General features: G+C 44.4%; 2 protein-coding genes and 1 long non-coding RNA gene across 6 annotated transcripts; 1 reads left to right on the top strand and 2 right to left on the bottom strand.

Annotated features, from left to right (window-relative positions):
* Nucleotides 1-102,620: 102,620 nt before the first annotated feature.
* Nucleotides 102,621-105,119, bottom strand: LOC146019570 (uncharacterized). The gene is made up of 3 exons (XR_014450606.1): nucleotides 105,008-105,119; nucleotides 103,635-103,976; nucleotides 102,621-102,780 (listed from the first exon to the last, which is right to left on the bottom strand). It is a non-coding gene; the product is annotated as an uncharacterized LOC146019570 (long non-coding RNA).
* Nucleotides 105,120-128,421: 23,302 nt separating this feature from the next.
* On the top strand, nucleotides 128,422-421,520 carry SLC4A10 (solute carrier family 4 member 10). Of its 4 annotated transcripts, XM_083153949.1 has the most exons (26): nucleotides 128,423-128,690; nucleotides 231,122-231,203; nucleotides 252,226-252,378; nucleotides 255,499-255,637; nucleotides 256,991-257,151; nucleotides 305,397-305,585; nucleotides 337,927-338,018; nucleotides 346,537-346,694; nucleotides 349,374-349,461; nucleotides 362,304-362,450; nucleotides 363,600-363,700; nucleotides 366,524-366,698; nucleotides 366,807-366,940; nucleotides 369,718-369,963; nucleotides 373,632-373,737; nucleotides 377,979-378,140; nucleotides 379,054-379,167; nucleotides 381,337-381,498; nucleotides 382,349-382,600; nucleotides 383,622-383,690; nucleotides 385,059-385,232; nucleotides 385,488-385,610; nucleotides 387,734-387,801; nucleotides 391,447-391,563; nucleotides 398,789-398,826; nucleotides 417,345-421,520. In XM_083153949.1, exons 1-25 carry the CDS (start codon nucleotides 128,643-128,645, stop codon nucleotides 398,808-398,810), a joined length of 3,282 nt encoding a protein of 1,093 aa, XP_083010075.1. In that variant the 5' UTR covers nucleotides 128,423-128,642; the 3' UTR covers nucleotides 398,811-398,826; nucleotides 417,345-421,520. The 4 variants fall into 4 exon arrangements, with proteins under 4 accessions (XP_083010073.1, XP_083010072.1, XP_083010075.1 ...); XM_083153947.1 differs by lacking the exon at nucleotides 398,789-398,826 and having other exon boundaries at nucleotides 128,422-128,690; nucleotides 337,930-338,018; XM_083153946.1 differs by lacking the exon at nucleotides 398,789-398,826 and having other exon boundaries at nucleotides 128,422-128,690.
* A 13,898-nt stretch (nucleotides 421,521-435,418) lies between these two features.
* On the bottom strand, nucleotides 435,419-557,737 carry LOC146020665 (dipeptidyl peptidase 4-like). The gene is made up of 27 exons (XM_083153944.1): nucleotides 557,552-557,737; nucleotides 542,022-542,062; nucleotides 541,417-541,504; nucleotides 499,842-499,940; nucleotides 478,287-478,381; nucleotides 477,713-477,787; nucleotides 476,409-476,461; nucleotides 475,119-475,188; nucleotides 472,474-472,594; nucleotides 469,486-469,646; nucleotides 466,511-466,614; nucleotides 460,026-460,167; nucleotides 456,168-456,206; nucleotides 453,419-453,511; nucleotides 452,526-452,587; nucleotides 450,738-450,785; nucleotides 449,602-449,723; nucleotides 448,431-448,478; nucleotides 446,975-447,073; nucleotides 446,729-446,798; nucleotides 445,413-445,607; nucleotides 444,629-444,683; nucleotides 443,155-443,254; nucleotides 441,523-441,587; nucleotides 440,389-440,461; nucleotides 439,746-439,819; nucleotides 435,419-438,241 (listed from the first exon to the last, which is right to left on the bottom strand). The coding sequence occupies exons 1-27, from the start codon at nucleotides 557,592-557,594 to the stop codon at nucleotides 438,143-438,145; spliced, it is 2,334 nt and encodes a 777-aa protein (XP_083010070.1). The 5' UTR covers nucleotides 557,595-557,737; the 3' UTR covers nucleotides 435,419-438,142.
* Nucleotides 557,738-559,805: the final 2,068 nt, after the last annotated feature.

Below are 559,805 nucleotides of genomic sequence, written 5' to 3'. Positions count from 1 at the left end.
ACATGGCTTCTATACTAATAAATTAGCTTATGTCATGACTCTAATGCTGTGTACATACGGTGCAATTTCACATTTGAATCGGGATTGCATATACATTGAATGTAGATTGAACAGGTTTGTAACCTTTCAATCCTAATTCGATGCCGATGCGCGCTCCAGTTCAACATAAATTAAATAGCCAAATAGACAGTGCAACAATGACTGTATACTGTAGTACAGATCTGTACTATATAGTCAAAATGGAATGCATGTCTAATACCCCTGTCACACCGCACTTGTGAAACGGTATATTTCCGGGGTTTTTTCCATTTTAAAACGTTAAGGCTGTAATGTGAAAGTGCCAAAGTTGATTTACCGGTTAAAGATAACCGGTATTTCAAAACGTTTAAAAAGCAGAGTCCTACACGTTTCAGAGCCGTTTTTTATGCAGTGAGAATGGCTCTGAAACGGTATTTAGTAAAAACAACAGATTACAGACCTGTGATAGGCTGTCCCCTGCATTCTGCCTTGAAACGTGTTCAGGGGATTAAACGGGTTGACTGATGTGAATGGTATTTGAATGGTATTTAAAATGGTAATCTACGGCAATGTGAAGGCTCAGACCCGTTTTAAAGAGCGTTTCAAAATACCGTTTTTTAAAACGTTTATGCAGTGTGAAAGCGGTATTAAGCTTGCCGTGCGATTCGATCCCGATCGAATCGGGATTGAATAGCAAGGCTGTACACACCATATCAGGTCCCTGGTTCCTAATGAATTGATACATTTTGTATTGTCATGAGTATTGGGGACGCCCGAAAGATGAGTTTTGACACGTTGTACAGGTGATCAGTGCGTTTTGATAAGCGAAATTCCAAAGAAACAGACATCGTGGGTCTTTACCTAACTCATAAAGTGAATGGTCTTATTATGCATTTCTCTATGATAAATACAGATTTCATCCAGTCGGTTCTAAGCATCTATTTACTTGCATCGTAGCCAATCAATAAGGGCCATTTTCCAGTATGTGGGAACTTATTTTATATATTAAATTCCAATGTATGTTTAGCATCAATGTGCAAATATAAAATGAACCCGAATACATGAGACCAACACTATTAACCACAAAGTGAAAGAAAATTCCCATGTTCAAAGACAAATAGGCGGCCTCTGTCTGTGTATGACTACTTGTAATTTTGTCTATGAGACCAAATTCCATATATAACAGGATTGTATTTTGTCTTGTGTGTTAAGAAATGTCATATGTTCATTATTTAATGAATCAGTTAGGACAAAAGGATGATTTTGCATGAATTGGACCCCCCCCCCCATTCATCCCAAGCATAACGGCTTTTAGTAACACCATATGCTCTCCCACTAAGAGCTGCCCTGTAAGATACAAGGACGTTGGCGTTTATCACCTAGGAGTCCTTCTTCCGATGAAATATGCACCACAGGGGCCACTGGATCCCACATTGTGCAAGTCCCCCATAGGACTTTATTCGGCAGCTACAGATGATGTTGCCTACCAGATCCAAGCTCCAGAATGTATTGCATTCCAAAGTTTGGTAAGTATGAAAAATGCCGCCAATGCTTTAAAAACCGGCATGTTGCCTCCATGTTTACCGTTGTGTCGCTCGTCCAAGGTGAGAGTGATTTTTACCCCTTTCAGACATGTGACCCTGCAATTACCCGGTATTTTGAGTGCAGGGTCATTTTGCCGGGTACATTCTGACACCCTTTCACACATAGGGGGGAAATTTACTAAGATGGGAGTTCAGATGACAAGTTGTTATGCAAACCAATCAGTTCCTGTCTATTATCTTCTAGAGCATGGGTCTTCAAACTGTGGCCCTCCAGATGTTGTGAAACTACAAATCCCAGCATGCCTTGCCACAGTTTTGCTATAAGGGAGTGTTAAAACTGTGGCAAGGCATGCTGGGATTTGTAGTTTCACAACATCTGGAGGGCCACAGTTTGAAGACCCATGTTCTAGAGGGTTCTAAATAAATAACAAGTAGATTCTGATTGGTTGCCCATAGCAACAGCCCATGTGAAATAGAACTCCCATCTTAGTAAATTTCCTCATAGCAGCAAATTACCAGGTTAAAAATGGTCAAATCGCTAATTTGCTGAATTACACGGGAAATTTGTGTAGTGTCAACTCAGGTCACAAATTCTGGGTTAACGACTATGGTAAAAAGCAGTATCAGTGACCTCAGATTTAAAACCCGGGATGGCTCTTTCACTACTGGGTAGAACTTCTTTACGCAGTAATTTGCTGTTATGACTGAAAGGGGTATAACTAAATAGTGTCCAGTCATTTTGATCAGGAAATGAGTTTGGGAGAGTTGGTCACATAACATGGGGCCTTATTCTACTTCACTCTTTCTGACAAAATCCTTCTTAGATGGAAAAAACCATGTGCACTGCAGGTGGGGCAGAAGTTACTTGTGCAGAGAGAATTAGATTTGGGTGGGGTTTTACTTCAAAGTGAGATCTATATTGCAGTGTAAAAATAAAGCAGCCAGTATTTACCCTGCACAGAAACAAAATAACGCACCCAAATCTAATTCTCTCTGTACATTTTACACCTGCCCCCCTGCAGTGCACATGGCTTTGTCCATCTAAGAAGGATTTTGTCAGAAAGAGTGAACCAGAATAAGGACAATGGTCACAACATACTATATATCTTGATCCTAGTAACATTGCTACATAGTGAATACTAGCACTACTGGTACATATTCTACCAGCGGGGACAATAACTTTGATATAGCACATTGCTATTTTGTAGCACTTTACAGAGAATATTTCAGTCCCTGTCACAGTGGAGATTGCAATGCTTAGTCCATACCCTTTCCACTACAAACCCACACTTTAATATATGGATCCATCAGAATCAGGACATACAGGAGCTGCAGACAATACAGTCCCACTTCTGTCTACTGTCCTTACTCATGGGAACACTCTGATCAAATCTGCTTGGAGGTTTCAATTGCCTTATAGAAGTGGATGGCAGATTAGCAGCACTTGGCCCATGTGTGTGTGTGTATAAGTGTGTATAATATATATATATATATATATATATATATATATATATATATATATATATATATACACACACAGACAAACACTTTAAGGGTTAATGCTTGCTGGGTGCCAATTTACCTACTAGTATACATTTGGATTGTGGGACAAAGCCCTTGCAAGTAATGGGAAGAATATACAAACTCCACACAGTTAGAGCCATGGAGTATTTTTGGTGCATAAACTCAGTGCTGTGATGCCGTGGTATGTGGTCATTGGGTCCATAACTATTGATAGACAAATCGATGCATGGAAAAGGTTGACATGGTCAAAAGGTCGACATAACCAAATGTCGACATGGAAAAGTTTTTCCTGATTCCCCCCCCCCCAAAAAAAAAACAACTCATGTCAAGCTTTTCCCAGGGCGACCTTTTCCATGTCGTCATTTCCCCTTGTTTCGATATTTTGACCCACGTCGACATAATGCATGTTGACATCTTTCATGTGACGACCTGCCTGTTGACCAATAGTGGTAGACCTATTGATGTTGGCCTAGACACTGTCTATCTAATGATCCACACCCGAGGCAGTAATGCTAACCATTGCACCATCCATACCTACAGATGTGTATTACCTTTTCCTCCCCCATATGATACATATTGATGCAGAATGCTTTGTCAAAGAGAAACATTTACTAAGCTTTGCAGATTCAAGGGTAGATGTCTAAAGCAATGATAAGGGAGGAGAAGTGAGCCAGAGGAGCAGTGCGCCAAGGCAACCAATCAGCACTGAAGTAACATCTATAATTTGCATACTATAAAATTATACAGAGCAGCTAATTGGTTGCCTGGGACACTCCTCCTCTGGCTCACTTCTCCCTTATCACTGCTTCATACATCTGCCCCTGAATTACTGTTCCCATAGAAAACTATGGGATGGCCATTGCTGTTACATTTAACTGATACTTAATTCTGCCCTTAAACATGGAGAAACCACAGTTGTTATGGGCCGAATTGATGAACAAATATGCCCCTTAGCATGGTACAAAAGTTTAAAGAAGTGGAGGAGGAGGCATTGCTAGGAATGAAACAGATGAGATAAACTGAGACGTGCTAGATAAAGTATATCAGACAACTGAGTAAGGATGTAACAAACCTTAGAGAGAGAACGTGGAGACGGTATCCATAGCAACCAGTCAGCTTCTACATTATTTGTATTTCCCACAAAGTATGATAAAGACCTGACATTAACGTGACTGATGTTGAGGAAAAAGAAACAAGCAAATATAAAACGGAGTCAATAAAACAATTCCTCTAACAGCGTACAACATGAAAGGAAGGAAATATATAAGATATCTCTGATATAACTGACAATTAGAAGGTCAACTTCTAGTAGGTCACAGAGCACTTCAACCAATGTCCCATTGCCTATGTTGTGACAGTCAGTGACGCACCTCTGCATCAAGGTAGCAAATCAATAGCTTTTTCCAAGACAGGAAGGAGAAGAAAAATATCTCTTATATCTCAGAGATAATTAAGCTCCAATGCTAATTGCTAATAAATCATTTTTATCGGTATACATTAAAAAAAGTGTATCAACCCTTGCATGTTTGACACTATCACTGTCACTATCAAATTATAAAGTGATGTTGGCAGACTTTCCCAAAGTATCTAATACCCCTCTCACACTGTACAAATAACCCGGGTTGTTGCTAGGTCAACCCGTTCTCTGTGTGGTGTGAAAGCGCCATTTGGAAAAACCTGGGTCCAGCAACCCCTAAAAGAAGGGTTTTACCCATGTCGGACCCAGGTTGCTGGTCAGTGAAACGGGTAACCCGGGTCAAGTGAGCTGGGTCCCGTTTACACTATAGGGAGGAGGCTGCATCAGCTCCAGTTGCTGCCTCCTCCTCCGCCCCCAATGATGCTCCGGCGCTCCGGCCCGCCCCCGTGTGACGCCAGAGACCTGGCTTATTGCTGGGTTGCTGAAGGGAGCTACACCTTGCAAATGCTGGGTTGCTCCCAGGACGGACCCGTGTCCAAATCCTGTGTGTGACCTGGCATTAGCGATGTGAAAGGGGTATAACTATTCAGTATAACCCTGGTATTGGGTTAATGCTTTTGCCATGTCTTAATAAATTTCACCCATAGTCTTTTACATTATCATTAGCATCGGGAGGGGTAGTGTTAAATCACAACCATGTTTTTCTTTATAACTCCTGGATCATCAAATTGTCCTTTGCATCAGATGGTGTAATGGTTAGCATTATTGCATCACAGCACTGAAGTCTTGAGTTCAGTTCTCATCAAGGTCTTATCTGTGTGGTGTTTGTATATATGTGGTTCCTCTGTGTACTCTGGTTTCTTCCCGCGCTCCAAAAATATACCGGTAAGTTATTTAGCTAACATCAAAAATTAACTCTTATCTATCTATATATCTCTATCTCTATCTCTATCTCTATCTCTATCTCTATCTCTATCTCTATCTCTATCTCTATCTCTATCTATCTATCTATCTATCTATCTATATGTGTGTGTGTGTGTATGTATGTGGTAGGGAACAAAGTGGCGTTCCTACTTGCATTGACACCTGGTGCAGTGATTGTTCACTGAGCATGGCCTCACGGATAGGGGTTACGGCCACGCAGCCCGAATCCCCGTATCATCACTCTGGGGGTCCCAGAGATGCAGGCTGCCCCAAGAGACCAGTGTGAGTGTAGGTCCACCTCCTTACACGGCAGCACCCAGCGCCTGACACCAGGGCCAAAACTAGGATTTTCGTCACCCGGGGCAATTCAGTAATTTGGCTCTGTTCTGTCTCCCCACCCCTGCATGCATTTATGGCTATAATATCCAGGACCTGGGGTATGTGACTTTCTAGCCTCCTAGTTGGGGCCCTTCTGTCACTCCCTGGTGGGTGACATCTTGGTACATCCCACAACCAAAAAAACTGTGGTAGCACAGGAGATTGTGCAGAGAAAGACGTTACGCTATATGAGTGCACACTGTAAAGAAATTCTTGTTTTTACTTATATTCACTGTATTGGCATGATGAGTTCAGTAAAATTTAACTTTTAATAAATTTTCTTTAAAAGATTCCCCTTTGTCTTAATTCCTTTTATTTCTTGTAGGAACAGAAGGGGATTATTACTTTATGGGTGAAATAAAGAGTTTAAAATCATATACATATAGACATGGTGCTCATACAAATGAGATAGTGTGAAGAATAAAGTGTTAAAAAAAGAAATCAGAGCCTGTTGTCTGCTGCACTGTATTTGATTATTGGGAGTATCTTTTGGGTCTGTTGTGTCTGTGCACTGTTGCCTAGATTGGCTTGCAGCCCAATTTGCTACTCTCAATGTATCTTTATGTGCGGATAAATGCTAGTTAACGATTTTTATTTCTCCAATAATTGGCATCTAACATAGCATTGTCCTCTTCTAGAGAGAGGTGTGTGTTGGATTTTAGTTTGAATTTTAGCTCTATTGGAGCTTCGACTTGTGTTGTCCCAGTCGGTGTTTCTTAGGGGAGGGAATTCTATATAGTTGTTGATTTCTGTGTGTAGTTTTTACTGGTACATGTCACTTTAGGTATTCCTTTATGTTTATTTTAAGGTTTTCTACCAGAAATGACTTGCACTTCCCCGTCTGGGTAGGTGCTAGTAATAACTTTTACTCCGGTGCTCAGGTGCTTTAATTGTGGATATGACAACCTGTATTGCTGGATATTATCCCTTGTTTATTTTGGGATTATTTTTCCTTTAAGCAAGGATTTGCACTTCCATATTTGGGTGAATGTAAACATTGATCTCCTATGTGATTTGTGTTTTCACCATAGACGTATGTTTTTTATCTTCACACTTCTTTTGTTTATTATGTGTGAGTTCACAGGTTGATTTTTTCAAATTGTTCGATTCACAGCATATATATTTGTGTTATTTCTGCGATTTAGGATGCAGTTCTGGTGTTTTTTCGTTTCTGTGTGTAGTTTTTACTGGTAGTTTTTTGGTAGGGGTGTGGTAGCTTGCCTTCCCCTGTTTGCGTGGGTGCTACTGCTTTGATACCTATTGTAGCCGGTTTGTTGGTATATAATAACCTATGCGGCTGGGTACATTCCCTTATTTATTTTTAGGGGTTATTTCCCCCCCCCCCCCAATAAGAGTCTGTTAGCACTGTGAATGCTGAGACTGATTTCCTAAATGTACACACAAATTTGATTTTATTCAAATAGCACACTGGTTTATATATGCGTTCACTTGGTAGATTCTCCCAGCTCAGATGAGCATGAGCACTGTTTTTCCTCCACACACACCTTAGGTGAAAGTCTGCTGACACTGTGAATGCTGAAGCTAATTTCCCAAATATACACACAAATTTGATTTTATTCAAATAACACACTGATTTATATATGCGTTCGCTAGATAGATTCTCCAGGCTCAGATGAGCATCAACACTGTTTTTCCTCCACACACACCTTAAGTACTCTCTTCATTTACATTGTATACATTTGTATCATTATTAGCAGCTAGAGGTCGGGCTCTGATAGCTCGACGCGCGTTTCACCTAATGAGGCTTTTTCAAGACCAACCGATTGTCTCCTTTGGATTATATTTATTGATTTAGCTCCTCCAATCAGATCGCGTACTAGTGGTCACATGTTGTGTTCTAAGCCAATCCTGTGTCTGTGGTTACTTCTCCTATTTGGACGGCATCTCCGTCTGTTTTGCCCTATTTCCGGGTCACATGGTTTGCGTCCTGCGTCATCCGCAGGTCACATGGTCCGGGCTGACCAATCACTATAACAGAATCTCGATCTCGGGATTTGTATTACCCGGGACCCTGTATATTGTAGTTAGAGGTTTAATATTGGTTTATTATTGTTATTAAAGCCTGTTCCCATATCACTGTATTGATGTGTATATGTTACTGAGGCCGTTCTTATGTCTCAGTGGGAGACTGGTGCTTCTGTTCCACGAGTTTGTGGTGGTATTGGTAGTTACGTTATTATTCTATGCTGTATGTTTGAGGGTCCAGAATCTGTATAAACAAATATCTTTTTTAAAATAAGATTCATTCCGTTATTATCTCGAGTATTTATCTAACAGTTGAATATCTTTCCATTCTTTGTATTGTATCTTCTCCAGTATTTTGTTGATAGCTCCATTTGTAAGTGTTCTAATATACCATATAATACAATTGTAAAAGGTGTGTGTGGAGGAGAAACAATGTTGATGCTCATCTGAGCTGGGAGAATCTATCTAGCGAACGCATATATAAATCAGTGTGTTATTTGAATAAAATCAAATTTGTGTGTATATTTGGGAAATTAGCTTCAGCATTCACAGTGTCAGCAGACTTTCACCTAAGGTGTGTGTGGAGGAAAAACAGTGCTCATGCTCATCTGAGCTGGGAGAATCTACCAAGTGAACGCATATATAAACCAGTGTGCTATTTGAATAAAATCAAATTTGTGTGTACATTTAGGAAATCAGTCTCAGCATTCACAGTGCTAACAGACTCTTATTGGGGGGGGGAAATAACCCCTAAAAATAAAAAACAAACCGGCTACAATAGGTATCAAAGCAGTAGCACCCACGCAAACAGGGGAAGGCAAGCTACCACACCCCTACCAAAAAACGTACCAGTAAAAACTACACACAGAAACGAAAAAAACACCAGAACTGCATCCTAAATCGCAGAAATAACACAAATATATATGCTGTGAATCGAACAATTTGAAAAAATCAACCTGTGAACTCACACATAATAAACAAAAGAAGTGTGAAGATAAAAAAACATACGTCTATGGTGAAAACACAAATCACATAGGAGATCGATGTTTACATTCACCCAAATATGGAAGTGCAAATCCTTGCTTAAAGGAAAAATAATCCCAAAATAAACAAGGGATAATATCCAGCAATACAGGTTGTCATATCCACAATTAAAGCACCTGAGCACCGGAGTAAAAGTTATTACTAGCACCTACCCAGACGGGGAAGTGCAAGTCATTTCTGGTAGGAAACCTTAAAATAAACATAAAGGAATACCTAAAGTGACATGTACCAGTAAAAACTACACACAGAAATTAACAACTGTATAGAATCCCCTCCCCTAAGAAACACCGACTGGGACAACACAAGTCGAAGCTCCAATAGAGCTAAAATTCAAACTAGAATCCAACACACACCTCTCTCTAGAAGAGGACAATGCTATGTTAGATGCCAATTATTGGAGAAATAAAAATCGTTAACTAGCATTTATCCGCACATAAAGATACATTGAGAGTAGCAAATTGGGCTGCAAGCCAATCTAGGCAACAGTGCACAGACACAACAGACCCAAAAGATACTCCCAATAATCAAATTCAGTGCAGATAACGGGCTCTGATTTCTTTTTTTAACACTTTATTCTTCACACTATCTCATTTCTTTGTATGAGCACCATGTCTATATGTATATGATTTTAAACTCTTTATTTCACCCATAAAGTAATAATCCCCTTCTGTTCCTACAAGAAATAAAAGGAATTAAGACAAAGGGGAATCTTTTAAAGAAAATTTATTAAAAGTTAAATTTTACTGAACTCATCATGCCAATACAGTGAATATAAGTAAAAACAAGAATTTCTTTACAGTGTGCACTCATATAGCGTAACGTCTTTCTCTGCACAATCTCCTGTGCTACCACAGTTTTTCTGTATACTCCAGTTACCGTTGAGTGGCACCCCTGCAAGTGATATTAAAATAGCGGGCAACACGGGTCCGAAGTACACTAACGACCCATTTAGAGTGTGCAGACAATCTCCCTACCCGTCCTCTCCCCATTACTTGACGATACATCCCACAACCCCCTGTGATGCTACTGAGGGAACATAGATCGTAAGCTCCGCTGGGACAGGGACTGATGTGAATGACTAAATATTCTCTAGAAAGCGCTGCGGAATATGTGAGCATTATGTAAATATAGGTAATAAATAAATAATAAATATATGAACCCTTTGAGTGCCGACATCTTTCTGAGAGATGAGTAAAATATCCGCTAAAAATGACAACATCTATGTGAGAAATGTGCAAAATATTGGCACCAATGCTAGCGTCTCTTACATTTGTTATATAAATTCAAACCAAAAATGTTGTGTAAAATTTCTTTACCAATTCACTTGGCCCTCAAAGGGTTAATTGAAATTACTGGTGAACCAAAGATTCAAATGCCAAAAATCTTAAATTCTAAACATTTTCTTATATATAATTCCTAAGTATCTAGCACATTGAAAAGATATTCTAATGAAGAAGAATCTTGGGTCCCAGCCAAATCTGTACATTGCATTACTCAAAAATACTTTAATTAACAGTATAGAGGAAAAGCTAATTTAAGGGCTTAGGTGACAATGTTATTTTTATAGATTAAGTGTTTGCCAGATCCTTTGCATGTTTTCTTTACATCTTGCAGACGGCTTCACTTACATGAGCAAACTCATATTGGCACATTGGTGTTTCTGTCTCCATGCCCATTTTGTGCCACTTATTGCCAACCTCATAGGCTTCTATGTGGAAGGTGAATTGACCCATTTTATGAAGCTGCTAAAAATGTGGGTTATTCAGAGAAAACAAATATCATCCCAACATGACGTTTATTGTCAATTAAGTCCAGCAAAGCCAGATATGTTTATCTGGATCACTGCCAGGTCAAATCACCATGCACAAAAGTGGTATACTGGCAAAATGCAATGATATTTACCACCACCACTGATCTAACCACCTAGGGTAAACAGACCCTTTAGCCTGATATCACAGACAGTGCTACTCTGCCACAATAAAAACTTCTAGCATTTTTCTCAGGAATATTGGAAACCGCAAGCGTATCATACTCAGCCCACACCAGCTGACCCTGTTGCAGCTACAAAAAAAATCAGCCTACCCAGATTGTGTGAGGAATGTCTGGATCCAGTCCAAATTTTCTACCCCCGAGTGTCAAACTGAGCATCAGAACCATTTACTTCTGAGTTTCTCTTTTGATACAGCTAAAACTTTTGTTCAGCTTGCCGAATGCGTGTTTAAGTGTGAAAAAAGGAGTTTCTGTCTACAATGCGAATCTGCAGGATGCTGTCAACTAAGTGTCACACAAGGCGAAGCAAAGTCACATCTTTAGTAAATCATATCCTAGATATGACACACGCAGAACAAACAAAGTTCATTTTTTTTAACTTGTTGGAACATAAATAAGAAAGTTAAAAAAATATATGGTCCTATAAGTAAATCTATATCAAGTATTTTACACCTCCACACTAATTACCATCTGGTTCAAATAAGATGAGGGGGTTTGACGAGCAGCCATATCTATATTTTTTTAATTTATTTTATTTGCAATTTAGCTGCGCTTCATGGGGTTTGACTTATCTTGGAAATAAATTTGCTCGAGAAAACAAAACAAATACATTCTTATTCCTTTTCCATTTGTTTACTTATTAAAATATTATTCTCAATATGTTAATATTTTTCTTGTAAACATGTGTTGCTTAAATATGTCTTTGCTTATTGTTGTTGGGTGCAGGGATAAAATGTGCGGGGCGGTTGTGTGCTATACAGACTGTACCGCAACAATATCAGGTAGGAGGCAATCTTGTTTATGCTCTGATTGCTGACATATTGTTTCCTGCCTAAATAATGAGGTGTATTCTGCTGTAACAGCAAAATATCTGTGTGTTTGCAGGGCCGGTGCAAGGCTCCGGGGCGACTTCACGGGGGGGGGGGGGGGGGATGGAGGATGCTAAATGTGGCCGCCGCCTTGCTCCAGGGTGGGGTGGGGGATACGGCTACCGTGCTGCTCTGGGGGGGGGGGATACGGCCGCCATACTGCTCCGGGGGCCGAGGGTGCGATGCGGACAGCATGCTGCTCCAGGGGGGGAGAGGGCATAGGGTGCATCGCTCCACATTTGCCGGGTGATGCCCCCAAGTCACTCCGGGGGGGGGGGGGATGTTGCGGTGGCCGCTGAGTTGCTCTGGTGGGGGGTAGTGACCACCGATCACCTCCATCCTACTCCCAACTACCGCCATCCAGTGGCTGGCGCCCTAGGCAAATGCCTAAAGCTGCCTAGTGGTGGCGTGGCCCTGTGTGTGCCAGAGTTGCTAGTGTACAAATAGCAGGGGTATTAAATATAAAAAAATAACAAAAGGCCTGATTCAGGCCTGATCGCCACTCTCCACCCGAATCCTCTCATTAGCATGCGAGTGCATGCATTCACATACACATCCGCTCGCATGCGGCTGCATGGAAGAAAAATCACTGGATGGTCGCTCACCACCGAATGATTTTTCTTCCCTTCGCAAATAAAAGAAACCCTAGACTTACTTTTATTCTGGCCGGAGATGGCGGAAATTGGGGTGGGTGCTGACGTTATGTGACATCAACTGCCCGCCCCAAGCAGGCATGGCTTGTGCAGGAGTACGCCCAATGTTTCTATAGGTGCAGACACCATTTTTGTGAGCAGGTCCTTGAAATGCTGAGCGGTCCCCTTCATTAGCCCACTGCCCTCCCCTCTCCGCCCATCCTGGATCGAACTCCCCAGCGAGCTTGCGCATGTGCAAACCCCAACAATCGGCTGGGGTAGAAAATTCGTCCCGCACCGAGCATGTCTGAATCCCCCCCAAGGTTTTCTGTTTTTGTAGTAATTTGGAAGGTGTTGACTAATGGGGAAAATTTGTGCAACCAAATTTGACACATTTTTCCACCCAATGCGCTCCAAAGTGCAATGAAATGGTCTACTCCGAGGGCTAGCACACTTGTGTTCTGTTTACTGTATTTCACATGCGTTACTTTGTGATGTTCCAAATGGGTCTGATACGACTTGTTGACAGATATCAGTGCTGGCTTCTGAGAATCAACATTCTGGTGAGAACTTCTCCCCCCCAATCCCTACTCCTAAGCCAGTGGTTCCCAAACTTTTTGGAATCATGGCAGCTGCTGTGGAGTGCTGCCTGATTCCTGCAACACAAGGTCATCAACAAGCATTTACAAGTCTAAGACAGGAGTGAAAATCCATATTCTATATGTATAATATATATATAGAATACACATATATATATACATACACATACACACTGCTCAAAAAAATAAAGGGAACACTTAAAAAACACAATGTAACTCCAAGTCAATCACACTCCTGTAAAATCAAACTGTCCACTTAGGAAGCAACACTGATTGACAATCAATTTCACATGCTGTTGTGCAAATGGAATAGACAACAGGTGGAAATTATAGGCAATTAGCAAGACACCCCCAATAAAGGAGTTGTTCTGCAGGTGGTGACCACAGACCACTTCTCAGCTCCTATGCTTTCTGGCTGATGTTTTGGTCACTTTTGAAAGTTGGTGGTGCTTTCACTCTAGTGGTAGCATGAGACTCAGAAGTGGCTCAGGTAGTGCAGCTCATCCAGGATGGCACATCAATGTGAGCTGTGGCAAGAAGGTTTGCTGTGTCTGTCAGCGTAGTGTCCAGAGCATGGAGGCACTACCAGGAGACAGGCCAGTACATCAGGAGACCTGGAGGAGGCCTTAGGAGGGCAACATCGCAGCTGCAGGATCGTTACCTCCACCTTTGTGCAAGGAGGAACAGGAGGAGCACTGCCAGAGCCCTGCAAAATGACCTCCAGCAGGCCACAAATGTGCATGTGACTACTCAAACGGTCAGAAACGGACTCCATGAGGGTGGTATGAGGACCCAACATCCACAGGTGGGGGTTGTGCTTACAGCCCAACACCGTGTAGGACATTTGGCATTTGCCAGAGAACACCAAGATTGAATAAAATCAATCAACAGCAATCAACAATAAAACAAGAGCATTTAAATTCTATAAAAATAACGTAAATGAGGAGGCGTTCAACAAGTACAAAGAACTTGTAAAAAGGGTAGTCAAAGTAGCTAAAAGGGAAAATGAAGAGCGCCTAGCCACTTAAAGCAAAACCAACCCCAAAAAGTATTTTAAGTACATGAATAGTAAGCGAATAATTAAAGAGAACATAGGCCCATTAACCAATATCAATGGTAAGAATTTTACAGAGGATAAGGGAAAAACAGAACTGCTAAATGGGTTCTTCTCATCAGTGTTTACTAGGGGAGAGCAGGCAGTGGAACACACATGTACAGATGGAGCCGGCTCCATCCTTGCAGGGGATGGTGATTCTATCACCATCCCCCGCCAGCGGCCGGCTACCGCCAGGGGCGCGCGCACACAAGACGCTCGCGGCCCAAGGCGACGGAGCTTGACGGGGGACCCCCTACATCCCCCGCCGTCACCACCGGTCCTCTTCGCCACCCCGACCCCCCCTCCCAAACTGGGCAGCATCTCTTTGAAGTGGGGACGAGCAGGGAGATGCTGCCCAGCCGCCGTGATACTGAGACGCACGCACGTCCCAGTGTCTATCGCCGGCACATGCCAGAGAGGAGTCTCTGGCGAGCGCCGGGCAAAGATAAAGCCGGCTCCATCTGTACCACAATTGGGATGAACAAGTCAGATCTCAATATTGATTTCACGACCGAGGAGATTTTATTGAGGTTCAGCAAAATCAAAACAAACAAAATACCAGGGCCAGATGATATTCTAGGGTACTAATGGAATTAAGGGAGGAACTAGCGACCCCTCTATATTACATTTTTGATAATTCACGATCATCAGGTAAGGTACCAAAAGACTGGAGAATAGCAGAGGTAGTGCCAATATTCAAAAAAGGATGACCCAACAAATTACAGACCTGTGAGCTTAACATTAATAGTGGGTCAATTATTTGAAAGATTTTTAAGGGATGGTATCCAGGAATATTTAGACCTTCATAGTTTACTCAGTATTAACCAGCATGGGTTCGTGAAAAATCATTCATGCTAAACAAATTTAATAGGTTTCTATGAGGATGTCAGCAAAAACCTTGATAATGGAAAAGCTGTAGATGTGATCTTCCTAGATTTTGCTAAAGCCACACATGAGGTTGATAAATAAAATGAAGGACCTGGGATTAAGGCCAAATATCTGTAGATGGGTTGGGAACAGGCTTTGTAATAGAGAAAAAAGAGTAATTGTGCTGTATCAAATATGATACCAGTACTAAGTGGAGTGCCACAGGGTTCGGTTCTAGGGCCCATTTTATTTACCATTTTTATTAATGATACTGGGATGGGGTTACTCAATCCATCTTTGCAGGCGATACAAAATTGAGTAGTTATTAATTCAACAGAGGATGTCGCCGCGCTTCAAAATGGTCTTGACGATCTAGATGAGTGGGCAAAAATGTGGAAGATGAGGTTCAATGTGGATAAATGCAAGGTTATGCACCTTGGGAGACATAACCAGTGTGCTATTTATAAACTAAGCAGGGAGTCATTGGGTAATTCAGTACTGGAAAAGTATCTGGGAGTCCAAATAGATGACAAACTGGGGTGCAGTGCTCAATGTCACATACTGTAGCAGCAAAAAAAGGCCAACAGAATTCTGGCATGTATTAAAAGGGGCATGGAAACTAGGGAGCATTTGTTAGACCTCACCTTGAATATGAAGTGCAGTTCTGGGCCCCACACTATAAATGTACATCATAGAATTAGAAAAAATCCAAAGAAGAGCAACAAAGCTAATTAGGGGTATGGATAATCTAAGTTACGAAGAGAGATTGAGCAATTTGGGACTATTTACACTAGAGAAGAGACGTTTAAGGGTGGACATGCTCAACACGTTCAAATATATCAGGGGCCAATATAAGGAACTGTCAAACACCCTTTTTACTGCTAGAAAGGAATCAAGGACACGAGGGCATGAGTTTAGATTAGAAGAAAAAAGTTTATAGAAGAAAAAATTTCTTTACGTTCAGAGCAGTCAAACTTTGGAACTCTTTTCTGGGAGTGGTGTCGGCAGAGACAATAAATACATTTAAAATAAGGTTGGATAAACATTTATTGGTTAAAAACATCCATGGGTACAAATAAGAATCATAATCTTTCTTTAACATTTTCAGAACATACATACATACACCAAGAGATAAGCTATAAAAAACTAGGTTGAACTAGATGGACGCAAGTCTTTATTCAGCCTTTTCTACCATGTAACTATGTAGAATTGTGAGTAAAGCGGTATATATTTGATATAAAGCCAAAAATTGTTCAGGAGGCATAGTCTCCTTCAGGAGATGTGCTCTAATCAACAGCTCTGCGTCTGATGGATTCCTGTATGGGGTGTGGTACAGGGGTCCGACAGTCGGGATCCCGACTGGCCGGACCCAGACAGCATGGTAAGCGCAACTAAGCCCCTTGCAGGCTCGCTGCGCTCGCCACGCTGTGGGCACGGTGGCTCTCTCTGTGGGCACGGTGGCTCACTACGCTACGCAAGTCACCTATTCTATTCTCCCTCTATGGGGGTCGTGGACCCCCACGAGGGAAAATAGCAGGAGGACGTCGGGAACCTGGCTGTCTGTGTTTTGACAGTCGTGATCCCAACGTCGGGTAAATGCCTGTCGGGATCCCGACTGTAGGGACCCCGTCCGGCACCCTCCTGTTTGGAGAAAGGAAGGCGATAATAGATTGAAGGCCAGCAATTTGGATGATTCCTGTAGGAATATATGCAGGAGCAGGGAGAATTCAGGCCAGCTATGTATATAATTCATATAGGAGTATTGCAGGGACTGGGAGAATACTGACCAGCAATTTGGATGATTCCTGTAGGAATAATTGCAGAAGCTGAGAGAATTCAGGCCAGCTCTGTAAATAATTCCTATAGGAGTATCACAGGAGCTGGAGACGAGGATACTTTGACTAGGAGAAATAGGCAGAATCTGCACAGAGGATCCAGATAATCAGAACTGAAACTGGCAGGCTTGCAATGTGCAGTACAAACAATCACTGGCATGAAGTTGTCAGCCAGGAGTAATTTCAAACACAGTACCTCCAATCAGTGTTACCAGCATGTATATTATGTTAGCATACCTCCCAACTTTGGACCAGTCGGAAGCGGGACGCAGCTACTGCGCGCCGGAGGCGCGTTGAAAATTTCGGGGGCGTGGCCTATACTCGCGGCTCTCCTGCGAGGCCACGCCCCCATTTTGTTGTTATGGGGGCATGACCCAGAGGCTCTTTGAGCCTCTAGCCATGCCCCCAGCCCCCTGGCTACGGGAAAAGACGCTGTGCGCATGCGCACAGCATTTATTCCCCGCTGCTTAGCAGCCTACAGGGGGGACTCCCAACAGCCCACCCTCACCGCGGGACACTGCCGGCCGCGGGAGGGACAGCAGGACAGGCCCTGATAATCGGGACTGTCCCGCTGTAATCGGGACTGTTGGGAGGTATGTGTTAGCTCTATGTGAATATACACTTTTTGTGCATATAGAACTTGTCATCGACATTATGTGGTTTTATATTGATAGGTCAGTAATTAGAAAGTTACTAGTAATTGTGAGACTGCTTTTTATTTATAGTGAAGCTAACATACTTGTATAAAATAATTTTATTTACGACAACCATCTTGCTTCCCCATTTCAGTTCTCACCTGGGATCATTTCAATTAAATATTCCATTGTTGCGCATGCTAGTTTGGTTGTGCATTTATTGTGGCTGGTGGAAGAACCCTTGCCTCTCTGCTGGGATGTGGTATGAGTTGAAAGTTCCTGTCACCTTGCATCCACTCTACAGTATCCAGCCTGCAGTCAAGCCTGTTGTTGTGTGCCATGAAGCATCTGTCAGAGGCATAGGGCCAATAAGTTCTGGTTTATGATTGAAGCTAAATGCAAATTTTGGGAATGTCACACACATTTCTCTATTCCTGTCCATGTATTTACTCTTTGCAGGATGAAATATTCCAACATAATGTAAGGGTTGGGACAGCATATATGTAGAGGCAGTAGAGATGTAGCTGAAACATACTTCCCAACTGTCCCGATTTTCATGGGACAGTCACGTTTTTTGGGGGCTGTCCCTCTGTCCTACCTGTGGGCCGCAGTCCAAGTGGCAGTTATGAGACCCCTTGACACTGACTGCTCTGCTTAGCAGTGGACACAGTGGACTTTGCCCCTACAGTGAAAGCAAATGGGAGGCGTGGCTCACGGAAGCATCATCCAATGAAGTCACACACTCTTCTGCAAAGGCCCATTCCTTTTGGGAATGGACCTTTTTATCCACGCGCAGGAGTCTCGAATGACAGGAGGTATGCAGGGTGTGTGTGTTTGTGTGTGTTAGTTGACTAGTGTGATTTTTCCGCCACCTCAGATATGGTAAAAATCCGGCATGTTTATACATGATGGTGGTAGAGATATATGAAATCCTGGTGGTAGAGATGCCGGCAGACAAATGACCTCAGCTGACCTCTGACCTCAGCATTCCTATACAGAATGTCCTGACTGAGGCTCCATAAGTGACCTAACCCTCTATCACTTCCCCCCTGACACTCCCTACTCGCAGCCTATTTCCCCTCTACAGCCTGACCCTAACCCTTCCCGCTAGTGCCTAACCCAATACCGCACCACCTAAACCTATCCCCTTGCTCTGCAACCTAACCTAACACTCCCTTCTTAAGTGCCTAAATCTAACCCTCCCTACCCCCACATCGCCTAACCCAAAAGCTGTGTACACACGGTGGCGATATATTGCTCAGTGTTTCCTTTACACCAGCGACCAGAGATGGTCGCTGATGAAAGGGAACCTCTGCCGGAGGAGCCGTAGAGGGAATCAGCTGGTCGCAGGAGCAAGCACCTGCAACCAGCCATCATAAAGGGGCTAAAAACGGGAGCACGCACCCAGCGATTTATCGCCAGTGCACACTCCAATCGCTGGCAATATGGTCGCTCAGCGACTATATTGCCAGCGGTTATAGCCTGTGTGTACGCACCTTAAGTTTCACCCTAGTGCCTAACCTCACCCTTCCCAACATGACCCTAACCCATTCCTTGCATGCTTATGTTCAGGTTCAGCTGTTGGTGTCAGCATCCTAATCCATGTTGAAGTTCCGGTACCGGTGTTCTGACGGCATTCCCATCACCAGTAATATAATATAACTCCCAGACTAGGGAGTTCAGCAATTTCTTTGCAGCAATGGACATTGAGCACAAAAAGTGCTGCAATTGTTAATGATGCTTAATAGATGTAGGATGGAATGTACTTTGTGTAAGAAGGGCATAGCTGAGAAAACAAAGTCAGATTCAATATCCATCTGCTTTTCTACCATAACATTTACCTAGTCACAAAGTGACTGTCAACGTGTTTTACGTAACCTACCAGCAATGTACAGATGACCGTCTGTTGCTGTTGCCGTAGTAGCTGTAAGTATCCACAGAGTTCACCAATATTCATTCCTCTCACATCACATATACACCCTACAATCTGACCCTAAGCCAGCAGCTTATATAACAGATGCTAATTATTGGTTTCCAAAGACAGCTTTTAGCACACTGCAATGGGGGAAGATAATGTAAGGGGAGAGAGGAGGAGAGGTGCTCTACCTTCAGTTTTACACAACTGCAATATACAGCACCTATAAGGGTCAGATGTATCAAGCTCCAAAAATGATAAAGTGGAGAGTGTTATGCAACCAGCCAATCAGCTACTACCTGTCATTTTTCAAACCCAGCCTGTAACATGGCAGGTAGGAGCTGATTCGCTAGGCTGTTTATAACTCTCCATTTTATCACATTTTGAAACTTGATACATCTGGCCCTAAATAAAGGTGAGAATCAGAAGTGGGAATCAACCAAAAAAACACGACCATGGCACTTTCTGTGTGGAGTTTATATATTCTCCATGTGTTTTCTCTTGTGCTCTGGCTTTCTCCCAACCTCCAAAAACCTACTGTTAATGTAGTTTCATTGGTTTCTGAAAAAAAAAAACACATATATATATATATATATATATATATATATATATATATATATATATATATATATAAATATATATATAAATATATAACTTTCTGATGTGAGTGACTGATATTTTCTCTGTAAAGTGCTGCATAATGTGTGTGTGTTTCATAAATAACTTATTAAATATTTCACCTTTTGTCAGGGGGCATAACTAAATATCTGGTTGGCCTCTATGGCATAAATAGTTGTTGGAACCTCCTTCATTCTCTATCAATATCCCAATACTAGCAGTTCCTAGAAATGCATGCACTACTTACACCCCAGCAGCCCCCAGACATTCATCCTACCTCCCCTTTAGATCCCCCCTCTGCATACCCTAAGAGAAACCAGACTCACACTAGGAGAAACACCCCCCCCCCCACCACACACATACACATCCACTGCATAAACTCACCATCGGGTATCCCCAGGCTCACACTTTACAAATTAAACACACTAAGCCATAACTTAACCTTAACTTAACTAACTTATCCTAAAAATAAAGACACGACACAGTGCTGGCGTGTCAAAAAGAATGTCAAATTTATATTTGACAATTAAACTATATGACTATAAATGGTGGTGGCACTAAAGAACGGTCACTAGAGGGACAGTGGGGTTAAAGATCACTATGCATACACACCATCGCTCGTGATCACTCTCCCTGATCATCCACCCAGGCAGGTGGCGTGGCCATCCCCCGTGCAGAAGCATGGCCCATGACAATCGATGTCAAGGGAGAGTGCACACCACTATCTACACACACACCGAGTTCTTAAAGAATGACCGTTCTTTACCACCGCTGAAGAGAAATAGGGAAGGGTGGGTGGGGCTTCGCAGGACAGAGGGAGATCATTTCTAGCACGTGATCTTTCCTACCCTGCCTAAATCCCTCCCCCTGCACTGATAGGCCTTATGCCCACCTTCATTAGCATATCACCTGACTAGCTACAAAGTGCAGCCTGCAGGAACCCATCAGTGGTTTATGCTCACCTCATTGCTTAATCAGCATTCTGTGTTTCTTTCGCTGCTATGACCCTAGCAGCACCTGGATACACACCCACTCCCCTGCATTCACTTCTACACCTATGCATCCCTCCCCCCTAAATTCACTACCAGCACTCCAGGAGAACCCAGAAGAAAACGATTCCCCACCCTGCATTCAATACTAGTACCCAAGCAGCACCCAAACATACACAATCCTCCTCACATTTGCACATAATGATACAAGGCACCTAGAAGTTAAATAGACTATGGTGCCCACCTCCACACCAGCCTCTGGGAGTGCATGCATACTACTGTCAAAACCTATTTTTCCCCAGCATATAATTTCCATAATTAAGATTTTAACCCTGCCCATAACATTAATATAGTCTGAGATAAATATTATTTAATCTCATAAATCAGGAAAATATTGCATATAAATTTACATAGTCTAGCTCATATGCCATGTTTGGTCTTAAAATGATTGGAATCATATTAGCTATCGGATGACAGTTATTGAAAGTTCATATCACATTGGAGAGCCATGTTACATCAGCTATTAGCAAATACATAACAACCATTTAAGTCAAGCAGAAGAGGTGTGGCCATTGTTAGAATACCTGGACCATTCACAGGATACAGTAAACAAAGGGGTGTGCCAGTGAACAATGGAGTCCACCTAAGTGAGTTTTCTTGTAAAGGGAATGCAATCAACCAATTCAGTGTGTGTGTAGCAGCAGACGGGAGAAGATATGGGACTGACTTCGCCAGGACAAGTTGAGGAATAAGTATCTATATGTTTTTATACTGTGTAGCAGGCATGGCTCAGAATATTGATAACGGATAGAGCTTATACATGAGAGTATGGTTCAAGTACGGAGTGTTGAATGTCTGAGAAGGGTAAATGATTGGAAGGAATGTGAAACGTGACTGTAAGAGATTAGTGATGATTGGAATCTGGTATATATATATATATATATATATATATATATATATATATATATATATATATATATAGTGTGTATTTGTAGCTGTTATGATTTGTGAGCTAGGACATGCTTAAAGTGGTAGATATAACCCTGTCCGTTTACATGTGGACAAGTTGAGGCCTAGGTATGCTGTTCCCATGTGGCAAGGCTACAGGCCTACAGTAGTTCCTAGATCTTTTGTATGCAAGGAGTGTAATTGGATCCCCTTTGTTACTATGTGTCTGGGTATTTAAACTAGCCAATGTGTGTCCTATTTTGGTTCTGGAAAAGCTTTATAGTATATTGTCTGGCTAGAGTATCTAGATAATCTGATGTAAAAGGTCTGTAAGAAACATGTGCTGTGAGTGTAGTTCACTATTGTCTGGATGGATTCTTTGTACCCACATGTGTGTGGGCCTACAAGGGACGCAGGTAGTTGAAAACCTGTGTTAGGCTATGCGTGAGTATGAATGGATTCCAGCATTTGTGTTTAATCAATTGTGTGTTTAGGGCCTAGAATGGATTAGCTTTGAACTGTTTCCACCTAAGTGTGTGAAAGCTTTGTGTAATACCCAGTGAGAATATCTAGATAAACTGGCGGATAAAACCTATATGAATGTAGTAATGTATTTTGCATGTGTTCACTTTTATCGTATATATATGAGCACTGTTTGGATGGCGAGTATACTGCCATGTGATGGGATTTTGGTATAGCAAGGCCTTGGATTGTATAGTGCCATTTAGGTGCTCTATTCAGAGCAAATACATTGTAGCTTAATAATATTCAAATTGTGTATGCTGTAGGTTTAGTGTGTTTGCTGAATGTGCAAGTTATATTCCGGATTGTGAGTATTGCAAGATGCTGTTTAGTGGTAATTTTGGAGTTATGGTGTGGATAGATGAGTGAATGTACAGACATTTTAAGTTTGGTTGCCATGCGGCATCTTGAGGCCCAGTGTGTTGTGGTTTTCTTTGTGTAACATGAGGCTGAATACAAAAATGGACTACAACATGTGGTCATCATTGTCTACCCTAAAATGGCCGATCCCATGCGGCTTTCTCTAGTGTGATCTGGCCACAAGATGGCCGACAATCAGTGCCGTCTTTCCCATTGGGCATGATGGGCAGTTGCCCGGGGGCCCTAGGACCTAGGGGCCCCCGGCCCAGCCCAATGGGAAAGATGGTGGCCGCTCACCCTCGCTGGGGGATCCGGGCAGGGGGATCAGGGCGGCAGAGGCGTAGCGAGGGCGGTGCCGGTGGAGCACCAGCTCCGGGCGATGGAAGCTATCCTGGCGCCAGAGCCGTCCCAGTACCGCCAGCTCGCCCGCTCCATCTCCCCCGCTAGCTCCCACCGCGGCTCGCTGTGTGCGGGAGACGTGATGCTATTTAAAATTCACGTCTCCCTCTGGACCGCCAGCCAATAGGCGCTTGCGGTCCAGCAGCCAATCAACTGGTGGCTGCTGGACCGCGAGCGCCTATTGGCTAGCGCGGTCCAGCGGGATATGTGAATCTTAAATAGCAGGCGCAGCAGCACACACTAGTGCACTGTTACAGCGGGGACTGGGAGCGCCTGGGCAGCGGACAGCTGGGGGGTCCCCACTGTCAGATGTCGCGCGCAGGGGCGATCCGGGGCGATCCGCGGCACTGCTCCCCTCTCGTGACAGCCATCACAGCCGCCGCAGCTAACATCATCATCCCGCCCACCCGGCTCCCAATGTGCTGGTAAGTTGTGGCCATCAGAAGGGGGACCATGCTCGAGCTCCAGTATAACAAACCTAAAAGAGGTCCAGACTCACCACCCTGGTGTTGGATGGTATGGGTATGTTGGGGACAGTGAAAGAGTAGGGTGTGTAATTGGGAGTGGTGTAGAGGAATAGGGAGTGAATGTGGCACAAACAGGGGGACTAGGGTGTATATGTGAGTAAAGCTTTATAGGGGGTCTGTGGGTGGAACAGGGTGTTTGTGGTGGGGATAGAGGGTTATGGGGTGTATGTTGGGGGACAGGGTGTTTGTGGTGGGGATAGAGGGACGTGGCAATGAGGTCTCTCCTCTTATATGGAATCAGTATGGGAATTCTGTAAGGGGCAATAATATGGGCAATGTTTAAGGGGCACTACGAGGGGAATTATGTGTAAGGGACATTACGCCGGAAGCTGACTGGCTGCCGCACGGAGCCAGAGAGGTGAGGGTTGGGGAGGTGACTGTGGGCTCCTGGGCAAACTAATTTGGGGGGGGGGGGGGGGGGGTCCAGTGAACTAGGTTGCCCAGGGGCCCTTCCTAATGTTAAGACGGCCCTGCCGACAATCAGGTTCATTCATGCTGCTGTATAGCCACGCCTCCAGCACTGTACACACATACACACATATAACACTGAGGTTAACTGTATTTAAGGATGCTGGTGTAATAAACGTATTAATTGTAATATCTGTATTATTATATTGTACAATCAGTGATACAGTTTCATCCGCTTGCATTCATAAATAATATTCATTGATTATATTTCTGGACATTCGCTTATTGATCGCGTGCGACATGAATAAATTAAGTATACTTTGTATTTATAAATAAATGGATTTTCATAGCAGGGTTGGTGGAATTTTTTTACATGGATAAGTTGCCTCTTTTTCGACAATAAAACTTAATTGTGTGTCTAAATTATGGATCGGTTAATATCTTCTGGTGAAAGTTTTCATAAAAAAAACACAAAACTGTAAAGTGCTGGGCTACAGATGTGGCCAGGCAAATCAGACAGGACTAGATACACATTGGGATACGCACTGCCCCTACCAGACAATTGGCCCATTGATGGCTGTAGAGAGTCTGAAACGCTGCTGCACTATACGTCGGGCTAGAGAAGTGTTCAGGCCTGCACTTGTGACCAGCGGTGTAGCTAGGTGCCAGGATGCCCGAGAGCAAGGGCATGAGTCGTGCCCCCCCCTGTAATGAATTGGGGGCGTGGCTAACATGTGGCGGCATGTTACATTTGATTTATTTAGACCTAATCATGGTTGATGCCATATTGCATAACCGACGGCGTGAATGCCGGTGGTCAGAATACCACAGCATGGCGATCCCACAGGAGGGAATCCTGATGGGTTTGGTAAGTATACTTACAGAACCTGTCAGGATTCCCACCTCTGGGATGGCCGTGCTGTGGTAGTCTGACCGCCAGCATCCCCGTCGTCAGTCATCTTCCTCTCACATATCAAGTCATTTAATTAACATAATTTAATCAATCAGTACCTCCCTCAATATAATAAAAACATTAACTCCCACAAAAGCAATTATACCTTCACCCCCATAATGAGCCCCCCCATCTATAACTTTCCCCCTTATACTTCTATTTAACCCCTCCCCTTCCAACTTGCCTGTTGCTGTGTCAAAATTCTGTTCTGTACCTACTACCTCAGATGGATCCCTCCGTGCTTTGTGGAGTTCATACTTCACAGGAAGGTTTGGGGGTGGAGTCACCATTGGAGGAGGAGGACGGGATTCCCAGGGACAGCCTTGATGGGGGCAGAGGATGCCTAGGAATACTCCAGCTGCCTAGCAGCATTGCAGCAAGCTGGGAGCCCCGCTCCCCCACAGAGGGGAGAAGGCGGAGGATGTGCGGTCTTTTCTGACCGCACATCACTCGTGCAGCGGTGCCGCTCTGTCATGGCACCTATCCAGTCTGGTGGGTGGGCAGGCAGGCACCGGGTAGTGCAGCCGCAGCACAAAGATGAGCGTGAGGGGCGGCTGTGAGTCCCGCCGCCGCTCTGCACCCCTACGGTGCCTGGAGTGTGTGCTCCAGTGGCTCCGCCCTCCCTACGCTCCTGCTTGTGACTTGTGTTTGCCACTTGTGAATTTGTCATTCTATGTGGGGGAAATCATGCTACAACGATTCTGTTGCAATAGCATTCAGGTATTCTTGGGGGTAGAGAGGTTTTGTCCTGCTTGCTACTATTTAGTGCATATTTGTGTGATTTTTGCAAGTCACCATGGCTCTGTTCAAATTTTCATTACGCAGACATATGATTCCCATTTGCCAGTCCAAAAGATTTAGTGTCCTCTCAGCCAGGGCCGATTCTAGGGTGTTCAGTGCCCTCCTGCAAACTATAAATTTGTGCCCTCCCATACTTTACAAAGGGACAGCGCACACTAAAAGAAAGATGTGTCAACAAGGAAGGGGTATGGCCACACAATAGTACTCCCATTCCAAATGACACCACATAGTAGCACAATAGACCCAGTGCCGTAAGTAGCCATTTTGGTACCCTGTGCCTGAAAGGAAATTTGTGACTGCTCCACCACCACAGGGAAAATATGGAGAGTGCGTGCCAAAGGCATGCAGCAAAATGTAGGAGTGTGGCTTCATAGGGAATGGGCGTAGCCATTTAAGAGTACTAATAATATTGCAATGACCAGAACACATTATATTACACACAGTAATGCCCATAACACATTATACCACACAGAGTAATGCCCATTATGTACAGTATTATGCCACACATCATGATGCCCCTTACACAATATGCAGCACATCATAATGCCCATTACGCCACACACTTTAATGCCCCATACACAATATACCTCACACCATAATGCCCATATGATATTATGACACACATTATGCTCCACGGAATGCCCGAGTACTCTTGCATATGCCTAGAGTAGTAGCGTTGCTTATACATAATGCTCACAGTTACTTACCGTAGTAGCGCTGCTAATGCATAATGGCAAAAGTTGCCGACAGTAGTAGCGCTGCTTATATATAATGCCTATAGTTGCCAACAGTAGCAGCACAACTTTTAATATACATAACACCCACACCAGTTGCTGACAGCAATATCACAACTTATACATAACCCCGACACCAGTAGCGCTGCCTATACATATGCCCACACCAGTTGCTGACATCATAATTGCTGCCTATACATATGTCCACACCAGTTGCCGTCAGTAATAGCGTTACCTATACATATGCCCACACCAGTTGCCAACAGTAGTAGTGCTGGCTATACCAGCACTACTACTGTTGGGAGCAGGGAGAGCACCTCTACTGCCTGGTGCCTCCTTGCCCTGCATCCCCTGCTGAGTGGGTAGCTCCAGCCCCGCTCTCAGCCTCACACTTATGAGTATGTCCTTAGATTTTTTTTCTATGAAAGACAAAGTCTGGTTATTAAGAATGGTGGAAACAATTAACCACAAATTTCTGTGACTGTCAAAATAGTAACCCCTATCTCTGCTGGCAGCAGCACCATGCAGAGCTATAGAGTCTGACTCTAATGTGTATGTGCAGATCTCTGGGAAAATGGTGCAGTGGCCATTTTTCCGGTAACTTCCACAGCACAATGGTCGCATAAGAGGTGTTGATGTTTCTGAAACTGTGAACTTCTTAAAAGATCAGTTCCTAGTGACCAGATGTAGGTATTCACCATCAATAAAAGTTAAGTCTTCCATGACTGAAATGTAAGTTAACTTGAAGAAGATCTCACTTACCTGCAAAAGATTTGGGGTGACATTTAATAGGATGCAATTTTTAGTCATTTGTAAATTCGCCCATTATAACACTTTTTAAAATCGCATATTTAATGAGGTGCGTATTCCGGGTAAAAAAGTGCGACATGGTGTGATAATATGCAATTTTTAGACATTAAAATGTGCGAATTTGAGGAAATGTGTGAATTTGTGTTAACAAAAAAAAAAAAATGGCACGAGGTCCCCCCTCCTGAGCAGAACCAGCCCCGGGGTTCATTGAGCCGGACCTGGGTCCAAAAATACGGGGAACAAAAAATCTGGGGGTCTCCCATTTTTTTTAAACCAGGTCCGGCTCAATGAGCCCGGGGCTGGTTATGCTCAGGAGGGGGGACCTCACGCCAATTAAAGAAAAAAATTAACTTTTACTCATTTTTTAACACAGGACCATGCAAATTAGTCTGTCAGAACCTGGTCTGCATGTGTTGCGAATTTTAGTAACAGTTTCCCATTTTTGCATCTCATTAAATATGCGATTTGTATAATTATAATGGAAAAATATCTGAATGCGATTTCCGGCGTAACTAAAAATCGCACTTTCAGAATGTGCTATTTCGCCGTTTTTCACATCTCATTAAATATTGGGCTGCTCCCACCCTATGGAATGCCCTTCCATGCACAATAAGACTCTGCACTAGCCTTCAAACTTTCAAGTGTTCCCTGAAAACTCACCTCTTCAGGCAAGCCTATCATATTTAAGTACCACACACATAACCCTCTGAGTCACTTATGTGTTATATAGCTTCCCTTCTAGACCTGTAACTTGGTAGGACTGCTATGCTAATACTGGTGCCTATCCTTGTGTTTCCCTCCTATATCCCTATAGATTGTAAGCTTGCAGCAGGTCCCTCTAACCTCCAAGTTTGTCTGTTGTTACCCAGTTTGTTTTATCACTGTCTACTATTATAAAGCGCAACGGAATCTGCTGCGCTATATAAGAAACTGTAAATAAATAAATAAAATACGCGAATTCGGGAAAAAGTGCGATTTCTGCCGTTTTTGGCAAAAAAAAAAAAAATCGCGATGATACTGTAGCTTCTTCTGTGATTAAAGATTTCAGTCAAATATCTACAAATTCTCTCAACCTAGTAATGGATACAAATAAAATTAGACAAGAGATATAAAAGATACACAGGTGAAACAAAATACTTATACTTTGATAGTAGAAAGGACGACACCCTTGCGCAAGGGAAACGAGGAGAAGAATTTTACTGACACTATCAAAGGAGGACCATATTTCCATTTTATTGAAATATGTAATTCATTTTTAATCTAAATCAGGGAATGTACGTGACATTTGCGACAGCAACCATGAAGTTTCGATTCAAGACATAGGTACAGAGGAGCTTTTCGCCATAGGTTGTCATCAACCAAAACACATATTGCTATATCTACTTGAATCAGGTGGGTTAAGTTCATGGAGACCCAGATGTGTGGAGTTTCAGAAAAGTACTTCAACAAATAGCATAATATATATATACATATGAATTTATTGTATACTAAGCAAAGGTTATTGATTTCAGCAGATGTGCAATCCAACAATAAAGCACCTCTGCACCTAGAGGCTGAGTTATTTTCAGATCTTCCTGGCGCTTCTGCAGTCAGTGTTTTTTTTCCAGGCATGAGGCTATCAAACACTGGCAGAGTCCAGCTTATATAAACTGCAGAACTCCTGGCTATGCTATTTCATAGTTTCAAAGTTCAAATTTTGCAGAAATATAAAAATTAAAAAACTATAGGGGGCACTGTTGCCACAATTTAGAATTTTGGAAATAACACCTAAATACAATGTATAACATGGATTATATAGATTTAAGAGACAAGGTAAAATATTGTCCCAGGATATAGAAGCAAGGACTCTTACGCTGACATAGTTCTACTAAAAACACTTGTCTTTTTGGTCTCTTAACCAGACAATGGCCTTTGTTCTTTGAGAAATAGAAGTTAAACGAAACACGTAGGGTCATTTCTGCTGATTTAGGTCACCAATCAGGAAAAAAAAAACTTTTTGTACTGATGCTCAGAAAAAAACACATTTGATTTTATTATTGTGTACTTTTTCTGCTGAAAATTTAAGAATGCACTTCTATATCTCTCCTTTTTCCATTTCCATCCCCTGTGCCTCTGTTAACAGCGAGGTTCTATAGAAGTGCTGTTAACCAACCCCCCCCCCCCCGTTTTCTTATATATATATATATATATATATATATATATATATATATACACATACTATGGGCGAATGTAATAGGGTGCGATTTTTAGACATGTGCGATTTTTGGTCAAAAACGGCCGAAATCGCACATTTTCCGAAAATCGCACATTTAATAGGTTGAAAATCGCGGTAAAAAAATCGCACTTTTTACCGCGAAATCGCACTTTTAGAAGTGCGATTTTTAGTCACATTTCAAATCGCATCCAGATGTTTTCCCATTATAAAGTATACAACTCGCAAATGTAATAGGGTGCGATTTTTGGTAAATGTTACCAAAAATCGCAAAAAAAATAGACCAGGTTCTGACAGGCGAATTTCACAGAACCATGCACAGATCATTGAGATCTGTGCATGGTCCTGTTAATAAAAATGTGTAAAAGTGTTTTTATAAAAAAAAAACGGCGTGGGGTCCCCCCTCCTAAGCATAACCAGCCCCGGGCTCATTGAGCCGGACCTGGTTCCAAAAATACGGGGGGACAAAAAGCATAGGGGTCCCCCGTATTTCTGAAACCAGCCCCGGACTCTTGGACCGGTCCTGGTTCCAAAAATACGGGGGACAAAAAATCTGGGGTCCCCCGTATTTTGAAATCAGCACCGGGCTCCAACAGCCCACGGTGTCATGCCACAGCCGGGGGACACTTTTTATACAAGGTCCCCCGGCCAAAACATGAGCACCGTGGCTGGTCAGCCTTGGACGGGGTACCTGGAGGAGTGGGGACCCCCCCAATAAAGGGGTCCCCCCCCCAGGCTTCACCCGTCCAGGGCTGAAGCCCGGGGCTGTCACCGGCGTCCGTGGCCAGTGGACGCCGGCCTGATAGGGTTAAATCCATCATACGTTACATTGCTTTATACCGGAGAACTACAAGTGCCAGCAGACCTCCCCCGCATGCTGGGACTTGGAGAACCACAAGTCCCAGCATGCGGTGCATTAATGGGCCCGCTGGGACTTGTAGTCCACCTGTAAAAAGAATGTTTATAAAAAACACACACAGAGAGAAGTAAAAGTTTATTACACACACACACCTCACTTTTACACTAGCGTTACTTACCATTCCTGGATCCAGCGCTGGTCTGGCTGCTTCACAGCCGGCTCCCCCTGCACTGACAGGCAGCGGAGAGAACCGGCTTTCTCCGTTGCCTCTAACAGCTTCTGTAGCGCTGTTCCAGCGCTACAGAGGCTGAGAGCGCGATTGGCCGATACATCTCCATGGAGACGCATAGCTCAGTCCTGATTGGCTGAGCTATGCATCTCCATGGAGACGCATAGCTCAGCCAAACGCGCTCTCAGCCTCTGTAGCACTGAGTCCCCTAGACCGGGACTTAGCCCCGCCTACCAGCCAATGATGGTCCAGCATGGGGGTTTTCCCGGACCATCATTGGCTGGTAGGCGGGGCTAAGTCCCGGTCTGGGGGCGGAGCCCCAGATGTAAACAGAACACCGGAGGACGGTGATCGTGGGGAAAATGCTGCAGGGCTCCCGGGGAAGAGCTGAAGACGTCTGTGGTGAGTATGATTTCTCTCCACAGCCTCCCCTCTGGATTCTACTGGACAAGGGGACCGAAGCTTCGTGTCAACATAGGTGAGTATGGATGAATGGGCTTGGTGTGTATTAAAGTTGTACTGTCTGTGTGTGTGTGTTTTTATTTAACTATTTGTAGTACTGTGGGACTACTAGTCCCAGCGGGCCCTTTATTGCCCCACATGCTGGGACTTGTGGTTCTCCAAGTCCCTGCATGTGGTGCAGGCTTGCTGGGACTCATAGTTCCACAGCAATACACAATAGGATTTTATCTATTTTTTTACACCATTAATCAGCTCGATGCCCACAGCCCAGGGGCATCGAGGACAGCCCCGGGCTTCAGCATGGGCAGGTAAGTTCTGGAGGGGGGGACCCCTTCTTTGGGGGGGTCCCCACTCCCCCAGGGCCCCTGTCCATGCTGACCAGTCAGAGGGCTGAATGCTTTGGCCGGGGGGACTTGTATAAAAAGTCTCCCCCCGGCTGTGGCATTACCCTGCTGGCTGGTTGGGCCCGGTGCTGGTTCTTGAAATACGGGGGACCCCCAGTCATTTTGTCCCCCGTATTTTGGGAACCAGGACCGGCCCTTGAGCCTGGTGCTGGTTTTATAAAATCATGGAAACCCCAACTTGATTGTTCCTTTGATTTTATGAAACCAGGACCGGCTCTTTCAGCCCGGGGCTGGTTATGCTCAGGAGGGGGGACCCCACGCCGTTTTTTTTTTTTTTACCCAAACTCGCATATATGAAAATGCGCACATTTTCATGACTGAAAATGCGCACATTTTCATGACTGAAAATGCGCACATTTTCATGACTGAAAATGCGCACATTTTCATGACTGAAATTGCGCACATTTTCATGACTGAAAATCGTCCGAAATCGCGGCAAATCGCATTTTTTGCCGCTAATTCGCATCTCATTACATATGCGAATTCGCGGCAAAAAACGCGATTTTTAAAGGTGCGATTTCTGGCGAGTTTGGAACTCGTCCAAAAATCGCACATTATTACATTTCGCCCCATATGCATAATTTGGGGAAACATGGTTAGTTTCACCAGAGGAGGTAGTATTTCTCTGGTCACAACTTCCCTGTAGAGGGGTTAAGAAAAGTCGTCCAGCCTCAAATATAGTGTTTTATAGCCAGGTAAGTGAGTCTGGTTCAGTGCAAAGCCAGGATAGGGACTCTGAGTCTGATGGCTGGTACACACCAGGACGACTAGGGCACGATCCCCTCAATCTAGATCCAATTCCGACCAATTGGATGTAGATTGTGTGGTGATTGGGCCCTTTTCTGTCCTGGTGTGGACCGATACCGATCCGATGCGCGGTCCCGCGGGTCGGTCGTTATTCAGATCCTACCTGCTGCAGGTAGGATCTTAATAACGACCATACTGCTGGGTGCGGGTCGCCATTGGATCGGACCCGCTCACGGTGCACATTGTGAGCGGGTCGTGCCCCCCCACATCATCGTGAGCGGGTCTGAAGAAACACTGATGACCCGCTCACAATGTGCATCGTGAGCGGGTCGTCGTGGTGTGTACCCTACATGAGGTGTGGTTGAGGGAGAGAAGGTGCGCTTTCAACCACGTGGCTCTGGTCCAAGTTTTACGCCCTTCATAGCCACCACTGGGAAATGTTCTGATTACACTAGGGATTTAAAAACTGCTCAGTCTGTTAGTCAGGGTGCTGATGCCAAAGAGTGGCCAGTTCATAGGCCCCATGTATTGTAACACATGTCAGTGCCCGAAAGGCATTAACGTACTGTACCAGGAGCTGAAAGAAAAGCTCTTCATAGCCCTTTTACACTTTGCAGAGGAACGTTTAGTAAACCTCATTACAGTAGCATCCTCTAAAGTCTGCAGAAGTGATGCAAGGGATGGCTTAATACGTTGCTCATTGATATCCCAAGAAACTCCCAAAGTTTGTGTCACGAATGAGGTTTTGAGCACTCGGTCGTAACCGTGCTGGGCTGTGTTGGATACAGTGACTGATAATTGGATCAGACTTACAGAGAAGCTGACAGAATCTGGAAATACCAGAATGGAACTGGAGGCACCTTACTCTGGGGACACCAGACAGGATCAAGAGACCGATGATGCCGGAAAGTCTCTAAGGTACTCAATTCTGGGAACCCAGACTGATACTATATTCCAGGGATGCCAAAATAACAATAACTCAAGATGGCCGACTTGGCAATGTAACAGGATCCAGGGACTATGGAATTAACTTAAGGAAACTGAGGATAGCCAACTTGGCAACGTAACGGAATCCAGGGACACTGGAACACAACTAAAGTAACTGGATTGAAGATAATGCATTAATAGTGACTGAATCTGGATAGTGGATGATATGCTTGTAGTGGCGGAGAACCAGGTGGTGGATGATTGGATAATAGCGTCTGGAATCCGGATGGAGCTGGACAACCCACAAACAGCTATGTTAGCGGGACAGCAGGTAGTGTGGCTGGGCTGGACCCAGTAAAGCAGGTAGCAGGTACTGTGGCTGGGATGATCCCAGTGAAGCAAGTAACAGGTACTGCAGCTAGGCTGAACCCAGTGGAGTGGTCTAGCAGGTACTGTGGCTGGATTGGAATTGTAGCAGGTGGTAACAAAGTTACAGAGCAGGGTGACAGGCAACAGGGGTAGTCAGCGACATTGCTCAAGGCAATTTCCTGTTCCTTGAGCAGGATATTTAACCCCCTTGCCTTGCATGGATTGGTTAACTGGCCAAGTGGTAGCTGCAAAACCAGGAAAAACTCAGTATGAAATCAACTGGTCTTAATAGGAGAGCCAGCAGTTTCAGCAAAAAGACAGCCAAATGGTTAATAGCTGGTCAGAGGTCTCACAGGTGTCCAATCAGTAATGCAGCAGCAGTACACAGTCTCTCACTGAAGCTTAGCTGCATTACTGCAATCTGTATGGAGCAATGCTGGGGAAACTCAGAAATGCTGCAGACTAAAGGGAAGATATCTGACAGGATACAAGAATAGCCAGGTTTGTGACAGTTTGACAACAGAAGCCAGTATACTCTGTACGAGTGGCCATTAGCACTAGATGATATGTGGATAAGTAAGGATGTGGTTCATTTTTTTGTAAACTATGTAAAAATAAATATGAAAATGAAAACATAAAGAAAAACAAACAAAAAATAAATAGAGCTCAATGTGAAACCAGGACCATTTTCTTTCTTCAAAAAGTTGATGAAGAGCTGCATACACTACAATCATGACTTGTAACTCAAAATGTTTTGTAAGAAAATCAGCTGAGTGGTTTTGCCTCTCAGTTGGAGGACAAATATCCCTACAGAAGGCAGAAACAACAAAAAAAGTGCCTGGGAAAACATTGTGTTTTTTTTTATTTTACAAAAACTTCCAAAGCTCCTGCTTCTCATAGAAGATATGAAAGCTGAAAGTTTTTACATGTTTAATTGGCCCAAAGAGGCAATTGTTTTCCAGGGTCTGCCCTCAAATGATAATAAATAGAGCCCTTAAAGATTTTTTTTTAACAATGAGTGTATATGCTGGAATAAATAAAAATCACATTGTCCTCCACAGAACAAAAAAAACACATTAATCGCCCGAGCCCCCACAGAAGAATTCACATCAGTTCACTGAGGAAGATGGAAAAGCTGTGCTCCCAGTCCCTGCCCTTGGCTGCATTGAGGACGGCATTGGATTTGGCAGTCCAGCAGTGGCTGCAGCATCAGTGCAGACACTGTGTGGGCAGTATGTCAGTTGACGGTGTGACCTATGATGTCAAGCCGCTACAGCTACTTTGAATTGATCCCAAAGTCTGGTCCTGCACCTATTGTAGTTGGGCTTAATTCAGTGTTGTACGCCATGTCGATATTTTCACAATCAAGCAATTTTCGCTATACTATGCCGCAATTGCAATTCACGTCATTGACGTGCGGTGGTGGCTGTGTTCAGAGAGGCACAGCCACTCACCGCAGCTACCACCCCCCACCGGCTGCCACCGCCAACCGCCCCTTGTGTCGACCTTTTGTCAAAGTTGACCTTGGGTATGTCGATCATTTCAAGGTGTTGACCTAGTCACCGTTGACCATTAGTGATTGACCTAGTGACTTTCGACCAAGACATTGTCTACCCACTGACCACATACCGAGTGGTAATGGGGAGTGGCAGCAAAAAACACAGGTGTATCAAGGCTGCTTTAGGTGTGCGTATCTGACATAGAAACATGGCGCCTGCAGCGCTAATGCCGCATCCAGTCTGCGTAGCATAGACGAGCAATCAAGGCTGCAAATTTGTATGCAGTGAATCCAGCGGGCATCTCTTTTAATGTCTGGGTGGCAGCTTCACCTGCTAACTTTAGCAAGTGCCTAGAAAATCGCAAATTGCATTAGCATACATCTCTGAATCAGGCCCTATGTTTAACCCTGAAAGTTTCTCACATAAAAAATAATGAAGGAAATTCTTACCTAAATTCGATATATTTAGATTTTCTTTATATTAGAAAAAAAACTTTAGAACCGAATCCTCAGTAATTTAATAACACTAACGAAAACAATGCTAATAATCAACACAATAATAATAAAAAAAAAGGATTTTGTGATCTCACAGCACTGAATAAGCCAAAAGAAGTAATCCAAAGCCTGAGGCCAATTCTGAATTCAGCAACAACTATTTGTTATTGTAGAGAAAGTGATGGCGCTTCTGTTCATCATTGCAAAGGAAGACAGATGCTAAACTGACCTCTTCTTGGTCTTATCTAGCAGCCAGTTAGCTTTTTGTTTCATGTCCAAAAATAGTGAAATAAAGAATCTCAGTTATATAGAACAATATGCTTGGCTCAAATGTTGGAAACAACACTAAGGAAAGTGGTGGTGGTGGTGGTGGGGGGGGGGGATTTATATATAGCTGCAAGGTGATGCCTCTGTATTGTGACTTCGGAGTACTTACTAGTATAATGTGCACTGTACTATGATGTCACTATGCAGCCACTAGGTGGCGCATATTCTCCTGATCTATTCTGTATTTGTAATGTCCTATATAATATGCTCACCTGAAAAACAGCAGCTTATATAATATGTTCACCTGCAAAAGTGTAAGGGAGTCTTCATGCCACAGTAGATAAGCAACTGTATGTATACAGGCCAGCCAACCCATAACCTGTATAACTATAAGCATAGACTTGACAGATATGGTCACACGAGTGTTGTTGGAGGTATTAGAGTGGATGTATACTCTTACACTAGTGGGAGAAAATTATATTTCAGTGACAAAAGCTGGAGATTATTTGTGGTTTTGTAGATTCAGGGCTGAGAATGCTGCAGCCAAGGATCCAGGCCCGGGATGAACAGTCAGGGGTTAATGCTTATTATAAAAAGTCTCCCCTGGGTGTGGCATTAGCCTGCTGGCTATTTGGGCCCGGTAATGGTTTTCAAAATACAGGGGACCCCTACTCTGTTTGTCCCCCATGTTTTTGGTACTAGGACTGGCCCATGAGCCTGGTGCTGGTTATAGAAATACAGACGAACCCCCCCCCCCCCCTCTATTTCTGCAACCAGGACTGGCTCAATTAACCTGGGTCTGGTTATAGCCGGACGGGGGGACCCAACGCTATTTTTTTGTAACAATTTACAGACGGAGCTGCACTAAAGGTGCCCATACAGTTGCGATAAACAGCGTGCACTGCGATGCGCGCTCCCTAGGGCATTGCATAGCACAGTACAAAAAGCACATACTTTTTGTACTGCTCGCTGATTGCATTGCATCGCACGCAAATCGCATGCAAAACACAGGCGTGCGATCAGCCCGATAATGTGTCACATTGTACGCTGTTTATCGCAACGTATATGGGCACCTTTAAAGCTGCTCCTGGTGATCTGATCATCATCCACCAGCGTGCGCCGCCCCGTCCACCAGAATGGGGTGCACGTGTGCCCTATTCTCAGCAATGGGACGTGCAAGTGTGTGAGATGCTCGCACATGCCCTTCCTTTCCTGTCCGCCGGCCACGCCCCCGCCATGCCCCGGGCAGAATGAGGCTCACTACATCTGTATTTACCATATTTATTTATCATATTTCTTTTTTACACTGTCCAGTATCGCACAGATCAGACAGATCCTTACAATACTGGTGGCTCTATGTATTTGGCTGCCATATTTCTGGCACCCAAATATGAACAGCCTCGACTTTGGAAAATACAAAGCTAGAGAATATGGCAGCTTTGTAAATTTGCTATATTCTCCATTCGTATTGTTGGGCCATATACAGCCGATCTCGCTTACATGTTCGTATGGGGATCAGCCATATACGGCCAACCTCATAAATTTACTTCTCAGTGTCAGTGAGGGCCTGTCTGCAGCCTTTGTGCGCCCCCCTTCCAGGGCCAGCTCCACCACTACGCAGCTTTAGGCATTTGCAAGGGGCGACGGCCACAGGAGGGTGGCAGACGGTAGTTGAGAGCAGGTCCGGTCCCCCCCCCCCTGATGGAGGTAAGCGGCGTCCGTAACCCCCCCCCCCCGTGGAGAAACTCGGTGGCTGTCACCGCATCACCCGTCACCCCCCCCGTGGAGCACCGCAGCGGTGGCGCATCACCTCCCCCTGGAGCGGGTGAGCGCCGGGGAGCCCTGCCTCCTCCTTATCCCACCTCGCCAATGAATTACTTCAGTAGACTCTGGCACTAGAATAGATATAGCCCCTTTGAAGCTGGAAGGTGCCCAAATCAGTATATATCATCACCTTCCCATATTAGATATACCAGTATTGACCCCAATGATTATACTTTCGGAGCAATTTTTCCTCCACTGATTTCAGGTATAGTGTGCTTTTATTTTATCCGTGCTGTGGACATAGGCGTGCACACTTTGAGTGTTAGGGGTGCACAGACATCCCATAATGCTGTGCACACCCTATTAAACACCTCCCTGCCACTAAGTTGCTTCGGCTACAGAGCCTCAGGTGGCCCTCGGTCCATCAATCAATTATGTGTGTTTTGTATTGTTAATTAAATAGGACTCTAGATCATGCGCATGCACACTCGCCCTCTGGAAAGAGTGCAAATGTGGGGTGTGAGTTCCAAAGCCCGGAACTGATGTAATTAACACACTTATGCCCAGCAAACTGTTTTTCTTGGTTTATGAAGGTAATTTCTATAATTTAGATATACATTTTATATATGTAACTAGGTCTGTCTCCTCCTATTTAGATGTAAATGATTTTATTGCTTTATTTTAATTGATGGATTATTAATTACCATGGTCAGGTGTGTACAATAATGATTGTTTTCAAAGGTATTTAAACCCAGTCGGCTGAATGCACAAGTCACCTTGAAAAAGCTGCTGAGGGCAGCGAAACGCATAGGTGCATTACAAGTGACCTCAGATCCTTTCTACACCCATTGCCAGCTGCATTTACCACTCTCCAACAAAGTGGAACAAACAGAGGCCCACAGAGGAATTTCTATCCACCTTGTATTTGAGGGACATGAATTTGGGGCGAACCTGGTGCTATGGACAAGGTATATCGATGATGTATTGTTTATATGGAAGGGAGAGGAAACCCTTTTGGAATCTTTCTGCACGCATTTGAATAACAACAATAAGAATATTGTCCTCACATTTCAAAAAAGCAAACAAACAGTGAATTTTTTGGATTTAAATATCTTCATTGATGATGGTAAGATCTGTACGAGAACATACTGCTAACCCACCGACTGTAACTCCTATATACAAGCTGATAGTAACCATCACCCAAATTGGCTTAAGTCCATCCCCTCCGGCCAATTCCATCGAGCTCGTAGGAACTGTACCAAAATCGAGGATTATAAAGAACAAGGAGCCATCCTCACTAAACAATTTGTGGGGAAGGGATATAACAGGAAAATTATAGAAGAAACCTGTAATCAATTTGAAGAGAAGAATCGGGAGGAGCTATTGAAAATCGATCCATCAGCACCACAAACAAAAGAGGATATTGGAATACCATTTATTACACAGTTTAATGGACAGCACCGTGATATAGAGAAAATCATAAAAAGACACTGGAATGTGTTGTTAAAAGATCCCATTATGAAAAAATATCTAAAACCGGAACCAAAATTTGTGTATAGAAAAGTAAAAAATGTGAGGAATATAGTGGTAAAAAGTACAATAAATAAACAAACAAAAAAAGAAGTGAAATCAACTGGCTTCTACAGATGCGGTTCATGTATGATGTGCAGGAATTGCAAGAGTAAGAATACGGTTATAAAAGAATTTGTATCAACTCACAAAGGTACTACCCACCAAATAAAAGACTTCATTACGTGTGACAGTAAGAATGGCCCTTATTCTGATCGGTGCGGCCGGATCTGAATATGCGGCCAGGACCGTGCGTGCGAAACCCCGCCTTCCATACGGATCGCCAACTCCGTCCGTACGCGGTAAGAAGCTGGCCGAACGGACCGCACGTGTATTTTTCACGGAATACGCCTCCTCCATCTCAGGGAACCTCCCCCAACATTCGATGGTCGCAGACCATCGAATGCAGGACCGAGTGCTCCACCAGCTCCCGCAACCTCAGACCACACAGACATTTCTCCGTGCAAAAGCAGGGATCTGGGCGGGCAGCTGACATCCGGCGAGGTCATATGTCCGCCCCCTACACGTGCGTCACGGCCACATTACCATTCGTATGCCCAGCATTTGCATGGGAACGCCCATGAAACGCGGGGCGTATGCATATGGTAATGAGCCCAAATATCCCTTCACGCCCCTCTCCACCCCCTGTTCGGAGTGTTCACATATCATGCGGGATTTGGCCGTACGCCTCGCTCGCACATGCACAGAGACGCCTCTGCACATGCGCAGACACAAAACATCGGCGGGACGAACGCACGCGGATATTACCGCACCAACCAGAATAAGGGCCAATGTTATCTACCTCCTGACCTGCTCCTGTTCAAAACAATATGTAGGAAAGACAAGCAGAAAACCAAAGGAACGTATGGGAGAATACCTTCGGAATATCCGAAAAGGAATCCTGTCCAATAACGTATCTGCCCACTTCAAAGATCAACATGATTGTAAGACTGATCAATTAATATCTTTTTGTGGAATCAGGAAAGTAGTAGGGAGCTGGAGAAAGGATATCTTGGAAGAGTCTTTAGCTAAAACAGAAATGCGTTCTATCTTCAATCTTGGAACAATGCACCCAGATGGACTGAATATGGACTTTGAAACCAAGTGGTTCTTATGAACATTCCTTTCATTATATTCCCCCATTCCATCTCCTATATATTCTCTCCCATATTCTCTCTTGTATTCTTTTTCATTCTTTTTCACTCTTTTATTCATATATATTTTTTTATATATTTTATCATAATAATTGTACTGTGTGATATTTTAATTGATTTATTAAGTTTTATATATTATTGGCTTTTCTGAAACATTGAATGGGCTGTAAATATATGTACGTCTATCCACACTTCCGGGTGCGCTTCACGGCCCGATATCTGTTCCGGGATGCGTTCCACGACCCCATGTGCACTGTATATACATGCACTTCCGTTTACATCCATAATGCGCTCCACGGCCATATATCCGGTATGCGTTCCACGGTCCCACAAAGGGAATAGAGCGGACACTCCCGCCCTCATCATCCTATGCGTCGGGAGGAAATACTGCATACCAGTCCGTGACCGCTGACGTCATCATGCGTGTCACGGCTGGACTTCCGGGAACGCGTGCGTTCCACTTCGTTTTTTATATAAGAAAACCAGTCTCCGCTTTAGGATATTGTTTATATTATATATACCAGGAACGAGTGGTTTTATTAGACCAGCCATGTGGCAAATAAATGTTTTTATATCGTTTTTCCCACACTTCCGGTTTCGGATCCCAAGCCCTCCCACAGGAAGGGGAGGAATATTACTGAGGGTATAAATACCCATGTTGTAGACCCAGACTCTTACATCCTGAGGAAGACCTGTCAAGGTTGAAACACATTGGTGGAGAGTCTGGGGCAAATCTAGAGACCTACACTACTGCACGTGCTTCACTTCCAATTCAGGGGTATCAGTCCGGACCTGATCCCCTGAACAAAGTTAAGTGTTTTTTCCATCTTCAATATGCAGTTGTTGTGGTCCATTGTGCCCTAAAAAAAATGTTTTAATTGTGTCTTTTGAAGAAATACATTTTGTTATACGTTTAAAGTACGTTTTTTTTTTCTCTTCTTTTGATATATATACACCTATTGATATAAACAAGAAAAAACTGAAATTGGGAGGAGGGCACTACTACAAAGAAACCGAGATCGGATTGACAATACGTTGTGCTGTGTAAGTGGGGTACGTCCCCCTCGATATTTCTTTGAGACACACTGGGTGAAGGTGTATCCACTTTTCTGGGAAAGAAATACCAACCAGAGAGGGCACGTGTCGCTTTGAAGTGAATTGTGGTCCCCTTGTCATGGATAAAAGATACCTTTGGGTGCGGAGCACATTCTTTGTTTGGTGTGAGTAGGGTATGCTACCCTTTTGAACTAATAAATCCACTTCTATGTAAAGGTGGTGGTCATAACCATCCAATGACCTTGTGAAAACACACTATACCATTTTCTATATTTTTCTCTCTTTCATACTTCCCTTTCGGAGAAAAATAAAATAGAAAGTAAGAAAAAAAGAAAAGAGAGAAAAAACAAAATAAGGAAGTCCACATTTGAACCAGATCGAGCTACAGATAAATTAAGGATATATTCTTGAAATAGGTTGTGAGCGCGGTGTGCGACAGGGGAAATCATTTCTGTATAAATTGTCTGTATTGAGGGTTGGGTGACCTTCTTTCCCCTGTCCCTATCGCTGCTCCTTGTGCGCCATTAGGATACTGTACTCCTTTTCTCTGTCTTGTATTTGGGACCATTAAGCTCTCAGGATTCACCAACTGGTCCACCCACCATACTCCGCGGCACAATATTTATTTAGGGGTACGCCACCTCCTAAAGGCCCGGCTACTAATCTGGGGTTGAGGATCCAGCGCCACCTGAGTACCAGCTTTCCTAAAAACACCTGGATTACAATTGTCCCTTCAAAGTGTGGTTCCACATAACTTACCTTGGAAAACTCCACAAACTGGCTTCCTGGAAAATGTATGGGTGACTATTGATCTGAACGTTACTTTTATTTTTTATATTCACAATTAATTTTTAATTTGTCTTATATGGTTTTTATGTAATATACATTGTCGCATGATTAAAACCATTTTTTCTGTACACACCTGACCCCCCTCCCCTTTTTAAAAATTGATTTATCTTAACTAAATCCTACCGAACCTCAGCGCAATCAACCACTTTTCTTTAGTGCCAATAGATGATGGTAGACACTACTGATTGACCGTGTTAGACACGCCTTATAGATGGTGCTAGACCCCTTTGACGGTGCTGCACACAACTATGGCAATGGACCACTGATTATTCCTGCACTGTGGCCATATTGCATGTTTTCCTACATTGGTCCATTATTAGACCCACGTCATTATAATTAACAGACATTATTAATATTTAGTGGTTCACATTTTTTTTGTGAACCACCATTGAGTTAGCTTGTTCTGACCCAGCATAAATTATCCCAGGACAGTACCCCCACCATTGCCATAATCTCACCCACCTATAGTGGGCGGGATACACAAATCTACCACAACTGCCTTGTACCTTTAAAATTAAATTCAAATCTCTGCCTGTATCCAGAGTCACCATATCTATGAAACTGCACCAGCCATATTCGCCCCACTATCAGGGCACCTGGGCCAAGATCTGTCTGACATCAGCCAGATCTTTGCCTATGCACACCTTTGAATTATGTGCAGCTCCATAAGGCACATTGGAAACTCTAATCAGACCCGCTCTGTATTTCCGAATTCATTCCGAGGACCAATGTTGCAGGTCTGCGCATGTGTATTGGTGTAAATACGCATGACAGTATGAATGCCCAGTATGAATGCCTTTGGGGGGTATCACATTTGCGAAGGGGCATTTGCACAGAGCGGGAGAGATAGGGGGTGGGCAGGGGGCTATCGCATGGGGATGCCCAGGGTTATTTGGGCATGCCTACAGTTTCCAGAAAAACACTGGGCGACCCCAATGTGAATACAGGCATGATGTCAGCACCCACCCCGATTTTGGCCATATACGTGGCAAATAAAAGTCAGTCTACATTTTATTCGCGAACGGGTAAAAAAATAATTTGATGGTTGGCGACCATCGAATGATATTTCACCCATACACCCCCAGCGTACACGTCCATTCGCATGTAGGCGCAGACATTCGCTGGTGGCGATTACCTGCTTGCTAAGCAGTGGAAGAACGCTGAATCAGGCCCCTTATCCGTATCTGTTGGAATGACCCATTGACATCTAGTTACAGCCATTTAACCACAGTTGGAATCTCAGACATGTTGCGTGACTCCTACAGGTTTGTGGAAATGCATATTTTTGACCAGGACAGATGAGCAGTGCAAAATATTGTAAATGTCAATCAGGCCCAGAGTGAGCAATATCAGCAGAGGATAACAGATTGCAAGTGCTTAGATCAATAAAGCGGAGACAGTAAAAGACTGGGTGAGGGTGAGTGGTGACCCTAAAGAGCCACAAATGTAACAGACAAAATATAATCTGCACAGATAACCACAAAACCATATGTAGTAACCATATATCAGAGGTAGAGATGTGCGCTGGACAATTTTTGCTGGATTTGGATTTGGTTCCAATTCATCATCTTGTTTTGGAACTGGATTGGCTAATCTGCCATGACTGCTTTTGGATTTGCATTTTTTTTTTAAATGAACAAAAAAGCTGAAATAACAACAATTTGTCAATTTCCATTTGTAAAGTATTTTAACCATAATTTCCATTCACTTTTGACCACCTCACAACAGAGACACTTTGTTGTGTCTGGCAGATTACAGCATACCAGTAATCCTGCTCGAAGCAAATGCTTCAACAGCTAGTAGATGTAGTTTCACTTGCTGCCAACAGATGGCAGTGTAAGCCTGCTCCAAGCAAATGCTTCGAAAGCTAGATGTAGTTTCACTTGCTGCCAACAGATTGCTGTGTTTCAGAGTCAGTCGGACATTAGACATACATATAAGGAGTTTGTAGCAGTGGCACTCTGGAGGCTGATTTCAATACATAAAAACTTTATAAAAAAAGAAAAGAAAAATAAGTCAGTCTGGTTGGGACAGTGACCAGCTAACTTCTATCTTAACACTTATCCATCTTCTCAAGGAGAAAGGGTTTTTTGTACTTTTAAGGACATTTCTCCCTCACCTTTCAACTGATATATCATGGTAGAAGCCAAGGGGGCTAATATAATTCACCCCTCCAGTTCCCTGTAAGGGACAATCATTGTATGTCTTCATATGAAAAAAAAGTTTAGAAAAAGCTTCTAAGAAGTACCACCCTACACCGATTATCTGGCCCTTAAATAGGACATAAACTCTATAGAAAGGTGTGACCACTTTCAGACCAATAGGAACCTAATTAAAAATTAAGAGATAAACTTGTTAAAACGTTACCCCTGATGAAGTCTCACTGAGAGACGAAACGCGTAGGGTATACATTCTTCATCTAAAGCAGGCATGTCCAAACTATGGCCCTCCAGCTGTTGTGAAACTACAAGTCCCATCATGCATTGCCACAGTTTTGCCATTAGGGAATGCTAGAACTATGGAAAGGCAAGCTGGGATGTGTAGTTTCACAACAGCTGGAGGGCCACAGTTTGGACGTGCCTGATAAAGAATCAAGAAAATCCCTCCTAAGACTAAGAACTGCTGTGAAATGTTAATTTTAGTATGTATGTTGTATTTAGGACCAGTAGGATGAGGAATAGTTTCTTTCCTAGGGCTATTTTAGAACTAAATGCTAACTTGGGTCATGGGGGTTAATGGGATTTAAGTTTTATTGTAATTTGTCTGTGGATCATTTCATATTTTATTACATGTACGTATATGGATGGATGCTAAACTGAGTTTTGTCACTCTAATTAGGGTGATGACAATAAAGTTGTATCTCATCTCATCTCATCATATGGAAAGACTGAATATCATAAAGTAATTTGAACTAGGGCGCTACTTAACACTATTGAGGTGGTATAAGGTTAAGGGATCCCACTAGTAGGGGCTCAAGTGGTTCTGTTATATATAAATATAGGGTTCTGTTATATATAAATATAAATATATATATATATATATATATATATATATAGGTACGGGGGCGGCCTGACACTCACCCAACAGGGTACAGCTACCTCCGGTGCCTTCAGAGCGCAGTGAATAAATGGAAAATAACTCACAACAGCGGCACTCGTGAGGAGTTTTTCAGCATGTATTAAAGTAAATCCAACGTTTCGGGGCTGGTAACGCCCCTTTGTCAAGGTGTATCGGCAGTGGATGACAGACAGGTGCCCCTTTCACTACACTAAAGGTGTTTGGGAAAATCTCGCTCTCTTTTGTTACTGCCGGATTACCTGACTTTTAGAAATTTTTATTCAAATTGGATACTGCCCATTGTGCACATTCCAATAGGATCCACTGGAGATCCCCCTACTTGTAATATCGATAGGACACTAGTATACGGTAATTGCGCATCCAGTGCTAAGATCTTCATATTGAACTGTTACCCCTGAGGAAGTCACTTGTTGACGAAACGAGTTGGGTGTTTTCTGTCTTATGTGAAATCTAACAAGACACTTCTGTCATATGAAATTGATGAATTACAAGACAAAATCTTTTACCAGTTGTTTTTATGTGATTTTGTATTAAATGTACTAAATTGTAATATGACTCTGTACATTACTACAGCGGTTGTGGTGGTGTTGATACATACCAGTGGCGCACTCTGTTTCTATTTTCTCTCTCTCTCTCTCTCTCTCTCTCTCTCTCTCTCTCTCTCTCTCTCTTTATATATATATATATATATATATATATATATATATAGGAAGAGGCAGAGAGAAGGCGCTTCATGGTGCAATATTGCTAATGAATCATTTAATGGACAATAATAAAATCCTGGTACAGGCAAATGCAAACTCGTACCATAAGTAAAAACACTGTGGACTGGGTACCACAAGGTTTAAAATAGCCAAAGGCTAGACTGCTCACGCTTAGGTGCTGGAACAAGGAGCCACCGAAAACACCGCTATGCTGGCTTGCAGGGAGGCGTGTAGGGGTCACCAGGAACCAGGCATCAGCTGTGAGATGAATAGGAGCTACGTACGCTCTAAAGGTTTAAGTAGGCCAAAAGGTGTCAGTCACTTTAGGAACTGATATCGGTAATTGGTTGCCGGGTATAAATGGGCGTGATAAAAATGAGCCTGAACATTGCCGCTCCCCTGGACATAGGAGGTGGCCTAGCCATCATAGGATAATAGGCCGGCGGCGTCAGATGACGCGGCCGACGTGTCCGCAATGTGCGAACATGATAGGACGGTGTGCCGGCAGCGTCATATGACGCGGCCGACATGCATGTACCGTCAGATGACGCGATACGCGTCAGACGTAAGTGCGGCGTCATGTGTACACCGTCAGATGACGCGGTACGCGTCAGACGCACATGCAGCGTCCAGTGACGTGCCCGTAGTGCGCGCAGCGTCAGATGACGCGGCTCGCGTCAAATGACGCAATATGCATCAGAGCGCTAGTGTGACCATAATATTATGGGGCAAGGATGGACGTAAGCAGATATGCGTGCATATAGCACGTCACATGACCCTCCAGATGTAAACAAGACGCTTGTGGGACGGACCGCCCACAAGTGTAATAGACAACTGTGGGCGGACTAAAAGCCCATGTCACACACAATAAGTCTGCCACTATGGGAGGTATATATGATATGAACAAAGATGGTGACACTAATATAGGCCACTTCCTGAAAGAATATAAGTGGATAATAAACTCCAACTATGGGTAATAATTTTATATGGGCACTACAATTTTAGTGGACTATTTTAGTGTCGACTCATTGTGTCGACTTACATGAAAAAAAGTTTTTTATATATGTATATAAAGAAAGCCTATGCAGACCAGCCACATGAAAAAGGTAAAAATTTGATAAAAAAACGCACCATATGTGAGCAATTTAGCCACAGCTTTACAAAATATACAAGAAAGACAAAGATGTACAAAGATGCATGAGTACATTAGTGCATCAAATCAGTATATAGAACATCAATCTTCATCATATAAAGCAGTATATAAAAAAGCATATAAAAAACAAATATCTTCATTGCCTTTACATATACAGTATCTTCATTATCATGAGTGGGTTGTATTCCACAGGTATACTATATTATCATGAGTGGGTTGTATTCCACAGGTATACTATATGCATATGACCAGACCAAAATAGCAATAAAATACTAAAACAGTATGAAATGAAAAAACTTACACAAAAACAGAGACACAATATAAAATCCCCTCATTGGTTGATGAATGGGGTTATCTCATAACCCTCATTCAATCCCCCCGGGGCCAGTGTGTTAAGCCGTAGGATCCATGTGGTTTCACGTTTGAGTAAAAACTTATCATGGTCCCCACCCCTCTTACTATTATGGACCAATTCAATGCCCTTAAAGGTGAGGGACTTTGGATCACAATTGTGGACTTCTTTAAAGTGCCTAGGCACGCTGTGGTTGAGCACCCCATGTTTGATGTTACGGAAGTGCTCCAGAATTCTAATCTTGAGGCACCTCTTTGTCTTGCCCACATATTTCAACCCACAGCCACAAGTTAAAAGGTATATCACAGAAGTAGAGTTACAATTGATGAACTCATTCACTTTTAAATCGGTCCCATCAATATGCGGTCCCTTTTTCACATACTGACATACCTTACAGTGTGTACATGGAAAGCACCCCTTGATGGCGAGAAAGGTTTCCGACGGACCTTTTACGTCAATATTCTCTAGTTGACTCTTTTTTTTTTTTTTATAAATAATCTTTATTATTTTTTTTTAAAAGCAAGACAAGATATACAACATTGTAATGACCATGAAAAAATATTATAACATGTACATATATGATTTAAGCTCACAAAGGCCACTGAGGCCTTGGTATCTATAGTGCCTGCATAGTGCAGACATACATGTTTAGTGATACATAACGATTCAAATCTTACTCTCTGGGGGTACCCCTATAAACCCCCCCACCCCCCCTCCCCCCCCCCGCCCGCCCGCCCCTGCTTGGTTCTTGTATTGTCTTTCTATGTTTCTATTTGATTTTTATTCTTGTCTTTCCAGACATGTGCTTTATTTCATGCCAATGGAATGCCTATTTCCAATTTCTAATGCTAGACTCGAGAGAAAAAATTTATTTTATTTTTTTTCCCTTTTCTTTCCCTTTTTTCCCCCCTTTCTTTCCTTTTCTCCCCCAAATACAAAGTTTATAAAATGGCCCAGTGGTAGTTATTGTTTCTATACGTGCGTTTTTTTTTTTTTTTCCCTTCCCTTTCTCCATCCTTTCCTTATTCCCTTTATATAATTTTAATCTACCCCTTCTTTTGTATTAGTTGTGTTTTATAAATACCTAAGTCTTTTAGGAATAATAAAGTGCATACTGTGAAGGAGGGAAATTATCCCTGGTCCACCTGAAGTGTTTACCAAGCACCACTTTTTACAAGCACTACTTTTTATTTCTCTCTATTTTTAAGAATAAAGTGTTATTTGTGATTAAGACAGTTTCCTGAAGATACTACACTGTGTCAAAAAAAAAAAAAAAAAAAAAAAAAAAAAAAAAAGAAACATTTTTTTAAGGGAAAGTGAATGTTCCGTTGGTCATCTAAATAAATTTTATTATTTTTATAAGTGCCTATTTTGTTTGGGATTCTCTCTGTTTCGCAGAGTTTAATTGGTCAAGTTTTATGTCCCGGTATCAGGAAAGAGCTCCATCCAGCGATGCCAGACCTTCTGGTATTTGGGCAGGGTGTTTTTGCTGATATGTACATATTTTTCCTGCCTAAGGGTATAATTGACTAATGCTTTCCAACATATTAACTTCGGTCCACTTTTGGCCATCCAATTTCTGGCAATAATAACCTTTGCCAGAGCGCAAAGGCTATTGATATAGTGTCGGTCCCCGGCCTCAAGATGTCGATCTTCAATAATATTTAAAAGACAGCCTTTTACAGTCAAGGCGGCTCTGGGAATACCAGAGTCTACCATCGTTTGGACGACTTCTTCCCAATACAGAGACACATATTGGCATTGCCATATGAGATGGAAGAACGTTCCTGGATTGGCATTACATTTGGGGCACATTGCTGATGCCCGTCCCTTGAACTTAACCATGCGGGTTGCAGACATATATGCTCTATGCAAGATAAAAAATTGAACCTGTTGCACTCGGATGGCACTTGTGGCATAAAAAATGTGAAGAACCGCGGCGTGCCACTCCTCCTCCTCTATTGGCCCTAAATCCTGAGCCCACTTCTCCCTCAACACCTCCATGTTATCCTGACCCTTTTCCTGGTTTAAGCGTTTATAAATTCTACTAACTAATTTACTCCTCCCCCCCACCTTAATTAGAGTTTTAATGGGAGACTCTCGGAAAACCGGGAGTTCCCCCAAGAACTGAGCCTCCAAGGCAGTTTTCAACTGTAGGTATCGATAAAAATATGACTTAGGAAGCCCAAATTCGGCCTTAAGTTCGGCAAAGGTTTTTATTCTGCCTGGGGCATAAATTTGGCTAAGGGTGGTAATTGAATGACTATTCCATACTTCTTTAACTTGTAATGATGATAATTCTTGGAATGTTAAGGAGTCGTCAATTGGGTGTGATGGATCTATGCCCTGTACATTAAGTATTTGGGCGGCTTCCCGCCAAACTTTGATGGCCTGCTTTACCAGTGGTAGATCTAGTGTATTTGTGCCTGGTTGTAAGATTCTGTTTTGGGGGTGACACTTTGGGGCAGAGTAGGTTACCACCGCTTTAGCCAGGTCACTATCCTCTTCCTCTGTTAACCAGGGGTGAAGTTGCGACAACTGGGCAGCTATATAGTATGCACGAAAGTCTGGGAGACCCAGGCCACCAGCCCTCTTGTTCATCATAAGTTTATTCAGCTGGACCTTTGGACGTGAATTGTGCCAGATAAATGATGAAATTTTACTATTTATTTTCCTGAATATACTTTTAGGCAAAAAGACTGGGGATTGCTGGATTAAGTAGAGCAGCTGCGGGAGGATCACCATTTTAATTAAATTTGTCCGCCCAGTGGCTGTCAGTGGTAACCTGCTCCAGGATTTAAATTTGGCATCCAGCTTATTTAGGATCGGCAGAATATTAATCTGGACAAATTCCTCTGTATTACGAGTAATCTGAATCCCTAGATATTTAAATTTGGCTGCCCATGTCAGCCGTGTGGGAGGTGACAATGTATGGGTCGCTGTTGTACCGAGGTACATGATATGAGATTTATTCCAATTTATCTGAAAGCTGGAGAGTTTGCCGAAATCGGCAATTAGCTTGAAGATAATTGGAAGGGAGTCTCTGTAATCGAAAAGATAAATTAATACATCGTCTGCATAAAGAGATACTACATCAATCTCGTGGGCCATTCGCAGGCCTCTAATATCGGGGTGGGTCCTTAGTATACAGGCGAGGGGTTCAATTGCTAATGCAAATAGTAGAGGAGAGAGGGGACACCCCTGCCTAGTGCCCCTATAGAGTCTGAAAGCCGATGATGTCCAGCCATTTATAGAAACTCTGGCAGTGGGGCGTTTGTATAAAAGTTGTATCCATTTAATAAAGTTGGCACCAAATCCGAATGCCCTCAATGTGGCCCATAAATATGACCACTCTACAACATCAAACGCCTTAGTGGCATCAAGGGATACCACTGCGGGTTGGCTTTCGGGCTCAACAGGTAGCTGCAGATGGGTGTATAGTCTTCGCAGATTGGCTGCTGTGGATTTCCCTGGCATAAATCCAGATTGATTGTGGTGTATTATTTTTAATATGCACTTCGCTAGTCTATTGGCGAGAATTTTAGCGAGGATTTTAGCCTCGTTGGATAACAGTGAAATGGGACGATATGAATCGAGATTACATGACTCTTTTCCCTGTTTTAATATCAATACTATCTTGGCCTCTGCCATTGATCGGGGGATCTCACCTTCCTCGAAACATTGAGTCAGAGTGGTATGTAGAAGAGGGGCAATTATGTCTATATGCTTTTTAAAAACCTCTACGGGAATACCGTCCAACCCAGGGGCTTTGTTCCCAGGTAGCTCTTTTATTGCCTGGCGGACCTCATTGATGGTTATTGGTTCTTCTAAGTCTTGACTATCAAGTTGAGAGAGATTCGGAAGATCGATGCCCCCAATCTGTAGTTTCAGCTCCTCTAGGGTGATTTTAAGTCTAGAGGTATATAGCTCTTCAAAATATTCAGAGAAAATTCCCCCCATCTGTGGTGTATCAGATATCAATTGACCTTGTATATCTTTTATGGGACCTATACAGGAAGGTGGAGCTTCGGCTTTTGCCAAATAGGCAAGATATCGCCCTGCTTTATCTGCGGTTTGGTAGGCTTTACCGGATCGATACACCATCACTTTGGCGTTTTCGTCCTGTATTGCCGCCAACCAGGTCTGGTGGGCTTCCTGCCAGCTCTGCCATGCTACATCAGATTTATTAAGTATATATTCAGATTCTAGGTCTAAGCATCTTAATTCCATAGCCTGTAGTCGTTCCTTGTTTTCTTTTCTAATTTCCGTTATTCGTTTTCTGAATACACCCCGCATATAGGCTATAAAAGCATCCCACTCAACCGCGGCACTTGTCGATCCCCTATTATTCGCCCAGTATTCCCGCCAAAGATTTTCAATGCTGTCAACCGGTCCCATCTGGTGCAGCCATGATGGATTTAATTTCCAAAACCCCTGACCCCTTTCTACACCCACTTCAAATTCCATCATTATGGGGGAGTGGTCTGATATCCCGCGGGGTTTATATTCTATGTTTTTAAGCATAGGAATGAAGGACCGGGATGACAGCACTAAATCAATTCTGGAAATGGTTTTATGTGATAGGGAATAGCAGGAGTATTGAAGGGCCGCTGGGTTGCGTTCTCGCCAAGCATCCACCCAACCTAGATCCCGTATGAAATCTGAAAAGGCGCCACCGCTCCTGGAAATTGTGGGGGGGCTGCCCTTCCATCTATCCATACACGGGTCCAGTATGTTGTTAAAGTCCCCTGTGCAGATCACTGATGCGGAGGGGTTACCTGCCGCAAAAGCAACCGCCTTTACCAGTACCTCATAGGAGAAAGGAGGGGGAATATACACTGCGAGCAATATCAACGGAAAAGAGCCAAGTGCACAATCCAGAAAGACAAACCTACCCCCCGGATCCACCTCGACCCGGTTACATATAAAGGTTAATGATTTCCTGACGAGTATGGAAACTCCTCGAGAGGAGGTTGTAAACGGGGCATGATATGCCCACCCCACCCACCGCTGTTTTAATGCCATAAGTTTACCACCAACGAGATGAGTTTCTGATAAACAGGCTATATCTGCCCCATAAGTACGTATCTGATTAAGGACAAGGGAACGTTTAATCTTATTATTTAGGCCCCTAACGTTCCATGCTAAAAGCTTGATCATCCTTTGATTTGTTTATATAATTTCAATGGTCGGACTCTCCAATTTATGATTCTATATCGAAGATAGAGAGCATTTGTTGACCCATTACAAAGGCCCGGATCATCATAGACAAGAAAATTACCATTCAAAAAACATATTACAATTTTTGCAATTCCCAAGCAGGTTTCATCCACCCCCCACCCTGTATACCCGCTCCCAGTAGGCATACCTATACCCCATCCCACCCACCCACCCCCTACCCCCCGAAAAAAAGAGAAGAAAGAAAAAAAATTAAGAGGGGAGGGAAAAAGAAAGGGGAGGGAAACAGAAAAAAGCAAAGATATGCTAATGAGAGAAGAATCCGAAGATAGGGACTGAAAGACATAAGGGCCACCCCTGAGCGGGGGAAGCCCCCCAACAGGCTATTACAACATTTTTTTTTTTTTTTTTCAATATAGATGTTTCTACACAAGCACCCGCTGCCCGGTTCCCAGGGATTTAGCCTCCAACCATTGAGCTGCCTCAATGGGAGTAGAGAAGAAGTGCGTAGAGTTATTGTCAATCACTCGAAGTTTGGAGGGGAATATCATGGAGTAACTTATATTCTGTTCACGCAATTTTTTTTTGATATCCCCAAACCTTGCCCTCTCCCGCTGTACTTCGAGGGCAAAATCCGGATAGACCGCGACCTTGTTTCCACCATACAGAAGGGGACCGTTAGTACGTATAAAGCGTAGTACTATGTCTCTGTCGACAAAACTCAAGAATTTTACGATAAAAGTTCTCGGCGGTGCCCCTGGAGGAGGGGGTCTGGGCGGGACTCTATGGGCTCGTTCGGCCGCAAATTGAGGGGTAAATGCATCTTTGCCAACTGTATCTCTCAGCCAGTTCTCAACGAATTTTTGGGGGTCTTGTCCCTCAGTATGCTCAGGCAGGCCCACGAACCTCAGGTTATTGCGCCTTAACCTGCCTTCCATCTCTATGAGTTTGGCTTTCAGCTCAGAGGTCTGCTGGGTACAGTTATTGACCTTTCTGAGCCACTGCGTATTGGTATCTTCAAGGAGAGATATACGTTTCTCCGCTTCATCCATGCGCTCATTTACGGCTTTCAAATCAGCTTTCATAGACAAAATGTCAGCTTGGAGATCTGTGATCTGACCAGAAAGATGCTGTTCTGAATTCGTAATGGCGTCTAACACCTGCTGCAGCGTGGGATCAGCTGCTTTATTGGGACTTTTTTGTTTTGTCGGAGTGGCCTGAGGGGTGGTGGACGGGGTTTGCACAGAGCTGCTTGGCTGAGATCTGGCAAATTTCTCCAAGCGGGCCGCAGCCGTCGCATTGTTTGTTTTGCCCATGCTGCCTTTTTTTTTTTTAAATATAGACCAACGGGGCTTAGAGATTTAAGGGTACGTTTCCTGCTGTTTTTTTTTTTTTTTTTAGACCTGAGTCCTGGACCCTCTATTTCAGTGGGCTAAACCGTAGCACTCCAGGCAGCAGTTTAAATCAGTTGTATAGCAAAGTTAGTCAGTTCAAATAGCAGTTCTAATCACAATAAAGCCACAATGATAACAGTAACTTATGCAGACCAAAGATATACTGCACCAGACTTCAGGGTAGTGTTCCTTGTGCTAACGGCGAGGTCCCTCCAATGCACAGGTCCAGGCAGGGCTCCCCCTCTATGATGGGAATTCAGTCCAAATAAGCTATAGGCAGTGTGGCAATGTAATTTTTGGATATAGGCAGGTTTGAGAAGATATTCAGGCCGCCCACGCTATCCCTACAGCCAGCTCCCTCCTGCCGCTGTGCAGCCTAGTGGTGCCTCACCCACGTCTCCAGGCTCCAAAGTCACAACAGCGTCACTGCTCGTATCCACGGCAACGAGATCGAGCCACGCTGCCCCTCCGGCGGCTCCCGTCTGTCTCTACACAGCTCCGGAGCGCCTCACACGCGACTCCAGGCTCCCAGGGCTCAGCAGTACCGCCGCGCGTGGGATCGGCACCCGACAGCGCCAGCTCCCAGCGGCTTCAGGTCAAGGGATTCCCGCCGTCACTTCCGTATCCGCGGCTCTGAAGGGAGATGCGCCCAGCAGAAGACGGTCACAGGCACAGGTATTTCCGGGCGTGATATTGACGCCGACACTTAGACGCAATTCTTCCCCGCAGTGACTGGTGTACACCTGGGGTACCTAGGCAGCGTTAGCTCAAGGTAGGGAGACGGATGTTTTCCACCATGCTGGGGAGCTACACACCACTCCTACTCCCGCTCCGTCGTGACCCCGCCCCTCTAGTTGACTCTTAGAGACCTGTTGTTTAATTGTTCTGGCCCTACGGAAAACCATCTTGGGTACATCAGAAATATGCCCCTTCAATATGGGGTCAAGTTGAAGTACTCCCCAATGTTTTCTAAAAATACCCCTAAGTTCTTTTTCATGGGTATTGAATTGGGTAATGAACATAGCCTCATTGTTGGACTTCTGATGGAGAGGTTGTTCGACCCTTTTAGGTTGAAAGAGCTGTTTTCTATCAAGGCTACGTGCCCGCTGAAGAGCACGATGTATGATACCCAAGGGGTAGCCCTTCTCAGTAAACCTCTTGACGTACACCAAGGCTTGTTCCTCAAAGACCGTGGGACACGAACAGTTCCTTCGGAGCCGTAAAAATTGTGAATAAGGAATATTGTCCTTCCACGCCCCTAGGTGGCAGCTGGAATATTCAAGGTAACTGTTCGCGTCCACGGCCTTGAAGAAGGTAGAGGTCTGTATCTTTCTCTCGGATGGAAAATTCTTCACATCCAAGACGATGTCCAGGAATTCAATTTTGCTCTGATTGAAAGATGAGGTGAACTTTAGATTGTAGCAATTATCATTCAACCTCTCAACAAACCTCTCAAACAGAGTTTGGTCACCATTCCAAATAATGATAATGTCGTCAATATATCTTTTTATTAGGACGACATTATCAACAAGGGCACCTGTGAGGGTATAGGTTTCCCATTCCGCCATGTACAAATTGGCTAGGCTGGGTGCACAGATAGTGCCCAAAGCAGTGCCGCATATTTGGAGGAACCAGTCCCCCAGGAACTCGAAGTAATTAAATTGCAACACGAACCTAAGGCAATCACAAATAAAGACCCTTCTAGCATTAGAGATGTTTGGATCAAGATTAAGGCGCTTCTCAACTGCCGCGATGCCCTTATCGTGTAAGGGCATCGCGGCAGTTGAGAAGCAATTTGTGATTGCCTTAGGTTCGTGTTGCAATTTAATTACTTCAAGTTCCTGGGGGACTGGTTCCTCCAAATATGCGGCACTGCTATCAGCCCTATCTGTGCACCCAGCCTAGCCAATTTATACATGGCGGAACGGGAAACCTATACCCTCACAGGTGCCCTTGTTGATAATGTCGTCCTAATAAAAAGATATATTGATGACATTATTATTATTTGGAATGGTGACCAAACTCTGTTTGAGAGGTTTGTTGAGAGGTTGAATGATAATTGCTACAATCTAAAGTTCACCTCATCTTTCAATCAGAGCAAAATTGAATTCCTGGACATCGTCTTGGATGTGAAGATTTTTCCATCCGAGAGAAAGATACAGACCTCTACCTTCTTCAAGGCCGTGGACGCGAACAGTTACCTTGAATATTCCAGCTGCCACCTAGGGGCGTGGAAGGACAATATTCCTTATTCACAATTTTTACGGCTCCGAAGGAACTGTTCGTGTCCCACGGTCTTTGAGGAACAAGCCTTGGTGTACGTCAAGAGGTTTACTGAGAAGAGCTACCCCTTGGGTATCATACATCGTGCTCTTCAGCGGGCACGTAGCCTTGATAGAAAACAGCTCTTTCAACCTAAAAGGGTTGAACAACCTCTCCATCAGAAGTCCAACAATGAGGCTATGTTCATTACCCAATTCAATACCCATGAAAAAGAACTTAGGGGTATTTTTAGAAAACATTGGGGAGTACTTCAACTTGACCCCATATTGAAGGGGCATATTTCTGATGTACCCAAGATGGTTTCCCGTAGGGCCAGAACAATTAAACAACAGGTCTCTAAGAGTCAACTAGAGAACATTGACGTAAAAGGTCCGTCGGAAACCTTTCTCGCCATCAAGGGGTGCTTTCCATGTACACACTGTAAGGTATGTCAGTATGTGAAAAAGGGACCGCATATTGATGGGACCGATTTAAAAGTGAATGAGTTCATCAATTGTAACTCTACTTCTGTGATATACCTTTTAACTTGTGGCTGTGGGTTGAAATATGTGGGCAAGACAAAGAGGTGCCTCAAGATTAGAATTCTGGAGCACCTCCGTAACATCAAACATGGGGTGCTCAACCACAGCGTTCCTAGGCACTTTAAAGAAGTCCACAATTGTGATCCAAAGTCCCTCACCTTTAAGGGCATTGAATTGGTCCATAATAGTAAGAGGGGTGGGGACCATGATAAGTTCTTACTCAAACGTGAAACCACATGGATCCTACGGCTTAACACACTGGCCCCGGGGGGATTGAATGAGGGTTATGAGATAACCCCATTCATCAACCAATGAGGGGATTTTATATTGTGTCTCTGTTTTTGTGTACGTTTTTTCATTTCATACTGTTTTAGTATTTTATTGCTATTTTGGTCTGGTCATATGCATATAGTATACCTGTGGAATACAACCCACTCATGATAATATAGTATACCTGTGGAATACAACCCACTCATGATAATGAAGATACTGTATATGTAAAGGCAATGAAGATATTTGTTTTTTATATGCTTTTTTATATACTGCTTTATATGATGAAGATTGATGTTCTATATACTGATTTGATGCACTTATGTACTCATGCATCTTTGTACATCTTTGTCTTTCTTGTATATTTTGTAAAGCTGTGGCTAAATTGCTCACATATGGTGCGTTTTTTATCAAATTTTTACCTTTTTCATGTGGCTGGTCTGCATAGGCTTTCTTTATATACATATATAAAAAAACTTTTTTTCATGTAAGTCGACACAATGAGTCGACACTAAAATAGTCCACTAAAATTGTAGTGCCCATATAAAATTATTACCCATAGTTGGAGTTTATTATCCACTTATATTCTTTCAGGAAGTGGCCTATATTAGTGTCACCATCTTTGTTCATATCATATATACCTCCCATACTGGCAGACTTATTGTGTGTGACATGGGCTTTTAGTCCGCCCACAGTTGTCTATTACACTTGTGGGCGGTCCGTCCCACAAGCGTCTTGTTTACATCTGGAGGGTCATGTGACGTGCTATATGCACGCATATCTGCTTACGTCCATCCTTGCCCCATAATATTATGGTCACACTAGCGCTCTGATGCATATTGCGTCATTTGACGCGAGCCGCGTCATCTGACGCTGCGCGCACTACGGGCACGTCACTGGACGCTGCATGTGCGTCTGACGCGTACCGCGTCATCTGACGGTGTACACATGACGCCGCACTTACGTCTGACGCGTATCGCGTCATCTGACGGTACATGCATGTCGGCCGCGTCATATGACGCTGCCGGCATACCGTCCTATCATGTTCGCACATTGCGGACACGTCGGCCGCGTCATCTGACGCCGCCGGCCTATTATCCTATGATGGCTAGGCCACCTCCTATGTCCAGGGGAGCGGCAATGTTCAGGCTCATTTTTATCACGCCCATTTATACCTGGCAACCAATTACCGATATCAGTTCCTAAAGTGACTGACACCTTTTGGCCTACTTAAACCTTTAGAGCGTACATAGTAGCCACGCCCTCTGACGAAGTCTATACGACGAAACGTGCCAGGGCGTGGCCTACGACGCTCCTATTCATCTCACAGCTGATGCCTGGTTCCTGGTGACCCCTACACGCCTCCCTGCAAGCCAGCATAGCGGTGTTTCCGGTGGCTCCTTGTTCCAGCACCTAAGCGTGAGCAGTCTAGCCTTTGGCTATTTTAAACCTTGTGGTACCCAGTCCACAGTGTTTTTACTTATGGTACGAGTTTGCATTTGCCTGTACCAGGATTTTATTATTGTCCATTAAATGATTCATTAGCAATATTGCACCATGAAGCGCCTTCTCTCTGCCTCTTCCTAGATCTCTACCTCTCTGTGGATTCCAGAGACAACACCTTATAGAGAGAAGCAGCTGCAGGTTGAAAAACTAACTTTGGTGCCGATTTTCCCTCGTTTGAATCACTGGGGAATTTTTTCTACTGGTGACTTGTTTGATACACACTTGGCGCAGGGGTTCACGCCTGTTCCATATATATATATATATATATTTATATATATATATATATAATTTTTATGTAAAGTCCGCACTCTAGTAGGTATCCGGTTGAATGGGGGGTGCTCCTACAGATGAATGAACATCAAAGTATATATTGGAGGAAAAGGGCACTCACCACTTTGATAAAATTTCAAATGGTTTTTATCCCATAAAGGTAGGTAAATGTTGACATACCGAAGTAACGTTTCGGTCCAAACTGGACCATCATCAGGATATACTGCAGCCAAAACAAATTTCCATCAGACAACCAACCTGGCATCCATCCTCAGGAGAGGATACATCTGTTCTGCCTCACCGGGCCAACCTTTATACCTGTCCGCAGGAAGTGACCTCATCACTCACTGCCAGACAGCCCAAAACCTATGCATGTTACCAACCAGTATGGAAAGCTTATTACATATAATGGGGATAAATGTATAAACATCCGGAGTGGATATGTGGCAACTATGGGTATACATTGTGGTTACAAACCTGTGTAGCCCGCTCATTGCGGTGCAAACGTCCAAACCGGAAGTATGTTAGACCGGAAACACGTCATGCGTTCCACTTTGTGCGTTCCAGCTGTCTCCGTGTGTCCGGAAGAGCAGCTGAACAGCTAGCACAGAAAGTACTGGGAAGAAAAATAGGGTATATGCCATGCTGGATAGAACACAGCATGTTTAAAGGGAAAATTTAGATGTTAATTCATGGATTAGCATAGTAAAGCCCGCTCAGACCGGAAACATGCTAGACCGGAAACACGTCATGCGTTCCACTTCGTGCATTCCAGCTGTCTCCGTATACCCAGAAGTACAGCTGGATGTTTAACATAAAGAATGCTGGGGAGGATAATGTGATATAATCCATGCTGGAAAGAACCCAGCATGTATGTGGAGTAAATTAAGGTGTTATAGCAAGTATGGACTAAGAGATTGATTAGAAACATAAAAAATTAAACCGGATGAGCAACTATTATCTATGTGACATCTAGTACTGGAATGCACCCGGAACCATGTTCCACTGATGCCATGCACAGGGTTAGGGTTAGTACACAGGTCAGCCCGGACGGCAGCACTATTGTTGACCCCAGAAACAAACTAACATAATAATATGAAAGCAAAAATAATACATAATGAAAAACAATAATGCTGTCAATCGAATTGTTGACAGCTTGGTAGAGCACCTACATACAATCCAAATATTTCATACGTGAACATAGAATTCTTTTTTCTGTTTTTTATATTTATGCTAAGTGCAAAGAAAACTCTTGTGTAGATAAACAAGCACATACAAAAGTAATAATTAAATACTAATTACAAATCATTGGTTATTCTCACTATACATGAGATACCCCGGGATTGCATACCCGACAGCCAATGAGCATTCAGTATTAGGAATGATTTACAGCATATATATTAAGCTGTTAAATTGAGCTCCAGAGTTGTATACCACTATGACATATAGAGCATATATCAATACACATGTACAAATAAAAATACACACAAAACAAATGAACCAAAAGAACAGCCTAGAGACAACCATCCTAACTCCAAAAAGTAAAAAAATCCAAACAAAAACAATGGAAAAATTATTCATAAAACTCAAAAAACGGGAAAAAGGGATTTGACATCTTCGCTGAGACCTCAAGTGTTATCTAGAGAAAATCGAGAGGGGATTGTACTCATTGAGTCCTCGAGGGGATAATCGACCTCGAGGTCGAAGATCCGCCGTGCCTCTCTTTTCTTGAGTATCAGATATCGATCACCTCCTCTGATCGGTTTGGGAGCGAAATCAATAATCATACAGCGGAGGCTGGCCACACTGTGCCCCATTGTCAGGAAATGTTTAGCCACTGGCTTATCTGATGTTCTAGACTCCAGTGCTGCTCGGATCGAAGTGCGATGATTCGCCATTCTCTCGCAGAAGCTTCTTTTTGTCAGGCCGACGTAATAAAGCCCACACGGGCATATGAGAATATAGATTATGTGGTCCATACGGCAGTGTAACCGATGTTTGATGCTAATCTTTTTCCCACTATGTGGGTGATTGAAAGAAGAGCCAGTATTAAGGGATCTGCAAGTTGTGCAGTCGCTACACTTGTAGTAGCCTAATTTGGCAGATGTAAACCAGGTATCAGTTGTCTTACTGGGTTGTGTTAACGGCCGCATTAACAAGTCCTTCAAGTTACGTCCACGTTGATAGGCACACATTGGTGGAGAAGGGCTGATGTTGGTAAATGTTTGATCAGTAGAAATAATAGGCCAATGTTTGGTCAGTTTCCTTTTCTTATTGTGGGCCTCTGTATCAAACGTGTTGGTATATATCATCCTTGGGCGTGTGTCAGCAACCGGAGGACTGGTACCCATCGAGAACCTCTGCTTTGCTTTAATGAGGCACGGTTTGAGAGTATTATCCGAATAACCACGGTCCAGGAACCTTGAGTGCATTTTGCTAAGTTGTTCTTCAGTGGTAATAGGGGAGGTGTTATTCCTCAATACCCTAAGAAATTGGGAAATTGGGAGATTTTCCTTCAAATGGGGCGGTCGGAAGCTTGTAGCGTCTAGTAAAGAGTTTCTAGCTAGTATTTAATTATTACTTTTGTATGTGCTTATTTATCTACACAAGAGTTTTCTTTGCACTTACTGTAGCATAAATATAAAAAACAGATTTTTTTTTCTATGTTCACATATGGAATATTTGTATTGTATATAGGTGCTCTACCAAGCTGTCAACAATTCGATTGACAGCATTATTGTTTTTCATTATGTATTATTTTTGCTTTCATATTATTATGTTAGTTTGTTTCTGGGGTCAACAATAGTGCTGCCGTCCGGGCTACCCTGTGTACTAACCCTAACCCTGTGCATGGCATCAGTGGAACATGGTTCCGGGTGCATTCCAGTACTAGATGTCACATAGATAATAGTTGCTCGTCTGGTTTAATTTTTTGTGTTACTAATCAATCTGTTAGTCCATACTTGCTATAACATCTTAATTTACTCCACCTACATGCTGGGTTCTTTCAAGCATGGATTATATCACATTATCCTCCCCAGCATTCTTTATGTTAAAAATCCAGCTGTACTTCTGGGTATACAGAGACAGCTGAAACGCACGAAGTGGAACGCATGACACGTTTCCGGTCTAGCATATTTCCGGTCTGAGCGGGCTTTACTATGCTAATCCATGAGTTAACATCTAAATTTGCCCTTTATACATGCTGTGTTCTTTCCAGCATGGCATATACCCTATTTTTCTTCCCAGTACTTTCTGTGCTAGCTGTTCAGCTGCTCTTCCGGACACACGGAGACAGCTGGAACGCACAAAGTGGAACGCATGATGCGTTTCCGGTCTGACATACTTCCGGTTTGGACGTTTGCACCGCAATGAGCGGGCTACACAGGTTTGTAACCACAATGTATACCCATAGTTGCCACATATCCACTCTGGATGTTTATACATTTATCCCCATTATATGTAATAAGCTTTCCATACTGGTTGGTAACATGCATAGGTTTTGGGCTGTCTGGCAGTGAGTGATGAGGTCACTTCCTGCGGACAGGTATAAAGGTTGGCCCGGTGAGGCTTTATTACGTTACCAGGTTGGTTGTCTGATGGAAATTTGTTTTGGCTGCAGTATATCCTGATGATGGTCCAGTTTGGACCGAAACGTTACGTCGGTATGTCAGCATTTACCTACCTTTATGGCATAAAAACCGTTTGAAATTTTATCAAAGTGGTGAGTGCCCTTTTCCTCCAATATATACTTTGATGTTCATTCATCTGTAGGAGCACCCCCCATTCAACCAGATACCTACTAGAGTGTGGACTTTACATAAAATTGTGCATTGAATGGTCCCCAGTATTGGAGTGATTCATTTTGTGTCTTGCACCAAGTGCCCTTGTTTTCTCCTGATGGAAAGTTTGGATTATGGACATTCCACCTACTCTGTCCTAATGGATTGATGCCCCTGTTTGCTACTCTGTTGACCTCAGTAGCTATTGTTTACGATATTTTTCACAATTTTTTGAATTTTTCACGATTTTTTTGAGTTTTTCACAGTTTTTTATTTTTGTATTTTTTCTTATTTTTCTCATTTTTGTCTTTTTGTATGATTTTACATGTCCTCTGGGTTCTCCTCTGTGTCATTTATAATCTGTGATATTTGATATAACTTAGTTTCTTCCATACAGCTGTATTATGTCTCAGGTCCCTGCAACCCATAAACTTGATGAAGCCTTGTATCAACAGTTTGAAACCAATGTAGTTTCTCTTACTGATGACGATGCAGAAAAGGTTTTGTTTAATGCAGCAGAGTTTTCCAGATTACCAGATGATACACCTTCTGACCTTTATTTCAGGTTACACAAACTGAAAAAAAGAGAGGTGGAGCTTACTCTCCACGGACAGTTTCTGTCAGAATATTACAGAAACAAAAAGATAGGGTCAACACTCCCACCATAGGGCGTAACAACTTGGCCTTTTGCGCCAAATGGTGTGGAGTGTTGAATAAGTGCACCCTGGACCTCATGGTCCTTGTAATAGAGGAAGTAGGTGTTGAGCTCAACAAAATTAGAGATGAAATTGAAACCTTTAATGTTAATTTTCTAGCAGTATTGTTGGCAGATAAGAAAAACAAGTGGACAGATAAATTGAAGGAGCAGATCGACACTTTTGAGAAGGAACTAATAGCCTTTAAGAGGAGAAAACTGGTGACAGTGAATAACGATTACAGCACACATCAAGTGTATAGGTGGATTAAGGGCAATTCAGGCCCCAATAGTAATTTCAGACAATATAGACAAAGATCCAATTATTCCTCCACCTCACCATCTAACTCCGAATCAGAGAGGTTTGAAGGTACACCAAGGTATCAGAAACCCCCTACTGGCTCAGTCGCTTTTTTACGCAAAACCAGATCCAGAAACCAAGGTCCAGCTGGAGACGACCCCGATATCCCTCTAGAAGGGGCGGGTTCCACGCGAAAAAGGAGAGGCAAAAATAATCGGAAACAGTAAATTCAGTTATTAATTTATCTAAACACCCATTGACCCCCAGTAAAATTAGAGTACTCTCCCTTGGCTTCTCATTTGTTCCGACCTGTGAACACCAGCCCTTTCGTACGGCTATAGATTATTATAAGTTTGGTCGCAAACTTAGAATCAGAGAATTCTTTAACACTAAAGATAGGACGACCGATATGCCGTTATTCAAACAGCCCAGTATGTTTGATCCACAAGGTTTCAACCCTAGTGTAAAAACATTCTTGCGCTTCACTGACTGTTCTGGAAATCCGACTCCATCAAAACCCAATTACCATAATCTCCAAGTGTCTGAGCGTGAAGCCCTGAAGTCCCTGATGGCCAATGACTCCCTGGTCTTCCGTCAGGCCGATAAAGGGGGAGCATTGGTCATCCAGGATTGGGTGGACTATGATAGAGAAATTGTACACCAACTTAGCAACTCTTTAGTTTATCATACCCTTCCAGGGGATCCTGGTTTTGGAATTAAGAAAGAGGTTGATAACATTTTGGATCTGGCGCACTCGGCTGGATGGATAGATGATAATGTACATGGTTTCCTTAAGGTTGATTTTCCTATTTGTCCGATTATTTATACCATGCTGAAAATTCATAAGAGCATGACGGATCCCCCTGGCCGATCGATTATCTCGGCCCAGGGGTTCCATCCTGCAGCCACTTGCTCAATATGTAGACCACCATTTACAGCCATATGTTTTATGTACTTCAAGCTACCTAAGGGACACCAGTGATTTATTGGATAGCCTCAAGAACCTCCCCCCAATTCCACCTCATGCGATCCTAGCTACAATGGATGTAGCTTCGCTATATACGGTTATTCCTCATGCTTAGGGGTTAGAGGTAGTGAGGCAAACACTGAGTGACCCCAGCCGTATAGGTCCACCCACTGAGTTCCTGGTGGAACTGACCTCACTTGTATTGACCAAAAATCGTTTTCTCTATAAAGATAAATTCTTTTTACAAGCGACTGGCATGGCTATGGGGTCCAATTTGGCCCCAGCCTATGCCGACCTCTATATGTCCAAATATGAGCATCAGCACATTTTCCCGGAATATTCTTCAAAAATATTATATTATTGTCGCTACATCGACAATGTATTTCTCGTCTGGTTAGGCACCGGGGGGGACTTTGAGGACATGTTTTTTTCTTTGAACAGCCTAGAGACACCCATCCACTTTACTTTTTTTTTTAGTTGTGTAGATATAAATTTTTGGGATGTCACGTTATTTCGTGAAGCACAAGTACTGGGTTCAAGACTGTATCGTAAGGACACAGACAGAAACTCTTTACTACATGCTACAAGCTTCCACCCACCCCATTTGAAGGAAAATCTCCCAATTTCTTAGGGTATTGAGGAATAACACCTCCCCTATTACCACTGAAGAACAACTTAGCAAAATGCACTCAAGGTTCCTGGACCGTGGTTATTCGGATAATACTCTCAAACGGTGCCTCATTAAAGCAAAGCAGAGGTTCTCGATGGGTACCAGTCCTCCGGTTGCTGACACACGCCCAAGGATGATATATACCAACACGTTTGATACAGAGGCCCACAATAAGAAAAGGAAACTGACCAAACATTGGCCTATTATTTCTACTGATCAAACATTTACCAACATCAGCCCTTCTCCACCAATGTGTGCCTATCAACGTGGACGTAACTTGAAGGACTTGTTAATGCGGCCGTTAACACAACCCAGTAAGACAACTGATACCTGGTTTACATCTGCCAAATTAGGCTACTACAAGTGTAGCGACTGCACAACTTGCAGATCCCTTAATACTGGCTCTTCTTTCAATCACCCACATAGTGGGAAAAAGATTAGCATCAAACATCGGTTACACTGCCGTATGGACCACATAATCTATATTCTCATATGCCCGTGTGGGCTTTATTACGTCGGCCTGACAAAGAGAAGCTTCCGCGAGAGAATGGCGAATCATCGCACTTCGATCCGAGCAGCACTGGAGTCTAGAGCATCAGATAAGCCAGTGGCTAAACATTTCCTGACAATGGGGCACAGTGTGGCCAGCCTCCGCTGTATGATTATTGATTTCGTTCCCAAACCGATCAGAGGAGGTGATCGATATCTGATACTCAAGAAAAGAGAGGCACGGCGGATCTTCGACTTTGAGGTCGATTATCCTCTCGAGGACTCAATGAGTACAATCCCCTCTCGATTTTCTCTAGATAACACTTGAGGTCTCAGCGAAGATGTCAATTTCCTTTTTTCCTGTTTTTTGAGTTTTATGATTAATTTTTCCATTCTTTCCATTTGGATTTTTTAACTTTTTGGAGTTAGGATGGTTGTCTTTAGGCTGTTCTTTTGGTTCATTTGTTTTGTGTGTATTTTTATTTGTACTTGTGTATTGATATATGCTCTATATGTCATAGTGGTATACAACTCTGGAGCTCAATTTAACAGCTTAATATATATGCTGTAAATCATTCCTAATACTGAATGCTCATTGGCTGTCGGGTATGCAATCCCGGGGTATCTCATGTATAGTGAGAATAACCAATGATTTGTAATTAGTATTTAATTATTACTTTTGTATGTGCTTGTTTATCTACACAAGAGTTTTCTTTGCACTTAGCATACATATAAAAAACAGAATTGTTTTTTTCTTTGTTCACATATGGAATATTTGTATTGTATATAGGTGCTCTACCAAGCTGTCAACAATTCGATTGACAGCATTATTGTTTTTTATTATGTATTATTTTTGCTTTCATATTATTATGTTAGTTTGTTGCTGGGGTCAACAATAGTGCTGCCGTCCGGGCTGACCTGTGTACTAACCCTAACCCTGTGCATGGCATCAGTGGAACATGGTTCCGAGTGCATTCCAGTACTAGATGTCACATAGATAATAGTTGCTCATCCGGTTTAATTTTTTGTGTTACTAATCAATCTCTTAGTCCATACTTGCTATAACATCTTAATTTACTCCACATACATGCTGGGTTCTTTCCAGCATGGATTATATCACATTATCCTCCCCAGCATTCTTTATGTTAAACATCCAGCTGTACTTCTGGGTATACGGAGACAGCTGGAACGCACGAAGTGGAACGCATGACGCATTTCCGGTCTAGCATATTTCCGGTCTGAGCGGGCTTTACTATGCTAATCCTGACGAAGTCCAATGACGAAACGCGTTGGGGCGTTTCCATCTGATGCTGAGATCACTGGCCTTCCACCTGTTTCGTGCTGGTACGATCTGCTGTTTCCCGCTGTGAAAGTCTGGTCCCCGCTGCTGTTACATCTGAGCCGGAGTGACCGTTGCTGCTGATACATGCTAGTCGGTGTGACTGGAGTCCCCAGTGCCCGCCCTGCTACCTGTCGAGAGTACTGATGTTGCACTAACATCGTGTTGGATCGACTGGTGTCCCCAGTGCCCGCACTGCGACGTGCTCTAGGAGCGGTGAATATGCTACTTCATGCGGTTATATATATCTTGTTATGTATGTGAGCTTTCTTTTATTGATTCACAGTAAATATTTGATAAACTTTTGCTCACGCTGTGCGCTCCTTCTTTTTCCGTTTCCACATACTGCTATTTGGGGCCTGACTAGCCCATAGAAGTGAGCTGCACCATACCATAACACACAGAGATTCAGCCAGCCATTTATTCATTCATTTGTGACATTGCACAGAATAACTAGTCTGTATATATATATATATATATATATATGATTTGCAAATGTATGAAACTAAGATCTCTGCATTACTTTTGTCATGTAGGATGTAAGTAACATTTGCAGGGCAATTTGCAGGGGACACGGTCATTGGGTCACCAGCATGTTGGTCGACAGTCATTAGGTCAACACCATTAGGTCAACATGCATTTAGGTCAACATGAGTCTAGGTCGACATGCAGGAAGGTCGACATGAGTCTAGATTGACATGGGTTAGGTTGACAGGGTCATTAGGTCAACATGGGTTAGGTCAGGGCTGGGCAACACCGGCCCTCCAGATGTTAATGAACTACACATCCCAGGATGCTTTGCATTAGTTTTGCTATGTGGCCATGCTGAAACTGATGCAAGGCATGCTGGGATGTGTAGTTCACTAACATCTGGAGGGCCGGTGTTGCCCAGCCCTGGGTTAGGTGAACAGTCAAAATGTCGACATGGGGTTTTTCATATTTCTTTTTGAGCCGACATGTGCCGACAGGCGGTATTTCATGCCCTACCATCCACTAGGGTGTAGTGGGAGAATAAAATAGTGTGTCGAGCATAGCAAGGCACTGTGGCCGAAGCATGGTGAGCGCAGTGAGCCATGAGAGGGGACGCGGTGCTAGGTTTCAGTGCCCATGTCGACTGTGTCGACATTCATGATAAAAATGTGAAAAAGCCCATGTCAACTTTTTGACTGTATACCTACCCCCATATCGACCTAATTACCCTGTTGAACGAGAATCATGTTGACCTTCCTGCATGTCAACCTAGACTCATGTCGACCTAAATGATCCATACCCATTTGCAATGTGCTGGAGAAATCTGTATTTTTCTTGTATAGATTACTCCTCCCTTACATTCACCATTGCTGGACTAATACATTTATCTTAACAACTTCCATTCTGTGTAGCACCACAAAATGTATGCAATTACCAGACAAGGAACTGGCTTCCTTTAGATGGTCCGTCTGATTGTAATAAATATAATACATGCATATAAATCAATTTATCTTTTTTCCATTCCTGTAGTATGCACTAGGTGGCACCAAATGACACAACTTGCTAGACATCTAGTAAAGCAGAAACCAAATGGAAAATAGGTACTTGTTTCCTAGCACGGCCACACCGATTAAGATCGGGGTGGTCGTGCTGAAAAAAATCGGTCGGTCGCATCGCATGCGATTTGGTCGCATGCGATGCGACCGACCGATCCGACCGATTTTTGACCCGATTTTTTCATTAAATCCAATGTAAATTGGGTCCCTGGGACCCAATTTTACATTGGATTTAATGAAAAAAATTCCAAACCCCCCCAAATTGAAGCGTGTACACAGCGCCCCACGATAGACGGCAACCCGAAGCGTGGCGAGCGCAGCGAGCCCGCGAGGGGCGGCGGTACGCGTCCTCCGACCTTTTCATGCCCTACTATCCACTAGGGCGTGGAGTGAGAATAGAATAGTGTGGCGAGCGCAGCGAGCCACCGAGCCCGAAGCGTGGCGAGCGCAGCGAGCCCCGCGAGGGGACGCGGATACCTTCACAGGTAATCGCGTCCCTTCGCGGGCTTCACAGTTGTCGGCGTCGCCACGGACACCTGTGAAGCCCGCGAAGGGACGCGTTTACCTGTGAAGGTATCCGCGTCCCCTCGCGGGGCTCGCTGCGCTCGCCACGCTTCGGGCTCGGTGGCTCGCTGCGCTCGCCACACTATTCTATTCTCACTCCACGCCCTAGTGGATAGTAGGGCATGAAAAGGTCGGAGGACGCGTACCGCCGCCCCTCGCGGGCTCGCTGCGCTCGCCACGCTTCGGGTTGCCGTCTATCGTGGGGCGACGACGGGGACATTTTTAATGTGAAATGGGTCATATTGACCCATTTCACATTTTTTAACATTTTTACACCATTTCAATGTTAAAAATTTTTTTAACATTGAATCCTATGTAAAAATCGGGTGCATCGCGTCGCATCGCGTCGGGACCAATGTTAATGGTCCCGACCGACGCGATGCCCCCGATATTTTACAGTTCCCGACAAGATTTCAATGTTAAAATTTTTTTTAACATTGAAGTCAATGCAAATATCGGGGGCATCGCGTCGGTCGCGTCGGGACCAATGTTAATGGTCCCGACCGACGCGATGCCCCCGATTTTTGTTTCCTAGCCGGCAAAATGGACCTGATTTCAAAGGAAATCGGGTCCATCGGGCTAATCGTGTCCCTTAATTAAGGGACACGATTAGTTACGATTGTGGCCGTGCTAGGAAAAAAGTACCGGAAAATATCACAAATGGAATAAGCTGTTTACACTAAATGTGTGAACAATGGAAATATAAATCGTAAAGAATACTAGAATACAAATTAGGAGTTCACTGCTTTTAATAGGGGTTAAGTAATAGGCTCCGAGATTACGGTATCGTAATGATTTCAGCAAGATTGTGGCTAAAGTTAAATTGGCAATCAGTTACATGGCTTGGTTTGCCTTATAACCGACAACATTTAACATCAGTGTCACTAAATTCTGCCAGTTCCGCAATCTTGGAACCTATTAGAAAACCTCTAATGTAATGTATGTATAAAAAAGATAAATACCGCATTCACATCGTATTGCCGGGTAGGACCCAAAATCTCCATCCCAGGTCCAACCCGGGTCCAGCTCTTTCACTTTGAATTCGGGCCATAAAACACAGGGCTGCCGGGTTTAACCCTTCTTATATGCTGGGTCGAATTGCCAGGTTGTTTGACCCGGGATATAAGGTTTGGTGCTTTCACTCCGCACCTCTATCTGGCAATAACCAGGGTTATAGGTGCCGTCTAAAGGGTGTAAAAGAAAAAATAACTATAGTTAAAACAATGATTTATTAATTCCTATTAAAATAGAATATCACCCAAATGCTACATATGGACACATGAATAAAGTTGAGACAATAATTTATCATTAATTGGTTTGAGCATTACTATTTACATTCTATACAATTATTTCAGATATAGGAAAGGATCTCATTTTCCCAAATTGCTATATTACTAATAAACTATTGGCCTAATTCTGATAAGCTCACCGGCGTATTCGCACTGGGGACTAGTGTTTGTGAGCGCATGTGCACATGTGCAGGGCCGCTGTGTGGATGCCTTTGGCAACTTGCATAGTCCCCGGGGCATTCGCATAGGAGGGGGGCGAGACGGAGGCGGGCACCCATTCACATTGCGACTGGGATGTTCGCGCAGCGGCGTCGGGTAGGCATTCTCTCGCCCGGCAGGTGCCATTAAATGGCTAACTAAGCAGTGATTTTTCACTGCTTAACGAGTCCACCAGAATCAGAAGTTATATTCCTAAACATATATTTTATTAGGATACGGTCATTAGGTATACAGCAACTAGGTCGACAAGCATTGGGCAACAAAGTCGATATGGGTCTAGGTCGACATGGGTCAAGGTCGACATGGGTCTAGGTGGACAGGTTATTAGGTCGACACAAGCATTAGGTCGACATGGGCTAGGTCGACAGTCAAAAGATTGACATGGGGTTTTTCACTGTTTTTTGAGCTGACATGTGCCGGCAGGTGGTATTTCATGCCCTACCATCCACTAGGGCATGGCGGGAGAATAAAAGAGTGTACCATGTACGAGGCACCATGTACGAAGCATCACGATCGATGCGAGGGGATGCGGTGCACTTCAAACTGTGTCCATGTCGACTGTGTTTACATTCGGGTAAAAAAACTGTAAAAAACACCATGTTGACCTTTTGACTGTCGACCTTGCCCATATTGACCAAATGCTTGTGTCGCCCTAATGTCCTGTCGACCTAGACCCATGTCGACCTTGCTGCCTGTCGACCCAGTGGTGTCGTCCCAATGCTTGTCGAATTAGTTGTTGTAGACCTAACAACCCAAACCCATTTTAATGGTCTTATCATTATGGACAAGAAGAAACAGCGGCGTAGCTACGTTTTGGGTGCCCCCCCCCCCCGCCGTTAGGGGGGGGGGACCCGCCGCCCATACAAACCCCCCCAATCCCCCGCAGCCTTACCTTTCGCGCTGGTCCCGGCGGCTCCATTCTTCTGCTGAGGACCACCACAAAATGGCCGCCCCCATACAGCAGACAGTTTCTGTCTGCTGTATGGGGGCGGCCATTTTGTGGTGGTCCTCAGCAGAAGAATGGAGCCGCCAGGACCAGCAAAATAGGTAAGCCTGTGGGGGATTGGGGGGAGGTGTAACTATAGCACCGCAGCCCCCAGCGCCCCCATATGTACAGCGCCCCCCCCCCCCCCCCCGCGGTGGCGGGGGCTGCGGTGCTATAGTTACGCCACTGAGAAGAAACATGGGTACTTGTGTAATATCTGGGCACCCGATTTTTTCATCGGGTCGGAAAAATTGCGTCGAATCGCATCGCATGCGACCAAATCGGCCGCGATGCGATGCAAGGCGATCTACCCAATTTTTCCTTAGGAATCAATGTTCCCAAATGGTCCCTGAGACCCGATTTCCCATTAGGTGCAATGTTAAATGCCCCCCAGGCTTCCCATTTTGGTGTATGCCCCCTCATTGTTAACGACACCCCACCATCAACGCCAACCCAAAGCGTGGCGAGCGCAGCGAGCCCGCGAGGGGCGGCGGTACACGTCCTCCGACATATTTCATACCCCCACTATCCACGTCGGCGTGGAGTTGATTTTATAAAGTGTGGTGAGCGCAGCGAGCCATCGAGCCCGAAGCGTGGCTAGCGCAGCGAGCCCCGCAAGGGGACGCAGATTACTTAACATGTAGTTTGCGTCCCCTTGCGGGGCTCGCTGCGCTTGCCACGCTTTGGGCTCGTTTTCGCCGTCCCCTCGCGGGGCACGCTGCGCTCGCCACGCTTCGGGCTCGGTGGCTCGCTGCGCTCGCCACACTTTATAAAATCAACTCCATGCCGATGTGGATAGTGGGGGTATGAAATAGGTCAGAGGACGCGTACCGCCACCCCTCGTGGGCTCGCTGCACTCGCCACATTTCGGGTTGGCGTTGATGGTGGGGTGGCGTTAACAATGCGGGGGCATTTGAGCTAATACACCTAATGGGGGAGCCATGGGGAGCATTTATCATTGCCCCTAATGGTAAATCTGGTCTCAGGGACCATTTGGGAACATTTAACATTGATTCCTATGGAAAAATCGAGTCGATCGTGTCGCATCGCATCGCGGCCGATTTGGTCGCATGCAATGCGATTCGACGCGATTTTGCCGCAAATCGCGTCGCATTGCTTCTGATTGTATGCCTTAAGTGAAGGCATACAATCTTGAAATCGGGCGCCCAGATATTACACTTAGTACATTAGTACCAAACATGGTATGGACCAGATCTCGTTAGATCGGACCAGGGGCACTTGACAGGGGTGGTTTGTTCCCAGCTGCTGCTTTACAACAGGATGGTCAGTACTGTACAATCTCTTATATATTTAGCCAGATCTTTCACTCATCCCCTGTGTGTATAACGCTGGGCGGGGTTACAAGTGTGATTGGCAGCGTTACACACACATAGTTTCTGCCTTAGGACACCCCCTCCCCCGCCCAGCGTTATACACAAACCCGCCCCCCCTAGGGATAGACTAGCGTTATACACATCCCCACCCCCTTGGAAAACACCTCCCCCCGCCCACAGCAAGGGCTACAGCACACGCCCACCATCCACCATTACCATTACTAAATAAATAAATTACCAACTGGTGTAGGTGAGCTGCGGGTCTACCAAAACCCCCCCACCCCCCCACCGCGAATGGGTCTGCCCGCACACACACCCCTGTGAGCGGGTCTGCCCGCACTCCACCCCCACCCCCGCAAGTGGGTCTGCCAGCACACACGCACACCCCTGCGAACAGGTCTGCCCGCCCCCCCCCCCCCCGCGAAAGGGTCTGCCCGCACCCCCCGCGATACCGCACCCCCCCCTCCGTGAATGGGTCTGCCCCCCACAAGCGTGTCTGCCTGCACCCTCCCCACGAGCGGGTCTGCCCCCCTCCCCCACTCCCTGCAAACGGGTCTGCCTGCACCACCACCCCCTCCCCCGCAAACGGGTCTGCCCGCACCAACCTCCCTGCCCGCACTCTCCCCCCACCCCACGGTGGGTCTGCCTGCTCCCCACGCAAGCGGGTCTGCCCATATACCCCCCACCCCGCGAACGGGTCTGCCCGCACCCCCCCCGCGAACGGGTCTGCCCGCACTCCTCACCCCACCCCCCAAAAATGGGTCTACCCGCACCCCCCCCGAGAGTGGGTCTGCCCTCTCCCCCACCCACCGCGAATGGGTCTGCCCGCAGTCCCCCCCGCAAACGGGTCTGCCCGCAACCCCCCACCCCCCCCCCCAGGGGCTGGTCTGCACGCACCAAACCCCCTCCGCGATCGGGGCTGCCTGCACACCCCCCTCGCTGGAGCGGAGGGTCTGCAGACACTGCTGATCCAGCGGGGGGGTGCGAGGGTGCGGGCATACCCGCTGCGCCGGGGAGTTGCAGGCAGACCCGCTGCTCCGGGTGCGATGTATCACCTAGTAGAACATAAAAAGTTCAAAAATAAGCAGCACTAAAAACTTAGTCAGACTGGTTGATCTATCACAAATAAATTTATTTAATGGGCTAAAATTGACTAAATAGCCAGCATAAATATAAACATGAAAAATAAAACAGATACAATTAATTCAAGATTTGTATGATCCCCACCAACCGTTTTGTTAAAGGTGTCCTGTAGATTCCTTATTTAAGGGCCCATAGATGTTTGTGTGAATCCCCAAGTGGTCATCCAGAACAATTACAGTACAGTAGGTTGCAGATTTTGCCAAGAGTGGCCCAGGATGGCACAAATAACCAACCCCTACCACAGATCCTTGTGCCGGAAAGGAGTCCTCTACCTCCAATAGAATGGAATAGATGATCCAAGTTGGTAAAAATGGAAACGAGTCCATATGGGGATGTTCAGGTCTGCAATCCAGGAGCACTGGGTTGAGGGAGAAAGCAATGTCCTCCTTACGCGTTTCACTGCACCTGGTAGCTTTATCAAAGGATGATGATTTTTACCAACTTGGATACAAATAATCATCTATTCCATTCTATTGGAGGTCCTCTAATGGCGAGGATTTCCCCGGAACATTGAATATGGCGAGCAGCCGGTGAGGGGGGCTGGATGACAAGGATGGCCGCCGCTCGCTGACGGCATTGAATAAGGCTCAAAGTCTTCCTGAAAGTTGTATTTTTAATGATTCGGTCACCATGTATACACAGAATATTTTTCCAATTTACTATAGCACAAATGTATTTGTAGGCATTCAATCTGGGATACCGACTGTCGGAACTTCATTTTCACCAACTTCTGGCACTAACTCGACAGTCGGAATTCAACGTTCCGACTGTCGAGTGTCGGAAAGTCCGTGGATAGGCGAAAATGGCCGCGGATTCGACAATTCATAGCAGTTTCTGACAAAACAGTTAAAAAAAAAGACAAAACTGATAGCCTTCAATGCTGTCAGAAATGGCAGCATTGAATAGGCGAGTGCTAATATTTTCCCCTGTGAGAAATATCGGCATATATCTGCCTATATTGAATAACACCCTATAGGTTTTCTGCTGCTACTGAAAACATTTTTGTTATCAGAAAAAATCATTATACCGCTGTGGTCAAAAGTTTTGAGAATGACACAAGTATTAGTTTTTACAAAGTTTGCTGCATATGAAGAAAGTAGTAAAATACGATTTTTGTTGGGCGTATTCGTATTTTTGGCATTTACTATGCCAAAAATACGACTATTCGTATTGATGGGACATTCATATTTACATGTATTTACAAATACGAATGAATACACCATCGACAGAATATGAATAGGAATCACCGTTCAAAAGAATGGTGATTCCTAATTTACTAACTTGAAAATACTTGAAAATACGGCCGGTAATTAGCGGGATACGCCTGCTAATTGCCGGCCAAATACGCCTAGAAAATACACTTAATTTTCCAGACGTATTTGGCTTCAGCCTGCACGGATCAGTCATATCCGTGCAGGCTGCAATGTGTAAAAAAAAGAAAAATAAATAAACCGGCGTGGGGTCCCCCCCCCCCCTCCCCCCACGGCTGTAACCATTTGGCACACCTGCTGGACTGGGTTGGCGAGGATGTAGCGGGCAGACTCCCCTCGATGCTTACATCACATAAACTGCCGGGTCTGTCCCCATTGCAGACTTTGCTGAGCGACAATGCTAAACTTATGGATATGCCATTATTTAAGCAAGCTGTTTTGATATGGCGACAATCAAGACGACTCTTGTTGGCAGCTGGGTGCGACCCGGACACTCCTAGGGCCATCCCAGAGCTTCTGGGGCTTCAGATTTGAGTTCTGGGGTACATGGGGTGTCACCTCAATAGGCCAAGTTTACTCAGATAGTATATTCAACTCATTCCAACAACTTAAGGATGATTACCAGATACCTAATATACATTTTATCCATTACCTTTAACTTAGACACCCCTGCCGGACATAACTTCCCGACGGTCCCCCGGCATTCACTAGTTCGCCTGTTAAAAATCTGCTGATGTCGGGTGGTTCCTCTAGGGCTGTCTCTAGATTCTATACAGCGTTGTTATTGTCACAACACACCCCTGGCCTGCCCCACCTTAAAGCAGCGTGGGAATTGGATTTGGACACAATCTCTGATGGGGACTGGGAGACAGCCCTGGGAAGCCCATGCTCTTCCATGACATCCTCCAGATATCAGCAGATTCAACTATATATATATATATATATATATATATATATATATATAATGAACAGGGATTACCTGACTCAAGATGTCCCAAATGAAGTTCCTCTGAGGGTATATTCTGGCACCTACTATGGAGCTGTACAAGTGTGTCAACCTTCTGGCAGGAAATAATTTCGGCTTTTGTCACTACTGGTGTTCCCCGTAATGTCTTCACTCCGCAATTTTGTACCCTTACATTTTTAGATGTGGATAGGGTACTTTTGTACTTTCACGGCGCCAGGATGGCGCCGTACATCTGTGTCCCCTTGAGGGGCTCGCTGCGCTCGCCCACGCTGCGGGCTCGGTGGCTCACTACACTCGCCATACTATCTAAAATCAACTCCATGCCAATGTGGATAGTGGGGGTATGAACTATACACGTTGGCATGGAGTTTTCAGCCCCACAGCTGGACACAGACGCACGGCGCCATGATGACGCCGTGAAACTACACAAGTACCGTGGATAGTCTAGATAAACATATGTTGAGATATGCTGTTAACCTCTGTACTCTGACCAAGGTATGTGTAGCCAGGAAGTGGTTGGCCTCTGAAGCTCTGACATTGAGGGAGTGCACCAGTCTGACTAACTCAGTGGTTAGACATGAAAAATGTTTATGTGTCTAGGGGTTCAGAAAAGACAAACCACAAGGTGTGGGGATTGGTATGAAATCCCGGCGTTCAAAATACCGATGCTGGAATCCCGACCGCCGAAATCCCAACAAGATGGGGACGTGGATCGCCCCCCCATGCGGGCTCACTGCGCTTGCCACTCAGCGGGCCCGGTGCCTCGCTACGCTCAGCACTCTAATTTGTTCTCCCTGTATGGGTGTCGTGGACACCCATGGAGGGAGAAAGTGTCAGGATTTTGGCGGTCGGGATTCCGGCATCGGGATTTTGAACGCCGGAATTCCGACCACCAGGATTTCAACTGCATCCCAAGGTGTGGACTTACTGGATTGACTCACCTCTTATGCATCAGGGTGATTAGGCCCCCACATCCACTATATATTCACGCTTTGTTGGGACAATTTGCACTTGGCGGACAGGTACCGGATGGGCGCTCTAACTACCTGTAATGTAATGGGCATTCCTTTGTGTACTTGGCAGCTGGCTTGGCCTCTGTGGGGGGTGGTCTGGTTTGCAAATTCTCCTGGTTGATCAGATGGTTAGGTGTACGGAGGATGTCCTGGCGTAAGCTTAAAGCGTTCCTTATAGTGAACGTCCGCCGGTTCGGGTTGCCTTAGGTCTTGGTGCTTCATCTGGGTGGCAACGATCTTAGGAAGATGTCCCAACTAGAGCTGAGGGACTTGATCTTGAGTGATCTTGCTGCCATTAATACAGTGTGGCCTTCATGCACCTTGGTTTGGTCATTTATCGTTCCCCGTCTCTGTTGGAGAGGAGCTAGGAATTGCAAGGCGATTGATGAGGCTCGGAAGAAGCTTTATTCAGCTGTGGCACAGTGGGTTCTGGCTGCCGGAGGTGCGATTGCCCCACATGAAAGGATTAGGTTTAGGTGCCATCATCTCTTCCGGCCTGATGGAGTGCATTTGGTTAAGGATGGCTTGTTCATTTTCCTGGAGGATCTGGCTTTAGTTGTAGCTGAGTTGCTTTAGGTTGTGGCTGGGTGGGGATTCTGGGCTCAGAGTCCCCGCTTTGGCGGGAAAGAACTGCAGGTTAATTGAATTAGTTCTTCTTTAAGTGATGATGCAATTTATATGTTTGGTGTTCAGTGCGCTCGCCTCTCACTGGCTTAGGCCTTCCCTGGATCACCCACTCAGGGACAGCAACCCCACCCGGACGGGTGGGTAGTCAATGCAGTAGGTCGAGTGGATACCGCTTGTTAGAGTCTTCATTTCAGGTAGGTAAATTATGGAGGGGGGGACCCCTTCATTGGGGGCTGACCGGTCAATGCTTTGGCAGGAAGGCAGTGGCGTAACAATAGCTCCACAGACCCCATGGTCGCGGGGTGTGTGTGTGTGTGTGTGTGTGTGTGGGCACCGGGGGTCTGCGGGGCTATTGTAATGCCAAACAAACAGCCCCCTGCCGCCTTCCATGCCCCGTGCCTTACTTTCTGCTGTCCTTCAGTGCCAGGGACCCGCAGCTGGCTCCCCTCCTGGCTTCTGCTGAAATGAACCATCATAAAATGTCCACTCCTATAAAGCAGACAGTTCTCTGAAACTGTCTGCTCTATGGGGGCAGACATTTTGGTATGGTCCGTTTTTCATACCAGCAGAAGCAAGGAGGGGGAGCCGGCTGCGGGTCCCTGGCACTGAAGGACAGTGGAAGGTAAGGCACGGGGGTGCCGGCTGTGGGGGGGGGGGGGGGGGTTGGGTGTTCGTTATCTTTACTGGAGGGGGCGCTGACGAAATTTTCTGCGGTTTTCATAGTTACGCCACTGCAGGGAGGACTTGTATAAAAATTCTCCCCCCGGCAGTGGCATTACCCTGCTGGCTGGTTGGGACGGTGCTGGTTCTTAATATACGGGGGACCCTTACTCGTTTTGTCCCCTGTATTTTGGGAACCAGGACCGGCCCTTGGGCATGGTTTTCCTGGAGAGGAGTGGCTTCTTTGCTGCCCTTCTTGACACCAGGCCATACAGTACATCACAAGTCTTCATCTCACTGTGCATGCAGATGCACTCACACCTCACTGCTGCCATTCCTGAGCAAGCTCTGCACTGGTGGTGCCCCAATCACAGCTGAATCAAATTTAGCAGATGGTTCTGATGCTTGCTGGACATTCTTGGACACCCTGAAGCCTTCTTTGCAACTACTGAACCTCCCTCCTTGAAGTGCTTGATAATCCGATAGTTGATTGAGATGCAATCTTACTAGCAGCAATACCCTTTCCTGTGAAGCCCTTTTTGTACAATGCATTGATGATTGCATATGTTTCCTTGCAGGTAACCATAGTTAACAGAGGAAGAACAAGGATTTCAAGCACCACCCTCTTTTTAAAGCTAACAGCCTGTTATTGTAACTCAATCAACATGCTAGTGATCTCCAGCCTTGTCCCCATCAACGCTCTTACCCGTGTTAATGAGAGACTCCCTGACTTGATGTCAGCTGGTCCTTTTTCAGAAGGGCTTTAACAGTGTGAAGACCAAAGAAGAATAAAATTAACGGAACAATTCTATGAAAACAGATTTCCATAGCAAAATTGCCATTTTCTTGATATTTGAAATTTTGATGAAGCGACTAAATATCCTGCTACTGTCCTGGGTATCATGCTGCACTTAGTAGTTTAGGGGTCTATTCAGACCTGGTCGCTGTTGTGCAGATTCGTAGGCCAATTGATTATCGAATGGCTGTGCATGCAAAAACAGTGACAGAAATCAGCAATCCTTTTTTTGCAATCCATCAAATGTGACTGACAGGATGGTGATAACTTGACATTTTCTGGGAGTGGCAGATAAAACCGACTGGAAGAATCATTCGATGATGAGTGAGTTGCACACCTCCCAACTGTCCCGCTTGGACGCGGGAATGTCCCAAAATATCGGGACGTTCCCGCGTCCCTCCCGCCGCAGTTGGGAGTCCCCCCTGTCGTCCATGAATAGACGTTGTGCACATTAGACACCAATAGATGGAGCTATATGCCATGCAAACTCTCGTACCATCTAGAATCTCTCTGAAACAAGTTTTCAAAAGTAGGCAGGTATGCACTAACAGTGCAGAGTTTGTATAGTCTCCCTGTGCTTGCGAGGGATTCCTCCAACATTCCAAAAATATGCTGGTAAGTTATTGGCTCCCAGCAAAAAAAATCCTAGTTTGCAGTGGCGGCTCCATGGGTGGGGCTGCAGCACATTCTAAAGTTCAAATAGTGGACTCATGTTACCTGCCATTGAGTCAGTTTGGGATGATAGTTGGTAGCAGTGAGTGTGGCTACCCTATTTGATCTTTGGACTGTGCTGCAGCCTGACCTCTGGAACAGTTATGGTATAGCGGATCAAGGCTGTCGCTGAGATGTTATGGTTGACCACCCTTAGTCGAACCCATCTAGTTAGATGCCTAAACATAGTTGACCACGTCTAGATCAACAGTAACAGAAGTTAGATGCCAGCTTTACACCGACAGGAGCGTGGTCAACCGTTACATGGTCGAGTTTTTCATTTTTTTTGGTGCTGAATGTTATAGGGGTCCCAGTGGACTCTGTATATGTGCACAGTGGCCCCTCGCATGGGGAGCACAAGCTAATACAATCTCGCTGTATTTTTCACTTGGATGGTAAAGTATGAACCAAGTCGGCCGGTGACATTTGGCACCAAAAAAAACCCCGGAAAAAACTCATGTCGACCATGTGACCATTGTTCACGCTCCCGTTGTTCTAACGCTGGCATATAACTTCCTTTACTGTCGATCTAGACACGGTGGACTATCTTTAGGCATCTAACTAGATGGGTTCGACTAAGTGTGGTTGACTATAATATGGTCGATCTAGACATCGTAGTGCCGGCTACCCTCTGGAACCACCACTGCTACTGTAGTTTGTAAGTTTATGTTGCTACATGAGCAATTTTACAAGTTCCACCTTTTAAAATATGCACTGTTTTTGTAAATTTGCATTTTGTGTCATACATACAGCTGATATGTCAATTAATTCTCCTGGATGATGTGGTTGGGGTGAGACTGAGAAAACTTAAAGGCAAATTCCTCATGATGAAACGTGCACAATTTTGCAGGCAAATGCCCCCAGAGGTTAATATTTAATGCGTGTTAAATATTTTGAATAGCAGGCGGTGCAGCCATGCCCTTACTAATATAATTACACACGTGGACATCGCTCTGCCTCCCAGAAAATCAGCATAACAAAGGTCTGATCAGCTACTGATTGTTCTGTCCCTGTTCTGTCCCTACCATATTAACAACCTTTTTCAGGTTGAATGAATTAATATTGGCTAATTATAGTAAAATATTAAAAATAGTCAAATGTGCAGTAAAATATGTAGAGAATGAAGTTTCGTAGATTGGGGCCACAGAATGGGAGCATATTGCATGTCATTTACTGTGCACTTTTGCCCTTTCAAAATAACCTTTTAGCTTCTCACACAAATGCTTAAAGCCTTTCTCGGATTTAGGATACTGTAGTCTGATGCTGTATTACAGATCCCCAGGGATTTACCCACTGTAAACATTGTATTTTCCATCAAATACTAGCAAGCTTCTAGTATTAAGGGTTTACTTTAAATAAATTAAATTGATAAATAAAATATTTGCCTAATGTGCTAGGAGATAAGACCCATATGGCCCATATTGCTATCTCTACTCATTTCTGATCTGTAGCCTCAAAACTGTAACATATGTTTCTCCGTGCCACACTTGTGTAAGAAATACTATTCTTCAGGATATTATCAATACTGGAACCAGTGAGAAGCCTGCTCCCACTGTGCTCTGCCAATGCAAGGGGGGCCAGACAGTTGGGATCCCCACATACAGGGGCTATTCTCCTTCCTGGGGTCTTAAATTAAGGTCCTCTATTTTAAATGATGACCAATGATGACCAATTACTAGGTCGACCACCATTGGTCGACAGTGAGTAGTAGGTCGACCTAGTGAAGGTCGACAAAAGCATGTGTCGACAATGGAAAGGTCGACAGTCAAAGGTCGACATAAGTTTTTCAAGGTTTTTTGAGCAGATATTTGCCGTCAGGTGCATATTTTTTCATGCCCTATCATCACTAGGCCATGGTGAGAGAATAAAACAGTGCCATGTGAGGGGACGCGGTACATTTAGACCTGGGGTAGCCAACCCTAGTCCTCGAGAGCTACCAACAGTGCATGTCTTGCAGGTCTCCTCACAGAATCACAAGTGAGCTAATTAGCTCCATCTGTGGATCTTTTAAAATGTGTCAGTGATTAATGAGTGCAGCTGTGCAGCAGCTAGGTTGTCTGGAAAATGTGAACTGTTGGTAGCTCTCGAGGGCTAGGGTTGGCTACCACTGATTTAGACGGTGTCCATGTCAATTTTGTTGACATTAGGGACAAAAAAAGTGTGAAAACTTGTGTCAACCTTTTGAGTAGGTCGACACCTAAGAATGGTCGACAGACCCAAGATCGACATTGACAGAAGGTTAACGCAAGCATTAGGTAGATAACAGGAAGGTCAAAACCTTCCCTTTATCTACCAAATGCTTGCGTCAACCTTCTGTCAATGTCGATCTTGGGTCTGTCGACCATTCTTAGGTGGCGACCTACTCACTGTGGACCAATGGTGGTCGACCTAGTGATTGTTGACCTAGACATTGTAGGTCTTCTATACCGTAACCGCATCACAGGGAGGGACCCAGCATGCTGGGCAGGCTTGCTCTGTGCTGGGCGGCCCCCCAGCATGTTAGAGAAGCCAGTTGCATCTAATTAATTGTTTTTGGCCTAGGGGTGCCGTGAACAAATTGTGATAATCTAGGGGTGCCATGATTCAAAAAAGATTGGGAACCCCTGCCTTAAGGCACACTTGCCTAACATTCCAGAATGGCAGGGAGGCTTCCAAACATCAGCCTGGGAAGGTGGGCAAGTCCCCTTCTTTCCCTGGAGCAGGGCCGGTGCAAGGCACCGGAGCGCCCCAGGCGAGTCGGGCTGGGGGCGCCCCGGTGCCGGGGGGGGGGGGGGTACCTGTCGTTCGGCGCTGTCTATTTAAATCTGGCGGCGGAGGCAGCGGGGGTCCCTGCAGTCCATTAAAAATCACGAGCGCTATCCGCCGGGCTATGCGGAAGCGCTTCTAGTGTGAAAACACTGGCAGCACGCTGATTGGCTGAGATCAGCGTGCGCCGTGCTGCCAGAGTTTTCACACTAGAAGCGCTTCCGCATAGCCTGGCGGATAGCGCTCGTGATTTTTAATGGACTGCAGGGACCCCCGCTGCCTCCGCCGCCAGATTTAAATAGACAGCGCCGTAGGACAGGTACCCGGGCGGCACAAAATGCCTCCCTCCAGTGGCCGGCGCCCTAGGCAAATGCCTAGATTTGCCTAGTGGTGGCGCCGGCCCTGCCCTGGAGGCCTCCCTTTGCCACCCACTTGCGAAGTATGCCTCAATCAATGATAGGCAGACTTGTTGCCTCCCCCCTCCCCCCAGATCTCAGCACCCTAGGCAGCTGCCTAATTGTAGAGGTAGCCCTGAGCCTATATACCAGTAATTTGTAGTAATTTAAAAATACTTTCTTCAATACTGTCTTTGTGTTTGCTACAGGTTGTAACAGTTTCGCTGTGCCACTAGAGGGCATTGCTACATTATAACTCCATGTTGTGAATAAGCCTGTTTTAATTTTTCACTAATGAAACAACATGGGTATGTTTCTTGTGAAATATGTGCTGACACTAAATGCTCTTAATTACAGGCAATACATGGGTCATTTTCAAGGATATCCTAGACACAATTCTTATGGGTCCATTCAGTGGCGTAAGTTTCTCCCAGTTGCTCCTTCATTGGAGTTTTTGTCAAGCCACAGTGCATATCAGAAAAGACACATGTTATATAGCAGTGATATGAAAAGCACGTTCATGGCACCGCCCACTTCCGGCACAAGTCCGTCGGGGGTGATGTCATCGAACGACCAGAAAGCACAAACAATAATACACTGAAATACAAAAATACAACAAGACATACATAATTACAATACAATAATTAAGACACTAAGCCACATAAATAGATACAATGCAAAAAGTTACAATATACATAATAAGTATATACAGAATAGCAACATTACAACTGATACCTCAGTATAACCCAGCATACAATAAGTTAAGTCAGTACGGGGAATCTAAAGAAACAATCTGACTACAGCGTGGCAGATAGCAGAGCCTAAATGAGCCAAGCAACTTAAAGGGCGGTATTCAATGAGCCTGATTCGCCAGGTTTTTATGGCGAATTTGTGCTGTTTGGCGAATTTCTGACAAAAACGGTGAATCACCCTATTCAATGACCACATGGCGAATACATTTGAAGGTTTTTTTCGCCATGATTCACCGAGTAGCAATCGCTATCTTTTTATGGTGAAGTGGAATGTGAACTTTTAAAATAAAGTGTTTTGTTTTTTACATTTGGTGTCAAAAAATCAGGAATTTTATTCTGAGGAGGGGCATGCTATTTTTATTCATGTGCTGTAAGCACATGAATATATATTTAATTAAAAAAATCATTTTTTTTTTTTTTTTTTTACACAGCAGCCAGCAGGGGGCGCCGGAGCCGAGCCGCTCATTACATATTCATATATTCACTGCACGATCATTACGATCGTGTGTAGTGAATATACGCCCCCCTGCTGGCACCCCCGGGGGGGCAGCCTGTGCTGCCTGGCACCCGGGGAGCCCACCTAACCCCCCACAAAGGTCTGGGCTAGGCAGAGAGACTATCATCTCTCTGCCTGGCACCGTCCTCAGGCTCCCTGCGGCAATCGCCGCAGGAGCTCATATTCGCCAGTCAGGGGCTCGCTGCCCCTGACTCGTTGAATACCGGAGCCCGCCGGCTCCGGAACGTGGCGAATGTGCAGCGAATCCAAAAAAGGATTCGCTGCACCTCGCAGGTATTCACATTGAATACCGCCCAGTGTGTTTGAAAAAAATCCCATTATAAATAACATTGTAAACCGAGGGACTCATTGGGTGGTATTCAATTGTTATATCGCGCCCTAACTCCCATCTAAAATGACGTTAGATCATAGGGCGATATTCAATTTATATATTTTTTTTAACATATTGTGCTCATTAGGGTCAGGTTTAGCAACGCATATGTGCATTTTAACTAACCACCCCTGGGGATAGCGAGCTGAAATGCTGGTGAAAAACAATTGAATACCGCTTATTGAGTCCTTTGGGGGACAGAGAATCCAATTATTGATCCACCTTGACTGTAGCCTGAGAAGGAGTTTAGAGTGATCAATGATGCAACATCTCAGAGAGGAAAGACTATGTTTTGCAAGCGCAAAGTGCCTTGCTACAGGCTGCTCGCTATTACCGGATAGTAATGCAGCCCGTATGGCACAGCGATGATGTGTCATTCTGTGTGATGCTGGTCTTCAAATTGCTACTTGGTTGCAGGGCACATTTACAGAGGCCTTTTTCGGGTGTGGACACTGTTCTACACTGATCATTGGAGAACATCTTGCCTTACTATTATTTTTTCATTGGGAAGATATTGAAGTGTCTGCTTGACCCCCAAGGGCATTAATCAGATCGCCCTGAAGTATTACTTGTTCTCTTTATTGGACCACATCCTGCTATACGGCAATTGCCGACATACATCTCCTGGAAGGCTCCCCCCATCTAAAATGGCTGAACATGGAAGCAATAATTGACTTATTGTATAGGGAACAGTAGCCTCCAAGTTCATGTTCAAAGGAACAATATATCACTCACTAAAAATTGCAATTCCTTCAAAAAATTGATATTCACCATATGGTTAGAAACCTTCATTTCCATCGTTATCTTCCATCATTGTTTCATTGTGTTTACCCTAAAAAAAAACCCTGATGAAGTCTTTCTAAAGACGAAATGCGTTGGGTTGTCATCAGCTTTAAGGAATGAATTAATCATACAATTTTAAATTATAACTTTTTAATAAAAAGAACTGTTAAACTTTTTAAAAACTTGTATATGTTCTACTGCATTTGAACTATTTGTACATTACACACAGGGTGGTGGAATCCTTTAGCGCTCTCTATCCATCTCTCTCTCTCTCTCTCTGAAAAACAGGAGTGGTTGATTGCGCTAGAACATTTTGTGCATTATTAAACTTAAATGAATTTAAATAGATATAAACAAATATAAATGGTCAGGTGTGAAAAAAAATAGAAATACATTTATTTTGACATATTACAATAAAAAAGTAATGAATAAAAAAATGAATAAAAAGGTTGGATTTAAAATAGGGACAATGAAATAATAGTCACCCAAATCTTTGGAGCGATGGATACCAGATTGATTAGGGGAGTAATCCCAAGAGAATGTAATGGTCCTGGATGGAATATTTTGTAATCCAAGTAGTGTGGGGAACACTCAATGCCGATGCCACTTGTAATCCACAGATGGTTCCCGGGCTTCTTTTAGGAGGTGGCGTGCCTCCACGATGTACTTGTGCCTCGGATAGTGGTAGGGGGCCGGTCAGCAAAATATTGTAAAACGAGTGTCCCAGATGGAAGACATGGTGGCTGGTATTTCTGAGCTCCAAATAATGTTTTTTTTCCCTTGAAAAAGCTGCCACACGACAGCGAAACGCGTAGGTGCTACCCCAAAAAGGGACCCTGGCAACCAGCACCCTTCTTACATTATTTGGAGCTCAGAAATACCAGCCACCACGTCTTCCATCTGGGACACTCGTTTTACAATATTTTGCTGACCGGCCCCCTACCACTATCCGAGGCACAAGTACATCGTGGAGGCACGCCACCTCCTAAAAGAAGCCCGGGAACCATCTGTGGATTACAAGTGGCATCGGCATTGAGTGTTCCCCACACTACTTGGATTACAAAATATTCCATCCAGGACCATTACATTCTCTTGGGATTACTCCCCTAATCAATCTGGTATCCATCGCTCCAAAGATTTGGGTGACTATTATTTCATTGTCCCTATTTTAAATCCAACCTTTTTATTCATTTTTTTATTCATTACTTTTTTATTGTAATATGTCAAAATAAATGTATTTCTATTTTTTAATCACACCTGACCATTTATATTTGTTTATATCTATTTAAATTCATTTAAGTTTAATAATGCACAAAATGTTCTAGCGCAATCAACCACTCCTGTTTTTCTTGTCTATTGTATTGGAGGTGACTCCCCCAATTTTAGATTGCAGCTGCATAGCCAAGCACACTCATATTAAGCGCCTTCCAAACAATTGATATAGATCTCTATATCTTCCCTCTTTTCCTCTCTCTCTCTCTCTCTCTCTCTCTCTCTCTCTCTCTCTCTCTCTCTCTCTCTCTCTCTCTCTCTCTATATATATTCATATATATCTTTTGAAATTTATGTGTTCTACATATATATATTTAGAGAGAGAGAGAACACATATTTCATAACTCTGTTACAAAAGAGATATTGACGGTTTTCAGTTAACTGATTTAAACTTGCAGGGGAGGAGAGGTGCCCCCTTGGGAGCACTAGCCCGGCGGCAGTTGACTCCATTGCCTACCAGAGTTCTGCCTCTGGGTTCATTTATCAACAAATTTTAGTATGATAAATGGTGCTCAGCCTCCCTCCCTGTGCAGTGAATACACTCATGCGTGCAGCATCCATTCACCTTCACCCGGCACCAGCGGAAACTCGGAAACTGCGTGCGCCCTGTCCTCCAAACTCCGTACTGACCGCAGGATGCGGTTTGGAGGTATGGTCTCTCCCATTGCTGTAAATGGGTCCTAGGTCAGATGACCCGGATTACCCATTTACATTGCACCTGAACATGGATCTTGTGTTCAACCCTTTGTGTTTGGATTGCTGGGTCTATGGACCTAGGTTATTTTATTTTGGGGCCATTTAAACTGAAGCTTGAACTGGCAATGACTCAGGTTATTTGAGCTTTGTAAATCCCAGATCAGAACCAGTTTTGGAGCACGGTTGCAATCCGGGTCAGATCCCATATTCACTGCATTTACACTGCAGTGCTGACACGGGATATTCCCAGGTCAGCATCATTCACACTGCACAGGAGTGCAGTGTCTTGGAGGCCAGTGCTTGGAGATGACAACATCTTCAAGTGCCGGAAAATCAGACGTCACCTTGGGGACAAGACCAGCATTTGGGAAAGCTGCTGCTGGGTTCCCCCCAGCCTCCATCTTTGCGGTGAATAGATGCTGCACATAGACATCCATTCATCTGCTCCGTAGCACTGCTGCTGTCTGCATAGTATGGCAAACAACAGTAAAGGCTGCATGTGCCCTCTCCCAACCTCCGGAATGAATGCAGGACACTGCAGATGGGGGAGATTAGACTCTCCCATTGATGTAAACGGGTCCTTGATCAGATGTATTCAACCCGCAACATTCTCCTAGTTGGATTGCTAGGTCTTTGGGACCGGGTTATTTTTAAGGGGGCCAGACTCAGGTCCACTCTGCATTAACCTGGGAAATGAGTTTGTTGTAAAAGGGGTATAAAAGGGTTTTTAGTGACATAGGGGGTGATGCATTAAGCCTTGGAGAGAGATAAGTATATAAAGGGGATGAGATAAGTAGCTAAAAGGGGGGCAGATAGGTTCATACATAAAGTGGCAGTATTCAATATCATTTACAACTGGGAACAGAGGAATACCATATTGAATTCCACTATTACGTGTGTGAACTTGTCCGCTAATTTCTGGTCTGGGAGACCACTTTTCACCCAAATTGAGGCTGTATAAATCTGCCACTGTGGACAGAAGAACACCATATTGAATACTGCCACTTTATGTATGAACCTATCTGCCACTATCTGGCTTGAGAGACCACTTTCACCTAATTGGTAGCCCCAAAAGTTTTTATATAGACCACAAACTTACGGTTAGAGGATATATCTCGATTCATAAATTGTGTAGGAGACACCTCCTTATTGGATTGATTCATTGCCCCTGATGAAGTCCTAAGGGGCGAAACGCGTCAGGCAGTGGATCTGTACTATATGTGGCACTTTTTGGAAAATCCTAAACTGTGAAATGAAACCTTATTGCTGGATGAACCGCCAGGGCCGGCGCCACCACTAGGCAGAACTAGGCATTTGCCTAGGGCGCCGGCCGCTGGAGGGCGGTAGTGAGCCGCCGAGGTACCCGAAAGCAGGGAGCAGGTAAGTCTGTGATTCTTCATCCTTCCTCCCCCCGCTCCCCGCTCCCATCCCGCCCATGGTATGAAATAATGCTGCTCCCCCCGCGCCGCCCGCTCCCCTCTCCTATCCCGCCCGTGTTATAAAAAAACGCTGCTCGCGCCGCACGCTCCCATCCCGCCCGTGGCATGAAACTAAGCTACTCCCCCCGCTCCCCGCCAAGGAGATTTCTGTGCAGCACCACCTGCGCTCCGGGGGGGGGGGGGAATCGCCCACCGCAGTATCGCCGCCACCCCCCCCCCTCCCCGGCAGGCGGGCGGCGCGCGTTTTTTTTGCCTGGGGCGGGCGGGGGGCTTGCACCGGCCCTGTGAACCGCCAATAAATGTATACTTGTTTTTACTAATTTTCATTGATTTATTGTATGTACAGCCACTGAGTGGTATATCTAGCGCACCCCTATTCTCTCTCTCTCTCTCTATATATATATATATGTTTATATTAATCCCTCCCCTCTCAGGAGTTACCCACTGACAGGTCTGCCATTAGGAATTTTGGGTCCCCTGACTCATTTCCAGTCCGGGCCATGCCCCCCCCCCTTCCTCGCTTCACTTACTGTAACCCGGCTCCTGCTCCCCCATCTCCTCTTCCGCTGAGCTGCAGCCCGGATGTCCCAGAGTGCAGGCTTCTTCAACTCAGGATGCCGGTGGCCAATTAAAATGCAGCACCAGCTGGAGAGCCAATCAGAGCTCGCGTACCTGCAGCAACTCTGATTGGATGCCAGCACGTGAGCTCTGATTTGCTCAAAATCCGGTGCAGCATTTTAATTGGCTGCCGGTGTCCTGGGTTGAATAAGCCTGCGCTCCGGGACCTGCTTTGTTCAGCGCAATGAGCACAGTGCAGCGGAGGCAGTCGGGGAGTTGCGGTGTGCAAAATGAGCTGCCCGGGCCCTTCCAGAGGCCAGGGCCCGGGACAGCTGTACCCTCAGCAACCCCCTATTGGCGGCCCTGCCCACTGACCAAGATTTTTACTGCCTTTACTCTGTATTTTGACAGTGTAATATTCTCCCATGCAGTTTGCGGCCAGTAATGACAGGTGGGTGGGGGCCCCCCCTGTCTAAAGTGCCCCGGAGCCCCCAAAGGCTTGATCCGGCCCTGGCCCCAAGCACAGTCTTTATAATGAGAGAAGATGATTGGTTGATTTTGGCAACTTCTTCACTTTATCTTTTCCAATGCTTGATACATTCCCTCTTAGTGACATCACTTGTTCTTAGTTAATGAATAAGCTTTGTTCTCATTCATTTGATTAAACCCACAGTTATTGGCAACTTCCACTACGTGCAGACAAGGTTTTCTTTAATGCCTTGTCAATGTCATCATTTATTTTCCTGGCAATTTATAAAATACGGGGTGATTCGTACTTGGCCAATCTGTTTAAGACCTTTTTATTCTGCCTGGCGCAGTAATATTGTACAGATCAATAAACACACATTACCATTTGATTATAATAAATGCAGAGGCAATTCTTCACAGCTTCTACAAGTCCTCATATAAGACAAAAATAAGCCTGTGGTGTACTCTGTACTCTTTGTTCTCCTTGTATTAGATTATTCATGAGTCACTAGACATGCTGTGAGTAGGTGTTAGGCGCCTGTAATTCGTTTACAGGAGAAAAACAAAAATTCACTGTGCTGCTAAAGTCATTACAGGATCCATACTCATTGCTGGAGGAAGCCGCACTATGGGAAGCATGTGTTTCCTTCTCTATGTGATTGATAAGGCAGCAACATGTACCGCCCTCACACACAGCTTTCTGGTGGAACCTGGAAATGCAATTTCTTGTTTGCGTTCTCTGAAAAGGCCATTGCAGGACCAGATGACCAGTTCAGTCGCACCTCCATTTGCAGCTAGAGGGCGTATCTGGTGGTGGGTCATTCCTATGGCTGTGTACACACGGGGGGCGATTATAGCAAATATCGCTGGAAATATGGTCGCTGAGCGACCATATTGCCAGTGATTGGAGTGCGCACCAGCGACAAATCGCCGGTTTTCAGCCCCTGAATGGTCGCTGGTCGGAGGAGCATGCTCGACCAGCAACTTCCACTGCCTCTTCTCCCGGCAGTGTGACATTTTCATCTGCGACCATCTCTGGTCGCAGATCAAAACAAGATACTGAGCAATATGATTGCTCAGCAATATATTGCCAGATATCATATTGCCCCGTGTGTACGCACCTTATGTGAGCAAGGTTTTGAGAAGCCATGCTGAGTAACTGCAACTACGGGTGTCGGTAAGTCTAGTCGACAGGCAGTAGGATGACATGAGGTTTTTTATTTACTTTTTTGGTGTCTATGTCTGACTTTCTTTACTAGGAAGGGGGAGGCACCTGGTGTATATATCAGCACTGATTAGAATGTAAACAATGGGTAAAATTTAATAGGATGAGAGATTCAGAAAGTGAGAGGTTTGGTAAGAAATCTCCAGGTTTTTTTTTTTTTTTAAAGCAACGATCATTTACACTAAAAAAACAGTTTGATTTTGCAGTGTAAATGATTGCCGGTTTAAAAAAAAAAAAAAAACTGGAGATTTTTTACCAAATCCCTCTGAATCTCTCATCTTATTAAATTTCACCCAATAAGTCAATATGCACCTAGCTATACGTATGCAAAATGGTATGATCGCTTGGCACTTAGTTATAAAAAACATATTCAACTGGTATTTTTAAAAAAACTTGCAGAGATTTGATCCCTCCTCTTGGGTTTCTGGAACACCCATAGGTCTGACACCCAGGCTTCTAAATTCTGGTTGCGCTTTAGAAATAATAGGTGTATTTGTATCCAGAAATACACTTATTTTTGACATTTACTATCCCGAAAATACGGCAATTCGTATTCGTATTGATGTGCTATCAATACGAATATGAATTGCCGTATTTTCGGGATAGTAAATGTCAAAAATAAGTGTATTTCTGGATACAAGTACACCTATTTTTTTACAAATTTCCTTTAGTAAATTTCCCCCTATATGTCTTTTATGTACACAGTCTGCACATTCATGTAGTCATTGTTAGTGTAACTAAGGGAATTAAAGTTCTCTAGATTTTATGGTGGTCACTGATGTGCTCTGTATTGTATGTTGTGTTGTATGCTCACTGTGTTGCATGGCAGTCACTGAAACTCTCTGAATTTTATTGCACTCACTGATGCTCTCTTTATTAAAGATTGACCACTTATGTTACATGTCTGTATTATACGGCAGTCACTGATGGACTTTATATTTTATGGTGGTCACTGATGCGCTCTACAGATGGAGCGGGACTTATCTATCCAGGGAATGGCGATGGCGACGCCAGCCGCCATCCCCTGCCCCGCGCCATCTGTATGCCGGAAGGTCATGCCGTCCCCTTCCGACGGTGCTGCCGGCGGTCGCCCGGTGTCTACACCGGGTCCCCGCACCCCCCGCAGCCCCCTGAAGCCCCCCGCAGCCCCCTGAAGCGGGAGGCGGACAGGATTGCGTCCGCCTCGACGCCCCGCCGCCAGGATACTGAGACGCGCGTGCGCGGGGGACGCACGCGCGTCTCAGTCAGATGGAGCGCCGTTGCTGGCGATTCGCCAGCAACAATAAGACCCGCTCCATCTGTATATCAAGCCTGTTGAAAGGCTCAACAAGCAAATACAGTGGACCGGCATTGGGACTCTGGAGTTACGGGCACGTAGGTGCTCCTTAATTCCTGTGGGTGCTCGGGCCCTTGAGCACCCACAGAATCGGCACCTATGCTCAGGACCCCACCAAATAAGTTCATTCTTTTGCTCCGCCTCCATACTTGCTCCATCTGAAGCTCTATTCCACTCTTCTCCATACTCTCTCATTGGTCAGATTTAGGAGGTAATTCTTGTTCATGCACCCTTTTACGAATTCACAACGGTGGCCGATATGGTGAAGACCTGTACATATTCACTTATGCGCAAATGCAGGCCTTCTGTGCGGGTGCCCTTGTAGACTTGCATAGTCTCCGAGGCGCTAGCAGCGAAAACACTGGGTGTGCCCAGGAAAATGCTGGGTGTCCCCATGCGAACGGGGTGGCTTCCTGCCTTCCATGGGCGGGCAGCTGACATCACCGGATGTCAGCTGCCCACCCTGTTCACGTGGCTGGGCACCGCACATCTGAGTCACCAGAGAGTAACTTAGATTTATGAACACTGAAGAAATCAATGATTTTAATGATTTTGCAGAAAAATCCATTTGCATGTCTGCAGGGACATTCGCCATCCAGCAGGTGCGGCTGTTCGTGTGGGTGACATTTCACTGGCTCGTAAAGCAGCAATATTTCTGCTTTGCAAGTCAATCAGAATGGCCTCCTTAATATGCACTGGCTGCACAGATGATAGAAATGTGTGATTACTGCTGAGGTGTAGGGGGCCATGATTTCTGACAGCAGCCCTGTCTACTGCTGCCGCCATGGCCACAATCTGAGCTGCTGGCAGCTCCCCAGACAGAGAGCTCTTCTCCTCAAATCTCTCTGTTAAGGCATACAGAAATGGCCAGGGAGGAATTACATGCTTGTTGCCCAGGGAGGCATAACATGCTTGTTGCCCAGGGAGGGATTACATGCTTGTTGCACAGTGGAGGGCTTTACATGCTCATTGTCCAGGGGGGAGGGGATTACATGCTTGTTGCCCAGAGGGGCTTTACATGCTGTTTGCCCAGGGGGTTACAGGCAAATGTGCGGACCCACTCACCGCCAGTCACTGCCTGTGCACGGGAGCGAATCGGCAGCACAGTGAGAGCGGCCAGGGAGCATCCACCAGAATTCATCCTGCCTCTGGCTCAGGCACCTTACTGCGACATAACCCCCCCCCTCCACCATCTCCACTGCTACTGCAATTGGTGCAGACAGAGCATGTCCTGCCACATCTGCTCCATTCTGTGGCTGATGTGCAGGAGCCACCAATCATTACAGAGGCTGCACCCGGGTGGGGTGGGGGGTATGTGGTTTGGCATACCTGCAACATATTTCTTAGAGGTACACCTTACCAGGCCGTACCCTCTTACTTGCAGCACTGGACTGGCTGAAAGGAAGCTGCTCCTCCTTACCTGGAGCAGCATGCAGTCACAGCCCTAAGTGAACTGAATAGTAACTTTATAGTACTGTACAGAGAAATGAATTGCCAAATCACATATTTATTCTACAGCAGTGGTTCCCAAACGGTGTCCCTGGGTGCCATAAGACACTTGCAGGGTTGCCTTAGGTAGGTGGTCTAGAAGCAAAATAAATTACAGTATTTATGGTTGAAATACTGTACAGCGGACTTCCGGTGGGCGCAGCTCTGAGGAGGGCGCATTTTAATAGAGCTCCCAACTCGCGGCCCTACAACGGGATAGAGGGGCACTTCTGGAGCAGTCTGCAGCCCCCCGCGACGCAACATACCTGGGGATAAGTGGCGGCAAGAGTCCTGCTAAAGGACCGGCTCCCGCACCACCAAGGCACCCCGGAATCTAGCTCCGTGATCAAGGAGCGCACGGCGCGGCCGCCATCTTGCTGGCGCGGCCCAGCACACACCACGAGCCGGAGACAGTCCCGACCGCTGCCCTAACCGGAGACAGAGCCTCCCTCACCACTTAACCTCGGAGGCGCCTCTCACCCGGACCCACGGCAGCTCTGGCGCGCCCGCGCACCACCTCACACAGCACTCCCTGACACGCCGACTGAGACACTGCCTACAGTACTGAGGGCGGATGCCGAATACAGCCCTCCATTATCACGGGGACTGTGGCTGTCCCTTCGATGCCCTGCTGGAGACCAGACACCAACTACAGGGGAGAGCCAGGAGAGGAGTGACGCCTCTGATCGTCTGATCCCGGACCAGGGGCAGGTAGAGGGCTATTGGCCTCCCTGCCCTTCCAGGTGACTTCCCTATCCTCAGCTTTACCCTCTGCCCAGAGTCGAGCCCTTCCCTTATTACCCCCCTACCATATCCCTCTAACGCTGCAACTACCCAGCACAAGACCCTCCGCAATTCCCATTCAAGGTGCCTTTCAAAACAGTGACATTTATCACAGCCCCCTCTGCAGCTGCAGCTCATTAGGGGTGGCATCCCCTTATGCACTGAGCGTCCCCACAAATTGATGCTCTGCTAGATATAACACCCTCAGCCAACATCTCCCGGGGAGGGGCACTAGGTCACCGTGCGCACCAAGAAGCAGACCGTGGGAAAGGCGACATTCGCCTAGAGTGGGGCACACCCCCACACAAACTGAAATTAACGACATTGCCGCCATCAGACCAGCCCAGCTACAGCAGCGTCTTCATTTAAGGCTACACACCACTGCCAGTCTGCAAAAAAAAAAAGAATAAAGCCGCCCACCCCCCAGCCTTTGGGTGCTTACCAGGCACGCACCCATTGAGGCTGTGCAATATCAGACCCTGAAGCTGCAGCCCTGCTCAGGGGAAATATCCAACAGGGACCCCTGGCAACCACCCCACGCATTGGAGCTTTGCTCTAAGCTACCCACACAGCTAATTAATTGGACATAAAGCCCGATCTGCTCACAGTAGGGGTAACCAAACCTGCGCTACTAGCGACATGGACACTGGCTTAACACGACCCCAAGCTACAATCAATTTGAACCGGACATCCCAAACCCACCTGCTGATGTAATCAACACACCCGACCGACTGGACCACTGCTGATATCTTCCCAAACAGGGCCTGCATGGGTCTATTGCCCTCCCAGATCTTGCACTGTCCCCTTCTCATATTGCGACCCAGCCCCTGACGACACCTGGGAAGTTGGAGTCAGCCTGATCTGTGGGAACTTGTGTCCAGCTGAAATAGACCCGCAGACGACCTCCCCTTTCCCCACTTAAAGCGGACACCTGCTTGGAAATTGTCACATTTCACCCTGGACCCTCCCCCCCACAACAGGGTTTCCGCAAAACCCAATAGACCACACCCCTGTGGGCTCGGGTGGTAGAGTGGAACTCCCACCACACATCCACGGACTTCAACAGAGTTGAGCGCCAACTCAGGACACATTACTCAGGTTCATATAGCTATCCACTGTAGTCATTGCCACATACAGGCTATTTAATATAGTGTTATCAAGTTACATACTTTTAACTTACCACACATTTTTCATAGCAAATGAGGAGTATTTAAACTGCAATTATCTGTAATTACTGTTTCTAGCTGTTTTAAGGAAAAACGATTGCACAGTAATGCTTTATAGGCAGGTGCTCCTAGTTTTTTCTATGTACTAATTTCATGCTATAGCGTGTCTCTTCACGGTCTGAGCAAAGCTCTGTGCACATTCTTCTTTGATAAGGTTATGCGCAGGTTCTTCGAACCTTACCCCTCTCCAACCATGGTGAAAGGTAAACCACAGGGGACCAAGAACCCCCAGCCTAGTGTCACCCCCCCTGCCCCTGCCAAGTCCACCCCAGCTTTGGCCTCCCCCCCTCAACGCCCTCCCTTTCCCAACTAGTCTCTCAGCCCCCGTCCTCCTCCGCGTCACTGGTCGCCACATAGGCCGCAGACGCAGCGAAGGAGATGTTGCTAATACTTAAACCAGCTATGGATCAACAATTTATGGAATTCAAAAACACATTAACCTCAGTTGTCGCTCAACTGGATTCTAATACCAAGAGAATTGTCTCATTGGAACAGAGAGTTAGCGATAACGATGACGGTATAGCGTCAATACAAACCTCAGTTGAGAATCACACGGCCACAATAAAATCCCTTATACATAAAATTGATGACCTGGAGAACAGGAGCCGTAGAAGCAATCTGCGGTTCCTGGGAATTCCGGAGTCAATAACAGGCCAACCCTTGCTGCATTACCTTCAATCCGATCTGTCCCATGCTTTGGGGCTGGCGGACTCGGGGGAGGTGACGATTGAGAGGGCTCATAGGCTGGGCCCAGAAAGAGCTCAGGCAGGTGACCGCCCTAGACCGGTCATAGCGAAATTCCTGAACTACAGGGACAAATAGGCAGTTCTCAGGGCTTATCGTAGGGCAGGCTCGGTCTCTGTGGCGGGCAAGAAGATTCTGATATTTCAGGACTTTTCGGCCACGGTGTCCCAGAGACGCAGGGAGTTCTCTCCGATTTGCAAAATTCTTTTTGAACGCAGATATCAGTTTACCCTGTTATTCCCTGCTAAACTGAAAGTTACCGTAAATGGCACTGCACATTTTTTTGAAAACCCACAACAAGCAAGATCTTTTGTGTCTTCCCTGGCGGTATCTGAAAATTCCCCCCCTTATTCACCAATGGGGGCAGGCTGAGGTTGTCATGAGGGTTTTTACTTAAGTCTTAGCCTTGTCGAAAAATTAGATATAACAAAAATGGGGAGACATGCGAAAGTTGGATAGTTGCCGTACCCCTCTGTTTCACAAATAGGTGGTTTGAACATGTTTACTCTGTTTATGTTACTGTATTCTTTTGTATCTCAAGTAACCGAGTTACTTGGCCGAAATACCTGTGAGCTTGTTGCCACAGGTTCTCTCTACATAAAGTTGTAAAAATTTGAAAATTGTAAGGATTGGAGCAAGATTGAATGTTATTCAAATGATTCTCGACTAATTATTCTGTTATCATTGTATTTTGTTGTTGAGGACGGATGCGGTTGGAGGGTCTGCTTATTGCTGCATGGGGAGCTCCCTGGAGGCTGGGCTGGGGACTCCTGCAAAATGGTCACGGTGATCCCTGCACTTTATCAAGTTAAAAAAGGTATCGGATAATGCCCATCACACATCCCTCAACAATTAAGAACCAGACACTCAATAAACTACACATAGGGCCTTATTCTGGTTGGTGCGGCCGGGCCGTACGCGTACGTCCTGGGGTTTTTAATGATCTGCGCATGCGTACATTCGCTAATGCGCAGGCGCGAACACTCCACAACGCTTACGGACGGGTCTCTACGTGCGAAAAAACCTGTACGCGAGTGTACGGGCATTGGGGGCGGCATAGGGGCGTGATGAGGGGAGCGGCCGAAATAATGAGGGAAAATGGGCGTAAATATGGGCGTACACGGGGGTGTGCACCAAAAATGAGCGGTGCTACTACCGCACGATCGACTAAAGCACCGTTCATTTCGGACACAAAACAGGCGGCCGCCAACCGCCATCTCAAACCACCCCTACAGATACCGCATGCCAGCGTGCGCCTGGGTTTGCTAATTTACGCTGATTACTACCAAACACATACACCTGAATGTAATAAGCAATGCTGCAGTCTATTAAGTCCAAACCATGATTTCACTACCTGCAAGCCACACACAGCACTCAAACACATTGGAAGCTTATCTTTCTATACTTCTCTACATTTAAAGGTTTGTTTAATTTAAGGTAAGAATCTTTGTAAGACCTGCTTATATATGCTAAGGTAGGTATTTGTTAAACAGTTAGACACATTCACTACGTGCTTTCATAGACTTTACACAGTAGCACACTCAATCTACACAAGTCGACATGTGTCAACGTGTTCACTCTAATACAAACATAGGTTTTGTATTTATGATACAATAACATAAACCACATCTAACACCTACAAAGGATGTTTCAGCAATGTTTAAAGCCCATGGCCACTATTTTGCACATTAATTAATTCAATCAATTAATTAATTTTCATAATTAGAGTTGAAAGGCAAGATTTGCAGGTCCATATATGTGAAGGGTATGTCAGCGTACACGGACGTACGCTCACTCTCACGAGCGGTGACATAAGCTGACTTTTCTATTGAAAACAATAGGGACCCGTCCGTGCAAGCTGGCGTACGCTCAGATAGCCGCAAGAAGTCGGTGGGAAGACGGCCGAGAGACGGCCGTAAACGGTGCTGTACGCTCAATTGTACGCCAGTTGTCGGAGTGTAAGGGCTGGCCCGTCCGTGTACGTTGGCGTACGCTCAATTGTACGCCACTCCCCTTTGCCGATGTTTCTGGCCGTACGAATGCGGCTGAGTTGTGGGTGGACTTAACCCCAACGGCCGCATACGGATAGCGTACGTTAATAGCGAACGTACGCACGTTTGGCCGCTACGATCAGAATAACCTCCATAGTCTCATGGAACGTACACGGCCTAAACTCCCCTGTAAAACGTAAAAGAATATCTACACACCTGAAACGCCTCTCTCCTGACATAGTATTTATGCAGGAGACGCACTGGATGTCATCACAGAATATGTCCCTGACAGACAGATGGATAGGTGAATGCGATCAGCTCCATTCACCAGCAAAACTCGTGGTGAGGCGATCCTCTTTCACAAACGACTGAGGTACACTATAGTTGACACGCTAAAAGATGAGGATGGTAGGTTTCTACTACTGGATCTCCTGATAAATGATACACCATATACACTACTTAATTTATACGCCCCACCTACCCCGAACACTGCTTTCTTCCAAGCATTATCCAACCTGTTACTACAACGTACTGCCCACAATTTGATAGTGGGGGGCGATTTCAATAGTGTGGCTGACCCCTTATTGGATCGATCACACCAAACAACAACAGCATCTCCCAATGGAGACAAGGGACTTCACCTTCTCCAACATTTACACGGCCTCCATGATGTTTGGAGAATATTTAACCCAAATGATAGAACTTACACATTCCATTCCCACGTACATCACACGTTCTCCAGAATCGATTATCTTCTACTCTCAAACTCACTATTCTCCACTGTAGCATTGACACATATACATGATATTTTAACCTCAGATCATGCCCCCATCTCCACTTATCTTTGGATGACGACTTCCACGCCCACAACTAGATTTTGGAGATTTCCAACAGCATTACATAAATCAGAACATTTTACCCAATTCCTTAATAACAAATGGCAAGAATTTACTGATGACAACATAGAACACTGGGACGATCAGGCCCTATTCTGGGCCACATCCAAGGCTGTTATGAGGGGACACATACTCGCATACCAATCTGGGAAACGCAAAGAATATAATGAAAAATATTCTTCTCTACACCACTCTGTCACGGAGGCATTCCAACTATATGTGACGCACCCAACAGATTCTACATTTCAGGACTACAGACAAAAGCGCCAACTTATGGAAAGCTTCCTACTAGCAGAAGCGAAAAAACAGATTAGTTTCACTGCCAATCGATACTATCGATGGAGCAATAAGGCGGGTCGACTCTTAGCTAACATGACGAGAAACCATAAAGCTAAAACCTATATCAAAACTATCAGGGATCCCACACACTCCAAAAACCTACATACAACACAGGAGATACTATCTAAATTCCATTCCTACTTTACCACCCTCTACACAGCTCCTAACGTGGATGACCACCTTGGTGATCACCTACTGGAGGAAGCTAAACTACCTAAACTAACGACAGAACAATGCATATTTCTAAATAAAGATGTGGAGGAGATAGAGGTCTCCACGGTGATCTCCCAACTTCCCAACGGAAAGTCACCCGGCCCGGATGGCTACACAGGGGAATATTATAAAATATTGAAACCCCACATAGTCCCTCTACTCACTCAACTTTTGTGAAAAATGCATAAAGACCAGATTCCCTTTCCTAATTTTACAGAGTCTCACACAATCCTTTTACCAAAACCAGATAGAGACCCAGAACAGATGTCTTCCTATAGACCAATAACGCTGCTTAACCAAGATTTAAAGATTCTTTACAAAATTATGGCCAACCGTCTCCAATCCATTCTGCCCTCCTTGCTGACCCCTAACCAACTCAGTTTTACCCACGATAGGTATTCTGTAAAAGGAGTGCGTACAGCCCTGGCCGCAATAATTCGAACCACACAATCTACCTCCAGATCCCCGCCAATGCTTCTCAGCCTAGACGCTGAGAAAGCATTTGACACAGTTTCCTGGACACATCTACAAAAAATCTTTCGAATAAGAGCATTTGGAGATGACTTCCTTAGATTATTCGAATATCTATACACTACCCCAAACACATCATTAATTATTAACGGTGAGAGAGGTCGCCCCATTATGATAGCAAGGGGCACTAGACAGGGCTGCCCGCTCTCCCCGCTCCTTTTTAATCTTGCGCTTGACCCCCTCTTGCGCCTCCTCCAGTCCTGGCCCGTTTTCCAGGGAATAACTATGGGGACGAAAGAAACTAAGGTGGTAGCCTTCGCAGATGACCTGCTTCTGTATATCTCCAAGCCTGAAACTACTCTTATACCTATCCTTAAAAAAATAGAGGAATTTGGCTCTATATCTGGATTCTCAATAAATCAGGACAAATCTCATGGGCTGTACCTGGGCTCTCAAACCCGACCTGGGTGGGCTGGGGGATGCCAAATCAGATGGGCCTCAAGCGCAATAAAATACCTGGGAATTTATATACCCAAAAATATACATGCCTAAATATCACCAAAAGCATAAAGTCAGCCCTAGAAGAACTAGAAACCTGGAAACATTTAATGTTATCCTACTTAGGACGTATTCACCTACTAAAAATTATGACATTCCCGAAGATTTTATATCCATTACAAATGTTACCACTTCAATTATCTATCACAGATGAAAAACACATTAACACGATATTCCGCAAATTTATTTGGCAAAATAAACGACCAAGAATAAGTCTATTGAAATTACAACAACCCGTCACTAATGGAGGTACGAACCTTCCCAATTTTCGCATCTACAACCAGGCATGTATCCTTAGGTACATAAGGGACTGGATACATGATACTTCTAATCACACAGACACGACCATAGACCAGTCTTTTCTACCTCATCAGCACTTATTAGCGTTTCTACACTGCCACAAACAGGAGATAGTACCCTCAATTGCTCAAAATCCCCTTCTGCAAACGACATGGACAGTCTGGCACCACACGAGACACAAACATAATCTGAATAGCCATCATTCCCTATTTCTACCACTAACGGCAAACCCAGAATTCCAAGAAGGCCAGGCATCACAACCTTTCCAATCATGGAAAAAAAAAGGCCCTTATTCTGATCGGTGCGGATGTTCCCGAATTCTTACGGTGCGGGCCGCACACGCCACGCTGTGCGGCAGCGTGCGGGCATCGTCCGTAGAAACACCCACGTGTCCTCCGCATTCGGACGGACTCACTCTTTAAGAACAGGGCGTGTGTACGGACGACATACAAACCATGCGTGTGCGGGGGAAACACTCCTATTCTGCAAGGTCTGACCGCGTATGCACGGCCTTCCCGCGTCAGAACGGACGCGAACCGGCCACTACGCACAGATGCGGTGTACTTACGCAAACAACAAGACTACTGTTATCTGAGTTCCCAAATAGATCACATGACACACTTATGCAATTATCAAACCACTTTGAGAACAGATTGTTGCTCCTGGTCATCTGTTATTTAGCTAATTGATCCTTAAACACTTACAAGCACTATACATTAACCCTAACATTCCCTATGTGGATAAAAATGTTATCTACCCTTTTGCTGTGTACATATCTAAACATCCACATGTTTGTGTTTTAAATGCTTTTTATACTTTTAATGTTAAATACTAAAAAAACACACAGACAACTTCTTAAACAACGGCAAACTTTTATTAAAACAAATAAAACAAATGGACCACCATCAGTCGTCCAGCAGCAGGACACAGAGGTCCTCCACATGAGCCGTCATCCGCCTCAGGTCCTCCCTTAAGCTCATGAGAGCCCCTCTTACTCCCTGGGGTGGCTCCTGGTAATCTGTGTGCATGATAAAGGGGGTACAACATTAATTATGCTACTCACGTACACCTTGTACAGTCAATCCTAAGTACCTACACCATGAGAAATCATACATACAAAAAAAGCCTTATCCACTCTTGTATGTTATGTCATCAAATATATGATCATGATGCTGCCACCACACACACACACACTTGTGTGACATATACATTTCACAATCTATATATCAAAAACAGAACCACACTTGAGGATCACTCACACTTGTCCTGGCCAAAGACTCCTCACTCAACTCAAAACATACACCCACTACAACATGCCACATTGACCCATACATATATACCTGCATGTTACTGCTTAATAGCAAAACTGCATGATAGATAGATAGAATAGATAGAATAGATACCACAGGAAAATGCTAGGCTACTCCCTCTTCCCATTACTTCATGATTCCTTGTCACATTTGCCACATAGGTAAAAGTGCAGCACTAATCCGCTTCCATACACCAAACAATTTCTAAGGTCAATCCATCATACATAATACCTTACAAAAATACATGCCAACAACACGGGCACACTGGCTAGAGGGGGGCCCATGCAAACTGGCCACATGGGACTCCAGTATAAATCAGGCCTGCCCATATTCCATTGCTGTTTTATTGTTGCTTCTATACAAAGAGCATCCATAAATTAACACTCATCACCTACATGAGCATCCAGATTGCACGTTTGCAGCATGGGCCTATAAGACCAAAGTGTGTCTGTTGTTTTCCATTTTTTGGGACTACTCTTTACTATATTATAGGAAAATTGAATCAGCTGTGCTACATAACAACCTGTACCTAACTCAGTAATGAAGCATTATGTCTACTTACCCCTGCCAGGCAGCTCCACCAGGTCGTCATCCTTCACATTGGGAGGTGGTGGCACATCGTCGAGGGGTAGGGGCACCTCCTCCTCCTCAACTTTGACCTCCTGTGCCTCCTCCGTGTCCTCCTCTGTGACATAACTGTGGGCCTGTGAGTCCTCCTCAATGCCCACCTCCTGTCTGGCCTCCTCAATGGGCACCTCCTGGGAGTCCTCCTCATTGCCCACCTCCTGTCTGGCCTCCTCAATGGGCACCTCCTGGGAGTCCTCCTCATTGCCCACCTCCTGTCTGGCCTCCTCAATGGGCACCTCCTGGGCCTCCTGACGGGCCTGTCTGGCTCTCTCCCGCGCTGTGGGTTAAACAAACAAAATGGGTGAGTGTCATTTCACATTGAAATTACTCTAACAAGTACATATCATAACCACATTATATATGTGTTATATATCACACATATAGTATATGGCTTTTCTATGTCATAAACACCCAATTGACCTCATGTAATATTAATATTAAATAATGTGAAAATGCAAACACTCACTGGCCTAGATGCACTAGCCTTCAAAAGTGATACAATGTAGAGTGATAAACACGCAGCCAATCACATCCTTCCTGTCATGTCACAGACTGTAGTTGTAAAATGCCAGGTAGGAGCTGATTGGCTGCCTGTTTGTTACTCTCCATTTTAACAATTGTGAAGCAGACCGAATCCTGGCCACTGTCATTTATATGTATTTGCCCAAAATACTTACAGCGTTGCAGACGCCGCCTCAGAGCCTGCAGACGCTCCGGCTCCCGCCTCCGCAGGTCGGACCATCGCCTCTCCAGTTGGGCGATGGTCCTCCGCACATGAGTGCGGGCGAATATGCGGCGCCGGGCTGCAACATATGCCCGGCGCTTATCCCTATTGGAGATGAAGGGGCCTGCCTGCCCCAGTCTCCGCTCCATCACTCCCACCAGCGCCAGTAGCTCCGCAGTGGAGAAGGGATCTGCACGCTGGTAGGCAGCCATTTTAGGAGTGGCACTAATCAAACAATCATGTGCTGTCATTGGTTGGTTAGAGTGATATTTGGTATTAACTTTATTGTTCATTTTTACACTAACAGCGTGTATGCGCCCGAACATACGGCTAACCCATTGCATCGCACCCCCATCCTAAACACACAGTCTAAACTAAGATGTAAACACATTATATATAATCTATAACATTCACCAAACATGGGTATAAGCACCAGGTGAAATAGTCTGCATCACTAGACACTTACACCTAACTCAACAAGGTACTAAACAGCTATTTTATAATGAAAGCTATGCAACAGAAACATAGCAAATAGTGGCAGACCTTTTCCCAAAATTACGCCATGGTGCCATGTGTACACTTACCTTCTACTGGGCCATACTACAGAGGTGGAATGAAAAGTAGCTAGAATCCTGGCTGAATTTGGAGTGCTTTCACATGTGATTTGGATGCTAGCACTGATTACTTGTGGCTAAGTGGTGGACTGGATTGACATATGGAATGGGTAGTGTCAGTTGTACTACATAGCAAACAAGTGCACAGTACAGAAGTACATTCAAATCTACATTGCATGTCTGACCTCAGTTGTATTTGGTCATTGGTGTTGGAATCTGCATTTAGCAAATAAATCAGACTTACTGAGTTTGCCAGGTTTTTTGGAAATATTTTTCAACACCAAGGGGCGGGACGTATGCGCCGCACGGTTGATGCTGGCGTACGGGACGCGGCCGTACGGAACGCAGGTTGCAGCTGATTAACGCCAATTACAGAAATAGTATTTAAAGTTGTCCTAGAAAGGCAAACACTTGTTGAAAACATGCCAGGCTCAGAGTCAGAGGAAGACCAGGTGGTGCAGAATCTCTTGGCACGCATGGAGGCCAACACCACCTATGTGCCCCTCAACCCAGAGCACCCAGATGGCCCATCCACATCAGGCCAATCAGCAGCAGGGCCATCCTCAGCATCAGCAGAATCATTGGGAACACAGCAGGTGGCTTCCCAACAGAGTAGCCAGGCCAGCACTTCAGGTACAGCAACCGGTGGCCGTGGCAGTGGCAGTGGCAGTGCCCGTGCCCGTGGCCGCAGTGGGGCAACAGAGGAACCAACCACAAGAAACATGGCATATGAACCGCGGGAGCTTGACATCCTGGTGACCCGGGCACGTGATTTAATTGAGTGCCCAGCGGTGAAGTTGACACACACAAGGAGATGGAAGATCTGGGAGGAGATAACGGCGGAGATTAATGCAGTGGCTCCACAAGTTCGAGCACGTTAAGAAGAGGCAAGTACATGTGTGTTACATTTGAGTAGGACAAGTCCAGTAATGTTAACATTCAATATTAGATGGAGTTGGTCAATGGGTGTTCACGTTGCTTGGAGGCACAGACATGTTGGCCATGACATAGAATTGATAGTTATTTGAGGGTGACTGTTTTTATCTTCTAAGGGTTGGTTTGAAAAATGAATATAATGTAAGTTTGGTGTCAGTAGTCACATGTTGTATTATGTTTCAGATTGCAATGGGTGCTACAGCAAACATGAGTAGTTACATGTATTAATATGTACACTTTGATTGCAGGTGGCACGACTTCAAAGGCAACCTCAAGAAGAAATTGACCCAGCGGTGGGAACACAGCCACACCTCTGGGGCTGGCCCCATGCCATCCAAGCTGGAGCTCACCCCCCTGGAAGAGATGGCCCAGTGCTGTATAGCAGTGGAGGAGATCCGGGGGGTGAGCACTATAGACAGCGAGTCCCCAGCAGAAGTGATGGCTTCTACGCTTGAAGGTAATTATTTGCCAGGCCATAAGTAGATGTTTAACATTTGGCACGGAATGTGTGGTAATTGGTAATTTCTCGTTCAACAGCATCCCCACCGCTTGGTCCAGATTCTCTTGAGGAGGCCGTGGAGTCTGTGCCACCTGGCCCCAGTAGCAGGCCCGTGCAGCAGCCGCCGGGATTGTCCGCGGCTGAATTGTCCATGTGGGGCCGTGTGCTGGATAGTATTGTGCAGCAGGGAGAGTCTGCATTCGAGCGGGTGCGTAGGGCCGAGGAGGTGCTGCAGGGTTTGACCACCAGCCAGCAGAGTATTGCTGAGAGCCTGCAGGCTATGAGTGCCAGCCAGCAAGCTATGAGTACCAGCCATCAAGCTATTGCTGCTAGCCTGCAGGTGCTGGCTGATCAAGCCCTGCGGCAAAATGACCTCCTCCTCCGCCATAATGAACTTATGGTGGAGCTAGTTACCAGCAATAGGGCCCTAATGTCACCCGCTTCGGGTGCATTACCAACACCATCACTCCCTGCTGCCAGAGGGGGAAGAACATCCACCCCCTCACCAGCATGTGCTCCACATGAGGCACCATCTGACTCTGGCCGTGGACGAGGCCGAAGAGCTGCTGCACGTGGCAAGGAGCCTGCCAGGGGCAAACGTGCTCGCAAATGAACTTGTGTCCCCATTAATCTCCACCGTTATGTCTTCCCAAATCTTCCATTGAGCTGTGTGTGTCAGCATCCTGTGTCAACATCCGTGCCCAGGGTCACCACATTTTCCCGCGGTTCAAATGTCATGTTTGGTTCCCCTGTTGCCCTGTTTCTGCTACCATTACTGTGTGCTGTACTTGAAGTGTTGGTGCTGTACTTTTGTTGTGAAGCCACCTGATGTGTTCCTAATGATTCTGCTGTGGCTATTTCTTCTATATTATTTATTTTTTGGCCTGTTATGGTCCCATTTGTTTTGTGTTGTTTTTTACATTTTTACCAAAGTGTCTTTAATAAATGTTATTTTGGCCCCACAAATGTCTGTATTAATTGATACATGCAGAAGTGCCATGTGTATTAGTATTAATAATATTAAGCTGTGTTCATTATTTGCAGTGTAAAAGTGTGTGACAAGTGCAGCATGTAATGTTCCCTTTAAGCTGGATGCTTCCAATTGTAGCAGTGAAAAGCGTGTAATTAACAAGTAATGGGTAAAGTATGTGATTGTATTGGGTTCAGGTGACATTGGTTGAGGTGCGTCCGTCCTGATTAGGCGTTCCGATTGCCTAGCGCATGACCGAGTGGTGTCCGCAAAGCAAGAGTAACCTGTTGGACACCGCACATTTCTTCCCTTTTTGCTCGCGTGCATTCGGCGTGCTGTCCGAATGCACGCCTACCAAAATGTGTGTACTTCCCCGTGTCCGCCCATGTTTCCGCCCAGTTTAGCCCACTTTGTCATTCCGCATGACGCCCATAACACACCCATATTGCCCAAATGATTGCGGTGCACATTTCTGTACGGTATTAGTGAGAACAAGTACGGAGACCATGCATGGCACATGCGCATAGCGTTCTCCACGCTTGCGCAGACGGCTAAAAAACGCCATCCGAAAGAATTCGGAAAAGTCTGCACCGATCAGAATAAGGGCCAAAGGGATTAGACATGTTCAGGCCCTTGTGAACGACGCAGCATCGGCTCCTTTGAGGGTCCAGGACATGGCTGACAAATATGCGCTTCCCCGATCACAGGCTCTAGCCATGTATCAAGCCCAACATTACGCGAGCTCGGTTCTTAAATATCTCTCACCTACTGATAAAACTAATGCCCTAGACACGCTGCTATTAAGACCAACATCGGGAAGAAAAGCCATTTCGACCTATTATCAAATATTACATACTCCAATAGCCCTAGACACCATGCGAACAGGCATATCTACATGGTTGCAGATCTTCCCACAATACTCATTAAAGCACATGCTACGTTCATTCCATTATTCCTGGAAGACAATGCCTTCCTCTATGTACAGGGAAATGTTTTACAATATCTACCACAACGGCTATCTCTCCCCACATAGACGCTACGTCATGGGCATTTCTGAAATCGATGCATGCCCGAAGTGCGGTAGTTCGGGGGCAACATTCAAGCATTGTATGTGGGATTGCCCTTTCATATACCGCTTTTGGAAACAAGTGCGGGGATTCTCTATGACCTACCTATTAAACAGCCTTCCTTTGACGGCGGAGTGGGCCTTGCTGGGTGTGTTCCCTTCCAATACACCAATACTACCCGACAGTAAAAAAGTAATGCTTATAATCTCGGCAGTGGCCCGCAAATGCATCCTACATCAGTGGATTCATGCGGACCCTCCAACCGTACAACTGTTTAGGGCAAAACTTTTCCATGTCTTTCATATGGAGTGGGTGGAGACATCCCTACTAAAGGAAGAACGCACAGAAAAACTTTTCCAAATATGGGAGGGCTTTATTGACTCCTTATCAAATGATTTGAAAATACAGATACATAAATGTTTTAGGTCCACACAATGGTACGAGACTAGGAATCTCTTACGGAATGCCCCGATTGACCTTCCAGCGACATAGCCGTCTCACGGTTCGGTGGCCCTTTGGCCGTGTTCGCCTATTCCTTTGTTATCTGTCTGTTTAGCAAAGTTGGATAAGAAATATTATTATTCAATGTACATTGATTCCATATTGTATTATTGGAACTCATACAACCGCATTCTGTTGATTGTAATACTATAATGCTCAATCCTTAATAAAAATATTTGGAAAAAAAAGAAATACTGTACAGCATTAGTGGACTACATGGAAAAGCAGCCAGTATTCACCTTGCATTCAAATGAATAAATGTATTTGCACCCCTTGCAGCATATTTTTTCCAGATTCAAAATTACCTGCTTTTTGCATTGAACACAGAATCAGTCCCATTGTATATAAACAGCAATGCTGCAAAAGGCAATTATGTAACTGCAAACACTGGAAACACTGCACAATTTTGACTAACTTTGTCAGCCAAAATCTCACCGTGGAATATCCAATCACTACTGTACCTCCCCGCTGCTCTCTTTACTGTGTCACTCACATCTGTACTTGCTTAAGGAAATCACCATCCATCAGAGCTACTAGCAACATGCCACTTACACGCAACTTGAATGTACATATGTATTGATTGAATGCATTGATTTAATGTATTTTAATGGAGTTTAACATTGAAATTAAACAGTTCTAGAAATAATTAGATGGAAACCAATGAGCCATATACATCAATGCAGCTGCACAGCAGTGGTAACTGTTTTTGTTCCTATATAAGTGGAGATTTAAATAATCTTTTTTGATGTGTGATCAAAGTAGGAGAGACCCTGACTGCTAACCAACCGTATATTGGTATGTGTTGAAACATTATATGTGATTGGCTGAAAAGCTAATTGGATCTCTAATTAATTGACTTTACTTTCATCCTGCAGTTTGCATCATGGGTTATACATAGATCTTGGTTCTAAGGGTAAAGATATCCTGGCCATTCAAAACATTCCCCGAGGAACATTGCGCAACTACCATGACATCGCACGGACCTGCCTACAGTCCCAAATTCACTTTGATAGGATAAAAAATGTGTGGACAAAACCGGTATCTTGTATAGGGCCCCATTAGGTCTAAATCCGCCTCTATGTGCACGGCAGCTCTTCGGTGCAAGGAGGGACTGGGGGGCCGCACAGCTGTTCGGAGAGCACTGGGCAAGCCCCCAAAGTGACTGAACAGGGTCTGCACTAGACCATGCCCCTCTGTGCAAGGCCATGGCTATCCAACCTGTAGCTCCACCCCCTTCTCATGCCATAAAAATACAAAAGTTGGGAGGTATGAAATGGGATACGGTCGTATTGTCAACACGACTTAGGTCGATAGTCATTAGGTCGACACCGTTGGGTCGACAGGGTTCTAGGTCGACATGGATGAAGGTCGAGAGGTGTCTAGCTCGACATGGTTTTAGGTCAACAAATGTGTTAGGTCGACATTGGTTAGGTCGACAGGTCGACATGGGTTTTTTCACTGTTTTTTTGAGCCAACATGTGCCGACAGGCGGTATTTCATGCCCTACCATCCACTAGGGTGTGGTGGGAGAATAAAATAGTGTGCTGAGCGCAGCGATACACTGTGCCCAAAGCATTGCGAGCGAAGCGAGGGGCTGCGGCTGACTTCCAACTATGTCCATGTCAACTGTCTCGACATTCGGGTAAAAAACAGTAAGAAAACCCATGTCGACCTAACCCATGTCAACCTAACGCATTTGTCGACCTAAACCCATATAGACCTTGTCCCATGTCGACCTAGACACCTGTCAACCTTCACCCATGTCGACCTAGAACCATGTCGACATTGTTGCCTGTCGACCCAATGGTGTCGGCCTAATGAATGTCGACTTAAGTCGGGTCGACAATACGATCCACACCCGTAGGAAATACACTTTATATTATAGAACCCTCTTTTCTAACTTTTGCCTTAATCTGTATTCTGTGGTTATAGACTGAAACATGAAACCAAACATATAACACAAAAAGGGAAATGAATCTGCATAAATTTATAAAAGAAATATTTTTATATTGGAAGATAGGACTTCAGGTACAGAACACATCTATGGTAAAAGCAGCGATATCCCCAGACACCACCACCTGCCAACAGCTTGTGAATTCCCACAACAGCGGGATTAGGTTCGAGGACAGAACAGGAGATGCTGTTGCACAGTATTTGAGGCGATTTAGTCATTGAATACATATTGAATATTTATGGTTTAGATTTCTTGTTACAGGTTAAGATCCTTTTAATGTGTTATATTATGTTAAAAATATAGATAATCTAATAGTCAGGACAGTGGATGAGAGGGAGCAGACTGCAGAATTTGTGTCCTTGCTGCAATCAAAGTAACCACTTGGCACCTGGCAGGAAATTAGCCCAAACATCATCATCATGGCATCAGTTCCCTATAGCAAGCACTTCATGTATGATTATACTGATTCCTTTAGCTACAGTACGGTACAGATTAAACGGAATGCAAGCCAAATTTCCCCATGGCCTTCGAGAGTCACGTGCAATGAAATAATCACATGCAAAACTATTCATTAAAATAATGCATTTTGGAAACATTTAATCCTTTGAGACGCTCAGAGAACATTTCATTACATTGTTTCTTTCTGTAGTTGATGTGTCCATGTCCCAGTCACTGTAGCTCCAGGCAAAGAGATGCAAGTGTGAGTAAGATATGTCAGCGACTAAATCATTCACATTCTAACAATAAAATAACAAAATAGAAAATAAACTGTGGACTGTGGTCTGTTTGTACAGTCTGTGGATGATCACTGGAAATAAGTAGGAAGACATTTAAAAGTCCAGAAATGGACGTCCTCACCACTTATTGCACTTGTTCCTCCATGTGGCAAAGAGGGGAGTATAAGGGGAGTACTTGCCTTCCCCACAGCCTTTCATGTCCATAAAACAGAACTGAACATACAGAGGGTGAGATGTATGAAGCAGTGATAAGGGATGAGAAGTGAGCCAGAGGAGAAGAGGCCCATGGCAACCAATCAGCACTGAAGTAACATCTATAATTTGCATAATATAAAATTATACAGAGCAGTTGATTGGTTGCCATGGGCCACTTTTCCTCTGGCTCACTTATCACTGCTTCATACATCTATCTCTGAGTACAGTGAGCTTCCTATACATAAATAGGGGGTCTGTGAACTAGATACAGGTAACAGTGACAGGGCCAATATATTATCAGGAGGGCCTTCTTTTGGTATGTTCTCCTATAATACTCTGATTGCTCTAAAATGCCACATTACCTGGGTAGATATATGGATCATTGGGTCAACCCTATTTAGGTTGAAATGCATTGGGTCGACCACTGAAGGTAGACACTTGAAATAGGTTGACATGGCTAAGGTCGACAGCGGTGGAAGGTGAACAATGGCAAGGTCAACAGTGAAAAAGGTTGACATGAGTTTTTCACTTTTTTTTCCCGATTTCGACACCGTCAAAGTGTCCCATGTCCCCTTGAGTCCTCGATTCCCCTTCTGATGGGTTTGCCTCTTTGCCCTGTACATGGGCACGTGTGCGTTCCATGGACCCGGAAGTATCGCCCTCTGTAGTGCCCAGGGGCTGGCTGGCAACATTTAGCCTGGGGGGCAAGTCCAGAGCCCTGGCCCATAAGTAACAGCGCACCAATAAATGGAGGTTTTTCATTTAAAAAATATGTATTGATAAAAAAAAAAAATAATAACTGGACACCACAGGCTGCTCTTCTGTATAATAAAAAGAACAGGACACCACAGGCTGCCCCCACTGTATAATTATACCAAGACACCACAGGCCGCTCCCCTTGGATAACAATAACACCACAAGTTGCTTTCCCGGTACTTGTTTCCTAGCACGGCCACAATCGTAACTAATCGTGTCCCTTAATTAAGGGACACGATTAGCCCGATGGACCCGATTTCCTTTGAAATCAGGTCCATTTTGCCGGCTAGGAAACAAAAATCGGGGGCATCGCGTCGGTCGGGACCATTAACATTGGTCCCGACGCGACCGACGCGATGCCCCCGATATTTGCATTGACTTCAATGTTAAAAAAAATTTTAACATTGAAATCTTGTCGGGAACTGTAAAATATCGGGGGCATCGCGTCGGTCGGGACCATTAACATTGGTCCCGATGCGATGCGACGCGATGCACCCGATTTTTACATAGGATTCAATGTTAAAAAAAATTTTAACATTGAAATGGTGTAAAAATGTTAAAAAATGTGAAATGGGTCAATATGACCCATTTCACATTAAAAATGTCCCCGTCGTCGCCCCACGATAGACGGCAACCCGAAGCGTGGCGAGCGCAGCGAGCCCGCGAGGGGCGGCGGTACGCGTCCTCCGACCTTTTCATGCCCTACTATCCACTAGGGCGTGGAGTGAGAATAGAATAGTGTGGCGAGCGCAGCGAGCCACCGAGCCCGAAGCGTGGCGAGCGCAGCGAGCCCCGCGAGGGGACGCGGATACCTTCACAGGTAAACGCGTCCCTTCGCGGGCTTCACAGGTGTCCGTGGCGACGCCGACAACTGTGAAGCCCGCGAAGGGACGCGATTACCTGTGAAGGTATCCGCGTCCCCTCGCGGGGCTCGCTGCGCTCGCCACGCTTCGGGCTCGGTGGCTCGCTGCGCTCGCCACACTATTCTATTCTCACTCCACGCCCTAGTGGATAGTAGGGCATGAAAAGGTCGGAGGACGCGTACCGCCGCCCCTCGCGGGCTCGCTGCGCTCGCCACGCTTCGGGTTGCCGTCTATCGTGGGGCGCTGTGTACACGCTTCAATTTGGGGGGGTTTGGAATTTTTTTCATTAAATCCAATGTAAAATTGGGTCCCAGGGACCCAATTTACATTGGATTTAATGAAAAAATCGGGTCAAAAATCGGTCGGATCGGTCGGTCGCATCGCATGCGACCAAATCGCATGCGATGCGACCGACCGATTTTTTTCAGCACGACCACCCCGATCTTAATCGGTGTGGCCGTGCTAGGAAACAAGTACCGCTTTCCCTGTATAATAACAGGACAGCACAGGCTGCTCCCCCTGTATAATAACAGGACAGCACAGGCTGCTCCCCCTGTATAATAACAGGACACCACAGGCTGCTTTCCCTGTATAATAACAGGACACCACAGGCTGCTCCCCCTGTATAATAACAGGACAGCACAGGCTGCTCCCCCTGTATAATAACAGGACAGCACAGGCTGCTTTCCCTGTATAATAACAGGACACCACAGGCTGCTCCCCCTGTATAATAACAGGACAGCACAGGCTGCTCCCCCTGTATAATAACAGGACACCACAGGCTGCTTTCCCTGTATAATAACAGGACACAACAGGCTGCTCCTCCTGTATATTAACAGGACGCCAAAGGCTGCTCCCCCTCTATATTAAGAGGACACCAAAGACTGCTCCCCGTGTACGTATGCTATTACCTGATGATCTGCTCCCCTATGTTATTACACCGGACCCTGAGGTGGGTTGCAGCACTCGCTAGTGAGAAGCAGGTAGAATACGCAGGCTGGTAGTAAGGTGGGAGGCACACACCACACAGCGTGTGATCAGCATAGGCTACTACTTCATGCTACCCATGGGCAAACGCAGGATTTTCAAGGGGGGTTCCAGATATATAACTGTGTGTCTGCAGACACACAGAGTATATATCACTAACAGTGGGTGCCTGTCAGTCCATGTGGTGCTGACAGAAGGGTGGGTGCGGGCTGGAGGGTGGGTGAGCTCGATCAGCAGGCTGAGGGGTGGGCGTACATAGGGCTGCACTGGGCCACCTGACCTAAGATGTCACTGTGCACAGCATCTCAGCGCTGCGCAGTATGAAGACCGCATGCGCCACCCAATTCCAGGATTGGCCACTTTAGTTAGCTGTATTCGGTATAAGGAGTATGCACTCCCTTAGTACATAAGGCCCCCCCCTCAGTTACGTGAGCTCCCTTTACCAATAAATGACCCCCTGCTCTTCATCTCCCCATACCAAGAATAGTTCCTCCAAATTGATCAACAGCTAGGATAATATGGGACCCATCAATTCCGACCCCCACCCGGTTCCGACGGCTGCCAGTTCCCGCCCTGGCATCACAGAAGCTTGTGGTTGATTTCATTCAATTCCAAATCGCTGGGCCTTCAATATGATATCAGGCTGGTCCAAATCAATTTTTTCCAGAGATATTGCGTGTCATTTCATGGCTGTTCATGTTCTTTGAGGGCAGATTACTCTGGAACCAAACGTTCCAGTTTCACTGGACCAAAATCATTCAAAGCCCACTCAAAAGTTCTTAAATATAATACTTGTCTCATGTAAATGGGTCAGTTGGTGCCGAAGATATAGCCGGTTAAATGAGATAACTGGTTAAAGGGGGGAGGGGTGGTTTTCTCTACCCCTCACACCAGAAAATGCAGGGACTAGGCTGGTGTAAAAGGGGCCAACCTGGGAATGCATTTTCTGGTGTGAAAGGGGTATTATTTCAAATAGCCGGGACCTGCAGTGCTCTGAATACAGCCAGGCTCTGCCACTGTCAGTGGCTATCACTTCTGCCTGGCGGCGGCTGTCCCCCATTTACCACGAGCATGTATTCCCCCTTGGCAATGAGCATGTAATCCCACATGGCAACGAGCATGGAACCTCTGGCAATGAGCATAGAACCCTTGGCAATGAGCATGTAGAGAAGCAGCACTTATGTAGCATAATTTTTAATAGGCATTATGGTGTTTGGCATAACACATAATGGACATAATGGCGTGTAACTTAACGTGTAATGGACATTATGGTGTAAATGTTTAATGCGAGCCTTTGGTGGACAATATCCCTGTTTATGAAGTGTATTGTGAATTTTGGCTTAATCTGTGTGGCATTATGTGAATTCTGGCTCAATCCATGTGGCATTATGTGAATTTTGTCTCAATCCGTGTGGCATTATGTGAATTTTGGCTTAATCCATGTGGCATTATGGGAATTTTGGCTCAATCCGTGTGGCATTATGTGAATTTTTTCCCAATCCGTGTGGCATTATGTGAATTTTGGCTCAATCCGTGTGGCATTATGTGAATTTTGGCTCAATCCATGTGGCATTATGTGAATTTTGGCTCAATCCGTATGGCATTTTATGCATTTGGCTCAATCCGTGTGGCATTATGTGAATTTTGACACAATTCATTTGGCATTATGTGAATTTTGGCTCAATTCTGTGTGTGTTATTATGTAAATTTTGGCTCAATCCATGGGGCATTATGTGAATTTTGGTTCATTCCATTTGGCATCATGTGTAAGGGGCAAGTATAATGGGGTCTAGTATTTTGTTGCATAATGTGTAGAAGTTGTATATGGTGTTGACACGCACCCTGTTGAGTGGCCACACACCCTTTTCCGAAACGCGCCTTCGGCGCGCGCACAACTACATCCTACACTTTTGTCGCCATGGTGGGCCTGCGTACTTTAAATGCCAGGGCCTATTTTTAATTCCATTCCCACCCTCTCCTGCCTCTCTCTTAGCATGTACACTGGCACCACTAACACCGCCCCTCCCCCACCCAAACCCTTTTTTATCATGGTGCCCCCCCTGTCATTTTATCCTGGATCCGCCCCTGGGCGCATCGGGTCAAGTGATAAGGGGGCGTGGGCACAGGTGACAGGCAGCCCCGCACTCCCTGCTGTCCGACTCTGCTTCTAGAAAAGGGCATCTCCGCCGCCCGCCATCACATTCTCCTGCTTTCCCCAGATTCCACCCACCCCTGCCTGCTACCCGGCTCCTACAATCGGCCCACAAACCCGCCTGCACGCTCTGTTGCGCCGCGGCCTCCTGCACTAGACATGTCCTCAGTGCAGGAGGCCGGCGGCCATGTTTTTATAGCCCGGCAGTCAGAGACACTGGACCACCAGGTATTTAAGGTGGCCCGGCCCGACTGCACACTAATTGATCAAGTGGCCCGGGGGGCACATGGCACCCTGCCCCCCGGCCCCGCCCGCCACTGGTAGTGCCGATGATGGACATTTCGCAGCTTGGTCATATCAGAGCCTATGGACCCAATTCAGACAAGTTCGCTAGGCTGCAAATCTTTGATCAGGTAAATGTCACTCGGCACATACAAATTCTGAGAATTTGTTCGCAGCCGTGCACATGAGGGGAAAACTATTCAAAATCACCCACCATCTAATGTTTTTTCTCACAGCAGCGAGTAAGCCAGGATTGCAATGGCTATGGCCCTCCCAACGGCCGGTGATTGCCTGCGTTTTCTTGGGCTTTCCCAGAAAACGCTCAGTTACCACCCTCAAACGGTCCCCGGTGTCAATCACCCTGCGATCAGCCAGCGATCAAAGTTGTTGTTAATTAGGTAATTATACGATCTCCCACTGAGTGCATAGCTATCCCATTATTATAGCAGACGTATGCAATGCAGTCACTGTATAATTGTTTTATCTGATGGGGGTAATATCACTGAGATGTGTGTCTATGATATAATGTACTTATGTTTCATTAATTGGCCCTGGTCTATCTCAGGAACGATTAGGATAATGAAGGTGTGCGACAGGGGAAACCTTACATTGTCTTATTCTGATAGAAAGACAGCAAAAGGTTATTTTTTCATTTAGACCTCCTGGAGTCAGGGTGCCCAGTTAGAAAATCAATTTACTTTTTAACTTCTGTAATTCTTTCGCAGCATCTCCACCTCTTATGCCCATCTTCCGTTTCTCTAATCCAAAACATCTGAGGTCTTCAGTGATTGGATCGTGATAAAAGTGACTCGCCAATAAGGTAAGTTGCTTGAACTTTATTACATCTGTTTCAGCATTTCTTATGTTACCGATATGTTCAAGGATTTGCACTTTGACCATTTGAGTAGTCATGCCCACGTACATCATTTTTCATGGAGAGGTGATCCAGTATATGAAGTTGGTTGTCTTGCAATGTATATATTCTTGAATTTTTGAGTTTCTTGACCATGACTTGACCTTGACTATTATTTCTAGACGGTGATTTTTGGTGACGATCCCTTTTTCTCTCTTCATCCTTAACCAAAATCGATAAATGAGGTACCATTTTAAAGATTAAGTTCTTCATTCTGAGAAATTGTTAATTTAGATTTGCACATTCTATTGTTTGTTTGAAAATTGAGGTTAAAAATAAAATTTTGGTCCTAGAATTCTTTCTCTGGACGAGTCGATATGGCACGGCTAAGATGATGAGTTTTGCTGGGCTACTCTATTGCACAAACAGCCCATCTCGCTATAAAAACCTCAGCTGGATTTAGGGGGTTATTCAGACCTGATCGCACGATTGCCAATTTCACAGGCCGGGTGATAATCGATAGACTGCAATCCTGCAATGAAATACTGCAACATATTTAATCGCTGGTTGTACATATGTTGATTACCAGGATGCCGGTGCTTGTGGGTGGTAACCAAACATTTTCTGGGAGTGTCAGGGAAAATGTAGGCGCGCTCAGGCGTTTCAAGTGAAGGAGTGTGATGTCAGCTCCGGCCCGGTCAGCCTGTTTCTATAACACCCGCCAAGTAAGTCCTGGTTACATACTGCACACACAGGAAAAAGCATTAGATGGTGAGTACATTAGCAAACCAAATGTTCTGTGCGAGTGAACCTGAATCATGCCCTAAATTGTATATATGTTTTTAATTTTATTTTCTGTCATTTTGAATCTAAATAAGTAAATCATTTTTTTACACTGATCTGACTGAACCGTGTAGGCTGACGATTCGTATTTAAATACAAATACAACTGCATACGGTGGCCTGTGCCATCGGGAAATATGAATCTTGTAAATACGGCAGATTAGTAAATTTGGTAAATTTTCCTGAAAATACTGTCGATGCCGGTAGGATGATTCGTATCCGGCATCGGCCTTATTTTCACTTCTTAGCAAATTTGCCTCAGAGAGTCTTTGAAGTTGATACAATAATGGCAGTCAGGGCTGAAAGTGAACTAGGTTCCACTGCAGTGTGGTCTTTTAAAGTTCCAGAAATGGTAAACCTTGTTGCTTATTTCCTCAAAGCCAGGGGCGTAACTAGATATTGGTAAAAAAAGTCTGTAAGGCTCCAATGTACCAGCTAATAGTGCAAAATGTATATATCATAGATAACTTACACGCTAAAGATGGGCCCCCTTTAGCTCTGGGCCCCATAGCAGCTGCACCCCTTGCTCAAAGCACTCATTAATTAGGAGGCAGAGACCATCACTGAACCAGTTTCTACAGCAAACATGTCTTTGGTCCAACTTGATGCATTGAATTTTGCCACCCCTGGAGCTTCCTTCATATTCACTATGCACTAAAAGTTGTCAAAGACCAGTTTATGGGCCATATTCAGGGGGTTAAACGGCAGGGATCACGAAAACAAGCGACCCTTGCCATTTAACCCCTACACCATCTGCTCTCCATATTCAATGTTCCGGGAGAACCCTCACTATCAGAGGACAGTGAGGATTCCCCCAAACAGCGAGGCTGCATTTAGCCACTAGCCTCGCTGTTTTAGCGGCCGCACACGCCGTTTTCCCATCGCTACAGAAACCTAGTGGTGGAAATGGCGTGTGCAGGGGGGACAATCAGCAGTGCTCGCTCCCACAGCTTGAAAAAGTAATTGAATACACCCCAAAGTGGTTACTCAGGCAGCTGAATCAGTGTGTGGTTGGGTCAAGAGAGATGGTTTTATATGAACCCAGTTGCGTAATCCGAAAAGACTTTCTAAAAGTGTTCCAATTAAACTTAAATAATAACTATATCAGTGACTGTATGGAGTTTAACACTATAACGGAATGCAATGGGATATAGGAGGTCATTCTGGTTGTCTCGCTAAGCAGCGATACTTTGCTGATTAGCGAGCCTTCCAACACTGCCCGCCAGGCATCCGAATGCTCACCCCATGCCACCGTGCGAATATCCGCGCCGCTTTGCTAATGAATGTTTTGCATAAACATCCATGCAGGGTGGCGTGCAGGGCCAAAATCATTCGATTGTCGCCAACCATAAAATGATTTCCACCCTTCTTGCAAATCTAAGTCAGTCTAGGCTTGCGGCGTCCGGGTCCAAGAACTGGGGTGGCGGCTGACATCCTGTGATGTCAGCCACCCTTGGCAGGCAGGTATCCACCTGCATTCACATGGGGATGCCCAGCATTTTCCTGGGCGCACACTGCGTTTTCATGGGTAGGCCCAGTCCACCCAGCTAGCTCCCCTACCCATGCGACTGCCTTGGCGACTGTGATAGTCGCCACAGGCATTCACACAGCAGCCTTGCACATGCGTATATTCGCTTATATGTACTGTTGCGATCTGAATTCGGCCACAGTCCCTATGGTCTGGGTTTGCGCATGCGTGTTTTTGCCCCTGTGCAAACCCCGGCAGTGAATGGCTTCGGCAAGTTACACACTCACCGAGCCGTTCATTGCGGGGGCCATCTAAGGATTTCTTCTGTTACCGGTTAGCAAACACATCCCCATGGCAGCGAAGGGATTCGGACACCGAAACAGGGCGGCCTTAAGGTGCTCGTTAAGCAGCAAACGATCGCTGCTTAGCGAGCCAACCTGAATTAGGCCCTAAACATGAGAGACCCTTGAAAACGAGTGACATGTATTTGATGCTCAATAGGTAGGGGATGCGGTCATTAGGTCGACATGTAGAAAGGTCAACATGGGTCTAGGTTGACAGGGCATTAGGTTGACACAAGCATTAGGTTGACAATCAAAATGTCAACATGGTGTTTTTCACAGTTTTTTGAGCCGACGTGCTGAAAGGTGGAATTTCATGCCCTACCATCCACTAGGGCGTGATGGGAGAATAAAATAGTGTGCCCGAAGTATGGCGAGCACATCGAGGGGACGCGGTACTACGTTTCAGTGTCCACGTCGACATTCGGGTAAAAAACAGTGAAAAACCCCATGTCGACCTTTTGACGGACGACCTAATGCTTGTGTTGACCTAATGACCTGTCAAACTAGACTCATGTCGACTTAATGTGGCGACCAACTTCTTCTAGACTTAATGATCCATATCCAAAAACAGTTACAGTGATTTGATTGAGGAAACAGATACCAATGTATTTTCAAATTGCAAATTTTAAACAGGAACAGTAATATTAAAGAAAAGAATGATCCCACCCCCCAAAAAATAAAAATAAAAATGAAGTCTCTTCTACTTAATAATAACCGATTTTGTGTACATTGAAATATGTCCTGTCAGCAGTGCAAGGTTCTCCAGGGTAACACAATAACAGAAAATAAAGAACAAATTATGTACATGGTTAATATGAGTTACAAGTAATAACTCTCTAATCTCTGCAGATTGGCCAGTACTGCACACTGCTACGGCATACTTTAATAACACTTATCCTGATTTAATTACACTTTAAATCTCACATGTTTGCACAACTATTTTCCATCCAATGAAGAGAAACACTTCTGTGATATTAATGATTTTGTACCCAGACGAAATTTAAAATGACCATTACAGATCTCTTTTTTTCTTGATGAACAACTGGCGGGTATGCGCATCATCATTCATCGTTTGTTTGTTGACATTATCTTTTGTCAACATCTTTCGTCCAGGACACTGGGTTCAATGGAAATGTCTTTCAACCAAATTGGTCAAAAAAATTGTACAGTGTGTATGCACCTTAAACCACTAACCCTATACTTTACCCTATACTTTTAATAAAATTACTTTTAATGTAACACAAAGAATTAGGTCACTATTCTATACAGTAGGAGAAGTTTGATCCTATCCCTTCTAGAAGAGCAGACACATTTACCCAGGCTTTTATTTTGGGCTGAAGGGTCTAAATTAGAGTCTGACCCTTTGCATACTCTTTGCAGGTACCTGCAGCTTATACAAAGAAAAAAGGTTGTTAAAGCAGTGCTAACAGTGAGGGAGAAATTCTCAATATAACAATTTATTACACAATTAAAAATATTACGTCAATAAAAACATATCAACTAGAATGGAAAAAATGGGTCAAATGATGGGCAAGTGTTGGTTGGACCAAGTGGTGGTGGGGGGGGGGCAAAGTTATATGACCTGCACTGATCCGTTGGAGTGAGTTCCGATGAAATGCAGTCCAATTTGGAAATTTAATCCCAGGTATCGCTGGAGGGATCGGTCCTGAAAGATGTTGATATGACAGGACCACTCTTAAACCTCAACTAGTAATGCGATGAACTGTCCCGATGGTGGTCTGTAGCTTCCAAGCCGGGTGTTGTTGGTTTTACCAATGGTGATCAGATGAATGAGCAGGAGATGGTCCAAAGTGGCACTCAGAGGTCCAAACCAAGGGGTGCCTTGGAACAGGTACAGAGAAGGGCGACTAAGCCAGTAAAAGGCCTTGAATCACTAGAATATAAAGATAGGTTGACCAGGCTGAATATGTTTTCACTGGAGAAACAGTGGTTGAGAGGTGATATTATTAGTATGTTCAAATACAGGATTGGGAATCATATGGAACTGGGAGATGATTGGTCACTAACAGGCCTATACTTGGGACAGGCGGGCATGTACTGAGGCTTGAGGAAAATAAATTCCGTACTGAATTAGAAAGAGGATTCTTCACCATTAGAGCAGTAAAATTCTGGAACTCATTGCCAGTGGGGGTGATTACAGCAACTACTGTTAATGAATTTAAATCAAAACTGGATGCATTTTTGGCCACTAAGGGAATCCTATAGATATGACTTATTCAAGTCCGTAGTTACACGTTAGATAGGTTGAACTTGATGGACTAACATCTTTTTTCAGCCTTAATTACTATGTTACTTTGTCCAGGGATACTGGCCATGCCCCCAGAGTAATGTAATTGGGACATGGCCTGGTGGGACAGAAGTGGAAGGAGTATGGATGGAAATGGCTATAGGGTGCAGAAAAAAAACAACAATTTATATATTGACATAAAAATGGTTCAGCCAGAGCAGTGACCGGTGATTACTGAAAGGATAAGTACTTATCCACTAATGCTGAATCACCGTTAAACACTTGATAAAACATTTTGCACTCTCTTTTATGTCAATATATGTATTGTTTTTTTTTCCTCACATTTGCATCATAATTATCTAATGTCCCCTTAGGTTGATCTTGTATCCTTGGGAAACCACATTGAGGAACCAAGCATCCTGGGTGGATAGAGCCCAAGCATCCCAGTACAGCAGGAGGTGAACCCCCACTCTGATTCCAAAACGGGGAGCCTCCGACCCGTTATGCGGAGGGCTTCTCCTCACCCTTGGAAACCTGCTTTTTTACGAAGGCACCAAAACGGGACTTGGGAGTAGCATGGCCAATCCCGAGATCGGGATCGGCGGGATCCAGGGATTTTGGGATTGCTGCATGCATACGCAATTGGATAATGAAGTGCTGTGCCCGTACCACAAAGACACTTTGATGCTCACCCACGGAGACGCCTTGAAGCCCTCCCGACTCCCTGCCAGGGAACCGCTTGGAGGGAGCAATTATAACAAGCTGGTATGGGTAAGGGGGAGAGAGAGAGAATAGGACTGAGGGGGTGGGAGGGAGAGAAAAGAGGATGCTGCTGCCTGTCATTGCGGTCATTGAGTCAATCCCAGGATCCTGGGATTCCCGGGATTGAGTGTTTTCCAATCCCGAATCCCGTGATTGAAAAAATGGCCCAGGATTGGCATCCCTACTTGGGAGCCTTACCCTTTCCAGAGACAAGTCTTCCTCTACCAGACTGCCCTCTGGTTGAAGCACCCCCTCTAAAGAAGGGACGAAAGGATGAGCCTAGAAGTTCCCTGTTTGGGTGCTGAAGTGGGAAGAAAGGTACTCCCTCCCCCTGTGGCCTGCTTGATGAGGGATTCTAATTCGGAGTCAGAAAGAAATTCCCCTTTAAAAGCTAGTGCCTTACAAGTGTATTCAGCCGCCGCCTTCTGCCAAGGCAAACGCTTCTGAATCTGGCTGGAGCAGTGAACTCAGGGTATTTGCCCAAACCATCATGGCCTTGGAGACCCAGGCTGAAGCAATAAATGGTCTCAGGGTAAAACCAACGCCTTCAAAAAGTGCCTTCAAACAACCCTCTAACTTTTTATCCACAGGTTCCTTGAATGCAGCACCCCCTTGCACAGGCAAAGCAGTTGCTTTAGACAGCCTTGCGACCGGGGCATCTACCAGTGGAACTTTTTCCCACAATTTTACATGCTCTTCTGGCATGGGGTACAGGCTCAAAAACCTTTTGGGCATAAGGAGCCACTTATCAGGTGTTTTCCACGCCTCTCCTAGCAATTCTTGCATGCCTTCAGCTGAAGGAAAGGTAACTGCGTCTCTGCGCTGTTTCTTAAACGCTCCTTGTTGGGAAGCCTTATCCACCTCAGATAGATTTAATGCCTGTTTAACAGTCAAAATCAAATCATCAATACCATGGACAGAGGATTTAGTCTCTTCGCTGTGTTCCCAAAACATCTCTTCAACACACTCTCCTTCTTCAGAATCTATATTTGAAAGGGGTGGTGTGGATAAGGGGTGTCTGGGAGAAACCTCAGACTCCTTATTAAACTGCTCCATAAAAGAGAGGGGGGGATAGAGCCAACATAAGGTTGTGGGGATGATAATGGCCTGGGAGATCTAACCAACTCATCCCTCTGTCTATATAAAGCCTGTACCATGGCAGACACAGACCTTCCCAGAGCAGCTGCCCACGCAGGCTCAGGTTGCTCAGCCCTCTGGGCTTGCACCCCACTGGGCACAGATTCACATGTAGGGCATATATCCCCATGGTCCATCTGTTCAGGAGTTAATTTAAGCCTGCAAAACTTGCTGTTAATTAACATGGTAGATGCTCCCTCCCCAAGCACAGCAGCATTACACCTTTCTGTCATGACTTATCACAGTGCACAAAGTCAGGCGTCTGTACAAAGTCAATATATCAGTGTACTTATCTGTCTGCCGCTTTATCTGACCCTCTGTGGTCACCGGGGAAAGCGCTGCCTCAGAAGAAACTTTCACTCTGTCTGCAGAAATAAATCTCCTTTCAGCTCCGCACAGTGTGGGAAGAAAGGGCGCCAGGGCAGAATGAAGGAAGAGACCAAGTCCCTGCTACAGCGGGGAGGGAAGCTGTTTGGCGCCCTCCCCCTGTAAGCTGCTCTTACCAAGTGTTTTGTCTGTCTTCCAGTGTCTCCCCTCCACTGGGGACCACTTGGAAGCGCCCAGCTGCGCTGAGCTCCTGTAACAGGCTTCAACACTCCAAGGAGTTCAGCCTGTAAACCCTTTCAAGATGGCAACTGCCATCGCGGTGTGTCCTTCGCCCAAGATCCCCCCCAGGCAGGGAGCCGGCTCAGGAGTCCCCCAGGCCCTAGGAAACCTCTCTTGTGATGAGATCAAAGCTCTGTGCTGAGAGACCAGACAGCGTCTCTCAGCACACAGGGAGCTGACAGGACGTGCTTCTGTCAGCCTCTTCTGCGCTGACAGTGTGAGGAAATTCCACTGGAAGCCTCACACTGTATACTTGCACTAACTAAGGTGAAATATTAATAAAAAAAACAAACCCCCTAGCTACTCTAACGCATGGCTGCTTCAGCAGCCTTCAGCATAGTACCCCATACCTCCCAACTCTGGCCGTCCAGCAGGTGGGACGCTGCTGCTGAAATTTTCGGGGGCGTGGCCTAATTTGGTGCGTGGCCTATGCTCGCGGCTCTTCCGCGAGGCCACGCCCCCATTTTGCCGCTATGGGGGCATGACCCAGAGGCTCTGCGAGCCTCTAGCCATGCCCCCAGCCCCCTGGCTGCGGGAATAGACGCTGTGCGCATGCGCACAGCGTTTATTCCCCGCTGCTTAGCAGCTGACAGGGGGGACTCCCAACAGCCCCCCCACACCGCGGGACACTGCCGCCCGCGGGTGGGACAGCGGGACAGGCCCTGACAATCGGGACTGTCCCGATAAAATCGGGACTGTTGGGAGGTATGGTACTCACTCCGGTGGGCACCTAAAATGAACTGGGGGAATGCTGGGATGCAGAGGGGTGGGGGGGAACCTGCCACTCTGAACGCTTTAGCATAGGTGCCTGGCTCCTTTGGACCCTCCTACATTCCATGGTTGAGCTGTGTCACCAGGATGGATGAAAGAGAAAAGGGAGAGAGGGTGAGAGAGAGAGAAGGAGAGGAGAGAGAGGAGGGAGGGACAGGAGAGGGGGGAGGAGAGATTTAAGAGTTAAAGCTGGCATTAATATCACAGGGCTCACTGCAGTTGTTTTTGGGGGTACGGGTAAAAACCGGGACCGGACAGGACACCAGAATGCCAGATCGAATTGGCTCCAATCATCAATCTCTGTCATTCCGGAGCTTGTAGTGTCTGGGAGTTGCCTGTTTGGGGGCATACTGTCCGGTGGGGCTGCCTGTGACACCTGTCACCACGGAGAAAATGAGGGCGAGAACAGTGGCGTAACTAGAAATGTTGCTCCCCCCTGCCAAAAAAAATTCTGGCGCCCCCCCTCTCCCATTTTTGGGAGGAGTGTGGAATTTCTTGTGGTATATATATATAGCCATGGAGACTGGGGCATGCTGGTGGCATGTGTGGAAAGCCAGGGAGACTGGGGCATGCAGGTGGCATGTGTGGAAAGCCAGGGAGACTGGGGCATGCAGGTGGCATGTGGGGAAAGCCAGGGAGACTGGGGCATGCAGGTGGCATGTGGGGAAAGCCAGGTAGACTGGGGCATGCAGGTTGCATGTGGGGAAAGCCAGGGAGACTGGGGCATGCAGGTGGCATGTGGGGAAAGCCAGGGAGACTGGGGCATGCAGGTGGCATGTGGGGAAAGCCAGGGAGACTGGGGCATGCAGGTGGCATGTGTGGAAAGCCCTGGAGACTGGGCCATGTAGGTGGCATGTGGGGAAAGCCTGGGAGAATCCTGCATGCAGGTGGTATGTGGGGAAAGCCAGGGAGCCTGGGGCATGCAGGTGGCATGCGGGGAAAGCATTGGAGACTGGGCCATGTAGGTGGCATGTGGGGAAAGCCAGGGAGACTGGGGCATGCAGATGGAATGTGAGGAAGCAGTTTAATGGGGAATGCCAGGGAGACTGGGGCATGCAGATGGAATGTGAGGAAGCAGTTTAATGGGGAATGCCATGGAGACTGGGGCCATGCAGGTGGCATGTCGGCGCTGGCTCCACCAAGCCAGTGCCTCACCAATCACTAACCTCACGCCACTGGGTGACAGTCCTCCCTCACTGTGCCTCACCTCACTCCTCACGGTACCATGTGCGCAGTCTACTCTTCATGCTCGCACTGCTGCTCCAGAGTCCCGGCCGCCAGAGAGGTGATGAGTTAGTATGACGTACACGGCGCGCCTGGCCGTGCGTTTCCTTTCCTGTGTCCCCTGTGCAGTCAAGTGAGTGACAGGGGTGCGTGCGGGGGCCGGGACAGCGAGTTGTGCTTTCATTGATGGCAGGCGGGCGGGGTTAAATGCTGGTCAGCGGCATGCAGGATCATGCTGGTGACCCGGAGACTGGAGCCGGGGGCGGGTTTCCGAGTCCGCGTCCGCATTGTGCCCGCGCAGCACCCGGTATTGCCGTGGCAGGCAGCACACTGTGGCATTATAGATCAGTCAGTGCGCCCACGCAGCCCCCACTCCCCCAAGCGGTGGCGGGGGCTGCCTTGCACTAGTTACGCCACTGGGCGAGAATAAAGCCTACCCTGGATGGTCCGGAAATATAATAACAACCGGAACGGTCCAGACCATACAGGGAGGCTGTAATCTCCACTTCCCTATAGCCCTGGTGAAAGTTATCACAGGCATCCCCCAGACAGGACACCCCCTGAAAGGCAAACCCACACTACAATCTCAGGTATGCAGAGTTTGATGTGTGGTCCAGCATTCTGGGGTCTAGTCTGGTTCCCGTTTTACTTAGTCCTTTTTTTGTGACTTCGGCCAGATGGTATTTCCCACTATACAAGTATTGGAAATAGGAATTGTTTAACAATAATGAAAGGCCTGGGGCAGTTTGTCATGTAATCTGCTCTAATAGCCCTTAAATACATTCATGTGTCCCTAAAATAATGTGAAATGGGTGTTAAAACATTAATTCTGACGTTATTTTAGCAAACAATGTTAGTAAACCAGCCCCTAATGTTATGAGGACACAGCTTCAATAACTAGGTGGGTGTGGTACAGTATAACAAGGTGGGTGTGGTACAGTATAACAAGGTGGGTGTGCTACAGTATAACAAGGTGGGTGTGCTACAGTATAATTTTTAGGGTGTGCTACAGTATAACTAGGTGGGTGTGCTACATCATAACAAGGTGGGTGTGCTACAGTATAATTGTTAGGGGGTGCTACAGTATAACTAGGTGGCTGTGCTACAGTATATACAACTAATAGGACTAAGCAAAGCGAATAAGAGGCAGAATTGGTGGCACTTACTGTTTCCCCTATGTAACTCCCCCACTTACACAGCACTGCCCCATGTGACTGCTGACAGGCAGTGGCAGCAGTGGGTAGCAGGGATAGGGCACCAGCATTACAGTGCAGCACCTCACTCACACTCACAGCCTGCACCCAGAGCAGGAGCCATGTGACGGCTGTATGACTTGTACTGTGTAATTCCCTCCTGCTCCACAGCTACCTGACACGAATACTAAGCTGTAACACTGAAGGCACTGCGGAGACAGCTCATTGCAGAGCCGGGTAGGACATCCACATCCAGCCATGGAAATTAAAGACCAAGGGGCACAGATGGAGCCACTACTGCCAACGGTAAGGTACCCCCACCCCCTCCCCTCCTCTCCTGCACCTCAATACGGATGCTCCCTGTGATAAATATGCATATGAGTCCCTACCTCTCCTTCCTCCATACACTGGGCTGAGCATAGTCTATAATGGGGGCTTCCTGCTGCTGAATGAATGGATATAGCAGAGCAGCAGTCTTCTGTGATCTGAGACTGGCACTGTATCATCTAGCAGTGGGAGCTTGCAATTCATTGTATCAAGGGCACCTGCGAGGATCTTAGTGTAATGATTATACAGATATAGATTGGCTCAGTGAGACGTAAGGCGCAATTATATTCTATACAGGAATAATGACATGCAGGCAAGGTTTTCTCACTGGCACAGCAGAACAGTACATTGCAAATAGCAGGGTGTATGGCGAGACTCTGCTGTATATCACACTGTGTTATATATATATACTGTATGTCCTTTGTTGACACCTCAGGCATTAATAATCGTACAAGTCATTGATTAGCCTATTCATTGGATGGTTTCTGTGTTTGACAATGATGGTACTTCTGTGCTAGTTTATTTAGTAATCTATTTATGCATGTATTTATTTATATCTGCATTTGTTTATTGTTATTTGTTTATTTATGTAGCCATACATTTATTTATTTATGCTTTTTTGTTTATTTACTGTATGTAGCCATTTATTTATTTATACTCAGTGATTGATCCAATGTAGTATTTAAATCCCTGTAGGATTGATGTTCTGTTAGATACATCTATTGTATCAGATGCGCACAGATTTATTGCACATAGCCTGCATTGCCACTGCTGTCAGAGTGCAGGCCACTTCCATCTTGTTGCAGATATGCCTTATGCACTGTATGCTTAGCCTTTTCCATAGGTAAGGTAATAGCTATTGTAGCTCACAGTGGTTTCGAAATAATTGCATCTGTACCAAAGGTACTTTTGTGTGGGTGCAAAACATAGTAAATTACCATGTACTTTGCAGAGAAACAATATCCCCATGCTTTCTAAATCAGTCAATTAATCAGTCCTGGCACAGCTGATTATTCCCATGTAACAGCCTGAGAAAAGACCTTGTTTTCTGAGTCACAGACATCTATAATTATTGTCAAGTATTCATAAGTGTAGCTTATTGGAAAAAGAACATTTCTGCTGAAGGCTGCCTCTTCAGTCATTCTTTGTGCCAAGCGGTCCAGGCTACACTTTTGTAAATGTCATTTCAAGAAATAAAATGCTGTTTTTGCTTTAATCCATTTTAATTCGATTTGGCCATTACAATAGGGCCATTTATTTGCGGCTTATCTGGTTGTTTGGGTAAATATGATGTTCTAGTTGTTGTACGCAGTGCTGATCATTTTTAAGATACCTATTTATACAGTTGCAAGAGGGTGAGTACAATCTGTGCTCGTTTATTCTTCCTGGCTGTCTCAAAAAGATTATATTACCAAATATTTGGTTACCCTGTATAGTACTAACACATAGGACACAACATTTATACATACTTGCCTACCTGACCCTCTCCATGAGGGATAAAATGCTCTGTTCCTGGACATCCCTGGTAATGTATGATTGCCATCACCTGTGGTGAAACGTCTTTCTTATCAATGAACTAGCTCCCCACAGGTGATGGCAATCATACATTACCAGGGATGTCCAGGAACAGAGCATTTTATCCCTCATGGAGAGGGTCAGGTAGGCAAGTATGCCTTTAGGCAGCTGCCTAGGGTGCCAGGATCTGGGAGGGTACCACCGGTGCGCCTATAGCAAAATGAAGGGCGCCTATGAGAAAGACATCCTTGTTGTACTTAAGGCTAGGGCCACGCGTAGCATTTTGTGGTGTCCTGTGGCTAAAGGGAGCCTCTTTGCTTCACCCATAAGCCTTTGTGCAGGATGCTGCTGCACAGGGTCCGACCAGTTGCACAACAGGATTTCAAGTAGAAGCCGCACTGTGTGAACATATACAGATGGGGCCGGGCTCTTCTTTGCTGGCGAATCGTCAGAAAGTCAACGCTGGCGATCCGCCAGCAGCCCGGCTCGCCATCTGACTGAGACGCGCATGCGTCTCAATCTCCGTCGGCGGGGTGACGGGAACCCTGTCCGTCTCCGCTTCAGGGAGACGGACAGGATCAGGGGGGGGGGGTGCGGGCAGGCGGCGGTGACCCGGGGGAAGCCCTGGAAGCGCCGTCGGAAGAGGACGCGCGCCTCTCGTGTGCGCGTGTCCCCTTCTCGCTACACTGATGGTGGCTGGCGGAGGATGGCTGCTGGCGTCGCCATCGCCATCCCCTGCAAAGATGAGCCATGCCCCATCTGTACATTCAAATGTATGTGTTCTACTTGAAATTCGGTCGTCCTGTCATCCTTTTCAACTGCAGCATGCTGCATATGTGCAGGCAGCCACATAAATGTTTTTGTTGGTCTCCTTATAGCTGCTCTTGGCGCAGTTTGGAAATCTGTCAATTTTTAGCCACTTATATGTGCAGGCTCTTTCCTCACAAGCGGGTCCCACTAAGACGATTTGTGTGGCCATGGGCAGTGTGGGGTTGGGGGGCAGTATGTTGAAGTCTTGCCTAGGGCACCGAGATCCTTACACCGGCATTGCTTTTTATAGATTCATTCATAACTGCAGCAGGTCAGAGATATCACAGACAAGTTATCTGCCATACACAAGAATCCGTAATGGTAAATAACGAGTGTCATAAGAGTATACAATCTAAGAATTTGAACTGTAGGAAATGGCTAAAATGAAGCACTGAATGGACAAACCTTTGTTTATATTAGGCACGTCCGAACGGTGAACCTCCAGCTGTTGTGAAATTACACATCCCAGCATGCCTTGCCATAGTTTCAGCATTCTCTAATAGGAAAACTGTGGCAAGCCATGATGGGACTTGTAGTTTCACAACAGCTGGAAGGCCATACTTTGGAGATGCCTGGTTTGCTGTAAAGTGGATTTGTGGCTTGTATGTCATTAAATACATGCACAAATACTGAAAACTGCCTGCTGTGTCCTGTCTGAACGGCAAACCTGTTACACTTTGTGCACAAGGTATGACCGTAGCATCATTTAGCACCAGAAGTTGTGGTCCCATGGATGCTTGGCAGACGGTTTAGCATTGATTGGCAGCAGGGCAGGTTCCGAGGTGAGGGTAGCAGGAAACAGACTGGCCGGGGCTGCAAGGAAAGCCCAGCATGGTTATGTATTATGTGACATCACCAGGAAAGTATCAAAGCCGGAGAAAGGACGCAGATGACATAACTGTTGGCTAATATTAATGGGGAGCTAAAATTAGTGAACATGTGATGCTCTCCAGCATTGTTACTAAGACATTTAACTTATACTACTCCCGAAATTGCAGTATTTCCCGCAGGTAGCATTTTACTTACATCCAACTCCAAGGGTTTTACAATTTTGCTTCACATTTGCTTCATTGCTCAAATCCTTCACCCTTAAGGATCCCCATGGCCATGAGTTGTCTAAGGAGATAGAATGTCAGCTTGGTCATAGTGTGTTGACATGGATTTGCCGACATGTTCATAATATTGACCTTGACCATGTCAAGATTCAACATTGATATTAGATCAACTTTGATGAATGTCATAGAAACATAGAAACATAGAATTTGACGGCAGATAAGAACCATTTGGCCCATCTAGTCTGCCCCTTTTTTTACCCTTCAGGTAATTGCAACACTTTTTAATCCTTATTTCTTTGTAAGGATATTCATATGCCTATCCCAAGCATGTTTAAATTGTTCTACTGTCTTAGCCTCTACCACCTCTGATGGGAGCCTATTCCACTTATCCACTACCCTTTCTGTGAAGTAATTCTTTCTAACATTTCCCCTGAACCTAGCTCCCTCCAGTTTCAGTGCATGTCCTCGTGTTCTATTACTTCTTTTCCTTTGAAGAAAATTTCCCTCCTGTACCATGTTAAAACCCTTGATATATTTGAAGATTTCTATCATGTCCCCCCTTTCCCTTCTCTGCTCCAAACTATACATGTTAAGATCTTTTAGTCTTTCCAGGTAATTTTTGTGATGTAGGCCATGCACCAGACCTGGACACAGTATTCCAGATGAGGCCGTACCAATGACCTATAAAGTGGCATTATTACATCTTTTTTTCTACTTATTCCTCTCCCTATGCAACCAAGCATCTGATTAGCCTTCCTCATTGCTTTGTTACATTGCCTACCTGCCTTTAAGTCACTTGAAATAGTGACTCCTAGATCTCTTTCCTCCTCAGTAGTTTCCATTATAGTACCCTTGATACTATATTGAGCCTTTGGGTTTTTAAATCCCAAGTGCATATTTTGCATTTTTTAGCATTAAACTGTAGTTGCCATTCTCTTGACCAATTTTCAAGTTTACTTAGATCATCAGTCATTTGATTTACCCCTCCTGGTGTGTCTACTCTGTTGCATATCTTTGTGTCATCTGAAAAAAGGCATACTTTCCCTTCAATTCCATTTGCAAGGTCACTAACAAAGATATTAAAGAGCACTGGTCCAAGTACAGATCCCTGGGGTACTCCACTGGTAACATGTCCCTCCATAGAATGCACTCCATTTACTACAACTGTCTGTTTCCTATCCTGCAACCAGGTTCTTATCCATTTAATTGTTTTATAATCCAATCCCACACTGTCGATATATGTTTTCTTTTGTAGTTCTATCCCTTAACTTATTGGTAACCATAACTCTTCCCTAACACTAACCCTAATGGATGTTGACATCATGACAGTGTAAACATTTCCAATACCCCTTTCACACTGCAGCTCTTAACCGGTATATTGCCAATTTTTTTAGCCTTTTAAAATGGTTAGAGCTGCAGTGTGAAAGCACCAGTCTGCATTTAACGGTTACATATAACCAGTACTTGCAAACGGGTAAAAAGCAGAGTCCTACATGGTTCAGAGACGGTTTTTATGCAGTGTGAATGGCTCTAAACCGGTATTTAGGACTCAGGCAGCAGTGAGCACTGAGCTGGCTTTCAGCGCAGTGAATATTGAATTATTGGGACCCGCTAATTATGTATCTATGCACATATGTAATGAGCGGCTCATTCATATGCACGTATGTAATGAGGGTGACCCGCTCATTAAATATGCACTGCGCTGTCTCGTAGCTACTGTCAGTCCTGAGCTGCTTTCACACTGCAAACCTGCTTGAGACCTGGTATTTATGTGCATTGTGAAAGGGGTTTAAAACAGTAATATACCATTTTAAATACATTTTCAAAATACCGGGTCTTAAACGTTTAGGCAATGTGAAAGCAGTACAATTTTGGCATTTTGTGTACGCTACTGTATGTCGATGATATTGACTTTTATTGACATTTTAAACATGTCCATTTCATCACTGCTTACATTGTGAATGTCAACATTGTAAATGGGGGATGCAGTTACAATCCCAGCGGTCGGGATCCCGGCGTTCAGAATCCCGACGCCGGAATCCGGACCGCCGAAATGCCAACACATTCTCCCTCCGTGGGTGTCCACGACACCCCTGGAGGGAGAATAAATTAGTGTGCCGAGCGTAGCGAGGCACCGGGCCCGCTGCGTGGCGAGCGCAGCGAGCCCGCAAGGGGGGGCGATCCACGTCCCCCCCTTGTCGGCATTTCGGCTGTCGGGATTCCGGAGTCGGGATTCTGAACGCCGGGATCCCGACCGCCGGGATTCAATACTGAATCCGTAAATGGTGACTTGCGGATCCCATACTACGTATAGGAGTGGACTAACATTTGGGATATTCTACTAAATCCTCCATTTGTGCTAGAATTACAGGGACAGGATGCTGTAGTCATCACAGCAATAACTGGCTGCCCTGTACCCACTGCACATTGAAATGATGTCATGCATGCGGCACAACTATCGCTGGGAGGAGGTCACTAGCTATCTCAATGAATGTTTTAACAAATTCTATAGCAAATGGTCTTCATAGAGCAGGCATGTCCAAACTGTGGCCCTCCAGATGTTGTGAAACTACATATCCCAGCATGCCTTGCCATAGTTTTAGCATTCCCTAATAGCATAACTGTGGCAAGGAATGATGGGACTTTTAGTTTCACAACAGCTGGAGGGCCATAGTTTGGACATGCCTGTCCAAGATTTTTCATAGTATTAAACAGTACAAAAGAGCCTAATTTAAATATGAATACAAACTCAATGGTTTTACATACCTCCCACCTGTCCCATTTTCCCTGTGAAATCCCCCGCGATCCCGCGTCCCGCAGCAGGGGGAGGGGCAGTTGGGAGTCCCCCCTGTTGCCCATGAATAGACATGCCCCACAGCAGGGAAAATGGGAGCGTGGCCTCGCGGGAGCATTGTGAGTGTAGACCATGCCCCTTTAGCTAGGCCACTCCCCCAACATTTTAGGGGAGCTTTCGCGCACATGTGAACGTCCTTCGTCCTGATTCCTCAAAGTTGGGAGGTATGGTTTTATGTACAAATACACTGTTAGGGATCTGCTCAGATCCCCAAACAGCTCTTGCAATATCGTTCACAGCCCCCTGTCAGCCACAGCATGATTGTTATGCTGTAGCATTTAAGGGGTAGAGAGGGGATGGCACCGGGCACCATTCTTCAAAATGTTGACATGGTTTTGAAGCACAATAGGTCCAGGGTCTGCATCATCCATGCCTGAAACCATGGCAAACCGAAGATGGTGTTGATGGTGATCCGAGGCTGTGCCATCAGGTGCAGCACTCCGATCTGGCAAGTACAAACAGGAGGTGTCTGTCTCCTACAGATGCCTCCTACAATTGCATACAATCATGAAGTAGGCACCAAGTTCACTCCCAGAAAGCGCTCAACTCCTTTCCTAAGGTGGTCTGCACACATGATACTTATACCCCTGATTCTATAGAAATGATATTGTAAATAGTGTTCTCATTCCGATAGATGCATTGACTAATTATCATTTGAGGTGAAAGTACACCAGATCTACAGATGGAGTAAGCTGTGCAATACTAATGCCTTGGGCCAAGTATCCATCTCTGGATTTACTTTCTGTGTCTTTATTATATTAAGTTGATTCAGGATAAGATGAACTCCTTTGTAACGCATGTACATTCCTATCATCTGTTATTATTTAAGACATACTGGGGCAGATGTATTAAGCCTTAACAAGAGATAAATGCAAGGGTGATAAGGAGAGATAAACGTCCAGCCAATCACCTGCCAACTACCATGTTACAGGCTGTGTTTGAAAAAAGTCAGTAAGGAGCTGATTGGCTGGACATTTATCTCTCCTTATCACTCTTGCATTTATCTCTTGTTAAGGCTTAATACATCTGCCCCAATGTGCTTGTGACTGGCAGTTGTAAACCTCTGAGCGTCTGATGCTCCCGCCATACTTTTACCCTTAAAGAGACTAAGAAACCCCACCCCTTTAAACATCCTCCCTCCCACCCCTTCCCTTTCCCTCTGCTCCCCTTTCTCCTGAAATAACCAAAACAGAGTCATTTGTTTATGGCGAATTAAAGGTCACATTTATTAATCAGATTACAATATAATCGTAATCGCTTATGTGGCAAAGAAAGCACTGCGGTCCACCAGCCCTCGAACGTAACTGAATCAAGCCGACCGTGGGGGGTTGCCCATGGACCCTTTCTCGCAACTGAAACCGGTAACCGACCTGGGTCCCCAACTTGCCCCCCCCCGACGCCAGGCCTTTGGAGATCTGCACCCCCTTTTTGGGTGCCTCCGCTTCCTGGCGCCACACTTTGGCTGGCCCGCAGGTACTTCCGCGCCCTGTTAAAACGAAGTTTGCTGTAAACAGATCCTTCTTGGATGTTCCTCCTTCTTCGTCCAAGGGTGGGTGGGTGGGACAATCCTTTCTGCCTCACCTGCTGCACTTTCTGACCCTCCCCCTTTACCTGTCCTGTGCTTAAGTATGGGTATACGCCCCCTGGGGAGGGGCCTGCACCCTATAGCCCTCTCCTACCTTCCCCCTTCTTTCCTCCTCCTTTCTCTTCCTTACTATCTACTTGCCTCCTACCTAACCCCAGCAATATGATAGGGCACACCTCCTGGCTTTGGGAGCACAGCCTAATAGTTTACGGTCTCTCCCGGCTAGTCGCCTCTCGCTCCTATTAAACCTCTGAGCGTCTGATGCTCCCGCCATACTTTTACCCTTAAAGAGACTAAGAAACCCCACCCCTTTAAACATCCTCCCTCCCACCCCTTCCCTTTCCCTCTGCTCCCCTTTCTCCTGAAATAACCAAAACAGAGTCATTTGTTTATGGCGAATTAAAGGTCACATTTATTAATCAGATTACAATATAATCGTAATCGCTTATGTGGCAAAGAAAGCACTGCGGTCCACCAGCCCTCGAACGTAACTGAATCAAGCCGACCGTGGGGGGTTGCCCATGGACCCTTTCTCGCAACTGAAACCGGTAACCGACCTGGGTCCCCAACTTGCCCCCCCCCGACGCCAGGCCTTTGGAGATCTGCACCCCCTTTTTGGGTGCCTCCGCTTCCTGGCGCCACACTTTGGCTGGCCCGCAGGTACTTCCGCCAACGCTAGGTTCCCAGAACCGCAGCCCGCCACCTTACCGTGACCTTCCCTCACCCTATGACTCAAATATTCAATAACAACCCACTGCACACAATTCACATAAAATTTTGAAACCACAGGAGACCCTCTGCTCGGGTAGGGTGTTAGCTATGCATCAATTCCTACACATCGCTTAAACAGGGTTTTAAATTGGTATACCGTGAGTGGGGACTCATCCGCGTGCGCCAAGAAGGCCTCAGACCCTCCCTTACCCTCTTTGGCTCTGAGCGCCAAGTGATTACCAATATAATCTTAATCACTTAGGTGGCAAAGAAAGCACTGCGGTCCACCAGCCCTCGAACGTAACTGAATCAAGCCGACCGTGGGGGGGGGGCCCATGGACCCTTTCTCGCAACTGAAACCGGTAACCGACCTGGGCCCCCAACTTGCCCCCACCCCGACTCAAGCCTTTGGAGATCTGCACCCCCTTTATTGGGTGCCTCCGCATCCTGGCGCCACACTTTGGCTGGCCCGCAGGTACTTTCGCCAACGCTAGGTTCTCAGAACCGTAGCCTGCCACCTTACCATGACCTTCCCTCACCCTATGACTTAAACCTTCATAACGACCCTCTGCACACAAATTACATAAAATTACCAACCACAGGAGACCCTCCGCTCAGGCAGGGTGTTAGCTATGCATCAATTCCTTTCTCCCAAACCTGATGTGCTGCACTTTCTGACCCTCCCCCTTTACCTGTCCTGTGCTTAAGTATGGGTATACGCCCCCTGGGGAGGGGCCTGCACCCTATAGCCCTCTCCTACCTTCCCCCTTCTTTCCTCCTCCTATCTCTTCCTTACTATCTACTTGCCTCCTACCTAACCCCAGCAATATGATAGGGCACACCTCCTGGCTTTGGGAGCACAGCCTAATAGTTTACGGTCTCTCCCGGCTAGTCGCCTCTCGCTCCTATTACTATGCTGACAGTTTCCATAGCCTGCATATAGAGTTGCCTTGCATCAGTGGTACACCCAGAAACATGCCCTGATGGACCAAGAGCTTTTTGACTTAGCCATAGGTTGTGACCCGACACAGTATCCTTGCACCTTTGCTGCATCATGCTGTCTCACAGGTCTGTGGGGGAGGGGGCACAGCCAATATGATAATAATCTGAGAAATGCATCATTTGCTCCACCCCCCCCCCCCCCACATAGACATGAAACGAATGGTTTTATATAGATGGGGGGGGGGGGGAGGCAGATAGTTTAATGTACCTTTCCCCACCCCCAATAATGTAATGACATCCTGCTGCATCATGATCTTACCTCAGGCTCCCAGAGTAATACCCCTTTCACAACGCACTTGTTAAACGGTATATTACCGTTTTTTTCCCATTTGAAAACGTTTAAGGCTGCAGAGTTAATTTACCGGTTAAAGATAACCGGTATTTCAAAACGTTTAAAAAGCAGAGTCCTACAGGTTTCAGAGCCGTTTTTTATGCAGTGAGAATGGCTCTGAAACGGTATTTAGTAAAATCAACAGATTACAGACCTGTGATAGGCTGTCCCCTGCATTCTGCCTTGAAACGTGTTCAGGGGATTAAACGGGTTGACTGATGTGAATGTTATTTAAAGGGTATTTAAAACGGTAATCTACTGTAATGTGAAGGCTCAGACCCATTTTAAATACTGTTTCAAAATACTGTTTTTTAAAACATTTAGGCAGTGTGAAAGCAGGGCCGGATTATAATGGGGGCACAAGGGGTCTCTAGCTAGGGGCCCCCCATGTATTTAAAAAAAAAAAATTTTATTAGCTAAAGGTTTTGTGCATGGGAGTGGGGTAGTGCTGCAGCTTCACATAACTGCCAATGTGACAATTATTAATGGTGCTAAGCATTGGAAGCCAAGTGTGCAGTGCATTACTGGGAGTTGACTAAGTCCCATGACACTTTGCACCAGAGGGCAGAGGCTGAGACGTTTGTGCTTAGCTCTGATTGGTGGAGCTCATTACATGCTTCTCAGGCCCATGGATAAGAGCAGCAGAAGCCTAGTCATGGGAGGGTTTTTAATCAGAGGCAGCACTGGGACTGTGAGGTCTCCTACAGAGTAAGGGGCAGAGGGACAAACACAGGCTTTTCATGTGGTATGTATGTATGTATGTATGTATGTGTGTGTGTGTGAGTGTATATTTATTTTATTTATTTATTAACAGTTTCTTATATAGCGCACACAGATTCCGCAGCGCTTTACAATGCATAATTAGGAGCAAAAACATGTATCAAATTACAGTACAAGACAGTTTAGGACAAGTACATGGTAAATATGGATAGTTGCATCAGGGGACAGGACACTGAAGCAATCATCAGGGTGGCAGAGGTTTATATATTCTAAGAAAGGCACAAGAGGAGAAAGGGCCCTGCCCGTGAGAGCTTACATTCTAAAAGGAGAGGGTTAGACAGACAGGGGTGACACAGAAGGGAAAGAAGTGGGCATAAACAGTAGGTTAGGATGAGAGATGGTCAGGTTTTATGCTGGAGGGTGGGAAGAGGTCTGCTTAGTGTCACAACGGATTGTTGTGGATCCACTGGGGGGCGTGGATTCTGACACGGATGCCAATGGTGGAGAAAGAACTGCTGGTCGAATATACTGGCGTCTCATAGGAGTCTCCAAGGAGTTTGGCTATACTCCTAATCAGAGGCGCGGAGTCTAACTGAGTGGCGGTTTTCACCAGGGACCCCCGCAAGGGGATTTGGACTTAGCTGCGTCCACCCAGCAGGTCGCGGCCCTCCAATCAGGAGCCTCCAAGGAGATTAGGATGCTTGCTGGAACAGATGGATATAGCTGTACTCAGGAGACGCTTGAAATAATAATAGAACTTAGGAGACACTTGAAACGTGAACTGAACTCAGAAGGCACTCGGAGGGTTAACAGAACTCAGGAGACACTCGGAGGGTTAACAGAACTCAGGAGACACTTGGAAGATAAACAGAACTCAGGAGGCACTTGAAGGGTTAACGGAACTCAGGAGACACTTGGAAGGTAAACAGAACTCAGGAGGCACTTGAAGGGTTAACGGAACTCAGGAGACACTTGGAAGGTAAACTGAAATCAGGAGGCACTTGAAAGGATAACGAGATGCTTCTGATTGCGAACAGGACTCAGAGAGACCTGGAGCTGTGTACACTCTCACTGACTGTCAGCAGGACACTGAGCAGAAAGCAGAAGTAGCAGCAGCATTGGAGAATAGGCTGCCTAGCCTTTTATTCCTCCAGGCAGTGATGTCACAGGCCCAACCTCCAATCAGAGGTTATATCAGACCCTGCCCCCTTCTGCCTAATGCCACAAGCAAGATGGCGGCGTCCATCCCAGGAGCCGACTGCGGGAACAGCCGGACCCCCAGAGGATATACCGCCGTCCCTGCCAGTGACACCAAGTCGGGGAAGCGCTGAGTGACGGGTGTAGCACCGCCAAGAGTACAGCGCCCGTGCAGGTGTGTAAAGCACGTGGCGCAATGCTCTGCAGAACCGGCGGCCAGGGGACCTGACAGTACCCCCTCTTTTATGAGTGGCCACCGGACACTTCTTAGGATTATTTTTCCGAAACCTTTCAATCAAACGAGGTGCATGATTATTGGAAGCATCAATCCACATTCTTTCTTCAGGACCGCATCCCTTCCAGTCCACTAGAAATTGTACCCTCCCTTGTCGTCGTCTAACATCCAATATTTGTTTTATTTCGAATTCTACATCCTGTTTTACTCGGATACCGGACCTTCCAGGTGGAGTTTTTCTAAACTGATTGAGAATTAAAGGTTTTAGGAGTGAAACATGAAATGAATTGGAGATTCGTAAGGAGGATGGTAGCTTCAGCCGAACGGCTACAGGATTGATTATTTTTTGGATTACATAGGGTCCAATGTAGCGAGGAGCCAATTTCATGGATGGAACCTTGAGACGAATATGCCGAGTTGATAGCCAGACACGATCACCAACTTTATAAGGTGGAGCAGCACTTCTTCTCCGATCAGCACTGAGTTTGTAACTACTGGAGGCCTGTTGTAAGGCTTTTTGTACATTTTTCCAAATGTTTGCAAAATTTTTTACAGAAGTTTGAACTGCAGGTAATTCATTACCAGGGAGTTTGGAAAAGTCTGGAACACGAGGGTTAATCCCATAAACAGTGAAGAAAGGAGTGGTTCGGCTGGAAGAGTGATAGGTGTTATTGTGAGCGAACTCTGCCCAGGGTAGGAGTTCAAGCCAATTGTCTTGTGAAGATGATAGGTAGAGTCGGATGAACTTCTCCAAATCCTGATTAACTCTTTCAGTCTGACCGTTGGTCTGAGGGTGGTAGGCTGTAGAGAATTTTAATTTAATTTGGAAGACGGAACAAAGAGACCTCCAGAATCGGGCTACAAACTGGACACCCCGATCCGATATGATTTCAAGTGGTAAGCCATGTAAACGAAAGATCTGGGTTATGAAAAGGTGTGCCAAAGTTGGTGCACTGGGAAGTCCCTTCAAAGGGATGAAGTGGGCCATTTTGGAAAAACGGTCGATGACCACCCATATAGTATTATAGCCATTAGAGGGAGGCAGATCCGTAATGAAATCCATGGCTATATGGGTCCATGGTTTTGCAGGAACTGGAAGGGGTAGAAGTTTCCCTACAGAGGGTTGGCGTGAGGTTTTGTGTCGGGCACACACTGGACATGAAGATACAAAGTCCTGCACATCGGTTCTCATCGTTGACCACCAATATTTCCTTTGGAGGAATTCTAAGGTCTTTCTTGCACCAGGATGCCCGGAAAACTTGGAGTAGTGGGCCCAATGGAATGTTGACTATTCTGGTAGCCGCGAAGACAGAGGAATCCAGAATGGGATATGGCTGTCTCTCCTCAGCATCAGGAGAACAAGAGCGGGATAAGGCATCTGCTTTAGTGTTCTGGGAACCCGGACGAAAGGAAAGCTTAAAGTTGAAGCGGGTGAAGAACATCGCCCACCTCGCCAGTCGTGGGTTAAGGCATTGGGCGTTTCGGAGATAGATTAAGTTTTTATGGTCCGTGTAGATCTGGATGGGAAACTGAGCTCCTTCGAGGAGGTATCGCCACTCCTCAAGTGCTAACTTGATCGCCAGAAGTTCCTGTTCCCCGATTGCGTAATTTTTTTCCGCAGGTAAAAACCTTCGGGAGAAAAACCCACATGGATGTGTGGACCCATCTCCGTATTTTTGAGACAGAATGGCTCCTACAGCCTCAGAGGAAGCGTCCACTTCCAAAATAAAAGGTCTTGCAAGATCTGGCTGGTGGAGAACAGGAGCAGAGATGAAGGCCTGTTTCAACTGTTGGAAAGCGGATAGTGCTTGAGCAGACCAAACAGCCGGATTGGCTACCTTCCAAGTTAGAGCGGTGATGGGTGCAACGATGGTGGAGAAACCCCGGATAAATTTCCGATAGTAGTTGGCGAATCCTAAGAATCGCTGCACTGCTCGTAGAGTAGTGGGCTGAGTCCAGTTTAGAATCGCCTGAACCTTCTCTGGATCCATTTGTTGGCCTTGCCCAGAAATTATGTATCCCAGAAAGGGTACGGAGGCTTGCTCAAAAAGGCATTTTTCAAGTTTACAATATAGGTGATTGTTTTGAAGACGTTGAAGAACCTCTTTCACTTGTGACCGATGGGACTCTAAATCTTTGGAGAATATGAGGATGTCGTCCATATATACTACAACGGACAGATACAGTAGGTCCCTAAAGATTTCATTTACAAAATTCTGAAAGACTGCGGGGGCATTGCTGAGGCCGAACGGCATGACCAAATATTCGTAATGGCCGTCCCTGGTGTTAAAGGCCGTTTTCCACTCGTCCCCCTCTCTGATACGAATGAGATTGTAAGCCCCTCTTAAGTCTAGTTTGGAAAAGACAACTGCTCCTTTAATGCGATCAAAAAGTTCCGGAATCAGGGGCAATGGGTATTTATTTTTTATTGTTATATCATTCAGACCTCGGTAGTCTATGCAGGGTCTTAGGGTTCCATCTTTCTTCTTGACAAAGAAAAACCCCGCTCCGGCCGGGGACGAAGAAGGGCGGATTAATCCCTTCTGTAGATTCTCGGAGATGTAGTCACTCATTGCTTGGGTTTCAGGGATGGATAGGGGATATATCCGACCACGTGGAGGCATCCCTCCTGGAACCAGATCAATGGGACAGTCCCACTCGCGATGTGGAGGCAGGATATTAGCTGCTTGTTTGTTGAAAACATCCGCAAAGGACTGATAGGGAGCAGGAATTCGACTCTTCTTATCAGAGGAAACTGACTGTAAAGGTACCACTTTCATTAGACAACCTTGAGAGCACGATGGACCCCAGGCTACAATTTGCATAGCTGACCAGTCAATCTGTGGATTATGTTTCTGAAGCCACGGCAGACCCAAAACCAAAGGAAAAGTGGTTCGAGGGATAACAAGGAATTCTATACTCTCTCGATGGAGTGCCCCTATACCCAGTGACAGCGGTGTCGTACAAGACTCAATTAACCCGTTCGGGATGTAACTCCCATCAACTGCAGTCAGACGTAGTGGATTTTTAATTGCTTTAATGGGTAAAGAATGTAATTCAACAAAATTGGCAGAAATAAAGTTCCCGGCAGCTCCGGAGTCCAGAAGGGCTTAGATCATCAACGTCTGACCTGCGAAAGAAAGTTGCACTTCAATGACGGAATCGGGCATTGTGGAGGAGGTAGAGAGTTGGCCCAATCTTACCTCTTTCTCTTTGCCCTGGGTTACTCGACTGGTGCGAAGGGTACATTGAGACACTTGATAACCGGCCTGGGAGAGCAGTGGATCATCCCTCTCCCAGAGAGGAGATACCCAGTCCAGAGCTGACCCTGACAAAAGGGAGACAATGTAGGCAACTCGGGACTTGTCGGTCGGGAAGCTTGATGCCAGGAGTGAAAACTGTACATCGCATTGGTTGAGGAAACCCCTGCACAATTTTGGGGTTCCATCGAATTTGCTGGGTGCAGAGAGATGTAGATGCCCTGGTGATGCTGACGGCAGGGCTACCACCCGGACCGGATCAGGAGCAGGCGGGACTGGAACCTCTCGAGAAACGGAGGCCTGCATTACTTCTTGCCGATGAGCAATATCCTGGAGACCTTGAGTTAGCTGACCTTGGGAGACCTCCAGGCCTTCCAGGCGGGCCACAATTCTTTACAGTAGCTCCGTATTAAAATCGACCCCGGATGTGGAATCCATTTGGCTGCTGCTAACTGTCACAACGGATTGTTGTGGATCCACTGGGGGCGTGGATTCTGACACGGATGCCAATGGTGGAGAAAGAACTGCTGGTCGAATATACTGGCGTCTCATAGGAGTCTCCAAGGAGTTTGGCTATACTCCTAATCAGAGGCGCGGAGTCTAACTGAGTGGCGGTTTTCACCAGGGACCCCCGCAAGGGGATTTGGACTTAGCTGCGTCCACCCAGCAGGTCACGGCCCTCCAATCAGGAGCCTCCAAGGAGATTAGGATGCTTGCTGGAACAGATGGATATAGCTGTACTCAGGAGACGCTTGAAATAATAATAGAACTTAGGAGACACTTGAAACGTGAACTGAACTCAGAAGGCACTCGGAGGGTTAACAGAACTCAGGAGACACTCGGAGGGTTAACAGAACTCAGGAGACACTTGGAAGATAAACAGAACTCAGGAGGCACTTGAAGGGTTAACAGAACTCAGGAGACACTCGGAGGGTTAACAGAACTCAGGAGACACTTGGAAGATAAATAGAACTCAGGAGGCACTTGAAGGGTTAACGGAACTCAGGAGGCACTTGAAGGGTTAACGGAACTCAGGAGACACTTGGAAGGTAAACTGAACTCAGGAGGCACTTGAAAGGATAACGAGATGCTTCTGATTGCGAACAGGAATCAGAGAGACCTGGAGCTGTGTACACTCTCACTGACTGTCAGCAGGACACTGAGCAGAAAGCAGAAGTAGCAGCAGCATTGGAGAATAGGCTGCCTAGCCTTTTATTCCTCCAGGCAGTGATGTCACAGGCCCAACCTTCAATCAGAGGTTATATCAGACCCTGCCCCCTTCTGCCTAATGCCACAAGCAAGATGGTGGCGTCCATCCCAGGAGCCGACTGCGGGAACAGCCGGACCCCCAGAGGATATACCGCCGTCCCTGCCAGTGACACCAAGTCGGGGAAGCGCTGAGTGACGGGTGTAGCACCGCCAGGAGTACAGCGCCCGTGCAGGTGAGTAAAGCACGTGGTGCAATGCTCTGCAGAACCGGCGGCCAGGGGACCTGACACTTAGTCTTTGATATTTTAAGTCTAAAAAAGCGATGGGTCATCCAGGAGTAGATAGCAGAGAGACAGTAGGAGATATGAGTGAGGATGGAAGGAGAGAGATCAGGAAAGGAGCGGTAGATTTTAGTATTATCAGCATAGAGGTGGTAGTGGAAGTTAAGTGAGCACATAAGCTCACCCAGAGAGGACATATAGAGATAGAGAAGAAGAGGACCAAGAATAAAATGATGGGGGACACCTACTATCAATGGAAGAGCAGAAGTGGTGAAGTCATTAGAGGTACAGCTGGGCATTTTCAAAACAGACAGTGCAAATACAAGCATTAACAGTGATATTCAAAGTTTTAGCAGTTGCAGAAATGGTGATAAGCTGGATGAACAGTCAGATAGCCAGGAGTAGTATGTTGTGAGTATGAAGTGAGCTCACTCAAAGCAGTCCCTTGGTTTTCTGAGTTGCTGTAGTTTCTGTTTTTCTGAATCACTTTGATATCAAGATGTTAAGTTGGTTGGCAGTTTCTGTCCAGTTTAAGTCCAGAATAAGTCCAATCTTTAATCTATGTAACTTTTTTTCCCTACTTAAAAATCTTCCTACTTTAAAAGCTGACAAAATATCAATAGTCAGCTTTCAATAGTCAGCCAGGCTGTGTATGTATGTATGTGTATATCTATCTATCTATCTATCTATCTATCTATCTATCCTCCTGAAGTTACCCATTGACCAAGTATATACTGCCTTTACTCTGTGTTTTGATAGTGTAATATTCCCCCATGCAGTTTGCGGCCAGTAATGACAAGTACAAGGAGGGCCCCCCTCTCTAAAGTGCCCCCGGCCCCCCGAAGGCTTAATCTGGCACTGTGTGAAAGTGGTATTAGTGTAAATGTTTATTTTATTCATTGCCTCCCTCAATCTAAATAAAATCAAACTTTCATTTATATTAACCACAATGACGCGTTTCGTTGCCTAAGCAACTTTTTCAAGGTCATCACCTTGAAAAAGTTGCTTAGGCAACAAAACGCGGCGGTGTTTGCAGGGACTGCCTACCCACTTTTACCCACCATCTTGGGACACCACTTCACCCACAGCTGTGACCGGGCCAGCCTCAAATATCCCCGCAGAAAAATTTGGCCTACAACCCATAAACCTCTAGGAGACTGTCAGCTACAAAGATCATAGGAGGATGCCATGTCCATAAAGCCGTACCAACGAGTCTTCATCAATCCGTCTCAAGGAGTTCACCATCACAGTGAGGCATCATTTGGAATAGATACATACTTTCAAAGGACCCATGGGTGAATATATTTATATATCATGATATATCAGAGACTGAGCCTATGCTTACTCTAAATCAGTGGAGTCACGCAGTCACCTGCATATTTTTATTTTTATAAAAATGTTATTGAAAATTTCAATACATTGTAATGGCAGTGTAAACAACAAACATTAGATGTGCTAATAAACATAAGTATAAACCATACAATATAGGTCAAACAATATAGGAGAGGGGTAGGCAAGAAAGGGATGGGGGTAAACCAGGCGGTTGTGTTCATTGGGTGGGTTAATAGGAAGAGGCAATTGTTATCAATTATATGCTTTGCGAGACACAGGTTTCTTGTGAAGGTATATTAAGGGGTTCACTATGCAAGAGTACTCTTGGGCGCCGGGGACTAATATAGAAAGTCTGGGCATATCAGCATCCAAAACAGTTGGACTGGAGGTTGAATCAATTAATGTTGGGACCCAGGTACTGTGGCAGGTGTCCGGGATAGCCAGTACTCAGTCCATTTAAACCATATTATCAGTGCGTTAGAAGCTGATGGGGAATAAGTGGTTCCAGCTATTTCAAATTCACAATGTAGTTGTACGTTTGATTCAACCAAATCTATAGTAGGGACAAAAGGGGAGCGCCAATATCGTGCTAGAAGGATCTTAGTGGTTACTAAGATATGGCCCATCACATAGCAGTCGTTGGCAGGCATATTGCCATGATAGATGTGGAACAGGGCTAATAATGGCTTAGGGGTAATTGGAGACTCTGTTATTGTAGATAAGGTGGTGAATAAAGAGGACCATAGGTTTGACAGAGCTGGGCAGGACCAAAATATATGAAGGAGAGTTCCTACCTGGCCGCAGTTGCGCCAGCATAGGTTTCACCTGCATATTTTAACAATTTGTTGTACCATTGTTTTATTTAATTGTATATTATATTATACTATACCAGATTACATTCATTTGTGTGTTTTATAAAGCCGTTACGTTCTCACAAAGATTTTTTTAGCCCAGTCACCCCCTTTATTTGTTTTAAGCTTGTACGGGATTGACACCCTGTCCCATTGTACTGCAGCTTGGCACAGCAGCTCGGCATTCAGCGCCCCATCAGATATTTGATATATTTTCTCATATATTTTTTCATACAGTTTCTACATTATGCCCACTTTGCCATGGGTAACGTGGGAGGACTGTGGGAGGGCTACCACTGTTCCGGGACTGCAGAGGATTACCCCAAAAATGTGTGCCTCCCACAGGATCTGGGAGAGTAGGAAAGTATGTGTTAGATATTACTGCTACAGGCCATTTGTAACTATGCTTAATCCATGCGGGCCTAATTCATGTTGGTACACACATGCGGTGGCAATTAAGATTTTCTAGGCTATGTAACCGCTGATATTCGTCAGTGAATTTGCCATCCAGACAAGGAAAAAGACTCTCACCGGAGACATCGCAAACTCACCTGCAGCTGTGTACACATTCGCAGCCAATACGCAACAATGAGGAATATTGGGGCTAAGGGTCGGCCTGAAGCTAAGCAGACCGGACACTGCAGCAGCAACGCAGGAGATTCTGTAAACTCCCTGTTACCTCCTCCAAACAGTCATTACCATCTCTGTGAAGTCTTCATTGTGAGCAGTGTTAGTAAGGTGCTCTCTGCACCTGTCTCCAAGGCAACCCCAGCAGCAGCTTCAGCCATCAGTGCGTTTTGTCCCCTTGCGGCCACCGTTTCCAGTGGTAGGCGGCCAGAGCGTTCACTCGCACTGTCACATCTTAGATCGACAGCGCAGTTAGCCCATCAGCAGGCAGCGCGTCTTTATTTACCAGTCAGCGCGCTGCTTACCTTAGTGTGTGTCCCCCCGCACTGTGTCCGTTACCACAGCGCTCCTACAGTGTGTGACAGAGAGAATTTAGAGTGACAGCGCTATTACTGTCAGTGTGTCCATGGTCCCGTCAGCTAACCCCGCCAGGAGGGAGCTGCCAATCACTGCCTCAAAGAGTTCATATATAGAGCCACAGCGCTACCCCTCTGTTTAACCTCACAGACCATAGCTATTGCATACCCTCCAACATGGCCCATTCCATTAGGTACAAAATGCTCTGTTTCTGGACTTCCTTACCAGTGGCAGTTGCAGAGGTGGGGCTGCAGCACAGTCCAATATTCAAAAAGGGAGCCACACCTAATGCCACTCCAAACATCACTGTCCTGGACTCACTGGCAGTTTATGTGACCCCCCTCTTTGAATTTTGGACTGTGCTGGAGTCCAACCTCTGTAACTGCCACTGGCATTGAAGTCCAGGAAGAGAGCATTTTGTACGTAATGGAATGGGTCATTTTGGAGGGTATGCTATTAGTCTGCACGCTGTGTATACTTCAAGCCTGCTTCAAAGAGACCTCAATACCCTCCTGTATCCACTACATGCTACAAGGACATGATCAGTACCTGTACCATACAAATGTGCATACCTGCCTGTATTTATCTGCTACATCGGTACCTGAATACTATATACTTCATACCTGCAAGTTAACTATTTCAGTACTACTGTTAACTCTATGCTCATTACTACAAATCAACCACATTCCTGGTTAAGCTTTCAAAATGTGTGTCGTCTAACAACACCACAAGCACCGCTATATACTCTGCCAATAGGCAGGACTGCAGTGGCACCTCCATCCAAGAACATTCCTATTGTAACACATGTGTGGTCTGATGATAATTGCATACAAAGAGGAATTAGGTCACATGTTGATACATTTGTCTGTCTGTGCTAAGACCTCTGCTGTACTGTATGTATGTGCTTGTTTGATGGATAGTAATAATAATAATTATTGTAATAATTACATTTCTTTATGCATTATTCATTCAGAATAAAGTGAAGCTGCATAAGTATCTGAGCCAAAGAGAATTACACACAGCCTGGCTTCTGCTCCGCTCTCAGCGCTGCTTCTGCTATATTTGGAAAGCCTCAAGGTTGGATTGACATTGGTTTGATAAGCTACAGTAGGAGCAAGATGACTTATTTTCCTAATACTACCCAAGACAAATGCTTTTTCCATTTTGATAATGACTTTCACATATCGGCCCTTATTCTGGTTCACTCGCAAAGGCAAATTCCTTCTCAAACGGACAAAACCACGTGCACTGCAGGTTGGGCAGATGTAACATGTGCAGAGAGAATTCGATTTGGGTGGGGTTTACTTCAAAAGTGAGATCTATATTGCAGTGTAAAAATAAAGCAGTCAGTATTTACCCTGCACAGAAACAAAATAACTCACCCAAATCTAATTCTCTCTGCACATGTTACATCTGCCCCACCTGCAGTGCACATGGTTTTGTCCATTTGAGACAGAATTTGCCTTTGCAAGTGAAGCAGAATCTCATCTCTCATTTTGGGGAGGTCTAGGGTCGTATTTTAAATGGAATGTTCCTCACTTTACATGCACAGATATTCCCGTATGACCTGTAAAGTATTATTTAAAACTGATTTCAAATGTTGGCAAATCTGAAATATAATTTGGGATATACTGTACAGAGATCCAGAATGATAACATAACAGTGGTCAGACACTATTTGTGTAGCTGTGATCAGACATTTCATTTAGCATTGTCTTATGGATCACTGAGCTGGAAAGAGTCATTGGTGATCAAGTCCGACTTCCTTGATCTGCCAGTTATTAAAGAGGAAGCCAAGCGAAGCCCATGTCACATCTTCTCAGCAGGGGGATAAAAAGTAAATGAAATATAATGTTAGAAACTTCAATCTATCTATGTTGGTTTACTTGACATGCAGAACATGTTTATAAAGTGGATTTTATTTTTATTTGATAAGCATAAATCGAAATTCATGTTGAAGTTTTTGTGTTTCTCAAATTTAGTTATTTTTTTCCTTTTCAGTAAATTTTTTGATTTCCTTAAATTAAAATCCCAATACCAATGACATAGCTACCTAAAGTAATTGGTTGGTGAATGACAATGTCTATTTGGACCCTCTTCCTATGTACTGGACCCTCTTCTGGATTGGGTGCTAAAAGCAGTCCTGGAAAAAAATTCTAGAAGTGGCCTCATATGTGGGCGGAACCAAATTAAATTTAGGCAGAACCAACACCAAAACAGGCAGAATTAATACACCGGTGGCAGTCTAGTGGCCCCCAGAGGTTTAAGCTGCTGTGACAGACTACAAACCTCCACATTTCAAATAATACCCCCCCCCCCCTACCCTGCTGAGACTGAGCACAGACACCAAGGGGGGAATTTAACAGGATAAGCGATTCTGAAAGCGAGAGATTTGGTAAGAAATCTCCAGCTCTATTAAAGCGGCAATCATTTACACTGCAAAATCAAACTGGTTTGCAGTATAAATGATTGCCACTTTAAAAAAACGTGAGATTTCTTACCAAATCTCTCACTTTCTGAATCTATCATTCTATTAAATTTCACCCCAAACCTCCATCAAGCAGAGAAACAAATTATTAACATAATCATACCATAATATCACAAATATCCCCACCCCTCCCACAGTGGAGCCCATAAACACCCCACAAATTGTTACATACTCATAGATAGCACCCACTCCTTTTAACAGCTGTCACAGTGGACATAGATGGGCACCCGCCTTAGATGAGTATTTCCAGGGTCAGGTACTATGCTCCGTGAACTAGCAAAGGTTTGGTTGTGTAGGAGACAGGGGTGGGCCAGAACACCCTGGTTGAAGAAATTTATGTTCCTGTCTCCTGTCGGATGACCTCTATTCCCCAATGTATTGAGACCTCAGTATCCCATATGAACTCTGTGAAAAGGATTTACCGGTAGGTATTAAAATCCTATTTTCAGCCAGATGTAATGGGATACTTGTCTTCCAAAAAGTTACATTCTGACTTATCCATTTACAGAACATTAGCCAAAAGTGCTTGGTGGCCAGTAATGTGTTCTTTGACAAATGTGTTTAGCAATGGTTTTCTCCTTGCAATTTTTTATGTATAATCGGTCTCTGGTAATATTCAACATTCATGGAGGAATCATCAACGCTGACTTTAACTGAAGCGAATAAGGCCTGAAGTTCCATAGATGTTATTATGGGATATTTTATGACTTCTGGAATAAGCAATCAATGCGCTCTTGGATTCATTTTTGAAGGCTATTATTCTAGTTACATCCCATCAGGACAGTTTTTTTGTAATCTGTTGGGACTACTATACTATAGACATACTTGTCTACTTTTGAAAACTAGTTTCAGGGAGATTATAGTTGGTAGTAGAATTTTGCACAGTGCCCCATTGAGGGGGCGTGTCATGCTCCACCCAAAGTGCGTGTCTACTTTGATATACAGTATGGCATGGCGTGTTTGGTTTCATATATGGAGAGATTGTGAAAAGAGATTGTGAACGTGGCACCTAGAAGCGTGGCTGTGTACTGCTACATCTGAGAGGAATCTTTTAAAATGACTTATATACAAATGTAGGTGAGCCCCAAAGCATTTAGTAAGAGCCACTATACTTGGTAAAGTGCTGGGAAATGGCGCTGATGATACAATGTAAATGTATCGGTCCCTCATTCCTTTTTTCCTAAAAAATGTAACCGTGTAATGTGGGCTAGGTGAAATGAGGGAGATTGCTAGACTAATGAGGGAGAGAGGGAGATTGCTGTTATTTCAGGGAGTCTCCTGCAGAATGTAGGAGGGTAGCCAACTATGATTATAGATAGTGCCTATCCTTGTGTATCCTTCCTATTTCCCTATAGATTGTAAACTTGCGAGCAGGGCCCTCCAACCTGTGTCTGTCTGTAATCACCCAGTTTGTCTTATCACTGTTGATTCCAATTGTAAAGCACAAAGGAATATGCTGCGCTATATACTGTAGGAAACTGTAAATAAATAAATAAGGCTGGCCACTCCTGAGAATATTTACCACTGCTCCATGTAGAGGCAGAACTACCATTGGTGCAGCATGAGCATTGCAATTGGGCCCTTGGGTAAAAAGAATGCCAGGTCAGACCAGGTTGCTGGGCAGTGTGAATGGGTTACGTGGGTCGAGCGACCGCAATCTCATTCACTTCTATGGAGGAGGCAGCAGCATTGCCTTAGTGCTGCCTCCTCCCCCGCCCCCGCTTGTTGTGCTGCTGCTCCACCCTGCCACCTGATAACGTCAGTGACCCGGCAATAAGCTGAGTCGCTGAGAGCTGCAGTTAGCGCAAATGCCGGGTCACTCCCAGGACAGACCCATGTCCTAAAAACAGTCTGATAGCTGTATCAATCTTCCCATCAGCTAAAGTCATCTTTGTACAAAAGTATATTGCACTGACGGTCATACAGAATGATAAGTTGCTGTAAAGAAAAGAAATGTACACCCCCACAACAAAATTACATTCTGACAACCTTCCCTTAAGCTAAAGTGCTGGGTATAGATATTTATAGAGATGAGTCAAATGCATGAAATTCAGGCCTTTGTTGGCGATTCAGATGATAATGAAACTTGTGAATCTTTATCATTCCCTTTATCAAATCGTGACTCAGAAATTACTTCATTCCGTCACACATTAGAGAACTTGAGGACATGAAGTCTGGTCCTAGCAGTGGTAAGGAAAGTACAACTGGAAATAAATGTGGGTGAGGATCCCAGCAGGATGTGACCAAGCTTTTTGCAGAGATTGATGAGGATAACATTTACTAGTTATTTATCCTTCTTATTTTAAGAATGCATAAATAGAATATCTTATCACCCCTATTCATGGCAATGGGAAATTCCTACCACCTGAAGAACCACATGCAGGACACGGTCAAGTAAAATGATTTAATCAGTGATCACTTTACTTTGTATTGTGGGACCTACAGCACATGCCCCGTCATCAGACAAGACATACATACGTGACGGCTACCTGGGTGGGATACCATTAATTAGCTAATTGGGGCCTGCTCTTTGCACTCCTGAACTTGCTATATCTGACAATATAGCAGCTTCCATAGAAACCTAAGGGGGCCGGTTATTGCCATTGTCACAAATTGACAGGTCCATAGCAGACACAGTCATAAGAATGAATAGGAGAACTCTGTTTGGGAAGAGTACAGCAGCTCCCACACACTGCCAAAACCATTGCTTAATACTGTATTTGGACACATCAAATGGCTGCTGATGCTTGTCAGTTTTTTAACAAGACAGGTCTCCCAAGCTTAGTCCCCAAGTTACCCTAATAGTCTAGGTTTTAAGGATATCCAGACTTGAGCACAGGTGATGTAGTTAGTATCAATTGATTTAATCATCTGTGCTCAACCATGACTATCCTTGAAACTTGGACTGTTATGGGGCCTACACACATAGAGATTTGTGCCAGAGATTTAGCATGGGAGCTTCCCTTCAGCTTCCCCTAATCTAGATCGCTCAGAAAGTGCCAGCGATGTGCACCAGCGATAAAGCATAGCCATTAAGCATGGCAGATTTAAGTTAAGCAAGTTAACGCAGATTGCGATCTGACTAGCAGGCTGGTTATACATCTCTCTGCAATAGCAGCACGCCATGCATCGATATCTCTATAGGCCCTACACACACAGCGATGTGTGTTTTCATTTCTAAGTGATCTAGTCAAACTTGGTCAGATCGCTTAGAAAATAGCCATTTATAGCTATGTGTGTAGGCCCCATTAGGGTTCCTCTAAGATTGGGTTTGGGAACCACTGCCTTAGGCACGCCATGATCAATATACAAGGACAACATTGATTTTTTATAGCTGTTTTTTTTTTTCATTTTTCATTCATGTTTATCTCAGGGTTGCCGACTTTTTAATGCTCCTCTCCGGGAGAAGCCCGGAGAGGAGACTTTCCTTACCCGATCGGGGGGCGGGGCTTGACGGTGACGTCATTAAGCCCCGCCCCCACTACGGGAAATAGTAGAAATGACTGATATCCATGGAGGGGGCGGGGCTAAAATGACGCGATTGTGCCATTATTTTAGCTCCACCCCCTCCTCTGAGACCCGCGGATTGCGGCATTTACATGCCGCGATTCGGTGGGTTCAGGGGGTCCCCCAGATTCCGGGAGGGTTGCCCACCCTTCCGGGAGGCCGGGAGGGGGACCTGATTTTCGGGAGACTCCCGGGAATTCCGGGAGGGTCAGCAACCCTGGTTTATCTCAGCAAAAATCAGGCATCTAAGCAATTTCTTCTATGAAGACTTGATAACGGCGTGAGTCAAGTCTTTGGGTCCCCCTCAGACTGACCACTTGTACTCTGCTGTGGATGGACAAAGGGAGGGGGGGTCACCGGGATAGAGTACAAGTGGCAAATGACGGTCCCACTCAGACCAGTCCCGTTAAATCTCGTCATCACAGATCACCTGCCTTTTCTGCACTGAATAGCAGGGGACAGTACCACAGTCGCAGTCATAATACCATACCCCCAGTAAGCCCACCTTCCCAACGGCCACGCTCCCCATGTGCCTACCGTGCTGCCCCCTTCCGGAGTGAAAACCGAGAAACAGGAACCCCCGACGAACTGAATGGTAACCATAATTAAAAAATCTATTAAGATGTTTTCTATTGAGTGCAGATTGTCGCACAGCTGCAAATCCATTTGCAACTCACTCACCCACCATCGAATGCTTCTTCCACTGTTCGCTGACTGTGCGTAAACCAAAAACTAGTCTGCCTATGCAATAGAATCAAGCTGATAGGGGCCAGAGCTGATGTCATACACCCTCCTTGAAAACCCTTGGGCATGCCTGCCTTCCCAAAAATGGCCGATTACCACCCACAAACGCCAGCTCATGTCAGTGAAACTGCGGCCAAGCTGGAAGTAAAGAAAGATGCTGAGTTTTGTTGCTGGGTGCTGTCGCACACATGCGTTTTTGGCCTAGACGCATGCCCAGTTGTACGATAATCGCTCACCTTTGCCAAAACGCACGTCTGCAATCAGGTTAGATAACCCCCATCATGCAATGGCAGTGGGGATAGCCGGCAGAAAACTACTGCTGATGCATCCTCATCCAATTTATTTAGAATTTTAAAACATGGAATTGGCAGCAATGTCTTGCCAGCTATTCATAATGCAGCAATGTGAACTACCTGTTTCTGGTGACAGTCTCACAAAATGATATGACATTCGATAACCTATTTTCAGAAACGGCTTCTTTCAAGTGTTTATAATTAATCACGTAACTAGGTGAGGCTGCCATTCAGCGGACACATGAGAAAAAAACAGCAAGCCGCACAAGTGACAACTCACTGAATCCCCCTCAAATAATGAGAGCAATGTACTGCCAGGGAAATTGTAATTGATCAAAGTCTGGGTGAAACATAATGCAATACCACACAGTGCTATGTGCCTGTATTTATATCATACCTCTCAACATTGTCCTGGCTGCAGGTGGGACTTCCTGGTGGCCCCGGCAGATGTGCTCCCAAAAAAGGATGTGGTCTTGGCAAAAAGTGGTGTCACTTCTTGGGAATGTCCGCTACCATAAAGCCATGCCCCTGTTTTACCGCTGGGGGGGGGGTATGGCCAGCGCTCTGTGAGCTGCTGGCCATGCCCCCTGTCTCCATGCATAGATGCTGTGCAGCAGCAGACAGGGGGACTCCTAACTGCCCCCCCCTCCCCTGATCATGGGACACTGACGGGTGGGTGCGGGACAGTCCCCAAATAACGCGACTGTTCTGTGCACACAGGGGTAGTTGGGAGGTATGTTTATATGGTGTCACCAAATGTCTGTATCGCCATTGCAGAGAAGCAATTGCATTGGAAATACAACCACTTCAATATAAAAAGTACAAACACAAAAACATACAGTACTGTAAGGGGGTATCCGATAGAGCTACATTAAAAAGCGAGACCGTCAATAGATCAACCAAAAATGGTAGGTGTCAAAAGGTCAACCGGTAAATGGGAAATACAGTGCTTAAGCGTTACAGGTCCAAAAGGTCAACAGGTTCAAAAGCCGGTCGACATACTTATGGTAGACATCATTTAAAAAGAAATTGTATCTACTCTTCATCATTTACCATCAACGTGGACTACAACTGGGAATAGCAACTTGTGCTGGCTTACCTTGACACTCCAGCTTTTGCTGAACTACACATCCCAGGATGCCCTGCTACAGTTTTACTATTTGGCCATGCTAAAACGGTTGGGATGTGTAGTTCAACAACAGCTGGAGTATCAAAGTTAGCCATCACTGATCTATACTCACCTACTTCATAAGTCTCCTCTTTGGGAGAAGCCCAAAGAGAAGACACTGCAGGGGGAGGGGCCAACAGTCTGATATTTATTGGGATACGATTTTTAGTAAGGTTCCGAAATCGCACGTTATCGCATTTTCTGAAATCGTTTTTTTTTTTTAAACCAGCACCAGGCTCAAAGGCCGGTCCTGTTTCCCAAAATACGGGGGAAAAAATGAGTAGGGGTCCCCCGTATTTTAAGAAACAGCACCGGGCCCAACCAGCCAGCAGGGTAATGCCACAGCCGGGGGGAGACTTTTTATACAAGTCCCCCCGGCCAAAGCATTTACCTCCTGACCGGTCAGCCTGGGCAGGGATCCTGGGGAAGTGGGGACGCCCCCAATGAAGGGTACCCCCCTCCAGAATTTACCTGCCCAGGCTGAAGCCCAGAGCTGTCCCCGTGGCATCGGGCTGATAAGTGGTAAAAATTAGACTAAACTATTGTGTAATGTTGTGGAACTACAAGTCCCAGCAAGGCTGTCCCGCTTGCTGGGACTTGGAGAACTACAAGCATGCAGGGCATTAAAGGGCTCACTGGGACTTGTAGTTTACATATGTGGCTCCGCCCACAGACCGAGAATTAGGCCCGCCCACCAGCCAATCATGATCTGAGAAATTCCAATGATCATGATTGAAGCCACAGAAAATAAAGTCTCCCCCTAGCTGTGGGGTTCGGTGCTGGTTCTTGAAATACGGGTGACGCCTACTTGTTTTGTCCCCGTATTTTGGGAACCAGGACTGGCCCTTGAGCCTGGTGCTGGTTTTAAAAAATCAAGGGGACCCTATTTCGTTTGCCCCATGATTTTTTTAAACCAGGACCGTCTCTTTTGAGCCTGGGGCTGGTTATGCCCACACCATTTTTTTTTTATTTGAACTTTTACACACTTTTTTAAGACAGAACCATGCACAGATCTCAATGATCTGTGCATGGTTCTGTAAAATTTTACCAAAAATCGCACCCTATTAAATGTGCAAATTGTATACTTTATAATGCGAAAGCATCTGGATGCTAATTGAAGTGTGAGAAAAAATCGACAGGTCAAATTGTGCGATTTTCGTGGCAAAAAGTGTGATTTTTAGCGGGGAAATAAGTGTGAATGTGTGTGTGAGTGAATATATACAGATGTGACCTGCTACATCCTTGATTAATATGCCATGCAGTGCACCCCTGCTAATTACTACTTGGTGTTCTAAATCACTTAATTCTGTATTAAGTCATGTTGTGATGTACTGAGGCACTGAAAATCATGTACCGGTAATACCACTTTCTATTCACCAGATGTCACTTTTACTAAACTACACAGTGCAAATACCAATGAAGTTTCAGTTGTGGCTCCTTCTGATTGGCTGATGGAACCAGTGGCATAACTATGCCTCCGCAGCTCCCGCCGTGGCGGGGAGGCGCAGAGTAACTATGGGCTACGGTGCTATAGCTATCCGCTGCGCTGCTGCCCGGCCGCATCTGCGGTCACTGTCCCGTCACTCGCTCCCGGCGCCGGCTCCTGCTGATAATGAAAACTGACACTTAGAAAATGGCTGCCCCCGTATTGCAGACAGTTTTGGCAGCCATTTTCTAAGAGTCACTTTTCATTATCAGCAGGAGCCGGCGCCGGGAGCGAGTGACGGGACAGTGACCGCAGATGCGGCCGGGCAGCAGCGCAGCGGAGACTGGAGCAGCGCAGCGGAGACTGAGGGAGACTGGACGGGACATTGACCGCAGATGCGGCTCTGTCAGGTATGGGTATGGGGAGGGGCGCCGAGGGGAGGAAGAGAGAGAGGGGGAGGGGGGTGCCGAAAAAGTTTGGCGGGGGGGCGCAAAATATATAGTTACGCCACTGGATGGAACCTACAGTATCACTTGGTACATATTATAACTGAATAGTGTTTCTCATGAATCCAGAGCTGCAATTGGAGATTAAATAATTTGGGGTGTGAGTCCTAAATCTTCAGTGGTTAAAAGACACATGTGCAGCATTTCACAAAATTAGTTCAATTCAGGTTTAATAATATTTGGGTACTCTGCTGAACTCTCTCCATACTGTAGCTAGGCACATCACCCCAAACTTGAATTTCTTTGCTATTGTATGCCCCCGAATTAACCAAATTGGCACACATTCAAATCATGTTCAATAATACACAAATACTCTGCTGAACTGTATACAGCTCCTGGTAGGTGGGAGAAAGGCTGCTCACTGTATGAATTTGTGCTGACAGTGATACTCTAGCATGTCTTAAAAATAAACTGTGGCCTCCAGGGATGCTGCATGAAATTATCACATTGCGTCAATGGCAATAGCGCACGCGGGGGGGGGGGGGGTTCTGTGTACCCAGAAACCCTCTAGGAGTCTAAGGCTGAAAGCTGAGGGTCCCCTCTTTCCATGGATACAAGAATTTTAGAAATCGGCCCTTGAGAACCGGAGATATCTGACTTCAAAGCAGTGGTCCCCATCCAAGCCTGTTAATTGCTCTTCCAAGTCAGATATTTCAGGTTCTGTCTGACTTAGAGTTTTTCTGAGGGTATATTCCAAAAGCTGGGACTCTCTTTCTTCGATAGAAACTAGAAGCTTGTCTCTACTGTTCCCAGAACCAGAGATATCAGCCTTCAAGCTGCTGTTTACTGCTCCAGCTCCACACACCTGGTATGTAGTTTTATATACTCATTGGCGGATTGCTCTGCCTTCTGAACTCTGATCCCCTAGTCCCCAATACCATTTGGTAGGTGAGATTCTCTAGTTTTTAATTCCATTAAAATCTAAGAAATGTATTTCTGGGAACTGGAGATATCTGCAGTCAAGCAAGCTGTCCTCACACCAGAAAATTATGAATAATAAGCCCACTCCACTATACACCCCTTCTCTGCATATTAAACATCCTCTACCACCCTGGAAGTTAGGTACCAGGGCCCCTTCATTCCGCCCAATGCCCCCTTCTCCCACCTCATCTCCCACCATCTGAGCAGTAAAGGGGTAATTAGTTGAAATTACTGATCCAGGCCCTACATGCTGAGCAGTTGATATAACACCCCCTACCACCCGGGGGACATCAAAGCTTCCCCCACCCCTACCGCTGGAGGATCGGTAGGTGCCTCAATACATTGCTATGCCCAGGGGCCTACACTGCAGTTGACGCCCCTATATATATATATATATATATATGTGTGTGTGTGTGTGTGTGTGTGTGTGTGTGTGTATATATATATATATATATATATATATATATATATATATATATATATATATATATTTATTATTATTATTATTATTTATATACATTTGGTCTATCTATACTTTAACTGACCCGGCATATACTGGGTCACCTAAGTGTCCATCTCCGTGCTTTGCTCTGCCCCTCTGGAAACCCCCTTCTGAAAATCCTGCGTTTGCCCCTGCTAAGTATTGAAAGTTATCAAATGGGGATGAACCACCAACCAATCAGCTCATCTGTCATTTTCAAGCACACGCTGTAGCAGGGTTGCCTACTTTTAAAGTCTCCTTTCCGGGAGAAGCCAGGGAGGAGGCTGTCAGCAGCACCTCAGGGGGTGGGGCCTGATATAGACGTCATCAAGCCCAGTACTGCAAATCCCGCAATCCGTGGGTCTTCGAGAGCGGGGCTAAATTATGTGAATTGCATATTTATCCCTGCCCCCTCACCCCCAAAAAGCAGCGGATTGCAGGAAATTAACGCTGCCGCACTGGAGATGCAGTGGGGCAGTACGGATGGTGTAATGGTTAGCATTACTGCCTCACAGCACTGAGGTTATGGGTTCAATTCCCACCATGGCTATAACTGTGCGGAGTTTGTATAGTCTCCCTGTACTTGCATGGGTTTCCTCCGGGTACTCCCTTTTCCTCCCACAATACAAAAATATACTGGTAGGCTAATTGGCTCCCAACAAAATTAACCCTAGAACGTCTGTGTGCATGTATATGTGATAGGGAATATAGAGTGTAAGCTGCACTGGGGCAGAGACTGATGTGAATGTTCAAATATTCTCTGTAAAGCTCTGCGGAATCTGTGTGCGCTATATAAGAAATTGTTAATAAATAATAAATGAATAAATAATTAATAGGTCTGACCTACTGGTCATCTACGACAGAGATAGGCTGATCGATGCCAGTGACAGAACCCTTAAACCGCTTGGGCACATCTGCATTTTTTTGGACACTGCCGGAAAAAGTCAGGTTTCCACCCCCCAAACACCAGCTTCTGTTAATGCAATTGCGATGGGGTTGTAATGACGATCCATATGCTATTTCTGATGCTGTTAGGGCTCACTGAATGCGCGCTACAATCCGTAAGCGTGCTCCGATAACCGATAATTACTCGATCTGCGGATTTGCACAACTCTGAATCAGACCCTTTGTGCTATAGTCGAAAAGCAGCCTTTCATGGATATTAGGTGAACACACAAAATGGTTATTTCAAAAGTGTGTAAGCTACTGTATGTTTTTTCCCTAATGTGAGAATACTGTGTCCAGTGCACTGTGCTATACAATTTTAAAGCAATGTGTGAAACAAAATAATGTAGCCGTCTGACCCCAACGTCCACATCAGACTGTTAGAATTGTGTACTAAGCTGGCAGTTTCAGATGCTGGATGAATTTTCTCGGAGTCCTCCGTTTTAAAAGCTCTAAGCGGCACATTAGGAAACAATCTAAGTGATCATTAAAATCAGTTGATTTTTCTGGACAGCAGCTGCCGTTAGATGTAAAATCAATCTGTTGTTGAGGAAATTAAAATGCAGTGTTCTCCAGTCCTGTGATCTGTCCCAGACTATTCTGTAAATGCATTAAATGATTGTTGACGTCAGTTGCTTTTTTTGGGGGGGGTTTAATTACTTATGGCTCTGAGTGGGCATGGCACTGTGATGTTGTATACCTATTTTGGCATGAATACAGAATGCTGAACATATATATCACCAGTGGCGGGTGCAGCACAGTCCAAAACTCGAATAGGGGAGCAACACCAACTGCCGGTGAGTCAATTTGGGAGGGCAGTTGGTGGTAGTGGCTGTGTCACCCCTATTTGAATTTTTAACTGTGCTACAGCCCCTCTTTTTGGAGCCTCTCCTGTATATTACAGTACAGTAACTAAGATATTGTTGGCAGAGTATATAGCGGTGCTTGTGGGGTTGTTAGATGACACACAGAGTTAACAGTGTAGTGAAAGGGTTAACTGCATATAGAGATGTGCTTTAGCAGGTAATAACAGGAAGATGTACACATATGTATAGGTGTGTCACACCAGGGGGCTTAGTCGACAAGACTGAGACCTCTGGTGGGGACCTGGACCGGTACCTGAACCGGGGAGGTTGGAGAGGACCCTTGCGCATGGACTGCGCGACAGTGCACCCAGAGCCAATAAGCAGTCAGAGGTAAAATACAACCGGAGTTTATTTGCAGATGGTTGTAATAGTACAGGCAGTAAAGTATGCAGGAAATAATGACAGTTCATGCAGATTGCAATACTTTACAGATGAGATGATGACATGTATCGATGGTGGAACATCGGATCCGGAGTGTCGGATATGGAAGAAGACTGTGGGTCCAGAATGACGGACGGGAGATGAGACTGTGGGTCCGGAATGACGGACGGAAGCAGGAGATCCGGAATATCGGACTATCGATGGTGGAACATCGGTGGCAGATGATGCTGGAGCATCGGAGGACCAGAGTCCCGGAGCTAGGCTTGGTCGCTGGGCTGAAGAGGCAGGATCACAGGCGGTGGAATAACCTGGACTTCACAGGAGATGGAACAACCTGGAACACACTGCAGCATGGAAAACAACACCAGCAGAGAAATACACTTGCACGGAGACAAGGACAGCTGACCATACACTGGAGACAACTGAAGCACTAGCAATGGTTCTGAGCGCTCCCAGCATACTTATCCCCACTGGGTGGCCAGGATTGGCCGAGGAAGTATGACAGGGAGATCAGAACCAACAGGATTGGACAGCACAGACATGTGACTGGGAAGAACATGGCAGCCCCCATGTCTGCTATGGCGGGAAAGTGTGTTTGTGCACACCATGCTGGATACTGGGAGCAATGGCGGCGGACAGGTGGATTGCCGTGCACTGGGGACTGTCACTGGGAGACAGGACGCCGGCAGAGATGACGTCTGGACCGCAAGCTGAACCTGCGGAGGCACTTAGCCGGTAGGAAAGTCTGTCTGACAGCTCGGATCGTGACAGCACCCCCCCCTTTAAGGGTGGCCCCAGGACACCTTTTAGGCTTGCGGGGAAACTTGGAGTGGAATGCCCGGATGAGTCTGGGAGCATGGACATAGATGGCATTGGTCCATGATCGCTCTTCGGGGCCGTAGCCATTCCAATCGATCAGATATTGCAGACGACCATATCGGATGCGAGAGTCCAAGATCTTACTGACCTCATATTCTGTTCCACGCTGGGTGCAAACCTTAGGAGCCTTGGGGAGCTTGGAATGAAAGCGATTCAGAACCAGCGACTTGAGCAGCGAAATGTGGAATGTAGCTGGCACTTTCAAATAGGGCGGCAACTTGAGCTTGTAAGCTACTGGGTTGACGACTCGCTCAACTGGGAAAGGACCAATATATCGGGGAGCGAACTTCATCGATGGCACTCTCAATCGAAGATTCTTGGTTGACAACCAGACACGATCTCCTGGACGGAGGGCTGGCACAGCTCTGCGTTTCCTATCGGCAAATTTTTTGTACCTGCTTGAAGCCTTCAGAAGCGAAGAACGAATGAGCTTCCAGGATTTGACGAATTGCCGGATGGTCGTGTCGACCGCTGGAACAGAGGACACAGGTTGCAGAGTGAAGTCAGGAACTCGAGGATGAAACCCATAGTTGGCAAGAAATGGAGTGACATTTGATGAAGAATGATATTGGTTATTATGGCAGAACTCTGCCCATGGAAGGAGTTGAGCCCAGTCATCTTGGGAGGAAGAGACATATGTGCGGAGAAATGCTTCAAGGTCCTGATTCACCCTCTCCGTTTGGCCATTTGTTTGAGGGTGATAGGCTGTGGAAAACTTTAACTTGATTTGAAGCAGGGAGCACAGGCTTCGCCAGAATTTGGCTACGAATTGGACTCCTCTATCGGAGATGATTTCAAGAGGCAGTCCATGAAGCTTGAATATCTCTTTGATGAAGAGCTGGGACAGCTTGGAAGCTGACGGAAGGCCGGTGAGGGGAACGAAGTGAGCCATCTTGGTGAACCGGTCAACAATCACCCAGATGGTGGTGAACTTGTCAGACTCTGGAAGATCAGTTACAAAGTCCATAGAGATATGCGTCCAAGGACGATGTGGCACTGACAGTGGCATCAATTGCCCAGGAGGAGACTGACGACTGGTCTTGTGCTGGGCACACTTAGCACAAGAGGATACAAAGTCCTGTACATCCTGTTTGAGGGACGGCCACCAGTAGGACCTGGTGATAAACTCGTAAGTTTTCTGAATGCCTGCATGGCCAGCGAATTTTGAAGAATGCGCCCAACAAAGCAACTTCTTTCTTAGAGCTGGCTTTACAAATCTTTTCCCTGGAGGGGGCGTGAGATTAGAAACTCCCGTTGCGGAGAAGGCCACTGGATCAATAATGAAGTGTTGATGTGTGGACTTAGACTCACTATCTTGCTCCCATGAGCGGGAAAGGGCATCAGCTTTTCGGTTTTGTGTCCCTGGACAGAATGACAGCTTGAAACGAAACCTGGAAAAGAAAAGTGTCCATCTGGCTTGACGGGGGTTTAAACATTGAGCAGACTTGAGATACAGAAGATTCTTGTGGTCTGTGATAATTGTGATCTCATGAACAGCGCCCTCTAGAAGATATCTCCATTCTTCTAATGCCAACTTGATGGCGAGAAGCTCTTGGTCACCGATGGCATAGTTACGCTCTGCAGGCAGGAACTTACGAGAGTAGAACCCACAGGGATGAAGACGACCATCGGGCGCTTTCTGCGAGAGGACTGCCCCAACACCCACGGAGGAGGCATCAACCTCGAGGATAAAGGGCAAGGTGGTATCAGGTTGTCGTAAAACAGGAGCTGAAGTGAACCTCTGCTTCAACAGATGGAAGGCTTCGATGGCTTCCGCCGGCCACTTCGCTGGATTAGACCCCTTTTTCGTTAAGGCAGTGATGGGAGCCACAATAGAAGAGAAGTTACGAATGAATTTTCTGTAATAATTGGCAAAACCCAGGAAACGTTGAATACCTTTCAGCGAAGAGGGAATTGGCCAATCTTGGATGGCCTGCAGTTTTCCTGGGTCCATTTGAAGACCAGAACCGGAGACAATGTACCCTAGGAAGGGTATAGACTTCACCTCGAAGACACACTTCTCCAGTTTACAGTAGAGATGATTTGCTCGCAGCCGGGACAGAACCTCTTTGACCCAATAACGATGTTCTGTGATGTTATTGGCGTAGATTAAAATGTCATCGAGATATACAACTACATGTCGATACAGAATGTCCCGAAAAATCTCATTGACATAGTGCTAGAACACGGCTGGGGCATTGCTGAGCCCGAAGGGCATGACGAGGTACTCATAGTGGCCGTCTCTGGTATTAAACGCCGTCTTCCACTCGTCGCCCTCTCGTATGCGGATGAGATTATATGCACCCCTCAGGTCGAGTTTCGTGAAGATGGTTGCACCGCTGACACGGTCAAACAGCTCGGTGATGAGGGGCAACGGATATCGGTTCTTTACTGTGATGTCATTGAGGCCGCGATAATCAATGCAGGGACGTAGGCCTCCATCCTTCTTCTTTACGAAGAAGAATCCTGCGCCAGCAGGAGAAGTTGAAGGACGGATGAATCCCTTTGCCAGATTTTCCTTGATGTAATCGGTCATGGCTTGAGTCTCTGGAAGAGAGAGAGGATAGGTTCTACCTCTGGGTGGTTCTTTGCCTGGGATAAGGTCGATAGGGCAATCCCACGGTCTGTGAGGAGGTAGGACATCAGCGCCAGACTTGCTGAATACATCTGAGTACTCTTGGTAGGGAAGAGGCGGAAGGTCTGCTGCATCGGCTGAAGAATGACGAGCTGGGAGTACCTTTTGGAGACAGGTACCGGAGCAGGAAGGATCCCAGGAAAGGATTTCAGATGTCTTCCAATCAAGGCGAGGATTGTGAAGACGGAGCCAAGGTAAACCCAGAACCAGAGCATGAGTGGCTCGGGGTAAAACCAGGAAGGACAAAAGTTCAGTGTGCAGGACTCCCACTTTTACTGTAAGTGGCAAAGTTCTGCGGGAGACTGTCGCATCAGGAATCCTACTGCCATCCACAGCAGTAAGGAAGACAGTCTTGGAAAGACTTTCAGTGGGTAACCCCCACTTGCGGACCAGTTCTGCAGTAACGAAGTTGCCAGCGGCACCGGAATCAAGAAGTGCGGAGACAGTCTTGAAATGCTGACCAACTTGTAGGGAAACTGGAAGGACACAATCAGTTGCTGATGGAGAGGACTTAATTACTCCTAGCCTACCCTCTCCTTGACGGGCTAGGAGGAGGAGTTTTCCTGACGCTTTGGGCATGCAGAAATTTGATGTGCAGGATCGGCACAATACAGGCAGAGCTGTGCCAACCGTCGACGTCGACGTTCTCCTGGAGACAAACGGAAACGGTTTATCTCCATTGGTTCTTCTTTGGAATGGACCGCAGGAGCAGTGGGTAAAGAAGGCGGAGGAGTTGGCACTTTAACTGGAGCGCTCTTGTGACGTTCTACAGCCCTTTCTCGAAAGCGTAGGTCTACTTTGATACATAAAGAGATAAGGTCACTTAGACCTGAAGGTAAGTCTCTGGTAGCAAGTTCATCCTTGATACGGTCGGATAGACCATGCCAGAAGGCTGCGTATAAGGCCCCATCACACCAGGAGAGTTCAGACGCCAGAATCTGGAACTGGACCAGATATTGCCCGACGGAGCGGGATCCCTGTCTGAGACGGAGGATTTCAGTGGAGGCAGATGCTGATCGCCCAGGCTCATCGAAGATACGCCGGAATGTTGACACGAAGTCCTTGTAGTTGGACAGGATGGCATCAGATCTTTCCCATAAGGGAGACGCCCATTCTAACGCTGCTCCACACAGGAGGGAGATGATGTAGGCGATCTTGACCCTTTCAGTAGGGAAGTTGCTGGGTTGCAGCTCAAAGTGAATCTCACACTGATTGAGAAAACCTCGGCAGGTCTTGGGGTTCCCATCATACTTGGTGGGGACAGACAGATGAAGGCGAGGTGCAGCAGCCATTACAGGAGGATGAACTGGACTTGGAAGTTCTCTGACAGGCTCAGGGCCACTGAGAGTGGTCTGTAGCTTATCCAGCCGGGAAGACAGATCTTGCAGACAATGAATCACTTGGCTCTGTGCAGCCTCTTGCTGATCCAAGCGAACAGCCAGTTGCTGTACAGGGCTGGATGGTGATGCTTGGCTTGCGGCTGGATCCATTTGGCTAGTGCTTACTGTCACACCAGGGGGCTTAGTCGACAAGACTGAGACCTCTGGTGGGGACCTGGACCGGTACCTAAACCGGGGAGGTTGGAGAGGACCCTAGCGCATGGACTGCGCGACAGTGCACCCAGAGCCAATAAGCAGTCAGAGGTAAAATACAACCGGAGTTTATTTGCAGATGGTTGTAATAGTACAGGCAGTAAAGTATGCAGGAAATAATGACAGTTCATGCAGATTGCAATACTTTACAGATGAGATGATGACATGTATCGATGGTGGAACATCGGATCCGGAGTGTCGAATATTGAAGAAGACTGTGGGTCCGGAATGACGGACGGGAGATGAGACTGTGGGTCCGGAATGACGGACGGAAGCAGGAGATCCGGAATATCGGACTATCGATGGTGGAACATCGGTGGCAGATGATGCTGGAGCATCGGAGGACCAGAGTCCTGGAGCTAGGCTTGGTCGCTGGGCTGAAGAGGCAGGATCACAGGCGGTGGAATAACCTGGACTTCACAGGAGATGGAACAACCTGGAACACACTGCAGCATGGAAAACAACAACAGCAGAGAAATACACTTGCACGGAGACAAGGACAGCTGACCATACACTGGAGACAACTGAAGCACTAGCAATGGTTCTGAGAGCTCCCAGCATACTTATCCCCACTGGGTGGCCAGGATTGGCCGAGGAAGTATGACAGGGAGATCAGAACCAACAGGATTGGACAGCACAGACATGTGACTGGGAAGAACATGGCAGCCACCATGTCTGCTATGGCGGGAAAGTGTGTTTGTGCACACCATGCTGGATACTGGGAGCAATGGCGGCGGACAGGTGGATTGCCGTGCACTGGGGACTGTCACTTGGAGACAGGACGCCGGCAGAGATGACGTCTGGACCGCAAGCTGAACCTGCGGAGGCACTTAGCCGGTAGGAAAGTCTGTCTGACAGCTCGGATCGTGACAGCATCCCCCCCTTTAAGGGTGGCCCCAGGACACCTTTTAGGCTTGCGGGGAAACTTGGAGTGGAACGCCCGGATGAGTCTGGGAGCATGGACATAGATGGCATTGGTCCATGATCGCTCTTCGGGGCCGTAGCCATTCCAATCGATCAGATATTGCAGACTACCATATCGGATGCGAGAGTCCAAGATCTTACTGACCTCATATTCTGTTCCACGCTGGGTGCAAACCTTAGGAGCCTTGGGGAGCTTGGAATGAAAGCGATTCAGAACCAGCGACTTGAGCAGCGAAATGTGGAATGTAGCTGGCACTTTCAAATAGGGCGGCAACTTGAGCTTGTAAGCTACTGGGTTGACGACTCGCTCAACTGGGAAAGGACCAATATATCGGGGAGCGAACTTCATCGATGGCACTCTCAATCGAAGATTCTTGGTTGACAACCAGACACGATCTCCTGGACGGAGGGCTGGCACAGCTCTGCGTTTCCTGTCGGCAAATTTTTTGTACCTGCTTGAAGCCTTCAGAAGCGAAGAACGAATGAGCTTCCAGGATTTGACGAATTGCCGGATGGTCGTGTCGACCGCTGGAACAGAGGACACAGGTTGCAGAGTGAAGTCAGGAACTCGAGGATGAAACCCATAGTTGGCAAGAAATGGAGTGACATTTGATGAAGAATGATATTGGTTATTATGGCAGAACTCTGCCCATGGAAGGAGTTGAGCCCAGTCATCTTGGGAGGAAGAGACATATGTGCGGAGAAATGCTTCAAGGTCCTGATTCACCCTCTCCGTTTGGCCATTTGTTTGAGGGTGATAGGCTGTGGAAAACTTTAACTTGATTTGAAGCAGGGAGCACAGGCTTCGCCAGAATTTGGCTACGAATTGGACTCCTCTATCGGAGATGATTTCAAGAGGCAGTCCATGAAGCTTGAATATCTCTTTGATGAAGAGCTGGGACAGCTTGGAAGCTGACGGAAGGCCGGTGAGGGTAACGAAGTGAGCCATCTTGGTGAACCGGTCAACAATCACCCAGATGGTGGTGAACTTGTCAGACTCTGGAAGATCAGTTACAAAGTCCATAGAGATATGCGTCCAAGGACGATGTGGCACTGACAGTGGCATCAATTGCCCAGGAGGAGACTGACGACTGGTCTTGTGCTGGGCACACTTAGCACAAGAGGATCCAAAGTCCTGTACATCCTGTTTGAGGGACGGCCACCAGTAGGACCTGGTGATAAACTCGTAAGTTTTCTGAATGCCTGCATGGCCAGCGAATTTTGAAGAATGCGCCCAACAAAGCAACTTCTTTCTTAGAGCTGGCTTTACAAATCTTTTCCCTGGAGGGGGCGTGAGATTAGAAACTCCCGTTGCGGAGAAGGCCACTGGATCAATAATGAAGTGTTGATGTGTGGACTTAGACTCACTATCTTGCTCCCATGAGCGGGAAAGGGCATCAGCTTTTCGGTTTTGTGTCCCTGGACAGAATGACAGCTTGAAACGAAACCTGGAAAAGAAAAGTGTCCATCTGGCTTGACGGGGGTTTAAACATTGAGCAGACTTGAGATACAGAAGATTCTTGTGGTCTGTGATAATTGTGATCTCATGAACAGCGCCCTCTAGAAGATATCTCCATTCTTCTAATGCCAACTTGATGGCGAGAAGCTCTTGGTCACCGATGGCATAGTTACGCTCTGCAGGCAGGAACTTACGAGAGTAGAACCCACAGGGATGAAGACGACCATCGGGCGCTTTCTGCGAGAGGACTGCCCCAACACCCACGGAGGAGGCATCAACCTTGAGGATAAAGGGCAAGGTGGTATCAGGTTGTCGTAAAACAGGAGCTGAAGTGAACCTCTGCTTCAACAGATGGAAGGCTTCGATGGCTTCCGCCGGCCACTTCGCTGGATTAGACCCCTTTTTCGTTAAGGCAGTGATGGGAGCCACAATAGAAGAGAAGTTACGAATGAATTTTCTGTAATAATTGGCAAAACCCAGGAAACGTTGAATACCTTTCAGCGAAGAGGGAATTGGCCAATCTTGGATGGCCTGCAGTTTTCCTGGGTCCATTTGAAGACCAGAACCGGAGACAATGTACCCTAGGAAGGGTATAGACTTCACCTCGAAGACACACTTCTCCAGTTTACAGTAGAGATGATTTGCTCGCAGCCGGGACAGAACCTCTTTGACCCAATAACGATGTTCTGTGATGTTATTGGCGTAGATTAAAATGTCATCGAGATATACAACTACATGTCGATACAGAATGTCCCGAAAAATCTCATTGACATAGTGCTGGAACACGGCTGGGGCATTGCTGAGCCCGAAGGGCATGACGAGGTACTCATAGTGGCCGTCTCTGGTATTAAACGCCGTCTTCCACTCGTCGCCCTCTCGTATGCGGATGAGATTATATGCACCCCTCAGGTCGAGTTTCGTGAAGATGGTTGCACCGCTGACACGGTCAAACAGCTCGGTGATGAGGGGCAACGGATATCGGTTCTTTACTGTGATGTCATTGAGGCCGCGATAATCAATGCAGGGACGTAGGCCTCCATCCTTCTTCTTTACGAAGAAGAATCCTGCGCCAGCAGGAGAAGTTGAAGGACGGATGAATCCCTTTGCCAGATTTTCCTTGATGTAATCGGTCATGGCTTGAGTCTCTGGAAGAGAGAGAGGATAGGTTCTACCTCTGGGTGGTTCTTTGCCTGGGATAAGGTCGATAGGGCAATCCCACGGTCTGTGAGGAGGTAGGACATCAGCGCCAGACTTGCTGAATACATCTGAGTACTCTTGGTAGGGAAGAGGCGGAAGGTCTGCTGCATCGGCTGAAGAATGACGAGCTGGGAGTACCTTTTGGAGACAGGTACCGGAGCAGGAAGGATCCCAGGAAAGGATTTCAGATGTCTTCCAATCAAGGCGAGGATTGTGAAGACGGAGCCAAGGTAAACCCAGAACCAGAGCATGAGTGGCTCGGGGTAAAACCAGGAAGGACAAAAGTTCAGTGTGCAGGACTCCCACTTTTACTGTAAGTGGCAAAGTTCTGCGGGAGACTGTCGCATCAGGAATCCTACTGCCATCCACAGCAGTAAGAAAGACAGTCTTGGAAAGACTTTCAGTGGGTAACCCCCACTTGCGGACCAGTTCTGCAGTAACGAAGTTGCCAGCGGCACCGGAATCAAGAAGTGCGGAGACAGTCTTGAAATGCTGACCAACTTGTAGGGAAACTGGAAGGACACAATCAGTTGCTGATGGAGAGGACTTAATTACTCCTAGCCTACCCTCTCCTTGACGGGCTAGGAGGAGGAGTTTTCCTGACGCTTTGGGCATGCAGAAATTTGATGTGCAGGATCGGCACAATACAGGCAGAGCTGTGCCAACCGTCGACGTCGACGTTCTCCTGGAGACAAACGGAAACGGTTTATCTCCATTGGTTCTTCTTTGGAATGGACCGCAGGAGCAGTGGGTAAAGAAGGCGGAGGAGTTGGCACTTTAACTGGAGCGCTCTTGTGACGTTCTACAGCCCTTTCTCGAAAGCGTAGGTCTACTTTGATACATAAAGAGATAAGGTCACTTAGACCTGAAGGTAAGTCTCTGGTAGCAAGTTCATCCTTGATACGGTCGGATAGACCATGCCAGAAGGCTGCGTATAAGGCCCCATCACACCAGGAGAGTTCAGACGCCAGAATCTGGAACTGGACCAGATATTGCCCGACGGAGCGGGATCCCTGTCTGAGACGGAGGATTTCAGTGGAGGCAGATGCTGATCGCCCAGGCTCATCGAAGATACGCCGGAATGTTGACACGAAGTCCTTGTAGTTGGACAGGATGGCATCAGATCTTTCCCATAAGGGAGACGCCCATTCTAACGCTGCTCCACACAGGAGGGAGATGATGTAGGCGATCTTGACCCTTTCAGTAGGGAAGTTGCTGGGTTGCAGCTCAAAGTGAATCTCACACTGATTGAGAAAACCTCGGCAGGTCTTGGGGTTCCCATCATACTTGGTGGGGACAGACAGATGAAGGCGAGGTGCAGCAGCCATTACAGGAGGATGAACTGGACTTGGAAGTTCTCTGACAGGCTCAGGGCCACTGAGAGTGGTCTGTAGCTTATCCAGCCGGGAAGACAGATCTTGCAGACAATGAATCACTTGGCTCTGCGCAGCCTCTTGCTGATCCAAGCGAACAGCCAGTTGCTGTACAGGGCTGGATGGTGATGCTTGGCTTGCGGCTGGATCCATTTGGCTAGTGCTTACTGTCACACCAGGGGGCTTAGTCGACAAGACTGAGACCTCTGGTGGGGACCTGGACCGGTACCTAAACCGGGGAGGTTGGAGAGGACCCTAGCGCATGGACTGCGCGACAGTGCACCCAGAGCCAATAAGCAGTCAGAGGTAAAATACAACCGGAGTTTATTTGCAGATGGTTGTAATAGTACAGGCAGTAAAGTATGCAGGAAATAATGACAGTTCATGCAGATTGCAATACTTTACAGATGAGATGATGACATGTATCGATGGTGGAACATCGGATCCGGAGTGTCGAATATTGAAGAAGACTGGGTCCGGAATGACGGACGGGAGATGAGACTGTGGGTCCGGAATGACGGACGGAAGCAGGAGATCCGGAATATCGGACTATCGATGGTGGAACATCGGTGGCAGATGATGCTGGAGCATCGGAGGACCAGAGTCCTGGAGCTAGGCTTGGTCGCTGGGCTGAAGAGGCAGGATCACAGGCGGTGGAATAACCTGGACTTCACAGGAGATGGAACAACCTGGAACACACTGCAGCATGGAAAACAACACCAGCAGAGAAATACACTTGCACGGAGACAAGGACAGCTGACCATACACTGGAGACAACTGAAGCACTAGCAATGGTTCTGAGAGCTCCCAGCATACTTATCCCCACTGGGTGGCCAGGATTGGCCGAGGAAGTATGACAGGGAGATCAGAACCAACAGGATTGGACAGCACAGACATGTGACTGGGAAGAACATGGCAGCCCTCATGTCTGCTATGGCGGGAAAGTGTGTTTGTGCACACCATGCTGGATACTGGGAGCAATGGCGGCGGACAGGTGGATTGCCGTGCACTGGGGACTGTCACTGGGAGACAGGACGCCGGCAGAGATGACGTCTGGACCGCAAGCTGAACCTGCGGAGGCACTTAGCCGGTAGGAAAGTCTGTCTGACAGCTCGGATCGTGACAAGGTGCAGGTACTTATCGTTCCTTGGTATGCATAAGGATGATGGAGGTCTCTCTGGCAGTAGAAGTCTGCACAGCCGTGCAGAGTTGCTTTTCTTGGTCTGTGAGGGCTAATGGCCGGGTTGGCACTGAGAGCGCTATGTACAGGGAACTCTGGCGGTGATGATTGACAGATCCCCCAGCGGGTAGAAGTGCCAGGGCTCAGGAACGCTGCGGGGGACCAGTTGGAGTCTCCACTAAGGTTTTGTACGCCACAATTTTTCTGTCTACTTCACTCTTTTCTTTAATGAAATACACGTGCGCCATTCTTGTGGCGTCATCAATGAGAGTCATAATGTAGCTACTGATCGAGTCCACTTCCATTGGACCACACACATCAGTGTGAGCTAGTGCTGTCTCTGCACTACTGACTGACTTGTGAAATGGATTGCGAGTTTGCTTCCCTGTTATGCAGCTCTCGCACACAGGTCTTTCAGCGTTGCTCACAGTGATTCCTGTTACAATTCCTTCTATCAGTTTTTGGATGTTGTCATATCTCAGATGACATAAGCATTTGTGTCATTGCACCATTGATTTGCCGTCATCAGAGGCCATCATTGCTGAATACTACTCTGTGTTCAGGACATACAATTGGTATGCACTATATACCTGCCCTTTGCAAATTGGACTCTGTAACCTTTTTCTTCCAATATGCTGATGGCGATGAGGTTGCTTCCCAAATCTGGCATGAACAACACATCTTGGATGTCTGTAACAACTGTTTCTCCTCCAATTCTTAGATGTACTTTGATCAATCCAGCTTGTGATGCAGTATAGGACCTTGTTCCCAATCCCTTCAACTGTAGTACACAGGGTGTTGATTGCAGCTACAAGGCCTAGTGGCTCCTGAGTCCATGTACCAGCAATCCTTCCTGTAGTTGTCTGCTATGTTCAGTGCTGACTCCTCTTTCTTGTCATGTCGCTTTATCTCACTACTGGTACTTTTCTTCTTGCAATCTGAAGCTTTGTGTCCTATAAAACATCTAAAACAGTTGAACTTGTGTTTCTTAGGTTTTGCGCCCTTTGCGACCAAGACAGAACCTTCAGCTATGGTCTTGATGGGAATAAACTCCTGGAACTGCAATAGCTTGGTTCTTATAATTTCAGTCATTAGCTTGGTGTTGTTTCACTCTAAGGCAACTATTAAGAAGTCAAAAAGCATGGGATCAACACCTCAGGGAGTGCTGTCACTCTCTCCCCCGTCACAGTACAGTAAAGGCACTGGTTACACAGACTGAAGGGGGCACTGACTATAATGGACAGGGCAGCACGCGGGGAGAAGGGGACACCCACACACAGGGATGGGGAGCGCAGAGGACCAAACTGCCTGGAGGCTGCCACTGAGACAGGTTCTGAGCTCACCATCCTAACAGATATTAGTCTTAAGGGTCATATCACAGTTGCACACAAGTCTGTTTTGTAGTGGGATCTTGTGATTTTTAGCATCAATAAGCCAGACGCACATGGCTGATCACACTGGCCCAGGCCCCGCACTGCTTTCTCTGCATGGGTATATGCCTATATACATTCATCCCCTATCCTTACAAGTGTTTTGCTACCAGTCACCATCATCATCAGTGTGAACTTGCACCAACATACAGTATACTTGTAGCAAATTGTGTGCTCATTTGCACACTGCAAACAAGCAAGGTACAGTACTTTCTAATAACTGTACATTCCACTCTTGATCAGACATTGGTGTGTGACAGTGTGGAGTGTGGGTCCAAATTAAAGGCAGTGGCTATATTTGCAATGTTTAAAAAGAAATGGAACTGCTCTCTCCAATGTAGGCTACAGTTTCTCCTGGGAGATTGCTGCAAATATGTCTTGTAGCTTAGAGGAGCAGGAGCTGCAGTCAGTGTAACTGTGCTTCCATGTGCTGCCATGTGCTGCCCTCCCACACATCATGTCAGCTTCAGCTGGAAGCACAGAGCAAACATGGAAAAAGCCTGGAAATAGATCTTTTGGGATCATGAATTTCAATTAACTCAAATGCTGTTGGTAAATAGTTTTGTTTACCTTCATTGCATTCATTGTTTATGTATTTTCTATATATATATATATATATATATTTTTTTTTTTTTTTTTTTTTTTTTTCGGGTTTTGGGTTCTGATTACCTTGAGGTTTTGGGTTCTAATGGGTTTTGGCAAAACACCTCCTAAGTGTTTTGTGTTTGGATTTTTTGGGTTTTGGGTTCTGATTTTTTGTTAAAAAAAGCATAAAAACTGCTAAAAAATTTTTTTTTTGCTCCTACGCTATATTAACCTCAATAACATTCATTTCCACTCATTTCCAGTCTATTCTGAACACCTCACACCTCACAATATTGTTTTTAGGGCAAAAGGTTGCACCGGGGTAGCTGGATAACTATGCTAAGCCACACAAGAGTGCGGCACAAACACGTGGCTTATGTAAGAGTGGCACTGCAGAGGTAGATACGGCAGTACTAGGCACCAAACAGGTAGATACGCCAGTATTAGGCAGTGAGCCCCAAAACAGACGGTAGATACGGCAGTATTAGGCAGTGAGCGCCAGACCGGACAGGTAGATACGGCAGTATTAGGCAGTGAGCCCCAGACCGGACAGGTAGATACGCCAGTATTAGGCAGTGAGCCCCAGACCAGACAGGTAGATACGGCAGTATTAGGCAGTGGGCCCCAGACCAGACAGGTAGATACAGCAGTATTAGGCAGTGGGCCCCAGACCAGACAGGTAGATACGGCAGTATTAGGCAGTGAACCCCAGACCAGACAGGTAGATATGCCAGTATTAGGCAGTGAGCCCCAGACCAGACAGGTAGATATGCCAGTATTAGGCAGTGAGCCCCAGACCAGACAGGTAGATACGGCAGTATTAGGCAGTGAGCCCCAGACCAGACAGGTAGATACGGCAGTATTAGGCAGTGAGCCCCAGACCAGACAGGTAGATATGCCAGTATTAGGCAGTGAGCCCCAGACCAGATGGTAGATATGGCAGTACTAGGCACCAGACAGGTAGATACGTCAGCAATACTAGTATTGTGCACCAGCAGAATTTATAATAATTAATTTTATATTAGGTACTGCTTGGCAGTGGCACTCAGTGGCACACGTCAGTGCACCAGCATGCATGGAATTATTTTTTACAGTCCCACACAGCACAAGTATTATTTTTTAATTAAATTAGATATAGCAGCCTAGTATGTACTAGGTAGGTACACTAGGTAGGCAGTAGCACTGTCAGTGGCAACAGTGGACTGAGTAACTAAATAATACTGGCAGATTCAGTGCAGGCAGCACCAGTGGACTATATATATAATATAATTAATTAATTATTAATATATAATATAATATTATGGGCACAGCACAGCACAGAGGAGACAGTAGTACTACAGTTACACAGTTAGACTGTTCTCCTAAGCAGAGAGGAGAACAGAGTACACAGCAGCACTGAGGGAGACAGCCCCAGCGAATAAAATAATTAATTACAGCACAGCACACCAGAGGTAGACCGCACAGAGGAGACAGTAGTACTACAAGTACACAGTTAGACTACACAGCAGCACTGAGAGACAGCCCCAGCGATTTAAAAAATATTGCGCTCAAGGTCAAGCTCAAGTTTAAGCCCCAGCAGCAGCACCAACACACCCTCTCCCAACCCACTACTAGACTGGAGTGAAGATGGCGGGCACTGCAGCCGCTTTTAAAGCCTTGCAAAATCCGGCGCCGGGAGATGACGTTCTGACCGCGCAGACGGACCCGAGTCAGGCGGGAATCTCCAAGCGCTGCTCGGAATGGTGACGTCCGTGGGGGCTCGGATCCCTGGAATCCGAGTCTGCACATCTCTAATATATATATATATATAGACGGGAGAAGGACGCAGCACTCCAGACGATTTCTCAAACATCAAAAACTTTATTCTGCTCAGAAACGTTTCAATACAAGTGTGTATTATCTTCAGGCTCAATATAACAGTGAACAATATCATCTATAAATACCAAACCAATGTGACGTTTACGTAGGAGGCGGTACTTCCATCCCGCCCCCCAGCGTATCAGTGTACAGGCTAGGTATACCACACAGCTGGATCCAATAAATCGGAACAGCTGATGACGTCCCTGCCAGATCACTGTCTCCAACACATACAAAAGTACAAAAGTGAAATAAAAACATTATGACAAATACGTGGGGAAATAAGAATGTATCAACGTACATATGTAGATAATTTGTGACAAACATTTAAAAGCGATGCAACATAGATATATTACATCACGTAGAAAAAATAAAAGAAACATGTAACTACTTGCAGCATAGTTTCAGGATGGGCCCATACGATAATACCAAATATTTGGCTTATTGTGAATAATAAAGCAATTTACAAGTACATACCAACAACAGGATATTTATAATAGTACATTCAAACCAGAGTATTCTTTAAGTCCCGCAGGGGATACTGTATTGAGTCTAGCGATCCACCGTGACTCACATTTAAGAAGGAGAAGACCTCGATTCCCCCCCCCCCCGGATCGATGGGGGAATGTGGTCTATCATCCTATATCTTAATGTGGAGAGACCGTGTTTAGCTATCAAGAAATGTCTAGAGACAGGTTGATCGCTAGACCCTTTAGTTAATGCATTACGAATCGATGATCATCCGGACTGTGATAATCACAAAGCACTTTAAAAACGAAGTCTCTCCCTAACCCTGTCTGGAACAATGGGTGCCGGATGACTGACCGGCAGTTGGCATCCGACATTCGTTACACAGACGTCGGAATCCCGACTTCTAAAAGCCCGACAGACTGGCGTAGCGAGCCACTGTGCCCGCAAGGGGCTTCATTGCGCTTGCCCGCTGTCTGAGTCTGGCAGTCGGGATTCCGAGGTTGCGTTGATGACTGTCTGAATCCCAACTGTCGGTGTGTTATACCACACCCTGGAATATTTCATACTGGTGGTAAATTAATTTCACCTTACTTTGCGTTATCTGCTCAGAATTGTTTACCCAATAGTAATTTACTACTTCCCTACATAATACATACAATACAGCCATTTTAGTGTTTGTTGATTCTATGCATCCTATTCTTGCTCTGAGCCAATATTCAACAGTCATACCTGTTTCTTTCTCTTTCAGAATTTTAATACAATGTTTCTCCACAGTCAGATAAAAATAGCTTTGACATTTTATTCATAGCATTACTGTATGAATCGAGTGCCTTAAAGGGAAATTGTCCAGCGGAAACTATATCTGCTTAATAATTCTTGCTGATTTAACCTTATAAAAATAAATGTATTTTTTTATTAATAAAACTGGTAGGCAAAATTGTTTTGCAGTCAAAGGGTTACAGTTTTGATTCTCAGAGAAGCAGGTTTGTAGAGTGTGAATCTTCTTTACACTTGAAAACAGCATTAGTACTATCTTCCCCTAGGACAGTGGTTCCCAACCTGGGGTACTAGTACCCCTGGGGGTACTTTGCAGACCTGTTGGGGGTACTTGAAAAGAATATTGATAATGGCGGAGACATAAAAAGAAGTTTCCTGATGGTGGAAAAAATCTCCCATTGCCATTGAGACAAACCACGTTGCGTCATATTTGGTTCCGACAGCAGCTCATTAGCATCTCCTCCTGCTTTTGCCTGACCAGCAATCCACTGGGAGCTCCCCCGGCTGCCCTCAGACATCAGCGATCTGACCCGGATGGAGGAAATAGTGGCTTTCTACATTGGGAACCCCGGACACAGCCAGTGGCCAGACACAGAGGGAACGGATTCTTGACCACACACTACTCCTCTGTTACTCCTTAATATAAGTACTCACGTACTACTTACTTCCACTTCACTCAGAAGTTCTGTGGATATTCAAATTAAGAGGAGGGGGTACTCATAAATGAAAAGCCTAATCAAGGGGTACGGGAGAGGACCATGATGGCTAACCTATGACACAAGGCACTTTGAGTGACACGTATCTGACCAACCAGTTTGCGGAGAGGAAAACCCAGAAGAGCACAAGTGAAGCGGCTAAACCAACAGGCATGCTGCGCCGCCAGCTGGAAGAGGACAGATGTGGCATTGCCTGTCTGCTGGAGGGAGCAGAGCTAGCTCCCGCTCTCTATATTCCACCCCCCGCTGCTGTAGTTTGGCCTGTGCTGCTCCCGCTCTCTATAATCCACCCCTGTTGCTGTAGTCGGTGTGTGGCCTATGTATAATGGGCATCACAGTGTGTGGCATATGTATAATGAGCATCACGGTGTGTGGCATATGTATAATGGAGCTTCACGGTGTGTGGCATATGTACAATGGGCATCACAGTGTGTGGCGTATGTATAATGGGCATCACGGTGTGGCATATGTATAATGGCTGCAAATATCACCAAATTATTGATATTTATGGTACTTGTGTAGAATCACGGCTCCCACGATGGGCATCGTATACAGAAAAATCGCATCGCATGAGATCTCATGCGATCTCATGCGATGCGATGTCATTTTTCACTGAAATTATGGACATGAGTTGAAATCATGTAAAATGCACCCCAAATGTCATTTTTCACACTGTACCACCCCCACTATCAACGCCATCCTACGACCTTTTCATACCCCCACTATCCACATCGGCGTGGAGTTGAGAATAGAAAGTGTGGCGAGCCACCGAGCCCGAAGCGTGGCGAGCGCACGCGGATACCTGTGAAGCCCGCGAGGGGACACGGATACCTGTGAAGGTATCCGGGTCCCCTCGCGGGGCTCGCCACGCTTCGGGCTCGGTGGCTCGCTGCGCTCGCCACACTTTCTATTCTCAACTCCACGCCGACGTGGATAGTGGGGGTATGAAAAGGTCGTAGGACGCATACGGCCGCCCCTCGCGGGCTCACTGCGCTCGCCACGCTTCGGGTTGGCGTTTATAGTGGGGGTGGTACAGTGTGAAAAATGACATTTGGGGTGCATTTTACATGATTTCAACTCATGTCCATAATTTCAGTGAAAAATGACATCGCATCGCATCATATCGCATGCGATCTCATGCAATCGCATGCGATGCGATCGCATGCGTTTTTAACAAAAATGCATAAAAACACGGTAAAATCGCATCGCATGCCATTGCATGCCACTACATATGGCATGCCATGACATGCGATGGGAGCTGTGATTGTACACAAGTACCGATATTTCTTGAAGTGACACGCAACTTTTTTTTACAATTTTTGACACACCAAGCTGAAAAGGTTAGCCATCACTGCCCTAGGAGAATGTATCAGTTGTCAGAGACACTTTTGTTTTATATTTCGCCGTTTTATCAGAGTTAATAAAAGTTGTATTTTATTAATATCGTGCTCTACAAATCTTGTTCTGTCCTTTCTTATTATTCATATGTTTGCCTCAGATGCGGATGTGCTGGGCTAATAATGTCCTAATCGGAATAATTGATTACATTTTACAAAGCCTGAGGAAGCCTCTGTTCTTGTGACACCATTTACACAGCATCATTGAAGTATTTTTTTGTAAAAAACACCCCAATTATGTGCTGCACTGCTTCCGCTGCCAGTGGCATCATCCTCCCTGCTGCGTTGACTCTCCGTCACGACTCCAGTCCCATCCTTGATCATACTCAGCACTTGAGATTTGAGATTTGACTAGTGACCAGAGCTCCTGGACGGCTGCAAGATAATAAGGGCTCCCTGTTGCTGTTACCTCCTGTGCTGTAACGTAAGCTGCCGTTTTGCAGCTTTATTGCACCGGTGGTCACAGGTACAGAAGGGAGCCCAACGGTTGGCAGCCCTCACTGGAAAACTGTTCACTGGTCCTAATGTAGGGTACACACCACGACGACCCGCTCACGATGCACATTGTGAGCGGGTCGTCAGTGTTTCTTCAGACCCACTCACGATGATGCGGGGGGGCACAACCCGCTCACGATGTGCACCGTGAGCGGGTCCGATCCAATGGCGACCCGCACCCGGCAGTATGGTCGTTATTCAGATCCTACCTGCAGCAGGTAGGATCTGAATAATGACCGACCGACCCGCGGGACCGCGCATCGGATCGGTATCGGTCCACACTAGGACAGAAAATTGCCCAATCACCACACAATCTACATCCAATTGGTCGGAATTGGATCTAGATTGAGGGGATCGGGCCCTAGTCGTCCTGGTGTGTACCAGGCATTAGATAGGTGAGTATAATTTTTTTCTAAACACTGTGTTCAGATTGTGTATCCATTGGCCCCTTAGCAGTGAATTATAAATCTGATTATTGCTGGAGTATAGCAACAGGCAGGCTAGAGAAGCTATACTGGTATGACAATAGGTGGGACTGTGTTCTGCATTGTCACTGGAGTAGTTTATAGTACAACTGTAGTATATTCCAAAATCTTGTTTGTTAATCCGCCATGTTATATTATGATATTGTAGAATTACTGGTCATTGTGAAATGTCCAGCAATCTTTCCCTGTGTATTTATTTGCTGAAAATAATGCATATTCTGTAGCAATTATTTGGATTGATAAAGAAAAATAATCATTCATCAGGTGTGGCCAGGAAGTCAGATGGGTATGAAACCTTGTGCTCGCAACCCTGATATAAAGAATGCCAATGGCTTCCAGTTAAGTATTTTACTTCCACCACAACCCTAATACACCCTTCCTGCAGTCTAACCCTAACCATCCCGTCCTGCCAGGGGAGGGGTCCTGTGTGCAGACTCTGGGTGGGCCTCCTCCTGCAGCCTACCTTTAGCACCCCCCTTCCCACACATACACACACAGCCTGACCCTAACCTCTGTATCCGATTACTAATCCTTCCCTAGTGTCAAAACTGAACCCAAGGCCTCTTCCTCCCCTCTGGGATCCACTGGCAATCTCAGACCACCGGGATCCTAACTGCATCCTGGGAAGTATAGTATTGGTATAATGTGGTTAGGGACCAGCTGTCAGCTTTCAGATTGGAAGCAAATACAAGCAACTGGGCTCAGCTTTTCTACCAGCAAACTGTAATTGAGAATGGGCGCCACCTAAGCCAAGCACAAGAGGTGTGTCTAAGAAAAACCCTTTCAGTGCCAACATCTCTGTGAGAGAGAAAAATATCTGCTAAAAATGTCTGCGTTGCTCACATTTGTTATATAAATTCAAATAAAAAATGTTATGTAAAGAATTTTTTTGTTGTTGCTGGATTACTCCAGAAAGGTTAGTGTGATAAACATGCAGAGCACAGCTAGCGGAAATATTTGTACCAGCCGCAGGGCTAGTGTACCCAGCTTACCCCTGGATATTCCTCTGTTTAGATCATTTTCCTACTTGTAATAAGTGGAGTAGGCCTTTTGGTCTTGAACATAACCCTCGGGCAAGATGGCTGATGCTGCATTTTTCCTGTTTGGACCTTTAAATAGCCACATCTTGTTAGATAGATTGTTCAAGTATTGTGACATGTTCCTTCTTCGGCTAGGCTGACTGTCATATCATTATGGTTCTCTGCTTAGCTCCTGCCAGAACAGTTTATGCAGCTTGGGACCAAAGTCTCCTTTACAATATCTAATGCTGTTTTTTTTCCACGGAATCCGGACCGCTCATCTCTAGTTCTGTATCAGTTTAGTTATGCTAACCCAGAGATTCCTATTTTCTCAACACGGGGGGGTATTCAGACCTGACCGCCCCTCCACGAATTTGCAGAAAGGCCATTTATCGATGCACTGCATATGCATTTTGGCAGCTATGAGAGTGGCCAGTGCTGGCTAGCCATCAAGTCCTGCTACTTTTTTGGTTTGTTGATACCGATATTAATATAACCAGAAGAACAATAAGTGAAATGCGCAGTTTACGTACTCTTTCCGTAACTTGCGTACCCTTTATCTCTAGCTATGTGCAAACAAAGCGTAGCGGACCTTTTCCGTGTATTGTACACGCTGGATCAGTTCCAGTAATAAGAAATCCCTTCGCAGTACTTAGTACTTAAACTGCGAATACCTTTTATGGACAATGTCCGTAATATACCTTATCGCAAGATGTGAATAATAGACGAGACAAAGATATAACAAAGTGAGGAGATAGATTCTCCAAATGGTGTATTTAGTCCCTAGCGGACAACAGGGGTAAGAACACAGTGTTACACTTGATACAGTTAAACTAACAATAATAAATATACTTTAAACTAACAAGGGAACAGAAACAGATAAATAATATAATCATCCACCTTGAACAAACAGGAATACAAATGTTACCGTAAAGAGAATATCGCAGCGCAGTCCGGTCGGAGCTCGCTACGTTCAAACTGAACTTAGCCCGGTCAAGATGTAGGGAGAGATGCAGTGCCAAAGAGACCAAGCCAGTTCAGGGACAGCTATTTTATACGGTCCAAGAAGGGGGGTCAAAGGCCGTTGTAATTGGTCAAGGATTCGAATGTCCAGTACTCAGTGATTGGGGCAAAGAATTACACTTGATTTGGATTGGTGAAGGGGGAGTGTACTTTGGTGTCCTTTGTGTGTTGGCATCGTCGTCGGGGGTCGTAAACAGCAACAAGAACCGGTTATAACTGGATTCCTTTGTCTCACACAGTTTAGCAGACATAGTCCTTGAAATATGGATTTTGTCTAATTATCGGACCATATGAGTTGCGAAGTTTTCGCAACGACCGGAGTGCTGCGCATAAGAAACGGAACATAACGATACTAAACATTATACAGACATAGTGTGTATTGCTGATTAAACTATGTGTAGTGCTCTAAACCTTTAATTAACTATATTTTATTTGGTGTAAGTATGGTATTATGAATTTATGTGTATTAGTATGGCTGCGCTTATGATCCACTTTGTTACACAGACTCGGGTATTTATACTTTATTTGCGCAACTCTGTGAACCAAAATGGCGGCCAAACTATACTAAAATGGCGTGTGTGCAACTCGACTTTAACAGTCCACCCTTTGACAGTAAATACAAAACTGTCACAGTACAAAATATTCCCTAAAAACACAACAGAAATTCATAATCCTAACAAAATTTTGGGATCCTTGAATTTTACATAAAAGGGGAGTAAACCATCTGCGCTAGGCCAATCCAGGATTATGGATAAACGAGGGGCCACATTTATCGAACAATCTACTCAGGGTGACGAAGGATAATATACAATTTTTGGGATAAAAATAAAAACAAGGGCGGTTACACTATATACATTTTACAGGTATGGCATCCTTTGGTAGGCATTGGTTGTGATTCTAGGGTCACACACACAACAGACCCTTGAATTCTTTGTTGTCTCTCGTTCTGGTATGCGTTGAGTATGCTGGTATTATTACTGTCAAACCTCCTTACCAACCTCCGGTCCTGGGTAACGTATCAAGCTTAGAGATTCTATCTTGACCTAAACTGGGTTGGGTAACACACTCTCAGAACTCTGTATCATCTGCCCAATACCTGGCAGCAGTGCGAAAGCAGTATCCTTGACTTTGGGGACAAGAACGGATAGTGGGGGGGAGGAAGCAAAAATAGGACCCATAATAATGAAGGAGAAAGAAAATGAAAAACTTGTTAATGATCCTTCCAACCTGTTACCAGTGGGGGTTGTCAGAGTCCTGTTTGTAGCTTGTACAGGTTGCTTGACCTTAGCTGCTCTCCAGTCCTCCCGAAATGATGCCTCTAGCGATTTCTTTCTTTTGCTCTTAGTGTAAGGACCCTCTGGGTTTCTGATCTTTTTGGCAGTAGGACGAACGTACCCGAATCTCTCTCTCTCTGCGACTTTGTTATTGAGGTAGTGCTGGTCAACAAGACTTGGGGTGGTTCTCTTCAATGGTCTATCAAGCAACCTGTATATGGCAAATCATGGGAAACAACAATATCTCCTGGTTCAAAGTTATGACAGTTCACAACAGATGCCAACAAAGTCCTTTTGGCTGCCATTTTCCCAGGTGTGGATACATCATTGGTGTTGTACTTGAAACAAGGGTCAGTTCGTGGTTGAGTCTAGGATCTTCTTGTGGGGTTATTATAACGTGTGGCTGCCAGCCAAGCAATGTTTCGATGGGGACAAATGAGGTGGAGTTCTGAGAGTGATTCTACTACTATGCAGCACAATGGGCAGTGTCCCTGGCCATAGCAATTCTCTTTCAGCTATAACTTTACCCAGTTTGTTCTTGATAGTGCCCTTCACTCTCTCCACCTAAGAGGTTATTTGTGGTCAGCAGAGAGAGTGGGGTGTACCATCAGTACCCAGGAGTTTACACATGACTTAAACGTTTCATATACACTTGCTTACTCTGTGGGGTGCTTCTGGGCTACCATATCTATACATAAAACATCAACACATAGGAAAGGAGTAACTAAACGCTTCTAGAGTGGACTGTACAAAGTCAATTTGTATTACCTGCAGAGGATCCTGCTGGAGGAGGGATGTGGAGATGGCTCTGTGGGAACAGTTTTTTTTCCAGTATCTTTCCCCAGACAAGTAAGGCATGACCTTGTCGTCTTACCTGTCTGTGGGCACACCAGTAAGTTTTGACTAATTTCCACATACCTTCCCTGCCAAGGCAAGTCAGGCCATAGGCTATCTCTGCTCTGACAGTTTGGCATGTTCTCTGAGTCACTGGTTTTCCTTGTCCATCTTTCTATTCCTGTCCACATCCCTTCGGCTTCCAGACGGCTTTCTCCTGCAGGGGACACAAATCTTGAATTTTTATGTGAATACACTGACATTTACAGGGGAGCACAAACATTATCCGCAGAGCGCATGGCTCACCCAGCCGCCTCGCCAGCATGGCCATTACCAAGTGACACTGGAGTCCTTATCGAAGGTGTGGGCTTTACTCTTGATAACAGCCACTCTGTCCGGCAGCTGTGCGGCTGTAAGGAATCTTTTGAACTTACAACGCTTGCGCCACTGGAGTGCCAGCTACTGTAACAAAATCTCTGAGGCGCCATAGGGCCCAAGATTTTCTGCATTACCCCAACAAACGTACTTAGAGTCGGCATAAATATTGGCTACTTTTCCCTCAGCCCGCAGCACTACTAATGAGGCTACTGTTGCTGAGTGAGACGGTCCAAGGGGTCCAGCCTCTACTATACCTTCTCCATCTATCACGGTATAGCCAGTGTACAATTTTCCCATTTCAGTGTTTTCTGTGGCAGCTGCCATCAGTGAAAAGAAAGAGGGAAAAAAAATGAATTACCTCTTCCAATGGTTTGTTACCACCCTTTGGGGACATGCTGCAAAGGTCTGATTCAAACATGTCATGCAATCATATTCGTCTAGGCTCCCACTAACTTCCACAATTCCAGCAACCTCAGCATCAACCCCCACCCTTTGTGCCTTGAAAGGCTCACCTGGTAGGATTGTTGCTGGGTTTACAATATTACCCATGTTACTGGTAACATTTATAAAATTCATCAATGCAAGTTCCCATTTAGTGAACTTGGCTGATGGATATTTTTCTCATGTTTAGGCAGAATTTTAGAAGTGTCCAGACTATGGGCCTTATTCTAGTTCACTCTTACTGACAAAATCCTTCTTACATGGACAAAACCATGTGCACTGCAGGTGGGGCAGATGTTACTTGTGCAGAGAGAATTCGATTTGGGTGGGGTTTTACTTCAAAGTGAGATCTATATTGCAGTGTAAAAATAAAGCAGCCAGTATTTACCCTGCACAGAAACAAAATGACTCACCCAAATCTAATTCTCTCTGCACATTTTACATCTGCCCCCTGCAGTGCACATGGTTTTGTCCATCTAAGAAGGATTTTGTCAGAAAGAGTAAACTAGAATAAGGCCCTATATGAGGAGCATAACTAGCTAAAATACACCCCAACACCACATCCTCAGTCTTGTTTACCGGTAGTGCTATGGCAACTACACTGTGTAGACAAGTAGAAAGTGCTCGAGTAACTGGGTTTAATTGTACACTGCAGTACGACATTGGTCAGGCTGGCATCACCAGGTTTCTTAAGTCACTATATCTGTCGCACACTCAGCAGATGCCCTGTTCCAAATCACATGGTCTCCTGTGTCAGTCATACCCAGTGCAAGGGCTGTAATCAGGCCTGTTTCTTATTCTTTACTATCCACATTTGTCTGTGAGGACATGGGTTTTGTGATTGCACCTATTCATATGTAAATGCGTTTTACAACCCTTTTCATTCTCTGTTGAATGGGAATGCTTTGTGCACTTCTTGGACTGCTTTTCACAAGATGGTGGCTGTGGTGGCCCTGGGTAATGTAAGAGACAATGTTTAAGGTTACTGGGTTCTGCTGGGTGTGCGACAGATTTTTGAGCTCTTATTTTATCATTTGTAGGGTTAAGATTACTCCAGTGTCCCAGATTCTTCCCCTCCCCCCAGTCAGACACAACTGCAATCTGTCCTGCCTCAGGGGAATACACCAGAAGTTGTCTATCGCCATCTACGGGTGTTATGGATGAGTCAGGACACAACAATAAATCATTGACCCATTATATCGGTATCAAGCCATTTGTGGGCTGTAAGAACAGTGTGCAATCCTGCAAGACCTGGGGGAGAGGCTTCGTGGCTCTCTAAAGTTTCCGGAACAGAGGAGAGGAAAAGGGAAGGAATAAAAAAAATTTAATGACAGCAATGTGTGTATTTATTGCAACAGAAATTTCTCTTTTATTTGAATGACAACAGAATTTGTCACTATGGGGGAATTGGCTCTCAACTATTTGGTTTTCACCCTTTTCAAATCCTGTTCTGGTCTGTAAGCCCTCCCTCATTTCTCTTACCCAGTAGGGGGTGGTACTATGGGCCGTGTCTAGGGGTATTAACTAAAAGGTTCTCTTTTGGGAACCTTGTTATATCACTGGGTACTTTTCCAGCTCGACCTCAGGTTTCAAATGGTGATGTTGTATTTTGGGGCGCTATGCTGTCTGTTTTTAACTGGGTTTCTATTGAAGCTATCATTGCCATTAATCCTGTGTCCCGCCCATCTTTAGTTCAAAAAGAACTCGGTATTCATGCTGTAGTTTTTAGCTACCTTAGATGGGTTAAAATCTATAACAGTACAGTGCAGCATTAGTCATGGAGGTATATCTAATAATTTAGCATCTTGTTCGTGCCTATTGGTCCTGTGGTCTCTAAGTTATGAATCTTCCGGAGTCCAGAAGCAGACATAACTTATTTTTCCAGCCAGTTCTGTAATTAGAAGGTAAATTGCAGATGCTGCAGTCAATAAGACAGGATATTTGGTATGCAAGGGCCCGATTATGATCTGTATTTGTTTTACCAATGGGTAATGCTGCACTTTTCCTGTTACCCCAATTGTAACTGCCATTTGTTTGGCACAACCTAGATCAAGAGGGAATGTTGTTAGCAGGTTTAAACAAAAAAAAAAAAACTTTAGTTTTTAGACCATTACGCTTACCCATATCTGAGGCTCCTCCTTCAGATATTGTGTCATGTTACCTGGTTGTGGGGTATATGTATGTTTTACTCCCTGTTTACATATATGTGTCGCGCTTAGGGCGGCGTTGGCTACAAGGTGGGGCTATTGCTATGTGTTGAGACCTACTTGTCTCCTTCCAGTGTGTCTCCCAGTCAATTATGTATGTGTTATGTTTCCTATGGTTCCCTACCCTGCAATTTCTGGCTAGGTGTCCTTCGTTACCACAGTTGAAACACACTGTTTGCTTCCGTCTTACCGTGTCTGGCCTTGTGTGTTGCGTGTTTTTGGTTGGGGCCTTACTGAAAGCGTGACTGCTGGCTGCTATCAGTTTCAGCACACCATTTGTTTGCATTTCTCTCATTAATCGTTTGTCTACACCAACAGCAGATTTTCTTAATGTGTCTATGGTCATTTCTCTGCAGTTGGGGAAAATGGTTTCTATGCGGGTTCTCAAATTATCTTTAAGACCTTGTATCAGCACAGAGACAATCACTCCCCTAATATGTATGTTGTCCTTGGGGTCAGGGATACCAGTGTGTATTGGCAATGCCTGCAAAGCACGGTTGAAATATCCACTGGCAGATTCACCATCTTTTTGTTTGATATTGAACGTCAGGATATTTTCAACCGTCGCAGGGAAATATACACCCAATTGTATATTTATTAGGAGTATATTTTCCTGGTTGCCCTGTTCAGTTAAAATCTTATCGCCCTCCACACCACTATCCCGAATAAATTTCGGGATATCTATGTGTGAAGGGAGGCAAGCTCTCAACATGTATCGCCAATCCTTATTGGTGGGCCCATCTGAATTTCCCAGATCCCTTACAAATTTTTGACACTTTGCCAGATTTTTCCTGGGATCAGGGAAATTTGAGATTATTGAACGACGTTCCAATCGTGTCCACGTATTGTGCATGTCGCTACCCCTTACAGACATTACCTCATCCCTGTCTCCCTTTCCACAAGGAGGTTCCACTGTGTGCAGAGGGTAGATTTGTATCCCCTCTGCACCATTGGACAACATCCCAGGAATAACTATCTCTGTGCTGTGTTGTGTGTGCTTACCTGTGTCTCCAAGTATGTTCCTGGCATCAGCCATCTCCTCGGCTAGGATGGCAGCAGCAGCTTGGACTGTCTCAGCCTTTCCCTCATTTCTGCTAGCTTCGCAAGGGATGGCTGGTGTCAGGAACTCCTGTGGATCTGTACCTTGCTCATAGGGGGTAAAAATAGTATACAGGTTATTCATTTTCATGTTTTTGTTGGTTTCACTTTGGACTGGAATTGTTCCCTTTTTTACATATTGGGAGATAGGAACATTCGTATTCCTGTGGCTGATTATATTTGCATCTGACAAATAGCCATGTTCCCTTTGAATTTTACTTTCCTTCTGCCACAAGTTTAGACATTCATTTTGTTCAACTCTCTCCTTGAGTGACAGGAGCAAACATATCTGATCTCTAACTGCTGATAAGACTTCTGGATCGAAACTACCAACACTGGGAAATTCTACTTTGCTGCCTTGTGTCATTTCCTTCCATTTATTTAAGTAAACAACTGCTCGTTCACCGTGCCTCCTGCACATTATGAATGCCGCCGATCCCTCGGGCCGGCATAACTCTTCCCTACGTAGCACAATCTTCCTGTGCGAGCTAATATTTCCCATTGTCACAATTAGGCTTATAGGAATTAATAGTTCACAGCTAGAATTCACAGTTTGATAGTGAACGTCAGGATATTTTCAACCGTCGCAAGGAAATATACACCCAATTGTATATTTATTAGGCGTATATTTTCCTGGTTGCCCTGTTCAGTTAAAATCTTATCGCCCTCCACACCACTATCCCGAATAAATTTCGGGATATCTATGTGTTAAGGGAAGCATGCTCTCAACATGTATCGCCAATCCTTATTGGTGGGCCCATCTGAATTTCCCAGATCCCTTACAAATTTTTGACACTTTGCCAGATTTTTCCTGGGATCAGGGAAATTTGAGATGATTGAACGACGTTCCAATCGTGTCCATGTATTGTGCATGTTGCTACCCCTTACAGACATTACCTCATCCCTGTCTCCCTTTCCACAAGGAGGTTCCACTGTGTGCAGAGGGTAGATTTGTATCCCCTCTGCACCATTGGACAACATCCCAGGAAAAACTATCTCTGTGCTGTGTTGTGTGTGCTTACCTGTGTCTCCAAGTATGTTCCTGGCATCAGCCATCTCCTCGGCTAGGATGGCAGCAGCAGCTTGGACTGTCTCAGCCTTTCCCTCATTTCTGCTAGCTTCGCAAGGGATGGCTGGTTTCAGGAACTCCTGTGGATCTGTACCTTGCTCATAGGGGGTAAAAATAGTATACAGGTTATTCATTTTCATGTTTTTGTTGGTTTCACTTTGGACTGGAATTGTTCCCTTTTTTACATATTGGGAGATAGGAACATTCGTATTCCTGTGGCTGATTATATTTGCATCTGACAAATAGCCATGTTCCCTTTGAATTTTACTTTCCTTCTGCCACAAGTTTAGACATTCATTTTGTTCAACTCTCTCCTTGAGTGACAAGCGCAAACATATCTGATCTCTAACTGCTGATAAGACTTCTGGATCGAAACTACCAACACTGGGAAATTCTACTTTGCTGCCTTGTGTCATTTCCTTCCATTTATTTAAGTAAACAACTGCTCGTTCACCGTGCCTCCTGCACATTATGAATGCCGCCGATCCCTCGGGCCGGCGTAACTCTTCCCTACGTAGCACAATCTTCCTGTGCGAGCTAATATTTCCCATTGTCACAATTAGGCTTATAGGAATTAATAGTTCACAGCTAGAAAAGACCGGTGGGTGGTTTTATCAGTGAGCAACACCCAAAGAACTCCTTCTCCGCAGCGTGAAACTTTTCTGCACCTAAGCGTGAAGCACACTCTGCAAGGTTATAATAGTCAATCACCACAGTCTTTCGGCTAGCGACGAATCACTAGCACGCCTCGCAGTGCAGAACACAACAAAACTTGTTTTTCCTGTATCCTCAAAACTGGTATTTCTAAAGTGGCTAATCAGATCACTGGGTTCCGATTTAGCTTCTTGTACCCTTCCGGAGGATCCAAATAGGCGGGTACACGAAAGGGGCAGTTCCTATGGGCACGTTGTCACGTGCACCTATATGTCTTATTTCAACACACAAAAAATATCCTGATCTGGACTGCGCTGTGGGTTGTATCGTCACACGCCCATTCACCCAATGATTTTTACACTGGATGCTATTTACACCTTGGCCTTAAGCTAAAACTTGAAATATTTCTGTACAGAAAATCTTCCCTGGTTGGTAGTTTCTCACTAGATACTTATGCAGGTATAAATCCCTTAAATGGCTATAGGAATCTATTAAAATAATGCTTGAATTGCTTGTTTTTGAAAAATGAACCAAAAAAAATTATTTACTTTTATTAATTACCGCTTTATCCACAGTATGTTAATATACCGTTTAAATAGAGCTTGTGATTAATACTAGCCACCTCTGGGCTCCTATGTGTGCTGCCTGTGCAGTGCCAGCGAACAGCCACGTGTGCACGTGTGTTTGTTAAAACCTGTTCACCGGCCGCCGATGAATCGGCCACCCACGTGTTCTGCAGTGTATTTGTAAGGTCGTGATCGGGTACCGCTAAATGCAGCAATTTCGCCGAAATGCGAAAATAATCCCAACACAAATCTGTAAGTAACGTACAAGGATGCAAAATAAATCTCGCACAAAATGCTTAAATTACGTACAGAGATGCGAAACTATACTTGACGTAAACATGTGTGTGCATACCTTACATAATACACTGCAGACACTTTACGTTACTGTAAAAGGCCCAGAACTTGTCGCCACGTGGCGGAGTCCCTGACCCTGCAGTAATGGTCAACAAAAGGTTATAGTTTTGCACAGAAGGAATCCTCTATGTACTATAATAAACACAGGCCTTTGCCTCCACGTGTGCGAAACTTTATCGCACGCGGCACATATACTATAATAAACAAGCAATTCAAGACACTATACCCCGTTAAACTACTTGTGGCAGGCAGAAGTACAGCTTACTAAACACGTAACGTAATTTCTCTTTGGATTTCACTTATTATGCCTCGGGTTCATACGCTAGCACCTCTCAAACCCTGTACCGCCACGGACTTGGCCTCTCCAGCAATGGTTAAATGATCACTTCCACCCTTTTGCTGGTATAGGCTCAAGTCGTGCTCTTGGTACAGTGTTCTAGAGTATGGAACGCCCGGACGAAGCCCGTAATTGTTGATACCAATATTAATATAACCAGAAGAACAATAAGTGAAATGCGCAGTTTACGTACTATTTCCGTAACTTGCGTACCCTTTATCTCTAGCTATGTGCAAACAAAGCGTAGCGGACCTTTTCCGTGTATTGTACACGCTGGATCAGTTCCAGTAATAAGAAATCCCTTCGCAGTACTTAGTACTTAAACTGCGAATACCTTTTATGGACAATGTCCGTAATATACCTTATCGCTAGATGCGAATAATAGACGAGACAAAGATATAACAAAGTGAGGAGATAGATTCTCCAAATGGTGTATTTAGTCCCTAGCGGACAACAGGGGTAAGAACACAGTGTTACACTTGATACAGTTAAACTAACAATAATAAATATACTTTAAACTAACAAGGGAACAGAAACAGATACATAATATAATCATCCAGCTTGAACAAACAGGGATACAAATGTTACCGTAAAGAGAATATCGCAGCACAGTCCGGTCGGAGCTCGCTACGTTCAAACTGAACTTAGCCCGGTCAAGATGTAGGGAGAGATGCAGTGCCAAAGAGACCAAGCCAGTTCAGGGATAGCTATTTTATAGGGTCCAAGAAGGGTGGTCAAAGGCTGTTGTAATTGGTCAAGGATTCGAATGTCCAGTCCTCAGTGATTGGGGCAAAGAATTACACTTGATTTGGATTGGTAAAGGGGGAGTGTACTTTGGTGTCCTTTGTGTGTTGGCATCATCATCGGGGGTCGTAAACAGCAACAAGAACCGGTTATAACTGGATTCCTTTGTCTCACACAGTTTAGCAGACATAGTCCTTGAAATATGGATTTTGTCTGTAATTATCGGACCATATGAGTTGCAAAGTTTTCGCAATGACCAGAGTGCTGCGCATAAGAAACGGAACATAACGATACTAAACATTATACAGACATAGTGTGTATTGCTGATTAAACTATGTGTAGTGCTCTAAACCTTTAATTAACTATATTTTATTTGGTGTAAGTATGGTATTATGAATTTATGTGTATTATTATGGCTGCGCTTATGATCCACTTTGTTACACAGACTCGGGTATTTATACTTTATTTGCGCAACTCTGCGAACCAAAATGGCGGCCATACTATCCTAAAATGGCGTGTGTGCAACTCGACTTTAACAGGTTGAAAGGTGATCGTCATTAAGCGGACATGTGGGGGTGGAAATGCTAGATATGCCAAAACAAAAAAATGCTGGGAGAGACAGGGAAAATGCAGGCGTGCCATTGGCTGTTAGGGAAGGGTGTGTGATGCCAGCTCCAGGCCGGATATGCCTGTTTTCCATCGCACATCCGAGGAATTCACAACCTGTGCATTAACTGAAATGTAATTTCATTCTCTTGACCTTGCTTTTAGCATAAATGACCAAGTTGTTTGTGTCTAGTACCAATTATTAATGATCTATTGATTGCTTGCTTAACAATTTCTTATATACAGTAGTACAACAAATGTCTTTGTGCTTTATTTGCATAAGACTGCTCCTGCTACCACTACCCCTAACTGGCTGTCATCCACAACAACCGTCTATAAGTAACCTTCCATGTCTCTAGTAATATATTATTGATTACATGATACTTGCATTCTGTTTCCTGTGGATGGTAATATACAGTATAATGATGCTGTGTAATCTAGAAGTGTTTAATGGCTGTGTAATCTAGAAGTGTTTAATGGCTTTAATATCCCTATCCAAGAGAACCATCTCCTTGTAATTTCCATTGGATATGCAAATGTTTTTTGCTACTTACATTTATAAAAGTATATAGCTTATGTGGTCCTCTAGAGCATTTTTGTCTGTATGGTATAAAAAAGGCACCTGGAGGGATCTTATGGCATATAAGGGGTATCTGGAGAGATCTGATGGCATATAAAGGGTATGTGGAGAGATATGATGGCATATAAGAGATACGTGGAGAGATCTGATGGCATATAAGGGGTATGTAGAGAGATCTGATGGCATATAAGGGGTATGTGGAGAGATCTGATGGCATATAAGGGGTATGTGGAGAGATATGATGGCATATAAGGGGTTTGTGGAGGGATCTGATGGCATTTTTGTTGAAATGTAACATACAGTAATATCTTTTCAAAATGATGACATTCTTTTTCAAGTAGGTCTTCACTATTTCGGGATTAGTATGGCAGCATTGCCTGAGTATTTTTTGGGGAATAAGAAGCAGCTGCAAAGCAATTTCAGCACTGTAGAAATTGATAACCACAGCCATTGAATGTTAGTTGTGCCCACTCTATTGTATAAACCCCTCTCTAGAAATCCTGCTTGCCCCTGATACTGCATAAATAGAACACATGGCAGAAAGAATATTTTTGCATTAGTATACTACTAAATGATGTCTGCCAGATTTCAAGACCATGCACCTAATTTAATTTTTAAATCGGATTTATCCTGAAAAAACTTTCATATATCTTGCTTAGTGTTATTAATGAGTATCATGTTCCAGTATGAGAGAATTAAAATTCCTTGTAGAGAAGAAACTGGCATATAACCAGGGCAAAGAAAATCTAGGAAAACATTTCTAAAAGAAAATTCAGCAATACCTACAATTGTTGCTTTTATTATTATAAGATCCATTCTCAGGATCCAAAGTCTTATTTTTTTACCTTTTTCTTTTCTTTTCTTCTATTATTTTAAAGATAAAAATGTATTAGAACCTCAGCATGACATGTTAAAATGCCATAAGTATACGTAATATAGCATTATATGGTATCAGAGATTTTGGGGCAGATTTTTAAAGATGGGAGTAAAGCAAAAATTGTTGGGTGTTATTCTAGTCCATGTGCATCACTGCGAATTTCGCAGCGCTGTGTGTGGTTTAAACGCCGACCACCACTTGTACTGCCGCTGACCATCTAATGATTTAGAACGAGCATGCAAAACTAAGACACTCTCAGGTGTATGGGAACAGGGCGGGCAGCTGACCTCCAGTGAGGTCAGCTGACTGCCCCCGGCAGCCACGTCACTGCCTCATTTCCATGGGAACACCCAGCACTTTCATGGGAACACCCATGAAATGCTGGACATTCCCATGTTCTCGTCCCCTCGCCCCCGCCCGCATTGGTGGGTTCAAACATGATGCGTGCCCATTCCCATCCAGTACATGTGCATGCACATTAGGAAAACATCGGTCCCCCGTGCGAACACCAAGCAGTGTCCTGTGGCGCGCGGGGGGGGGGGTGTCGGGGCAGTTAGAAGTCTCCCCCCCTGTCACCCATGAATAGACGCTAAGTCTATTCATGGCCCCACAGCAACCGGACTGGAGGAGTGGCCTTGCAGGAGTGTTGCTGGTATAGACCACGCCCCTTCACGCTAGGCCACACCCTCATCATTTTCAGGCATGCCAGAGGAGCGCACAGCATCCATCCTCCTCCTTCCACAAAGTTGGGAGGTGTGCAATATATCTCTAGATATATCAGGCATCGGCTGTGTTGCAGAGCCAACGCAATATTTCTGTGAACTACGCTATTCACAGATATATTGCTCGTACACACTGGCTGATAGTGCATCGATATATTGGCTGTTCAATCAAACGGCCGATATATCTGCAACGCAACTTTAGACACTGCAGGGACAGCCAGCTTTTGGAGATTTTGATAAATCCGTACAAACCTTAATTTCGTATTGCTTCAATAAGAAATCCTAATTGTTGGGGCTAAAGCCTCATAACAAATATGCCACATGGTCTGATCCATCTTACAGTCTACAAAGCCTGCACGTAAAATCATTGTACATTAACAACTTTCTGTACTTTTCCTGTTTGCTGCTATTTTACAGAAACTGACTCAAATAACTTAAATAAGTGATCAGAAGCTCACCTGGAATTCCAGCATAATGTCATATAATCAACCTAAATATGCAGGTCCCATTGCTGGCATTTCACAGCACAAACTTTGTTGATGCCAAGAATATTTAGCTTTATCTGTAGCTTATGCAAAAGCAGAGAGCAAAGCTCCATTGATTCTGTGCCACTAATCACCATTTTAATGATTTATTTTAACACCCAAATAATTATCAACAGTCAGCAGAAAATTTGAGCTTGTTGAATTTATTTTGAAATCTTTTAAAGAAAAACACTTAGGGTGAAATATAATAGGGTGAGAGAATAAGAAAGTGAGAGATTTGGTAAGAAAGTTTTTTTTTTAAGCGGCAATCATTTACACTGCAAAATCAAACTGGTTTTGCAGTGTGAATGATTGCCACTTTAAAAAAAACTGGAGATTTCTTCCCAAATCTCTCACACTATTAAATTTTACCCATATTGTCCATATAATCATTGGATGGTGCCATAAATGTTAATAAAGCTTTCATTATTCAATTAGTAGTCACATTGGGTGGGATGTTGTAAAACTCGCCGCCCCCCTTTGCCGGACATCGCATTATTAATAACGGCATATGTTGTAACATATGCTATTATTAACGCAAGGGACAGCTCTTGCGATAAGAGCTGTCCCTTGCGATGCGGTGCCGGCACTGGACTTCCGGGTCTGTGACCCAGGAGTCCATCTGCGCATGCGCAGACCCCGGCGCCGGCCGCAGGGCACGCTGGGAGGGATCCGTGACGGATCCCTCAAACAGCGCTGCGGTAAGAAGCCCATAGGCTTCTGCAGGGAATCGCCAGCTTTTGCTGGCGATTCCCTCCGCAGCGCTGTCTCTGCGGAGGGACAGTACAGCATACAGAAATGCGGTAAAAACCCAGATAACGGGGGTTTTACCGCATTTCTGTGATAGAGAATCTCCCCCATTATCTGCCTTGATTGGCCAAGGTTGTTTTATAGTGCCAGTTTCTGGGTTTTATATGAAGGGATGGAAAACACACTTAAAAAGCCCAATTACAAAGTGTTACTTGCGCGTTTTGCACCGTGCTCCTGGACTTCCTTCTTAATGTATATATACCGTCACCTGTGGCGAAACACCTTTCTTATCAATTAACCTGTTCAACACAGGTGATGGCAATCCTACATTAAGAGAGAAGTCCAGGAGCAGAGCATTGTGTCCCTCCTGGAATGGGTTATGTTGGGAGCTATGATGGTGTGGAACTGAGAGCATGTACATATGGGCAATGTAAAGCTATATGCATAGGAATCACATCTCCAATTGAGAGGCAGAAGTGGGGCCTACACACATAACAATTTTTTTGCTACAATCTGACTTAGGCCCTTATTCTGGTTGGTGCGGCCGGAGCCGCACACGGTGCTCCGGCCGCACAAACCAATCCCCGCCCACGAGACGGATCGCCACGGCCGTCCGTACACGGACGGCTGGCGATCCGCATAAAAATGGTGGAGGCGTACGCCTCCACCATGGTGGGAGCTGCCCCCTGCATTCGATGGTCGTCGACCATCGAAGGCAGGTCCGCACGCCCCAGCAGCTCCCGCAAGCTGAGACCACACGGACAATCGTCCGTGTGCTAGCTTGTATGGGGGCTGAGAGCTGACATCCGGCGACGTCAGCTTTCCGCCCCCATGAGTTGCGTCATACCCTCATTACCATGCATACGCCCCGCGTTTGCATGGGAACGCCCATGAAACGCGGGGCGTACACATAGGGAAATGAGGGTCTGAAGCCCCTCACGCCCCTATACGCCCCCTTTGCGGCGGACGAAATACGTCTGCGGCGAAGGGGGCTGCACATGCGCAGATTGACCTCTGCGCATGTGCAGAATAAAAACATCGGCGGTACGGCCGCACGCGGGCCGTACCGTCCGAACCAGAATAAGGGCCTTAGTCACTGATCATAGTACAGAAGGTATCAATAGAACATATAATGAACATAATTTTTATTAATTACTAGTCATAAATCCATCAAATTGACGTCTTCTGCAATGTACTTTCACTTTGAGCTGTGACAGATTTTACTTTCACTTTGAGCTGTGACAGTTTTTAGCCCACGAACTCTCCACCCCACCCCCAGTCCCTATCGGCTTACCCTCTCCATATACAGCAAGTTTGAAACCGATCAGTGTCCCTGCAAAAATAGCTTTCACTTTCTGTTATTTTAGCACACAAAAGAGTCATTTGGTCCATTGAGTGGCCTCTAGTGGTCAGTGGTGCACTTCAGGGGGCATTCTGTGTGAAAGCAGCACTAGTGGGGGCATTATGTGTATAACCGGCAATACAGGGAGCATTATGTGTAAGTGCACAAAAATGCCATGCAGGGAATTTACAGTTACGCCACTACATGTATAGCATTAACCGAAAGTTCCTGGAACAGTGGTGCCGCCAATAGAAGATGCAGAAAGCTGCATCTTCTGCCTCAAAACTCCAGGCAATGGGCAATTAGAAGCCTACCTGTGGGGCATTATTTGTAAGGAGCATTTGTGTGCGGGACACAAAATGGTGTCACCAGAATAACTGTGTGTGTGGCATAATATGTAATATGCATTAAGGTTTGTGGTTTAATATGTAATAGGCATTATGGTGTGTGGCATAAAGTGAAATAAAAATGACAGTGTGTGGCATAATGTGTAATGGGCATTATGGTGTGTCGCATACTATGAAATGGGCATTAAAGTGTGTGGTTTAATGTGTAAAGGACATTAAGAAGGAAAAAGGGCGGGACAGAGGGATTCTGAAACATAAGCTTGCTAATTTATATTTTGAGTGAATCATGCAAAATACGTTACTCATTTACGGTGTCTGGGTACAATAATACTATTAAATTATCACAGTATACATTATTGCTGAACCTAATTTCTCACTAAATTATTTACAGATATTGACAGTAGCTAAAATGTTATAGTAATGTGCACAATGGCAGTTAGTACACTCTGTTATGAATGAAACTCGAATAGAGGGAATACTCATTATGCTGCTAATTAATCTAGGGCTTGTGAAATTTGTTTTCAGAGAGCTGTTGATGTATGGACTTAGCCTCTGACACACAACTGCATCAATCAATATGTCTGCATCTACTGTAATCAGCTCACTGTAGTCAGACAAAGGGGTATCCCGGAGCTCTGCTTGTTCCAGTGGGACTTGTTTGAAAAATCAATTATATCATCGCTAGATTTTGACTAGATACAGTAACATTTGCAACAATACATTTGCTGGTCTGTGTGGTCATATTGAGGCCTTGCAAAGTTGCATTTGCCTAATGCTTTATTTAAATAAATAAAAATGTCTTCTGGTAGCAAAAAGCAGACCGCTAAATAGTCTTCCCCATGCATGAGTACGCGTTCACTAGAGAAGGCGGCAGTAACTTTTTTTATAGAGAGAAGCCAACTTTTGATATTGTCACAAACTGAGGTCTTGGGGGGTAAGGGGGTTATTCTGGTTGAGTCGCAAGGCTGCGAATTCGCAGCCTTGCGAGTCCACCAAACTCCACCTTGCGAATGGTGGCTGGCCACCACCCATTTGCAAGGCAAATTCGCATGCAGGGCATGCGAATGGATGTTACACAGTACACAGCCTGGTGGGAACCGCCGAGCATCGAATGGTGGTGTAGGCTCACGCATATGTAAGGTTGCCTAAGAGCAACCTTACAGACGCGTGTCTGCACGGGGGGAAGTAGGCGGGCAGCTGACATCCGGTGATGTCAGCTGCCTGCCCCCGCCTGTCCGTCATGCCTCATTAGCATGGGAACGCCCATGAAAGGCTGGGCATTCCCATGCCTGTCGACCTTGCCCATGCTTGTGTCAACCTAATGCTTGTGTCGGCCTAGACCCATGTCGACCCTTCTGATATCGACCTAATGGTGTCAACCCAGTGCTTGGCGACCTAATGACCGTATCCCCATATTATCACTTTGCATTATTGTATTAAGATTAGTACTGTTACACTAAGCACAGAGCTTTCTTTGGTGGACGTAATTACATCTCATTCAATTAACATACATATCGTGCTTGTATTTATTGGACAATCTTAATTTGCATATACAAAATATTAAGACCGACCTCTATACTAATATTTTCCCTATAGGTACAAACTTTGGCCAATTTTGCTATGGTAGAAACACAAGCTTTATAGTTTATTATCTATATAAGTTATGTTACTGGTTTTATGTTTTGTTCTTGTTTAATAAAATATTTAGTATTAGAGAAGCCAATTGTGTTGGTCTATTTATGGGGAAGGTGTATTACATACCAATTTAACCTTGCAATTGATACCCACTGTGCAGTCATTGTTAAACTGTGTAAGCTAATGTGTGAAATCAATGTAGCTTTATTTATTGCTTGCTTTCACCATTCTGATTCACCTATAGATTTTTATAATTCAATTGTGCTTTAAATCAAGGAGTGACCTTGTAATTATTATATAGGCTTAGATTTGTTTGCTGGACCATCTGTTTGAAACATCTTGGCACTGCCTGTTGTCGTCTAACATCCCTCTGATGGGATCAGTATGAAATCCCGGTGGTCGGAATCCCAACGGTCTAAATACCGATGACGGAATCCCGACCACCGCAATGCAGACAAGGGGGGGGCGTGGATTGCCCCCCCCCTTGTGGGCTCGCTGCGCTCGCCACGCTTCGGGCCCGGTGCCTCGCTACGCTTGGCACACTTTTTTATTCTCCCTCTGTGGATGTCGTGGACACCCATAGAGGGACAAAGTGCTGGCATTGCGGCGGTCGGGATTCCGGCGTCGGTATTTCGACCGTCGGGATTCCGACCGCCGGGATTTTGACCGCATCCCCCTCTGATACATCACAATTTTGTTCACATTGGAACTACCACAGAGATTAACCCCAGATGTAGTGTTATGTAGAGACACAACGCATAGGCTAAAGAAACTGGAAGCTGGATACACTCGTACAGATTTATCTGTCCATTCTGACTGGTGGGAACAAAAATCTGGCAATGTATCGATCATTTGCTCCGAAACACTGGAAAACAGACAATGGTCATTTATAATTACAGGTTAAATCCATTTGATCTAAAAGATTTGTACAAAGAATAGTTTTTGTCCATTTTCTAGTATTTGGGAGCAAATTATTGAATTTCATATGCTTTGATTCATTATCACAGTTTTGTTCCCACCAGACAGATTGGACAGATAAATCTGTAGATGTGTACCAAGCTTAAGATCTAATGTGAGCATTCACAATTGAGAATTTTACTCCCAGAGTAGGGGGAATTCTGACCTCAAGAGTGACATAGCTATATAAGAGGGCTTCCACCTGAGAGGAAGGCAGCAAAACCCTGGAGATCCTGCTGAATATCCTTTTAACTATCCTTTTATACTCTTGGCGACGGCCCTAATATTGGTGGCGACTGTGGGAAAACCTACCTGAACACTTGCAGTGCTAATTGGTGTGTAGAGACGATCCCTTTCCGTTAATCCGGCTGTCACACTCTCTGTGGCCTGCTGCTTCACCGGAGCCCGAGAGCGGGGGATCTGCAGGCCGAGTTACCCTGCGCCGGACAAAGTATCCTCCTGAACGGCGCCCTGTTTGAGGTGTTTTGGCGGACGGGAGGGGGTGCGGGCTGGAGAAACTCCCAGCAAATCTTGCGGAGATAGCGGGAAGCGGTCTCGGCCGAGACACGCTGCCGCGGACCGCACTGGGAGGACCGGCGCCATCTTGTCCAGTCCATCGGAGTGCTGAGCTGTGGCGTGTGATAAAGGCTGCCTGAATACTGCTGGCGGTGAGTGACGGTGGGACACGGAGTGACTGTTAAACCCCCTCTTAACTGCACGATTTCCAGGGGAACCCCTCGATGACAGGACTATCCTAACAGTATATTTGTGGACTCCATGGATCGCACAACAGTGTCAAAATGGAACACTTCTCTGCGCAAATAATTCAGGCTGTATATGCTTCATCTGCCAGAATTTCTCGCTACTTAGATGATGTACAAAGGGATGTCCCTTCATTTCATGTCCCTCATGGCTGCGAGTTGGAGGCTGCAGGTGATACTCCTACTTCTAATACCCTTCTGGATTATCCTGAGGCACCTCTGAAAATAACACTGAACTTGTACTCTTATCTGGATCCATAACATTGTGACCAACTGGTGCATAGCTCCTTGGGACGGTGCCGGTGGAACATTTCGCTTTCACCCTTCTTCTATTTTAATAATGATTGCACGATGCTCCTGGTCTCTGACTTTTTTGAGTTCCCAGACAATCCTCAAGTAACCCCCATGAGAAAGATAATCCATACAGGTCGATGGTACTATACCCTCAAGGAACTAAAAATTGGCCAGACTAGTGAATCGCTATAAACTGTAGTATGGATCCTGTTCATATTCATTCACATTAGCTCTTATGCTGACCCTTCTTACGGTTTAATATTATATAAGCCTTCTCCTGATGTTCTATATTATTGCTATCCGTCACTATTCTTCTTATATCATATCCGATGCAAGTGATGCCAGTATGTTATATTTACATGATCCTGCTGAATATTTCTTTAATGTATCATATAGGCTGTTTCTTTATAACCAGTCGCCATATCCTGTTGTTTAACTAATGTATTAGGGGCCACTTATATTTGGGAAGGCTAGCCTTGTACTAGTTATAATACTTTGCTCTTGTGCCCTGGTTAAATATCCGCTCACTATCCTGTAATTAGGGTTGTGTGGTGAAGGGAGGGGAGGTGGGGGGTGGGGGGGGTGGGGGAGGGTTTAGGTAGTTAGCATAGTTAATATAGTTAGCTGGTAGGGTTTAGGATCCAGGTACACCTAGGTTGGGGGTGGGTAGTACAGGGTGGGGGGTTGTAAGGGAGGTTTGTTTTGGGTCGTTTGGGTGGGTTTGTTAATTTATATTTTCTGTTTCTCCGAATAGACCAGACATATGATACTGAACTGTACAATTCCCTCCGACATAATATCCTACCCTTGACAGGGATAAAGGTGTCTTGGCAATCTTATCTTATACATATGCAATGTTCGAATTCTGCCATTATGCATTGTGACATTTTTAATTTGTATAGTGCTTGAATGGTGCCTTTAGGCACTAGTAATTATTATACCCTGCATTGGAATATCTTAAATTGCTATATTCGTACACAATACCCTTGCTATACTGGTATATACTTACTGATTTGAACCAGTGTTGTTATCCCTGCTACACGTTGATATATATAAAAATCTCATGTCATTGCCTTATGATTCGAGGAACCTACTGTCTGTGTCTGTAACGTCCTCTGTTTGTATTGGGAACTTTGTTATATACCTTAAAATTTAAATAAAAATGATTGAATTTAAAAAAAAAAGAGTGAAATAGCTATTGTCACAAATGTGTATTGTAAATGTTTTGATATTGTGTGAATTTTCATGTTTGAATACATTTTTTATATTTCCTATATTGGAATGTACTGTGTTGGAGACTTAAGCAGCCCATACACGCTGCGATGCCAGGCTGTCCGTTCTGTGCTTTGAGGTGCGCGCTCCCGCGGCACCTCATCGCACAGTACAAAAAGTATGTGCTTGCACATACTTTTTGTACTTAGGTTTCATCAAATTGCATCGCATTGCATGCACAACGGATGCACATGCAATGCAATGCAATGTGATCCGTGCTATTGAAGCCCACAACGCACGCCCGCATCGGGACGTGTATGGGCTGCTTTAAAGCTTGATTTTATTGGATGGTGTTACATACCTCCCAACTTTGTAGCTGCAGAAATAGGGACCGAGCGTCCAAAAAGGGGGCGTGGCTTATGTAAATGAGGGGCGTGACTTATGCAAATGAGCCGCATCCCCGTTTTCGGACGGGAATAGACGCTGTGCGCATGCGCACAGCGTCTATTCTGTTAAATTGGGGGGCTCCCAACTGCCCCCCCCCCGCAGCGGGACACCTCCGGCCACGGGTGGGACAGCGGGACAGGACCCGGTAATCGGTACTGTCCCGCTGAAATCGTGAGTGTTGGGAGGTATGGTGTTATATGGATGTAGAGAACATTATAGACACCTCCTGTATGCTGGTGCACCCCACCATATAAACATTAATCCACTGAACTCACTGTTACCAGGTTTCGGGGTGCCAGTGGTATGTGACCACATTGTATAAATTAAAAGCTCATAACTTAGCACTCACCATAATAAACTCACTCACCAATACAAACAGTGGGATTTTAAGGTCCATACACACTGGGCAGTTTTTGGCCAGCGTTTATGCTGACAGATGAATGGGCTGAAAAATGCTCAGTGCATACACACTGAGCGGTTTTTGCCCGTTTTGGTCATTTTCCCCAGGGGTGGACGACTTTCCATACCAGGACGCTATGAAAATCTGTCCACCCCCTTGCTCATCGGCTGGTGATACCAGCAAATTAGTGGCCGACCCAGCGATGATGCGGGAGCATGCATCAGCCCTCAGTGCTCTTCAGCTCAAAGTCGCCCAGTGTGTATGGGCCTTAAGTTCATTAATTGACAAATGCATTTAAGCTTGCAGTCTACATCAAGTGACCACATTTCACTGCAAGCCCCATTCAATCACAAAATTAAAGTAACTCATATTACATCAGAATTAAACTTTAGGTATGCTAACTGGTTTAAAGCTCACCTGCCAACTGACTTTTAGGTTTTAAAAGGTGACACATGGGCAGATGTATTAAGAATGGTGAAGAGATAAAGGTCCTTATTCTGGTTCACTCACAAAGGCAACTTCCTTTTCAAATGGACAAAACCATGTGCACTGCAGGTGGGGCAGATGTAACTTGTGCAGAGAGAATTAGATTTGGGTGGGGATTTACTTCAAAGTGAGATCTATATTGCAGTGTTAAAATAAAGCAGTCAGTATTTTCCCTGCACAGAAACAAAATAACTCCCCCAAAATCTAATTCTCTCTGCACATGTTCCATCTGCCCCACCTGCAGTGCACATGGTTTTGTTCATTTGAGAAGGAATTTGCCTTTGCAAGTGAACCAGAAGAATAAGGGCCAAAGTGAAAGGAGATAATGCACCAGCCAATCAAATCCCAACTGTCATTTTTCAAACACAACTGATTGGCTGGTGCATTATCACCTTCCACTTTATCTCTTCACCAGGCTTAATATACATCTGCCCCACAGTCCATAAGCATAGCTGCTGCAAAACTACTAGGAAAACAGCCGGCATATGAGCTTACACAGGGGTGCATGACAAGATGCTATCACAAAACAAAACAGAAATATATAAAAACATTAATCCATTGCACTCTCCATTCCCAGGCCTGGGAGGCAATGGGCATGTAACCACATTGTATAAAACATAAATGAAAGCATGATAATGGATGTTTAGAACCACCTGCAGAATGATACTATCCATGGGCATTGAAAGTGTTCTTCACAGAACTTGCATGCTACTATAGAAGGGGAAGGCAGGATCTAGCATTTGTATGTTAACGCAGCTGTAAATATAAATATAAACCACCATCCCAACTCCAACTGCGACCAACTCTGGATCAGACCCAGAAATTGCTGGAATTCCTATCACAAAAGCAGTCCCTATATCTGCTTGTGGGGACTGAGTAAAAGCCCTATTTACCAAGCAGCAGGAAATCCATGTCCGCTCGACACGATATGCAGCGATTAGGAATTTTACTTTTAGCGATTTTCTGCAGAAATTTGCCTCTTAGAAATGTGTCACTACTCACCATTCGCTAATGACAGTGTTAATGATTTAATCTCTAATGTAAAATTTAATTATGTTTAGTGTTTAGTTCTGTGATTGTATAAAGTAAAAAAAAGTAATGGCTTGTAAAAGTAATGGTGGTCCCTGGGCAGTTACTGGGAGGCAATTATAAGTTCTCCCCAGTCGCCCGGCACTCAGCAGACTGGCTCAGAACTGAGTCTGCTGAGTGCCGCTGTTACTCCACTGCTGTACATTGGGAATTTGTTCCCTAGAGCAGAGGCGTAGCTACCGTAATGACACGACAAAATGGCTGCCCCCTAATAGCAGACCGTTTTTACTGATGCTAGAGGAGGCCGCCGCCTCCTCTAACATCCCTAAAAAAACTGTCTGCTGTACGGGGTAGCCAGTTTGTCGTGTCATTTTTCATTACTGCAGGAGACGGAGCCCGGAGGCTATCTGCGGTGCCGGACTGAATGCGGGGCCGGCGGCGGCATGCGGAGGGGTAAGGTAATTTTTTGGCGGGGGGGGCGCCACAATATTAGTTACGCCTCTGCCCTAGAGGGCACCTCGGCAATTAAACATGTCCATAGTGGAGTGCCAGCTTTCTATATTAATACTGGATGGACCTATTTTATGTAGAGGCATCCGTCTGCCCCATTGTTAATCTGGCCATAGCACACACATACACCTCTCATTTAATTACACAAATACACTTTTTTCTTAAACGCACACAGATACCTCTCACTTAAACATACACACGCCTATTTCACGTAAACACATACAACTCACACACACACATTAACAATGTGCTGCGAACATTTATTAAAGACAGTCATGGGCATCCACAGATACTCAACCACTCACATAGGAGCTCGTACTTGGAAGGAGAAACTGCAGCTGCGATCAGCCCGGTTGTTGCGATGGGGCATCTTAAGATGTGCTATACCAGGCATGTCCAAACTATGGCCCTCCAGCTGTTGTGAAACTACACATCCCAGCATGCCTTGCCATAGTTTTAGAATTCCCTAATAGCAAAACTGGGGCAAGACATGATGGGACTTGTAGTTTCACAACATGTACTAAGCAGTATTTGAGAGTCTATGGATCTCTGCGTCCACCTCTGAATCATCCCCGTAAATCAGAAGGAGACATAGGGGGAAACTTACTAAGATGGGAGTACTATTTCAAATGGGAACCAATCAGATACTGTAATCTTATAGAAGGTGCTAAATATAAAAAGTAGATTCTGATTTGTTGCCCATAGCAATATCCCATTTCAAATAAAACTCCCATCTTAGTAAATTTCCCCAATAGGGACTTGTGTAATAGACTACGATTTGCATTCTATACTGGAACGCTGCCTGTATTGTAAGTGTAAGTGGCAATCATTTTAAAGACCAAACCAGGTTGATTTTGCCTTTTAAATGGTCGCCACTTTAAAAACACAGTCAGAGGGCCAGATTCTCTAAGCTTCAAAAGTGATAAAATGGAGAGTGATAAACAGCCAGCCAATCAGCTCCTACCTGCCACGTCACAGACTGTGTTTGAAAAAAGTCAAGCTGGAGCTGATTGGCTGGTTGTTTATCACTCTCCATTTTAACACTTTTGAAGCTTAGAGAATCTGGCCCAGAGTCACTGGAATTCCTACACAGCCTGCAGCTCACATAATATCGCATAAGCCTGTTTTTGTAACCTCAGACTCAGTCCCTTGTGTAATACACAGATGTTATTCCATCAATAAACACCTTCAATATGGGTATCATTTAATACTATTATATTGTATTAAAGTATTGCTAAATGTACATTGTTGCACATTGCTTAGATCCAGTACATCTCTTCTATCTATTTTGTCATCTCTTTCAGATTTAGTGACACATGCTGTTAGTCATTGTACACTGACAGCAGTATAGGATGCCAAGTGGGGGAGGGTCTACAATAAATGAGTGAGCATCTGTCACACTGGGAGAAATGTACCATCCAGCCCTGTGACAGGAGACCACGTAAAAAGGAAGGGGGGCAGTGGGGGAGGGAAGGAGGGGGCTCAACACTTTTACTTTAATGTTTATCAAATTTCTAAGACAGTCTGCTCTGTTTTTTTTTCCCCACTGCCATAATCTATAAATCCTCCGGGTCATGTTAATACTTGTCCGGCAGATTTTACCAGCTGACCAGTGAATCTTGACTTCCTTTGGTTGGTTACAGAGAAAGAAAGGAAATAAATCCATAGGAGGAAGATGGATTTTCCCGTGACAGTGATGAGCTGAAAGATGCGACATGCTCTCTCGTTGGCCGTTGCTGAATAGCTTTGGGCACTAAGCCTAGCTTGTTCAGATAGCATTAACATTACCACGGTGCAGATATGGGGGTCTTCACGGTGCAGAGATGCTAAAGCCAATCACGCAGGGACACTATTTTTATTTATAGCACACGGTATAACAATAGTATGATAAATGGGTCTTGGATACTGTATGAAGATATTAAATACAATTAACAGAAGCTTTTATATCTAGCGGAGATATGCTGTCTGCAAGGAGTGACCTGTTCCAGGCACTTTGTCACCAGGTAAGGCCTAATGGTTACTGTCCTTATGTTGTACTATTGTATACGTCTATCAGGCCTTAACATCAAAGTACATTATGTTTTCGTTGCTATGTATTCTGTGAAATGTAAACCTCCTATGATATAAAATGTTGCTCTGTAGTATTTTGATTTTGCAGTGTTCAGTCTGACGTCATTTGTATTAAAAAAAAAAAAAAAAAGTATATTTGGCCTGGCTTCTAGAATGCAAGCCTTTCTGTCTGTGATAATGTAATGAGAACACAAAATTCACAGACCCATTGCACTCAGGTGTCAGGATAGAACCATTTTCCCATAGGTATTGCTGGCATTTTGTACCACTGATTATAAATATTGCATTCAGTATTGCAGTTTGCTTTCCTATTTTTGGATGTTTTTTGGAATTAATCTGGGTGATGGCAGAGATTTCTTTGGGGGGGACGTGTAACAAAAGCCTAAAGCCAAATAACATCCTGTTGAAGAAATAAATGATTTGCATTGTATTCTTTATACGGCAAATGCCTTTTATACTCTGAATCGGTTACTAGGTCGGTGGATTTTAATGGCCTCCGAACATAACAGTGTTAACACGTGCATGCTTATACATGTTCATATCGTCCATGTCATGTTACTGTAGGTGCCAGACGGATGATGTCATAGCCCATTCATTATACATATTGAGAATACAAAAACCATTCAGCGATGCGGAACTGACTCTGGCTGATATTGAACATTGTAACATTCAACTTTGGGAAAGGTCTGCAAAAGATGGAGGTTTTATTTCTCAGCTACAACCTTTCATGTGATATAGAATGAGATGCAAGAAAGAGCTGAGGCTTTCAGGGGCCCTCTGGCAAATTTGGTACGGGGCCCCCTGAAACCTGAATGCATGACATGCAAGATAGTATACGTAAATTTTAACAGGTGCTATAGTGTTATGAGTGATCTATATTATAATAGCATAAATAATACATGACAGACAATATTAAAACAGGTCAGTACATAATGGTTTAAAATGAATATGTATGTGTTGGGCAGGAGAGCATTTATTTACTCTGTACCCATGTTGTGCCAGATTAGTACATTTCTCGTCTGACCAGGTCCTTTTAATAAACAACAGTTTTCCTCTGATACTTTTTTATGCCACTGATATTGTCTAAGGAAAACACTTTTGTTGAATGACATTGACATCAATCTCTAATCTGTTATTAATGCACAGCCATGGCTGCACACATTAAGTGGTTAATAATGTAGGCTGACAGGCTGAGACTGAGTCAGGTCTGGAACAGGAGAATAATAACCCTCAATAATTTCAAAATAATTCTGTTCCTACCTTTTTCAAACTAAGAGCTATGGTGAAGGTCATTTATATTTTAGCTGACCTTGGTTCTAGGAATGCCAATCCTGGGGCATTTTTTCAATCCTGGGATTCAGGATTGAAAAATGCTCAATCCCGGGATTCCTGGGATTGGCCTTCCTAAAAAAAATAAAAAAAATGACGCTGCCCCAAAATAACGCTTAGGCCAAAATCCCGGGATCCCTCTGATCCCGATCCCGGGATTGGCCTCCTTACTTGATCCTGAATGTTTTACAGTTCTGAACCTGGGGAAAGATCATTTCAAAGGTTGTATTAAAATGGAGTTCTATGTAATAAGTATTGAATTAACACATGAAGCAGAATGTAAGATCATGTAGAATTGTAAAGTTATACCGAGCTATACGACTCTAATTAAATAGAAATAGGCAGGACCAGTGGTGCAAGTAGGAAAAAGGTCTTAGTGGTACTGTGGTGCGCGGCGAAAAATGGGCGTGGTCAGGGGGTGTGACCAGGGGCGTGGTCATATGACACTAGGGGGAGTGGCTGGAATATTGCACGCCAAAGGCACACGGCCAAAGTTTACACAGTAATGCCTGTTACGCGTCACACACCCAATACATATGACCCATACCATAATGACCGTTACACATTATTCCCCACACCATAATGCTCATTACACCGCACAACTGATGCCCATTACTAATAGGCCCACACAGTGCCAGATATGCCCCCACAGTGCCCCAGTGCCAGATATATGCCCCCACAATGCCACACATATGCCCCCAGTGCCAGATATGCCCCCACAGTGCCACACATATGCCCCCAGTGCCAGATATTCCCCCACAGTGCCACACATATGCCCACAGTGCCACCCATATGCCTCCAGTGCCAGATATGCCCCCACAGTGCCACACATATGCCCCCAGTGCCAGATATTCCCCCACAGTGCCAGACATATGCCCACAGTGCCACCCATATGCCTCCAGTGCCAGATATGCCCCCACAGTGCCACACATATGCCCCCAGTGCCACATATGCCCCCACAGTGCCACACATATGCCCCCAGTGCCACATATGCCCCCACAGTGCCACACATATGCCCCCAGTGCCACATATGCCCCCACAGTGCCACACATATGCCTCCAGTGCCAGATATGCCCCCAGTGCCACACATATGCCCCCAGTGCCACACATATGCCCCCACAGTGCCCCACATATGCCCCCCCAGTGCCAGATATATGCCCCCACAGTGCCACACATATGCCCCCAGTGCCAGATATGCCCCCAGTGCCAGATATAATATGCCCCCACAGTGCCACACATAAATGCCCCCACAGCAGCACAACTCACCAGTGCTGGCTGTGTCCGGGGCAGTCAGGTCCTCTCCCCTCTATAGTCCCCCGCTGTTCTGCTTCCCTGGGGAGGGGAGGGAAGGGAGCGCATCTCCCGACTCTTCTGCCTGGCTCTGTCTATCTCGCGGGCTGGCTCCTGATTGGCTGCCAGCCCGCGAGCGCTGATTGGCTGTCGCCTGACAGCCTGGTCTGAGTGACACAGGGAGGGGAGGGAGAGAAGCGCAATGCGCTCCCCTCCCCTCCGCTCCGAAAGCAATCAGCTGTGGCGGGGCGGCGAAAACCACGCCCCCGCCACTTACATATGCGCGCATGCGCATTAAACACTTTGGGGCAGATTTGTTATGGCGGTACGGGGTACCGGCAGTATTTCTTTTAATGGTACGCCGTACCACCCCGTACCGCCATACTTGCAGCGCTGGGCAGGACAGGTTTAAAGCTAAAGTAAAGCTATTATTTTACATTGGATATAGATCAAAGGCCTTGTATTACTGATAGACAAGAAAAAATATTGGGTGTTTGAGCAGCGCTATAGGATAGGTATTTAAAAAATGAATGAAGATTGGTTAGATCTAGAACAAAATAAATTTATTAATCTAAAATGAGAATAACATGTGGCCAGTATGCATGAATAGTTATAAAAACATGAATAAAAAGTTTATGTCTCACCAACCCACCAAGGCAGTGGGGTAGCCTGGATAGTCCCGCAAGTCCACAGAGAGCTGAGATAGTATCCCCAAATTGGGTTGAAGGGAGGGAGGACCAGATGTGATGTTTAGGAGCGGCCCAATTTGGCTCGAATAACCGGCTCCCTCCGCTAGATGGAATAGCGGGCTGGTAACCTCTACCTCTACCTTTTTTTTGATGGATGTTGATAGAAAGCCAAAATATGGATAATGGGGGAGGTGGTATTAACGATCTTCAGGGTCTCCAAATCAGCTGAGAAGGTGTAGTAACCTGGGTGGTCTCGCAGGTTTGGATGAAGCTGTGATGGTGTCCCCAATGTGGCTGGGGGGAGGGAGGACCAGATGGAGTGTCCAGGAGCGGCCCACGATGGCTCAAATAACCGGCTCCCTCCGCTTCTGATGGAGTACAGCGGGCTGGTGTGCTCGACCTCTCCTTTCTAGCACGGTATTTGTATCCAAATTGGACGGGGATCTGGATGGAGGGTAAACTGGTTGGTATTCCAGGGTCTCCTGTTGGTAAGCTTAAATTAGCTTGGGAAGGTTGGTGAGAAATCCTAATCCTAACCGGTTTCGCTGCTCCAGGCAGCTTTGTCAAAGGAACTCAAACACCCAATATTTTTTCTTGTCTATCAGCACAGGACTAACTATCCTGTCACAGAGCAGCAGCTGGTAAACACAGCTCATAACAGGCGCACCTGACCTATAGTCACCTGGTGTGGCTTAGGTCACCCCCTCTACCCTCCCTTGTATTACTGAGTCTGATAATGTTCCTGAAGTTACTTAATTGTTTATACATAAATGTATTAAAGTAGTATGGCAGCCTCCATATTCTGGTTTCAGATTTGTATTAACTACATGTTTTGGTTTTGCCAAAACTACCCTCGTGTATTTTCGTTTTGTGTCTGTATTTTTTCCAAAAATTGATTAAAGATGAGCTATAACTCACTCAATATTTAATTGTGTATATTAAAATATTACCCAACACTATGGGGCAGATTTATTAAGCTTGGAGAAGAGATAAACTTGAGATAAAGTGGAGAAAAGGTAAAAGGAGATAAAGCACCAGCCAATCAGCTGTGTTTGAAAAAGACAGTTGGGAGTTGATTGGCTGGTGCTTTATCTCCTTTTACCTTATCTCCGCTTTATCTCCAGTTTATCTCTTCTCCAAGCTTAATAAATCTGCCCCTATATCAGGTACATAACACTGTTTTTAGGGTTGGGTAAATTTGAGAGAGCTGCACAACAAAAAAGCATATTAAATATGGGCTTTACATGGGTACAGAGTGCCAGTCAGCAAATATTTGGGGCCTTTTCTTTCTTTGTTCCTACAGTATTATTAACCTCAATAGCATGAATTTCCAGGAATTTCCAGTCAAATTTGACCACTTTGCAGCTCACAAAATTGTTTACCAACAAAGTTTGGCTTAACTGATGCCCCTTTCCCACTGCAGCCTTAAAACGGTATATTGCCGATTTTTGAGGGCAAAATACCGTTTAAGGCTGCAGTGGGAAAGCGCCAGAGTTGAAATACCGTTTAAAGTTAAACGGTATTTCAACCCTTTTTCCAAGCAGGGTTTTAGCCGGTAATCTACCGTTTAAGGTGCAATGGGAACGCATCTTAAACGGTATTCTTTGGTTTTACCAGCACGTCTGGCGATGAAGGCTCATATTTGAGCCATCATCGCCAGGTGTGTATGGCAGCCGGGCTGAAAGATCAGAGACTTTCAGCCCAGCTGACCGGCTGCTCCCTCCCCCGGCTGACACCCGCCCCCCACACCCCCCGTCGCCCCGCCGTCCACACCCCCCGTCGCCCCCACTGGTGCATATACTCACCCCGCCGCCGTGCCCACGCTGCCGCTCATCAGATCTGCTGCGTCTCCCCGGCCAGGCCACACAGCTCGGCGGAGCGCCCCGCCCCCGGCAGAACGCCCCGCCCCCGGCTGCTTGCTCTGCTAGTGGACTCGGAGCATGTAAACTCCACTGGCCACCAATGCGTTTTTTAAGCAAGTAATATATAGATTGCTGGCATATGCCAGCAATCTATATATTACTGATACCACTGGGCACCAATGTATATATATATATAAGCCATTAATATATACATTGCTGGCACATGCCAGCAATGTATATAATCACTGGCACCACTGGGCACCAATGTGTTTTTTTAAGCCAGTAATATATAGATTGCTGGCACATGCCAGCAATCTATATATTACTGATACCACTGGGCACCAATGTATATATATAAGCCATTAATATATACATTGCTGGCACATGCCAGCAATGTATATAATCACTGGCACCACTGGGCACCAATGTGTTTTTTTAAGCCAGTAATATATAGATTGCTGGCACATGCCAGCAATCTATATATTACTGATACCACTGGGAACCAATGTAATATATTTAAGCCAGTACATCTATACATTGCTGGCACAGACCAGCAATGTATATATTATTGGCACCACTGCCCACCAATGTTTATATTTTGATATGCCCACTGCCACCAATGTAGTGAATATATACTGTATATACTGGCTAGCACCAACTATATAAATATATATATATATATATATAGGCAGTTTGCATTTAAATATACATTGGTGGCAGTGGGCATATAAATATAATAAGCAATCAGGGCCGGCACTTGGGAGCAGGTTAGTGGCGTGGAGCAAGGTGACTGGCACCCGCACCCCGTCCCCCCTAAAGCCAGTTGAGCCACACTGCACCACAGCTGACTTGCTCCGGCGCCCGCACCCCCCCACCTGTGGACCGTTCACCGCGCCACGCTGTCGGAGCGGCGTGGCTGCACACACATCACCCCCCCTCTGTGGAACTACTCGCTGGCGGACGCATACTCCCCACCCCCGTGTCGCTGCCAGTAATGTAAATATGGAACCAATGGAATTCAAACCCAGCCCATTATGTAAATAGCCTTTTATAATGAAAGATTTTCAGCAAAGTCTTTCACCTCCTGAAAATCTCTTGCTCTTTGGGGAAAATAGCTCAGTGTGTACGCACTACTTTGGTGAAAGATATATGTATCAGAGATTTTGGCACATTAAAGCCCATTAAAGTCACAGGCACTCATTTGTGCTGTAAAAACGTTTTGAAGAGCTAAAACGTTTTACCTGCAATGGGAATGGTACTTAAATGGCATTTAAAACTGTAATCTGCTGCAGTGGGAATGCTAAATACCGTTTAAGATTACCTGTAACTTAAAACGGGTCTGCAGTGGGAAAGCAGCATAAGCAACAGAGCAGCAGCACAAACACACGCCAGTTAGTTCTGTTTAAAAATTGTTGCAAATTAATATAACCATCAAACTAACTTGTAAGTACTTTCCATAGAAACAGCACAGTGCAACACAAACATTTACTGAGAATTGTGTGTGGAATATCATTGCTCAAACATAGTAGTAGTTTACAAACATGGAAGCAAATAAACCTAAACAATGTGTAAAACAACAACAGGAGATGTGGATGTCGCCTACATAAGTGCACATTCCCCCAGCACATGCCTATTCTCTGTAAACAATCTGTACCTAACTCCTAGGGCCTTGGCCCACTGATGACTGGCACTCTGTGCCCATGTAAAGCCCATATTTAATATTGTGCAGCTCTCCCAAATGTACCCAGCCCTAAAAACAGTGTTCTATACCTGTTATAGTGTTGGGTTAAATATTGAGTGAGTTATAGCTCAGGTGATACAGTGCGGGTTAACATTGCGGGAGCCGGATACAGTGCAGGTTGGATACAGTTAGTACAGTGTGAATCAAATGCATTGCAGGTTACTGTGCAGTTTGGATATACTGTAGGCCCTTATTCTGGTTCACTCACAAAGGCAAATTCCTTTTCAAATGGACAAAACCATGGGGGTTATTCTTGTTCACTCGCAAAGGCACAATCACTCTCTAATGGACAAAACCATGTGCATTGCAGGTGGGGCTGATGTAACATGTGCAGAGAGAGTTAGATTTGGGTGTTTTATTGTTACTGTGCAGGGTAAATACTGGCTGCTTTATTTTTACACTGCAATATAGATATCAATTTGAAGTACAAACTATATCTAAGGATATATATAAGCTTCAAATAGTATAATGGATCTCCTGTCTCCTTGCACCCCTCTCCCATATTCAAAGTACAATCTCTTTAATCAATAAAAGCATCCCCTGTGGGATATGCTTTTATCGATTAAAGAGATTGTACTTTGAATATGGGAGAGGGGTGCAAGGAGACAGGAGACATGGAGAATGGACACAGTATACTGTATATGCCGACAACATTGTGCTACGCTAATGGTGTGCAGTCACAATGGAATCCTGCAAAGGTCCAATAGAGGATAATACACCAAGGACCTTATCCTGGTTGATACGCAAAGCCGCAAATTTTGCAGCTTTGCGAGTCCACCAAACGACGCCCCCCAGTCACTCTGAAGCCCCCCCCCTTCGCATGCCGAGTTTCCCCCGCACATATGCGAATGGATGTTTTGCATAAACATCCGTTTGCAGCTTGTGTGCGGGGGAGGAAATCATTCGCTGGTCGACTACAGCACTCGCAGATGTGAGACACCTCTCTGGTTTCCTAAATCTACGAGTGCCCTTTGCGGTAATTGGGCGGGCAGCTGACATCTGCTGACGTCAGCTGCCCATCCCCCAGCACCCGCGTCACGGATGCATTTACATGGTAATGATCAGCATTTTCATGGGAACGCCTATGAAACGCTGGGAGTTCCCATGGATGCGACCCCTTCCCGCCGCCCAACGCCCCCTGCTCGCACTGCTAGCTGCGAACGGGACAGCGAACAAGCAGTTTGCCGTTCCCGATCGCACCAAGCGTCTGCACATGTATATAAATGCGCATGTGCAGACGCTCACCATCGCACACGGGGGAGCGAGGCAATTAGAATAACTCCAAGTGTCCACCACTGAAGTGTGCAGGTCATTTTAAATGGCAATTCATCTCTGTGCACAAGGTACTATTATGTTACTATTCAGTTCAATTAGAGCTGTGACTTCTAATAAAATGATGCAATGGCCCTTGGGATAGACAGCGCTGTTTTCACAGTTGCTGCTGCTGCATTTGGGCCACAGTAGGGGCCAGATTCTCTAAGCTTCAAAAGTGGTAAAATGGAGAGTGATCAACAGCCAACCAGTCAGCTCCTGTCTGACATTTTTCAAACACAGTCTGTGACATGGCAGGTAGGAGCTGATTGGCTGGCTGTTTATTACTCTCTATTTTATCACTATTGAAGCTTAGAGAATTTGTGTAGTCATTTACTATAAAGTCAAATTGAGCTGCATGTACAGACAGCGGGAGGGGTTGTTAACGCCCCACGAGAGCATGCATCATTCATTTGTAGTGTACGCTCTGGGCAATTTTTCAGATAATGGGGCAGATGTATTAAGCCTGGCGAAGAGATAAACTGGGTATAAATTGGAGATAAAGTAGAAGGAGACAGTGCACCAGCCAATCAACTGTGTTTGAAATATGACAGTTGGGAGTTGATTGGCTGGTGCGTTATCTCCTTCCACTTTATCTCCATTTTATCTCTTCGCCAGGCTTAATACATCTGCCCCAATATTGCTTATGGTGGCCAAAATTACCGATCTTGTTTAAAATATTGCATAGTGTGTACGCACCTTTGGACATGTACGCAGATCTTTCAGGTTACAGGAAATATACCGTAGATGAGTCCTAGCACATCTGACCCTATGTGCCCACGGATCCATAGGATCGCTTGGAGCATGCGCTACAATGGATACGTACCATGCAGGTGCGGCAAATCACAATCGCAATGCGGCCACTAGTGAGATGATGACCATGAGCAGCCCTACCTCATCTGCTGCTGATTGGCCAATTACTCATTGGCACTTTCAGCTGATATTACTTTAGTCATTAGTAATTTGGCTATATGACATCAGGCTTGTGCACACATGTTATATGCCTGGTGCATGTCTAGTACAAGTGCTTCTGTTTATAAATTACACACATCTTGAGAAGCGTCTGATATAAGGCATACAGGGAAATAAACTTGTATTGCATATGACTTTTTTTTTAAATATACATTCATTGTGCATTTCCATGTACGTTCACACAGTGTTATACTGGGGCATGAAAGGCCCAACAAGGAATGTAATGGCAGGGACCTAAGCTTAAGAGGTGTGGCCAGCTACCAGATTGGGTGCGGTCAGGCACCACATAGGGACATATCCACCTATAAGGAAGGGGTTAGGTCTATTTCCAAGTGGCGTAAAGGACTGGTCACATGACAGGACAGTCGGAGGAGCAAGGTCTGGAAATCAGGTCCCAAATGGACCTGTGCAGGCTCGCTTTGGTCACCACATTTCAGAAATAGTGACTCGCTTCGCTCGCCATCTGCTTACTGAAGGCAACCAGTGGTGGCATGGATAGTGAAACTGCAAGGCCCCTATCCTTGCTCTCTTCCTGGGTGTGAAAGGTCCTTTAGCCCACTTGGATTTAGCAACTACGATAAGGAAGGACATGTAAAGAAGAGGGCACTTTATCAAGGAGGGGACAGGATTGTGTTTGTAGTAGGACCACTTACTTTGTGTGGCATGAGAATTAATCTTGGTGATGATTTCTTGGAAACAAACCTAGCACTCAAGTCTCTCCATGACCCTGATGCACCAAGTTACTAATCCCTAGAGCAGTGGTTTCCAAACTTTTATGAATCATGTCACCCTACAGTATCAGAATTGTTTAAGCAGCACCCCCAGGGCAAAAGTTTCTTATTATTGAGAAATTTAGAAAAAAAATGATAACCGTAAGTAAATTGTGCTAATATGTCATACTTAGGTTTAATTATGTGATCAGGGATGAGATTCACTTCTGTGCGCACATAATTTATGATTGGCAGCCACCAGGAATGATTTTGCCTAATAAATTGATCATAAATATTTTTAAATAGTCCTGGACCACCAATCCAAGGCACCCCTACAAGTGCCATGAGTCACCCTAGGGTGCCACAGCACACAGTTTGATAACCACTTCCCTAGAAGATTGGTTGGGGTCCACAGGTAGTGGCACCCTCTGGGAACGTCCCATGTGCACCCTTAGGCTTGTACTGTGACTGACCCTGTGTCCACCTCTAACTGACATCATTAGTAATCTCAAACTACTGTATGTGTTTGAACAGAATACTGTATTTAAGATTTACTATTTCAGTTTTACAATGTAGCTGGATGAATGTCAATGGTGGTCTGATCTTTTATTTTGGAACTGGTCACAACACTCATTTTAATTAAAACATCATTTTAAAATAATATCTTCTTACTAAACATATTCTGCAATTTCGACATTACCCCCATCTGCTTATCCAGCTTACAATCTTTTTAATTTGAGCAGTGACACGTTATTAAGCTTGATTAGTTTACAAATAGACTCAATACATTCGCGCTTATTCTGGTTCACTCTCAAAGGCAAATTCCTTCTCAAATGGACAAAACCATGTGCACTGAGGGGGAGGGGGGTGCAGATGTAACTTGTACAGAGAGAATTAGATTTGGGTGGGGGTTTTACTTCACAGTGAGATCTATATTGCAGGGTACAAATAAAGCTGTCAGTATTTTACCTGCACAGAAACAAAATAACTCACCCAAATCTAATTCTATCTGCAAAAATAACATCTGCCCCACCTGCAGTTCACATGGTTTTGTCCATTTGAGAAGGAATTTGCCTTTCAGTAGCTACAAAAACCTGCTTAATCTATTGGAATGCATTCCTTGTATTTCAGTGTATTAGTTACCATGAGTACATCCTGTTCCTAGGCCTTGACGTCACATTCCTGTCATTGCAAATTCTAATTTTCGTTATTACTGTTGATCGTTTTATACATTTACAGATATACAGGGTAGCACAGTGACACAGTGGTTAGCATTGTTCTCACAGCATTTGTATGTTCTCACCATGTTTGCATGTGTTTCCACCAGGGGCTAGTAGGCGGGTGCCGGACGCAGTCCCGACAGTCGGGATCCCAACAGTCATTTACCCGACGTCGGGATCCCAACAGTCATTTACCCGACGTCGGGATCCCGACAGTCAAAACTCCGATAGATGGGTGCCCGACGGCCACCGGTTATTCTCCCTCGGGTCCACGACCCTCATAGAGGGAGAATAGAATCGCAGCATGGCGAGCGCAGCGAGCCCGCAAGGGGCTTTGTTGTGCTCACCATGCTGTCTGAGTCCGGGCAGTCAAAATCCCGATGTCGGGCTAATGACGGTCGGTACTCTATACCACACCCCTAGTAGACTAAGGACCAATGTGAATGATTACCATATTCTATGTACAGTGCTTATGAAGTATTATTGGCATTATCGTAATTAATAAAAATAGATATCATCCAGTTGCACCGTCACCACATTTTACATCAGACTGTATCATTTTTAACATTGCTAACTACAATGTGTTGCATTAAGGCCTTGTGGTAGTCTACAGTCTGCATAGAGATTGAGTGCGGGATGCACTAAACGAAAAATGCGGAAAAAAAACAGTTATCGGGGTTTTACCACATTTTAAAATTATTATTATTATTATTATTATAATTTTATTTATAAGGCGCCACAAGTGTTTCGCAGCGCCGTACAAAGGAACAATACAGGGAGACAAAAACTTAGCATAACATTGAATAAATAACAAAAATACAGTACAAATTAAGAGCACCACAGTTCAATACACATTACAGCTTAAATGTAAGTAGTGAGGACCCAATCAACATACAACTAGAGGCTTGAGGCCAATGATGGAGATGAGTATGAAGATGGTCACTGAGTGTTGGAGTAAAGGAGAGCTGTGAGTGAGATGTGAAGAGAAGTGGGCTTTGACAACAGGAGGGAAGAGGGCCCTACTCGGAGGAGCTTACAATCTAGTAGGAAGGGGAGACAGACAGATTACAAGAGGTGCAAGCGAGGGGGTGGTGGTTAGATAGCAGGATGTAAACAGGAAACAGGCAAGGGGTCGGAGAACCAGCTGGTTTATGCAGTGGAAGGGTACGCTTTGATGAATAGGTGAGTTTTCAGTGCCCGTTTGAAGCTTTGCAAGGTCGGGGAGAGTCTAATGGAGCGAGGGAGTGCATTCCACTGAAGGGGTGCAGCACGGGCAAAGTCCTGTACTCTAGCATGGGAAGCAGTGATCAGGGTGGAGGAGAGACGACAGTCGTCAGCTGACCGTAGAGGGCGGGAGGGTGTATGAATGGAGATGAGGTTAGAGATATATGGAGCAATGGAATTAGAGATGGCCCTGTATGTGAGTGTGAGGTGTTTGAAGAGGATTCTGTAGGGGAATGGAAGCCAGTGCAGATTTTGTTGAAGGGGAGTAGCAGAGTTAGAGCGGCGGGAGAGGAAGATAAGCCTGGCTGCAGCATTGAGGACAGATTGGAGAGGAGCTAGTTGGGATTGAGCGAGGCCAGTGAGAAGAGCATTACAGTAGTCAAGCCGTGAGATGACTAATGAGTGGATGATCAGCTTAGTTGCACTCTGTGAGAGAAAGGGCCTGATGCGAGCAATGTTGCGTAACTGGAACCGGCAAGAATGGGCCAGGGCTTGGATGTGGGGTGCAAAGGAGAGGGAGGAGTCAAGTGTGACACCCAGGCAGCGGAGTTGGGGAACAGGGGAGATGATGGTGTTGTTAACAGTGATAGAGATATTAGTAGGGGGCATAGCTCTGGGTGGGGGAAAGATAATAAGTTCGGTTTTGTCCATATTCAGCTTCAGAAATCGCTCAGACATCCAGGTAGAGATGGCAGCGAGGCAGTTGGAAACTTGAGAGAAAACAGTGGGGGACAGATCAGGAGAGGAGAGGTAGATTTGGGTGTCATCTGCATAGAGGTGATATTGGAAGCCAAAGGAGTTAATGAGTGCACCCAGAGAGGAGGTGTACAGAGAGAACAGAATGGGGCCAAGGACGGAACCCTGAGGGACCCCGACAGGAAGGATAGAAGGTGGTGAGGTAGAGCCAGAGGCAGAGACTGAGAAGGAACGGTTGAAGAGGTAAGAGGAAAACCAGTTGAAGACTGTGCCAGAGAGGCCAATGTTTTGGAGTGTGTGGAGGAGGAGAGGGTGATCCACAGTGTCAAAGGCAGCAGATAGGTCCAAAAGGATAAGCAGGGAGAAGTGACCCTTGGATTTGGCTGACAGCAGGTCATTGGTGACTTTCACTAGGGCAGTCTCAGTGGAGTGAAGTGGGCGAAAGCCAGATTGAAGGGGATCTAGGATGGAGTGGTCAGACAGGTAGCTTGTGAGACGCCTGTAAACCAGCCGTTCTAGTATTTTAGAGGCAAATGGGAGAAGAGAGATAGGGCGGTAGCTTGTGGGAGATAAAGGGTCCAGGTTAGGTTTTTTAAGAATAGGTGAGACCAGAGCGTGTTTGAAGGGTGAGGGAAAGATGCCAGTAGAAAGAGATAGGTTAAAGAGGTGAGCAAGGTGGGAGCAGCCAGTGGGGGAGAGGGAACTGAGGAGACGGGAGGGGAGAGGGTCCAAGGGACAGGTAGAGGGGGGAGAGGATGAGATGAGTGAGCGGACTTCCTCAGCTGTAGTAGGGCAGAAGGATGACAGAGTGGGGTAGTTGGTAGGGGAGGATGATTGGGGTGGATGGGCTGCAGAGGGGGTATGGAAGGAGATATCTTGTCGGATTACCTCAATTTTAGAGAGGAAGAAGGAGGCAAAGTCAGCGGCAGTGAGGGATGAAGGGAGGAGGGGTGGTGCAGGGCGAAGTAGAGTGTTGAAAGTATCAAAGAGACGTCGGGGATTGGAGGAATGGGAAGAGATGAGAGATTTGAAGAAAGATTGTTTGGTATAGGAGAGAGCAGCGCTGTAGGAGGAGAGAATAAACTTGAAATGGAGGAAGTCTTCCAGAGAGTGAGATTTTCTCCAGAGGCGTTCAGCAGAGCGTGCACATTTTTGCAAGAATCTAGTTATTTTGTTGTGAAAACCCACACGCCGGGTTTTCACTGTGGGGATTATCCCCAGCAACGATACCCCATAGAAGCCTATGGGCTTCTTAACGTGACCCACCGCTGCCCCACACGGACCCCACCGTCCCGCACGGACCCCCGCCGACCCCCTCTCACCTGCATCCAGGCAGCAGAGTGCTCTGCTGCCTGGACCAGTGACCTCCTACTCCCTGCACTTTACATCCTCTTTCAGGTACAGGGAGGAGGAGAGCCCGTCCGCAGCAGCAGCATATGCACCCCCTTCCCCCCCACCTCCCGCAAAGATGGGTGCGTGCACCCAGTAAACACACACCCAGTGCATCCACATGCGCATAGCGCTAGCATCAGCCCTGTGCGAACTCAAGTGGGCCAACGAATGGACCTGGATAAGGTCCTGTTTGTGTAGCTGTCAGTGCGGCTGTCACTGCCGTGTGAGCGGTGGGGAGAGACTGGACAGTGCTGGAAGCAGGTAAGTATGTGAGAGTGTGTACTGTGTGACAGGGCTGGCTATTAAAGTTATACTTTTCTGGGTGTGTATGTCGTTATTTACACATTCTTTTTACAGGTGAACTACGAGACCCCACATGCTGGGCCTTGTAGTTCACCTGTATAAAGCAATGTGGCAAGGGGACCTTGAATAAAAAGTGTCCCCCTGGCTGTGGCATGACACGTGTTTTTGGAACCTGGACCAGTCCAAGAGCAAGGGACTGGTTTCAGAAATCTGGGGGACCCCTACGCTTTTTGCCCTCATATTTTTGGAACCAGGATCGGCTCAATGAGTCCAGGGCAGGGTTGCCTCTGGAAGGGGAATCCTACGCCTTTTTTTATTGTTAATTATAACCAAAAACTGCACATTACCATGTGTAAAAAAAAAATCACACGTGTAAATATTTGCACATTTCCATTACAAAAATGCGCACGTTTCTGGGACCAAAAACCATTAGGAATCAAATGCGAATTTTGGGAAAAATTCACACATTAGACATATGCTATAAATGCAAATTTTGAGAATCATTGTAGAATAAGAGATCGGGGAATTGGATTGAGGAATTGGGCAAGTATTTACAGCTGCAATACACGTACTGATAGCTGGTCTGAACCCTGAACCCTCCCACCTGTGTCATTTATGTCATTACCTGAGAGTTCCACACCTGGGGCCGGATTCTGAGTCATGTTCAGGATGTTTGAAGTGGTTGCGTTGTGCAGTATTGGAAATGTATTGAGCATTCCTGGGCAGTGACTAACAGGTGGCTACACAGATGCAAGGAGAGTCACTCTCTTTTAGGAGTGTCATAGGCACTGGAGGTCATACTCTGACAGACATTCTTCACCCTTAATGGGGCAGGTGCAAGTTTTGATGGTACTTCCAGTACTGTTCCACTCCAACCTACCCCTTGCTTCCCATGGCTGTATATACTTACCCTTTCACAGGTGGTCCTCTCCTCTCTGGACAGTGACTGGTTGTACCACTTTTAGACCGTAAATGTTGGGTCACACCTGGGATCGGGACACGGGTCTGTCCCGGGAGTGACCCGGCATTTGCGGTCTGAAAGCTTCTGCAGCGAAACGGCTCATTATTGGGTCACTGGAGTCAGATTGTGGTAGGGCTTAGTGGTGGTGCATCAACAGGGGGCGGAGGAGGAGGAAGCGCATGGAGCTGACACTGTATTAAAGCACTGGCTCCTCCATAGTGTGAATGGGACCTTGGTCACAGCCATGTTCAACCCTGGGGGGACACAATGCTCTATTCCTGGACTTTCCTCTTAATTCATGATTACCATCTCCTGTGTTGAAACACCTTTGTTATCAATTAATCTATTTAAAACACATGATGGTAATCATAAATTAAGATGTAAGTCCAGAAACCAAGCATTGTTTCCCTCCAGCAATGGGTCATGTTGGGCGGTATGTATAATACTGCTTTCACATCGCAAACTCTGCTCTAACCCGGTATTTGAAACCGTTTCTAAAACGGGCTAAACCCCTTTCACATCGCTTTGTGGAGCCAGTTTATTACTAGTTTATTACCGGGTTGGCGCCTTTCACACTGAACCCGGTTCACCCATAGCAAACAGTGTAATGTCATTTGCAAAGGACTTTTATGGCTCACATGTTTGTATTATAGATAAAAATAAACCTGTTTGTTGATGTTTATGTACTGGACCAATTACAAATGTCTTTATATGTATTAGAGAATCCTTTACAGTGCCAGTGATTTGCCTGGCAATTTCTGCCTCCCCTCTTATCTAAATCTCCTTCCCCTCCTCATCAGTCCATGAAATATGCCAACAATGCTTCTCCACTACTTCCAATGCTATCTCTCTTCTTTCCTGATTCAGGATTGTGTCATCAGGTAGGGAGACAGCCTATCACCTACGGGTGTGGGTTGTTAGGTCTACAACACTTAGGTCGACAAGCATTGGGTTGACACCACTAGGTTGACAGGCAGCAAGGTCGACAATGGTCTAGGTCAGTGGATGCGGCCCGCGAAAGGCTCATGACTGGCCCACCACTCAAACCTAACAAGCGGGTCATTGTGCCCTACTGTGCTGCCACTGAGGAGAGCAGGGATATTTCCCCCTCCCCCTCTCTGTGACCTTCTGCTGCGGGCTTCGCCCCAACTGGCGCGCACGCACTTTATGTGCCCGGAGAGATGTTGCAGGGCGCCTGGCAGACAACCATGAGGAGGAGACCGCACCGGTAGATTATTAACCTTCACTCCATATGGACCCAGAAAGGCCAGGTAGGACCCCAAATTTCAGAAATCAAAGGGTCCCAGGGACCCACTTTTTTGGCGGGTTTTCGCGATCACTGCCACGGTTGAGGACCCAGCCTCCTCCGCGGCAGTAGCACAGAGAAGGTATATGGTCTGGTACACTAAACTCAAGGACACCCCCTTTTGAGAGACCACACCCCCTTTTCCTGAGTGCGGCCCTCGACCATTTACTGGAAGTGTTAAGCGGCCCCTCAACTGAAATAATTGCCCACCCCTGGTCTAGGTCGACATGGATCAAGGTCGACATGTATCTAGGTCGACAGGACATTAGGTCGACCCAAGCATTAGGTCGACATGGGCAAGGTCGACAGTGAAAAGGTCGACATGGGGTTTTCACTGTTTTTTGACCCGAATGTCAACACAGTTGACATGGACACAGTTTGAGGTGCACCGCATCCCCCTCGCTACGCTCGGCACACTATTTTATTCTCACACCACGCCCTAGTGCAGGCATTCCCAACCACGGTCCTCAAGGCACACCAACAGTGCAGGTTTTGTAGATATCCAGGCTTGAGCACAGGTGACTTAATTAGTATCTGAGGGATTCTAATTAAACCATCTGTGCTGAAGCCTGGATATCACTAAAACCTGCACTGTTGGTGTGCCTTGAGGACCGTGGTTGGGAATGTCTGCCCTAGTGGATGGTAGGGCATGAAATACCGCCTGTCGGCACATGTCGGCTTAAAAAACAGTGAAAAACCCCATGTCGACCTTTTGACTGTCGACCTTTTGACTGTCGACCTTTTGGCTGTCGACCTTTTGACTGTCAACCTTGTGGTGTTAACCCAATGCTTGTCGACCTAGTTGCTGTAAACCTAATGGCCGTATCCCTCACGTTCTGTGGCACAGTCATGTGTTCAAAATACCGGTTCTGAGGCTTTCACACTGCAAAATCGATTGGCTTTGAACCATGTAGGATCCTTCTTTTAACATGGTTTGAATTACTGGGTTTATTGACCCGGTATGGAGCTTTCATACTGCACCTAGAACCGAGTTGACACGCTTAAAAATCGGCAATATACCGTGTTATAGCTGCGCTGTGAAACAGTGGTCCTTCTCACTAACCATGGGAGCCAGTAGAAGAGTGATGTGCCCCCCCCTGCTCCCATTGCACATACATGTAGGAGAGTGGACAAATATAAGAGAATTATTCTAGCAAAAAACGATTCAGGCAAAACTGAAAATAAAATGTACAATTAATTGGAATGACAAAAATTTTCTTTACAAAAGAAGACAAAGACCGTTTTAAAGTTGACTATCCCCCTTTATCACTCTGCCGCCTGTAGAAAGGATTCCTAACATCCCCACACTCCAGTAGGCAATTCCTGGCTGATAATTAAATATTTCCACTAGATGCAATAGGCCACCGAAGCTCTCAAGGTTTTTAATTAACTCCCTGAAGCCAAATGTGGTATTAAAAATGGAATTCTCTTTAAAACAAAATGTACAAAATCATAGGATAATTTGTCACTGATTAAATATTCTGCCTCCTTTTGGTGGAGGGCAAATACATTCATTGTAATATTACTGAAACAATGTTGTAGGTTTCTATAAAATGTTAACCCTTAATACTGCTGAGCAGCTGATGAGCTGCACTGATGCTTTTCCACAACATAGGACCATTGCCAGTGATTCCAGACCCCCATAGGGATCTCTGCGGTAATAGCTGTGCTGTACGGCAGTCCAGTGTTTTTTTCCCAGTAAAATTATATATCATTAACATTTCTATGGATATTGGTGATAATAATGGCTTCCATATTGGTTATCTTTATGTGACCTTGACACACTGACACTATGTTAATTTGAGATCTGCCCGATTATATGGATAGAGGAATCTATAGTATTGATGCAGACATACATCCCACAACATGACTGATACAAATTAACCTATACAGTTCTCTGTGTGTGTTAATGTGGCCATGCGTGTAAATATATGCTGTATGACAGTTGTTCTCATTTCCATTCTCCAAGTACCCACAACAGGTCATGTTTACAGGATTTTTATATGTGGGGAAAAGGGGGAATAATTATTGTCATTATTGTATTATTGTTGTCACGACCCTAGTCGGCGATTCCCCAGATACGACAATCTGAGAATCGCGGCCACGTGACACTTCTACTGAGTATCCCAAGCGTGTGCGTATTTCACCACGATTCCGCTTGCCACCAATCAAAGTAAGCTTTTTGGACTTAGTCCGCGACAGCTTTGATTCTGCCGACACACCAAATTATGAGTTACAGGGTAGCGCCCTGGCAAATTCGTCAGAGGCTTGGGCTGGAAAACAGCAGATACCAGAACTAATTATGACTTTTTAATTAAGTGAAAACACTACAAGGCTTACAGTATATTACAGAAAACATAAGTTACAAGATATATGATTAATAGGTAAGTCAAACGTAAAAACAGTTTCAAAATAAAACAAAATGGGAATAAAGAAACAAACCACTTCAAGGACACACAGCATGAAGCGGGGTTTGGAGTGGAAATCTCTCCGGATATTGGATCATTTCAGAGACAGGTATCGGACCCGTATCATCCCAAGGAAAATGAACAACATGTCTTGTGAGACACACACTTTTAAGATTGGCAAAAACACACACAATCACAGCCCCCACCTCAGGAATCTTCCTTGTCCAGGGGTTTCCTGAGGATATACCCAGGGGCTGGCTAATTGACTTCTCTTTTGAGGCTTAGCAATTTAGCCATTCAATCACCCCCTGAGGCCTCCTAATAATTCTTATCTCAAATAAGGTGTCAGTCTAGAGTTCTAAGGGAATTGCTTTTCTGACATCTCTTCTGGTCTGGGAAGACATTTGCCAGAGACCCTGGACTTCAGTACAAGTTTTATAGATGCAGGGGGGAAGCAGATAACCTCTGCTATCCTGTGGAGTTTTCATAAAAATACAGGATGAGTAGATAGCACACCATATCAGAAACAGTATTGTAAACAGAGCATGGACTTCAAAGGAAAGAGATCCCATCTGCCTTCCTGCTTCACCCCCCAGTCCTCCCAACCATCCAGGGCAAAGGCAGGTCACTTTCTCCATTACATTTACCATTAGGGCAGAATGGCGTGGTACAATTACGCTCCTTCTGGCGTAAAAATGGCGGTCGCTCATGACAAGATGGCATCCAATCATGACAATTGTAATTACTAAAATAGATTAACACACCTGCAGATTACTAAAGAAATCCAGAAAACATGACATGTTTGAGGTACTTGATGACTGGAATCGAGCATGTTCTGTATTATTGTAATCTATCAAATATTTGTGAGTTGAGAAAATTGGCGCAAACCCATCATCACGCACGTGTCCAATTCTCTCGTGCAGCTCATAAAATAACATTGAGCAGCAATGTCGCAAAAACAATGTTGCAAAAACACACACGAGCGGTTGTATCTGTAAGTCTTTCTCTTTCATTATATGGGTCTCATAAAGTGGTAGCAGACAGATATACTGTTTGCATATATAGTCTGTGAGAAAAATAAGCCTACTTATAGGTAACAATAATAATTTCTGGAGTATGTCTGAATAAGACAAGGATACACCCATCAAGGTGTGACAGAACGTTTTTAGGTTGTGCCGCTTGTAGTTTCCAGCCACCTTAGAAAGGTTGAAAGGTATATTTATCAAGTCCGCTGGGTGCCTACTTCTAGAACTTTTTGTATGTATATTATATGGTTTGGACACAACGCAGCAGCTGTTCACTTGTTTTCACCATGAGGATGCTGGCTATTTGTATAAATATATATATATATAAGTCCAAGGGAAATTATGGCACTCGAGCCAGATATAACTTCAAAAAGACATAATATATTAAATCAACGTTTCGGGGTATGAGCCCCGTCATCAGGACACATTTACTGCAGTGCTGGAGGTGTGTCCTGGCGAAGAGGCTCATACCCCCGAAACCTTGATTTGATACACTATGTCTTTTTTAAAGTAATATTTGCCTCTTGAATGTCATCATTTCCTTTGGACTTCTTTTTGTTTTCTATTCGGGCTCCAGGGCCAGCAGGATATTGATCAGTGAGTGCTGGCATATTTGGAAATCCGGATCTGCACATCCCTAGTGGAAATGAAGCAAAAGTTGACAATTTTTTTTGTCTTGATCATTTGTGTGTCTACCATGCTTATGTCGGCTGTTCAACTATAGACGTAGTTGACCTGTCTACCTTTTGACTATGTCAACCTTCTGCATGTAACCATATGGGATCCACTTCTTGACTGGAACCCTGTATAAGCATAGATCAAATTGTAACAGTTTGAATATTTTTGAATATTGTTTAGATATTGTTTTGCTACATTTACCTCTACAGAGATGGCCCTACATCCTCATGCTATTAGTACACATACTGATAAGCTAGTTTGCATTAGCGGAGACCCACCTTACTTCCACACATAAGCAGTAGTAAGAAGGGGACCATGGACTGGATCAAATGAAGCCTGAGTTGGTCGGAGGTGTAGATTCCCAGCTGAATTATTTTTTTTAAAATGGCTATCATTTATAAGATTTTACCATTGTCTTGGAAATGATTGCCACTTTTAAAGAATGTCCAAGTTCGATGGGTAACCTGCGCCTCCGGCCAGCTTGGCCTTCATTGCATCTGGCCCCATGTCTGCTAATGGTAGGTACATTATAAATAAATTTCTACATTTTAGAATAAAATGTTTGACAGTGTAAAAGAAAGTATCACTACTACTTGGAGACTGTAATGACCGAGTTGTTTTTCTCTTTATTTGGCAGAGAAACGATGAGGAAGCCGTTGTGGACAGGGGAGGAACACGTTCTCTACTCAAAACGCATTTTGAAAAAGAAGATTTGGAAGGTAAGATCAATGTGACATTTTATAAATGGCAATATGGGTTATATGCTGACAACGTGCCAGTGTGCAGCGACCTGTAGCAAGTAATTATCAATGGTTTTTGATCGATCTGGGTAATAGAAGGAGGAGCAGAAGTCCAACCTAGTGCAATTATTGTTATGTATCATTGTTAACATAACAACCCAATGATAAACTACAGTTGAAAGAGATGTCAGCAGTACACAATAAGCTCATAATACAGGAGGTTGCAGCTGAATGTGAAGTTGACATCTTTTATGCAAACAAAGGGAAATCAATACAATACAGATGACAGACCTGCGCATAAGCAATACGACGTAGGTACTGCACATGCGCAGACCCCAGATTTTTTTGGGCTGCTGCCGAGGCATCCTGGAGGGAGGGAGCACCTCCCAATGGGACTGCCTTGGGGACTGGCAGGTCGGACTTCCAATAGGAAGTCACTGCCAGTCACAGGAAGCCAGTGTAGTCTCTTGCTTGATTACAGTGGTGGATTAGACCCGGGGGGGCTGCAGCCCTGAAGCCCATAGGTAAAAACCGCCACTTTCACCTCACTTTGGCTCACTATCAGGAAGGTTCACAATGCATAAGGAGCCATTGCAATCATTCAACAATTAAGATAAAATAATATGACTGCAGAAATATTGATAATAATACATTTTCTAATTAAGAATCAATTAAAACATGTCAATTATAAAGTTTAAAAGTGTCAGAAAATATGTATCTGTCTGTCCTTCATAGGTAACTACATGGCTTAATTTGGGTAATGACTACATTATCCAACTTAAAAACCTGGCAGGCTATACACTGAAAAATCGAACCCCTTTTGAGCCAGGGCCATATACTGTAGCTTATATATAAATTACATTGATCTATTTATTTGTTTGTGTGTCTGTCTGGTTATGTATTCAGTTCCCCGTGCACCGTTTGGGATGAAACCAATGCAGCGTGATCCAGTTGTATGCTGCCAATGTTTTGGGGGGTTTGGGTCCTGGTTGGACCTCATGGTGGATTGAGTGGGTCAGAACATTGTCTCAAGAATCCTGTTTTGGGCCTTCCACCGGATGGATTTGGAAGAAAACACTGGAATCCTGAAAACATACTAGAAGCTTGGAGTCAGTTGGTCCTCTTGGCAAAATAGGTATGGTATAGATCAGAGACAATGTCAGTCATTGATCAACATGTACAAGTTCGACATTGACAAAAGATTGATACAAGCAAAAGGATAATGCGACAAAGTTCAACACAAGAAAAAAGATGGAAGACCTTGTACTGGAATGATTTGGAAGAAAACTTCACAAAGTGGTAACATTGGAGGATATACTAGGGTATTTGGGATTGGGTTCTCAGTCAGACTTCCCGTTGGTGTATGCTGCCGAGAACTTTTACCTGGTGAGCCAATTCTGTGCCTGCAACTGGATGGATTTGGATAAAAACGTTATTGAACTGTAATAACTAACTGAAATAACCATAATGGGTACTTATGTAGTATCTGGGCGCCCGATTTTGAAATCGGGTCGGGACGATCGCATCGCATCTGACCAAATCGCATGCGATGCGATCGACCCGATTTTCCATAGGATTCAATGTAAAAATGGTCCTGTTCATTTCCCTACTATCCAAGTGGGCATGGAGTTGGATATAAGCCTGAGCCCGAAGCGTGGGGAGCGCAGCGGATTATTTTGGTGACATGGAATACATTTTAAATAATCTGTGTCCCCTCGCGGGGCTCGCTGCGCTCACCATGCTTCGGGCTTGGTGGCTCGCTTCGCTCGCCACAGGTTTATATCCAACTCCATGCCCACTTGGATAGTAGGGAAATGAACAAGACCATTTTTACAATGAATCCTATGGAAAATCGGGTCCATCGCATCGCATGCAATTTGGTTGCATGCGATGTGATTATTGCATCGGGCGCCCAGATACTACATAAGTACCCCATAATGTAATGGCCTAAAATAACTGTGAATCAGTTAACAAAAATAAATGGCAGAAATGGAGGTGGGAAGACAAAAAATGTTGTGTACCAAAAAGCCTGATTACATTAGGAAAACTTTTAACCCATCTTGTAATAGAAACTGTGTGGATATGTAGAGCCCTGGAGCTGCAGTCCCCCTCTGCCTCATAGTTAATCTGGCTCTGAGAGCAACAGTCAGCTATTTACTGTAAGTAATGATTAGTTTGTCTTGTTATACAATCTCCATGGTTACTGTTGTGAACCCCAGACATATTCTTGTTGATGGGACACTCGAGATTCAATCGCTTGTTTCCAAAATGACTCCTTGGTCATAACTGAGAAAATCCATTGCATAAAACTTCAAATAAACAAGTTATTCTGAATTGAAAAGTATACTTACTGATATACTGCTGTGTAATATTTAATATACACACCCTGTTGGAAGAGGCATCACCAGGTCTAGCTGAAGCAGTGTCATTGCCTAAGTTAAAGAGGGCAGTATACCGGGAGGAACTAGGCTGCCCCAATACCTGCCTGCAATGTAGGCTCCTCCTCTATGACAGCCAGGTGCTACTGAAGAGCATCGTACTGGAGCACCCGGCTCCTGTAACTGTAGGGAAGCTGGCATTTTGGTGTCACCCTCTCCGATGGTGACACATGGGTGTGACCTGCACCCACCTTCTAATGCTACTGTCTGTTGGTGCATCGGTGCCTCAGTTATGACGACTCTCCAGGCTCTGAGCCCTGGAAAATGTTTAATATGTAGGCTGTGTCTAGGCATTCGGACAAGAGTGAATTGGCATTTAAAGCACAGCGGCTTTCATTATCATGAAATAACTTCAGTTGTTTTTCTTTGAATATGTTTTAAACTTTGTATTTCGGTACATGTTATTGCATAAATGTTCTGTTCTGTTCTATTCTATTATAGTAAATTGCATGTGTGGGACATTATCTCTGACACTTACTGATTTGTATATACACTGAAACAATGAGTTTGTCAAACCCTATACAAATGGCCTCTCCTCCTGAATGTTACAGTGACGGGTACAATCAGCGGCAAATGTCATATGCATCAGGAGTCTGGTTATTAAGGGGGAAATTTACTAAAGGAAATTTGTAAAAAAATAGGTGTATTTGTATCCAGAAATACCCTTATTTTTGACATTTACTATCCCGAAAATACGGCAATTCGTATTCGTATTGATATGCTATCAATACGAATACAAATTGCTGTATTTTCGGGATAGTAAATTTCTGGATACAAATACACCTATTTTTTTTTACAAATTTCCTTTAGTAAATTTCCCCCTAAGTCTCAGTTTGGTTTATTACAATTACTTTCAGCAATTCTGACAGATTATTTCAGATGAAATATATTTCTTTATGATTTTTTTTTTTTTACTAAGCCTTGGAAAGCGATTAACTACAAACCAATTAGCTCCTAGCTGTCATTTTTCAAACATCACCTGTAACATGGCAGTTAGGAGTTGATTGGGTGATACTTTATATCTCCCCCTATTGAGATCAGCAAACCCATCGTTTATTGGCAGTTGGTACTATTTTAGTCCAATTAATTCAAAAACATATTATGCCTTGATCAAACTTTAAAATCTTAATTTTTATGTCAAATAAAATCTAAAAAAGTCTAAAATGTATATTAATTTAAAACCTTTAAATATTAAATATCTCTTCATTTGTGAAGAAATCTATACGAATATGATGTTTTACAAAATTTCTATTTTCTTCAAGTGATATTCATATACTGTATGAACATTTAAAGTTGGACATGTTTAGGCAACCCCTCTCTATAGAATTGCTTTCAACATCTATCAAGTACAGTATGACAATGTGACAATTATTAAAAGCAAAAGCCCTGATTTGGATATGTACAAAAATGCAGACACAGCTGCAAATTTGTACAAGCAAGTGTGCGACAATATGCAAATGTTGCAGCTGGCAGATTTGTATTGAAACGCCCGCTGGTGTAGTCAATTGCATACAAAGATGCTACATTCAGATGCTCATTTAATCCATGGTCGTGTAGCATGGCCACTGGAAGGGGATACGGTCATTAGGTTGACCATAATTATGTTGACAACTGAAGTTCGACAGGCCTTAGGTCCACACCTGAAGTAGGTTGACATAGCTAACTTCGACAGGGTTCAAAGGTCAACACAAGCATTAGGTCTACAATGGCAAGGTTGACAGTCAACAGGTCGAAATGAGTTCTTCACATTTTTGTTTTGAGACAACTTTCATGCCCTACCATCCACTAGGGTGTGGAGAGAGAATAGAATAGTGTGCCCAAAGCATGGCGAGCACAGTGAGCCATGTAAGGGGATGCGGTACACTATGACGGTTTCCATGTCGACTATGACGACGTTCAAGACAACATGTTTTGAAAAACTCATGTCGACCTTTTGACTGTCAACCTTGCCATTGTCGACCTAATGCTTGATTCGACATTCCAACCCTGTAGACCTTAGCCTTGTCAACCTATTTCAGGTGTTGACCTAAGCCCTGTTGACCATCAGTGGTTGACCCAGTGATTCATACCCACTGGAAGTGAGATATCGGCGCCAGTAACATGCTCCAGAAACAATTGCAATATGATGTGTTTGAGTTTCCACACCCTTGTTGCCTCCCACAAACCGCCCCTTACTGTCAATCACTTTGCAAATAAAACCCCTCTGTAGGCCTAATTTGGGTTTGTACGCAATGGAGATTGCTTCTATGCTGCGATCATTATGCGCATGTGCCAAGATGGCGATGCAATCCCACTCACAATGAGAACTGACAGACAGGAAGTGACCGTTTGGAAATGTTAAAGGGGAATTTATGGTTAGAAAAATGTCATGGCCGTTTTAATGGAGTATATCCGCCATCAGCTGAGAGTTTGTACATGCGAAAACATGGCTCTTGCTTCGCTACTGCCATGTCCATTCTGCATAGCCATAGGTCTACCTTTAGCCTCAATATTGCTTGTTTTTATGCGTACAGGATGGCAATGTGTACGCAATTGTGAAGGAGTTTGCGATGGCTCCGCTAGGTGTCTCTATTTATTTCTGGATGGCAGTTCCACTTGCTAACATTCTGTGGTTTAGAAAATGGCACTTGCAATTGTACAGTATGTGCATACAAACATGAATTAGTGCCTGGGTCCATCATTTACTTTTTTTTTACGCATGTGACGTGTTAAAAAAATCTTATTTGAGAACTTCTATTAATAAGTTAGAATTAGTCAATCATTAAATTGAATTGAAACATTGTTTTATTTATTTTTGTTATTTAGAGGTAAATGAGGCCATCTGTCTCCCAGCTTTGATCCTTCTAATCTGTTTTTGTATTTGTATTCTTTAATATTTTTATTTTATTTTATGTAATTTCCGATTAGTGGGTGTGTATTTGCTGCATTAATGTATTAACTTCAAAAATGTTTCCATGTGTTGTTGTTTATATTAGTTGCTTATGAATAGTAAAACATTAAGCGGTCAAGACATGAAACCACTTTATCTATATACATTATATTATGTATTAGCACCCATGTTGCATTATGGAATTAGGATAATGAACAGTTATCGCTGTTTTAACATCACTGGATGAACGATTGCATCTTTAGAGGGGCCTCATAGTAAACACTTAAGCTGACCAGATTTGATTTATAGGGAAACTAGGACATCTGCTGACAGATGGCTGTGGTTTGCAAGCTACTGTGTTTATTTTCTGCCCATGCTGAAGTGATGCATTATGGGTTTTGTACAGTTTACTTCATTAAACCAGAATATCCAGTTGTTTTTTTTAATTACATATTTATGTGAACTAACCATCTAATATACAGGATGTAAATATACAGGATTATCCAATTAAGGTATCCTTTTCCCAGCATTGAATAAAAAGCATTATTATTCAGTATGGTGGCATACAGCACTTATAAAGAAGAATGCTACCCATAACTGGAAAGTGAGTTTTGGGTGCAGTTCACCAAGTTATTATAATATGCAAAAGTCCACGTACAGCGCCAGTATTGCTGAGATCTTAACATGTTTTGGCCCAGCAACTGAATCGATTTTAAATTTATTTGTTTTAAATTCTTGAGGTATGGCTAATTTCTGAATTAAGAAAAATCTGGTGACAAATTATTTTTGGTACTTGTTTCCTAGCAGGGCTCCCAGTTTTTCTACGTACGCTACCGTAGTGAAATTGCATCGCATCACATGGGCGATTTTAGAGGCGTGCGATGCGATTTGATTTTTTAATGCAATTTATTCACTGCTCTGTTGACCCAGGGGATTGCATCGCATCGCACCTCCGGCAAAATCGCATGCGATCGCATGCGATTTTATAGGGTGCAATGCCATGCCATTGCTATACACTTGTATGACATACAATGAGGGTTTTCTGACCCCCCCACTATCCATGCCACCATGAGGTGTGGCGAGTGCAGCGGAACGCGTCCTCCCGACCTATTCATACCCCCACTATCCACGTCAGCGTGGAGTTGTTTTTATATAGTGAGGCCAGCGCAGCGAGCCACCAAGCCCAAAGCGTGGCGAATGGACGGGGAATACATGTAAAGTAATCCGCGGCCGCTCGCCACACTTCGCTCGCCACACTATATAAATTCAACTCCACACCGACGTGGATAGTGGGGGTATGAAAAGGTCGGGAGGACGCATTCCGCCGCCCCTCGCAGGGCTCGCTCCGCTCGCCACGCTTTGGGTGGTGTGGATAGTGGGGGGGGGGGGGGGGGTGACTAAAACCTCATTGTATGTCATACAAGTGTATAGCTAATGGCATGGCATTGCACCCTATAAAATTGCGCTGTGATCCCCTCCGGCCAACAGAGCAGTGAATAAATTACATAAAAAATTGCATCGCATTGCATTGCATTGCATGGCACTAAAATGGCCCATGCAATGCAATGCAATGCGATTTTATTACGGAGAATAGCCCTGTACGCAAATAGCGTACTGGGCACCCTGCTAGGAAACAAGTACCTTATTTTTTGGTGTTACAATTGCTGAGAAACAAACAGGGCAGTTTTGCAAGAAAACATAAATGTATTAAAACAAAACCCTAATAATAACAACAGTATAGATTAGTATGAAGTATTAACAGTATGTTAGCAGTATTAATCAGTAGTAAATGTAAAGTAAGTACTCAACTATTGCGGAGAGGTGTTTCTCTAGAAGTGTTACTATGATTCCCACCCAATTCTGGCTATGCCCCTGCTGCCAGATTAGAACGGGAATGTGAATTGTTCAATTAAAATTAATAGAAAAAGGTATCCTCTTCCTTAGCACGCCCTCTCTAAAGGAGTACCCGATTAGCCACAATCTTTCTTCTCTGATTGACTGATGGTCATTATCGAGCTTCAAATCCCCATCTTTTCAGGAGAAAAAGTCCTGCAAACATAGGGGGGTATTCAATTCCAACCGGGGAAAAAGCAGCTGGTGCCTATTCTTTCCAGACAGCATTGAAGAGGCATCTTGGAAGAATGGACCTGACTTTAAAAGCTGTCTGGTCTGTTTTGCTGAGAACGGACGTGGATTATCAAGATCACGGCCGTTTACATGACCATGCCCCCTTTTTTGCTGATCGGCAAGCAGGCCATTAAATATCACCTGCTGATAACAGGCGAGCGCGTCGAGAACGGACGTCCCAACAGTCGTGACCCGGAATTGAATTTCCCCCATAGGGTATCATCCTTCACTATATGTTTTGGATGTAGCTACTCTTCTGAGCAGAAGCAGCTCTTTTAGTGGTTTATTTACTAAGATGGGAGTTCTATTTCAGATGGGATGTTGCTATAGGCAACCAATCAGATTCTATTATCTTTTAAACGGTTTTAAAGAAATAATTATTTTTGCAACCTAGTAGCTCCCAATTATGCTAATTGTAGATTATTTAATCAGTGGTGATTTCCCAAAGTGCATTCTTTAATGTTGTTGCACAACTGTAACTGAACCCACACAAAATGCCTTCTCCCCATCATTGACAGCCATCTTGCGTCATTGGACATGTGCACACTTCCGATTGCTGACATCATTATGAGCTTCCATAGTAAAAACTCAAACAATTCGGTACTTATGTAGTATCTGGGCGTCCGATTTAGAAATCGGATCGCATCGCATCGTATGCGATGGTCAAGATTTTTCCATAGGATTCAATGTTAAAATGGTCTGAGTCCATTTTAACATAGAATTCAATGGGAAAAAGGGGTCCTTTTCCTTTCCCCACTATCCAAGTGGGCATGGAGTAGGATATAAACCTGTGGCGAGCGTAGCGAGCCACCGAGCCCGAAGCGTGGCGAGCGTAGCGAGCCCCGTGAGGGGACACAGAATACTTTTTAAAAAATATGCGTCCCCTCGCCACGCTTCGGGCTCGGTGGCTCGCTGCGCTCGCCACGCTATATAAAATCAACTCTATGCCCACTTGGATAGTGGGGAAATGAACAGGACCTTCTTAACATTGAATCCTATGCAAAATCGCATCGAATCGCATCGCATCGCATCGCATCTGATTGTATGCCTTAAGGTAAGGCATACAATCACAAAATCGGCAGCCCAGATACTACATAAGTACCAACAATTCTTCCATGAAACTGCATTGTGCATGTTGTTATCTTACATAGTCATTATTTAAATTATTTTTTGGAGCAATTTGAATTGAGCTTTGCAAAACTTAATTTGTCGTTATTTTATACATTTTTAAACTGTCTATGTATTTTGTAATAACCATGTGTTACTCAGGCCCTTATTCTGGTCGGTGCGGATATATCCGCGTGCGTTCGGGCCGCCGATGTTTTGTGTCTGCGCATGTGCGAGCGGGGCGTACGGCCAAATCCCGCATGATATGTGGACACTCCGAAGAGGGGGTGGAGAGGGGCGTGAAGGGCTATTTGTGCTCATTACCATATGCATACGCCCCGCGTTCCATGGGCGTTCCCATGCAAACGCTGGGCGTACGTATGGTAATGCGGCCGTGACGCACATGTAGGGGGCGGACATATGACATCGCCGGATGTTAGCTGCCCGCCCAGATCCCTGCTTTTGCACGGAAAAATGTCCGTGTGGTCTGAGGTTGCGGGAGCTGGTGGAGCACTCGGTCCTGCATTCGATGGTCTGCGACCATCGAATGATGGGGGAGGTTCCCTTAGATGTAGGAGGCGTATTCCGTGTAAAAGACACGTGCGGTCCGTTCGGACAGCTTCTTACCGCGTACGGACGGAGTTGGCGATCCGTAAGGAAGGCGGGGTTTCGCACGCACGGTCCTGGCCGCATAATCGGATCCGGCCGCACCGACCAGAATAAGGCCCTCAATCTTCCAGCATCTTCTAATTTCAACTTTCATAATTGAATAGCGGTCTCTGGCCATATATAAAGACCACTTGCTTAAAATGATGAGTGTTCAGTCTTCCTAACCCTTTTCTCTGAGCAGCTTGTGCAATCTGTGGTAGGAACTTTCCTAATTACATACAAAATGAAACCAGATGGTATTAACAATAATTGTGCCCTTATAAGTAAAACATTCTCCAATTATCATTGTTTTTCGAGAGCACCTGCTATTACCAATGTGTACGGATTCTTGGAACACTGTTTAACTTGTGGGATGTTCATGCTTCATTAAACAAATCAGATTTTAATTAGCTGCATTATAAAAATGTACTTAAAACTCTATCATGTCCTTTTCTTTAACTTAGCACATGTTGTTTTTGGTGCCATCATCCTTGTTTTGCCACCAGTTATGTGTAACTCAGAATGCTTATTTCTTTAGATTAAAGACCAAAGCCAGATAAAAAACTAAGTGGGGCCCCTAGCAGGGTAATATATTTAAATGATGGGAGCTCTAGGTAAGCACTAATTAGTTACAGCTTTGATTTTTCATTGCAATTAGCTTGTCTGGATTAGTTGTACAGGTCGAGTATCCCGTATCCGGGCATCCATTATCCGAATTATTCCAAAAACTGTGGTTTTTGGAATCATTCGAATAATTCCTCCCCCCCCCCCTAACCCTCTTTTCATACTTACCAAGTCCCAGGGCGTCCACAGCAGGCCTCCGGCATCTTCTCCAGGGTCTCCAGTGGTCCCAGGAATGCATTGCGCGAGTGTGCGCGCGTGCCGGTGCAATGCATTCCCGGGACCGCTGGAGACCCAGAGAAGATGCCGGAGGCCTGCTGTGGACGCCCGGGGACTGCGTGGACGCCGAGGGACCACCAGACACCATCAGGGGACAGGTAAGTATGCCTTAAAAAAATTATTCCAAAAACCGAAAAATTCCCCTATCCGGAATGCTCGTGGTCCCGAGCATTTCGGATAGGGGATACTCGACCTGTATTACATTATTAAAGATAAAATAGGTTAAGTAATACCATCTTTGCCCAGTAGGTGGGCCAAGTTAGAAATAGTACATGAGTGAACATATGAGTTTACTCAATATAGAATGTACTGTAGTTGCTTGGATTAGTGTTACTCTAGAATCTGGTTATTGTGTATGACTGTGTGTAATACTCTGGGCCATAGTCTGGGATGTGATGGCATCATCTTGCCACCCTGCTTTTTGTAGCATGGCCAAATGGCTTCCAGGATCCCTGGCGATTCGCTGTCAGCTGATCATAGACACCATCAGGTGCCATTTAGCTAACTTACTGGGCCTTTATTAAAGGTGGGTCCAATTTATATTTACACACTATGGATGATGTTCATGCAATTCGTATGCTCATGCTGATGTTCATGCATTATCAGTAGACTGTGATGTACTTCAATCTCACTGTACATGTGTCAAGGTGCTGCTGTGATCCTGCTTGCAATGAGGATTTCATGGGAAAGGGGTCAGCAGGAAGTGACCATTTGTAGATGTTAATGGGGAGTGGTTGCAAAATTGCAGATGCGTCATCACAGTTTTTTAGTGTGCTATTAGTTGCACGTTCGTACATACAAAAATAAGGTACCTGCATAGCTACTGCACTGCAGTGATCAATCTGCATAGTCATAGGCCAACTCTTATACTCAATGTTCCTCATTTTTGCATATAGGCTGTGAATGTGCATCAATTCTTGGCTTGTTCCTGACAGTGATTCTAGTTCCTGATCCTAGCTTGTATTGACTTTTACTTCTGTTCTGATACTATCCAGTGTCCTCTTGTTCCTGTCTTACAACCCAAACTTACCATATTATAGTCTAATTACATCAAGGGGCAGGTCAGATGACATTCTGTAGTGGAGACCAAACTAAACCTGCACCAGCCCCTGTGAAAAACACACACACACACACACACACACACACACACACACACACACACACACACACACACACACACACACACACAGTACTGTGCAAAGTTCTACAGTGGAAAAAATGCAGCAACATAATAATGCATTAAAAAATAAAAGTTTTTATCAAGTAACAAAATGCAAAGTGAATGAACAGAAGAGATGCAGGATTTGTAAGGGTGTTCCAAATGCAGCCCGCAATCTTTCATTGTAATGGAACATTGGAGCAAAAGCGGGTGTGTGGGGGAGCAGTATGAGAACCTAATAATGACCCTGGACATTGATAGAAAAGATGGGGGGGGGGGGGGTGTAATAAGAGATTTTTTAGAATAAAATTAAAGATAAATAGATTGGACTGATTTTACAATGAAATATGATTTAATACAATACGGTATGTGACCACATGTTAGGAAACACATGCCTGGTATATATATAACTGATAGTGCACATGTTAAAATAAAATTAGCCCCACACAAAAAGGTTGCTAATAGGGCTGTCCATTCCTATGATGCCTCAGAGTGACTAGGGGCCAATAAGAGTCCATTAGGAGTCCATGAATAAGGATGTGATTACCGTCCACCTTAGTAGTAGGCCAATGGATCCATATATCTCCCAGAAGCTTAGAAGCTGGACACGTGATGCTGGAATGTTGTCCAAAGTAGGGTACTGTAATCCACAGCTGTGGCCAAGTAGGGAGGCAGAGATATCCTAGATATCCATTGGCCTACTACTAAGGTGGATGGTAATTACATCCTTATTCATTGACTCTTATTGGCCCCTAGTCACTCTGAGGCATCATAGGAACAGATTTATGTTTACACGCTATGGCTGCCCTATTATCAACCTTTTTGTGGGAGGCTTTATTTTAACATGCGCACTATCAGTTATATATACCACTCTTCCCTGTACATTAATGTAAATATTGGTCTTTTTATACACTGGATACTGCATACCTCTTAACGCTGTCCCGGCGGAAGGAAGCCTCAAGACCATGGGGCATGGCCTATGATCATGGCACTCTTGTGAGGCCACGCCCCTGTTTTCACCACCGCTGTGCACATGTACACAATAGACACTGTCTATTCAATGTACTTACAGGGGGGACGCCGACTTGTCCCCCCACTGTGGGACACTGCCGATCCTGGCTGGAATGTGGGACAGTACATAGATATGGGACTGTCCCACGAAAATCAGGACAGTTGGGAGGTATGATGCTGTCTGGCGTACACAGTATTATTTTTTATCATTATAGATGGTCTATAGAATACCTTAACATCTACCTCAGTCAGGGATCACCTTCCCATCACCTTCATCATCAACATCCTGCCTACAGTTATTGCTCCCAGTTTCTACATCATCCCAACATCCAGCCTACAGTTATTGCCCCCTGCTTTCATCATCACAACACCCAGCCCACAGTTATTGCTCCCAGCTTCCTACTTTCCTTACACCAAACTATCCCCACCAAAACCCCTGAGCGCCAGCACTCCCCTCTCCAACCCTCTCCATTGTATCACTAGGGGGACCGAGACTTCCCCCAAGGAGTGAGGGCTGCTAGGGGTTTTCCCTCTCCGAGCGCTGTGCAGTTTTCTGTTTTACCATGGTCCATTGTACTGATTGGGGACTCAGATTCCAAACACATAGCAACTCTTCTCTGTTCCTTAAATGGCATGATGTGACTGCCAATCTGGTAATCGCATTATGAGCCTGATTCAGACCTGACCACTGATTCGAAAATTTGTTAATCAAGGGGTTATCTAACAACTGCGCATGTGTACCGTTTGCAATGCGCATGCACGAACAGCAAAAGAAAACGTGTAGAGATCGTAAACTGAATCTCCCATAATTTGACCAATAGAGAGCCGGCATTTGGGGGTGAAAACCTGCCATTTTCTGAATGTGGTGGAAAAAACACAGGCATGCTCAGAAGTTTTGGAGGAGGATCTGTGACGTCAGAGATGACCGCTTCCAACCTGTCTCAGTTATAGATTAGTGGAAGCCTCAGATCTACTCACATTTGCACAGATGGCAAAATCTCACATTAGTGGTCAGCTCTGCAGCCCTATATACTATTGCTAGGTTTGTGTTAAGGATGCCGGCATTCACTGTACCGACACGGGCATCCTGACTACCGCTGGGAGACTGGTGCTGGAATCCGGACATCAATTGGAATGTCAACGACTGCCAGGATACCAAACGGTGAGTAACCGGGGCTGGTTACTCTGGGAATGCGAGTGGGGTTTAGATTTAGGCACTAGTTAGTGGACTTATTGTTAGACTCCATGGGGGAGGGGAAGTTTATGGTTAGGCTGGGGGGTGGGAGGGTTAGGCATTTAGAAAGTAAAGTTAGGTTTAGGCTGTGGGGCGGGAGGGTTACTGTCAGGCTGTGAGTGAGGGGAAGGTTATGGTTAGGCTGTGGGGTGGGAGAGTTAGGTACTTAGAAGGTGGAGTTGGTTTTAGGCACTAGCATGGAGAGTAACGGTAAGGCTGTGTGGGGGTGGGAAGGTTAGGTATACTTTCCTGACCTCTATCTGGATTCCCTCTTCCAGGATGGTGGCATTGGTATTCTTACTGCCATCATCAGGACCACTGGTCATCAGTATTACCAAGAGGATGGGAGTTTCCAGGCAACCACCACCCAATACGGTGTCATGTACAGAATAATTGACAATATTAAAGCTTGCAGAGATGCTGAAAGAATTAAATGAACGCTTCTACACCAGGAGAGACATAAACTACAATTTGTATATTATCAATGCCCCGACTCCGGCAACAGACACAACAAAGGAGGAAGCTTCCACCTTTCTATTAGGCTCCTATGCTCCGGAATGTGATGGCAGTCACTGTATTGCTAATGACAAATATTTCCTTGTATAAAGCAATCTGTTGAGGTATCAAAACCATTATGGTAAATTGCAGAAAATAATTTTGTTTATAGTAGCAGTAAAATGTTTTTAAAGTCGGCTCATCCACTGGCAGATCCTGCAGATAAATATTCTGCAAGAGACATCATTATAAGTCACTGCATTTTGTTTCATAATGGTCTTATGCTTGGGGGAATGTTGCAATCTAGAACAGAGAGTTCTGAATAATGTTCTATTCAGTAGCAAATGGATGTGACAGCATGGTTAGGTGAATTTTACATTAGGGTTTAGTTTATGAATATTTTCTGTATTTTTTCAATTTTATATCATAAACAATAAAAAAATGAAAATCTTGCTATCTATATACAATAGTGTAAAGGTGCATACATGCTGAGTGTAATCGCCTGTGCAATCGATTTTTGCGTGGGTGGACGGCTTGACATAGCATGACAGTATGGAAAGCCGTACACCCTGTTGCTCATCTGCTGGTTATACCAGCGATGATGCGGGAATGCGGATCAGTTTTCACCGTTCATTGCACGTCCCATACATACTGGGCGGCTTTTAAACTGAAAGCCGCTCAAACGACAAAACTGAGCTGTTTCCGTTCAAAATAACCCAGTGTGTATGGGCCTTAAGGGTGATTTTCATGAGTGACTTACTAGTGGCTTATCTTTAAGAAGCCGTTGCTTGAGCAGGGCACACCATATACCAAATTAAAGCTCTTGGTCCAGTGGTGGAAAAAGAGGCAGTGCAGCCAGTGGCCTGTCACAGTGCATGGGCTCACAGCTGCCAGCATTAAAATGACTCCCACTGACTCATTGTATGCCGCTGCCAGCAGTGCACTCCCCGCCAGTATCCCAGTCAAAGTAACCAGCCAATTGGTGCCTGGGCCCACCTACAGTTAACTTGGTCTCTTCCACATAAGGCCACTTAAAATAAATCCATCCATTTGAAAGTAGTGTATCCTCTGAAGTGATTTTACATCAGTCTGCTCTGCATGTCATGCAACATTTTTGAGAACTATTATAGGAAAAGCACCAAATGTTCACATTTTTGTCCTGCTGAAGCCTATTGCAATATCATAGAAGTAAATAAAGACAATAAAGACACCAAAGTTGCTGGAAAATGTCAGAATGCAGGAGGTTAATTGTAAATGATGTTATTTGTTGCAGATTTTGGGGCAGATGTATTAAGCCTGGAGACAGGGCTGCCATCAGATATTGTGGGGCCAGGGACTAACAAAATCCCTGACGCCCCCCTCCCTGCGGCGCCTTGTATGAAAAGGATACCTGCGGCCATCCTCTGGCATCTGGCATGCTGTCTGCACGCACTGTAAGCCGCGCAATGAAGTCACACCATGTGCAGCTTACAGTGCGGGTGCCCAGCATTCCTGCTGCCCGCAGCACTGCCTGTGTATGTCCCTGGGCAGCAGGAGGATCCTGCAGGGCCTGGGGACTGCTGTGTATGTGCAGCTGGCTGCGGAGGACCCGCGGCCCACCGCTGTGAAGTGGGGGACGGTGGCCAGCTGACCCGTAGGCAAGCGGCAGCTGCAGTGAATGGGGGTGCTGGCGACAATTATACCCGCAGCACCCCCCTGTCAGAGAGGCCATGCCTGGGACAATTATTCCCATAGCACCCCCCTGTCGGCGGCCCTGCCTGGAGAAGAGATAAACTGGTGTAAAATTAATATTATTAGTTGACAATGGGGCAGACGTATTAAGCCTGGAGAAGAGATAAACTGGTGATAAAGTGAAAGGAGATGAAGCACCAGCCAATGAACTGTTTGAAAATGACAGTTGGGAGTTGATTGGCTGGTGCTTTATCTCCTTTCACTTTATCTCCAGTTTATTTCTTCTCCAGGCTTAATACGTCTGCCCCATTGTCAACTAATAATATTAATTTTACACCTTGCTCCAGGTTTCGGTACTTGTTTCCTAGAACGGCCACAACGATTTAGATCGTTGTGGTCGTAAGATAAAAAATCGGATCGATCGCATCGCATGCGATTTGGTCGCATACGATGCGACCGATCCGATCGACCGATTTTTCACACGATTTTTTTTTTTTTCACCAGATTTGTTTAAATTGCCCCCCCAAATGTTAATAAGTGTGCTAGACCCCACGATAGACGTGAACCCGAAGCGTGGCGAGCGCAGCGAGCCCGCGAGGGGCGGCGGTGCGCGTCCTCCGACCTTTTCATTCCCCTACTATCCACTAGGGCGTGGAGTGAGAATATAATAGTGTGGCGAGCGCAGCGAGCCACCGAGCCCGAAGCGTGGCGAGCGCAGCGAGCCCCGCGAGGGGACGCGTCTAACTTCACAGGTATACGCGTCCCCTCGCGGGGCTCGCTGCGCTCGCCACGCTTCGGGCTCGGTGGCTCGCTGCGCTCGCCACACTATTATATTCTCACTCCACGCCCTAGTGGATAGTAGGGGAATGAAAAGGTCGGAGGACGCGCACCGCCGCCCCTCGCGGGCTCGCTGCGCTCGCCACGCTTCGGGTTCACGTCTATCGTGGGGTCATGGCGGGCACATAAAAAATGTGAAATGGGTCATATTGGCCCATTTCACCTTTTTTATCATTTTTCCCTATGTGAGATGGACTTAATCAAGTCCATCTCATCTTGTGCCATTATAATGGCACAAGACCGACCGATTTCAATATTAAAAGATTTTTTAACATTGAAGTCTATGGAAAAATCGGGTCAATCGGTCGGTCGCATCGCGGCCGATTTTAATTGGTCGCGACCGACCGATTGACCCAATTTCTGTCAATCAAATGGAAAAAATTGTAAAAAATCGGCCACATCGTGAGGATCGTGTCCCTTAATTAAGAGCCACGATCACTCACGATTGTGGCCGTTCTAGGAAACAAGTACCCAGGTTTCTCCTACCGTATGTTCCTATGCATTAAGAAAAAGTAAAATTTGGGCGAGTACAAAGTTACCCTGTTTGTGTTTGTTTAGTTTCAAGATTTGTAAAAACAACATTATTTTAAACTGAAGAATGCATTAATAGAATCTACAAAGATCACCATTTAAATTGTGTTTCCTTGTTAAACAACTTAATTTAACTTCATGCTGCACGCTATTTAATTCTTTCAAATTAAACGTATTTTTCTTTTTTTTTGTCCCTGAAGATGATGAATTTGTGTTTAAAAACTGTTTTAATCAGTGCAGTAAAACCTGCCGTGGTCAAAAGCTGCTTATGGTCCTGGTGTAGATATTAACTTAACAATACACTTTTGTTTTAGTGATCCCAGCAATTTGTTTCTTGATTAAAACTGTACTACTTTAATTACACGTTTTAATTTCTAGCAGTTATTGAAGGTGACATTGCACTTTAGATGAAACTACTTCTTTCTTATATTCACATACTGTATATCCCAATTGGTATCCCAATCATTTGCATGCACTGTTCATTTTAAGTAGAGTTAAATGGGATTTTCAGAACTGTTCTAAAGTTTATTCCCCTCGGTTTGTATCTGTGAAATGTGAATTTAACCTTATGTGCAGGGTGCAGTCTGAGAAGGAAGGGATGGGGGGGGTGGTGGTTACTAATTACCTGAGTCCAGGCTTGTCATAGAGGGGTGTGATCGACACCAAAAGTTACAGTGAAAAAACGACACCAGTAAATTGTCGACATGGAAAATCAATATGTGTACATGGACACTGTAAAAGTGTACCGCGTCCCCTCGCTGTGCTCGCCATGCTTCGCTAGAAAAAGTCGGTTGTCATGATATTGGCAAGTCGAACGAATGCATGTCTAACTTTTGTCAATGACTGAGGCATGTCCAAACTATGGCCCTCCAGCTGTTGTGAAACTACAAGTCCCATCATGCCTTGTCACAGTTTTGCTATTAGGGAATGCTAAAACTATGGCAAGGCATGCTGGGATGTGTAGTTTCACCACAGCTGGAGGGCCGCAGTTTGGACATGCCTGGTCTAACTAATACATGTCTAACTTTTGGTGTTGACCTATTGACTGACTAGACATTGTCAGCCATCTGGAACCCATTATAGAGGCATGGCGAGGGCCTGGAAATGTTTCTGTAATTGACAAATGTCCCCGTTTATAGCATGTGTGGCGCTGCATTGTACCTAGGCCCTATGGAATGGGCAGAGCATCGGGTTTACAAGTTTGCTGGATATTGGGGCAGTACGGATGGTGTAATGATTAGCATTACTGCCTCACAGCACTGAGGTCATGGGTTTGATTCCCACCATGGCCCTAACTGTGCGGAGTTTGTATATTCTCCACATATTTGCGTGGGTTTCCTCTGGGTATTCCAGTTTCCTCCCACAATACAAAAATATACTGGTAGGTAAGTTGGCTCTAGAATGTATATGTACGCGTGTACATGTGGTAGATAATACAGATTGTAAGCTCCACTGGAGTGTTCACATATTCTCTGTAAAGCGCTGCGTAACATGTGTGCACTATATAAGAAACTGTTAATTAATAAATAATAAAATATTAATTTCCCCGTTTGTTGGTCCTTTAATGGTATGATTGGTTTATCTTGGCTATTCGAAATGGCTACAAATGAACTGGTCCTTCTTTCACCCTACTACAAACAACCAACCTCGCTCTAAAATTAAAACGAATTTCATTCTCATGCAAAATTTTTGCATGGGCCACCTAGTTGTTTTAATTTATGAGTAAGACATTTTTGGACTAAGGATGCCATAAAAAAAATGCTGATACTCTAGGGCAGGGGTAGCCAACTCCAGTCTTCGAGAGCTACCAACAATTCACATTTTCCAGTCCACCCGGCAGGCGCTCAGGTGCACTCATTACTCACTGGTACATTTTAAAAGATCCACAGGTGGAGCTAAATACTTGTGTTTCTGTGAGGAGACCTGGAAAATGTTAATTGTTGGTAGCTCTTGAGGACTGGAGTTGGATACCCCTGCTCTAGGGTGCCTTGATTTAAGAAAATGTCAGAATAATAATACTGGGTACTCTTTACCTAGCACGGCGCCCATCGCGGGCATTGAATGCACTTAAAAATCGGGTGCGACGCGACCGACGTGATGCCCGCGATTTCCCATAGGGAACAATGTTAAATTTCTCAATTGACCCGATTTTTCTGTTCAATGCCTCAATTGACCCGATTTTTCCATAGGAAACAATGTTAAATGGCCCACAGAGGCCAAATAGGCACCCTAAAGTGTGAAATGGCCCCCACAATTGTTAACGCCACCCCACGATCAACGTGAACCCGAACCGTGGCGAGCGCAGCGAGCCCGGGAGGAGCGGCGGTACGCGTCCTACGACCTTTTCATACCCCCACTATCCACGTCGGCGTGGAGTTGAGAATAGAATAGTGTGGCGAGCGCAGCGAGCCACCGTGCCCGAAGCGTGGCGAGGGGACGCGGATACCTGTGAAGCCCGCGAAGGGACGCGTTTACCTGTGAAGGTATCCGCGTCCCCTCGCGGGGCTCGCTGCGCTCGCCACGCTTCGGGCTCGGTGGCTCGCTGCGCTTGCCACACTATTCTATTCTCAACTCCACGCCGACGTGGATAGTGGGGGTATGAAAAGGTCGTAGGACGCGTACCGCCGCCCCTCACGGGCTCGCTGCGCTCGCCACGCTTCGGGTTGACGTTGATCGTGGGGTGGCGTTAACAATTGTGGGGGCCATTTCACACTTCAAGGTGGCTATTTGGCCTCTGTGGGCCATTTAACATTGTTTCCTATGGAAAAATTGGGTCCATTGAGGCATTGAACAGTAAAATCGGGTCAATTGAGAAATTTAACATTGATCCCTATGGGAAATCGCGGGCATCGCGTCGCACCCGATTTTTAGTGCATTCAATGGCCGCGATGCCCGCGATTTTTTTACCTGCGATGCCCACGATCAAAATCGTGGGCGCCGTGCTAGGTAAAGAGTACCTAATACTGTACATTCATGTTTTCTATCTGCGAACCAGTGTAATCTGTAGACTTCTTTATAGTGAAGCAAATTTAATATTTGTTAGCTATATTGTATATGAGTTTTCTAAATGTGTAAATACAGCTAATATAAATATATTTGTGATGTCCTATAGGGTGTAGCATGGATAAGGTAGGGAGGGGAAAGAGGGCCCTTCTTCAGTCCTAGGCCCACAATATGTCATGGCAGCCCTGACTGCGGTCACAGTTCTAGGTACTCTACAACTTCAGAACCTGAGACAGCCCTTGCTTCCTTCAGCCAGCTAGTGCAAGATGGGTCCACAAAACTGGCCATCTTGCCCCATAAACATAAGTAAGAATCTCAAATGAAGAAGCATGGTAAAGATTGAGTCTTAAGCCATTATTGACCTCCTTTGACTTTAGGTAGTGTACAGTATATATTATTTGTATTATTGTAGATATGTGAGAGATCACAGTGTTCTGCATAGCGTAGTTACAATGTTCCCGTTGATTTCATAAAATTGTGGTTTTAATTGAAAAGAACTAGAACGAGAACATACTGCACCTGTAGTCCCACACTTTTGATAATTCTAACATCTGTCATCTTGCGAATTTCCACATACATTAGAAACCTATAACTGAAATCATCACTTGTTATATGGTTGTCAGAATTCTGATCATTGTACTGCACCTGGTGGAGATGCAGTAGTAAATAGATTAGTTTTCTTGTAGATGTCAGCAAAGTGCTAGGAAATTCACATATCATCACTTAATTTAGACCAATTAATAAACTTCACTTTCCTGCTGACAGAGGCATAACACATTTTATGTCTGGGGAAAAATAATTCCAATTTTGTTATGAAGCTGTTCAAAAAAGATTTAAATATTGAGTGAAATTGAAGTAAAGTATTTGACAGGCTAACATAGTTTGTGAAAATTAAATATGGATGTTATTATACGTAATAATCAGTATCACTGGCTTCCAGAGAGAACTCATATATTTGATCATTTTTACAGGCCATCGAACATTGTTTATTGGAGTTCACGTGCCTCTTGGGGGTAGAAAAAGTCATCGACGTCACAGTCACCGACATCGTGGACACAAACACCGAAAAAGAGATAGGGAACGGGACTCGGGTTTAGAAGATGGACGAGAATCTCCTACATATGGTAAGGTATAGTCATGTATTTTCTTTGTTTGTCTTTTTAAAGGAGGCCACTAAATATTTGTACATTATACCTCCCAATTCGGATCATTATGTTAGGTACTACAACTGAATGAAATAATTCATGTTACAAGATAGAAGACAACTATGTGATCTTGGCTGTAGGAGGAATCAGAACTGGCTTCCATATCAGATTGCGGTTCACAGGGTGGCAGTTGGTGGAGCTCCCCTATTTGAATTTTGGACTGTGCTGCAGCAACTCTGTAACTGCTACTGGCATGAAAGACCAGAAACAGAGCATATTGTCCCTTCTTGAATGGGTCATGTTAGGAGGTATGAGAATCATTTTACCACATTGGGATACCCTATTCAATGATTTTTCTTTTTTTGAGGGGAGTTTCCCAATTCAATAGAGTTTATTTGCATTGTAAATTTATTACCAACTTCCCAACATAAGGATCAATAAGAACTCAAAAGTGTTATCAAACCATCACATGGCACTGGCTACATTATGGGCTTCTCTACTGTATTTACCCTAATGTTGCAACTGCTGCCACACTTTGAATGCAGCCATTTTATGTGTGGCGTGATGCAACACAGTTTGAGTTCACCAGAAGTACGGGATTCTGGACAAACTCTGACTATTTTTTTTTAAGTGGCAATCATCTACAAAGCATGGCTTTGCTAATGAATGCTGCTCATCTGGACCTCTGGCAATCTCTGCTGTATTACTTTCCGCCGCATAGATTTTATGCTTTTGCATTATCAAAAAATTGTGTTTATTTACAATATTAATGACTAATTATCCTATGTAGGCCTAACTAGTCTTAAATTGTCACATTTATGAGCCCAAAATGACCACTGATCCTAACCAACATTTGTTGGTGAATAAAGAAAGAAGGGGGATAGAACCACAGGCACAACCAAAGCTGCTGTACAGGGAGTGTGTATGTCTCCCGATTGTTTAGTGTACAAAGCAAAAAGGGGGGAGTACAGCGCTAGGTTTAACTGAAAGAAATATACACTACCACATGTACATAAGTATATAGCATTTATTATACAAAGAAATAAATGAGAGCTCTCATAAAAACATATATAATAATAAAACAATGAATAAAAGCAATCAAAGTTGGTGAATGTATGATAAATGATGGTGGGGTCTAAGCTTTGGAGAGTAATAAAGTGAATGGAGAAAAAGTCCCAGCCAATCTGCTCCACTGCATTACTTTCAGCCCGCTGTTTTAAAATATATACAGTACCTCTGATTATGTCATCTGAGATCTTGGCTTTATAACTATAACCATTTGAACAGCTATATTGGGGTCTATTCAATGATTTTTGTGAGCTGTGGCAGTGAGTATTCAACTGTCCCTCCCTGCACACGCCGTTTCCCTGTCGCTAGGTTTTTGTAACAACGGGAAAACGGCATGTGTGGCTGCTAAAACAGCTAGGCTCGTGGCTAAATGCAGCGGGCTCCCTGCATTTGCTGTAATCCTTGCTGTTTGGGGGAATCCTCGCAATCCTCTGACAGCGAGGATTCCTCCGTAACGTAGAATAGGGTGAGCGGTCGGCGCGGTGGTTAAACGGTGAGGGACACTTGTTATCGGCGATCCCCACCATTTAACCCCATCGCCGGCCGCATTGAATATGGCACATTGTCTTTGTCACTTAATTATCTTTGATGAATAATGATTTAAAAAATATGTAATAGTAAAATAGAAATAAGTACCTTACAGGCTAACTCATTTCCAGGTGATTTTACATCATGTAACATCATGTGAAGTACAGGTGATGCAAGATTAAATATACAATGTTGGTGTGATGATGGGTGTCATGATCGGCAATCAGATACCACTCTAAAGCCATATTACATGCATACAGTATCGTCAACAACATTTATTGGTCTCCATAGTTCTGATGCAGAGTTTGTAGTAAATTGTGTACTATGTACTCAATAATAAATTACTGTACGTTACTGAAAAGAAAAGTGGATGGAAAATGAATGTAGTATTCTACACACCTTGGCAAGCATATGCTTCTGCATGGGTGGCATATGTGTCTGGTTTTCTCCAAATCATCCTCATTAGTGTCTATATACAAATGTAGCCACTGTCATCATGGTCTCCATTGTACCATGGGTGCGGCATGTATCCCGTGTTGCGCACGCCCATTAGGAAATCATTAGCCCGCAGCCCGGCATGCTGAGTTGTGGTTGTAACTAAGCACAATTAACGTGCATGCGCAACTGCTTTACAGCCACCATGAGAGTGGCTACATCTAGATGCACTGGTTGCATTTGTGCTGGCCCACATTGCCTACAATTTCGTTGACACTCATTGAAATCAGCCTATGAGAATGCCTCTTCCTACCTTCGTTCAGTCTTTACAGTCATCTGTTTCTACGAATACATAGCCGCATGTATAGAGTATGGGCAGAGTGACTTTATGCAAAATACACAATGCAAATGGAGATTCCTTTTGTTCTGGATCAGCCACTTATTATTTGCTTTTCCTTTTTCTATCATTCCCTGTTGATATTATTGGTAATGACATTAATGGCCATAATTATCGCGCATGGAAAAATGTTTTTCTTACCTCAAATATATATATTAATTGACAACAAATAACGTTAAATTGTGGTTTATTTAAACCTTCTTTTCATTACTTCAGTGTAATTTCAGTGCTTTGTACTAGCTTAGATGATGCTTGTTATCATGGTAACCCTAATTATAGTTATTATGCAATGGTTCCTACTAAATGTTGCCCATTAATGAGTTTTATGCTGTCCAAGGTGCTGGCTTCTAACAATGCTTTGTATATTTATGTATGGGTTCTCTTATCTGGAATGTCTGGGACTGGACGTGTACCATACAGCAACTTATATTAAAAGACATTTAACCCTTATTTACTCTTTTGTGTCATTATAAGTGTAATGTATTTGTGGTTTGTTGGCTATTATATTCCAAAGTGTGGTAAATTCTGTCTATATACAGTATGTATATAAAGTATGTGCTGCTTGATAAAAACTGTCTTTTATCAGAAACAAGCCCTGCAACCTACATTGCAAACGTATGAAGTTTAACATTTTTAATTTGATGATAACGTGTGGTTACTTTTGCCTATAGACACGCCATCCCAAAGGGTCCAGTTTATCCTTGGAACAGAAGATGATGATGAAGAACACATTCCTCATGATTTATTCACAGAGCTGGATGAAATTTGCCTCCGTGAAGGGGATGATGCTGAATGGCGAGAAATGGCTAGGTCAGTCCAACATTTTCAAATTGTCGTTTCAATATACAGATGGCGCGCCTCTCAGCCAGTGTTGGGGCTCGCCAGAATGCCCCCCGCTGGTGAGGGGGCTCTCCATCTGACTGGGATGCACGCGCGTCCCAGTTGCCGCGTGGGCTGGGACGTGAACCAGCGGCGGGGGAGCTCTGGTTGAAGGGGATGCGTGTGCGTCTCATGTGCGCGCATCCACTTTAGACAGCATGGTGGGGGCTGGCGGTTGGTGATCCGACCGCCAGCCCCTGCAAAGATAAAAGGCCCTCCATCTGTTTCTGAGTTATTTTGTTTCTGTGCAGCAAAAATATTGATATATTTAAAATTATTTTTACACTGCAATATAGATCTTCTTTGTAGTAAAACCCCACCCAAGTCTAATTCTCTCTGCACCCCCACCCCCCACCCCCCTGCAGTGCACATGTTTTTGTCCAGTTGAGAAGGAATTTGCCTTTATGAGTGAACCAGAATAAAGGCCTATGAATGTAACAGAAGTTCTGGCCTGTAACTAAGCATACACATATTCTAATATAACAAGGCAAAGATGAATTTTTTTTGTTGTTGTTGAAGATTCTAACTTATAGATCTGATTTGGCACATTATATGGATTTGTGTAATAAAAAAAAATTGTTATTGTTTATTTTTATTTGTTGGTTTATGTTGCTAAACCTCCACCATTTAGGCAATATATAAATCGGCCTTGAAGTATAAAAGTGCAAGCGACAATGTTATAATACAGATAGATAGTTGTCTGCGCCCAAAATAGGCTAAATTATTTAAACGTCTTTGATTAACTAAACAAACTATGTTGAATAAATAATAAAACTATTCTTAATCTTATTAAGGGACAATTAAACCCAAAAATAAAAAAGACTGCTATTTTTATTTTTTTTGTATTGTACTATATTGTTTTTTTCTTTCTTGCTTGTTTGCTTAGGGGAGTATTCAATGTTTGATTCCGACTGTCGGAAAGTTCACTACAGTTGGAATCATGGACAATCCGACGTCAATTCGACCATCGGTATCTAATGTTCTGACTGTCGTAAGCAGTCAAAATCCACGTCTATTTGGTCGAATACGACCACGGATTTGACAAATCAGTGCCCATTTTTTTAACCATACAGATTTGACTTTTTAGAAAATTGAATCAGCCAGGCTTCAATGTGATTGGAAATGGCCGCATTGATAATTCCGATGATTCCGACTGTCGGAAATATCCGTACACATTGCATGACCCCCCTTAGGATCAATAAAGTTTTTACACCGAAATAAACAAGAATGGTGGAATTTTAGCAGGGATTTCTTGCGTGTTTAATTAAGACTTCTGTGATTTAGATGGCTGAAATTTGAAGAAGACGTTGAAGACGGTGGCGAGAGGTGGAGCAAGCCCTATGTGGCCACATTGTCACTTCATAGCCTTTTTGAGCTGAGAAGTTGTATTCTGCATGGTACAGTGCTGCTGGATATGCGGGCCAACACATTAGAAGAAATTGCAGGTATTGTACACGGCGGTAATTGATACCTGTTGAATGTTTCTCGTGCTTCGGCAGTGTAGTATATCAACATTTCTTTTTTTAAATTAATTAGTGATCTACAGACCTTACTGATTATTATGTGTATTAGCAAGTCCTCTGCAAAAGCATTCACTTCTGAAAATACCATTTCTATGTTAATTGTCTCCTAAGAAATGCATGTTCTTATAAAAATAGCACTTCACATTATCATATTGTTACTATGAAGGAGATAAAATATGCGGCTCACTGGTCTTATGTTTTTCAGTACGTGTGACCCAGCTGACAGCATGATGCTATTTACTGTAACAATATATTGCATGGACAGTATACAGGACTATATGATGGCACGGGGTGTTGTTACAACTTGCATGCACCTGTATGCTGTTGTTCATTGCATCTTCCCAGTTAATATGCAGCACATCAGATGAGAGGATGCAATGCACAGCTGCAATCGGGCATACACACTATATGATGCATACAATATATTATTGCAATCTGTGTTTTTACAGTATATTTTATACTGAGCCCCCACCTTTAGGCTGTCTGTATTTTCTCCAATGCTAAATTTGCAAAACCCTACTGTAATAGTCTCCTGTGTCTCGCTGTCTTAAGGCGCCTACACACGAGGCGATTTCAGGGCATTTTATAAGGGATCTAATTAGATCGTGTTGAAGATGCCCCTACATTGATCTGTATGTAGGGGCGATAGCGATGCAGCCCCGCGTGTCGCTATTGCCCAGCGATTAATATCCAGCATGCTGGATATTAATCAGTCAGGGCCAGTGTTATCACCGGAGAACACTGGCCTTGACAAATCGCTCAGCACACAGCGCTGTGTGCTGAGCGATCTTGCTCAGTGTTCTGAGTGATCTAGCATCTCTCAGAACGCTCAGCAAATCTCCCTGTGTGTAGACCCCTTTACTACAGCAAATAAAGTATTGATTAATGATCTGTTTAATGGTGTTCACATAAGTGACTGCTCTAGTTAGTTACATACTGTATCATGTCATGATAATTTCAATCTACATGTAAAAGACTACAATTATATGAGTGATGAGATGTATTTATTTAAGAAATAATTAGTAGAAGAAGATCTATTACTGAACTGAACTATTGCTTGTGTTTTTTTATGATGAGAATTTAAAATGCGACTATACTTTTAATACTAGATTCTATATAAGATGCAATCTAAATAAAAGGTACTTGTTTCCTAGAACGGCCACAATCGGGAGTGATCGTGTACCTTAACTTAAGGTACACGATTAACGCGATGGACCTAATTTCCTTTGAAATCAGGTCCATTTTGCCGGCAAAGGCAAAATCGCGTTGATCGCGTCGGTCGCGTGCATTAACATGGCACGCGACGCGACCGACGCGATGGACCCGATTTTGCCATAGGGTTCAATGTTTAAATATTTTTAACATTGTAATCGCGTTCATCGCGTCGGTCTTGTGCCATTATAATGGCACAAGATGCGATGGACGCGATTAAGCACATTTTACATAGCTAACAATGGGAAATGGGCCAATATGGCCCATTTCTCATTGCATATGCCCCCGTCATGCCTAAAAAATTAATGCCCCCCCCCATTGTGAGCGGCACCCCATGATTGACGCCAACCCGAAGCGTGGCGAGCATAGCGAGCCCGCGAGGGGCGGCGGTACGCGTCCTCCGACCTTTCATACCCCTACTATCCACGTCGGCGTGGAGTTGAGAATATAAAGTGTGGCGAGCGCAGCGAGCCACCGAGCACGAAGCGTGGCGAGCGGACGCGTATACCTGTGAAGTAATACGCGTCCCCTCGCAGGGCTCGCTGCGCTCGCCACGCTTCGGGCTCGGTGGCTCGCTGCGCTCGCCACACTTTATATTCTCAACTCCACGCCGACGTGGATAGTAGGGGTATGAAAAGGTCGGAGGATGCATACCGCCGCCCCTCGCGGGCTCGCTACGCTCGCCACGCTTCGGGTTGGCGTCAATCGTGGGGTGCCGTTCACAATGGGGCCATTTGAGCCATCAGGGGGGTTAAAATTGGGGTCTGGGGACCCTATTCACATTTGATTCAATGTAAAAATCGGGTCCATTGCGTTGGTCGCATCGCATGCAATTTGGTCACATGCGATGCGATCGACGCGATTTTTCCGACCCGATCAAAATTAGTGTGGCCGTTCTAGGAAACAAGTACCAAATAAAATTTCCACCTTAACAAAAGTTATAACATGATACAAGACGTTTCACCTGATAGTATGTTACTGGGATTGAGTAGGTTTTGGTCGGTTAGTGGTGGCTTAATGGTCTTGTTAATGTCTTAGTAAGAAAAACACTATAAAATCTACTGCGAACAGCAAAGTGACCAGACCCTTTAATAGGGCCACATGATACCCTTCATAAGCACATATTAAAATTAGTTAGGAATAGGTCTATCAGACCTCCGTATATATACCCCCCATATTCTACAAGGTCCCCGACATCTGTCACAGGTTGACCACATTGGATCTAGAGGTATTAGTAATATCCAGGGTAACAACTGTAACAATGGCTTACTCATTACTTGTTGCCAAAGTCAAAGAACGGGACTCATATCTAATTATTAAAAAGTGCAGTTGGGTATTTTGTTTTGATTTTAGTGTGAGGAATTGCAATAAAAGCACAGTTGGTGCCAGATTAATGGGCCCTACACACATAGTGATGTGTGCAGGGCGACCTAGCTATGCTAGGTCGGGCTGTGCTGCGCCGCTATCGCATAGCACACACAGCTGACAGCCCACACACAGAGTGAGCTGTCAGCTCTGTGTGCTAAGCGAGCAGACAGCGCCAGTGTTCTCCGGTGGGAGAACCCTGCCGATGCTGAGATTGATGGACACTGTCCATCAATCTCGGCCAGCGATAAAGACGCGCGGGGACGTGCACTGCTGCTGATATAGCCCCCACACATACACCGATGTGAGGGCATTTGCTATGCGACTTTGCCAAACTAAGCAGGCCCATACACACTTGAAGATTTTCATTTCAAAAGACTTTGCCAAAATCTTTGATAGATATATCTGTCACCAAAGTAGTGCGTACACACTGATCTATTTTCCCAAAAGAGCAAGAGATGTTCAGGAGGTGAAAGACTTTGCTGAAAATCTTTCATGTAAAAGGCTATTTACATAATGGGCTGGGTTTGATTTCCAAGGGTGGGAGAAGGGGCCATATTATTCTGTGCATTTCAGTTTTTGGGTCCTGATTCAGAATTGATCGCTGGGCGGAGTATATTCGGAGAAATGCGATTTTGCATGCGATATCAAATGCAATTTAATACCTCTTTATTTCCCGACTATCCACTACGGCGGATAGTGGGGATATGAACAGGTATTAAATCGCATGCGATTTAGTGGCGCCGTGAAACTACACAAGTACCTGCCGGTCTATTGGATTATGTGTGTACGCAGCACGGGCTGAAAGATTAGCCACTTTCAGCCCGCGTGCCGCCCCGCCGTCTCCCCCTGCTCCCTCCCCCCTCCCCCAGCATGCACCTAAATTCCGGCTACAGTACCCCTCCGAATGGCCACAATTTCGTCAGGCTGCTGGGCACCCCTCCTAATGCCCGCAGGTCCTTCCTGCCACACGCCCACCTGACATGTCTGCCTGGATGCCCCCTCATATGTTAAAAAAAAAAGCAGTTGTTAAAACGTTTATAAAATGAGACCACTGCCACCAATGTGAGATTGCCCACAAGTGTATTTATATTATATATATATATATATATAGATATATAGATATATATATCTATATATATATATATATATATATTTATTATCTATAAATATAATATATATCTATATCTATATATATATATATATATAGATATATATATATATAGATATATAGATACAATAGCGAGGGATTGGCACTCTGGATGACAAAGACAAGGTCAATTGCCGCGGTGCCTTCCACAGGAATAGTATAGAGTAGAGTTTCTCCTAGCACTTGGGCCAATTCTGGCTTGTGTGGTGGGAAAAAAAGAGGCAGCACTCTGCGGACTTTGTCAAACACGTTAAAAGTGTATTAAAGCATCAAACGGACAACGTTTCAAAACCCGAAGGTTTTTTCCTCAGGTCCACAGAAAGCAATAACAGGTTGACAAAACATTTTCTTACCTCCCAAAGGAGACTTTTAAGGATGCAGTGAACAGCGTGTTACCCGGCCTCGGTGACGGACATGCGAACTTCCGGTTCTCACGTCATTCGGCACACCCCCATAAGGAGGAGTGGTATCTGTCATCATACCATGTACGTATACCGTTGCCGGGATACGCTGAAAACAATCAAAAAAGTGCAAGTGAAAACACGTCATAAACAAATTTCATACAACTGTGCATACAAAACGACTAAAGCAATCCAAAAAGTGACAGAGTCAGACTTGAACAAAGAGTATGTCAAGATAATAGAGTGCAGCGGGTGTCGCCCGCCGATCGGCTACAAAGCGTGTGTCAGTGCCCATATATGTGATAAGGCAATAAATATCACTGAACTCATACATAAACGTATGTGTGTATAAAATATTGTGAAGAATCGGGGGGGATTTAAAATTACGAAGACATCTCCCAGGAGCGGGGTAGACTAATTGCAATATATTAGTATGTTGGTTACCGCTGTGTCAAAAAAAACTTTGACGATCTTATAATGGTATACCCTATTAGGATTAATTTTAAGGACCATGTAAGTCCCGTTCATATGGCAATGCCTAACGTAAATCTAAAAAAGAGAATATCGATACTCTTAAGGGGAGAAGGCATCGGTAATTTAGACAGCATAACTAAGTTTTAGTATGATTATATGTGCTCGCCTTAGGTGGTTAGTCACACCAAGTGTACTTTGTGTATCATATAGCATATATTATATATTATACGAATTATGCATTACGTCAAGGCTATCAACAACGATGATTAAATCAAGGTATGCACGTTGCTACGATGTTATGGTCATACATTAAGGGGTATATGGAAAAATCAAGTCCCGTATTTGATATTTACAGGAAAATGTTCCATGAGAACTTCTCGTTCAGGCCATTTGGGGATACTGTATTCAGTGTGTGAATCCATCGGGATTCGCACTGTGATAATTTACGTTGTCGGTCCCCTCCTCTTGCTAGTGGGGGGACGTGATCGATAATTTTGCAACGCAAACTTGCCAGAGAGTGGCCATGTAGTTTGAAATGTTTAGCGACGGGCTGTTCGGGTCCCTTGAGTTCTTTGTTGTCCAGAGTGGCACGTATGGCCGATCTGTGAAGGCCCATTCTAGTTCTTAGGTCCCGGATGGTTTGTCCGACATACATCAGTCCACACGGACAAATAATGACATACACAATGTATGTCATAGAACAAGTCAAAGTGTATCTAATTTTGTGTTGATATCCCGTGTGGGGATTCTTGATATATGGGCCGGACTCCATGAAGCTGCAGGTTGTGCAAGATGGACATTTTACACTACCACGGATATTTGTTGGTAAGAATGTTTCTTTTGTGATGGGACTTAGGTTGGTTTTGACAAGTATGTCACGTATACTTCTCCCCCGTTTATATGCGGGCATTAATTGTTTAGTTTTTAGGCAGGGTAACTCCTGGTCTGAAGTCACCATTGGCCAAAGATGTTTGATTGCGGGAGAGAGGCGTTCGCAGCGGGGAGTGTATTGTGTGACAAAAGGAATCTTATGGTCGACATTCGGTCGTGTAGACCCTTTCAGCAGATCAGAGCGTACCAGTTTTAGTACCTCACTCTTAGTAGATTTTAATGTTCTATACGAGTATCCACGATTTACGAATTTTTCTATCATCCCATCGAGTGTGGTAGACAACACCTCTTTGTCGCTGGATGATATGCGTGCTGCGCGCAGCATCTGGGATTTGGGTAGACCCTGTTTCAAAGCAGGAGGATGACAGCTAGAACTAAGGAGAAAGGTGTTTCTGTCAGTGGTTTTTTGATAAACCGAAGTTTGTATTTTATTGGTGGGGTCAATTGTGATCAAGACATCCAGATAATTGATAGATTTTTCATCCATGCTGGACGTAAATTTGATGGGTAATTGTTGGCTATTGATCTGGTTGATACACTCTTGTAGTGCATCCTGACTCCTACGCCAAAAGATTAACAAATCGTCAATGTAACGTGTGTACATGACAATATTGGTGGAAATAGTTGGATTGTCCAAAAACAGAATTCTCTCCTGTTCAAACATATATATGTTTGCGATGGAAGGAGCTACCGGCGAACCCATCGCACACCCCGTGGTCTGAATGAAGAACTTGCCATGGTGAATGAAGTAGTTGTGAGATAAAGTAAATTGTAGCAACTGTAGAAATAATGAAATGGGGATGCTGTTAAACTTCTTTCGTAGCAAAAAGGTTTGGACGGCTGCCAGGGCCGCAGCGTGTGGAATAACGGAATATAAATTTTTGACGTCCAGTGTGCATAAAACGATGTTGTCGGGTAACGCTGGAAGAGCATCCAATTTATTCAGCAGGTGTGTAGTGTCCTTCAAGAAAGTAGGTTCTTGTACAATTAAAGGTTGCAGGAATGAGTCCAACCATTGCGAGATCTCGCAATGGTTGGACTCATTCCTGCAACCTTTAATTGTACAAGAACCTACTTTCTTGAAGGACACTACACACCTGCTGTATAAATTGGATGCTCTTCCAGCGTTACCCGACAACATCGTTTTATGCACACTGGACGTCAAAAATTTATATTCCGTTATTCCACACGCTGCGGCCCTGGCAGCCGTCCAAACCTTTTTGCTACGAAAGAAGTTTAACAGCATCCCCATTTCATTATTTCTACAGTTGCTACAATTTACTTTATCTCACAACTACTTCATTCACCATGGCAAGTTCTTCATTCAGACCACGGGGTGTGCGATGGGTTCGCCGGTAGCTCCTTCCATCGCAAACATATATATGTTTGAACAGGAGAGAATTCTGTTTTTGGACAATCCAACTATTTCCACCAATATTGTCATGTACACACGTTACATTGACGATTTGTTAATCTTTTGGCGTGGGAGTCAGGATGCACTACAAGAGTGTATCAACCAGATCAATAGCCAACAATTACCCATCAAATTTACGTCCAGCATGGATGAAAAATCGATCAATTATCTGGATGTCTTGATCACAATTGACCCCACCAATAAAATACAAACTTCGGTTTATCAAAAAACCACTGACAGAAACACCTTTCTCCTTAGTTCTAGCTGTCATCCTCCTGCTTTGAAACAGGGTCTACCCAAATCCCAGATGCTGCGCGCAGCACGCATATCATCCAGCGACAAAGAGGTGTTGTCTACCACACTCGATGGGATGATAGAAAAATTCGTAAATCGTGGATACTCGTATAGAACATTAAAATCTACTAAGAGTGAGGTACTAAAACTGGTACGCTCTGATCTGCTGAAAGGGTCTACACGACCGAATGTCGACCATAAGATTCCTTTTGTCACACAATACACTCCCCGCTGCGAACGCCTCTCTCCCGCAATCAAACATCTTTGGCCAATGGTGACTTCAGACCAGGAGTTACCCTGCCTAAAAACTAAACAATTAATGCCCGCATATAAACGGGGGAGAAGTATACGTGACATACTTGTCAAAACCAACCTAAGTCCCATCACAAAAGAAACATTCTTACCAACAAATCCCCGTGGTAGTGTAAAATGTCCATCTTGCACAACCTGCAGCTTCATGGAGTCCGGCCCATATATCAAGAATCCCCACACGGGATATCAACACAAAATTAGATACACTTTGACTTGTACTATGACATACATTGTGTATGTCATTATTTGTCCGTGTGGACTGATGTATGTCGGACAAACCATCCGGGACCTAAGAACTAGAATGGGCCTTCACAGATCGGCCATACGTGCCACTCTGGACAACAAAGAACTCAAGGGACCCGAACAGCCCGTCGCTAAACATTTCAAACTACATGGCCACTCTCTGGCAAGTTTGCGTTGCAAAATTATCGATCACGTCCCCCCACTAGCAAGAGGAGGGGACCGACAACGTAAATTATCACAGTGCGAATCCCGATGGATTCACACACTGAATACAGTATCCCCAAATGGCCTGAACGAGAAGTTCTCATGGAACATTTTCCTGTAAATATCAAATACGGGACTTGATTTTTCCATATACCCCTTGATGTATGACCATAACATCGTAGCAACGTGCATACCTTGATTTAATCATCGTTGTTGATAGCCTTGACGTAATGCATAATTCGTATAATATATAATATATGCTATATGATACACAAAGTACACTTGGTGTGACTAACCACCTAAGGCGAGCACATATAATCATACTAAAACTTAGTTATGCTGTCTAAATTACCGATGCCTTCTCCCCTTAAGAGTATCGATATTCTCTTTTTTAGATTTACGTTAGGCATTGCCATATGAACGGGACTTACATGGTCCTTAAAATTAACCCTAATAGGGTATACCATTATAAGATCGTCAAAGTTTTTTTTGACACAGCGGTAACCAACATACTAATATATTGCAATTAGTCTACCCCGCTCCTGGGAGATGTCTTCGTAATTTTAAATCCCCCCCGATTCTTCACAATATTTTATACACACATACGTTTATGTATGAGTTCAGTGATATTTATTGCCTTATCACATATATGGGCACTGACACACGCTTTGTAGCCGATCGGCGGGCGACACCCGCTGCACTCTATTATCTTGACATACTCTTTGTTCAAGTCTGACTCTGTCACTTTTTGGATTGCTTTAGTCGTTTTGTATGCACAGTTGTATGAAATTTGTTTATGACGTGTTTTCACTTGCACTTTTTTGATTGTTTTCAGCGTATCCCGGCAACGGTATACGTACATGGTATGATGACAGATACCACTCCTCCTTATGGGGGTGTGCCGAATGACGTGAGAACCGGAAGTTCGCATGTCCGTCACCGAGGCCGGGTAACACGCTGTTCACTGCATCCTTAAAAGTCTCCTTTGGGAGGTAAGAAAATGTTTTGTCAACCTGTTATTGCTTTCTGTGGACCTGAGGAAAAAACCTTCGGGTTTTGAAACGTTGTCCGTTTGATGCTTTAATACACTTTTAACGTGTTTGACAAAGTCCGCAGAGTGCTGCCTCTTTTTTTCCCACCACACAAGCCAGAATTGGCCCAAGTGCTAGGAGAAACTCCACTCTAGATATATAGATATATATATAGATATCTATATATATATATATATATATATATATATATATATATAGATATATATATATATCTATAATATAAATACACTTGTGGGCAATCTCACATTGGTGGCAGTGGTCTCATTTTATAAACGTTTTAACAACTGCTTTTTTGTAACATATGAGGAGGCAGCGGCTGGGGACCCTGGAAGCTGCTGTGGGGGCAGCCAGGCAGACATGATCGTGGAAGAACGGGAGGACCTGCCGGCGGAGGGGTGCCCAGCAGCCAGACGAAATTGCGGGCATTAGGAGGAGTACTGCAGCCGCCCGGAATACAGGTGCGTGCTGGGGGAGGGGGGAAGGAGCAGGGGGAGGCGGCGGGGCGGTACGCAGGCTCAAAGTGGCTAATCTTTAGCCCGGCAGCCCGGCGTACACACACAGAGATGATGGCTGAATAAATCAGCCATCATCTCTGGCATGCTGGTAAAACCAGCAGATTAGAGACTTTGACAGCGATGATGCGGGAGCGCGCATCATCGCTAGTCTGCAATCTGGGAGGCATACACACTAGGCGATTTTCAGCGGAAAATCGCTCAAAACTGCTGTTTTGACCGATTTTCAGGTGAAAATCGTCAAGTGTGTATGGGCCTAAATGCCTTAATATCGGCATGTGTGTAGGCCGTATAAATCGTATTAAGAACAGAAGAATACTATTTATTTTTTCTTAAAAAAATAAAATAAAGATTATATTTTGAACATGGGATGTGGGTACTGTTTATTTTATTAAATGAAAGTGCCTTTGTGCAATATATAGAGTGGGTGTTTTAATTTAATTTTAAAATCATATGGCTTTTCCTATTTCACTGATGCTGTAATTCCAATAAATCTTAAACCTTTATTATTCAGCACAGAGGTTCTTAAAAAACATTGTAGCTCTACATGCAGTGGACATTTTACAGTGAGGGTAGGGGTAGGCTTTTATGGTAATTTCTCTTCAAATCCCAACCTAGCTGTAAGCACTAGTGAAAGCTTTTTATTGATTAATACTATACATAATGCCTCCTGCAAATGCAGTGGATAATTTGGTTACAGATTCATGTTCACGGCGGTGATAATGCCAAAATAATGCACAGTAATGAATTTATTATTTATTTATTAACTGTTTCTTATATAGCGCAGCATATTCCGTTGCGCTTTACAAAAGGAGACAGTGATACAACAAACAGGGTATTTACAGACAGTCAAAAGGTAGGAGGGCCCTGCTCACAAGTTTACAAGTTTATAGGGAATAGGGGAATACAGAGCCGGGGGGTGTATGTATACAGCTTCTTTTTGTATTTAACATGTGTAATACTTTGATAATGCAATGCCAGTAGTCACTTGTTTGTAGTGTTTGCTTGTCTATGGTGCTGATGTTGTCTTCCTCCTGTTGCTGACTACAGTGTTCAGGCAGAAGCATATAGAAATTTCTGAAACAAACTGCAAGAAATCACCATAAATTAGAAATTTAGGATGGTGACTGAAGATTTATTTATCTGAAACTGAAGTAGTTAGTCACCATTTATGGATATTGCGTTCAAGTTTCTGTAGATAACTGAATAACAAAAATAACATTTGTAATTGCATTAAATGACAATTAAATAAATTGTGGTACCAATCCTAATCTTAATCACAAGTATAAACTATTAATCTGAGATACTGTCTCTTAGCATCCAATAGGTGGACATGTATATTAATAGCTAATCTGAAGTAATGTCTCGTAGCATGAACTAGGTGGCAGACATACATTGACTGTTAAATTAAGGTAATGTCCCTCAGCATACAATAGGTGGCAGAGATTTACATATATATTAGTGGCGAAATTGAAGTAATGTCTTGTAGCATCCAGTAGGTGGCAGACATGTATTAACTGCTAACTTGAAATAATAACCCTTATGTAGATCTGTTCGCAGTACAAATTTGGGTACTTGTTTCCTAGCACGGCACCCAGATTTTCTACATACGGCACCGTAAGGAAATCGCATTGCATCGCATGCGATTTCATCACATACAATGCGATTTTTTTATTTTAATATGTCTAATGCACCCCCCCCCCCTCCACTATCCACGCCACCCCGAAGCGTGGCGAGCGGCGGCGTAAAGCGTCCTCTGACTTTTTCATTACCCCACCATCCACGTCGGCGTGGAGTTGATTTTATATAGTGTGCAGCGAGCCACCGAGCCCCAAGCGTGGCGAGCGCACGCGGATTACTTAACATGGATTCCGCGCCCCCACGCGGGGCTCGCTGCGCTCGCCACGCTTCAGGCTCGGTGGCTCGCTGCGCTTGCCACACTATATAAAATCAACTCCACGCCGACGTGCATGGTGGGGTAAATAAAAAAGTCGGAGGACGCGTTCCGCCACCCCTCGCCGCGCTTGGGGGTGTCGTGGATAGTGGTGGTGGGGGGGGGGGGCATCCTATTTTTTACATGTATTCACTTACTTAGCCCATTCAAAAGATAGGATGCGATAAAAAATCGCATCCCATCTCATCTCATCTTATGCCACTAATGGCATGTGATGCGATGCAATTTTGTATCGCATTCTATCTTTTTAATGGGCTAAGTCAGTAAATACATTAATAAGATAGGATGCGATAAAAAATCGCATCGCATCACATGCCATTAATGGCATGCGACGCAATGCGATTTCCTTACCCTGAATAGCCAACTACCTAAATGGAGTAGTGGGCGCCGTGCTAGGAAACAAGTACCCAAATTTGTTCTCAAAATGGAAAAAATCATGTTCACTGCAGGTGGGGCAGATGTAACATGTGCAGAGAGAGTTAGATTTGGGTGGGGTGTGTTTAAACTGAAGTCTAAATTGTAGACTTTGTATGTATACAGTCAGGGTATACCCTGGGTACACTCCTTTTAATTAAAACTGGATTTTCTTTTTAATTTCGCTATAACAAAAATCACTATTTTTTTTTCTAGATTACAAATCCCAATCTAGTGTTGCATGTCTTCTTTTTTTTGAAACAAAGGGCCTTCTTCTAGTTAACTCTTTCTGAAAAAATCTTTCTTAGATGGACAAAACCATGTGCACTGCAGGTGGGGCAGATGTTACTTGTGCAGAGAGAATTAGATTTGGGTGGGGTTTTACTTCAAAGTGAGATCTATAGCGCAGTGTAAAAATAAAGCAGCCAGTATTCACCCTGCACAGAAACAAAATAAGTCACCCAAATCTAATTTTGGTACTCTTTACTTAGAAGGGCGCCCATCTCGGCCATCTCGGGCATTGAATGCACTAAAAAATCAGGTGCGATGCGACAGACGAGATGCCCGAGATTTCCCATAGGGAACAATGTTAAATGTCTCAATTGACCCGATTTTCCTGTTCAATGCCTCAATTGACCCAATTTTTCCATAGGAAACAATGTTAAATGGGCCACAGAGGCCAAATAGGCACCCTGAAGTGAATAATGGCCACCCGAATTGTTAACGCCACCCCACGAGCAACGTCAACCCGAAGCGTGGCGAGCGCAGCGAGCCCGCGAGGGGCGGCGGTACGCGTCCTACGACCTTTTCATACCCCCACTATCCACGTCGGTGTGGAGTTGAGAATAGAAAGTGTGGCGAGCGCAGCGAGCCACCGAGCCCGAAGCGTGGCGAGCGCAGCGAGCCCCGCGAGGGGACGCGGATACCTTCGCAGGTATCCGCGTCCCCTCGCGGGCTTCACAGCTGTCCGTGTACCCTCGCGGGGCTCGCTGCGCTCGCCACGCTTCGGGGTCGGTGGTTCGCTGCGCTCGCCACACTTTCTATTCTCAACTCCACGCCGACGTGGATAGTGGGGGTATGAAAAGGTCGTAGGACGCGTACAGCCGCCCCTCGCGGGCTCGCTGCGCTCGCCACGCATCGGGTTGACGTTGATCGTGGGGTGGCGTTAACAATTCGGGTGGCCATTATACACTTCAGGGTGCCTATTTGGCCTCTGTGGCCCATTTAACATTGTTTCCTATGGAAAAATCGGGTCAATTGAGGCATTGAACAGGAAAATTGGGTCAATTGAGACATTTAACATTGTTCCCTATGGGAAATCTCGGGCATCTCGTCGGTTGATCGCACCCGATTTTTTAGTGCATTCAATGCCCGAGATGCCCGAGATTTTTTACTAACGATGCCCACGATCAAAATCGTGGGCGCCCTTCTAAGTAAAGAGTACCCTAATTTTACATCTGCCCCCTGCAGTGCACATTGTTTTGTCCATCTAAGAAGGATTTTGTCAGAAAGAGTGAACTAGAATAAGGCCCTATGTCTTGAACTCACCCAGAACCATATAATCTTGACTCTATTTACAGTACTTGAGATTTTGCCTTTATTTACTTGAGATATAATACACTTTCTTCATTTAGAATTTGCAGACCACATCTACATAGTACAGATAGTGACAATGCAGTTCATGCATGATGTCTCCACAGAATAGAGAACATTGTGGAAAATTATAGGCTTTTATCCAACATAAAGAAGAGAGTAAATTGTACTTCATTTAGCATGCGTGTCTTCTTTTCTTTAGAACAAGTGTGCAGATGTTGCCTTCTTCCCATTTTTGTTGTTTAATTTGGTAATTAAAAAGATAGATTTATTATTTGGCAATCTCTATCCAATACATGATAGAAATTGCAGATGTTATACTTGATTAAGCGTATTGTACCTGCCTAATGGGAGTATGGGACCCATTTTTATGTTCCTGGATCAGGACGTTTCCACTGAATATCTTGTCCCATGTATCAGAAGTCACTTGACCAACATTGCCTAAAAGCAGTGCCGGCGCCACCACTAGGCAAATCTAGGCATTTGCCTAGGGCGCCAGCCACTGGAGGGCGGCACTTCGCCCCTCGCCTCTCGCATGGAGGCTGCAGGGGTGTCCGTGCCGAGTACCTGCGGCACTGTGTGATCTGGCGGCGGGGTCCTGCAGTGATGCGCGCTTTACGGCAGCCAGGCGGCGGCGTGGGAAGCGCTGCTGGGTTTGAAAACATTCCGCATGCTGATTGGCTGAGATTCAGCCAATCAGCGTGCGGCGAGTTTTCAAACCCATCAGCGCTTCCCGCGCCGCCTGGCTGCCGGATAGCACGCATCACTGCAGGGACTGCGCCGCCAGATCACACAGCGCCGCAGGTACCCCCCCCGTAGGCACCGGGCCCCCCCCCCCTCGCCTGGGGCGCTCCAGTGCCTTGCACCGGCCCTGCCTACAAGCTAAAATATTTATAACAGACCAAGGGGGAGATTCTCTAAAACAGAAATGCATTTCTGTAAGCTCTCTGGCCCCTCCGCATTTCTGTAAGCTCTCTGGCCCCTCCGCAGTGGCAGCGCTGCGGAGGGAATCGCCAGCAAAAGCTGGCGATTCCCTGCAGAAGCCTATGGGCTTCTTACCGCAGCGCTGTTTGAGGGATCCATCAAGGATCCCTCCCAGCATGCTCTGTGGCCGGCGCGTCACTCTGCGCATGCCCAGATGGGACCCGGAAGTCCAGTGCCGGAAGTCTTATCGCAAGAGCTGTCCCTTGCGTTAATAACGGCAGCTGTTAGAACATATGCCATTATTAAAAATGCGGTGGCCGGCGAAGGGGGGCGATAGAGGGCTGCGGATGTTACAACATCCCGCCCCAAATCCCACCAGCTGCAAGTTCCACATCCCCTCATTTTACAATCTAGCTGCTATGTTACGGTTTCGGTGTACTAGTCTATATGGTACCCAAGATTTTTTCTTAAATTCCTATTTTTTTTTGGTTCATAAACTCGTCTATACCAGTTACGGCTCCAGAGGTGGGGCTCCAACTCAGTCCAAAATTCAAATAGGGTAGTCACAGCTGTTTGAGTTTTGGAGTGCGCTGCAGCCCCACCCCTGGAGCCGCCAGTGGTTTTTACCTTGAAGAGCACTGAGCATTAGCACTTCAAACAGGGTCAATTTAGGAACCATGATGGTAAAATAGGTATGAGAAAGGGAGATCTTGATATTATTATTGTTGGATATGTTCTTTTTAAAGGGAGATGGTCAATAAAATTATAATAATTATTATTATTATTTCTAAGAACTTTTATCATTTATTTGTTACATGCCAATGTTTAAACATGTAGTGAAGATGCGTATAGTATACGGCGGCATAACAAGGTAGGTGTGGTGGGTGTGATCCACACCCGGGTGTCACCTTAAGAGGGGGTGCAACTAAAATGCTGTCTTTTCTGCTGTGCAGTGTGATATTCTCCTGTAGCACTCAGCTACTGTCATAGAGGAAGAGTCAGCACTACAGAGAGTCCAGTCTCTGGGGCAGCCACCATCCCTGAGGAGTGATGGAACAGGAATTTCCACAAGTCCACACTCGTTCTATTAAGCTCCACCCCTTTTTTAGTCAGTCGCCACCTCCTCCAGTTGCTCAGAAGTCTCTCTGTCTGCCTGGGGTCACTCTCCTGCCTCCAACTCAGATCTTTGTGTTTGTCCTGGGCCACTTTGGTCACTTAATGATGTCCCTGCCAATCTGTGCAGACAATGGAGATTTCGTCTTGTCCATGGGTTCCTGGGGCAGAGCCAGAAGGCTTACCGCATTTTCCATTTGATACATCTCGCCCCAAATCTGGACCCAGAACCTACCTATTATTAGGCATCCCCATAGACCGGACATGTCCAAACTGTGCCCCTCCAGCTGTTGTGAAACTACACATCCCAGCATGCCTTGCCATAGTTTTAGCATTCCCTAATAGCATAACTGTGGGAATGTATGAAGGGACTTGTAGTTTCACAACAGCTAGAGGCCCATAGTTTGGACATGCCTGTCATAGACAATAGAACAACTCTGCTCTTTGAAAATCACACCAAGGTCCTCTGTCATTCCCGTCAAATATCTACAATGTGGTGATAGGTATGTCCTATGTAAAATGTTTAAAAACATATCAGTGTAGGATGCTGCTGGAAATAGTTTGTTGGATAGTTTAAATGTTTTCTTTCAAATTGTATTTATTATATTTTAGGCACAAAATATAACAAATCATGGGCACCAGTACTCAGTGTGTCACAGTATAGTGAATTGATAAATTAAATTGAATAGGGCAGGGGGACCCGCTCATTAAATATTCACTACGCTGGGTCCTGCTTATTACATATGCACGGAGCGGGACCAGCTCAGCGCAGACTTTTACATGATACTGTAACACACATCACAGTCCTGTCAGCCTAATGTTTTCTTCACAGCCCCCCTGTCACTCAGCAGCCATCCCCATCCTCTGCATCCGGCTGTGCTGGGGCTCCCTGCAGCATCAGAGCGCTCTATTGCTGGTCAGAGGCATCAGAGCACTCCCCCGCCAGTCCTCTCATCCCCCTGCTGGGACTGCGCTCCATCCGCAGCCCAGCCTGGCAGTGCATCCCAGTAGCAGCGAGAGCAGGAGGGGAGAGAGCCAAGTCACAGGGCATGCCGGATTGGATCATTTTCGCCATCAGGGGCAGCTAGCACTGAGGCGTTGAATTGGGCGGGATGGCGTATACATTTCTCTATATTTCTACCTATACATTTCTTTTTCTCCCTATTTATTCAATTCTCTATATCTCTAGCTATACATTTCCCATTCTCTTTATCTGTACATTCTCTTTCTATCTATATGTATATTTCTCTATATCTCTATTTATACACTTCTCTTTATTTCTAACAGTACATTTCTCTTTCGCTCTAATTGTACATTTCTCTATATCTCTCCCTATCCATTTCTTATTCTCTCTATCTGTACATTTCTCTATGTCTCTACCTGTACATTTCTCTTTCTCTCTATCTTTACAATTCTCTATATCTCTACCTGTATATTTCTCTATATTTCTAGCGATACATTTCTCTATATCTCTAACTATACATTTCTGTTTCTTACTACCTGTACATTTTCTATATATATATTAGTACATGCAGTGGCGTAACTAGGTTTTGGGCGCCCCCCCACCGTTAAAGGGAGGGCGCCTGCCCCGCCCGCCCACACCGCCGCCCATGCAAAACCCCCCCATCCCCCGCAGTCTTACCTACATTCAGTACACGCTGGACCCGGTTCCCTTCTTCTGCTATGAGGACCACCACAAAATGTCCGTCCCCATACAGCAGACAGTTTCAGAGAACTGTCTGCTAAATGGGGGCGGACATTTTGTGGTGGTCCTCATAACAGAAGAAGGGAGCCGGGACCAGCGCGTACTGAAGACAGGTAAAGACTGCGGGGGATTGCGGCGGGGTGTAACTATAGCACTGCAGCCCCCGGCGCCCGCACATGCACAGTGCCCCCCCCGCGCGGTCGCGGGGGCAGCGGTTCTATAGTTACGCCACTGAGTACATTTCTTTATATCTGTACCTATACATTTCTCTTTCTCTCTATCTGTACATTTCTCTATATCTGTACCTATACATTTCTCTTTCTATCTGTACATTTCTCTACATATACATTTCTCTTTTTCTCTACCTTTACATTTCTCTACTTGTACATTTCTCTTTCTCTCTATCTGTACATTTTACAATATCTCTACCTATACATTTATTTCTCTCTTTCTGTACATTTCTCTTTCTCTCTATCTCTACCAATATATCTCTACCAATACATTTATCATTCTCTCTGTACATATACATTTCTCTTTCTCTCTATCTTTACTTTTTTTCTACTTATACATTTCTCTTTCTCTTATCTGTACATTTTATCTTTACCTATACATTTCTTTGTCTCTATCTGTACATTTATTTTTCTCTCTATATCTACATTTCTCTAAATCTCTATCTCTACATTTCTCTAAATCTCTACCTATACATTTCTATCTTCACATTGGCCCTTATTCTGATCGGTGCGGATATTCCCGCATTCTTACGGTGCGGTCCGCACGCCACGGTGTTTTGCCGCGTGCGGCCATCGTCCGTAGAAACGCCCACGTGTCCTCCGCATTCGGACGGACTCACTCTTTAAGAACAGGGCGTGTTTACGGACGACATACAAAGCATGCGTGTGCGGGAGAAACACTCCGATTCGGCACGGTATTACAGAGTATTACAGAGTATGCTCGGGAATACCGCATCCGAACGGGAGCCAAGCGGTGCTACCGCACGTAAGCGGAGTATTTACGCCAAACAACCCACTATGAAGTATCTTCTGCTATACATCACATGACCCACTTATTCAATTACCTATCCTCATAAAAAACTGCTTATTTGGAATTGGAATCAATTAGATTCCAATATATCCTTACAAGCATGCCTAACACATGCATTGCACACATTAACCCTTACAGCAATGTAAGTGCAATGGTTTCAATTAAAGCACTGACAAGCGTCCTATTAGTGAGTAATGAGTAAAGGAGTAGATTCTATTGGGTTCAGGTGTTAATGGTTGTAGTCATTAGGCGTACGTTCGCCTAGCGCATGAACGAGTGGTGTCCGCAAAGCAATAGTACACTTGTGGACACCGCACATTTCTGCCCTTTTTGATCGCGTGCATTCGGAGTGGTTTCCGAATGTACGCCCCCCAACATAAGTGTACTCCCCCGTGTCCGCCCATGTTTCCTCCCCGTTTTGCCCACTTTGAAACTACGCCCATGTGTCATTCCGCATGACGCCCATAATACGCCCCTATTTCCCGAATGATAGCGGTGAACAGTTCTGGACGGGATCTGGCCGAACTGGTACCGAGTCAAGGCGTGGCACATGCGCGTTGCGTTCTCCACGCATGCGCAGACGCCGTAAACACGCGATCCGAAAGTATGCGGTAAAGTCCGCGTCAATCAGAATAAGGGCCATTGACCTATACATTTCTCTTTCTCTCTGTCTGTACATTTCTCTATATCTGTACCTATACATTTCTCTTTATCTCTATCTGCACATTTCTCTACATATACATTTGTCTTTCTCTCTGTACATTTCATTACTTATGCATTTCTCGTTCTCTCTATCTGTACATTTTATTATATCTCTACATGAACATTTCTCTTTATCTCTATCTGTGTATTTCTCTTTCGTTCTAACTATACATTTCTCTATATCTTTATCTCTACATTATGGGGGAAATTTACTAATATGAATTCGTAAAAAATAGGTGTATTCGTAGGTAGAAATACACCTATTTTTTACACATTTGTATTTTCGGGATTTACTATCCCAAAAATACAGCAATTCGTATTCCAGCTCCAGGTCCGGGGCTGGTTCCCAAAATACAGGGGACAAAATGACTAGGGGTCCCCCGTATTTTAAGAACCAGCCCCAGGCAAAACCAGCCAGCAGGGTAATGTCACAGCCGGGGGACACTTATTATATAAGGTCTCGCGGCCAAAACATCACCCTACTGACCAGTCAGCTTGGCCAGGGGCCCTGGGGGAGTGGGGACCCCCCAATAAAGGCCCCCCCTCCAGGACTTACCTGACCAGGCTGAAGCCTGGTGCTGTCCCCGGTGGCCCTGTGCGGTGGCCACCGGGCTGATTTCAGTGTAAAAAAATAGATGAAAAACTATTGTTTAAAACTGTGGAACTATGTGTCCCAGCAAGCCTCCCCCGCAGGCTGGGACTTGGAGAACCACAAGTCCCAGCCTGCGGGGCATTAAAGGGCCCCCTGGCACTTGTAGTTCCACAGTAATAAAAATAGTACAATAAATACACACTGACACAATGAAAATAAAACTTATAAATAAAACATATCTACCTATGCATTTCTCTGTGTTTATTCATTTATCTCCCTATTTTTTTTCCTCTCTGTCCACACATTCATCTAGCTACTGTATGTCTTTATTTCTATAAATTTATGTAATGTTCTATCAATACTTTTTTTTATCCTTGCAAATTTAATTTTCTATTTAACTGGACATTTCTCTAGCTAATCCCCCCCCCCCCCCCTCTATCCCTCTTTCTATTCGTTTCTATACATTTACTTATTATTTCTATGTCTCTGGGCAGTATTCAATGTGATTATTCTCCGTGCATGGCGAGCATTTTTTTCGCTCGCCATGCACTCGCCGTGTTTTTGCAGAGATTCTCCAGGTTTGGAGACTCTCCGTCACAGCACTTTATACACTATTCAATATGATTCTCGCTTCCCCTTGCGGCGAGTATCAGCCAATCCGGCGTATGAGGTGACGCCGCAGGGAGCCCGAGGACGGTGGCAGGCAGGGAGATGGAAGTCTCCCTGCCTGCCCCAGAACGTATGTGGGGGGGAGGTGGGCTCCCCGGGAGCCAGGCAGCACAGGCTGCCCCCCCGGGAGAGCCAACAGGGGGCCGGGTATTCACTGCACCCGATCGTGCATATGTAATGATCGGGTGCAGTGAATATATGAATATCTAATGAGCAGCTCGGCTCCCGGCCCCCTGCTGGCTGCTCTGTGTAAAAAATATATATATATATATATATTTTTTATTAAATATATATTCATGTGCTATAAGCACATGAATAAAAGTAGCATGCCCTTTCACAGATTAAAATTCCTGATTTTTTTACATCAAAATTAAAACAAAAAACCTTTTATTGTAAAAGTTCACATTCCACTTCTCCATGAAAAGATGGAGAATTACTACACGGAGAGACACGGCAAAAATCACTTAGAAAGACGGCGCGAAGTGCACGTTGAATAGGGTTGCTCGCTTTTTGAGAGCAAAAGTCTCCATCCAACGTGAGAAAAGCACAAACTCGCCATAAAACACGGAGAATTTTTCTCATTGAATACTGCCCTCTGTCTGTACATTTATCTTTACATTATTCTAACTCTCTTAAACATCCTAGCATCTGATGTGTGTGACCTCTAGCATGTATATACATCACATTTCAAAACTTACAAACTAAACCTGAAATAAAGACTCGGAGACTTAGGTTTGGCAGAAATTGTTAGCTGATTTATTTTAGCACTTTTAAGCTAGATTAATTTATTAATAATTAATTAATTAATTAATGGTGGCCCAGAAAGAACGGCTAATTAACTAAGCTCCACCCACACAATCTGCATACGTAATCAAGCCTACCCTAACAAGCGGTATCCGCTCGACCTACTGCATTGACTACCCAGCCATCTGATGGGTTCGCTGCCCCCCGAGCGGGAGATCGAGCGAAGGCCTAAGCCAATGAGAGGCGAGCGCACCGAAAAGCAAACATATACGTAGCATCATCATTTGAATAAGAACTAATTCTATTCACCTGCCGTTCTTTCCCGCCTATCAGCCAACGCGATTAACACCCACCCAACCATAATAACACAAGGGAGGGAGGGCGGGAAAACTTTCAGGAAAGAGAGAAATACTCCTCCCTTTCCTGCCCTGATATCCCAGCTAACACTGCCCTTCCCTAAGTCCTTATTGGACCACTGAGTAACATGCTTCCCTAGGTCACACAACAGTCTTGGATGTTTAACCCACTCCATGCCTATTGCAGACATTACGTTATTCTAAACATCCTAGCATCTGATGTGTGTGACCTCTAGCATGTATATACATCACATTTCAAAACTTACAAACTAAACCTGAAATAAAGACTCGGAGACTTAGGTTTAGCAGAAATTGTTAGCTGATTTATTTTAGTACTTTTAAGCTAGATTAATTTATAAATAATTAATTAATTAATTAATGGTGGCCCAGAAAGAACGGCTAATTAACTAAGCTCCACCCACACAATCTGCATACGTAATCAAGCCTACCCTAACAAGCGGTATCCGCTCGACCTACTGCATTGACTACCCACCCATCTGATGGGTTTGCTGCCCCCCGAGCGGGAGATCGAGCGAAGGCCTAAGCCAATGAGAGGCGAGCGCACCGAAAAGCAAACATATATGTAGCATCATCATTTGAATAAGAACTAATTCTATTCACCTGCCGTTCTTTCCCGCCAAAGCGGGGACTCTGAGCCCAGAATCCCCGCCCGGCCACCAACCTAACGCACTGAGCTACAACCAGAGATAGATCCTCCAAAATTAATGAACCATCCCTAACCAAATGCACCCTGTTAGGCAGGAAGACCTGATGGCACCAAAACCTAATCCTCTCCTGTGGGTCAACAGCACCTCTGGCAGCTAGAACCCACTGTGCCACCGCCGATATAGCTGCTTCTGAGCCTCATTTGAAGCCTTACCATTTCTAGCCTCTCTCAAAACGGAGTCGGGGAAACAATTGGAGACCAACCAAGGTGCAGAAAAACCAAGCTGTATTAATGGCTGCAAGATCACTCAAGATCAAGGCCGACAGCTTCAATCGGGACATTTTCCCAAATTGTTGCCTCCAGCTGAAGTACCAAAGACCTCAGACACTGGCGGACGTTCACCTCAAGGAACGCCTCTAAACTCAAGCCAGTACAGCCCTCGAACTCCAAGCCACCAGACTAACAGAGAATTCGCAACCGGCCTACCCCCAGATAAGGCCCAGCCGGCTGCCCAATACACAAATGAATGTTCAACTATGCACACTCTGAGCCTATCCTTCCCCATACCTCTAAAGGAGAAGCTATAAGAGGGGTTGACCTAAGTATAATAGGAGGATCTGCCAAAAAGAAAATAAATTTGTTCTGTTGAAGCACAATTTTAGGTGCTTAAGACATGCTCCAATACCAATTGAAGCCATACCAGGAAACAAAGATGGAAAGAGACAAACAGGGGGAGGGCAAGGTAATGGAAGGGTATAAGGAAAAAACGGGTGTACTCGGCCGGAGAAAAAACGACTGGACCTGCTGAGGGACTCTTAATTGAGACTATAGCCGAATCAGAGTGATCAAATTCAGTCCGTCAGTTCAGGCAAAAAGCGAGAAAACTCCGGACGCTGGCCCAACAGCAGAGCGTAGCTAATCCCCGAGTAGGATGGACAAGGATGGGGGAATAAACAAATGATCTCAATCAAACACATACATACAAAGCGCAAGGACCTACAGCGCAGTAGGTGAGGCCTAATGTACTATTTAAATTGCGGAGCGCCATCTTCCTAGCGATTTAAAGCTCGACAAGGCCAATTGAGCGGCTATAGCCCATGTGGCAGCCCCAAGGCAGTGGGAATGGATTCCAAATTCCCAATGGAAACTCGCTGGACAACGCCACCTCGACCCAGCAAACTGACATCAGGTCATCAGAGAGCCACCAAACTGCAGGAGCCAGAGCCTGCAAAGGAAAGCCTGACCAGTGTATAAATGTTTGCCAAGGCCACTGGGAGGATGACCTAGGGCACCACAGGAACCAAGGACACCCTTCCACCCCCAGCCGTCAGATCCATCTCGGCCGCCTAATCTTAAACCCCCGAACCCCGGGGACTAGTCGGATATCTGATGCCAGCAAAAAACGCAGCGCGGGTCCTAGAAAGCACTACCAGATAAGACACCCGAGGGGCACCATGCAGCTGTAGCAAAACAGCAAGGATAGACTCCTCCCGGACAATAGCGTATCGTAAGCAGAGTCTGCGCAACCCTAAACCTAAACCAGCAGCAAGCAAAAGGTGATGGGGTGGTGGGGAGGGGAGGGCATTTTTTGGAAAAATCAAGAAGAAAATACCCATTAGGTAATGCGCCAGTACCACACTGAAGTTCCTGGCACTAAACATCTCCTAGAATAGACAACATTAACCCCAACCCCCGCCAACCTGACTGCGCAGATCAGCCAACCCAACGCCCGGAACATACGTTCCCTAAATATAATTGCGAAGTGCAAAAATTGCAGGGCGAGCTGCCCCTAGCCCACGCAACCAAGAAGACCCGGCCTACTGGGTAGATGGCTGCAGCCCTGCATTGACAACTACTAGAGCCAGCTGGATCCCATCCTGCCCAATTATGGTAGACAAGCGAACCAGATGATGGGATCTGGCCACGCTCGCAGCGGCCCTTATTAGTGAGCGGCAGACAAGTGACCCATGGGTACAAATGACTTCAGGTAACAGAGGTCATACACAGCGGCAATCTGGATTCCCAGAAAGGACAGGTAAGTAACCACTCCTCCATTCCAACCTCAGCAATTAGCACACCAAAATGTCCGAATAGCGAACGGAAACCACCCAGGAGCCTAGCGCAGCGTTCAGAATAAGCAGGGCCAACAAAAAGCAATTCCTAAAGGTAGTGAGAGATACAGCCCTGACACGGGGACACTTCAACGCCCCAGTGTAAAGGTGTGTAACCCCTTAAATTATGCGCGAGAAATGGAACACCCCATCGGCAACACTTGACGATGAAGTATTCCTCGCCTCTCCACAGCAGATCCGTTCGCTAAGGCTAGTGAATAACAGGCTGAAGGTGTTATAATCCTGATTTATTTATTCATGGCATTGCTGCTATTTAATTGGTAGTGGTGATGTACATTGTTCCCATACTATGTAGTGCGTTACAGGGGACGTATACACCCATAGATTGCTGCCTTGAACTTAAAGTCTATATTTTAATTCACCTGGACACGTATGCCCACCAAAACTCATTTCGTTCTTGGCATCCAATAAATTTTAGAAGTATTATTGTGGAATATTATTATCGAAAATAATGATTATTACTGCAATGCTAGAGATTTTGCCTTTCTTTATTTTGCTGCTTGTGACACATTCGAGAAGCAAATATTTTGATTTGAACGACCCCTAATCCATATATGCGTCCGTAGCATAGCCTGGAGCGCTGGAATTTTTTAGAAGGGAATATTACTGTGCGAGAACACAGAGTTGCCCATGCGCTTACCTGATGTGTTCTACCGCCAATCATGTCACCTTACCCTCACTCATTGTAATTTTAGCATTGCAAAGCAAATGACAGGTCTTGTACCTTAGAATACAGCTAATCCAAGCTTTAGAGGCTGATGCTCCTAAATAACTCATTAGCTGGTACTGCGCTTCCACCGCCATGTTATGTAATCTATTTATTCTGCAGTAATAATTACACCCTTCTGGAGAAATACCCTGGAGAAGGATGGTCCCTGAGCTGAACTACTTTATTAGGAACGCTGTATCTGGGGCAGGGGTTCCCAATCTTTTTCTAATTGCGACACCCTAGAGTATCAGAATTTTTCCAAGGCACCCCCAGGCCCCAAAAATATATCAAATCAAGTAGATTCTGTTGATATATTTCTCTTAGGTTCAGTTATGTGGTAAAGGGCAGGATTTGGTTCTGATTGTACACATTTTATGATTGGCAGCCACCAGCACTGGTTTTGTCCAGAAATAATTGAACGTAAATAGTTTGAATTGGTCCCGGACCACCAACCCGAGGCACCCCTGCAAGTGTCCTGAGGCACCCCAGGGAGCCTAGGCCCATAGTTTGGGAACCACTGATCTAGGGGTTGAGGCTGATCTAATTGAGACATAGGAACACCGAGCTTGGGAGGCTTACATGGACTCGTCGGTTAGGCTGAACAAGTACATAAAGTCATCCTTCTAAATTTACCCCCTACGGCCAGTGTTCGCGAAAACCACCCAAAAAAGTGGGTCCCGGGGACCCTTCACTTCTAAAAATTGGGGTCCTACCGGACCTTTTCTGGGTCCCAACGGAATAAATCCTCCTCTCCCCTTCTCCCTAGCATGGCACATGTGGGTCAGGGGGGGGGGGGGGGAGAGTATCAATTGGCCCACTCGCATAAAGGTACATATATACTAGAAACTAACTAAACCTGAAAACAGGGACAGTGCGCGCGCTAAAAATTTATGGCATGTTTTTTGGGGGGGGGGGGAAGTGGTGTCACATAGTAGTACACATTACAGCACACCCCGTAATGCCCAGTACACATTACAGCACACCCCGTAATGCCCAGTACACATTACAGCACACCCCGTAATGCCCAGTACACATTACAGCACACCCCGTAATGCCCAGTACACATTACAGCACACCCCCTAATGCCCAGTACACATTACAGCACACCCCGTAATGCCCAGTACACATTACAGCACACCCCGTAATGCCCAGTACACATTACAGCACACCCCGTAATGCCCAGTACACATTACAGCACACCCCGTAATGCCCAGTACACATTACAGCACACCCCGTAATGCCCAGTACACATTACAGCACACCCCGTAATGCCCAGTACACATTACAGCACACCCCGTAATGCCCAGTACACATTACAGCACACCCCGTAATGCCCAGTACACATTACAGCACACCCCGTAATGCCCAGTACACATTACAGCACACCCCGTAATGCCCAGTACACATTACAGCACACCCCGCAATGCCCAGTACACATTACAGCACACACCGCAATGCCCAGTACACATTACAGCACACCCCGTAATGCCCAGTACACATTAAAGCACACACCCCGTAATGCCCAGTACACATTAAAGCACACACCCCGTAATGCCCAGTACACATTAAAGCACACACCCCGTAATGCCCAGTACACATTAAAGCACACACCCCGTAATGCCCAGTACACATTAAAGCACACACCCCGTAATGCCCAGTACACCTTAAAGCACACACCCCGTAATGCCCAGTATATATTATAGCACATAAGTGCTGCTTACTTACATGCTTGTTGCTAGGGGTTACATGCTCCTTGCAGGGGTTACATGCTGGTTGGCGCAGGGGGGGGTGTTATGCTGGTTGCCACAGGGGGGGTTATTCTGGTTACCGGGGGGGGGGGTATTCTGGTTACCGGGGGGGGGGGGGGGGCTGGTAACGCTGATACACTGGGGAGTGGGCTGTCTGCAAGGCGGGGGACTGGATGTGGCTGGAAGAGCTGAAACGCTGCTCTGAGTTGAGCAGCGTGTCAGCTTTTCCAGCCTCATCCAGTCCCCCACTGCGCTGACAGCACGCTCGGCTCACCACTTATGCTGAGAGTTACCATATCACATCCCGTCCCCCGCTCTCAGCAGCAGAATGAATTTACACACGGCGGGGGATGCCACAAACACTGTGACCGTGAACCAGGCTGCCGCTGCTGCTCTCAAAATAAATGGCAGGGCGCGCGGCATTAATGATTGGCAGGGCTTGCACCTGCAGTGATTGGCTGCCGGGCGGCCACTGTGCAGTGATTGGGTCCCGGCGGCCGCTGCACTGGCTTTTACAGCGGCTCACGCCACGGGGGCTCAGCCGTGGATACCTATGGGGCAAATGACAGGTATATTTGATACAGTGAGCACTGATGATGCTGGAGGTGACGTATGGGGCAGATAAGGAAATGTGCGGCGCAGGGCTCGGGGAGAGGCTGAGTATTGGCGATACTGCGTAGTAACCCCTTGTGGTGACCCACGCCGCCAGTCCCTCTCCCACTGTCCATGTCCACAGGCGCAGCTCAGCGCGTCCTCGGGGACTCCTTCAGTTTCAAAAACTGAGTCCCCGGTGAGCGTTTAAGGGTAAAATACGCGCTATAGCGCGTATTTGCGAACCCTGCGGCTCTCACTTAATGCCTCGATACCTGAAGGACTGCTGTGCATTCGCAGAGCCCAACCAATGTCAACCCCATGGGGGGGGGGGGGGGGACGAGTGAGAAATGCCAGATAAGCCGCCCGACACAGGCTCAGCCCCCTCACCTGAAAATCCCGGCCGCGCCGCCCATGTACCAACATCAGCATCACTATCCATGCCCGCTTCCATAGCCGACTCCACTGCCCGAAAATCCGTGGGGACTTGACGTCTGAAGATTCAGGCTGAGCAGCCCATGTGTCATCATCTGCATCGTCCTCCCCGACTTCGCCAGCAGCGAACGAATCCTCTTTGCTGTAGTCCAGTTGTGCCTCAACATCTGTGGGAACATGCAAAAGGGGGGGGGACCCCCGAGGACTGTAGGCCTCGGTCACGTATGCGGCTCTGTGCAGAACCATCACCTCAGAGTGTCTCCCTCTCCATCATGGCAACAGCTGACCCCATATCCCTGAAAGCCTGCAAGAATTCTGAGCACCCTGGAATGGGCCTCCTTTGTGCCCCCTGAGACCAATCCTCTAACTGTCTGGGACCCCACCGTCTCCCGGGGCAGAGTATTAACAATGGGCACCAGAGCCCCAGCAACGGAGGACACTGCTGCGGACAGCAGAGAGGGATCAAAGGAGGTAGAGGAGACTCTAGCCGTGGTTGCACCCCCAGACCCTGCCTTGGATCCAGAGCGCACCCCACCGGTGGCAGCCTGCCATCCCCCCTGACTCCACTCCCCAGAAGCCCGTGCAATAGTATGTCCCCTAGGTGGCAGCGCCTCACAGCGGGCCGATGAGGGCATGTAAATGCTGCCCGCACTAACCTGGCCCACGCTGCCCGACCCCTAATGTTCTCAGCTACTGAAGCGCTCACCTACAACACCGGGCCTTGCTGCCCCACGGCGTCCCGCCCCTTGGCTCTAGCCGCCCCGGGGCCTGTGGCCGGAAGCAGGCCGCAGCGCAGGAGCCTCCAAGGCTTCACCTGCAGCTGGGCGTCTACCACAAGCCCATCCGTGAACGGGGGCCAGAGACAGGGATGATGCCACAGCGTCTGTTCAGGCCTCCTTGACTTCGCACAGCATTTACTCAGCATCGCAGAGGGGTGGGGGGGGCCTAATCGCGGCTAATTAGCATATGCTGCGACCTAATTAGCATATGCCGCGACCTAATTAGCATATGCAGCGACCTAATTAGCATATACCGCGGCCTAATTAGCATATGCTGTGACCTAATTAGCATATACCGCGACCTAATTAGCATACATCGCAACCTAATTAGCATAGGCCATGCCCCTTGCGGGCGCTGTGAGAGTCCCTATTTGCAATCTTCAGAAATTGGGAGGTATGCATGGCATGGTAATAGTCAGGGAAAGCACTACTGAGGCAGCAAAGCAATGTATCAGCACTCAACTGAATACAGTTATACACTAACTGGGGAGCTCAGGGGCACAGGTCCACTCACCAGAAAACTTTCAGGAAAGAGAGAAATACTCCTCCCTTTCCTGCCCTGATATCCCAGCTAACACTGCCCTTCCCTAAGTCCTTATTGGACCACCGAGTCACATGCTTCCCTAGGTCACACAACAGTCTTGGATGTTTAACCCACTCCATGCCTATTGCAGACATTACGTTATTCTTCTGTACATTTATCTGTGTATATGTTTCTCTAATGCTATATCAATATTTGTCTTTATCTCTCTAGATATTCATTTATCTCTCTTTCTCTGTACAAGTACCTACACCTTTCTATGTCTCTAATTGTACATTTCTTTATCTTGACATTTTACTATTTCTTGTTGTATATATTTCTGTAACTATGCATTTATCTATCACTCTTTACAATTACACATACATTTTTATGTCTCTACCTGTACATTTCTCTATCTTTGCATTTTGCTATTTTTTATTCTATATGTTGCCAAATATGTACATTTCTCAATCTATATATATACAATCTATCTGTACATTTTCATCTTTATACACATTTCTCTCTGTGCATTTCTTCATATCTCTAACTACATTTTTCTCTCTATCTCTACATTTTTCTATCTCTACATTTCTCTATATTTTGACATATTTCTCATTCTATACAGTCTTCTATACTGTATCTATCTCTTTTATGTTTGTCTTGTGACCCCCAGTCCTTATGTATATGTATTAGAGATGTGCGGCGGCCACTTTTTGCGGTTTTGGTCTTGGATCTGTATCTGCCTCCGGTTTTGGATCTGTATTCGGTTTTGTAAAAACCGCCCTTTTTGGTTTTGGATCTGTATTTTTTTTTAAAAACTCATAAAAACAGCTAAAATCACAGATTTTTTTTTCTTTTGCTCCTACGCTAATTTTAACCTCAATAACATTAATTTCCACTCATTTCCAGTCTATTCTGAACACCTCACAATATTGTTTTCAGGGCAAAAGGTTTCACCGAGGTAGGTGGATAACTATGCTAAACCACAAAAGTGTGCGGCACAAGCAAGTGGCTCATCTAGGAGTGGCACTGCAGCGGCAGACAGGATGGCAGTTTGAAAAACTAGGCCCCAATAAGACCCCTATCTGGCTTGATCGTGTTTATGATGTGCAGCCGAGAAGCAGTGGGTGTTTCGTGCAGCACTGACTTGTTCTGCAAGTGTGTAACTGTTTTTATCAGTTTAATATCTAATAAGACCACTATCTGGCTTGATTGTGTTGTTTGCCACCAGCCGAGGAGCAGTGGGCGATTCGGCAGCATTCTGCAGGCAGTGGCAGAAAGTAACGCTCCTGTCACTTAGGCCGTCTTCTGACGGCATCTGGTTGTGTGATGCAGGGTGAGAGCTGCAGTGGCAGACTCCCAGATTAATAAAGGGTGACCGTATAAACAGATGGGGTACGGACAGCAGTCACAGTACCGTATAAACAGATGGGGTACGGACAGCAGTCACAGTACCGTATAAACAGATGGGGTATGGACAGCAGTCACAGTACCATATAAACAGATGGGGTACGGACAGCACTCACAGTACCTTTTAAACACATGGGGTATGATCAGCAGTCACAGTACCTTATGAACAGATGGAGTACCAGCAGTCACAGTATCGTATAAAAAGATGGGGTACGGACAGCATCCACAGTACCGTATAAACAGATGGGGTACGGACAGCAGTCACAGTACCTTATGAACAGATGGAGTACCAGCAGTCACAGTATCATATAAAAAGATGGGGTACGGACAGCAGCCACAGTACCGTATAAAAAGATGAAGTACGGACAGCAGTCACAGTACCTTATAAACAGATGGGGTACAGACAGCACTCACAGTACCTTATAAACAGATGGTACGGAGCTACGGAGAGCATTCACAGCACATGGGACAGAGACATTTTTTTTCTTTTTTTTAAACTTTTAACAATTTTATTCATTTAAAAAAAAAAGTGGGGTACGGCCTGCGGCCACAGCAGTACCTTATAAACTGGTACGGAGCTGTGGACAGCAGTCACAGTACCGTATAAACAGATGGGGTACGGACAGCTGTCTCAGTACCTTATAAACAGATGGGGTACGGACAGTACTCACAGTACCTTATAAACAGATGGGGTACGGAGCTACGGCGAGCAGTCAGAGTACGTGGGACAGAGAATTATTATTTTTTTTTAAACTTTTAATAATTTTATTAATTTAAAAACAAAACAGTGGGGTACAGCCTGCGGTCACAGCAGTACCTTATAAACTGATACGGAGCTGCGGACAGCAGTCACAGTACCCTATAAACAGATGGGGTACCAGCAGTCACAGTAACGTATAAACAGATGAGGTACGTAGCTGCGGACAGTAGTCACAGTACCGTATAAACAGATGGGGTACCAGCAGTCACAGTAACGTATAAACAGAGGTACAGAGCTATAGACGGCAGTCACAGTATCGGCATATACTGTACTACACACAGTGGATGTACAGTATGCAGTGCACTGCACACACTGGGTTATGTGGAGTTATACACTTTAAAACAATACTGCTGGTGGTGCTACTAAACGTAAATATAATTAAAACTTGTGGCCACTGCCTAAAGTGCCTATGAAACAAAGCTGGTGCCCACTGCCTATGAAACAACAAAGCTGGTGCCTCTGCCCACTGCCTATGAAACAAAGCTGGTGCCTCTGCCCACTGCCAGTGCCTTTAACCCCTTCCCGACATTTGACGTATATATACGTCATGGCCGGGATGTACTTCCCGACACATGACGTATATATACGTCATGACTTTAAACTGTCCCCGCGTCTATAGACGCGGTGACAGTTTAAACATGTCTGCTGTCCCTGACAGCAGACATGTCCCTGCATGCCCAGGGGGGGTGGCGATGCCTCCCCCCCGTCGGCGATCGCTGTGATTGGCTGTTCAATGTGAACAGCCAGTCGCAGCGTTTTCCTGTGTTACCGGCGAATCAGACGCTCGGTAACACAGGTGTCAATCACCGCCGGGTGTTAGGGGGCATGAGGGGGTCACCGGTGATGACCACACCTCACCCCACCTCACCCCACCAACCCCAAGGCTGTGATTGGTCCGTCGGACCGACGGACCAATCACAGCCAAGGCGCGTCATTTAAACTAACGGTGACTGCGCTGCAGACGCCATTCCGGTCTGGAATTGCGTGCAGAGCGGTCACCGGCCACTCTGTCGTGCTATACATACCTGAACCTTGCCTGATACTTACCTGATCACCGCTGGTAGCGTGCTGCCAGCAGCTGGATGCTTCCTGGATCTTTTGACTTCCTGTGTCCTGCTGCTGCAGTGTCATAGAGTCACAGATCGTGAGAGATAGTGACAGATAGTGACAGAGAGTGACAGAGAGTGATAGAGAGTGCTATATTTTGTGTCTGCTGCACTCCTTTTGTGCTGATCAGTATATCTGTGCTGATCAGCAACTTTTTGGGGGTGCAGGGTTTTTTTTTTTTATATATATACCTGTCAGTTGCACCAAAGGTTGTGCTGCCTGTGCAACTGACTGCTGCCCCCCCTTTTGTGCTGATCAGTTTAAATTAATTAACTGATCAGCAACTTTTTGGGGGTCCAGGTTTTTTTTTTTTATATATACCCTGTCAGGTGGCACCCACAGTTGGGTGCCTGCTGCCCCTCACTGCTAATCACTGTTGCATCACTGCATCACTGATCTGCATTTTTTTTTTTTTGGAGAGTGCAGTGGGGTTTTGTTTTTACACCCACGTTGCTTTTGTGGGTGTCCTGTGGCCGCTGATCAGTGACGTACATCACTGAACAGCATTTTTGGCACAGGGTTGATATCATTTTTTTTTCGTCAGTTTTTTTAAATTTTTTTTTTTTGGAGAGTGCTGTGGTTTATTACACCCACGTTGCTTTTGTGGGTGTCCTGTGGCCGCTGATCAGTGACGTACATCACTGAACAGCATTTTTGGCACAGGGTTGATATAATTTTTTTTCTGCAGTTTTTTTAAATTGTTTTTTTTTTTTTTTGGAGAGTGCTGTGGTTTATTACACCCACGTTGCTTTTGTGGGTGTCCTGTGGCCGCTGATCAGTGACGTACATCACTGAACAGCATTTTTGGCACAGGGTTGATATAATTTTTTTTCTGCAGTTTTTTTAAATTGTTTTTTTTTTTTGGAGAGTGCTGTGGTTTATTTTTTTTTAAATTGTTTTTACACCCACGTTGCTTTTGTGGGTGTCCTGTTGCCTTTGAGCGCTGTTCAGTGATGGACGTTACTGACCAACATCTGTGCTCAATTTTTGGCGCAGGACCTTTTTTTTTTTTTTTTACCCCTTCAATTATTTTTTTTTTTTTTATTGGGATCAAATTCCTGTATAAAGTATTTTTTTTTCTGCACTACATACACACTACACACTACATACCCCCCGGGTTGAAATAAAGTTTGTACCCCCCCTACACTATACACGTGTTGAAACATTACACTTACAGAAACACAAAAATAAAAATGGCATCCCAAATGTCATCCCAAATGTCATCCCAGTCATCCAGAAGAATGTATTCAGCGGAGGAGGCATATGCCATGCTTGCCTCTGACTCTGACACAGCCAGTGATGCAAGCGGGGAATTTGAAGGATTCGTCTTAAGCTCCTCTTCCTCCTCTAGTGATGAGGGACCCCCTCAAAGACGCCCCCGTAGAGCAGCTGAGACCCCCCCCCCAAATGATTGATCCCGTATGGACCCCACCACCAGACAATTTTGAGCCCCAGGTTCCTGAGTTTTTGGCCATCCCAGGAATCCAATTTGATTCAACAGGTCTCAGAGAAATTTACCTTTTCAAATTATTTTTCTCTGATGATTTTATAAATTTAATGGTGGACCAAAGTAATTTATATGCCCAGCAGTTTATTGCTCAAAACCCCACGTCATCATTTGCTAGGTGGACCCCTGTAGATGCAGTAGAGATGATGACGTTTTGGGGTCTGGTGTTACATATGGGCATAGTAAAAAAGCCAGAAATTAGGCAATATTGGAGTACAGATGTTCTGTACAGCACCCCATTTTACCGTATGGCCATGACTCGGACTCGTTTTGAGACAATCCTTAAATTTTTACATTACACCGATAATGCACAGTGCCCACCCAGAGATGATCCCACCTTTGACCGGCTATTCAAAGTCAGGCCGGTCATTGATCATTTCAGTGCCAAATTTGCAGAGTTGTACATCCCTGAAAAATTTATTTGTATCGACGAGTCCCTTATACATTTTAAAGGAAGGGTTAAATTCCGCCAGTACCTTCCCAGTAAGAGGGCAAGGTATGGCATAAAAATGTATAAACTGTGTGAAAGCACCTCAGGGTACACCCACAGGTTTAGGGTATATGAAGGGAAGGATTCAAGAATTGAACCGCCAGAATGCCCCCCCTCCCTCGTAGGTGTTAGTGGAAAAATTGTCTGGGATTTAGTGCACCCCTTCCTGGATAAAGGTTATCACCTCTATGTGGATAACTTTTACACTAGCATCCCCCTGTTTAAGGCCCTTGGTTCAAGAGGTACAGCAGCTTGCGGTACTGTGCGCAAGAACCAAAGAGGCCTCCCAAAAACGCACATTGCCCAAGTACTGAGAAGGGGTGAAAGCAGGGCACAATCCACCGAAAATATGTTGTTGGTCAAATATAAGGACAAGAGGGATGTCCTTATACTGACAACAATTCATGGAGACAGTACCACCTCCATCCCTGTACGAGGTACCAGTACCCACACCTCAAAACCTAATTGTATCCTAGATTACAATAAGTACATGGGCGGAGTGGATCTTTCAGATCAGGTACTGAAGCCGTACAGTCCCCTGCGGAAAACAAAAATCTGGTACAAGAAGCTGGCCGTGTATATCATCCAGATGGCACTGTATAACGCTTACGTGCTATTCCGTTCTACCAGCCAGAGGGGGACATTTATGCACTTTCAAGAGGAAGTCATAAAGGGCCTAATATTTGGGAACCAGCAGGCAGAGGGCCCCAGTACTTCTTGTACTGGCCCCCGTATTGTACCAGGGCAGCATTTTCCTAACGAAATCCCCTCCACTGCAAGAAAGGGCAGGACACAAAAAAGGTGCAAAGTTTGCTATAAAAAGGGAATAAGAAAGGATACTATTTTCCACTGTGAAACTTGCCCCGACAAACCCGGCCTATGTATAAAGGAGTGTTTTAAAATATACCACACATCTATGGATTATTAGGTTCATCATTTCACCGTGCTTCGGGGGTCTTGCTAATGCCACATAGCACCCACCATTCATTCCACCAGAATCTGAGCTGCAAAATCCAAAAATCACTCCTTCCCTTCTAAGTCCTGTCATGCACCCAACTGGTATTTTTTGGTCACATATGAGGCATTGCCATACTCGGGAGAAATTGGGGCACAGATTTTGGGGTGCTTTGTCTCCTTCATTCCTTGTGAAAATGAAAAATTTTGAGCCAGAACTGCATTTTTGTGTAAAAAATTTAATTTTTCATTTGCACAGCCCAGTTGTATCAAAATTGGTGAAACCCCTGGGGGTTTGAAATGTACACTATACCCCTAGATGAATTCCCTGAGGGGTGTAGTTTGCAAAATGGGGTCACTTGTGGGGGGTTCCACTGTATTGGTGCTTCGGGGGTCTTGCTAATGCGACATAGCACCCACCAACATTCCACCAGAATCTGAGCTGCAAAATCCAAAAATCACTCCTTCCCTTCTGAGTCCTGCCATTTTTTGGTCACACATGAGGCATTGTCGTACTCGGGAGAAATTGGGGCACAGATTTTGGGGTGCTTTGTCTCCTTCATTCCTTGTGAAAATGAAAAATTTTGAGCCAGAACTGCATTTTTGTGTAAAAAATGTAATTTTTCATTTGCACAGCCCAGTTGTATCAAAATTGGTGAAACCCCTGGGGGTTTGAAATGTACACTATACCCCTAGATGAATTCCCTGAGGGGTGTAGTTTGCAAAATGGGGTCACTTGTGGGGGGGTTCCACTGTATTGGTGCTTCGGGGGTCTTGCTAATGCGACATAGCACCCACCAACATTCCACCAGAATCTGAGCTGCAAAATCCAAAAATCACTCCTTCCCTTCTGAGTCCTGCCATGCACCCAAATGGTATTTTTTGGTCACATGTGAGGCATTGCCGTACTCGGGAGAAATTGGGGCACAGATTTTGGGGTGCTTTGTCTCCTTCATTCCTTGTGAAAATGAAAAATTTGGAGCCAGAACTGCATTTTTGTGTAAAAAATGTAATTTTTCATTTGCACAGCCCAGTTGTATCAAAATTGGTGAAACCCCTGGGGGTTTGAAATGTACACTATACCCCTAGATGAATTCCCTGAGGGGTGTAGTTTGCAAAATGGGGTCACTTGTGGGGGGGTTCCACTGTATTGGTGCTTCGGGGGTCTTGCTAATGCGACATAGCACCCACCAACATTCCACCAGAATCTGAGCTGCAAAATCCAAAAATCACTCCTTCCCTTCTGAGTCCTGCCATGCACCCAAATGGTATTTTTTGGTCACATGTGAGGCATTGCCGTACTCGGGAGAAATTGGGGCACAGATTTTGGGGTGCTTTGTCTCCTTCATTCCTTGTGAAAATGAAAAATTTTGAGCCAGAACTGCATTTTTGTGTAAAAAATGTAATTTTTCATTTGCACAGCCCAGTTGTATCAAAATTGGTGAAACCCCTGGGGGTTTGAAATGTACACTATACCCCTAGATGAATTCCCTGAGGGGTGTAGTTTGCAAAATGGGGTCACTTGTGGGGGGGTTCCTAACTTTTAGCATCTTATGGTGCCTAGAAACCTACATGGTGCCTAAAAAATAATCTCATAAAAAGGAGGCTCCAAAATCAAGTAGGTGCTCCTTCTATTATGAAGCCTGTGGTTTGGTCAACGTGCACAATAGGGCCACATATAGGATATTTATGAAAACAAAAGAATTGGGGGAATCAATTTTTAGTCACATTTCTCTAGTAAAATCTACTGTGTTCCTTAGAAAAATTTATTAAAATTGCAAATCTGCAAAAAAAATGAAATTTTGAAATTTCACCTACACTTTGTTTTAATTCCTGTGAAACACCTAAAGGGTTAACAAACTTCCAAAATGCTGTTTTGAATACTGTGAGGGGTGCAGTTTTTGAAATGGCATCATTTATGGGGGTGTCTCACATACAAGTCCCTCAAAGTCACATCAGAACTGAACTGGTCCCTAAAAAAATCAGTGTTTGAAATTTTCTTGAAAATTTGAGAATTTGCTATTCATATTTTAAGCCTCCTAGTGTCCAAAAAAATTAAAAGGAGGCTGAAATAATGATGGAAACATAAAGTAGACATATGGTCTATGTTAGTTATTAACTATTTTGAGTGGTATGATTATTTGTCTCACAAGCAGAAAATTTAACATTTTGAAAATTGCTAAATTTTCCATTTTTTTACGACATTTTGGTATTTTTCACAAAAAAACACAGACTGTATCGACCCAAATTTACCACTTACTTGAAGTACAATGTGTCACGAGAAAACAATCTCAAAATCACTGGGATAAGTAAAAGCAAAAAAAAGTTATCCCCACTTAAGTGATACATGTCAGATTTGAAAAAAAGGGCTCTGTCAGGAAGGCAAAAACATGCTGCGTCAGGAAGGGGTTAAAACAAAGCTGCCCACTGCCTATGAAACAACAAAGCTGCCCACTGCCTATGAAACAACAAAGCTGCTCACTGTAATGCTGCACTAAAGCTGCCCACTATCGCTCAGAGCTGCCCAATGTAGTTTAACTTTTTTTTTAAAGTAAACTTGTTTGACTTTGCACTGAGCAGCTGAGTTTACTGAGTCCCATGACACTTTGCACCAGAGGGCAGAGACTGAGACGTTTGTGCTGAGCTCTGATTGGCGGAGCTCATTACATGCTTCTCAGGCCAATGGATAACAGCAGCAGCAGCCTAGTCATGGGAGGGTTTTTAATCAGATGTGAAAAAAGGGAGGGGTGGACCCGCTACAGCTGAAATTAAGGTGGTTTTAGTGTTATCAGTGATCTATAACCAACATAAAAACTACTCAGGCTGATGCTGGTAGTTGTGGTGCTGGTGGTGCGCCCTGCGTTCAGTAACTAGACTGAAGAAGGGATTGTTGTCTTGTGTCTGCTGGAGAGGCAAACCAAGGACAGTGAACGCTTTGTGGGCGCACTCTTTAATTAATGTCTTGAATGTATAAAGTGAAATTGATTTAAAATTTAACTTTTAATGAGAACCGCTTAAGCGGTTCTCATTAAAAGTTAAATTTTAAATCAATTTCACTTTATACATTCAAGACATTAATTAAAGAGTGCGCCCACAAAGCGTTCACTGTCCTTGGTTTGCCTCTCCAGCAGACACAAGACAACAATCCCTTCTTCGGTTTTTAATCAGAGGCAGCACTGGGACTGTGAGGTCTCCTACAGAGTAAGGTGCAGAGGGACAAACACAGGCTTTTCATGTGGTTATGTGTGTGTGTGTATATATATATATATATATATATATATATCCATCCTGGGATGGCACTCCAAATCTGGTGTAAAAGCGTTGTACAAGAACAATAAATCGGTGCCCGCCTGAGTTCAGACCAGTGAGATACTGCTCTTACATGCGGTGAGGAGATGGGGGACGGCGGCACTCGAAAATAAAGAGACCAAGCAATCTGGTTTAGTACCGACGTTTCAAAGCAGGGTGGCTTTTTTATCAAGGTGCTTTAGAGAACCTCTCTAAAGCACCTTGATAAAAAAGCCACCCGGCTTTGAAACGTCGGTACTAAACCAGATTGCTTGGTCTCTTTATTTTCGAGTGCCGCCGTCCCCCATCTCCTCACTATATATATATATATACAGGGCTATTTTTGTGCAGGCTCCAGCAGGAACTGTGGCCCTTATTCTAGTTCACTGTTTCTGACAAAATATTCCTCAGATGGACAAAACCATGTGCACTGCAGGTGAGGCAGGTGTTACTTGTGCAGAGATAATTAGATTTGGGTGGGGTTTTACACCTGCCTCACCTGCAGTGCACACGGTTTTGTCCATCTGAGGAATATTTTGTCAGAAACAGTGAACTAGAATAAGGGCCACAGTTCCTGCTGGAGCCTGCACAAAAATAGCCCTGTATATATATATATATATATATATATATATATATATATATATATATATATATATAGGAACAGAATGGAGGCGGCACTCGGCAGACTGCATAAACAACTATCCTTTAATCCGACATGTTTCGGGGTTACCCCCCGTCGTCAGGGACAATATAGCAAGACAAACATCCAATGCACAGTACACAGAATAAATAGCCCCACATCAGATACAAAACCCGCCCCCAACAAGCAATCACTTACCAATACTCTGCACCTGCCGGGCAGAGGTCCGTACCGCGCCATCAGCGTGGACCGGAAAGTCCCGCTGCTGCAGTCGTCCTCCCACGCCCGACAGCTGAGCCACTTAGTTCCCCCGCCAGGACGCCATCCCGACTGCTGTATACGCCGGCTCTGAAGCTGGCGGGCGGCAAGATAGTAACACTGCCCGACTTCCGCCAACCCCTGCCACTCCGTATTGCCAACCAGGACCGGACATCCGGTTTGAGAACACTGACGCTCAGACGGCAGAACACTGGTAACCTAGAAACCAAACATAAACAAATACAACATACAATGAAGCAAGAAAAGAAATGCAAATGTGAACACTGCTGTTGCTCATGACAACCCATGACAGTGCGCACAAAACAGGGAAACAGTATATAGGAAGTATAAAAAGTGTCATATTGGCATTTATATACAATACGCAGAGAAATGCAGGAATATAAGGAAAAAAGATACAGTGACCACTAATGCGTCAGAATGAATACATGGAAAACCCCACCCCTCAGAAATATATAAGAGGGACCTAAACATTGTGTGTGGGGAAACCAGGTAAACCTCTAGCGCAAACAAATGGTCACTGTATGAATGCTACTAAAACAGTCCACACCATCACCAAGCAGCATCTTAGAAAAAATGTCAAAAGAGAAATTTAAAAAGAAACACATATACATATTACATATTAGTGATAATCATGCAACAGAAATATATGTAACCACAATAACATTACAGGAAACACTGCAACCCTAAAGTCTCATTTAGACCGTTGGGTGCCAGTGTACCAAGGATGTAAATCCAATGACTCTCCCGCTGAAGCAAAGCCTTATTCCTGTTCCCACCCCTCAGCGATTTGGGGACATGATCTATAATAAGGGATCGTATTTTATCTACAGGATGATTATGGCTAGCACAATGTCTGGCCAGTGGTTGATCGCTATGCCCAGACTGTGTAGCTTGATTGATGGCTGTCCTATGTAGGGCCATGCGCTCCTTAAACTGGCGCTGGGTCTTCCCCACATAGGACAGCCCACAAGGACAAGTAAGCAAATATACAACATACACAGAACTGCATGTTAGGGGAAAGTTAATGGAAAACATCCTATCAGAATGGGGGTGCTTAAACTTATCACCCACCACCAATGTTTTACAGGTCAAACACCCCAAACATCTGTAACACCCATTCTTCCTTGATAGGAAATGAGATGGGGCTACCTTATCCCAGCCAGTGATATCCAGTTTAACCAGGTGGTCTTTCAAATTGGCCTGCCTGGAATAACTGGGCATCAAATTAGTATTAAGTAGAAGGGGTAAGTCCCTGTCACTGGAAACTATCGGCCACCACTTTTTTGCTTGAGCAGTGGTGTGTCTGCTGTCTACCGAGAATTTATTGACCCAGGGAAATTTTTTTGAAGACTCTACTTGAGTCTGTCTGGGTTTACTCAGCAGAGTATCATCCCTATTAATATGAAGGACTTTTTCTCTAATGGGATCTAGCAGAGAGCGGGGATAACCCCTCTGGATAAATTTATCCACCATGGAATCCAGCGCGGCCGGCACTTGTGCGTCATCCGAGGTGATACGCCGTACCCGCAATAATTGCGAGTATGGTAACCCTCGTGTGACGGCGATGGGGTGTGAACTGTTGTGGCGTAATAAAGTGTTTCTATCGGTAGGCTTGGTAAACAAAGCTGTTGTAATGTTACCAGCCTGAATGGATATATCCACATCTAGAAACTGCACCTGGTGTGGATCAATAGTAGAAGTAAATTGAATCATACTACCAGTAGCATTGTGCTCTGACAGTAGATTCTTGAGAGTATCAGGGTTTTTTGACCAGAAAATCAACAAATCGTCGATATATCGGTGGTATAAAACCACCCCATCAATCAAATCATTACCTTGGAAAAACAGGGATTTTTCGATCCCATACATAAAAGTGTTGGCGTAGGCCGGAGCCACGGCAGACCCCATGGCCACGCCCAACTGCTGGATAAAAAACCTGCCATTATGGAGAAAATAATTTCTAGTTAGAACCAATTGCAGTAATTTAATAAACAGCTCTACTGGTGGACCAAGGTAAAGTGGGTTATCAACAATAAGTTGTTTTACCGCCTCTACACCTGCATCATGAGGGATACAGGTGTAGAGGCTGGTAACATCCGCAGTACAAAGGCAGGTTATTTGCGTAGTATCCCGGGTGAAATGCAGATCCCTCAAGAGGACCAAAAGGGAAGTGGTGTCCTTTAGGTAGGAGGGCAACGCTTGAACACATGGATTAAGCAGGCTGTCCAGAAACACTGATACTGGATGAAATAGGGACCCCCTGGCCGAGATGATAGGTCGACCAGGAGGGTCCCTCAACCCTTTGTGTATCTTTGGGATGCAATAGAAAAGGGGCACCCTAGGGTAGTCCACCGTTAAAGCCTGCTTAAGTTCAATTGGAATATGTCCATCACGAACTGCTTGATTGAGGATAGAGTCCAACTCCACTTTAAACCCCCAGGTCGGGTCTTTATCCAAGAGACCGTAGGTATTAGAATCACTAAGGAGTCGATCACATTCTTGGCGGTAATTGTTTACATCAAGGACCACCACCGCCCCACCTTTGTCGGCCCCTCGTATGATAATATCTTTACGAGCCGATAATGCTTTTAATGCCCGTTGTTCGGTTCGGGTGAGGTTGTGAAATATGGGTGTCCCTAATGTAGACCGATGCAAGTTTTCTCCTTGTTGCTCCATCAGCCGAGTGAATGTTTTTACGGCCGGGTTAGTTGATAGGGGGTCAAATTTGGATCGGGGGGCTATCCTCTTCAATTTAGGAGGAATAAAGACGGCTTCAGGACCTGTTGAAACAGCAGCAGGCAATTTGCCAAAGTGGTCTTTGAGGCGTAGAGACCTATTCAACCTAAAAGTGTCCACCTTCCATTGAAAGGGGTCCATGCGCTTTGATGGTATAAACGACAAACCCTTGGCTAGGACTTGTGTTTCTTCCTCAGTCAATGGGGTTGATGACAAATTGAACACTAGGTCCTTTTGCCCTTTTGAGATTTGCTGCCTCGCTTGCCGGATATTTTGGCCTGCTCGCCGCGTCCTCCTGTTGCTGTTGTGATGGGATCTTTTAACAGCATTGCCCTCGTTTTGGTCCCTAAAGGGCGCTTGTCACTCCCTGAGGCCACTGGACCTGAATCACCATCACTCTGTGAGGTGCTAGAGTCCCCTGTATCACCGGCACCCCCCCGAGAATAGGGGTTCCGTTTGCGGTAGGGCCTAGGTCTTCCTTGTGGGCGATTGGGATTTAGCCAATCATATACGCGTTTCTGCTCATAATCGGCCTGAACTTTCAATAATTTCTCGCGTTTGAATGCCAACAAATTAGCTTTGTATAGATCCATCTGTTCCTGTATTTTCTGTAACCAATTGGTTTTAGGATCTGCCAGGAGCGTAGGAGTGTGTAGTTGGTCGAATTGCTCAATTTTTTGTTGGTATAGGGTCTGTTCACGGGTGGATTCCTCCACCACCAGAAGGAGTAGATCCATGGAGCACTTGTTGAGAACCCCCAACCACCGGCGGCAAAATGTGGCATTATGCCGACCGATGGTTGGTACGTTCCTCACTCGGAACCCTCGTGGAATCAACTTACTTCGGTAGTAATCAGACAAACTTATACAATGGTACTTGAAATCACACTCCCTCTGTTTGAGCCGCAATAATTGTTTGTAGAGAGCTTCTGGTGCCATAGTAGAAACCTCTTCATTCAAAGTTAATTTGGATAGAATTGCCTCTGCATCTGTATCCGAGAGGCTTACTAGTTCTCTAGTGTCCATTTGCATGAATTCCAATGCACTGTCCATTTCTTGGCTGGCTGATGTCATTATGGAAATTCAGGGCTCAATCCACAAACAAACGCTGGCAGATGTGATTGCAGAAAACTTGATGAGAAACAGGTTACTGACTGCGTGAAGCCACAATGTGTGCTGATGGTACAAAACGCCGGTGCCACGATAGAAACTCCCTCCAAACCACAGCAGGGGGGAGATGTCAATAGAAACAGGCTGGGAAACCTGGCACTCAATAGCAGCATAAAAAGTCCAATACAGGGTACAAAAGCTGGGGTGCCTTCCTTTGTTAATCACAGGGATCAGCATACAACAGGAACAGAATGGAGGCGGCACTCGGCAGACTGCATAAACAACTATCCTTTAATCCGACATGTTTCGGGGTTACCCCCCGTCGTCAGGGACAATATAGCAAGACAAACATCCAATGCACAGTACACAGAATAAATAGCCCCACATCAGATACAAAACCCGCCCCCAACAAGCAATCACTTACCAATACTCTGCACCTGCCGGGCAGAGGTCCGTACCGCGCCATCAGCGTGGACCGGAAAGTCCCGCTGCTGCAGTCGTCCTCCCACGCCCGACAGCTGAGCCACTTAGTTCCCCCGCCAGGACGCCATCCCGACTGCTGTATACGCCGGCTCTGAAGCTGGCGGGCGGCAAGATAGTAACACTGCCCGACTTCCGCCAACCCCTGCCACTCCGTATTGCCAACCAGGACCGGACATCCGGTTTGAGAACACTGACGCTCAGACGGCAGAACACTGGTAACCTAGAAACCAAACATAAACAAATACAACATACAATGAAGCAAGAAAAGAAATGCAAATGTGAACACTGCTGTTGCTCATGACAACCCATGACAGTGCGCACAAAACAGGGAAACAGTATATAGGAAGTATAAAAAGTGTCATATTGGCATTTATATACAATACGCAGAGAAATGCAGGAATATAAGGAAAAAAGATACAGTGACCACTAATGCGTCAGAATGAATACATGGAAAACCCCACCCCTCAGAAATATATAAGAGGGACCTAAACATTGTGTGTGGGGAAACCAGGTAAACCTCTAGCGCAAACAAATGGTCACTGTATGAATGCTACTAAAACAGTCCACACCATCACCAAGCAGCATCTTAGAAAAAATGTCAAAAGAGAAATTTAAAAAGAAACACATATACATATTACATATTAGTGATAATCATGCAACAGAAATATATGTAACCACAATAACATTACAGGAAACACTGCAACCCTAAAGTCTCATTTAGACCGTTGGGTGCCAGTGTACCAAGGATGTAAATCCAATGACTCTCCCGCTGAAGCAAAGCCTTATTCCTGTTCCCACCCCTCAGCGATTTGGGGACATGATCTATAATAAGGGATCGTATTTTATCTACAGGATGATTATGGCTAGCACAATGTCTGGCCAGTGGTTGATCGCTATGCCCAGACTGTGTAGCTTGATTGATGGCTGTCCTATGTAGGGCCATGCGCTCCTTAAACTGGCGCTGGGTCTTCCCCACATAGGACAGCCCACAAGGACAAGTAAGCAAATATACAACATACACAGAACTGCATGTTAGGGGAAAGTTAATGGAAAACATCCTATCAGAATGGGGGTGCTTAAACTTATCACCCACCACCAATGTTTTACAGGTCAAACACCCCAAACATCTGTAACACCCATTCTTCCTTGATAGGAAATGAGATGGGGCTACCTTATCCCAGCCAGTGATATCCAGTTTAACCAGGTGGTCTTTCAAATTGGCCTGCCTGGAATAACTGGGCATCAAATTAGTATTAAGTAGAAGGGGTAAGTCCCTGTCACTGGAAACTATCGGCCACCACTTTTTTGCTTGAGCAGTGGTGTGTCTGCTGTCTACCGAGAATTTATTGACCCAGGGAAATTTTTTTGAAGACTCTACTTGAGTCTGTCTGGGTTTACTCAGCAGAGTATCATCCCTATTAATATGAAGGACTTTTTCTCTAATGGGATCTAGCAGAGAGCGGGGATAACCCCTCTGGATAAATTTATCCACCATGGAATCCAGCGCGGCCGGCACTTGTGCGTCATCCGAGGTGATACGCCGTACCCGCAATAATTGCGAGTATGGTAACCCTCGTGTGACGGCGATGGGGTGTGAACTGTTGTGGCGTAATAAAGTGTTTCTATCGGTAGGCTTGGTAAACAAAGCTGTTGTAATGTTACCAGCCTGAATGGATATATCCACATCTAGAAACTGCACCTGGTGTGGATCAATAGTAGAAGTAAATTGAATCACACTACCAGTAGCATTGTGCTCTGACAGTAGATTCTTGAGAGTATCAGGGTTTTTTGACCAGAAAATCAACAAATCGTCGATATATCGGTGGTATAAAACCACCCCATCAATCAAATCATTACCTTGGAAAAACAGGGATTTTTCGATCCCATACATAAAAGTGTTGGCGTAGGCCGGAGCCACGGCAGACCCCATGGCCACGCCCAACTGCTGGATAAAAAACCTGCCATTATGGAGAAAATAATTTCTAGTTAGAACCAATTGCAGTAATTTAATAAACAGCTCTACTGGTGGACCAAGGTAAAGTGGGTTATCAACAATAAGTTGTTTTACCGCCTCTACACCTGCATCATGAGGGATACAGGTGTAGAGGCTGGTAACATCCGCAGTACTAAGGCAGGTTATTTGCGTAGTATCCCGGGTGAAATGCAGATCCCTCAAGAGGACCAAAAGGGAAGTGGTGGGGTTTTCCATGTATTCATTCTGACGCATTAGTGGTCACTGTATCTTTTTTCCTTATATTCCTGCATTTCTCTGCGTATTGTATATAAATGCCAATATGACACTTTTTATACTTCCTATATACTGTTTCCCTGTTTTGTGCGCACTGTCATGGGTTGTCATGAGCAACAGCAGTGTTCACATTTGCATTTCTTTTCTTGCTTCATTGTATGTTGTATTTGTTTATGTTTGGTTTCTAGGTTACCAGTGTTCTGCCGTCTGAGCGTCAGTGTTCTCAAACCGGATGTCCGGTCCTGGTTGGCAATACGGAGTGGCAGGGGTTGGCGGAAGTCGGGCAGTGTTACTATCTTGCCGCCCGCCAGCTTCAGAGCCGGCGTATACAGCAGTCGGGATGGCGTCCTGGCGGGGGAACTAAGTGGCTCAGCTGTCGGGCGTGGGAGGACGACTGCAGCAGCGGGACTTTCCGGTCCACGCTGATGGCGCGGTACGGACCTCTGCCCGGCAGGTGCAGAGTATTGGTAAGTGATTGCTTGTTGGGGGCGGGTTTTGTATCTGATGTGGGGCTATTTATTCTGTGTACTGTGCATTGGATGTTTGTCTTGCTATATTGTCCCTGACGACGGGGGGTAACCCCGAAACATGTCGGATTAAAGGATAGTTGTTTATGCAGTCTGCCGAGTGCCGCCTCCATTCTGTTCCTGTTGTATGCTGATCCCTGTGATTAACAAAGGAAGGCACCCCAGCTTTTGTACCCTGTATTGGACTTTTTATGCTGCTATTGAGTGCCAGGTTTCCCAGCCTGTTTATCTATATATATATATATATATATATATATATATATATATATATATATATATATATATATATATATATAGGTACTCTTTACCTAGATGGGCGCCAGCGATTGAAATCGCGGGCGTCGGGGGTAAAAATCACGGTCATCGCGGGCATCGCGGGTAAATCGCGATGCCCGCGATGACCGCGATGACCACGATTTTCTCATAGGGAACAATGTTAAAAAGGCTGATTGACCGCGATTTTACTGTTAAATGCCTCAATGGACCCGATTTGGCCATAGGAATCAATGTTAAATGGGCCACAGAGCCCAAATAGGCACAATTAACCCTTAAATGTCCCCCCCAATTTTTAACGCCACCCCACGATCCACGCCAACCCGAAGCGTGGCGAGCGCAGCGAGCCCGCGAGGGGCGGCGGTACGCGTCCTCCGACCTTTTCATGCCCTACTATCCACTAGGGCGTGGAGTGAGAATAGAATAGTGTGGCGAGCGCAGCGAGCCACCGAGCCCGAAGCGTGGCGAGCGCAGCGAGCCCCGCGAGGGGACGCGGATACCTTCACAGGTAGACGCGTCCCCTCGCGGGCTTCACAGGTGTCCGCGTCGCCACGGACACCTGTGAAGCCCGCGAGGGGACGCGTCTACCTGTGAAGGTATCCGCGTCCCCTCGCGGGGCTCGCTGCGCTCGCCACGCTTCGGGCTCGGTGGCTCGCTGCGCTCGCCACACTATTCTATTCTCACTCCACGCCCTAGTGGATAGTAGGGCATGAAAAGGTCGGAGGACGCGTACCGCCGCCCCTCGCGGGCTCGCTGCGCTCGCCACGCTTCGGGTTGGCGTGGATCGTGGGGTGGCGTTAAAAATTGGGGGGGACATTTAAGGGTTAATTGTGCCTATTTGGGCTCTGTGGCCCATTTAACATTGATTCCTATGGGCAAATCGGGTCCATTGAGGCATTTAACAGTAAAATCGTGTCCATCGGGCCTTTTAACATTGATTCCTATGGCAAATCGGGAGCATCGCGTCGCGGGCATAGCGGGTACATTTATGGCCGGCCGCGACGCGACCGACACGATTTCCATGTTTAACATGGGTTTCAATGGGAAACGGCGACGGGCGCCCAACTAAGTAAAGAGTACATATATATATATATATATATATATATATATATATATATATATATATATATATATATATATATATATATATATCCCTTGAAGTTACCCATCGACCAAGTTTATACTGCCTTTACTCTGTGTTTTGACAGTGTAATATTCCCCCATGCAGTTTGTGACAAGTGCAAGGGGGCCCCCCTGTCTAAAGTGCCCCGGGCCCCCCGAAGGCTCAATCTGGCACTGCCCGCAGGCCTTAATGAATATTCAGGTCTTAATGTATTATTATGAGATACTGTATTTGAATAATGTCTTTCTTGAAATGGTCAAGGTTTATATGTATGACAATAAAAGTAGTTTGAATAATAAATCCAATTTGTTTTTATGACAGATATGATTTTGGATCAGCAAGTATCATCTGGACAGCTAAGTGAAGACATCCGTCATAGAGTTCACGAAGCACTACTCAAACAGCATCATCACCAAAACCAAAAGAAGTTAAGCAACAGAATCCCTATTGTGCGCTCATTTGCTGACATAGGAAAGAAACAGTCAGAGCCTCATTCCATGGACAAAAATGGTAAGTTTTAATTTTACTAACCATTTTTATAACAGTATAATAGCAATAAGTGAGTGTTGTAAATTCATCTACATTCAACGATTTTATAACATTAAACAAGTCAAGCTAATCACATAATTACTTTTGTTTGTTTTGAAGAGAATAGAATAAATGGAAAAGTTTGGTTTTTGTAACACTAATCTATTTGACTTGCTTGTCTATTTTACTTGCTTGTATAGCCTTCAGTCACTGATAAAGAAAACTAATTTCACTGTAGCCCTGAAACTAACTAAATCACGTTTAATGTCTTACTCGTTATAAATGATAATGTTGCATGACATTACTAAGAAAAAAAAAAGGAATTGCAAAAAACAATTAACATCTTATTTTCAGCATTGTATGAAAATTTACTTTAAGGAATTTAAAGAGGTTTGTCTTGCTGGAAAGCAGCACTCAACCTTATATGCTGTGTGACAGCAATGGGCAGCAAAGAGTCTGTGGGTGCAGTTGTCCAACTGAACTTGCACAGGGCTCAGCCGGTGTAGGATTGGGAGCCCGGTTCTTGTCCCTCCATACCAACCTTAGGGTGATATGCAATCCTGGATCACGACTGTCGGTCCATCCTGACAGCCGTGATCCTGGCAGTTTTTGGTTTGCCCGACAGCAAACCAGCAGGCGGGATTCAATGTCCCGCCTGCCGATCGGGGAAAAGGGGGCGTGTCTGTGCAAACGGAAGTGGATTGTCAAGCTACGGCCGGGATCGCGACAATCCACAGCCATTATTGGCAGAACGGGGCCGACAGCTTTTAAAGTCGGGCTCGTTCTGCCGTGATGCCTCTTCAATGCTGTTGGTAAAGACAGCATTAAATAGGCACCCACCGCTATTTCCCCCGTCGGAAATAGCAGTGGAGGATTGCATATCCCCCATAGAGTCTGAGACATTGCTAAGAACAGAGGGTCTGATTCTGAGGTGGGAGTAAATCTTACAATCACTTATATATTGCATGAATAAAAATATATTTTTAGATACAACCATCCTGTTATTCCTTGTTTTGTTTTTCTGGCAGCACTGGAATTTAGATTTATATATAAACTATAGGGGATATGTGGTGCACCGGAATACAAGGGAGGAATTCGCCTCTTACCTCGCGTCTTCGGGGCGCTCCAGGTCCGTCGGATCTCTTGTTCTCCCGGGTGGGGGGGCTGGCGGTCCTGAGTTTATGTCCCTGCAGACAAGGAGAGGGACGCTGGGGTGAAGCTGCTGGTTGTTTGGGGGGTGGCAGCACTGAAGCCACACTGTGGTAAGCAGGGAGGGTGGCGTTGTGGCCTGGTTCCCCCTGGGCTGATCAGTAAGGGGGCAGTTCTGGAGCTTGACCTACTCGAGGTCGATATGAGGGACCACTCTGGGGCTGGCTGGTGGTGGACTGGCCTGCGGGAGGGTACCTGACATCAGGATGCAGCTGCAGGCTCCTGCCCGTCATGATCGGCGGCTCTGCTCCTTCACCCCGCTGGCGTCTCTGCTGGGCCGGTCCTCTTCGCCGGGGCACACTAGTGGGGGCACTGCAGGCGCAGCGTTGCCCCACTCCGTGTCTCCGCCGGCTCTCCTGGCTCTGTGCGGCAGCGCGGCGTCTTCCTCCGGAGGCCTCTTCTCTCCGCGTCACCGGGTCTGTCACGCTGTCTGCGCTGGGGTCTCTGCAAGCTGGCGGTGATGCTGGCGGGTGCCTTCCCTTTTCCTCTTCTCCTCAGCCGCCCGGTCTTCTCCGCTCTGCTACACGCTCCGGTCCACCGACGGTCACGCTGCTCGGCTCTACCTCTTCACACACGTGGGGCTTCTCTGTTCTCTTCCTCGTCGTCCTCCAGACTCCTCCTCTCCGCCAATCCCCTGCTCTCCCTGCCTGTCAATCACCCCCTTAAGCACGAAGCCCCGGGGAACAGTTAACCCCTCGCGTCCTGCAGGGGTTTTGGACACAGTTAACCCCTTGCGTCCTGCAGGGGTGTTGGGGCACCACATTCACCCCCGCTTTTCCGGATGCGTGTCCCCGCGCATCATTACACAACGGGTAATTGAACTCCTTTGCTTTACGCTCACAATGATAACGATAACAGTGCTGTCAGTCTATAATACATACAAACAAACAATAGGTTACAGGCAAAAAAAATCTAATCCTGGTATCGCCGGGGAAGTGTACCCCGAGTACTCCTTTCGGAGCACCTTAGCTCAGGCTCGGGGGCCACCTCCTCGGCCTCACGTAATTCAACTGGCAGCCTAGGCTGGGTTTGCCGTGGCATAATGGACCAGCCCAACGTCATTAATAGCTCGAGAGGGTCAGTGGGCAGCGGAGGCGAGAGGACCGCTTCACTCTTCGGCTCTTCACCCCCACCATCCTTTGGTGCTTCTTTTAGCTTCTGGTCCTGTCTTAGGCGGAGCCTACGCTGACTTCTATGGGCCGATGCTGGAGAGGCGCCGTCGAACTCCGAGGTCTGGCCACCTGCCACTATTAACATGGATTCAACTGCGCTCGAGTTCAGCCCCCGTTTTGAGTTCACTTTGGTATGTGACCGCTTCCTCCTCATTGGTTCGCTCTGTACTCGAACCTGTGAACTCTGTTGGCCACATCCGTACGCTTTCCCGTTACTTCTTCCTACCCCATCTTCTGTTCCTTCGGGGTACACACCACTCTGTTGGGGCGGATCTTTCGGGGGGTAGTACCGTGGATGACCTCTGTGGCTTGGGTAATTCCAACGGCGCTCTCTTCTTGCGGCATATCGGGTGCCTCTGACTGGAACGCCACCAGGGCCAGTGACGTCGACTGCCCGGAGGCCCTTTCTTCCCCTGATGATGTCGAACTCCACCGGCTCCCCGGCTTCGAGGCTTCTGTAAAGATCTCTCGCATTCTTCTTTGGGATAGCTGTGAAGTGGACGAAGACATCCCTTTCTGTATCAGCACAATTGATAAAACCGTACCCCCGTCGTACATGGAACCAGACCACCATTCCCTGGTTCTTTACGCGGGCTGATGAGTAAGGATCTGATGTGGCAGGTGATTCGCTCGCACTGATATAGCATTGTCTGCCATAGCAAGCCTGCCCATCTTCTGGGGCTGGACCTAAGCTTCCCGTGCTCCCCGAGGTTCGGCCCTCGACCTCGGGGTGTCGGTGTTTAAATCTTCGTCTCTCTCTGTGCTTCCGGCCTCCTGGCTTTGGTAGTACGTTGGACGTCCCTGCCCCTCCAACCGGTCGGGAGGCTGCCGCCCATACTCTCGGGGCGGTTCCCACCTGCTTCGGGCCGGACTTCGTCTTTCGGTTCTCCATCTTGGTTCTGCATAGCTCTGTGCCGGTGCACTTGCCATCCGACGCATTTCTCTCTGCATCTCCGCCATCCCAACGGCCAGTTCCTCCATTTGCTTCTGGAGCGTCTGCATCGCATCTCTGTCGGGCTGCTGGCCACCTTGCACCGCCAAGCCTTGGGTCCGTTTTGCCCTGTCAGTGGAACTGGCTGTGGCTCCGGTTGAGTTCGCTCCTTCTTTGAAGCCGATCAGTTCTGGATACCCCTCTTCCCTATTTTTAGGGTTAATCAAGGATAGCGAGGGCCGCCGTCTTGAAGTCCCGGAAGGTCTTGCCAGGTATCTGTGACCTCAGCAGCCGTAACTGGACCTTGACATTTTCTTGGGCCACCCCTTCGACAAATTGAACTGTTAAGGCCTCGTCGGCGTTTCGCACCTCCTCCGGGTCCACTGCTTGGATAGCCTTTAACGTCTCCTGTAGGCTCAGGGCGTAGTCCCGTAGGGACTCATTTGGCTGTTGCTTGCGAGCATACAATTTCATCTTCAGCTCAGGGATGGTCTTTGTTTCAAATGTCGTGAAGATTTTCTTTAGCATGTCTGTCGCACTTTTTCTATCTTCTGTTGACCATGAGGCCACTTCTCTGCGCGCCGATCCAGTCAGCTGCCCCATCAGCATTTCCACCTTCTGCCGTTCGCTAGGCTTATACATCCGGAACGTGGATTCTATGTTGTTCCTGAAGTCCGCAAATGGGGTTTTCTGTAGCTGGTCATCGTCTCCGCTATAGGTCAGGAGCCACGGGGCTCCGAAATAGTACGGTAGGGTGATGGCCGCGGCCGGTGTCGCATCTTCTACGTCTTGAACGTCCTGTTCTTGATTCTGTGGGTTTGGCGGCTGTGCCGCCCCTCCGCCTTGTTGCTGCTCCATCTTTCACCGAGCTGTCACTCTCCTGATGCACCCGGATCCTGTTCTGTGTGACGCCAAAAGAGATGTGGTGCACCGGAATACAAGGGAGGAATTTGCCTCTTACCTCGCGTCTTCGGGGCGCTCCAGGTCCGTCAGATCTCTTGTTCTCCCGGGTGGGGGGGCTGGCGGTCCTGAGTTTATGTCCCTGCAGACAAGGAGAGGGACGCTGGGGTGAAGCTGCTGGTTGTTTGGGGGGTGGCAGCACTGAAGCCACACTGTGGTAAGCAGGGAGGGTGGCGTTGTGGCCTGGTTCCCCCTGGGCTGATCAGAAAGGGGGCAGTTCTGGAGCTTGACCTACTCGAGGTCGATATGAGGGACCACTCTGGGGCTGGCTGGTGGTGGACTGGCCTGCGGGAGGGTACCTGACATCAGGATGCAGCTGCAGCGATCGGCGGCTCTGCTCCTTCACCCCGCTGGCGTCTCTGCTGGGCCGGTCCTCTTCGCCGGGGCACACTAGTTGGGGCACTGCAGGCGCAGCGTTGCCCCACTCCGTGTCTCCGCCGGCTCTCCTGGCTCTGTGCGGCAGCGCGGCGTCTTCCTCCGGAGGCCTCTTCTCTCCGCGTTACCGGGTCTGTCACGCTGTCTGCGCTTCGGTCTCGCTGCGCTCGCCACACTATATATATTCAACTCCACGCCGTCGTGGATAGTAGGGATATGAAAAGGTCAGAGGACGCGTTCCGCCGCCGCTCGCCACGCTTCGGGGTGGCGTGGATACTGGGGGAGGGGGGGTGCCTAAAACCTCATTGTATGTCATACAATGATGATATAATTGTATAGGTAATGTAATGGCATCATACACCCTATATATGCGGGAGGTGCGATGTGATCTCCCCGGGCTAAGAGAGCAATGAATAAATTACATAGGAAAATCGGATCACATCGCACACCCGTTAAAATGGCCCATGCGATGCGATTTTCCTACGGTGCCGTACGTAAGAAACTTAGGCGCCGTGATAATTCACAAGTACCGTTCTTGCAACTGCGAATGTTTTACTGAAGCTCCTTTGGCTTCAGTGCCAGATGCTGTAGATAGGGATATGAACCCAGCAGAGAGGGTTCTGAAAAGATTCCTCTCCAACACAAGCTGCCTTTTGAATACTTTCATGGCCTGTATTCTATCTCAGGTTTATGTACAGTTACACACCATAGTTGAGTCAAAATGCTGTTCCAGAACTTGTTACATGGCATATGAGGACAGTGGTCACTTTCAGGGGTGAAGTGTAATGGGGCCTACACAAGTAGTGATTTAGGGGCATTTTCGTTTAGAAAATGCCCCTACATCACTTTCTGTGCGGGGGAATAGTGATCACAATGTGGGGACCCTGCGAGGGCCAGTGTTCTCACCAGAGAACACTGGCCCTGACAGATCGCTCAGCACAGAGCGCTGTGGGATGAAAGATCTTGCTGAGCATTCTGAGCGATCTAGCATTGCTCAGAATGCTCAGCATATCTCCCCGTGTGTAGGCCCCATAATAAGGAGATATCAGTGATAACTTCTGCCTTACACACAGTAGCGTAACAATAGTGCTGCAGACCCCATTGTGGCAGGGAGGAGCTGTGTAAGTGTGGCCGCCGGGGGTCTGTGGGGCTATTGTAACGCTGCTGCCAGGACCTGCTGCATCTGTGGCCAGGACCCACAGATTGACTTGTCTGCGGTCCCGGCTCACCTCTTGGCTTCTGCTGCTTCCGCTCCTCTAGCATCCTCAAAAACTATCTGCTGTATGTGGGCAGACATTTTGTGATGGTCTGTTTTCAATAGCAGCAGGAGCCAGGAGGGGAGCCGGGACTGCAGACCAGATCTAGGGGTCCCTGCCACAGAAACAGCATGCAAAGGGGTAAGGCAGGAATGGGTGGGGGTTAATTTTATTTTGGGGGTGCTGACGAAATTTTTGGCAGGGGGTGCAAATCTAGTAGGTACGCCACTTCTTACACAACATAATGAATGGGTTGGTTAATCAAAATGTACTATTTGACTGTAAAAAAAACATTTATTTACTGATGTTGCTGCCTTATTGAGGTGGGGTGAATTCGCAGGGGCACTGCATGATAGCGGAAGAGTTCACATCCGTTCACTCCTCACATAGAACCAGAACAATTTGCATGTGATCCAGTGTACACTTTTTTTTTTTTTTTTTTTAAGTGTGATATCCAGATGAAGCCAATTCGATCATCAGCCTTATCAGTTCCTTTATGATCTTTTGAAAAGCTTTTTAGTCATTAAAATAATTGTCTGTTCACTGTTCCAGTAGCGTAAATTAATAATTACAGTATTTATTAAATCCAAAGGTTGTCTAAAATAGATTTTGAAATTTGGATCATTGGCCTATTAGAATATTACAATAATAAATATATAACCACGGTACATCCAATGTTGCTACTGTATACCAAAGAGAACTGCAGGAGTGCACATTAACAATTGAGTGCGTAAACAATAGATGAAATGCGCTAAAATATTGTTAACAATATCTTTATCGTGCATATTGTTATAAAATCTTGTCTGATGTGTACCCAGCTTAAAAGGCTTATTTCTGATAGTTCAACAGTGGGCAAAGTGTTACTTTTTCTCTATGAGATACTATGAAAAATACCAGCATCGCTCACATTTCATATATAAGGTAAAATTATGGGCAGGGGCGTAAGTTCATCTCAAATCACCCAGAAGTAAATTGGAGTTTGTTGCCCCCCCACCCCAAATATGTTGTTTGACAACATTCACCTGTGCATGACATCTCAGAGTCTAACAGCATTGCTTCCTGTAGCACAGGCTGAGTGGTACCAGGCAGGAACCATCATATCTCCTATTGCAGATGTTAGCATTGCTCCTGGTATAGAGCCAATTAATTACAGGTGGACCACACAGGTGCTGCTTTACATGCAGGTGCCCCTTCAGGGCTTGGAGCCCGGAGGCTAGAGCCTCCATTGCTTCTAGGAGTTACATCCCTGATTACAGTTCATTATGATACATAAAAATGTTTGCTTGGTAATTTTCCCACCTATTTTGGCACATTCACTTGGCACTCAAAGGGTTAAGTTCCAAGTCTGCGATTTACAGGTATCCTGCGACCAGCAGCTTCCCCCAGCTGGTCGCTGATTAAAACGGGACACTCAGCAATTTGGTTGCTGAGCGATATATCGCTCAGCAGCCAATCGCTCCGTGTGTATGGAGCTATAAAAGTTAGCATGTATATCACTGAGATCACAGACTATTATATCTTGACCTAATTGATTGATATTAAAGATAGGTGTGGTATGACGGGCTGATGGTCAGGATCCTGATGGTCAGTATACCGACATCAGAATCCCAGCTGCCAGTAGTCTGCCACACTGCGAGCTCAGTGTCTCGCTTTGCTTGTCACAGGTTCTATTTTCCCTCTTTATGAGTCGTGGACCCCAACGAGGGAGAATATCCCCTGTTTGTCAGGATCCCCTGTTGAACAGTCTGCATTTCAGTGTCAGTATACGGATTTCGACTGTCGATGAGTCATCAGGCACCCATTAATAACAGCCTGAGGAGTTCTGTAGGTATATTGGTCAAAATAAATTGTTCTTTCTCTGCACAAATTTAAATAATGTGCACGGGTCAGAAATAGCACAGAATTGCCAAATATATGCCTTCAACAATGCATTAACATCATGAAATTTTATTAGGGACTTTGCAGCTTACTGTCCAAATTGGAGATGGACATGTGGGGTGAAATGTAATATGATGAGAGAATCAGAGAGTGAGAGATTTGTTAAGAAATCTCCAGTTTTTTTAAAGCGGCAATCATTTACACGGCAAAGCCATTTTGATTTGAAGTAAATGATTGCCGCTTTAAAAAAACTGGAGACTTCTTCCCAAATCTCTCGCTTTCTGAATCTCTCATCCTATGTTTGGATTGGTCCCACTGCCTCCGGACTGCCAAAACATACCCAACCTCTCCCCTTTGACCACCACAATTTACTGACAATTGTCCCCTTCTGCTCTGCCAATAACAAAATAAAAACATAATTTGTAATGACAAAGTCAGAATAAAAAATAACAGCGCTGTCATGCATGGCAACATGCTGTGTTGCACCCCCTAGCAAATGTCACCCCTGGGCATGGTCATAGTGGGAAATCCACCACTGTATACAGCTACAGTCTGTCATCTCCTGGCCTGTGCAGTGAAATAGTTCAGAAGGACATTGTTCCTTTTAGTGGTGGGATTTCCCATTCTATCTCGTGTTGGAGCCTAAAATTCTCCAATTCCAAATGTTTCATATTAGTTAACTTGCATGAGATTGTAAATGGTCACATTATTCAGTTGTGACTTCAAGGATCTATAGAGTTTTAATTTTGCATTATAATATACATTACTTATACTCCTTTCATATCGCACCTCAGACTTTGGTTATTGCTGGGTTGGTGATGTATGCACCCAGGTTGAGGTGCGTGTGGAAGCACCACGGCTTATAACCAGTGGTGGCTCGTACCTTATGGTAGGAGAGGTCTGCCGTGAAGCCAGCACAGCACCCCTCCCCATGCCGCCGCTCCCCCTGGTCCCCACCGCGCACTCTCTAAATCCTGTACAATGATGACAGGCACCGGGACTGGCACATGTGCAATACCGACCTCTGTACTGCGCATGCGGCCAGCTTCTATGGGCTGCTTCAGCAACAGCTTGTACAATACAGATGACAGGCACCGGGCAGTACCGGTGTAGCTACTGTACATGAGCAGACCCCGGAACTTATGAGCTGCCACGCAGCAGCCCATAAAGGCATCCCGGAGGGAGGGAACACCTCCCTTTGGGACTGCCTTGGGTTCTGGCAGGTCGGACTTCCATTAGGAAGTCACTGCCAGTCACAGTGAAGCCAGAGCAGTCTCATAGACTGCATCTGGCTTCACTACAGATGCGGATTGTACCTGGGGGGGGCTGCAGCCCTGCAGCCCATAGGTAAAAACCACCAATTCTTGTAACCTGGGTTGCTAACCGGGCAATTCGACCCAGGTTTGCAATGTGAAAGAGGTATTATTAAGCTGGTACCCAGAATGACATCATGGGCAGCGGGACCTTGTGGGGGAGCCGGCATAGACAATTTCATATACACTTGCCCACACCATCAAAGACAGAACGGTTCAATTAGAAGCGTGGCCCTTGGTAACCACATCTCCCGGGGGTTATTGCTGGTGACCCACGAGAATGCACAAAATGTTGTCTATTGTGTACCCAGCCTAAATGTGTTTCCAATGCTCAACTCTTAAGTTAAGTGAACATGTTACTGACACATTTAATATAAATGCTATATTATAATCTGTAAAAGGGTCAAATGTGTGACTTGTACAAAGTAATATCTGTGCAAAGGAACCCACAACAGTAAATATGTACTTATTAATAGTAGGTTACTTATTCTGTACATATTTTCTGTAGAGAACACGAGCAGGGCCCTTGTTTAAAAAAAAAAATCAGTAGAACAATCATTGATTTAAATATTTCCTCTTCATATTAATATTCTACTTGAACGTCATACTGTAGGTTTCCTGGGATGTGAAATTCCATCATAATGAGATCAGGCAAAATTAGAAGTAAAATAAGATTATGACATATTTCGCTGTGAAACATTTATATTGATTAGCAGTAAGGGAACAGCATATTTTCTTTAACCACATTGATTCACAGATCATTGTGCTAAATTCCACCATTATAATTCTGTATGATGGACAGTGTTCAGGGCACAGTGCTAATGAACCGTAGTTAAAGAAAGAAAATATAAAAGACTAACTCCAAATTGCCTCTCAGGATTAGACAGTAGCTGCTGGGAACTGTTGTTTTGATTCATAATGTTCATATAGTCTGTCAAGGAGTTATTCTTAGTATTGCTATGTGACTTAAAGCATAATTATGTCATGTTCCTTTTGGGATGCGGTCATCTATTAGAATGAACTTAGGTCTACACTCATTAGGTCGACCCCACTAGGTCGACTGGCAGGAAGGTCGACCTGACTTAAGGTCGACATGGGCAAAGGTCGACATGACTTAAGGTCGAATTTGCATAAAGGTCGACATGAGGAAGGTCGACTGGTCATAAGGTCGACATGGGTTTTTCACTGTTTTTTGAGCCGACATGTGCCGACAGGCGGTATTTCATGCCCTACCATCCACTAGGGCGTGGTGGGAGAATAAAATAGTCTGCCGAGCGCAGCGAGGCACCGTGCCCGAAGCATTGCGAGCGAAGCGAGCGATGCGAGGGTCCGATTCTCATTGCCAACTGTGTCCATGTCGACTGTGTCGACATTCGGATCAAAAAACAGTGAAAAACCCATGTCGACCTTATGACCAGTCGACCTTCCTCATGTCGACCTTTATGCAAATTCGACCTTAAGTCATGTCGACCTTGGCCCATGTCGACCTTAAGTCAGGTCGACCTTCCTGCCAGTCGACCTAGTGGGGTCGACCTAATGACTGTAGACCTAAATGCAGTCTGACGAATGATCCCATTCCGTTCCTTTTATAGTTGCATACAGTAGTTCCTATGTCATCCAGTGGCGGAACTACCGAGCGTGCAGCTGCTATGGGGCTCAGTGGCTGGGGGGCCCATGGACAGCAAGCAATCCCCTGCACCAACCTGTAGTTTTATTATTTTATTAGTGAGCCGTGGCAGCCACCTGCATGTGCGCGCCATCACTGGGAGCGTGGGGAGTCGTGCGGGGGGGGGGGTCACGGGGTAGCTCAGTGAGGGAGGAGCCGGGTGGGTAGAGCAGTGAGGGAGAAGCCGGGCGTGTAGCTCAGGGAGGGAGAAGCCGGGCGGGTAGGCAGTGAGGGAGAAGCCAGGCGGGTAGGCAGTGAGGGAGAAGCCGGATGGGTTGCGCAGTGAGGGGAGCGCAGTGAGGGAGAAGCCGTGCAGGTCGCTCAGTGAGGGAGAAGCCGGGCGGGTTGTGCAGTGAAAGAGGAGCCGGGCGGGTTGCGCAGTGAGGGGGAGCACAGTGAGGGAGAAGCCGGGTGGGTTGCGCAGTGAGGGAGAAGCCGGGCGGTTTGCGCAGTGAGGGAGAAGCCGGGCGGGGAGAGAAGCAGAAGTGAGATGCTCGGAGCCTGCTGGACAGGCTCTCGAACGGAACGGAAGGTCATCTGCCCACGCTGCCAGCCGAGTGCCTGGGGCTGTGACACAGTGAGGAAGAAGGCAATCCTGTTGGCTAATAGGAAAAAAGAAATACAAATGATACTGAGCGCTGATTAAAATATTCTACACTGCAGCTGTACCAAAAGGGGAAATTACCTAAACCCCTTGAGGTGGTTCGAGCAAAAAAGAAAGAAAGAATATGGTACAGCGCTGTGTTGAATATAGAAGTAATTTATTTAAAAAAATATAATAATAAACAATTTCTTGGCCACATTAGACAAACAAGACTCACAACATAAATAAAGCTGTTAGTCCATTCCCATCTCAACCAAACTGGTTAGTGATTTTACTGCATGCATGCAAGCGCTTGTTAGTTATAGCTCAAAAGTTAATTTTGTTATGCATATGCAAGGGTAGAATATACTTAGGTTTATCACCAGACTTGAGGCAGGGATGGGGTGTTCCTTTAAGGCTTTTGTAGAAACCACGATGTTGTCTCCGACCGTTGGTGCAGTCCCTAGTAACCGGTCTTATCAAAGAGCAATTGGTGGGTCTTTGTTTGTAGCCAAGAAGATGTCCCCTCTGACCTCTCTACGCGTTTCTCCGCCTCGATAACTGTGTCAGCGGCTTCCTCAGGAGTGGTATAATACTGTTTGGTGACTTCCGCCTTTTATGGCAGATTATCACAGTCTGCGCATGCGCCCGCTGTGCGGGTCAAGCCTCTATTTCATCCATATCATTATTGCCGCGTTGTTTCCGGCTATGTCGTGCCGCGTCATTTACGGCTACGTCATCGCGGCAATAGCCGCTCTCCATACATACATGACCAGCCTCTATCACGCTGTGGATGATTACGCCCGGCGTCTTACTTCCTTGTAATCCCGATGGTTGTCACGGTGATGGGTTTGTTTATATTTCCTTGTAATCTCCACACGTGGGTGCATTCTCCCCTTTATGAGGAGATACACAGCGCAGACATTTGAATCGCCAATCAATCGACTCATGGTGGGGAATGTAACATTAACATATAACACATAACATATAACACATAATATTTATTTAAAAAGCATGTTCAGACATTATTTTATAAATAGAGCGAGATATGACTAAAAATCAATTTCATCTTATCAGTTCAACAAGAACGATGTTTAGCATAAGCAGAATTATTAATCAATATAGACTAAATACTCCAACCATATAGTTGTGGGGAGAATGTGCATAAACATTAATATGGTACAAATATAAATGGATCGAAAAATCCCCAATTCATCAAATCGGAATAATGAATATATAAGAAATATATAAAAAAGAGGAGAGATATTCTATGTCCACAAAAAATGTTTCACAAAAATAAATATAAACATAAAAATAAATATAAAAATCAACATAGAAATAAAACAAAGTCAAATGAGGAGAGAGCAAGAAATTCCTCTGTTCATGATATATATTTGTTTTTTTTCAAAATTGATGATATTTTTCTCTTCCCTACTTTTACAGAAGAGTTCCACCAACATATACATCATGTAGATAATTAATTCACAATATAATTCCGTTCTTACCCTCCCGCCCCCCTCCCTCAACCCCCTCCCCCCAACCTCCGATGACATAACAGGTCCCCTCCCACCCCTCCCGCAAACCCGCAGAATGAAGAGACAGCAGCTGGTGTTCTAAATGTTGTTTAACTCTATCGTGTCGTTTAGTCCTTTCGGCACCATGGTATTAAGGCAAAAGATCCAATAGGCTTCTCTGCCACATAGCCTATTGAATCTGTCGCCCCCCCTACTGGTGCTTACCACTTGTTCGATGGCTTTGACTTCTACATTCCTAAGTGAGCTTCCTTGGCAACTCAGGACATGTCTAGAGAGGGGGTGGTTTTTAAGGCCTCCAAGAATGTTGCGCCTATGTTCGAGAAACCTAACATGTAAACAGCGTATGGTGCGACCTACATACTGCAGGCCGCACCCACATTCAATAACATAAATAATAAACGTCGTTTTACAGTTGAGGAAACTCTTAATTTGAAATACTTCACCCGTTGTAAATGATTTGAAGTCTACACTTTTCTTCTGTTTTAATCCCACACATGTCATACATTTATGGTTTCCACATTTGTGGAAACCAAGTGGTTTCTCAGGGATCCAGTTACCAGGGTTATTCTTCAAACTAATTTCTTTGCTTTTATTTTCAAAGTGGCTATGAACCAACTGGTTTTTAAGATTCTGACCCTTTCTAAAGATAATTCCCCCATTAGGTTCGACAATATCTTTTAAGAGCTCATCCTGTAACAGTAATGTTGTATTCCTTTTTATTATATTTTTAATTTCTCGGGAGCATTCATTAAATTGTGTTACAAATTGGGTTGTTCTATTATTTTTATCCTGTTTCCTATTTTTAGGCTTCGTAACTGCATCCAATAAGGTTGTTCTTTCTATTGCTTCAACTTTTTCCTTTGCTTCTTGGATTATTTCAAGAGGGTATTTTTGTTCTTTGAATGAAGAGATAATTCCCTTGGCTTGTCTCTGATAGGACTCATTTGTGGAACAATTTCTTTTAACCCGGATGAGTTGCCCCTTGGGGATATTATCCTTCCAGACTTTGTTATGGGCACTTTCATAATCTAAGTACCTATTTTGGTCTACCGGTTTCTGGTATGTCTCCGTCTCTAATTTGCCGTTTTTAACAGATAACGCTATATCCAAAAAATTTAATTGTGTAAAACTGTGAGTGCTCGTGAATTTTAAACCAAAATTGTTATTATTTAAACTATCAGTGAAAACATTTAGACTACTAATATCCCCTTTCCAAATAATAAATAAATCGTCAATAAATCTGCCATAGAGGACCAGGTCCGCCCCGAACCCCCCCCCCCCCCCCCCACACATGTTGGTCCTCGAAGGACCCCATGTATAGGTTGGCGAAGCTTGGAGCGAACCTGGTCCCCATGGCAGTCCCCCGTGTCTGTAAATAATAACGTGAATTAAACAAAAAATAATTGTGTTTTAATATAAAATTAATAGCTTGGGAGATTAAGCCACGTAGTGATTCCGAGAGGTCGGTGTCATTTTTCAGATAATGCTCCATTACTTTTACTCCCAGGTCTTGTGGGATGTTAGAATACAGTGCTTCGACATCGCACGTATGGAGGATGTAATCATCTCTCCATTCCACCTGATTTATCTTGTTCAAAAAATGTTTGGTATCGCGAATGTAAGATCTCAGTTTCACCACGTGGCTTTGTAAATAATGATCTACGAAAAGTGATAAATTATTAGTGAGGGACCCTACACCAGAAATAATGGGTCGCCCAGGTGGGTTGTGAAGTGTTTTGTGAATTTTAGGTAGAAAATAAAAAGTGGGAGTGATGGGATGTGTAGTATAAAGAAAATTAAAAGTATCTTTGGAAATAGCGCCATCTTCCATGGCTTGCTCCAACATTATTTTAAGTTCCCTTTGATACAGGGCGGTGGGGTTGCCGCCAAGGACACTGTAAAACTCCTTATCATCCAGTTGTCTATAGGATTCTTTAATATAGTCAACAGTGTCCATGACAACAACCCCACCGCCCTTGTCAGCCGGTTTTATTGTTTCACTTTTATCGTTGTATAGACATCGTAGAGCTTTTCTCTCTCCTCCCTTTAAATTATCCTTCCAAATTCTATCTTTTCTTTTTTCATTTTTGTCACACATGGATTTAAACTGTTCTAATGTTGTTTTATAGAAACATTCGACATGAGGCCCCTTATACTGCAGAGGATAGAATTCTGATTTATTTTTGAATTTCTTATCCCTTTGTATATTGAATATTTTAAGTTGGTCACTATTGGAAGATTCTTCCTCTAGTGATTCAAGGATTTCAATCAAATCTTTATTCAGTACAATGGGGTCTGCTGTCAGATGATTGTTTTTCAAAGCTTTCATTGCAAAGAATCTCTTCCTGCTTAGGGTTCTGACATAGCGGTTTAAGTCAACAAAAAGTTTGAACAGGTCTGGTTTAGATTTTGGGGCAAAGTTAAGACCTCTTTCTAATAATTTCAATTCATTTTCATTTAGAGTTTTAGATGAAATATTAAAAATGCCTTTCCCTAAGGGTTTTTTCTCATGCAGCGATTTTTTGCGAATCTGTATTCTACTCCCTCCTCTGTTTCCTCTCTTTCTTTTCCCTTGGTCTTTTTTGGGGTGTTTTTCCTGGTGATCTTGGGCCTGTTGCCCCCCCTAAAAAATGAGAATTACCTCTAGGTGAATCCCATTCCTCCTCTGTTTCGGAGGGAATTCTGACAGTTTTTCTATATTTATTTTGTGGTGATGAATACTCTCTTAGCACTTCAAATCTGTTTTTGTGACTGAAATCCCTTTCCCGTCTATAGGGTGAGTCATTTTCATTATAGGAATTATTTCTTACCTCTCTCCTGTAATTTCTATTTTTAAATGCTGATTTATCATAATTGTTGTATTTACTGAATTGTACCCTTCTCTCTGGTTTGTTTCTACTAAAATGCTGATTTTCACTTTGATAGTATGACTTTCTCTCATTTGATGAATTTCCCCTAAAACTCCCCTGCTGTCTCCCCCTCCTATTAAAATTGTGAATTTCTCCCTTTTCATAATCCTTAGCATCTCTCTCCATTTTAGATTCCTTTTTTGAAATTAGTTCCTGCTCGATCTCCTTTATGTTATTATTCACTTGGATATCTCTGTCTTTATAATCTTGTGTTTTTTCAAATCCCTTTAATAGGGTATAGGTCTCTTCAATCTCTTTTTGTATCTCATGAACTTTTTGTTCCCTATATTTTATTAACAATTTCATTAGGTCTTTCGAGCACGAATCTAAGATTCCATTCCAATCTCTACTAAAAACGTCACCCTCCTTAAAAGTAGAGGATTTTAAAATCCTTAAACCTCTTGGTATTAGTTGTGCATCTAAATACCTTTGTAGGGATACCTGATCCCACCAATGTCTAGTCTCTGACATGCACAGATTCTCCAATTTATTGAACAATCCATGCATGTCAGTATTGCCTTCCTTCGGCATCTGCACATCTCTCTTAAATCCATTTTTCAAATAGGAGCTCCTTCTCTCCATTCTCTCGGACATACACAATAAAGTTGTCATATCTCGCTCTATTATTAATCCGCAGCTCAAATATCAGGTAATTTAAAGCAACCCAATAGGAAAAAAGAAATACAAATGATACTGAGCGCTGATTAAAATATTCTACACTGCAGCTGTACCAAAAGGGGAAATTACCTAAACCCCTTGAGGTGGTTCGAGCAAAAAAGAAAGAAAGAATATGGTACAGCGCTGTGTTGAATATAGAAGTAATTTATTTAAAAAAATATAATAATAAACAATTTCTTGGCCACATTAGACAAACAAGACTCACAACATAAATAAAGCTGTTAGTCCATTCCCATCTCAACCAAACTGGTTAGTGATTTTACTGCATGCATGCAAGCGCTTGTTAGTTATAGCTCAAAAGTTAATTTTGTTATGCATATGCAAGGGTAGAATATACTTAGGTTTATCACCAGACTTGAGGCAGGGATGGGGTGTTCCTTTAAGGCTTTTGTAGAAACCACGATGTTGTCTCCGACCGTTGGTGCAGTCCCTAGTAACCGGTCTTATCAAAGAGCAATTGGTGGGTCTTTGTTTGTAGCCAAGAAGATGTCCCCTCTGACCTCTCTACGCGTTTCTCCGCCTCGATAACCGTGTCAGCGGCTTCCTCAGGAGTGGTATAATACTGTTTGGTGACTTCCGCCTTTTATGGCAGATTATCACAGTCTGCGCATGTGACAAAAATGAAAAAAGAAAAGATAGAATTTGGAAGGATAATTTAAAGGGAGGAGAGAGAAAAGCTCTACGATGTCTATACAACGATAAAAGTGTAACAATAAAACCGGCTGACAAGGGCGGTGGGGTTGTTGTCATGGACACTGTTGACTATATTAAAGAATCCTATAGACAACTGGATGATAAGGAGTTTTACAGTGTCCTTGGCGGCAACCCCACCGCCCTGTATCAAAGGGAACTTAAAATAATGTTGGAGCAAGCCATGGAAGATGGCGCTATTTCCAAAGATACTTTTAATTTTCTTTATACTACACATCCCATCACTCCCACTTTTTATTTTCTACCTAAAATTCACAAAACACTTCACAACCCACCTGGGCGACCCATTATTTCTGGTGTAGGGTCCCTCACTAATAATTTATCACTTTTCGTAGATCATTATTTACAAAGCCACGTGGTGAAACTGAGATCTTACATTCGCGATACCAAACATTTTTTGAACAAGATAAATCAGGTGGAATGGAGAGATGATTACATCCTCCTTAAGTGCGATGTCGAAGCACTGTATTCTAACATCCCACAAGACCTGGGAGTAAAAGTAATGGAGCATTATCTGAAAAATGACACCGACCTCTCGGAATCACTACGTGGCTTAATCTCCCAAGCTATTAATTTTATATTAAAACACAATTATTTTTTGTTTAATTCACGTTATTATTTACAGACACGGGGGACTGCCATGGGGACCAGGTTCGCTCCGAGCTTCGCCAACCTATACATGGGGTCCTTCGAGGACCAACATGTGTGGGGGGGGGGGGGGGGTTCGGGGCGGACCTGGTCCTCTATGGCAGATTTATTGACGATTTATTTATTATTTGGAAAGGGGATATTAGTAGTCTAAATGTTTTCACTGATAGTTTAAATAATAACAATTTTGGTTTAAAATTCACGAGCACTCACAGTTTTACACAATTAAATTTTTTGGATATAGCGTTTTCTGTTAAAAACGGCAAATTAGAGACGGAGACATACCAGAAACCGGTAGACCAAAATAGGTACTTAGATTATGAAAGTGCCCATAACAAAGTCTGGAAGGATAATATCCCCAAGGGGCAACTCATCCGGGTTAAAAGAAATTGTTCCACAAATGAGTCCTATCAGAGACAAGCCAAGGGAATTATCTCTTCATTCAAAGAACAAAAATACCCTCTTGAAATAATCCAAGAAGCAAAGGAAAAAGTTGAAGCAATAGAAAGAACAACCTTATTGGATGCAGTTACGAAGCCTAAAAATAGGAAACAGGATAAAAATAATAGAACAACCCAATTTGTAACACAATTTAATGAATGCTCCCGAGAAATTAAAAATATAATAAAAAGGAATACAACATTACTGTTACAGGATGAGCTCTTAAAAGATATTGTCGAACCTAATGGGGGAATTATCTTTAGAAAGGGTCAGAATCTTAAAAACCAGTTGGTTCATAGCCACTTTGAAAATAAAAGCAAAGAAATTAGTTTGAAGAATAACCCTGGTAACTGGATCCCTGAGAAACCACTTGGTTTCCACAAATGTGGAAACCATAAATGTATGACATGTGTGGGATTAAAACAGAAGAAAAGTGTAGACTTCAAATCATTTACAACGTGTGAAGTATTTCAAATTAAGAGTTTCCTCAACTGTAAAACGACGTTTATTATTTATGTTATTGAATGTGGGTGCGGCCTGCAGTATGTAGGTCGCACCATACGCTGTTTACATGTTAGGTTTCTCGAACATAGGCGCAACATTCTTGGAGGCCTTAAAAACCACCCCCTCTCTAGACATGTCCTGAGTTGCCAAGGAAGCTCACTTAGGAATGTAGAAGTCAAAGCCATCGAACAAGTGGTAAGCACCAGTAGGGGGGGCGACAGATTCAATAGGCTATGTGGCAGAGAAGCCTATTGGATCTTTCGCCTTAATACCATGGTGCCGAAAGGACTAAACGACACGATAGAGTTAAACAACATTTAGAACACCAGCTGCTGTCTCTTCATTCTGCGGGTTTGCGGGAGGGGTGGGAGGGGACCTGTTATGTCATCGGAGGTTGGGGGGAGGGGGTTGAGGGAGGGGGGCGGGAGGGTAAGAACGGAATTATATTGTGAATTAATTATCTACATGATGTATATGTTGGTGGAACTCTTCTGTAAAAGTAGGGAAGAGAAAAATATCATCAATTTTGAAAAAAACCAAATATATATCATGAACAGAGGAATTTCTTGCTCTCTCCTCATTTGACTTTGTTTTATTTCTATGTTGATTTTTATATTTATTTTTATGTTTATATTTATTTTTGTGAAACATTTTTTGTGGACATAGAATATCTCTCCTCTTTTTTATATATTTCTTATATATTCATTATTCCGATTTGATGAATTGGGGATTTTTCGATCCATTTATATTTGTACCATATTAATGTTTATGCACATTCTCCCCACAACTATATGGTTGGAGTATTTAGTCTATATTGATTAATAATTCTGCTTATGCTAAACATCGTTCTTGTTGAACTGATAAGATGAAATTGATTTTTAGTCATATCTCGCTCTATTTATAAAATAATGTCTGAACATGCTTTTTAAATAAATATTATGTGTTATATGTTATGTGTTATATGTTAATGTTACATTCCCCACCATGAGTCGATTGATTGGCGATTCAAATGTCTGCGCTGTGTATCTCCTCATAAAGGGGAGAATGCACCCACGTGTGGAGATTACAAGGAAATATAAACAAACCCATCACCGTGACAACCATCGGGATTACAAGGAAGTAAGACGCCGGGCGTAATCATCCACAGCGTGATAGAGGCTGGTCATGTATGTATGGAGAGCGGCTATTGCCGCGATGACGTAGCCGTAAATGACGCGGCACGACATAGCCGGAAACAACGCGGCAATAATGATATGGATGAAATAGAGGCTTGACCCGCACAGCGGGCGCATGCGCAGACTGTGATAATCTGCCATAAAAGGCGGAAGTCACCAAACAGTATTATACCACTCCTGAGGAAGCCGCTGACACGGTTATCGAGGCGGAGAAACGCGTAGAGAGGTCAGAGGGGACATCTTTTTGGCTACAAACAAAGACCCACCAATTGCTCTTTGATAAGACCGGTTACTAGGGACTGCACCAACGGTCGGAGACAACATCGTGGTTTCTACAAAAGCCTTAAAGGAACACCCCATCCCTGCCTCAAGTCTGGTGATAAACCTAAGTATATTCTACCCTTGCATATGCATAACAAAATTAACTTTTGAGCTATAACTAACAAGCGCTTGCATGCATGCAGTAAAATCACTAACCAGTTTGGTTGAGATGGGAATGGACTAACAGCTTTATTTATGTTGTGAGTCTTGTTTGTCTAATGTGGCCAAGAAATTGTTTATTATTATATTTTTTTAAATAAATTACTTCTATATTCAACACAGCGCTGTACCATATTCTTTCTTTCTTTTTTGCTCAATCCTGTTGGCTGCTGCTGGTGAGCTTGGTTACTGTACGTGAACATGTTGCAGCAGCAGTTATATGATTATATTGAAATAATAAATGTAAAATGTTTTTTTTTAAATATTCTTTTTTTTATGTGTTTTATCTGACCTACAGTATACACTGTTAATGTGGCATGCTGTAAGTAAGTAAGTAAGTTTTATTTATATAGCGCACTTTCTCCAACAGGACTCAAGGCGCTTTACAGACATTAAAAATAATGCATATACTGTAATACAAAGGGTTGTCAAAACGGGCAATAATGGCAGTACAGATATACATCACACATACAGATATGCACTAGATGCATTCTAATGAGGGACATGGACAACATATTTACTGAGCTGTACAGCACCCAGGCAGCCATTCGTCGGCGCCACATGGTGATTGCACCAGCCAGAAGGGTAGACAGGTAAGACAGTACAGATATAGGACACATACAGATATATACTAGATGTACTCTATTGAGCGACACGGACACGGGAACATATATTTACTGAGCTATGCAGCACCCAGGCAGCCAATCAGCGGCGCCACATGGTGATTGCACCAGCCAGATAGGTAGCCAGTAACAGTACTGATATATATATATACTAGATGTATCCTGATGGGGAACACGGGGACAGGGAACATATATTTACTGAGCTATGCAGCACCCAGGCATCCATTCAGCGGCGCCACGTGGTGATTGCACCAGCCAGATAGGTAGCCAGTAACAGTACTGATATATATATACTAGATGTATCCTGATGGGGAACATGGACATAGGGAACATATATTTACTGAGCTATGCAGCACCCAGGCAGCCATTCAGCGGCGCCACATGGTGATTGCACCAGCCAGATGGGTAGACAGGTAAACAGGTAAAACAGTACAGATATAGGACACGTACAGATATATGCTAGATGTATCCTGATGGGGGACACGGACATGGAGCACACAGTGTAGGCCGCTGCTGTCAGGCTATGCACAGCAGAGGCACAACACGCGGTGCGGGATAACAGGAATAAAATTTAAGAGAATACTACAGTGGCATACAAGGCAGTATTAAGACAGTGGCTAATCACAAGCGGTGATTGTACCATTAGAAATTAATGGAGTGATCACCAGTTACATATAGTCACAGGCCGACACGCAGCATGCCAAATCGCAGCAAACATTAACATGGCTACATTGAATACTTGCCTACTTTGAAAACTAGTTTCAGGGAGATTATAGTTGGTAGTAGAATTTTGCACAGCGCCCCATTGAGGGGGCATGTCATGCTCCTCACAAAGGGTGTGTCTAGTTCCATATATGGAGAGATTGTGAAAAAAGATTGTGAAGGTGGCACCTAGAAGCGTGGCTGTGTACTGCTACATCTGAGAGGAATCTTTTAAAATTACTTATATCCAAATGTAGATGAGCCACAAAGCAGTTAGTAAGAGCTACTATACTTGGTAAAGTGCCAGGAAATGGTGCTGATGATTTAATGTAAATGTATCTATCTCTCATTCCTTTTTCCCCCAAAAAATGTAACAGTGTAATGTGGGCTAGGTGAAATGAGGGAGATTGCTAGACTAATGAGGGAGAGAGGGAGATTGCTGCTGTTTATTTAGGGAGTCTCCTGCAGAATGCAGGAGGGTAGGCAACTATGAACTTGTTCTTTTGTTTTTCTTCATTTCTGTTGATCCTATTTTACTCAGATTTCAAAACTATATCCATATATTATTACCTTTGACTATTTAACCCCTTCCCGACATATGACGTACATGTACGTCATATGTCGGTTGCGGGGGAATCAAGCCAGCTCACGGAGTGAGCTGGCTTGAAAGAGAGCAGGTAATGGCTGTATATTACAGCCAGGTACCTGCTCTCACGGCCACGAGTGGCGAGTTCGCCGATCGTGGCCGTTTAACCCTTTAAGCACCGCAGGCAAAGCGCCCGCAGTGCTTAAATAGCTGATCGGAGGGGGGGCGCCCCCCTCCGGCGCCGATCGGGGCCCCCCGTGGCGAGATCGGAGGGTGCCGATCGGTTGCCATGGCAGCCAGGGGTCTAATGTAGACCCCTGTGCTGGCCATGTCAGCATTCCTATTACATCCTGCCTGAGGCAGGATGTAATAGGAAGTGCTGAAAATCACTATGTTCAGCCATAGAGCTCTATGGCTGAACCTAGTACAGGCGATCGCGCCCCCTAGTGGTCAAGTACACTAGGGGGCCTTGTAGTAAAAGTAAAAAAAAAAAAAAAAAAAGTTAAAAAAAAAAAAAAAAAATATTAAAAGTTCAAATCACCCCCCTTTCCCCATTTCACAAATAAAAATAAATAAAAAATAAAAAAAAAACATATTTGGTATCGCCGCGTTCCTAAAAGTCCGATCTATTAAAATATAACATTAGTTATCCCGCACGGTTAAAGGCGTAAACGGAAAAAATTCCCAACGCCAAAACTACGTTTTTTGGTCGCATCGCCTACCCAAAAAAATGTAAATAAAAGAGATCAGAAAGTCGCACATATCCCATAATGGTATTAATTAAAAAGTACACTTCAGCCCGCAAAAAATGAGCCCTCACCTAGGTCCGTAGGTGGAAAAATAAAAAAGTTATAAGCCGCAGAACATGGCGACGCGACGCAAATTAGAAAAAACGTAAAATTTTCTATTTTTTTTTAGTGGTAAAACGTAACGAAAACTATATAAGTTTGGTATCACCGGAATCGTAACGACCCATAGAATAAAGATAACCCATCATTTTAAACGAACTATGAACTCCAAAAAAACCGTAACCAGCGCAAAATTGTGGAATTGCGTTTTTTTTCCTTTTTACCCCACATTGAATTATTTCCTGATTCCCCAGAATATTATACGGTATAGTAAATGGTACCATTAAAAAGTACAACTTGTCCCGCAAAAAAAAAGCCCTCATGTGTCTATATAGCCGGAAAATTAAAAAAGTTACGCTTATTTGAACGCGAGGAGGAAAAAAAAAAGAAAAGTTATCAAAAAACGCCCCGTCGGGAAAGGGTTAATTCATGTAGAATGGGGCTCAGAAAAGGAATAGTGTCAGCATTTGCTTGTTTAAACAGCTCCTGTTATTTTGTAGTAACCCAGTGTGTAACATTGGGGCAGATGTATTAAGCCTTAACAAGAGATAAATTCAAGTGTGATAAGGAGAGATAAACGTCCAGCCAATCAGCTCCTTACTGACTTTTTTCAAACACAGCCTGTAACATGGCAGTTAGCAGGTGATTGGCTGGACGTTTATCTCTCCTTCTCATACTTGCATTTATCTCTTGTTAAGGCTTAATACATCTGCCCCATAATCACAGAACTTGTGTCCCTCTCATGTTATTTTTCATTAAAGCTCTTTATGGTGAAGAGTTGTGTAACAGGACCAGGGTTCAGATCACATGACCCAACAGCAGAAAGCAAGATGGGACTTTTTATATTTGGCCTATTGAAAATGAAAAACTTTATTGATAAAAACAAATATATTAAGCCAATGATTTGAAAGGAAAATCCAAGCTATCTATAATAAGTATAATAATATATCAAACTTGTTTGGGGGAACATTTGTCGCTTTTGAAATGGCAGTTGTTGAAATTCAATGGCCGCGATTCTTTGTTCGTCATTTATTACAGAGATCAAGATCAAGCCATATGTTTAAATTATAGCATCCTTTTTTTACTAACACTATTGGCCGAATGTAATAGCCTTCGAGTTCAGCGGCTATGCCGGATACCAGACGAATTTGGACATTTTTTAAACAGGCAATCAGTTACAAGGCAAAATCATGCCTTGTAAGTGATTGCCCCTTTAAAAAAATGTCTGAATTCGGCCAACATCCCGCACAACCACCTAACCTGGAGACTATTATATTTGGCCACATGTGTGTTATACCAGCATTACCCAACTTGTCCTCAGGGTTTCCTAATGCTGGCCACACATCAGACCAACTTTCAAAATCTGGTACTGGATGGGAGCAAAGGACATAGAGCAATTTACTCACAAACCCAGGAAAATGGACATAAACATTCAGTGAAATTAATTAAATCAAACAGATCAAACTACATTACTTTGTCTGAGCAACAGGTTTTGTCCGTTTCCGTGACCAAATGAATGAATTACAAATTATATTTGCTCCCATCCAGTACCAGATTTTTATTCCATCCAACCAACTAGTTGGATGGTTGGATGAAAGTTGGTCTGATGTGTGGCTAGCACAACACTCCATGTTTTAAGGCTATCAATGCTTGAGCACAGGTTACATAATTAGTATCTGAGTCAATTTGACTTAACTATATGTCCTCAACCAACCATGGACTGTAAGGGTGATTTGAGAACCAAGTATGAAAACCACTGCATTATACTACAGTCCATTATACAGTATATTCTGTAGTAAGGGACTATAGTATTACAATACTTATTAAATTAGGTTATATGTAATTATGATGTATGTTTTTTGTCATTCATCGTTATCGTTCTTTATTTTACTCTGTCTTTGTTGTATGTGTCTCTAACAGGCTCATCATCTCATCTCTGTTCCTCCCTCATCTTCCTCCCCTTGGCCTCTCTTAAAGTCCGTTGAAGTTTTTGAGGTAGTGTAAAAAAATGTGTTTGGGTTGTAGATGACTATTGCTGTCTGTATATGTTAGTATATTGGCCCTTATTCTGATCTGATCGCTGTACAAATTTGTTCTCAAAATGGGCAAAACCATGTACACTGCAGGTGAGACAGATGTAACATGTATAGAGAGAGTTAGATTTGGGTGGGTTATTTTGTTTCTGTGCAGGGTAAATACTGACTGCATTATTTCTACACTGCAATTTAGATTTTAGTTTTAACACACCCCACCCAAATGTAACTGTCTCTGAACATGTTACATCTGCCCCACCTGCAGTGCACATGGTTTTGTCCATTTTAAGAACAAATTTGTACTGCGATCAGATATGAATAAGGGCCATTGCATGCAACTAACAGGTTTTAAGAATTGTAATGTTCTTCAGGGGCAGACTGGTTGCAGTAGTACATTTTTGGTATTCTGTAGGCTGGAAATCGAAATAGGGTCAAACGAAATCAATGGAAATAGGGTAACCAGTTTGGATTCTGCTCCCTAAAAGTGTAAATTTGAATAATGACAAAGGTCCTTGGTGTGATGAGATCCTCTGATTTTACAATGTAATGGCTGCTATGCAGTATGTAACAGGGGATTAGTGATAACCTAGTACCTTAGATAATAACCATAGCTTGCCCATCTTTCCCCCAGCTTTTAAAAGCCAGCCAACCTGCTCCTGAATTCAACATGTACATGAATCATATAGTTGTCTGCCATATGTCAATGTGTCTAATTATATAAACCTATTTCAACTGTTCCACTAATATGTGTCCCCTTAGTCACATACTATTTTGTGTGAAAGCGCATGAGTATGGTGTTTCTGTATATTTTTATTTATTTTGCATGCATGCATATCATGACTACTGGCTGTAATAGTTTTGAGGTTGGGGTGGGTCTTGGATGTATCAACCCTGCTTAATAAAAAAAGTGGGGAAGTTGCTCATAATAAATAAACAGCTTCTAGAGGCCATTTAGCATCTTGTATAAAATGACAGTTAGTAGCCAAACTGATTGTGTGCTATTGACCACATCTTCACATTTTCAATTTAAAAGGTTTTATACATCTTCCCATAAGTGTGTCTATTACAGACACAAGGGAAAGCAGTCATTATGTCAAATTGAACTTATATTCATCATTTGACATCACTAGGGGCCATATTTATAAAACCAAAAAATATTGCAGAAAAAAAAATAGAAAATTGCACCTTTCGGATCTTTTTCGCATTTTGTATCACCTGTTTGTATTGAGGTACACTTAACTTAATGTTGCCATGTAAATTATTGCAGCTTTAAAAAAAAAGGGAAAACTCTCCCAAAATCTATGCATGGAAAGATTCATAAAAACACTCTTGCATGCTCCATCAAGGTGCATAGGGCCTGATTCAGACCAGATCGCTGGGCTATGAATTTACAGGCTTAGTGATTATCAAACAACCAAGCATATACAGTACGCAGTGCACATGCATGGGATCCCCCTGCAAACCAACACACTAGACCAACTTTCATCCAACTATCCAACTAGTTGGTTGGTTGGACTGTATGCAGGCAAATGCCAATAAGCAATTTGATCACAAACTCAGGAGAATGGACAAAAACATTCTCAGTGAAATTGTTTAAATCAAATAGGTCCAACTACAGTACATTGTCTGAGTGACAGTTGTTGTCCATTTTCTGATTTGGGAAACAAATGACTTAATTACAAATTACATTTGCTCCTATCCAGTATCAGATTTTTATTCCACCCAACCAACTAGTTGGATGGTTGGAGGAAAGTTGGTCTGATTGTATGGCCATCATTAGTATTAGAAAAATGGGTACAGGTTGTGCGGTGTGGGCCCCCCTGGACACCAGGGGCCCATGTTCACTGCAAATACTGCACCCATTATAAATACAGTGTATTCCACCCGTCCACAACCCTCTTTGGTAAAATAAATGTTTCTATGTTTTCCAGTGCATTTTATCTTGTTTTCATATTTAGATATTGCTGAAGAACACGTCCTTATCTTCCTAAACAACATGGGGTGTGGCCAGCCCCATAGAGGCTTGACAAGCCACTAGATATCATGACCCTCTAATAGAGTAACAATGCATATACTAGGACCCTCTAATCAAGTAACATTGTAAACTAAGTGAAGAGAAAAAGTACTAGCCAATCAGCCCCCAACTGTCATTTTACAGGCTGTGTTTCAAACATTACAGAAGCTGGTTCTTTGGTGGTTTTATACACATTTTATTACTCTACATAGCCAAATTCATAATCAAGAACATTAATACAATATCAAGAAACTAGTAAAAGGACCTCGCATATGCTCGGCCACATCATTCATCCATCTGCTCTACCCCTCTCTATGCTCTACTCCTTTTCCTGTTTATCCCACTGCTCTGAAGTCTCTTTTGCACTGTCCCGTACTTTCACTGTACTGCTCCGCCCCCTCCCCACACCATGTACATTCTCACCCTGGTACAGAGCAGTTAGATATTCCAGCTAACGTGTCTTCCATCACCCTGCAGTGGACCGATTGTGGGGCTCCCACTGTGCATGTATTTACCAGACTATGACACATATGTATTTGTGCTCTTCTTTGCTGGAGTGTCTCTTCTCATTCCCATTTGGCGCACCAAACTCACCACATTGCAATGCTGCAGCTCAGTGTGTTTCTATGAGCTGCTGGACACACAATTAGACACACATCCATGGCGATGGGATAGCACCAATCATCCATGTGCGTGCCTACATCTGTATCTAGGCTTTCCATACTATGCCTTTGAACCAGGACACTCATGCATTACACAAGTTCTGTGGCTGACTGACTTCTAGCCTAAATTTCAGCTGGTTTAAATCACCTACAGAACCTGTGTAATTCATACATTATATGGTGAGCCTAATCCATACTTGCCGACTTTTGCTAGCTGCCTTCCGGGAGAGGGCAGCCAGCTCCGTTATACAGGGGGGCGGGGCTATCGCTGGGAGCTTAAGAGACAGATTGGGGGCGGAGCCACAGACGGGCTTCCCTGTTGGGGGGTGTGCCTACAGTGAACGCGTCATTTTAGCCACGCCCCCCGTCGTGCAATGCCGGTATTTCAGGCATTGCACGGTGGGGGGCAGGGTTAAAATGACGCGATCGCGTCATTTTACTCACGGACCCCACCGCCAAGGGGCAGATCTCGGGGGATTGGGGTTAATGCGGGAGGGTTGCCCCCCTTTCCGGGGGGGCTGGGAGGGGGACCCGATTTTCGGGACCCTCCCGGCCATTCCGGGAGGGTAGGCAACCCTGGCCTAATCATATAGATGGTTGTTCAGGTAGACATTCCTGGTGTGCTCCTCTGGTAATGCTTCCTTGCTCTGACTGCGCCCTATTAATTGTATCCTGTATCCTTCAACCAATGTCTTGTGCACTCAACCATCCTTGAACCCAAACATTCTAATTAATATGGAAGTCTGGGATGTGGGCTAGTAGCTGTACTCAAATCTAAACGGCTTCAGCTGCACCATCAGATTGATTGGATATAATCTCACGTCATTATAGTATTTATCACAGTATTTTCCATAATTCCAACTGGCTATTTTCCATTTAAAAGCATAATATGTATTTCCTCATGCAAATGAAGACACTATGGGGAGGTATTCAATGTTGATTCCAACGGTCGGAACGTTTCCGACAATCGGGGTATCGGCCATTTCTGATGTCAATTTGACAGTCTGGATTCAATCTTCCAACTGTTGGAAACGTTCTGACCGTTGGAATGGATGTGGATTGTCGAAAACAGCCATGGATTCGAGAATCCAGTGTCTGTTTTCAACAGCTGTCGGAAATATCGCTACACATTGAATACCCCCCTAAATATCGTGACTTATGACATTTACTTTTAGCCAACCATTATTTTAAGTGTACATATATATAAAAAGATGGAGATACCGCAATAGTAAATACTTCTTCAACATGGTATTCATTTATATCTGCCTATTTAGAGTCGGTGGTTTGTGGCTTATTTCTTTAGACATCATAATCATAACATGGATGCGTAACACATGCGCTCGCCACGCTTCGGGCTGCTGTGGATAGTGGGGGTGTTTCAGGAACACATTCACACCTGCCATATCATACATCGCAGCAATAGCTACTCAGACGCAGGAGCCTATCATTGCTGGAGCGTCTGAGACGCTCCTGCATCTCAAACAGATGGCGCCTCTCCGCCGGCGCCAGCATGATCACCTCTCCGCCAAAGAGAGGGGATCGTGCTGGCACTGGCGGTGTGAGAGAGGCGCTGAGTAGGCTTGCCGGGGACAAAGATGCTGTTCCCGACAACAGTACGGTAGTTACTTGCGTAGTTTCACGGCGCCAGCCTACGCTGATAACATAGCTTACGCTGCAGCCGTGAAGCTACACAAGTAATGCAGCCAGGGACGCTACGCTACTTCTGACCGACTACGTTAACTACACTGAGCGTGGGAACACTACACTGATTCTGATAGGTACGCTACGCTGACGGCGTAAGCTGGCGCCATGAAACTACACAAGTACCATTGACATTTTGACTGTCGGCCTTCCCAATGTCAGCCTACTGCTTGTGTTGACCTTCCTACCCTGTCAATTGTAGCTTGAGACTTTAATGCCCTGAGCTATCCAATTACAAACCCTTTTCCTCTAGTACTAAGTCAGCATCTAATGTGCGTTAATCCATAGTTTCTGGGTTAAGAGCTGGAAGCTAACATGTTTGCCACAGCGAGGGCTAATTGCCACAGTCAGGGCAGAAATCCCTACTTACAGCAGGAGGGGGTGATCAGAAAAATCCATGTTAATTTTAGCCTTTGGGTTTATCATAGGGTGCTGTTTGCTGCAATTAATTAGCCCTGTGCTAATTAATTGCAGCCCAAAGTAAGTAAGGTGGCTAACTGAACCTGGATCTTATGGGGCCTACACAAGGTGCAATTATCGCGTGCTACTTTTTAGTTCAAATTGCATTGCGTCTAGTTCAAATAGTATGCAAATGCAGTTATTTTTTTAAATAGATCGCATGCACCCTGTAATTGGCTATTTTATGCTGCTTTCACATCGCAAAATGAAGGTTCGCACCGGGACTGTGAAACAGTTCAGCCCCGGAGTGAACCTGCATTTTGGGATGTTCACATCCCCACAGCGAATCAGCATTATTGCCGGTTCGCTGATGTCATCTGGAGGCGCAGCAGGGAGTTGGCACGTCATCGGGGGCGGGGGAGGAGGCAGCACTTAGAGCTGCCGCTGCTCCAGGCGCTACCTCCTCCATAGTGTGAACGGGAAACCGGTTGCTCGACCCATTTAACCCATTCACACCGCCAAGCAACACAGCAATGAACCAGTAGTAACTCTGCTTTCTTACCAGTTCTTATTGCCCTGTTGCTACCTGTTTTCGGGACACGGTAACCCCTTTCCCATCGCACTAATTACCGGGTCAAACCGGCTTGTACCCGGTAATTAGTTGCTACGTGAAAGGAGTATTAGTGTAGTCAAAATTGGGTGTAGTTTTAAATCTCATGTGGGTCAAATTGCACCGTGTGCACAGTCCAAATCACAGAGCACACATTGTATAGGCTCAAATCACACCTAGTACAAGTCTCACCCTGTGCATACCTCCCAACATGACCCACTTAATGTATGATTGCCAACACCTGTGTTGAATAGGGTAATTGCTGAGAAAGGTGTTTCAATACAGGTGATGGCAATCATACATTACAAGGGAAGTCCAGGAACAGAGCATCTTCTCCAATTATTGTAAGTAAAAAAGATGCATTTTATGCATTATTGGTTGGTACAGTTGAAAGTACAAATCAGTTGATAAAGTATTATGGTCATATAAACAAACAGACATAGGGCCTTATTCTAGTTCACTCTTAGAGGAAAATTCCTTCTCAGATGGACAAAACCATGTGCCACTGCAGGTGGGGCAGATGTAACATGTGCAGAGAGAGTTAGATTTGGGTGAGTTATTTTGTTTACTAACTGACTGCTTTATTTCTACACTGCAATATAGATCTCACTTATGCCCCCCATACACGGTCCGTTTTTTCGGTCCGTTCTGTACTTTTAAAGTACACATCGGATCGCATCCCTAGTACATGCAGTGTGCATGCACTGCGATCCGATACGATGTGTGCCTAGTACAAAAAGTATGTGCAGCATAATGGGGTTTTTCTTCCACCTGCACATGTTATATCAGCCCCACCTGCAGTGCACATGGTTTTGTCCATTTGAGAAGGAATTTATCTCTAAGAGTAAACTAGAATAAGGCCCAAAGGGTGACATTTAATAGGATGAGAGAATCAGAAAGTGATAGAGCTGGTAAGAAAACTCCAGTGGTAATCATTTACACTTCAAAATCAAACTGGTTTTGCAGTGTAAATGATTGCCGCTTTAAAAAAACTGGAGATTTCCTACCAACTCTCTCATTTTCTGATTCTCTCCTATGAATTTTCACCCATAATCTTTGTTTACTCTTTAGGATCAATTCAGTTAGGAGAGTGTTCTTGCCATCATAAGTTTGGCTATATGCTAAGTACTGTGCTGGATTCCAGAATTTCTATTTTCAACAAGTGTGGGGTGAGTTCGGCTGCTGTGGTTGGCATTTTTTACATTATTGCCACAGAAACTCGCATTCTTTGCCCCATAATTGAATTGGTCACTTTAATGCATGCACGTCCAAACTATGGCCCTCCAGCTGTTGTGAAACTACACGTCCCATCATGCCTTGCCACAGGTTTGCTATTAGGGAATGCTAAAACTAGGGCAAGGCATGCTGGGATGTGTAGTTTCATTACAGCTGGAGGGCCACAGTTTGGACATTCCTGCTTTAATGTAAAAGTAGAGTAGTCAGCAGTTCTTAGAGTTTGTCTTTTTTTCTTTATCACCTGCCTGATGCCGTTGTAGAACCAAGTTTAAAATTGAAAAGAGCCAAAACCACATGATTTGTTTACATTGATGGTCATATTCTATTTGTACATTATTAAATAAAAGTCTTATAATGTCTTGTATTGTTCAGAATATAATTGTAGCAAAATTGCTCTCTTTGTGTAGTATAATTATCTTTTTTTACAGCATGTTTATTCTGTTCTTTAGACACTGAAATGCAAAATGATAATCTGTGTCCTTTAGCAGGTCAGCTTGTGTCACCGCAGTCTGCGCCCTCTTGCATAGAACATAAGAATGATGTCAGCCGAGAGAACAGCACTCTTGATGTTACAAAGGTAAGCGGTACCGACGTAAATCAGTGAATTACAGTAAGTATTTCCTAATAGGAAGTCATGCTGCTGCCTGACAGTGATGTATGCCGACGTCTGTATTACCAACCTGAATAGTGTATATTAGTGACTGGCACCAGAGGAATGGTTGCAGCACAGTACAAATTATAAATAAGGGAACCACACCAACTACCAGTGAGTCACTGTAGAATGGCAGTGGGTGTGGCTCTCCTATTTGAATTTTGAACTGTGCTGTAGTCCCCCCCCCCCCCCCCATCCCCCCACGGTGTACATGCAATAATTGGAGAGTTTATCTCTACTATGTCTTTTCACTTTAGTGTCACATATTCATAATGTTCATCAACAACATTTATGGGAATATTTTTCCCTGGTAACAAGCAATGAAGCAGATGTAATAAGCCTGGAGAAGAGATAAAGTTGAAATAAGGTAAAAAGAGATGTTCCCTAACATGCCTGGAAAATCACGATATCACATCTGATCCTACTACTGTAACTGAGTCTGCGAAATAATTTATGCCTAATTTTGCGAAAAAATCAAGTATTTATTACAAACAGTATTACGGACAATGGTAATAGGTTTTTAGTGCTGCGCTCTGCCCAAATGTTTTGTTGTGTGCAGTCTGCCAATAATAATGTATCAATTGATTAATTGAAAAAAACACACTTTACTTGTAAATATGAAATAACGTATACACATAAATTAAAATTGCATAATCATAAACATAAACATAACCATGACATGAGTCTGCAGAAGTTTTGCAGCAAAGTGGAAAAATTGCTGTCAACCTGTGTGGCTAGAAGTGATTGTAATCCACTTACCACCAACGTCTATACCATAACGGGTTACCTGAAGACAACACAAGTACATCTGAGTTAAGGGCCCCATACATCAGCAATTAATTGTGACAATTTTCAGATATGGAGATGATTGCCACAATTAATTTTAGATGTGTGGGCTTCCCCTTTTGGCAATCCCAATCCCAATCGCCAATCGATTGCTTAATCAGGTTTTTAAACATGTTTAATAATCTGGTATTATCTGCAGATCTTTTTTAGATGTGTGGGCATTCCCAATTAGTTTTCTTCATCTATTTACATTATGAACAGCTGAAATGACAATCGATTGGGGCAATTTCCAGATATGAAGATGCAATCTTTAGATGGAAAAATCTGCCGATCACTGAAAAAATCTGTAATGTGTGGGCAAAGTCGGATAGATCTGAAAATCCATTTATCTGGCTAAAATATCCCAATATCTGAAAATCCATAAATTGTGATTGCTGATGTATGGGGCCCATTAGCGGGACGCCGCACTCATATACTCATTCTGAGACTGCTTAATTACATTACTCGCCAACCCTTCATCCTCATTGAGACATTGTCCTTTTCTCTGACGGGACAATTGATAGTAACAGATCCAACAGAAGCATACACACTGCCCAATCAGAACAGACCAAGAGTCTGACTCATTGGGAATTTGTGTGCACAGTAAAAATCACTGTTAGCCACACAGGTTGACAGCAATTTTTCCACTTTTTTCAATTAATCATTTGATACATTATTATTGCCAGACTGCACATATTACAACATTTGGGCAGAGTGCAGCACTAAAAACCTATTACCATTGTGCAACTTAAAGGATTAGTCATCCTTCAGTGCAGCTGCTAGCCGACACGATTCGGTGCGCTGATAGCCAACCAATTTACCAGTATTACGGACAATACCCATAATCTAGTATTTATTACACATAATACAGACAATACTTATAGCGGCAGCCTGCAGTAGCTGAATAAAGTATTCTAATCACTATTCGGGGATCTCTGGCCCACACACCAGGCAATTTTCAGATGAAAAGCGTCTAGTGTGTATGGGCCTCACAAGAATCATACACTGTTCATACAGTATTATGGTACCCAAAGCAGAAATAAGGGGGAGGGAGAAGCGACGTTCTGTGCAGTTTATTAGCCCCAGCCAAATTTACCACGGAAGGGTTTAAACACACTGTACAATATGCTAAATGGCGCTGTCTCCATGTGGCAGCCATGTTGTTGCCTAACATGCCTGGAAAATCACAATATCACATCTGATCCTACTACTGTATACAGTAACTGAGTCTGCGAAACAATCCATTAATGTATGCCTAATTTTGCGAAAAAAATCCAGTATTTATTACACAAACAGTATTACGGACAATACCCATATTCTAGTATTCTCATCGCTAGTCGGGATCTCTTTCCCATACACACCAGGCAATTTTCAGATGAAAATCATCTAGTGTGTATGGGCCTCACAAGAATCATACACTGTTCATACAGTATTCTCATCGTTAAGCTCTGGCCCATACACACCAGGCGAGTGTATACAGTATTTTGCACTGGTTGTATTTGAACAGTAGAAAAAGGAGGGAAACAGGTTCATTCGGGGACAAGGTGGGAACCAAGCGCTTCTGCTCAGTAACCATTTTGTCCACATACTGTATGAGCCTGGCTGCTTATACTGCTTACAGTATACTGTAGTGCAACAATCAATCACAATGTACAAATGACTGTACTTACTGCTCCAGCAAGATGATACTGTTCTTGCGTATGCAGAGTGCTTGTACAGCTTAGTAGAAACAGGAATGCAGCAACAACTTGACTTTGGAGTCAGCAGAAGCTGCAGAGTGAACAGTACAGGTACAGTATCTCAAGGGTTTGTATGATGATACAGCCAAGAGATGAAGAGACGATCCGTAGCAATTCTACACAGTTTAGATGCAGAGTTACAAAATGGATAGTTTTGAAATATCGGCGTCTGAAGCTGAATTTATGCTGGCACAGACAAAGGAAAACCTTCCCGGCTAAATGCTGATAGGTGCATTTGAATTATGTACAGGGCAACAACAGGAAGGCAGACTGTAATCAACATACTGTATTTTGTCTGACTGCAATCAACATCTTATTGTCTGAGGTGTTGGTCTGTGTCTGAGTGCGCTTGTTTCATGGCGCAGTACAGCAAAATGATAGGCAACCCCTTCAAAAATGTATTAATTATCCAGCATTAGTAAAGGTCAGCATGGCTTACATGTTTATACAGTAGCAATCTGTACCAAGGACATGTATCACCGCACAAATCTTTTTGTGCGAATTCTATCCTATTTCGATTCTCTAAAATAAGGACTTTTTCCTGAAGTGGGAAATCTCTTGCGAAAAAAAAAACACGTTCTTTGTAACTTGCAGTAAGGACAATATCTGTATCGTGTACATGGCAGCCTGCCATTGTTCATTGTTTTGGTGCAAAAGGCAAAGCAACAAATAACTTTATTGATTTAAAAATAGAAAAGTACTGTAGTACTCTGTGTTTAAAAAAAAAAAAGTGTACCCTACTGTGAATCGAACCTGTATCGTTACTAACATAATAACTGTGTCTCTAACCGCTAGGCCACAGACACCTGTAATTTTGGTCGCAGCATTGATGTACACTATACAGTCCAGTATGAGAAATGCCTGTAGAGTGCGCTGTTTTCAAGGCGCAGTATAGCGTAATGATAGACAGGTCCTTAAATAATGTTTTATTTAATTATCCAGCATTAGTATATGTTAGCATGGCTTCCACGTTCATACAGTAGCAATCTGTACCAACGACATGTGTAACTGTAAACATCTGTTGCTGCGAATTTTATCCTAGTACACTGTCCTCAAAGTAAGGACTTTTAACTGAAGTGCGAAATCTATTTGTGCGAAAAAAATAACCATTCTTTGTAACGCATTATTGTAAGGACAATAACTGTATTGTGTTCATGGCAGCCTGGCATTGTAATTTTTTGGTGCAAAAGGAATTTGCAAAGCACCAAATAACTTTATTGATAAAAAAAAAAAAGTAGTACGTTGAAAAAAAAAACTGTACCCACTGTGGATCGAACCAGTATTGCTGCTAACAGTATAGTTGTGTCTCTACCCGCTAGGCCACAGTTACCTGTGATTTAAATTGCTCCTTTGGTGTATAATATACAGTCCAATATGAGACATGCCCCATAAAGCATGCTGTTTTCATGGCGCAGTACAGCATAATGATAGACAGGTCCTTAAATAATGTTTTCTTTAATTATCCAGCATTAGTAAAGGTTAGCATGGCTTCCATTTTCATACAGTAGCAATCTGTACCAACGACATGTGTAACCGTAAACATCTGGTGCTGTGAATTTTATCCAAGTACACTGTCCCTAAAGTAAGGACAAAATCTGTGGTGTGAAGTGGCGTGGCAGCCTGACATTGCATTTTGTAGATACTGTACAGTACTGTAGATTTTTTTTTCTTTTATAAAGGGAAGATTGATTGGCCAGTTTCGCATACTCTCAATGTCAACTCCAACATCGTTGTATTCGGCACCGTAGTCTTAACGTGGAACATTAGTCACTCAGTGGTTAAACTATGTATTACATGGCGTGGGACTATACACCAGCCATAACGCAATCTACAACTCGCGACTCGGAGGCCTAAAAAGCGAGTTGTGAGCCACGATGTATGAGGACACATCTGTATAGCACCAGCCAGTGAACTGTGTTTGAAAATGACAGTTGGGAGCCGATTGGCTGGTGCTTTACTTCCTTTTACCTGATCTCCACTTTATCTCCAGTTTATCTCTTCTCCCGCTTAATATATCCGAGGTATAGGGTACAAACAGTAGTACAGGAAACTTTTTTGTGTAGCTACTTTTGAAATAAGAAGTAATCAGTTAAATATTTTCAAAATAAATAAAATAAACATGTGAAGAACTGTCCAGAGTGCGGAAGGTATGCTGGGATAGATGTATTAATCTTCGTTATGTGAAAGAAGTGGTAACAGTGCAGTATGCCCTATGTAGTATGTGTGCTGGTAATGCTTCTCTTCCATGTATGATTGGGTTGGTGTGCTATAAATCATACCCCTTTCAGACATACGGCAAAATCCCGGGATTTTTCATGTGCACGTGCACAATCCCGGGACTAGGATATGTCTGAAAGGCTTTAATCTGGATTTTAGTCCTCTAAAATTCCATGTCCTGCACACCTGCAATGGACCCGGGTAGTATGTCTGAAAGGGGTATGACAGAGGTGCTTTGCACCCCTGATTAAATCAGCACTGCCTACCCCAGTGATGTCTACACTCCCCTGCTCTGACACACACAATGTTCATGCATCTTGTCGCTGTAGCGTCTTACATTGCCTCGGTAAGGAGATGAAGCAGGAAGTGCTCTAGCGGCACGATACTTGCTGCAATAATACATCTGTCCCGATATATCTTAAATCCACTGTAACTTCAGTATTTTGAACTTTTCATAAAAAAGAGTTTAAATTAATATAAAGGTGGAGAGGCCAAAAGAGGGCCAATGCAATGAGAGTACTAATCTAGTATTAACAATAGTGTTATCAACAGTATGATGCTACTCCTCCAGAGCCCTCTCCTACCAGATATGATCTTCTTGAAACCAGTTTTCACTAGTATGAAGTATGTCCCAGCCTAGATGTGTACTGACCTGCACATAGGCAGCATACACTACCGCTGCACCAATTTTACCTATAACTGTCCATCGACCTGAGAGTAAAGTCTTTTTTTCTGTAGGCAACTTCTAGATGTTTCTCTAAAGGTGAAATTCTTTCTTTGCTGAAAATGCACTGTTATGGTGTGTACACACGGTGAGATTCCCTTGCTATTCGACCTTAGATTCGAGTGCAATACAATCTTTGCTAACTCTGTACTTTTTACATACAATTCATACAATCTGCACTATATAGTCATTGCTGCCCTGTCTATCTGTGTTTCGATTTGCGCTGTCACGGGAGCACGCATCGGGAGCGCAAGGTAAAAAACCTGTGCGATCTGCGTACAATCTGCATGCGATCCCGATGCTATATGCCTAGCAGCGTTTCATCACAGGCAGCCGGACACACTCCGTACAGTACCACCTACCAGCAGGCGCTGACGGCCGGAGCCCCTCAGAGTGACTGTGCTACCATTACACCGCTGCGCAACTCTGCAGGATTGCTAAGGGTAAGAGGTAAGTGAGTGGGACGCCGCTCCTTGTCAACGCTTCACCCACATCTCCACGTGTAATTATCACACCCCACAGACAGACTCTCCTCCCCAAGGGGACATCACCCCCCCTTTGGGCATTGACTCTCAGCCACCCAAGTAAGACATAAGCCCCCAGGGGTTTAGGGTTTAAAGGGGTCTGCTGAGACCCTGATACCCGCAAGGGCTTATACAAGGTACCCTGATCCCCCCCACACCCATTTCCACAGCTACCTAAATGAGACATAAGCCTCCACAGGCTTATGGTACAAAGGGGCCTGTAGGCACCCTGATCCCCCACAGGGATCATTCCAGGCAAAGCTACACCCCTGTGTCCAGCCACACTGTATACCTTTATTCTGTATATACTTCTACAACCTATCTGTTTACCACTGTACTTACTCTTGTTTATGAATCAATAAACATCACATTGAATAGTACCACACAAGTGTGCCTCATACTATATCCACTAGCATTACACAACGTATAGGTACCAGGTGAGCGCTTAACTAAAAAACCTTCCAACAACAAGGATAGAGATATACTATATATATATATATATATATATATATATATATATATATATATATATATATATATATATATATTATATACTATAAATGTAGATCATTTGTTCCATCTCTGACATGGTCATTGTGATGTTAGTGGAACGTGTGGGTAATAGATGAAGGGGTATCAGGGTTCCATGTGCTAGTACAAAAGTGTTGCCAATCTCTTCAAATTTTAATTACCTTCTTTTTTCAAAACAAGAATTGTCCACCACATTGGTGAGGATTTGGGAATTACACCTGTTACCATTATCCCCATCGCTATTACTGTATTAACTGGTACATAATCTGTCCTAGAGAATCATTTTAATGAATAGTTTTCCCAACCCTTATAAAATTATCACATGAATAAAAATTGATTTGTGTTGTGTCATTTTGATATTGTTCTATCTGTTCTATGTGTATATTGTTTTATTTTTGGAACATAAAATGTATAAATATTTGACAAAATGTAGAAATCTCTGATGCCGTATTCGCAAACCCTGGGGAGATGCCAGTTAAATTTGCATGGATAATCTTGTAAATGTTAACACAGAATGTTGCTGTTGTCTAAGTAAAACAGATGGCTGTTAAAACATTTTAAATAAATCGTCCATTTTTATCTGGAAGTTTGGTCAGTACAGCATGTCTTCGGATCAGAGATGCACTGTTGAATTTTATTAATTATTTTTACCCCTTTCACACTGCAAATGCTGGGTCGCACCTGGGATTTGTATACAGGTTCATCCCAGGAGCAACCCAACATTTGCATTGTTTTGCTAATAGCAGCGACCCGGCTTATTGCCAGGTCGTTGATGTCAGACAGGGGTGGGGCGGGGCATATCGGTGGCGTATCATCGGGAGCGGGCGAGGAGGCACATTATGCCGCAGAAGAGCCCCTTATACACATTACAACACTGTAGAACCCCTTGTACATGTATACACACACAGCATAGCCCTTTGAACACATTACACCATAGTATAGTCCCTTATATACATTATGCCATAGAGGAGCCCCTTATATGCATTACGCCAAAGTAGAACGCTCATCCTCATTCCTCATCATCACTCCTCCTCCATATGCCTTCTCCTCTTTCTCATCATTCTTCCTCCTCATAATCATCATTAGTCCTCCTCTGCATTCCTACTCCTCCTCATTCCTCTCCGTAATCATCATTATTCCAAGGCCCCAGAGAGCTGCTGTACTTACCTTTTTAGTTGCTCCCAGTCATGGAACAGCTCCTCAGTTCTTTATGCCTGGTGGCAGTCACTTTGAGGAGACATTATGTCGTCTCTCCCTTCAACCTGCAGAAGCCAGGGGAGGTGGAGCTTACTCAGCTCAGCATGGATTGTGCACCACACAGAGTGGTGCCAAGAGAGGGGTGGAGGGAGTACTAATTATCTGGTCCAAGGTTTAATAAATGAACCCCCCCCCCCCCCCATTGGCAGCACATGCTGCTGTGTCCTGTGCTGCAGTGTGACCAGGTGCTTAAAGTTCTATTTTATTATGTATTTTATTCTAATGAACATGGCCATGTCTCCCACAATTAGGCCACGCCTCCTGAAAAGAACCTGGGCCTGGCCAAACTCTCTTCTGCCCTGGATGTAGGCAACAGATTTTAGCAATTCTGTGTGGTGGCACTGGCCGAACCAATAGCAATGCCCAATTTATGTCCCATTATTATTAATTTATAAAGTGCTGAAATATTACACAGTGTTGTATATTGAAGTGGTCATTATGCAGTGTAGTCAAACATGGGCATTTAAATAAGAATTTATTAAGTTAAAAACACGTAAAACTAGACTTCTAGGGAAGTGATGTTCACTCAAAAATATTGGTTCCTTTGGAAAAATGATATCTATATGTAATATATGTACTATAGTATAAACACATACTAGAGTTATTGTTTGTATCTCCCCATTTAGTTCGACTTGCATTTCATGAAGAAGATCCCACCTGGAGCAGAAGCTTCAAACATCCTAGTTGGTGAACTGGAATTCTTAGATCGAGCAGTAGTTGCCTTTGTCAGGCTTTCTCCAGCAGTCCTGCTCTCTGGGCTTACAGAGGTCCCTATTCCATCAAGGTAAGTATACTAAAATGATCAGGCTCAATAGTATTATAGATGAATTAATATTATTAACAAAGCTAATATTATGTATGGCAGCTCTGAAAAGGAATAACTAGATCCTTGGTAAAAAAAAAACCAGTATAACAATTATTCAGAATAATTAGTGGACTGAATATCTGATTCGGTATAGATGAGTGTATAAATATGTCCATAACAAGAAACTGTATCCTTGCCGCGGGCTTTAAGTTGATATAGTTCCAGAAGTAGGTATTGTAAATTGATTAGGCAGTAAGGGCAAATTAGCAGAGTCAAGTGGTGCCTTGTGTATGAGGACTCGACCGGGTGGAGCTGTTGGAATTCACCCCACCACCGGGAGTATACGCAAGAAGACTGATAACAGTGCAGCTATATAGTGAAGGGTTGAGTCTCTTCCACTGGCGTGAAGAGAGTGACTTGTCCCCAGCCGCAATCACTCACTTGCTAGGCGTCCAGTGCCCGACTGCACCTCTCGGGGGTCCTGAAGTTGTAATGGGCACAGAGGGATCACCGCAGGTCTCCCTCTAGCTTGCAGTAACCGGCTCTGAGGTAAATGTCAGCCGATCCAATTTTGGAATGGAAACCATTCCAAAATTGGATCACCTGCAACCCCCCTGGTTTCCATTCCCGAATTTAATCAGCTGACATTTACCTCAGAGCCGGTACCTGCAAGCTAGAGGGAGACCTGCAGTGATCCCTCTGTGCCCATTCCAACATCAGGACCCCCAAGAGGTGCAGTCGGGCACTGGCTACTGCTGGCTGGCAACAGGAATTCTTGGAGGTGTAGATTTAGTGCTGTTCCACCATAAAATACCACATGGCCGGAAGTGGATGCACCAACGTTACCGTCCCCCTAGCTCAACCCCCAACAATCTTGCTAATTGGGGTCATAGATATATGAACATACAAAATGAAACCTTAAAAAAAAATTGTCAAACTTTTTAATATCGACCATTTTCATGTTGACCTTGTCAACTTTTTATACCTGTGCACCATATCGACCATATGATATTGACCTATTGACTGTCGATCCTTTAATCTAAGCTCTTAACAGCACTGGTGTCATTGGTTCAACTCCAAGCAGCACACCGTATGCAGTTTGTATGTTCTCTCCATGTTTGCATGGGTTTCCTACCACACTCCCAGGTTATGTGGATCTGTTAATATAATGCTGTAGAATGAACTCAGGTGTCAATGTGATAGAAAACTGTATTGTCGTTTTTAAGATTCCACTGATATAAAGGGGGTTATTCAGACCTGGCTGGCACATTGGAAGAGCAAAAAAGGGTTCAGAACTAGGTTCTGGAGCAGCGCTAAAGATATTGATTGTAAAAATGGATCTGACAGATTGGATGATCTTTACAGACAATTGTAATATTAATGAATAACCTGTATTAACAGTATTTACTTAAAAGAGTTGAAATGCATCGTATAACTATGAACAATAAACAATGAATAATAAAAATAAAATAATGATAAAAACACTCTCTGCTTGCTGGACTAGTCTTTTACGTTTTTGCACTATAGCAATAAAATTGCACAATTGGGTGATTGGTATAGTTACTACTCCATGGGCAATGGTGCGGTGCACCAGGTCGGTATGCTGATGGCAAGTGGGTTGGGCGATGTCCAATGCGTTTAGGTACTCCTCCCGCAGTTAGGGGTGGTGATGTTGAGCCCCAACTGGCTAAAAGGAGACAAATGGAGCACCCTAGGATGTGCGATGGGTCCTCACTAGTAGGTGGCCTGGAGGGGGGTGGATTTGAGTTCCGTGGCCACTGGAGGTGTTCCAATGCGTGTTCTCCACTTGTGTTGGAGCGAATTGGATCAATGGTCTGTCCAATCGATTGGATGGTTGGTTGTCCCAGATGGTAAAATGTCCTGTAAAGAGCCCAGTGGGATAGGTCCCAATTTGCAGGGAGTAAAGTCCTCTCTATGGTGTGGTCTGGACTGGTGGAGTGAGGTACACGGCCACTGGAGGTGGGGGCGGGTCCTGCTGTTTTTGGGAACAGCGGTGGGGCAATGGGGTCCAGGTGTGCAATAGATGTCCAGCAAGACAAAGATCAAGGTGTTGGGGGTCACCAACGCGTTTTGCTGCTTTCCCAAACTGCCACATTGCAGAGCCCTGAGATCAGGTAAATGCTATCCAGCCAGAGTGAAATCCCATCCCTATGCAAGGCTGCGATAAGCCTGCGAAAATTTCAAATCCATTCACTCGCCATCAAATGATTTTTACACTGGGCCTAATTCAGACTTGATCACATGGCAATTTTTTTCTCAAAATGGGCAAAACCATGTGCACCGCAGGTGGGGCAAATGCAACATGTACTGAGAGAGTTAGACTTGGGTGGAATGTGTTGAAACTGAAATCTAAATTACAGTGTAAAAATAAAGCAGTCAGTATTTACCCTGCACAGAAACAAAATAACTCACCCAACGCTAACTCTCTCTGCATATATTACATATATTACAGTTGCCCCACCTGCAGTGCAGCATGGTTTTGCCCAGTTTGAGAACATATTTGTCCCGCAATCAGGTCTGAATTATGCTCACGGTGCAGTTTGTAATCAGGTCTGAATAACCCCCAAAGAGCTATGTACTGTATACAGTGTGGCGTCCCATATGATTACTCTTATAATAATAATAATTCTATTACAGGTTTCTGTTCATACTTCTGGGACCACTTGGAAAGGGACAGCAGTATCATGAGATTGGACGGTCCATTGCCACGTTAATGACAGATGAGGTAATAATACTCAAGCCATTATTGTATTCAATGCAATTAGTTTAAGGTTTCATAACCTCATGTGGCTATAATGTTAACATTCATAAAGTTGACAGTGACAGAATGTTGACATGACTTAATGATAACACTGTGATTGTTGACATAAGAATGTCTACAGGACATTTATTTTTGATACTGTGGTTAGAGTTAGTCAGCAGTTAGCATTAGGCTGTGGTTAAGTTTCGGGTTAGGCAGCATTTAGCGCCAGGCTGTGGTTAGGTTTAGGCAGCAGTTAGCATTAGGCTGTGGTAAGGGTTAGGCAGCAATTATTTTTAAGTTGAGGTTCAGGTTAGGCAGCAGTTAGTGTTAAGCTGTGGTTGATGTTTGGGTTAGGCAGCATTAAGCGCCAGGCTGTGGTTAGGGTTAGGCAGCAGTTAGCGATAGGCTGTGGTTAAGGTTAGGCAGCATTTAGCACCAGGCTGTGGATAGGGTTAGGCAGCAGTTAGCATTAGGCTGTGGTTAAGGTTTGGGTTAGGCAGCATTTAGCACCAGGCTGTGGTAAGGGTTAGGCAGCAATTATTGTTAAGTTGAGGTTCAGGTTAGGCAGCAGTTAGGCTGTGGTTGATGTTTGGGTTAGGCAGCATTAAGCGCCAGGCTGTGGTTAGGGTTTGGCAGCAGTTAGCGATAGGCTGTGGTTAAGGTTAGGCAGCATTTAGCACCAGGCTGTGGATAGGGTTAGGCAGCAGTTAGCGATAGGCTGTAGATAGGGTTAGGCAGCAGTCAACATTAGGCTGTGGTTGTAGTTAGGCAGCAGTTAGCTAGTGGCGTATTTATAATGGGTGCAATGTGTATGGTGCACAATGGCCCCTGAGTCTCAGGGCCCACACCACACACTTCATTTTTTCTATCCTCTCCGGAGTCCCCGATAAAGGCAGCAGCGCTGGTGGAATAGCCTCAAAAATTGTTCATTCCACAATTTTTCAGATGTCTGCACATGCATAGTAGAGTCTGAGCGCTCTGCACATGTACAGTAGAGGCTGAGCATTCTAGTGCTCAGACTCTACTACACTGTATGGCGGGGCACTGCGGCTGGCAGAGAGGAGCCCGAATGGAGGAGGCTGCACATGGGCCTCCTCTTTTCTTAAAGCGCTGCTGCAGTTAGGGTTAGGGTTAGGCATAATCACTTCAACATCACAAATCTACATGGCCACCAGTTAGCATCACTCAATGTACACATTAAATCAATAGTGTAAGGCAATCACACTGCTTCCAGCTCTTCGCCCGGGCAGGCTCTTGTCGGAGTCTTTTTTCTGACAACAGATTTTTTGTAAATTTGCAAGAAAATATTAATTGTCAATTTGCTCATTTATGCAAACAATATTTATCGCATACACATCAGAAATGCAGCTTGTGATAAATATGCCCCAAAGGGAAATAATCTACAATGTTAATCAACGTAGTCATAATTGAGATGATTTCATTTTATTGATAGATCTTTAAACGCAACATAAATCTTACTTACTAACTTCTTTCTCCTCCCTTCTGCGAGAGTTCCAGAGAAGGCTTTATAACAGTGAAAAGGGGGGGATATGTCAAAGATCCAGCGCTTCAGAGGATTTGGGACTTACACTATAATAATAACAGGAAGTCCAGAGAATGGTATTTCTCTTATTGAAGGGGAAAATCCAATTTTTTCAGATCGACCATAGGGAATTCAATATGAGCAGAGACTTCGATAACCACACACTTCCAAACCCAAATTCTCAGGTAGTCTAGGAAGAGATAAAAAATTGCGCAATACCCTTTTTCAAGGGGGGGAACAATTTATTGGTACACTCACATTTTCCAGAATAAAACAAGCATATAGTCACCAGCCGGTGACAATTGATGGGGAGGTTACACCCAGATCTGTTCTTCCACCAATGGAGAAAAAGGGTTCCGGAAACCTTTTTGTCGAAGTGGAGAAGCAGCGGATGGTATCAGGATTCAACAGACCTCCAGTTAGCATAAACAAGGGTGATTCATCCAGCCACGGGAACACCAGCTTAATGCATTTCAGACCTTTGGGTCCTTCATCAGAAGCATGGTGTTTCCCGTGGCTGGCGTGGTTTAAATAGCATAAAAGAGCGCCAAACGGAGCAGTTACGCTCCGCTACGTTGTATCCCGGAAGAGGAAGTGACCGGCGTTGACAGGTAATGGAACGCACGCCTTTTGCGTTCCATTCTGTCTCTATGTGACGGGTGTCCGGAACGTCACTTCCGGCATTCGTCTGCGCGGCGTCAGGACTGGATACGCATCCTCTGCGTTCCACCTGATCTTTGTTTGCGCTCCATTCACCGGAGTAACACTTCCTGTTCAGGTATAAATATATTGCACAATGCCCATTACTGTAAACATGAAAACAAATATATTCTGTACTACAACGTTCTTCTTTTCTTGATGGATTCTTGGTATCTTTTCACCAAATATCAACGTTCATTCATTTTGATAGAGTTTTTTCAAAGAGTGAAAGTCCCGTGTTTTAACGTCCATATATGAAAAAAACACAGAGTGACAACGCATTATCAGTAAGGTACATATGTGCAACTATCATAGTATAAAAATCATTAAAATTATTTTAAAAAGAGTGTAAAATGATTAAAATACAAATATTAAAAAGAACAATTATAAAAACCATTTGAGTTCGAAATCACTGTTAAGACCATTTGGCACCAGAGTGTTGAGTTTAAAAATCCATTTCATCTCGGACTGTGCAAGGCGAGTTTCAATATTTTTATTTCGCCAAGTGGGAACAATTACTTCTAAGCCACCAAAAGTTTTAATGCAACATTCTTTTGAATTATGCACTTTTTTGAAATGAGCTGGAACCGTATGGGTCTCCAAGGGCGGTATTCAATGTCCTGAATCGCTGGTTACAGTGATTCAGATTTAACATTCGCCTGCCAATCGCCGGTTTTTAGCAGTGAATCGCCATGCATGGGGATTCGTGGGGAGTCGCCAAGTCACCCTATTCAACGTGGCTGAGAATCGCCGGCCCTAACGGCGATTCTCAGCCATACCGGCGTTTCCCTACACAGCCTCATTAATGTAGTCAGTTGTTTAAAAAATCGCAGATAAATGCTAGAAACAAGCAAATTACCCTGGACAAACGCTTCCCATACAGCAGACGGCAAACGCTGGGAAATCTGGTCAAAGGGCAAACGAAGGAGTGAGGTGGGGAGGAGAATCATGGGTAAGTGAGGTGCACCATGGGTAAGGACAGTGCTTTGTGGGAAAAAAAAAATACCTGAAAAAATTAAATATATATTTGTATAGCACTTCTACGACCATGACATCACACAAGGGCAGCAAATAATAATACATTAGACTTGCATAGTTAAATAGAGCACTTAAAACCAATTATTTGACATGTTCCTATAAAAGTTCACCATAAAAAGATGACGAGGGGCACTCGGAGAGGAACGGCGATATGAAAGAAGAAAAAGGAATCGCCAACTTCACATTGAATACACTTTTGGCGATTCCCCTCAACTACCGTCGATTCCCCATGAAAAATCCTATACACAAAAAACGGCGATTTGTACAGGAAAACATTTGGCGATTGCAGCTTCATTCACCGGTCGTCAACGGCGATTCTAGCTCATTGAATACGGTGATTCGCATTTGGAGCTCCAAAAATCACCGTCAGCCACGAAAAAACCCCGGAATCGCCATAAAACTTGGCGATTCCGGCTCATTGAATACCGCCCCAAGCCTTTTCTTATGTTATACACGTGCTCAGCTAAACGTGTTTTTAAATTTCTGGTGGTTTTGCCCACATAAAATAAGCCACAGTCACATTGCAAAAAATAAATTACATTCTTTGAATTGCATGTAATAAAATCATTAACTCTAAAACTGGTGCCATTAAAAGTGAACTCTTTGGTTTTACTTATACCCTTAGTGGTTCTACACATCAGGCACATTCCACAACGGTGGAAACCTTTTGTGCGATCACTAGTACGTGGTGCCACATCAAGGCAACTTTTCACGAGTTTATCTTTAAGTGATGGTGCCTTTCTGTAAATAAAACCAGGGTGAGGGGGTAGAGAAGGGCCTATGACGGGGTCACTTTTTAGCAGATACCAATTCTTTTTAAAAACAGCCTCCACTTTTTTAAAATCAGAATTAAAATCGGAGATAAAAGACCACTCAGTAGTTTTCTTTGGTTTTATGGCTTTTTCTCCTAGGAGGGTTTCTCTTTTTACAGTATCAGCTTTTTGCTTAGCAGCAATAAGTTCCTTTTCGTCATATCCTTTCGCTCGAAAACGGTTTGACATGGCAGATACTTGACTCTCATACAAATCATTTTCAGTGCAGTTACGTTTGACCCTCAGGAACTGGCCATAAGGGATACCCTCAAGCCAGTTCCTGTGGTGCTGACTATTCCTCTCTATGTAACTGTTTGAGTCAGTAGCCTTAATGTGATTAGATGTGCAAATAGCATTGTTCTTAATATATATATTAAGATCTAGAAACACAATTTTTTCCGTACTCCATGCAAAGGTTAAATTCAAGTTAAAATCATGATTCAAACTATTAAAAAAGGTTAAAAGGGTTGATTCATCCCCCTTCCATACCATAAAAACATCATCTATGTACCGTTGCCAGGAGACCAGACTTGCCCCCAGCTCTGGGACCGACCGAAGAGAAGGCTTTATGTCCGATGTAAAGGAGAATTGGAATTCTGGGGAGAGTTGGGAAGCATGCCATGGATATATATTATCAAGATTTTGGTGATGTGATGCTTTTAGAGCTTCACTAGAAAAGGGAGGTAGCATAGCCCGTTTCTCTAGCTAAACCTGGGTGGTCACTCGTAGTGCAGTTTTTCAAGTCTTATTTCAACATTGACACCAAAATTTTTTGAAAAACTCATGTTGACCTTCTTCATATCAACCTTTTCCTTGAGTCAGTCTTTCTTCAGTGACAAACTTGTGCATGTCAATATTTTGCGGTTGACCTAAACATTGCCGAATGCTATGCCACACCCTAAGGCTCCATCTTCAAAGACTGAGTCCAACATCATCAAACCTCGTCATGCAGCAAATATTGGGATTCGCGTAATTTTTGTCCCGTCCCCTCCCCTCCCCAAAGAGCCCCAAAATCAATATCTGAATGACAAATTAGGGGGGGGGGGGGGATGCACGGCGGGACAACCATGGGACCCTTTGGGAGGCTTGCCCACCTTTCCGGGGGACCAAGAGGGGGATCCAAATTTTACGTGTAGGTTATAGAAATCCACATCTAAAAGTAGGTCAGCAGGCATACATAGACCAAAGCATGTTTTGTTATGACATAACTCATCCTTTCATTTCTGCCAGTAAATATTTTCCAATGAATGAATTATAATGATGTCATTGAACATGTGCATATGGACATATAACCTGACACATGCTATAGTATGTTTTCTAAATTTCAGATAAAAACGCAACAGTGGAATATTTAAATGTAAAATGAATCTTGTGAACTAGTTTAGGAATCAGCCTGGTCTATAATTAATGAGAAAGGCACTGAAGCTGAACATACGTGAATGTTGCAGTTTGATGCTCTAAATACCATCAGCTAAAACACTATACTAACTTTAAAAGATAAATCACAGCATTGAGAGGGTTAATTAACTAGAACCCAAACTTTCATATCTTTCTTTCAAATTAGACTGCTCATTTCAGAACATTGATGCATACTTACCTACTGCCTCAGAACATTATTCACATGGACAAGTATTGGTTATACAGTGATGCGAACAAGGGTTCTCTGAGATCATATTCCTCGCATTGGAGAGGTTTGTAGAAGGTGGTCAGGGGTCGTGGAGTTGTGATTGTGTCATCGTGGTCCCACCCCCATTTTACAATGCCCACATGTAGCACAAATCAGGTCATTGCACTACCCCAGGGCCTGATCAACCAATAGGCTGATTATGCTGTACCCTGGAGTGCTGGGTCCTGGGGTAATGCAGTTCAGCAGGAGCGAGCCAAAGTCACTGCCATTTCCATGCAAAAACGGCCTCTGAAAAATGTCCACCACCTTCTAGGAGGTTCTTCTAGACCTCTAGCGTCTGTCGGAGGAAAACAGCGCATCCAGCTCTACCCAGAAGAGCAGTAAACCCCTGGCAATGAGTATGTATAGCCCCCCTGGCAATGAGCATGTAACCCCCCTGGCAATGAGAATGCAACCCCCCTGACAACTAGCAAGTAATCCTGTCAATGAGCAAGAAACCCTCTTCCCCCCCGGCATCGAGTTTGTAGCCCTAAGCAATGAGCATATGTAACCCAAAGCAATGGGCATGTAATCCCTGGCGAGTAAGAAACACCTGGCAACGAGCAACAAACCCCTGGCAAGGAGAATGTAACCCATGGCAATCAGTAGGTACGTAACCCCTGGCAGCAAGCATGTTGGTAAAAAAAATCTATAATAAATTTATCTGGGAGGGGGCACTTCTATATTAGCCTAGGACATTTGGAATCCCTAATCAGACCCTGATTACTGCACAATGGTGAGGACATAGAGGAGGGGTGCTCGTATAGTAGTAGGGGGGATGGTCAGGTGGTGCAGCCAAATGTGGGAGGCCGTCTAGGTTTCCCAGGAGAGTCTGGGAGTGCCACCTGATTTTTGGGATCCTTACGGTCCGTTTCAGGAGGGTAGGCATTTATGTGTTTTCAACTTTGGAACTTAAAAATGACTTCTGCATCCATAACTGGTGTACAAACTATTTTGATCTATTGCAGTCAAGAAAAAATATTAAATATTTTCTTTAATTATCTTGTTTAATAGGTTCAAGTTCAGAAAATAGGCTTCAGAACAACATTAAACTTGTTCAGAACATTAAAATGTGCACCCCCACTGGCACACTTCTCTCATCATGCTTTGTGCATAGTGACTCACTTTGCTCACCAAAGTAGAAGAGGGGTGGAGCATAGCAGGGAGTTGGTGCAGCCTGGCAGCAATGGGGAGTGGTCTCACAGAACCCATGTTAGCATCACTGTATATCCAATACTTGTCCATGTGAATAGTGTTCTGAGGCAGTTTAGTTGCACTAGCCCAGGGAGTGCCGTGGTCTGAACTTGAGACATTTAATATTACATTGATGTGTGTTCTATATAATTATATACATTATGCTTTTTCCCATTTTTATATTATAGATATGGGGAAAAGGAGACTTCCCTCACTACAATATCATTTCTAACAACCATACAGAATGCATCTCTGCTTCTACTGTAGATCTATAAATAACATTACAGCAAAGGGATGACATGGTGTATTTTCCTCCTCATATCTTATAGAATGATGTAGATTGAAATAATGAAATGGTAATGGATAATATATGGTAAAATAGAAAATGTAAAGAATAAAATATAAAGTTATGAATAGAGTGGTACCTGTAAGAAAATAATGGTTAAAATAATGTTTACACCATTTTGGAGATTAATTAGAGGACTGGTGCTTCTTACCCTATCTCTCCTTAACCTGCTCTGTATCCGGGAATGTTGAGATGTTTGAAAGTATTGTTCACAATCTAAATTGTGCTGATGAACAAAAGGACGTGCAAACGGGTGGATGTGCCGCTCCTGGCAAAACAGAAAGTGTGCGGCCGCCGTAGGGATCGTGAAGCAGGCGGGTATTGAAGCGTGCCTAGTCTCATATGCTGACCAACGCGTTTCGTGCATCCTGCACACTTTTTTAAGGATGACTGAATTTGTCAGCAGCAGTTATATTTATACTCAAAAACTTTATTTGTAAAACAGGAAGTCATTTCCCGGAATTGCTCAGAAATAGCGGGAATCACATGTTTATGATCATGCAATTGGATTCCTATTGGAATTCTTAAAAATTGTAGTTATCAACATTTTATTAATATTTAAGAAGAAACATAAATAAAAATACATAAAAAATATTTTAAGTTCAATTTCTATAATCATCCCAAGAGGTTCTAATGTTTTTATATTAAAGATCCATCTTGTTTCCATTTTTTTTAAATTTTCTAATAAATCACCTCCACGCCATATTCTTGTAACCTATACATCTTAGGCCTGCTGGGTTTTTATTCTGTTTCTCAAGAAAATGGTTAGAGACGCTGTGAGTTTTTAAACCTTTTGTGATGTTGCAGATGTAGCGCCACTCATCCAGCGCCGGGGCTCATCAGACCACCCCCACTGGCGAGCAGACGCTACACCTGACTGGGACGCACATCCCAGTTTGCCGTCGGCGGGGACGGGATCCCTGCCCGTCTCCGCTTCAGGGAGACAGCAGGGTTAGGGGGTGTAGCGGGGAGGTGTGGACAGCATTGGGGGACGGCGACGGGGCAGCAGGAACTCGGGGGGGAGCTCCGGTTGAAGGGGATGCGAGTGCGTCTCCCCTTCCAGTGGCTGCGGGGGCTGGCGGCTGGCAAATCCACCGCCAGCCCCTGCAAAGACTACAGGCGCTCCATCTGTATTGTTCAGCGAACCTGATCTTCACTTTTCTCTTAGTTTGGCCAATGTACTTAAGCCCACATTGGCATTCTACCAGATAAATGACCCCTTCAGAATCACAGGAGAGTTGATCTTTGATCTTGCATTCTTTTTCTGTTCTATTGGATTTGAATATAGTTATGGGTTTGGTTGAGCCTTTATTGTTCTTACATGCTTTACAGTTTAGGCAACTAAAAAAACCTTTGTTTTGAGTTGAAATAGTCTCTTTATGTTTTTTTATAAAACTCGAAAAAAGGTGTTGTTTCACATTTTTGGCTCTTAAAAAGATTACTTTCGGTTTGTCAGGTAACAGTGGTAACAGTACTTTGTCTAGTCTTAACACATGCCAGTGTTTCTGTATAATCTTTTCTATCACTCTGCAATTTTTCTTTATATCCTTTCGTTATAAAGTTGTTTTTCATCTCATTACTCTGGAGATTCCTGCAAAACTAGCCAATGGGAGTCTGAAAGCAGGCTTAGAAGGAGTGTGTGAAGCCTGCACAGCTCCAAATACACTCAGTGCACCTGATCCCTGGAAGAACCAAAGTGACAAAGGCTCAGAATTATGTACAGTAATAATGTATTCTTGGAAATTTGTACTGTAACTGCCTAGCTGTAACTGTCTAATGTTCAAAGAAAGAAAATATTGATGGCGCTTGACTCCGTGATGTGAATGTAGGGTACTTGTGTATTATAGCGGTGCCCCCGATGTTGGTCGTGCGATGTTTTTATCGCATCGCATGCCATACACCCGATGGCATGCGATGCGACGTGATTTTTGCCCCCTATATGAAGAAAAGGGTGCTTACAATGTTAAATGCACCCCCACGTCACCCCCCCAGTATAAACGTGAACCCGAAGCGTGGCGAGCGCAGCGGTACGCGTCCTACGACCTTTTCATACCCCCACTATCCACGTCGGCATGGAGTTGATTTTATAAAGTGTGGCGAGCGCAGCGAGCCACCCAGCCCAAAGCGTGGGCTTCACAGGTATCCGCGTCCCCTCGCGGGGCTCGCTGCGCTCGCCACTCTTCGGGCACTTTATAAAATCAACTCCACGCCGACGTGGATAGTGGGGGTATGAAAAGGTCTTAGGACGCGTACCGCCGCCCCTCGTGGGCTCGCTGCGCTCGCCATGCTTCGGGTTCACGTTTATAGTGGGGGGTGGCGTGGGGGTGCATTTAACATTGTAAGCACCCATTAGGGTGCTTATACAATTTTTAATCGCATCGCATCACACTGTATGCCATATACAATGTCATACAATTTTAAAATTGTATGACATTGTACAACATCGCGCGATATCGCATTGCATCGCATACCATCGCATGCCTTTTGGTATGCGATGCGATGGGCACCGCTATAATACACAAGTACCGAATGTAGTATCCAACGATAATCGATGTGTTGCAGTGAGAAAAAAATGTAAACAAAGTGTAAATTTCTACAATTTAAGAGAAATGTGAAAAGGATGGGGAGTGAAGGAAGATGATTGGTCTCCTACCAAACTCACATAAAAAAGGTGTCAACCTCAATAAGGGGTATTAAGGAGCTGTGTACCATACTCACAGTAGAAAATATGTGTAAACTCCTATAACGGTTTCTTTACAGACGTCCGCCTTTCATAACTCCATTATCATGTGGCTCATTTTGGTGTATAGAGAAAAGGAAAAAGGTGGGCGTGTATAATCTTTCTAAAAAAAAATTTTTTTCACAAGACCAGAGGGAACCAGTATACAGTAGCATACCCGGCTGACAGGGAAACATATATATAGCCGTGTCTATCAAGGTATCTTTAGGGATGCCACCATAGGTGAAAAGATTCTATTCTGGAGTGATGCCTTCCGTACTTACAAAACGATATGTGAAGGGACTCCTATAATGGTTTCTTTAGCAGACGGTCCTCTTTATAAGCTCCAATGGACTTACTCATAATTGGAGTAGTATATAAAGAGAATGGAAACCGTCTCAGTACCAAAAATTATTTTAATAACAAAATATAAGAACATAAAATGATAAGATAAAAACAAGAACAAGTACCTGAGAAGCGACCACAGATGGACAAGGTCGCATAACAAACAACAATAGGGATCAGCCACTCTGTCAACGCGTTTCGACAGCTACAGTACTGCTGTCTTTTTCAAGGCTACAGAGTGACTGACAGTGTAGCAGTCTTTATACCGTGCTGGGTGAATTATTTCTGGGTTAACACCCAAAGTATCACAAGACCAGAGGGAACCAGTATAGCATAACTCACAGGGAAACGTATATATAGCCGTGTCTATCAAGGTATCTTTAGGGATGCCACCATAGGTGAAAAGATTCTATTCTGGAGTGATGCCTACCCTACTTACAATACGGTGTGTTAAGGAGCTGCGTCAAGCGCCATCAATATTGTTCTTTCTTCGCAAGTTCTACAAAGGACTTCCAGTGATCCTCCATCAAAATTGGGGCCGCAAGGACTCCTAAGTTTGCGTCTTGGGACTTTCTTCTTTTTTAGTAACTGTCTAATGTATTTATATAATTTTGTATTATATTCTCTGTCCCCTTCTCTGTGACACCATTCTTTGTTAACACCATAGAAATAAAATAGAATAGAATAGAATAGAATCAACTTTATTGGCCATGTGTGCTTGCGCACACTAGGAATTTTTTGTGGATTTTACAGTGCAGGATCAACCAGGGAGGGGAGGGGGGGGGGGACATTACATACATTAAATTGAGACATTATATGCAGGAAACACATGCCCGCCGAGCTGCACAGCGCCTAGGCAGCCATCAGCGGTGCCACTGGTCGTTGCAGCAGCCGGTAGGTGGCAATATTAGCAGGGACAGTACAATACCACACAGGGAACATATACCCGCCGAGCTGCACAGCGCCTAGGCAGCCATCAGCGGCGCCACTGGTCGTTGCAGCAGCCAGGTAGGTAGCAGTATGAGCAGGGACAGTACAGTTATCACATAAGGAACAAATACCCGCCAAGCTGCACAGTGCCTAGGCAGCCATCAGCGGCGCCACTGGTCGTTGCAGCAGCCAGGTAGGTAGCAGTATGAGCAGGGACAGTACAGTTATCACATAAGGAACAAATACCCGCCAAGCTGCACAGTGCCTAGGCAGCCATCAGCGGCGCCACTGGTCGTTGCAGCAGCCAGGTAGGTAGCAGTATGAGCAGGGACAGTACAGTTATCACATAGGGTAACAAATACCCGCCAAGCTGCACAGCGCCTAGGCAGCCATCAGCGGCGCCACTGGTCGTTGCAGCAGCCAGGTAGGTAACAGTATGAGCAATACATTGCAGTTAAGGCAGAGATAGCTTAGGCAGTACAGTTATCACACAGGGGACACAGGTTATATATGGTTGAGTGCACAGATCCTAGGCAGCCATTTGCGGCGCCATTTGCAGTGGTGGAGATGGTGGTGGGGAGAGTCACTGAGGCCAGGGGAGAGTCAGCGAGGCCTGTGGCTGGAGCCTGACCATTTCCAATGAGTCCGGGGGCCTTTGTTGGGGGCCGCAGCTGAGCAGCAGGCCAGGGCTTGCCGCAAGCCAGGGTGTGAGACAGGGGGGCCAAGGCTGGGCCCGCAGTAGGCCAGAGAATGGGACAGGGAGCCAAGTCCAGGCCTGCAGGGAAGGGGTGGCTACCGCTGGTGAGACTACCAGGGCAGGGGCCCACCTAGGTGAGGCAGCGGGCCAGGGGTGGGCCTGCAGGGAAGAGAGTGTTCGGGGTCCTCCTCACCGTCCTGACCTGCACCGGGCCCGCCAGGATACTCCCATCCATGTAGAGGGGGATCTGGAGATGATCTTCCTCCTCCAGTGGTCCCCCCCGGGCCGATGGCAATGCTGGAGGCTGCGGTGCCGGCCTCCACTGGCCGGGTGTCACTGCGTCCTCCTCGCGGTTACAGTTACAGTGCGGCCCGGCCTCTCCGGAAGCCTCTCCTCCATCGAGCGCCGCACTCTTTCCCTCCACAGCGCCTCCCCAGCCGGCGAGCAGGCAGGTCCTGAGTCTGCAGGGCTGCTCCGACATGAGCAGCCGATGCCCGTGCCGCCATGGGGGAGCTCCGTCGCGTCCGGTCCACAGCCGGTCCGCAGCTCTCCTCATCCCCGGCATTCGGGGAAATCCCCAGCGCACTCCGTCGCCCTCCTTTCTCCGTCCTCCCCACGCCACTCACTCATCTCCGGGGCCGAGGATGGGAGCCCCCGACCTAGGACGGACGGAGCTCACGTTGGTGCGACCATCCCCAGCCCCCACCGGATGTGGAAAAGATACCGATATTGTTTTCTTTGGATCTTTGCTATTAATTTGCATGCTCCCATTAGTAAAATTGTGCAAGTTTATTTTTTAATATATAATTTTGGACCAATTTCCATGTATTAACAGGTATTTCATGATGTGGCGTACAAAGCTAAGGATCGGAACGACTTGGTGTCTGGGATAGATGAATTTCTTGACCAAGTTACTGTGCTTCCTCCAGGAGAGTGGGACCCATCCATACGCATTGAACCACCAAAAAATGTCCCATCACAGGCGAGTAATATTGGCAAACTGAACTAGAACTGGAAATGTTTATGCTACACTATTCATTTAGGGGGTTATTCAGGATTGCAGCCCTGCGTGTCATTTTTCGCATATGTCACCGCATGGCTGCCAATGGATGTTTTCATTTGCAGCCTATGGGGAAACACCCACATCATTGATGGTCGCCGACCATCGAATGATGTGGTAGGTGCATGCAAAAATAAGACACTCTCAGGTGTCTTAGTTTTGCATGTGTTCTCGAGGAGAACATGGCAGGCAGCTGACATCCGGTGTACACCCATGAAACGCTGGACGTGACTACCCGCAGCCTCTCGCGCCCCCCGCCCGCAGTGGTGGGTGCATGCGCCCAGTGAACACTCTGTTCGCTGTGGCCTAATGTACCCGGTACATGCACATGCACAGAAATGCGCGCAGAAGACCGAGCCAATCTGAATAAGGTCCTTAGTATCTATATACAATAGTTTAGCTGAAACAAAGTAAACTCTCTCGCAAGTAGCTGCGTACCTGCTGACTGCCAGATTGCAGAATAAATGTGATTCTATTACTCAATATAACATCTCCTAATCTTATTTAGGGTACACACCAGGATGACCCGCTCACGATGTGCATCGTGAGCGGGTCCGATCCAATGGCGACCCGCACCCGGCTGTATGGTCATCATTGAGATTCTACCTGCAGCAGGTAGGATCTCAATAACGACCGACCGACCCGCGGGACCGCGCATCGGATCGGTATCGGTCCACACCAGGACAGAAAAGGGCCCAATCACCACACAATCTACATCCAATTGGTCGGAATTGGATCTAGATTGAGGGGATCGGGCCCTAGTCGTCCTGGTGTGTACCCAGCATTAGTCCTAATATTTAAAGGCCATGTAACATGACAAATCTTCCAAAGCAAAAATAACAAATCAATATGCTGGTGTAATAAACTGAAAGTTTGCTCTGTAATTATTTTAGTCATTCTGAAACAAAAGAAAATGCAATATTAATTGCACAAATAAAGTTCAGCATGACTCCTTAACAGCTGATTGATTAATTCCGTCTTGTTTCTGCAGTTTCAGAATGTCACAGAATGTTTTTGAAATAACTTATTTTTCAGCAATTACACTCATCCATTCAATGCCTTTTCCTTTAGGAGAAGCGTAAAACTCCAGGGGTGCCAAATGGAACCGCAGCATTAGGAGAGGCAGAAGAACATGAGGGTCACAGTGGCCCTGAGCTTCAAAGGACTGGAAGGTAAATTGAAAGATTACTTCCGATTTTCAAATGACTCCTTCATTTGTAAAGATTTTAAAAACAATTTTGAGATTTTATATTATTTGTATAAATAAACAAAAAACAGTAAATGTATTCAGTGCCTGATTCAGACCTGTTTGTGAACAGGTAAACGCCACACAGCCAAACACCCAACCCCCCTCCCCTCTGGCTCCCGAATCCCCTAGATACAGTGGTGTAGCTAGGTGCCACGGTCCCCGCAGCAAGGGCATGTTTCACCCCCCCCCCCCACACACACGATTTGTAGTAGGCGGGGCTCTTGCATGGTGAAAAGGGGGCGCAGCCTAACATTATAAGACACACCGTAATCCCCATTACACACGTAAGGCCACACGTAATGCCCATTACACACTATATAACAAACCGTAATGCCCATTACACACTATGTAACAAACCGTAATGCCCATTACACATTTGACACATAAAATCAAAAACTTTTTTGGAAGGAGGGCACAACATTTCTAGTTACACCGCTGGCGGAAGCCAATTCATACACACACACACACACACACACACACACACACACACCAATTTGTTTGCAGTAGGTGTGCAGTCCTTGCACACAGGACTCCAGACTACTAAGTATTATACCCACATTCTTTTAACTGTTCCTATATGCTAATCCATTATTGATTGTTATATATACGACTTTTTATGCCTTTACATATTTATATATTTTACCAATAAATATCTATATTGTTTTTGACAATTAACCAATTGATCCAGTTTTTAAGCGCTCCACCCCTGTTTTTGTATATCTGTATTTCTTTAGGGGTTTGACGCCCCCTAGCAGGAGCAGCTTGACAACACCCCCTATTAGGCACCTGTCTACTTTTGGCCATGAGGCTATAAGCTAACCCCCACTTTTTACACCTTTTATTAATGTTGACCTAAACCATGTCAACGTTTTTCATTTGTCAACCTTTTGCCTCTTGACCAATAGTGGTCAACCTATTGACTGTCTACCTAATTACTGTCGACCTAATGATCCACACCCTGACCCAATAACATGTTACCTAGTTTTGACTAAAGGGGCATACACATTGGGTATACAGTTGTTGGGTTGACACTCAAAAGGACAACATACATTGAGTCCACCACTAAAGGTCGACACATCTTAGGTCAAAAGGTCAACATGGGTTTTTCACTTTTTTCTTTCAGCCAACATGTGCTGACAGGCGGGTTTTCATGCCCTACCATCCATTAGGACGTGGAGGGAGAATATAATTGGTGCCAAGCATGGTGAGCGCAGCATTATTATGTCGAAATTCAGGACCAAAAAAGTGAAAAACCCATATCGACCTTTTGACTGTTGACCTAGAAACTATTGACCTAATGCTTGTTTTGCTCTTCCATCCATGTTGACCTTAAGCATATCAACCTATTTGAGGTGTCAACCTAAGCTGTGTTGACCTTTATTGGTCGATCCAATGCATATTAACCTTTGGTTGGCCGACCCAATGACCCATACCCACACACAGAGTGATTTCAGCCCCATTTCTAAGCGATCTGATTGCTTGCACTGTCTATTCTGCTCAATCACAGGCTTTTGCCTATAAACAATAGGCAAAACCCTGCTCAGCACCCACCGACTGGGCAATTCTTGTGTGCCGCAATGTGTACTGAGCGATCTGTGCTTATGCCAGCCCGCTCAGTACAGCTGCCCGTCGCCCTGTGTGTACGGGGTCTTAGCTTCCTGTCTCAGTCCTAAGTATCAAGTTTGATTAGAGATTTTGCCATAACCAGTGTCTGCTGATCCTTCAAGTTCAGGCCTCTTGTTCACCGCGTGTCCTTCTCCCTCTAACTGCATGGTCAAGTGAAAATGACCACTACACCATATAATGTGTACAAATCGGGTGCATTATGATTTCCCAACAATCAAAGTCCCGACGATCAGAATTCTGACCACCATTGGCCAATAATCAAAATACCGACAAGGTCAAAATCCCAACAGGGTCGAAATGCAGACAATTAAAATGCCCACATGGTCAAAATGTCAACATTTAAAAGGTTGACAGGTCAAAAAGTAGATATGTTTTTTTTTGGGTGTTTATGCCAACATACAGTAAGTAGAAATTGATACCGTATAAGTGTACCACGTCCCCTCACATGGCTCGCTGCGCTCCCCATGCTTCGGGCAATATTATCATTTAACTCTATGCCCTCTTTGATTGTGAAATAAGAACAAGTGGGTTTTAATGAAAAAATCATGAAAACTAATTTTGACTTAGCCTGTCAACATTTTTAATGTCGGTATTTTGACTGTGTCGGCACTTTGATCATATCAGCTAATAAATGTGGGCATTTTGAATGTGTATATATTTTGACTGTTGGTCAATAGTGTTCGAGATTTTGACCATCAGGATTTTGACTGTGGGGAATTTGACTACAAATCATTCTATATTTAAATAACTCCATAATTCTGACCTGAACGTATACAGCTTACGGGCAGCATACACACTTAGGGTGAGATGTATGAAACCTCCTAAAGAAGGCTAGTGCGGAAGTTACCATTAGCAATCAATGAACTCCTAGCTATCGTTTTACAGAATGGACTTGATAGAGGCCGATGGACAACTTTTCCACTTGTCCTTTTTAGGTTTCATACATCTCCCGGACTTGCAACCAATGTCCCACACTATATTGGCTTTTACACTTGGTTACTGTTACAATATACTGTACAACCATTTTAAAAGACTTCTCAAAATCTGGGGCTGTCTCTGCAGATTAGAGGCACCCCTCAGCTATGAATTTAGCACAATGTCAATTCTTTCTTCATTGTAGGTTGTTTGGGGGCCTGGTCATGGATATCAAGAGGAAAGCCCCCTTCTTCTGGAGTGACTTCAGAGATGCTTTTAGCTTGCAGTGTTTAGCCTCATTTCTGTTCCTCTACTGTGCATGCATGTCTCCTGTTATCACATTTGGTGGTCTTCTCGGAGAGGCAACTGAAGGTCGTATAGTAGGTGTTGAACATATTACAGTTATATCATACTATTATGTTTTTGTTAACTGTTTCAGTTACCTTTGGACCGTTGTACCCATGTGTGACTCCTTTTACTCTATCTAGAGTGCAATAGAATCTCTGTTTGGAGCCTCAATGACAGGGATCGCATTTTCCCTGTTTGGTGGACAACCTCTAACCATTTTGGGGAGCACAGGACCAGTTCTGGTGTTTGAAAAGATATTATACAAATTTTGCAAGTAAGTGGCAATGTATTTCATTTACCATTCATTGATATTTCCGGTACTTGTTTCCTAGCACGGCGCCCATCGTGACCCATCGCATACCTTAAGTTAAGGTATGTGATGGGACCCAACCGACGCGATTTCGGGCTATTTTTAGCCTTTCCCGACAATTAGAAAATCGGGTCCATCGCATGCCATTATAATGGCATGCGATGCGACCGACGCGATTTAACATTGAATGCTTTGTACTCAACGTTAAATTCCTATGTAAAATCGGGTCCATTGTATGCCATTATAATGGCATACAATGCGACCAATGCGATGGACCCGATTTTACATAGGGAACAATGCTAAATGGCCCACCATACCCGATTTTTGATTGTATACCCACCCTGATGGGTAATTTGTATGTGAAATGCCCCCCCCCCCCCATTGTTAACACCACCCCAAGATGAACGCCAACCCAAAGCGTGGCGAGCGCAGCGATACGTGTCCTCCGACCTTTTCATACCCCCACTATACACGTCGGCGTGGAGTCGATTTTATATAGTGTGGCAAGTGCAGCGAGCCACCGAGCCCGAAGCGTGGCGAGCGCACGCGTAATACCTGTGAAGTTATACGTGTCCACTCGCGGGGCTCACTACGCTGGCCATGCTTCGGGCTTGGTGGCTCGCTTCGCTCGCCACACTATATAAAATCAAGTCCACGCGGACGTGGATAGTGGGGGTATGAAAAGGTCGGAGGACGCGTACTGCCGCCCCACGCGGGCTCGCTGCGCTTGCCACGCTTCGGGTTGGCGTTCATCATGGGGTGTTGTTAACAATGGGGGGGGGCATTTGACCCATCAGGGTGAATATACAATGAAAATTGGGCTCTGGGGGGCATTTAACATTGGGCCCAATGTAAAATCGGGTCTCAGGGACCATTTTACATTGGTTCCAATGCAAAAAGCGCGTCGATCGCATCGCATTCGATTCGGTTGCATGCGATGCGATCGACCCGATTTTTTCGGACCCGATGGATACAATTAAAATCACTGGCGCCGTGCTAGGAAACAAGTACCATATTTCCTTTCATAGATATTATTTTTATTAGTTGTTTTATGCGGTCAGCAATATGTACACTCAAACATGATATCAAATAATGAAATGGAATATTGCTTATTCAAATATTGTGCAATTTGTATTCGTTTTATTCAAGATTTATGATAGATAATTATGTAACCGTACTTAATTACCCAGTTATGAAAAATGTTATGCTTAGAAAAACATCTTTATGCCAACAAGCTAATGGGCAGGTGTCGGATATCCAGGAACCCTGCAACTTGGGATATATCTGCTATGCAGTGGCATATTTATATTGGGTGCAGTGGGCACAAAGGCCTCTGAGTCTCAGGGGGCCTCACACCGTACATGCCATACCCTCCAACATTTGGAGGGCAGAAATCGGTACACATACGTAAAGGGGGCGTGGCCATGACTAGAGGAGGCGTGGTCACGCCCCCTTTACGAATGTATGCTGCCCATTTTTTTAGATATATGTATTTAAAATGAACATTATGCAATATAAAGATATCAGCAGCAATGCTCAGCATACTGAGCAGCCTCTCCTCCGCTTAGCACCTCCCCGCTGCCCCGTGTGCCGGCCATAACACAGCACAGCAGCATGATAATGGCACATGGCGCGAGCACACACACTAGTATTCATGCCTAGTATTCTCCCCCAGCCCCCGCACAGTCCTCTCCCCAGCCCGGCTGCCACCCTTCTCCTCATCCCGTGCTGCTGCTGTCGCCAGTGACTGCTGTAACATTAGCAGCCGCCGAGCCAGATGATGCGCTCAGCGCTGACGGCGCCTCTCCCGCTGTCTGACTCAGCCATGTGAGTCCTATGATTGGCCAGGCATGGGTCACGTGTGGCGCCGTCGGCGGACAGCGGTCGGTGCAGCCGCCTGCTCCCCGCTTCGCTGTCCGGGCTTCCTCGCTCGGCCTCCTTTCCCGCCACAGCATGGGAGACAAGGTGAGCCTGTGCCCGTGATCGGCAAAAACCCGGTACATTCGGTAGACTTTGATTTAGCCGGTACAGACCGTAAAAAAACGGTACTGTACCGGCTAAATCGGTACAGTTGGAGGGTATGACATGCTCCACCCACTTTTGTAATGCTTACCATCTAAAGCCCAGCAAGGGTTACTGCAGCAATACAGAAATAGCCAAAAAAATGGCCGCAGCACCATTCTTCCGGAGATCTGCACATGCACAGAAGGGTCTGACAGCTCTAGTACTCAGATTCTTCTACGCAGCATTACTCCCAAAAGAGAGGAGACCTGGATGGAGGATCCTGCACATTGGCCTCTGCCTTTCTTAAAACGCCCCAGCTGTTGTGTACCTTCAGTCTCTGTAATGCCTATTGAAGAGAATCCGTGAATCTTAGGGGTAGATTTCCTGTCTGTCCTGTTTGCACTCCATGTATTTCATGGGACTTTGTGGCCGTATTCAGCCGTACGAATGTTAGTAAATGAGCCGACCACCAATCGATGGTGTACTTATTCGTACAACCAAATTCAGCTGAAGTTGCCCTTTGTAAAATTAGCAAATCTGCCGAATTCTGCTGATGGTAATTCAGCCGAATGGAGCAGTCTTTAAAATCGAATGGGTATGAATGTGTGCATTCGTACCCATTCGATTTTAGTAAATTTCCCCCACTGTGTGTCAGCGCAGGCCTCCATTGCTATGCAATATCAATGTTTTGGGTTACCAGTAAATGTAGAAATCTCATATCAAGTTTCTTTATATAGGGAGTATGGACTGTCGTACCTTTCTTTACGAGCCAGCATAGGTCTATGGACGGCCTTCATGTGCATTGTCTTGGTGGCCACTGATGCAAGTTCCCTGGTGTGTTACATAACTCGATTTACCGAAGAAGCATTTGCGGCTCTCATCTGCATCATTTTCATTTACGAGGCCTTAGAGAAGCTGTTTCAACTAGGTGAGAAACATCCAATCAACATGAATAATAATTTGGAACTTCTAACACAGTATTCGTAAGTACAGACTACTTTTCCTACAAGTTACGAATTCCAGAAAGAGGCTGATATTTACAAGCCTGTAGCATAATTTTGTCATTGATTTTTCTTTATTTTTTATAATTTTCAATTTATTGATCTTTTACCCTCTAGTAAGTACTCCCAAAAATCTGAGACCAATTAGTTATTCAGTCTAGACAACAACATGTTAGCATCTGATTAGAAACGGATATCTTAAAGTTTGATTTGGGAAAATATTGACTATTTCCATATTGTTTGTCTATTATGATAAACCAGACATTTAATCCTTGTTTAAAAAGAAATCCAACAGATTAATTTATCTTAAATCCCATGATTTAATAGTTAAAAAGATAATTTGTCATTTATTGTTATCAAGTTATAGTAGTCCAAAGGTAAGCATAACATTGTTTACTCCGACATATATCTACACATACATACATATCTACTCATACAGTGGCATAACTGCAACTTTGAAGCCCAGAAGTGAGGGGAGTCCCATAGCTGCTTTATTTCTCTAGTCCAGGCATGTCCAGACTGTGGCCAGCTGTTGTGAAACTACACATCCCAGCATGCCTTGCCATAGCTTTAGCATTCTCTAATAGCAAAACTGTGGCAAGGCATGATGGGACTTGTAGTTTCTCAACAGCTGGAGGGCCATAGTTTGTACATGCCTGCGTCTAGTCTAAATAGGCTTCACTGGAGGGTGGACCAGCATTTCCTAACTCTTCCAAATTTTCGGTATGCAGCCCAGCAATGTCAGGTCTTCACCTGCCCATATAAAATAATAACATTTAATGATTTAACATTCTGAGAATCTCCCATTGCTTACCTTTCCTGGTAACTACATTATAGCAATCATTGCTATACTGTTGTTGTTTTTTTCATTTGTATAAAAAAGACAAGTGTATATTGGAGAACAATCAAGCCTCCATTATTCTTGCCATGGTTATTCTGTCTAACCTAGTGTTCAGAAGGTTAAGCAAATACACTTTAAAGAACAGTGGTGAATCTATATGGAAATCAGCAGTGGCTCCTACCTAATTGTAGTAGGGGGCTGCAGGTACACCCGTGCCTGTAGGAAACACCGGCTAGCCTCAGGTTCAGACACCTACAGTATGCAATAGATGTTGCAGATGCTAAGACCATCATCTTGTTGTGCAAGGCAAATAGTGAATGTGTGTTTACAATATATGAAAAACAAGAATAAAAGTCCAAAATAGTGTAACAAAATGAAGACAATTATTTCTAAATGCATACAACAAAATATATTGAATATACGGTACTTGTTTCCTAGCACGGCGCCAGCGATTTTTATCTCAAGCATCGGGACCTAAAAAATCGCGTCGATCGCATCGCATGCAACCAACGACGCAATCAATGTAAAATGGTCCCCAATTTTACATTGGGCCCAATATAAAAAGCCCCCGAAACCCCAATTTTAATTGCATACCCCCCTTCATGGGTGAAATGGCCCCCTATTGTTAATGCCACCCCACGATGAACGCCAACCCGAAGCGTGGCGAGCGCAGCGAGCCACCATGTCTGAAGCGTGGCGAGCGGCCGCACATAACTTCACAGGTATATGCGTATCCTCGCGGGGCTCGCCACGCTTCGGGCTTGGTGGCTCGATGCGCTCGCCACACTTTATAAGATCAACTCCACGCCGACGTGGATAGAGGGGGTATGAAAAGGTCGGAGGACGCGTACCGCCGCCCCACGCTTCGGGTTGGCGTCAATAGTGGGGTGGCGTTAACAATGGGGGGACACTTCACATACTTAAAACCCTTGACGGTGCATATACAATCAAAAATTGGGCCCATTGGCCCATTTCACATTGTTACCTATGTAAAATCTCGTTGGTCGCGTCGATCGCATTGCATGCCATTATAATAACATGCGATGGACGCGATTTTATCATTGAAAGCTAATTTAACATTGAGCCCTATGTAAAATCGCGTTGATCGCGTCGGTCGCATCGCATGCCATTATAATGGCATGCGATGGACGCGATCAACGCGATTTTCTCCTTGCCGGCAATTAAAACACTTAATTGACAGAAAATCGCGTCCATCGCGTCAATTGCATACCTTAAGTTACCTTAACTTAAGGTATGCGATCTACCACGACGGGCGCCATGCTAGGAAACAAGTACCGAATATACAGTTTGAAATCATCATTTGACAATGGCAAAATTAGAGTCATATACCATACCAGAAACATTTGATTCAGGAGCACATCGATGTTATTAAGTTTGAGGCTTCGGTACCTTGGACATGGCTCACTTGGTACTACACTTCAGCAATGCTGCAACCACTTGTACCATCAGCATGGAGACCCATCTAGTCTCTTAAAAACAGGGCTGCACAAAAGCTGATTTTGCTTTTTTAAATAACATTATTAATGTGGCTATTTGCCGCAAGAATGTATTGGGTAAGATGTACTACGCATTGCATCTGCGATGCATCCAAAAATGTATCAAGTACATACTCACATTAATAATGCTGGTATGTACTATACATATAATCACAATTATTATCGCAATGGACAACTTTCCAAATATGAAAGGAAAATTTACAAATACTACTCGGGAGTCTTTTTGAGTCTGTCGTGCTCAGTGTTACTGGAACCACAGGGGTGCAGGGACTGCCATCTAAAGATGGCAGTACTGACTGGGTCCTTACGGTACAAATGATAATGCGGCCAAAACTGCATTTCTGCCATTATTCATTTCGCCCATTATCTTTTCCTGCAACAGCCAATGAGCTAGACCCCAGCAGAGTGTAGAGTAGACTATGGGTGATCGTGTTAGTGATAGCAATCACTATACTTCTGTGCTTACAGGCCACGCAAAGATACTTACCAAAAGGAAGATCCCTCTCCAACTGGGCCTCCCCTATAGTCAGAACCTGTTAATGCCATCTCAAGATAGCGTTAGCTAATAGTATCAATGGAGCTAAACATCCTAAAGCTTGGTTAATAGCTTTGGAGACTTTTTTTGTGGACACGGCAGGTACACAGATATTTGTTATTTCTCTGGTGTAGCTGTGGTACTGAAATTTGCCATAACCCTGCGATAACTAATGTTTCCAAAGGATATATGGCATAATAGAGCAGCTCCCACAAGCAGTCCTCAAGGCATCCTAACAGTCCAGGTTTTAAGGTTATCCAACCATAGGCTCAGATTACTTAATTATTACCTTGATTATATCATCTGTGCACAAGCAGGGATATTTGTGAAAATTGGGACGTCTGAGGACTGTATTTGGGAACCACATGCTTAATAAATAGGGCTTGAAATGTTGTGGTATAACTGTGCGACCTGTATATCAGCATACCTTAACTGGTGCAAGTGACAAAATGAGCGGGAAATGATTTTGCCACCATTTTGCCACTATTGACACATTTGCCCATTTTTATACTAAAACATAAAAAGGACAGTGCACAGTACAAGTTTTCCTATTCACACTTTAGCTATTCAATATCCATTTAGTTTCAGAGGATTGTATATGGCATACTGGTTCCCAGGTATGTATTGTAAAGTTGAACATAGCAATATTTTAGTTAGCAAAGCAATTCCAAAGTTTTTAAAAAGTTGATATTTTATTATTGCTTCTTAAACTAAATGATCTACTAAAGAACTTGTCTTGCTCTTGTGTCTTTCTCAGATGCAGTTGTACAGAGCCCATTAACCCTGGTAACGAAACGTTGAAATATTGGGAGAAATCTAATATAACTGTATCAGAGATAACCTGGAGTAACCTGACTGTAGATGTAAGTAGCAGTGTTCTACTAAGCCAGTGGTTCCCAAACTGTGTGCCTAGGCACCCTGTGGTGCTTTAGGACACTTGCAGGGGTGCCTTGGGTTGGTGGACCAAGATCAATTCATATTATTTATGGTCAATGTACCAGGCAAAACCAGTGCTTGTGGCTGCCAATCATAATATATTTTCTAAATTTCTCCATAAGAAGCATTTGGCCTAGGGGTGCCTTAAAAATCTATATATATATTTTGGTACTTGTGTAGTTTCACGGCGCCAGCGGGGCTCGCTTCGCTCCCCCACGCTGCGGGCTCGGTGGCTCGCTACGCTCGCCACGCTATTTAAAACCAACTCCATGCCAACATGGATAGTGGAGGTATGAACTATCCATTTTGGCATGGAGTTAAGTTACTTTTTTGGACATATTTCGTGGCGAGCGTACACCCGGAAGTAGCACGGCGCCATGCTGGCGCCGAGAAACTACACAAGTACCTATATTTTTGACACCCCTTTTTCCATCAAAAAGACCTATTTTTGTAAGCTTATTATTCCCCCATTTCCCATTCAGTTCATGTGCTCTGTCAAAAAATAATACCAAGCTTTAAACTAACTAGGATACTGTACGTAACATTGTCCATAGTTATCTACTACCCTTGTTTAAATAAAGCAAAAATCATCTCGGTTAATTATGTTTTTGCAGAAATCAAGTTAAAAACATCCTAGAACAAAGCGGCTTTCTACTGACGTATGACAGATGGCTTTCTCAGGCTATCCTAAAATGTATCCAAAAGCTCATATTTCCACTAATATATATTTCTCCCCAGCTGTTCAGGATATTTTATGAAATACAACTATTTATTTATTTTATTCTAGAGCTTAGCATAAGCTTTGCTTCCCTTTTACCGGCAGGATGCAATCAGCAAATCACCCTCCTGTAGTTGTAGCGGCAATAACAGGAGTATGAGTCATGTGTTCGCTGTGTCAGGGCGGCATATCGGAATACACAATATCAGTTTTCATTATACTGTAGTTCCGTTCTGAAATAAGCTTTGTGATGTCTGTTGTTTCTATAATCTCTGCAAGGTATATTTCCCCTATTGTAGTTTGCTCAACAGCGAAAGAGGTGTTAAAATGTTGCTTTTAATTAATCTGCTTGAGGACTTTTCATAACAAATGCAATTGTTCTTAATAGCATAATTAGTGGTTCATAACGCAGTGGTATTTTTCACGCCCAGAGGGTGAACTTTCTTTTCATATGCCAGATACTTTAAAGTATGTCTTTAAAATGCATTGTTATTTTTTTCCGAGCTGGCTGACAAAACCCACTGAGTCTTGTTGGATATTTTTTAAAAGGATCGAGTTGGCAAATATGTATTTCTTTTATATATTCAATGTTTCCGATGGAACAGTTGAAAAGTTCTGATGATTAATTGTATAAAAAAGGGTTGTCTAAAGTCATGTACGCAAGGGGCGATTTTTCCAGGCGTCAAAATCTCCTAGAATGTTAGGCAGAATCACCCCGTGTGTACACAGCGGGCGATAGCACGGCTGTGGGGCCGTGCATTGCTATCGCCCGCCCAAATAGAGAGTGCAGGCAAGAATATTCTCACTAGATGCCGCCTGTATTGTGTATTTGACCGTGGCTGGGAAAGGCAGGATGTATTTAGCCGTTTAATCTCTGACAGCTAATACCCCTTTCATACCTGCCAAAATTCCGGGGTTGGCATTGGGAACAACCCACGACTAGCGCTGGTGTGCAAGGTTCCCAGGCCAAATTCCCGGAAAAATTTGCTGGGATTCCAACCCTGCTAGCTAGCAATGTTGCTCCCGCGACCAGCCCGGTTTACTGACTGGTGTATTAATCGGGTCTGGCCAGCGGGGTTCGGGCAGTGGCGGGGTGGTCAAGACTGGTGGGATCCGGGCAGTGGTGGCTGGGCACTTCTAGCGCTATTTGCCAGGCAGCGGGGTGGGAAGTGCTGGATTTGAAAAATATTGAAAAGACTGGCCAGAGGCTCTCAGCCAATCAGCATCCGGCCAGTCTTTTCAAAATGTTTTCGAATTCAGCTGTGTTTCCCGCTGCCCGGCAAATAGCTTGTAGAGCAATTTGCCGGGCATCGGGGCAGGAAGCGCCCTTGAATTTGAAAACATTTTTAAAAGACTGGCCGGACACTCTCAGCTAATCATCGTCTGGTCAGTCTTTTCAATGTGTTTTCAAATCCAGTACTTTCCACCCCACTGCCCGGCAAATAGAGCCGCTGCTGCCCGGATCCCCGCAGTCTGGACCCCGCTGCCCGGACCCTGCTGCCCCCCTCACACCAGAAAATGCAGAGACAAGGGTGGTGTAAAAGGGGCCAACCCGGGAATGTCCCTGCTTGATCCAGGGACCATTTTCCCGGGTAAGTCCCTGTATTTTCTGTTGTGAAAGGCTTATAACTCATGGGGAAGGAGTGTTGACATTATACCATGGAGAAGTGGAGGAGGGGAGGCCAATGCCTTGTAGGCATGTAGAACCCATACTCTATAAGCCACAATGTCTCCCTCAATATCTAGTAGTACAAAAATTGCTTAATTGTGTGTAAAATAGAAATGAAAATGTAATACTTATGATTTATGGCCAACCATGTGGCCAGATGGTGTCTGCATGGCGATCATCACGCTGTCATGATGCTGGGCTGATTTTTAGGTGGAGGTGTGTAGCTCCATTTTCCCCCTATTGTTAATCTGTCCTAGGCAGGGGGGGTTGGGAAACCAAAAGGGACAAGACCCTTCATCCTCGCAATCAATATTTTACTGTTTATGGTTTTGTTTTCTTGCCTTATCTTGTTACTATTTAGTAAGATTTTTATGCAGCTAAATTTAAAAAAATGTGTTTTTTCAACATAGTTAATGTTTGAGTATAGATTTTTTTGGAATATGTGTGTATAAATTGTATATGTATAAGTAGGTACACTATTTAGGGAGTACATTAGAACACTTACATGTAGTTAAAACTATTTAGGTGTTACATTGTAGCTAATATGGTTTAGAGTAATCTGGTTTTACACCAGCATGTACAACTGTCATAGACTATTTTTAGGTATTGTATTTTTGTTTGAAATATAAAAAAAAAAATTATTTAGTGTAAATGTGCAATAAATGTATATTTTTACCTGTTTCCCCAAATTGACAATCAAAACCACTTCTATTTTTTTGAGCGTTTTTGGTCATAGTTTAGGTGACCGTTTCAAACTCTCAAATTATTACATTGTGTATGTTCAAAATGGGAAAAAAATCTGAATGCGGTTTTGTTAGCCCAAACAACCATTTGAGTTTGTAGGTACTCTGATTCGATGACATTGGCCGAGTTTTTTTTTTAGATGTTATGGAATTTAGCATATTTGCTTCTAGCACAAATATGTTACTATTTGCTGATGTGCAAGTATGGCAAACAGAGTACTCACACATACTGTATCAAGTGACAGACAAATATTGTATTGAAATAATTACTCTATTTTCCTTCTCAGTAGCGGAACTTGAGAGTCGTGGGTCCAAGTGCAAAAATATAATTTGGGCTCCCCTCCTCCACCCCAACCCAACTTCACGATATTCAACATGGCTGTGGGTGACAGGGAGAGGTAGAGTGTGTCAGGGAGAGGCAGGGGGAGACAGTGTGACAGGGAAAAACAGTGGGTAACATGAAGAAGGTGACAGGAACAGCAGTGGGCTCTTAGTCTTCAGGGGCCCTGGTGCATTGCACCTGCTGCACCAATGGTAGTTCCGCCTCTGTTCCTGCTCATTATAGATACATCTGCTCGTGTAGTGGTGAACATACTGTATATGGAAGTAGCTGAATTGCTAGGTTTTGTTCTGTGATGTGTGTTTTGTTTGTTCCCACAGTCTGTTCATTTACTTTTCTCCTTTTTTAACATAACTATACTTGCCAGTTTTGTTTTAAAAGTCTTAAAAAGCATGGGAATATTATGTTTACAAAGATGCAAATATAATATCCAACATTAGGGAACTGATTTAGTGTCACACACAAGTCAATTTTACAGAAGGATCTAGTGTATGGATTTTTGCAATATAGGGTCACGTACAGTTAGAGACCTCGCTCTATTCATTGTCCTGGCACCGCTGGACTGCCAATATTTATTATAAGGATATACCTAACAAGTGTTTCCATACCTGTTATGTCAGTTGTCCATTACATATTTCTAAACTTTAAAAATCTACTGTTTTACAGTCTATGCTTAACGATCTCTTTTGTATTAATAGGCATGCAAGGAATATAAAGGTGTTTTTGTGGGCACAGCCTGTGGACATGAAGGCCCCTACGTTCCTGATGTTCTGTTCTGGTCAATCATCTTATTCTTTTCAACTGTCTCATTGTCATCAACCCTGAAACAATTCAAGACCAGCCGCTATTTTCCAACTAAGGTAACAATTCTGTTATTTGCAAAAATACAATATATCCTACAGTAAATACAAACTAGACATAACTGGCAATAACATTCTTGCTCTTATTATCATATGGAATTATTAGATATTTCTTGGTATATTACCTAATGTTGACATTTGTATTATTTATTTTATTTGTTAATTTTCATTTCCCACACCGTATTTTCTGGGAAAAGAGTGGAGTTGGAGTATACCAGTCAAGTCATTCTATTGTGTAGTGTTATATGGGTTGGACAAATGTCATTAAAGAATTTAGCAGCAAAATGCAAATATTTGGGGGAATTTCTATTCCTATCAACAAGATTAAATTGTGTAGCGCAGGCCCAAACTGTGCAGAGTTTGTATATTCTCCCTATGTTTGCGTGGGTTTCCTCCTGGTCAGTGGCGTAACTACAAAATGTGCCCCCCCCAGTAAAGATAAAACCATCCAACCCTGCCTTACCCCTCCGCTTGCCGCCTGGTCTGTGGCAAGGACCTGCAAATCTACTTGTCTGCGCTCCTCCTGGCTCCTGCTGCTAATGAAAAATTACCCTCACAAAATGGCTGCCTTTACAGCAGGCCACCGCCTCCTCTAGCATGCTCAAAAACTGTCTACTCTAAGGGGGCGGACATTTTGTGAGGGTAATTTTTCATTAGCAGCAGGACCCATGAGGAGCGACGTGACCACAAACAGATTTGCGGGACCTGGCGGCGGTCATTGGGGCAGGGGCTGATGTGAATGGTCAAATTTTATCTGTACAGCACTGCGGAATATGTGTGTGCTATATAAATATCTGGTAAATAAAATAAATAAATGTGTATTGCTTATATAATGTTTGCCTTTAGTGAGGATTATATAATATTTATTTTATTTTTTTACTATGTGTTTTTCTTTGTTTTGTTCCATGTTTAGGTTCGTTCGATCATTAGTGACTTTGCTGTGTTCATTACAATAATGTCTATGGTCTTAATAGATTATGGTATTGGAATCCCATCTCCAAAGCTTCAGGTTCCAAGCGAGTTCAAGGTAATTACTTGAAGCCATCTACTAATTTTTACTAAAGGAGAAAGTGTTCTGTTTTTCAATTTTGAATGCTCTGATGTGTTTACTCTGTAGGTTGACATGAGACTATTCATGTGACCATAAACTCACCATTGGGTATCCTTATGCATACACTTTAGCAAACGTAAAATTCTTAACACTAAAATAACGACACAGACACAAGTGCTGCCATTTCAAAATTGAATGTCAAATTTATTGATTGACAATTATGATGGTGGCACTAAAGAACGGTCAGGAGATAGGGGGGAACATCACCACACACCGTTGGTTATCAACTCTCCTTCCACAACCCACCCGTGCAGGTGGTGTAAGCTATCTCCCATCCAGGAGCATGGGCTAATGACACATCGATGTCAGGAGAGTGCACCCACCATCTACATACAACTGCATATAAATAAAGATTGTTCTTTACCGCCGCCGAGAATAGGAGAATTGGGATGGGAGGGGAAAACTTCCAAAGAGGCAGATCTCCTGACTCCCTGTGCACTCATAGCCTAGCAACTCCTCCCCCGTTCACCCATTGGCTAAACCCTTCCTCATCAGATAACATACTAACACTGGACTACTTAAAGTGACAGCATCTCAGAACCCTTCAGTGGTTTATGTCACCTCTGTGCTTATCTAGCCATCAGTTTTCTTTATGACTGTACTATCAGTATTTCGAATGATTTGTACAGTGAAGAAGTAGCTCGGTGTACCCAGTTTTGGTAAAAGCATTAATTCAAGAATGTAAATGAACTTTCTTTTGCACGGCTATATCCTAAAACATTAATATGCAGTAATGTCGCTTTATGCAGTTGATATAGTTTCAATTTGATTTAATATTAAACTATTCTGGAAACACTGCTGGGAATTATTCATCTAGCTGGACATAGTTCATACATATTACAAAATAAAGCCCTGTGGATATGAAAAGATTGGAACTGAACAATCTTTCAGTAGAAATGATGGAACATGCTGCTGCTGTTTCATTTGTCATTATGTTACCACCGTTATTCCAATTTTCATGTAAAATAATATTGTTTCAAATGATAGCGTCCTCTTTGTGATTATAACTAAATATGAGATTTTTGGTTTATTAAAATGCTTAACAGCAACAAATAAGAATGTATGAAAAATAACCCCATATAGATGTATTCACAAGCAGAAGACGATGGCATCTTATATTGGTGTAAGGGGTGTGATCTTTTTAGCTATGTATGATCCCAAGGCACTTTTCTCTATAGGAACATAGAATTTGACGGCAGATAAGAACCACTTGGCCCATCTAGTCTGTCCCTTTTTATATGATATTAACTAGAACAGTGACAGACTATACTTGCCTAATCTTTTGGAATATATGTTATCCACAGGGCAGCCGAGAGGTATGCTGGGCCCCGGTAAAATTTTGGGGGCATGACCTAATCGTGGGAGGCATGGCCACCTCCTGCGCTTATGACACCCCCCCAAAATGTTTAAGGTGGGTGAAAAAAATACACTAAAGTTAAGGGGGGGAGTGTTATTGCCCACCCCCCACCTCAGCAGCAGCACAGACCTACCGCATGTGGTGTGCTGACAGCAGGCTCGGCATGAGCTCTCACGCTGTCAGTGTGTGCTGCTGCCCGGGAGGGACAGAGGGGGATGGTATGGGGGGGGGGGGTTAGACCAGGGCCTCTCCACCCAACCCCCAGTCCCTATCGGCTCCTACCTCTAATCTCCGTCTTTACAGCTCACTCTCTCCATAGCCAGCAAGTTTGAAACAGTTCAGTGTCCATGCAAAAATTGCTTTCACTTTCTGTTATGACATCTTTTAGCACACAAAGGAGTAGTTTGGTCTGTTGCATGGCCACTGGCGGCACTTCACCTCATAGAGGTGAGAAGTAGTTAGCCTTTTATATTTACAGGTATATGTAGATAGTATTTTACAGCTAGAACATCTTCCTAGCTCATCCGTAGACCTTCAGGCTTTCTGTTGTCCTCCATAAATCCATACATTCATCACAATGTCAGCAGCTGTAAATTGGGGCAGAAAATAGCAATAGACAGCAGATACCTACAGCTATGGCCTTAATTTTGCTCCATGTTAATATCTGAACAAATGTACACAGAAAGTATACTGGCTGACAAATAATATTGTTCTTTGACTTTTGTCAGCCTACCAGAGATGACCGGGGCTGGCTTATTAGTCCATTGGGACCAAACCCTTGGTGGACAGTGCTTGCTGCACTCATTCCTTCCCTGCTCTGTACCATTCTGATCTTCATGGACCAGCAAATCACAGCTGTTATTATTAATAGGAAAGAACACAAATTAAAGGTACACACTGAAAATGTCTTAAATGTCCTTTTTATGTTATTTTTTTATGTTAGTTTACTCAGAGAGTGAAAGGGTTTACAGAGAACATTAAGGGTAAGTACTAAGCCATGATAAGTGATAAAATGGAGAGTGATAAACCACCAACCAATGAGCTCCTACCTGTCATTTTTCAAACACAGCCTGTGACATGGCAGGTAAGAGCGGATTGGCTGGTGGTTTTTCACTCTCCATTGTATCACTTTTCAAGCGCAGTACATCTGGCCCTTAAGCTCTCCCAGAGGTTCCATACTGAGATGGCCATTTACATGGACACTTCTTAAGTAACTAGTTTACCCTTGTTCATGATCCAGCCATGACAAGGGCAAGTGCTAAAATGGACTTCTACTTATGGAAATGTTGATTTGTCCTCTTCAGGGCTCATTAGTGTGGGACAGAAGTCTTTGTTCAGCAAGTAAACTACTATAGAGACAATGGGCCTGATTTGAAGGTGCAAGCAGACTGTGATTTTGTACACAGCAGTTCTTTGAAACATTCTTATTTTTCAGCAATAGGGAGTTTAACAGAGATGCCCACTGCTGGCATTTCTAAATCGACTGGAGTTGTAGTGCCCCAGACATGCTCTTGAAACAACCGCAACACAAGTGTGTTTGACTTACCCACCCCTCTTACCTCTTTCAAATGCTGGCTGACTGCCTTATGCTGACTCTCTGTCCAAATTCTTAGCACATACCTATCGATATTTAAGCACTCAGTTGGTTATCAACACTGTGAAAGGAAGAAAGTGACCTCTACCCAATCATTTGCACCTGACCTTCCAGTATTTCTTATTTGTTGCTGTATGTTGCTGCAGAAAGGCTGTGGCTACCATCTCGATCTGCTCATGGTTGGACTCATGCTTGGTGTATGCTCTGTGATGGGACTTCCCTGGTTTGTGGCTGCCACTGTCCTCTCCATCACCCATGTGAATAGTCTCAAACTAGAGTCTGAGTGTTCTGCTCCAGGAGAACAGCCAAAATTTCTGGGAATCCGTGAACAACGGGTTACAGGACTCATGATCTTTGTTCTTATGGGATCATCTGTCTTTATGACAAGGGTTCTTCAGGTGTGTAAAATTTTTTATAAAATGAAATATATTTTCGAATGAATGTCAAATGGCAATTATACCTGTCAGTGAAGTTTGTTGTATTTTGCCTAATGAAAATCAGCTCCTAATTGTCCATTTTGAACAGAGCCCTCTAAAGACAGAAACTGGTTGGTTGGTACTGTAACGCTCTCCCTAAATCACTGAACTAATGACCCTTTAACTGAAATAATGACCCTTTAAACAAGATGGTTCTCAAATGGTCATGCCGTAGCCACATTAAGGGGGTAATTCTGGATGGCTCGGTAAGCTGCGAGGATTGCAGCATACCAAGCACCAGAGACACCGCCCGTATGAGCGCCCACGCCGCCACCGCCACCGAGTCTACTCGGAAACATGCAAGACAACACATCCGCTCGCATGAGCCGCTAGCAGCAGAAATCATTCGATGGTCGCTAACCATCAAATGGTTCCTTCTGCTATTGCAAATAAATGTCAGTCTGAACTCACTTTTATTTGTCTGCCTGAACGAAGATGGTGCGAGCGGCTGATGTCATGTGACATCAGCCACCCGCCCCGCCTGCTCACCCATGGGAACGCCCAGCGATTTCATGTGGACGCCCATGAAATGCTGGGCATTCCCATGGGCAATCCCCGTCGGCCTCCGTCCCTCCCTCTCCGCAGTGTGTAACTTGCTGCGGCCATTCGCAGTCGGGGTTTGCGCATGTGCAGAAATGCCTTAGAGATGCGTGCACCCTCAACAGGAACATTTTTTTTTGTGTTATCACATAGTTGACAAATAGCTCTAATAATTAAATGTATATATTTATTAAACTATAGAGCCTGTAAATAATGTTTAAAAACAAGTCAATTCCTTACAATTCTTTTTTTTTTTTTTAAATGTAACACTACTGTAATTATCTACAGTTTCAGACCAAATGTAATCTCATAAATTATTATTATTATTATTATTATTATTATTATTATTATTATTATTATTATTATTATTATGTATTACATTCTCTTTTCCTTTGATATCTAGTTTATTCCTATGCCAGTACTTTATGGAGTTTTTCTCTACATGGGTGCCTCATCATTAAAGGGAATTCAGGTAATATACACTAGTGACAGAGATGGCTTTTTTCACAATCTCAAGTGATGTATTTATCTCATTTCATTAAAATATATTGCATGGAGTAAAATACAAAATTGTCCATGTAGCTGATGAATGCAAGATTGTTTTGTTGTGGGAGCATCTGTGACTTCAATGGTGTCCAGCCTTTATATTGCAATACAGTATAAAAATGCTTGAATAGCACAGCACTGTACCAGCGAAGTGTGGAGAGCGCAGCGAGCCCCGCGAGGGGACGCGGATCACATGTAAGGTCGTATGCGTCCCCTCGCGGGGCTCGACACGCTTCAGGCTTAGTGGCTCGCTGCGCTTGCCACACTATATAAAATCAACTCCACGCCGACATGGATAGTGGGGGTATGAAAAGGTCGGGAGGATGCGTAACGCGTCCCCTCGTGGGGCTTGCTGCGCTCGCCACGCTTCGAGCTGCTGTGGATAGTGGGGGTGTTTCAGGAACACATTCACATCTGCCATATCATAGATCTCAACAATAGATACTCAGATGCAGGAGCGTATAATTAATGGAGCGTCTGAGACGCTCCTGCGTGTCAAACAGATGGAGCGCCTCTCCGCCGGCACCAGGATGATCCCCTCTCTGCCAAAGAGAGGGGATCATGCTGGTGCTGCCGGTGTGAGAGAGGCACTGACTAGGCTTAACAGGTACGCCGGGGACAGAGATGCTGTCTCCGCCAACAGTACGGTAGTTACTTGTGTAGTTTCACGGCGCCAGCCTACGCTGATAACGCAGCTTACGCTGCCGCCGTGAAACTACACAAGTAAGGCAGCCAGGGATGCTACACTACTTCTGACTGACTACGCTAACTACTTTGGGCGCGAGAACACTACGCTTATTCTGACAGGTACGCTACACTGACAGCGTAACCTGAGGCCATGAAACTACACAAGTACCAAAAAAAAATAACTGAACACAGTAATTTATTCCAAAGACAGTACTACAGTAGATGTTAGTTTCATTTAAAATATAAGCCTACGGTATATACAAATTCAATATTGGAGTGGAATTTCAGAAGTATATGCTTCAAGTGGTCACTTGCCCATGCACAGTGCTTTTCTGCTGGTTCCATCATTCTCCTTCATGTTGTTGGTGGACAAGAAAAATTACCAACGGCATCTACTGTATGCAGTTGATAAGAAGCTCTGGGATCAGCGGAACCTAGTGAAAACAGGATTACAGATAGGAACAATATAAATCCGATGTCAATTTCTAATATTCCATTCATGGGTGTAGTTTGGGTTGGGATTAGAATTATTCACCAAAGTGTGCTCATCTGTGTCTTCTATGGTGTTCTTTCTGGGAATTTAAGGTCTGAACTGTCTCTCTCACAGTTCTATGATCGGTTAATGTTATACTGGATGCCAGCCAAACATCAGCCAGACTTCATCTACCTGAGACATGTTCCTCTGCGGAAGGTCCACCTCTTCACCATCCTACAGCTGACCTGTCTAGTGTTGCTATGGGTCATCAAAGCTTCCCGGGCAGCCATTGTATTTCCAATGATGGTAAGACAATACCAGGAACATATGTGATATAAGTTGTACTGTAGGTGGTTTTGCCACAGGCCCTAGCTCTCCTATTCCAGCTGCGGCATCCAAGGAGTTAAGGTGGGGAGATTCTCTACCAAGAAATATATAGTGACTTTAGATACAGCATTATCACCCTTCCTGAAACCTGCATCTTTTTATTAGTTTGCTATTATGTGTTCCTAGATTTACATCAACTGTATTATTTCATACTTTGTTTGGTTTTTTGCCCAGGTGTTAGCCTTGGTGTTTGTAAGGAAATTAATGGACTTATTCTTCACAAAACGGGAACTGAGCTGGTTAGATGATTTAATGCCTGAAAGTAAGAAAAAGAAGTTAGAAGATGCTGAAAAAGAGGTACAATATTCCAAAAGACAACCTGTGCACAGAATTTACCAATCACAGTCACAGACATGCGTAATGCTGCCACATGTATCCACAAGTAAAACAAGTCAATGATGTATGTATGCAGTGTCCAGGGGATCCCACGTGGCACACACTGCAACCATGTTTTTTATACTTACCTTTCCGCAGTCCTGCATTGAGTACATCATCCATGGCAAAAATTGCAGCCAAAATGGCCACCACGCCTGCGCAGTAGTGAAATCAGTCTCCAGAACCTGCGCATGCACAGTACTGACCCATGGAGATGAGGAGGTCCACACAGAGTTTGCACGTGGACCCCCTCCTTTATTAAAAAGCCCCCGTTTATGGCTGTTGATGCTGAACTGATGCTACAGTAATTATGCTTACCTCTCTTCTCCGGCCACAAATCAAGGCATAGAACCTGTTGCATGCAGCCCTGCCCTCGCTCACATAAAAATGTGTGTGGACAGGACCGGCACACTAATCTCCAGAAATACTATGTGCTGCGGGGTACATTCTTATGATCTGATCTGCTGCAGTTTGGCCTATCCCTACACACTTCAGGACGCAGGAACAAACTGTAAATATGAATTGGTAACATGAAGGTGATTATACTCTAGTCAAACAGATAATATAGTTTTAAACGAGGAACTATTTACTAAAGATTACAAAGTCTTATACATTCTATAGAAAACAGAATGGTGGACCTGCTTTCACATTTGTAGCGATTATGTAAAGCTGTTATATATATAGAATTAGTCTGATAGTCCTCAAAGTATTAAGGCTAAAGGCCCCTGTACCCTAGCACAAGTCGCATCCGAATTCCCTTGAACTCCCCCGGCAGCTCCCCGGGAAACCTTCCATCCAATTTGGAACTTGATGTGCTATTTTTACATGCGATTTATCGCATGAGATTCATCACATGTAAAAATAGCATGGAAGGACTTCCAGGGATCTGCTAGGGGAGTTCAGGGGAAATCGTATGCGATATATTGCAGCGATGTGCTCTGACGTCTGCGGTTGCAATTTATCTTATGTGTAGCAGGTCCAATCTCCAAATCTGATCCAATGCGCACAGGAATGCGCATTGAATCTGATGTCAAACACATGCGATTTGGAAATTGTTCAACCAATTACTTGGCTTGAGCTGTAGGAATTGGATGAAACCATCCATAATTGCAAAAGTGTATGGCCAGCAAGAATGGTGCCTATTACTCTTCTCCCCAAACCACACCATTGGGTTATGTTTGGGACAAGAACAATGGCAGAGGCAGCTGTTTTAATTACAAGAAAAATTGGTCATTTTACTGTATTAAATTTACAATTTGCAATATAAAATAAGTATTTATAAGACGGTATGATACTAATACCATGCTTACTTTCACAGACTCCCTAATACGGCTATACAACATTAGTGCGTAACTCTTTCTGTCTCATATTTCTCAAACAAGGGTATAGAACTTCTAATCAACCCTACAGAACTAATGCTCGTCCATGTTTGGGCACCTTCATTTAATTGTATGTAATACAGTAGTTAGGCACTAATTTATAACCCAAAAGTCATTCGTCATTTAGGGCCTTATTCTACTTCACTCTTTCTGAGAAAATCCTTCTTAGATGGACAAAACCATGTGCACTGCAGGGGTGCTGATGTAAAACGTGCAGAGAAAATTAGATTTGTGAACCAAAATAACCCCCTTAGTACAAACATATGAAAGGCAAAAGCACAGTTCTTGATGAAATACTTGAGATCTGAACTAAAAATTTGATTGTGCTTCTTCAAAGACATACAGTACTTAATAGCAAATTATTCAATTATTAAATCAATAAATTGAAGGTAATGCATAAAAATATAACAAAGACTTCTCAAAACCTAAACTTTGGGTTATATACTACAAGAGCTAATCATACTTGTAAGATATTCTCCTGCTTTGGAAGATACCGTTAGAGTTTAACCTTTTAGCAGAGAAGGAAATAAAGTCGCAGACAATTATTACAGTAGGTATAATTGCCAAGCCAAATGCCCAAGGCGATAACTTGCTGTACTTATCATAGCTGTTAAGCTCTTTCTGTCATTAGGATACTCATTTTACTTTTGTCCTGTGTCTCTGTAGGAAGAGCAAAGCATTCTAGTGTTAGAGGATGAAGGAACAATTCAGTTACCAATGGAAGGGAATTGCAGGTAATTATATGACAGATATCTCTTTATATTCTTTCCAATACTAGTTCTCAATGTTTAAAATCAAGTATGGCTGGCGCCATACAGTATACGCAACCAGGCCAAGGGTCGGGGATATTGCCGGTGGGTCCCACTGCCTAAGAACCCAGCCTCCTATCATGTTGAGGCGAGGTACAGAAGGTCCACAAATGACTGAAGTGACTGATGTGAAAATGCTCTACGAGCTGGCACTTTGTCTGTAGAGCATTCTACCCTGTGTGGCTGTTATCAATAGAAAGGCTGGTGCTGACCTATGAGATACCCCTCAACCGTGTGCATAGTCTGCTCCTTCCATCCTAATGCAAGCAGGAAAGGCTTGGAATGGATTATTCTAGTCAGAGTCTGTGCGAGGGAGTCTGGGATCCAGAGCCTTTGTGTGTCAGTGGCTGTAAATAAATAACTGACTGACAGTTATACCCAGGCTTACGCTATCAATATTCTAGGATGATGGACACTAGTTATTATAGATTTGTGGTGTCAGTTTACCTGGCAACCAAGTATGTATTAACAGTTGTAGCAGATCTATATAAAATAATTCTTTACAGAACTTGGTAGCAAGTTTAACCATTATTACGTGTCTACACTCAGCAATCTAATCGTAAGAGATAACCATCTTAAAATGTAGCGATGGTTCAGGGTGATTTTACACCCTGCCCTGACCCCAAACACGCGACGGGGCTCCTAGCTCCAGAAAGTACAATAACCCCCATTGTCAATGTATTTGATATAGGTGTGGCCTCTTCTGTGTATTTGGTACGCACTTGTCTGTATATTTATTATAGCAATAACCAGGTGTGTGTGTGTGTGTGTGTGTGTGTGTGTGTGAACTTAGTATGGATACTGCTTTTTCTGTGTATTTAGTATCAATTGGGCTTTTTACATGTTTTTCCAATGGATCTGTCTTTTACATTATATTTACTATGGATCTGGCTTTTACTAAAGCTGGCCATACATCAGAAAGATCGATCTTAAGATCGATTGCGCTCATGATTGTGTACAATTTCCCTTGAAATCCCCAGCAGTCCTTGGTGGTTTTTGGACACACAATCTACACACAATCCATCATACAATCAGTCATACAATCCACCTGCTGCATGATTGTGCACACAAGATGTGCACACAATCTGCATACAATTCATCATACAATCAGTCATACAATCCATCTTATGATTGATTGTATGATTGTGTACACAAGATGTGCACACAATCATACAATCCATCTTACAATCGATTGAGATTGTATGATTGGGTACAATATCTTTCTGATGTATGGCCACCTTTAGGATCATGTTTTTACCTCTACCCTACAATTGTTGAAGCTGACTTAAGGTGGCCATACATCAGAAAGATATTGTACCCAATCATACAATCTCAACTGATTGTAAGATGGATTGTATGCAGATTGTGTGCAGATCTTAAGCTGGCCATACATCAGAAAGATCGATCTTAAGATCGATTGCACTCATGATTGTGTACAATTTCCCTTGAAATCCCCAGCAGTCCTTGGTGGTTTTTGGACACACAATCTACACACAATCCATCATACAATCAGTCATACAATCCATCTGCTGCATGATTTTGTACACAAGATGTGCACACAATCTGCATACAATCCATCTTACAATCAATTGAGATTGTATGATTGGGTACAATATCTTTCTGATGTATGGCCAGCTTTATGTACATAATCATACAATCAATCAGCAGATGGATTGTATGACTGATTGTAAGATGGATTGTATGCAGATTGTGTGCACATCTTGTGTACACAATCATGCAGTAGATGGATTGTATGATTGATTGTATGATCGATTGTGTGTAGATTGTGTGTCCAAAAACCACCAAGGACTGCCGGGGATTTCAAGGGAAATTGTACACAATCATGAGCGCAATCGATCTTAAGATCGATCTTTCTGATGTATGGCCAGCTTTACGCAATCTCGTATGACACTGTACGAGATTTAATGCCGCTCGATTTCAGCGGCAGTGTGAGCATGGTTTTGCCTTGTAAGTTAACACCCCTTTAAAAAAAAATCTGAGTTCAGCAAACAGCTTCAGCGGGATTTCTAAATCATTTTGACTAATATCTATATAGGGGATATCTAATTAAGCACGATAAAACATTTTTTCAGATTTTTTTTCTGTAGACTATCCAATCAGATCACCCATAAAAAAATACGAAAACACACAGGTTTAGTAAAAAATGTCTTTCCTGCTAGATCACGGGGCTTTGCCTATGAACAGTAGGCAAAGCCCCGCTCTGCACAGATCACTGTGAGTGTACTGCATTGTGTGCTGAGCAATCGTGCTTCAGCCCGTTGCTCAGTACGGAGTCTGGTGTCGCCCTGTACTGTATATACAGGGCTTTAGAGTAATAGAGTGTACTCACGGGCCGACCCGGCGGACGTCTATACCGATTCGATATTGATGGGCGGCTGGTTGGTGGTATCGGCCAGGAGGGTGGGAAAACGGCACGCAGGGGAGGGGGGCTGCATTGAGCAGCATGGCACTGATTTTGATCTGAAAGAACGAATCAGAAATAGACTTGCCTGCCATCAAATGCAGCTTCATATTCCTAAAGTGGTCTTGATTCTTGTAGTCTCTAGAGATGAAAACTCATTTAAATAACCGGGGTCACAGGACTGGGGGACCTCACATGAAGCAGAATGTTCATCCCAAATGGTGCTTCTAGATGCTTAAGGTGCATAGGCCAATTGCTGTGATGATAGGCAGGGCTGGTCCGGACACTGATCAATGTTGTGGTAAAGCAGTCCTTTCTCTGCATGACTGGAAGTAGCGAACGGCATCAGGTGACCTTTTATCCCTAAACTGGACTCTTTCTAACCTTCATTTTTGCAGTAAGCAAACAGAAAATTACACTAAATAATCAGAATTTCATAACAAAGGTGCTTTATTTGGTGGCTATGCTGTTTTATATATATAAAATCTGAATCCGACTTACACGTCTGCAGTTGTGTGCTCAGTCTTATATTATGCAGTATTACATCAGTATTACATTCATAAGAGTCCAGAAAGGTTGAAACTTTGCTCTGTTGATCTATTCCCAAACAATGGGGGTTATTCAGACGTGATTGCACGGTTGATAATCGATAGACTGTGCACGCGTACAGCCCGCAGTATGTATGCTCAAGGCCTTCTTGCGATAAAATACTGCTATTTTTTTGCTCGCTGGCTGTGCACAAATTGATTGACAGGTAGCCGCCATTTGTGAGTGGTAACTTGCCATTTTCTGGGAGTGTCAAGGAAAACGCAGTCGTGCCCAGGCGTTTAGAAGGAAAGGGTGTGACGTCATCTCCGGCCTGGATTAGCCTGTATCTATTGCAACCACTGAGTAAATCCTGGGCTATGAACACTGGAAAAATAATTCAATGGTGGGTGATTGCGAATGGATTTGCCGTCCTGGCTTATCGCAGCCTTAAACAGGGCAGGATTTCAATCTAACTGGGTGACCTATAGCTGATCTCAGGGCTCTACAATTTAGCAGAGCAGCGATCAGGTCTGAATAACCCCCAATATCACCAACTGATTCGCTAACCGCTACATAACAATCTACAGCAGGATATTGATTATTGTGTTAATTCTGTCTAGAGAGGACCCATCAGTAATAAACATTTCTGATGAAATGGCAAAAACCTCTGTGTGGAAGACTCTGCTCATAACCTCAGAAAATGCAAAGACTAAGGAACCCAACTTTTCTTCTAAAAGGTTTTAATTTTTTTCTTAGAAATGTTGTCTTACATTTTGTGTAATTCTACTCTATAATACAATACATCACATGTAATAGTTTCAGCAGATCATTGTGGTTCAGTGATATTTCACACATACTGTATACAGTACAACACAAATGGATGTAATACAAGTGGTGTGGTATAGAAGGTCTACACTGTCTAGACCAGTGATGGCTAACCTTGACACTTCAGCTGTTGTTGAGCTACACATCCCAGCATGCCCTGCATCCGTTTTACTCTTTGGCCAGGCTAAAAATTATGCAGGGCATGCTGGGGTGTGAAGTTCAACAATGGCTGAAGTGTCAAGGTTAGCCATCACTGGTCTAGATAGACAGTCATAAGGTCCACCCTATATGGTTGACATGGTCAAAAGGTCAATAGGGTTAAGAGGTTGACATGACAATGGTTGACACAAAAAAGGTACACACAAGTTTTTGTAGTGTTTTGGGTGTCATTTTGTATGTTGAACCATATCTCAGCACAGTTAGTGGAAACATGTATCTTCAATGGGCTGACTTGGTTTGCCATGCCACAGCTTACTATTCCCATATTAGTCCACGTGGATAGTAAAGTAAAGGTGGATGGAGCGCCTCTAGTTCTTGCCCGGGGATCGCCAGCATGCCTGCGCTAGTGATCGCCGGCGCAGAGGCGATCCATCTGACTGGGACACGCGTGCTTCTAACACGCACACACGTCCCAGTTTCCGGACGGCGCCGCTGCGGGTCCCTGCCCGTCTCCACTTCAGGGAGATGGGCAGGGATAAGGGGGGCGGCGGGCAACGAGGGGCACTGGGAAAGGCGGCGGGGGAGGCGGTGGAGAAAGCTCCGTAGCCATGGGGCGTGCGCGAGCATCTCGTGCGCGCTCACCACTGGTGAGAGCCGGCTACTGGCAGGGGCTGGCGATAGAATCGCCAGCCCCTGCAAGAAAGAGGCCAGCTCCATCTGTATGTGTGTCAACATTTCGACCATGTCGAACTTTTGCACCTGTCAACCTTAAGCACTGACTACCTGTTACCCATGGACCTTTTGACAATGTGAACATTTCTTGTCAGTCAACCTTAAGCACTGACTAATTGTTACCTGTCGAACTTTTGACCATGTTGAACTTGTGTACCTGTTAACCTATTGGCTATCGTCTTAGACACTGTTGACCTATACATTGGAACACCATAAAACACACATAAAAATCTAATATAGAGTTGAGGCAAATCAAAATTTGCATCTGAATAGACAGTGTTGTGGTAAAAAGGCTGCAAATGTCATTTAAAGTTTTTAAATGCAAGGAAATACCTGTTTACATTGCACGTAGTACAGAAATACTGTCTGGGTTGAGCTAGAACCAAACTCCCTCTCATCTCTAAATATGGGGGTTATTCTGGTTGATTCGCTCGGATGCGAATTCGCACCCTTGCGAATCAACCAAACACCACTTTGTGAATGGTTAGCTGCCGCCACCCATTCGCAAGCGCGATTCGCACGCAGACCCTGCAAATGGAAATTACACAGTAACATCCATTCGCAGGCCAGGGGGGAACCTCCCACATTTTTGATGGTCGCCGACCATCGAAAGATGTGGAAGGTGCACGCATATGTAAGTTTGCACATGAATAAAGTGACAGTTGTAAAGAAAATGTGTATTTAATAGAACATGTTTATGAATCATGTTGAATGTGGTGATTTTTCTTGTTATACAATGTTTATTTTAAGAAATGCAGGAGATCATTTTGTTTTGTTCTTTTGCCTCATTTCTAATGTTTTTTTTTTTTTTTTAAATATGCTGTTTATCTATTTGGTTTTTATTGTTACCAACTATATCCTTTGGCCCAGGGCTATTTTTCTGCAGGCTCCAGCAGGAACTGTGGCCCTTATTCTAGTTCACTCTTTCTGACAAAATATTTCTTATATGGACAAAACCATGTGCACTGCAGGTGAGGCAGGTGTAAAACCCCACCCAAATCTAATTATCTCTGCACAAGTAACACCTGCCTCACCTGCAGTGCACATGGTTTTGTCCATCTAAGAAATATTTTGTAGGAAAGAGTGAACTAGAATAAGGGCCACAGTTCCTGCTAGAGCCTGCAGAAAAATAGCCCTGCTTTGGCCTATACTGTAGACCAGGCATGGCCAAACGGTGACTCTCCAGCTGTTGTGAATCTACACATCCCTGCATGCCTTGCCATCGTTTAAGCATTCCCTAATAGCAAAACTGTGGCAAGGCATGATGGGACGTGTAGTTTCACAACAGCTGGAGGACCATAGTTTTGCCAGGCCTGCTGTAGATGTAATATATCAGCAGCAGAGCAATCTTCAACCCTAGAGAAACTAACTTTACCTTTGCTTATCTGAAGATTGATCATCTGTCTGCTGGATACAGTTGCTGAATTATAGATTATTTATAAATTTCTATCAACATATTGTAAATAAATTATCAAAATAAAGCAATTTACTATGTTTATGTGATGTCTGCAATGCAATAACCATCCCCTAAAAATAAATGTCACATCTAGATGTTAATAGTGTCTGATGGTGATAAAAAAAACATCACTTTGTATCCTGATATCATCCTGATATTGTCAAGAGTCATTAGTCATTACAACATCAGTTAGTAGCATCAATTAGCCACATTCAGCAAACAGCTAATTAGTTTGTAGGTTAATTTGTACTGTATCATACAGTATTTTACAGTACAGTGAACAAATAGATTTGAAAACAAGTCCTAACCATACTGGGTGTTCGGTTTAATAAAACGGACCATTAAGCCGAAAATATAAATTGCTTCATACAAGAGTTAAGCTGGCCATACATCTGAAGATGTATTGACAGATCTGGCTGGTTGGAACAAAAACCTGGTAACTTATGGTAGCAAATGACATCTGACCATTTGCTTTGAAATGCTGGAAAACTGCCGAAAACCGTTATTCAGATATTACCAGGTTTTTGTTCCAAAATTGATAAATCTTTAGATGTGTGGCCATCTTTAATTATATAAAATATATGAACCAGTTTCCATCTTGATAGAACTGTACATTGAATTTAATTTGGCTAAGTACAATATTATCTGCAACCTACTGAATTATCTGCACATATGTGGCTGGACCCTGGCCCTTGAACCGACACTGGTGGTATAACCGAGCACCCAAGATGCATTACACCTAATAACTCCTCATCGCTGCTTTAGCATTGGGTCTTGGATGGGGAATAGCCATGCCCCCACACGTGGCCACTTCTTCTTTTTATAGAGACTTGGGGCTTGTCTTTTAACTGTTTTATACCAAATTATATCCTTTTCCATTAAATAAATAAGAGAAAGCTGGAGTTACAAGTCACATAGTAGTGTGCAAATCAAGTATTAACATTTAGAGTATAGTGCCAGTCATTTTACATTGCGCTATACAGGGAATGTCACATGAACTTTCAATGTTTGTTTTAAATATTGCAACATTGCCATACTAAAAAGCTATTGCCCCAATTAAATAGATTACAGTACATAATTAAAATAAAACAATTATGTGTTGCATAAATGACACAAAAGTAAAACACATTAAATCACTCCATTTATACTCTAAACCCTAGGAACTCATAGGCCAACATTTACTAAGATGGGAGGGTACTTGTGTATTATAGCGGATACCATAAGGCATGCGATGGTATGTGATGCGATATCGCGCGATATTGTACAATGTCATACAATTTTTAAATTGTATGACATTGTGTATGGCATACAATGGCATACAATGCGATGCGATTAAAAATTGTATAAGCACCCTAATGGGTGCTTACAATGTTAAATGCACCCCCACGCCACCCCCCCCACTATAAATGTGAACCCGAAGCGTGGCGAGCGGCAGCGGTACGCGACCTCCGACCTTTTCATACCCCCACTATCCACGTCGGCGTGGAGTTGAGAATAGAAAGTGTGGCGAGCGCAGCGAGCCACCGAGCCCGAAGCGTGGCAAGTGCAGCGAGCCCCGCGGATACCTTCACAGGTATCGGCGTCCCCTCGCGGGCTTCACAGGTATCCGCGTCCACTCGCCACACTTTCTATTCTCAACTCCGCGCCGACGTGGATAGTGGGTTATGAAAAGGTCGGAGGACGCGTACCGCCGCCCCTCACGTTTATAGTGGGGGGGTGCCGTGGGGGTGCATTTAACATTGTAAGCACCCATTTGGGTGCTTAAAAGCACCCTTTAGGGTGCTTATACAATGTTTCATCGCATAGGGGACCTAAATCGCGTTGCATCGGGTGCAAGGCATGCGATGCGATAAAAACATCTCGCGATGTACATCGGGGGCGCCGCTATAATACACAAGTACCGATGGGAGTTCTATTTCACGTGGGATGTTACTATGTGAAACCAATCAGAATAGACTTCTTATTTATTTAGCACCTGCTAGAAGATAATAGATAGTATCTGATTGGTTGCCCATAGTAAGATCCCATGTGAAATAGAACTCCCATCTTAGTAAACTTCCCCCATAATATCAAAATGTTAAATCTTGAACAAATGAAATACAGAAACGTATTTGATTTATATTGAGCCAACTGCAGAATTACATTTGGCTGTTCGTAATCCAAATAACGCCAGTTGTTTTGTCTGAATGATAAATATGGGATACTTTACTACAGTATAATACACACTCTAGACAGTACACACTTCACACGATCAGCTTATTAAAATTACATGGTACAAGTGTCTCAAATGGGCAGTGATTATTGTACATACATGAAACTTTGTGTTTCATTTGTCTTGGTGTAGCTCAATCTGTTACTATGGGATGGGTAGGTGTATTAAACCTATTAAAGTGGACAGTTGAAGGTGCTGACCATAGCAACCAGCAGGCCTCTATTATCATTTTATAGAATGTACTTGATAAATGATAGTACCAGGTTTGATACATCTCCTCCTGTGCACATACTGCTCCTGCTATGAACACCAGGTGTTTAGTATACAGTATCAGGACCAGATTTGGGTGGATGGAGCTGCAGCTCCAGGCCTCCACATTAAAATAGTCCCATCAGTAAGACAGCATGATGATCACCAGACACCAGCCGGCCACATGGTTGGCGATAAACTATAACTATTACACTTGCATTTCTATTTTACACATTTATGCAGTTTTTGTATGGAGACACTGGGTCTTATAGTGTATGGGTTCTACATGCCTACCTGGCATTAGCCTCACCTCCTCCCTAAAACATATTTAGCTCCAGGCCCATTAGGCACTTCATATGGCCAAGTACAGTATGAATCTATAAAACCATCTTGGTAATTATCTGAAATGACTAGATCACACTTCCATGATGACATCATAAAATACATTTAACATTTATGCAAGGCAAATATTTTACTTTTGCTTGCCTACGTTAAGGCTGCTCCAGTGGCGAGCAACTTGATCAGACAACAGGGGGTGTGGACCTGAAATAGATTTGCAAACCTTACCGGCATTGTAAAGTAGTGGGTGGGGCTACAATGACGTGGTTTAGCATGAACCACACCATCACACCACCTATTTTCCCTCTTTGAGCGGAGGTGCAGATAGGGATCAGCTGGATCCGGAAGTCTTGCCCACTTTTCATGGTGAACACGAGTGCCTCCTGGTTGTTTACTGGAGTATGCAACAATGAGCAGCCTTTAGTTGTTAATCACCTATTTAAGATGACTTGGGGGGAATACAGATGGAGTGCCTTTCAGCCAGCGCCTGGTCTCACCAGAATTCCCCCACTGGCAATTGCCGGCGGAGAGGGGCTCCATCTGACTGAGAGTTGCGAGCGTCTCACAATCGCGCGTGTACCAGTTTTCAGGCAGTGGGGGAGACAGGCAGGGTTAGGGGGGGGGGGTATGAAGAGTTGGCGGCGATTGACGGGGAAGCTTCAGAGACTGGCGGGGAGCTCTGTTGGAAGGGGATGTGTATCCACGTCAGGCAGCTGACGGTTGGCGATCTGACTGCCAGACCCCCGCTTAAAGACGGGGGATCCATCTGTAAGTGGTGGTCTTGCCTCCAGCATGCCTGAGCCTAGATAATTTTTTTTGCACCGCGCATCTAAGCTGCTCGAGTGGACTCTTAAAGACCGCACCTGGTGTCATTATTGTGAGTGACACCTCTGTTTGTATTGAGTCAGCAAAGACCTTACTTATAAGCTGGATAATAACACGGCTCAGAAGAATTGGTCCATTTTATTGGCTTAGCATTAATTTGCTTTCATTGGCTTGATCACACATACCTGCACTTTGGCGAAATAGAGGCAAATTGTCATTGTACTAACTGGGACACAAATGCCTGCTTATGGAATTTACTGTACTGTACTTTATGATATTTAGCCTTTTATGTGTTTTCCTTTCATTTTATTATATATTGAATACATTTTGTCTTATGAGGTGCTTTCAGAGTGGTGCCGGTGGCCAATTGTTAAAAATGTCCCCTATTTTTTCAGCTAGCTGCTTTTGGTCAATCTCATTCTATATCGTGTGTGAAAAGAGATATTTTTTGTTTGTGTGTTGTACATCAGCTAGTTTACATACATTTTTCAGAATTTAATCAAAAAAACAGTGGATTAAGGTCGGTATTCAATTAGCCTTGATCATTTTTCTCCTGAAAAAATGCGCTGACCGATGGTCATTATTGGCCAACTCATTAAAGGCTTTTTTTGAGAGAAAAATGTCCCACTCTCAAAAAAGCCCCCATGTGTTTTCATGGCTCTGAGTACTGTGGGGGTAGATTTATTAAGCTCGATGAAGTGATAAAGTGTCTGGTTTTTATCATCAGCCAATCAGCTCCTACATGTCATTTTTCAAACAAAGCCTGTAACTTCAAAGTTTGAGCTGATTGGCCGGTGCTAAAAAACAGACACTTTATCACTTCACCGAGCTTAATAAATCTGCCCCTGTTTCCCTAAAGCACCCCAGCAATAATCCCTGATAAGTGCAAGTATCGGGGCTGATTGACTAGTCCCCGGTGAATCAATTTGTTGTGGGAAATTACTGAAGCTATTTGAATACTGACCTAAGTCATTTATTTCATAAAAGGTATGTACATACCTTTTACATACCATATGAACATACTAATAATTTAATGGTTTCTTTACGCATACACACCCGCGTGCACACACATTCTGTACACCATGTCAGTTGTATATATGTATTTTCTTGAATCAGCATAGCCCTGCTATATTTAATTTGTTGCATATTACATTTTTGTCATAAGCTCCCCCTCCAAATCACTGTAGAAGCTGATCCCTTAAGGTAAGTACATGGTCCCATGAATGCATCTGCCTTTGTGTATGTATTAACCCATTGGCTAACCAAAGAATCTGAGATGCATACTTGCATGTGCCTTGACAACAACTTACTCAGCTCTGGATCACTTTGGGAAAGCAAAAAAAGAAATCAAATTAGAGATTTATAGCGAGTGTGTCCAAAAATATATAGTGTATACATGATGAGTGAATTTGTATTTTAAAACATAGAGAATATAGTCTGCCAATGCATTAGAAAATATTGATGAACTCACTCTATGATGTCATTTGCTCCTAGTGAGTTGATTGGCTGTGTCCTAAAGCACAAAATGAACACAACTTTATTGACAGCCAGTTTCTCATAATAACAAGTCAGGCCTCATGAATACCAGTCAGGCCTCAATTTAAAATGGAGGCCTCAACTTTACTGTACTTGATAGGCCTAATTTAATGCACCACTATATTTACACTCCTTCAGTGACAGTTCTTTATTTAGAACAATTCCTGAATTGTTGATTTGAGATGTAACTCAATAATAATACAGTGTACTACATTTTCTAAGTTCATTATTTTATCTTTTGAAATGTCCGTTCAAATTCGGTCATTTTTGGCTCATTTTTGAGTTCTTGCTTAGTTCAACTAACATTCCAGCAGTTTTGGCACCACTTAATACATTTGCAATATTGAGAAAGGGTGTAAAAAATAAAAATGTTTAAATTTGCGCTCTTTTTGCTGTCCCAAAACATGGCATGCTGCTTGCAAATATCTGTAATTCTCTTTTGAAAGTAGTAAGAATTCAGTGTTCTTGTAATTTGAACATTACAGTTTCACAACTCCTCTGTGCTATTTATAATACATTATAACTTCTAATACCCCTTTCACATCGCACTTTTAAAACGGTAAATTGCCGTTTTTTTCCCTTTTTAAAACGTTTAAGCCTGCACTGTGAATGCACCACAGCCGATTTACCGTTTAAAGTTAACTGGCATTTCGAACCGTGTAAAAAGCAGAGTCCTACACGGTTCCTTGCCGTTTTTTGTGCAATGTGAATGTGTACAATGCTATGCATTCACAGTGCAGGCTTAAACGTTTTAAAAAAGGGAAAAAAAAAACGGCAATTTACCGTTTTAAAAGTGCGATGTGAAAGGGGTAGAAACCGGTATTTAAAACGGTAATCTGCGGCAATGTTAAGGCTCTGACCCGTTTTAATTACCGTTTTAAATACCGGTTTTTAAAACGTGTCGGCGATGTGAAAGTGGTATTATACAACTTCCTAGATTCTATTGGACTGTCAAGCAGTTTATACCTAGTCTGGATTATAATCACCTGCACGCTTCACGCACTGATACTGAAAGATGCAAATCACAATACTGCACATAAAAGTAGGGATTTATTTTTGAACAAAGTACTTTATACCTTAAAATTCAATTCCATATTAAGTTAAAAAAATTCTGGAGTTCTAAATCATATACTATGATACTCCATTTACCAAAGGGTCCCATGCAGGGCTGGAACAGGGCTCTATGCAGGGCCGGATTAAATGTGGTTGGCATATATATATATTTTTTTTAAACTAAAGGTTTTTTTTCATGGGAGTGGGGTAGTGCTGCAGCTTCACCTATCTGCCAATGTGACAATGATTAATGGTGCTGAGCATGGCGTGCCAAGGCAAGTGTGCAGTGCATTGCTGGGAGCTGACTAAGTTCCATGGCACTTTGCACAAGAGGGCAGAGGCTGAGAGGTTTGTGCTGAGCTCTGATTGGTGGAGCTCATTACATGCTTCTCAGGCCCATGGAGGACCGCAGCAGCAGCCTAATCATGGGAGGGTTTTTAATCAGAGGAAGCACTGGGACTGTGAGGTCTCCTACAGTACTACAGAGTAAGGTACAGGGGGACAAACACAGGCTTTTCATGTGGTGTGTATGTATATATATATGTATATATATATATATATATATATATATATATATATATATATATATATATATATATATATACAATTGTGGATGGAGGTAGCACTCCCGTACAAATAACAAAGTTCCCGGTGCCCTCCAGTTCACTAAAAAGTGAATATAACACGAATGGGGTAGCGGCGGCACTCGGTGTAGAAATAAGGCAACAAACGCAGATAGTTACTCAAGAGTAACTATCTGCGTTTGTTGCCTTATTTCTACACCGAGTGCCGCCGCTACCCCATCCGTATATATATATATATATATATATATATATATATATATATATATACGTGTGGCTGTGCGGGCGGCACTCTCGGTCCTTAATACGGCGATGGCTATTAAAGAATTGAGCCAACTGCCAGGCGTGATACAACGTTTCGATTTTATTATCGTCTTCAGGTACCTGCCCTCTGAACATGTGATTTCATGATGTTATAAAGTGGTTGGGGCAGTCAGCTCTAGGAAGGAGAGCACTGCCTGGATTATCCTACAAATTGGTGTCCTTCCACTCTGCATATGCTACTGATGCATGTTACATGCAGTCTTTAACATATGCAGTTTATAAGCTATGATCATTTAAATTGATTAACCCCTTTGAGTGCTAAGTGATTTGGTCAAAATAGGTGTGAAAATTGCCAAGCAAACTTTTTTATTCATCATAATGACCTTGTTTACCTTATAAAGGAAATATCATCTTTTTTTACACAACAATTTATATTTGAATTTATATCACAAATGTGAGCGACAATGGCATTATTAGCGGATATTTTGCCCATTTTGCTAATAAAAGTTAGGGTTAAAATTAAACTAAACCTGAAAAAAAGTATTTGCTATGTTGCAGTGGAACTGGAGTTTTCTTGCAAATCAGGTCAGACATTTGGCAAGATTATCTAAGGGACATTGCTCATTTCATGCTGTAATCTATTTTGCATGGCGAGTTACTAGATCAAATCAATAAATAAATGTTTCTGTTAGATGTCCATTGTGGCAGATGTTATATCTGCTTACATATTAGGCCTTGTATTAATTACCAAATTTTCTTTTTCAACGGATCTGATCTTTGTACTTTACACTCATTATAGTATCATCCATTGGTAGGGAAGCATTGTGATAATTACGAGTCAACAAAAACTGAGATTATTAACATTAATTTACACACGGTGTGTACATCATTCTTTTTGGTCCTTATATCTATGCCCTGTGTAGATGGCTGTAAATATATATATATATATATATATATATATATATATATATATATATATATATATATATATATATATATATATATATATATATATATACAGCCATAATAAATATTTTTTTAATTGTTCTATAAGCAATTCACATTACAGTAAATTAATTGATTCCTAAGCAGCAATATTGGATAAAAAATGGTTTATCCCTCTATAATCCTGTGTAATATAAGGGTACTGCTACTCTTCACCTTTTTAGGCGTAATATAAGTGTTTTGCATAGTCAGCCACTAGATGGTGCCCATTAGAGTAATTAAAGTGTCGCTCCTTTCAGACCCTCATACTTACTGGTACTGACATTACTGTTATGTTAAGAAAAAAATTGTTGCTATCAATCTAGTGCTTCCTATGATGCAGGTTGATGCCAATGTGCAGAAGATCTGCAAATTAACAGAATTGTCTGACATAAATCTAATAAGGGGAATTCCCCTATTCAAACGAGTTTCTAGGATAGGGGACATAATGTAAAGGAGTAAAAACTTCCACACCTTGGGAAAGGTGCAAGAGTCACCTTAGGCAATCAGAGACTACATGGCATCTAAAAGATCCGTGGCCTGAGTGTCCAATAAGACAGAATAATCAAGTCTATATGGTAAGACACCCGTGCCTGAAATATAGACTTTTCTTTTTGTCTATACCGTAGCTGTAGAAAAAAACAATGAATGCCCTAGACAATGGATGGGGAACCTTTGGCTCCCAGCTGTTGTTGAACTACACATCCCAGCATGCCCTGCTACAGTTTTGCTATTTGGCCATGCTAAAACTGTTGCAGGACATGCTGGGATTTGTAGCTGTAAACCTGCCCTAGTAAGAGGGGAATAGAAGTGTATATTTATTTACTAGAAGGTATATTTACTAAATGGCAGCTTTTCAAAGCTACCAATTGTCTGCAATTTTCCTGCAGAATTTAAGAGCAAAAACAAATTAACGGCAAAATCCGGTTTATTTTACAGTATGTGCCTATGCACATCCTTGCTGGCGGGTCGCCAGAACGTACGCGCTGGCGACCCGCCAGCAGCCTCGCCAGCGAGGAGACTGAGACGCGCGTGCGTCTCACGCGCACGCGCGTCTCAGTCTCCGTCACTAGCGTGGCGGAAACCCTGTCCGTCTCCGCCTCAGAGAGACGGACGGGGTTAGGGGGGGTGCGGGCAGGCGGCGGGGACCCGGGGAAACGTTTGGAAGCGCCGTCGGAAGGGGGCGCGCGCGCCTCTCGTGCGCGCGCGTCCCCTTCTCACGATTGCCATGGCGCTGGCGGGGGATGGCGGCTGGCGACGCCAGCGCCATCCCCTGCAAGGATGGGAACAGACCCATCTGTATATTTAACTATATTGCCAATATTGTCATTTTAAATTCTGCAGGCAAAGCCACTGACAGTTGATCTAGGATGTCTGAAGAAATGAAAACAATGAAGGAGTCTATACAATAAGGTCATAAAATAGCCTGCTCCACTGTTAAGCTGGGCATACACTACTGCGATATCTTGCAGCAGTGTATGTCCAGCCGATCACCAGCGAGGCGCCTGGCAGGGTTGCATGTGACCTATCACATGCGGTCCCTTACTTGCGACGGATCACATGCAACCCCTGTTCCCGCCCGGCTCTGCGCCAGGAGGGAGGTCTGAGGTCCGACTCAAGTCCGGTACGGGACCACGCATCGGACCTGAGGGGACATCACACTGACCCAATTTGGGCCGATTTCTTGGCCGTTCCTTCGGGAACAGGTGAAATTGGCCCAAATTTGAGTTATTGTACGGGGGCCTTTAGGATACCAGTGTGTTTACAGTGTGTGTGTGTGTGTACAAGATCGCTGAATTCTTCCTTTTGTTCATATCCCGACTTCCAGGATTGTTCTCAAATATGAAAATAAACAACATATACTATACTATACCCTTATACCTTAAAATATATATTTTTACACACACACTGATAGATCTTATTGAAAGTGATAAGGACCCGTATTTCTTACCGGGTATTTCTTACCAGCAAGCTCAGTGATGTGTGAAAGGTATAGGGTACGTCCTAAATGCAACACACCAACGCGTATAGTCTAGTCATTTTCAAGGAGTCTAGTCTGAGGGCAGAGAGCCTAAGGAGGAGATGTAGAGTGTAACCAGTATTTAAGAGAACTGGGTAATGATAGGAGGGAGGAAGACTCTGCTTATGCAGTTCACAGTCAATGTAAGGGGAGCTAAGGGCAAGAAGCACTAATGCGAGATATGGAGTATGGAGGAAAGTGAGTTAGACTATGTTGGGATATAGTTAGTGGAGGACAGATAACCATTAACTTTGTCGTTGGTACCACATCGGTACCAACGACAAAGTTAATAGTAAGTGGGATGTCCTCAAGAAAGAGTATAGGGAATTAGGTATGAAATTAAAGACGAGGACATCTAGGGTAATATTCTCGGAATTATTACCAGTGCCACGCGCTAGCCCAGGGAGGCAGAGGGAGATCAGGGATGTAAACATGTGTAGGAAGGAGGGATTTGTGTTCATGGAACTGTGCAGACTTCTCGGTCAGGCGCCATCTTTTTTGCTGTGATGGAATGCACCTGAACGAGGAGGGGGCTGCGGTGCTGGGGGGAAGGATGGTTAGAGGGTTGGAGGAGATTTTAAACTAGGTGATGGGGGTAGCTAGATACTATGGGACCCGTAGTGAGAATAGTAGGATTGGGGTCAAGAATCAATTTGGGGGAGGAGGAGGGGGGGAGCACATAGTTACAGGCAATGTCCAGGGTACTATAAGGGTAATATCGTGGGTAATTCCTCCAGGAATATTATGTAATAACAGTAATCTTACCTCATTACAGCTCTTAGGTACAGATGACCTTAGGGTATGGGAAGGAGTAAATGACATAGGAAGAAGTTTCAAAACTGTAAATAGGTCGGGCAGTGGGCATGGTGGGGAGGGCTGTAGAGAGTCTACTGAGGGGGAGGTGGGTACGAGGAAGTTAGTAAGGAATACAAATAAGTCCAGAGGAGAAATTAAACACAATGTTAGGGACGCAACTAAAAATAAACATAAATTAAAATGCCTACTGGCTAATGCAAGAAGCTTAGCAGGTAAAATCGGGGAACTAGAAACTGTGGTCACGATTATGACATTATTGGTATTACAGAAACATGGTGTAACGAGTCGCCTGGGCATTAAGCATGGAGGGATATACACTCTACAGAAAAGACAGGGAAATTAGAAAGGGCGGGGGTGTGTACCTATATGTAAAAAATAACGTAACATCGTGTGAGAAAGAAATGAGCACAGGTACAGGGGAAGATTACACGGAGGCCGTGTGGGCAGAGATAACCGACAATAACAAAAAAACCTAATACCGGGGCGTGGCTTGAGCGCCATTGAGTCCAGACGTGCCTCACCGGAGCTCCGACAAAAGGACATTGTCCACCGCTCCAAAACCTCAACTATTGCCCCAGAAAGTGCCTCTGAGAGCTGCCCAGACCTCCCACTTGCTGGACGCCGCACTTAGCAGCCGATCACAGAGCCGGAGAGAGCCCCAAGTCCTCCCGCGGGCTGCGGCCTAGCTGCACGCGGAAGCCGGGGCCTCGATTAGAAGCCGGACGCCGAGAACGCGAACGCCGCACCGAGGGGCCAGCGAGCGGGCTACAAACCTCCCACACAGCCTGCCAGACATCCCCATCGACACCCCAGGCGGCGACATCGGGGAGGAGAGGAGAACACCAGGCGGGGAAGGCTTCCCAGGCGCCATTGAGGTACGGTGCTCTGCTGCAGCATCACTGTTTAAGCAGCGGGGAGACACAGCCACAGGGGGAGTGCAGAACGCCCTGACCCTGCAGAAGGACATAACCTGATCAATGCAGGCACAACTCCTCACTGCACATATCTGTGAGCCCAGACCTCCATCCCCTCATAGACTTCCCATCTTCACAGGGGTATCCACCCACACCCTCTGCCCCCATTCCTCCTATTGCTGACCTGAGGCAAGGTAACCACATAGCCTGGTGACGAAGAAACTTATCATAACTCAGCTCATCCTCCCCTTTATGACGAAAGAGACTGCACTTAAAACACACCAGCACAAGACCCCCCTGACCCCAATTATACTGAGCGGAGGTGGGTTGCGGTGCCGGGGAGAGCGCGGCGCTCTCCTGTGGGCTGCGGCCTGCCGCCAGCTGAAGCCGGGGGCTAGATTTGGCACTCGGAGCCGGGAACCGCACACCAGTCATCGGGGGAGGCACTTGCATAACCACCTAAAGCCCAGGGCTTGATGACAACAGCCTAGACAAGGAGCTGAGGTCTGACGGCTCTGCCGAGACGGAGTCTTTACCATACCCAGGAGATACTAATTGCTACGTGACCAAGCCATGACCCCCTAGCCACCCGCCAGATATGGGGTGTCGCTGACACTGTACCCCACCACCTCTTCGGCCTACTCATAAACTAATGGCAAGCTGCTAATCCCCTGTAGACGTCCGCCTCTAGAGATCTTGATACACCACTCACCTATGGGGAAGACGAGACGGAACCCCCCGGCATCGGCATCTAAAAATCAAGGCGGGAGCCAACTTAAAGCGAACATCTTCAGATACCTGGCCCCAAACCCAGACCTTCACGCCGAGGAGTCACCAGCACCCTCTGAAAGTTCCAGGTCGCCGAGAGACCCACTTCAAATGGAGGCCTCACCGGACCCTCCTCCCTCCCAAGATTCTGAGGTGACTCTATCCGAGGTTCTCTCCTATCTCCGCACCCTCCCCACCAAAGATGACCTCCCGTCAAAAAAAGACTTTGTTGATTTAGAGCAATCTCTGCGGGAATCCATCAAGCAGGAAGTCTCTGCGATCCAAGCAGACCTTGCCCAGACCTCCCATAGGGTGGCAACCCTGGAAGACCGCACAGACACCATGGTGACCTTTCAAAACAAACTGGGTGAGGTCGCGGCAGCGCATGCCCAGGAACTTAAAACGCTCCAACGTCGAATAGACGATCTCGACAACAGGGGGAGGAGGAATAATCTGCGGATTCGCGGGCTCTCTGAAGACATCCAGGGGCCTGGGCTGATAGACGCCCTAACTAAAATCTTTAACGAGATCCTAGGGGCAGACCCAGATTCTACCATTACGTTCGACCGGGCGCACCGGGCCCTGAAACCCAAAGGCCCACAATCTGAGAGACCGAGAGACGTCATCTGCAGACTACATTACCACACAGACCGAGAAGCCATACTGATGAAATCAAGAAAACTTGACGCCATCGAATTCAATGGGGATAGGATAAGCATCTTCCCGGACCTGTCCTGGTCCACGCTACAGCAGAGGCGTATGCTGAAACCCCTTACAGATCTCCTGAAACAAAACCAGATCAGATTCAGGTGGGGCTTTCCGCTCAGCATTCAGGCGACCCGTGACGGTAGACAAGCCACACTACAGGATCCGGCCGACCTCGAGGATTTTTGCTTGACCTTGAACATTCCTAAACCGCACCTAAGTGAGTGGACCCAGCTCTCGACCAGGTTGGACCCCCCTCCACTGCCGTTGCAGGTCAACCCTTGGATACCGGTGGATAGAAGCGCGAGAGGGGCCGCCTCTGGCAGCCCAGCAAATCGTGACTCTGTTACCTGAAACTCGCACCGCACGGAGGGTGTGACTGTCTGGAATGCGACCAGCTGAGGGCCAAGACCGTAAGAGCCCTTGACAAAATATAGTTGAAACAGGATAACTTGCTTGTTTTTTCCCCCTTGCTGTTGTTTTTGCCTGTTGTTTCTTTCTCTCCCCTTTCGCTACCTCCCACACTGTTGATTAGACACACGGGACGTTGTTCAGATAGAGAAGGTGGGACCCTCACCTAAGGCTGGTGGACATTTGTGGCACAAGGGGGCTACCAGGCTTGGAGATACCCTCCAACGTTGCCTCCCTCCCTCCCCTAATATAACTTAGTCTACGAAGGGCTCCTCATGTTCAATGAGGCCATAACATTTCACCTATGTTGGTAGTTTGTCATATTTCTTCGCTAAGACCAGTTTTCTGTTTGCCGATTGTTTTTTGAGTTGTTACATAAAGTGTTTACATACGTGTAAGGTGGGGTATGGTGGCTGCGTACCCCAGTTAGGGTGAACCACGAAGGAGCTGGACAGAGATGCTCATCCGTAGCATCACTGGTCCTGCCAGTGGTTACGTTCCTCATTTGCGTATCTTACATATTTTGTCTGAATCATTACCACAATGTTTGTTCTTGGTATGTTATATGTTACCTATGCTTTTTGATTTTCTTTGCCCCTCCCTCCCTCTCCCCTTTACATTCCCTAAACCCCCTTCGGTCTGGGGACAACCACCGACTTATGTACAGGGACCTGGGGAGTCTCTCCATGAGACCATTGCCTTGCTCACCATTTATCCTACATGATGCCCAGAACACCCACACTTAACCTTCTCTCCTTAAATGTTAAAGGTGTGAATATCCCTGAGAAGAGGTCCACTTTGCTCAGAGACCTCAGAGCTAAACGGACAGACGTGGCGTTCATTCAAGAAACCCACTTCAGGGAGGGTTCAGCGCCCAAGCTCTTTAACCACTATTACCCCACTGTCTACGCCAGTAATAATCCGGTGGGGAAAACCCTGGGAGTAGCCATGTTATTGTCTCGCAATATCCACCCTACAGACATCACTCACCACGAGCTAATCAAGGGGAGGTGTCAGCTGCTAAAATTCACGCTCTTTGCCCAAAAATATACGCTAGTGAATGTATATTCCCCTAACACTAAGCAACGACAATTTCTAAGCAAGGTCCTTCGGCTGGTAGAGCCGCTGAAAGAGGGATGTTTTATAATGGGTGGTGACTTTAATTGGACACTAGACCCCCTTATAGATAGCAACCCCCCTCCCAAATCTTCACGTATGAAGGACCATCGTAAGGTCAAACAGCTTCTGCATGAATATCAGTTGGTAGACGTATGGAGAGTCCAGCATCCAATGGACAAAGATTATACCTTCTTCTCGCATCCTCACTCAGTATATTCCCGAATAGACTATTTCTTAGTTAATCACCTACATCTTCAGCACTTCACCGAGAGCAAAGTGGGACACATAACTTGGTCAGATCATGCCCCCATTAGTACTCAGGTTCAGATGCCCCTTGCCCCTCCAAGACATTGGTCATGGCGACTCAACGAGCTCTTACTCTCGGATGCTAGAATGAAGAAAGAACTTGAGTCCACTATTGCGGACTACATTTCCTTTAACGATGACAATCAAACCTCATCGGTTTCTGTATGGGAGGCACACAAATGTGTTATAAGGGGAAAGTGCATACAATTAGGTTCCCTCCTAAAAAAGGAAAAAGAAGCCAAGAAATTAGAACTGCTAGAGCGGATTAAAACCCTTGAGCTATCCCATAAGACGCACCTCTCTCCAGACACCCTAAAAGAACTCACCCAGGCTAGGTCCTCCCTTAACCAATTGTTGAGAGACAAAACAAAACAGGAATTGCGCAAGTGCAGACACAAGTTCTACCTTTGGGGTAACAAGCCAGGCGCGATGTTAGCGAAAGCACTTAGGGCCCAAAGAACACAAACGTATGTCCACTCCATAACTGACCACACAGGGAAAAAAGTCCATAACTTCCCGCAAATAGCAAAGGCCTTTGAGGATTACTATTCACGGCTATATAATTTAAAGGGCTCCCCCCCTGCTGCAGGAGACCCAGACCACGAGCGAGACATTAGGGGATACTTAGCTTCTTTACACTTTCCACGACTTACGGAGGCAGACATGCTCTGGCTAGATCGACCTTTCACGATAGAGGAATTAGAAACCGCCCTCAAAAATACTCCCTCCGGGAAGAGCCCTGGCCCGGATGGATTCACTATAAGCTACTATAAAACATTCCGTTCCCAACTGATGCCCCTGTTTCTGAAAGCATGTAACGCAATAACAAATACCACCTCCTTCAGCCCCCAAAGTTTGGAAGCCCACATCACAATAATCCCTAAAGAGGGGAAAGACCCCAGTCACTGCAGCAGCTATAGGCCTATCTCCCTTTTAAACAATGACATAAAACTCTACGCTAAACTTATTGCAACACGCCTGAGCTCTCTTTTACCCGGGCTGATACACGAGGATCAAGTAGGCTTTGTGGCTGGACGTGAAGCCAGAGATAATACGACGAAAATAATAGACCTCATACATTTTGTGCGAACCCAGAATATTCCTTTGATACTACTGTCAACGGATGCCGAAAAGGCGTTCGACAGGATAGATTGGTCATTCATAGAGGCTATACTTGAACATATCGGAATAGGGCCGGAGTGCTTTCAACGCATTATGGCGCTATATAGCTCCCCCTCCGCACAGGTGAGGGTGAATGGGGCGCTCTCTGGAAGGTTCACTATCAGCAATGGTACTCGCCAGGGATGTCCCCTTTCGCCCCTAATCTTTGTACTTTGTATGGAGGCGCTAGCGAGAGCAATTCGAATGAATCAAAACATCAAGGGGGTTAGGGTGGGGAAATCAGAACATAAATTAGCCTTATATGCGGACGATCTCCTAGCATCTATAACTGAGCCAGTCACTTCAATGCCCTTGTTGATGGTAGAATTGGATAGATTTGCACATCTGTCTAATTTTAAAATCAATTATACAAAATCGGTGGCACTGAACGTCTCCACCCCAGACAATGTAGTTGAGGGAATAAAAAAGGCGTTCCCGTTCCATTGGCACGAAGATCGTATTAAATATTTAGGTTCCTGGATAGCAAAAAACAATGATATGCTCTTCCAGATGAACTTCCCCCCACTTCTAAAAAACATAAAAGCGGAATTAGTGAAATGGTCCCCACTTAAACTATCTTGGCTAGGACGAATCAACGTAATCAAAATGAATGTCCTTCCCAGGGTTCTGTATTTACTTCAAGCTCTGCCGGTGACAATCCCACTATCCTTCTTTAGAGAGCTACAGGGAGAAGTGGGGAAGTTCATATGGGGCAAAAAGAGACCGCGTGTCTCCCAACACACGCTTATACAAAGACGGGAAAGAGGTGGCCTTCAATTGCCCCATTTCTTAAGCTATTATCATTCAGTACACCTTGCTAGGGTCATAGAACTATCAAGGCCTCATCAATCTAAGCTATGGCCCTCCATAGAGGGACACACGGTGGGTATCTCACCAAGAGTGATTTTCTGGCTTCAGAAACTTCCCACATTGCAGCACCCCACATTGACCCCAACAATTCAATGTTGGCGTAACTATAAAAATCTTTCCTTCTTTAAAGCAGGAGTCTCATTACTAACGCCTCTACTTAATAACCCGGAGTTCCCCCCGGGAGAAGCACTTCGATCCTTTCCTACACGATATTCATTAGACTTATCATACCTAGGGCAGATAACGGACAAGACAGGGCTGAGATCCTTTACGGATATACGCGAGAGCACTGGCTTACCGACAAACCTCTTCTGGCTATACCTGCAGATCAGACATTATATATCTACTCTCCCCAAGAGAACTCGGGGATGGGAGCCTACTCCATTTGAATTGCTAATCCTCTCACAAGAACCCCCGAGACACCTTATCTCTCAACTATACCAGATCTGCATAGAAAATCGATCAGCAGACATGCCAGGTTATGCACTGGCATGGAACAAAGAATTGCCCCGGGGGTTGTCGGTGGACCAGTGGTCAAAAATTTTTAAATTTATCTCCATTGCCTCACCCTCGATACAGACACTAGAGACGCAATACAAGATCCTCACCCGATGGTATAGATGCCCGCAGACCCTTCATCAAATCAATAGAGCGCTGCCCAATACATGTTGGAGATGCAATCAAGCCCCGGGGACTCACATTCATATATGGTGGTCTTGCCCAATTATCCAAAGTTTTTGGCGCTTGATTCACAAGTTGACAGAATCGATAACGGGCTCCCCGTTACCTTTCTGCCCCGAACTCTGGCTTTTTAATCTCATAGACCTCCCAATCTTCAGTTTTAAAAAATCTCTGACCAGACACCTATTAAATGCAGCAAGGGCGGTGATCCCATGCTATTGGAGAACACCAGACGCCCCCCCTATAACCTCTTGGTTGAAAAGGATAGACCTTTACATGACTATGGAGGATCTATCTTCATTTCTGAAAGATACCCCACAGGCGTTCGCCTCCACATGGGGGACCTGGCTTACTTTCAAAGAATCACAAGAGTACTCCCTGTTGATACAGAGATCGACCCCTCAGTAAAACATGTCCCTTAGACAGATTCCTCGAATCTTATAATTATATGACTTCCCAGACCTTCTCCCCCCCCCTATTCCTCCTTATGTACCCATACTTCTTTACCCCCCCCCCCCCCCCCCTTCACCTTTAATTCCTGTGCTTCTGTGCGAACTAGTTGATAAAATACTAGTCCATATTTTTCTTTCAGTTGTATTGTCGGATATTACGAAGTCTAACAATTTAGTGGAAGTTTCTTAAGGTACTCCTATCACTCTGAAACGTGGAGTGGTTCGCATAGAGGCACGGGAAACTGCTTATAATATTAGAAATATCTCTGTAAATGGAGTTCCCTTTATACTGTATTGGACTTTGTAGGTTCAGTGTTTGATGGAACTATTATTGTACTGATTGATTGTATTTAACTAACTGTTTGTTTACCTTTCTACTATTGCTTAATAAAAATTGATTGCATAAAAAAAAAAAAAAAACCTAATACCAAATTTTAATAGGGGTATGCTATAGATCGCCAAACATAAACGAAATGGATGAGTCTTTTCTTTTAAACCAAATCAAACAATCATCAGATCAGGGTCAGGTATTAATTATGGGGGATTTTAATTTACCTGATATTGATTGGGAAAACGAAACATGTAAAAATGCACGAAGCAGTGGGTACCTAAGCTTACTTAAAGACCAGTTTATCACACAAATGGTAGAAGCTCCAACTCGTAATAAGGCACTATTGGATTTGGTATTAACAAATAACATAGATCAAGTTTCAAACACAAAAGTAATTGAACATCTAGGGAACAGTGACCACAATATGGTTTCACTGAAAATCAACTTCAGTAAATTACATCATAAAGGATCGGCAAAAATACTAAACTTCAGAAAAGTTAACTTTGAATTATTCAGAGAAGCCCTAAAAAGAATTGTGTGGGAAATGGTTTTTGAGGGGAAAAATGCTGAGGAAATGTGGGATACTCTAAAAAATTTACTCGAATCATTAACTATTAAATACATTCCTAAATTAAATAAGGGTAAATTCAATTAAAAAAAGCCACCATGGTTGGACAAGAAAGTTAGGTTAGCAATCAACAATAAAACAAGAGCATTTCAATTCTATAAAAATATTTTAAATGAGGAGGTGTTCACCAAATACAAGGGGCAATCAAAGTAGCTAAAAGGGATTATGAAGAGCGCATAGCCACTGAATGCAAAACTAACCCCAAGAAGTTTTTCAAATACATAAATAGTAAACTTATAATTAAGGACAACATAGGCCCACTAACCGATATCACTGGAATAAGTTTTACGGAGGATAAGGGAAAAGCAGAACTGTTAAATGAGTTCTTCTCATCAGTGTTTACTAAGGGAGAGCAGACTGTGGAACGCACACATACCACAAATGGGATGAACAAGCCGGACCTCAATATTGATTTCTCTACCGAGGAAATAATATTGAGGCTTAGAAAAATCAAAACAAAAAAATCAAATGGGCCAGATGGGATTCATCCTAGGGTACTAATGGAATTAAGGGAGGAATTAGCTTCCCCTCTACATTACATCTTTGATAATTCACGATCATCAGGAAAGGTACCAAAAGACTGGAGAATAGTAGAGGTAGTGCCATTATTCAAAAAAGGAGGATCCCGCTAATTACAAACCTGTTAGTTTAACATCAATAGTGGGTAAACTATTTGAAGGATTTTTAAGAGATGGTATCCAGGAATATTTAGAGATATTTAGTTTGTGAAAAAATGTTCATGCCAAACTAATCTACTTGGTTTCTATGAAGAGGTTAGCAAAAACCTTGATAATGGTAACACTGTAGATGTGATTTTCCTAGATTTTGCTAAAGCCTTCGACACAGTACCACACAAGAAGTTGATTAATAAAATGGAGGACGTGTGATTAGGGGCAAATATCTGTAGATGGGTAGGGAACTGGCTGTGTCATAGAGAACAAAGAGTGGTCATGAACAGTGCCGTATCAAATATGATTCCAGTACTAAGTGGAGTGCCTCAGGGTTCGGTTCTAGGGCCCATTTTATTTAACATTTTTATTAACGATATTGGGATGGGGTTACTCGGCAATGTATCCATCTTTGCGGACGATATAAAACTGAGCAGTTATTAAATCATCAGAAGATGTCACCACGCTTCAAAATGATCCTGACAATCTAGATGAGTGGGAAAAAAAATGGAAGATGAGGTTCAATATGGACAAATGCAAGGTCATGCACCTTGGGAGACATAAAAAATGCGCTAGTTATAACCTAAGCGGGGTAATTCAGTAATCGAAAAGGATCTAGGAGTCCAAATAGACAACAAACTGGGGTGTAGTGCTCAATGTAATAAAGCAACAAAAAAGGCCAACAGAATTCTAGCATGTATTAAAAGGGGCATGGAAACTAGGGACTCAAAAGTAATTATGCCTCTGTACAAATCATTGGTTAGACCACACCTCGAATACGGAGTACAATTCTGGGCCCCACACTATAAGAAGGACATCATAGAATTAGAAAAAACCCAAAGAAGAGCAACAAAGCTTATTAGGGGAATGGAGAATTTAAGCTACGAGGAAAGATTAAGCAATTTGGGACTATTTACACTAGAGAAGAGACATTTAAGGGGGGACATGCTCAATATGTATAAATATACAGTATTAGGGGCCAATATAAGGAACTGTCAAACACCCTTTTTTGTGCTAGAAAGGAATCTAGAAAAAAAAATTTGTTCATCTAGAAGAAAAACTTTCTTTACTGTCAGAGCAGTCCTACTTTGGAACTCTCTTCCTGGAGAAGTGGTGTTGACAGACAATATAAATATGTTTAAAATAAGATTGGATAAACATTTATTGGTTAAAAACATCCATGGGTATGAATAAGTAACATAATCTGTCTTTAAAATATCAGAACATACTATACAACAAGGGATAAACTATTATAAACATAGGTTGAACTAGATGGACGCAAGTCTTTATTCAGCCTCACCTACTATGTAACTATGTAACAGATATGCTTATAGCATCTGCTTGAAGAAGTCGTATGGGAGAAATTCTGGACTCTTAAGTGAGATGTTTTAACAAAAGGGAAGTAAAGGCAGTGCTCATTGGCTGACCAGAGATTCACATGACCAAGACAGATTTACATACCTCAGCAGTTTTACATTATGGGGTATATTCAATGCCCTTTAGTCGAGCTATGACGGTGAGCATTACCAATAGCTCGCAGTCAGTATTCAACTGACCCCCCTTCACTCGCCATTTCCACCTTGTTGGTTCTTTTCAGCATGGTGGAAACAGTGAATGCGGCCGTCGAAATGGCAAGGCTCTCCACCATATGCAGCAGGCTCACTGCATTTGTTGCGAACCTCGCTCTTCCGTGGAATCCTCGCCGTCCTCTGACGATGAGGCTTTTCCCTGGAACATTGCATGCGGCAAGTGGCCGGTGAGGCGGTTAGATGGCGAGGATGGCTTGTTTTCTGCGATCCTTGCTGAAAACAAGTCATCCTCGCCACACAAACCCCCTCACCGGCGGCATTGAATACCACCATATGACTATCTTGATTTCTGATTGTTTTCACTTTTTTCCAGTTAAATTAACCTAAATTTAATGAATACAGTGGTTTTAAAGTTTGGCAGGTATTCTTGACACACTGACAGATTTCAACATCTACGGAATATTTTCAGTTTCACAGTGAGTAACACAATATGGTAGCATTGACATCTACGGGCCTCACTTAAAATTGGATGGATTTGTGTTGTGTGCGTTGGCTTATATACATAAATGGGTATGTTGGGTTGTATGTAGCTCAAAATGAGTCCAACTTTAAAGCAGCAGCGTCAAAGACTGCATACTACAGTATATATATATATATATATATATATATATATATATATATATATATATATATATATATATATATACCACTAGCAGACAACTTAGGACAACTTAGTTTTCCTAAGATACAGTCCATTCCCAACACTAAAATCTAATATCTCTAACATGGAATAACCTTATTTATTCATCTCTGGAAATGCATGAAATCTTTAAGACAATCTAAGTTCTAACCGTAAGCATCCATGAAATATATGGATGTAACTAGCTTGTCTTTTGTATGCGCATCTAAGTGTATCTGCTTATGTGCATGCTGCAGCCACTTTACTAGAACCTAACACTAGTATTATTAGCTTACAAAGCCTTTCTTCGGCATCCATATTGATTGCTTGCAGATTATGTTGCATTGCATGGCTAATGTATGTTGCTGTGGTAACCGAACAATGTTTATCTTAGTCAAAACTTTTAAAGTGGACCAATCATTACAAAAAGTAGAAGATGTCATTTTGTATATGGATCGAATATTCAACGGAACACAGGCAATTCACTTTGTTATGCTGCAGTTTTCTTGTCATTAGGGACTAGATAAATCTCAATGATGTTACTGGCTCCTAATGACTCTATGGACTAGATCAGGGATGGGGAACCTTCGACCCTCTAACTGTTGTTGAACTACACATCCCAGCATGCTTTGCAACAGTTTTAGCATGGCCAAATAGCAAAACTGTAGCAGGGCATGCTGGAATGTGTAGTTCAACAACATCTGGAGGGCCAAAGGTTCCCCATCCCTGGACTAGATATTGGCTCAGCTCACAAAGTGGTAGAACCAATTGCCTCCCTATTTTGTTTAGAGGTCTGGTTACTAGGTCCCAGAGAGAGATAAGGGGTTCTATGTACTAAGTCTTGGAGAGAGATACAGTGGTTGGAGAAAAAGCACCAGCCAATCAGCTCCTAACTGCCAGGTTACAGGATGTTTGAAAATTGACATTTAAGACCTGATTGGCTGGTACTTTTATCTATATCCACGTTATTGCTCTTCAAGACTTTGGACATAGCCTCTAAAGTACCAACCAGTTCCTATAATTTTTCAAGCACATCCTTTCACATGGAAATTTGGAGCTGATTGGTACTGGTTGGTACTGTATCTCTCTCCAAGGCTTAGTAAATAGATGCCTTAGTTCCTAGTATAAATATTGTCTCAGTCCACAAAATGGCTGCCCTTGCTGTGTATAGGATACAGGTCCACTTTAGAAGGAACAAATGGATACTTGCTTGGCTAATGTACTTTTTTTTTATTTTATTTCCAGCTCTGAAAGCAAGACAGAGAAGAAAGTTGCCTCAGGGAAAGGTGTCGACAGAGAGACATGTCTCTGACTTGCTCTTCAATCTATTTTTACAAGCAGATGAAAAGAATTTACTCGTTGCTCTATGTGGTTACTTACACTGCAAATCATCACATCCGTTAGCAGTGCAATATATAGCAGTGCAATATTTTTTTAACAAATGTATTAGCTCATTCGCTGTCAGAGGACTTGGAAATTAAAGCCTGTCTGGCAGAGAGAGATTTCATTACTGTCATTTTATTTGAACAAACTACTGTACAATTTAAAAGGTACCTATTTGTACTGTGGTTTGTTCACTATGTTCACATATTGTAAATTGTTTATTATCGTCCATATCAAAACCAGGTACTGTTGCCATATTGTCCCCATCACAGTGGGGGCACCACGGGGGCATTAAAATCACTGAGGTATGTGTCACTTATTGAAGCATGATTTGTCCGAATCTTTTATTGTAAAGCCTAATATTTTTTTGGGTTGGAACATATAGATTTTCTCATCCATAAACATTGGGGTTTACCATTAAAAAGTTTCCCGATTTAAATTCCACAGCAGGAAAACCAGCAATGTTGACAAATTGATCTTCAGTTAACCTCCTCAGTGTTTCAATAAACTCCTCCCTCAGTATTTCAGAAAACTCCTCCTTCAGTGGCTTAATAAACTCCTCCCTCAGTGGTTCAATAAACTCCTCCCTCAGTGTTTTCAGTGTCCCCCTAGATATTCTCACCATATTCAACTGCCTATGTCAATCAATGGTAGCTCAGATGTGATAAATAGAGACTGGAATAGTTATATTTTAAATATCATGAACAAAAACAATTGATTCATACAGTAGGTCTGAAATATTATTCAATTTCGGGGATTTACCTGATTATATAACAATTATTTAGCAGTTATTTAGCAAATTCAAAGTGATCTTTACAAGACATAACAAAATATCATCCTATCAATCCATCTATTTCTTCTTTTCGCATCTGTATCTATCAACTTTTCAAATTATGTATTTATTGAAGGGGAACTTTCGCAATATACTTGTTAGAATAGTTGTGTACAATTAATTAAGCTTTGCAATTTATTTATTTATTTAGAAAATCTTGTATAATTTCGATTACATTTAATATTATGTTTGTTTTACATGTTGGAAAAACATTTTGAATGACCCAGAATTAGGCAGTTGGCCTGGCTGTCCCTACTACTGTGTATGAAATGAGGATATAATAGGTTGCCGTGACAACTTTTAGTACATAGTAAATAGACGGTGATGCCCCCTATATACAATTTTTTAAGAAACAAGGAAAAATTGGTGGAAAATCTGGTGAAGTGCAAAACGTCATTAACACTAAGGAAAATATAGATAAAATATGGGACAATTTGCAGTTGATCACAATGATTTATTTTGTTAAACTGGTTTTCGTGGAGGACTTTCTATGTAATAAAAACATTTGTGGATTAAATAACATTTTTGTAATTTCAGTAAAACACCTCATTTGTTATAATCTGTGATGTCCTCTATACAATATGCATAGCATATGGGTGATACTGGATCACTAAACCAGAACCACTACTTTATACACTTTCAGTAGTACAAAGCAAAAAAACTAATTTTATACTACAGAATCAGCAGAAATATGTTGTATCTTTAGAAGTCATGTGATGTAAAATACATAAAAATGGGTTATAAAATAAAGCACTTAGGTATATTGCAATGCATTGGAGAATGAAAGGACTGTGAGAAAAGACTGAGATCTGGTTTAAGTATAAAGTAAAAGCTGTAAAATAGAGGGTTGACTATACAGTATTTTCTAGAAATTTAGAGAATGCTGACAAAATACTAATCTTTGGTTCTCACATATAATCTGGGTTCTATAGCAATGCAATGCACAATTGATACATGTTATCCTGCACAGTGGGAATTTGAAATGGATACTAGCAGTAACTAAATAATGCACCACCTGATGGTAGTGGTGCAACAATTCCACTGTAGCTTCCTAGGCCCAAAATACTGCCGTGATATGAGCACAGCGAGGCTGCGTCTGAGCATCTGTGGGTCGGCACCAGGGCTGCCATTAGGAATTTTGGAACGCTGGACTGATTTCCAGTCTGAATACCCCCCCTCCTAACGTCACTTACTGCACCCAGGCTCCTGCTCCCACATCCCCTCTTCCCCTGTGCTGTCTGCGCTGTGCTCAGTGCACTGAATGAAGCAGGTCCCAGAGCGCAGGCTTTTGAGCCAATCAGAGCTCACGTACCGGCACCCGCTCTGATTGGCTAATGGTACGCGACCTCTGATTGGCGCAAACACCAGTGCAGCATTTTAATTGGCTGCTGGCATACTGAGTTGAAGAAGCCTGCACTCTGGACCTGCTTCGTTTAGCGCACTGAGCGCAGCACAGTGGAGGCAGTCAGGGAGGGGGTGGCGGTGGTCAAAATGAGCTGTCCGGGCCCTTCCATCTCTCTCAGAGAGGCCGGTCCTGGGACAGCTGTACACACAGCACCCCCCTAATGGCAGCCCTGGCTGGCACCAGCATACTGGATGTGCCCACTGAGCAGATGCCCCTCAAGAGAGGCCTCTGCTCTGCTTTGATGTGTTTACAGCAGGGGTGTGTGTATATATATATATATATATATACACATACATACACACACGGATACATTTACACACACTGTTTGTTTTATCATTTAATGCTATAAAAAGGTTAGTAAAAATGAGACGTGGCAGAAGAAACTGCTCCGCAGGCATCTCTCACAGTGCTTTCTCTCATTGCTCCGGCGTATGCATTACACACCCATTCATATGTGAATAACACATTTGTTGTCTACTGTACAATAGGCAGAGTTTGCAAGATTGCTCATGCCTTCCCCTATTACAACTTCAAGGAACAGGAACAGGATCACATCCTGTATAATAAAGCCTTGCCTGGTGCACTGTAATCAGCAGAGGTTCCTTACAATGTTATTGTTCCATCTTGTGTTCCAGGTGTTTTGGCCTAAATCCGGTGTACGCAACCTGTGGCTCTCCAGCTGTTGTGAAACCAGCATGTCTTGCCACAGTTTTGCTATAAGAGAGTGCTAAAAGTTAGGCACGGCATGCTGGGACTGGTAGTTTCACAACAGCTGAAGAGCCTATGCCCGATCTAGATGCTTGGTCCAACTCCTGTCAATTCACTTTGTTTCCATATGTGTGAATCCATAAGGAATATGTAGTGATTTGTTCCCAGTTGAATGGCCAGGGAGTTGAGTCATCTAATAAGGCCTAGGCCTGAAAAGACCTAGTCCTGCATGACTACAGTCTACCCATGACTACAGTCTACCCAGTCTACAGTCTACAGTCTACTACAGTCTACCCATGACTACAGTCTACCCAATCCAAGATACCGTAGTATCCAATAAACATTTTCAACACAGCCAAGTCTACCCTGTACCAGTCTTTGGAGAACATGCTTCAAAGCCTAAAAGGAAGAGAAAGTGGAAACGTGGCCCAGTGCATTCAGTCTGCTTCTGTCAATAATCTAGCAGAGTTATTGAAATGACGAAGCTAACTGGTTGCTTTGGGACACTACTCCACTTTCACTCCCACAAGGCTTTGTACAGTACATCCCACCCTCTGAATGACCGGACAACATTTCTGGATCAGAGAACTACAGTACTATAGTGGGCTAATGAGATCAGGGAGCATTGAAGCATTGGTTGGAACTGTGATCAGTAGGTAGGTGAGCACATTGGAAAGGGTCATAGAGATTATGCTCTGAGCAATTAGGGGGAAATTTCCTAAGATGGGAGTTCTATTGAAATTGGGATTTTGCCCATAGCAACAATCAGATTCTAATTTATTAAGCAACTTCAATATGATGGTAGATGGAATCTGATTGATTGCCCATAGCAACATCCAAACTTTAACAACTCCCATCTTAGTAAAGGAACACTTTGCAGTTTAAATCATAGGGACTTGTCCACTAGCCCTTTGGATCTAGAGACCTAGAGATTGACCCCTTTTAAAAAGATAACCGTGTCAGCATCCCTGGTTATTGGTGATGTACATTTTACCTGTGTTTGTGTATTGTACCAGTTATGCTAGTGTATTGTGTTGTACGGTCTGCCAGGAGCCTGGTTGGCTAAATAAAAACATTTTTATTTCTCCAGTAACTGTGTGCGGCTATCATTCCTTTCTGCAGCTGTACCCTATCTCCGCCTTCCATAGTTCAATATGGGGGTTAAGTTTAGACTCATTAGAGTGGGGACCAGCAAATATTGGACCTTAGGACATGGTAGTGTCTAGATCCCCTTCAGTTTTATCAGTTGTCCCATCATGCACAGTGTCCACATATACCTGGAGGGGGAATATAAATCTGTGGTGAGCGAAGCGAGCCCGTGAGGGTACAATGCAGCTAAAATAAAACAAAATAACCTACACCTACGTGAATTACAGATAAAATACAAAACGTTGTGAGGGCATCGAACAACTTCCGCCCTCACTGAACGTCACATTCTGTAAACAAAACTGAAGGGGATCTAATCTCTACCCTTAGAACATTCTTCTTCCCTGGGTACACCTAGCCAAAGAATATTAGGGGATGCTGAAGAGTTTGTTGTGCCATAGTATAAAAATGCATAGAAGATATTACTGTATTTGAGTCTAGAATACATATTTTTGGAAAAATGTAAGCCATCATTACTGGACATGCCTTGTTTTTTGTCCAATATACAGGGTGAGATTTAATAGGATGAGAGAATCAGAAAGTGAGAGATTTGGTAAGAAATCTCCAGTTTTTTTTAAAGCGGCAATCATTTACACTGCATAACCAATTTGATTTTGAAGTGCAAATGATTGCCACTTTAAAAAAACTGGAGATTTCTTACCAAATCTCTCACTTTCTGAATCTCTCATCCTATTAAATCTCACCCACAGTCTTTAGATAGCAGGTCCTTGCGTTCTTTAACAATTTATATATATATATATATATATATGTGTGTGTGTTTGGTGACACAATGTTTTTCGACATTGTTATTGCTCTGCTCAGGAGAAGCCATAATCATTATAGTTAGTCATTAAATGTAAAATATATCTTGATTTTCAATATACCACAATTTGCTATAACTAAGGGTGCCAACCAGATTGTGGTGATAAAAATGACCAACATACAGTGGGGGCGATTCTGTAACACAGAAATGCAGTAAAAACCCCGTTATCTGGGTTTTTACCGCATTTCTGTATGCTGTATTAGCCCACCGCAGTGTTAGCGCTGCGGAGGGAATCGCCAGCAAAAGCTGGCGATTCCCTGCAGAAGCCTATGGGCTTCTTACCGCAGCGCTGTTTGAGGGATCCGTCACGGATCCCTCCCAGTGTGCCCTGCGGCCGGCGCTGGGGTCTGCGCATGCACAGATGGACTCCCGGCACCGCATCGCAAGGGACAGCTCTTATCGCAAGAGCTGTCCCTTGCGTTAATAACAGCATATGTTACAGCATATGCTGTTATTAAAATTGCGGTAGCCGGAGAAGGGTGCAGCAAATGTTACAACATCCCACCCAGTATCTCCTTAATCCGGATATCCCATCAGTATTTTATGTATCATTCCATATGAGTTGGTGATAAGGATATAATCATAGGTCATATATAACAATTATGCATTATTAGCAATTTCTTATCAAGAATGTTATATTTTCTTAAACTTTAAAAAAACTACAGATGAGATACAGATTCTAAAAAAACTACAGATGGGTTTTATCACCACAACCTGGTTGTCATAAATTTACTAATCATAAATTTGCAGGCTATTCGAGACGTGTACATTTTTCTTCAAGAGTAGCTTACATACAGTACATATGATAATATTCTTAATAAAATAGTTTAACTGTATTTATTTTAAACACACTAGTTCTTGGGGTTCAAGCGTGCACCCCACCCGAGTTTCTTTTTCTTTTGTATATTAACTTGTCACAACTCGGGGGTGCACCACTGACCATCACATATAGACACATTTAGGGCGGACATAAGCCCGATTGTAAAAGGTGATTAAAAAATAAGATAGAATCTCTAATAAGGTCAGTTATGACCCCAAACGAACTATAACCAATAGAAAAATCGGTACTTGTGAGTTATCCGGGCTGCCGATTTTGTCCTTAAGTTTGGTTAACTTAAGGACACCCGACCGACGCGATGCCCACGATTTAGCTCCAAATCGGGGGCATCGCGTCGGTCGTGGCCGTTATAAGGGGCCGCGACGCGATGCCCCCGATTTCCCATAGACAGTAATGTTAAAAGACACGATATCGGGGGCATCGCGTCGGTCGTGGCCGTAATAAGGGGCCGCGACGCGATGCCCACGATTTCCCATATACAGTAATGTTAAAAGACGCGATGGACCCGATTTCCCATAGACAGCAATGTTAAAATAAAATTACAATGTGAAATTGGGCAATATGTTTTTAAAAAAAATGTTTCATGGCCCCCCACCACCGTTAACGCCACCCCGCTATTGACGCCAACCCGAAGCGTGGCGAGCGCAGCGAGCCCGCGAGGGGCGGCGGTACGCGTCCTCCGACCTTTTCATGCCCTACTATCCACTAGGGCGTGGAGTGAGAATAGAATAGTGTGGCGAGCACAGCGAGCCACCGAGCCCGAAGCGTGGCGAGCGCAGCGAGCCCCGCGAGGGGACGCGGACACCTGTGAAGCCCGCAAGGGCATGCGGATACCTGTGAAGGTGTCCGCGTCCCCTCGCCACGCTTCGGGCTCGGTGGCTCGCTGCGCTCGCCACACTATTCTATTCTCACTCCACGCCCTAGTGGATAGTAGGGCATGAAAAGGTCGGAGGACGCGTACCGCCGCCCCTCGCCACGCTTCGGGTTGGCGTCAATAGCGGGGTGGCGTTAACGGTGGTGGGGGGCCATGAAACATTTTTTTTAAAAACATATTGGCCAATTTCACATTATAATTTTATTTTAACATTGCTGTCTATGAGAAATCGGGTCCATCGCGTCTTTTAACATTACTGTCTATGGGAAATCGTGTCGGAAATCGGGTTCATCGCGTCTTTTAACATTACTGTCTATGGGAAATCGTGGGCATCGCGTCGCGGCTCCTTATAACGGCCACGACCGACGCGATGCCCCCGATTTCGGGCGCGATGAAAAAATCGGCAGCCCGGATAACTCACAAGTACCGAAAAATCTTTCCCTACTACCCAGTGCGAATCTCCAACATTTTCTTTTTACCTTATAATCTGGTACTGTGTGGGAACGGGTCCCGGATGATGCTCCGACAGGGTGGATCCCGACAGTCAGTATCCCAACATCAGAATCCCGACTGCCTGTGCTCCGATAGGGGGGATCCTGACTCACAGGGGCTATTCTCCCTTGTGGGGGTCCATGACCCCCATTGAGGGAGAATAGAACCTGTGGCGAGCGCAGTGAGCCCGCAAGGGGCCTCTTTGCGCTCTCCCCCTTACAATTTAATAATAAAAAACAGCAACATATAAACTGCCAATCATTAAAATCTATCCAAATGAGGCCATATAAGGTAGCAGGTCAAAGATTTTGTTAGTAATTAGTCTCCTTCTTTCTGGCTGTTAATCTATTAGTAGCATCATCAGTAGAGTTAGGGGGTCATTCTAATTTGATCGGTCCCCGGGGTATTAGCACCAGGGACCGATGTTTGCACTTTGCGCATATTTGCACATGTGCCTGTGCATGGCTGCTGTGCATTGCATGGGGGTGGTCGCATCGGGATGCCCAGCGTTTCTTGGGCATATCCTCAGAAACGGTGGGTTTGCACAGAAAAACGCTGGGCATCCCCATGCAATTGTAGACGGGCAGCTGCCTGTCGCAGGTGGGCGGCTGACAGCACAGGTTGTCATTTTCGAACCGCACGCTTGCAAATATGTCTGTCAGGGCTGCCTTATATTTGCAAATGGGTGGCACAATCATTTGATGTTCGGTGACCATTGAATGACTTGGCCTCCGTACGCTCCCTTGCAAATGAAGGTACTTATGTAGTATCTGGGCGTCCGATTTAGAAATCGGGTCGGATCGGTAGCATCGCATCGCATGCGACCAAATCGTATGGGATGCGAAGCGATGCGATGGTCCCGATTTTTCCATAGGATTCAATGTTAAAATGGTCTGAGTCCATTTTAACATAGTATTCAATGGGAAAAAGGGTCCTTTTCATACCCCTACTATCCAAGTGGGCATGGAGTTTGATATAAACCTGTGGCGAGCCCGAAGGGTGGCGAACGTAGCGCGCCCCGCGAGGGGACACAGAATACTTTTTAAGAAATCTGCGTTCGCTCGCCACGCTTCGGGCTCGGTGGCTCGCTACGCTCGCCACAGGTTTATATCCAACTCCATGCCCACTTGGATAGTGGGGAAATGAACAGGACCTTGTTAACATTGAATCCTATGCAAAATCGCATCGCATGCGATATCGCATGCAATATCGGATGCGATTCGATGCGATTTTGCCGAAAATCGCGTTGAATCGCATCTGATTGTATGCCTTAAGGCAGGGGTGGGGAACCTCAGGCCCGGGGGCCATATGCGGCCCCCGTAGCCGGTCTCAGTGGCCCTCCCACCCGCCTGGCAGCTTTGCCGGGAGTCAAGTACAGGGGAATTCTCGTGAGAGGTTGGTAGTTCTTGCGAGATTCCTCTAAATCAACAGCAGCCAGAAACTGTCAGTCCTATTCAGCGGCAGCCACCGGAGCGTGGGGCGGCTGCAGCAGGACAATTTGTAAGATACATTTTTACATATGGCCCCGAAGGATTTTTTTCCCCATACAAACGGCCCTTGGCACAAAAAAGGTTCCCCACCCCTGCCTTAAGGTAAGGCATACAATCAGAAAATCGGCAGCCCAGATACTACATAAGTACCCAAATGGATGTTTAGTCAAAACATCCATTTGCAATGCGCCGGGAATGTACGTGCGGCAGTGAGGGGTCGGGGATTCGCTCGCCCCGCTAAGCAATGACCTTATGCTGCTTAGCGAGTCAACCAGAATTAGGTCCTTAGTTTGTTAATAGCATGCAGAAAGTTGTTAGCGTAGTACTGGATACGCATACTTTTGATATGAATAGCAGCAATTTCAAATATTAAAGCAACAGTTGAACAAGCCAAACTCTTATCACCAATGTTGTTTTCAACTTGTTCAACAATTTATATAATTTCTTGTTTTCTGCCTTAAACAGTATTTAATGAGAATGACCAGCGCTCTGTGAAAATCATGACTGTCCTGCAAAAATCAGAACAGTTGGTAGGTATGGTAAATGGCCTCAATAGGATTGATTTATATTGATTGTCACTATTGTACTGTGAATTTTATAGTATACCTGCAAGCATATGTTTATTATTATTATTATTATTATTATTATTATTATTATTATTAACCCTTTTAATGCCAACTTTGTTGTGAGAGATGTGCAAAATATCCGCTAAAAATGCCAACATCGCTCACAGCGACTGTTATTTTTGGTACTTGTTTCCTAGCACGGCGCCAGCGATAAAAATTGTATCCATCGGGACCCCAAAAATCGCATCGATCGCATCGCATGCAACTAAATCGCATGCGATGCGATCTACGCGATTTTTTACATTGGAATCAATGTTAAATGCCCCCCAGACCCCAATTTCTATTGTTTCCCAACCCTGATGGGTCAAATACCCCCCCATTGTTAACGCCACCCCACAATGAACGCCAACCCGATGTGGCGAGCGCAGCGGTACACGTCCTCCAACCTTTTCATACCCCCACTATCCACGTCGGCGTGGAGTTGAGAATAGAAAGTGTGGCGAGCGTAGCGAGCCACCGAGCCCAAAGCGTGGCGAGCGGACGCGCATTACTTCACAGATATTACACATCCCCTCGCGAAGCTCACTGCGCTCGCGTTGGCGTTCATCGTGGGGTGGCGTTAACAATGGGGGGCATTTGTCATGTAAAATACCCATAAGGGTTGGTATACAATGAAAAATCGGGTCCATTGGCCCATTTAACATTGTTCCCTATGTGAAATCGCGTCCATCGCATCAGTCGCATCGCATGCCTTAACTTAAAGCATGCGATGGACGCGATTTTTTCATTGTCGGGAAAAAGGCTAAAAATAGCCCTAAAATCGTGTCGGTCGTGTCCATCTACCTACGACGGGCGCCGTGCTAGGAAACAAGTACCTTATTTTTTTTAGTACAATGTTTAACAAAACTTCAATTAATTGACTTCAGATCCTTTGCTGGCAATAACTAAAGTGATTCATATTCCTCGAGTTCGTCCCTGGTGACTGTGGTACTACTGTATACTTACCATTGCTGGTAATTGTAAGCACTGTTAAATATACTTTCCTGACCATCCATAGGCAAACGCAAACCTCTTGGCAAGTTCCTTACATTATGACAACAATAGCATTGGTATATAATATGATTACTAGAGCTGCCACCACATCATGCAGTGTAAGGGACAGAGCAGAGCTGCTGTACATGCCCAGTGTACCAGCTTCTTCTACCACATTTACTGCCCTCAAACATCGCAATAGACCAGAGAGTAGCTGGCAGGAGGAAGAGACAGGAGCCTTACCATGAAGTGGGAGATTGTGAGCTTAGAAAGTGCAGTACTGGGTCTATTATGTGTGTGTATTTATTATATGTTATGTTTAAACATTTCCTGACAATTATCTTGTTTAAAACAGCCTATACTATAGATCATCTGTACTGTTAAATAATAATACCATATTCCATACAGTATCCATTGTATAAAAAGACCAATTTTCAGGGCTGTTACCACTTCCCCAGATTCCCGTACTTACTCCAATGCACTGCACAGTGGGAGATTTTGGATTACATTTGGAAACCCCCCTCTAAAAATCCTGCGTGTGCCACTGCCATCAGATACAGAACCCTTGTTTACAGAATGGTTGAAGATGTGTGCGGTCATCGGTCATCATATTAACCCCTTACCGCCGCAGCCTGTTTTTGCCTTCCTGACAGAGCCCTTTTTTTCAAATCTGACATGTATCACTTTATGTGGGGATAACTTTTTATTGCATTTACTTATCCCAGTGATTTTGAGATTGTTTTCTCGTGACACATTGTACTTTAAGTTAGTGGTAAATTTTGGTCGATACAGTCTGTGTTTATTTGTGAAAAATACCAAAATGTCGTAAAAAAATTGAAAATTTAGCAATTTGCAAAATGTTAAATTTTCTGCTTGTGAGACAAATAATCATACCACTCAAAATAGTTAATAACTAACAAAGACCATATGTCTGCTTTATGTTGCCATCATTATTTCAACCTCCTTTTATTTTTTTTGGACACTAGGAGGCTTAAAATATGAATAGCAAATTCTCAAATTTTCAAGAAAATTTCAAACACTGATTTTTTTAGGGACCAGTTCAGTTCTGATGTGACTTTGAGGGACTTGTATGTAAGACACCCCCATAAATGATGCCATTTCAAAAACTGCACCCCTCACAGTATTCAAAACAGCATTTTGGAAGTTTGTTAACCCTTTAGGTGTTTCACAGGAATTAAAACAAAGTGTAGGTGAAATTTCAAAATGTCATTTTTTTAGCAGATTTTCAATTTTAATACATTTTTCTAAGGCACACAGTAGATTTTACTAGAGAAATGTGACTAAAAATTGATTCCCCCAATTCTTTTGTTTTCATAAATATCCTATATGTGGCCCTAGTGTGCACGTTGACCAAACCACAGGCTTCATAATAGAAGGAGCACCTACTTGATTTTGGAGCCTCCTTTTTATGAGATTATTTTTTAGGCACCATGTAGGATTCTAGGCACCATAAGATGCTAAAAGTTAGGAACCTCCCCCAAGTGACCCCATTTTGCAAACGACACCCCTCAGGGAATTCATCTAGGGGTATAGTGTACATTTCAAACCCCCATGGGTTTCACCAATTTTGGTACAACTGGGCTGCGAAAATGAAAAATTACAATTTTTTACACAAAAATGCAGTTCTGGCTCAAAATTTTTCATTTTCACAAGGAATGAAGGAGACAAAGCATCCCCAAAATCTGTGCCGCAATTTCTCCCGAGTACGGCAATGCCTCATATGTGACCAAAAAATACCATTTGGGTGCATGGCAGGACTCAGAAGGGAAGGAGTGATATTTGGATTTTGCAGCACAGATTCTGGTGGAATGAATGGTGGGTGCTATGTCGCATTAGCAAGACCCCCGAAGCACCAATACAGTGGAACCCCCCCACAAGTGACCCCATTTTGCAAACTACACCCCTCAGGGAATTCATCTAGGGGTATAGTGTACATTTCAAACCCCCAGGGGTTTCACCAATTTTGGTACAACTGGGCTGTGAAAATGAAAAATTACATTTTTTTACACAAAAATGCAGTTCTGGCTCAAAATTTTTCATTTTCACAAGGAATGAAGGAGACAAAGCACCCCAAAATCTGTGCCGCAATTTCTCCCGAGTACGGCAATGCCTCATATGTGACCAAAAAATACCATTTGGGTGCATGGCAGGACTCAGAAGGGAAGGAGTGATATTTGGATTTTGCAGCACAGATTCTGGTGGAATGAATGGTGGGTGCTATGTCGCATTAGCAAGACCCCCGAAGCACCAATACAGTGGAACCCCCCCACAAGTGACCCCATTTTGCAAACTACACCCCTCAGGGAATTCATCTAGGGGTATAGTGTACATTTCAAACCCCCAGGGGTTTCACCAATTTTGGTACAACTGGGCTGTGAAAATGAAAAATTACATTTTTTTACACAAAAATGCAGTTCTGGCTCAAAATTTTTCATTTTCACAAGGAATGAAGGAGACAAAGCATCCCCAAAATCTGTGCCGCAATTTCTCCCGAGTACGGCAATGCCTCATATGTGACCAAAAAATACCATTTGGGTGCATGGCAGGACTCAGAAGGGAAGGAGTGATATTTGGATTTTGCAGCACAGATTCTGGTGGAATGAATGGTGGGTGCTATGTCGCATTAGCAAGACCCCCGAAGCACGGTGAAATGATGAACCTAATAATCCATAGATGTGTGGTATATTTTAAAACACTCCTTCATACATAGGCCTGGTTTGTCGGGGCAAGTTTCACAGTGGAAAATAGTTTGCTTTCTTATTCCCTTTTTATAGCAAACTTTGCACCTTTTTTGTGTCCTGCCCTTTTTTCCAGTGGAGGGGATTTCGTTAGGAAAATGCTGCCCTGATACAATACGGGGGCCAGTACTAGAAGTACTGGGGCCAGTACTAGAAGTACTGGGGCCCTCTGCCTGCTGGTTCCCAAATATTAGGCCCTTTATGACTTCCTCTTGAAAGTGCATAAATGTCCCCGTCTGGCTGGTAGAACGGAATAGTACGTAAGCGTTATACAGTGCCATCTGGATGATATACACGGCCAGCTTCTTATACCATATTTTTGTTTTCCGCCCATGTACTTATTGTAATCTAGGATACAAATAGGTTTTGAGGTGTGGGTACTGGTACCTCGTACAGGGACGGAGGTGGTACTGTCTCCGTGAATTGTTGTCAGTATAAGGACATCCCTCTTGTCCTTATATTTGACCAACAACATATTTTCGGTGGATTGTGCCCTGCTTTCACCCTTTCTCAGTAATTGGGCAACGTTCGTTTTTGGGAGGCCTCTTTGGTTCTTGCGCACAGTACCGCAAGCTGCTGTACCTCTTGAACCAAGGGCCTTAAACAGGGGGATGCTGGTGTAAAAGTTATCCACATAGAGGTGATAACCCTTATCCAGGAAGGGGTGCACTAAATCCCAGACAATCTTTCCACTAACACCTACGAGGGAGGGGGGACATTCTGGCGGTTCAATTCTTGTGTCCTTCCCTTCATATACCCTAAACCTGTGGGTGTACCCTGAGGTACTTTCGCACAGCTTATACATTTTTATGCCATACCTTGCCCTCTTATTGGGAAGGTACTGGCGGAATTTAACCCTTCCTTTAAAATGTATAAGTGACTCGTCTACACAAATGAATTTTTTGGGGATGTACATCTCAGCAAATTTGGCGCTGAAATGATCAATGACCGGCCTGACTTTGAATAGCCGGTCAAAGGTGGGATCATCTCTGGGTGGGCACTGTGCATTATCGTTGTAATGCAAAAATTTAAGGATCGTCTCAAAACGAGTCCGGGTCATGGCCATACGATGAAGTGGGGTGCTGTACAGAACATCTGTACTCCAATATTGTCTAATTTCTGGCTTTTTAACTATGCCCATATGTAACACCAGACCCCAAAACGTCATCATCTCTACTGCATCTACAGGGGTCCACCTAGCAAATGATGACGTGGGGTTTTGGGCAATAAACTGCTGGGCATATAAATTACTTTGGTCCACCATTAAATTTATAAAATCATCAGAGAAAAAGACTTTGAAAAAGTCAATTTCTTTGAGGCCTGTAGTATCAAATTGGATTCCTGGGTTGGCCAAAAACTCAGGAACCTGGGGCTCAAAATTGTCTGGTGGTGGGGTCCATACAGGATCAATCATTTGGGGGGGGGGGTCTCAGCTGCTCTATGGGGGCGTCTTTGAGGGGGTCCCTCATCACTAGAGGAGGAAGAGGAGCTTAAGACGAATGCAAATTCATCGCTTACATCACTGGCTGTGTCAGTGTCAGAGGCAATAAGGGCATATGCCTCCTCCACTGAAAACAGTCTTTGGGATGATTGGGACATTTTTATTATTTTTGTGTTTGTGTAAGTGTAGTGTTTCAACACGTGTATAGTGTAGGGGGGTACAAACTTTATTTCAACACGGGGGGTATGTAGTGTGTATGTAGTGCTTTAACACGTGTAAGTGCACTTAAGGGGCAGCAGCTTCAAGGCAGCTTTCGGTACAACCTTGAAGGGGTTAAAAGAAAAAAAAAAAGCTCCTGCGCCAAAAATTGAGCACAGATGTTGGTCAGTAACGTCCGTCACTGATCAGCGCTCAGCGGCCACAGGACACCCACAAAATCACCGTGGGTGTAAAAAAATTTTTAAAAAAAGACCCCACAGCACCCTCCAAAAAAAAAAAATTAAAAAAAACTGCTGATCAGTCAAAGGCAACAGGAATTTGATAAAAAAAAAAATAGATCAACCCTGTGCCAAAAATGCTGATCAGTGATGTACGTCACTGATCAGCGCTCAGCGGCCACAGGACACCCACAAAATCACCGTGGGTGTAAAAAATTTTTAAAAAAAAGACCCCACAGCACCCTCAAAAAAAAAAAAAAACTGCTGATCAGTCAAAGGCAACAGGAATTTGATCCAAAAAAAAAAAATTAGATCAACCCTGTGCCAAAAATGCTGATCAGTGATGTACGTCACTGATCAGCGCTCAGCGGCCACAGGACACCCACAAAATCACAGTGGGTGTAAAAAAATTTAAAAAAAAGACCCCACAGCACCCTCAAAAAAAATTAAATAAAAAAAACTGCTGATCAGTGATGCAACACTGATTAGCAGTGAGGGGTATATATACCTATATATGCAGGCGCGCAACCTGACGGGGTATATATAAAAAAAAAAACCTGCACCCCCAAAAAGTTGCTGATCAGTTAATTTATACTGATCAGCACAAAAGGGGGGCAGCAGAGACAAAATTATATTACACAATGACGCTGCAGCAGCAGCAGCACAACAACCAGGAAGCACCAACAACCAGGAAGCACCAGCAGCAGGCAGCACGGATGCCACCACACCACCAACGCTGATCAGGTCAGTATAAGAGGACAGATGGGCACGGAGACCGCTCTGCACGCTGTTCCTGACCGGAATGGCGGCTGCAGGGCTGTCTCCGTTATTTTCTCTGAGGTGTAATGGCTGTGATTGGTCCGTCGGTCCGACGGACCAATCACAGCCTTGGGGGGCAGGTGAGGTGGGGTGACCACCAGTGACCCCTTTACACCCGGTGGTGATTGGTGCTGTACTTAACAGCACCAATCACCACCGATCCCTGTGTTACCGAGCGCCGTTATTCGCCGTTATTCGCAGAAAACGCTGCAATTGGCTGTTCACATTTGAACAGCCAATCGCAGCGATCGCCGATGGGGGGGGGGCATCGCTGCCCCCCCTGGGCAATGAGGGAAGATGTCTGCTGTCAGGGACTCTGGTGACACTTTAAATGCATGACGTACATTTATGCCATGCGTCGGGAAGTACATCCCGACCATGACGTAAATGTACGTCAAATGTCGGGAAGGGGTTAAAGTCTTAGTTATTTTTTCTGTATAAAGAGAAATATTTTGTCAAAATAAATCAGATCTTGCAGTTTTATATGTTTTAAGTAATGACATTGTTTATGTCTGCTCAGCCACAAGGCTATTAAGTGCATTTAATTACGGACAGCCCCAGCAAATCATTTTTTAGACTAACCTAATTTTTCAGCAGCTTACAATCATGTAAGTGGAATGACCGTATGTTAACAATGGATGCAGTCATTTGATGTTTTATCATTATATTACTGTCTGCAAAGATTTAACTGGGAATTTATTTATTAACTGGAACAGCTAGCAGCCCGGTCCTCCAACATGACCCATATTTGCCTGCTACATACCGCTCTGCTCCTGATTTCCCAATTTAGTTTCTTATTACTGTAACATGGTGTTATATTTACTAAGGCGCATGTTATCAAGCAGTTTTAACCAATAGTTTTTAAACTGCAATAAAAATAAATGCTCAACAAGACTGTTTCAGCAGGTTTTACCAACAACCGGTGGCTTTGACAACGCACGTCTCAATAAATTTATCCCGTACTGATACGAGAATTCTTGCATCAGGAATGGTGTAATGGATAACATTACTGCCTCATAGCACTGTGTGGAGTTTGTATATTGTCCCGGGGCTAGTGGAGGTTTCCTCCAAGTACTCTGGTTTCCTCCAAGCACTCCGGTTTCCTCAATTTAAAATATACTGTATATACTAAGTTAATTAGCTCCCAACAAAAAATGATACTCTACCAATACTGCTTTTCCACTGACATAATAATCTCGGGGTTTTGCACATGAATGCCGGGATTTTTGTCAGTGGAAACGGGTACAAGGTAAAAATCACAAGAAGGAATGGCAGGCCACCCATCATAAATCATTCTTTAACTGCTGCCTGTGCCACTGGCCGATAAGTAGGGCAGAGGCATGTACTTTATTGCGGCACAGCATAAATGACATCACTCCACTGTGCTGAAAGGCAGAGGAGCTACATTGTGAGGAGGAGCTGAGGAGCCCCAGCCAGAGAAGCCACGCAAGAATGTAAGTGACTGCGACCGGAGCTGGAGAAACATTGTGGGCTGGAGCTGGAGAGACAAAAGATGTCTTAGGTGTCTCCAGCCCTCAGTGTCCCCTAAGGGGGCTGGAGTGGGGGGGGGGGGGGGGGGCACTGGGCTATAGATACATAAGGGGGGTGGAGTTGGAGAGACACTGCATGCTGGAGTTGCAGAGACGCTGTGGGCTGGAGCCTGGAGAGACAATAGGGGACTGGAGATACAAAAGATGTCTGGGGAGACACTGAGGGCTGGAGCTGGAGATACCTAAGGGTGCTGGAGTTGGGGAGACACTGGGCTGGAGCTGGAGATACACAAGGGGGCTGGAGTTGCAGAGACACTGTGGGCTGGAACTGGAGAGACAATAGGCGACTGGAGAGACAAAAGATGTCTGGGGAGACACTGAGGGACTGGAGCTGGGGTTAACTCAAAGGGGTTAGAGAGACATAAAGGGATAGAGCTGGATATATAGAAGGGTCTTTGAGAGATAGAAGAGGCAAAGGGGTATTTATGCAGAGACACCTATAGAGTTACTCAACAGCTCAGTAACTATGCTACACTCTCCCTTCCCTTATTTGCTGATACTTTTTTCATACAGTATTAGTAGCGGTTATGCATGGGGAGTAGTATAAAATACTGACACTCATTAAGTCACCACCATAATATCAACATGATCCAACATGCGGAATGTTGACATGCAGCTGACATGAGTCTAACCTGTTGGTGTGACACTATTTACTTTGGAAATATAATCATTATAGTTTAAACAAATCGAGCTCAAGTTCATACACAAATCAAACGCACAGAAATGTACATGTGACATTTTATTACTTTGTCCAGCAGCTGAAATCACTGAGAAAATATAAAAAAAAAAAAAAAAGTTGTAAACATTTTAAAATATCCATATCCACTGTATTACGACATAAAATGAGCAAAGTTCATATAAAATTTTATTTTTTAAGTTAAGGATGAATTTACCTTCCAGAAACTTACATCACATTTTCATTTAGCTTAAGAACCATCAGTTTTCAAAAAAAAAAAGAGAGAGAGAGAGACCGGATTGGTGACAGATTACATAGATCTATTGTAGATGTTGGTGCACATATAACTCCCCAAACAGTGGGGGGGATTCAGATCACTCAGGTGCGAATTCGCCCACGGTACCAATGGTGCGAATATGCGCATGTGCGAACGCCTTGGTCAAGTTTAACACTCACCAGGGCGTTCACTAAACGGTGGGTGGGAATGGGTCGGATGCAGAGGACCGCCCAGAGTTTTAATGGTCCCTGCGAAAGCATGCGTGCCCATGCATCCTTTGGGCGGGCGGCTAACGTCACATGACATCAGCGCCGCCCCCAATCCACCGGACAGAGGGCATCTGATAAGTAAGTATAGCCTTAGCATTCAGAGTGAAGGCAGGAGAAATCATTCGATGGTGAGCGACCATCAATTGATTTCTCCTGCATGCGAATGGATGTGTAAGTGTACACACCCACTCTCATGCTAGTGGATTCAGTCAGCAGGGGGGGGGAGACATTCATTGGGTAGGGCAGCCATTGTCTGCTTGATAGGCAGCGAATGTACACTACCTAGCAAACAGGTCTGAATCAGGCTCTGTAATCCTACACAAATATCCGTGGCTTGGCAGCTTACAGGGGGCAGATGCATTAAGCCTGGAGAAGGAGTGGAGATCAAGTGGAAGGTGATAACGCACCAGCCAATCAACTGTGTTTAAAAATGTCAGTTGGGAGTAGATTGGCTGGTCCCTTATCTTCTTCCACTTTATATCTTCTTCCGGCTTAATACTGTACATCCGCCCCATTATGTGATGGGTACAAAGTGAAGAAATAGGAGATGTGGAACAAAGGACAATGCACAGTACTGGAGAGGAATAAGTGGAAGAGGAAAGCAGTGGGCTGGGGATGATAGCTTGAATGTAAACCATTGCAATAAATAACAGAACAATGGTTGGCAAAGTTTGTTAAGGTTATCTTCATGTAAAATAGTTCATTATTAACAGCACTCAGGTCATCTTGCCCAGCCTACAAGCAGTGGTGGCAGCTGCCAGTCATGTTCTGTGGTGCCATAAAGGGAAAAGTAATGTGTAGAAGACCAGTTTATAATCTTTTCTCTTTATTCATTCATGCTGGTTTATATCTCCAGAAAACCGCTTTTATAAAGGTTTATTCTCCCAGCAGGAGGAGCGGAAATTTGAATCTTGAATTTGAAGAGCAGCAATCTAAAATCCATGTAATCTTTGTGGAATCTTTGTTAAGTTTTGTGAAATTGAAACACACAGTGCTCTCATACAGTATATTAAGTGCTATCAGCAGTCAGATACTAGACAGGTGCCATGAACATTGAAAATAGTAGTATTCTCTGGTGCAATCCTGAGAAGGTCCTGGTTCAGAAGATCTGAAATGCATCAAGTCACACTACACATTTTCCCCCAGTAGCTCTGAAGTCATATTCAAATTAAAAATCGCAAATACTGAAGAAAGTGGGAAACTGAAGATTAGGAACAAGCGACATCACAAAGGTCAAAGGCATGATGTCAGTGATGTCACACAATTATAGCGAATTGGCAACTTACATTTCATATGAATAGTAGCTCATAATGTCTCCCTGTCTTCAGGTGACATACAATATCAAACAGGACAATTCAATAGAGGAAAAGCTTAGAAATATTATACAACCATAAAAAGCATGGGCCATTGTACATGTACAACTGTATATTACTGAGTGCCCATAACCATTCCACAACAATTACAGCCATACAGTATATGGATGAGATGTATCAAGCCTTCTAAAGAGGACAGATAGATAAGTTGCCCATAGCAACTAGTTTCTAGGTCTCGTTTATCAAGAAAATGTTATGTAATGCTAGAAGAAGAAGTCTTCTTCTCCACCAATCGTCTTCAGAAGACTTGATACATCTGCCCCTTAACTTATCAGATTGTGGTGATTTCAGCTTTGCTAGTGATACTTATGATGACGTGTGCAAAGGGTTAAATGTCCCTTAGTGATTATATAAGCATAACCAGTTTTAATTATTCAGTAGGCAAGCTTAATAGATTTGGTTTTGAAAACATTATTTAGTACATTCAGTTTTAATTAGATGCTAGTTAAAATTGAATAAACATGAGGGAGCATTATAAGTATTTCAATATTCCCAAAGCTGCTAGATCATAACGCTGGTAATATGAGGGAATGTGTTTGCTGGTGTAGCGAATTCCTCTTATCAAATGGAATGATATTATTACTATATAAATAGTTGATATAGGTCTTCGTCTACTACAAAAAAAAAAACAGGGTGTGGGAACTCTGCATATATCATCCATACTTTGAAAACATCCATTAGATTGTGCAATCAATACATTATTACAGCAGGTGCTGATGTCATGTCCTTGGCTTATCCATGTTTAGCATCTGGTCTGTGCTTCTGACGTCAATCATCTTTGGTAATGTAGGAGGAAATATAAAGCTTCCCCAGAGATCACAGTGTAAAGGTCACATATTGGTTTTGCCAACAGTTAGTGAAGATCAAAACATTGTTTCAGATAATGACTCATATGAGTGTAGATGTGTCTGTTGGCCAGTCCTCCTATCCCGTGGTCTTTATCAGTGTACCACTAAAAAGAGAGAGAAACATAATTAGGAATATTATTACTTATTGCACTGTTTTTCAATCACTCTGCCGCAGTACACGTGTGCCTTGAGCTGTTCTCAAGTGTGCCCTCAGATCTAGAGATGCCCAAACCAGTTTACAGCCACCACCAGTTTAACTGTTATTTACTGGTCTCTTCTTTTCATGTAAATGGACAATTTATTTTATTTTTGTTGCCTGTGGGGACCAGTGTGATTGTTTTTTTTATATGGGGGCCAACAGGTTTTTTTTTTTTCTGTGGGGGCCAATGTGTTTTGCCATGTGGGGATCTCATGGCGTGCCTTGCCAATTTTAAAATCTTATTTAGTGTGACCCAAGGTAAAAAAGGTTTAAAATCACTGACTAATTGCAACAAAAGTGAGTTCGTTTCGATGAGTCCCATACACAATGGGCAATTTTGAGCTGAAAGTGTGTGTATGGCCCGGCGGTGATTGGTGATGCACTCTGAGTGGCGGGATGGACGGCTTTCCATAGCGTCCTGCTATGGAAAGCCATCCACCCCCAGGAAAATCGCTTTAACTTGTGTATGCACTGAGCGATTTTAAGCATCATCACAATTGCAAAACTCCCAGTGTGTATGCAAATTTAATGGGATGCACTGTATAGTTTTTATTTCATTTCTGCAAGAAAGAAGTGCATTTGTAGCCATAATTCTAGCAATGCCATTGTTAGTATGGTCTGGCTTCTGCAGTGTCTAACAAAGTACATAAACAATGAGCAGCACCAGAGAACAGTGTCTTAAGCTTGGTGCTCACTTTTATGATTACTCTGCTGATTGGTTGAAATGGCATCTTACAGCCTAAAAGGACTCTCATGCAGGGCAGCATGCTAAGAACTACAATAATAGTTTCTTTGTTAGTAGTGTTCACTCTGCTCTTGAGAGCACCATATTGACGACATACACAAAAGGTTGACACAAAAAAATGGTTGACATGGCAATGGTCAACACATTAGAAGGTCGACATGAGATATTTTAATCTTTTTTTACAATCTACATACACTCTAATTGGGAATAGTAAAGTTCGCTGAGTATGATGAGTGAATCGAGTCTTGCCAAGGGACACAGTACACTATTTTGGAGTCTATGTGATGAATTCTACACATTGACCCCCAAAAACATGAAAAACTCATGTCAACCATGTCATATGTCGACAATTTCCATGTCGATATTTTGATGTCAACTGATTGACTGTTGATCCTTTATACCAGGGATGGGGAACCTTTTGGCCCTACCGCTGTTGCTGAACTTCACATCCCAGCATGCACTGCTACAGTTTTGCTATTTGGCCATGCTAAAACTGTATCAAAGCATTCTACGATGTGTGGTTCAACAACAGCTGGAGAGCCAAATGTTCCCCATCCCTGCTTTGTACCATAACCGACACATTCTGCGGCACAAATTTTGAATTGAGTTCAAACATGACCAGATTTGCTTGAGACCTCAAATCCTAAATTGATTATAAACTTACCATGGTTTCAAAATCTACTTGGGCATCGACAAGAGCTTTGGAGATCTGAGCTGCTTGTTGGAAGTGAACATTGTCTAAAGAAAGAAGAGAGAATATTATTAGTAAACCTCACATATTGTATACAGGGGATGCAGTTGAAATCCCGACCGCCGGAATCCTGGCACTTTGTCCCTCTCTGGGTGTCCACAACACCCATATAGGGAGAATAAATGAGTGTGCCGAGCGTAGCGAGACACCGGCCCGCTGCGTGGCGAGCCCCCCCCTTGTCAGGATTCCGGTGGTCGGGATTCTGGCGTCGGGATTTTGACCGCCAGGATTCCGACCGCCGGGATTTCAAACCAATCCCGTATACAGGAGCTGCACACAGAATCTGAAACCTCATATTTGGATTGACTTTTGACTAATCCTTTTTCAGTAGCTAAGGGGTTAAAGCCGAAAGTGTGGTGTTAGAAGTAGCACCAGACTGTGATTCACATTAAATAATTATATTGCTAATAATTTACATTCACAGACAATTAGTGTTAAAATAAAGAGTTCTGTCATGGTCATCGTGATATAACATTTGGCCATCAGGTTCTGTTTTGTCAGTTTTGATGCTGGAAATCTGTCATAGATACTGGAAGACTAATTAGAGGAGACTCACCATCTGCTGTGCCGTGGATTAGGAGGTATCCCACGTCCTTAAACTTCTCCGCTCTAGACATGACCGTTGAACTCTGCAATGAACAAGAAACAAAAGAGAATTTCAATTTGGTTATAATTTAATAATATAGAACTGGGTTCTCATACAGGGGGTAACCGTTTATTCTTAATAAGTTAAATCAGTCAATAATTAAAACAGAACTTTCATCAAGTTATAATTATAAAGTAAATGAACTAGTGCTGACAGCCTAACCTACTGGCCATAGAAGTAGCCGGGATGGTAAGAGCATACTTGCTGGTTTTGCTTCCCCCTCCTGAAGGTCGGTGGAGCACGGCTGGTATAGTGCCATATGGCCAGGAGGTAGATAGGGTGGATTAGGGGGATGACCGATGGGTAGATGGGTGATCTGAGGCATGGCCACACATTCACGTCATTGTGGCTCCACCTCCCACCAAACATCACGGTACAAAAGGGGATCGGTCAATGATGGTGCATTTTAGAATGAATTGTGTAATCAGGTCACACTTGGTCCGCCTACTTGTGTTATTTAAATGGGTGGCTCAGGGGGTCAGGAGGGATTGGGGGACTTGCCCATCTTCCCGGAGAGCCAGGAGCAGCTTCCTATTTTTGGGACCCTCTTGGTTATTCCGGGAGGTAGGTAAGTATGGGTAACATTTGGCTCCAATTATTTTCACACTTACCCCTGAATCTGCCCCTGCCAGAAGAAGCACGGTGCACCCTGTACAGTGGCACACATACTGTTTTTTTGTATTTTGTTTGAGGAGCAATTCCAGGTGGACCCACATCCAAAGTCATCACTAACCTTGAGGCTCAATTCTACATTAAAACATGCTCAGAGGGAATCTAAGAGACTAGAGCCCATACTAGACTGCTACTCAAATTCTGGAGCGTTCTGATAGGACTTGGTAATGCACTATTCTTTCACAGCTCACGCTCTGATTGGATCCAACTTCTAGTTAGACAGGAGCTGCATTACAGCACATACATTACAACAACCAATCAGTATTATATGTATTGCATCTGTCTTCTCCATGAGTAAACACAATAGTTACACATATACTGTATGACCGGCATGGGTGCATCTGTAATATATCTCCAGTTCTGTTGTCTTACCTGGTAATTCTGAAGGTTATCGTCTGCTGTTGGAAGGCTCATGTACCTCTCTGTATAAATAGTGTCTGTAATGCATAGATCAAATAATAAATATATTGGCTATATTTCACAGCAACGGACACAGGGGTACATTTACTAAAGCTTCTGAAAATGAAAAGAGGTGATGTTGCCCATAGCAACCAATCAGATTCTGTCTCTCATTTCTATATTTCATCCTAGAAAATGACAGACAGAATCTGTATTTTTGCTATGGGCAACACCACCTTTTTTAATATTTAGAAGCTTTAGTAAAATTACCTCATAGAGGCCCTTATTCTGATCGATGCGGTAATATCCGCGTGCGTTCGTGCCGCCGATGTTTTGTGTCTGCGCATGTGCAGAGGCGTCTCTGCGCATGTGCGAGCGGGGCGTACGGCCACATCCCGCATGAAATGTGAACACTCCGAACAGGGGGTGGAGAGGGGCGTGAAGGGCTATTTGGGCTCATTACCATATGCATACGCCCCGCGTTTCATGGGCGTTCCCATGCAAACGCTGGGCGTACGTATGGTAATGCGGCCGTGACGCACGTGTAGGGGGCGGACATATGACATCGCCGGATGTCAGCTGCCCGCCCAGATCCCTGCTTTTGCACGTAAAAATGTCCGTGTGGTCTGAGGTTGCGGGAGCTGGTGGACCACTCGGTCCTGCATTCGATGGTCTGCGACCATCGAATGATGGGGGAGGTTCCCTGAGATGGAGGAGGCGTATTCCATGAAAAATACACGTGCGGTCCGTTCGGCCACCTTCTTACCGCGTACGGACGGAGTTGGCGATCCGTATGGAAGGCGGGGTTTAGGACGCACGGTGCTGGCCGCATATTCGGATCCGGCCGCACCGATCAGAATAAGGGCCAGAGTGATTGACGTATACATTATTATTATGTTACACAATTTATTATTGTAATTGACAGTGACCTGTACAATACAGATGTGTCCTTATACGCTGTGGCTCGAGATACGCCAAAAAGCACCTCTCAAGGGCCTAATTCAGACTCGAATGCTAATTAGAGAATTTGCAATTTGAGTGACTGCGCATGCATGAGAGGAAAATGCAAATGGATCATAAAACACAATTAAGCCAGAGTTTGGGTGGCGTAAACCTGCCATTTTCGGTGTGTTTTTGGATTTCCAAGGCAGTTTTGAGGACAGTCTATGATGTCAGCGATGAGCACTTCTCACAGATTAATGGAAGCCTTGGAGTTACTCATAATTGCACAGATGGTAAAAACTGTTCGATGGTTCGGGAATTGCATATACGACTGGATTGCGACTAACGATCCATTCGCAATTCCCTCACAATTTAGCAGAGGGCATCTTCTCTTTCTGTATTACTAGAGTACTACAGTACTACTGACTTAGAGCACCTCAGTCGCACCGGGTATTTTGTGCAATATAACGCACCGACACTCAAATGTAAGAGAACACGTGCATAAATATCAGCATGGTTACAGAGGCTAGAAATGATCCTACCGCTTAGCTTTCCATGTACCAAGAAGGGCCAGTGATGACATTTTCATTAGAGCTTAACCACTTGCCTGGCATGGCTGCATCTGTGGCGCTAATAATGAAAACATAAATACAAGTAACATACCGTAATAATGCCAGCTTGCTACAGGGGCTACTGCGATTCCACACTTGAAAACACCACTTCCACTGCCAAGCACCATTGATGATACATAACCTCCGTAAGACTGCAATAAAACACCATAGATGAACAGTTAACATTATCTATGCACTCGTATAGGATACATTACTTACAGTAGTATTTCTAAGTTGTTTAAAAGTCAGTTCCTATGTACTTTATAGTACATTAAGCTCTAGTCAAAATAATGCATGCACTGTATTGTAGCAGAAGTATCATCAGGGTATTCTTGCAAATGCTTTATGAGGCTTACACAGAGGCGGAACTACCATTGGTGCAACAGGTGCATTGCACCGGGGCCTCTGAGGACAAAGGGGCCCATTGCTGCCCAGACAAGCAGCTTATACCCCTGTCACCCATTGGTGCGGGGCCTAAATTATACTTTTGCACCTGGGCACAGCACTCACAAGTTCCGCCACTGGGCTTACAGCAAGTGAACGTTTTTCAGTTGTCCACATTGTCACGTTCTTTGGTGACACAACTCAATTTACAAGGCAAAGTACCTTCTATAGGCCACATTCAGCATGGATTGCTAATAAGAAATGAAGCCATTGAACAGTTTCTTCCATCTGCGCCAGTCTTCCTCTAATATGTTTAAGCATTAGGGTGGAAGTGGTCATTGCTGACAAAACCACCCTTTTCCCATTTCTGTCTTTACATAATATACTGATGACAGCCATATTTATCTACACTCCACAGAGATTTTGAAAAGAGATAATAATTTATCAAAGGACAGTTAAGAAAAATTGATTAAGTGCGAGTTTAATGGTTACTTGAATGACAATCAAAGGAAACATATCTTCTATGTAGTAATTAGGGCCTGATTCAGACCTATTCACTAGGCTAACGATCAGTCAAACGCCGCCCGTCGCCTGACTGCCCCCCCTCCCCCACTAGCATGCAAGGGGATGTGTACGAGAACAGCCTGGACTGACTTTTCATTTAAATGGTGATCCCTGAATTCGGGGCGGGAGCTAACATCATGTGCCGCCCGCCCCAAGCAGGAAGCAGGCATCGAAATGCCTGTATTAGCAGGGGAACGCCTGGTATTTTTATGGGTACGCCCATAAAATGCTGGGCCTTCCCCTGCTACCGCCCCCGGCCCGCCCCCTCTCCGCCTCTCCTGGAGCGACACTACCTTGGCTTAGTGTGAAACTCGCCGAAGCCGCTCACTCCTGGGGTTTGCGCATGCACATATTTGAGTATGCGCAAACCCCCAAACATCGGGACAGAGCCGAATTCAGACCCTAACGTGTCTAAATTAGCTCTTACTCCATTATGGACAGCTCAATCCTAGGAGTTCAAAAGTTCCATACTGTACATTAATCGTTATAGGCTGTTTTTTATTTTTATTTTAAACTAACCAACATAATAGTCACTAACCCTATAGCACACAGATGAATGCTATTTTGTTAATACTTACCCATCCCCAAATAGCTATTCTTGTTGGATCAACAAATCCCAAGGATATGAAGTGCCTAAAAGAAAACTTACAGATCAATATCTTCATATGAACTAGGCATAACATTAAAGCTCCTCTATGGTCTAGGCAGTCACATTGAAGGGGGAATAAATATTATGTGAATGTTTGCTATCGATTTACAAAAGGCATATACTGTATCAGGTTAAAAATGACCACTATGCAGTCACTGGGAGACCGGGGTGTATAGTCTCCCTGTGCTTGAGTGGGTTTCCTCCGGGTATTCTGGTTTCCTCCCACAATCCAAAAATATACTGGTAGGTTAATTGGCTTCCAACAAAATTAACCCTAGAATATGTGTGTGTGCGTGTACATGTGGTAGGGAATATAGATTGTAAGCTCCACTGGAGCAGGGACTGATGTGAGTTTTCTAATATTCTCTGTAAAGCGCTGCGGAATATGTGTGTGTTATATAAATAACTGGTAATAATAATAATAATAATATGTTAAGCAGCTGCAAGTAGGTTATTAAATGTTATCCAAAGTGAATGAGGACCTTAGTACAAACATCTTCGAAGGTGAAAATAAAAAGGAAATAGAAAATTAAAAAAATGTATAGAATTATGTACAGACCCATCCTTATGTATTTAAAAATTGAGCAGAGTTGTATTATAGGTGGTAGACTATGTAAGTAGTATCAGTATAACATGTTGTATGTACTGTAATGACTGCATACGATTATGGACCAGAAGAAGTGACTATTTTGAGTGCTACAACATACGCGCACCTGGCAGCAGCGATCTGATCTTCTACCTCTACTGTCCCCAGCCTCCGATATAACTGATGCAGGATTTTGTCACCCTGGTATCCGCTCCCTCTGCCATCAAAGCTAGCCACAATAATCTTCTCAGTGCTGGCAAGGTACGTAGCCCAATTTAGCCTGAAATATTGATCAACTTTCTGACTGCAAGGTCCCCCATACCTGTAAAATTTCAATTATTTCGTTAGTGAAGCATCATTAAAGTTTCTAAGCACAAATCACTTTTGCAGAGTTAAGTTAAAAAACAGGAATGGTAAATAGACAAAAGAAAGGGGAAGCATTTTCTCCAGGGCACAAAACATCGCACGCATGGAGAGACAGAAAGGTGCCATCCAGTAGGTGCCCAGGGAAGGGTAAAGAAGTACATGCTTGTGTCGCAGTGTCTACCTGCATCTGATTACACTGTGTACAGTACCTTATTATTTTTCCAGCACACAGTAGTACCATCTTGCCTGCTACAAACGGGGATGGGGGACAACAAAGTAATTGACTGATTAGAAATTTAGCATAAACTGACTGAGACAGTTGGGTGGGGGGATTTGGCATACATTGACTAAATGAGGAGGTGTTGGGGAGTAATTTGGTATAGCCTAACCGACTTTGTGGTGGTCATTTGGTATACACTGACTGACTTGTGGGAAATTTGGCAAATACTGACTGAGGGTGGAATGGCGTGGAGAGATATTTCGAGAAAGGGGGGCATATTAGTGTCTTGGTTAAGGCCCCATGAAGTTTAAGGGGGAATTCAATCCCCCACCATTATTTCTGACCGGGGAAATAGCAGCAGGTGCCTATTCAATGCTGTCTTTATCAACAGCATTGAACAGGCATCTCGGCAGAACGGACCCAACTATAGAAGCAGTTCGTGGATTGTCAAGCTCCCGGCTGTATCTCGACGATCCATAACCGTATCTCTCGGTCACGCCCTTTTTCGGTGTTCGGCGGGCAGAACATTTAATCCCGCCTGCTGAGATGCAGTCGAGTGGGCCAAGAATGGGACCAGGGCCCGACAGTCGTGACCTGGGATTGAATACCGCCCTAACTCTGGTTTAGCATACCATGCATAAACAGAACACTTTTATGTACAATTCAGAAAACCTTTCATAGATTGTAAGCTTGTGAGCAGGGCCCTCCGACTTCTATAGCGGTCTGTTACTACCCAGTTTTTTTTATCACTGTTGTTTCCAATTGTAAAGCACGACAGAATATGCTGCGCTATATAAGGAAATGTAAATCAATCAGTAAATAAATACTAGTAATGTAGAACAATTAGTAGCACTTACACATCAATCAATAAGGGATATTTCTTTGATTTGTCAAAGAAAGGAGGTAATATCAACTGATACCACAAATCTAAAATAAAAACAAAAACAGTCAGTATTATATAAATAGTCATAGATCCTTATGTAACAGCCCGTGAGATGCCGGCTTCAGCACCATTATGGCAATTTAGGCTTTATTTAAAAAAGCATCAATAATTGAGACTGTAAAACCAGCCTGGTTAATTGTTACTTCAGTTTGAAACTTACCAAATCCATGAAGAGATATCGAATTGATTTCTTTTGTGGGCAGCTGAATATCTTCAAGCAAGTGTTGTAATTCTTCATTACTTTCAAAAACTTTTATTTCTAAAAGAAAAAGAAAATAATCCTTTAGTAAAAATATGAATGGATTTAAATGAACTTGCTTCTATATACATGTAATTGCACATATGACATGGCTCTATTGCGCTAATTTAAGTGCCCAGAATCCCACAGAGAAGGCCTAAGATCAACACTGGGAAATATGGTTAAGTGGAAAATAGATTCTGGGCACACAGAAGTATTATTCTCCTTATTCAAATCCGTGCCCTTCTTGTGCTCAGTGTGAAAGGAAATGTGCAAAGTGTAGAAAGTCAAATAATCCCACGATTCCTGGAACAGTAGGGTCCTTTGGGAGCAAGATCTTGAGAAATGTTAATATTTTAAGTGAAATATCAGAGTAAAAAAAAACTCTGGCGTGACCACCTCCCACAATCAGGTCATGCCCCAAAAATTATTAAAAAAAGAAAAAGAGAGTGAACCCCCCCCCCCCTCTAAAGTCAAGGGAGGTGTTATTATCCCACCTCTTCAGCAGCAGCAGCAGCACCACACACCTACAGCATCTGCTGAGATGACAGCAGGCTCAGCATGAGTTCTCACACTGTCAGTGAGATGCTCATGCTGAGCCTGCTGTCAGCACATGCTGCAGGTGTGTGCTGCTGCTGCTGCCACCTGGGAGGGATGGAGGGGGAGGGGGTCGGACCAGGTCCCCGCCGGGGCCCCTCTACCAAGCCCGAGTAATTAGTAATTAATTTTATTATTTGAGGGGGAAGAGCATTGTAAATGTTTTATTAATGTCTGAGGTGGGTGGGGGGGATGTATTACTGAGGTCTTGTTATTATTATAATATTATCGGGGTGTATTCATATTATCTGTGTTATATAGCAGCCACTGATGGTCAGGGGTGCCAACCATCTCCCTGAAATGAGGGAGGGGGTGTGGGACCTGGGCCCCTCCATTAAAACATGCTCTCTCCCTTTCATTTATATTTCACTGAGGCATGGCCACAGCCCCTCCCTGAGGCCCTGCCCCATCTGGTGGACACACCTCCTCCCTTTTACCTATCGGCACCCCTGTCAACAGGAAAAACAGTCTTGGCTAAAAATTCAAATTTCAAAAATGTTTCCAACTTTAGCTTAAGACTTTTACTACCTATTAAAGTCCAAGACGTAAATATTTTTGCAGCACTTGGATATTTCCAGAGCTACAGACCCTAAATTTTGGCTGAAAATAATAATCCCAAAAATGCCCTAGCAACTGCTTGTAACATTAGGTACATATCCAAAATGTATCACGGTGGAGATAAAAGTTGATTTTGGCGTCTGGTTTTAACATGCAAGCAATAATCTGTCCTACACATAAATACAGTATGTTCAATTTGACTATAAGACTTGAGAGATATTACCTGTATCATCACTGGACCGGTGAAGGGTGTATATTGGGATTTCTGGTCCTGTTCAGGGAAATAAAAGACAAACTGAGTAAGTTCAGACCTTTATTTATAATCAATAACAATGAATCTATTCTGCTGAAAAACAATGTCCAGCTTTCAATCCAGTGTGACCGGCATTGGCTGTTCTAGAGAAAGATGGATTCCCATGGAATGTTCCCTTAATTGATATATATCTCACTTGCTGTGTTTCTTGAGAAAGGGGTGTACGGCCCGAAACGTTGCTAATAAATTCCACAGTTATTTTTACACCATCTAAAGGTCTCTGAGTGTGCGTGTGTGTGTGTGTGAGACGCGCTGGTACATTTGTCATCTCTCCTTTCCCTAATGCTGATCATTGGTAATGGAGCATTCACAGAGTTGTGGGAGTGTGAAAATGTGCCAGTTTCTCAGAAATCTCTTGCACCAAGTATAGGACTCACTGTGCGCCCTAATAACTATGATAACTATGGCAGATACAGAAATACTGTAAATACATTCAGCCTCTTCCACTTCTTCATCATTTGAATACATGAACCAGATTTGCTTACACCTATTATATAGTATAAATCTATGTACATTACTTGCTGTACTAAGGCTGCATTACCGGCATTAGACAAGTGAAGATAAGTTACATTATACTATTCTAAGTTGGGGCAAAAATATCACCACATAAAAATGTGGTTGTGATTATAGCCATACATACATCTATGTGTATTTTAAACTTGTTCAAGTTGTCTCTGTTCTACTACAAGAACACATTATAAAAAAATTGTATCTCAAGTAGCTGGCGCTAAAAACAGTACCCAGACTTTGCCCAGGTTCTGATTTTCTTGGTTCTCAAATAGGGATTGTATTGGATATCCAAAACACGTGACAGCCGATAGCCAATACGATCTGGATTTGAGAACCAAGTAGATCCGAGTAAAACCAAACCCACACATCTCTACTATTAGTTCAAAAATAATTTCCTTTAAATGTAATATACACAATGTATACCTTGCAACATGACCCATTTCAGGATGAACAATATCCTCTTTACCTGGACTTCCCTCATTCATTTATGATTGCAATCACCTGCAATCACCTGCAATCATATGCCCCAAAGTAATGCAGGAAGAAATGCGCACAAGACATTGATACTTACCATTGCAGTTCAGGGAATAATACGTTGAGTTCTTACTGAAATAGGCAGAATAAAGCTGACATCTTTCTGGACGCAGTAAGCAGGTCACACATTTTAGGGTATGAGGGTAGTCAAACAGCAACCTGTTGTGGGAGATGTTTAATCTGTGAGTTTGCTACAAACATAAATGTACTAAATTGATTTCATCTAAATCATTTTGAGGAATGAAATAATCTTTAGTATTTACAAATGCATGTTATGTTCATTCTCCACCTCATAAACAGAATATAACTGAAACATTAGTAACATTCCCAAATTTAGTTGCAGTTTTTAATATTACTATGGATGGCAATATCATGGAGGATGGGCTTAAAAATATCTGAATATGGAGAACGCATTGCACATACTCCCAATGAGTTCCTCAAGGGAAGCTTCAACCCCTTACCAAGATGGTCACCTTCTGCAGTGGCCCTCATGAGTGATGCCATCTTCTCCCTGTGTTAGAGCACCACAGTGGGAAACAGATGTCTTCCCCCTTAGCTACGGGAGACTCAGAGAGCCTGGTACCGCATACACCACTTCCTGCTATTGGCATATAGTCAACGTGACTGATCCCTCAGACAGCGCTGCGGAGAGAAGCCCATATGCTTCTATAGGGTATCGAAACCTTTTTCTGGCGATACCCCCTGCAGCAGTACGCTGTAATTTAAGATGTCAAAAGCAATCTTTGTATTCTGCACACTACAGTGCTATCCAGACCCCCTCCCTGTAATATATTCTACACTAAGACCGCAGGAAATTAAATGTTCTGGTTTGGTGCTGCTACAGTATTTCAGATAAAACTTGGTCATGGGGATGTAGCAGAGGGCTGTTTATAATGTGTATTTTTTACCAGTTTTGGTATCATTTAAAATCTGCCCATCAAGCATTATTATTTCTAGCGCTAAATTTGCAGCACTAATTTTCTATATAGGTTTAAAAATAGCCCCAATTACGTTTTGAATACAAATAAGCAAGTGAGCATATTAAGTGCTTGCTAAATGAGGTTGATTACATGTAGTTCTAGCCAATGATATCTTCCGTTACATACTCATACAGCAGATTGATATTGCATTCAAAAGCACAAGACCAAATACGTAAATTTAGACTTATCTTACTTGTAAAGATGTCTTTTTGATGGAGAGCCTTCATTACTTATATAGTATCTAAAATATAGACAATAAAACACTGGTCAAATTTGCTGTTAATAATATTTAATACTTTAATTCCTAAATTTACATTTACCATCATTTTGTTAAGTAATATGTACTAGATATCTTTGATATAATTACTTTAGAAAGCTTATATTTTATTCCTGAGAGCCTTTCACACCATCTATTAAAATCATAGATTCTCATAATTAACTGAACAACAAAAAACATCAATACAATGACCTAACAAACCGAAAAAGTCTGAAAAAGTGTCTATCTGACCAAGGCATAGGCCATTGATGGTCAATGGTTATAAAATCGTTGGCGGAGATCTGATGGTTTACCCACCTTCAAACGCCATCAGAAACCGTAGTGGTAAAGCGGGTGTTACCATACTTTAAAATAAAGTTTGAACTCAATGATTTTAAAGTATCAGCACTCTTTAGTATTAAAAGAAGAAACAAATGTACACATACAAATATATATATATATATCTGCACCCTTTGGCCCTTATTCTGATCGGTGCGGATATTCCCGCTTGCGTACGGCCCGCCGATGTTTATCGTCTGCGCATGTGCAGAGGTCACTCTGCGCATGTGCAGGCGATTTCGCCGCATGGATTCTTTATACGCCGCACAGGGGGCGTAGAGGGGCGTGAGGGGCTACTTAGCCTCATTACCCTATGCATACGCCCCCCGTTTCATGGGCGTTCCCATGCAAACGCGGGGCGTATGCATGGTAATGAGGCCGTGACGCGTGGGTACGGGGCAGGCAGCTGACATCGCCAGATGTCAGCTGCCCGCCCCCATACATGATTTCACACGGACAAGTGTCCGTGTGGTCTTGTGTTGCGGGACCTGGTGGAGCGTGCGGCCCTGCATTCGATGTTCGGCGACCATCGAATGCAGGGGCTGCTCCCAAGACGGAGGAGGCGTATCCCCGTCCAATTTCATGCGGATCGCCACATATCCGCGTACGGACGGCAGGTGGCGATCCGTATGAAAGGCGGGGATTTGCCTGCACGGTTGCGGCCGCATATTCTGATCGGGCCGCACCGATCAGAATAAGGCCCTTTGTTATGTCCCCACTCCTGTAGAAAAAAAAAAAAAGGATATTGCAGGGGCGTTTTAAGAGAAGAGGAGGTCCGTGTGCAGCCTCCTCCTGCCAGGCCCCCTCCTCTCTACCGGAGTAGCAGGGTCTGAGTGCTCAAGCCCTACTTCGTATGCGCAGATCACAAAATTATGTGGCAGCCATTTTTCTGTTGATTTCTGAAGGAGGGTGGATTCTGAGTATTAGAGCGCTCAGACTCCATTGCACATGTGTAAATCGCCAGAAAAATGGTGTTGCGTTTTCTGCCTCCGTTGTTGGATTCTGGATGGTAAGTATTTAAAAAAATGGGTGCAGCTTGTGCAGTGTGCACCCCCCTGGGGTCCCGTGATCACAGCGGACGCTGCTCACACTATAAATACGCCAATGATATATAGGCATCCCTATGCATGTTAGCTGTCGATGGATATAATTCTGGGTATATTTTAAGGCAAAACTAATGTATGTTATTGTTAAGGAATATAAAGTAATAATCAAGAAAGTGGATTATAATAATTGTTATTACATTTTAAAATACATTTGTTTCACTGTTTTAAAATAAAATAAAATATATGTTTTCCTGGTAAATCCAAGGGACAAATGTGTATCACGTGTTAGCCATTTCTGGCAACAAAAATTAAGGAAACTGAAAAGTAAAAAATGACTTACAAATATTTATCAGTTATTTTAGATATGCTGGTCACTTCAAATTCTCCCGAGGTTATTTGATCCTAAAAAATGAATAAAAAATGATAACCCATGAAAATAAACTCATCAATCGGTATCAATACTGCAAGTCACAGTAAAGATGAGCAACAATAATTAGAAGCAGAACCATGTTAAATTCTGATTAATTCAGAGTTTCATGGTAGGCATTCCTGTGTGGTAATGGTGGGGCTGGGTTAGTCAGCACTCCCTTTGGTTTGTTCTTTATACATGCTCTCTAGCTCATTCTCTCTCTCTTTTCTCCTCTTTTTCAGGTTCTCTCTCCATCCAGTTATTGTTAATTCTTCTCAGCCTAGCCCTAATTTAACTTCCCATCCTCTGGTTCATCCCCATTTTGGTTCTGTCTCCATTTACCACCATCTCTGTTCTACCTCCTGTTTTCTCTCATTTTGCTGCTAACTCCTCTTCCCCTCAGTTCTTTCCTCTCTTCCTCCTGTTTCATTCTTTTCTCCCTCCAATTGTTTCTACAGATGTGCAGTTTGGTTTTCCTGAAAATTCAAACTTAAGAGTTCCGAGTCGATTCAAGGCTTAGGTCAGAATCACTTTGGAATTAGGAGTGGAATCGAGTCCTGGCTCAAGTCTGTTGTCAGTTGTTGTTGGATTTTAAAATGGAAATCGGGTCTTGGATTGCATGTAAATACAGTCCAAAATGACATGGCTTTAGCTGATTTATCTAATTCTAAATCAATGTTTATCAATGTGTATTGATTTAATAGAATCCAAAATGTTTACAAAAACCAAATGCAAACCAAAACACTTAAAAGGTGATGAATTAGAACCAGAACACATGGTTCTGTAGATCTTTTCCATTCCTGTACTAGTGCCAGTTTACATACCTCATTGAAAAATATATGCTTGTAGCCATTTCGGTCACTCATTATCTTGTAATATTTTGTTGCTGATACGAAATAGGGACTGGAGGGCTGAAACTTAAAACAAGTGAAAAGCGTTAATGATAGCCAAACTACAGAATTGCTGTCATTTATTCATGCACTAGTGCTGTAAATTACTTCTACATATAAATATTATTACTTTATTCTAATTAGAGATCTGTGGGTTCTGTTATTTAAAATCCAAACCCACATGAATTTTGCATATCTGAGTACTTCCGAGCCCTGGCTTGGGTATTTAGATGGGATGCGGTTAATTTCCCGGCGGTCGGGATCCCGGCGGTCGGAATCCCGACACTGGAATCCCGACCGCCGAAATCCCGAAACTTTCTCCCTCCGTGGGTGTCCACGACACCCATAGAGGGAGAATAAAATAGCGTGCCGAGCGTAGCGAGGCACCGGGCCCGCTGCGTGGCGAGCGCAGCGAGCCCGCAAGGGGGGGCGATCCATGTCCCCCCCTTGTCGGGATTTCGGCGGTCGGGATTCCAGTGTCGGGATTCCGACCGCCGGGATCCCGACCGCCGGGAAATCATATCGGATCCATTTAGATATGCTTAGATTCCAAAACTAAACAAAATGTTATCTTCCTGGCATAGGAACGTGCATGTTTTGGATTTAAGGCCCTTCCTTGTGCTTTTGCATTATTTCGCACAGTGCACCGGAGGGTAAGGGTGAGCTGCAGCACCAAGTTAGTGTAAATGAAGGGCTGTGGCAGACTGTGAGGGGCATTGGGCTGCCTGCAGCACTGATTGTTTCAGTGAAGGGCTATGTGCAAGCCCTACTGTGGCACTACTGCTGTGGCTGTGTAAGACTATGGAGGGCTGTAAAAAAATATTGTTGATTAGGTGCCACTGTACCACCATTAGTATAAGCGCCGTAAGTCACTGCAGTGTAAAAAAAAAAGTGTGTTGTATTGCAAAATAAAAACACGCATAGGTGCCAGTGTGTCACCATTACTATAAGTACCATAAGTTACAGCGGTGTATAAGAAAAATGTGGATATGGATCAATCGATAAAAAGTAGGAGCAGCAACCCAGTACTAGTGCTGTGGCTGCTGACAGTCATTATTATAGTACGTCAACATCTACTAAAGGCAGTACAGCAGGAGACACACAGCTTTACTCAATTTACATATTTCACAATCTTTAAAACAGACAAATTCAGTACCCAAGAAAAAGAACACTAAGGAGTAAATTTACTAAAGCTTCTAAAAATGAAAAGAGGCTATGTTGTCCACAACAATCAATCAGATTCTGTCTATCATGTCTCTATTGCATCTTAAAAAAATGTGTATGAAAGTAGGTGAGGCCTGTCCCTGGAGTAGTGCTGGGCCACCAGCTGATTGCAGCTGGCACATGGGCGGGCAGGCAGCCATGGAGAAAGAGCCAATGGTATTTTCAAATTGGCGCTGGCACAAGTCAATCGGAACTCGCAAACTAGCAGGTACTCCCACCAATGGGAGTTATTTAGACATAATCACTGGGCTTCTAATTTGCAGAGCCCTGCTATCTGGTAATTGCCGCCCAGATAGAGTGAAAACTCGCCCTGTGCAATCCAGAAAATTGATGTGCAAGGCTTTCAAATATTATGCTGATCAGCGAATAACAGCAAATCAACAAATATGTGCAGTCTGTGCATAGCAGTCCTACTGCAAGCAGTACACATGTGCAGACATTTGATTATCACCCAGCCTGCGAATCAGGTCTGAATAACCCCCTTTGTCAAGCTGTAACTATTTAAATGTTTGTTTAATACACTGAATATTTTAAATACTTGAGCCTTGAGTGGTGGCGTGGCCATTCTTATTGCATCATTGTGTACAATGCCTGTATTAGCAGAGCAGAGGCAGAGCCATAATGAGGCAATTCGCATCAGGTCCCACAGCCCCCCCGCCGAGGCAGACATACCGGAAGCTTGGGCGATTTTGGGGGACTTACCCACTTTATCCTATACAATAAAAGAATACTTTTAATGAATATACATATAAAAATGATATGTATATTCATTAAAATTATTCTTTTTTGTATAAAGATTGTATTTGTAGCGCATAACTTGTAAACGTGCTAATCATTGAAACAAAAGCTTGCAAATGCATTGATATCTAGCTTAGTAATTAATGATAAATTGATGAAGCTGCACCTTGCATAAAGGAAACTACCTGATTGTCCTTGAACATCAAGACGTGATGGTTTGCGCATGAAGTCTTAGGGTGGGATATACTAAGGGGAAAATGCGGTAAAACCCCCGTTTTCGGGGGTTTTACCGTATTTTCTAATGTGCTAAGATCCGTCCGCCCTGAGTTTGAAGGCAGGGTATCGCCACCTTGGGGTGGCGATACCCTATAGAAGCCTATGGACTTCTATCGCCACCCGTCGCACGCCACAGATGCAGACGCCCCTCCCCATGCTCCTCCTCCCCCAGCACCATGTCCCAGCTGGGGATGTCCTTCCGGCTGCAGGGGAGAGGAGGCCTGGAGGAGACCCCAGTGGACCGCCACAGAGCCCAGGAGGTGACGGAGACCCCCCGCACACCACATCACAGGTATCGCGGGGGGCCTCCGTCACGGCATTGCGATGTTAGCGCATATGTTAGTACATATGCGCTAGCATCGTGGCAGGGGCAACGATGTATGTTCATACATTCCGCCTTATACAAATATCAATGAATATCAATAAATAAACAATTAATACTTACATTTCCAACCCAGCCAGTAGTACTTTCCTCATAAACAGCCTGGATAATAGAGAAGCAGATACAAATATCAAATACAGACAACATAACAGACAGATATATTTTTTGCAGTGAGTTCTACAGTATATTTTCATAAAATCAGCTTGTATTGTGCGTGTCCTGTTCTAGGTTATTGATTTTATTGAAATATATCCACCCTGCAGTCAGAGCTGCCATCAGAAATTGTGGGACACGGGAATTATAAAATAGGCAGGACCCCCTTCCCTTTCGAACACCTGGAATGCCTGTGAGACATGTATTTGCAGCATGTGCTGCACTACTCAACGTCTACATTGCTTCAAGGGAAATGTAAACTTTGTTTATGACATATATACTTTCAGTCCTAGGCCCCCTTTCTGTCTGAGTCTCAGGACTGGGAGTCTCAGCAGTGTCGTCCTGATGGCTGCCCTGTCTGCAAATTTTACTAAATGGCGCTATTTGCATATTTAGCCCCGCCCCTCCCAGCGAATAGCTGCGAGTCACGGTAATTCAAAGATGCGGCTGGGCAGCTGCAGGGGAGATCCGGAGGGTGAGGCAGAATCCGGGAGGATTGCCCACCTTTCCGGGGGGCCGGGAGGGGGACCCAATTTCCGGGACCCTCCCGGCCAATCCGGGAGGGTAGGCAAGCCTAAAGGAATAGCTTGATTTATTTTATTGTATCCCCTGTGATTTTAAACCATACAACATTAATATCATTAGGAATATGTGTTTATTTTCTCTCTCTATGGATTCTGCCTATAATGGTTTTAATGGATTCATTTATAGCGGTTGCTCTGTCACATCCTAATGGGGCCTACACACGTAGTAATGGGAGCTTTGTGCTGAGCGATCTAGCATCGCTCAGATTGCTCAGCACAGAGCGCTCGGCACACAACACTGCACCAGCGATGTGTTCTGAGTGATCTGTCACTGCCCATGTTCTCAACAGAGAGAACATGGGGATGACTACATTTATAGTGCATGCAGTACAAATCTATTCAGGCGATAGCTAGTGCTATGGGCCCTACACACACAGCGATTTGTGCTTTATTTCTAAGCAATCTAGTCAAATCTAGTCAGATCAATTAGAAAATAGGCAAAAAAAAAACCCGCCATTTGTGTAGGCTCCATATGGAAACTGAACTAAACAAATCGTCCTCATTATAAGACACACATGACTGCGAAGCACTGACAGGAGATAACAGAAAGGCAATGTTTTTTCTCAGAAAGGCAAAGGCATATGAAATGCAATACATTAGAATCACATGGAAGCAAAAACATACTTTAATAGGGAGGATTGCACTGTGATACTTTAGTGAATATACTTATGCAGTACATGAGATATACTGTATATTCCTAAGTGATACATTTACTGCTCATTACAAATGATATGGCTCTATTCATCTCTAATCCATACACCACAGGCATACAGTATATGCTGCTCTCTGAATTATTTTATTGCAGTGCTTTGTGGCTGTACTTTAGTGCGGCCACGGTGAACAGACTGTTCGCCGGGTGCACTCATTGTGGGCGGGGGGTGGCGGCGGATAGTAGCACCCATGGGATGGCCCGGTGATGTGGCTGTTGGGGGCAAGTAGCTGACATCACCGGATGTCAGCTGCCCGCCCACTTCCTTCTGAATTCCCACATCTAAGGTTACCTGAGAGTAACCTTAGATGTGTGTGTGCCTTCCACATCATTCGATGGTCGGCGACCATTGTGTATCAGGCACCAGAATAGACCCAGCTTAGTCAGATGGGGCTGGTAGGTGATACATTAGTTATAACTCTTGCCATAACAATTCTTTATGTAATTTAATAGCTACTGAAGCCACACCCACAACACTTTTTGACATGCCTATTTATTTCTATCGCATGTGCCAGCAGAAAACTCAGGCTACTTGCTTGCCAGCCCCATATACTTCTGCTGGGATCCTCACTAGTGCAGGCAGTGGGCTCGAGCCTGAGCTTGAGCACTCAGCATGTAACCCCTGGCACTGAGCATGTCACCCCTGGCAAGAAACCCCTGGCATTGAGCATGTATCCCCTGGCACTGAGCAGGTCATTTCTGGCAAGAAACCCCTGGCAAGAAACCCCTGGCACTGAGCATGTAACCCCCTGGCACTGAGCATGTAACCCCATAGCACTGTGCATTAAACCCCTGGCATCAAGCATGTAACCCCTGGCACTGTGCATGAAACCCCTAGCACGGAGCATGTAACCCCCTGGCACCGAGCATGTAACCCCCTGGCACCGAGCATGTAACCCCTGGCACAGAGCATGTAACCACTGGCACCGAACATGTAACCCCCTGGCACCGAGCATATAACCCCCTGGCACCGAGCATATAACCCCCTGGCACGGAGCATGTAACCACTGGCACCGAGCATATAACCCCCTGACACGGAGCATGTAACCCCTAGTACGGAGCATGTAACCCCCTGGCACGGAGCATGTAACCCCTAGCACGGAGCATGTAACCCCCTGGCACGGAGCATGTAACCCCTAGCACTGAGCATGAAACCCCTGGCCCTGAGCATGTAACCCCCCTGGCCCTGAGCATGTAACCCCCCTGGCAATGAGCATGTAACCCCCTGGCATGAAGCCCTGGCCCTGAGCATGTAACTCCCTGGCACTGAGCATGAAACCCCTGGCACTGAGCATGTAACCCCTGGCAAAGAGCAAGAAAACCCTAGCAATGAGCATGTAGGTAAGCGTCACTTATGTGGTATAATATGTAATGGACATTACCGTGTGTGGCATATTCTGTAATGGGCATTACAGCTATGGCATAATGTGTAATGGGCATTACGGTGTGCATAGTCCCCTGTCCCACAAACCCATGCCCTAAATTTTTGCAAGGGAGCAATGAACACCCTAGCACGCACCCTGGCTGTGACATAATGGGGGGGAGTGAGTTCCACCACCTCTCCAGGACCACTTTAAGCACTGAAAAGGCCTATGATGAAAGGTACACCATTCCTACTGTGAAACACGGAGGTGGATCGCTGATGTTTTGGGGATGTGTGAGCTACAAAGACACTGGAAACTTGGTCAAAATTGATAGCAAGATGAATGCAGCATGTTATCAGAAAATTTGCACTCATTAGCCCAGAAGCTGCGCATGGAATGTTCCAACATGACAATGATCCAAAAAACAAGGCCAAGTCGACCTGCCATTGGCTACAGCAGAATAAAGTGAAGGTTCTGTAGTGGCCATCTCAGTCTCTTGACCTCAATATAATTGAGCAGCTCTGGGGAGATCTCATACGTGCAGTTCATGCGACAGCCCAATAATTTACTTGAACTGGAGGCTTTTTACCAAGAAGAATGGGCAGCTTTACCATCTGAGAAAATAAAGAGCCTCATCCACAACTACCACAATAGACTTCAAGCGGTCATTGATGTTAAAGGGGGCGATACACGGTATTAAGAACTGGGGTATGTAAACTTTTGATCAGGGTCATTTGGGTAGTTTCTGTTGTCCTTATGATTTAAAAAAAATAAACACAGTTGTTTGACAATAAATGACTTCACCCAACCACTAACCATGAGTGAAAGAAAAGTGTGTGAGTTATTATTCACATTCTCTGACAAATGGCCAGAAAATCACAAATTCTGCTAGGGTATGTAAACTTATGAGCACAACTGTATACTATGATGGTTTTGGTTATACAAATTGAAATATCAGATCCAAAGTGTAAAAAGTTTGGTACGAGAAGGACAAGATCTCCAGATATATAAGTACTGCTATCATTGGTAATTCAAGTCCATTATATACAGTAAGTTACATTCAGTACAATATTAAGAAACAGAACATAAGTCAGCTTAATGATACACATACCGGTAATAATGTGCAATCCCAAGCTGTAGTGAGATCCAGATAGTTACAATAGGTAAGCACTGAAACATTCTGGATTCTTCTTAGCCACTGGACTGCGAACCTTTCGTCTGTTACCCAAGTCATGTCATTCAAGTAATAGTCCCTAAAATAATGAATGGAAAATAGGATTACTTTGCAGTTATGAGTACATCTTAATATGCTTCAGAATTAAATAATTCAATATTAGAGATTCATGCTTTGTATCCCTCTCCCTTCTACAATACAGGGACACTTTATTGCACATGTCTAATTCAGTTATAAATGTGCAATACAGGAACATACCTCCCAACAGTCCCGATTACCGTGGGAATGTCCCAGTTTTCGGGGACATTCCCGCTTCCCTCACGCGGTCGGCAGTGTCCCGTGGCGAGGGGGGGTGCTGTTGGGAGTCCCCCTGTTGGCTGCTGAGCAGCGGGAAATAAACGGGAAATAAACGTCTATATACAGTGTCTATTCCCGCAGCCAGGGGGCTGGGGGCATGGCTAGAGGCTCACAGAGCCTCTGGGTCATGCCCCCATAGCGTTAAAACGGGGGCGTGGCCTCGCGGGAGAGCCGTGAGTACAGGCCATGCCCCTTTCATTAGGCCACGCCCCCACATTTTCGGCGCGATTCCGGCGCGCATCCATCTGTCCCTCCTCCGTCTATTTGAAAGTTGGGAGGTATGCAGGAACGCTTCCAGGGCAGAATTCAGAAAGAAACCCATAACATCGCATTCCAGAGCTTGGCACATATGGGAAATACAGCCAAAGTTAAAAAACAAAACAGCAGTTCGTAGGGTTTTGGACGCATTAAAATTTGGATGGGGTGTGTTAAAACTGAAATCTAAATTGCAGTGTAAAAAGAAAGCAGACAGTATTTACATGATGTCTAAATCCAGGTCTGTCCCAGGTAAAAAACTATTCAGAAATCTCATGGAAACAGTGTGGTTGTATTCACTTTGTTAACCAGTAGAGGGCGCACTGCAACTATTTTAACTGTTTTAAACAGTTCTTCTGCTTCCTCCTGTTCAGTCTGTATTTCTGTCAATTGTTGTTTACAAACTATATTTTTCTTTCTATGCATTGCGATGTATTACATTTTTGTTCAGGTCACTTATTGCAACAATAAATAAAAGCATGTTAATTATAGTTAATGTATTCAGCCAACAACCATTTAAACTAAAGAACAAATGCAGCTGATTGGTAGCATAGAACTCAGTGTGTGACATTTCACAGTTCTGTGAATATTTGACACTTTCAAATATTCAGAGTAAGAGAAACATTTGATCAGGGCTGGCACTGAGACAACGTAACTTTTCATCAGACATTTCTTAGATTCTGCCACTGGAGGTCATTTCTATCGATCTTTAATTGGCAGTGTTTCTCTATACGAAGGGGCGGATTGTCAAAAGTACCTGTAGGGAACATTCCCTGTAGGCTGGCAAGTTTATAGGGATATCCCCTGCACTTTATTCCAGTGCCATACCTAGAGCAGGACACTTTACTTGAGACCGGATGGAGTAATACCGACCGCCGAAATCCCGACAATAGAGGGAGAATAAAATAGTGTGCCGTAGAGGGAGAATAAAATAGTGTGCCGAGCGCAGCGAGCCCGCAAGGGGGGGCGATCCACGCCCCCCCACCTTGTCTGGATTTCGGCGGTCGGGATCCTGGCGTCGGTATTTCGACCGCCGGGATTTAGTACTGAATCCCTTGAGACTGTGTCTGCACACTGTGAATTATTCAAAACTCTTCTACCATCCAATGTACCTCTGACACTAACCAACATGGTGACTATACCCTTATTTTTGCCATCTGTGGGGCCAGGGCCACCATCAGGGTGGTAATGCCTGGCCTGGTGTCCACTTGGGAAGCATGAGAGTACTCGGCCAGCTCCTACCCACCCTCCGTCAGCAGCTCGGTCCCTGCCTCTGCCTGACATTGGCAGCTTTGTCCCCGTGGCAGCTCGGTCCCCCCCTCCCTCCTCTGGCTCCAGGTAGCTATTCCGTCCCATCTCTGCTTCCTCTGCCCCAAGCTGTAAGAGATTTAGGCTGCAGCACTGCCAATTGATATAAAAAATAAAATATATTCTAATGACAGGGAGGACACCCCACTGTGTATATGGCACTATGGGGGAATGTATGTGGCACTACTGGGGGCATTATATATGTAGCACTACTGGGGGCATTCTGTGTGTAAAATTGAAATGGCATTAAAATGCTGTGGAGGGGCAGCTGGGTGCAAACCTTATAGTTCCCCCACAATTTCTGATGGTTGCCCTGAGGGGCCCGAGTGCACTGCATCTGCTTCACCAATCATAGTTTTGCCTCTGGGCATTGCAGAGATCCATAGAAGAATGAGCGGTTGTTTAGGGACTTGTTTCCTAGCACGGTGCCCAGATTTTCTACCTAAGGCACCGTAGGGGAATCGCATCGTATCACATGGGCCATTATAGCGGCATCCAATGCGATTTTTTTCATGTTTGTTTTTTCTTTCTTGTACACCACTATATCGCATCGCATTGAATCGCATGTCCCGCAAAATCATATGCGATGGCATGCGATTTTATAGGGTGTGCGATGCCATGACATTAGGTATACAATAATATGATTGTATGTCCCAAAAATAGATTTAACGCACCCCCCCCCCCCCATTACCGACACCACCCCGAAGTGTGGTGAGCGGCGGCGGAATGCATCCTCAGACTTTTTCATTACCCCACTATCCACATCGGCGTGGAGTTGATTTTATATAGAGCCCAAAGCGTGGCGAGCATAACGAGCCCCGTGCAGGGCCGCGGTTTACTTTACATGTATTCCGCGTCCGCTTGCCACGCTTCAGGCTCGGTGGCTCGCTGCGCTCGCCACACTATATAAAATCAACTCCATGCCGACGTGGATAGTGGGGTAATGAAAAAGTCGGAGGACGCGTTCCGCCACCGCTCGCCGTGCTTCGGGGTGACAAGGATAGTGTGGGGGGGGGGGTGTGCGTTGGTACTTGTGTATCACAGCGCCCATCGCATCGCAGACCATATCACATGCGATGTGATGCAACGCGATATTGGCCGATGTTGTACAATGGCATACAATTTTAAAATTGAATGTCATTGTATATGGCATACAATGCCATACAATGCGATGGGGTGCGATTATAAATTGTATAAGCACCCTAATGGGTGCTTACAATGCTTTAATGCACCCCCAAGCCACCCCCCCTAGTATAAACGTGAACCCAAAGCGTGGCGAGCGCAGCGAGCAAGCGAGGGGCGGCGGTACGTGTCCTACAACCTTTTCATACCCCCACTATCCACGTCGGCGTGGAGTTGATTTTATAAAGTGTGGCGAGCGCAGCGAGCCACCGAGCCCGAAGCGTGGTGAGCGCAGCGAGCCCCACGAGTGGACGCGGATACCTTCACAGGTATCCGCGTCCCCTCGCGGGCTTCACGGGTATCCACGTCCCCGCGCAGGGCTCGCTGGGCTCGCCACGCTTCGGGCTCGGTGGCTCGCTGCGCTCGCCACACTTAATAAAGTCAACTCCACGCCGACGTGGATAGTGGGGGTATGAAAAGGTCATAGGATCACGTTTATACTGGGGGGGGGGTTGCGTGGGGGTGCATTTAAGCATTGTAAGCACCTATTAGGGTGCTTATACAATTTAATATCGTATATGCATTCAAATCGCATTGCATCCCATCGGGTGTATGGCATGAGATGCGATTAACAAATCGGGCGACTATTATCGAGGTGCCGTGCTAGTACACAATACCGGTGCATTAAACCTATTTTTGGGACATACAATCATATGATTTTATACCTAATGTCATGGCATCACACACCCTATAAAATCACATGCGATCGCATGCAATTAAAAATCGCATGCGATCGCATGCAATTAAAAATCGCATGCGATCGCATGCGATTTTGCGGTAGATGCGATGTGATGGCCTGGGGCTGAGAGAGCAGTAAATAAATTACATAGGAAAATGGCATTGCATCGCACATCGCATGGCCCTAAAATGGCCCACGCGATGCAATGTGATTTCACTACGCAGAATAGCCCACTAAGCAAATAGCTTAGTGGGCGCCGTGCTTGGAAACAAGTACCATTGTTTCTCTCTGACAGTCAGTCCTGCCAACTCCCTTTTGAGCACTAAAGTAAGGCAAACCAGCTGGCTCTTCAAACATTGACATAATCAAAGAGGAAAGAGATATTATGGTCTATTACTTTATTAAGTGTGTCTTAAAGAATAGATTATTGCAGCAGCTCCCAAACTGCGTGCCCTGTAGTGCCTTGGGGCAGGGGCGGTGCAAGGCTTCTAGATGCCCTAGGCAAAGCTGCCCCTCCCACCCCCCCACCCCCCAATGAAATCTGAAGGAAGCAATTGCGGGGATGTGGGGGGGGGGGGTCGCGAGTCGCGTGTAGAAGTGCTTCATTGACAGGGGCATTGACAGGGGATGCTGTGATTGGACAGCAGATCCAGCTGCTGTCCAATCACAGCAGCCTTTGTCAATTAAGCTTTTGGAAGTGCCGGTTTGTCTTCCCCTTCACCGGCTTCCCCATCCCCGTGTTCCGGCTCCCCACTCCCCTAGTGAGGTTAGAATAATGTAATTTATTTTCGGCGGAAAGGGGGGGCAGAGGTTAGGACGTCAGCTGCCATGCCCTTCGGCAGTAGCCGGGCGGTGGTCAGGTGTCGCTAGCGGCTGGGGTGGGGGTGCAGTGGTGGCTGTGACTCTCACAGCCACCTCCGCACATCACTGGGTGCGTGTAATAACACGGAGCCCAGACTCACTGAGATAGCAGCGCTCCCCACTCCATCCACGCCTGGGCCCACCACCCTGTCACCAGTCCCCACTCTTCCAGCCTTACCTCTCCGCCTCCTTCGCAGCCAGCACTGGCTAGGGGCTGGCGTGATTGCCGTGGCTCCCCTCCATCAGTAACCCAATAAATCCCCCGATGCTGGGCTCAGGCTGTTCACACAGGGCGGCTGCCGCTGCTTCATTCCTGCTCCTCACTCCTTTGCAGCGCGCGGTGCCGCCCTCCAGTGGCCGGCGCCCTAGGCAAATGCCTAAGGCTGCCTAGTGGTGGCGCCGGCCCTGCCTTGGGGGACTTTCAGTGGTGCCTTGGTTTGTGGTCCATGACCAAGTTATTTATGGCCAATATAATAGTCAAATTGTGGACAAACAAAAGTGAATCCTGCCCATTACCATATAATTGACCCTTAGGTTAAAATATAAACACAATTTACTTAAAGTAAAATATGTGGTACTTGTTTCCTAGCACGGCCACAATCTTGTGGATCGTGTACCTTTAAGTTAAGGTACACGATCCACACGATGGACCCGATTTCCTTTGAAATCAGGTCCATTTTGCCGGCAAAGGTACAATATCGGGGGCATCGCGTCGGTCGGGACCATTAACATTGGTCCCGACGTGACCGACGTGATGCCCCCGATTTCCCCATAGGCTTCAATGTTAAAATATTTTTTAACATTGAAATCGTGAGGATCGCGTCGGTCTTGTGCCATTATAATGGCACAAGATGAGATGGACTTGATTAAGTCCATCTCACCTTTAAAAAAATGTGAAAAATGTGAAATGGGCCAATATGACCCATTTCACATTATAGATGTCCCCGTCGTCACCCCACGATAGACGCCAACCCGAAGCGTGGCGAGCGCAGCGAGCCCGCGAGGGGCGGCGGTGCGCGTCCTCCGACCTTTTCATTCCCCTACTATCCACGTCGGCGTGGAGTTGAGAATAGAATAGTGTGGCAAGCGCAGCGAGGCGAGCGCAGCGAGCCCCGCGAGGGGACACGTATAACTTCACAGGTATACGCGTCCGCTCGCCACGCTTCGGGCTCGGTGGCTCGCTGCGCTCGCCACACTATTCTATTCTCAACTCCACGCCGACATGGATAGTAGGGGAATGAAAAGGTCGGAGGACGCGCACCGCCGCCCCTCGCGGGCTCGCTGCGCTCGCCACGCTTCGGGTTGGCGTCTATCGTGGGGTGGGGTTTACGTCGCTAAATTTGGGGGTGTAGGGAATATTTTACATTGAATCCAATGTAAAATCGGGTCCCAGGGACCCGATTTACATTTCATTCAATCAAAAAATCGGGTCCAAAATCGGGTCGGTCGCATCGCATGCGACCAAATCGCATGCGATGCGATCGACCCGATTTTTCCGACACGACCACCCCGATGTAAATCGGTGTAACCGTGCTAGGAAACAAGTACCAAATATGTTTTTCTAACTTTCTCAATGAGAAACTAGGGGTGCTGTGAAAAAAATTCTGAAGCTCCAGGGTGCCATGGTTCTATTAAGTTTGGGAACCACTGGATTATTGTGTTTTCTGTTAGTATGGGCTCAGCAAGTACCCTGTCCCATTAGATATAAAATAATAAAAATATATTCCAAGATCAGTTGAATATTATAATAATAATAATAATAATAATAATAATACCTTACCCAGATCTTATGTCCGTTGGTGGCACAATTTCCTTGGGGGATATAGTTGGAAGAGTTTCTATATTTATAGCAAATAGTTTCACTGTTGGGTTTTTAGCTCCAGCCTTGAAAAGGAAACATAATGAATCAAAACAATCATATAGTGTACTATAGATGTATTCTATTAATTTGGCATTGGCCTATTACTGGTTGCATAATGGAGGTAATATTGAAAATTTGGGAATATACTACACTGTGTGAAACCAAAATAAACAGCGGTACTTGTGGATTATCACGGCTCCCATCGCATGCCATCGCGTGCCATATATAGTGGCATGCGATGGGATGCGATTTTTGCAGTTTTTGACAAAATCGTATCGCATGCGATTTTTAACAGAAAAGCATCCAAATGTATTGAAATTATTATGAAACATGTTCAATGGCCCCCAAATGGCATTTTTGAGGCTGTACCACCCCCACTATCAACGCGAACCCGAAGCATGGCGAGCGCAGCGAGCGCAGCGAGCCAGCGAGGGGCGGCGGTACGCATCCTACGACCTTTTCATACCCCCACTATCCACGTCGGCGTGGAGTTGAGAATAGAAAGTGTGGTGAGCGCAGCAAGCCACCGAGCCCGAAGCGTGGCGAGCGCAGCGAGCCCCGCGCGGGGACGCGGACACCTGCGAAGCCCGCGAGGGGACGCGGATACCTCAACTCCACACCGACGTGGATAGTGGGGGTATGAAAAGGTCATAGGACGCGTACCGCCGCCCCTCGCGGGCTTGCTGCGCTCGCCACGCTTCGGGTTCGCGTTGATAGTGGGGGTGGTACAGCCTCAAAAATGCCATTTGGGGTCCATTGAACATGTTTCATACTAATTTCAATGCATTTGGATGCTTTTCTGTTAAAAATCGCATGCAATGCGATTTTTTCATGTGCGATGCACATCGTGGGAGCCGTGATACTCCACAAGTACCTAAACAGCAAAACAGGCTAAACAGATTACAATAGGTCATTTTTATACACCCAATAAAAGCTGGTTGGAAATGTCAGTATTACTTTATGAAGCTTTCTCAATCAACTACGATCTGCAATAAGTGCAGGCCTGCCAAGCATCTATGTCAAAATCCAGTGCATTGTCCATGTAATTGCTCTTAGCTTTGCAAGTTTGATGGTGCATCTGACATTGGCAATTATTCAGATCTGATCGCAGTAAAAATTTGTTCTCAAAATGAGCAAAACCATGTGCACTGCATGTACTGTATAGAGAGAGAGAGAGAGTTAGATTTGTGTGAGTTATTTTGTTTCTGTGCAGGGTAAATACTGGCTGCTTTATTTTTACACTGAAATTTAGATTTCAGTTTCAACACACCCCACCCAAATTTATCTCTCTATGCACATGTTACATAAGCCCCCCCCCCCCCCCCCCCGTGCACATGGTTTTGTCCATTTGAGATGGAATTTGCCTTTGAGAGTGAACCAGAATAAGGGCTGTGTAAGGTGAAACAACACTGACGTACAATACTAATACAATAGAACAAGCTGCTGTGTTTTATTTATATCTTCCAATGGTCTTTAATCCCGGGTCGCCGACCCTGCTTTTTACCTTGGTTGGCAACCCGGAATTTGCGTACATGTAAGCTTTGGGAAAACAATGAAATGCATAAATATCACCCTCTCTACACAATTATTGAGAAATAACAATGTATCCAGAGTATTGCTTGAACTTGGTATGAGTGGTTAATTTCTTCATACTTATAGAAGAACATATGGAAAAATGAAAACTGCAAGATAAACTGAGCCACCAGCCAAGACGCTTTCGTTGGTAAAAGGAAAGGAAAATGCCACTGCTGTCAGTGTCAATGTTTACATGTCCCAATGACGTTACAAACCTGCCTTCATACAGAATAACACAACATATGGTGCCTCAGCTACTGCAGGGCATTCTGGGTAATGACACGCATTGGCTATCTGCCTTTATGCTCACTGTATGGATCCCTTAAACATATGTCTGATGTGTTAGCATCACTGTTCAAGAGACACAGATGAGGCGTGCCAAAATTCTCTGGCAGACCAACCTGGCTGAGCATAATTAGTATAATGATGGTTTTCTGGCTACTGTACTGTGAATCTTCATATTTCCCTTGACAAATATATAGGTATATATAAGCCCAATGATATTATTATTCAAATCTACATAAAAATAAAAATAATATGGCAATTATTATTTTTAAAGCTGTGTTTTTGTAGCTTATGCAGCCATCTGCAGGGGGTTTGCCAAGAGGAGGAGTCAGGATGTAGGGTGCGCACGCACTCTAGTGAAATTAAACCCGGGGGGTGCATTGTATTTTGGATAAAATACACCCCACCACTTATCGAATGCAGAGAGTCATTTATACTGTAGTACTGGTTAAAATCACTTAGGACAGCTCTTTCGAAAAGAGATATGTTTTGCAATTATAGGATTTCACTAGCCTCTGTGAGAGTGTGCTGGTAAAAGGGGGTGGGGCATTGCTTGGAGGGGTGTAGTCTCATGGGAAGGGGTGTTACCTCATCCGTTTTTGTCACTCAGGAAACACACAGTGTAGGCTGCGGTGTAGTATTACAGTGCGCCACCTGTCACTAGAAGCTACCATTTTGGTCTCACCCCTCAGCAGTTGACACTCGGGTGTGCACCGTAACTCCCTTGTGACACCACTCTACTGGACACATGTCCAAGAGCAGGGGACTCCAGGCCTGCATTCCCATGATGCCACCCCTGAATACCCTAATCCCTCCCCAACCTGTGTTAATTCATCGGCAAGTGCGATACTCGCCAAAGGCTTTTGCACAGGGGGTCTGCACATGCGCAAATCCGTATGTGTGCAGACCCCCCACCATCAAACAAGTACAGATTCGGCCCCTTCTGATCGGGCTTGAATTAGGCCCTAAGTGACTCAGTCTACTCTTTGCATTAGTGGGCATAGAGGTGTACGGCCTCCCTGATGGTAACATACCTTAGGATATGGAATGTGAATGGTCTGTGGATACTGTTGTGATTCTTCTCCATAAAATGTATATTCTATAATGGGTACTTCTGTGTCATTAAATTCAACATAGGTCAAGAATTTTTCATTTGGCGACAACCATAAGGCATGATTAGAAGAAAACATTTCCTCTGAAAACATAAGGAAAGAATCCCATTACATAATGTCCAGCAAAGTATATCGCTATATTATTGTAATAAATGTTACATAGTTACCTACTCAAAATTCAAATTTCAACTGTGATATTAATATGTAGAGTAAAATAAATTAGAATTTAAGTGGGATTGATAGATCTTGTCCACAGGTACTACAGTATTGTATTGGTATGTCGGCAGTGACTAGACATGGAAAAGCAAGCGAGATCCCGACATGGTTAAAATGCCCCTAAAACAGCATGTTATAATGTACAATGGAATACGCTGCGCTGTATAAGAAACTGTTAATAAATCTATCAACAAATAAACAAATACATAAATAATGTCCATATTGCAAAAATGCTGTAAGTGGCATTTTAACTGATCAGAATCCTGGCAATGGCTGTCATCCTAGTGACTGTGAAAATACTCCACCTTCAAGGAGGGATCAACAAATCTATGGACTTAGGGTAGAAAATGCCTCTTATGAAGCTCAAACCAAAGTAATTGGAAAATAAACTATCTCTTATAAATGTTTTTAGAGAGAGATAGTGGGATGTATCAGGCACAGATTCGTCCAGGCAGCTTCCCTTTGGGATCCAAGACAATGCTTGGACTTCCTGTTCCATGACCCAGGAGTTCCTCTGCACATGCTCAGAGAAGTCGGCAGCCGTGGGGCATGCTGGGATCCTTCATACAGCAGCACTGTGGCGAGAAGCCCATAGGCTTCTATGGGGTAAAGCCAGCTGTAGCTAGCATTATACCCCCCCCCCTCTCATCGGCGCCCCTGCGGAGGGGGCGATAGTACATTTAAAAATGTGGTAAAAACCCTGAGAACAGGGGTTTTATCTCATTTCTACTTTAGTACATCCTGATAAGAGAGAATGAGAGAGTGGTGCATGTTTTTATAGTAGATGGTCTGCTGCTGATGTTATCATTGAAAATAGTATGATTTAGAGCAGTCCCTGGTAGGGTTTGCGGTGGCCTGGGTAGTCCTCTATCAGTACAGTCTAGCCAGAGTTTGTCATACTACATTAGTACCTTAAACAGATTCTTGGTATAAGTCAAACAATTTAATTAAACATAAAATAGCAGTGTGGGGAATTATTAATGTAAAAAAAATTAAATTCAAATCAGTCTTTCTGGTTCATTCAAAGTCATTATATTCTGGTTGAGATTACAGTTGCACTTATTAGAGCTGATTGTGAGTTGCTGGCAAAGTGGCTGAAGTTGTGGGCAGCCGTGGATGCCTGGTTTACAGTCGTATGCTATCATGGGAATTCATAAGGTTGATAAGATGCATCTGCTAGTGGAAACCTGATATCATAACAACAGCCACAACTATCATCATTAATATTGGCACATGCTCTAGCCCCATGCGTGATGTTAGAGCTACGAAGTCACGCACCTGTCCGTCCTTTCAGCAGCTCCTTCTGCCCCTTTAACCACAGCTGAACACTTAAGGCAATTCAGCTGCAATTTGGGCTCTTTTCCTCAATTGCGGTGATCAATGGCAGGAAAAGAGTCCAAATTGCAGGTGAATGACAACAGGTCCTGTTACCCAAGAAGGTCCCGGGCGGCTCAAAATCACTGCAATCAATACTCAACAATATGGACACTGAAAAACCAAGCTGCTGGTGGCATGGGCAGTGCGGTGTTATGAAATAAGAAAGTGTGTATCCGCCCCTTTTTGTCCAATTGGCTAGTGCTATTCAGTATCCAGGTGTCACATGCTGTAAGTACTGGGGTAATATTAATGTAAATTGTGCCCATTTATAAAATAACTATTATTTAAATAAGTCCTTATATTATAAATAAAATAATGTTATATGGGATGGAGGTGGACTGCACACCCTAACCATGCTAAGACTTGTAGTACCATACAGAAAAGTGAGAAATGCAGGTGCACACTCTAAACACTAAGAACATTACTAAAGGTTCTATAAATAAAAAGAGGTGATATTGCAGTCCAAAATATTCCAAGAGGAATACCGTGTGGCATCATGATGACATCACATGGACCTGCCCACACTCCCAAAGTCCCTTTGGTGTTCTTTAATAAGATAAAAAATATGTTTGGATACACCAAACGGATTCACCCACTGTACAGTACAGATGGAGCCGACCTCATGCTTGCAAGGTCCCGCCAGCCTTCGGTAGGGGGCACGCGCACACGAGACACTCGCGTGCCCTGTTCCGACAGAGCTCCCCTCCGCCATCCACCGCCTCCCCGGCCCTACCACTGCTCCGAAACACCCCCCCCCCTAACCCTGCCTGTCTCCCTGAAATTGAGACGGGCAGGGTCACACCGCCCTGCCACCGAGTGACTGGGATGCACGTGGGTGTGAGTCGCACGCGTGTCCAAGTCTGATGGAGCCCTTCTCTGCCAGCCCTTGCCAGCGGGGACGTTCTGGCGAGTGCCGGCAATGAAAGAGAGGGGCTCCATCTTTATGTTGGCAGTCAGTTTAAATATGACACAGACATTTAGCTAAATTTCAAAAGAACTACAGTAGGGCCTGTTTCGATTTGTACCCAATGCCGATGTTCATACAACTGAGCATTTATCAGTACGCTCTGTCTGAGCCATGATACTCTATCGATGCTACCTATAATCAGCTGCAAAATTATAGTGTGGATTTTTTGAGGCAGGAGGACCCCAAACCAGTATCTTGCCTAGGGCCACATGATGTCTAAATCCGGGTCTGTAAACATGCTTCCACCGCCTGATTTTTTAGTTTAGGATCCTCTTTTCTTCTATTTATCCATATGCTATATGCACACTGTCAAAGTCTGAAGTAGAAATACATATTTGTTATACATTTACCTTCATACACCCAATCCGGTATTCCATTATAGATTTTATTTTCTTCTCCATTTGAGGTAATTCTAATACTTGCCGCAACTGGGGAATTTTTCATATAAATGTTATTTTCCCAAACATATACCTAGAATAGTAAAACAAATATATACTTACATTGCAAGACTAGAAGGAAGAAGCGGTGCCCAAATTCTAAATGTACTACTGTGATAGTAGTAAAACAGGTACTTGTTTAGTTTCACGTTGGCCGATATATCGGATGTCATATTGGCCGATATATCAGCCGATCCGATTAGATTTTTTACCTGTTCATAACCCCACTATCCACTACGCATGGAGTTGATTTTATATAGTGTGTCGAGCGCAGTAATCCGCGTCTGCTCGCCACGCGTCGGGCTTGGTGGCTTGCTGCGCTCGCCACACTATATAAATTCAACTCCATGCATAGTGGATAGTGGGGTTATGAACAGGTAAAAAATCGCATCGGATCGGCCGATATCGCATCCGATATGTCAGCCGCCGTTAAACTAAACAAGTACCGTAAACCACTTCACATAGTAATACATATTTCTAGTCATAAAAAATACATCTTTTTAAATATATATGTTAATGAATGTTCAGTACTTGGATATCCTAGAGTGCACATCCTGTTACCTCACCCTATTTTCTTGTGGAGCCTCAATATATAGAGGTGACAATACCCTTGTTGAAACTGTAAGAAAGGGTTCTTGAACAAACCTTATGTCTGATAAACAAATGTTTTGATGTTTGGTGACATATATACGGTCTTACAGCCCCTATTTTGGATACACAGTTTTTTGTTCTCTATCAATTAGAGATTCTTCAAGAAGTGCAATTGTGCCTTTCTCCATCAAACTGCCCCTGATGAAGTCACTTAGTTGACGAAACGCGTTGGCCCTGCTACCACATTGGATTGCCACACACTCTATGAGAAATCTCTTTGTATATTGACTATATTATTATGTTTGTGTTCTAGCTAATGTATGGCTGTTTTTTAATTAAATATTTGTATTTTAAAATTGTGTAATTCATTTAGCGCACTCTGATTTTTTTCTGGATCTCTACTTGCCACTTGTTCCCAGCTAACAGCGGACTTTCAGAGGTGCTGCTGTTTGTCCACTAGTGCGCGGTTTCAGGCACTTTGCTCTTTGTGATATATATATATATAATATATAACATAATTTGTCAGAATAGGTGTGAACATTGCCAAGCATACATTTTCATTCTTCATAATGATTTGTAATGTTTACCTTATATAGGAAATGTTGGGCGAAAAGTAATAGGGGGACAGAATCAAGTGAGAGATTTGGTAACAAATCTCCAGTTTTTTTAAAGCGGCAATCATTTACACTGCAAAAACGAACTGGTTTTGCAGTGTAAATGATTGCCACTTAAAAAAAGCTGGAGATTTCTTACCAAATCTCCCACTTTCTGATTCTCTCATCCTGTTACATTTCACCCATTATCTAATTTTACACAACATCTTCCATTTGAATTTATATAACAAATGTGAGCGATTCATTTTTAGTGGATATTTTGAACATCTCTCACAGGGCTGTTGGCACTCAAAGGGTTAAGTCTATTTGGGGGTGCTAGATATTGAGTAGTGTTTTAAAAAAATTTAAATATCTTTTTTTATGAATATTTATTTTATCATTCAAAATTTGAAGCCTTAATATTATCATAGTAGTCCATTCAGAATCCTACAACACTTTTCTATTTATTGTTTTGTTTTTTCTTATTTTCCATGCTGATACAGGATTTTTTTTTCTTTTAATGTAATTATATTTCTTTTTATTAAATATTAGTTACTTGAACATCTATGTATATTTTACACTGCAAGACTTCCAAAGAAGTAGGTTGAGTACATTTACTTTGCACTGCTGCAGCTGAGAATTCTTATGGTGATGGGTTGTAGGATACATACTGTAAAGGTGCATACACATTGAACAATTTTATTGACCAACATTTTAGACCAATTTCGTTCATTTCGGAAATTCTGAATGAAATTGGTCAAATTATCTTTCAGTGCGTTTGCGACGAATGATGATGTGAATACCCTTGTTTATCCAGGTTGTTTGTCAACTGTGCATGCAGCTCAATTGGATATCTTTCAAAAAGAGTGTATAAACTGTAGCTAGATCTTTCGTCTTTTGTCTGTCGTCAATATCTTTTCTCAACATCTCCCGTCCAGGACACTAGGTTCCAGGAAAATGTCTTTCAACGAAATTGGTCAAAAAAATTGTACAGTGTGTATGCACCTTAAGGCAGACAAGAAATATTGACTTTCAAATAGTTGTGATTCGACATTAGATACAAGAGGTCATATGGGAGACAAGGTAAGGAGATGGGATGACCAGTGACAAAGAAGACAGACATGAGACAAAATGAGGGGATGTAGGTCAGTTTTGGACGAGAGCTCAGGGTGTTCAGCTTCTTGGAATTAAAAATACAGGAAGAACAGTTCCTTAGTGCATTTGTGTGTGGGCTTGCCACATTATCCCAGCCACACCAGCCTATCAGTGCCACAATGGCAAGATTCTACACAAAATACACCAAATCCCTGGATTGCCCACTGCACTGAGCATGTGTTGGGATGCAATACTTGGCACTACCCTTCAAACACTTACCAGTTTATGACTAACAGGAGACCACGTGATGTACTGGATACTATCTGGTAAATTTGCAGTTACCAGAGTTCTAGGAAAACAAGCAAAAAAAAGTAAGCTACAGTATATGCCAGAATCACAGAACAGAGGTAATTGATAAAAGGTGTGGCTTGAGACCCAAATGTAATGTGTCATGGCACTAATTAGGGGGGTATTCAATCTCCCACCGCTATTCCCGACAGGGGAAATAGTGGTGGGGCCCTATTCAATGCTGTCTTTCCCAACAGCATTGAAAAGGGATCTCAACAGAATGGACCCGACTTCAGAAGTAGCCTGGCCTGTTCTGCCGAGAATGCCTTTGGATTGTCGAGCTTCCGGCCGCAGCTTGATGATCCACGGCCGTATCTCGCGGCCACGCCCCCTTTTTGGTGTTCGGCAGGGTTACTCATGTACTTCACCGATTACTTGTTGAGCATTCCGAGAACAGGACAGGGTCACGGCTGTCGGGCCAGCCCTACAGTCGTGACCCGGGAGATGGCAGACTGCTTAATAGTGATAGAAGTGCTCATTTGTAAATGCTGTACTTGTTTATGTTCATACAGAAAGATTTACAAAGTTCTATTGCAGTTAAATATTGTATCTAGGCTATCCTATATGAGCAGCAACCATGATAATAATATAACACATCTTTTAATGAGGACAGGTTGAGAAGTTGCGCAATCAGCTTTTAGATATCATTGATCTAAATGATTCTATAAAAGCAAAAACCTTGGTGGGCAACTTCTTACCCATCCTTCTTAAAAGGTTTAATACATCTCTCCCAGGATTATAATCAACAAATGAAAAGTACCTTATACCCCTTTCACATCACACAAATAACCCGGGTCCAACCCGGTTTGTTGCCAGGTTGATGTGCGGTGTGAAAGGAGCTTCTGAAAATACCTGGGTGCAACAACCCGGCATTCCAACTCGGGTTAAAAGAAGCGTTATTCCCAGGTCGGACCTGGGTTGCTGTGCAGTGTGAACGGGAAACCTGGGTCCTGTTTACACTACAGGGAGGAGGCAGCATCAGCTCCAAGTGCTGCCTTCTCCTCCGCCCCAGATGATGCACTGCCGCTCCGCCCCACTCCGATGACATCAGCAACCCGGCATATTGATGGTCGCTGTGGGCAACCTTGCAACGCAAATGCTGGCTCGCTCCTGGGATGGACCGGTGTCCAAATCCCGAGTGCGACCCAACATTTGCCTTGTGAAAGGGGTATTACAGTGTTAGAGTTTGTTTTAGCTCATATACTCAATAATGAAACTTACTGCGTATCAACATTAAGGATTCGGTAAGAGGCTTTGTAGGAGTGTCTCCAAACCTGTGAAACAAGTAGCGCTTTGAAAACACAATATACAAATGTCCACTTAATTACAATATACACAACATTTTTTTATGCTTAGTCAAGAAATAAACATAAATTGTTACAGTCTACAGAAGGTAAGTCGATTAATTCAGTGGTTTAGTGCACTCTCTATAAAACAATTGTGGCGAAATGCGTTAGAGCCCCGAGCCTAATACAACTGTATTTACCAACAATGAGATAAGCTGGATATACATCTAAATATTATCTGTCCAATCTGTCTTGTGGGAACAAACATCTGGTAATGTATGGGGGCAAAGGACAATCACCCATTTGCTCCCAAATGTTGGAAAACAGACAAAAACTATTGTTCATGTACATTTGTTAAATCAATCAGTAAATAATTGCTGCTTTAAAAAAAAAAGTCTGTTGATCGTCCGGCATCCCGAACCTCCAGTAAACTCAGACCCTTACATATGTCCCTGTGTGTTACTCTATGTTACTATGGCCCTTATTCTGATCGGTGCGTCCGGATCCGAATATGCGGCCAGCACCGTGCGTCCTAAACCCCGCCTTCCATACGGATCGCCAACTCCGTCCGTACGCGGTAAGAAGCTGTCCGAACGGACCGCACGTGTATTTATCATGGATACACCTCCTCCATCTCAGGGAACCTCCCCCATCATTCGATGGTCGCAGACCATCGAATGCAGGACCGAGTGACCAGGCAGCTCCCGCAACCTCAGACCACACGGGCATTTCTCCGTGCAAAAGCAGGGATCTGGGCGGGCAGCTGACATCCGGCAATGTCATATGTCCGCCCCCTACACGTGCGTCACGGCCGCATTACCATACATACGCCCAGCGTTTGCATGGGAACGCCCATGAAACGCGGGGCGTATGCATATGGTAATGAGCCCAAATAGCCCTTCACGCCCCTCTACACCCCCTGTTCGTAGTGTACACATTTCATGCGGAATGTGGCCATGCGTCCCGCTCGCACATGCGCAGAGACGCCTCTGCACATGCGCAGACACAAAACATCGGCGGCACGAACGCACGCGGATATTACCGCACCAACCAGAATAAGGGCCTATGTGTGGTCGGCTTATGATCACATAAGAATCTTTGATCCACTTTATGATGTGTGATCTTGAACATAAATAATACTAGTGGAAGGATCTATAATGTTTACCTAGAAAAATAATGTTCTGGTGAAAGGATTGTGGGGCAATTAAAATATTCTGATGGTATAAAAAATCTAGTTACCTTCTCATAATTGTACTGCAGTAAAGCATATCCTCTGTCTGCAGACAGCTCATAGAAAAATGCATTGCTGTTACTCTGAGAAGACAAAACAAAGAATGATCAGAAACTAGTCAAGCGGGAGATTTACCAGTTAAACTGGCCATACACTACTTTGTTCTCTCGCGGCAGTGTATGGCCAGCCGATACCCCGCCAGCCACCTGGGTCGGTGAATAGCTGCACATACAATCACAAGCCACCCACAATAAATTGATGTTTCCCCTGTGTGCAGTCTGTGCGACTTAATCGGCGGCTGCGATAGAATCAGATTGGAGCCAGAGCTGATGGCACACGCCTTCCCCTAAAAAGCCTGGGCACGCCTGAAATGGCAGGTTACCAACCCCCCCCCCCCCCCCCCCCTCCACACACACACAAATGCTGGTTTCCTGTCAATCAACTTGCATACGCTCAGCGATAAAACAATTAGCAGGATTTTATCGCAGGATAGGATACTACAATCTGTATGCATGCGCAGTCTATCGATAATCGCTAAGATGCTAGGGCTAAACAATAAAAAATAAATGGAATGTTACATACGATTGTGGTATTTGAAATAATTGTTTTAGTTTCTTCAGTTTCAACATTATATATTATCACATTATTTTCTCTTGTCTGGCGGAGGTACTCATTGTCTAAGAAAGGTAAAACAAGATAAATGAATCACAAACTGGTCATTGATTTACTGAAACAATAATTGCATTTTACTATTATTCAGAGGTAAACTATAGCTAATATGCAATTTGTTCCTATCTTATCCAGTGTAAGCATTGTTAAAGCAGATTGATAAAATCTTAGGCTTACAGTAGTTAAAAAGCTTTTGTTTGGAAACAATGCTACAAGGAACATATCCTCGTAAATAATTGTGCTTCCAAACTCTTTGACATATATTGCCAATCTGAAAACTAATTCAGAATTGGAGTTCTGAAGTGACTATTTCCCACTTTCCCACACGCTGGTTGGCAGTAGTCACATGACGGAATGTGATCTGTTAAAATGACACATAGTCCCTTATTCTAGTTGAATCGGACGGATGCGTATTTCGAACAGGAAACAAGTGTTCTTAGCCCCGCCTACCGTACGGATCGCTCACACCGTCCGAATGCGGTAAGACGCCGACCAAACAGACCGCGAGTGCATGTTTCATGTGAACACCTCCTCCATCTGTGGGAACCTCCCCCATCCTCCTATGGTCGCCGACCATTGAATGATGGACTGAGTGGTCAGGCAGCACGAGTGCTGAAGACCACTTGGACATTTTTCCATATGAAAGTAGGGATATGGGAGGGCAGCTGACATTCGGCTATGTCAGATGTCCGCCCCCACACGTGCGTCACGGCCGCATTACCATACGGACGCCCAGCATTTTCATGGGAATGCCCATGAAATGTGGGGCGTACGCATATGGTAATGAGCCCAAACAGCCCTTCACGCCCCTCTCCACCCCCTGCTCGGATGGTTCCGTACGATCATTTTCTGCAGGGACCTCGCGCCATGTTCATACTTGTGAGGCGTTCGCACATGCGCAGATACGCCTCCGCACATGCGAAAACACCAACCATCGGCCGTCCGACTCAATCAGAATAAGGGCCATAGTTTAAACTTCAGAATGAATGTATTCTGGCAGTAGTGGGAGATTTAATAAAAGTACCAACCAATCAGCTCCTGTCTTTTTCAAACACAGCCTGTTAAACAACTGGAGCTGATTGGTTGCTACTTTCCCTCTCCACTTTATCTCTCTCCAATCTCTGCCATGGTTCCCAATTAAATGACATCTAGGCCATTAAAAAAAAAACAAAAAAAAAACAAGGAGTTAATACCACCGCAACTGAAAATTAAAGGGTTAAATGATCAAAATATATAAAATGATAGATCATTTATATAGTAAATCTAAAAACTAGAAAACCAATATGCAAATGAAGGCCCGACCCTCCACCATCCCATGCTTTTTCATGTGGCCATTATGTCCATCAACTGTTGAGAGTTCTGCTGCCAACTCAAATTAATAACATTTTCTAGAAAGAGTTAAGTCTTTCCTGTTGTGCCAGCGACACCTAATGCCGTGTTCACACCTACAGTGTGAACAACACGGATTTTACCTGCCATTTCAATGCCGGGGACTGCAGCACCGGACCATGTTCTCACTGCTAAGGCAAATTCCCGATTGAAGCAGTTCTACCCGGTAATTTGCCTCTTAACACAGGTTTTTTTTGCAGTGGGAACGGGCCAATCCGTGTCTGCATACCCGGGTGTCCATTCCGGGTAAAAATCAGGGTTGGAGACCTGGGAATTTTTGGTTGAACCATTTACACTGAAAATAAAAACCGTGTTAAAAGGCAAATTACTAGGTCGACATGCGGGGTATTAGAGACTCCATTTAGGACCGACAAAAATAGTCTATGTAGGGGAATTACAAAAATATCAGCTTGTTGGTCTGCGACCATTGAATGATTTTGCCCCCACACGCAAGGATGTGAATGGATGTATATGCTAAACATCCATTTGCCTGTGTGTGGAGATATTCAGCGTGCGATGGGGGAGGGGGTGGGCGTTCATGCAGGTGGCGTTCAAATGAAACGCAAAGCTGAGAATTTCACAGCTTTGCGTGCCAACCAGAGTAAGGTCCATAGTGTAGTTTTTATCCTTTAGACTTATGGGACAACACATGGAACTGCTTATCGACACATGGTCAGCAGTCATAAATATATGCTGAAGAGCATACTTGACTTTCTGTAAACCAAAGTTGTAAAAAGAACATGTCATCATGCTGTTACATAAACTACAATCAGGAAACAGTAATGTGTTGTAGGATCCGTAAGCACGTTGCTCGGCTTTCAATCCTTAATGGCCATCGCTGTATGACATTCCTATAGGCCCCTCTATGCTGTGTACACATGGTGCCATTTTATATAGTCAAAATAGTAAGGACGGTTAGCCAAAAATCTCACTTTGTAAGGGGGCTTTCGATACCAATGCAATACCGATGCACGACCCCGCAACATTGGTATCGCAAGTAGAAAGAGTTCACCAGCAGCCGCCAATCGATCTGTGTGTTCACACCTACACACTAGTGCGATTCGGCCCGATTTCACCTGATGGATCAGGCAGAGAAGTCAGATTTAACATCCGCTCGATGTGCAGTCCCGCGCGCACTGGGTCGGAGGTTGGACGTGCTGCTCATAAGATAAATCATATGTGCTGCTGTCAGCAACACAACGCAGGGCTTTTTAGCCCCCACAATGTATTGCATCAGACTTCCCTTGAACTTCCCTGAACTTATTGCATGTAAAAAATGACAAGTTGTATGGAAGTCATTCCAGGGAGCTTCCGGGGGAGTTCAAGGGAAATCGGGTCTGACTTGCCCTTAAGGCAACTCGGACTAATGTATGGGGGGCCTTAAGAGCAGGGCATAAAGTGGTCAAGCAGAGGTGGGGGGAACTCATTTCTCTATGCCACCTAAATACACCCCCCCATTATGCAGAGACAGGGCCAGTGGTAGGGTTTTTGTCATATTAGAATGCTTTTCTGTGAGAATTACTGTTCACGGCCAATGTGGGGTTTAAAATGTTCCCCTTTACTTTAACCCCTGCTTAACCCCTTCACGACATTTGACGTATATATACGTCATGGCCGGGAAGTACTTCCCGACCGTTGACGTATATATACGTCATGGCTTAAAACTGTCACTGCGTCTAGAGACGCAGTGACAGAGGGACGATGTCTGCTGTCCCTGACAGCAGACATGTCCGTGCATGCCCAGGGGGGGCGGCGATGCCGCCCCCCCGTCGGCGATCGCTGTGATTGGCTGTTCATTGTGAACAGCCATTCACAGCGTTTTCTGTGTCACCGGCGAATAACGTTCGCCGGTGACACGGGATCGGAGGTGATTGGTGCTGTAAAGTACAGCACCAATCACCGCGGGGTGTAAGGGTGACACTGGTGTCACCCCACCTCACCCCTCCCGCCCCCAAAGGCCGTGATTGGTTCGTCGGACCGACGGACCAATCACAGCCATGGAGGGGGGTTTAAACTAGAGATGTGCACCGGACACTTTTTCGCGTTTTGGGTTTTGGGTTTTGGGTTCCGATTACCTTCAGGTTTTGGGTTCTAATGGGTTTTGCCAAAACACCCCCTAAAGGTTTTGGGTTTTGGGTTTTGGGTTTTGGGTTCTGATTTTTTTGAAAAAAGCATACAAATGGTTAACATTGCATAATTTAGGTGTTTTTTTGCTCCTATGCTATTATTAACCCCATCAGCTTTCTTCTCCACTCATTTACAGTCTATTCTGAAGACCTCACACCTCACAATATTGTTTTTAGGCCAAAATGTTGCACCGAGGTAGCTGGATGACTATGATAAGCAAGACAAATGGGCGGCACAAACACGTGGCCCATCTAGGAGTGGCACTGCAGTGGCAGATAGAAAAACTAGGCCCCAAAGAGCACATTATTCAAAAGAAAAAAAGAGGTGCAAGATGGAATTGTCCTACGGCACTCCCACCCAAACTAGGCCCCAAAGAGCACATTATTCAAAAGACAAAAAAGAGGTGCAAGATGGAAGTGTCCAAGGGCACTCCCACCCAAACTAGGCCCCAAAGAGCACATTATTCAAAAGACAAAAAAGAGGTGCAAGATGGAAGTGTCCAAGGGCACTCCCACCCAAACTAGGCCCCAAAGAGCACATTATTCAAAAGACAAAAAAGAGGTGCAAGATGGAATTGTCCTACGGCACTCCCACCCAAACTAGGCCCCAAAGAGCACATTATTCAAAAGATAAAAAAGAGGTGCAAGATGGAAGTGTCCAAGGGCACTCCCACCCAAACTAGGCCCCAAAGAGCACATTATTCAAAAGACAAAAAAGAGGTGCAAGATGGAATTGTCCTACGGCACTCCCACCCAAACTAGGCCCCAAAGAGCACATTATTCAAAAGACAAAAAAGAGGTGCAAGATGGAATTGTCCTACGGCACTCCCACCCAAACTAGGCCCCAAAGAGCACATTATTCAAAAGACAAAAAAGAGGTGCAAGATGGAAGTGTCCAAGGGCACTCCCACCCAAACTATGCCCCAAAGAGCACATTATTCAAAAGACAAAAAAGAGGTGCAAGATGGAATTGTCCTACGGCACTCCCACCCAAACTAGGCCCCAAAGAGCACATTATTCAAAAGACAAAAAAGAGGTGCAAGATGGAATTGTCCTTGGGCCCTCCCACCCACCCTTATGTTGTATAAACAGGACACGCACACTTTAACAAACCAATCATTTCAGCCACAGGGTCTGCCACACGACTGTGGCTGAAATGATTGGTTCGTTTGGGCCCCCACATCACAAGCTGCCATTTAATATGTCCCTGCACAAACTGGCTCTACAGAGGCAAAAGGTCGTCCTCATCCTCATCCAGCGATTCCTCACCACCATCAGTATCTTGTTCTTCCTCACCCTCACAGAGTATTAATTCGTCCCCGCTGGAATCCACCACCACAGGTTCCTGTGTACTTTGTGGACGCTGGTCTTTCTCGTAGAATTGATAATTCATTTTTATGAACATCATCTTCTCCACATTTTTTGGAAGCAACCTCCTACGCTTATTGCTGACAAGGTTCCCAGCTGCACTAAAAACTCTTTCGGAGTACACACTGGAGGAAGGGCAACTGAGGTAATATAGAGCCAGTTTGTACAGGGGCTTCCAAATTTCCTTTTTTTTCTGCCAGTACTGGTAAGGACTCTCTGACATGCCTACTTGGGTGCTGTCACCCATATAATCCTCCACCATTCTGTCAATGGTGATAGCATCATAGGCAGTGGAAGTAGACATGTCAGAAATTGTTGGAAGGTCCTTCAGCCCAGACCAAATGTCCAAACTTGGTCCTTTATCACCACCAGCGGGGGGTTTAGGAAATCGCAGTTGTTTCCTTGCAGAACCAGTTGCTGGAGAAAATGAAGGAGAAGGTGCTGCTGAGTCACTTTCCACTTCAGAAGATGACAGTTTTCTAACCAGCAGTTCTTTGCACTTCTGCAGGCTTGTGTCCGCCGGAAAGAGTGACACCACGTAGGCTTTAAACCGAGGATCGAGCACGGTGGCCAAAATGTACTCCTCTGATTTCAAAATTTGTACCACCCTCGAATCCTGGCAAAGCGTATGAAGGACTTCATCCACAAGTCCCACATGCTTAGAGGACTCGCTCCGTCTCAGCTCCTCCTTCACTTTCTCCAACTGTTTCTGCAAAAGCCTGATGAGGGGAATGACCTGACTCAAGCTGGCAGTGTCTGAACTGACTTCACGTGTGGCAAGTTCGAAGGGTTGGAGAATCTTGCACAACACTGAAATCATTCTCCACTGTGCTTGAGTCAGGTGCATACCCCCTCCTTTGCCTATGTCATAGGTGGATGTATAGGCTTGAATGGCCCTTTGCTGCTCCTCCATCCTCTGAAGCATATAGAGGGTTGAGTTCCACCGCGTTACGACCTCTTGCTTCAGCTGATGGAGGGGCAGGTTCCACAGTGTTTGCTGCCGCTCCAGTCTTTGGCATGCAGCCGCCGAATGACGAAAGTGGCCACAAATTTTTCGGGCCACCGAAAGAGTCCCCTGCACAGCTCTGTTGTCTCTTAGAAAACTCTGGACCACCAAATTTATCGTGTGAGCAAAACAGGGCACATGCTGGAATTTGCCCTGCTTTAATGCCCGCACGATATTGCAGGCATTGTCTGACACCACAAATCCCCAGGAGAGTCTAAGAGGGGTAAGCCATTGCCCAATGATTACCCTCAGTTTCTGTAAGAGGTTATCGGCGGTGTGCCTCTTACGGAAAGCGGTTACACACAACGTAGCCTGCCTAGGAAGGAGCTGGCATTTCCCAGGTCCTACTACTGGTGCTGGTGCTGCTGCTGTTGTTGCTGCTGGACAAGGTGATTCATCTACCCAGTGGGCTGTCACAGTCATGTAATCCCTAGTCTGCCCTTTTCCACTTGTCCACATGTCCGTTGTTAAGTGGACAGTGGGTATGACCGCATTTTTCAGGGCACTGAGAACACTTTTATGCACTTTACTGTACAGCTTCGGTATCGCCTGTCTAGCGAAGTGGAATCTTGACGGTATTTTGTAACGGGGACACACTAAGTCCATCAATCGTCTAAATCCTACTCCAGCAGTTATGGACACCGGAAGCACATCTAATACAATCAGATCTGCTAAGGCCTCAGTTACCCGCTTTGCCATTGGATGACTGCTGTCATACTTCATCTTCATGGCAAAGGACTGTTGGACAGTCAATTGCTTAGTGAAATAAGTGTTCCGACTTCCCCTCCGGGATGATGAATGACTCCCAGCAGCAACAGCAGCAGCGGCAGCAGTAGGAGGCGTAGCAATGCAGGATCCTCCAGAAGAATCCCGGATAGGAGAGGAGTCAGTCAGGCAAGTAACATGGCCTATAGGACTACTCCCAATCCTCATTGAGGAAGAAATTGACGAGGAGGGACTTTGCGGTGTAGTTGGGCACGTGGACACAACAGGACAAAGGGATTTAGTTGTCCCTGGACTGTGTACATTCTTAGCCACAGTTTCTGAACTAAACAGCAACTTATGAACGCTCTTCAAGTGACGTAGAAGGGAGGATGTCCCTAGGTGGGAAACGTCCTTACCCCTGCTTATTTGAGCTTTGCATAAGCTACATATGGCAAAACAATTGTTGGACGGTTTGGGATAAAAATAATTCCAGACCGAAGAGGTGGATTTATTGGTCTTCTGTCCAGGCATGGTGATGCCCTTTGGGATCTCACGGACAACAACTGTCTTGCCCGGTGCCTCATTTAAGCAAACCGCATCAGCATCGTCCTCCTCGTCAATTTCTCCCTCAGCACCAGCTTCATCAATATCCTCCTCCTGGTGTACAACACTGACACCTTCATTATCGACATCTGCAACTGCACTGTCTGTGATCCTTCCAGCACATGCAGAGGGTGTGCTGCGAATGCTGAAAGGAGCATCCTCTTCCCGTACAGTGATGGGAAGGTCAGGCATCGCAACCACCAACACCCTTGGACTCTCCACTGGGATTTGTGATACCATGTCTTCTTTGGAAGGCAGAGTTGTTTGCTGGATTTTTGTTGGTGACACCTTAAATCTCTTAAATTTTAAAGTGGGAGAAGGAGGAGGAGGAGGAGGAGGAGGAGGACTTTGATCATCTTGTGAAGCTGAGCCACTAGTCATGAACATAGGCCATGGCCGTAGCCGTTCCTTGCCACTCCGCGTTGTAAATGGCACACTGGCAACTTTAAGTTTCTCCTCCAATGATTTGCTTTTTCTTTTTAAGGGCCTTTTACTCAACTTTGGCTTTTTGGATTTTACATGCCCTCTACTTTGACACTGGGCATCGGCCTTGGCAGACGACGTCGATGGCATTTCATCGCCTATGTCATGATGACTAGTGGCATCAGCTTCAGAAGCACGACGAAGTGGCTCCTCATCTTTTCCTTTTTTTTTATCCTCCATATTTTGGATATCTAACGGTAGGCAGCGGTGTCAGCAAACTGGATACCGAGATATCAGCTGGTTGTTGTCACTATCCAGTGACAACAGCAGCAAGATACAAAAGTGGATATATATCAGTAACACAACAAGTGGCGTCAGCAAACCAGAGTTATTTACTGCGATATATGTAACGGCAGCGGTGGCAGCAAACTGGATACCCAGATATCAGCTGGTTGTTGTCACTAGCCAGTGACAACAGCAGCAAGATACAATATTTATTTTGTGGATAGTTACACTGGTAGGTAACACAACAGGTGGCGTCAGCAAACCGGAGTTATTTACTGCGATATATGTAACGGCAGCGGTGGCAGCAAACTGGATACCCAGATATCAGCTGGTTGTCACTAGCCAGTGACAACAGCAGCAAGATACAATATTTATTTTGTGGATAGTTACACTGGTAGGTAACACAACAAGTGGCGTCAGCAAACCGGAGTTATTTACTGCGATATATGTAACGGCAGCAGTGGCAGCAAACTGGATACCCAGATATCAGCTGGTTGTTGTCACTAGCCAGTGACAACAGCAGCAAGATACAATATTTATTTTGTGGATAGTTACACTGGTAGGTAACACAACAAGTGGCGTCAGCAAACCGGAGTTATTTACTGCGATATATGTAACGGCAGCAGTGGCAGCAAACTGGATACCCAGATATCAGCTGGTTGTCACTAGCCAGTGACAACAGCAGCAAGATACAATATTTATTTTGTGGATAGTTACACTGGTAGGTAACACAACAAGTGGCGTCAGCAAACCGGAGTTATTTACTGCGATATATGTAACGGCAGCGGTGGCAGCAAACTGGATACCCAGATATCAGCTGGTTGTCACTAGCCAGTGACAACAGCAGCAAGATACAATATTTATTTTGTGGATAGTTACACTGGTAGGTAACACAACAAGTGGCGTCAGCAAACCGGAGTTATTTACTGCGATATATGTAACGGCAGCAGTGGCAGCAAACTGGATACCCAGATATCAGCTGGTTGTTGTCACTAGCCAGTGACAACAGCAGCAAGATACAATATTTATTTTGTGGATAGTTACACTGGTAGGTAACACAACAAGTGGCGTCAGCAAACCGGAGTTATTTACTGCGATATATGTAACGGCAGCAGTGGCAGCAAACTGGATACCCAGATATCAGCTGGTTGTCACTAGCCAGTGACAACAGCAGCAAGATACAATATTTATTTTGTGGATAGTTACACTGGTAGGTAACACAACAAGTGGCGTCAGCAAACCGGAGTTATTTACTGCGATATATGTAACGGCAGCAGTGGCAGCAAACTGGATACCCAGATATCAGCTGGTTGTCACTAGCCAGTGACAACAGCAGCAAGATACAATATTTATTTTGTGGATAGTTACACTGGTAGGTAACACAACAAGTGGCGTCAGCAAACCGGAGTTATTTACTGCGATATATGTAACGGCAGCAGTGGCAGCAAACTGGATACCCAGATATCAGCTGGTTGTTGTCACTAGCCAGTGACAACAGCAGCAAGATACAATATTTATTTTGTGGATAGTTACACTGGTAGGTAACACAACAAGTGGCGTCAGCAAACCGGAGTTATTTACTGCGATATATGTAACGGCAGCAGTGGCAGCAAACTGGATACCCAGATATCAGCTGGTTGTTGTCACTAGCCAGTGACAACAGCAGCAAGATACAATATTTATTTTGTGGATAGTTACACTGGTAGGTAACACAACAGGTGGCGTCAGCAAACCGGAGTTATTTACTGCGATATATGTAACGGCAGCGGTGGCAGCAAACTGGATACCCAGATATCAGCTGGTTGTCACTAGCCAGTGACAACAGCAGCAAGATACAATATTTATTTTGTGGATAGTTACACTGGTAGGTAACACAACAAGTGGCGTCAGCAAACCGGAGTTATTTACTGCGATATATGTAACGGCAGCAGTGGCAGCAAACTGGATACCCAGATATCAGCTGGTTGTTGTCACTAGCCAGTGACAACAGCAGCAAGATACAATATTTATTTTGTGGATAGTTACACTGGTAGGTAACACAACAAGTGGCGTCAGCAAACCGGAGTTATTTACTGCGATATATGTAACGGCAGCAGTGGCAGCAAACTGGATACCCAGATATCAGCTGGTTGTTGTCACTAGCCAGTGACAACAGCAGCAAGATACAATATTTATTTTGTGGATAGTTACACTGGTAGGTAACACAACAAGTGGCGTCAGCAAACCGGAGTTATTTACTGCGATATATGTAACGGCAGCAGTGGCAGCAAACTGGATACCCAGATATCAGCTGGTTGTTGTCACTAGCCAGTGACAACAGCAGCAAGATACAATATTTATTTTGTGGATAGTTACACTGGTAGGTAACACAACAGGTGGCGTCAGCAAACCGGAGTTATTTACTGCGATATATGTAACGGCAGTGGTGGCAGCAAACTGGATACCCAGATATCAGCTGGTTGTCACTAGCCAGTGACAACAGCAGCAAGATACAATATTTATTTTGTGGATAGTTACACTGGTAGGTAACACAACAAGTGGCGTCAGCAAACCGGAGTTATTTACTGCGATATATGTAACGGCAGCAGTGGCAGCAAACTGGATACCCAGATATCAGCTGGTTGTTGTCACTAGCCAGTGACAACAGCAGCAAGATACAATATTTATTTTGTGGATAGTTACACTGGTAGGTAACACAACAAGTGGCGTCAGCAAACCGGAGTTATTTACTGCGATATATGTAACGGCAGCAGTGGCAGCAAACTGGATACCCAGATATCAGCTGGTTGTCACTAGCCAGTGACAACAGCAGCAAGATACAATATTTATTTTGTGGATAGTTACACTGGTAGGTAACACAACAAGTGGCGTCAGCAAACCGGAGTTATTTACTGCGATATATGTAACGGCAGCGGTGGCAGCAAACTGGATACCCAGATATCAGCTGGTTGTCACTAGCCAGTGACAACAGCAGCAAGATACAATATTTATTTTGTGGATAGTTACACTGGTAGGTAACACAACAAGTGGCGTCAGCAAACCGGAGTTATTTACTGCGATATATGTAACGGCAGCGGTGGCAGCAAACTGGATACCCAGATATCAGCTGGTTGTCACTAGCCAGTGACAACAGCAGCAAGATACAATATTTATTTTGTGGATACACTGGTAGGTAACACAACAAGTGGCGTCAGCAAACCGGAGTTATTTACTGCGATATATGTAACGGCAGCGGTGGCAGCAAACTGGATACCCAGATATCAGCTGGTTGTTGTCACTAGCCAGTGACAACAGCAGCAAGATACAAAAGTGGATACACTGGTAGGTAACACAACAAGTGGCGTCAGCAAACCACAGTTAAAAATTTAATTACTGAGTCTGCGATATCTAACGGCAGCCAGTGGTGTCAGCAACAACAACAACTTAATTTTTTTTTTTTATATTTTTATATATTTTTAATTTTTTTTTTATTTTTTTTTATATACTCTGAGAGGTAGGTACAAGGTAGTGGCACTGGCAACAACAGAGGTGACTGCCTGGTAGGTGTTTACAACCATATAACAGGTAGCCAGGCAGCACAAAAACCCTCTCTGGCAGCACAATAAAAATTATTAAACCCCCCTCTGTCTGTAGTATTCTGTAGCAGGCTAGCAGCAGCAGTGACACAATTAGAGATGAGCAGGCTATAGCAATATAGAAAGAAAACCCCCTCTGCGGCAGTACAATAAACCCCCCTCTGTCTGTAGTATTCTGTAGCAGCAGCAGTGACACAAATTACAGATGAGCAGGCTACAGCAATATAGAAAAAAAAATCACTCTCCAGCAGCACAATAAAAATGATTAAACCCCCTCTGTACTTGCAGCTCTTTAGCAGCAAGCAGCACAGTGACACACACAACGCTCCAGCAAACCCCCCTCACGGAGCAATAAATAAAACCCCCCTCTCTGGCAGCACTGCTGCCTGCTCTGCGTCGCCCCACAGAATGAAGATGGCGGCGGCGGGTCCCGGCTTTTATGTAATCCGGATCTCGCGAGAATCCGACATCACCAATGTGACGTCGGGCCTCGATTTCGGCTCCGGGCCTGCGCGGGAGTCCGCGGACGTCCTGGATCCGGATTCGGATTCAGGACGTCCGTGCGGATCCGGATCTCGGAGATCCGGACCCGCTCATCACTAGTTTAAACTAACGGTGACTGCACTGCAGACGCCATTCCGGTCTGGAATAGCGTGCAGTGCGGTCACCGTGCCCAGCTGCCGCCTATACTGACCAGAACCCATCCAAAATACTTACCTGATCATTGATATTGCTTATGCTTGTGACATCTTGTGACATCCTGTGACATCTTGTGCTGCTGCGATTTATTAGATAGAGAGAGAGTTAGAGAGAGAGAGATAGAGAGAGATAGAGAGAGATAGAGAGGCCTAGTGCTATATTTTGTGCTGCTGCAGTGTGATAGAGCTATAGATAGAGAGATAGAGAGAGATAGAGAGAGATAGAGAGAGAGAGATAGAGAGAGAGATAGTGACAGATTGTGCTATATATTTTTTATATAACTGAAAGAGATAGAGAGAGATAGAGAGAGATAGAGAGGCCTAGTGCTATATTTTGTGCTGCTGCAGTGTGATAGAGCTATAGATAGAGAGATAGAGAGAGATAGAGAGAGATAGTGACAGATTGTGCTATATATTTTTTATATAACTGAAAGAGATAGAGAGAGATAGAGAGGCCTAGTGCTATATTTTGTGCTGCTGCAGTGTGATAGAGCTATAGATAGATAGAGAGAGATAGAGAGAGAGAGATAGAGAGAGATAGAGAGATAGTGACAGATTGTGCTATATATTTTTTATATAACTGACTGCTGCCCCCCCTTTTGTGCTGATCAGTATAAATTAACTGATCAGCAACTTTTTGGGGGCGCAGGTTTTTTTTTATATATAGATATACCTGTCAGTGCTGCTGCTGCAGTGTCATAGAGTGATAGATAGTGAGAGATAGAGAGATAGAGAGAGATAGTGACAGAGAGTGATAGAGAGTGCTAAATTTTGTGTCTGCTGCCCCCGCCTTTTGTGCTGATCACTATATCTGAGGTGATCAGCAACTTTTTGGGGGTACAGAGGTTTTTTTTTTTATATATACCTGTCAGTTGCTGCCAGTTGCACTGTCAGTTGCACCAAAGGTTGTGCACCTGCTGCCCCTCACTGGTAATCAGTGTCGCATCACTGATCACCTTTTTTTATTTTTTGTGAGTGCTGTGGGGTCTTTTTTACATTTTTTTTTTTACACACACTGTGATTTTGTGTGTGTCCTGTGGCCACTGTGCGCTGATCAGTGACGTACATCACTGATCAGCTTTTTCGGCACAGGGTTGATCTATTTTTTTTTTTTTTTGGATCAAATTCCTGTTGCCTTTGAGCGCTGTTCAGTGACGGACGTTACTGACCAACATCTGTGCTCAATTTTTGGCGCAGGACCTTTTTTTTTTTTAACCCCTTCCATTTTTTTTTTTTTAACCCCTTCCATTTTTTTTTTTAACCCCTTCCATTTTTTTTTTAACCCCTTCCATTTTTTTTTTTTAACCCCTTCCATTTTTTTTTTTTTGAACCCTTCAATTTTTTTTTTTTTGTATTTTTTTTTTTCTGCACTACATACACACTACACACTACATACCCCCCGGGTTGAAATAAAGTTTGTACCCCCCCCTACACTATACACGTGTTGAAACATTTCACTACCAGTAACACAAAAATATAAATGGCATCCCAAATGTCATCCCAAATGTCGTCCCAGTCATCCAGGAGAATGTATTCGGTGGAGGAGGCATATGCCATGCTTGCCTCTGACTCTGACACAGCCAGTGAGGCAAGCGGGGAATTTGAAGGATTTGTCTTAAGCTCCTCTTCCTCCTCTGATGATGAGGGACCCCCTCAAAGACGCCCCCGTAGAGCAGCTGAGACCCCCCCCCCAATAATTGATCTCGTATGGACCCCACCACCAGACAATTTTGAGCCCCAGGTTCCTGAGTTTTTGGCCATCCCAGGAATCCAATTTGATTCAACAGGTCTCAGAGAAATTGACTTTTTCAAATTATTTTTCTCTGATGATTTTATAAATTTAATGGTGGACCAAACTAATTTATATGCCCAGCAGTTTATTGCTCAAAACCCCACGTCATCATTTGCTAGGTGGACCCCTGTAGATGCAGTAGAGATGATGACGTTTTGGGGTCTGGTGTTACATATGGGCATAGTAAAAAAGCCACAAATTAGGCAATATTGGAGTACAGATGTTCTGTACAGCACCCCATTTCACCGTATGGCCATGCCCCGGGCTCGTTTTGAGGCAATCCATAAATTTATACATTACACCGATAATGCACAGTGCCCACCCAGAGATGATCCCACCTTTGACAGGCTATTCAAAGTCAGGCTGGTCATTGATCATTTCAGTGCCAAATTTGCAGAGCTATACATCCCTGATAAATGTATTAGTATCGACGAGTCCCTTATACATTTTAAAGGAAGGGTTAAATTCCGCCAGTACCTTCCCAGTAAGAGGGCAAGGTATGGCATAAAAATGTATAAGCTGTGTGAAAGCACCACAGGGTACACCCACAAGTTTAGGGTATATGAAGGGAAGGATTCAAGAATTGAACCACCAGAATGCCCCCCCTCCCTCGTAGGTGTTAGTGGAAAAATTGTCTGGGATTTAATGCACCCCTTCCTGGATAAGGGTTATCACCTCTATGTGGATAACTTTTACACCAGCATCCCCCTGTTTAAGGCCCTTGGTTCAAGAGGTACAGCAGCTTGCGGTACTGTGCGCAAGAACCAAAGAGGCCTCCCCAAAACGCACATTGCCCAAGTAATGAGAAGGGGTGAAAGCAGGGGAATATGCACCGAAAATATGTTGTTGGTCAAATATAAGGACAAGAGGGATGTCCTTATACTGACAACAATTCATGGAGACAGTACCACCTCCATCCCTGTACGAGGTACCCACACCTCAAAACCAAATTGTATCCTAGATTACAATAAGTACATGGGCGGAGTGGATCTTTCAGATCAGGTACTGAAGCCGTACAGTGCCCTGCGGAAAACAAATATCTGGTACAAGAAGCTGGCCGTGTATATCATCCAGATGGCACTGTATAACGCTTACGTGCTATTCCGTTCTACCGGCCAGAGGGGGACATTTATGCACTTTCAAGAGGAAGTCATAAAGAGCCTAACATTTGGGAATCAGCAGGCAGAGGGCCCCAGTACTTCTAGTACTGGCCCCCGTATTGTACCAGGGCAGCATTTTCCCAACGAAATCCCCTCCACTGCAAGAAAGGGCAGGACACAAAAAAGGTGCAAAGTTTGCTATAAAAAGGGAATAAGAAAGGAAACTATTTTCCACTGTGAAACTTGCCCCGACAAACCCGGCCTATGTATAAAGGAGTGTTTCAAAATATACCACACATCTATGGATTATTAGGTTCATCATTTCACCGTGCTTCGGGGGTCTTGCTAATGCCACATAGCACCCACCATTCATTCCACCAGAATCTGAGCTGCAAAAACCAAAAATCACTCCTTCCCTTCTGAGTCCTGCCATGCACCCAACTGGTATTTTTTGGTCACATGTGAGGCATTGCCGTACTCTGGAGAAATGGGGGCACAGATTTTGGGGTGCTTTGTCTCCTTCATTCCTTGTGAAAATGAAAAATTTTGAGCCAGAAGTACATTTTTGTGTAAAAAAATGTATTTTTTTCATTTTCACTGCCCAGTTGTACCAAAATTGATGAAACCCCTGGGGGTTTGAAATGTACACTATACCCCTAGATGAATTCCCTGAGGGGTGTAGTTTGCAAAATGGGGTCACTTGTGGGGGGGTTCCACTGTATTGGTAATGCAACATAGCACCCACCATTCATTCCACCAAAATCTGTGCTGCAAAATCCAAAAATCACTCCTTCCCTTCTGAGTCCTGCCATGCACCCAACTGGTATTTTTTGGTCACATGTGAGGCATTGCCGTACTCTGGAGAAATGGGGGCACAGATTTTGGGGTGCTTTGTCTCCTTCATTCCTTGTGAAAATGAAAAATTTTGAGCCAGAAGTACATTTTTGTGTAAAAAAATGTATTTTTTTCATTTTCACTGCCCAGTTGTACCAAAATTGATGAAACCCCTGGGGGTTTGAAATGTACACTATACCCCTAGATGAATTCCCTGAGGGGTGTAGTTTGCAAAATGGGGTCACTTGTGGGGGGTTCCACTGTATTGGTAATGCAACATAGCACCCACCATTCATTCCACCAAAATCTGTGCTGCAAAATCCAAAAATCACTCCTTCCCTTCTGAGTCCTGCCATGCACCCAACTGGTATTTTTTGGTCACATGTGAGGCATTGCCGTACTCTGGAGAAATGGGGGCACAGATTTTGGGGTGCTTTGTCTCCTTCATTCCTTGTGAAAATGAAAAATTTTGAGCCAGAAGTACATTTTTGTGTAAAAAAATGTATTTTTTTCATTTTCACTGCCCAGTTGTACCAAAATTGATGAAACCCCTGGGGGTTTGAAATGTACACTATACCCCTAGATGAATTCCCTGAGGGGTGTAGTTTGCAAAATGGGGTCACTTGTGGGGGGGTTCCACTGTATTGGTAATGCAACATAGCACCCACCATTCATATCACCAAAATCTGTGCTGCAAAATCCAAAAATCACTCCTTCCCTTCTGAGTCCTGCCATGCACCCAACTGGTATTTTTTGGTCACATGTGAGGCATTGCCGTACTCTGGAGAAATGGGGGCACAGATTTTGGGGTGCTTTGTCTCCTTCATTCCTTGTGAAAATGAAAAATTTTGAGCCAGAAGTACATTTTTGTGTAAAAAAATGTATTTTTTTCATTTTCACTGCCCAGTTGTACCAAAATTGATGAAACCCCTGGGGGTTTGAAATGTACACTATACCCCTAGATAATTTCCCTGAGGGGTGTACTTTGCAAAATGGGGTGACTTGTGGGGGGGTTCCACTGTATTGGTGCTTTGGGAGTCTTGCTAATGCGACATAGCACCCACCAAAATTCCACCAGAATCTGAACTGCAAAATCCAAAAATCACTCCTTCCCTTCTAAGTCCTGCCATGCACCCAACTGGTATTTTTTGGTCACATGTGAGGCATTGCCGTACTCGGGAGAAATTGGGGCACAGATTTTGGGGTGCTTTGTCTCCTTCATTCCTTGTGAAAATGAAAAATTTTGAGCCAGAACTGCATGTTTGTGTAAAAAAATGTAATTTTCCATTTTCACATCCCAGTTGTACCAAAATTGGTGAAACCCCTGGGGGTTTGAAATGTACACTATACCCCTAGATGAATTCCCTGAGGGGTGTACTTTGCAAAATGGGGTGACTTGTGGGGGGGTTCCACTGTATTGGTGCTTTGGGAGTCTTGCTAATGCAACATAGCACCCACCATTCATTCCACCAAAATCTTTGCTGCAAAATCCAAAAATCACTCCTTCCCTTCTGAGTCCTGCCATGCACCCAACTGGTATTTTTTGGTCACATGTGAGGCATTGCCGTACTCGGGAGAAATTGGGGCACAGATTTTGGGGTGCTTTGTCTCCTTCATTCCTTGTGAAAATGAAAAATTTTGAGCCAGAACTGCATGTTTGTGTAAAAAAATGTAATTTTCCATTTTCACATCCCAGTTGTACCAAAATTGGTGAAACCCCTGGGGGTTTGAAATGTACACTATACCCCTAGATGAATTCCCTGAGGGGTGTACTTTGCAAAATGGGGTGACTTGTGGGGGGGTTCCACTGTATTGGTGCTTTGGGAGTCTTGCTAATGCAACATAGCACCCACCATTCATTCCACCAAAATCTTTGCTGCAAAATCCAAAAATCACTCCTTCCCTTCTGAGTCCTGCCATGCACCCAACTGGTATTTTTTGGTCACATGTGAGGCATTGCCGTACTCGGGAGAAATTGGGGCACAGATTTTGGGGTGCTTTGTCTCCTTCATTTCTTGTGAAAATGAAAAATTTTGAGCCAGAACTGCATGTTTGTGTAAAAAAATGTAATTTTCCATTTTCACATCCCAGTTGTACCAAAATTGGTGAAACCCCTGGGGGTTTGAAATGTACACTATACCCCTAGATGAATTCCCTGAGGGGTGTACTTTGCAAAATGGGGTGACTTGTGGGGGGGTTCCACTGTATTGGTGCTTTGGGAGTCTTGCTAATGCAACATAGCACCCACCATTCATTCCACCAAAATCTTTGCTGCAAAATCCAAAAATCACTCCTTCCCTTCTGAGTCCTGCCATGCACCCAACTGGTATTTTTTGGTCACATGTGAGGCATTGCCGTACTCGGGAGAAATTGGGGCACAGATTTTGGGGTGCTTTGTCTCCTTCATTCCTTGTGAAAATGAAAAATTTTGAGCCAGAACTGCATGTTTGTGTAAAAAAATGTAATTTTCCATTTTCACATCCCAGTTGTACCAAAATTGGTGAAACCCGTGGGGGTTTGAAATGTACACTATACCCCTAGATGAATTCCCTGAGGGGTGTACTTTGCAAAATGGGGTGACTTGTGGGGGGGTTCCACTGTATTGGTGCTTTGGGAGTCTTGCTAATGCAACATAGCACCCACCATTCATTCCACCAAAATCTTTGCTGCAAAATCCAAAAATCACTCCTTCCCTTCTGAGTCCTGCCATGCACCCAACTGGTATTTTTTGGTCACATGTGAGGCATTGCCGTACTCGGGAGAAATTGGGGCACAGATTTTGGGGTGCTTTGTCTCCTTCATTCCTTGTGAAAATGAAAAATTTTGAGCCAGAACTGCATGTTTGTGTAAAAAAATGTAATTTTCCATTTTCACATCCCAGTTGTACCAAAATTGGTGAAACCCCTGGGGGTTTGAAATGTACACTATACCCCTAGATGAATTCCCTGAGGGGTGTACTTTGCAAAATGGGGTGACTTGTGGGGGGGTTCCACTGTATTGGTGCTTTGGGAGTCTTGCTAATGCAACATAGCACCCACCATTCATTCCACCAAAATCTTTGCTGCAAAATCCAAAAATCACTCCTTCCCTTCTGAGTCCTGCCATGCACCCAACTGGTATTTTTTGGTCACATGTGAGGCATTGCCGTACTCGGGAGAAATTGGGGCACAGATTTTGGGGTGCTTTGTCTCCTTCATTCCTTGTGAAAATGAAAAATTTTGAGCCAGAACTGCATGTTTGTGTAAAAAAATGTAATTTTCCATTTTCACATCCCAGTTGTACCAAAATTGGTGAAACCCCTGGGGGTTTGAAATGTACACTATACCCCTAGATGAATTCCCTGAGGGGTGTACTTTGCAAAATGGGGTGACTTGTGGGGGGTTCCACTGTATTGGTGCTTTGGGAGTCTTGCTAATGCAACATAGCACCCACCATTCATTCCACCAAAATCTTTGCTGCAAAATTCAAAAAATCACTCCTTCCCTTCTGAGTCCTGCCATGCACCCAACTGGTATTTTTTGGTCACATGTGAGGCATTGCCGTACTCGGGAGAAATTGGGGCACAGATTTTGGGGTGCTTTGTCTCCTTCATTCCTTGTGAAAATGAAAAATTTTGAGCCAGAACTGCATGTTTGTGTAAAAAAATGTAATTTTCCATTTTCACATCCCAGTTGTACCAAAATTGGTGAAACCCCTGGGGGTTTGAAATGTACACTATACCCCTAGATGAATTCCCTGAGGGGTGTACTTTGCAAAATGGGGTGACTTGTGGGGGGGTTCCACTGTATTGGTGCTTTGGGAGTCTTGCTAATGCAACATAGCACCCACCATTCATTCCACCAAAATCTTTGCTGCAAAATCCAAAAATCACTCCTTCCCTTCTGAGTCCTGCCATGCACCCAACTGGTATTTTTTGGTCACATGTGAGGCATTGCCGTACTCGGGAGAAATTTGGGCACAGATTTTGGGGTGCTTTGTCTCCTTCATTCCTTGTGAAAATGAAAAATTTTGAGCCAGAACTGCATGTTTGTGTAAAAAAATGTAATTTTCCATTTTCACATCCCAGTTGTACCAAAATTGGTGAAACCCCTGGGGGTTTGAAATGTACACTATACCCCTAGATGAATTCCCTGAGGGGTGTAGATTGCAAAATGGGGTGACTTGTGGGGGAGGTTCCTAACTTTTAGCACTTATGGTGCCTAGAAACCTACATGGTGCCTAAAAAAAAATCTCATAAAAAGGAGGCTCCAAAATCAAGTAGGTGCTCCTTCTATTATGAAGCCTGTGGTTTGGTCAACGTGCACACTAGGGCCACATATAGGATATTTTTGAAAACAAAAGAATTGGGGGAATCAATTTTTAGTCACATTTCTCTAGTAAAATCTACTGTATTCGTTAGAAAAATGTATTAAAATTGAAACTCTGCAAAAAAAAAGAAATTTTGAAATTTCACCTACACTTTGTTTTAATTCCTGTGAAACACCTAAAGGGTTAACAAACTTCCAAAATGCTGTTTTGAATACTGTGAGGGGTGCAGTTTTTGAAATGGCATCATTTATGGGGGTGTCTCACATACAAGTCCCTCAAAGTCACATCAGAACTGAACTGGTCCCTAAAAAAATCAGTGTTTGAAATTTTCATGAAAATTTGAGAATTTGCTATTCATATTGTAAGCCTCCTAGTGTCCAAAAAAATTAAAAGGAAGTTGAAATAATGATGGAAACATAAAGTAGACATATGGTCTATGTTAGTTATTAACTATTTTGAGTGGTATGATTATTTGTCTCACAAGCAGAAAATTTAACATTTTGCAAATTGCTAAATTTTCCATTTTTTCACGATATTTTGGTATTTTTCACAAAAAAACACAGACTGTATCGACGAAAATTTACCACTAACTTGAAGTACAATGTGTCACGAGAAAACAATCTCAAAATCACTGGGATAAGTAAAAGCAAAAAAAAGTTATCCCCACTTAAGTGAGACATGTCAGATTTGAAAAAAAGGGCTCTGTCATGAAGGCACAAACTGGCTCTGTCATGAAGGGGTTAAGAGTTTATGTGAATGGGAGAGATGTGTCAACACCTGTTTGGCCTGTGAGAGTAGGGCCGCATGGAACAAGTACTGTAATCAGAATAAAAAACGGTTCACTGTAATATTTTATATTGTTAAATGGGTAAGCACTCTGTAGTGGATATGTCTGTATGGATGAGTCCAGGAAGAGCCGGACACAAGTGGTGATTACACACACCTATCCAGCTTTCCACATTTAACCACTTTCGTTAACATGTTTTATGCTTACGCTGAGTACTTCCAAGCCATAAAGGACTTAGCTGTGTGCTTAAATACGGTACTTTAGCACCGAGAGTAGAAAAAAAAGTCAGTAGTTTCCGATCATAAAATTCACAATAAATTAATGTTTAATCTATACCTTCCAAACTACATACAATCTCCTGGCAGGAAATCGCATCTTCACTTCGAATGTCACAAACTATCTTGCAAATCAGTACAACATGCAGTAAATATTAATATAATATTAAAATAAAATAATATTAAACAATTACCTGAAAGCCACTGTATCCCATATGATTTATATCTTAACGTGTCACCAAAATAGTCATCCAATGTGTAAGTCCTACCGGCGGGTACCACTTCTTTATCGTCTGCAAAAAAAAAAAAAAAAACGGATAAGTTGTATCAAAAAATCATTTCTTCTTCCCAGTTAATAATCAAAACACTTTATTGAATATGTTCTTGAATTTCTCATTACCCAATATATCATTCTGTTGGAGCACCTTGTCTGTCGAAACTGCAAATGTTGCAGTTCTCCATAGAAAGGATTATAGAAAATCAGAGACTATACCATATTGCCGGTTCTATTTGGTTTTCCTGGCAGATATACACACTGGGACATTATTACCCCTTTCACACTTGCAAAAATATCCCGGGTTTTTGAGCATCCCGTGTTGATTCTGGAGTCTACCCAGGTCAGGACCTGGGTAGAAATCCTGGAATGCTCATCCCAGGATATTCTTTCTAGACCGTTTCACACTGAGCTAAATCCTGGGTTGATGCGCGTTCATGTGCATCAAACCCAGGATATTTTTGCAAGTGTGAAAGGGGTATATGCTGGTGCGTGAACATTTTATGCGTGTTATTGTATTTCCTATTTACATCATAAAAATGTTCCTCAGCAGCTGCTGCATCTCACACACAAACTATTACAAAGTGTTTATTCCAGTCTTCATTCACCACATCTGGGGGTGAGGATTTAAATCTCCTGTTGCATGGCGCCAGACTAACTAGAAGTAACGCTGTAGAATGGAGTGAATGGGCCACAGCCATTGTCCTAGTGATGAAGAAAGAGAAAATCAGGTACAATGTGGTTGATTCAGACCTGCCCATAGCGGGCCAAATTCGGCCCCTTCCTCTCTGTTTGGAGTTTGTGCATGCGCATTTACATGCATGTGCAAACTGTTGGCAGAGTATATAGCGGTGCTTGTGGTGTTGTTAGATGACACACTTTTTGGAAGCTTAACCAGGAATGTGGTTTATTGTGGTATGCACAGAGTTAACAGGGTTAACTTGCAGGTATGCCGCATATAGCAGTGTATAACAGGCAGGTGAACACAGGTGCAGGTACTTATCATATCCTATAGCAAAGGCACGTCCAAACTGTGGCCCTCCAGCTGTTGTGAAAATACACATCCCAGCATGCCTTGCCATAGTTTTAGCATTCCCTAATAGCAAAACTGTGGCAGGGCATGATGGGACTTGTAGTTTTACAACAGCTGGAGGGCCATAATTTAGACATGCCTGCTGTAGCAGATGGAATAAAAGAGGTCTCTCTATAGCAGGCTTGAAGCTGTGGGTCTGTGAGGGCAGAACAGCGGGACAGGGAACTCTCCCTCCAGTGGCAATTGACAGCTCTCCCAGCCGGGTACTCAGGACGCGCTATTTCTAATGGCACCACCCTGTCTCCTCACAGTGCGGTACACACTCCTTCACAGGGCGCGGGATCTCCGTTTCACTGGGTGTGCTGTCATTTACTCGTACAGCACGGGATCCATCACACAGGACACTTCTTCACAGGGCGCGCTGTCACTCAAGGCGCGGGGGGAGCAGGGGACCACCCACCAGCAGGATGGGGAGTACAGAGGGACCAACAGCCACGGGCTGGTGCTGCTGCTGCAAATGGAGACAGGTGCAGAGTGCACTTCTCTAACACAAACTCCAAGATTGAATGGCTTCGGCGAGTTTCACACTTGCAGAGTCTTTCGCTCCAGAGGGGGTGGGCGGGTACGTACACCAGGCCGGAACAGGGGGAAGCTGGGGGTTCCCCTGGGAATGCATGCAGGCATTTCCAAAGGGGAATTATTTCTGTCTCCTTTGGCCATATGCAAGAGGATGTGTTCTCAGGCCCATTACTGTGGCAGTGGTGGGGGGGGGGGGGGGTGGGCATTTTGTCGGAGTGGCGTTTACCTGCTTGTAAGGCAGCGAATATACACTGCCTAGCGAGTGGGTCTGAATCAGGCCCAATATTTATATCTGTGACAACTTTAAAAAGTTTTAGGGCGGGATGTATTAATATACATCGCCGCCCTTCACTTCCCAGTTGCAGCGATGCTATCGCATATGTATTAACAGGCAGGCTGTCCCCGGCGCCTCCTCCTCCCCCTGCAGGACGTCTGGCTGTGTTGCTAGGGGGAGGAGGGGTTTACCTTCCAGGTCCAGGAGGACCTGCAGGAAGGTAAGGAAGGGGGAGAGGGGGGTCAGCGAGTTTGCGGCAGGCCAGCGATAGAAGCCCATAGGTTTCTATAGGGTATCGCCACCCAAAGGTGGCGATACCCTGCCCTGCGATGGCTCGTGGCTAGGTATTCGTACATTAGAAAGTGCGGTAAACTCCCGAAAGCAGGGGTTTCACCACATTATTAGCTTAGTACATCCCACCCTTAATCCAGTATTGTACACAGTACAGAACCTGCTACCTAATATGGAGGACATTTTTGTTGCCATGGCAGAAAGTGATAACTTTACAAGACATTACAAGTTAACACAAGTATATTTATAGTCCAAATGGAAATCTTTTGTTGGAATTGTAACTCTATTTGTCAAAGTAAATTTTACAAGGAATATCTGGTAATCAGTTCTATAGCAATGATACTTTGTCATAGTGAATGGGAAAGAGGATCACATCAATAATCTTCAAAAAATACTTGCAGAATTTTTTGAATGTGGACGCTGGGAACAAATGCAATTTCCTGAAGGAGGAACTTTCTCATTGCGGTTATGAGATTAACAAACAAGATCTACACGAGTATCTTGTGTAAAATGGAATTAACGCTAACACTGGGTGTGCTGTCATTTACTCGTACAGCACGGGATCCATCACACAGGACACTTCTTCACAGGGCGCGCTGTCACTCAAGGCGCGGGGGGAGCAGGGGACCACCCACCAGCAGGATGGGGAGTACAGAGGGACCAACAGCCACGGGCTGGTGCTGCTGCTGCAAATGGAGACAGGTGCAGAGTGCACTTCTCTAACACAAACTCCAAGATTGAATGGCTTCGGCGAGTTTCACACTTGCAGAGTCTTTCGCTCCAGAGGGGGTGGGCGGGTACGTACACCAGGCCGGAACAGGGGGAAGCTGGGGGTTCCCCTGGGAATGCATGCAGGCATTTCCAAAGGGGAATTATTTCTGTCTCCTTTGGCCATATGCAAGAGGATGTGTTCTCAGGCCCATTACTGTGGCAGTGGTGGTGGGGGGGGGGTGGGCATTTTGTCGGAGTGGCGTTTACCTGCTTGTTAGGCAGCGTATATACACTGCCTAGCGAGTGGGTCTGAATCAGGCCCAATATTTATATCTGTGACAACTTTAAAAAGTTTTAGGGCGGGATGTATTAATATACATCGCCGCCCTTCACTGCCCAGTTGCAGCGATGCTATCGCATATGTATTAACAGGCAGGCTGTCCCCGGCGCCTCCTCCTCCCCCTGCAGGACGTCTGGCTGTGTTGCTAGGGGGAGGAGGGGTTTACCTTCCAGGTCCAGGAGGACCTGCAGGAAGGTAAGGAAGGGGGAGAGGGGGGTCAGCGAGTTTGTGGCAGGCCAGCGTTAGAAGCCCATAGGTTTCTATAGGGTATCGCCACCCAAAGGTGCCCTGTGATGACTCGCGGCTAGGTATTCGTACATTAGAAAGTGCGGTAGACCCCCGAAAGCAGGGGTTTCACCACATTATTAGCTTAGTACATCCCACCCTTAATCCAGTATTGTACACAGTACAGAACCTGCTACCTAATATGGAGGACATTTTTGTTGCCATGGCAGAAAGTGATAACTTTACAAGACATTACAAGTTAACACAAGTATATTTATAGTCCAAATGGAAATCTTTTGTTGGAATTGTAACTCATGCTATTTGTCAAAGTAAATGTTACAAGGAATATCTGGTAGTCAGTTCTATAGCAATGATACTTTGTCATAGTGAATGGGAAAGAGGATCACATCAATAATCTTCAAAAAATACTTGCAGAATTGTTTGAATGTGGACGCTGGGAACAAATGCAATTTCCTGAAGGAGGAACTTTCTCATTGCGGTTATGAGATTAACAAACAAGATCTACACGAGTATCTTGTGTAAAATGGAATTAACGCAAAAAAAACTGTGCCACAGTCCGTATCCTGGTTGATATCTCCTTCAAACAACATATTCAGCACCTCAGGATTCTACCAAGACTCTCCACTTGCAAGGTCATCTCCACTGAACTACTGTAGTAGAATAAACTACTATAGTTTATTCACCTATGTGAAATCCCTGACAAATGTCTGTCTGTCTCCACTACAGTTTATCCTCAATGCTGCAAGCCTGGCTCATCTTCCTAAGCAAACGCTCTACATTTTATTAATATTATCGTTTATTTATATGGTGCCACAAAGGTTCTGTGGCGCCTAACAATACATAAATGAGCAGAAAACAAATAACTACTTACAGAACAAAACACTTTATGTAAAAAAGTACATGGGAAATAAGGATAGCGGCATCATGGGACTGGACACTGAAGCAATTATCAGGGTGGCATATATATATTCTAAGAAAAGCACATGAGGAGAGAGGGCCATGCTCGTGAGAGCTTATATTCTAAAGGGGAGGGTTAGACAGACAGGGGTGACACAGAAGGGGTAGGGTTTTAATCGGAAGGGTGGGAAGATAATCAGCTCAGTCTTTGATATTTTAAGTCTAAAAAGCACTGGGTCATCCAAGACTAGATAGAGATACAGTCGGAGATATGAGTGAGAATAGAGGGAGAGAGATCAGGAAAGGAGAGGTAGATTTCAGTATTATCACCTTAGATGGGATATTGGAAGTCGAGTGAATGAATAAGCTCAGCCAGAGAGGACATGTACAGAAAGAGAAGAAGAAGAAGAAGACCAAGAACAGAATTTTGAAAGACACCTAATGTCCCTTCCCTTTCAGAATCCAATTCTCACACTCACTTACAAAGCTCTCTTCCACTCCTATCCCACTCTCCGACCTCATCTTCGCTCTGCTAATGCATGCTGCCTCTCCTGTCAACTGGTTACTTCCTCCCACTTCTACCTCAAAGACATTTCACGTGCTGCTACCTACCTTTGGAATTCTCTACCTCTCTGCCTCAGACTCTCCTCCTCCATACAAATCTTCAAATGGGCTCTCAAGACCCACTTTTTCACCAAACCCTGCCAAATCTCACCTTAACTCTTTTCCATGCTTACTATCTACTCCATCTGTGTCACCCCTGTTTGTCTGCCCCCCCATTAAAAATGTAAGCGCCCATGAGCGGGGTCCTCTTCCCTCTTGTGCTTTTCCTTCTCTTACTTAAACCATCTTTGATGGCATCAAATCCTTTAGTTTTCTGCAAACTTAAGCTTATTCCAGTGTCCTCTGCTGATCCAGCAATGGTTATGTACCCTGTACTTGTCCTCTACTATATTCAACTGTAAGTCACTGTTTTGCTTATTCTTTTTTCTACTCTGTGATTGGGCTCTGCGGATCCCTTGTGGTGCCATATAAATAAAGGATAATAATAATAATAATATCATACCTGGGTTTAGCAAATTAGAAAAAAAACATTCTATTTGAAGACATTGATATATGCTAAAAACACACTGCTGTAGAAGGGGGGCATGTTAGTGCGATGCCTCCCTCTAAAGAAGGGAAGGTAGCAAAAAATCATTTTTACCTACTCGACTGTATGAGATTGTGATCAAACAAATTTATGCACACATTGATCTAGAAGAGTTAATTTTTTATGGTAACTAAAAACATTTCATTGAATACTTTGGTGACTGAACATCAATGCCTACTATAAATCTTCAACCCAAGAAGGAGGTACTGCTTAAGCCTGCCTACTACGAGGTTTTCGTTTCTGGGTGGTCATACAAAAAGGTGTTCTAGTGAATAAAACTCCAGGGCAACCTCAATGGTGTATCATGCTCTCCCCTAAAACATCTGAAAGATTCTCTTCCATATATATTTTTTTACACAACTTCATGTACCCAGGGCTCTCATTATTAATGAGAACAAGAAAGATTTTGTACTGTAAAAAAGTCTTGGGGATATTCAGAGATTACTGTAAAAATAAAAAGCCTCACCAGCAGTTACTGTATGTATTGTGGTCAGACATTTTCTCAGATTGAAATCCTAACTAACAATTATGCAGGATGATAGAAAACCCAGCATGCACTGCTCCACCAGTAATCCATAGTCAATGGCATTCATCGTAGGTAAATATTGAGTATGTCATAGATGCATATCCTAGGTGGCATGAGGTGCAAGTTAAAACGAACGCCAATGGAAATTAGCATTACAGTATTAAAACTAAAGCTAAAGACCACCTCAAAGTCTAGCTTTTTAATAATGTATGTTCCACATAGGTCTTAGTTGCAGGTACATGAATACTCTTTGGGGTATATTCATCACTTAATTTATACAAAAGCAGGGGGAAATTTATGTATTGGGGTAATTGTAATAGGGTGATATTTTTTAGTAGCAATAAATCGCACCAAATCGCACATGTTAAATGTGTGATTTTCAGGCAAAACGCACATGTAATGGATTGCTATTTCTGGTGATTTTTTAGCACCGAGGATGTGCAATTTTGTTAGGCAAGGTGCAATTTTTTTTTTTTTAGTAACAGGAAATTGTGTTCTGATGACAAACGACCCTCAGAATCCCGACTGTCGGTGAGATATACAGTACCATACCCAATTCACGCACTATTATATGTGTGATTTTCAGGAAATGTGCGTTTTTTGCAGTTTTTGGCCCCCCAAAAAATGCACCCTATTAAATTTACCCCATTTTTATTGATGTCTATGTTAATCTTCATGTCAAAAATACACAGATGTAAAAATTAACCATTGATTTAAAAAATATCAACATTTAGTTACAAATTCAGATGTAGCCTTGCTGAGCATGTACCAAATCCCCCTAGCTGGCGAGTGCTGGCAGAGGCCGGCGATGCGCGGGCCAGCAGATGGGGACATGCAAGTGGCTCACTCGCTCGCGTGTCCCTGTTCAGTAAGGCAGCAGGGACAGAAGGCTTCACTGCCCATCTCCGTTTCAGGGAGATGGGCAAGGAGCAGGGGTAGAGCAGGCAGACAGATGGTGGGTTGCAGGGCTTCTGGGAGAATGGGGTGCATGAGCATCTTGTGCGCGCATGCCCCATTCTGGTGGCTCCCGGTGATTGGCGATAGAATCGCGAGGAGCCGCTCTAATGAGAGCAGCTCCATCTGTACAAGAAATGAGGTTAGGTCATTTGGGAATAATGAATTGTGTTTTTGTTTTGTAATTGAAAAACCAATAAGAGCGAACATAAAGATACTAAGTAACTTGAATTCAAAAGTCAAGTTGGTCAAAGCATGTACAGATGTGTTGGTAGCAGCGCAGATTTGTGGAGTCTAAGAGCGCTCAGATTCCACTGCACATGTGCAGATCGCTGGAAATATGGCTGCCACTCCATTTGTCCAACGTTTTCAGCAGTGCTCCTTCCGCCACTGGACTCCAGGGCGTAGTAGAATGCCACAGCCAGTTCATCTTATCACTTTGTATACAGATTCAGAGACTCACACACAGTGACACATACCCAGGGGTTAAAGTGAGGGGGAACAGGGTGGAACTGAGTTCCACCACCTCTAATGGTGAGGTGGAATATTGTATCCTCCACATTGGCCCTGCACAGTAATTCTCGCAGAAAAGCATTCTAGTTTGCATGGGGGATACCAAAAACCCTACCACTGGCCCTAGCTCTGCCTAATGGGGGTAGGGGAGGGGGGTTAAATATGTGGCATAGAGAAATGAGTTCCACCACCTCAGCATGACCACTTTATGCCCTGCACATACCATTAATCAGCACAGGCTCCTTGTGCATCCTAGTCATGTTGTGACTAGGATGAACTTTGTCAATAACGATGGCACTAGTTGAGTATCACGGGACTGACGTGCCAAGAGAGAATGTTTGGTGTGACTGCTGCAAAGATGTCTGGAGGACAAATATGTAATTGGTGCAAAATAGATAATACAGCATCTGTATTATCTTCAGATGTACAGAACACACATTTTGTAAGCAGCCATAGCCTTTGGAACCTCTCTAACTTTTTACTTTTAAAATTGTTAAAATGCCAGATGCTCCCCAGTTGTTCTACAACTCAGATACCCATTATAAACAGATGACTGTCCCTTATCTTCACACAAAAAAATCCTCCCCCAAATAAGCCCTTCCACTTCCCATATGCTAATTAGATGCACTGACATCATATCCTGTACATGTGTGTGACACATGACACGGAATGCTATTACTATGTCTATTGATCAATCTCAACACACTGAAACTAAGCTGCCCTGAGTAAGTAAGTAAGAAAGCTGCCAGTTTAGAAAGTATATCTAGAGCATTCAGAATTAAGATGGATTGACACCACACACACACATAGAGAACAGTTATATTGCTGCTCAGATAAAGTGGTATATTCAATGCCCTTTAGACGAGCTATGACGGTGAGCAGTGCCGATAGCTCGCCGCATAGCTCGCGGTCAGTATTCAACTGGCTCACCTTCACTCGCTGTTTCCACCTCGCTGATTCTTTTCAGTGAAATGGCGAATGCAGCTGTCAAAAAAGTGAGGGTCGCCGCTATAAGTGGCAGGATCGCTGCATTTGCTGCGAACTTGCCATTCCGGGGAATCCGCGTCATCCTCTGAGGGCAAGGATTTCCCCGGAACATTGAGCGAGGGGGGTTAGACGGTGAGGATAGCTTGTTTTTGGCTATCCTTGTCGAAAACAAGCCATCCGGGCCGCACAAATCCCCTTGCCGGCGGCATTGAATACCACCCAAAAATGTCCCTGGTTGCCTAGCCGAAAACAAGCCATCCTGGCCGCACAAACCCCCTCGCAGGTGGCATTGAACACCACCCTAAAAGTCTATGGCTGTTAGGCAGTCTTACATACTGTATTACAGGAATTGAGGAATGGGTCACCACATAAATTCTTAGTTGGGTGCTTGAATTTTACATTCAAAAATTTCTACACTTTTTTCTCAAAGTCCACACATCATTAGTCTATGTAGTGGGAGGGCAGCGTACCTTACACTATCAATCTCACGGTAACTGGCTGCATGCCTCTAATCTCCTCTAATCCCGGAGTAGGGATTGTCATCATCCAGAGATGATGTTGCCACCGAAGTTGCAGATCCAATGGTTCTTAATTTTGTTCATGCGTGGCCAAAGAGCATAGCATTCTTTATCCCTGTCCCCTTTCCTGATTGGCCCACCGCAGATCTTGCCATACAGCAGAGATGACATTGATGGTTTCACCTTCAATGATTTTGTGCCAATGATGTTAAAACCCCTTATGGTGCCATAGGTATTTAAGACTTCAATGTCCATCCCTAGACTGGCGCACATGTTACTCCCGCTTTTTAACAGCTGTGGCCTGGTTATGCATAGTGTCCAATGCTTTACTCTGACTGGGCATCTTCTTTTCATGCCTCCTCACACGGCACTGCCCTCATCTCATAACTCTCAACAGCAAAATCACATGAGTACATAGGCAGTGATTCAGACCCGCTCACTGCGGGCCGAATTTGGTCCCCTGACCAATGGAGGGGGTCTGCACATGCTCAAATATACACCCCCTGAGCGAATGCCTTCAACGAGTTTCACAGTGGCCGCGGCATTCGTGCCATAGAAGGAGGAGGCAGACAGGGGGAGGAAGCAGGGGAACGCCCAGCATTGTAGGGGCGCACCCACAGAAACACTGTGCGTTCCCCAGCGAATGCAGGTGTGTCAATGCCTGTTTGAGATGGGCAGTTTATGTCACATGACATCAGCAGCCACCAAGAATTCGGCCATCTCTGGCAAAGATAAAAGTCAGGGGAAAAAAAATATTTGATGGTGAGCGACCATCGAATGATTCTTCAACCATGAGGCCGCATGCGAGTTGATGTGTAAGTGTACAAATACACTTGTATGCAAATGTGGGGTTCATGCGGCAGGGGTGTGCTGGTGGCGTTTACCTGTTCGCTAGGCTGCGAACATACACAGCCTAGCAGACAAGTCTGAATCAGGCCCACAGTTCACTCTTCCACAATATCGGTCAGCTCACTCATCCCATTAAATACTCAGTGCTGCTGTGAATATTCTAAATATTGGGTAAACACTTAATGCTAAAAGGTGTCAAAATGAAAGACAATAAATAAAATAAACAATGAAACTGAGATTACAGATTATTACTCAGCTAAAACACACTCAAATGCACATATTGTTCAATCGCAAATGACATAATATAAAATCATTAAAAACAAGTCATTTGCCACAAACCAAACACAGTGATGTTTTCTACAGTATCATAAGGTGGCAGCTGGAAGTCATCAGTTCCTTTGAAACAGTCAACAGTGTCCCACACATAATTCTGCCACATGTTTGGAAGGAATAGCTACTATATCCACGTGATAGGAAGTTTGTTAGATTCAGTTAGCATGTGTGATTGTATTCTGATAGGTTCTAGTCCTCTAAGAACACTGGGAGTCTAAAGTCTTACAACACTCTGTGTTCTGGAATTCTGTTAATAAAAACAGAGGCTGTGTAGCAGAATCTGGAATATGTACCTTTGCAATCCCACGTGACCTTGCCCAAGGTCAATCAAGCTTAGTCAATAGTTTACAAGACAGGGGCAATTTTCTTGAAGGAATCTGCAATCTTATCTGCTGTCATGTAACTAAACGCCCCCATGCAATCATACATTAGGCTTAATTTCCCCTTAGCTCCCCCGGCAGCTGTCCGGAAGAGCTCACTATGATTTGGCACTTGATGTGCTCTTTTTTACATAGGATAAATCGCGTCCGGACTTTTTTTTCCGGCCACTACTTCCCACAGTGTCCTATCACTCAGCGATTCCTGGACACTGCAGACTGCCCTCTCGGCCCCCAGGCGCTTCACGCAGCCCGGATCCCATGCTGCCCAGGTATTTTTGTTAGTGCGGACTGCCTGCCCCGCCGCTGATCCCACCCGTTTCGTGCTGCCCGCCCCCTTCACATAGGTGTGTGCCAGCATAGGCACACACCTACGGATCGGATGAACACATCGTAGGTGCTAAAAAACACCCACGATGTGCAGCTGATGGGTCCAAATCCGACAGATTGAACCTGCAGCAGGTTCAATCTGTAGGGTCCAACCCGATGCGCATGGGACCGCGCATCGGGTTGGGTGGGATGCCGGACACATCCAATTTGATGACGATTTCTCAGCCCGATCCGTCGGAATTGGGCGAAATCAGACCAAATCGGATAAGTGTATGGGCACCTTAAGCCAAGCAAAGAGTCAGTAATGAAGTTTTAATTTACTGACTATCCCTCCCAACATCATACAATAATAATCTCATTTAATGAGTTAATCAATATTTCACATTGGCAAACTGTCATACTTCATTATAATCATAGACTGTATTTTAGGGAGTCAAAAAAGATATTAATTTCCAGTGCAAACAACAGAAAAAATATATATTTACAGAACTTTAAATCTTTAATAAAACAGAAAAACATCCATCAGTTTTATGACAATTAGTCCGAGTAAACATTTTTGGATGAAAATGCGACGGAGTCACTGTAACTCAGTAGCATTTCTCTGTACAGTAACTGCCTCTCGGTCAAACGCATAGCACTATACCAGTATACCTGAACATGCAATTGTTTCTTGGTCAGTTGAAAAATTTTGCATATTCTCGTTAAAGAGGATTATTTTATAAATAAAATGAATATCAATTTTGCCATTTTTAAGCCAAATGATTGTCTGTATGACCTCATCAAAAAATACTTGGAAATAGAAAAAGCTATTCCCTCCCTGTGAGTATAGTATTTTGCAAATCAAAATATATCCCAAGGCACAACAAATATGTTAAGTATGTAAGCTTGAAAGATGTGGGATTCATATAATGTTAGCTAAGAAGTGGTGTGTACTGCGCTATTTACAATGTCACTGCTCAGAAAGATACAAGGATATTCATAAAGCAAAGAATATAATTAGATCAGGGGCAGCTTAAGAGAGCACGAGGCACATAGCAAAAATAGGGGGGGGTAGGTCCAGTTGCCCAGAAACCATCTGCATGACTACTGTACTTGCTACCTCTTGCAAGGGCGGATTGCAGCTGCTGCAAATGCACAGTGGCAACAGATTTTCCAATTAAGGGCCTAATTTAGTTTGGAATGCTAATCAGCAGTTCACAGTGAGCAGATAGCGACCACCCAGACATAAAGACAAAACAACCATGCACAGTTGCAAATGCATCGCAGATCGCTATGTGGGCGCATATCAATTTGTAAATCCCAGAACACAGATTTGGTAGACATGGAGTATGGAACACAGGGGTTATGCAGTCAGTGGATAGACAATCTAGGTTTATAGGGGCAGATTTATTAGGCTTGGAGAAGAGATAAACTGGAGATAAAGCGGAGAAAAGGTAAAAGCAGATAAAGCACCAGCCAATCAACTCCCAACTCCCAACTGTCTTTTTCAAACACAGCTGATTGGCTGGTGCTTTATCTCCTTTTACCTTTTCTCCACTTTATCTCCAGTTTATCTCTTCTCCAAGCTTAATAAATCTGCCCCATTGTCACTAGGTCGACACCTAAAAAGGATCGACACTTCTAAAAAAGCCAACACACTTATGGTCGACAAAATCAAGGTCGACAGTCATCGGGTCCATGTGTGTTTTTTCATGATGTTTTTTTTTTTTTTTTCAAAAAAAGGTGATTTTTCAAACTTTGCTATTCAAGTGGGCATAGAGTGGGAACATAATAGTGATGGCGACCATCAAATGATTTTTCTTCCCTTCGGCTGCATGCAAGGGGATGTGTTCTCGGACACATCCACTTGGATGTTACCCATGGGATGCAGGCGGTGCTGATGTTGGGGGGTTGTTCTTTGGCGAGCGGCGCTTACCCGCTCGTTAGGCAGCATAAGAACGCTGCCTAGCGAGCTGGTCTGAACCAGGCCCAAAGTCCCTTAAAATCTCACTCATAATTTCAATATGTTTCTTAAATAATCTATTATTTCTTATTTATTATATCAATTGTTTTTACTTATGAATTTTGCATATAAAAATATCACCATACCCTATAATAATCATACACTGTATTCTGTTTATGTTGAAATGTACCCAATTCTGCTGGTATGTGAGCGGTATGTCAGCACAGTGTTAAACTTTTACAAAATTGTATATCGTATTGTATATCGTAGTGAGACAATTACAATGACTTGGATTTACTTGAAGTTTTTTTTCCAAATAACAAAAGAAAAACAAATAATGAGAAATCAATATGAAGATAAAACGACTTCATTTACAGTCCATTGTCTTATCAAGAGTTCACATTGCTGTAATTAATGTGTTACTGTATATCGATCCTTCCCACTGATATAGAGTAATAACACATTTACAACTTAAAGTACAAAGTAAAGTATAATGATCTCTCGCCCATTTCTGAAGATCCGCATCCTCACTTTTAAAGCACTTCCTCCTACTTCTTTTTACCCTCCTACAACGCAGTCTCCGCATTAGCACTGGATATGTCACTGGCATTGATAAAATTGCTATTTTATTGAGACATCATAGATATATGATAGATAAAGAAAGTATTCTTGCTGGTCTTATTCTGTAGTAGGTGGTACTACAAGGTACCCAGCAGCATCTGGCAGCGCAGATTTTTTATTTCTTTCCTTTTTTTTTTTTGTATATGATATATAAAGCATAAAACTGGCTGAGGGTTGCATAAGCATGAGGCCACATAAGAGCCACCTAAGGGAAGTTTACAGAAAAGGCAGTATATAGGGCAGGTCAGGTGGTGCCCTCATTCTCTTGCCTGTTGGAAGCCATCCTGCCATCCCTGGACTTGTTCTGGGCATTTCGCACTGTTTTGTTCCAGTTTTTGTTTTTTTTCTGGGAAATTTTTGTAGGCTTTACAGCCAGGAAGTCGCTACCAGCCAGCAGTCAAAGAATGGTATAAGCGGTCATTGTGGGGCACCCCCTTTTGGTAGGACTGCAGGCGTGTCCTTCCATGCGGGTGGACAAGGGGCGTTCCTGTGCGGTAGCACCCATTGTTCTGCCAGGTTAAAGGGTGATGAGTCCCGCACAATGCAGGTTATGCAGGTAGGAGGCGGTGGTGAGCCCCTGCTGGAATTTTGGTATTTAGATCAAGTTGACTGGGCTGGCATTGGTAGCGACTTTCTCTCTGCCATCCTCCAAAATTAGCTTAAATCTAGTTTAAATTTCAGCTACAAAATCTTGTTAAACTTAACTAACATGGTCACCAAACAATAAAAAGACGCATTTCAGCGTCAAAACATGTCGGAAGAGGAGTGCTCTATCTGAGGGTTTCCAACGCACCATCTTATCTAGGATTAGACCCAGCAAAGATCCCGGGTTCCTTTGTCTTGCTGATTTCATCTGTTGATCCCTGATATATGGTACGGAGCCACACTCCTTTTTTAACTCTTTCTAATTGGTTTAATAAATTGTTATATTTTTTTATCTACACCATGAGGAGTTTTCTTTCTTTCTTTTCCTTATGGCAACATCGTGCCACTATGAGGAATTGACAAAAGAAACTGCTATTTGAATATCCCAAGCACTACACAAGTAAGCCCAGTGTGAGCATTACCATAAAATTGAAAGATACCTATATATATGTTCTTCTATACATTTTTATGTAAGCACATGTAAGCATTTGTGTGTATCTACATCATAGAAGGTCACGTGCTGAAACCTTAAAGATACCCATATAGGAGTACAGTTAATACAGCTTATGTAAGCATACTGTACTGTATGTAAGCATTCCTTTCCAAATGTTATTGGGAATCCCCATCCCTGAGCAATTGAAATAATTAGGTTTTTTTCACGAATACCCCTATTTTCCATATGCTTCTCTTTCACATATACTGTACAACTTACGGAGGCTGAAGTGAAAAGGACACATTCCTCACCAGGGAACTACCCGAATCCAATTTGAACTTCTCTAATGTGAGACAATCTTTGGCGCAAGTGGTCCTGTTTTTTCCATAAACTGTATTTGACGGATTTGATAGTGTCCTCAGGATTTTGCTGCAATTGATTGAGTGGTGTGCCGTTGGGTTCAATATTTTTTTTCTGTACAGTAACCAAACAATAAATACTTGTTGACCTTTTTGAACGTAGCACTTGGTTGTCTGTGTCGCTATTTATGGTTCATGTGGTTTATTTTGTGTCAGTGTGAGTTATTTTAATGATTTTTGTGATTTTATTTTAAGTTAAGCTAGCTCAAGTTAATGTAGAGCTACATTAACTCGAGCTAGCTTAACTTAAAATAACTCACACTGACACAAAATAAACCACACGGACCATAAATAATGACACAAACAACCAAGTGCTAAGTTTAAAAAGGTCAACAAGTATTTATTGTTTGGTGACCATGTTGGCTAAGTTTAACTAGATTTTGTGACACAATAAATGATGGGTGCCTTAAGAATTACAATTGTTATAATCAAGAATGACAGAAAACATAGTTGATTGTAAACATATGTTAAACATTTCTAGTCCAACCATCAAATATAATAGGAAGGAACGAAGATGAGTTGACATTTATACCCATAAAATTAGTCTAAAGAAAAGGAGGGTCTTGAGCAGCCATTTTAGTTAGATACCATGTAGTTGTTTTCAGGCTAGTATGTATCTGCTGTTGGGTGGTAAGTGGGAGTGTGATTATGTAAGATTCCCATAGAAGAAAGTTTCCACACGTTAATCTCTATCCACCATGGTCTCCACTCAATGTCCATCCGAAATAGAAAATTAAGTTTGTTTAGGAAAAACGGAAATTGTGGTGGGGTGGCGTCAATCCAGCCCTGAACAATAGTCTTCTTTCCTGCTGCACTGAGGGCTAATAGCAATTTTTCGCAGTCTTTTGTCATGTGAAGATTAGGATCGAACATGCCCAGTATTGCCCACTCTGGGGTAAAGGGCACAAATGCAATTCATTTGGCTTCTGCATAGCATCTAATGAGGTGCCAAAACAGATTATAGGACAAGCCCATAAGCCAGTGGTCAGGGAACTCGGTCCTTATTACCCCACACAGTGCATGTTTTGCTGGTAACCCAGCAGGTGCACAGGTGTACTAATTACTCACAGACACATTTTATAAGGTCCGCAGGTGGAGTTAATTATTTCACTTGTGATTCTGTGAGGAGACCTGCAAAACCTGCACTGCGTGGGGTAATGAGGACCGAGTTCCCTGACCACTGCCATAAGCAATCTGCATTCTCTTGATGACATTTTGGGCAAATATGTTTTGGTATTTCCCATATGGAAACGCCGGAGAATGGATAGATATGAGTTGTGGTAAATATTTAAAAAGAGTTCAGTATACATGCTAGCTTTAAGAACTTGTCGAGGAAATAAAAGAGCCTTTTCTAATATTGGAATAGTCAGGGTAGGAAAATGTTCTATCCATGCAGACATTCCACCCTTTATTTTAGCATCAATACTTTGTCTCAAGAAAGTATAGTGCATAGATATAGCTTTACCGGATATAGCTTTACCGGATGGTACTGGGTAGGACAGAAGGGTATCTAAAGTATTTTTCCAATCTGCATCTGAGAAATGAGTAAGGACATGTGTGATATAAAATCAAAATAAAGCTGGCAATCTGACCAGCGAAACGCGTAGGTCTATCCTGGACTGCGCTACCTTTGACTCTGATCTACATCTTTCCACATCTTTAGATTGCCTACCATTGTACCTGCTCATTCAACTGACCGCCTGGTCCCACCAATTGGATGTCTGAGACCCTAAAGATCAGGAGATTCAAGTCCTGCTACTTGTGAGGTTTAAGATTGGTCCAAACATCCATCTCAGGACCGATCCCTCCAGCAACACTGCAGAACTTGCTTATTATTGGGACTCCATTCGTTTGGGACCGTTGCTCTGGATCAGTGCAGGTTATACCATATTATCAGGTCCTATTACATAATTGCACATGCTCTTGGGTCCTATCATATATTTTTTAATTCTGTATTAACCATGTATTAAAACTTAATTTTCATTAATTGATTCACTTGTCAGTACGCTTCATTGAAATAGCTGCTTTAACACTGGTTTTGTATATCACCCAGGGATTGACCTTCCCTCACTAAAGCAGCAGCTTTAATAAAGCAACCCTTGAAAATGCAGTCTCCATTAACCTTGGGTAATTTTTATACGTGATATAAAATCTAGCCTGTAAAAATGCTAATGGTAAGGACAAACCATGGCATATTGGGATGACACCTCAGAAACGTGCATAAGACATTTGTCTTCTTTTGAAACTAAAGAACGTATAGAGTTAATCCCCGCCAACCTCCACATAGAAAAGGGGTGAGCAGCCATGCCCTCTATAAAAGCAGGGTTATTCAACAAGGCTAAAATAGGTAATGGTATTGGGTCAAGCCTGCTGCATGCCGTAGTATATGCCAAACCCTTCTAGTGGACCATAAAGAGGTCATGCAGCTGGAGAAAACAACTCAAACTACTGTTACCCAGGAAGCCTTGATCCAATATTAACTTACATTGGTGTAAACCGAGCTTGTCTAACGTAGATGCCTTATAAGAGCAGTATGGATATAGGTGACCACATACCAAATATAAGGTATGCCCGGGCTCAACTATGTAGAGAAGATTATCGTCTGCAAATGCCGACAATTTTATTTCATGATTTCCTATTTTTATGCCCTGAAAAAGTGTCCAGTCATGGAGAGCATGTAGTACAGGGTCGAGAGCTATGTTGAATAGCAGGGGGGATAGGGGGCATCCCTGACGGGTTCCCTTTTCTAAATAGAAATGCCGACCTTAAAATCCATTAATTAAAAGGAAGGCAGATGGCATACGATAAATAGAATGAATTAAAGCAATGAAGTCAGGTTCAATTCCTCGCTTTTCTAAAACAAAAATTAAATGGATCCATAGAATCATATTTAATGCTTTATTGGCATCTAAACTCAAAAAGCATATTTTGGGTGGAGTGCGGGTTATGATAAGAGATTACTCCAGTCAATGCTGCCCGGACCGCCTTAACAGAGTGACTACCCTGCACAAACCCCATTTGAGAGGATGTGAGAATATCGGGGAGTATCGATTGGAGCCGTAATGCCATAATTTTAGTTAGTAATTTGTAATCAATCTAGTCCAAAAGACTTATTGGTTTGTAAGACGATAATAAACTAGGATCTCTATCTGGTTTAGGCCAAAGGTTAATAAATGCTTAATTGAAAAGAGAGGATTGAATTTTTTTTATTAATGAATGGTTTGAAATAATTCTAGTAATGCTGGGGCTACATGGGTTTGAAGCATACGATAATAATCACCCAGGGCCGGTGCTAGGGTGTCCGGTGCCCTCCTGCAAACCATAAATTTTGCGCCCTTTCACATTGCCATTGCAACAAGCTGCAGCCCGATTGTGGGAGCATATGCAACATGCGATCCTATGGAGGATCTCGGTTGCATGTACATGTATGCATACACTATCTTAGTGCTGTGTCCGTAAAATGTTGCAGGCACTAAAGGTGCCCATACACGCTGCGAGAATCACATACGTTATGGGCTAGATCACATCGCACGACATGCATGCAATGTGTGTGCAATGCGATCCGAAAGCAGTACAAAAAGTATGTGCAGTACATACTTTTTGTACTGTGCGATGCAATGCTCGCAGGAGCGCACATCGCTATTGCAGCATGTATGGCCACCTTTAGGCACATAACCCAGCCCATTATTTTAAAAGAGGAAGAGGGGGCAGGTCGCAGGAGGAGGACAGTGTGTGCATGGTGCAGGGAGCTGCTCAGCCTCTCCATACTGCCGCCCGCTGTCAGACAGGCACTGCAGGTGGCGTGCAGGCTGTGTGCACTCGCGGTACAGGGAGCAGCTCTTTATACTGCCGCCCGCCCGCTGTCAGACAGGCGCTGCGGGTGGCATGCAGGAGGCAGTGACAGTGATGGCTGAGGCAGCTTTAGCAGAGCAGGGAGGGAGACAGCGCCTTTTCAGCATGGCGCCTCCCTGCTTTGCAGGAGCTGCTGAGTGGGTAGCGCCGGCCCTGTAATCACCACACAGTCCATCTGGTCCTGGAGTCTTTCCATGTGACAGACGAGATATGACCAAATTGACCTCATCCATTGTAATTTTCCCTGCCAGTGTTGTTCTCTAATCTGGAATTAAAGGGGGTAGGACACAGTCCGTCAAAAATTGTTGTTGAATGTCTGAATCTAAAGGTAAGAAACCAAACAGGTTTTCCAAATAAGTTTGAAACTGCATTGCAATTTCAGAAGACTTAGTTAGAGACATGCCATATACAGTATTGGGTGTTTTAGCATAGTAATAGTATTGCATTTTCTAGGTGGCCTAGACACGGTCGCCAGCAATTTACCAGGTTTATTTCCCCACCTATAGAACCGGTTTTCAGTATAATATATTGAGTGCTTTGCTCGGGTAGCTATCAGGGCTGGATTATCCAAGGGGCATCAGGAGAGGTCACCCCAGCACCCCCACACATTAGGGGCCCCCACAGACTGCCTCCCCAAGCTCTCTCCCTGCATTTGCCCTGCTGCCAATCATTGCTGATCGGTCAGCATGGCAGGACCCCTGTCCCAGCGGCTGCAGACAATAGCAGCTGCTGGGCTGTGCCAAATGCGGAGCTCCCACTGAGCCGCTGTTACTACTCGGGTGTCTTGCTGGGCGAGTGTGAGCTGGGGTCGGCGCACTGGGAGACTGATCTGTGGGGGGTGCTGCTGCTGCCGCTGCTGCCGCTGCTGGGAAACGGATCTGTGCGGTGTAGTACTGCTGGGTGGCGGCTCTGTGCAGTTACTGCATCCCTAGGAAACAGTCGGGGAAGGAGCATAAAGTATCCTGGATCTGTACTAGACACCATGCTGGCTGCATAAAGTACTGTAACCTTACACAAAGGTAATAGCTGAGCATTGTGCTCTCCTCACTAACAGGATTTATTCATAAACCTGTCATTAGACCAGAAAAGGCTCCTGCTGCTGCTGCTGGGATGTGTCAGCTGCGTAGCATTTGGATTGCTTTGGGGGCAGTTATACTGTGTGTAAGTGTAAATTAACACCCCACTGTTACCTGGGCTGTCCACAGGGGATTTTTTTGGCCGCAATTTTAAATGGTGGGGGCCCCCATATATTTGTTGCCTGGGGCCCCCACCAGCCTTAATCTGGCCCTGGAAGCTATATTTATAATTCCAATACCTGCCTAGATTGTTTATATGCTTGTAAAGCAGCATTAGAGGGGTGAGATGAGTAATTATGTAAAGCAGTCGACATCGCTGAGCTAAGTGTATTATATTTTATTTTGGCTTCCTTATTTTCCGGCAGACATAGCGGATATTGTGGCCTCGCAACACTGCCTTGGATGTGACCCAGAAAATTTCTGGGCGATCCCAATAATCTAAATTTTTATCCACATAATTGAACCAATGGTATGTGAGGAAAGATTTGACGTCTTCAGAAGAAGATAAGTAATGAGGGAATCTCCAAATGCGATGGGCACATGTACAGATGACTAAGAGCTATCAAAAAAGGGGCATGCTCAGAGATTACAATATCATAAATGTCAGCATGAGAGGGAACCATGTACCATCGACAGATGTGTGTGCATTCTATCCATAGGGTTTAATCATCTCCATGGATCCATGAGGCCCAATGTAGCTCTCAAGGAGTGTAAAAAATGTCCCTGAAAATCAGACACTCTCGTATGGATGGAGATCTATCGACATTATGATCGTCCACCATACTGATATCTCCACCTAGAATTAATGGATAATGTGATCTACTCTGAAGCATGTGTTCCAGTTCTTTAATAGAAGAGTTAGTGTTAACGTTAGGGGCATAAATGTTGACCAAAGTATAGTTAGTATTATATAGATTAATGTCTAAAATAATGTAGCGTCCATCCGGGATGATAGCCTCAGACAAAATAGAGACGGGGAGGTCTTTTCTAAACAATATTGCTACTCCTTTAGCCTTTCTATGAGAAGAGGCTGATATACAGGATCCAATCCAAGAGGCCCGTGTCTGATTTAGTCGATGTACCCAGTGCGTTTCCCATCAAATGCATTTTAAAGTCCCATCATAAGTTAAAATCATTGTTGAGGACAGTGGGGGTAGAAACACAAAGATCAGCACTGAAAATTCCTTACAATAATAAATGGCCTAGGACTATATACCTTGAACAATATGAAATGACCCACTAGTAGACTCAGTAGACTATGGCCAAACACTTTACTGTATACAGTATGTATAAACAGAATTATGCAATGCATTTTATTTTATTTAGATTTTTTTTTTTTGTAAGACACTTAGGGGCAGATTTATTAAGCTTGGAGAAGAGATAAACTGGAGATAAAGCTGAGAAAAGGTAAAAGGAAATAAAGCACCAGCCAATCAGCTGTGTTTGAAAAAGACAGTTTGGAGTTGATTGGCTAGTGCTTTATCTCCTTTTACCTTTTCTCCGCTTTATCTCCAGTTTATCTCTTCTCCAAGCTTAATAAATCTGCCCTTTGATCAGTTTGAAATGATCAAGAGAGGAAGGAAGGATATAACAGAAGCCATAACTGATTTGCTGTAGTTTTGGCATGCAAGCTCATTATTGGATTTATTTAATATTTTACAAAACGTTGCTATAATACAATAGATACATTCTTACTAATTTTCCAGCATAATTCCCAAGTAATTTTGACAGCTTGAATAACACCCAAACCAAAAGGAATAAATGGTATGCAAAATCTAGGGAAGACTTTAAGAACTTCATAAAATAACTTTTCTGTTGTATATAAAACAATATATTTTACGTTATCTATGTATGTCACCGCTTCTTATCTTTATTGTGTGTGCAGCTTGTATATACTATACTGTATATATATTATTTGTGACAGTGTTTTTGTGATGTTAATTTAATTGTACAAATTACGTAATTGACGCTGTTGCTGGTATAAATGAGGTGACTGACCGACGCTAGGCCAGCCCTCTGACGAAGTTGATACGAAACGCGTAGGGGCGTGGCCTAGCGTCGTGATCAATCCCACCACTGTTGCTGTACGTTGGAGACCAGACGAGTGTAACCGGCTCCATCACCAGGTGCACCGCACCACCTTCATGTTGTTTGACAGCGGTGAATGAGAACCGTCAACGTTGGTACGTTTTATCTACACCTGTTTTATCTTTGAGCTGAATAAAAATTCGCTTTTAAACTGATTCATGCACTATCAGCGCCCGTTCTCTTTTTGTCTAGAAAATCCCTCACCTGTTGGATACAGGTTAAAACTACTGTTTTGAGATACGGAGCGGCCAGGCAAAACGATCCTGAGTGTTATATTATAAAGCATTGGACTTGTTCACTGATTTTGGACTAAATTGGTCCCAGGTTCATCAGAGGTTCAGCGCACTGTTTGTATTCATGGAAATATATATATATATATATATATATATATATATATATATATATATATATATATATAGCTCCGGGACCTTAATGAGCCGGGGTGAACAACTCCAATAAGGTGGGCGGCACTCCAACGATGAAGATTAAATCAGATGGTCTTTATTTGAAACATGCCATAGCCGACGTTTCGAGGCTGTTAGCCTCTTTTTCAGGGCGTGCAAAATATAGAAAGAAAGTGCTGTGCAAAGGATCTTTCTTTCTATATTTTGCACGCCCTGAAAAAGAGGCTAACAGCCTCGAAACGTCGGCTATGGCATGTTTCAAATAAAGACCATCTGATTTAATCTTCATCGTTGGAGTGCCGCCCCCCTTATTGGAGTTGTTCACCTGGCTCATTATGGTCACGGAGCAGTATTAATTACAGGGAAGGCACCACGGACTTTACATTATTCAGCAGCAGTGCCGAACTACCCAGTGTATATATATATATACCCACACAAAAGGAGGACCCGGCACTCAGGTCTTAACGTCTGGTCCAAAATGGATGATTGTGGTCCTCCCAAATACAATGCAAATGAAGCGGCACTCAGAGGCAGGTAGGTAGGTGAAAGTGAGGACTCTTAAATCCAAGTAGCCCAAAATCAACCTTGTTTGCCTTGAAAATGGCAGCAGTTTGCTATTGAAACGCGTTGGAAAGGAGTGACTGATCCATGCACCTTGGTTGTGGCCTTGTCCACTCCCGGCCACTACTCAGGTATTCATTGTTTTTAACTTGAATGTTTTATTTATTGGAATAAATTTGTTTGTTTGTGACCCTTAAATGGTTCCCATTTTTTATCTGCATACCACTCCATGCATGAGAAATTGATTTGGGATGTTCTGAACAACATTAAAGAAACCATGATGTGTTTACAGTTAATAGTCGTGCTGAAAGTACGGTATGCACACTTTCTATGTTTGGGACCTCCCACGTGTGGTGCAAACCCATAAAGAAACCTTTATGTGCACGGAGTATTCTGACTTTCTGTGAGTCTGGTATGCTATAGGGGTTCCCTCTGCATGTTAGTGAATTGAATAATATATTATCAACTTCATTGACACCCATTCATTTTTATTTTGTTATTAATATACAATCAAACAGACTTTCATTTATGGAGGCGGTGGAATTGAGCGTTTGAAGATCAAGAAACCATTATGAGAGTGTAAAGTGGTCTTTCTAGTGAGTACGGTACGCTACCTACTCCCCCCTTTTCAGATCTATCATGGAGGGTGTTTTGGAAAAACCAAAACACAAAGTTAATACAGATCCAAAACCACCATTCAGGTCATTGCACATCTCTAGTTAAAACACATGTTGAATCTCATTTTGCATTTGTGGATTTTACTCATCTTGCATTTGTGGATTAGTTTTACAACTAGAACATCTGATGTATCTCTTATGTACGTATAAAACCAGAGGCATTACAAGGTGCTGCCAGTAAAGGAAGGGAACAGGTAAATACAAGAAGAATGTTTCAGGTACAAATTGATAATTCCTCTAACAAAACACCTAATTAGACTTGCGTTGTATTATGAACTATACAGTATGTGTTTAAAAGAATTAATGAGTCAAGCCCTGTATATCATTCTGCAAGTTCCAACAAGAACAATAGGGTGGTTTTGGTTGAATACAGTTACTGATTCATTTTTGCTAAATGGGCAAATCCCTATTTGGCACTTGCCAACTATCTCTATGTCGCTGCTTGTAAACTTGACCTTTATATCACAAACCCTTCAATTATTTACCCCCCATTAATCCAATGTAAAATTGGCAAATATATAGGTAACCGGATTACCCTAATATAGAAAACTACATAAACTCCCAAATATTATTTGTTCATCCATATAACAAATCTGCATCAATATGTTTTACATATTCTTGAATGTATTTCATACCGTGATAATTCCTAACAGAGACTAAGAGAGTTTTGCGTCTGTATTTCAGAGCTATTTAATCTGTTTTTGGCAACTCTAAGTGCCATGCCACATGAGGAATATCCGTGCCAATTTGAGAAAATTAATACCAGTGACTATTTACAAGTTTAACATGGTACAATAGAAAGATAATGCTGTGCTTTTTCTTTTGTCTTAATGCATCGTTGTACTATGCACCAATCAACAGCACAGAAAAATATCATAAAGATAACCGGCTCAGTAAAACATTTGACTCTGACCTTCTTAAGCTGTGTTATCAAAACATCATTTTATTGCTTGAGATGTTTCCTGTACTCTGGCCACAGCTGGGGAAGACATTATTACATGCTAGAGAATGAAACTGCCAATAATAAAGTCTGCAGTGTTTTTCTGTTAACCAGTAATATACAAAAAAATAAAAAAATTAAAAATTCAGAATTATTTTAACTCTCATAAAATATATATCTAAAAAGATCTCGGAAGGAATTAAATTCCAACTAAGGTTAAGTTTGTTTTAAAGGGACTGTAAGGTCAAAATTTGCCTAATTGTGTAGAGAACAGGAAAATGTAAGTGAATACGTTTTTTTGCTGGGAAGGAATAAAGAAGAAAAGTGTGTCCTATATCGGTGCACCAATAAAGATTTTTAAAATTTAACTTTTATTGTATTTATTTAAGAACTGCGAGATAAAAAATACATATAACAACAAAACAAGGGTGGGATAACACTCTTAAAAACTAAGGTGGCAGGCAGATGTTTGTGATGGAACCTGTTAAAAGTGCTGATTCAACTTCGGAACAGTGTACTCATGATTGGATGGGTTAAATTGGACCAAAAAATCAAGTATGTATGAGTAAGAGCGGGTATGAACCTCTTTATACTGGTGCTCTATATTCCGCAAACTCACTTATGCCAGTCAAAACATAATATATATCATTAATAGTGAAAGTCAGAGAATGGATTGGCATACACTTAATAGTAATTATAGCGTATGGGTGAAAATCACTCTGTCTCCTACAGGAGAATCCTAGTCTGAATCACTTTAAGATAGATGGGGGTACTGCACCATTAAATGAGAGAACTCCCATTGGCTGTATGGTGTGCCTAGTATGGGAGTCAGAGTAGTTCTAAGGTGCTGCCTCCAAGTTATTCACTGTGCTAGTCCAGTGGTCGCCTCCAAGTGGACCGTAGCTGGCTGCAGTGAACGCCCTTAGAAGGGCTGTAGCGGCATAACACTTGTTCAACAAAATTCTAGAATACATTAGTAAGAAAAATAACAAACAGGTGCAAACATCTGCCCGCACACTGGCTAGCGGTGTGCGGGCAGATGTTTGCACCTGTTTGTTATTTTTCTTACTAATGTATTCTAGAATACATTCTAGAATACATGATGTACATAATAAAACATTCCATACAATAAAGAGTGAATGATTTTTCAAAGATTTGGTCTTTCCAATGATGTCACAGGCCCAACACGTTTCGTCACAAAAATGACTTCATCAGGGGCATTGGAAGTATTTGAATTTAGTGAGACAGAAATGCACTTCTTAGAGGGAAAAATCTCATATAGGTTGCAATAGTGAGATCTGTATTCTTAGAAATAGATTGTTTTGAAGTCAATATGTCGCCAAAAATCAAATAATTGATTTTTTAATAGGGCCAGCAACTGCCCCAAAAAAACTTAGTTTTTGGAATTGGATGAATAGGGGTATCACAGACCCTGAATCCAGTGAACCACCAGTATTAGAAAGATAGCCCATATAAATCTAGAGAACCTGAAGTGTACTCATAGGAATCCAAACACTGAAACCCATTCAGTTTTCAGAATCAGAATTATTGGTCAGGTATACTTGCGTATACTAGGAACTGGATTTGGATTTCTGTGCAACAGCCGGGTAGGTAACAGTTCAACAGTGACAGTACAGATATACATAACACATATAGGTATACACTACATGTACCCTGCCACTGCCCCCATATTGGGGAGTATTCAATGTTGGGTCACGGCTGTTGAGCTGTCCCGTTCTCGGTCAGCTCGACCGAGAAATCGCAGCCGGGATTCAATTATTCATCCCTTGCTCTTAATTTTTTGGGAGCCTCACACCCTCCCGATACAGCTGCTTTAGCAACTCCTGTGGTTCACCCTTCTTTGTAATAGGGATTCAATGTCCCGCCTGCCGCGGGGCAAGAAGGGGGTGTGGCTGCGAGAAGTGGCTGGGAATCGCCAAGCTGCGGCCGGGAGCTTGACAATTCCCGTCCGTTCTCGGCAGAACGAGCCCTACTGCTTGTGAAGTCAGGCTCGTTCTGTGAGATCCCCGGAAGACAGCACTGAATAGGGCCCAGCGGCCATCTCCCCTGATGGGAGATGCTTACCGGTGATTGAATATCCCCTACAGACTGCACTGGTGTGGGTGGATGACACTGTAGTTATTTAAAGTGTTTATGGCAACTGTGGCAACACACCAGGGCATTGTCATATGCCTGATGGATTCTCCTAGTGGCATGTGGCTGAGGAGTTGACGGGGCAGAGGAGTCGTTAACAATGCTCGAGAGCACACATTGTTATCAACATTGAACATACACACTTGACTTTTTTTTGTAAGATCTCGCTCAGAAGGGCCAATCTGAGTGCTGTCTTTTAAAAACTTGTCCAGTTTGTATGGGGCTTTTGATGCATATGCATCTCTGTCCAGTACACAATGGGGGGACAATATTTACTAAGAATACTAATACAACTCAGTTGTATTCATATTCTTAATATGACAGAATATGTTGTATGTTTGTCGGAAATATGATTCGTAAATAGGGCAGATTTACTAATCTGCTGTATTTACATAATCAAATTTGGCCGATGGTGTAGGCGGCCGTATTCTGACATTATCAGCGGCCATATATACAGCCACTAAAAGCAAATACAAGTCCTCAGCCTGCATGCTTCTGCCAAATACGCCTGGAAAATGTGTATTTTCACTGCAATTAGCGTCCGTATGCCGCTAATTAGCGGCTGTATTTTGGATATTGCTGGTTAGTAAATTAGGAATGACCATTCTATTGAATGGTGATTCCTACTCATATTGTTTCGATGTCGTATGCATTCGCATTCGTAAATATCAATGTGCCATGAATACGAATACGAATTGACGTATTTTCGGCATAGTAAATGCCGAACATACGTATAGGCATTTGCATATGACTGCCTATGAATACGCCTAAAATCGTTATTAAATTTCCCCTCAATATGTTCTACTTAAGCACTTTCCAATGCACTTCTTTAGTTACAATTGTACTAGAAACTATCATTGCATCGCACAATAATCCACATTTTATAAACACAATACATGTTAGTAATTTTACAAATCCCATTGCTAATGACAGATATGATCAGATGCATTCTCAGTAGAAGTGTTACAAAACAGCTGGTAAGGTCTGCCTGCCCTTGGTTTTCTTCCAGCTTATTCTACCTCCCTCTGTCCTTTCTGATAGTAAACACTTCTCCTAAATCAGGCCAAAAATAGATTCATTATTTTTATATCTCAGTATTGAAAGACATTAAAGATGAAGATTATGATATATACACCAGCTGTTCCTGGGAAGAAAGTGAGAATTTTGCCATCATCCATCATTTTCAGAGATTACCATCAATGTTGCATCTGAATTAATATACAGGGTGGTCAGGCAAAATGAAAAGGAATTCACTTGATCCAGAGTGTTCTGGATTTCAGGGTGATAGGTTATGTCGACATTCATCAAAACAAAAAATTCACTGCTTTAAATCACAGACATCCTATCCATTCAGATCAGGGCTTTCTCTATCCTCGGGCAGCCGCCTAAAATGCCATAATCTGAGGAGGTGCCACCAAGTCTGAATATCACAAAATTAAGGATGACTATGAGGAAGACATCCTTGTTGTACTTAATGTTGGCTGTGGAACTTCTAGGACGTCACCTCCAGACTTTCACTTGTGTTTGTAGTGGTGGCGGTGTGGGGTTGTTGAGGGCAGTAGGTTGAAGTTTTGCCTAGCATGCCAACACCATACTCACAGCAAGTTTGGTTGTTGCAGGGACAGAGCCGTGCACAGAAATACAGGACAGACGAAGGGATGGAAATGGAATGAGGTATATCATTCTTACAAAAGGGGGTGATCCAACACCGTATTTGCTCATGTGTAGACCCTCGGAGCGGACGGCTTTGGCAAGTGTCGCACAATCGCTGAGCCGTTTGCTTCAGAGGGGGCGGGCGGGGGCAGACATCAGCCCGGACCAGGGGAACACTCAGCATTTTATGGACATCCCCATGAAAACGCTGGGTGTTACCCTGGGAACACGGGTGGACCGATGGCCTGCCAGGGGTGGTCAGGACTCCTCAGACACCAATGGAAATAAAAGTCAGTTCAGGCAAGAGAAATCATTTGATGGTTACAACTATCATATGATTTATCTCCCTTTTCGGCCGCACGCAAAGGGATGTGTTTGCATACATCCACTCCCAAGTGTCTGTGGGGTTTCGGCGGCAGGGGAGGCAAGCATTCAGCTGGGTAGTGTTAAACAACCGCTGCTTTCTGAGCGGTGTTGAATCTTCCCCAAAGTACTAATGAACGGGTGCAGGGCACATTATGGGTCCCATGGGACTAAAGGTCTGATTCAGTCCTGATAGCAGTTCTGCAAAGTTGCAAATGACTGTGGGAAGAGAGCCAACTCCCTGATAGAAAGAAAACCTGCCTCTACCAAACCTGCAAATGAATTGCAAAAAATATCATAGATCACTATCCATCAGTAAATCCATAAGCAATTCAAGAACCATCAAATAGATTTTCAAGTCTGTGCGAATGTGAGTAAGTCTAACCCTACCAGTCATATGCAAAAAAGAGGCAGGCTGATCGAGGCCAGCGATGACGACAGACACCCTCCCATAAAATGCCTGGGCTGGCCAACTCACCCCTAAATGCCGGCTTCCTGTCAATCATCCTCTAACCTCATTGAGTTTATGATCCACACCCAATTTTTGTCTCTCTTCATCTTCAAACATGCGCTCTACAATCTGTACGCATATGCAGTGATTCATTTATTGCTTGATCTGTAAATTTACTGAGCATTGATCAACTCTGAATCAGGCCTTCAGTCTGCAAATGAATAAGTGCCTATTGTGAAAAGTAAAGGTGACGTGACCAGAGGCTTCACAGGTACTGGCGACAGCCTTGGTGACAACCCCTGTGTGACTTTGCTGTCTACCTAAGGGTGTGGCTGATCACAAAGTGACGTGGCCACGTGAACATGGCAGTGGGCAAGGCCTAGCCTGGAGGGGGCATGGCTTAGTGGCAGCCCTGATATCATCATACTAAGAGGCATGCCCAGTATTCCTGAAGATGCTGGCTGCCCAGGGAGACTGGATTGTATGTAGTGTATGTAGCTCCTCCTCTGTGACAGGAGCCAAATGCTGCAGGAGAATATCACATCGCAGCACCTAGCTCCTGTCACTGGACTGGACTGGCAATGTCTTCATAGACACTTAAAACTAGAAAAATTGCTAAAAATGTTTAGTAGTGACTGAACTATTGAGGGTGCAGGGGAAGCAGCTGCTATGGGGCCTGGTGGCTTGGGGGCCCAAATGCCCAGAAGGCTATACCCTGTACTCTCTGGAAGGTTTTTTTTGCAGCATAGCCGTCCCGTGCCCCCCCCCCTCATGTCAAGGAATATGGCTTCTTCCCCAGAAAGCCCTTTCTGAGCGATATCTTACATTATATACTCTAGCAGTGCAGGGGTCCTCAAACTCTTTTGATCTGGTCAGACAATAAAAAATAATGAAAGGACCCTAGTAAGTTAACGCAGAAGGTCATCACATCACATGTGTAGTCAGCAGACAGCACATACATGGTAGCATTGGGGAGCCACAAAATGATGCGAGGAGTCTAACATAACAGAAAATGCAACAGATTTTTCAGACTCCTTGAATCACTGACTGAGATTAGAAATCTTCAGTCTGATTGTCAGCAATATGGAGTCCCCATGCTGAGAAGGTTGGGACGCACTTTGGGGTCACGACCCACAGTTTGAGAACCGCTGATCTAGTGTATATAGGGCTTTAGTGTAGGAAATGTTCAACAATCACTTACTATCTTTACAAAGCAATGGTCAAGAATCTTACCATTTTGATTTCCTCAACAAAAAAAAAATGTCTGACTTAGCTGTGATGATTTATCACAGGAAGAGATGAAACTGCAGACAGAAGACTCTGATAGCAAAATATTAATAGATCATTAAAGCATTATTGTTAATTGATAAATTGGGATGAGAAAAAAGGCTGTTTTAATGAGAAACTCATTATACACATATTGTACCAGCATGCCAAGTAATTAAGCTCTAAATGTATGTAGAAGTGTTTATAGCATTTCAGTAGCTGCCATGGGCATCCCAGTAGTAGCACAACCTAATTATAGAGATGCTGTAACAATTCCGCTGGAAAAAAACAATGGTGTTTATAGTGTAACTAGGTGATTCATCGTGCCCTACGGCTGCTCTTCACACCAACGTAAGAGTCTCTGCCCCCTTAACCTGTGAAATATGGTTAGTATTATTTGGAGGATTCTCTGCTGTGGGTGTTGGAGCAGGGGTGGGGGATGGGCGGGTGCGGTGTTGCTGTGGCTAGGTGCAGGGGTACTCCGCGTTGAGGAAGTCCGGGTGCGTGGGAGCCGTGGGTGGGTGCATTTGGACCAGTAGCAGGTGCGGTGTTGCCACAGGTGGAGGAGGGTGTCTGGTGGTGCTTTGGGTGTGGGAGGGTTAGATGCGGGTGTGCCGCGTGTGGTGGAGTTGTTGGAGAAACGGGCGTGGGGTTGGTGTGGGTGAGGTATGGAGTCTGGGTGTGCTCTGGATGGGGGAGAGGCCAGTGTGCCATGGATGGGGGAGTGGCGGGTGTGGGTGTACTGCGGGTGAGGGAGGGACGGTTGTGGTGTTACCACAAGCAGATGCGGGGGTGCTGCAGGTGGTGGAGGGATGGGTGCGGTGGTGTTGCAGATGAGTGTGGCAGTGGAGTGGGTGGGTGAGGGTCATGTGTGAGGGTGCCGTGGTTGGGGGAGGGTGGGTGGGGCAGTGGCAGATGTGGGGATACTGCGGGTGGTGGAGTGACAGGCAGTTGCAGGGGTGCTGTGGGTGCGTGGGCAGTGGTGGTGTGGGAGAGGGATGGGTGCATGGGTACTGTGGGTGAGGGATAGGCGGATGCAGTGTTGGGGTGGCTGGGTGCGTGGGTACTGCGGGTTTAGGAGGACCAGGTGTGGGGGTCCCGTGGGTGGGTGCATTAATACGGCAGGTGTGGGAGTGGAGGATGCGGGGTGGCCACAGGTGGGGGAGGGTGTCCGGTGGTGCTGTGGATGTGAGTGTGGGAGGGTCGGCTGTGCTGCAGGTGGTGCTTACTTACTTACACTGCTTTATCACTTGCAAGTCTCTGAGAGATGCTTTTTTCCTGATGAGAGATTGGGGAGGGGCGATCTCAGCAAGTGCTGCGCTGATAGGCTTTTAGCCCCGATCTGTCACTCTATGACTCCGCCCAGCGTTTTACACACAGTCACCGAGTGACAGATCTGGGCTATTATATAGGAGATATTTATGAATGGCCTGGCTATTCATATATATGATGAGTTTTAACCTAGTGGGACTGGATTACAAACAGTGCTGTGCAGATTATGCCTCAGTGCACACAGCTAATGACCTCAGTCCATCCACTCAGTAGAGTTGTATAGAGCTCTTTTGAAGAAAACTGGATCGATTATAATACGTTTGCTGCTATAGCCCTGAAGCAAAGTTCAGTTGATCGCAAATGATTGGTCCCATACTCAGGTAACGGGGCAGAGGTATTAAAATGCATTGGTACTTATTTCCTAGCAAGGCGCCTGCGATCAAGATTGTATCCATCGGGTCCAAAAAAATCGTGTTGATCACATCGCATGCAACCAAATCGCATGCGATGCAATCAACGAGATTGATGCAATTTTTACATTGGCCCCAATGTTAAATGGCCCCCAAACCCCAATTTTTATTGTTTCCCAACCCTGATGGGTCAAATGCCCCCCCATTGTTAAGGGGACCCCACGATCAACACCAACTCGAAGTGTGGCAGAGCAGCGAGCCCGCGAGGGGCGGCGGTACGTGTCCTCCAACCTATTCATACCCCCACTATCCACGTGGCAAGCGCAGCGAGCCACCAAGCCCGAAGCGTGGCGAGCGGACGCACATTACTTCACAGGTATTACGTGTCCCCTCGCGGGGCTAGCTGCGCTCACCACACTTCAGGCTTGGTGGCCTTAACTTAAGCCATGCGATGGACGCGATTTTTTTTAGTCGGGGAAAAGGCTAATAATAGCCCTGAAATCGCATCGGTCGCGTCCATCGCATACCTTAAGTTAAGGTATGAAATCACCTGCGATGGGCGCCGTGCTAGGAAATAAGTACCAATGCATTTTATGTTTTTTCATTAATCGGGGTCCCGTTTCTCCTACAATAACGTGGGGAAGCGGGCACCCATATCACCTTAATGTATTATGAAGCCCCCTGCCGATAAGGAGAGTCGTTATATCTTCAATCCGCATCTCTCCTTATCGGCGCCGCTGTCAGGACTGGGTATGCGCCTTTTTAAACAAAGCACTCTCCCCCCAAGCCGGCTGTACTGGGCTTGCGCAAGATCTCGCTATTATCGCAAGATCTCCTATGCAGCCCAGAGCCGACAGCAGGGACAACATTGTCCTTGATATGGGGAGAGGACAACGCCAGCCCAGGGCTGGCGCAGCGGGCACAGAGGTTTTTACAGGCGATGTATGCATGTCAAGCATTCATAAATCACCAGTGTGGCAAACTTCAATCGGACAGTGGCTTTCAGAGGTAAGCACCGGACTGCCCCTTGCGCACATTTAGAGGGGTATTCAATATGGCATTTCCGACTGTCAGAACATCCCGACAGTAGGAATCCCGGGGTGTTTTCGCCCAGCACAAATTAAACTCGACAGCTGGTATGCAATGTTGCAGTTGTCGAGTGTCGGAAAGTGGGCGTGTTGGTGAAAACACACATGGATCGTCAAAACGTCCGTAAATTTGACAATCCGCAGTCATTTCCGACAAAGCATATCCGACTTGTTTTAAAGTCGAATCTGTTTTATCAAAATCTGCCTCCAATGTTCTCGGAAAGGCAGCATTGAATAGGCAGCCGCTGCTATTTCCCCTGGCGGAAAAAGCGGCTGACATTGAATAACCCCTAAGTGCGCAGTTAATACATTTAAAAAAGTAAAAGCTTAAGGCCCCCATACATTAGGCCGACTTGTCATAGGGACAAGTCGGACCCAATTCTCCTGCGAGACGCCCGGCAGCTCCCCGGGAAACTCACATACAATGTGGCACTTGATGTGCCATTTTTTACATATGATAAATCGCATAAGATTTATCACATATAAAATAAACCTGGGAGCTGCCGGGCGGTGAGGAGCAGGGGGGGGGGTGGGGTGGGCACTGGCGGTGCTGGTGAGCAGCGGCGCTAGTGGGGGCTGGCAGCAGCATTTCTGGGTGCCGTGGGGGATGCCTGTGACAGTGGGGCGGGCGGCGGTGATAATCACCGTGCTCTCACTGTGCAGCTTGCTGGAAGCAGCGTCTCTGGGTGCAGCGGGGGATGCCAGTGACAGTGGGGCGGGCAGCAGTGGTAATCCTCATGCTGTCACTCAGCGGGCGGGCAACGGCGGCTATTACATCTTTAAAATAACATGTCAAATGACTATCCGCCTTCTGATTAGCTGAGATAGCGCACTCTCAGCCAATCAGCGGCCACTGATTGGCCGGCCGCTGATTGGCTGAGAGTGCGCTATCTCAGCCAATCAGAAGGCGGATAGTCATTTGACATGTTATTTTAAAGATGTAATAGCCGCCGCTGCCCGCCCGCTGAGTGACTGACAGCATGAGGATTATTTATTTATTTACAGTTTCTTATATAGCGCAGCAGATTCCGTTGCGCTTTACAATAGTAGACAGTGATAAGACAAACTGGGTAACAACAGACAGACTTGATTATCACCGCTGCCCACCCCACTGTCACCGGCATCCCCCGCTGCACCCAGAGACACTGCTGCCAGCAAGCTGCACAGTGAGAGCACGGTGATTATCACCGCCGCCCGCCCCACTGTCACCGGCATCCCCCGCTGGGCACTCATTCTCCCCCCCCTCCCAGCCCACTGCAGGAGGTCGGAAGTGATCGTACCTGCTGAACGTCCGACCTCCTGATCCGGTCCGATGCGCACAGGACTGCGCATCGGATCGGATCAAATGTCAAACACATGCGATTTTGGGATGATTTCACACGATTTATCGGCCCAAGTGCGGAAATCGCATGGAATCGGCCCAAAATCGCATAGTGTATGGGGGCCTTTACAGTTAAAGGAGCGCTACTGTATGTGCATAAAGCACATAGTGCCCCTTCATACATCTACCCCAATGAGAGGTATACATAGGGAAGACCTCTTTCCCATCTGGGAGGAAGACAATTTGGTTTTGAAATGACCCGTTTAAGATTACTCCCACCTACTGTATATACAGTATATCCTTAAAATATTTAACATGTTAACAGAAATGTTCATTTTCTGTTTTAATGTCTTTGCTATTATAGTACATTCCTATTCCCAAGGTGTGTATTAACATGAATTATAGTTGTTGATAATGCTTATAAAAATGTGTTCATAAATAATCAAGGCGAAAAGTACACTGCAAAGTAAAGGAAAATGTCTTACGCAAAGCATTTATGAACTTTGGTCGAACTTCAACAATCAGATTGGAATGAAAACAAGTTGTAGGTCAATTGGATCTGCTTTGCCTCCTACATGAAATGTGCAGTGTACTATTAAGATACCAGCGATTTATGAAGAACATTGTATTTAACTAAACCTTAATTGCCCTAATTAGATTGCAATTGACAAGCAAATTTGGATTTCTTGCATTAACAGTTTACCTTATTATGTTTATTGTCCTGTTATTTTATGCAGTTTGAATAAATCAATGTTCATATTAAACATTTGAGACGAGGTAAATAGCCTCCTCTATGGTAAAAAAGTAAATCATTGCATGATTATTCATCGAATTGAACAATCATATAATAATAACATATTGTGCAATAGAACAATTCAACACAATAAACCTTGCCATGAATTTGCCCAATTCATTAAATCACGCCCATTCCAGCCAAGAATACAATTACTGGGAGGTATGCTCAGTATTAACTCCATAATACTAGAACCAGTTAATGAATTAGGCAACCTCCATTCCTGGCTGTCTAGGGCCCAGTGGGCAATGTGGAGCCCAAATCAGGCTTAGCCATTTTTATGTATTTGATTTTACAAACATAATGGGGCCAAAACCAGCCTCTTTCTTAAGACCGAATCTGGCACTGGCCAGAGGTCTGCCAGTGCCCATCCACAACCCCGATTAGCCTCCCACTACCAACCCACTTCAGCCCCATCCATGACAACAGACCCCGTGCATTGCCCAACCACGGAGGTCTGCTGAAACCCATCCAAACCTCTCATTGAAGGGAGGAAAAGAAAAAACCCAATCTGCAGAAGACACTGAAGTGAGATCTGCAGCATTGGAGGTCCCTGTGACACCGATCCAACAGTGAGACCTACACCACCCCCCAGCGAACACATTCGAAACATCAAAAAGGGCCTAGAAACCCACGCACTACCAAATCATTTTAATAAATACCATCAAAAAGATGTGTCTTGCATTACACGGTTCTGTGGGCTAAAATGGGTGAAGGGTCACTGGAGACAAAGGGACCTTGCCACCCAATTGGCCAAAGCCGAAATGAAGACAATATACGAATTAGGCACTTTAGCACCTAAAGGCCTCAATGCAGATTATGAAATAAAATGGTTTTTATAATGTGTTTTTAAAATATGTTGATATACATTTTTTAGATTCCCATTTTAACTGTTATACATAGAAAATTATAGAGAAGCACTGCCACTTTTATGAGTGATATAACATAAGCTGCCCGTATGCACTGTCACTTTAAGGGAAATGCAATATGGAATATCTGTATGCACTGTCACTTTCTGTATTATAATACCATTGCAGGGGAGAGGAATACCTCCCATACGCACTGCCACTTTATGTATTATATTATATTATTGTAAGCTGTCTGCTGCAGAAACGTCACTGTATGTTAAAGGATATGTATTCACAAGCTGCTATTGATGCCGTTTCCTCCAATGCCAGCTATGTAGGAAACTATGGCAACATATCAACTAAACCGTAAGACAGCGGAGATGACGTAGCGGCACCAACAATTGTGTACACCCAGGATGCGTCACCTAGGCAACAGCAAGAAGGAACGTCATGTCCGGCCTGGAGGCCGAAAGCACACAATAGTTACCATGGAGACGCAGCATTGCGGCGATACGTCACGTCCGGGTCGGAACCCGGAAGTGACCAGGAGACAGGAGCGCACACTTAGAAGGACAGCATATAAGACGGCAACGGATACTAGGGTAATATACACACCTAAGGACTTTGAAAAAGACTCCAGTTGGAGTTGAAACGCGTCAGTCAGTCTGGGAGCCTTGGCGGTGTTGACGCTGGAGCAGAGTGCCGGAAATTGGGGAAGCTGATGATTCGTGATTTGCCCCGGGACAGATTCACATGCGCTATTTGAACTGGCCATCAGTTCCATCCCTTCCGGTAATTGCCCCATGTGTTGAGCCAATAAGAAACCCTTTTCATTTGGATTTCTTTACCCTTGTTTTATTGGAAATTTTAAAAATATATATGTTTATCTGGAGGATCTGAATGTGACCTACCAGACATTGTTCTGTACCAATTAAATTTTTGTTTGTTGTACCCCACTGTACTTCACTATATTTACTGTCTTTCCTCCGCATGATATTTATCATTACTACGGCGGAGAAGTACCATACACCTTGAACATATCAGCGCCTGGTCATAAGTTATGTATACCTCTTGTCTGTATCTACACCACCCCCCAACCCACCCCGCATCTATCTAACCTATGCACGATTTTTCAAGTGTTAAATAATGCATTTGTTCACAAATAACAACAGTCTTGCATCACATTCATTATTACAAGTAACCAGAGGTCCATCAACATTGGTAAAGTAACTAGTGCGCAATTCATCGAAATTACAATATTAAGACCGAATCAGTCTTAACCAGTCTCTGTGTAATACTTCTATGACAAAACAACCCAACACATCATTAGTGAGCAATGGTGCTTTATGGGTGCAGGGATTGCAGTGGACAAGCTCCCCTGAGTCCAGGGGGCCCTAAGCCATACAACAAATTCTTGAAACTGTATCCAGATGACAGGTCGACATTGTCTAGGTTAATAGTCACTATGTCGACCGCTAATGGTTGATAGTGATTAGGTAGACACCCAAGAATGGTCAAAATACACTAGACATGTATTGACAGAAGATCGACACAATCAACATGGTCGACCTAATTTTTTAAGATTAGACCGATCACCATGGGAACGCCCAGCGTTTACATGAGAACACCCATTAAACTATCCGCCGCCACACACCCCGGTCGCAGTCTTGGGTGCGTGCACCCAGTAAACAGTATGTTTGTTGTGGCCGCCCGCACCCGGTGTATGCATATGCTCAGAAATGTGGCTGCACATGCACATATGCCAAACATCGGACCCCTTGTGAATGAATGCTGGCTGCGAACGGACCAGAATAAGCTCCTTGCTTTGATACCAATCATCATCGTCGTTAGTGGGCACTTGCCCTATCCTTGGAGCATATGTTAGTCCTGAAAAAAGTTGTATTTATGCGTCTGAATACTCACCAGTAATTCTCTCAACATGCCCTCTATAAATAGTACCAACATCAGATCCCAATGTTAACGCACAGCTATGCCCCTTCAGTCGTGACTGGTGATGTGACTGAAATGTGTACACTCAGTACAGTAACTGAGGTGGTGCGACATGTAGCACAAGTCACGGGAGCTGCAGCACCTGTCAATTTTCGGTTTTGATCAATCTAACTTGCCACTTTCTCCTCTTTAATTCACAGCAACACCTGGACTCCTCCATCTCCCCCTCACATCCCTAAGTAGCTTCAGTCACACAATCCTTAAGGCATGCATTTCAAAGTACTCTAAAAATTTCCCACACAGTGACAAATAGCTCCAAGAGCAAGGAGTCTGACTGCAATATCCAAGGTTATGGGTTTGGATATTATTCATTTATTTGCAGTTTCTTATATAGCGCAGCAGATTCCGTTGCGCTTTACAATAGTAGACAGTGATAAAACAAACTGGGTAACAGACAGACTTGGAGGTTAGAGGGCCCTGCTGCAAGCTTACAATCTATAGGGATATAGGGGGGAGACACAAGAACAGGCACCAGCAGGGCCGGTGCTAGGGTGTCCGGCGCCCTCCTGCAAACCATACATTTTGCGCCCTTTCACATTGCCATTGCAACAAGCTGCAGCACGATTGTGGGAGTGTATGCAACATGCAATCCTATGGAGGATCTCGGGTGCATGTACATGTATGCATACACCATCTCAGTGCTGTGTCCGCAAAATGTTGGAGGCACTAAAGGTGCCCATACACGCTGCGAGAATCGCATACGTTATGGGCTAGATCACATCGCATCGCACAGCATGCGTGCAATGTGTGTGCGATGCGATCCAAAAGCAGTACAAAAAGTATGTGCAGCACTCATGACTGAGGGGGAAAGGAGGGGAGAGAAGGAGGAGATGGAAGAAGACGGGAGGAGATAGAGGGCGGGCGGAGTGTTGAGAACTGGCAGCAGCACTGGCACAGCACACTGAGAAGAGGGAAGGAAGGGGAGGGGCGCTGCTGCCTGTTCGTCATTTAATTGACAGCTGACAGGCGCAGGGAGCAATGGGTAGGGGGCTGATCCGGACATGACATGTCATCCAGGCATTCACAGACAGTGCTACATGCCTCAGTGCAAGTGTCCCTGAGGAAGAGGGGGCAGGTCGCAGGAGGAGCACAGTGTGTGCGCGGTGAAGGGAGATGCTCAGCCTCTCCATACTGCCGCCCGCTGTTAGACAGGTGCTACGGGCGGCGTGCAGGAGACAGTGAGGGCTGAGGCAGCTTTAGCAGAGCAGGGAGGGAGATGGCGCCTTTTCAGCATGGCGCCTCCCTGCTTTGCAGGAGCTGCTGAGTGGGTAGCGCCGGCCCTGGGCACCAGTAATAGCATAGCAGTCCCACCAAGTTACAAGTCCAGAAGGGAAGCTATATAATACATAAGTGCCTCAGAGGGTTATGCGTGTAGAACTTAAATATGATAGGCTTGCCTGAAGAGGTGAGTTTTCAGGGAACGATTGAAAGTTTGGAGGCTAGCGGAGAGTCTTATTGTGCATGGAAGGGCATCCCATAGGATGGGAGCAGCCCGATGAAAGTCCTGTAATAGTGAATGGGAGCTAGTGATCCGCTCAGATGAGAGACGCAAATCTTGTGCAGAGCGGAGTGGTCGAGATGGGAGATATTTTGTGATAAGTGCAGAGATATATGCTGGTGCAGTATGGTTAATAGCTTTATATGCAAGTAGAAGTGTTTTATATTGAATACGGTAATATACAGGCAACCAATGGAGGGACTGGCAGAGCGGATCAGCAGACGATGAGCGTCTTGCAAGGAAGATCAGCCTAGCAGCAGCATTTAAAATGGATTGCAGTGGTGAGAGTCTGTTCTTGGGAAGACCAGTTAGGAGACTATTGCAATAATCAATGCGGGATATAATGAGTGCATGGATAAGAGATTTAGTAGTGTCTTGTGTGAGATACGGTCGTATTTTGGATATGTTTTTTAGATGCATGTAACATGATTTGGAGACAGATTGAATGTGGGGAACAAAGGACAGGTCAGAGTCGAGGATGACCCCTAGGCAACGAGCTTGTGGGGTAGGGTAGATTGTCGAGTTGTCAACAGTGATGGAGATATCAGGATGGTAACTGTTCTTAGTTGGCGGGAATATAAGTAATTCAGTTTTGGAAATATTGAGTTTGAGTTGACGAGAAGACATCCAAAATGAGATGGCAGAGAGACATTCAGAGACTCGGCCCAAAACCACTGGTGACAACTCTGGGGTTGATAGATAGATTTGAGTATCATCCGCATATAAGTGATACTGAAATCCGAAAGAGCTGATTAGTTTGCCAAGCGAGGAGGTATAGATTGAGAAAAGCAGAGGACCTAAGACTGATCCTTGCGGAACTCCGACTGACAGAGGTAGTGAAGAGGAAGTAGAGTCAGAGAAGCGAACAGTGAAAGAGCGATCAGATAGGTAAGATGTGAACCAGGAAAGGGCTGTATCATTAAGACCTAGGGAGTGTAGTGTTTGTAAAAGGATAGTGTGATCCACAGTGTCAAATGCAGCAGAATATTGGTTATGACAGTATTTTTAATCATGTGTTTAATCATAAAGGAAAATGTGACGGAATGTTCTGGATATGACTGCGAAGAAATGTGGGATTTATAATAAAAAAAATATGTAACTAAATGGCAGAGCTCTGAAATTAAGTGCATAAACGACAGTACAAAAGGATTGGTACCATATCCATGTTCTTAGCAGTGTTCTGTAAGTATAGATGTTCTATAAATGTATATACAGTATCATGTGGGAAGGGGCATCATAGTAAGAGGATTCCCTAGGCGCCAGGACTCGCCTTATGTCCCTGTTGGAGAAATATGCGCCAAGCAGCAAAATGTCTAATTACAGCTGTACATACACTTGTCTCTGCAAATTGGCATATGCTCAATTCTGCATTAGCATCCTAGTACAGTGCAGCCTAAGCATATCACCTATCAACAGTTAAATAAAAAAAAATGATGATACAACACACACTCAAAATACGTATATATATATATATATATATATATATATATATATATATATATATATATATATATATATATGTCTGCATCACAGGCTCTCAAAGTCGGTCCTCAGGACCCCACACAGTGCATGTTTTGCAGGTCTCCTCGCAGAATCAAGTGAAATAATTAGCTCCACCAGCGGATCTTTTAATATGTATCAGTCTTTAATGAGTGCACCTGTCAGGTGACCTGGAAAACATGAACTGTGTGGGGTCCTGAGGACCGAGTTTGAGAGCCACTGGTCTAAATCATGAGAAATGAGCATTGGTGCTGTCTCGCACATCCCTCCCATGGCAGTACCCAAGAACATGTCAGTCTTACCTTTAGTTGCCAGCAGAGCCACTGGAACAGCAATAGCAACAATGACGACTGCCCCCACAAGCAGGCCGATCACCCACTTCACCCATGCCTGCAACACACAAGGGCACACTCAAATCTTCAAGTTTCAGTACTTTTCAAGCTTAACCTCAATCTGAAGTGACAAAAAGTTTTAGTGATGCCTCTTTGAACACTCTGCCATCACCAATAATGGAGACAAACTTTTTTTGCTAAACGCTTACCAAACTCGGTCCTCAAAGCACCCCCAACAGACCAGAATTTAAGAATATCCATGGTTTAGCATAGGTGGTTAAACTAAATTGACTAAAGTACTAATTTGGTCACCTGTGACCAAGCATGGTTATCCATTGTGCCTTTAGGACCCTGTTTGGAACCCTTGGCTTAACTCTTAAATCAAGTTTAGTCAAGCTGTTATGGAACTAGATGTTCCATCTACCACTGATTGGCAGAGGAGAATGTTTTTGCAATTCCACAACAGCAGGATTGACAGATTTCCCATCTCTGGCAAAAATAAAAGTATTTTAATAAATTCATTTTAATATTTAATTGTATTTTTTTAATTAGCACTGTATGGTACAATCACTCACCTTCATGTTTCCTGAGTTGCTTAGAGGAATGTATTCCCCGTCTCCGGGAAGAGTGAGAGCAGTGAAGAAGACAAGCAGAAGAAAAGTTTAAGTATTAGATATCTCGTGATCACTCAAGACAGTGTTAACAGCTTCAGTTCAAATAGTTAAACATTAGTGAGGATCAACTTCAGCAGAATTCAGGTTGGACTCAATAGTCCTTAGTCCTTGCAGGTTATTCCAGCCAAACTACACCATGATTTGATTCCTGGCAGCTCAGACATACATCCAGAGTGGAAAGTGAGGACTGCAACAGAATGAGCTTCAAAACTCTACAGGAAAGACAGAAAAAGTTTGTGCCAGCTGTTTTGCACTGCGAAGGAGGAGTGTGTGTGTGAGTGTGCGAGTGTGTGAGATCACTTTATAATCAGGAAACTTGAATTCCACAGTTAAATTACAGCTAAGATTTATATAATTCAAGGGCTGTAGAAATGAACAGAATGTGTGTAAATTCATTAATATTAGAGGGAAGATCACAAATCTGTATTTAATAATAACACAATATCCACAACACATTGGATTAGTTAATGTAAGAGTTGCCACATGATCTGTTTGATCTATGAAGAATAACAATTTACTTTAGCTGTCAATGCTATTCAAAATTGAGTCCGTTAACAAAATCAAAGACATTTTGCATAATTAGACTCAACAGCCCTAGCGCTAGTAGCAGATTCAATGGAGAGCCACTTTTAAAAAAAAAGAACATTAACATCGCTCAACATTCAATGTAGACCATTTTTGAATAATAAAAAACAAATACAATTAATTGAAACATTTAAACCAGACTGTTTGAACTGTAAAAAAAAAAAAAAGAAAATTGGACTGCAAAGGGTTAAGAAATTATAACAAGTGCAAAAATTTATTAGGAATACAGTTAGCGCAACTCTCAATAAGATACCTTAAAAGCTGCAATCCCACATCATAGATTTCACTTTTTTAAGCATGTGAAAGTACACTTTTGTTTTGGTCCTTTCACAAATCATTATCTTTTTTTAAAATCACTCTGGAGGAAAATTAAATAAGGTGACCAGACACCAGACAGTCTTAAGGCCCCCATACATTAGGCCGACAAGTAGGCCCTAATCATCCTGACAGCTCCCCGGGGGTGGGGGGGGGGGAGGGTCACACACGATTTGGCACTTAATGTGCCAAGTTGTGCATGTGATAAATCGCATGCTATTTATCACATGCAGTTCCCCGGGGAGCTGCAGGCGGCGGATGCTGGCAGGGGGACCAGGGATCGGGGGATAGCAGTGGGGAGGATGCCAGCTATCAGAGAGCCAGGCAGAGGGAGGTGGCACAGGGTGCTGGGCAGGGGAGGAAGCTGCTACTATCAGCATGGGAGCAGGGGGGGGGGGGGGGGCGGCGCAGGGAACTGGGCAGAAGAAGTGAAGACGCTGCAGCGCCAGTGGCAGGAGAACACGATTTTTTTTAAAAAAGCCCATACAAATGAATGGGCAGCCACTGATTGGCTGAGACCTCTTTCAGCCAATGAATGGCTTGCCATTCATTTGTATGGGCTTTTTTTTCCCTGAAGTCCTGTCTATGCTCCCGCCGCTGGCGCAGCGCCGCTGCCCGGCAGCATTTTCTCTTCTCCTGCCTGGTTCCCTGTGGCGCCCCCCCCCTTGCTCCCGCTGCCGCACTGATGGTAGAGGCTTCCTCCCCTACCCGGTTCCCTTCGCCGCCACTCCCCCCACCCAGCTCTCTGGTAACCAGCATCCCCCGCAGGGCTCCGGGCTGCACATAAGATTTAGAAAATGGGATGTCTATATGTGTGATTTGGCCTAATTTCACGGCCCGATTCATCCGAATCGGGTGAAATCATGCCCAAATTGTTTAGTGTATGGGGGCCTTTAGGGTTTCCTTCCTCAGCTAATCATGTAGAAGCAACGAGGAGGATTTGAAGGGTTTTGCTATTTTTATTAAAAAAAGATGCAGCACATAAATATATTTAAATTTTTTTCATGACGTCAGCAGGGGGGGTGGTGACCCGCTCATTAGATATTCACTGCGCTTGGCCCAGCTCATTACATATGCATGAGCAGGACCAGTGCAGCTTATGTGCCTGTCTCCCTGCCAGCCCTCCTTCTCCTCCCTGATAATAGTTGGGAACCCCTGCCTGCTGGTGGGTGGCATGCAGCGGGATCTGGCAGCACAGGGTCAGGTAGCGCTGGCGGGCAGGAGGTCCCTGCAGCATATGTGAACTTGAAGGGACCCCGCTGCTGATCTCACATACACTGCAGGGACCCACTGCCCGCCAGCGCTACCGACCTGACCCTGAGATGCCTGACCGCGCTGCATGCCACCCACGAGTGGGCAGGGGGTCCCTGCATCCTTCCGTCCCTCTGCTGTGGCTGCCCTGTCCCCTCCTGCCTAGCTGCAGGCTGGCTGGTAAGCCATTATGCCTGCCCCGCCATGGGTGATTTTCCGCCATCAGGGGCAGCGAGCCCCTGAGGTGTTATATAGGTGCACGGCGGGGCAGGTAGCGAATCAAAATGCCAGCGAAAGCCCGGCGAGCACAAGCAAAAGCATTACAGAGTACGCTGTCCCTGCGCTTGCCAAAGCATTGAATACTAGCCAATGAATTATATTTTAAAATCATTATTCAATCATAAATAAAATTCTAGGGTTCTGGTCTGAAGCATATAACATGATTATGTAGTACTGCCAGTCATGACTGAAGATGAAAACAATAAAAGCCTTGGGGTTCATGTTTAGCTCAGGGGCCACTCATTGGACAGCATTGCCCACAAGTTGGGGATGGAGAAAAATGCTCTACGTTGTTCAGCCTCATGTGTGACATTTGATGGTGCCAGTTACACATAATTTTGCTGGCAGAGTACCAAGGGTGGAGTATCCTTACTAAGATGGAAATGTAAAACAAATATTAAGCAAACAGGGAAGTGTTAACATGTTACATTTATGTTCACCTAGGTCACCTTTGCAGCTCTGTGGCCTTTACTCTCACATAAAAATGATAATTGTAACCCTCAGTAATGGGTAATTATATACTAGTAGCGAAGTGCCTCCACCTAAACTTGTTTATAGTGTAGCTTAGGAAATCACTGTTAACTTATTTTAGTAATCAGACTGACTACCCTACCTCTCTCTTCTTTTACAGCTTTATAGGACTTAGATTCCACGGATACGGATGCAGTGTGAAAGTAAGTATGCTAACAAGGTTTAATCATTTAAATTCATATACACATATTCTATAGTTCCTATACACAACATCATATATTCTACAAACACATTAATAGCATTTCAAGGATTCTGATAACATTAGTTTCATATACAATACAATCACCTTCTTACACTCTAATTATACCCTAACTATTCACCTTCCTATTGCAGACACCTAAAGTCCCCTTCCCTTCCTAGTCATTATAACTATAATACCCAATTCCCCATAACATAGCCTTATTCAAGTAAGCTAATATCTTATTCTCTATACCTTATATCTGGCCAGATATATAACACTCTGATACATATATCATTCTGATACACAGTCTTAAGTGTGAGCTCATATGTTGGCGCGCGTTGGGGCCCGTGTCCAGTATTTATAGTGAGCGATTACTCTGATCCAGTTAAATTGTCAATGTAGATAGCTTGGATAGTCCCAGAGTGATCGCCTCTACAGTAAATGGTGTATAGGAGTCTATCCGTGTGGGCGTATAAAATAGTAGGATGTAAAGTTATGCACTACATTAGCTCTCACCGGTTAGTTGTCCAGTCTCTATCCGGGCTGTGAGGGGTTAACGGTTAGCTATGCTATCCAGCAGGGTTTCTCAATGCTGCCTCGTGATTGGTACACTCATGTCCGCTAGTAGCAGTCACAGTGGCAGAGCAGCGTCTGAGTTACTTTTGGCGGCTTGGGCTCTGGGACCACACTCTGGCTTCTAGCTTACAGGTGCGCTGTCGGGTCTTTATCTGGCTCTGGGGCACGTGAGGTGGCGGCGAAGCTGGACTCCGCTTCCCCCACGATGGGAGGGTAAGCTACCAGCCTCAGGTCTAAGCGGCTCCCAGTCCCTCGCCTATAGGGAAGTTCCGCTAGAAACCTGGCTGCTATCGCCGCTGCCGCTGCTGCAGGTCACTCTCTCCGTGCCACCGCTGCGTTGCCTCTCGTCACTCCTGCTATCACCGCTACCCCGCTGTCCGCTGTCGCTGCTCCAAAAAACCCGGTCAGGTATATCCAACAACCAACCCTTCTCTGCTGTGTCCAGTATCTTCCCGTGCGACCTTAACGGCATCCTCTCAGCCAGTATCAGCATCATCCCTGACTCGTGCATTAATACTGTGCAACTAGCTCCAATGTCTATCATCTCGCCCATAAGCACGTTACATATTACATTACATGGCCAACAAAATCATACAACACTTTATCTCTATGTAACAATGAGCATATGGTTACATTCTTGGATATAAGGTTACATTCTCTTCCCCTGGTGATTAGGAGAGAGCTTGCTTCCAAATCACCATCTTCATTTATTTATTCTATGCAGATAGGAAATAAGGCCATGCATAAATGGCCAAAGGGTATATTACGGCGGGTATCACACTAGGTTCTCCCAATTTATCATATGTTAGAATTGAGGGCGGCATGCGCATCCTCTGTGGTCTCATATTTATGGTGGCACTAGCAGGACTACCTTGTTCACCCATATCATCTCTAAATCGTTGTTCTCTGACCACATCGCTACCACCCTCTTCCAAATCTGCATATCCCGAGGTATTCTCCCAGGACTTGTTGACGTTACTGTCAGTATCAGAACTAACCTCGTCTTTATAATAATGTCCAGGACAACATTCATCAAACATTTCTTCCTCTCTTTCCCCATCAACAGCATGAGTCGAATTATTATAATCAGTTAGATGTCTGTCTTGCTTTTCCTGGGTATTCCTCCCCAGGTGAAGCCCTTCCATTCTAACTTCTTTACCAATAGGTAACAGGTGCTGTCTATGGTAAGTTAACATTTTTTCTCCCCCCTCCTCAGGTTTTATCTTATATACTGGCAGATCATATAACTTTTCGACTATTATAAACGGATCTTCTCTCCATCTATTGGAGATTTTCACACCTCTGGGGGTCCCAAATTTCCTCAGCAACACCCTGTCTCCAGGGCTAAGCTCCTGTTCCCTTACTTTACTATCATACATCCTCTTATTTTTTAACCCCAATTTTCTTGCAGTTTCTGAGGCCAATTGGTACGCCTCCTGCAATTCTTCCCTTAACCTCTCTATATACTTGCTGTGTGGTAACGCTGAGCTATTCTTACTTTCGGGTTTTACATTCAGGCTAACATCTATAGGGAGCTTAGCTTCCCTTCCAAACATGAGAAAGTAGGGGGAATATCTAGTCGACTCATTCATAGTGCAATTGTAAGCATGTACTAATCGCTCTACATGTCTCTTCCAATGTTTCTTATCTAGCGGGTTGAGTGTCCCCAGCATATTCAACAAAGTCCTATTAAACCGTTCTGGTTGTGGGTCCCCTTGAGGGTGATATGGGGTAGTCTTGGATTTCACAATCCCACACAATAAACAGATTTCTCTAATCAGTCGGCTTTCGAATTCCCTACCTCGGTCTGAATGTAGTCTATTGGGTAGACCATAATGGACAAAAAACTTATTCCATAAAGTATTGGCTACGGTCATTGCTTTTTGATTAGGGGTCACGTATGCCTGAGCGTAACGAGTAAAGTGGTCAGTCACCACTAATATGTGACATTTCTTCCCATCTCCTACATCTAGTGTCAAGAAATCCATACACACAATATCCATGGGTCCACTACTTTTGAAAGACACCATGGGGGCATGTTGGGTAGCCACTGTTTTTCTTACTACACAACTTCCACAGTTGCGGCAGTAATCTTCTACATCCCTTCTCATTCCCGGCCAGTAAAATCTCTGGGACATCAGTCCTACAGTCTTTTCGACACCCAGATGCCCATGATCGTCATGTAGAGTCTGCAGTGCTATGGGTCTAAATCTTTCTGGTAAGACCAATTGGTAGCTAGTTTCTCCATTGGTCCTCTCTATCTTTTTATAAAGTACCCCGTCTCTTATCTCTAGCCACTTCTCTTGTCTCTTCAAGAGTTTGGCCTTTTCTGAGAGTGATAGCGAGGTTGTTCTTCCAGGTGAGCGTTTTTTTTCTAGTATTAGATAATATACGTCTCTAATGTTACGGTCAGCCAGTTGCGCCCTCTTCATTTGCACTGGCCGAATCATGGGCAACCCCTCCATCTCTAACCGTCCCAACCAACAGTAAGACAGGGGTAAAGCCTTTGGGGTGGCACCTAGGGAGCCTATAGCACCAGTACCACTCAAGTACTCACTCACGAGTAATGTATCCTTTTGATTTCTTATTTGCCGACACATTCCTTTTATATCTCCCATTGGAATCTCCACCCAGTCTTCATCCTCACTTGTCGGCTCTGGACGCCCTGGTATTCTAGACAGTGCATCGGCATCAATATTACTCACTCCCGGTCTGTATTTAATAGAAAAGTTGTACAGTGCTAAGGCTGCCAGCCACCTATGTCCGGTCGCGTCTAACTTTGCAGTGGTGAGGATATATGTTAGGGGGTTGTTGTCAGTGTGAATTTCAAATGGCACCCCATATAAATACTCATGGAACTTCTCTACCACACACCATTTTAAAGCTAGAAATTCCAATTTGTGGGTTGGGTAATTCTTTTCACTGCTGGTTAACCCCCTACTGGCGAAAGAAACAGGTCTATTCTTTTTACTGGTTGGGCAAGCCTGGTATAATACTCCCCCTATTCCTTCTTGAGAAGCATCAACATGAAGTATATATGGGTCATTAGGGTTCGCATAAGCGAGCACAGGGGTGTGGGTGAGTTCCTCTTTCAGCCGAATAAAGGATACCTCGCACGGCGGGGTCCACCTTTCCCCAAATAACTCCTCAGGCCTATACAACTTCTGTTCTTTATTGTTATTGTTCCGATTAAGGTTCTTTTTTTTGTTAGGAGGTGGATATCCCTTAGTTAATTCAGTAAGGGGCTTCGCTATTTGCGAATAATTTGGGACGAATCGCCGGTAGTATCCGCAAAACCCCAGAAAAGACCTCAGCTCTTTGAGCTTAGTGGGTCTTGGCCAGGCTCTAACAGCCTCCACCTTTTCCGGATCGGTGGCTATCCCTTCCCGACTCACCACATGACCTAGGTATTTTACCGATGCTTGACACAGAATACATTTATCTATTGATAATTTCAGGCCCCCCTCAATAAGCCGGTCAATCACTTTCAAAAGACGGTCATTGTGCTCTGTTAATGTTTTCCCAAAAACAATTATATCGTCAAGATACACTAGTACCTCCCGATAGTTCATGTCGCCTATAGCCTTCTCCATAGTCCTTTGGAACGTGGCTGGTGCCCCTTTAATCCCCTGAGGCATCTTTAAAAATTCGAAAAAACCCAAAGGACATATGAACGCCGTTTTTTCTTGATCCTCCTTCCTCATAGGGATCTGATAAAACCCATTCCTCAAATCTAGAACAGAAAACCAACCACTCCCTTGTAAACAGTCTAAGGCTTCATCAATCCGAGGCACGGTGTATTGGTCAGGTACGGTGCGAGAATTTAAGGTTCTATAATCTACGCACATCCTTATCTTTCCCGTCTTTTTTCTGGCTACCACTATGGGAGAGGCGTACGGACTTCTGGACTCAACAATCATTTGATTTTCTAATAACCCTTTAAGGTGTAACCTAACGTCTTCGAAATCGGCAGGGGCTATTCTGCGAGAGCGTTCCCTAAATGGACTATCGTTGGTGAGATTTATTTGATGCTCCACCCCTACGGCTACCCCCAGGTCCCACTCCCCTTTTGAGAAACCAGACTCCTTTTCTTTTAATGCTTCTATGAGTTCTTTCTTTTCTTCCCCAGTAATGTCACTTCCGGTGAAGCACGACTCGAATTGGCTTTGCCCTACAGTCACATTGAGTGACCTACCATATTCATAACTATCGTCTCTACAAGTCTGTGTCTGTGTCTCATTACCCTCCTCTGCTAAACACCACTTAGACAATTCCCTATACAATCTGGTATTGGTACCTATAATAATAGGCAGTTCGCTGGCATCTCTTCCCATCTCGGGACATATAAGGGCGACAACAGGGACTGTTAAACCACTCTCTCCGTCTCCTCCCAGCCTTATCTCCACCTCCACATATCCTAAGTATGGGTATTTTTCTACACTTAGTCCCCATATAACTAATCCATTTAAGGGTCTTATAGGAACCTCGGGTATGTACTTCTGATACCATGGCTCAAATATAATGGATACCTGCGATCCACTATCCAACAGTACCATACATCTCACTCCATTTATTTCTGCGGTTACCGATGGTATGGGTCCTAAAAGTCCTTCCGGGATCGAACCATTTCCATTCCACCAAATTTTCCCCATTACCTCTACTTCATTCCTGGGGGGAACTGAGAGGGGCTCACAGTTCTCCCCTACTCGTTTCCCTGATCAGATTCAGGGCTGCTGGCCTGGCCGCCATTATCGTAGTCTGTGGGAGTTGGAGGATTATTCCTGTTCCTGTTAAACTGACCATTGATACACTCAAATGCCCGATGCCCTAGTCTGCCACATTCAAAACATCTCCTATTCACACCTCTATAACCTCTCCCCATGCCTCGGACGGTCAATTCAGAGTCCCGCTTAGCATGGTTATTTTGTACAGTCAATACTTGTTCTATCTTTTTGTTTTGTTCTTCTATTAACTTCAATATTTTATCCTCAAAAGCATCTTTCTCAATGATGGGCTTTACCACTTTCACCTTCTTAACCGTCCTGTCTCTCATTTCTATCAATACTTCTTCCTGTTTAATTTCTTTGAGCAATTCGTTGAACGTGGGTGGAGTATCTCTCAATACTGAACACCTTAATTTCTGTGCTACAAAGTCAGTTGTCTGAGCCCCTCGAAGCAGTTGTCTTATTCTGCTCTTATCTACGTCTCCTCTCTCTATCCCACTCTTTTCAACTATCTTATATAACAGCTTATCTAACCGTATTACATAAGTACTGAGTTTTTCCCCCACTTCTTGAAAAGTATGTTGGAACCTAGCCAGTAGTTCTCCCACGTCTTCTAGTGTCCCATATGCGTAATCTAGAGCCTCTAAATATGTCTCAAGTGTGGCTTGTGGGTTGCTTCTCCTAGCGGCTTGTACCACCCCCATCGCTGGTCCCCTTAGACTTTCGACTATTCTCTGCCGTTTAATCTTATCGGGGCACTGCCATTCTTCTGCCTGCTGTACTGCGGCCTCCTTCCAAGCCTCGTATGTTTCTTCCCCAATAGGAACAGGGCTTATACCAGAGAATAACCTCAGTCTCCTATAACTCCCCTCATAATGCCATCTCTCCAACTGGGAAACTACTCTATCTATGATGGTCTCGAACTGAGCTCCCTTTGTACTAGCTTCAGCGTCTTCAGCGGCATCACCATCTCTATCTCCCTTATCATTACTGTCTTCTGTAAATACAGGGAAACTTGCCGTCTCTCCGTCATTTATCGGCCATATGACCTGCCATCGTCTCCCTGTCTCCTCATCAGCTACCACCATGGACGGGAGCAAACAGCTATCAAGGTCTTTTTCATTCTCAATGAGGAAAGCGACCACCTTCCCCATGTCTCCTCTCCATCTATCTATAATCTTAGGTCGCACTATCCCATACAACTTATCGATGCACGTGATGACATCTCGATCTGGGAATTCTGTGAAGTTTCCCCCTACAGCTAAACACCTCTTCACGCTCCTCCCCTTCCTGATGCACCATTCATATATATCCTTTTCCGACAAAATACCCCTATGCTCCATCTCGGCAGTGCCTCCACTTGTAACCCTCAGTAATGGGTAATTATATACTAGTAGCGAAGTGCCTCCACCTAAACTTGTTTATAGTGTAGCTTAGGAAATCACTGTTAACTTATTTTAGTAATCAGACTGACTACCCTACCTCTCTCTTCTTTTACAGCTTTATAGGACTTAGATTCCACGGATACGGATGCAGTGTGAAAGTAAGTATGCTAACAAGGTTTAATCATTTAAATTCATATACACATATTCTATAGTTCCTATACACAACATCATATATTCTACAAACACATTAATAGCATTTCAAGGATTCTGATAACATTAGTTTCATATACAATACAATCACCTTCTTACACTCTAATTATACCCTAACTATTCACCTTCCTATTGCAGACACCTAAAGTCCCCTTCCCTTCCTAGTCATTATAACTATAATACCCAATTCCCCATAACATAGCCTTATTCAAGTAAGCTAATATCTTATTCTCTATACCTTATATCTGGCCAGATATATAACACTCTGATACATATATCATTCTGATACACAGTCTTAAGTGTGAGCTCATATGTTGGCGCGCGTTGGGGCCCGTGTCCAGTATTTATAGTGAGCGATTACTCTGATCCAGTTAAATTGTCAATGTAGATAGCTTGGATAGTCCCAGAGTGATCGCCTCTACAGTAAATGGTGTATAGGAGTCTATCCGTGTGGGCGTATAAAATAGTAGGATGTAAAGTTATGCACTACATTAGCTCTCACCGGTTAGTTGTCCAGTCTCTATCCGGGCTGTGAGGGGTTAACGGTTAGCTATGCTATCCAGCAGGGTTTCTCAATGCTGCCTCGTGATTGGTACACTCATGTCCGCTAGTAGCAGTCACAGTGGCAGAGCAGCGTCTGAGTTACTTTTGGCGGCTTGGGCTCTGGGACCACACTCTGGCTTCTAGCTTACAGGTGCGCTGTCGGGTCTTTATCTGGCTCTGGGGCACGTGAGGTGGCGGCGAAGCTGGACTCCGCTTCCCCCACGATGGGAGGGTAAGCTACCAGCCTCAGGTCTAAGCGGCTCCCAGTCCCTCGCCTATAGGGAAGTTCCGCTAGAAACCTGGCTGCTATCGCCGCTGCCGCTGCTGCAGGTCACTCTCTCCGTGCCACCGCTGCGTTGCCTCTCGTCACTCCTGCTATCACCGCTACCCCGCTGTCCGCTGTCGCTGCTCCAAAAAACCCGGTCAGGTATATCCAACAACCAACCCTTCTCTGCTGTGTCCAGTATCTTCCCGTGCGACCTTAACGGCATCCTCTCAGCCAGTATCAGCATCATCCCTGACTCGTGCATTAATACTGTGCAACTAGCTCCAATGTCTATCATCTCGCCCATAAGCACGTTACATATTACATTACATGGCCAACAAAATCATACAACACTTTATCTCTATGTAACAATGAGCATATGGTTACATTCTTGGATATAAGGTTACATAATGCCAATGCCGGGCAATATATCTGCTTTGTTGGAAAATTGGGAATTAATCTGAAGGGCTTTGGCAGTGTGCACTTGTTGCTGCCACATAGGGCACATCAGCTGCACCATCACAACACAACATTCTGAGATGGCAGTAGCCCATTGTAGCCTATGGGCTACGGATCACACTGCCGCCGGGGCTGCAGGGTCGGCGAGGGGTCAGCGCTAACCATGCATCTGCAGACCCCGCAGCTCTTGGCTGAGCATATCGCAGGGATGGGCTCCTTTTGGATGATACATCCCACCAATGGGATCACATTTAACAATGCGATCCTGGGCGGTAATATTCATATTGCATATTGTAAATGCAGTCCTTGATAAATGGGCCCCTATGTCCCCTCATGTACGCAGTCTCCTGTTTATAAATGCTATTTCTATATCTCCTGGCCTGAGATACCAGCTCATACAGTACACTGTGGGGTTAATTCAGACCTGCTCGCTGGCTGCGAGATTTCAGAGCCCAGCGGTCAGGAATCCGCCACCCGCATTCCCCCTGCTCATGTGCACGGCTGCGAATGCGCTGGCAGCCGTGCACATGAGGAGAATATAGTTCAAAATTCACTCGCCATCGAATAGTTTCCCTTCTCGTCGCAGAACCGAATATGTCTAGACTTTCTCAGCGCTGCGATGGCTGTAGTGGAGAAGGAGGCCGCGGACCACATCAGCCGGGAACGCCTGCGTTTTCCAGGAGACTCCCAGAAAATGCTGTGTTACCATCCCCTAATGCCGGCAGGGTGCCAATCACCCTGCACTCTTTGCATGAATGGCTCGCACATGTGCGCAGCATACCGTGCGCATATGCGGTCAATCAATTTTGCAGCCATGTGTCATACTTGCCTACCTGATCCTCTCCATGAGGGAGAAAATGCTCTGTCCCTGGACTTCCCTGGTAATGTAGGATTGCCAGCACCTGTGGTGACACCTTTCTTATCAATGAACTAGCTCCCCACAGGTGATGGCAATCATACATGACCAGGGAAGTCCGGGAACAGAGCCTTTTTTCCCTCATGGAGAGGTTCAGGTAGGCAAGTATGCCCTGTGCTCCAAACTGAATCGGGACCTGTGCAACAAATTCTCCCCACTGATGGAGATGCAATGCCTGCTCAGTGCTTGCATGCAAGAAATCCAACTTCACCCTCTCTGGTGTGAGAAGTTTCAGCCCTTTTCTTTTGAACATCCGCAGCTGAGAAAGCTCCACACTGTCTAAGTTCCTGCACACAATGGGGCATATGTTACCAGATTACCTGCAGCTCCAGTGATAACCTGTTTACTATTTATCCTAACATACGCAACCTAATCAGATCTGATTATACAGTCAGGGGACTTAGAATACAATGGGCTTATTTACTATATGAAATAACACTGTGACCTAGACTTATTTCAATTGACAATTACACACACACATTGCACAATCCAAACCAATACTGCCAAGCATTTATGGCGAGATGCACTAAGCCTTGAAAAGTGATAACATGGATTGATAAACCACTAGCCAATTAGCTCCTGTCATTTTTGAAATGCAGCCGGTAACATGGCAGTTAGGAGCTGATTGATACTTTATCACTCTCCATTTTATCATATATATTTTCCAGCTTAGTACATCTACCATAACCATAACTCCCAACTGTCCTGATTTTTTTTGTGACTGTCCCACGTCCCTCCTGTGTCCAGTGTCCTCTGGTGGTGGGGGGGCAGGTGGGAGATCTCTCCTGTCAGTCGTATCTCTACTTAGCAGAGGGGAATAGATGCTGTACGCATCTATTCAGCAAGACAGAGGATGTGGCCAGCAGCTCACAGAGCGCTGCCCATGCCCCCACAGTGACCATGGATATTTCCACAAAACGACGTCCCCTTTTGAAAATACACATGACGGAGCAGTGGGGAGTGCTGACTCTGCTAATAAGACTGTTGGGGAGTATAATATAACTATTAACGGTACTCTTTACTTAGTTGGGCGCCCATCGCGGTGATCGCGGGCATCGCGGGCAGTACATTAACGGCCGCGACGCGATGCCCGCGATCACCGCGATTTCCCATAGGGTTCAATGTTAAATTTAGTGCTGCCCGCGATTTTACATTCAATGCTTCAATGGCCGCGATTTGGCCATAGGAATCAATGTTAAATGGGCTACAGAGCCCAAATAGGCACAATTAACACTTAAATGTCCCCCCAAATTTGTAACGCCACCCCACGATCCACGCCAACCCGAAGCGTGGCGAGCGCAGCGAGCCCGCGAGGGGCGGCGTGACGCGTCCTCCGACCTTTTCATACCCCCACTATCCACGTCGGCGTGGAGTTGAGAATAGAATAGTGTGGCGAGCGCAGCGAGCCACCGAGCCCGAAGCGTGGCGAGCGCAGCGAGCCCCGCGAGGGGACGTGGATACCTGTGAAGCCTGCGTAGGGCCACGTTTACCTGTGAAGGTATCCACGTCCGCTCGCCACGCTTCGGGCTCAGTGGCTCGCTGCGCTCGCCACACTATTCTATTCTCAACTCCACGCCGACGTGGATAGTGGGGGTATGAAAAGGTCGGAGGACGCGTACCGCTGCGCTCGCCACGCTTCGGGTTGGCGTGGATCGTGGGGTGGCGTTACAAATTAGGGGGGACATTTAAGTGTTAAATGTGCCTATTTGGGCTCTGTAGCCCATTTAACATTGATTCCTATGGCCAAATCGCGGCCATTGAAGCATTGAATGTAAAATCGCGGGCAGCACTAAATTTAACATTGAACCCTATGGGAAATCGCGGTGATCGCGGGCATCGCGTCGCGGCCGTTAATGTACTGCCCGCGATGCCCGCGATCACCGCGATTTCTTTACCCACGACGCCCGCGATGGAGATCGTGGGCGCCGTGATAGGTAAAGAGTACCCTATTAACATATTAGTGCACGACAGAACGAAAATACTGCTGACACCGTGTATTTTGTGTATGGAAAGTGTCAGGGTATCCGGACTATTTGTCTTCAACAAGAAGATAGACAGCCATTAGGTCGACACCATTAGTTCGACAACTCAATAGGTCGACATGATTTTAGGTCGACATACCATTAGGTCGACATGTCATTAGTTCGACATGCCATTAGGTCGACACTGATATTAGGTCGACAGTGTCTAGGTCGACAGTCAAAAGGTCGACATGGTTTTTTTCACTGTTTTTTGAGACGACATGTGCCGACATGCGGTATTTCATGCCCTACCATCCACTAGGGCGTGGAGTTAGAGTATAATAGTGTGCCCGAAGCATTGCGAGCGAAGCGAGCGATGTGAGGGGCTGCGGTTCACTTCAAACTGTGTCCATGTCGACTGTGTCGACATTTGGGTAAAAAAACAGTAAAAAAAACCATGTCGACCTTTTGACTGTCGACCTAGACACTGTCGACCTAATGGCAGTGTCGACCTATTGAGTTGTCGAACTAATGGTGTCGACCTAATGGCTGTCTATCTTCTTGTTGTAGACAAATGGTCCCGCATCCAAGTGTCAGTGGGTCACTGCTCCTGGACTTCCCTGGTAATGTAGGATTGCCATCACCTGTGGGGAGCTAGCTTATTGATAAGAAAGGTGTTTCCCCACAGGTGATGGCAATCATACATTACCAGGGAGGTCCAGGAACAGAGCATTTTCTCCCTGAAGGAGAGGGTCAGGTAGGCAACCCCTGGTTTATTTCCAGTCAATTACACAGCACTGGCCATGCCAAAATGATGGGGGGAAAGGGCGTGGTTTGCAGCCGCAACATCTCTGTTAGGTCATGCCCCCTTTTGGCAGAGACCACTCCCCCCTTTTCAAGGGCCAGTGCCCCAATTTAAAATATCAAAATGTTGGGAGGTATGTGACTATAGCTCTACAATCAAACATATGGGAACACCACCTCCAGAAATCCTGCATTTGCCCCTGCCTCCCTTTCCTTTCAGTCAACCTTATTGCTTCATTCTGAGACTCCCATCATTATAATAATATAAAAAGCTGTGGCTGTTCTAGTATTATGTTCTGTACGGTATATCGTAAACAACGTTTAAAGAAAAGGCAAAGACAGCTAAACTTTGGAAATATTTGTTTCGCACACACACTGTCCCTCCGAGAAAATAACCATCTTTCCTGCATGTTTACAATACTAGTTTTGCAAGAGAGGCCACTTACCACCCATTCTGAAGGGATCTTTTATCAACGGCATATATGACATAGCTGGAAAAGTAACTGATTGTAAAATAACACTTCAGCATATTAAACACATCCCAATGAGAACACGCTCCCCAGCAAGTATCAAAGCACAAATCCACTGCTTTCCAAATCAGGAGACACCTGAGACAAGGCAGATTAACTCCCCTAACCTGTTCTGCTGCATTAAATGAGGACACTGGGGAAATAATGAGCTCTCTATATGATATGAGAATATACTAAGAGGAAGCTTTGGTGAGTGCATTGTTTATAGTGTATTTATACATCACAAGGAAATAAGCATAATAATGCCACAGGTATAATTGGCCTCATTAAGAACTGCCTGCAAAGATGCTGCCAGAATATGTTGCCTACAGACGGAGCCTTCCTCATCTAGCCCTTTATTAGGTTGTGAGCCAGAGCTGTCGACCTTTGATAATCCCCTGATGCAGTGGTTCCCAACCCTGGTCCTCAAGTACCCCCAACCGTACACGTTTTCCAGGTCACCCGGCAGGTGCACAGATTATTCAGGCACATTTTAAAAACTGCACAGGTGGAGCTAATTATATCACTTGTGATTCTGTGTGGAGACCTGGAAAACATGCACTGTTGGGGGTACTTGAGGACCAGGGTTGGGAACCACTGCCCTAATGTATTGCTCTATGTATTGTATTGCAGCTGAGAACAATAGATGATAAAAAGCCATGGCTCTCCAGAGATGGCTAGCTGAAGAAGGCTTCATCTGTAATTCACGTTTGCAATTGCAATTTTCTTGGCTACGGAGTTGCCTATGTTAGCAAATGAAGCTGCCGCCCAGAACTCATTTGCAATTTTGTACACATTTGCAGCCTATACGCAAAAACAAACACAAGGTTAAGGGTAGCTTATGCAGCTAAACAGACTGGCTGTAGCAATAGTGATGCTGGCGCAGTGGCGGAACTTGTGAGTGTTTTTCCCAGGTGCAAATATATAACTTGGCCAATCCTCCTTCTCCACTTTCACCCAAGTTCATAATCTGACACACAGGAGTGCAGAGGTGGGCTGCCAAGGCCGCTCTATCGGAGTGTGTTGCAGGCAGCTGTTTCACCGCTGGCGGGCTGCCATGATCCTGTAGCCTGTGCCGCCAGCTTTCAAAACATGGCCGCGGCACGCGGCTACAGGAACATGGCGGCATGTTCTTCCTGATGCCCGGTGCCGGCGGTGAGAGATGATGCGTGTGGATTGGGACGTCATGATGACGCCGTCCGCGGCTGCGCTCTGTGGAGGACAGAGGAGTAGGACTGAGGACAGCAGGTGGGCAAGTCCGGCCACAGGGGAGGGTGTCAGCTGTGACAGGCCCCAGAATATGGCACTTGCATCAGCCACCCGACTGCCTGATGTATGTCCCTGGCCCAATTTGTGCCCGGCCATCTAGTATGTGTGCCACACGGGTTTGCTGAGAGATTAGCAGGAACGCGCTCCACTCACCTCATCTCCCAGTCTACCAGCTATATCAGCAGGGGATGTGAGGGAATGAGGCAGTCACAGCAGCAGGTACTGTATGTGCAGGGGATATGGTGGAATAGCAGCAGCAGTGAATATAATGTAAATGCCACAACTTTGAGTATTGTGTGCGAGACACTACTGGGGGCATCATATGCAGGAGTAATGGGGCATTGCAGTGTTTTACATCATTACACATAATGTGTGATGGGCATTACGGTGTGAGGCATAATGTGTAATAGGCATTACGTTGTGCAGCTTAATGTGTAATGGCCATTATGTTGGGCCGCATAACGTGTAATGGGCATTACGGTGTGCGGCATAATAGGTAATGGGCATTATGGTGTGCGGCATAATGTGTAATAAGCATTACGATGTGTGGCATAATGTGAAATCGGCATTATGGTGGGTGACAATGTGTAATGGGCATTATGGTGTGCGGCATAATGTGTAATAAACATTAGGATGTGTGGCATAATGTGTAATGGGCATTATGGTGGGTGACAATGTGTAATGGGCATTACGGTTTGTGCCATAATGTGTAATGGGCATTACTTTGTACATTTGCAGGGTGAGGGAGTGTGTCAGTGTGATAGAACACAGGCCCCAGGGTGAGGGAGTGTGTCAGTGTGATAGAGCGCAGGCCGTAGGGTGAGGTATTGCATCATTGTGATAGAATGCAGGGTGAGGGATTGTGTCAGTGTGATAGAACGGAATGGGATCATTCGTCAGACTGCATTTAGGTCTACAGTCA

Source organism: Crinia signifera, chromosome 7 (assembly GCF_055691185.1).
Source record: "Crinia signifera chromosome 7, ASM5569118v1, whole genome shotgun sequence".
Taxonomy (NCBI): domain Eukaryota; kingdom Metazoa; phylum Chordata; class Amphibia; order Anura; family Myobatrachidae; genus Crinia; species Crinia signifera.
Note: the sequence above shows the minus strand (reverse complement) of the source record. Positions and strands in the feature narration are given on the sequence as shown.

Excerpts from the sequence above, each read along its gene's own strand:
- SLC4A10 (XM_083153946.1), top strand. The coding sequence starts at position 128,643 with ATGGAAATTAAAGACCAAGGGGCACAGATGGAGCCACTACTGCCAACG. Across the intron at positions 231,204-252,225 it reads TGAAAAAGAAGATTTGGAAG|GCCATCGAACATTGTTTATT; the intron begins GTAAGATCAATG and ends TCATTTTTACAG. Across the intron at positions 255,638-256,990 it reads GAATGGCGAGAAATGGCTAG|ATGGCTGAAATTTGAAGAAG; the intron begins GTCAGTCCAACA and ends TCTGTGATTTAG.
- LOC146020665 (XM_083153944.1), bottom strand. The coding sequence starts at position 557,594 with ATGTCATATATGCCGTTGATAAAAGATCCCTTCAGAATGGGTG. Across the intron at positions 499,941-541,416 it reads GGCTCTGCTGGCAACTAAAG|ACGATAAAGAAGTGGTACCC; the intron begins GTAAGACTGACA and ends TTTTTTTTGCAG. Across the intron at positions 475,189-476,408 it reads ATCCTTAATGTTGATACGCA|AACTCTGGTAACTGCAAATT; the intron begins GTAAGTTTCATT and ends TTGTTTTCCTAG.